The sequence below is a fragment of the Pristiophorus japonicus genome, chromosome 1 (genome assembly GCF_044704955.1).
Source record: "Pristiophorus japonicus isolate sPriJap1 chromosome 1, sPriJap1.hap1, whole genome shotgun sequence".
In the NCBI taxonomy this organism is placed as follows: domain Eukaryota; kingdom Metazoa; phylum Chordata; class Chondrichthyes; family Pristiophoridae; genus Pristiophorus; species Pristiophorus japonicus.
In genome coordinates, this window is record NC_091977.1 from 252,830,068 (window position 1) to 253,406,783 (window position 576,716).

At 46.4% G+C, this 576,716-nt stretch overlaps 2 protein-coding genes across 3 annotated transcripts in view; both read left to right on the forward strand.

The window, feature by feature from the left end:
• The first annotated feature begins 96,155 nt into the window (after positions 1–96,155).
• Positions 96,156–448,306, forward strand: frem1a (Fras1 related extracellular matrix 1a). The gene is given in 36 exon segments (XM_070877990.1): positions 96,156–96,390; positions 127,056–127,150; positions 128,619–128,958; positions 129,367–129,393; positions 144,564–144,704; positions 166,271–166,594; positions 172,543–172,651; positions 175,952–176,083; positions 177,298–177,642; positions 205,818–205,960; positions 208,347–208,543; positions 216,475–216,565; positions 229,976–230,143; positions 233,697–233,905; positions 254,174–254,267; positions 267,936–268,188; positions 275,041–275,235; positions 293,926–294,111; positions 295,281–295,477; positions 317,604–317,823; positions 336,461–336,605; positions 339,402–339,543; positions 347,256–347,451; positions 365,821–366,085; positions 378,437–378,851; positions 380,118–380,319; positions 388,247–388,391; positions 392,613–392,742; positions 396,844–396,916; positions 398,117–398,266; positions 398,373–398,620; positions 405,113–405,160; positions 427,183–427,359; positions 434,223–434,338; positions 435,624–435,709; positions 448,107–448,306. Coding segments are annotated over 36 exon segments (6,435 nt in total). The 5' UTR covers positions 96,156–96,159.
• Positions 448,307–521,658: 73,352 nt separating this feature from the next.
• Positions 521,659–576,716, forward strand: part of zdhhc21 (zinc finger DHHC-type palmitoyltransferase 21) — a 170,940-nt gene continuing 115,882 nt past the window's right edge. Inside the window, exons 1-3 of one of the 2 annotated variants that reach the window (XM_070871383.1) lie at positions 521,659–521,767; positions 546,076–546,293; positions 554,871–554,969. In XM_070871383.1, the coding sequence (XP_070727484.1) occupies positions 546,137–546,293; positions 554,871–554,969 (256 nt within the window). In that variant the 5' untranslated portion in view covers positions 521,659–521,767; positions 546,076–546,136. The remainder of the gene's footprint in view (positions 521,768–546,075; positions 546,294–554,870; positions 554,970–576,716) is intronic. The other variant, XM_070871373.1, reaches the window with a different exon arrangement.

Sequence of the window (576,716 nt, forward strand, 5' to 3'; positions counted from 1 at the left end):
ACAGATTCCCAGGTGTCGATGGGAATGTTGCACTTTTTCTAGGAGGCTTTGAGGGTGTCCCTGAAGCATTTCCTCTGCCCACCTGGGGCTCGCTTGCCAAGTCGAAGCTCCGTTGTTTTGGGAGTCTCGTATTGGCATGTGGACGATGTGCTCCATGCAATGGAGCTGGTTGAGTGTGGTCAGTGCTTTGATGCTGGGGATGTTGGCCTGAGTGAGAACTCTGACTTTGGTGCGTCGATCCTGTCAATGGATTTGCAGGATCTTGCGGAGGCAGCATTGGTGGTACTTCTACAGTGTTTTGAGGTGTCTGCTGTACATAGTCCATGTCTCTGAACCATATGGGAGGGTGGGTATCATGCTCTGTAGACCATGAGCTTGGTGCTGGGTTTGAGGTCCTGGTCTTCAAACTTTCTTCCCCAGGCGACTGAACGCTACACTGGCACACTGAAGGCGGTGGTGGACCTCGTTGTCAATATCTGCCCTTGTTGACAGTAGGCTCCCGAGGTCTGGAAAATGGTTCATGTTGTCCAAGGCCTCGTCGTAGATTTTGATAATCGGGGGACAGTGCAGTGTGGCGGAAATCTCATACGCTTCGGTGAAGGCGTTGACGGTGGCTTGGAGTTTGTCCTCTGATTGTGTGCAGTAGCAAGCATCGTCTATGTACTGTCATTCAATGACAGAGGATGGGATGACCTTGGATCTGGCCTGGAGGCGGCGGAGGTTGAACAGTTTCCCGTTTGTTCTGTAGATTGGCTCCACTCTAGCAGGGAGCTTACTGAGGGTGAGATGGAGCATTGCAGCAAGGACGATCGAGAAGAGCGTTGGTGCGATGGCACAGCCTTGCTTGACCCTGGTCCGAACGTGAATTGGGTCTGTGGTGGTTCCATTGGTTCCGTTGGTCAGGATCACAGCTTGCATGTCATCGTGAAACAGGCGGAGGATGGTGAGAAACTTTTGAGGGCAGCCGAATTTGAGGAGGACACTCCATAATGGTTGACAGTGTCGAAGGCCTTTGTGAGGTCAAAGAAGGCCATGTACAGGGGTTGGTGCTGCTCCCTGCATTTCTTTTAGATTTGCCGTGCGGTGAAGATCATGTCCATTGTGCCCCTTGATCATGATCTAATTTCTCTTATCTGGAAGGAGGAGAGCATGCCAGCGGATCTCAGATGCCGTAATCATGGCCACCTTCAAGAAAGGCGACAAGTCCGATTGTAGTAATTACAAAGGAGTTGCCCTGCTGTCTACCACAGGGAAAGTTAACGCAAGAACTCTCCTCAATTGCTTTCTCCCTGTGGCTGATGAGCTCCTTCCTGAGTTGCAACACAGATCATTAATAAGTGCTTACATGTTAGCTGATGGAGTATTTCTTCTGGTTACTGGTAGAATTGCACGTGTTTTTGGAGGTTTCCTCGACTTGGCTAAAGTTTTTAACTACTCTACAGGGAGTTGTCTGGCTGGTTTTGCAGTCCTTTTTGTATCATTTAAAATATTATGCTGAAAGAAGTTGCTTCCAGACATAGGTGGCCTGGTAGGGCTTCCTCTGAGAATTGTGCATGACTGGGAGAATGAAGAGCGGCAATGCAGAGCAGGACAAGCTGCTAGAAGAGGGAGGAGGGGGAGAAGGACTCTCAGCAGGTGGCCATTTCTGCAGAGGGCCTTCAAGGAGCTATTCTCTTACCTCAACCTCAGCGAGGATCAGTGCATGAGGCATTTTTGGTTCACAAAAATGGTTGTGATTGTAAATTGTCAACTGCTGCAGCCACAACTGTAGCCTCAAAAGCAGGGCAAAGACAGCATTGCCTATGGCTGTCAAGGTTGAATAGCTGCCAGTGTGTGTGAGCTGTGAATTGTGAGTATGGGGCTTGCAACTGTGCAAAGTGTGTGAAGATGAGATAAAGCATATAAATTGAAGGGTTGAATACTGATTGATAGAGATTGTTGGTAGGTGGGTGATGGGAGTGTGCTGCATTGAGTGATGGATGAGGCTCGTGGTGCAGTTGGTGGGATATAGCATTTGAAGATGAACTCACTCACCTTGACATCTCATGTCACATCATTAAACTTCTTCCTGCATTGCATCCATGTTCTTGGTGCTACACTCCTAGCATTGACCTCTGCTGCTACATCCTCCCAGTACCTCCTGAGAATATTTCGAGGGCCTTCTGCCCCCCTGAGGATGCTGGATGTACACCATTCTCTCCACCTTCTGCACCAAGGTTCCAGTGCATCTTCAGAAAACCTTGGTGCTCGCTCTCTCACAGATTGAGACATTTTGACAAAATTCTTGAAAATCAATTCACTTCCTGACACCACTTCCAGCTACCACAATGCATCTCCCTTTTAAGAGGTGCAGGCTGCCTTTAAGTAGAACTTGCCACTCGTGATGTTGCATGCAGCTAATGAACAGCATGGGGAGCATTGGTTGAATGCAGCAATCATGGAAAAGAGCAGGCAGCATGTATTTAACGTGCTGCCTGCCGCATAATGAATGGGGGTTATTCAATTTAACCCGTTCACTCTGTTTCTCTCCCTGCTGTCACTGCCTGACTTGCTGAGTTTTCCCCACAATTTCTGTTTTTATTGCCTTCACCTTACTCCTGATACCAGAAAATATCTTGCACATCTGCAGCCAGATGCCAAGGAGCTGGTTAATTTCACAGAACAGTTTGGCGACCTCCTCCAATGCAGTTTATGCCTATGCTTCTCTGGAGGGTGGTCTTTAGTCCCAGATACTGCACATAACCTACAGCAGGACCTCCAAGTCTTTGGGAGCAGAATTGCCCACACATCTCCACCGTGTCGCTGTTGGCAATTTTTCCAGTTTGCTGACCCCTTCATAATTCCATTAGATTTAGGGTAATTATGGAAAAGGACAAAGATAGACCAGGAATAAAAGTTCTGAATTGGGGGAAAACAGAGGGGTCAACAACCAGGGGGCATAGATTTAAATTTATTATAAGGAGGTTTAGAGGGGATTTGAGGGGAAAGTTCTTTACCCAGAGGGTTGTGGGGATCTGGAACGCACTGCCTGAAAGTCTGGCAGAGACAGAAGCCCTCACCACTTTTAAAAAGTACTTGGATGTGCATTTGAAGTGTCGTAATCTACAGGGCTATGGATCAAGAGCTGGAAAGTGGTATTAGGCCGACGTGGACATGATGGGCTGAAATGTCCTCCTGCCATGCTGTAAATTTCTATGATTCTATGATTCACTGATCAAATGGTCTACCATTAAAGTTATACTATTTCCTCGATGGGCTTTAGTTACCTCCACATGGACCAATAGAATATTCACTATTGTCTAAAGCTGCCTCTTTTTATTTCACACGTGAATTTTATATTTAAGAATTCAACATCAATTGCAGACTCCTTCTAATGGCTGTATCCATCACTGTTGGCTATTGGCAGGGTGAAGTGGGTAGACCTTCTGAAAGAAACATTCAGTTCTGCCATTTTTGCATTGACCTCCATACAGCAGCCAGGTTGCTGTGAATAAACTTGTTCATCTTTGCAACTTCTGTGCTCAATTTACAGGCTTGTATTTTTTGACCAATTGTTTTCCCATGATCATGCTCAAGTGCTCAATATAAGGAAGTACAAAATTGAAAATATAATAAAATCTTTAACTTCGTTAATGCTCAGCTATGTCATACTCCTGTATATGTATATCAATTAAATCATATGAAAAGGCTATTGTCCACGAAAAGCTGACATTTGTGTGGGGAGGGGGAAGAGTAGTGTGTCATTTTGATAGTGATGATGCCTTGCAGAAGTGACAAATGTGACTTGCGCTAACAATAATAAATTTTCATGAAGATTTTCATGACTGATGGCTATCTTTCCTCTGTTATGCATCCAGAAAATATTCAATTCCTGAGCGCATAGTCAAGGATTAAAGGGATAGGGGCCATTATGCTGGTTCTTTGCTCCCTTTGCATTTCCAAGATGTTTCTGGGATCTATTGGCAGGGGGGAGGGGGGCGGGGGGGGAGGTGGGGAGGGATGCAGGCATGGGATTGGTGGAGAGTTCAGGTGAAAGCATGGGTCTGCTATGAAAATAAGATGACATATTCCACGAGATTTGATCACATGGCATTCAATCACATGACACTGCTCACATGATGCTTAATCACATGACATTTTGATCACGTGATGTGTGCCAATGTCTATAAATGTTACTGCATGTAACTTAGTTGAGTCTCTCATTGTCACCAAGCCCCGAATTATAGGCTCATTTGTTTTGTAGTGAGATGGATAACATAATTTTAAATCTAGAAAGAACACAAAAGAATAGAAAGATTTAAGGATAAATAACCTTTAAATAAAAATTACTCTGTGATGATTCTACAGTATCAATGGCAATGAGAATAGAAACACCAAGTGAATTCAGCAAAAATATCATCACTATAAATAACTTCTAACTATATTTTTTTGTTAATTTAATGACTTTATACTATACACAGCAAGTTATAAAAATAATAAAGAAAACCAATAGCAAACCCAATTCAATTCACTGACTCCACAGTCCACCACGGCACCCAGCTTCAGGGAGCTGAGGGGCAGTCCCTGGAGAGAAGCACCAAAGCTGCCTGACGCCCAGCACACAAAACAGGCCAACATGAACTCTCCATCCCTCAAGTTGTTTCTCTTGTCCTCCCTCCCCAGTTTGTTTTGCTCTCTCTCTCTATTTCTCTCCCTCCTTTCCAGATTCTTTTGTTCTCTCTCTACCTTCCTCCCAGTTTGTGTTGCTCTTTCAAGACTCATGGAGGTTCCAGGTGATTTTCCTTGGCCTCAATGCTGCCATCCTCACAACCAGGAATGAAGCAGTGTGTTCTGAATACCAGGGTGTAATGTATGCAGATGTGAGAATACTCACAGGTCAATGTTAAATGCCCCTCTTCCAATATTTGAAGGGGCTGCTCCTCAAATTCTGGTTGCACTTCAGTCCCACACTCCTGATTTTTGAGCACCCTGTGCAGAGGAGAGCGGGCAGGTCGGAATGCCTCCTCGTAGGACTGTTCCTGGGCATGGCCAAGGTGGTCATTAACCGATCTAGATAGCAGGCAGTCGAGGGAGTCATTCAGCCCGACTGCTTGCCTCTCTTCCGCGGGTACATTCGAGCCAGGGTGTCCCTGGAGATGGAGCACGCGGTGTCCACTGGTACACTCTCGGCCTTCCATGAGAGGTGGGCGCCGGAGTGACTGGCATGCATCACCACTCCCGGCAACCAAATTATAATTTGATTTAAGTATGTGGTAAAAAGTGAATTTGTTTATTTGTCAGTTTTAGTGCCCCCCATTAATAAGGGGGCACTTGATTTACGTTTCAACTAAAAATAGTTGTTGAGCTGTTGAAGCCGGCGCCTCACAACTTGAGCCTCCTCCGGGTAATCCCCTCCGTGCCTTTCAGTTCTGTGCGGAGGGGATTCCTGTGCGGCTGCACTTGCACACCCTCCATTTTGCCATACTCATCTGCCTTCCGGACGCACCATGGCGTATCATCTTGCCATCCGGAGGAGGCGGGGGTCCCCAATGGAGTGCTCTCTATGTGGGAGTCCTCCCTTTATTTATTGGGGACTTGGTCTGGAGGGTGTTGTACGGGGCAGTCCCGTGCAATAAGTTTTTAAGTTGGTTCATGGACTCCCAGGCCTCCTGCAATTTCTGCGGTCTAGAGCAGTCCGTGTTCCATGTTTATGTTGAACGTGTGAGGTTGCAGCTCCTCTTCCAATATTTGAAGGGGCTGCTCCTCAAATTTTGGTTGCACTTCAGTCCCACTCTCCTGATCTTTGGGCATCCTGTGCGGAGGGGAGCGGGCAGGTCGGAAGACTTCCTCGTAGGACTGCTCCTTGGCATGGCCAAGGGGGCCATCAGCCGGTCCAGGCAGAAGGCAGTCGAGTCTGACTACCTGACTCTGTTCCGCGGTTACATCCGAGCCAGGGTATCCCTGGAGATGGAGCATGCGGTGTCCATTGGTGCGCTCGTGGCCTTCCACAAGAGGTGGGCGCCGGAGGGACTGGAGTGCATCATCACCCCCGGCAAACAAATTTTAATTTGAATTAGGTTGATGGTCAAAATTTAATTTGTTTATTTGTCGGTTTTAGTGCCATCTTTAATAAGGGGGCATTTGATTTAAAGGTTTTACAAAAATAGTTTTAGAGCTGTTGAGTTGGGAATGGCTTAGCCAATCATGTGATGTTCACAAGACTCAAGAAAACCCCTGCCAGTTGGGTTCAGGGGATCCACGATAAGGCAGGTGGTCGTGAGCCTGGTGGATAAACTGGTAATGTTAGTGTGATTGTTAAACCTTTTGCTAATGAAGCAACTAGTTCTGATTGGAATGTGTTGCTATGTATTCTTAAGTAAAGAACCCATGACGCAAATACATTAGACAGGGGGACCAGCAAGGACCAGGCAATGCGGATTTGCTGCAAGCCATGACAGCTAGGCTACTGCACATACCCGAACCACCCATACAAGGACCGTTTCTCCTGAGTGGCCAGCAGTACGGCCCGGGAGACGAATCACCCAATCCCATAGATCCCTAAATGGTAGAGACCTAATGTCACCTAGACAATAATGCCAACCCTTGTGATTTAATTGCGAGGCACGCGATTTCAAATGAAAATTCACGCAACTCGCGATCTCGCAATTCCACTCAGATGCGCCATGATATTTTCAGGCTCTCTTCATCTTCGTTACTGCCTCTCATGATTGGCTGCTAAGGACATGGGGGGTTGGGTCAAGGGTTCTCAGTGGAGGGTGTCTGCGGCCCCCTAGTGGTCCGCGAGAAGATTGCAGGGGGTCCGCCAGTTGGTTTGTCCCATAGCACTGTCTCCCATTGGTTTTCCATCAGCAGCCTCCCATGTGTGATTGGAATAGTCTGAGATACAAAGGCTGTGCATGCACACATTGGCCAGTGTGAGGTGAATGGTTGAACCTCTACTGCAGTGTATCATTGAGTCACTGGCTTCTTTGGGATTTATCTCGTTAAGTACAATTTTGTTTTTGATTCAGGCTTCTACGGACAGATGAGAACCAATTGCAATGAACGTTCCCTTTCAGCTACGTGCCGGGCAGCGCTCTAGGGGTACTGCGCAGCCGGTGCTCAGGCTTTTAAATTGAAAAAAACACGCATACGCAGTTTCTGACTGGGCCTCGGAGGCCATAAAACGCCCCAAAAATAAATTATGGGAAACAGTGATTGTAACCCCTTTTATATAAAATAATTTTTAAAAAACGAAGAAAGGAGAAAAAATACAAATTTTTAAGCCACAGGTCGGGACGTGTTTTTTTTTAAATAGAAGAAATTTGACTGAATTTCATTAATAATGGGAATGGGCACTGGAGATAAAAAGAGCAAAGTACTTCCAAGCCAACCTAACCTACTTGCCTCCAAGGTCTCGGCCCGTCTTGTCCTCATGTCTGCCCCTTTTTCACCCACTGATTGGGACAGCTTGGCGCCAGCTCCCTTCACTAAACTGGGTAGCGGTGTGAGCTGTGAGGAGGATGCTAAGAGGCTGCAGAGTGACTTGGACAGGTTAGGTGAGTGGGCAAATGCATGGCAGATGCAGTATAATGTAGATAAATGTGAGGTTATCCACTTTGGTGGCAAAAACAGGAAGGCAGAATATTATCTGAATGGTGACAGATTAGGAAACGGGGAGGTACAACGAGACATGGGTGTCATGGTACATCAGTCATTGAAAGTTGACATTCAGGGACAGCAGGCGGTGAAGAAGGCAATTGGTATGTTGGCCTTCATAGCAAGAGGATTTGAGTATAGGTGCAGGGAGCTGTTACTACAGTTGTACAGGGCCGTGGTGAGGCCACACCTTGAATATTATGTGCAGTTTTGGTCTCCTAATCTGAGGAAGGACATTCTTGCTATTGAGGGAGTGCAGCGAAGGTTCACCAGACTGATTCCCGGGATGGCAGGACTGACATATGAAGAAAGACTGGATCGACTAGGCTTATATTCACTGGAATTTAGAAGAATGAGAGGGGATCTCATAGAAACATATAAAATTCAGACGGGATTGGACAGGTTAGATGCAGGAAGAATGTTTCCGATGTTGGGGAAGTCCAGAACCAGTGTTCACAGTCCAAGGGTAAGGGGTAAGCCATTTAGGACCGAGATGAGGAGAAACTTCTTCACTCAGAGAATTCTAAACCCGTGGAATTCTCTACCACAGAAAGTTGTTGAGGCCAGTTCGTTAGATATATTCAAAAGGGAGTTAGATGTGGCCCTTACGGCTAAAGGTATCAAGGGGTATGGAGACAAAGCAGGAATGGGATACTAAAGTTGCAAAAATGATCAGCCATGATCATATTGAATGGTGGTGCAGGCTCGAAGGGCTGAATGGCTTACTTCTGCACCTATTTTCTATGTTTCTATGTTACGTTGGCACGTCTGATACACGACCTGCCTGCTCGCTGATCCTCTCAGCTGAACTCAGTAGAACAGGCCCTCGGGCTGCTATCATGCCTGCCCTCTCAGCAGTTGGATATTCACCTCCGATTCTGGGTACAGACACCTACCACGGGGCGGGTCTGCAGATGGGGAACAGCCAGACAATGATAACGACTGGAACACAGAAGTAGAGGTGTGGTCAGTTTGGGAGGCGGGGAGGGATTGTATTGGGGCACCAAAATTAGCCCAATATCAGGAATTTTAGTCTCACCTCCCATGATAGCATCAGCAACTCTCCATAGCCAGTGGGAAGGTGAAGATAAGCCTCCTCCAGTGGAGAGCCAGTTGTTAACTATTCAGGCTTGTTACACAGTAAATGCTTCACTTGACCCATCTTATAATTGGTTGCAGAATGCAATTTAAAGCTTTAGCACTTGGAACACCTGAGTTTCAAAGTCTAATTGTGTTTTGGGGGGAGGGTGGGTACTAGTTATCTGTGAGAACACTCACAATTTGAATGCCAGAAAAGGTTACCATTCAATTGTGTTTCCTACTGCAATTTTGTTTGTTGATTCATGCTCCTTATTTTACATTAGCTCTTTTTGTGTTTTTGGAATCTCGCTCTCCCCCAGCTGGACCCCATCCACCTTATCTGCTGATTTATCTCATTCCTCCTTTTAATTAGTTTTTCATTCATCCTGGTAACTCCCATTGATACTTCCTTGAGGTGAACTTCTTGAGGAAATGCTGATCCTTGGACTGCTTAGACTAATCAGCAATGCATTAAAGTGACTGGTTTGTGAGCAGGAAAACTTCAACAGAAACACGACTGAATAAAATACAGCCATTGTTTTGTCATCTTAGAAAAGGTTTCACTTGACATTTAGTGAGGAATTTTATCCCAGCTGAGACTACGGAATTGCAGAACAGAGATTGGCAATGAGATGGTGCAGGATGGACTGACAGGCTGTTGGGGAGGAGTTGGCCTGATAATGGCAGATATTTCAAATGCTGGCAGAGGCAGACCGAGGCAGAGACTGGATTCATGGAGAGTTCTAGCTTATTTTGCTGTGTATTTTGCTTTGTCCTCTCAACCATTGTTGGCAGTGCTTTCTGCTGCCTGGGCCCTAAGCTCTGGAATTCCCTGTCTAAACCTATCCACCTCTCTACCTCTCTTTCCTCCTTCAAGACGTTCCTTAAATTGTTGTCTCATAATACTCCCGTGAAGCGCCTTGGGATGTTTCACTATGTTAAAGGTGCTATATAACTGTAAGTTGTTGTTGTATTGTGAATTGTTGATGAGCAGAGCTGCAGGGCCGTCGCTCTTGAGTTCGGTAGGATTGGCAGCTGCACATGAATCAATTTCTCAGGAAATGTTGATCTTCAAAAACACATTTGAAAATGATAGAATATATGGGGGCTAAATTCGATAGCCCATGCCTGTTGAGTCCGATGCCGGCAGCAAGTAAACTTCGTGCTGCTTGCTAATTAAAAGGATTGTAGTGGTGTGGAAGTGCAAAAGTTGCTATTCAGTAGCTTAGTACCTCAGCAGGGGACCAAGTTCGTACGAGGACAGCACCACCTAAAGCCAGCCTGCACCTCTGAAAGGGGAGGTGCATTCTGGCTAGAGCAGGTGCTGGAAGTCCCTGGGGAAGAGAACATGAGGCAAAAGCAAAAGACAGAAAGGAGATGAGGAAAAGTGGAGGGCAGAGAAACCCAAGGCAAAGAACAAAAAGGGCCATTGTACAGCAAAATTCTAAAAGGACAGAGGGTGTTAAAAAAACAAGCCTAAAGACTTTGTGTCTTAATGCAAGGAGTATCCGCAATAAGGTGGATGAATTAACTGTGCAAATAGATGTTAACAAATATGATGTGATTGGGATTACGGCGACGTGGCTCCAGGATGATCAGGGCTGGGAACTCAACATCCAGGGGTATTCAACATTCAGGAAGGATAGAATAAAAGGAAAAGGAGATGGGGTAGCATTGCTGGTTAAGGAGGAGATAGATTAAGGCAATAGTTAGGAAGGACATTAGCTTGGATGACGTGGAATCTATATGGGTAGAGCTGCAGAACACCAAAGGGCAAAAAACGTTAGTGGGAGTTGTGTACAGACCTCCAAACAGTAGTAGTGATGTTGGGGAGGGCATCAAACATGAAATTAGGGGTGCGTGCAATAAAGGTGCAGCAGTTATAATGGGTGACTTTAATATGCACATAGATTGGGCTAACCAAACTGGAAGCAATACGGTGGAGGAGGATTTCCTGGAGTGCATAAGGGATGGTTTTTTAGACCAATATGTCGAGGAACCAACTAGGGGGGAGGCCATCTTAGACTGGGTGTTATGTAATGAGAGAGGATTAATTAGCAATCTCGTTGTGCGAGACCCCTTGGGGAAGAGTGACCATAATATGGTGGAATTCTGCATTGGGATGGAGAATGAAACAGTTAATTCAGAGACCATGGTCCAGAACTTAAAGAAGGCTAACTTTGAAGGTATGAGGCGTGAATTGGCTGGGATGGATTGGCGAATGATACTTAAGGGGTTGACTGTGGATGGGCAATGGCAGACATTTAGAAACCGCATGGATGAACTACAACAATTGTACATTCCTGTCTGGCGTAAAAATAAAAAAGGGAAGGTGGCTCAACCGTGCCTATCAAGGGAAATCAGGGATAGTATTAAAGCCAAGGAAGTGGCATACAAATTGGCCAGAAATAGCAGCGAACCTGGGGACTGGGAGAAATTTAGAACTCAGCAGAGGAGGACAAAGGGTTTGATTAGGGCAGGGAAAATGGAGTATGAGAAGAAGCTTGCAGGGAACATTAAGACGGATTGCAAAAGTTTCTATAGATATGTAAAGAGAAAAAGGTTAGTAAAGACAAACGTAGGTCCCCTGCAGTCAGAATCAGGGGAAGTCATAACGGGGAACAAAGAAATGGCGGACCAATTGAACAAATACTTTGGTTCGGTATTCACGAAGGAGGACACGAACAACTTTCCGGTTATAAAAGGGGTCGGGGGGTCTAGTAAGGAGGAGGAACTGAGGGAAATCCTTATTAGCCGGGAAATTGTGTTGGGGAAATTGATGGGATTGAAGGCCGATAAATCCCCAGGGCCTGATGGACTGCATCCCAGAGTACTTAAGGAGGTAGCCTTGGAAATAGTGGATGCGTTGACAGTCATTTTCCAACATTCCATTGACTCTGGATCAGTTCCTATAGAGTGGAGGGTAGCCAATGTAACCCCACTTTTTAAAAAAGGAGGGAGAGAGAAAACAGGGAATTACAGACCGGTCAGCCTGACATCGGTAGTGGGTAAAATGATGGAATCAATTATTAAGGATGTCATAGCAGTGCATTTGGAAAGAGGTGACATGATAGGTCCAAGTCAGCATGGATTTGTGAAAGGGAAATCATGCTTGACAAATCTTCTGGAATTTTTTGAGGATGTTTCCAGTAAAGTGGACAAAGGAGAACCAGTTGATGTGGTATATTTGGACTTTCAGAAGGCTTTCGACAAGGTCCCACACAGGAGATTAATGTGCAAAGTTAAAGCACATGGGATTGGGGGTAGTATGCTGACGTGGATTGAGAACTGGTTGTCAGACAGGAAGCAAAGAGTAGGAGTAAATGGGTACTTTTCAGAATGGCAGGCAGTGACTAGTGGGGTACCGCAAGGTTCTGTGCTGGGGCCCCAGCTGTTTACATTATACATTAATGATTTAGACGAGGGGATTAAATGTAGTATCTCCAAATTTGCGGATGACACTAAGTTGGGTGGCAGTGTGAGCTGCGAGGAGGATGCTGTGAGGCTGCAGAGCGACTTGGATAGGTTAGGTGAGTGGGCAAATGCATGGCAGATGAAGTATAATGTGGATAAATGTGAGGTTATCCACTTTGGTGGTAAAAACAGAGAGACAGACTATTATCTGAATGGTGACAGATTAGGAAAAGGGGAGGTGCAACAAGACCTGGGTGTTGTGGTACATCAGTCATTGAAGGTTGGCATGCAGGTGCAGCAGGCGGTTAAGAAAGCAAATGGCATGTTGGCCTTCATAGCAAGGGGATTTGAGTACAGGGATAGGGAGGTGTTGCTACAGTTGTACAGGGCATTGGTGAGGCCACACCTAGAGTATTGTGTACAGTTTTGGTCTCCTAACCTGAGGAAGGACATTCTTGCTATTGAGGGAGTGCAGCGAAGGTTCACCAGACTGATTCCCGGGATGGCGGGACTGACCTATCAAGAAAGACTGGATCAACTGGGCTTGTATTCACTGGAGTTCAGAAGAATGAGAGGGGACCTCATAGAAACATTTAAAATTCTGACGGGGTTAGACAGGTTAGATGCAGGAAGAATGTTCCCAATGTTGGGGAAGTCCAGAACCAGAGGTCACAGTCTAAGGATAAGGGGTAAGCCATTTAGGACCGAGATGCGGAGGAAATTCTTCACCCAGAGAGTGGTGAACCTGTGGAATTCTCTACCACAGAAAGTTGTTGAGGCCAATTCACTAAATATATTCAAAAAGGAGTTAGATGAGGTCCTTACTACTAGGGGGATCAAGGGGTATGGCGAGAAAGCAGGAATGGGGTACTGAAGTTGAATGTTCAGCCATGAACTCATTGAATGGCGGTGCAGGCTAGAAGGGCCGAATGGCCTACTCCTGCACCTATTTTCTATGAGCAAAAAGAATTATGGTGCATCAGAGCAAAGAGTGTGCACCAAGGTTCTCAGACACTGTACTGGAGGCCGTGGTGAAGGAGGTGGACACAAGGAGAGAGGTCTGCTATTCACAGGATGCTAGGAGGCCTTCCAGACAAACTCGAAGAAGGCAGTGGGAGCAGGTAGCCGTGGCGTTCAATGTCAGGCGTCAAACCCCGAGCACTTGGATGCAGTGCCGCAAGAAGTTCAATGACCTTACACGAAGGACAATGAATCCATCTTCAAATGCCATAATCCCATCAACTGCACTCACACACTGCTCAATGCAGCACACCCCCATTACTCACCTACCAACAATCTCTATCAATCACGACCCAAACCTCACATTTATAGCTTCACCTCACTCTCACACACTTAGCACTGCTGCAAGTCTCTCACACATATCTCACAGCTTACATAAACTGCCATCTATTCAACCATGAAAGCAACATCACTCAAACAGGTTGCACCACACTCACTGACATACTTCCCTCTCTCTTGCTCATAACTGGAAGCAGCAAGGTGACCTGCATGACCTCACCCCCATGGAGGAGAGGATACTGAAGTGGCCATCGCTAAGCCCATGATCAGTGGTTGGGCTGAAACAATCAAAGATGCCAGTATCCTCATACCTAAGCCTGCTTCTCACATCCCACTTTACCCTCATCCCACAATCTCTTCTGATTTCCAAGCTACAGATGGTGTAAGCATGCGCCTCTTGCTACCACCCCACCCGCCCCCCCCCACCACGTCCTCCATCCCCCCACCCTCACCACAACCCTTCCAGATACCCAAGAACTGCAACATGGCCAGGCAGGATGGAGGAGCAAGACCTGGAAAAGGAAGAAGGCAGTGATGATGAAGACACAACACCATCACTCGATTTCACACTCACAGACACCAGCTCAGATACTGACACTCCGCATACTTTACAGGATAGGTTAGAGGTGGGAACTGCATGTGGTGAGACACCGGGCATGAGTGGCCTGCAACCAGAGCAAGGGAAAAGGTAGTTCGGGTGCCAACTCACCGGAGGGAGAGGCCGCACACGAGTTCTGCTGCACAGGACTCAGATGAGCACTTTGATAGAGCAGATTACAGAAGAAGGCTGATGGGTATACACAATCCTTGTTGCATTGGGAAGCCTGCCAGAAAGCCTGCGTGGAATGTCAAGGAGCATGGGGGAGTCCGGCACTAACCTTGCACAGGGCTTTGCGCATAGAAGTGGTGGCCAACTCCATCAACACACTTGTGGACCCAATCATGATGTACCATCTGAGGGCGATGTTTCAGCTTCCATTCCAGCACCAACAGGAGCCACCCAATGTATGAGTGCTACAGTGGAAGCATCGACTGCTGTCATCATGGCTGCGCTGACCAGTATTCAAAGGCGTTTGCAGGGTGTCACAGCAGTCCAGCAATCTGTGCTCCAGCAGATTATTAGGAGGCGCTACCCTGGGAGATTGGCAGTGGCTCCATGGAGCATGAGCCGGCTATTCTCTCTCAGGATGACTGCATTTGTGTTCCCACCCCTGCCACTCCACCAGTGCTCTTGCTGTTGCCTGTCAGACAGCCAACCCAGACTGCCGACGCCCAGGCCGAGACGATGCATTCCGAAGCCGGCCCTTCTAGGCCCAGAGCTGCTCGAGGTCATCCTCCAAGGCCATCTGCAGTCTCCCCCACTGAAAGTCAGCAGCCTACTACCAGCAATGCTGCAATCACTGGGGCAGCACTGCGTAGGAGCATTAGGACAGGCAAAAGCACACGGCAGATAGGCACTAAGGGAATGCACAAGGGTGGTTAGTTTATAAAATGAGGAATACTGCGGATGCTGGAAATCTGAAATTAAAATAGAAAATGCCGAGAATACTCAGGTCAGGCAGCATCTCTGGAGAGAAACAAAGTTTGCATCTCAAGTCGCTGACCTTTCGTCAGTTTACGTTTGTATGCAATATGGCATGATTTCATTGACTGTAAAGTGCTTTGAGACTTCCGATGGTCATGAAAGGTGCTATATAAATATAAGCCTTTCTTTCTTTTATAAATTTGGTTTGGAATGTTTTTTATGTGTTGGCTTTTATTTTTGCATTGTGGCCGAGAGGACGCTATGATGGTCAGTGACAGAGGGAAGGTACGGTGTGGGATTGTTGGGGAATGGGGAATTGGGGTTACATTTACTGGTATCGCAGCTCGATGCGTCGGTCATGGACATCCGGGCAGAAAGGGGCTGTCTGGGTTGCCTCCTCCCTTCCTCTTCCTCTTCCTCCACCTCATCTTGCTCCTGCTCCTGAGCTGGTCACCGTATAGCTGGTGGCAAGAGCTGTGCCCTCATGATGGCGAGTAGGCAGCAGACCACCACGAATCTCGACATTTGCTCTGCCGAGTACTGCAGGGTTCCTCCAGAGCGGTCCAGGCAGCGGAAACGTTGCTTCAGCATGCCAATGGGGTGCTCGTTGATGTTTCATGTGGCAGCATGGCTTTTTTTATATGAATGCTGCCCATGTGTGCATGGGTTGTGCACTGGAGTCATGAGCCATGTTGTTCATGTGTAGCCCTGGTCTCCCAGTAGTCACCCATTGGTTTGTCGTGCCTTGCACCATGGGGAAGCCTGCAATCCTTGCAAAGCTGCAAGATCACTCTGCCTGCTGCTCTCTAGCCGTGTATTCACCTCTCTTGACATACAGAGCATCAGTTCCCTTCCTTGTGCAACAGTGCACATCAAACTTGGAGATGTTGCAAATATTTCCTCATCCAACCTGGAAGCAGCCCGATGCATAAAAGTTCATAGCCACCATAACCTTTACAGCCACTGGCAAAGTGATCCTCGCCCTGCTCCGAGATTGCAGTTGTGGTTGCAGCAGGTGGCAGGTTTCAGTGAGGCCCTCCTTAGTGAAGCTCAGACGTCAGACGTCCTGTTCCTCGCTGAGGTTCAGGTAGGAGTATTGCTGGGTGCATATGGCCTCCTGCTGAGAGTACTTCTCCCTCTCCTCCTCCTCCCTCTTCTAACAGCTTGTCCTGCTCTGTGTGGCCTCTGCTCATTCTCCCTGGTATGCTGCAGGCCAAGTGGAATGCCTACTAGTGTACCCATGTCTTAGATCCTGTGGTATCAGGTCAATGTCCTTCAGTACCTGCCACACCACTTCGTGTTGCATGACCAGCTGAGCAATTGCTGAGTAATCACAGCATGTTCTCTCTTCTCAAAGGCCTTCATTTACCTTCCGAGTGCTCGCAAGCATCCAGCAGCACTCCCAAAACAGTTTTAAAAAAATTCACATCTATTGCAGCAAGCCACCACTTCAATAAAATAATAAAAACCCCAGTCCACACCCTCAAATTCAAACGTACCTAACGATGTGTCCTTTTAAGAGCTGCAGACATCGTCACTGTCAGCCTGCTTGCATGCCAGGTTAAGCGATGATGATGTCATCACACCACCATTTATTCCCTGGGTGCTGCCGGTTACCGGCAGCGCAAAGAGAAAACCGATATGACGGCTGCCACGTGACCCGCCAGCAGCTGGCAAAAGTGCGGGGGCTGCCATTTTATCACCATTTCATGGCGCTATGGATTGTTGGTCAGGAGATGAAGTTCTCGCTCATTAACTTTTTGGTTATCTCATTGCTGTTTGAAAAACCATGCTCGAAGATAATTGGCTGTTGTAATGCACAGGTTGAGCATCCCAAATCTGGCAACCTCGGGACCGAGCCTGAGCCGGTTTTCGTGTTTTTCTGGACTTTGGAAAGTGTTTCTGACATCACAAATCTGAAAACACCCGAACCCAGGTTCGGGTATTTCCGGACTTCGGAATGTCAGAAAGTGGGCGGAGACAGCAGTCGCCGCCGAGGAGCTGTTCGGACCACCAGCCCCACTGTTGTGGAGATGTTCGGGTGGGTCCCCGCCGCCGAGGAAGTGTTCGGGCGGGCCCCACTATGGAGGAGTGGTTCAGGTGGGGTGCTGCCATCCAGGAGCTGTTCGGGCGGGCCCTGCCGCCGTGGAGCTGTTGGGGCAGGGCCCCACCATCAAGGAAGTGTTCGGGCCGGCGAGCCCCGTCGCAGAGGAGGTGTTGGGGCGGGGCGGTGAGGAGGCCCCAAGGTACGGGCAGCAGCGGTGGGCGAGGCGAGCGGCAGTAGGGTAAGGTCAGCGGCAGCATGGTGAGGCCCGAGGTCGGCAGGGTCCGGATTCTGGAACATTTTAAGGATTCCGGACAACCCTGCCACCAATCGGTCCGGAGTCCAGATTCCGGAACATTCCGGATTCCAGAACTCTGGATTTTGGACGCTCAACCTGTATTTGCTTCATGGGTTCTTTGCTTAAGAATTCATAGCAACATATTGCTATTAAGAACTAGTTGGTTTATTAGCAAAGGTTTAACAATCACACTACACATTACCATTTCATCTACCAGGCTCACAACCACCTGCCTCATTGTGGAACCCCTGAACCCAACTGACTGGGGTTTTATTGAGTCCTGTGAACATCACGTGACTGGCTAAGCCACTCCCAACTCAACAGCTCTACAAACCTGTGAGCATACTCACATATGCATACATTACTGCTGCCACTTTTCCTACATTACAACAGTGACTACACTTCAAAATATACCTCAGTGGCTGTAAAGTGCTTTGAGACATCTTGAGTCATAGAATCATAGAAAGTTACAGCGCGGAAGGAGGCCATTTCAGCCCATCGTGTCCGTGCCAGCCGACCAAGTGCTATCCAGCCTAATCCCACTTTTCAGCTCTTGGTCCTTAGTCCTGTAGGTTACGGAACTTTAAGTGCACATCCAAGTATCTTTTAAATGTGGTGAGGGTTTCAGCCTCTACCACCCTTTCAGGCAGTGAGTTTCAGACCCCCACCACTGTCTGGGTGAAGAAATTTCCCCTCATATCTCTTCTAAACCTCCCCCCAATTACTTTAAATCTATGCCCCCTGGTTGTTGACCCCTCTGCCAAGGGAAACAGGTCCTTTCTATCCACTCTATCCAGGCCCCTCATAATTTTATACACCTCAATCAGGTCTCCCCTCAGCCTCCTCTGTTCCAAAGAAAACAGACCCAGCTTTTTTAATCTTGCCTCATAGCCAAAATTCTCCAGTCCAGGCAACATTCTTGTAAATCTCCTCTGCATCCTTTCCAGTGCAATCACATCTTTCCTGTAATGTGATGACCAGAACTGCATGCAATACTCCAGCTTTGGCCTAACCAGTGTTTTATACAGTTTTATACATAAATGTATGTTCTTTCTTTATATATGGACATAAAACCACAACCTTTACAACTCAACAGGAGGCTATTTGGGCCATCATGTCTGTGCCAGTTGCTTGTTAGAGTGATCCAAAAATAATCCTTCTCCCTGCTTTCTCCCCATATCCTTGTTTCTTCCTCTGCTTCAATTATTTATTAGTTGTTCACTTTAAAGGTGATGGGGGGTCTATGCCTCAACCACTTCCCGTGGCAAAGCATTCCAGGCTCCAACCCCTCTCTGTTTCAATACATTTCTCCCAAAGTTTCTCCTCACACGCTTAATAATAATTTTAAATTGATGCTCTCCCCACCCTTCCATGCCTGCCGAGCACTGACTCCCCAACCAGAGGATATCGTCTTCACCTGTGGGAGGAAAACTACAGTCGGAGGCTTCCTTCGTATGAATGCAACCAACCCCCAAAAAATCTACGAAACTACCTGTTGGTCCAGAAAAAAACATCTGAGGCCTTCATTCGCTGCGTTGTGTGCAGGAAGATGTCTTTCACGTACGGACATCTATGTTGGAGTCACATGGGCCTGGACCACCAATCATTATGCAGTATTCTCATTGATAAAAATGGGAGCTCTGTTTGTGCGGGCTCCCATTACTATTAATAAGAAAACCCCCTAAAACAAGAAACACAGCACAATAAATAATAAAAAAACAAAAACATTGAAATAAAATGTAATGTTTTAGAAAACAAAAATCTGGAAATTTTTTAAATTGTTTTAATTGGGTGAAAAATAAACTTACCTTAATAGACAGGGTTTTTAACATAAAAATGAATAATTACATTTAATTTTTCTATGTTTTAAAAGTGTTACGCCGGTAAAAGTAAGCTATGTGCTTGCTTTTATCAGGCGTAAATGTTTGAAGGATATTCGCTGGGCATGAGATGGGCAAATAGCCCAATCTCCCCTGCGCGGATGTCCTTCTCCCGGGGATGCGTTCAATCTGTCTAAAGAAATATTGACAGATCGGAAAAGCTGGTTTTCGGCGCGTGCGTATCGCGCCCGTGAACCAGCTTTTGTGAGGCCCCGCCAGGTGCGTGCACACTTCGTACAAACCCAGCGAGGCCGCAATTTCCAGACCGTTAATTTCACTAAAACCCTTCAGAATTTTAAAAACCTCTATTCAATCTCCTTTTTGCCATCTCTGCTCCAGTTGAAGTATTTCCAGTGGCTCCTCATAACTCGAGCTTCCCACTCCATCCATCCATGGCGAATCAATGCTGAATATTCTCTCTGGCTTTAATGGCCTTTCTATGATGAGGTGCCCAAAACTAAACATCATACTCTCATTGTGTAATCACTGCTGAGTGAAAATTCACCATTGCTTCTTTACTCTTTGCACCAATTTAGAAAACTCACAATGCTATTGGTCTTTTTATGGATTGAGCCACCTGCTTGCCCACTTTCAGGGGATTCTGTAATTCAGCCCCTCGATCTCTCTGTTCATCCACCCATTTCAACAGCTTTACATTGAACACATACCCCTATACTTTGTTATTTCTCCAGAAATGTATTACCTCACACTTACTGACATTAAATTGTATCTGCCTCATTTCTGCCAATTCTACTAACCTGTCTATGGACCCGAAATTGATGACCGGTAAGGCCCGCCCATTTTTCAGCTGTCCCCGGGTGGCACCTAACCTTTTGTCGTCCGCTGCCACTGGGCCCTGTCGGGAGCCAGCTTCGACGAGGTTGTGTGGACGGCAGCGGCAGGCAACAGGAGTTGGTGGGCGGGAGCGGGTGTCAGCGGGCGGTGGCATCAGGGGGCGGCAGCTGCAGGCCTCTCGAATCGGAGAACTTCGGATGCCGTGCACCGCGCATGCGCAAGATTTTTTTTGTAGTCTTTTCACCCACCTGACGTCAGTTTTGCCGCGTTTGAGGCTCATGGGACATCTGTACATGCGCTTAAAGGCACAGCACTATCCTGCACCTGTGAGTAGGAGAGGGGAGAGTGCTGTAAATTGAGAGGCACAAAGTCTTCAGCAGCCATTCCTTTAATCATTGAGGATGTGGGAAAAAACTTCAATGAAGACTGTCAAAACCAGGCCCAGAGCTCACTGGTTTAATGAAGAGGAATTGGAGGAGCTATTATTGGTGGTGGAGTGCAGGTATAAAGACCTCACCCGGGATGGTCGTGGAAAGCCTCCACCACCTCAATACAGACGCATTTGGAGGGAGATTGGCGAGGCCGTATCCTCAATGGGCAACATTGTGCTGGATGGGGACCAATGCAGGAAACGATTTGGTGGCATCAGCAAGAGTGAGCATAAATTTAGTGCACCCCTCCTGTCCAACTCCAAAAAGGTTTTGCGCCAGATGTATGGGTAGGAGTATGTGTGTGGGGGGCATCAGCAAAGTGGCTAAAGGCTGCAACATTTATTTGTGCAAAAGAAAAATACATCCAAGGCAGCAAGCCTGAGTGCCATGGGAGGGGGCCCAGCAGAGGTGATAGAATTGAGCAGGTTGGAGGAGTGTGCGTTGGCATTGGTGGGTGACCACCACCGTGCAACCACAAAGGGTGATGCAGAACCTGTGCTGGAGCATGGTAAGGGTATAATCATCTCTGGTGTGAGCAACGCTCATGGCATGAAAGGTTATGCAATAGTAAGGTAATCGTGGTTTGATGCATACTTTGTCGGCCATAATTGGTGTGCCCATGTAGAGATGGACCTCCTTGCTGGCACAATGCGAGATGGCACAGCTCACATTTCAACTTGCCAGCAGCCCCCTCCTCCCACTCCCCCCCGCAACTACAGACTGAAATGTTGTCCTCTACTTGCAGATGATGAGTCAGACAGCACGGATCAATGCACACCATCCACCTCTGGAATGCAAAGGAGCCATCAGACCCCAACGTCTCCCACCCCGATGTTGTCCTCAGCCCAGGACAGCAGCTCTTTCATCCACACCCTCCCACCCAGATCACCCATATCCACCACTCCCAACTCCGCCACGAAGAAGACGAGAGAGAGGAGGGAGGAGGGCCTGTGTTTGAGCCCCTTGAGCTCGAGGAGCTGGAAGAGGATGACACCAGCCTCCTGCCATGTATGCCAATTGTCTGGAGAATCTCGGCGTCGCGCACCGAGTTCGTGGGGTTTGAAACGGACAACACACGAGAAAGCACTTCCAAGTGCAGAGGCCGTGGCGTGAAGGCAACCAAGGTGCCTGAACCCACCAGGACCGAGCAATCAGCTGAGGATGCAGCACCGCTCTCTACAATTCAGGAGATGTTCCCGCTATCACGGACAAGCGTGCAGATAGGTTGCGATTTGCTCCAGACCATTGCTGGGATCGCTACCCTCGCTCAGCAGCTTGATGACAGCATGGACTGGCTCATTAGTGCGGTGGAGCACACAACCGAGTCTGTCGAGGTGATGAGGCAAGCGATGGCTTCTGGGCAGGTCGTGCAAGCCCCCGAGCCCACACCCTCAAGGCAGACAGATCCGGAGGAGCAGGAGATCCCGGCGCCTTCGGTCACGCCCCCTAACTTCTCGCCAAGATGCATACATCTACAGAGATACGGCTGCCCTCCTACACAACTTCATCAAGCAGAGGCAGTGAGGGGCAGGGGAGTGGGACGCCGTGGAGAAGGCGGGGTGAAGAAGAGGAGCATGGGCCTCGCTTCAAGGGGGGGGGAAGAGAGTTGGTGGTGACGGGTAGAGGGATAGGTGTTGGTGGTGGAAATGTTCCTAAATGTTACATTATTATGTCACCTTTGTAATTGTGCACTTGTAAATACACTTACATTGTTCACCCTCTCCTGGTCAGTGTCTCATTTTGACGTCATGTGTGGTGCCTTGTGAGAAACACACATCTGTCCCTCAGGTAATTAGCTTTATCACGAATATCTTGCCATCCACATATGACTGCGCTGTATAATGGGTTCTGTCATCAGGCCATCACAACACGATAAGGAAGGGTCACCAATGCAGGAAGGCTGCCATTTAATGACACTCACTTGGTTTACTTGCAGGGCAGACATTAAGGCTTGCACTTCAACCCACGTTTTCCGAGGTCAAACATGACCCTGAGATATCATGTTAATCAGTCACATTACATTCCTTTAAATGTATTTTCCCGTCATCCCTACCTCATGTAATGCTCTTCTGACTATCAGTTGCAGCAATGTGCTATATCTTTACATCCTCGAACTTTCGCTTATGCACCCTGACATAATCCTAAACCATCTGATCAATCACAATATGTCCCTAAATATGTCTCGCATTAAATGGTCTCAAAACTCTTGTAGGGCATCTCCATTGAGCCTTTACCATCTTTCGTGACTCATTCCCGCTTCCTCTACCACACCTTCCTTTCAACGGAGTCATGTGGAGTAACATAAAAGAACTCTTTCTGTGCAGTTAAGGTCCATCACATTACTCTTTATGACCGTGACAACAACAAAGCACGCTGGGTACAGGTATGTTGTGATTAAGCAGATCAGATTTTATTTAGTAGTTTTCTTGCAGTACAAAGAAATAAAACTTAACAAGGCGATAGTGACAGTCTCTTCGTTGAAACCTCAACAGTAGGCCACTGATTCACCATGGCGCTTGTCTCTTGCTGTGTTCTGTTGACCATAGTCCGTCCTCAGATTCCTCTGTATTAGCGCTGCCCCCAAATTCGAATAGCTGGAACTTTATACCCTTTCCTTCCCATACAAATGCTGTGAGAGTCTGCAGCAGACTCCGGCTTACAATAGATAATTCTAAATCTGTGCCTCTGACCTTCTATGTTATCTCTAGTTCCTCTCTGAGAACCCTTACAATGATTGTGTCACAGAATTAATTAATGAGCTTGGCTTGACAAAATGTGACATGCTGCATACTTTTCTGTTACTGATCATTATTTGGCCTTGCCCATTCTGGTTTTAAATGAAGGTGTTTCAGCAAGGTGAAAAGAAAATGGTCACCATGAGCTTGCACATATTTTAGTTGCTTTTATCAGATACCACTTCAACAAAAACATTATCAATAAAATAAAACAACATCCAGCAAAGTTTTTTTCTAACAGTACCACTGATAATGCTGCAGCATCTGCACAATACCAGGATGTGCAACGCAGCAGCAATCTAAGCCATTGTCCCTGCTGCCCGACTCACAGCCAGCTCACACTTGCTTTTTGCCAGAGGTCCTTCTGGCGGGCAGCAGATCGATCTGAGTCCATCATCCCTGAGGAAAATGCCAGATTTCCATCCTCCGGCATGGGCGGCGGCAGGACGTGATGCCAGCGGAACCTGCGCGACCAATCTCCCACCGGGCGGAACGTGGACGGCGGATGGGTGGTTCCGGAGGAATCGGCCAAAAAACTAAATTTCCGCCGGAACCTCAGTAGCTGCGGGCGCAACTTCCACCAATTTCGGCCTCCATGTTTTTCTGAAAAATGTTACCGTCCTCCTCACACTTTGTCAAACCATCTATCTTTGTGTCAGCAGCAAATATTGAAACTGTTCAAATCATTTATGGATACACCGAACAAAAACCTTGTAAGGGTTCTCAGAGAAGAACTAGATGCTTGGGTTACACCACTTTAACCCTTCCCTGCTCTGAGCAACATTAATTTACTTTAACTCTTTGTTTCCTGTCCTTCAGTTAACTTTCTATCTATACTGCTACATTTCCGCTTACACTATATGCCAACATTTTTCTAACAAGCCTCTTGTGAGACACCTTATTGAACACCTTCTGTAAATCCATATACACTATATTTACTGCATTCCCTTTATCTATCACTTCTTCAAGACACTATTATCAACTTGTCAGGCAGGACTTACCTTTAATAAATCCACTAGCTGTCCTCAATTAACCCATGCATCTCTAATTTTCATAGAATCCTAGAAATTTACAGAACAGAACAAGGCCGTTCGATCCATTGTGTCTGTGCTGGCCGACAAGGAGCTATCCAGCCTAATCCCACTTTCCAGTTCTTGGTCATAGAAACATAGAAACATAGAAAATAGGTGCAGGAGCAGGCCATTCAGCCCTTCTAGCCTGCACCGCCATTCAATGAGTTCATGGCTGAACATGAAACTTCAGTACCCCCTTCCTGCTTTCTCGCCATAACCCTTGATCCCCCGAGTAGTAAGGACTTCATCTAACTCCCTTTTGAATATATTTAGTGAATTGGCCTCAACTACTTTCTGTGGTAGAGAATTCCACAGGTTCACCACTCTCTGGGTGAAGAAGTTTCTCCTCATCTCGGTCCTAAATGGCTTACCCCTTATCCTCAGACTGTGACCCCTGGTTCTGGACCTCCCCAACATTGGGAACATTCTTTCTGCATCTAACCTGTCTAAACCCGTCAGAATTTTAAACGTTTCTATGAGGTCCCCTCTCATTCTTCTGAACTCCAGTGAATACAAGCCCAATTGATCCAATCTTTCTTGATAGGTCAGTCCCGCCATCCCGGGAATCAGTCTGGTGAACCTTCGCTGCACTCCCTCAATAGCAAGAATGTCCTTCCTCAAGTTAGGGGACCAAAACTGTACACAATACTCCAGGTGTGGCCTCACCAAGGCCCTGTACAACTGTAGCAACACCTCCCTGCCCCTGTATTCAAATCCCCTCGCTATGAAGGCCAACATGCCATTTGCTTTCTTAACCGCCTGCTGTACCTGCATGCCAACCTTCAATGACTGATGTACCATGACACCCAGGTCTCGTTGCACCTTCCCTTTTCCTAATCTGTCACCATTCAGATAATAGTCTGTCTCTCTGTTTTTACCACCAAAGTGGATAACCTCACATTTATCCACATTATACTTCATCTGCCATGCATTTGCCCACTCACCTAACCTATCCAAGTCACTCTGCAGCCTAATAGCATCCTCCTCGCAGCTCACACTGCCACCCAACTTAGTATCATCCGCAAATTTGGAGATACTGCATTTAATCCCCTCGTCTAAATCATTAATGTACAATGTAAACAGCTGGGGCCCCAGCACAGAACCTTGCGGCACTCCACTAGTCACTGCCTGCCATTCTGAAAAGTACCCGTTTACTCCTACTCTTTGCTTCCTGTCTGACAACCAGTTCTCAATCCACGTCAGCACACTACCCCCAATCCCATGTGCTTTAACTTTGCACATTAATCTCTTGTGTGGGACCTTGTCGAAAGCCTTCTGAAAGTCCAAATATACCACATCAACTGGTTCTCCTTTGTCCACTTTACTGGAAACATCCTCAAAAAATTCCAGAAGATTTGTCAAGCATGATTTCCCTTTCACAAATCCATGCTGACTTCGACCTATCATGTCACCATTTTCCAGATGCACTGCTATGACATCCTTAATAATTGATTCCATCATTTTACCCACTACTGAGGTCAGGATGGTCAGTAGCCTTGTAGGTTATGGCCCTTCAAGTTCCAGACCCCCACCACCCTCTGGGTGAAAAAAGTTTGCCAACTCCCCTGTAATCCTTCTACCAATTTTCCTTTAAATCTATGCCCCCAGGTTACTGAACTCTCTGCTAAGGAAAATAGGTCCTTCTTATCCACTCTATCTAGGCCCCTCATAATTTTATACACCTCAATCAAACCCCCCTCAGCCTCCTCAAAATTATTTTGAATTATTACATAGAATGTACAACACAGAAACAGGGCCCAGCTAGCCAATGTTTAAGCACCACACAAGCCTCCTCCCATTCTACTTATTCATCTAACCCTATAAATATATCCTTCTATTCCTTTCTCCCTCTTCTACTTGTCCAGCTTCCCCTTATGGATTGTCCACAACTGACGTTAGACTAACTGGTCTATAGTTACCTTTGTCTTGTGGAAAGGACAGGAGAAAATCAAGACAAAGAAATCTGCACGGTCCTTTTTAATGAAGACAGTGGTCCTTTAAAGGTTAAACATTTGCATTCTCATAAGCTGTAATTAGGGTGATGAGTGTGTGTCAGAGAATGAGTGCTATATAAATATATAAAACTCAATGAATGCACAACTTTACCCAGTGAAATAAAGCAACCTTGAAAGCACCTCTTACATTCCTTGCTCAGTTGCCTGTATTACACAACCCACTGAGCTTTCCTCCGTCTCCCCAGGATGAAAGAAGCAGAACATTAAAACTTATGAGTGATGAAACTCAGTACATTATAATTATACAAGCTGGTTCCCGGCATATCTGTCAGTGTCAGCAAAGGCTTTCTCTGATAGTCCTCCATATAATTACCTTCTGTGTAATTACACTTTGTTACTTCATCTTTGGATCTTAGAGAAGAAAACAATGATAATCGTTGGAGGAAAAATCCCCAGAATACTGTTTTCGAAGCAGTAGGAGATTGTTGGACAGGGAACCAACACATAGATTAGGCTCCAGAAGTCTACTTCAAATAGAGCTACCCTACCACTAATGGGTAATCTTGGAGTTGTTCCAATTAAGTTATCACATGGGAAACATGTACTAAAACCAGTCTGGCTACAAGTGCCCTGCAATTTTTTTGCAAAAAGCAGGGATTATTTCAAATTGAAGCATCACCACAGTAACTTTGTACAAGCTCAGGCATTATTTAAGTCTCCATCTCCCATTCAGTAAGCTAAATAAATCATACTTGAAAGCTAACTGCTTTTGACTAGCCTGATCTCATGTGAATTATTTAATGTGCTGTTCATTATAACCCCAATTAAATCAGTCGCAGCTGTTTACAGTGTACCATTGTGGGGCATATTTTCACTCTCATAGAAGCAGATGCGAACAGCTCTGATTTATGTTTGTGTGCAATCTTTCACTCTTTCTTCTTGTGCTCTGGGATGTATTTTAGAGATTACTGAAGGGATATGTATGTGAGTGTTGCAGGCAAGAGGTAGGTTTTCCACGTGGCATGGCCCCCAGAAAGTTTTGACCCATGATATTTTGGTGCATTTTCCACTATTTGGAGTCAGCTGTAATTCTGCCCTGGATAGGTTAGATGCAGGAAGAATGTTCCCAATGTTGGGGAAGTCCAGAACTAGAGGTCACAGTCTAAGGATAAGGGTTAAGCCATTTAGGACCGAGATGAGGAGAAACTTCTTCACTCAGAGAGTTGTTAACCTCTGAAATTCTCTGCCGCAGGAAGTTGTTGATAGACGGATAAAGGCATCAAAGGGTATGGAGAGAAAGCAGGAAAAGGGTACTGAGGTGAATGATCAGCAATGATCTTATTGAATGGTGGTGCAGGCTCAAAGGGCTGAATGGCCTACTCCTACACCTATTTTCTATGTTTCTATGTTTCTATTGTGGAAAGGCAACACATAGCTGCCAACTGTCCCTGTTCGGAGTCGACAATTCACTTTTCAATCCTTTGCACTCCATTCACTTAGCGAATGCTAAAACAGTTTTTCTGGCTCCCACTCAATAAAGTTCATAACTTGTCGCCTGTGTGCTTGCATGATGTCAATACATGTGCAGAAAAGGCAGATTATTGAGTAAGCCAGGAGCCAGAGATGCAGGCTGAGGAGCCATTACACCAATAGAGTGGATGGGATTTTGGCAGGTATGGTACAAAATCAGCTCACACATAAACAGTGTTCCCTACAATTTATTCAAAACCAGCATCTTCCTAAATTAATTCACTTGCAGCTTTTGTGGTTTCTACCTGAAATCGCCCTAAAAAGAGTAGCAATTTGCTCTTCTGTGCATGTGCTGAAATGTCACGTGCACGGAAGAGGTGAGATGCTATTGTTAAGTCTGTAATGCACTTATGAATGACTCCACGAGGCAATGTGTTGTACTCAAACTGGAGTGACCTTGGTCCTTTATTCATAACTCCAGAGTGAGGCACAAGTATGGTGGGCAGCCTTTTATACTGGGCCCTGCACACCTATGCAGATGACCCTCAGGTCTCCCACCACAGTGCCCTCTGGTGGACAGCCTCTGCCACAAGGGCAGGAAACCCCAGCCTCCACCAGTTGCACCCTCTAGTGGTGCCAGCATAGTATATACACAATGTAAAACTTATTGATAGTACATCAAGTAACAAGTCTCCATCTTATGCAACTATACAGTAACTACACAGAGAGTATATCTATAGTCTGCATATATAACATCACTCTCCCCCAAGTCCTGTGTGCCGATTACCTTTGCACTATGTGCTCTGGCTTAGCTCTTCCCAGACTTAAGTGCCAATAGCCCTTGCAGCTTGGCTGTGTTTTGGCTTGGCTCTCTCCCTGTTAACGCCTAAGTACTTTTGCCACAACGTTGGGTAGTGGTTATCAGTTTGGATGGTTCAATGATGCAGTGGAGGTTCCAGTGGGTTCTGGGTGTGATACATGTGTGTGTCCATGGCTACATACATCCATTTCCTCCCCCCCCCCCCAATGAGATCATGCAGCAGGCCCGTTACATTAACATATTTGATCAGACACAGTGCAAGTACAAAGAAAGGAAGTTACAGTTTGTATTGTTACATCTTGGTTCAGTGACTTACATTTGTTACGTTTTGCGGTCATGTGCCAGGATTGGGTAAATTGCATTCATGGTTCAGTCATGGTAAGTACTGAGGTCGCAGTACAGGTATGCGAGTACGCAGGTTCCAGAGCAACCGGACAGGGTCCTAGCCATCTGATAGCGGTGCTGCGCCCCCTGCTAGCGGGGTGGGCTTGGTTCGCTCACCTAGCCAGGACTGAGGGCATTTGCCATTGCCTAGTGATGGGCAGAGCCACAGATGTGTGTGGCCTCCCTATCCTCCTTTGAGGGCTGCCAAAATTTCTGGGAACCTGGCTGTTCCAGGTCCCGTTTGGGGAACTCGTTGGTTCTGACCTTTTGCTCCCGGACATGGCCGAGGTAGTGACTGGGTCTGGGGGCTGCGCCGTCTCCACCCGGGTGGTGGGCAACGGCGGCCGACTGCGCGTATTGCCGCCGTTTTCATTTCCAGGTCTGTGGCGAATGGTGCCATCGGGTGCCTGCAGCGTGGGATAGATCTGGGGCAGGCTATCAGGATCAGTGCCTTCACCCTCCTGAGGTCGCTGGCCTAAAACTTGTGAGGACACCTGAGGCAGAGCATCAGGATCAGCGCCTTTACCCTCCCGAATTCGTTCACTTATTACTTTTGGGGATAATCTATTCCCGACATCTCGCAACAACATTTTGCTCACAAACTTAATCGGTTCGTTACGTTCATTGCCATGCATACATAGAAAATAGGTGCAGGAGTAGGCCTTTTGTCCCTTCGAACTTGCACCTCCATTCAATAAGATCATGGCTGATCATTCACCTCAGTACCCCTTTCCTGCTTTCTCTCCATATCCCTTGATCCCTTTAGCTGTAGGGGCCATATCTAACTCCCTCTTGAATATATCCAATGAACTGGCATCAACAACTCTCTGCGGCAGGGGATTCCACAGGTTAACAACTCTCTGAGTGAAGGAGTTTCTCCTCATCTCAGTCCCAAATGGCCTACCCCTTATCCTTAGACTGTGACCCCTGGTTCTGGACTTCCCCCAACATCAGGAACATTCTTCCTGCATCTAACCTGTCCAGTCACGTCAGAATTTGATATGTTTCTATGAGATCCCCTCTCATCCTTCTAAACTCCAGTGAATACAGGCCCAGTCGATCCAGTCTCTCCTCATATGTCAGTCCTGCCATCACGGGAATCAGTCTGGTGAACCTTCGCTGCAATCCCTCAATACCAAGAACGTCCTTCCTCAGATTAGGAGACCAAAACTGAACACAATATTCCAGGTGAGGCCTCACCAAGGCCCTGTACAACTGCAGTAAGACCTCCCTGCTCCTATACTCAAATCCCCTAGCTATGAAGGCCAACATACCATTTGCCTTCTTCACCGCCTGCTGTACCTGCATGCCAACTTTCAATGACTGATGTACCATGACACCCAGGTCTCGTTGCACCTCCCCTTTTCCTAATCTGCTGCCATTCAGATAATATTCTGCCTTCGTGTTTTTGCCACCAAAGTGGATAACCTCACATTTATCCACATTATACTGCATCTCCCACGCGTTTTCCCACTCACCTAACTTGTCCAAGTCACCCTGCAGCCTTTTAGAGTCCTCCTCACAGCTCACACCACCACCCAGCTTAGTGTCATCTGCAAACTTGGAGATATTTCATTCAATTTCTTCATCCAAATCATTAATGTATGTCGTAAATAGCTGGGGTCCCAGCACTGAGCCCTGCGGCACCCCACTAGTCACTGCCTACCATTCTGAAAAGGACCTGTTTATCCCAACTCTCTGCTTCCTGTCTACCAACCAGTTCTCTATCCACGTCAGTACGTTACCACCAATACCATGTGCTTTAATTTTGCACACCAACCACTTGTGTGGGACCTTGACAAAAGTCTTTTGAATGTCCAAGTACACCACATCCACTGGTTCTCCCTTGTCCACTCTACCAGTTGCATCCTAAAAAATTCTAGAAGATTTGACAAGCAAGATTTCGCTTTCATAAATCCATGCTGACTTGGACTGATCCTGTCACTGCTTTCCAAATGTGCTGCTACTTCATCTTTAATAATTGATTCCACCATTTTCCCCACTACTGATGTCAGGCTAACCATTTTCTCTCTCCCTCCTTTCTTTAAAAGTGGTGTTACATTAGCTACCCTCTAGTCCATAGGAACTGATCCAGAGTTGATAGACTGTTGGAAAATGATTACCAATGCATCCACTATTTCTAGGGCTACTTCCTTAAGTACTCTGGGATGCAGACTATCAGGCCCAGGGGATTTATCAGCCTTCAATCCCATCAATTTCCCTAACACAATTTCCCACCTAATAAGGATTTCCTTCAGTTCCTCCTTCTCACTAGACACTCGGTCTCCTAGTATTTCCGGAAGGTTATTCGTGTCTTCCTTCGTGAAAACAGAACCAAAGTAATTGGTCCGCCATTTTTTTGTTAACCATTATAAATTCACCTGAATCTGACTGCAAGGAACCTACGTTTGTTTTCACTAATCTTTTTCTTTTCACATATCTACAAAAGCTTTTGCAGTCAGTTTTTGTGTTCCCAGCAAGCTTCCTCTCATACTCTATTTTCCCCCTCCTAATTAAACCCTTAGTCCTCCTCTGCTGTATTATAAAATTCTCCCAGTCCTCAGTTTTGCTGGCCAATTTATATGCCTCTTCCTTGGATTTAACACTATCTTTAATTTCCCTTGTTAGCCACGGTTGAGCCACCTTCCCCGTTTTATTTTTACTCCAGACAGGGATGTACAATTGTTGAAGTTCATCCATGTGATCTTTAAATGTTTGCCATTGCCTATCCACCGTCAACCCTTTAAGTATCACTCGCCAGTCTATTCTAACCAATTCACGTCTCATACCATCGAAGTTACCTTTCCTTAATTTCAGGACCCTAGTCTCTGAATTAACTGTTTCACTCTCCAGCTTAATAAAGAATATTATGGTCACTCTTCCCCAAGGGGCCTCGCACAGCAAGGTTGTCAATTAGTCCTTTCTCATTACACATCACCCAGTCTAGGATGTCTCTTTAAGTTCAGTTGGTTGCAGGTCTCCTTTAAGAGAACCCTACTGGCTTTACCCCAATCAAATCATTTGTTGGTCCCTCAGCGTTGCACCTTGTGATATGGCCGTGGCCACCTTTTCTTTCAGCCACGCTGCCCCTCGCTGCAGCAGGGTCGCCATCTTGCCTCTGTCCTCGAGGTCGACTGCCTTGATCCTTCGCTCCCGTGATTCTGCCACAAAAGCTGGAAGAGTGCCTGTAAATTCGATCTTCCTCCCCAGGAGTCCTGCCACTGGAGCCGGGAAGATACTTTTAGGTCATTCTGGTCAGATCATTGCCACACAGTCGTGATGGACAGTCTGTGCCTCAGGTGCTGTGCTGGTCTGTTCTCTCCTGCCTGGCCCAAGGGAAGGTGAGGTTTTGCTCTGCCTCTGAGCACGGGGGACATTGCTGGAGTGAAGCGGCCTCCCCATTTCCACTGGATCTTCCCCATCCACCTTCTTTGGATCATCACCTGCAACAATCCACAGCGGTAACTTGTGCACCACACCATTATGGATTAAACTAACATCCGCACTACCAAGGACTGGGATCAGCTCCTTGGTGTAGGTGCGCAACTTTTCCTGTACTGGAACCAGCTCGGGTCGTTTTTCATTCCACAGCCTCTCAAAGGCATCCTGGCTCATCACTGACTGGCTCGCTCCCGTGTCCACTTCCATGAAGACTGGAGTGCCGTTTATCTCGACTTCCATCTTCACGGGAGGACAATCAGTGGTGCAGGTATACACTCCATACACTTCTTCTTGGGGCTGAGCTACCTTTCTGGCCAAATCATCATACTCCGCGCTGGATTCAAAGTCATCTACCGACTCCTCTGATTGACGTTGAATCGTATTTCTTTTACACATACGCTGGAGGTGGCCCTTCATGTTACAGGCTTTGCACACATACTCAGCAAACCGACATTGGTGAGCCCTATGGTTTCCTCTGCAACGCCAGCATAGTGCTACTCCTCAGCGGACTCTGAGTTCTGGAACCCTGAGATCTATGCTCTCTTCCCTGGGCAGAGCCACGTTCTACAGTCTGGCCTGTGAAAGGCACCATTCTGTGTACAGTACTTGCCGGGTTTGAATCCACAGGATGAATAATTTCCTTGGTGTTGCAGGTCGAGGTTATGAATGCCTGACTGACGCTGATGGCCTTCTGCAGGTTGACTGCGGTGCGGCAGATAATAGCTTATGAAGGAGGCCCTCGTGGCCAATTCCCAAAACAAAGATGTTTCTCAATGCTTCATTGAGGTGCATGCCGAAATCACATGGTGCCGCAAATCTCCTAAGGTCGGCAGCATATTTTGCAATCCCCTGGCCCTCAGGTCTGCGGTGAGTGTAGAATCTGTGCCTGGCCGTGAGAATGCTCTGTTTTGGTTTAAGTTGGTTGCGAATTAGTTCAGTCAGCTCATCGTCTGTCTTATCCTTGGCCTTTGTGGGTGCCAACAAGTCCCTGACGAGGCGGTAGACCTCGGGCCCACAACTGGTCAGCACTATAGCCTTGCGCTTCGCCACCAATGTGTCCGTCTCCCCTGCCAGGTCATTTGCCACGAAATATTGCTCGAGCCTTTCCATGAAGGCATCCCAATCATCACCCTCTGTGAAGTTTTTCAGTGGGCCAAAGGTAGCCATAATCGCGTGAAAGTCCGTATTCTCATCACCAGTTGTTGTGTCTGTAATGCACTTATGAATGACTCCACAAGGCAATGTGTTGTGCTCAAACTGTAGTGACCTTGGTCCTTTATTCATAACTCCAGAGTGAGGCACAAGCATGGTGGGCAGCCTTTTATACTGGGCCCTGCACACCTATACAGGTGACCCTCAGGTCTCCCACCGCAGTGCCCTCTGGTGGACAGCCTTTGCCACAAGGGCAGGACACTCCGGTCTCCACCAGTTGCAACCTCTAGTGGTGCCAACATAGTATATACACAGTGTAAACCTTATTGATAGTACATCAGGTAACAAGTCTCCATCTTATACAACGATACAGTGACTACACAGAGAGTATATCTATACTCTGCATATATAACAGCCATAGTGACAGCTTCCAGCGTGAATGGTATGTGTGGCCATGCTAGAAGCAACAAGTAGACATCCTGCAATCCTCCTAAGCTCCTCTGCCACATTAGCCCACCTCTTCTCTGGGCGTGCCTAGAATGCTTAATCAAGCTTGCCTACCATCAGGACAAGGTTTGGCTTAGGATTCTGAAGCCATGTAAGTCCGGCTGCAACTATAAAGGTTTGAAAGAGTCAGGTAAATAAAGCAGAAATGGAGTTCTTGTTGGGATTCCCTGAAAAAAGTGGGAAAAATTGCAATCCTTACCACACTCTGCCTCCATGATCCTCTTGTTAATGCACTCATATTGGAGTGATTTTGGATAATTCTGGACAAGACGACTGGCCTGTCCAGAGTAGGTACACACTTCCTCACAGAGAAGCATTTTCCCCATTGTCCTCTCGGCTCAGAAAGACAACACATTGACAAATTTATTGGAGCCACATTGGACACGGTGGAGTATCACATATTCTGAAAGAGGACCAGGACAGAGTGGGTGCGAATGTTCGTTTTCTGTCTCAAAGGAACATCCCTTTCTCCCCATACTTTGATGAGGTTCACATAGAAGACACTTGCAGTAGCTCAAATACAGGGCATCTGATCTGATCTCTCATCTTTCCTTGTAATAGTCAACAGCTAATTGTCCCTGATAACTGCAATTCACCTGACAAATGCAAGTCTGTAAAGGAACTCTATAGGATTATTTCTCCGACAATATTACTGGTGTTTTAAATAATGTTAAGTGTTCCTCATCTTCAGAAGTATTTGATTGAAACTCTGTTGGGTTCAAGTTGCAAAGTGCATCTAATGCCCCCTTCCAGATTTCCTTCTACTAATTTCCAGAACAAATGTATAGCTTTTAATGTACAATATAAATGTATCATTACCATTTGAACGTACGTTGTATAATGAGCGAAGAACGTGTAATTTCTTGTCTCTACAGAGCAATGAATTACATTACCAATGTGTATTCCTCAACTTCAAATCAATTGTCTTGGTGAATAAATACTTCAGCATTGTGTGTGCAGTGACGTAACTGAAGATGCAAAGGACAAGTGGCAAAAAATTAATTTATTTCATTAATAATACAGAGCTGACCCCAGGAGAAGAGTTGGATCCTGAACAAGTCTACACATTTCCAGCAGTTTCTAGTTCCATTAATTATTCTGTTCTCTGCTTTTGCAAACATTTCACATGGCTAATGATTGTCTTGGCTAGGTTATCGCAAGACTGAATGAGTGCTTATCACTGAATAAACAACTTATCACCTGTAAGTTGGATTGTACCAACAGATTGAAGCAGTATGCAGAGCAACAGCCTCCAGTTTAACATATTGCAAAGTAGGCTGCAGTCTTTTTTTTAAACAAATGGTATCTGGCTGTCTAATTGCAGCATGGGATACGAACCGATTGGTAAATATTTTTTAGATCATGTGAGACCAGTCTTAATTTTGGGTGGTCATTCGATGCAATAAAATGTTATCAAGATTTAAAATAAAATATTTCAATAGGTTTGTTTATTTGCAAGCAAATAGAAACATTAGGAGGGCTACTTGGCAGAAAATCTTCAAATTTGATCATCAAGCAGATTCCACCTTGAACATTCTCTGTTACAATAACTCAAATCCTTGGAGTCAGTCAATGATTTTGATGTAAGCACATTGTATTTGAATATTTTACATCTCAGGATTTTTATCCAATATATTTTCCAAAATTAGTCGAGCGAACTATATTTTGGATATGTTAAAGCCATGTAATTTATACCCTTCACCTTGCATCTGCAGGTGAGAGATGGGGATGTGCACAGGCTTGACGGGCCGAAAGACCTCCTTCTGTGCTGTAACCATTCTATGATTTTATGTGCCTGCTGTCAGATCATTGGTAGTGCTGCTTATAATCATCATCATCATCAGAGGCAGTCCCTCGGAATCGAGGAGGACTTGCTTCCACTCTTAAAATGAGTTTTTAGGTGGCTGAACAGTCTAATACAAGAACCACAGACTCTGTCACAAGTGGGGCAGATAGTCATTGAGGGAAGAGGTAGGTGGGGCTGGTTTGTCACACAATCTTTCCGCTGCCTGCGCTTGTTTTCTGCATGCTCTCGGCACTGAGACTCGAGGTGCTCAGCGCCTCCCGGATGCACTTCCTCCACTTAGGGCAGTCTTTAGCCAGGGACTCCCAGGTGTCAGTGGGGATGTTACACTTTAACCACCTGCCAGAAGACAACAGGGACCACCCAGGCAAGACTCTGCCCATTGATTTCCTTCCTTCCTATGGGAAAATCCTATTGTTACTTTTTGGTTTAAGTTTTTTTTCCATGTTGAATGGCACAGACGCCAATGTTAAAGTCTTCAATATGGAGCAAGGGCACCAAAAGCAATAGCATGGCATTTGTCTTATCAGTGGTAGCATTTGTGTGAGGTTCAAAGATATGCACATTGTTGTCCAGGGGCATGACTGTTAAGAGTCATGTGTGTAACAGGACAATAGGTGAGTCCAAAATGCTGTTCCTCCTGCTAATCTTATTTAGTCTGCTGCACCAATTTTATTTTGCTCCGACCCATCTGTGAAGTGGCACTGTGACACCGCACCACTTATACACACCCCAGCTCACCAGCATTAATGGAGGGAAAAAAGCAGCACAGACTGTTGCCTAGAACAGTGGCCCTCTTTCCTTTTCCGCCCTCCTTTCCCACAATAGCATGACTTTGAAGGCCGTCTTGGAGTCCTGTCCAGAGGAAGTTAGAAAGTACATGAGGCAGAAAGGAATAGAAGTCTGTGTTGGTTGATAGGATGAGGCAAAGTAAGGTGGGAGGAGGCTTGTGTGGAGCACAAACACCGAATAGACCTGTTGGTCCGAATGGCCTGTTCCTATGCTGTAAACTTCAGGGTTCTTCTCCTGAGTGCTGTCTAATTACCCTAACTGGAAAATACCATTTGTGTGAACAACAGATGAAAATTGTCAGCTGTGATGCCTCCTATAGTCAAGTAGCCTGCCAACTGTTTCATTCACGCATGAAGAATGGCCACTTACGTATTGGGTTGCCACTGCCAATTAAACGATACCTCAGAATGAGCCACTACTTTCAGGGAACAAGAGTTTCAAAGGAAGAATATTGAGAAATTAAAAGACTATGCTGGGCTTTAAGATGCTAATAGATATTTGGCTGTTCTAAGCTGTCGCAAAATCACTCTTCTCTCCACCTACTTTACTGGGACCCCACTCTGGTTTGCATCTGAAAAAGCTTATTCCACTGTGGCATATTGTACATTGTGTCTTTATTTACTTTTAAACGTGTTATTTGCACTTTGCATTTAATATACACAAAGCATAATCAGAAACAAATGGGATTTTCCTGAATGTAAGAGAATCACCAGCATGAGAATACATTTGGATTTCACCACTGGACAGTCTCAAAAGGATAGAGTTAAAGATGACAGGAAGTTATTTTAAGTACTTTATCCAACCATTGAGTAAATAAAATATTCCTGAGACCCTCATGTCCTGCTCTTTGTACAGCTTTCTACCTGAGAGGAACATGGTCTACATGCAGTCCCCCGAAAGGCAAAGGAATCCAGCATGCCCAGAGTGAAGGAACTTGTAGACACTTTGGTCCTGAAATTCTGGTCGGAGGCTTCCTTCGGACGAACGCCTCTGACCCAAAATTTCTCTACGAATGTACCTGGAGGTGCCTTGGATTCTGGTCGGAGGCCTTCTTTCCACACAGACCCGGTGAGGCCGGAATTTCAGGGCCATTTTGTATCTTCATGGGTTGGAAGGTATCTTTGACCAGATTGCATCTGGCATGACTTTCTTTGTCAGGAATGCAGAGAACTGTGGGTGGAATTGATTTTGACAGAATGGGCTGACCTGTCAGGTTAACAGCTGTTCAGATCTTGGTCATTACTTTGTTTTGTTCAAGTAAGCCACCACAAAAATGCCTACCTTGTAGGACCCGATTGGAAGGAAACCATGACAATAATGGCATGTAGCTATGTGTTTGAATGGACACTGCTGGCTTCATCAGTAGTGCTTGCACTTTCAAAACTCATGTCAGAAAGGAAACAAAATCAGACATTTTCTGTGTCCAATATAATCTCTAAACCACTAGAAGCCTGTCAATATACCAAAAGGTGATCACTCCTAGATAATTATCCTTAATTTGTTCGAATTGATAGAATGTAACCAGATAAGGCTTCACCATAAGACATGTACAGACCACCTCAGTGAATTGATCCCAAAGAGATCTCGATGAATTGTGATATTAATCTGTTGTTACTGAGGCAAGGAAATCTAAACTCTGATGAATTGTACACAATATAGATGCTTATTACAAATTTGAATAAATTCATGATCGCCCTCCCCTCACCCAAGCAGCAATGGTCTACCTTCTCCCCCCTCAAGCGGCGATGGTCTACCTTCTGCCCTCTCAAGTGGCGATGGTCTATTGTCTCTCCCCTCAAGCGGCGATGGCCAACCTTCCCCTCAAGCAGCGATGGTCTATCTTCTCCCCCCTCAAGTGGTGATGGTCTACCTTCTCTCCCCTCAAGTGGCGATAGTCTACCTTCTCCCCCTCAGAGTTCATAGAGTGCACAAGGGATGGGTTCCTTGAGCAGTATGTAATGGAACCAACCAGGGGGCATGCTAGCTTGGACCTGGTCCTGTGTAATGAGACAGGATTAATAAACAATCTCCGAGTAAAGGGTCCCCTCGGAATGAGTGATTATAGCATGGTTGAATTTCAAAATTCAGATGGCGGGTGAGAAAGTTGGATCTCAAGCCAGTGTACTAAGCTTAAATAAAGGAGACTATGAAGGTATGAGGGCAGAGTTGGCTAAAGTGGACTGGGAAAACAGATTGAAGTGTGGGACGGTTGATGAACAGTGATGTACATTTAAGGAGATATTTCACAGCTCTCAAGAAAAATATATTCCAGTGAGGAGAAAAGGGTGTAAAAGAAAAGATAGCCATCTATGGCTAACTAAGAAATAAAGGACGGTATCCAATTAAAACCAAGGGCATACAAAGTGGCCAAAACTAGTGGGAGGACAAAAGATTGGGAAGCTTTTAAAAGCCAGCAAAGAATGACGAAAAAAAAAATTAAGAAAGGGAAGATAGACTATGAAAGTAAACTAGCACAAAATATAAAAACAGATAGCAAGAGTTTCTGTAGGTATATAAAAAGGAAAAGAGTGACTAAAGTAAATGTTGGTCCCTTAGCGGACGAGACAGGGGAATTGGTAATGGGGAACATGGAGATGGCAGAAACTCTGAACAAATATTTTATATCGGTCTTTACAGTTGAGGACACGAACAATATCCCAACAGTGGATAGTCAAGAGGCTATAGGGGGAGGAACTTAACACAATCACAATCATTAACGAGGTGGTACTCAGGAAGATAATGGGACTAAAGGCAGATAAATCCTCTGGACCTGATGGCTTGCATCCTAGAATCTGAAGAGAAGTAGTGGCAGGGATAGTGGATGCATTGGTTGTAAATTACCAAAATTCCTTGTATTCTGAGGAGGTCCCAGCAGATTGGAAAATTGCAAATGTAACGCCCCTATTTTAAAAAGGAGGCAGACGGAAAGCAGGAAACTATAGAACAGTTAGCCTAACATCTGTGGTTGGGAAAATGTTCGAGTCCATTATTAAAGAAGCAGTAGCAGGTCATTTGGAAAAGCATAATTCGGTCAGACAGAGTCAGCGTGGATTTATGAAGGGAAGTTATGTTTGACAAATTTGCGGGAATTCTTTGAAGATGTAACGAACAGGGTAGATAAAGGGGAACAAGTAGATGTGGTGTATTTGGACTTCAAAAGGCATTTGACAAGGTGCCACATAAAAAGTTACTGCACAAGATAAAAGTTCACGGGGTTTGGGGTAATATATTAGCATGGATAGAGGATTGGCTAACTAACTGAAAACAGAGAGTTGGGATAAATGGTTCATTCTCGGGTTGGCAATCAGTAACTAGTAGGGTGCTGCAGGGATCAGTGCTGGGACCCTAACTATTTACAATCTATATTAACGACTTGGAAGAAAGGAGCGAGTGTAACGTAGTCAAGTTTGCTGATGATACAAAGATGGTAGGAAAAGCAATGTGTGAGGAGGACACAAAAAATCTGCAAAAGGACATAGACAGGCTAAGTGAGTGGGCAAAAATTTGGCAGATGGATTATAATGTTGGAAAGTGTGAGGTCATGCATTTTGGCAGAAAAAAATCAAAGAGCAAGTTATTATTTAAATGGAGAAAAATTGCAAAGTGCTGCAGTACAGCAGGACCTGGGGGTACTTGTGCATGAAACACAAAAGGTTAGTTTGCAGTTACAGCAAGTATCAGGAAGGCCATGGAATCTTGGCCTTTATTGCAAAGGGATGGAGTATAATAACAGGGAAGTCTTGCTACAGTTATACAAGTTATTGGTGAGGCCACACCTCGAATACTGCGTGCAGTTTTGGTTTCCATATTTACAAAAGGATATACTTGCTTTGGAGACAGTTCAGGTTGATTCCGGAGATAAGGGGGTTGACTTATGAGGAAAGGTTGAGTAGGTTGGGCCTCTATTCATTGGAATTCAGAGAATGAGAGAGGATCTTATCGAAATGTATAAGATTATGATGGGGCTTGACAAGGTGGATGCAGAGAGGATGTTTCCACTGATAGGGGTGACTAGAACTAGGGGGTCATAATCTTAGAATAAGGCGTCGCCCATTTAAAACAGATGAGGAGGAATTTTTTCTCTCAGAGGGTTGTAAATCTATGGAATTCGCTGCCTCAGAGAACTGTGGAAGCCGAGACATTGAATAAATTTAAGACAAGAGATAAACAGTTTCTTAACCGACAAGGGATTAAGAGGTTATGGGGAACGGGCAGGAAAGTGGACCTGAGTCCATGATCAGATTAGCTATGAACGTATTACATGGTGGAGCAGGCTCAAGGGGCCACATTATACTGCATCTGCCATGCATTTGCCCACTCACCTAACCTGTTCAAGTCACCCTGCAGCCTCTTAGCGTCCGCCTCACAGCTCACACCGCCATCCAGTTTAGTGTCATGTGCAAACTTGGAGATATTACACTCAATTCCTTCATCTAAATCATTAATGTATATTGTAAAGAGCTGGATGAGGGACTTAAGTTATGTGGAGAGACTGGAGAAGCTGTGGTTGTTCTTGTTATATATGTATACTTGTATTTACTCTGTACAGCCACCAAAGGGCTCATCCCCTGGAGTCCCAAGGGATCCCATAATTAAGGAGGTCTCACAGGTTGGAGAGGCACCCTGGAGACCTGCAATAAAAGACTACGGTCACACTTTACTTTGAGCTCACAGTGTTCAGTCTGACTCTTTCTCCATACATAACAACTGCCGATGAGATACAAATAGCGAACACAAAGATGCAGAGAACAGTGGGCATCCTGGAGAAATTCTCGGAGGGAGATGATTGGGAAACTTTTGTGAAGCGACTCGACCAATACTTCGTAGCCAACGAGCTAGATGGGGAAGATAGCGCTGCCAAACGTAAAGCGATCCTCCTCACCGTCTGTGGGGCACCAACGTATGGCCTCATAAAGAATCTGCTCACTCCAGCAAAACCCACGGAGAAATCGTACGACAATTTGTGCACACTGGTCCGAGAGCAGTTGAACCCGAAGGAAAGCGTTCTGATGGCGAGGTACTGATTCTACATCTCCAAAAGGTCTGAAGGCCAGGAAGTGGAGAGTTATGTCGGCGAGCTAAGACACCTTGTAGGACATTGCGAATTTGAAGGACATTTGGAGCACATGCTCAGAGACTTTTTCGTACTTGGCATTGGCCACGAAACCATACTTCACAAACTTTTGACTGTAGAGACCCCAACCTTGAGTAAGGCCACAGTGATAGCCCAGGCATTCATTGTCAACAGTGACAATATGAAGCAAACCTCTCAGCACAGAAGTGCTGCTACAAGTACTGTGAACAAAGTGATGTTGTTTTCGAATCGTAACATTAACACCTTGTTGGCGCTGCGGAGGTGATCATTGTTTACATTCATGCCGATTCAAAGGGTACATTTGCAAGGGCTGTGGAACAATGGGATACCTCCAACGACTGTGCAGGTGAGCTGCAAATCCTGCTAAACCTGCAAGCCGCCACGTTGCAAAGGAGAACAGATCCACGGAGGATCACGACGAACCAGAGCCTCCGACCAAGGAGGCAGAGGTACATGGGGTGCACACATTCACATCGAAGGCCCTCACTTTCATCAACACGCACAAGGTTCTTTTTGTTTGTAACAAATGCCCGTTTGGAATCTGATCAACGGCGGCGATATTCCAGAGATACATGGAAAGCCTATTGAAGTCGGTCTCGCACACCGTGGTCTTCCAGGACAGCATCTTGGTCACAGGTCGGAATACAGTCGAGCATCTGCAGCACCTGGAGGAGGTTCTGAATCGACCCAACCTCGTGGGGCTCAGGTTAAAATGCTCGCCTGGGCATCTGTTACAAACAAAAAGAACTTTGTGCGTGTTGATGAAAGTGAGGGCCTTTGATGATTTCTCCAATTCCTGCGTCATGTAGGCTGAAGTCAGATCCAGCATCGTGAATGTCTTTCTTCCCGCCAGCATTGCAAAGAGGTCGTCGACCTTTGGTAGTGGGTATTGGTCCTGCAGGGAGAAACGATTGATAGTTACTTTGTAATCGCCACAGTTTCTGACGGTGCCATCTCCCTTGAGGACTAGAATGATAGGACTGGCCCACTCATTGAACTTGATCGGTGAAATGATGCCCTTTCTTTGCAGCCGGTCTAGCTTGATCTCTACCCTTTCTCTCATCATGTACGGAGCTGCTCTCCTCTTGTGATGGATGGGTCGTGCCCCCAGAATTAGGTGGATCTGCACTTTTGCTCCTTGGAATTTCACGATGCCTGGTTCGAACAGCGAAGGAAATTTGGGAAAGAGGATTGCGGCGGACGGCATCAGGCCCAGCAATGCAAAGATGGAGGCAATCGAGAATGCACCGAGGCCAAAGAACGTGATGGAGCTGCGGTCGTTTCTGGGACTCCGGAACTACTTTGGTAACTTCTTACCGCATCTTAGCACTTTTAGAACCACTGCATGTCTTACAATGAAAAGGGGATGAATGGGTTTGGGGCAAAAGCCAAGAAAATGCCTTTGTAAAAGAGAGGAAATTGTTATGCTAAAACAAATTGCTTGTGTTATATAATCCATGTTAGCGTTTGGTACTAGCATGTGATGCGTCGTCATGTGGCGTTGCGTGTGTATTGCAACAAGCTAATAATTTCAGGAAACTGCAACCGGTTGCTTATGTATCCAGGAGTCTGTCTAAGGCTGAGAGAGCCTACAGCATGATTGAGAAAGAAGCGTTAGCGTGTGTCTATGGGGTAAAGAAAATGCATCAATACCTGCTTGGGCTAAAATTCGAATTGGAAACTGACCAGAAGCCATTTATATCCCTGTTTTCTGAGAGTAAAGGGATAAATACCAACACATCGGCCCGCATCCAGAGATAGGCACTCACATTGTCCGCATACAACTATGCCATCCACCACAGGCCAGTCACAGAAAACTGCGCCGATGTTCTCAGTAGGCTGCCATTGCCCACCACAGGGGTGGAAATGGTGCTGCCTGCAGATCTAGCCATGATTATGGAAGCATTTGAGAGTGAGAAATCACCTGTCACTGCCCGGCAGATCAAAATCTGCACAAGCGAAGACGCTTTATTATCTTTAGTCAAAAGCTGTGTGCTTCACGGGAGCTGGTCCAGTGTCCCAGTGGAAATGCAGGAAGAGATAAAGCCGTTCCAGCGGCGTGAGGATGAAATGTCTATACAGGCAGACTGCCTTCTGTGGGGCAATCGAGTAGTGGTCCCCAAGAAGAGCAGAGACACCTTCATCAATGATCTCCACAGTACCCACCCAGGCATCGTGATGATGAAAGCGATAGCCAGATCCCACGTGTGGTGGCCCGGTATCGATGTGGACTTAGAGTCCTGCGTTCACAGATGTAATACATGCTCGCAGTTAAGCAATGTACCCAGGGAGACGCCGCTAAGTTTATGGTCTTGACCCTCAAAACAGTGGTTTAGGGTACACATCGACAATGCAGGCCCGTTCTTTGGGCAAAATGTTCCTTGTGGTTGTAGGCGCGTATTCCAAGTGGATTGAATGTTAGATAATGTCGGCTAGCACGCCCGCTGCCGCCACTGAAAGCCTGCGGGCCATGTTTGCCACTCACAGCTAACCCGATGTCCTGATGAGTGACAACGGGCCATGTTTTGCCAGTGCTGGGTTCAAAGAATTCATGACCCGCAACGGGATCAAACATGTCACATCTGCCCCGTTTAAACCAGCATCCAATGGTCAGGCAGAGAGAGCAGTGCAAACCATCAAGCAAGGCTTGAAGGGGGTAACTGAAGGCTCACTGCAGACTCGCCTATCCCAAGTCCTGCTTAGCTACCGCACGAGTCCCCACTTGCTCACTGGGATCCCACCTGCTAAACTGCTCATGAAAAGAGCACTTAAGACAAGGCTCTCGTTAGTTCACCCTGATCTACACGAACAGGTCGAGAGCAGGCGGCTTCAGCAAAATGCATACCATGATAGCACAAATGTGTCACGCGAGATTGAAATCAATGATCCTGTATTTGTATTAAATTATGGACAAGGTCCCAAGTGGCTTCCCAGCACTGTCGTGGCCAAAGAGGGGAGCAGGGTGTTTCGGGTAAAACTTTCAAATGGACTCATTCACCGGAAACACTTGGACCAAATCAAACTCAGATTTACAGACTATCCTGAGACCCTACCTTTTTTGATCCCCCAACATACATACCAGTTGCAACCGGCACCACGGTTGACCACGAAGCAGAACCCATCATCCACAGCAGCTGAGCAGGACCCAACACACCAGTCAGCTCAGCAAGACCAGCTGCACAGCAGCCCAGTGAGGGCCCAACAAATGATTCAACAATACTAGCTTTCACACCGAGATGATCAACCAGGACAAGAAGGGCCCCAGATCGACTCACATTATAAATAGTTACACTATTGACTTTGGTGGTGGTGGGGGGGGGGGGGGGGGAGTGATGTTATATATGTAAACTTTTATTTACTCTGTACAGTCACCAGACGGCTCATCCCCTGGAGTCCCAAGGAATCCCATAATCCCTTGGGAGCACAGGTATTTAAGGAAGTCTCACAGGTTGGAGAGGCACTCTGGAGACCTGCAATAAAAGACTAAGGTCACACTTTACTTTGAGCTCACAGTGTTCAGTCTATCAATCTGACTCTTTCTCCACATATAACAGTTCTCTTTTGAGCAGAGACTATGCAGCACAGAAACAGGCCATGCAGTCCAACCAGTCCATGCATGTGTTTATACTCCACTCAAGCCTCTTCCCGTCTTTCCTCAGCTAACTCTATCAGCATAACACCCTATTCCCTTCTCCCTCATATGTTTGTCTAGCATCCCCTTAAATACATCTATACTATTTGCTTCAACTATTCCCTGTGGTAGCGAGTTCCACATTCTCCACAAGTGGAATCACTCTCTTTGGGGCCAAAATTCAGTTACGTCCTGTTTGGGGGCGGTAACCAAGGTGAGGCTTGACTTCCTGCGCCAGGCGTGGAAGTCCCACCCTGGTGACGCAATTGGGGTTACCACCCCCGAGAGGAATGTCACATGTTGCACATCCTCTCGGGAGGCGGGACTGGGCGCTAACCATGGGAATTTTCCTGTGGCGCACAGGGAGTACAGGGCCCTCCCCTTCTGTTAAAGGGGAGGGCACACTGCGAACTCTGCAATGGGGAGAAGGGGCCATGACTTCTCCACCAGGAAGTGGGGTGCCATGGCAGCAGCCCGGCACAGAAGCGGAGTGCCGAGCTGTAACATCGCGGCACGGATCCCGCAAATTCATCGCGGCAAGGCCACGACCGGTTAGTCGGCCATTGAAAAATAATTGCGCGCTGCACCTCCCTGTAATGGCCTCACGGGGCGCTATTGAAGTTTCGCACCTGAGCGAAAATGGGTCGCTGCGCAAGACAATGACATCATCACTGCCAGTGCAACGGCTCAGGTCGCTGATGGTTTGCGCCTCCGCTAACTCTCGCGGAATTTTACTGGAGGCGGTAGTGGCCCCGCGTCCAGGCGAGAAATCGTTTGCACCCCTAGGGGCAGGAGGCACAAACAACGCAAATTTCTCCCCCTTTGTGTCTAATCTATCAAAACCTTTCATAATTTTAAAGACCTCTATTAGGTCACCTCCTCAGCCTTCTCTTTTCCAGAGAAAATTGACCCAGCCTGTTCATCCTTTCCTGATAGGTATACTCTTGCATTTCTGGTATTATCCTTGTGAATCTTTTTTGCACCCTCTCCAGTGTCTCTATAATAAGGTGACCAGAATTGTGCACAATACTTCAAGAGTGATCTAGCCAAAGTCCAATACAAGTTTAGCATAACTTCACTACTTTCCATTCTATCCCTCTAGTGCTTGTTTTTTTTTTTGAAATGTTATACATGAAAAGGAACATTTACAGGGCAGTGGGGAAAGAGCAGGGGACTGAGACTAATTGGGTAGCTCTTCAAAGTGCCGGCACAGACACGATGGAACAAACGGCCTCCTTCTGTGCTTCATGATTCAATGATTCTTAATGTTACTCGATCTGTTGAGCTGACAAAGCACCACTCACCCTGTAGCAAATCGGAAAACTATCTGCGCAGCATAGAGTACTAGTAAAAGAAAAAAAAGAAAGGAAGACTTGCCTTGATATAGTGCCTTTCACGACATCAGGACATAGCAAAACGTTTTACAGCCAATGTACTTTTGCGGTGTAGCCACTGTTGTAATGTAGGAAATGCGGCAGCCAATTTTCACACAGCAAACTCGCACAAACAGCAATGTGATGATGACCAGCTAATCCATTTTATAGTGATTTTGGTTGAGAGTAAATATTGGCCTGGATACTTCGGAAAACTCCGCTGCTTTTATTCAAAATAGTTCCATGAGAAGTCTACATGCACCTCAGAGGGCAGGCATTGGTTTAACATCTGATCCAAAAGACGGCACCTCTTAACAGTGCAGCACCCTCTTTAGTACGGCACTCAGAGCATAAGAACATAGGAATTAGAAGCAGGAGTAGGCCATTCTGCCCCTCTTGCTTGCTCTGCCGTTCAATAAGATCATGACTGATCTTCTACCTCAACTCCATTTTCCTGCACTGTCCCCATATCCCTTGATTCCCTTAACATCCCAAAATGCATCGATTTCTGGCTTGAATATACTCAACAACTGAGCATCCACAGCCCTCTGGAGTAGAGAATTCCAAAGATTCACCACTCTTTGATTGAAGAAGTTTCTCCTCATTTCAGTTCTAAAATGGCCGACCCCTGATTCTGAGACTGTGACCCCTGGTTCTAGACTCTCCAGTCAAGGGAAACTTCATTCCAGCATTTATCCTGTCAAGGACTGTAAGAATTTTCTATGTTTCAATGAGATCACCTCTCATTCTTCAAAATTCTAGGTAACATAGACCTAATCTCCTCAATCACTCCTCACAGGACAATCCCCCTCATCCTAAGAATCAGTCTGATGAACCTTCGTTGCATTCCCTTTAAGGAGACCAAAACTATACACAATACTCCAGGTGCGATCTCACCAAGGCCCTATATTATTGCAGTTAGACATCTTTACACTTGTACTTAAATCCTTTTGTGATAAACTATAACAACAACAAATTGTATTTATATAGTTCCTTTAACATTATAAAACATCTCAAAATGTTTCACAGGAGCATTATTAAACAAATTTGACACTGAGCCACATAAGGAGATATAAGGGCTGATTGGTCAAAGTGATCGGTTTTAAAGAGCGTCTTAAAGGAGGAAAGAGAAGTAGAGGTGGAGAGGTTTAGGGAGAGAACCCAAAGCTTAGAGCCCAGACAGCTGAAGGCATGGCTGCCAGTGGTGGAGTGATTAGAATCGGGGATACTCCAAGAGGCCAGAATTAGATATCTTGGGGGGATTGTAGGGCTGGAGGACGTTTTTGTGATAGGGAGGGTCGAGGCCATGGAGGGATTTGAAAACAATGATGAGATTTTAAAATTGAAGGATTGCTTAACCGGGTGCCACTGTATGTCAGCGAGCACAGGGGTGATGGGTGAACGGGACTTGGTGCGAGTAAGGACACGGGCAGCCGAGTTTTGGATCACCTGTAGTTTATATAGGGTAGAACGTGGGAGGCCAGCCAGGATTGCATTGGACTAGTCAAGCCTAAAGGTAACAAAGGCATGGATGAGGGTTTCAGCAACGGATGAGCTGAGGCAGGGGTGGAGACGGGTGATGTTACAGAGGTAAAAATAGGCAGTCTTAGTGAAGGTGTGGATTTGTGGTCAGAAGTTAATCAAGGTTGCGAATAGTCTGCTTCAGCCTCAGACAGTTGCCGGGGTGAGGGATGGAGTTGGTGGCTAGGGAACGGAGTTTGTGGTGGAGACCGAAGAAAATAGACAATATTTAGTTGGTTGAAATTTTTGCTCATCCAGTACTGCATGTCGGACAAGCCCTCTGACAATTTACAGACTGTGGAGGAGTCAAGAGTGGTGGAGATGAGGTTGAGCTGGGTGCCATCAGCCTATATGTGGAAACTGACACTCCATTTTTAGATCATATCACTGAGGGACAGCATGTAGATAGGAAATAGGAGGGGACCAAGTATAGATCATTGGGGACACCAGAGGTAACGGTGCGGGAGCAGGAAAATAATCCATTGCGAGGGATTCTCTGGCTACAATTAGGTAGATAAAAATGGAACCAGGTGAGTGCAGTCCCATCTAGCTGGACGATGGTGGAGAGGTGTTGAAGATAGATGGAATGGTCAACCGTGGCAAAGGCTGCAGACAGATCAAGAAGGTTTAGGAGGGATAGTTTACCTCACCCTCCGGCAAGCTGGCCCCTCTGCTATTCTTGCCACCTGCCCTGGCTGAAATGCACTTCTGCCCGGTGTCGCACCACGTGCAGATCCCGCCTCTAATCTATCCTCTAAGATAAGTGCAGTGTCAGTATCTGAGCTGGTGGCTGCGAGTCTGAAATCAAATGATGGTGTGTCTTCATCATCACTCTCTTCTTGGTCTACTGCCTGACCAGGTTGCACTTCTTGGATGTCCGAAAGGAAAAAGGGACAAGGTAGGGTCGTGATGAGGAAAGGTTGGAAAATAAGAAGTGCATCTGCAGCTTGTAAGTTAGAAGATAATGTGGAATGAGAGTGAAGTGGGATGTGGGAAGGAGGATTCGGTATGAGGATACCATTATCTTCAATGTATTCAGCCCCACCACTGGCCATAGCCTCAGCAATGGTCCTGCTGATATTTGACAGTACCATCTCCTCCATGGTGTTAGGACATGCAGGTGTGCCTGTCCCCCTTTGGTTAGGTCCTGCTGGCGCCAGTTGTGAGCCACCTTGTCCTGCAAGAGAGAGGGAAATGTGTCAGTGAGTGTGGTGTGTTCTGTTTGAGTGACCTGCCTGTCATGGTTGAATAGCTGGCAGTATGTGCAAGCTGTGAGATGTGTGTGTGAGGCTTGCAGCAGTGCGAAGTGTGTGAGGGTGAGGAAAAGCTATGAATGTGAGGTATGAATCCTGATTGATAGAGATTGTAGGTAGGTGAGTGATGGGGGTGTAGTGCATTGAGCAGTGGCTGAGGCTAGTGGTGCAGTTGGTGGGATATGGCATTTGAAGATACATTCACTGACCTTCACCACTCGTATGAGGTCATTGAACTTCTTGCAGCACTGCAGGTTCTTGGGCTAAACTCCTGGCATTAACCCCCACTGCTAACTGTTCCCACTGCCTTCTCACTGTGTGTCTGGCCGGCTTCCTGGCCCCCTAAGGATACAGGACATCGCTCCTTCTTTCCACCTCCTCCACCAAGGCCTCCAGTGCAGCATCGGAAAACATAGAAACATAGAAAATAGGTACAGGAGTAGGCCATTCGGCCCTTCTAGCCTGCACCGCCATTCAATGAGTTCATGGCTGAACATGCAACTTCAGTACCCCATTCCTGCTTTCTCGCCATACCCCTTGATCCCCCTAGTAGTAAGGACTACATCTAACTCCTTTTTGAATATATTTAGTGAATTGGCCTCAACAACTTTCTGTGGTAGAGAATTCCACAGGTTCACCACTCTGTGGGTGAAGAAGTTTCTCCTCATCTCGGTCCTAAATGGCTTACCCTTTATCCTTAGACTGTGACTCCTGGTTCTGGACTTCCCCAACATTGGGAACATTCTTCCTGCATCTAACCTGTCCAATCCCGTCAGAATTTTAAACGTTTCTATGAGGTGCCTGTTCTCTCCCATGGTCAGCCATTTTTTGTTGTGTCACAGCCCTTTTCCCAATGATGTCAGCACCTCCAGCAGCCACAATGCTCCTTCCCTTGAAGAGGTGCAGGCTAGCTTTAAACCATGCTTGGAAGTAATATTACTGGACCCCTTACTGAAGCGTGGTTAGCGGAGAGAAAATGGGAAATAGAAGTCACGGGCTTGGATCCGAAGTGGCAGCCAAAACGTGCACACACAAAAGGACATGGGGAAACTAAGACACACAGGTGTGGTTACATGTAAGATCAAGATAGCTATGTTCTGAAATACATAGGGAGTAGGGACTAGACAACACACTGGGCAGGCAGCATGAAGATGGCAGCTGGCTGCATTAACACTGAAAGTGTGCGGGGTAGTCGCGCATTGCGATCCCCGTGTCCGATTTCGGAGGCTATCCAATTTAGTCCCCAGTCATTTTTACATTTCATCTAGAAGTTATGGTACTCTGTCAAATATTCCACTGAGCATGGTGTTTCAAATTACTTTTGTGTATAATAGCTAAGAATACAAATGGATAAAGTGAGACTGAATATACTTCACTTTGTCTTGTGTTTTTGCTGTCTTACAGTGAGTTGCCCACTTACCCTATATGGGAATGCAACTCTTGTCTGTCTAGATGAATAAAGGCCCTCTCAGTTGTTTTTAATTTGGCTTGGCTGTTGCAATACTTCTGGAGAAGGAGCAGACACTGATAATGAAAAAGCAATGAAAAGGCTGAAGAACCCCAGGCCAAATGAACTGAAAGAAGCAAGAAAGGGAAAAAAAATGAAAGGTTATTGCCAAAATAACAGGGCTGGTTCAAGCTGCGAACATGTGAAAACATCTTCAGAATGTGGTTATCATGGGAACTCAGAGCCTCGTCTCCATCCAGTCTGCTTGCTGGAATACCTCAAGAAAATAGTCACACAAAAGCTAGAGAATAAACAAGAGGTAAAATGTCTGGATATGAGCACAAAGGAAACAGAAAGCAAAATTGACACGAAAAACTAGAATTTCTACTGAGCTTCGACCAATTCAGTTTCTTCAAGCACGTATTAATAGTGGCTTTTGGCTACTTATCCTTTTCAACTTTGGTATCCGGTCCCTGTGAATTCCCTGGGGCTAGACAGTTCTCCCAGTGGGAGTTCTCAACATTCAGGTAAAAGATCCATTCACAAGTCTACTGAACATACCACAGCGAGGGCTGGGAGGAGATGACTTCTGACGTCGGCCCCTCTGTCTGATCTGCATGCAGGTACCGTCTTTTGTATTGGGCTGAGATGCTTTCTCGCCATTGTGTTCTGACCCTTTGCTGGGTGGTCCGTCAATTAGTTGACAGTAAATGTCTGCTACAACATGAAATATGAGACATCTGCATTCATCTGTCTTCAGATTTGTGTTACTACTGTCAGTACGAAACAGTCGAGTAGCTTCAACTTTTTTGCACTATCTTGTCTGCTATTAGTATTGTTTTGGTATTGGATCTAGTCTCCTGTGAATGTTGGAAGGAAGAATCTACAACATGTAAGGTATTACGGAGGTATGTATGATTGTAGAGAAAGCATATTATCTACCGCTGGAATTAATTGTTTCCTCTTGCTCCTGGGAAACTAAATCATCCTTCTGTCTATCTGTACGTTTGCCTGTCTGTCGATCATATTGATTTTAAATACTTGCAGCTTATAAACTGGGTAAAAAGATAGATGCAGAAATCATGATGGACTTGCAAAATTGAAAGGAGCAGCTGTGAAGCACAGTAATGGGAAACAATGGCAGGCAAAACTGGTTCATAGCAGAAACCTTGTAAGGGAATTATTTGCAACTGTTAAGCACAACTCAACTGAAAATGTTCCAGACAATTTAAAGCAAGATTAATTTATTTTGGTTAAAGTGCGAACTGGTTGTATGTGAAAAAAATTATGAAGATTTACATATCAGCAGCTGCTCACTACCAATAGGGGTAAACCCAATGTATTTCTTCACTTCAGTGTCTTAAATTTTGATTTGGCTCCCCATTCTCATAAAGCGATCACTCCTGTAATTTGCTATAAATATGTTGATTAGAGTAAGCCATTCGTCATGGCATGAAATCCCATTATTTTCTCCATGTAATGCAGTGATTTGCTGTTTGTGTAATGTGATTTTGCTTAAAGTATCACAGAGGTCGGCTGTGGTAACTGAATTATGATTCCACTCTAACATTCTAACTCACACCAAGTCCCGTTCACCCATCACGCCTGTGCTTGCTGACCTACATTGGCTCCCGGTCCAACAACGTCTCGAGTTTAAAATTCTCAACCTTGTGTTCAATTCCCTCCATGGCCTCGCCCCTCCCTATCTCTGTAACCTCCTCCAGCCATACAACCCTCTGAGAACTTTGCGTTCCTCCAACTCTGGCCTCTTGTGCATCCCTGTTTTTCACCGCTCCATCAGTGGTGGCTGTGCCTTTAGTTGCCTGGGCCCTAAGTCCTTGAATTCCCTCCCTAAACCTCTCAACCTCTTTCTCCTCCTTAAAGATGCTCCTTAAAACTCTTTGAACAAGCTTTTGGTAACCTGTCTGTTCGCCTTCTCCTTCTCCTTCTCTTTCATCTTCTCCTTCTCCTTCTTGTCCTTCTTCTTCTTCAACTGTGGCAGACCCAGCGGGAACAAGGGAGAAAGGCTAGCATAGATACATGGCAACCACCCTTGCGAGGGTGAGATGCATTCAATAATGCTTTTACAGTTTTGACAACAAGCAGTTTTTAGTGTGTCAGAGTTGTTTCTATCAATTTGAATGGAAGAAGACAATTTTATTTTGTTGAATAGGATGCAGAAATTAAAGTCATCCAATAATTATTCAGCATTCCCATTTTGCATCATCTGGAATGAATAATGGCGATCAGATGAATTCTGACAGTGTGAAGCCAACAGCTGGAGCTTCTCACTATTTAAAAGGAGCGTTGTTATTGGTTTACCATTTCAGATTGCTCATTCATTGCCTTAACCTACCCGCTCAGAAAGTTTTTAAATGTTTCATATTATTATGGTAGAACCATATTTATATCTGATGCATAAAAATAAATAGTGGTGATCATTCCATAGATCCATTGATACTCTGATAATCTCACTGTTTTACTTCTAAATAGCATTCTTTCCTGTTTATCTCAGTCATTTTTTATATATAAAGTTCATTTGAAGTTCACTTTGAACTTGACTATTTAAATTCATGAAAATCAATTTGACAGCGGCACTCCCACAGTTGGCTGCAGTCCCTTGCTGCTTCATAACCAGCTTGTAAATTTGAGACGGCAAAGTGCCAAGAATGCTATAGAAAAGCTGTCGGCATATCGGTTCGCCTTGTCCGGTCACGATGAACAGGAGCTGTAGCATTGGCTGCTAGTTACAGGTCTTGCCCCATATTCAGTCCCATTGTTGTCAAGAAACGAAGGAGAAGAGAGAATGAGGGTTATTCGGATAGATTTAGATGAGGAAAGAAGGCTCGAATGGAACATCAATGCCAGCATAGAATAACTTGTTTCTGTGCCTTATATCCCACGTAATCCTGCCAGGCGTCCAATGCGATACCGCCTGTCTAGAGCTATCGGCCAAGACCAATTTCCACCCCGTCAGGCTATAACACTTTCGATAGTTTTGAATTTGAAAGAAGTAGATAGGAGTACCAGGGGATTGTCAGCTAAAGCAGACAGTCTGGATTCGTTTTGGATAGTTTCCAATCTCTACATTTTTTCCATGAACCAAGATGCACAATATTATATCCTCTTCAACACTCTTCAACACAGAGCATTATGCCTTCTCTGACATGAGTTTCATGCTTCAAAGTTCACAAAGGTACATACGGTGAGTAAAGGGTTGACAATCTCTTTTAAAAGGGCACAGCATTCATGATAAAGAGTACTTTGCATCAAACCCTTCATGGCTATTTGTGTATGAGGTGACTATAACAAAAGTAATGCAAATTTTTCTTCTCTCTGAATAAAAATCAAAACAAAATCAAATAGACAAATACTTTTTTCATGATGGTATTAGTGAGGAATTTGCAGTTTTTGATCTTATTTCTGCCTTTTCTCTTTTGTCCTCACAATAGACTCTGAACACCTGTGTTACAGGTCAGATGAAGTAAGTGCCCATTATTTTTCTGTTACAGCTGTACTGGTTTGTAATGGGAGTCTGAAACCATGTATTAAGCAGCTGCGAGTAAGTGCTGTCCATTTGGCCAGTCTAGACTGCTTTAAAGTTTAGGGAGTGAAATTGGGCTCAGCTGCACCAGCTTTTTTGGGTACTATAAGGCCCTTTAATATTTCCAAAATGGCGTCCGCAGCGTGCGCGCACAATTCTAATGCAATGTGTACTGGACGCCATATTGGTAAAGGGGCTGTAGAGAGGGCTTTAATTTAAATAGTGGGTGGGAAGAAAGGGTACAGTTGAGCGGAAATTTTAAAACTCAAGGAGAAAGGAGAAGGCAATAGAGCAGGGTAGCGATGGGGGAAATGATAACCAGAGTGTGACAGGAAGGGACAGAATGTACAAAAATAAGAAAGTGGAGTCAATGCAGGGAAAAATGGTAAAAAGACAAAATTAAAAGCTCTTTATCTGGATGCACACAGCATTTGTAACATGATAGATGAGTTGACGACACAAATAGATACAAATGGATATGATCCGATAGCCATTACAGAGATGTGGTTGCAAGGTGACCAAGGCTGGGAGCTGAATATTCAAGGTATTTGACAATTTGGAAGGATAGACAGAAAGGAAAAGGAGCTGGGGCAGCTCTGTAAATAAAGGATGAGATCAGTGTAGTCGTGAGAAATGATATTGGCTCAGAAGATCAAGATATAGAATCAGTTTGGGTGGAGATAAAAATAATAAGGGGAAGAAGTCACTGGTGGCCATAGTCTACAGGCCCCCTAACAGTAGCTACAGAGTATAAATCAAGAAATAATGTAGGCTTGTAAGAAAGGTATGGCAATATTCATGCGTGATTTTAATCTTCATATTGATTGGACAAATGAAATTGGTTAAGGTAGCCTTGAGGAAGTGTTCATATAGTGTATCCGGGATGGTTTCCTTGAACAGTACATTGCGGAACCAATCAGGGAGCAGGCTATCTTAGATCTGGTACTGTGTAATGAGACAGGATTAATACATGATCTCATAGTAAAGGATCCTCTAGGAAAGAGTGACCATAGCATGGTTGAAATTCAAATTGAGTTGGAGAGTGAGAAAGTAAGGTCACAAAACCAGTGTCCTAAGCTTAAATAAAGGCGATTACAAAGGTATGAAGGCAGAGTTAGCTAAAGTGGACTGGGAAAATAGATTAAAGTGTAAGATGGTTGATGAGCGATAGCAGACATTTAAGGAGATATTTCACAACTCTCAACAAAATATATTCCAGTGAGAAGGAAAGACTTTAAGAGAATGGAGAACCATCTGTGGCTAACTAAGGAAGTAAAGAATGGTATCAAATTGAAAACAATGGCATACAATGCTGTCAAGATTAGTGGGAGGCCAGAAGATTGGGAATTTTTAAAAAACAGCAAAGGATGACTAAAAAAGTAATAGAGAGAAGATAGATTGAGAGTAAACTAGCAAGAAATATAAAAACAGTTAGTAAGAGCTTCTACAGGTACATAAAAAGGAAGAAGATAGCTAAAGTAAACATTGGTCCCTTAGAAGATGAGACTGGGAAATGGCAGAGACATTGAACAAATATTTTGTATCGGTCTTCATGGTAAAATACACTAAAAAGATCCCTTTAGTAGATAATCAAGGGGCGGGTGGGGGAGACTTAAAACAATCACTATCACAAACGAAAAGTACTTGGTAAAATAATGGAACTAAAGGTGCACAAGTCCCCTGGCCTGATGGCCTGCATCCTAGGATCTTAAAAGAAGTGGCTGCAGAGATAGTGGATGCATTGGTTGCAATCTACCAAAATTCCCTGGAGTTTGAAGAGGTCCCAGAGGATTGGTAAACCGCAAATGTAATGCCCCTATTTAAAAACAGGAGAGAGACAGAAAGCAGGAATCTATAGACCAGTTAGCCTAACGTCTGTTGTTGGGGAAATGCTGGCAGTCATTATTAAGGAAGCAGTAGCGGGACATTTGGAAAAGCATAATACAGTCAAGCAGAGTCGGCATGGTTTTATGAAAGGGAAATCATGTTTGACAAATTTGCTGGAGTTCTTTGAGGATGTAACGAGTAGGGTGGATAAGGGGGAACCAGTGGATGTGGTGTAATTGAATTTCCAGAAGGCATTTGATAAGACGCCACATAGAAGGTTATTGCACAAAATAAGAGCTCATGGGGTTGGGGGTATTATGTTCGTATGGATAGAGGATTGGCTAACTAACTGGCAACAGAGAGTCGGGATAAATGGGTCGTTTTTCAGTTGGCAAACGGTAACTAACGGGTTGCCACAGGGATCGGTGCTGGGGCCTCAACTATTTACAATCTATATTAATGACTTGGATGAAGGAACCGAGTGTAATGTAGCCAAGTTTGCTGATGATGCAAAGATGGGTGGGAAAGCAAGTTGTGAGGAGGACACAAAGAATCTGCAAAGAGATATAGACAGGCTAAGTGAGTGGGCAAAAATTTGGCAGATGGAGTATAATGTGGGAAAGTGTGAGGTTATCCACTTTGGCAGGAAAATAAAATAGCAAATTTTTATTTAAATGGAGAGAGATTACAAAATGCTGCAATATAGAAGGACTTGGGGGTCCTTGTGCATGAAACACAAAAGTTAGTATGCAGGTATAGCAAGTAATCAGAAAGATAAATGGAATGTTTGCCTTTATTGCAAGGTGGATAGTGTATAAAAGCAGAGAAGTCCTGCTACAACTGTACAGGGTATTGGTGGATCCACACCTCGAGTACAGCTTACAGTTCTGGTCTCCTTATTTAAGGAGGGATATACTTGCATTTGTGGCAGTTCAGAGAAGTTTCACTAGGTTGATTCCTGAGATGAATGGGTTGATATGAAGAAAGGTTGAGCAGGTTGGGCCTCTACTCATTGGAGTTTAGAAGAATGAGAGGTGATCTTATTGAAACATATAAGATATTGAGGGGGCTCGACATGTTAGATGCAGAGGGGATGTTTCCACTCATGGGGGAAGCTAGAACTAGGGGGAAAGTTTAAAAATAAGGGGCCGCCCATTTAGAATAGAGAGGAGGAGGAATTTCTTCTCTCATAGGGTTGTAATTCTGGAATTCTCTGCCCCAGAGAGCTGTGGAGGCTGGGTCATTGAATATATTTAAGGTGGAGATGGACAGATTTTTGAGCGATAAGGAAGTGAAGGGTTATGGGGAGCTGGCAGGGAAGTGGAGTTGAGGCCAGGATCAGATCAGCCATGATCTTATTGAATGGCGGAGCAGGCTCGAGGGGCCAAATGACCTACTCCTGCTCCTATTTCATATGTTCCTATGTTCTTATATAGTCTGTTGGCAGCATGCAGAGCAGCAAAATCATGATGTCAATCAGTGTGCAACGCTGATTTGATGCAAGCACTGCTATTTTTGAGCTCGACGCTCCAGCCTACGCCCTCTCTTAATCTCGCACAACTAAACACATCATTAAGCAGCATGAAGGATCTTTCCCCACACCAGCACTATTTAAAGGGATCATCAACTATTTACAGGTGAGTTTCTGGTTTATTTATTCTGGCTGTTGCTGCAATTCTACACATTTTGGGTGCTTTTGCCAGTTGTTTCCAAAGTCTACAGGGAGTGGTGTGGCAGATGCTTACGTACTTTTCGGCTGACTTCAAGGCTTCTACACAAACCAGTTGCTTCCAGACATGGATGGACTAGTTGGAATTCCCCCTGGAATATGGCATGACTGTGAGAATGAGCAGGGGCCATGCAGAGCAGGGCAAGCTGCTGGAAGAGAGAGGGCGGGGAGAGGGGCTCTCAGCATGATGGCATATCCACCCAGGTTGTTCAGAGATCAGTTCTTAAATCTGAACTTCAGCGATGACCAATGTTGAGACCTCTGTGCTTCACTAAGAAGGTCCTCGCTGAAATCTGCCACACAACTCCAACCTCAGAGCAGGGCAAGGACCGCATTGCTGTGAGGTGACCTTGGTGATGAACCTTTATGCGTTGGGCTCCTTCCAAGCTGGAGCTGGAGATATTTGCAACATCTCGCTTTTTGCATTGCACTGTTGAATAAGGGAGGTCACTGAGACTCTCTGGGCACAGAGGGATAGCTTCATCTTCCCTCCTGCCAGAAACAAGCAGGCGCAGTGAGCACGAGGGTTTGCAAGGTTTGCATGCTACCCTCTGGTGCAGGGTTCTGTTGACTGCGCGCACACTGCTACGCATGCACCGCATGTCAACTCTGCCACATAACTGAACCGAAAGGGATTTTACTCCCTCAATGTAAGCTGGTGTGCAACCACAGGTAGTGAATCGTGCAGGTCAGTGCCTGGTGTCCTGGCAGCAGTCATGATGCCTTCATTCTGTGGCAGTCCACTGTGCCTGCTGTGTTTCAGCCACCACAGCAAACCAAAGGGTGGCCCCTGGGTGATAAGAGCTCTCCGCTGGTGACATGACACATGACTCTAGTTCACAACCCACACACAGGTGCCTAACAGGCACAAGAGCCATGATGCCACAAGAAATCTGATAGAACAGAAAATTGGCATCCTGAAGCAACACTTCCGCTGCCTGGACCGCGCTGGAGGAGCCCTGCAGTACTCAGCTGAGCGGGTCTCAGGATTTGTGGTGGTCTGCTGCATGCTGCACCACCGGGCCACCATGAGGGAAGAGCTCTTGCCACCACTTATCAGACAGGAAGCTGTGGAGTAGGAGCACAAGGAGCAGGAAGAGGAGGAGGAAGAAGAGGAAGAGCAACCTAAGTCCCTTTCTGCCTCGGCTATACGTGAAGAATTAATTGAAGAGCCATACCAGTAACCTCAACCTCAACTCTCCATTCACCGACAGTCCCACAACCTACCTTCCCTTGCTCACTGACCACAATGCATAAATAAATGAAAACACAAAATAAACATTCCAATCCAAATTTATAAATTAAATCATGCCATATTGCATACAAAAATAAACAAATCACCTTTATGCATTCCCTTAGTGCCTCTTCTGTGTGCCTTTGGCTCTCCTAGTGCTAAGCAGTGCTACCCCAGTGGCTGCAGCATGGCAGGTGGAAGGCTGCTGACTTTTAGTGAGGGTTACTGCAGATGGCCTTGGAGGGCAGCCTCAAACAGCTCTGGGCCTAGAAGACCAGGCTTCAGACTGCACCACCTCGGCCAGGACTGTAGCAGTCTGCGAAGGCTAGCTGACAGGTAACAGCAAGGGCACTGGCGGAGTGTGAGGGGTGGGAGGACGAATGCTGTCATCCTGAGAGAGGACAGCAGGTTTGTGCTCCACGGAACCACTGCCACCCCCCTAGGGTGGCACCTCAGAAATACTAGTAATTTGTTGGCGGACAGATTGCTGGACCGCTGTGACATCCTCAAAGCCCCTTTGAACACTGGTATCCAGAGCCATCATGGCAGCAGTCTGAGCTTCTACTGCAGCACTCAGACGTTGGGTACTTGCTGCTTGTGATGTAATGGAGACATCAGCCCTCAGAGGTTGCATCGTGGTTGGGTCCACAAGTGTACGAATGGAGTGGACACCAGTTCTATGCGGGAAAGGATGGGCTCTAGGTTCTGTGCAAAGCCCTGTACAAGGTTGGTGCTGGACTCCTCCATGCTCCTTGACATTGCACGCAGGCTTTCTGGCAAGCTTCCCAACACACCAAGCATTTCAGTGTGTACACCCATCAGCCTTCTTCTGTATCCTGGCCCACTGATGTCCTCATCTGAGTCCTGTGCAGCAGAACTCATGTGTGACCTCACCCTCCAGTGAGCTGGCACCTGTGCGGTCCTTGGCCCCTGCCCTGGCTATCTCACCACATGCAGATTCCACCTCTAATCTATCCTCTGAAATACACGCAGTATCAGTATCTGAGCTGGTGGCTGCGAGTGTAAGGTTGAGTGTCGGTGTGTCTTCATCTTCGCTGTCTCCCTGTTCTATCACCACTGCCTGGGCAGGTTGCAGTTCTTTGGTAACTGAAATGAAAAAGGTGAATGCTTACACCATCTGCAGCTTGTTAAGTCGGAAGAGAGTGTGGGATGAGGGGAAAGTGAGATGTGAAAAGAAGTAGTAGTTATGAGGATATCATCATCACTGGCCACCACTGGCCACTGGCTCAGCAATGGCCAGCACCATTTCCTCCATGTGGATTAGATCCTGCAGGTGCGCCTGTCCCCCTCCGGTTACCTCCTGTTGCCTCCGGTTGTGTGCCACCTTGTAAGAGAGAGGTGAAGGTGTCAGTGAGTGTGGTGCCATAGGTTTGGGTGTTGTGGATGTCATGGTTGAATAGCTGCCAGTGTATACGGGTGTGACGCATGCAACAGTGCTACATATGTGAGGGTGAGGTGAAGCATATGAATGTGAATTATGAGTACTGATTGTTGATAGGTGAGTGATGGGGTGTGGTGAATTGAGCAGTGGCTGAGGCTAGTGGTGCAGTTGGTGCGATATGGCATTCACTGTCATTGATCTCTCGTATGAGGTAATTTAACTTCTTGCAGCACTGCATCCAGGCCCTCGGTGACAGAATCCTAGCATTGATGTCCATGGCTATCTGTTCCCACTGCTTTCTGATCGTGTTTCCAGAGGGCCTTCTGCCCCGCTGAGGATACAGGATGTTGTGTCTTGAATAAAGAATCTGACCAGATACTGTAAGCTTAAAGTAAGGTGTGACTGTAGTCCTTTATTACAGGTCTCCAGAGTGCCTCGCCAGCCTGTGAGGCCTCCTTATGTACAGGTGCTCCCAAGGGATTTTGGGATCCCTTGGGACTCCGGAGGTTGAGCCCTCTGGTGATTAAATAAGGTATTTACAGGTTTACATATGTAACAACACTGCCCCGCCTCCCCACCTATCCCAAAGTCAACAGTGTAACTATTTACAATGTGAGTCGATCTGGGGCCTTCCTTTCCCTGGTTGATCGTCTCGGTGGAAATGCTGGTTTTGGTGAGTCGTTTGTTGGGCCCTCGCTGGGCTGCTACGCAGCTGGCCATGCAGGACTGCTGGGTGTGGTGAGTCCTGCTGAGCTGCTGCAGGTGATAGGTTCTGCTTCGTGGTCAACCGCTGGGTCGGTTGCCACTTGTGCGTGTGCTGGCGGATTGAAAAAGGTAGAGTCTATCGTGGGTTGTTCTGGATAGTCTGTGAATCTGAGTTTGGTTTGGTCCAAGTGTTTTCTGCAAGTGAGTTCATTTGAAAGTTTGACCAAAAACACCCTACTTCCCTCTTTGGTCACGACAGTGCCAGGAAGCCATTTGGGACCTTGTTCATAGTTCAACACAAATACAGGATCATTAATCTCGATTTCGCATGACACATTTGTGCGATCATGATATGTATTCTGTTGAAGCTGCCTGCTCTCTACCTGTTCGTGTAGATCAGGGTGGACTAACGAGAGCCTTGTCTTAAGTGCCCTTTTCATGAACAGTTCAGCGGGGGGAACCCCAGTGAGCAAGTGGGGTCTTGTGCGGCAACTAAGCAGGACTCGGGATAGGCGAGTCTGCAGTGAGCCTTCAGTTACCCTCTTCAAGCTCTGCTTGATTGTTTGAACTGCTCGCTCTGCTTGACCATTGGACGCTGGTTTAAATGGAACAGATGTGACATGTTTGATCCCATTGCAGGTCATGAACTCTCTGAACTCGGCACTGGTGAAGCATGGGCCATTGTCACTCACAAGGACATCAGGCAGGCCGTGCGTGGCAACCATGGCCCGCAGGCTTTCAGTGGTGGCAGCAGATGTGCTCACCTTCAATCCATTTGAAGTACGCTTCTACAACCATAAGGAACATTTTTCCCAAGAATGGGCCAGCATAGTCGACATGGACCCTGGACCACAGTTTGAGGGCCAGGACCATAAACTTGGTGGCGTCTCCCTGGGTGCATTGCTTAATTGTAAACATGTGTTACATTTAAACGCAGGACTCTAAGCCTGCATCGATACCAGGCCACCACATGTGGGATCTGGCTATCGCTTTCATCATTACAATGCCTGGCTGGGTACTGTGGAGGTCACTAATGAAAGTGTCCCTGCCCTTTTTTGGCACCACTACCCGATTCCCCCAGAGGAGGCAGTCTTCCTAGATGGACATTTCATCTCTGCACCACTGGTACGGCTTTATTTCTTCCTGCATCTCTAACGGGACTCTAGAACAACTCCCGTGGAGCACACAGTTTTTTACTAAGGACGGTAAGAGGTCCTGGCTCGTCCAGGTTCTAATCTGTCGGGCGGTAACAGGTGATTGCTCACTCTCGAATGCTTCCATTACCACAACTAAATCTGCGGGCTGTGCCATCTCCACTCCTGTGGTGGCCAATGGCAGCCGACTGAGAACATCGGCACAGTTTTCTGTGCCTGGCTTGTGGCGGATGGCGTAGTTGTATGCGGACAACGTGAGCGCCAATCTCTGGATGCGGGCCGATGCATTCGTATTAAAACACTTACTTTCAGAAAATAGGGATATAAGAGGCTTATGGTCAGTTTCCAATTCAAATTTGAGTCCAAACAATTATTGATGCATTTTCTTAACCCCATAAACACACGCTAATGCTTCTTTTTTGATCATACTGTAGGCCCTCTCAGCCTCAGTCAGTATGTGTTTGCTAGTACCAAACACAGACAACACAAGCAATTTGTTTGAACATAACAGCTTCCTAGCTTTCTCAAAAGGCATTTTCTTGGCTTTTACCCCATACCCGTTCATCTCCTTTACGCAGTAAAGAGTGCAGGGGTTCTAACAGTGTGCTAAGACCCGATAAGAAGTTACCAAAGTAGTTCAGGAGTCCTAGAAACAACGGCAGCTTCGTCACGTTCTGTGGCCTCAGTACGTTCTTGATTGCCTCCGTCTTCGAATCGGTGGGCCTGATGTCGTCCACCACAATTCTTCTCCCCAGGAACTCCACTTCAGGCGCCAAGAAAACGCACTTCATAGAAAACTAGAAAATAGGTGCAGGAGTAGGCCATTCGGCCCTTCTAGCCTGCACCGCCATTCAATGAGTTCATGGCTGAACATGCACCTTCAGTACCCCCTTCCAGCTTTCTCGCCATACCCCTTGATCCCCCAAGTAGTAAGGACTTCATTGAACTCCTTTTTGAATATATTTAATGAATTGGCCTCAACAACTTTCTGTGGTAGAGAATTCCACAGGTTCACCACTCTCTGGGTTAAAAAGTTTCTCCTCATCTCGGTCCTAAATGGCTTACCCCTTATCCTTAGACTGTGTCCCCTGGTTCTGGACTTCCCCAACATTGGGAACATTCTTCCTGCATCTAACCTGTCTGAACCCATCAGAATTTTAAACATTTCTATGAGGTCCCCTCTCATTCTTCTGAACTCCAGTGAATACAAGCCCAGTTGATCCAGTCTTTCTTGATAGGTCAGTCCCACCATCCCAGGAATCAGTCTGGTGAACCTTCGCTGCACTCCCTCAATAGCAAGAATGTCCTTCCTCAGGTTAGGAGACCAAAACTGTACACAATACTCCAGGTGTGGCCTCGCCAAGGCCCTGTACAACTGTAGCAACACCTCCCTACCCCTGTACTCAAATCCCCTCGCTATGAAGGCCAATATGCCATTTGCTTTCTTAACTGCCTGCTGTACCTGCATGCCAACCTTCAATGACTGATGTACCATGACACCCAGGTCTCGTTGCACCTCCCTTTTCCTAATCTGTCACCATTCAGATAACAGTCTGTCTCTCTGTTTTTACCACCAAAGTGGATAACCTCACATTTATCCACATTATACTTCATCTGCCATGCATTTGCCCACTCACCTAACCTATCCAAGTCACTCTGCAGCCTCATAGCATCCTCCTCGCAGCTCACACTGCCACCCAACTTAGTGTCATCCGCAAATTTGGAGATACTACATTTAATCCCCTCGTCTAAATCATTAATGTGCAGTGTATACAGCTGGGGCTCTAGCACAGAACCTTGCGGTACCCCACTAGTCACTGCCTGCCATTCTGAAAAGTACCCATTTACTCCTACTCTTTGCTTCCTGTCTGACAACCAGTTCTCAATCCATGTCAGCACACTACACCCAATCCCATGTGCTTTAACTTTGCACATTAATCTCTTGTGTGGGACCTTGTCGAAAGCCTTCTGAAAGTCCAAATATACCACATCAACTGGTTCTCCCTTGTCCACTCTACTGGAACCATCCTCAAAAAATTCCAGAAGATTTGTCAAGCATGATTTCCCTTTCACAAATCCATGCTGACTTGGACCTATCATGTCACCTCTTTCCAAATGCGCTGCTATGACATCCTTAATCATTGATTCCATCATTTTACCCACTACTGAGGTCAGGCTGACCGGTCTATAATTCCCTGCTTTCTCTCTCCCTCCTTTTTTAAAAAGTGGGGTTACATTGGCTACCCTCCACTCGATAGGAACTGATCCAGAGTCAATGGAATGTTGGAAAATGACTGTCAATGCATCCGCTATTTCCAAGGCTACCTCCTTAAGTACTCTGGGATGCAGTCCATCAGGCCCTGGGGATTTATCGGCCTTCAATCCTATCAATTTCCCCAACACAATTTCCCGACTAATAAGGATTTCCCTCAGTTCCTCCTCCTTACTAGACTCTCTGATCCCTTTTATATCCGGAAGGTTGTTTGAGTCCTCCTTAGTGAATACCGAACCAAAGTACTTGTTCAATTGGTCTGCCATTTCTTTGTTCCCCGTTATGATTTCCCCTGATTCAGACTGCAGGGGACCTACGTTTGTCTTTACTACCCTTTTTCTCTTTACATATCTATCGAAACTTTTGCAATCCGTCTTAATGTTCCCTGCATGCTTCTTCTCATATTTCATTTTCCCTGCCCTAATCAAACCCTTTGTCCTCCTCTGCTGAGTTCTAAATTTCTCCCAGTCCCCGGGTTCGCTGCTATTTCTGGCCAATTTGTATGCCACTTCCTTGGCTTTAATACTATCCCTGATTTCCCTTGATAGCCACGGTTGAGCCACCTTCCCTTTTTTATTGTTACGCCAGACAGGAATGTACAATTGTTGTAATTCATCCATGCGGTCTCTAAATGTCTGCCATTGCCCATCCACAGTCAACCCCTTAAGTATCATTCGCCAATCTATCTTAGCCAATTCACGCCTCATACCTTCAAAGTTACCCTTCTTTAAATTCTGGACCATGGTCTCTGAATTAACTGTTTCATTCTCCATCCTAATGCAGAATTCCACCATATTATGATCACTCTTCCCCAAGGGGCCTCGCACAACGAGATTGCTAATTAATCCTCTCTCATTACACAACACCCAGTCTAAGATGGCCTCCCCCTAGTTGGTTCCTCAACATATTGGTCTAGAAAACCATCCCTTATGCACTCTAGGAAATCCTCCTCCAACGTATTGCTTCCAGTTTGGTTAGCCCAATCTATGTGCATATTCAAGTCACCCATTATAACTTTGAGCATTTTAACCTGAGCCCCACATGATTAGGCTGACTAAGAACCTCCTCCAGGTTCTGCAGGTGCTCGATGGTGTCCCGACCTGTAACCAAGATATCGTCCTGGAAGACCACGGTGCGCGGGACGGACTTTAGCAAGCTGGAATATCGCCATGGCTGATCGAATCCCAAACGGGCATTTGTTGTAAATGAAGAGACCTTTGTGCGTGTTGATGCAGGTGAGGCCCTTCGATGATTCCTCCAGCTCCTGTGTCATGTCAGCCGAGGTCAAGTCCAGCTTCGTGAATGTTTTTCCTCCCGCCAGCATCGCAAATAGGTCCTCTTCTTTTGGTAGCGGGTATTGATCCTGCAGGGAGAAATGATTGATAGTTACTTTATAATCACCACAGAGTCTGACAGTGCCGTCTTCCTTGAGGACTGGAACAATCGGACTGGCCCACTCGTTGAATTCGATCGGCGAAATGATGTCCTCTCGTTGCAGCCGGCTCGATCTCCACCCTCTCCCTCATCATGTACGGTACCGCTCTCGCCTTGTGATGGATGGGCTGCGTCCTCGGAAGCAAGTGGATCTGCACTTTTGCTCCTTGAAATTTCCCGATGCCCAGTTTGAACAGCGAGGGAAATTGTTTAGGACCTGGGCACATGAAGTGTCGATGACGAACGAGAGCGCTCGGACGTCGCCCAGTTCCAGCGTATCTTTCTCAGCCAGCTCCTGCTGAACAGCATGGGGCCATCACCTGGTACCAACCAGAGTGGTCAATTGTGCACCGCTCCATCGTAGGAAACCTTTACATTACCACTGCCGAGTATGGGAATCAGTTCCTTTGTGTACATTCTCAGTTTAGTACGAATAGGAGTCAGGACTGGCCTTGAGGCCTTGCTGCACCACAATTTATCGAAAGTCTTTTTGCTCATTATGGACTGGCTTGCGCCCATGTCCAGCTCCATTGACATCGGGAGTCCATTTAATTCAACCTTCAGCATTATCGGGGGACACTTTGTGGTAAATGTGTGCACCCCATATACCTCTGCCTCCTCTGTCTGAGGCTCTGGTTCGTCGTGATCCTCCGTGGATCTGTCCTCCTCTGCAACATGGTGGTTTGCAGGATTAGCAGGATTTGCAGCTTGCCTGCACATATATTGGAGGTGTCCCATTGTTCCAAAGCCCTTGCAAACGTATCCTTTGAAGCGGCATGAATGAAAATGATGATACCTCCGCAGCGCCAACAAGGTGTTAATGGCTTTGCATTCACCACCCTTGATGGTGGACTCTGAGATATCTGCGGACGTGCAGCTGCAGGCATGTGAGACCTGCCCTGTACGTTACGATTTGAAAACAACATTACTTTGTTCACAGTACTTGTAGCAGCACTCGTGTGCTGAGAGATTTGTTTGGTATTGTCACTGGTGGTGATGAACGCCTGGGCTATCGCTATGGCTTTATTCAAGGTTGGGGTCTCTACAGTCAAAAGTTTGCGACGTATTACTTCATGGCCAATGCCAAGACAAAGAAGTCCCTGAGCATGTGCTCCAAGTCTCCTTCAAATTCGCAATGTCCTGCAAAGCGCCTTAGCTCGGTGACATAGCTCGCCACTTCCTGGCCTTCAGACCTCTTGTACGTGTCGAACCGGTACCTCACCATCAGAACGATTTCCTTCGGTTTCAGATGCTCCCAGACCAGTGTGCACAAATCATTGTACGACTTCTCTGTGGGTTTCGCTGGAGTGAGCAGATTTTTCATGAGGCCATACGCTGGTGCCCTGCAAACGGTGAGGAGGATTGGCCTTCGTTTGGCAGCGTTCGCTTCTCCTTTCAGCTCGTTGGCCACGAAATATTGGTCGAATCGCTCCACAAAGGTTTCCCAATCATCTCCCTCTGAAAATTTCTCCAGGATGCCCACGGTTCTCTGCAATGCTATGGTGTGGTTCGTCATTTATATTTTGTCGCCAGTTGTTATGTCTTGAATAAAGAATCTGACCAGATACTGTAAGCTTAAAGTAATGTGTGATCGTAGTCCTTTATTACAGGTCTCCAGAGTGCCGCTCCAGCCTGTGAGGCCTCCTTATGCACAGGTGCTCCAAGGGATTGTGGGATCCCTTAGGACTTCAGGGGATGATCCCTCTGGTGGTTAAACATGGTATTTACAGGTTAACATATATAACACAGGACATCCCCAGTGCAGCGCCTGAAAACCTGGGGGCCTGCTCTCTCCCATGGTCAGCCATTCTTCTGTCTTTCCCAGGTCAGATTCAGTTGCAGAATGGCTCCCCGCTGTTCCAGCCACAATGCACTTCACCTTAAGAGATGCAGGCTGGCTTTTAGTAATGCAGGCTAGCTTTAAGTAGTGCAAATTAGTAACGTTATTTGATGCGTGCATCCAATGAACAGCATGGTCGGTGCTGGTTGCAGGCAGCAATCATTTGAATGAGCGGGCAGCATGAAGTTTACGCGCTGCCTGCATTCCACTCGATGGGTGCGGGTTAATCGCGTATCATGATCTACATGCCCATTTTTGGGTGCTGACCAATTTAACCCCCTAGGACTTTATAGAGAAGTCACTTAGAAACTCTTTATAGAAACAGCTTAAAAAAAAATAAGCTACAGATATTGATACACTTCTGGATTAACATTGGAGTTACTGTGCACTTCTCGGTTACACACGGGCCCTGATATTTACGGGAGGCATGGAGGGAACGAGGCTGATATTTAAATCCCGAAATACAGGGAACGGGGAGTTTCTGCAATATTTAACAGGAAGACCTCATTTGAATTTGTTCTTCCATTTCCCGCCTGGCACTGGCAGTCGAGCAGGATGGAATGCAGTAGCAGGCCACAGCCAGACCAGAGCGGGGGGAGGGAGAGATTACGGGGAGAAGCGATCGCCGGGGAGCAGCTTATTTGCCTGCACCCATGCCCGAAACCCCCCCCCCGCATCCCCACCCTAACCCACCCTGTTTAAACTGGAAGTAGGCCTGTTCGTGGTGGTTGGGGGTCCGGTTTTCCATTTGTAAGAATTTAACACCCCACCCCACCCCACTCCCCCGCCGCCCCTCTCCCGCCTGTCCTGCAGAGTTAAATTCCCCCTAGTATGTCCAACGTTAGTCCCCTGACAGTAGCACTTACTCTGAGAAATTATTTTATGTAAACAGAATTCAAAAGCGACTCTTTCTGTAATACACAATAAACTCTGCAATAACATATAATGGGCCAGAAATCCCAGTCAGCTGCTTCCCGCGGGCGATCGGGTAAAAAAGGTTAAAAAGATGCGCATTTACCTGAATCTGCGCTTGCGTGTGTTCTCGGTCCTGAGGCCTCCACTGACTGCGTGTCGCAGCGCGTGCACATTGGGGCGTGCACAGGGCTGGAGCTGCAGTCACATGGCTCTAGCAGCCGATCCAACTAAATGTGCATTGTGCGCTGAAAACCGGCTTTTGCGATGCCTTTCCTGGTCTGTATACATTCCGTATGGACCTGGGAGGCCGGGATTTCTGGGCCATTGCCTATAACTGCCTGTAATAGAGAAACTCTATAAAACCACCTTTATATAATATAGAATTTGGAAGTCTGCCAAAGATAGGCGGCAATTTTGCCACCCTTGGCGAGTTGAGTGCGGCCGGCATTGGTGGCGTGTGGGAAAGTCGCTCCCGAACCCATAGAAACATAGAAACATAGAAAATAGGTGCAGGAGTAGGCCATTCGGCCACTATTTCCAAGGCCACCTCCTTAAGTACTCTGGGATGCAGTCCATCAGGCCCTGGGGATTTATCGGCCTTCAATCCCATCAATTTCCCCAACACAATTTCCCGGCTAATAAGGATTTCCCTCAGTTCCTCCTCCTTACTAGACCCCCCGACCCCTTTTATAACCGGAAGGTTGTTTGTGTCCTCCTTCGTGAATACCGAACCAAAGTACTTGTTCAATTGGTCCGCCATTTCTTTGTTCCCCGTTATGACTTCCCCTGATTCTGACTGCAGGGGACCTACGTTTGTCTTTACTAACCTTTTTCTCTTTACATATCCGCCCTCTGTACCCAATCTTCCATTGATGGGGTTTGTTAAGCCTGCTTTGCTGGGTTCCCAGCCAATTAACAGGAAGCCGGTCTGATGACGTCATCATCAACTGGTTTCCTTAATGGGACCATGCACACATTGCTTTTGACAGTTGTTCTGTCAGTGTTATGCAGCATTGAGCTGCTGCAAACACTGACAAACACTGCACAAACATGCATGGCTGCACCCAGGCTCTCCCATGACTCTCTCCAGATGCTTATGGAGAGAGTCACAGCATGCAGGAGGTCCTCTTCTCTTCCAATGGGCGGAGGACACCCAGCACACCCACACAGCCTGGTTGCATATTGCACAGGAGGGTACAAGCAGGGATATTGTCAGGAGGACCTGGCTGCAGTGGGGCAAATCTTTCAATGATCTCAGTAGATCACGAAAAGTTACTACAAAGTCATACTCAACCTCATCCTGCTGTGCCACTCATCACATCCCCATCATTCTGCCTTCCCTACTCCTGCACATCCTTACTCACACCAACTTACCTTGCACCTCCACCCATCATTCTCTCTTTCTACATTACCACTTCTCCATCTCACTGTAGGTACTTGGGTCCTTTAGCCAATGTCAATGTTAAGTTGATGTTGATGTGGTGTCAAACATTGAAATCTTTATTTTCAGCACTTTGCTTCCTTGGCTAGATTTGTGTGCACCTTTGAAAGTGGCTTAGTGAGTTGTAGTGAATGGTCAGACATAAGGGTAACCCCCACCCCACAATGGTGATGAGTGTGAAAGGAATGGTTTAGGCATTGTCAGGATGCTTTATGGAGCTGGTCTGGGGTGGTGCCAACCTGGTGCATCATGTGGCAGCCAGGGTGTATAGCAGCAAGTGAAGGAAATGTAGCCATGGTGAGGCCATCCCAGACCTCCGGAGCAGCAATGTGGTTGGGTGCTGATATCCTGTGTCCTGTGCAGCATCAGGTGTTTGTGGAGAAGGTTGGTGTTGTTGTTGGTGATGCTCGTGTGTTAGTGATGTTGGTGTTGGGGCTACTCTTGGTGGGATTCTGAGGACCCAGGTGAGGTTTTATCAAGGGCACCAATGCAGCTGGAAAGATGGCAGGTGAGGTTGAGATGGCAGAAGTGATCTGTCAATGGTGAGAGAGGTTTCTCCAAAGAGGTGACATTAAATAGAGAGTTCACTACAAACACTTCCAACCTGCATACAGTTCAAAAGTTTCTTCCAAGTCATGAAGGCTTCATCTTCTGACATTGGAAAGTGGACAGCTCTGAAATGTTAGCTTTTATATCACTTCTGCAGCTGTCAACTTGCCAAAGCAATAGAGAGTCACTGAGAACCTGACTCTACATACCTGGCATGTTCTCCAAGGGACAGCAAACACATCAAAAGATTGGTAAAATTGTAAGTGCCTGCTTTTAATCCCCTTAAGTAGCATTCAACTACCTGTCAACTATCCTAGTTAACTGGCGCTTGTTGTCGGGTCTGCAATCTGCATGCAGTGCTGACAGGTCAGAAACTGACACGGACGTGGGTTGAGAGCAGGATCCCGACCCGCTGTCAATCTCGGCCATTTTGACAGTGGGTCTGCCTCCAAACCCACACTCGCAGGGCTGGGAAGATTCCAGTCATGGTCTCTAAAGGAGTGATTCCACCATCCTGCACTTCCAGCAGGGAACCATGCTCATGGTGTTGGAAATGTGGCTACAACATGGGAGCCCACTTTCCCGACTATGATCCTTGTACGCATAACTTTGGGAGTGTGGGTTTGCAGATTTGCTCCTTATGAGAAACACTGAAGAATAGTATATAGAGGTAAAAAGATGCTGTGCACTAATATTTAAATTATTAGTTAATTAACTACTTAATGTCCCCTGCCTGAAATCTAATAATATATTCCTAGTTCTTAAGGTTTTCCATTAGTTTTAGGTATGCATATACTTGTACACATAATAGGCTTATTTTGGGAAAGTGACCCATTCTGCAGAGCAAATGCCACTTATGAAACTTGGTTGAGTCTCCAGGGAAGCATATTTAAGTTATTGTGTAAGCAAGGTAATGCTGAGAAAGAGGGTGGTCAGTACCAGAAGGTAAAGCCTTTAATTGATACTGCTGTGCCTCCAGGCAATAATTCCAATAATGTAAGTGTTCAGACTGTACTAATCTTTACACAAGAAAATAAGCACATCCAAAATGAGAAGAAGCCATTTGCCCAGCAGATCCCACTCCAGTGTCCATGTATGTTTATTCCATATTGGTCTTCCTTCACACACTACCTATTGATCCTGGACTACTCAGGACACCAACTGATCACACGGCACGCAATGTGCAATGTGGCATCCTCCCACCCACCCCTCATGTTATAGTCCTGTGTCCTTGCTTCACTCTATTGACACAAGATAATTAAAGATGAGGAAACCATTCCACCCAGAATGATCTTAAATCTTTCCATTGCAAAATCCAAGGGGCCTAAATTTCCCCGTCTTTACGGTCCATTACCGCCTCTTAGAGGTAAAGCGGCAAGGCCTTTCCAACCAGGGCAGGCGGATGGTCCGACCCATCCGGAATTGCGGCCGGGCTGGGGGCAGCGGCACATGCCAACCCCTTACTGCGAAGCGGCGACCCTGCGAGGGAAATTGTCCTGCAAGTGGAGCCGTCGCTGGTCGACAGCTTTTCCCGGTGGGAAGCTGCCAGTGGCTGGGGGTCGTGTTCACCCTTAAAGGGGAGGGTGCATCGCCACAGCCGTCATTTTATTTTAATTGTCGGCCGACTCTTGGGTGCTGGACCGCTGGCCCGACCAAAACTCTCCCTGGTGGCCCAGTGGGCGCCACTAAAGTGGCTGCAGAGCTCGCAGCACCCCACCCCTTTAAGTGAAGGGGTGGGATGATGCCCGCGTTGCGCTGATGACACCGCCTTCCGTCCCGCTCCCGGCGCACTTCCACCCCTCAGCCACCCCAAACACCGCCCCGATCATTTCCTTAAAAATGAGGGCAATTTCGATCGGTTCCCCACCCCATCGATTCGGGCGGAGTATGATTACCAAACACGCAGAGGACAATTTCGGCCCCCAAATGCTTCTTTAAAAATTCCAGGGTATTTGCCTCCACTAGTTTATCTGGAAGTTTATTCCACTCATTGATCACTGTTACCTGAAGCCTATCCTAAATGTATTTTTTTTTAGCTCTTTGAACCTATGTCTCCGTGTTTTATTCTCACAAGCAATGTAAAGTAATATTCCTGATTTATTTTTCCATTATCACCTGTTTTAAAAAAAATGTGTTCCTGGATATGGGCGTCGCTGACAAGGCCAGCATTTATTGCCCATCCCTAATTGCCCTTGGGAAAGTGGTGGTGAGCCGCCTTCTTGAACTGTTACAATCCCTGTGGTGTTCGTAGCAGTTTGTTACAACTGTGTGGCTTGCTCGGCTATTTCAGAGGGCAGTTAAGAGTCAACCACATTGCTGTGGGTCTGGAGTCACGTATAGACCAGACCAGGTAAGGACGGCAGATTCCCTCCCCGAAAGGCCATTAATGAACCAGTTGGGTTTTTATGACAATCTGGTAGTTTCGTGATCACCATTAATGATACCAGCTTTTAATTCCAGATTTATTTAATTAACGGAATTTAAATTCCCCAGCGGCTGTAGTGGGATTTGAAATCATGTTTTATATACCTCCATAAGATCACTGCTTGGATTCTTCATTTTCAGGCTGAAAAACCCAAAGTTTTCCAAACTTTCCTTTTAATTCAGACATTTGATATTAGGAATTAGCCTCATGGCTCTGCTATACACAACTTCCAACAACTGAATGTCTCCCTTGTGTCTCAGATGGACACAGTGCAGTCTGACCAAATCACTCAATAGCTTGATCTGAATTTCTCCTGACTTGTAAGCTGTTGTTTTAGCTGTGTATTTCAACATTCTGCTGGATTTGCTCATTTGCTGCTCTGCATTGGTTGGAGATGTTTAATATTGAGCCTATTAAGACTCCTAGGTTTCTTCCAGCTTCAAGCTTTCCTATTTCTGCATCATTCCTGACGTATGTTTGTTGTTTCTTTGTCCTTCCTATGTGCAGTTCGGCACCATGAAGAATTATGCAACTACAGTCGAACGACCTGACTGTCAAAGAGTTAACTCACATGAAAGTCTACGGTAGATTCACGCAGCGTTCACGCTAAACCATAGCAGTGTGTGACAACTCCGATATGAGATGGTCCGACTTCTGCTCAAAGATGCCACTATTTCGTCTGCTGCACCATGGGAACACCAGCTTTTTCCTGTCAGTTTTTCGGGCGGATGCTAAATCAGGCATAAGGCCCGAAAGTTCTGCGCTAGCGTGACGATTTACGTCATCATGATGGTCCAAACGGAGGTCGGGACAGTAACTTTTAATGCTGCGCAAAACCATTGCTGAAAATTCCACCCGGGTGCAAAATCTTGACGCCCCGTTTGATGCCCAGACACAGCATTTGCTGTCCCACCACGCCGCAAAACAAGACGCAAATTAGCCGAAAATCCTGCCCTATGTAATTTTGTTAGCTTGATGCAAATAAACAATCAGCCCAGTGGATGGAATAATGGGAGTGGTCACTTCAGAGAACATCGGGCACTTTGCAAATTAGTTGAGCAAACTTCAGAGGCAATATAATCCTGTAATCATGATTTTAAATTGTGGTTCATTGCGAATGGAACATGCCAAGAAAATCAAACACTGGTTGCAATCCAGGTCTTTAAGAGTGGACCGAAAATCTGAAATGCCTTTGCTCGAATCCCCTTGTGTCTTCCCAGCATTCTCAACTATTTCAATCAGAAATCAAACAAGCCCATTCTTCAGTGTTCCTCCTCGTCAATGAATGCTCTGCCATTTCTGACTGATTAAACCTTAAAGCTGTAATTAATCACCATTTTATGTCAAAGGGAAATGTTGTAGACAACTCCACTGAAAATGCTGGTTTAGTGCCTTCAAATATAAGAGGTTAATGAGCCCACTTTGTCTCATTCTTTCATGAATGCGTCTGAAAGACAATTGCAGTTTTGCGTATAAGCTGTAACCTTTAAAAAACAAAACAACCAAGCAAGCAGACAGGCTAACTAATAATCTGTTAGCGGATCTGCGGACAAGCAAGTTAGGGTTATTACAAAGGCTGAGTATGTGGGGGAATGTTTTCTGTTTCCTGAGTGCTATAAGCTGTGTTAAAGCTGACATGCTTCCATTTATCATCCTGTTGCTCTGAAAGAGTTCAAAGGCTAGGTGCTATTTTTCTAGTTTTGAAGTGAACCACTGCAATAAAAGTATTTGTCAAACATGTTTTTTAATTTGGTAAGGAGACCTGCTAGCTGAGGCATGAATCATTCTTTTCACACTGCTAAGTGAAGATCAACACCACTTATGTCACTCAGTTGTGGGTTTGCAAACAACCAAAGAAGTTTGGCAAACATTTTTTTTACATGATTGATTTTTTTGACGGTAATGGATTTTGGGTCATGACTTATTTAGTTTTGGACCAAAATGTCTGGAAATGTATGAACTGGTAATGGAGGTGACCCCTTGGAACATGCCTGCCCTTGGTGGGGATTGTGCCCTAAAATGAGTTCCAAGGTGGCTGATGAATCCAATGCGGGATTTACAGACTCTGTCACAGGTGGGGCAGGTGGTGGTTGAAGGGACGGGTGGGTGGGGTGCTTGGTTTGTCGTACGCTCCTTCCGCTGTATGTGCTTGGCTTCTGCGTGCTCCCGGCGAAGAGGCTCAAAGTGTTTGGTGCCTTTTCGAATGCATCTCCTCCACTTTGAGCGGTCTTGGGCCAGGGATTCCCAAGAGTCGGTGGCCATGTTACATTTTTTCAAGGAGGCTTTGAGGGTGTCCTTGAAGCGTTTTCTCTGCCCTCTTGGGACTCGCTTACCATGACGGAGGTCGGAGTAGAGAGCTTGTTTCGGGAGTCTAGCATCGGACATGTGGAAAATATGGCCCGTCCATCGGTGCTGATTGAGCGTGATCAATGCTTTGATGCTGGGAATGTTGCTCTGAGCAAGAATATTGACGTTGGTGCACCTATCCTGCAAAGGATTTGCAGGATCTTGCAGAGGCAGCTTAAGTGGTACTTCTCCACTGCTTTGAGATGCCTGCTGTACATTGTCCATGTCTCTGAAGTATATATGTCTCATTGATAAAGCAAACAGTGGAACTCCAGTAATGATGCCATCTCTCTGCCAATTCAGGACTTGACAACAGCTTGCTGCCTTAAATAGATTCTTTTCATCTTCAGAATTTAAAAATAAATACTAACCGTGATACTCAAATAAAGCTTTACATTTGTGTGGCTGAAATTCTGCCTCCCTCGGGAGACAGAACAGACAGCAAGGTTGAAATTTGCGGTGGGGACATGGTTAAACTGAGCCTCATTTCAGCTCTATCAGAAACTGTGGGTAAAGTGGCGAGTGAGAGTCTAATTATTATAATGACATGCAAATGAGGGAAATGTCATGTGATTTTTGCTAGCACTTTGCACCCCGAGAATCATTGGGTCAAAGGATGGCACTTGGTGTTTGCTGGGTGTGTGTGGGTGGGAGCAGGTAGGGTGGGAGCAGGGGGTGGGAGCAGGGGGTTGGGAGCAGTGTGTGGGAGCAGGGGTGTGGGAGCAGGGTGGGAGCAGAGGGTGGGAGCAGGGAGCAGGGGGTGGGAGCAGGGGGGAATGGAAGCAGGGGAGGTGGGAGCCGGGGATGGGAGCAGGGGGGATGAGAGCAGGGGGGTTGGGAGCAGGGGGCTGGGAGCAGGGGGTGGGAGCAGGGGGATGGGAGCAGGGGGTTGGGAGCAGTGTGTGAGAGCAGGGGGGTGGGAGCAGGGGATGGGAGCAGGGGGGATGGGAGCAGGATGGGTGGGAGCAGGGGGTTGGGAGCAGTGTGTGGGAGCAGGGGTGTGGGAGCAGGGGGTGTGAGCAGGGAGAAGGGGGTGGGAGCATGGGGGATGGGAGCGGGGGGGTGGGAGCAGGGAGATGGGGGTGGGAGCATGGGGGATGGGAGCAGGAGGGGTTGGAGCAGGGGGTGGGAGCAGGGGGGATGGGAGCAGGGGGTTGGGAGCAGTGTGTGAGAGCAGGGGGGTGGGAGCAGGGAGAAGGGGGTGGGAGCATGGAGGATGGGAGCAGGGGGGGTGGGAGCAGGGGGATGGGAGAAGGGGGGTGGGAGCAGGGGGTGGGAACAAGGGGTTGGGAGCACAGTGTGGGAGCAGGGGGTGGGAACAGAGGGTTCGGATAAAGGGGTGGGAGCAGGGGGTGGGAGCAGGGAGTTTGGGAGCAGGTGGCTGGGAGCAAGGTGTGGGGGCAGGGGGCTGGGAGCAGGGTATGGGAACAGGGGGTTCAGAGCAGGGGGTGGGAACAGGGGGTTGGGAGCAGGGTGTGAGAGCAGGGGGGTGGGAGCAGGGGATGGGAGCAGGGGGGATGGGAGCAGGGTGGGTGGGAGCAGGGGGTTGGGAGCAGGGGTGTGGGAGCAGGGGGTGTGAGCAGGGAGAAGGGGGTGGGAGCATGGGGGATGGGAGCAGGGGGGGTGGGAGCAGGGGGATGGGAGCAGGGGGGGTGGGAGCAGGGGGTGGGAGCAGGGAGAAGAGTGTGGGAGCATGGGGGATGGGAGCAGGGGGGGTTGGAGCAGGGGGTGGGAGCAGGGGGATGGGAGAAGGGGGGTGAGAGCAGGGGGTGGGAACAAGGGGTTGGGAGCACAGTGTGGGAGCAGGGGGTGGGAACAGGGGGTTCAGAGCAGGGGGTGGGAACAGGGGGTTGGGAGCAGGGTGTGGGAGCCGGGGGTGGGAGCAGGGAGCTGGGAGCGGAGGGGTTGGGAGCAGGACGTGGGAACAGGGGTTGGGAGCAGGGGGTGGGAGCAGGTTGTTGGGAGCAGGGGGTTGGAACAGGGAGTTGGGAGCAGCATGTGGGAACAGTGGGTTGGGAGCAGGGTGTGGGAGCAGGAGGTGGCAGCAGGTTGTTGGGAGTAGAGGGTTGGCAGCAGCGTGAGGGAGCAGGGAGTGGAAACGGGGTTTGTGAGCAGATGTGGGAGCAGCGGGGTGGGAGCAGCGGGTTGGGAGCAGTCGATTGTGTGTGGGAACAGGGTGTGGGAGAAGGGGTTTGGGTGCAGGGTGTGGGAGCAGGGGTTGGGAACAGTGGGTTGGGAGCAGGTTATTGGGAGCAGGGTGTTGGAAGCAGTGGGGTTGGGAGCAAGTTTGGGAGCAGGGGAGTTGGAGTAGGGTGTGGGAGCAGGGAGTGGGAGCAAGGAGGTCGGAGCAGGGTGTGGGAGCAGGGGGGTGGGAGCAGGGAGTGGGAGCAGGGAGTGGGAGCAAGGAGGTCGGAGCAAGGTGGAGGAGCAGGGGGGTGGGAGCAGGGAGTGGGAGCAGGGGGGGTGGGAGCAGGGAGTGGGAACAGGGGGGTGGGAACAAGGGCTGGGAGAAGGGGGTTCAGAGCAGAGGGTGGGAGCAGGGTGTGGGAGCAGGGGGTGGGAGCAGGTGGTGGGAGCAGGGGGTGGGAGAAGGTGGTTGGGAGCAGGGTGTGGGAGTAGGGTGTGGGAGCAGGGGGTGAGAGCAGGAGGTGGGAGCAGGGTGTGGGAGTAGGGTGTGGGAGCAGGGGGTGAGAGCAGCGGGGTGGGAGCAGTGGGTGGGAGCAGGGGTTGGGAGCAGGGGGTGAGAGGAGGTGGTTGGGAGCAGGGTGTGGGAGAAGGGTGTGGGAGCAGTGTGTGGGAGCAGGGGTTGGGAGCAGGGGGTGGGAGGAGGTGGTTGGGAGCAGGGTGTGGGAGCAGGGGGTTGGGAGCAGGGTGTGAGAGCAAGGGGTTGGGAACAAGGACTGGGAGCAGAGGGTTCGGAGCTGGGTGTGGGAGCAGGGTGTGGGAGGTGGTGGTTGGGAGCAGGCGATTGGTAGCAGGGGGGATGGGAGCAGGGGAGTGGGAGCAGGGATGTGGAAATGGGTGTTGGACTCAGAGGGATGGGAGCAGGGGAATGGGAGCAAGGTGTTGGAAGTATGTTGTTGGGAGCAGGGGGTGGGAGAAGGGAGTTGGGAGCAGGTTGTGGGAGTAGGGTGTGGGAGCAGGTGTGGGAGCAGGGGGGTGCGAGCAGGGGGTGAGAGCAGGGGGTTGGGAGCAGGGTGTGGGAGCACGGTTTGGGAGCAGGTTGTGGGAGCAGGCGGGTGGGAGCAGGGGGTTGGGAGCAAGGTGTGGGAGCAGGGTTTTGGAGCAGGTTGTGGGAGCAGGCGGGTGGGAGCCGGGGTTTGGGAGCAGGGTGTGGGAGCAGGGTTTGGGAGCAGGTTGTGGGAGCAGGCGGGTGGGAGCAGGGGGTTGCGAAAGCAATTGGTTTGAAACTGGTCTCAAGTGACAGAAGCAGTAACAAAAACATTTCTAGAGGATCTTGGGGTGGTTATGAAAGAGTATTTGTGCTGCAGGTTGGGTTCTGCAGCTGGACCTTCTCCCCAGTCTCAAGCTGAGGCAAGTTGTGTCAATGTTGCAAGTGATCCCTCCCTCCCTGCAATTTGCAAAAAAACATCAACCCAGGATTTCGGGCGGTATCATGGAGGAGTTCTCGATCCAAATATGTAGATACCAGCTAATTTTATCTGATTAGGTTTTGGAATTGGAGACAACATTTACAGCACTCCCTGCCCCCCGGGCCAAGTTTAGGTTAGAAGTGGAGTTTAGTGCTTATGGTGTGGTAAAAATCTGACTGTGACGTTCCTGGAATTTGCAATCATGCAATTCGCTCAATTGTTTTCGGTCTGGTTTGCAGGACAAAGTTTATGCTTTCTGACATGTTAGAACATTTACTTCACTTCAAAGTCAATCAAAATTAAGTATAAAATGTGGTAAAAGTGTCTATGTTCTCTCTCGGCAGTGTAGTTGGGAAAATACAGCCTAACTGCAATCTCAAACAGTGACCATATGAACTTTGGTCCTATAATTGGGATGTAATAGTGTAAAGGACAGAGAGGAGGAAAAATTTCTAACGTGTGTTCAGGAGAACTTTCTTGATCAGTAGCTTCACCTCACCCCCACACACTTACTACTGCTGCAAGACGCACACCCACATCTCGCATCTTACACACACTGCCAGCTATTCAAACATGACAGGAGCATCACCAAACTCACTGCACCACACTCACTGACAAACTTCATCCAAATACACTGCATCACACTCACTCAAGCTTCACCCAAACACACTGCACCACACTCACTGACACACTTCACCCAAACACACTGCACCACACTCACTGACACACTTCACCCAAACACACTGCACCACACTCACTGACACACTTCACCCAAACACACTGCACCACACTCACTGACACACGTGACCCAAACACACTGCACCACACTCACTGACACACTTCACCCAAACACATTGCATATACACTCACTGACATACTTGACCCAAACACACTGCACCACACTCACTCACACACTTCACCCAAACACACTGCACCACACTCACTGACACACTTCACCCAAACACATTGCATCACACTCACTGACACACTTCATCCAAACACACTGCACCACACTCACTGACACACTTCACCCAAACACACTGCACCACACTCACTGACACACTTCATCCAAACACACTGCACCACACTCACTGACACACTTCACCCAAACACACTGCACCTCACTCACTGACACACTTCACCCAAACACACTGCACCACACTCACTGACATACTTGACCCAAACACACTGCACCACACTCACTGACACACTTCAGCCAAACACACTGCACCACACTCACTGACACTTCACCCAAACACACTGCACCACACTCACTGACACACTTCACCCAAACACACTGCACCACACTCACTGACACACTTCACTCAAACACACTGCACCACACTCACTGACACACTTCACCCAAACACACTGCACCTCACTCACTGACACACTTCACCCAAACACACTGCACCACACTCACTGACACACTTCACCCAAACACACTGCACCACACTCACTGACACACTTCACCCAAACACATTGCATCACACTCACTGACACACTTCACCCAAACACACTGCACCACACTCACTGACACACTTCACCCAAACACACTGCATCACACTCACTGACACACTTCACCCAAACACACTGCACCACACTCACTGACACACTTCACCCAAACACACTGCACCACACTCACTGACACACGTGACCCAAACACACTGCACCACACTCACTGACACACTTCACCCAAACACATTGCATATACACTCACTGACATACTTGACCCAAACACACTGCACCACACTCACTCACACACTTCACCCAAACACATTGCATCACACTCACTGACACACTTCACCCAAACACACTGCACCACACTCACTGACACAATTCACCCAAACACACTGCACCACACTCACTGACACACTTCACCCAAACACACTGCACCACACTCACTGACACACTTCACCCAAACACACTGCACCACACTCACTGACACACTTCACCCAAACACACTGCACCACACTCACTCACACACTTCACCCAAACACATTGCATCACACTCACTGACACACTTCACCCAAACACACTGCACCACACTCACTGACACACTTCACTCAAACACACTGCACCACACTCACTGACACACTTCACCCAAACACACTGCACCACACTCACTGACACACTTCACCCAAACACATTGCATCACACTCACTGACACACTTCACCCAAACACACTGCACCACACTCACTGACACACTTCACTCAAACACACTGCACCACACTCACTGACACACTTCACCCAAACACACTGCACCACACTCACTGACACACTTCACCCAAACACATTGCATCACACTCACTGACACACTTCACCCAAACACACTGCACCACACTCACTGACACACTTCACCCAAACACACTGCATCACACTCACTGACACACTTCACCCAAACACACTGCACCACACTCACTGACACAATTCACCCAAACACACTGCACCACACTCACTGACACACTTCACCCAAACCCACTGCACCACACTCACTGACACACGTGACCCAAACACACTGCACCACACTCACTGACACACTTCACCCAAACACATTGCATATACACTCACTGACATACTTGACCCAAACACACTGCACCACACTCACTCACACACTTCACCCAAACACATTGCATCACACTCACTGACACACTTCACCCAAACACACTGCACCACACTCACTGACACAATTCACCCAAACACACTGCACCACACTCACTGACACACTTCACCCAAACACACTGCACCACACTCACTGACACACTTCACCCAAACACACTGCACCACACTCACTGACACACTTCACCCCAACACACTGCACCACACTCACTCACACACTTCACCCAAACACACTGCACCACACTCACTCACACACTTCACCCAAACACACTGCACCACACTCACTGACACGCTTCACCCAAACACACTGCACCACACTCACTGACACACTTCACCCAAACACACTGCACCACACTCACTGACACACTTCACCCAAACACACTGCACCACACTCACTGACACACTTCACCCCAACACACTGCACCACACTCACTCACACACTTCACCCAAACACACTGCACCACACTCACTCACACACTTCACCCAAACACACTGCACCACACTCACTGACACGCTTCACCCAAACACACTGCACCACACTCACTGACACACTTCACCCAAACACACTGCACCACACTCACTGACACACTTCACCCAAACACACTGCACCACACTCACTGACACACTTCACCCCAACACACTGCACCACACTCACTGACACAATTCACCCAAACACACTGCACCACACTCACTGACACGCTTCACCCAAACACACTGCACCACACTCACTGACACACTTCACCCAAACACACTGCACCACACTCACTGACACGCTTCACCCCAACACACTGCACCACACTCACTGACACAATTCACCCAAACACACTGCACCACACTCACTGACACGCTTCACCCAAACACACTGCACCACACTCACTGACACACTTCACCCAAACACACTGCACCACACTCACTGACACACTTCACCCCAACACACTGCACCACACTCACTGACACACTTTACCCAAACACACTGCACCACACTCACTGACACACTTCACCCAAACACACTGCACCACACTCACTGACACACTTCACCCAAACACACTGCACCACACTCACTGACACACTTCACCCAAACACACTGCACCACACTCACTGACACACTTCCCTTTCTCTTACAGGGAAAGGTGGTTCACAGGTAGGGGGCAAGCATAGCTGCGCAACCTTGCTGCGCTGGAGGTCACTGTGCTGGAGATAAATGGAGGGACCATCAGTGAGGCTGTGGCAAACAGCATTGATGATGGCATGCTCCTTCTTCTCACATTCCATTTCCCCCTCATCACACAATCTATTCTTACTTGCAAGCTGCAAATGATGTAAGCATGCAGACCTTGTTTTCCCCCCTCCCATTCCCCTCACCACAACCTGAACCTTGTGTTTTTCTTCTTTCAGATACCCAAAAACTGCCGACAGCCCAACTAGTGCATGAACAACTAAAGGAGGAGAGTGATGGAGAAGACGAGGCTTCATCCCTCGATCTAACACTCCCATGCACCAGGGTAGTATAGAGGCGGGATGGTGACTCATTGGTCGCGAGTTGGCTGCAGCCAGGCCTGGAGGAAATTGTAGCTCATGTGACAGCTCTGCGGAGGGCGAGTTTGCACACAAGTTCTGCTGCACAGGACTCGGATGAGGACCTCGATGGGGAGGCCTTCAGAAGAAGGGTGATGGGAATGCATAGACCAATGCTTGGTGCAATGGTTGGCGTGCCAGAGAGCCTCTTGTCACTGTCAAGGAACATGGAGGAGTCTGTATTGAACGGGGCTTTGCATGAAGCTTGGAGCCCATAATTTGAAGAATGGAAGTGATGGGCAACTCCATTAGGGGACTTGTGGACCCAACAATGATGCTGGGTGTGATGGGCAATCTCACAGCTTCCATTGCAGCACAAGCGGAAGCGACCCAAAATCTGACTGCTGCAGTATAAGCTCAGATTGTTTTCATGTAGGCTCAGCGTGCTGCCACACAAGCACAGACTGCTGTCATCATGGCTGTGTTTCCCAGTGTGGAAAGGGGTTGCAGGGTTTCACAGCAGTACAGCAACCTGTCCTCCAACAGGAATACTGAAGCACTGCCCCAAGGGATGGGCAGTGGCTCCGTGGAGCACGGACCTGCTGTCTTCTCTCAGGATGACAGCATTCGTCCTCCCACCACTGCCACTCCACCACTGCCCTTGCTACTACCAGTCAATCAGCCAGCCCAGACTGCTACCGCCCAGGCCGAGGTGGTGCAGTCCACTGGCGAGCCTTCCAGGGCCAGATCTGCTCAAAGTCACCCTACAAGGCCATCTGCAGTCTCCCTCACTGAAAGTCAGCAGCCTTCCACCAGCCATGCTGCAGCCTCTGGGGTAGCACGGTGGAAGGGCATTAGGACAGGCAAAGGCGCATGAAGACAGGCGCTAAGGGAATGCACAAGGGTGGTTAGATGACCTTGTTATGTAAAATTTGAAATGATCATTTATAAATGATGTTTGGAATGTTTGTTTTGACGTCGCTTTCATTTAAGCTTTGTGCCCAAGAGGACGCCGTGATGTTCCGTGACAGAGGGAAGGTAAGGCGGGGAAGTGTTGAGCAATGGGGATCAGAGATTTTATTCAGAGGAACCGGAATCTGATGATGCGCTCACAGACAGCCAGTCCAGAACGAGGATTTGATGTCTGCCTCCTCTCTCCTCCTACTACTCCTCCTCTTCCTCCTCCTCTTCATCCTCCTCCTCCTGCAGTAGTGACAGAACCTGTGGTGACAAGGGCTGCAGCCTCATGATGGCCAAGTTAGGAAAGATGCTGCAGACCACCACGAAATTGGATGCCCGCTCTGGCGTGTACTGGAGGGCTCCTACTGAGGGGTCCAGGCAGCAGAACCATTATTTGAGCACCGCAATGGCTTGCTCAAATGAGGTTCCTCATGGCAGCATGGCTGTCATTGTGGTGGGGTTGCAGAAGGGAGTCATCAGCAAGGTGTACAGTGGATAGCCCTTGTCTCTGAGCAGCCGCCCTTGGGTTCGACATGGTGGCTGAAAGATTGCTGGGACAATGGACTGACGCAGGATGAAGGCCTCATGGCTGCTGCCAGGATAGTGGGCATTCACCATGATGGCTTGTTAGGCATGGTTGCACACCAACTGCACATTAATGAGTGGTAGCCTTTGCGGTTGTGGTACATTTCAGGAATCATTTGCGGCAAATGCAAAGCCACATGTGTTCAGTCGCTGGTGCCCTGCACCACGGGGAAGCCGGCTATCCTGGCAAAGCCACGTGCACACTCTGCCTGCTTCTCCCTATTTATAGAGACAACAATGAAAGCCCTTCTCCTGGAGTAGAGAGCCTCTGTGAATCTCCCGGATGCAGCGATGGACGGCAAACTGGGAGATGTTAGCTATTTCTTCTGGAAGGATCGGTGGCAAAGAAATTCAGGGCCACTGTCACCGCAGTCGTTGCCCTGCTCTGAGGCTCCAGGTCTGGTGCCAGGAGGTGGCAGAGTTCTGTGACCACCTCCTTGATGAAGTGGAGCCTCATAATACATGGCTTCTGGCTTAAGGGCAGGGAGGAGAAGTGCTCTCGGAAGACCCTAGGTGTGTAAGGCCTCCTGCTGAGAGTACTCTATCCCTTCCTCTTCCCTCTGTGAGCAGCCTCCACTCCATCTCCCTGTCATACTCGAGCAGGAGGTAGGCTGGGAGCAAGTGATGTGAGCGGAACCCACTCAATGAGAAACAAGGTGTTCTCCACTTGCACCAACACTCCCTCACTCACCAACTTCAAACAACTCTAGAAAGCTCCAAACAGTTCACAAACTTTCACAGAGCCAGTAGAAATCAGAATTACCTGTTGCTGGTCCCTTTAAATACCACTGGTGGGGGCTCTCTCAAACAGCTGAATGCATTTTCAGCTGTTCGTGATGTGCGGAGAGCATTGATTGGAATGGCGACATCCAAAATGGCAGGTTATGCATCAGACCAGCATTACACACTGATTGACGGCACAATCTGTCTCATTTGAATGCAACCGCCGTACGCAGGTGACGGCCATGCTACCGGCCTGCCCAAAATGGCGACCGCCACCACCCACGCCCGAAGTCGCTGGAAGCAAGGCGGCCGCCATTGTTGCACTGGGGCCAACCTTAAATGCCAGCGCTAAGGTGTCAAATCTCGTGGCAATTGCCTCTTTAAAGGGTTTTAATACTTTACCAAGAGTAGTTGCAAGGGAATGTACTGTAGATTTGCAGTGTCGAGGCTGGCACAAAAGATTTTTTGTCATTCAAAAATTGTACTTTCCTGGCTTGTAAAGACCTGTAGTTTAGTGAGGAAATGTCGAGGCTAAGCTTTCGTGCAGACAATGTTGCTCAGATTTATGAAGTACACCAGAATGATTTGGCTCATTTCCATGAAGTTCCCTGTAAGCTGGGGACAACTGACGTCAAAAGAGTAATTACTATAACACAGACACAGGCTGCAACCACTATCATATGTAAGACCATAGAAGCATCTCCTAGAGCTCTCCCGCTTATTGGTTTCGCCAAAACCATTGGGTAAACTGAATGAAAATTGGAGTTCACTGGCATATTCTTGTGAGTATTTAGGAAGATTATTTATTTATGGATTATGTTGTCTGTCCTACATTTATCTCAGCTCAAACTAATTGTTGATTCATACAGCTTGAGCAGTGATAGGAATGAGATGTTACTCGAAAGTTCTCATGTTCAATGTTATGAAATGTTTGCTGTGGAATGCCACCCAGTGGAGGGGCGAGAGAATTCAGTATTTTAGAAAACAGGCCGATTGTAAAGTCAATATTAACAGACTGTAATCGGAAGAAATACAACATTTAGTACCCGTAGTCTCAGTACCTGTCTGTGAGTTTCCAGATTGCCTTAAATGACTCTTGGTGTGTGCTTTTCGAGGAAAACATTAGGCTATTGTTTACAAGGTTTGAGTGCTTAATATGTTGTGAGCTACTCCGGAGATCTTGCAAAGCTGTTGACAGTCGAGCTTGTATGTTGGTGTCATCATATAAGAAGGTTCTTTGTCTGTTTTTGTCTAGTGTTGTAGAATTTAGGTCGACAGCTATGACATTTTCCCTTTAATTAATGGCCAACTTTTAGTATCAGTAAAGAATGAGAAAAAAAACACATTTATATAGCATCTTTCACGATCACAAGACGTCCCAAAGTGCTTCACTGTAAAGTAGTACATTTAAAGTGTAGTCACTGTTGTAATGTAGGAAATGAGGCAGCCAATTTTGAGCACAGCAAGGTCATAAGAACATAAGAATATAAGAAATAGGAGCAGGAGTAGGCCACCTGGCTTCTCGAGCCTGCTCCGCCATTTAATAAGATCATGGCTGATCTGATCATGGTCTCAGCTCCACTTCCCTGCCCGCTTCCCATAACCCTTTATTCCCTAATTGCTCAAAAATCTGTCTATCTCCGCCTTAAATATATTCTATGACCCAGCCTCCACAGCTCTCTGGGGCAGAGAATTCCATAGATTCACAACTCTCTGAGGAAAGAAATTCCTCCTCATCTCAATTTTAAATGGGCGGCCCCTTATTCTGAGACTATGTCCCCTAGTTCTAGTTTTCCCTATGAATGGAAATATCCTCTCTGCATCCACCTTGTTGAGCCCCCTCATTATCTTAAATGTTTTGATAAGATCATCTCTCATTCTCCTGAACTCCAATGTGGATAGGCCCAACCTACTCAACCTATCTTCATAAGTCAATCCTCTCATCTCCAGAGCCAACCCAGTGAACCTCCTCTGAACCGCCTCCAATGCAAGTATATCATAGAAACATAGAAACATAGAAAATAGGTGCAGGAGTAGGCCATTCGGCCCTTCGAGCCTGCACCGCCATTCAATAAGGTCATGGCTGATCATTCCTTCAGTACACCTTTCCTGTTTTCTCTCCATAGCCCTTGATCCCCTTAACCGTAAGGGCCATATCTAACTCCATCTTGAATATATCCAATGAACTGGCATTGACGAGTCTCTGCGGCAGGGAATTCCACAGGTCAACAACTCTCTGAGTGAAGAAGTTTCTCCTCATCTCAGTCCTAAATGGCCTACCCCTTATTCTAAGACTATGTCCCCTGCTTCTGGACTTCCCCCAACATCGAGAACATTCTTCCCGCATCTAACCTGTCCAGTCCTGTCAGAATCTTGTATGTTTCTATGAGATCCCCTCTCATCCTTTTAAACGTCAGTGAATAAAGGCCCAGTTGATCCAGTCTCTCCTCATTTGATAGTCCAGCCATCCCTGGAATCAGTCTGGTGAACCTTCACTGCACTCCCTCAATAGCAAGAACGTCCTTCCTCAGACTAGAAGACCAAAACTGAACACAATATTCCAGGTGAGGCCTCACTAAGGCCCTGTACAACTGCAGTAAAATCTCCCTGCTTCTATATTCAAATCCCCTAGCTATGAAGGCCAACATACCATTTGCCTTCTTTACCACCTGCTGTAACTGCGTGCCCACTTTCAGTAACTGATGAACCATGACACCCGGGTCTCGTTGAACCTCTCTTTTTTCTAGTCTGCCACCATTCAGATAATATTCTGCCTTCGTGTTTTTGCCCCCAAAATGGATAACCTCACATTTATCCACATTATACTGCATCTGCCACTCACCTAATATGTCCAAGTCACCCTGCAGCCTCTTAGCATCCCCCTCACAGCTCACACTGCCACCCAGTTTAGTGTCATCCGCAAACTTGGAGATATTACACTCTATTCCTTCCTCCAAATCGTTAATGTATATTGTAAAGAGCTGGGGTCCCAGCACTGAGCCCTGCGGCACCCCTGCAGTAACTGCCTGCCATTCATATCCTTCCTTAAATACGGAAACCAAAACTGTACACATTGTAGGTGTGGCCTCACCAATACCCTGCGCAGTTATAGCAGGACTTCTCTGCTTTTATAATCTATCCCCCTTGCAATAAAGGCCAACATTCCATTTGCCTTCCTGATTACTTGCTGTACCTGCATACTAACGTTTTGTTTCATGTACAAGAACCCCCAGGTCCCTCTGTACTGCAGCACTTTAGAATTTTTCTCCATTTAAATTATAATTTTCTTTTCTATTTTTTCTGCCAAAGTGTATAACCTCACATTTTCCCACATTATACTCCATCTGCTAAATGTTTGCCCACTCACTTAGCCTGTTTATATCCTTTTGCAGATTTTTTGTGTGCTTTCACACCCATCTTTGTATCATCAGCAAACATGGCTACATTACACTCGGTCCCTTCATCCAAGTCATTAATATAGATTGTAAATAGTTGAGGACCCAGCACTGATCCCTGCGGCACACCATTAGTCACTGCCAATCGGAAAATGACCCATTTATCCCGACTCTCTGTTTTCTGTTAGTTAGCCAATCCTCTATCCGTGCTAATATATTACCCCCAACCCTGTGAAATTTTATCTTGTGCGGTAACCTTTTATATGGCACCTATCGAATGCCTTCTGGAAATCCAAATACACCACATCCACTGGTTCCCCCTTATCCACCCTGGTCATTACATCCTCAAAAAATGCCAGCAAATTTGTCAAACATGATTTCCCTTTCATTAAACCATGCTGACACTGCTTGATTAAATTATGCTTTTCCAAATGTCCTGCTACTGCTTCCTTAATAATGGACTCTAGCATTTTCCCAATAACAGATGTTAGGATAACTGGTCTATAGTTTCCTGCTTTCTGTCTGCTTCCTTTTTTAAGGTCACACAAACAGCAATGAAATAAATGACCAGGTAATCTGTTTTACTGATGTTGATTGAGGGATAAATATATTGTCACCATCCTCCGCCTACTCCATGACGACATACAGGACGTGATCCTTACCAACGGGTCCATTACAGACCCAATCTATGTTCGGGCCAGTGTCAAACAGGGCTGCGTCATTGCCCCAACCCTCATCACATTCTTCCTCGCTGCCATGTTCCACCTCATAGTCAACAAGCTCCCCGCTGGAGTGGAACTAAACTACAGAACTAGTGGGAACCTGTTCAACCTTCGCCGTCTCCAGGCCAGGTCCAAGACCACCCTGACCCCTGTTGTCGAGCTACATACAGAGGCTGAACTCCAGGACATAGCTCGATGTATTTACTGAGGCACACGAAAACATGGGCTTACGCTAAACATCCGTAAGACAAAGGTCCTCCACCAACCTGTCCTCGCCGCACAGCATTGCTCCCCAGTCATCAAGATCCATGTCGCGGCCCTCAACAACATGGACCATTTCCCATACCTCGGGAGTCTCTTATCAACAAGAGCAAGCATTGTCGACGAGGTTCAACACCACCTCCAGTGCGCCAGTGCAGCCTTCAGCTGCCTGAGGAAACGAGTGTTTGAAGACCAGACCCGCAAAACTGCCACCAAGCTCATGGTCTACAGGGCTGTGGTAATACTTGCCCTCCTGTATGGATCAGAGACATGGACCATGTACAGCAGACACCTCAAGTCGCTGGAGAGATACCACCAACGGTGTCTCCGCAAGATCCTACAAATCCCCTGGAGGTATTACGCACCAACATCAGCGTCCTCGGCAAGGCCAACATCCCCAGCATTGAAGCACTGACCACACTTGATCAGCTCCGCTGGGCAGGCCACATTATACACATGCCAGACACAAGACTCCCAAGGCAAGCGCTCTACTCGAAACTCCTTCACGGCAAACGAGCCAAAGGTGGGAAGAGGAAACATTACAACGGCACCCTCAAAGCCTCCCTGATAAAGTGCAACATCCCCACTGACACCTGGGAGTCTCTGGCCAAAGACCGCCCTAAGTGGAGGAAGTGCATCCGGAAGGACACCGAGCACCTCGAGTCTCATCGCCGAGAGCATGCAGAAATCAAGCGCAGGCAGCGGAAAGAGCATGCGGCAAACCAGTTCCACCCACCCCTTCCCCCAACAACTATGTGCCCCACCTGTGACAGAGTCTGTGGTTCTCATATTGGACTGTTCAGCCACCTAAGAACTCATGTTAAGAGTGGAAGCAAGTCTTCCTCAATTCCGAGGGATTGCCTAGGATGATGATGATGAAATAGAACATAAGAACATAACGTAAGAAATAGGAACAGGAGTAGACCATATGGCCCCTCGAGCCTGCTCCGCCATTCAATAAGATCATGGCTGATCTGATCATGGACTCAGCTCCACTTCCCCGCCCGCTCCCCATAACCCCTTATCCCCTTATCGTTTAAGAAACTCTATTTCTGTCAAATTTATTCACTGTCCCAGTTTCCATAGCTCTCTGAGGCAGCGAATTCCATAGATTTACAACTCTCTGAGAGAAGAAATTTCTCCTCATCTCTGTTTTAAATGTGCGGCCCCTTATTCGAAGATCATGCCCTGTAGTTCTAGTCTCCCCCATCAGTGGAAACATTCTCTCTGCATCTACCTTGTCAAGCCCCCTCATAATCTTATAATTTTCAATAAGATCACCTCTCATTCTTCTGAATTCCAGTCAGTAGAGGCCCAACCTATTCAACTTTTCCTCATAAGTCATCCCCCTCATCCTCGGAATCAATCTTGTGAACCTTCTCTGAACTGCCTCCAAAGCAAATATATCCTTTCGTAAATATGGAAACCAAAACTGCATGCAGTATTCCAGGTTTGGCCTCACCAATACCTTATTTAGCTGTAGCAAGACTTCCATGCTTTTATACTCCATCCGCTTTGCAAGATACCATTGGCCTTCCTGATCACTTGCTGTACCTGCATATGATCCTTTTGCATTTCATGCACAAGTACCTCCAGGTAACGCTGTACTGCGGCACTTTGCAATCTTTCTCCATTTAAGTAATAGCTAGCTCTTTGATTTTTTTCTGCCAAAGTGCATGACTTTCCAACATTATACTCCATCTGCCATATTTTTACCCACTCACTTAGCCTGTCTATGTCCTTTTGCAGATTTTTTGTGTTCTCCTCACACATTGCTTTTCCTCCCATCTTTGTATCATCAGCAAACTTGGCTACGTTACACTCAGTCCCTTCTTCCAAGTCGTTAATATAGATTGTAAATAGTTGGGGTCTCAACACTGATCCCTGCGGCACCCCACTAGTTACTGGTTGCCAACCAGAGAATGAACCATTTATCCCAACTCTCTGTTTTCTGTTCGTTAGCCAATCCTCTATCCATGCTAATATATTGCCCCCAACCCTGTGAACTTTTATCTTGTGCAGTAACCTTTTATGTGGCACCTTGTCAAATGCCTTCTGGAAGTCCAAATACCCAACATCCACTGATTCCCCTTTATCTACCCTGTTCGTTACATCCTCAAAGAATTCCAGCAAATTTGTCAAACATGACTCCCCCTTCATAATCCATGAGTTCCTGGAGTGGGACTTGAACCCACAACCTTCTGCTTCCATTGGGCCATGGCTGAGATCAAATATTGTTCAAGACAAAAGTATAATTCCCATGCACTGATGTGAACAGTCTTTTACATCCACTGAGAGGCAGACAAGACCTCAGTTTAACATCTAATTTAATATAGATGACAACTCCGACAGTGCAGCACTCCCTCAGCACTGCACTGCAGTGTCAGCCTAGATTTCTGTGCTCAATTTCCTGGAGTGGGACTTGAACCCACAACCTTCTGCTTCCACTGGGCTGAGATCCAAGCACATCAAAGCAAAGCCACGATGGGCAGGGGGGGAGGGGGGAAGAATTCCCATTATCACTATGTGTAACAATATTCTAAATTCTAGCGACATTTTAAATACACTATTTTTTCAAATATATTTACAGTTTCCCCATGAAATGTGCGCAGAAAATTTTCACAACTGCATTTATAATGTTACTGCAAAACAGCTGTTATAATATTGATCTCACTTAGCTGATGACAAATGCACTTTAAACATACTTTTTTCTTACGACTATTGGCCAGTTCTTCCTGATTGCCATGTGGGTCGACAAGTATTGATCATGATGTGCTAATTTTTTGATTACATATCGAAATACTCCTCATACAACTACTGGTAGAACACCAGCAGAGTTGTTTCTCAAACGACAGCCTCGAACCAGATTCTCATTGTTAAAGCCAAATTTGGCACAGTCCGTATAAGAGACACAATTAAGACAGAAAGAGACTCAGGATAGAGGTAGAGTAAAAGAGACAAGTGTGAAATTAAACCAGAAGGTGAGAGTGAAGAACCATCACCATAAATGGTTAAAGTGGTTACTAGGAAGAGTGGTGAAGATATGTGGTCCTCGTACATATTTGGTAAAGATGTTTGATAATGGACAGGTTAGGTTTGTTCATATTGATCATATTTTACCTGCAGATATGGAAGGAGTTGAAGGTGGGAATGATTCAATTATTTCTGACTCATCAGATAGTTTTGATACACCAGTAGCAAATCCTGAATCCAATGTACTGGAAACAAATCCAGGAGAGAATCAGAATGAAAGTCTGAGTCCGAGTCAGGAAAACAAAGAGCTGAAGTTAGAGTGAGTTCAAATGAAAATCAAGGAAATTCCATGGAGGAAAACGTTCCTCAGGATGAGCCTCGAATGAGTTTAGATTCGACACCATGTTTGGAAGATTCTGTTCGAGAGCGAAGGTATCCTCTTCGAAACAGAAAACAAGTAGTGAAGTTAAATTTGTAAATATGGAAAAAAAAAATTTATATCCTGTGTTATGTATAAACATGAAGGTTATGTCTGATGTTTGTTATGATGGCTTTTTTATTAATGAGGGAGAAGTGTAATGTTTATAAGCTTGTAATGTTTGTAGCTCCACACTGTGGATTTGGACGTATTGTGTACTGCAACTGCATAGTTAATAATAAACAGAACCGGCAGATTTCCGGAGACTTGCGACAGAGCTGCCTGCCATGTTAGGTGTGTGTGCTGTGCTCTGTGAATATATCACACCAAGTTGCATACTGCAGAATCTCTCGAGGAGTACAGAAAGTCCAGGGGTGAAATTAAAAAGGATATTAGAAAAGCAAAGCGAGAGCATGAAAAATTCCTGCCAAGTAAAATCAAGGAAAATCCAGAGATGTTTTATAAATATATTAAGAGCAAGAGGATAACTAAAGAAAGGGTAGGGCCTATTAGAGACCATGAGGGTAATCTGCGTGTGGAGGAGAAAGATGAATACTTTGCGTCCGTTTTCACAAAAGAGAGGGGCGATGCAGACAATGCTGTCGGGGAGGAGTAATGTGAGATATTAGATGAAATAAACATACTGAGAGAGGAGGTATTAAAGGGTTTAGCAGCTTTGAAAGTGAATATGTCCCCAGGCCTGGATGAAATATATCCCAGAGTTTTAAGCGAAGCAAAAAACGAATTAGCAGAGGCTTTGATCATAATTTTCCAGTCCTCTCTGGCTTCAGGTGTGATGCCAGAGAACTGGGGGACTGCTAATGTGGTACCCGTGTTTAAGAAGGGAGAAAGGGATAGGCCAAGTAATTACAGGCCAGTCAGCCTAACCTCAGTGGTGGGAAAATTATTGGAAACAATCCTGAAGGACAGGATAAATTTACATTTAGAAAGACATGTATTAATCAGGGACAGTCAGCACGGATTTGTTCAGGGAAGGTCATGTCTGACTAACTTGATTGAAATTTTCGAGGAGGTAACCAGGAGAGTTGATGAGGACAGTGCATATGATGTAGTGTATATGGATTTTAGCAAAGCTTTTGATAAGGTTCCACATGGCAGACTGGTCACGAAAGTAAAAGCCCATGGGACCCAGGGCAAAGTGGCAAGTTGGATCCAAAATTGGCTCAGAGGCAGGTAGCAAAGAGTAATGATCGATGGGTGTTTTTGTGACTGAAAGGCTGTTTCCAATGGAGTTCCACAGGGCTCAGTACTAGGTCCCTTGCTTTTTGTGGTATACATCAATGATTTAGACTTGAATATAGGGGTTAAGATTAAGAAGTTTTCAGATGATATTAAAATCGGCTGTGTAGTTGATAATAAAGGAGAAAGCTGCGGACTGCAGGAAGTTATCAATCAACTGGTTAGGTGGGCAGAACAGTGGCAAATGGAATTTAATCCGGAGAAGTGTGAGGTAATGCATTTATGGAGGGCTAACAAGGAAAGGGAATACACATTAAATGGTAGGACACTGAGAAGTGTAGAGGAACAAAGGGACCTTGGAGTGCATGTCTACAGATCCCTGAAGGTAGCAAGCCAGGTAGATAAGGTAGTTAAGAAGACATATGGAATGCTTGCCTTTATTAGCCGAGGCATAGAGTATAAGAACAAGGGGGTTATGCTGGAACTGTATAAAACACTGGTTAGATCACAGCTGGAGTACTGTGTGCAGTTCTGGTCACCGCATTACAGGAAGGACATGACTGCACTGGAGAGGGTACAGTGGAGATTTACAAATTTGTTGCTGCGAGTGGAGAATCTTAGCTATGAGGACAGATTGGATAGGCTGGATTTGTTTTTCTTGGAACAGAGGAGGCTAAGGGGAAACCTCATTGAGGTGTATAAAATTATGAGGGGCTTTGATATAATGGATAGAAAGGGCCTATTTCCCTTAGCAGAGAGGTCAACAACCAGGGGATATAAATTTAAAGTAATTGGTAAAAGGTTTAGAGGGAATTTGAGGGGAAATTTGTTCATGCAGAGGGTTGTGGGGGTCTGGAACTCACTGCCTGAAAGGGTGGTACAGGCAGAAACCCTCGCCATGTTTAAAAAGTACTTGGATGTGCACTTGAAATGCCATAACCTACAGGGTTACGGACGCAGAGCTGGAAAGTGGGATTAGGCTGGATAGCCTCTTGTTGGCCGGTACGGACATGATGGGCCGAAATGGCCTCCTTCCATGCTGTAAACTTCTATGATTCTATGATTCTAAGTTAGGTAGGTTTTGCCCCACATGCTTATTTCTCAATGTTAACCCCATTGCCTTGGAGATGCTTTGAGCACAAATCCTCCAGGAAAGAGGGTTGACACTGCATGTTCATATGTTCAGAGTGACATTAGCTGTAACCTGGGACCAGCAGGAGGAACAACAGAAAGCTGTGTATCTGCTTTAGAAACAAATCACAAAAAAATCATTATTTTCTCTATTTTTCAGGGCTGCAGGAACCTGAACTATTCTGACGCACATCAGTTGCTGCTACTCCTGAGTTCTGCTTTAGGGAGGTTGACTCTCCAAGATTGGCCTTAAATCCTGGCGAATACATCTCTTTCCAGAGTAAGCTTTTTGACGCTGGGCTTTGCTTTGATGGGAAGTACATTGAACAGCAGTTTGTGAAAAGCTGAGAAGTTTGAAGGTGTTGTTACGTGAGCCTGACTCAGTTAAAATGAAGCATTACTGGAAACAGTCTGCATTCCTTCTGCATCTGTGCCTTTGGAGATGCATTGCCCCTTCCTTTCTCCAAGTGAATCATGGCATAACAGTTTCCAAGGGGCAGTCTGTGTTTCTTTCGGAGGAGGACCTACAGTTCAACATCCCGAAGGAGAAGGACAGCTGCAAGGTGGAGGTGATCATGAATGAACCAATCACGCAGCGGGTTGGGAAGCTTACCCCTCAGGTGAGATATCAGCGACTGAGCCATCCTTTCTGATGAGGCATCATTGTAGCCATGTGTAAGATGGGGAACTTTGTTAATCAAAGAAGTAAAGAACATAAGAAATAGGAGCAGGTGTAGGCCATTTAGCCCCTCGAGCCTGCTCCACCATGGCTGATTTGATCATGGACTCAGCTCCACTTCCCCACCCGCTCCACATAACCCTTGACTCCCCAATCGTTCACAAATCTGTCTATCTCCGCCTTAAATATATTCACTGACCAAGCCTTCACAGCTCTCTGGAGCAGAGAATTCCACAGATTTACAACCCTCTGAGAAAAAGAAAGTAGAAAGAACACTAAATTTTCATCTCTATAAATTTCTGAATGCAATGGGGAAAGTATGAGCTTATTTGGACAAAAAAATTCAAATCAAAAGTTTGACCTAAGTTGTACTAATGGTAGTGTTACAATCATAGAAAATTGTTGCAAAGGCATAAATTAATCAAACATTTATGCATGCAATTTCCACAGGGGTTCTTCCAATCTCCTGCCATAATTTTGATGAAGATTGGCAGAAGCCCCAGTTCAGCATTGCAGATGGACATTCCCACCGAAGTCACAGCGGGGAGATCAGTGGGCCCACATAGAAATTCTACGGCTTCTATGGCCTTACTGCATTCCAATGTTCACCCTCATTTCTTTTTTGGGGTGCGCTGTCCCTTTAATGGGCTGCACGGCCTATTCAAAATTTTGAGCATGTGCATAATCTCCCATTGAAAAACCAGTGAGCGACTTGCGTGGGACCTCCGGATAGCTGAGCGGGAACGTTGCTGCATTCCTGTCTGTGTTACTTTTGCATAGGTGTTAGTTTATATGGGTAATGGTATTGTGTCTGTAAGCACTCTAGTAATGACTCCACGAGGCAAGGTATTGTACTTGAACTGTGGTGACCTTAGTCCATTTATTACAGCTCCTGAGTGAGGGTACAGTAAGGTGAACTCCCTTTTATACCTGGTTACCTGTCCTGTACAGGTGACCCCTAGGTCTCCACCAGTTGCACCCTCTGGTGGTACATGCATAGTGTATACAGTGTGAAGATACATTCAATGGTCTTATGTAACTGTACATTGAGTACACAGGATATATACTTATGTTATACATACACAACATCACTCCCTTCTAAGTCTTGAGCCACTGGCCTTTGCACTGTGTGCTCTTGCCCTAGACTTGAGTGCCCAAAGCCCTTGCACCTTGTCTATGCTTTGGCTTGGCTCTCTCCCTGTGGACCCCCAAGTCCTTATTGCCACAACATTGGGAAATGGTCAGCAGTGGATGGTTGTGGGTTGAGTGGGTTCTGGGTGTGATTCATGTGTGTCCATGGCGACATACATCTATTTCCCCCCCCACCCCCCCATACATAGACCATGTGTGTGGCTCAACACCTGCATGTGCATACATGTACCGAAGGAAAGAACCAAAAAAAGAATTACATCACTGTTTGGGTTTAGCAGTAGTGGAACAAGTACATTTTACAGGTAAGGTACATATGTGGTATCACAATCTTGCCCCTGGGGTGTAGGTATGGGTGGGTGAGGACGCTAGTTCCACAGTAATTGGACTGTGTCCAGGTTGTCTGATGGCGGCGCTGCGCCCCCTGCCAGCTGGGTGGGCTCGGATCGCTCACGTGGCTGGGTCTCAGGGCCTTTGCAGTTGCCTAGTGTTGGGCAGAGCTACAGGAATGTGTGGCCTCCCTGTCCTCCTTTGAGGGCTGCAGTGTCTCCCTGCTGCTCTTCAGCGGTAGTGGGAGCCTGGTCATCCCAGGTCCCGTTGGGAGGGCTGGAGGGTGCTAGCCTCTTGCTCCCAGTACTGGCCCTGATGGCCAGAGAGGTAGAGTCGATCTGGGGCAGAGTGCCAGTAGTGGTACCATTGCCATCCGCTGATCGCTGGCCCTTCAGTTGGTGTGCTCCCTCTGTGTGTGGCCACGCTCCCTGGGGCATCACATTGGTCCCGGAGGTGCAGGCTACATGATTGGGTAGCCCACTGGACCTGAATGCTTCCGATGGGAGGTTGCCCTTGGTTTTGTCAGCGTACATGTAGAACCTGGCATCACACAACATTTCTTCATTTCCAGTCATAATACATTGGCTCCGACCGCAATCACCCGACTCGACACTGTTAGTTGCCTTTGTATTTGTCAATTACATCTTTTCCATGTGTACTACTGGCATCGCTGTACAAAGTTACATTGACATACTTGCATTTGTCAATTACATCGTTTCCATGTGTATTACCGGCATCACTGTACAAAGAGTGGAACTGTCCCTTTAATGTGATGGGTTGCCGGTCTCCTTTAAGAGGGCCTTGCAATCTTTATCCCAATCCGGTTCGTTGCTCGGCATCACATATTGCTCCATCAACGCTGCCCCTTGTGGTCTGGCCGCCACCATCATTACTTCAGGCGCTTCACCTCATGGTGCGGGCGCCATCTTCTTTCTCTCCACGAGGTAGGCTGCTGTGATCCTTTTCTCCCCAGGTTCTGCCACGGAAACAGAGAAGTTACCTTCTGCACCGATCTTCTTTCTCCGGAGTCCTGCCACTGGAGCCTGGAAGGTAAGGTTGGGTCGTTTGGGCTGGATCATCTCGCCATTGGGTTGAACGATCTGTGTCGTCACCACGCAGTCGAGTGGACGGTTGGATCTTCAGGTGTTGTGCTGGATCCAAATTTGGGGCCACATAGGACGTCGATCGCCGGGGCCTGGAGGTTTTCCCGGCTCCAACAGATTTGGATTTGTTTCATCCATTTTCTTCCAAGCAGCGTTGGACCATCACCAGCGATGATCCACAAAGGTAGCTTGTGCATTGCGCCGCCGTGGTACACCTGGACATCCATGCCACCAACGACTGGGATGGTGTCGTTTGTGCAGGTGAGCAGCTTCACATGGATTGGGAGCATTTTAGGTCGTTCGCTTAGACTGTCCCAGAGTTTCTCAAAGGCCACCTGATTCATCAGCGATTGGCTCGCCCCTGTGTCCACCTACATCGAGACTGGAACACCGTTGATTTCAACTTCCATTTTCAACGGAGAACTCTTGGTGGAGCAGGTAAACACTCCGCACACCTCTTCCTGGGGCTGAGCTGCCTCATGGGCTCTCTCTTCATCGTCGCTGGAGTCCGGATGATCAACCAACTCTTCAGCGACTCGGTGAGTAAAATTTCTTTTGCACTTTCTCTGTAGGTGGCCCTTCATGTTACAGGCTTTGCAAATATAGTCTTTGTAGCGGCACTGGTGGGCCCTATGATTTCCTCCACAGCGCCAGTTGGCCCCATATGGTGGACTCAGGGTTGCGGGACTCGGGGTTCTGCTCTCCCTACACTGAGAGAGACCGCTTGTAGCAGAGTTGCCTCAAAAAGGCGTCAGTCGGTTCACAGTACTTGTTAGGTTAGAGTCCTGGGGGTGAGTCATCTGCTTGGAATCACAGGCCGAGACCATGAATGCCTGGCTCACATTAATTGCCTTCTGCAGGGTGACCGTGGTGTCCGCCGAAAGCAGCCTGTGGAGAAGGCCCTCGTGACCAATTCCAATAATGAAATGTTCCTCAGGACTTCAATGAGGTGGTCGCCAAAATCACACGGTGCAGCCAATCATCTGAGGTCTGCAGCATATTTTGCGATCTCTTGGCCTTCGGGCCGCCGGTGTGTGTAGAACTCTCTTTAGGTTTGAGCTGTTCCTGTATCATCATTATGAGCTCCGCGTACATTTTGGTTGTTGTCTTCTCTGTGGCTAGCAAGTCCCTGACGTGACCATAGATGGTGGGTCCACAACTGCTGAGCAGGATAGCTCTGTGCTTATCAGTCAACGAGGTCGATGTGTCTCGCGCCAGGTCGTTCGCAATAAAGAAGTGTTCGAGCCTTTCCACAAAGGCTTCCCAATCTTCCCCTTTGGTGAATTATTGAAAGGTTTTCGAGTGGAAATTCGTAATCTCATCGCCAGTTATTGTGTCTGTAAGCACTCTAGTAATGATTCCATGAGGCAAGGTATTGTACTTGGACTGTGGTGACTTTAGTCCATTTATTACAGCTCCTGAGTGAGGGTACAGTAAGGTGAGCTCCCTTTTATACCTGGTTACCTGTCGTGTACAGGTGACCCCTAGGTTTCCACCAGTTGCACCCCCTGGTGGTACATGCATAGTGTATACAGTGTGAAGATACATTCAGTGGTATTATGTAACTGTACATTGAGTGTGCAGGGTATATACTTATGTTATACATACACAACAAATGGCTGCCCAAAATAAGCACGCAAAGGAATGTAATACAATTGCATGGTGTTTGTATGGGTATTTCCACTTTTTAGTGACCATTGCTGCATTTTGCGAACACTTGCCATTTTCGATGAATAGCCAACTGATTGCTAGCTTCCAGATTCCAGACAAGAATACAGCGTTCTCTCTGTAAGATCTTTTTGTTTAATATTTACTACTAATTGGATCTATCATGTCCTTGTATACCAGCCTGATTTTTTTGTCATTCCTCATGCCATGTAACCTCTGGCCTCTCAGGATGACCTTGTCCATTTAGTGCCTATTTGTGCCAATTGATGAACAATTTTATGCTGTGGGCCTGATCCCGTTAGTAACTGGACCAAAACTGCTCAAACGCATTTTGCACAGGGCCCTTACAGATGGTAGAGACTTTCATCTCATCCCTCTGAGCTCACTTCAAATCCAGGATCCAGAAGTAAATGGGTTGTGTGCTAACTTCTCTTGTGATATCTATGAATATCTGACACATCTAGGCTTCCTTGAGGCCCCATTGTGGGAGACATGTCTAAGTTCTCTGTTAGCCTAGTGGAAGAGAAGATGCAAAGTTTGCCAGGTAGTCTTTGAATGTTATCTACCTTTGGACTTGTTTTAGATCTTGCAATTATCTGAATCCAATGTCTTGAATGAACTGCAGATAATATAGACAAAGACCATCCATGTGAACCTAAACTCAACCAGTTTCCTGTCTGTTTCTCAGAAAGGATCTGAAGCTTTAACTCTGATAAATTTGCTTCTTAGTGACACTACTAGTCAGTCATGGAGCTCAGTCAAGTACTGAAGATTGGGGAGAGTTAGAATTTCCCACATAGTCTCAGTGGTGGGACAGTCGATATTGCACTTGTGGAATAAGTTGTTTTCACCCTGCTGGCTCGGTAACTGTCCCGTGAACAAATCAAAGGTCTCTTCACTCTCTTAAATACCTGAAGTATTGACACCGCAAAGGAATAACATCCTCTCTTAAGAACATAAGAACAACATAAGAACATTAGAAATAGGAGCAGGAGTAGGCCACCTGGCCTCTCGAGCCTGCTCTGCCATTTAATAAGCTCATGGCTTATCTGATCATAGACTCAGCTCCACTTCCCCGCCTGATTCCCATAACCCTTTATTCCCTTATTGCTTAAAAATCTGTCTATCTCTGCCTTAAATATATTCAATGACCCAGCCTCCACAGCTCTCTGGGGCAGAGAATTCCATAGATTTACAACCCTCTGAGAGAAGAAATTCCTCCTCATCCCAGTTTTAAATGGACGAACCATTATTCTGAGATGATGTCCCCTAGTTTTAGTTTCCCCAGAGTGGAAATATCCTCTCTGCATCTACCTTGTCAAACCCCCTCATTATCTTATAACTTTCAATAAAATCACCTCTCATTCTTATGAACTCCAATGTGTATAGGCCTAACCTATTCAACCTATCCTCATAAGTCAACCCCCTCATCTCCGGAATCAACCTAGTGAACCTTCTCTGAACAGCCTCCAATGCAAGTATATCCTTCCTTAAATACGGAGACCAAAACTGTACGCAGTACTCTAGGTGTGGCGTCACCGATACCCTGTACAGTTGTAGCAGGACTTCTCTGCTTTTGAACTCTATCCCCCTTGCAATAAAGACCAACATTCCATTTGCCTTCCTGATTACTTGCTGTACCTGCATATAACTTTTTGTGTTTCATGCACAAGGACCCCCAGATCCCTCTGTACTGCAGCACTTTGCAATTTTTCTCCATTTAAATTATAATTTGCTTTTCGAAAAGGAGAAGGCTGCTTCTACAGAATTGCAAAATTCTGTTTTTTAATGACATTAGTAACCACAGTAGACCGAGTTTTAGTTATAGGAACTAGGAACAGGAGCTGACCATTCAGCCCCTCGGGCCTGTTCCACCATTCAATTAGATCATGGCTGATCTGTACCATAACTCCATCTATCCGCCTTTGTTCCGTAACCCTTAATACTCCTGCCTGTCAAAAATCTAGGTCCCGCTCCAGCCGTGAAATTCGGGATACCGTCCCTCATAGAAAGTGGAGCGCAATGTCACGCACTCCACTTCCTGTTGGGACAGTTTCCAGGGCGCTACGTGAGCGGGATCAGCAGTGCTACGTGGTTTCTCCATGTACCACTGATGTGTTTCAATGCCTCTCCCCTTCCGTTAAAGTGGCGTGCCGCTGCGAACTCTACAGGTCCTTTGATGGCCTCCACTGGTCAACCAGGACTGCGTGGTGCTGTGATCACAGCCCAGCACTGAAACGGAGTGCCAGGCTGCACGTTGGCGGCCGAGACCATGTAACATTGATGGAGCATGGACCGACCGGTGAGTCGGACGAAGAAAAAAAATGGCGGCATGCAACGCAGTGCACCTCCCCTTTAACTTCCACTCCGGGAGCGGAGGTCGGCCCGGTTCATGACCTGCGGGATGCTGGCCAATTTCTACCATGGAGCAGAAAGAGATCGCCGCGGGGCACAAAGGTGTCACCGTACAAGGTGATGACATCATCACTGGAGGTGCGGCGGCCCGGGACGCTATTAGCACGGCAATGCGTTACTGTGTTCACGTCTCCGCTAAGTCCCGCACAATTTCATAGACGTCTATAGCGCCCTCCCCCGGGAGAAAACATGCTCGTGCCCATTAGCGCCTCCCAGAGGGGCTAACTGGAGGTGCAGAACAGGGCAATTTCAATCCCTTAGTTTTGTCAGCAGACTTGGATATACAGTTCTCTATTCCTTCATCTAACTCATTTATAAAGATAGTGCTAAACTATGCCTGAGAATAGAGCAGTGCAGAAGTGACAGTATAAACTTGATGCTGCTGGGTACCTTAGTAGAGAATCTGGGCCTCACTGTCTGAAAACTTTTGGAAGAATTCTTCAATCACTGTGCTTTGTAGGCACCTTTGCTCTTATTATAATCCTTTTAAACTGGAGAATCTACTTCAAACCAGCAGCATCAAGTTATACTGTCACTTCCGCACTACTCTGGTAGCGGAGAAGTAGCGCTCCAGAAATTGCGGGGCTGAACTTATCGCTACGTTTCTGTGGCTGATCCGTCGATCTTCACAAGGGCAGCTCACACCTTTTTCTATTTCAGGTGTTGAGTTTGCATGACTGAGGGGGATCTCATTAATGTGTTGAAAATTATTAAACGATTTGATAGAGTAGATACAGATAATGTCCTCTGATGGGGGAATCCAGAACAAGGGGGCACAATCTGAAAATTAGAGCCAGGCCAGTCAGGGGTGGATTCAGAAGACACTTTTTAACAGAAAGGCAAGTAGAAATCTGGAACTCGCTCACCAAAAGGCTGGGTCAATTGTAATTCTCAAGACTGAGATTGATAGATTTTTGTTAGGTAAAGGCCTCAAGGGATATGGATCTCAGGCGGGTAAATACAGGCGAGGTACAGTTCAGCCATGATCTAATCTAATTTGACATACATAGCGCTGGATTTTTGGTTTGCTTGCGCCTCAGTTAACACCCTGGAGAGGCAGTAAAATTTTCTAGGCATTATGACGGGCGTCCAGCTTTTACCACCTGGCCGGTAAATTTGGCTCATGGTTTGCGGCAGCACAAAAACTTACCGCCCCACCCTCTAGTTTCACTGAGATCATGACATCAATCGTTGTGCAACGCTCTGCTCACGCCCCGATGCAAAATTCGGCACTAACGCCTATTTAAATACCTGCCCCAGTAAACGTCTGAAAAGCCAGGCGTACCCAGGGTGCAGCAGGCGGTATTGGCAGTGTAGGGAGCAGGATCCTACATCGCAGGTTCTTCTAAATGGAGGAAACTGAGGGCTGGAGTTAATATCGGACACGTTCTGTGCCCGCATTAAGGCACATTTCCGGTGACCGTTGCAATGATACACAAGTGTAAGGGGTTCTGGGGAGTGTTGTGCCTTGGGTGTCTCTTTCTGGGCTTCTGCCCTCACAGCTTATGCCTGGCCTGTGAGGTACCCTGAGTGCTGCAAGAGCACTCCTGGAGAGACTGTGTCCACAGCTTATGAAGGGGGTTTTGAGACTTGTGCGTCCCCACAGCTTATGACTAGCCTGTGAGGCACCTGTGAGTGTCAAACACTCCTAACCCCTTTCTTCACTAGCCTGTGGCACAGAGTTGAGCGTTTTCGAGGCGCTCCTGGCTTCCCTTACACTGTTCTGACACAAGACTCATGATCAGGAGATGTAATACAACAGTACTGAGACGAGACGATTCCAAGAGGAACTTTAAGCTTCCAATTTATTTGACAAGGTGTATCTCAACAAACAGCAATACACCAACAAAACAATCCCCCTAAATCCCACTAAACGGACACAACGAAAATTTTTACACAAGTTTAACAGCAGTGAAATGCCCAACCTCCCACCTTTCTGACCTAACTGAGTTGGGAGTTCTGGGGACCAGAGATTATACTCACCACAGCCTTTACAGTCTTTCCAGGTCAAAATGCGGTTTCGGGGTTCTCTTTTTGCTATCTTCAGGATCTTGAAGTTACTTTTTGGCTGTGATTTTCTTGGAAACTTGGTTGTTGTTGTGTCTTGTTGTTGCTGTGGATCTACCTGAGTTCAGCTCCCAGGGGAAAATCCTTGTGGAAAAGGAAAGGTTCAGTCTCCAGTAGCGAAAGGAGGCTGAACTGATGCTGTCTCGGGATGGTGGTTTGCTTCTTCTGTCTTCGTGTCTTCGGACACTGGTCTTCCTTCTGTGTTGAAAGGCTGACTGCTTGCTGGAACACGAGAATGGAACAACTTGTTGGGGCAGAAACCCCTTCTTAAATCCAGTTATCCAGCCAGACTTTCGTGCTGAAATAAATTCTTCCCATTGGTGGGCTTGTGATTTTTGAAAAATGCAGCAGTGTTGGATTTTGCGGGGTTTTTCCACTGGCCATCCCTGATGTTAACCTAATCAAGGGTTGATTGGGTTGGCAGGGTGTGGGCCTCCTGTAGCCAATGTGTGGGCCCTCCTTTTGGGTTCCCTAGTTTTCTTAAGGCCTGCATTATATCCCTCCGTAGTGTAAACGTGGGGGACAATAGCCCGGTATCAGTGATGAGTCAGTCCCGAGTTTTCGAGCAAGGGCACTCCCATTGGCTTGGAGTCCCTTGCTTCGGGCTGACTCTGTCCCACCATTGGCCCTCTGGTGTCCTCTCCCGTCCAATCACTGCCCTCCCAAGTCCACACCGTCTCGGTTTCAATCCACATCTGGTTCTGTGTTCCTTGTTCCTTCCAGGACACTGGCCTGCTGTATTATTGCAGCACAGACAGATCCCACAGCTCTTTTCCTTCTGGGTAAAATGAGGGGTTTTCATCCTCCCCTACATAATCCCCCATCTGACATAGTCAGACACCACTTGAGTGCGTCAAATTTCATGTGGTGAGAAAACCCCTGGTCTCCCAAATTGCCCAACTTTCCCCAGTTTAACTCTAAACTTGTCCCAGTCCATATACATCGTAATCCTTGTTTAACACAGTGCAGAACACAGAATCCAACAGGTTACAATATTTACAACAGCAATATATACATGTGCCTAAGATTACAGCAGTATTTGACCATTGAGTCTCATTCTGGCTGCCCCAGACATTGTCATTTCAGTCATAACCGCAAAACAAACATACCTGCCCTGTAAACTCTCCAGGGGCCATGTGTGAAAACACGGTAATCCCTTGGAATAACAAACAGCCTGAGTGTTGTGGACAAGCTTTGTTTACATGCCTTGAGTGTTTAGCAACGGCTCTCCTCTCTGTGTTGTAGCCTTAGGACCTGATTTATTTTCCTTTTTCTCCTGAGCTTACAGCTTGTAGCAAGCAGATATGCTACAATCAGGAGTTGGCCGATCACCAAGGCGTGCGATCCCACCCGGATCCATGCAGGTATGTCTGCCCGTATCCCCAAATCCCACCGTTTATACAGATCTGCCACACTGACATCCCTGAAGTCCAGTTCATAGAACTTCCGGAACATCTCCCTCAGCAGAGTCTGGTACAACAGCTCGGTTTCCCGGGGACACCATGTAGGTAGGCGGACTTCTGTCAGATTTAGCACCACTGATGTCACCGCGTAGTGTACCCCCTGATAAAGTAGTTTCTCAGTGGAGACCAACACTAAACCATTCCCCGGCCCCCTGGTTGTTGTCGGGCACCCGTGTTGACGGTGAGCTTGGCCGTGGGTGGGGACTTCCTTTCCTGAACTACTAGTACGGTGGCGTTTATTGGTACCCGGGGATTAGGGGTCACACACGCCACCCCGCTGTGATCCCATTCCACCCCATCCCCGACATCTTGCCACCACCTATAGAAAGCAATGGAGACTCCCTCTGAACACACGTGAGTGGATCCCCACATACACAAATAAATTCCTTGGTCGTACGCCCACCATTTCTCCCAGCACACCGTGACCCCGCCAGATGACCCCATGATGGTTCGGTAGGTATCATTATGCAGACGTTCCCAGTCCGAGTGTCGGTCTCCCATGTCCCTCTTGAGCTTTCTGAGCCACCACCACCATCCCAGAGGTATGTCCCCTTGGCAAGTTAGGCATACCTTCCTGCCTTCTGTCACTCTCACTCTGGAAGTGGCCACAGTGATCTCTGGGCAGGGGATGGAGGCCTCTCCGTAGGTAAAGTCCTTATGGTTGGAGTACTTGGTGGAGTTCGATCCACCCAGGTCATCTCCCCTCCTGGGAGTAGGTGACCCGGCCATCCGCCGCCGGAGTCCCTTCTCCTGTGGTCACTGTCGGCGCTCTGCCCCCGGAGCATCCGAAAACTAGGGAGTCCTCGGTGTCCCCTCGGTGCCTGGTGCAGATCCTTAGCGATACCAGCATCACTAACGTCCAGTAGGGAGGTGTTGACATCTGAAAGGCAAGAAGAACATGGCCTTGCCTTGAGAGACCTCTCCAGGCCCGGCCTGCGCAACATGGTCCAAACACAAAAATGCTGTACCCAACAGTCACTGCCTTACCTAAACACATATGCACACAACACAAAGTAACAAAACAGGAAGGGAAAATATACACACCGCCACCCGTCCCCAGGTGACCAGGCTACATCCTGTCACTGTACAGGCGTCGTCGACCACTCGGCTGACCGTACCCTGGGGACCAGGATGCCGTCCGCTGAGGGGCTCGTATAGTCTGGTGCTGCCCTCCAAGGCCCTCCCGAGCCCCGGATAATTGGTGGGAGACCCTTGCTGGCGCAACAGAGCACCCTTTCTGTTGTCTTTCACCTTCTCGGTCTGGGGTGGGGAGCTAAGTAAACAGGGGACCACGGCGCCCTGGGCCGTGGCACTCTAGCACAGTCGGTGCAGAGTCCCACATTATGGGCTGCAACGCTATCTCCTCCACCTCTTGGGCTAGCCCCAGCTGATCCACCATGGGAGGTTCAGCTTCCCCTCGGACCTTGCTAATGGTAGAGCCTTTCTCCCCACTTCTGTTAGTGGGCTGGGAACCTCTACCCAGTGGTGGGATAGCCTTACTGGAGCAGTGAACCATCCCCGGCTGTCGAGCTTTGGGGCCCGCTGCCTCCCCCGGAGCCTCCACATCCACCGGGGCCTATTCTTCCTCCTGGTTCCCTTCCCGTGCTCGTCCCCTCTGTTTGTTACCCCTTTTGAGGTCAAACAACTTACACTGGTTAATGTGATATCACTTCACTCGGCGAGGCAATTGAACCGCATAGACCATAGGGCTAGCCTTGTCGACTGTGCTTATGGTCCCATATACAGTGGTTCAAATACCCCGACCCGGGCGAAGCTTCTCACCATCACCTGGTCGCCCACCTCCCAATCATGGTGACTGCGGGGTGCCAGCAGCAGCCGATTGGCACGGTGCTGTTTGCCCATGTTGTTGGCCGCCTGCCAGTGAATCTGTTGAAGCTGTTCGAACAGATTCCTGACGAAGCGGTCCCGGTTCACCTCTTGAAGCTGCCCTTCGGTGAGGACTGGGGTTCTCATGATCCGGCCCATTATCAGCTCATGGGGTGAGTACCCTGTGCTCTTTGACTGACTGGCCCCGGATTCCCATGAGGACCAACGGTAAGACCTTAACCCACTTGTTCAGTGAGTCTCCTGTCTCTTTTCATAGCCTTTCCTATATGGTCCGGTTCAGGCGTTCTACGGGGCCTGAGGACTGAGGGTTGTGGGCGACATGCCATTTGGCTCTTATCCCCAGCACCTTTAGTGTGGCCTGCATCACCTGGCCGATGAAGTGGCTTCCCCAGTCGGACTCCACGATTTGAGGTAGACCCCACCGAGAGAACACCTCCCTCACCAGGATTTTTGCAATCCCCACTGCGGTAGCTGTTCAGCAAGGGAAGGCTTCCACCCACTTGTAAAACACATCCATCAGGACGAGGCAGTATTTATAACCTCCCTGGGCAGCCGGTAGGGGTCCGATGTAGTCGATCTGGATCGACTGCCATGGTCCCTCTACCCGCCTGACGTGTCCCATGGACACCTTCCTTTTCTGGGGGTCCAGGTTGTTTGCAGCGCAAACCAGACAGCCTGCACAGAAGTCGCGGACATCTTCCTGGAGGCCTGGCCACCACCCTGCCTTTTCTACCCGTTGCCAGGTAGACTCCGGCCCGGGATGTCCCACACCTGGACCCTCATGGGCCAGCTAAAGGAATTCCCTCCGGTGTTGTGGCGCCACTACCCATTTGTCCCCTTTAAACAACATGCCTTCCCGCACAGCAATATCTGCAGCACTGTACGGGTCCTCCGCCTTTTCCCCCTTTTTGATAGCAGCCAAGGCAGCCTTCAGGATCGGATCCTGCATCTGGACTACTTTAAGGTCCGGGGCCACCGCCACCCCTACGCTCCCTTGTGTCCCTGGCTTGCTTCTTGCTGCTGCTATCCTGCCTGCCTTGTATGGGTCGCATAGGTGACCTGTATGAACACCTTCCTTTGCCAGCAGGTCTGCCTGCTGGTTACCTTCCCCCCGTGGCTCAGTTTTGGAGTGGGCCTTCACCTTATGGATATACACATCCCCGGTTTCTCCCACTGTAGCCATGATCTTTTCTTGCAGGTGTTTGGTCACAAGTGGCTTCCCATCTGCAGAGGTGTACCCCCGGCGTGACCAGATCGCCCGATATTCTGTACATGAATTACAAGTGAACATGCTGTCCGAGCAAGTCATGTATGGGGTAGGGAATTCCTCGGAGTGTGTGACCACATACATCACTGCTGAGAGTTCCGCCTGCTGGGCGCTCAGGGTGCATGGGAGTTTAAGGGCCAAGGCAATCCCTGCCTTGGGATCCCAAACTCCGCAGCCCGTGAGTCTTGTACCCGCGGACACTGAACTGGAGCCATCAACGTAGATCTCGCGGCCTGTGGGGTGTATCCCTGCCCGAAATCCAAAGTTGATGTCCCATACCCACTCCATAGAGTATCTATGTGGCTGCCCTGGATAGATTAGACGCTGCGAGCCTGGGCTCGCAGAGGCCCTTGACTTTTAATGCAGTTTGGGAGAGGAGGGGGGTCCAGCGAGTGATCCTAGCACTGCTCACTGTCCCGTCCTTAATCCTCCCGCCCAACAGCATCTGCGTCGGGGTATGATGGGATGAGGAGTGTAATGGGGGATACTCCGGTAAAGATCTGAGCTCTCTTTACTGCCCAGTGAGTGGCAAGCAAGTGCCTCTCACAACTGTAGTATCCCTTTTCTACCTCCGTGAGGACCCTGGAGGAGTACACCACCGGTCTCAGTTGGCCGTTTCGCTCCTGGAGCAACACTGCGCTTAAGCTGTCGCCACTGGCTGCACCTCCAGGAAGAATTCCTCCCCCCCATCAATTGCCCCTGGGGCCGGTGCTACCTGCAGGTCTCTCTTCAGATGGACAAATGCTGCCTCACAGCCCTCGTCCCATTCCCACTCGACCCCCTTGTGTAGGAGTCTGAGCAGAGGGGCGGCAGTGGCTGCATAGTCTTCGATGAAGTCCCTACAGTAGCCAGTGATTCCCAGGAAAGACCTTACCCCCGACACATTCGTAGGGGCAGGGAGTTCCTGCACTGCCTTTCTTCTAGCCACATCAATGGCCCTTTCTCCTACCCTTATCTTCAGGCGCAGGAATTTTACTTCCCCTAGTTATGAAAGCCCTGTGGGAGGCAGCTCCATGTATACTGCTGTTCCCAGAAGGTGAAGGCAAACTTGTACTGGTCTTCCCTCCATACAGGGATAGACCAGAACCCGTTGGATATGTCCAACACTGTGAACGTGGTTGCGGATGCAGGGATTTCCCCCATCAGATCTGCAACCGCCGCTACCGTGGGAGCACAAGCTGGGATGTTTTTATTGAGCACCCTATAATCCACCGTAGCCCTCCAAAAATTGTCCGGTTTCCTAACCGGCCAAAGTGGGGAGTTGACATGGCTGGCTATGGGTCGCAAAACACCCTGCTCGACAAGCGAGCTTAAAGCTGTCTCCAAGTCTGCTTCTGCCTCTCGGGGAAAGCTATACTGCTTTTGCGGGCGGGACATGGGATCCCCATCTATTCTAACCTCCACTCCTGTGACTCTCCCACAATCGTGTTTATGGGTGTCAAATGCTGCAAGATTTGCTTGCACATAGGCCCGGTACTCTGCCGGGGTGTTACCGACCAGAACCTCCAGGTCGTAACCCCCTTTTGGCTTCACGGTACACAGAGTCCCTTTTCCCTGTTTCTTATCAATAACCATGACTTCTCCCTCTGCTCCCGTGTCCACTGTGCCCCATAGACAGTGATTCCTCAAGTCTACTAGGATCTGGCCAGCGATGATGAAATCAGCCCCCAAGATCCCTTTTCCCACCTGCTCCCAGTTCATCAGGACGCACTTCCATTGTGTTTGGAGTGCACCTAAATGAACTGCGAGCGGGACTGAGAAAAACCTAGCCTTCTCATTTCCTGTGAACCCAACTCGTTGATACGGCACGCCATTTGATAGAGGTGAGGTTGCAGGGTCCTTCGACTGGACTATGGCGCTGGAAGCACCGATATCCAGAAGGTAAGTACCCAGTACACCCTCAACCTCCATCTTGACCCAGGGTCATTCCCAGGAGTCGTATTCTAGTGGGCACAGGTATGCAGGCTGGGTCTGGGCTAGTCACGGCCTCGGTACTGGCAGGGTTACTGGTGCTTCCCTGCCTGTTGCCGTGGTTACCGTCCCAGTCCCCTCCAGCGCTGTCCTCACTGCAGCTACTATCTCGTCAAGGGATGGTGAGGAGCTCCCTCCACTTCCCCCACTCTGGGCGGCTCCTGAAGTACTTCTCCCCCCATATCTCTTTACTGGGCTCCTGCAATCCCTTTTAAAATGCCCAGCTTTCCTGCACCCGTAGAACACTCCCTCCTTATCAGACGAGCGGCCACCCTCCTGGTACCATTCCCTTTTGGGAATCGAGTTGGGTTTTACTTCATTTACCCGACCTTTGGAGGTTTTCTCCTCCTCCCCTCCTCCATTCCATTGGACCAGTGCCAGTTGCCTGACCACTGCTTCCTCGGTGAGGTTGGGGTCCCGGGAATCGAACCACAGTTCTGCCCTGGCCTTGAGCTGGGGCAAGCAGTTCGCCACCAGCATCCTCAGTCAGCGGCCGGTCTGCACTGTGGAAAGATTCGCCCGGTCGAGGAGCTCCCCACAGACTGCGTGGTATACCACCCACAGCCTGTCCTGCCCGTTCGAAAGGACTGCCGTCATCGAAGCCCATAGCCTCAAGGACGGCCCTCTGGACCTCAGCAAATGTGCGTTGCCCCCTCCAGCATTCTGCCGGTAGGGCCTGGTACAATTTGCTGTTCAGAGAGAAGAGCAGCAGATTGGCTGTCTCTTCCTTGTCGCACCCATTAATTTCCCCTGCCTGCACCACCTCCATGAAGTGGATAGACGGGTCCCCGGTGCGAGTGAGTTTGGCCAAATGGGCCACAATGGCCCTGAGTGATTGAACTCCATGGGGAATAATAAAGTCACTCTCCAGCGCTCCCTGACCTTGGCCACCTCCCTGTGGAGGACCGTACTTGCGCTGCCTGACCGGGCACATCTGCCCCGGTTCAGGATCTTTCTGCGCTGGTCCCTCTACCTCCGGCTGTCCCACCATACCCGGTGCAGCAGACAGTGCCTGGTCGCCTGATCCAGCCTTTAACTGACCCTCGGCTGGAGCCTCACATCCCTGCTGCCAAACGGGACACATTGGTCCTGCCCCCAGCCCTGGGTATGCTACTACCTGCACGCCCCGCTCCTCCTGGTACCCCACCGGACAAACCACCGGTGCCTCAGGAGGTGGTCGGGCGTCTTTGGATTCTCCTCTACCCCACAATACTCTCCTTTGTCCCCTGTGGACCCTCCAGGTCCCATCAGGGCGACCATCCTCTTTGCCTGGGATAGAGCGTGGGTGAGAGTTTTAATCCTCTCCTGGCAGGGACCGTGATCTGCCTTTTGAAACTCACTGCTACTGGCCACCTTATAAGCTGCCTGTACGCCTTTTAATTTATTCTCCAGTTCCCTAATTTTCTGGGCGAACAGAGATTCCGTTCCCGAAGGGACCCCTCACTACCCTTGGCCTCAGTGACCTGACACTGAAGATAGTCCCGGCTATTTCGGAAGGTCTCCTCCAACTGCCTCTTCCTTTGCTGCTCCTCAGCTAATTCGGCCAGCAGGTTGTCCCCAACAGCAGAGAGCTCCTCTGATTTCTGAAGACTCTGTTCCAAGTCCTTCACCCGCTGGTCGAGCTTTCGGACTTGGCGGGTGAAGCAGATAAGCCAGATGGCCTTTTCCACCCTGCGGTTGTGGTCCTTCCCTGCTGTCCACTGAGTAGCAGCATCCACTGGGCAATCTGCCCGTGTGAGGGCTTGCACCCAAGGATTGGTGAGGTTCACCTTGCCAAGAATGTATGAGGAAATTCTCTCCTCCATTTTAGATTCCTCTATTATCACCTAATTTGTTATATTAACATCTCCTGTTTGCTTGTGTCCTGCCGCAGTTGTGTAAGGGGTTCTGGGGAGTGTTGTGCCTTGGGTGTCTCTCTCTGGGCTTCTGCCCTCACAGCTTATGCCTGACCTGTGAGATACCCTGAGTGCTGCAAGAGCACTCCTGGAGAGACTGTGTCCACAGCTTATGAAGGGGGTTTTGAGACTCGTGCGTCCCCACAGCTTATGACTAGCCTGTGAGGCACCGGTGAGTGTCAAACACTCCTAACCCCTTCAATAGCCTGTGGCACACAGTTGAGCATTTTCGAGGTGCTCCTGGCTTCCCTTACACTGTTCTGACCCAAGACTCACGATCAGGTGATGTAATACAACAGAACCGAGATGAGGCGATTCCAAGAGGAACTTTAAGCTTCCAATTTATTTGACAAGGTGTATCTCAACAAACAGCAATATACCAACAAAACAATCCCCCTAAAACCCACTAAACGGACACAACAAAAAATTTTACACAAGTTTAACAGCAGTGCAATGCCCAACCTCCCACCTTTCTGACCTAACTGAGTTGGGAGTTCTGGGGACCAGAGATTATACTCACCACAGCCTTTACAGTCTTTCCAGGTCAAAACGCGGTTTCGGGGCTCTCTTTTTGCTATCTTCGGGATCTTGAAGTTACTTTTTCGGTTTTGATTTTCTTGGAAACTTGGTTGTTGTTGCGTCTTGTTGTTGCTGTGGATCTACCTGAGTCCAGCTCCCAGGGGAAAATCCTTGTGGAAAAGGAAAGATTCAGTCTCCAGTCGTGAAAGGAGGCTGAACTGATGCCGCCTCGGGATGGTGGTTTGCTTCTTCTGTCTTCGGTATCTTCGGACACTGGTCTTCCTTCTGTGACGAAAGGCTGACTGCTTGCTGGAACATGAGAACGGAACAACTTGTTGGGGCAGAAACCCCTTCTTATATCCAGTTATCCAGCCAGACTTTCGTGCTGAAATAAATCCTTCCCACTAGTGGGCTTGTGATTTTTGAAAAATGCAGCAGTGTTGGATTTCGCAGGATTTTCCACTGGCCATCCCTGATGTTAACCTAATCAAGGGTTGAGTAGGTGTTAATTGGGTTGGCAGGGTGTGGGCCTCCTGTAGCCATTGTGTAGGCCCTCATTTTGGGTTCCCTAGTTTTCTTAAGGCCTGCATAATATCCCTCCATAGTGTAAACGGGGGGGAGACAATAGCCCGGTATCGGTGATGAGTCAGTCCCGAGTTTTCGAGCAAGGGCACTCCCATTGGCTTGGAGTCTCTTGCTTCGGGCTGACTCTGTCCCACCATTGGCCCGCTGGTGTCCTCCCCCATCCAATCACTCCCAAGGCCACACCGTCTCGGTTTCAATCCACATCTGGTTCTGGGTTCCCTGTTCCTTCCAGGACACTGGCCTGCTGTATTATTGCAGCACAGACAGATCCCACAGCTCTTTTCCTTCTGGGTAAAATGAGGGGTTTTCGTCCTCCCCTAGACAAGACACCAATGGCAAAGGTTCAAACAGACATTTCACTGCATCAAAGGAACATAAACTCCCCCCACCAAAAGAAAACCATGCAATGGACAATGTTATGTTGTAGGGCACGAACAGCAATGAAGAGCCTTAAATCAAAGGGCCCAAGTTTTGGGTGGAATTGCTCCTATTTTCTTGGAGCAACTAGTTTAGAGTGTCTTAGAACTCACAATTCTTGGCATTTAGTTTGCTCCAGTTCTAGTGAATTAGTTTAGTTTCGTTTTAGTTCAGTTTTTTTTTCAAAAGGGGGTTTTACCAGCCACTTACGCCTGCTTTGCAAGTTTAGCCACCGAAAAGTTACTCCAAACCAACTTAGAACGGAGTAAGTGTCGACTTTTGTATGCTCAGAAAAACCTTGCGTACACTTTAGAATTAGGCGCAGGCAGCCAGAGATGGGGGCGGGGGGAAGGGAAGTTAGAGGGAAGTTCGGGGATTTTCTAAAGCATTAAACACTTCACTTTCAAAAATAAAGAACGATCATCAATAATAAATTATAAATAAATCAATAAATCAATACATAAAAAATAAAAAATCATTCAACAAATCAATAAATAAAAAATAAAAAGTTCCTACTTCACCTACTTGTTCGGGAGCACCGAGAGCCTGGCCAGGGCTAAGGGCTGCATGTTGCAGGCTGGAAATCGGCACTCTGCAGGAGCCCATTCGGCCAGGGCTAGTGGCTGCGTGCTTCGGGCCCCTCCCACACAGCCAGCAGCACATGCACACAGAATCCGGGGGCCAAGAGCTACTGCGCATGCACGCAGACTCCACTGCACATGCGCGCAGCTGCCGGCACTCTTTTTGGCCCAGGGCTGTTGCTCCGCCCCCCCCTGCTGTTGTGCTGCATTGCGCTGACTGCTGAACAGGCCTGCTGCACTCGGATAATCGCGAGGTAAGTTTTTGGCACGCTTTTCATTCCACAAATAGTTGGGCCTCTCGGAGGTGCGCCGTTCTAGTGGATATCGGAAACTTGGGCCCAAAGAAACTATTTACAAGTGTAATCAACCAAAATCAGGGCATCTGTACAACCTTGTCCTGCACATTATTCTGACATATTTAACGCTGCGATTTTTGGCTGGCACGCAAAAACATCCTTGTGTAATGCCTGATTTTGTATCCCTGATCATGGAACCAAATTTTTTGCCGAATTTTGCAGACAGAGGTACAAACTTTTTCCAAGCAGTACCAGGACCAGGCTGCCGCCATTACCGCCCCAAAATCTCAAAAGCTGAAAATACAGCCCAGAGGACCCAAAGGACTTTTGAGGTGCGAGGTGTCGAGTGGGCTTACCAGTTGTCCTTAAAGGGGCCGCTCAAAAAAATGGCAAAGTTAAATTTTTTGTAAAGATTTTTGCAGGGGCATGAGTGCTCATCCCGGCCCCACAACAATCGTCCCACCCTTTGCTGACCCCTCCAACCCTCCTGTGATTGCCTCTCCATCCCATTATTTGCAGCTTGACTCCATGCCGGAACTGCCAGATTTCATGCCATCCCAAAACTGCGAGCTGTCTCTCAATGTTGGATCAGCACTCATAGCTCGCAGCTCAAGGTCCACATTAAAACCAGGTCTGACCATTAAAATGGCTCGGACTTATCAGTGAGGTCATTGGGCTCTCCAATATGGACTTGAAGTGAAAACTGACCCTGACGTGTGCATGCTGTGGAAGATCAACCAGTACTATTAGTACTTTATTGCAAGGGGGAAGGAGTATAAAAGTAGGGAAGTCCTGCTACAACTGTACAGGACGTTGGTGAGACCACGCCTGAAGTACTGCATACATTTTTGGTCTTCTTATTTAAGGTTATGCATTGGAGGCAGTTCAGAGAAGGTTCACGAGATGAAGGGGTTGTCTTATGAAGAAAGGTTGAGCAGGTTGGGCCTATATTCATTGGAGTTTAGAAGAATGAGAGGTGATCTTATTGAAACATATAAGATTCTGAGGGGGCTTGACAGGGTAGATGCAGAGAGGATGTTTCCCCTCGTGGAGGAATCTAGAACTAGGGGGCATAGTTTTAGAATAAGGGGTCGCCCATTTAAAATGGAGATGAGAAATTTCTTCACTCAGAGGGTCGTGAATCTTTGTAATTCTCCAGCCCAGAGAGCTGTGGAGGCTGGGTCATTGAATATATTTAAAGCGAAGACCGACAGATTTTTGAAGGATAAGGGAATCAAGGGTTATGGGGAGTGGGCAGGGAAGTGGAGTTGAGGCCAAGATCAGATCAGCCATGATCTTATTGGATGGCGGAGCAGGCTCGAAGGACCAAATGGCCTACTCCTGCTCCTATTTCTTATATTATTATCAAAATGTACTTATATGTACACTTCCTGTCCCTCACATTTCAGCCATCACACACAATCTAAAAACTATCTAGCAACTCTCCAGTGAGTAGAGGCCATGCAAAATGAAGAGCTGCTCTTACAAAGTGCCTTTCAGGAGCTCAGGATGGCCCACATTTCATAACTGACAAAGTACTTTTAGAAGTGCAGTAACTGTGCACGGAAACACTGCAGCCAATTTATGCACAGGAAGGCTCCATAAACAGCAATGAGATAAATCTGCTTGATGATGTTTGTTTATATTGCACTGAAGGCTCAGCTGAGATTATATGCTCAAGTCTCTGGTGTTTAAGATCATCACCATAAGAATGAACAGAGAGCTTTGGAGAAATTAGAATGCTGCAGTACAGCGGGACCTGCCGATCCTGGTACATGAAACACAAAAGGATAGTATGTAGATACAGCAAGTGATCAGGAAGGCCAATGGAATCTTGGCCTTTTTTGTAAAGGGGATGGAGTATAAAAGCAGGGAAGTCTTGCTTCAGTTATACAGGGTATTGGTGAGGCCACACCTGGAATACTGGGTACAGTTTTGGTTTTCATATTTAAGAAAGGATATACTTGCTTTGGAGGCAGTTCAGAGAAGGTTCACTAGGTTGATTCCGGAGATGAGGGGGTTGACTTATGAGGAAAGGTTGAGTAGGTTGGGCCTCTACTCATTGGAATTCAAAAGAATGAGAGGCGATCTTATCGAAATGTGTAAGATTATGTGGGGGCTAGACAAGGTGGATGCAGAGAGAATGTTTCCACTGATAGGGGAGACTAGAACTAGGGGGCATAATAGAATAAACTGAGATGAGGAGGAACTTCTTCTCTCAGAGGGTTGTAAATCTGTGGAATTCATGCCTCAGATAGCTGTGGAAGTCATTGAATAAATTTAAGACAGGGATAAACAGTTTTTTAACCGATAAGGGAATAATGGGTTATGGGGAGCGGGCAGAGAAGTGGACCTGAGTCCATGATTGGATCAGCCATGATTGTATTAAATAGAGGAGCAGGCTCGAGGGCCAAATGGCCTATTCCTGCTCCTATTTCTTATGTTCTTATGTTATGTCTTAATGCCTTACATCTCACTGACCTACACTAGCTCCCAGTCTGGCAATGCCTCGATTTTAAAATTCTCAGTTGTAATATACTTGGGTAGAACAACTGAAGGACAGAGACACGATGAGTTACTAATCCATGTGCTTGTTTATTGGGCCAGAGTGAACTGAGCTTGCTCATACCAAATATGTGACAATACATTACACTGCTTTCCCCCTTAAAAAAGTGGTTGTTTTCCCCTCTCAAATACAACAAACCTATGGTGCCAACTTTCCTACATTAAATGTAGCACATAACAAAAACTGGCTTTTTTTCTTTTAAATGAACTACAAATCCAATTTAATAACAGGTTTGTGAAGCTTGCCTGATCTCCTTTCAGAAGGTTTTGTTTTTGAACCAATTTTCAGGCTGTTTTGTTTTGGCTCCAAGCTCAAAGATCATCCTGTTTCTAACTCAGACTTGTTGAACCGATATTATTCACTTCAAACCACTTTGAGTGACTATCTACAAGTAGCAGGAAATCATCATTTGCTTTCTCACAGAAATCTACAGGGCTGAAATTGCCCCTTTCTATGAGAGTCATGACCACCTCAGAGAGACGGCCACGGGTCGGTAAGTACTCACTGCTCGGTCGGCGCGGGGGGTGCCCATTTTGAAAATTGCCCTCGTGGAGTTTGTGGCGGACAGCCCCGTTAACCCCTTACCGACCGACGGTGACTCCCTTTCCGCCCCGCAGTGGGAAATTGACCCGCGGGAGCAGATTGGCTGCCGCTCGGTGCCCAGTGACAGCTTTCCGCAGTGGGAAGCTTCTTGTGGTTGGGTGGCACATCCGCCCTTAAAGGGGAGGGTGCACTGCCACGGCCACTATTTTATTTTAATTGGTGTCCGACTGCCAGGTCGGGCTGACAATGGTGGCCATGGGTTCGGCCGGGCCATCAACAGGCAGCCTGGTACCCCTTCTTGGTTACCGGGCTGCTGGCCCAGCCGAAACCCTCCCTGGTGGCCCAGTGTTTGCCACTAAAGTGGCTGCAGAGCTCGCAATGGCCCTCCCCTTTAACTGAAGGGGAGGGACGTTGTAACGCGTCAACACGATGCGGCATGTCTGCATCGCGCTGACGTCATTAGCACGGCGCTGATGACTCGGAGCGATAGCCATTCCGATCCACCCGCACTTCCACTCCGCTGATGACATTACATCTGCCCCGCTCCAAAAAATAACCAGAGAGCTGAATTTCCCCGGATTGTCCGCCCCATGCATTGGGGCGGATGGAACACTTAAAGATCGGTAGGTGCACCCCATTTTGGACAGAGAGCAATTTCGGCCCCTACATGTGCTTGCTGAAAAGGTCTACTTGGTCATGGGTTGGAGTCTTGGGTGGTTTGTTTCTGCAATTTTGCTGATGTGATTCAAGATCGCTGTCCAATCCAGGCCAGTAAACAAAGCTTCTTGCAATTGATTTCATACCGATGATCCCTGGATGTTCAGTATGAAGTTCGGCCAGAACTCTATCTCTCAAAGAAGTAGGTGCCACCGCTCTGTTTCCCCACTTGATACGACCTTGTTCACAAGTACGACCGTTATGGAATGGTTTCAATTCTGTGTCCGTACACAAATCAGTCCGTCCATTCCAGATGTTTTCAGACACTCTTTTGAGTCTCATCTGCAATCTCAGTTGCATTCACGGGAAAGTCTTTGTCAACTGAACCTACCATGAAATTCGCACTTTCACTCCCAACACACGAGTCCTCATGCAACCTGGTCAAAGCATCTGCAATTGCATTTTGCTTTGAAGTGCGATAGTCAATCGTGTAGTTTTATTGTGATAACAACACTATCCAACGTTGCATTCTTGATGCGGCCATTGCAAGGATGTCAGATTTGGGCCCCAATATTGCTAGGAGCGGTTTGTGATCAGTTATCAGGGTAAACTTTCTGCCAATCAGGAAATGTTGGATTTTCTTGATTCCAAACACTATGGCGAGTGGTTCCTTTTCAATTTGAAATTAGTTTCTTTCGCTCTTTGTGAGGGTTCGGCATGCGTACGCAATTGGTTTCTCTTGGTCATCATCCATTACATGGCTTATGACAGCACCCACCGCATAGCTGGAATTATTACATGCTAACTTAAACTCTCGGTTTGTGCTGTAGTGCACAAATAGAGCATTGCCAGAGAGACTTCTCTTACAAGCGTCGTAAGCTACCTGTTGCGTTTGTCCACTTCCACTGGACATCCTACTTGAAGAGCTCATGCAATGGAGCTAACATGGTCGCTAACTCAGGTAAGAAACATGTGTAGTACTGGACCATTCCAAGGAACAATCTTAACTCAGACATGTTCAGTGGCTTTGGAACTTTGATGGCAGCATCAGCCTTTTCCTTCATTGGTTGCAAGCCATTTGCATCAACTTTTAGACCATGGTACACAAACTTGGATTGCACAAAAGCACATTTGCTCCTTTTCAATTCGACATTGTGGCCATTCAACCTTTGCTGCAATAATAGACAGCTTTACTGACTGGCCATTGTGTTGAACTGTACAGTTCATTTGCCACATATTTCTAGGAGTTCCCCAGAGTAGTTTTTTTAACTCTAAGGAACTCTCTGTAAGGGGTACTAGATTAAACTTACTTTCATATCTAACAATTCTAGATTTTCTTCCTCGCTGCTTGTTGCAATCAGTACATTGTCTTGATTGTATAAGCAATTTGGAACTTCTTGCAAAATCTTGTCCATCGTAGCCTGGAAGATTTTGGGGGAGGTCTTTACACCATATGGTAGCTTGGTCCCTTGTGAGTGTTGATGATGAGATTCTGTTGACTCTGTCAACATTCAGCTGAGCGTAAGCGTGTGATAGGTCAAGCTTGGAGAAAACCTTTGACCCAAAGAGTGTAGCATACAAATCTTGCGATGTAGATAATGGGTACGGCTCATTGTCAACTACTTGGTTGCTAGTAACTTTGTCGTCACCACACAAGCGTACAGTTTTGACTGCTTTGGGCACTAGCACAATTGGGGCAGCCCATTCACTTTTGTCAATTTTTACTAGCACTCTATTCGCTCTGAGCATCACTCGCTCTTCCTCCACCTGACTTTTCAATGCATAGGGGACTGGCCTTGCCTTACAAAAGACAGGCTTCACGTTGGACTTGATGCGCAACATACCCAGTGATGCCCTCATAACTGTCGGTGAACATGCTGTCGCACTTGTTCAGCATTGTGTCGAGTCACTTCTTTGAAGCATCTACACTGAAGACATTTTTCCCATTTAGTTTTAACTTTCTCAACCAATCTTTGCCCTTGAGAGTTGGCCTGTTGTTGTAACTCGCTACAATAATAGGCAGCTTTACTGACCGGCTATTGTGTTGAACTGTACATTCCATTTGCCACATGTTTCTAGGAGTTTTCCGGAGCAGATTTTTAACTCTATGCAACTCTCTGTAAGTGGTACTAGATTAAACTTACTTTCATATGTCTACTTGCTCATGATAGAGCAGTCTGCCGCTATGTCAATACACATATCGATATATTGCTCGTTGATCAACTGTTTTGTACTGAAGTCCTTCTCACGACTGCTAGTGTTGCCGCTAGTGGCATCGATACTGCAGCGACCTGGGTTTTGATGACCTCACCCAGTCGCCCATATCAAAACCCAGGTCGCTGTTTGGAGCATGGGCAGGATCATTGGCGGGGCCCAGGTACAGCGGAGGAGCGGGAAGGTCAGGGCGGAGCAACGGTAAGAGATCATGACGGAGGAACGGTGAGAGATCGTGGCGGAGGAACGGTGAGAGATCGTGGTAGAGGAACTGTGAGAGATCGTGGCGGAGGTGCGGCAGATGTTTGTGGCGGAGGAGCAACACGAGATCATGGCAGAGGTGCAGAAAAAGAAGTTACAGGGCCCAGAGAAGCCAAGGGTCCATGGGCAGCATGGGCCAGCCCACACTGAGATAAGTGCGCACTAGGTCCGTGCAGCAGAGCTGGTCTCCAGTCGTCCTGGTTAACCCTTGCCACTGGATAAAGGCCTAGCTCTGTCAAGCCTGTGTGGTGGCTGATGTGCAACGGTCACCACACGTTAAAAAAAATCCACGCAAAGGCATCTTCCACCCCCTCAATTGGAGTTCAGGACTGAAACATCAGGTCCTTCATTGAAACATCTGTGAACTCATGTGGAAGCAAGTCATCCTCGTTCGAGGGATCACCTATGATGATGATGAGATACTGTTGATGCCTAGTTCTTCAACTTCAAGTGTGTTCACTTCAATATTGTGAAATCTTCCCTTTTGTTGTCGCTGCTTTGCATTGCCACTAGAATGGTTCTTATTTCCTGCTTTAGATGTAGTTATGCAAGCTGGCCACTCTATCCTTCTCCAACACCTCTCCACTGTCGTCCAGCTGGGTGGGACTGCACTCACCTGGTTCCATTCTTATCTATCTAATCATAGCCAGAGAATCACCTGCAATGGCTTTTCTTCCCGCTCCCACATCATTACTTCTGATGTCCCCAAAGGATCTATGCTTGGCCCCCTCCTATTTCTCATCTGTACGTTGCCCTTGGTGACATCTTCCGGAAACACAGGGTCAGTTTCCACATGTACGCTGATGACACCCAGCTCTACCTTACCACCACTTCACTCGACCGCGCCTCGGTCTCTAAATTGTCAGACTGCTTGTCTGACATCCAGTTCTCGATGAGCAGAAGTTTTCTCCAATTGAATATTTGGAAGACCGAAGCCATTGTTCTCGGACTGCGCCACAATCATGGTTCCCTAGATACTGACTCCATTCCTCTCCCCAAATCCTGTCTGTGGCTGAACCAGACTGTCGCAACCCTGTTGTCATATTTGACCCTGAAATGAGTTTTCGACCACATATCTGCAACATAGTTAAGATCACCTATTCCCAGCTTCATAACATCGCCCGTCTCCACCCTTGCCTCAGCTCATCCGCTGCTGAAACCCTCATCCATGCCTTTGTTACCGCTAGACTTGACTATTCCAATGCACTCCTGGCTGGCCTCCCACATTCTACCCTACATAAACTAGAGGTGATCCAAAACTCGGCTGCCCATGTCCTAACTTGCACCAAGTCCCGCTCACCCATCACCCCTGTGCTCACTGACCTACATTGGCTTCTGGTTAAGCAACGCCTCGATTTCAAAATTCTCATCCATATTTTCTAATCCCTCCATGGCCTCACCCCTCCCTATCTCTGTAATCTTCTCCAGCCCCACAACCATCTGAGATGTTTGCACTACTCTAATTCTGCCCTCCTGAGCATCCCTGATTATAATCGCTCAACCATTGGTGGCTTTGCCTTCTATTGCCTTGGCACCAAGCTCTGGAGCGCCCTCCCTAAACCTCTCCACCTTGCTACCTCTTTTTCTTCCTTCAAGACTCTCCTTAAAACATACCTCTTTGACCAAGCTTTCGGTCACCTGCGCTAATTTCTACTTATGCGGCTCTGTGTCAAACTTTTATTGCATAATACTCCTGTGAAGCGCCTTGGGATATTTCACTATGTTAAAGGCGATATATAAATACAAGTTGTTGTTGTTGAAATATGGCCTTGCTTCTGGCAGTGAAAACACTTCGCATTTCTATATTGGCAGGACTGTGGTCAGTGATTTCCATTGCAGCGCTAACAATTCACTGAACTGCTTTCACCAACATACTTTTGACATGGTCGCACAGTTTTGGGTTTGGCGGTGCCTGTGTGACTGTAGACCTCAGCTGCACTAGTCACTTGAGTTGAACGGCGCTCCCTAGCATTCTTAGACGCCATCTCCATAGATAGGGCAATTCTGCATGCTGTGTCAAATATTAGCTTCGGAGTGTTCAATAACTGGGACTGTGTCCGCCCATCCACTAATCCACACACAAACTTATCTCACAACGCACGATCCAAAAATGTGCCTAATTTACAATGCAAAGACAGGTTCTTAAGAGTTACAATGTACTCTCTGATGGTTTCATCTTGTTTTTGGTACCAAACTTATGGCTCTCTGCTATTTCTAATCGCTTTGGGTCGAAATGGTCCTCGGGTTTCTCGACAATGTCTTCAAACGACACATCCTTCGCTTACCCTGACGTGAGTAGGTTTGTCAACGTTCCGTAGACATCTGGCCCGATCTCGATTAGAAAAATTGCTTTCTTCCATTCATGGATTACTTTATTTTGAACATTCTCATCTGCACCTACGGTCTCAATAATGTCATGGCCCCTAAAAAAAAATGTAAGAACTGAATGGTTGGCAAGCTCGATCATACATGCCGAGGCTGCCAATGAATCCCGTAGGTGTGGCCATGATTGTCCCAATCCCATTGAACAGTGACTCAGCATGCTACCTGTGTACCTGTAAGAATCAATCTCACTGCTACTGTGTATACATGCAGGCAAAGGTGAAGCAAGAGGATTCTGCATCAACATTAACGGTAAAACATTACAAAACTTCAGTTTAGGTATCACAAATATACTTGAAGGTTGAACACTGTGTCTTTCGATGATCCCTAAAAATAGTTTTGGGACCCCATCCTCGTCGCCAAAATGTAATATACTTGGATAGAACAACTGAAGGACAGAGGCACGATGAGTTGCTGGTCCACATGCTTGTTTATTAGGCCAGAGCGAACTGAGCATGCTCATACCAAACCATGTGATAATACAAAAGCAAAATACTGCAGATGCTGGAATCTGAAATACTGGAAATCTCAGTAGATCAGGCAGCATCTGTGGAGAGAAAGCAGAATTAAACTTTCAGGTTGATGACCCTTCGTCAGAACAGGTCACTGACCTGAAATGCTAACTGTTGTTTTCTCCACAGATGCTGCCTGACCCGCTGAGATTTCCAGCATTTTCTGTTTTTATTTCATGTGATAATACATTACAGTTGCGAACACTTCAGCCTTGTCTTTTGCATTCGTATGCTGTGCTGGGCTCTGCCATAATTGAGGATGGGGATGTCCATGGAGCCTCCTCCTCCTGTTAGTTGTTTAATTGTCTACCACTATTCACGACTGGATGTGGCAGGACTTGCAGAGCTTTGATCTGATTTGGTTGAGGGATCACTTAGCTCTGACTATAGCATGCTGCTACTGCAATTTTGCATACATGTAGCCCTGTATTATAGCTTCACCAGCTTGGCACTTCATTTTTAGTTACCCAAGTGTTGCTCCTGGCACCATAAAATACTCAAAAGTCCAGCATTTACAAAGTTTCCAAGTTTTTAAATACAAAATAGTACTCTTTAGCCCCAGAAATGGTTTACTGTCTTTCTCAGAAGAAAAAGCATGAACTGAATTTTAAGCCAAAACGAAGAAGAATGGTTTGCTGTCAATTCTGCTTCCACTCAATTTTTACTGCAAAGACAGTTAGACAACACTTGTGATTAACAGCAGAGATGATTTATGTTGTTGACACTTAGAACACAAGAGACAAAATTTGTATATTGAGATAGTTAAAAAAAAAAGTGGAAAAATTCCTGATGATTTCAGTTTGTTTTTCCAAGTGGTTTGAATCTAGATCGAAGATTAATTTGAGTTATTGTATTCCTCCTGAAAGTCCGTTGTCCATGATAATCACAGCACTCACTTCCTTGGTTCTTTTGAAGGGAGCTAAAATTTGAACAATAAAAGCTCCTCAATATTCTGGGGACCAGACGTGGACCACCCAAGTAGTCCCAAAATGTGCTGTGGCTGTATCTCACCAGACATACTGAGTTATCCATCGGATCTCTGCTAGGCTGGGGATGTGGGAACTCCCAGCAGTCGGAGTCCCAGCTCCACTCCTCACGCACCAGCGGCCTTGTTTTTGGGGCAGGTGGAGGCTCCATTCCTACAAGATCAGACAGAATCTCTGGAAACGGGCCCGGGACAGAGCAAGACAGTTCAGATCACGCACATGAACAAATATCCTTTTTTGAATTGAAATATTCTAAAAATTAACAGCACCCTGCAATCATGAATAAAATGTTTTGTGCAGATGCCTATTTCGCCCTGAGGTTACCTGCAAGCACAGGTGTTGTGGCTTTGAAATCCGGCTGTGTATATAAAGTAGTAACATATAGATACAAAATAGTGATTAAAAATTTTTTTGCGGCAATATGCTGAAATGTCTGGCAACAAGTGCAATGTTGGGTAACACAGCCAAATCAGTATGCGGCATATTGCATATTTTCTTTTAATTTTTTATTAAATGAATGTTAATCATTGTTTACAATAATCAATAGAATTATTTATTATATGAATAATATGAAAGTTTTTTACCCAGAGGGTTGTGGGGGTCTGGAACTCACTGCCTGAAAGGGTGTTAGAGGCAGAAACCCTCACCACATTTAAAGGGTACTTGGATGTGCACTTGAAATGCCGTAACCTGCAGGGATTAGGCCAGATAGCTCTTTGTCGGCCGGCACGGACACAATGGGCTGAAATGGCCTCCTTTCGTGCTATAAATTTCTATGATTCTATAAAATGTGAGTCACTTCACATAGAAGTTGGACACTTTAACTAAAGCCATAGGACTATTTAAAAAAAATGGAATTTCATGAAATAATTTCAGATCCATTTATGTTTACCCTGTGCAAAATCTTTCAGGTGTTTGATTGCCATTTCCTACCCAATGAAGTGAAATATACTCACAACGGCTGTCCAATTCTGGATAAGGACCAAGTCATGCTCAGACTTTACAGGCAAGTGAGAAGTGGGGATTTTGGTTATTCATAAGGAAATATAAGCCTAGATTTTGTGGTCAGTGTTAAAATAGCCTTGATCAGAAAATGTAGAATTTTATAACAATATAATAAGCGATTTTCTGAAACGTAATCTGAAGGACATCTATGCTCTGTTCTGGAGTTTAAATGTTAGCACTGTCTGAAAAAGTCCAGAGAACTGGCATCATTGAATGTTTTCCAAGAGAAGTCATAAAAGGACAATCAGTCATGGAACTGTAGAAATGAGGCTTGATAAGAAATGAAGTAGTTTAGCTTTCTTTTTGTCTGTTAATCGACTTGCACCACATACCACTGCCCGGCCACGAAAGCGGGTGGGCAAGTGAGCTGTTCTCTGTGTCGTTGCAGCTTTGGCAGTGGAGTTCTTGACTTTCTCGGACTTTCTGTCTGAAAGCCCATCTTCCGCCTGACATCACCGCATGGCACATGACATGGCTGAGATAGTACTGGTTATGTGGGAATTGTTTCCACCGACCACACTTCACACTTGGATGATCATTTACTGATAAACATAGGGTCTGAAATTGCTCTTTTCTATAAGGCCTCTGGCACCCTGAAAGCAGCAGCCATGGGTTGGTGTGGACTGGCCTCCAAGTCTCCGTGGAGGGGCCGCCATTTTGCAAATTGCCCATCCTCAGGTTTGGAGTGGTGTAGGGGACCGATCTGCCCGTTTTCCTGCCGCGGCCTGCCCTTACCGACTGGCGGCAACCCCCTCCCGAATTTGCCCCGCAGGAAATATCTGATTTCGGAATTGCCCTGCAGGAACGGCTTTGCTGCCATTCGGTGCCCCCAACAGCTTTTTGTGTCAGGGCACTCCTTGTGGGTCCTTGCTGGTCGGCGGCATGGCTGCCCTTAAAAGGAAGGTGGTGCTGGTGGCAACACCATTTTATTTTTTATTGTCGGCCAACTGCCAAGTCGGCCCGACAATTATCCCCCCGGGTTTAGCTGGGCCCCCAACAGGGTGCCAGGCCCAGCTGAAACCCTCCCTGGTGGCCCAGTGGACCTAACTTAAAAATATGCAGAGCTTGCAGCGGCTCTCCCCTTTAACTGAAGGGGAGAGATGTTGTGATGCGCCAGCGCGATGCACTGACATCATTATGCTGATGAATGATCGGGGCGGCCAAGCCGCTGCATGGGCACTTTCTCCCCTCAGCCGCAACTATATCCGCCCCCACCAAAAAATAATTCCAAGTGCCGAATATCGACGGCACCTCCATCACAACCCATGTGGCGGAGAAAAACTTAAAAAAATGGAAGGTGTGCCCCTTTTCGGGCAGAGGTGAATTTCTACCCTATAGGCTGTTGGCAAGGCTGTCACCGGTGAAATGACCTTTTGAAGACCTTGTTGTGTTTTAAAATCTCATTTAACTGTCGTCGGTTTCAATGTTTAACTGCCCCCTTGTGCTTGTTTGTGTGTTTTCGATTCCAGGTTTACAGAGTCAGAAACCTTCACGGAAATATTCATCCTTAATGTTCGGTTACTTGATTCAGACTGTAACATCATCCAGCTGGGCTCGACACCATTGGAAGTCACAGAGTTTTACGGTTTATCTAATTCAATCGACAAGAATGTGCTTACGTTTGATTACGATAAGGCGCTGAATCTCGATTGTACTGTGCGGGTGGCCGCTCAGGAAACCTTTTTCCCGGCATATGGACAACTAATCATGGGGGAGCTCCCTCAGGGACACGCTCGGGGTGACCAGCCACATAGCTTTGTACGGATCAGACACAAATCCAGTAAGCTTGCATTTACTGTTGTATTATCTGTAGGCTTTAGGCTGAAGTAGAATTATAATTAAAACGTGATGTTTTTCTTTAAAGGATAGAAATAATTTGCCGAGAATTCTAGTCTAAAACAGGATATTGTGACCTAATTGTCCTTCACATATTGCCATGTCCTGCTTTAATAAACCCAACCAAATTGAGAAGATCAGGACAGTAGGAGGATCAAAGTGGCAAAGATTAAGATGTGATAGCATATTTTAAATTGACATTTCCTGTCAAATTATTTCCTTGCTTCATAAGGATAGAGTTATTTTCCCCACGGGAGGTGAATATGACTTTCGGCAATGTGAGTGAGAAGCCAATGCCGATTTCTGTCTCCCAATTTTCGTTTCTCTTCTGAAGTTGCCTACTTGTGTTGGAGTCATCATAGGCAGTCTCTCGGAATCGAGGAAGACTTGCTTCCACTCTTAAAATGAGTCCTTAGGTGGCTCAATAGTCCAATACGAGGGCCACAGTCCCTGTCACAGGTGGAACAAACAGATGAGACTCGAGGTGCTCAGCGCCCTCCCGGATGCACTTCCTCCACTTAGAGTGATCTTTGGCCAGGGACTCCCAGGAGTACAGTTCCACGGGCAGCAGCAGCACTCCGAATACCCCATCTCACTGGCTATTTTTCATGAGGGAGCCAGGACAGTGGGTTACAGCAGGCTATTAGACAATAGAGGAAATTAGAAGCACGTAAAATTACATTACACAGAATGTACATCACTGAAACAGGCCATTTGCTCCATATGAGTCTTCATCCACCACTATCAACATATCCTTTTGCCCCTTTCTCCCTCATGTGTTTATCTAGCCTCACTTTAAATGCATCTAAACTATTCACTTCAACCACTTCTTGTGGTAGCGAGTTCCACATTCTCACCACTCTCTTGGTAAAGAATTTTCTTCTGAATTCGCTATTGGATTTATTGGTGACTATCATATATTGATGGCCTCTAGTTTTGATCTCCCCCCACAAGTGGAAACATCTTCTCTACGTTTACCCTATCGAACCCTTTCATAAAAACCTCTATCAGGTCGCCCCCTCAGCCTTCTCTTTTCTAGAGTAACGAGTCCCAGCCTGTTCAATCTTTCCTGATGGGTCTAACCTCTCAGTCCTTGTCAATCTTGTTTACACCTTTTCCAGTGCTTGTATATTCTTTTAATAATATGGAGACCAGAATTGTGCACAGTACTCCAAGTGTGGTCTAACCAAGATTTGATACAAGTTCAACAGAACTTATTTTCTTTTCAATTCTATCCCTCAAGAAATAAATCCGTGCTTTATTGGCTTTTTATGGCCTTATTAATCTGGGTCACTACTTTAAATGATTTGCGTATCAGTACCCATAGATCCCTAGGGCAGAACTAGGCCTAATTTTCATCTCAATCAATATTCACATGCAGCATTTTCCAACAGGAATCAATAAAAAGTGATCTGAAGTAGGAATGCTGCTAATATCTTCCCTCCCCAATGGCCCAGGTACATTGTAGTCACTCCATGGTTACTGCACAATCCTGAATCTGCCACAACCTCGCTTTGTATAATTTAGTGCTGCACCACATCAGGAAGCCTTGTCATTATTTTTTAAACTTTGTTTTGTCCTTAATTCTGCATTTCCTTTTGCCCTGCAAATGATTTCACACCTAACGAAGGTGATGTGTTGTTTAAGTGGTCAATTCATTGAATAATACACTGCGATTTGACATTGCGTTATATTTTCCTTCATCTGCTGTTCTTAGCAACAAAGTCAGTGCAACCTTCTGCTTACATGAGTGAATGGAGAAAATGATACATCATTGTAACTGTTTCATGCCTGAGCCTCAAATGTTTAAAGCCCTAACCTCACAAGAGGATTTATTTTTTGGCAATACTTTGAATTGTTGCCAGTGTATGGTTCTTGTGTTTTATGTTCATTTAAAGGGTGATTTCTGATAATACTTGGGGGAGATAATTACCAATCATCACGGTATGAATGAGTTCAACGTCAGTGGTTGGTATTTCCTGTGTATTTGTGGCCGGAGACTCGCAGACACTGGGCGTGAAGCAAATATCAGGCATAAAAGATCGGGGAAACTGAACGCAAGTGCTTTATCACGTAATTACGCTTCAACTGGATTTCCTTGATCTTTTACGCCTGTCTATCAAACCCTGTGCCCAAACACATCTCACTTACGTCCCCACAGGAAATTCAGTCGAGGATGTCACTCATCTCAGCCCTGACTGTGAGGGAGTCACTCGTCTCAGCCCTGACTGTGAGGGAGTCACTCGTCTCAGCCCTGACTTTGAGGGAGTCACTCGTCTCAGCCCTGACTGTGAGGGAGTCACTCGTCTCAGCCCCGACTGTGAGGGAGTCACTTGCCTCAGCCCTGAATGTGAGGGAGTCACTTGTCTCAGCCCTGACTGTGAGGTACTCACTCGCCTCAGCCCTGACTGTGAGGGAGTCACTTGTCTCAGCCCTAAATGTGAGGGAGTCACTTGCCTCAGCCCTGAATGTGAGGGAGTCACTCGCCTCAGCCCTGACTACCTGAGGGAGTCACTTGTCTCAGCCCTGACTGTGAGGGAGTCACTCGTCTCAGCCCTGACTGTGAGGGAGTCACTCGTCTCAGCCCTGACTGTGAGGGAGTCACTTGTCTCAGCCCTGACTGTGAGGGAGTCACTCGCCTCAGCCCTGACTGTGCATGCTAATTCCCAGCCTTTGTGTAATTAAGGCTCAGTGACTCCTGCAAGCTGGTTTGCCAGTGATGATGTCAGTGCTTCTTGTAGAACCAGAAATAGTCATAAATCAACAGAAATAAAAATTGGCTAGAATTCCCTGTCACTCTTTAAGATTTAGGAAAGGGCACCAGGGGAGACAATCACTCGTCAAATTATTTGCAGTGCTGAGGTCATATGACTTCTCTAAACAAATCATCTGTAACTAATCGCTGGCCCACTGCCATGTCCAGTCATAAAATCACTTATTAAGCAGCAAATCTCTCATTTCAGAGACTCTGGCCTGGAAATCCGACCATGCCCAAAAACAGGTCTGTTAGTGTTGTTCCAGGTCGGGTAATATTCGTGTAGCCTGCTCATTATCATAATCTATGCTATTCATTGGCTGCACGCCTGTTTGGGGTTGGAGGGGGGATGTGGCGGTCGGATATCGGGCATTTCTGCCGCCACTTAAATGCAACCAGCACCTCTTAAAGGCGAGGTGATCTCTGGCTGCAGACAACAGGGAGACACTTGTGAATAGAAAAATGGCTGCACCAAGTACTGAGAGGGCATCAAGGTTTTCCAATGCTGCCATGGAGCTCTGGTGCAGGTAGTAGACAGGAAGTAGGACATCCTCTTCACCCCAGGGCACAGAAAGCTTTGCAGGCAGCACCAGTGGGAAGACATCACAGGGGAGATCAATCTCAGAGACATAGTTCCCAGGACATGGCTGCGATGCTACAAAAGTTTCAATGACCTTACTCGAGTTATTAAGGTAAGAGCACTTCTCTGTACTCACACCACCATCTCTAGCCTCACGACCCACAGTACCCCTCTCCACTTCACTTCACGCTCCTACTGTACCAAACTTCGCTACACCCCTATCTGCTCATACTCACACACTCATCACAATTGCAATGCTCAATTCCCCACAACTCACATCTGACACACTGCATACCTGCTATTCCACCATGACAGGCACATTCTGTTACCACCTCACAAGACTATCACTAACACACTCCCTTCTTTTTCCAAGGTACGAATCAGAAAATTAGAGGAGCATGTAACAAGGGTAATACAGTAATCATGGGGGACTTTAATCTTCATATAGACTGGGCAAACCAAATTTGCAGTAATAGTGTGGAGGACAAGTTCACGGAATGCTTCAAGATAGTTTTCTAGATCAGTATATCGAGGCACCAACTCGGGAATAATTTATTTTAGATTTAGTATTGTGCAATGAGACAGGGTTAATTAATAACCTTGTAATAGAAAAGCCTCTGGTGAAGAGTGATCATAATATGATCGGATTTTATATTGAGTTTGCACTTCCTGATGCTGATAATGATCCTGACGATCAGTCTATCTCACCCTCACAATCACCTGCTCAGATAGTCTAGAGGCTAGGCTGGAGGAGGGTCTTCACTTGGTGAATCTCTGGGCATGAGTGTGCAGGAGCTAAGGCAGGGGGATAGGATGACAGAGATGCCAGCTCGCCGGAGAATGACATTGCATACTACCTCTGCTGCAGAGGATTTAGCTACTGCCTTCGAGGGCCCAGCTTTGCAAACAAGGCTGAAGGGCATACACTAAAAGATGCTGCGTTACTGGGCAGCTTGCCAGCGCATTTGTGCACAATATCGCAGAGCATGGAAGAGTTCAACTCCAACCTGTCTCAAGGCTTCGCACAGACTATGGACACCCTCTCTCCAACATAGACCGAGCCATCAGCTCTGTCAACACAACAGTGTCTCCCACCATCACGGAGCATCTGTTGACAGATCTTACAGCTGTCTTGGAAGCTCAGCTGCCTGCCATCTTGGTTTGGGATACCTCTATTCAATTTAGTGATGTGAGGGAAAGACTCATAAGACTGGACAGAAGGAAGCCACTCAGATGTTGGTCATGAGGACAGTGGTAAATATTGTAGGACTGTTGCTGTATTGGGGACGGGAGGGATGGTTTCGGTGAAATGCTCTTTGATGACCTGCTTTCTGAGAGCTCTCGTAGCTTGTTGCTCAAGTGGTGGTAAGGGCTCATCCCTCATGATGGCAAATCAATGAAACATGCAGCAATCGGCCACAAATTTGGATATCTGCAAGCTATGCCGGAACCACCCAGGCAGCGGAAGCATTGCTTGAGCAAACCAATTGTTTGTTCGATCATGTTTCTCGTTGCAGCATGGCTCTCATTGCAGTCCACCTCTGCAGCTGAGACAGTTTCCTGGCAGGAGTCATGAGCCATGTCTGAAAGGGATAGCCCTTGAACCCCTGTAGCCAGCCTGTGACCTGATGGCCTGGTAGGAATAAAGGTGGCTCAGAGGACTGGCGCAGGATGAATGAGTCATGGCTATTGCCAGGATACTGGGGACAGACCTGCACGATGCGCTGCCTGTGGTCACAAGCCAATTGTACATTGAGGGAGTGGAATCCTTTTGAATTGATAAATATTCCAGGCTGGTTATAGGGAGCACGAAAGGCAATGTAAGTGCAGTCTATGACACCTTGCACCTTGTGGAAGACTGTCTATTGGGCAAAGCCTACTGCTCTCCCATCCTGCTCCACTCTGTCCATAGAGAAGGAGAAGCAGATGTTCCTCCAGGTGTAGCAAACCTTGGTGACCTTCCTGATACAACGATGGACTGCAAACTGGGAAATATTGCTGATGTCACCTGCTGCAGCCTGAAAGTAGCCCGTGGCATAAAAGCTAAAAGCTACAGTGAACATGACAGCCACAGGCAGTGCCCTGGTGCGAGGCTCAAACAATGGCTGCCATGGGTGACGGAGATTGGTGATAGCCTCCTTTGTGAAGCCTCATACATTGCTGTCCATGAAATTCATGTTCGAGAAGTGCTCGCTGTGGGTCTGGCCTCCTGGGTGGTGCCATCCTCTTTCAACCCTCTTGTCTCAGCTGTTCCAAATCTCTGTTGTCCTTCTTATTGACCCTCCTTGTCCTCCAGCCCCAAAACATAGAAACATAGAAAATAGGTGCAGGAGCAGGACATTCGGCCCTTCAAACCTGCACCACCATTTAATATGATCATATCTGATCATGCAACTGCAATACTCAACTCCTGCCTTCTCTCAATACCTCCTGATCCCTTTAGCCGTAAGGGCCACATCTAACTCCCTTTTGAATATATCCAACGAATTGGACTCCGCAACTTTCTGTGGTAGAGAATTCCAGAGGTTCATAATTCTCTGGGTGAAAAAGATTATCCTCATTTCGGTCCTAAATGGCTTACCCCTTATCCTAAGACTGTGACCCCTGTTTCTGGACTTCCCCAACATCAGGAACATTCTTCCTGCATCTAACCTGTCCAATCGCGTCAGAATTGTATATGCTTCTATGAGATCCCCTCTCATTCTTCTAAATTCCAATGAATGTAAGCCTAGTCGATCCAGTCTTTCTTCATATGTCAGTCCTGCCATCCCGGGAATCAGTCTGGTGAACCTTCGCTGCACTCCCTCAATAGCAAGAATGTCCTTCCTCAGATTATGAGACCAAAACTGCACACAATACTCAAGATGTGGTCTCATCAAGGCCCTGTACAACTGCAGCAAGACCTCCCTGCTCCTATACTCAAATCCTCTCGCTATGAAGGCCAATATGCCATTTTATTTCTTTACTGCCTGCTGTACCTACATGCCTACTTTCAATGACTGATGTACCATGACACCCAGGTCTCGTTGCACCTCCCCTTTTACTAATCTGTCACCATTCAGATAATAATCTGCCTTCTTGTTTTTGCCACCAAAGTGAATAACCTCACACTTATCCACATTTTACTGCATCTGCCATGCATTTGCCCACTCACCTAACCTGTCCAAGTCACCCTGCAGCCTTTTAGCATCCTCCTCACAGCACACACTGCCACCCAGCTTAGTGTCATCTGCAAACTTGGAGGTATTACATTCAATTCCTTCATCTAAATCATTAAAATATATTGTAAATAGCTGGGGTCCCAGCACTGAACCTTGCGGTACTCCACTAGTCACTGCCTGCTATTCTGAAAAGGACCCGTTTATTCTCACTCTTTGCTTTCTGTCTGCCAACCAGTTCTCTATCTACGTCGATACATTTATCCCCAATCCCATGTGCTTTAATTTTGCACACTAATCTCTTGTGTGGGACCTTGTCAAAAGCCTTTTGAAAATCCAAATACACCACATCCACTGGTTCTCCCTTATCCACTCTACTAGTTACATCCTCAAAAAATTATAGAAGGTTTGTCAAGCATGATTTCCCTTTCATAAATTCATGCTGACTTGGACCGATCCTGTCACTGCTTTCCAAATGTGCTGCTATTACATTTTTAATAATTGGTTCCAGCATTTTTCCCACTACCGATGTCAAGCTAACCGGTCTATAATTCTGTGTTTTCTCTCTCCCTCCTTTTTTAAAAAGTGGGGTTACATTAGCTACCCTCCAATCCATAGGAACTGATCTAGATTCCAGGGAATGTTGGAAAATGGCCACCAATGCATCTACTATTTCTAGGGCTACTTCCTTACATACTTTGGGATGCAGACGATCAGGCCCTGGGGATTTATCGGCCTTCAATCCCATCAATTTCCCTAACACAATTTTCTGACTAATAAGGATTTCCCTCAGTTCCCTCAGTTCCTCCTTCTCGCTAGACCCTCGGTCCCCTAGTATTTTCGGGAGGTTATTCGTGTCTTCCTTAGTGAAGACAGAACCAAAGTATTTGTTCAATTGGTCTGCCATTTCCTTGTTCCCCATTATGAATTCATCTGATTCTGACTGCAAGGGACCTACATTAGTCTTCACTAAACTTTTTCTTTTCAACTATCTATAGAAGCTTTTGCAGACAGTTTTTATGATCCCTGCAAGCTTACTCTCATACTCTATTTCCCCCCTCCTAATTAAACTCTTAGTCCTCCTCTGCTGAATTCTAAATTTCTCCCAGTCCTCAGGTTTGCTGCTTTTTCTGGCCAATTTATATGCCTCTTCCTTGGATTTAACACTATCCATAATTTCCCTTATTAGCCACAGTTGAGCCACCTTCCCCAGACAGAGATATACAATTATTGTAGTTCATCCATGTGATCTTTAAATGTCTGCCATTGCCTATCTACCGTCAACCCTTTAAGTATCATTCGCCAGTCTATCTTAGCCAATTCATGTCTCATACCGTCGAAGTTACCTTTCTTTAAGTTCAGGACCCTAGTTTCTGAATTAACTGTGTCACTCTCCATCTTAATGAAGAATTCTACCATATTATGATCACTCTTCCCCAAGGGGCCACGCACGACAAGATTGCTAATTAATCCCCTCTCATTGCACAAGACCCAGTCTAGGATGACCTGCTCTCTAGTTGGTTCCTCGACATATTGGTCGAGAAAACCATCCTTTATACACTCCAGGAAATCCTCCTCCACCCTATTGCTACCAGTTTGGTGAGCCCAATCTATATGTAGATTAAAGTCACCCATGGTAACTGATGTACCTTTATTGCACGCATCCCTAATTTCCTGTTTGATGCCATCCCCAACGTCACTGCTACTGTTTGGTGGTCTGTACACAACTCCCACTAGCGTTTTATGCCCTTTGGTGTTTCATAGCTCTACCCATACAGATTCCATATCATCCAATCTAATGTCCTTCCTTACTATTGCGTTAATATCCTCTTTAACCAGTAATGCTACCCCACCTCCTTTTCCTTTCTGTCTATCCTTCCTGAATATTGAATACCCCTGGATGTTGAGTTCCCAGCCTTGGTTACCCTGGAGCCATGTCTCTGTAATCCCATCATATCCGTTAACAGCTATCTGCGCAGTTAATTCATCCACCTTATTATAAATGCTCCTCGCATTGAGCAGCCTTGCTGTTGTCAATCTATTCACAGGACATCCAAAAACAGTGCAACACTGGCAGTCAAAGTTAACTTACCAGAGACAAAAAACAGGCCAAAGAATATTCAGCAATTAAAGAGCGGGCTGAATGAATAACCGGCACGATCCCTTTAATTGGTTGCTGGGTGAGTTTAGCACATGGTGATTCAGATGCCGGGCAATGCCAACATTGGAAAAGGGTACTCCAACAGCATAGGACCCTTATTTACAAAAGTTGGTCATTCCTTTAAATAGTTCTGGCGATCAAAAATGGCAGGCAGTATACATCTAGCTCACAATGAACGCACACTTGCTGCCTGTCATATTGGAGGTCTAGGCACCCATTTAGTGTCTTAAAAACAGGTGTGATGTGATTGTGTACAACCATGGATGAATGACTTCAGAATCCATGAGTTTATGAGGGCCGTTGTGGAAAGTTTGACCTATCTAAGCTGGTGTGCACAGTGCTTCTGTGGTGATTTCCTTCTATATGATACATCTACATAAAAGTTTTAAGAGTGTCCATCACACTTCAAAATGTCAAAGTATATAAAAAGAAAGACCATGCTATTTTTTCTAACTTGGAACATTCACAAGCACCCAGCAAACCTCAAACTTTCCTCACTAAATCATTATACTCCTCATGGGGTAGAAGTCTAAATAGATTAATCTCAGTGTCCATTTGGAATAGAATTATAGAATGTTACAGTACAGAAGGAGGCCATTCGACCCATTGTGCCTGTGCCAGCTCTTTGACATAGTGATCTAATGGCCCCATTCATCTTCTCTTCCCCCATGGCCTGCTAAATTTTTCCCCTTCAAGTATTTATCCATTGCCTTTTTGAAAGTTACCATTGAATCTGCTCCCACCATCATTTCAGACAGTACATACTACTCTATGGGGACTGTTACGATTTGGGTTTTCTCCGAGTGCACTAGTCACAGTCACACCACCAAGGCACTTTCCATAGGCATCTGCCCCCCCACCTGCCTAAGAACCAACATTTAAGTTCCTGGTGCATGGAGTTAAATGGGTTTGGCCTTCTACAGGATTAGCATTATTCTTTCAATGATTTCCTTCACAGTGCATGGTCCTGATAGCTTTTATATACATTAGTATATATGGAGAAATACTGTAAACCGTACAGTTCAGGCTACAACTACAAATAAATACATAGAAACATAGAAACATAAAAAATAGGTGCAGGAGTAGGCCATTCGGCCCTTCTAGCCTGCACCACCATTCAATGAGTTCATGGCTGAACATGCAACTTCAGTACCCCATTCCTGCTTTCTCGCCATACCCCTTGATCCCCCGAGTAGTAAGGACTTCATCGAACTCCTTTTTGAATATATTTAGTGAATTGGCCTCAACAACTTTCTGTGGTAGAGAATTCCACAGGTTCACCACTCTGTGGGTGAAGAAGTTTCTCCTCATCTCGGTCCGAAATGGCTTACCCCTTATCCTTAGACTGTGACCCCTGGTTCTGGACTTCCCCAACATTGGGAACATTCTTCCTGCATCTAACCTGTCGAACCCCGTCAGAATTTTAAATGTTTCTATGAGGTCCCCTCTCATTCTTCTGAACTCCAGTGAATACAAGCCCAGTTGATCCAGTCTTTCTTGATAGGTCAGTCCCACCATCCCGGGAATCAGTCTGGTGAACCTTCGCTGCACTCCCTCAATAGCAAGAATGTCCTTCCTCAGGTTAGGAGACCAAAACTGTACACAATATTCCAGGTGTGGCATCACCAAGGCCCTGTACAACTGCAGCAACACCTCCCTGCCCCTGTACTCAAATCCCCTCGCTATGAAGACCAACATGCCATTTGCTTTCTTAACCGCCTGCTGTACCTGCATGCCAACCTTCAATGACTGATGTACCATGACACCCAGGTCTCTTTGCACCTCCCCTTTTCCTAATCTGTCACCATTCAGATAATAGTCTGCCTCTCTGTTTTTACCACCAAAGTGGATAACCTCACATTTATCCACATTATACTTCATCTGCCATGCATTTGCCCACTCACCTAACCGATCCAAGTCACTCTGCAGCCTCATAGCATCCTCCTCGCAGCTCACACTGCCACCCAACTTAGTGTCATCCGCAAATTTGGAGATATTACATTTAATCCCCTCATCTAAATCATTAATGTACAGTGTAAACAGCTGGGGCCCCAGCACAGAACCTTGCGGTACCCCACTAGTCACTGCCTGCCATTCTGAAAAGTCCCCATTTACTCCTACTCTTTGCTTCCTGTCTGACAACCAGTTCTCAATCCACGTCAGCACACTACCCCCAATCCCATGTGCTTTAACTTTGCACATTAATCTCTTGTGTGGGACCTTGTCGAAAGCCTTCTGAAAGTCCCAATATACCACATCAACTGGTTCTCCCTTGTCCACTCTACTGGAAACATCCTCAAAAAATTCCAGAAGATTTGTCAAGCATGATTTCCCTTTCACAAATCCATGCTGACTTGGACCTATCATGTCACCTCTTTCCAAATGCACTGCTATGACATCCTTAATAATTGATTCCATCATTTTACCCACTACTGAGGTCAGGCTGACCAGTCTATAATTCCCTGTTATCTCTCTCCCTCCTTTTTTAAAAAGTGGGGTTACATTGGCTACCCTCCACTCGATAGGAACTGATCCAGAGTCAATGGAATGTTGGAAAATGATTGTCAATGCATCCACTATTTCCAAGGCCACCTCCTTAAGTACTCTGGGATGCAGTCCATCAGGCCCTGGGGATTTATCGGCCTTCAATCGCATCAATTTCCCCAACACATTTTCCCGACTAATAAGGATTTCCCTCAGTTCCTCCTCCTTACTAGACCCTCCGACCCCTTTTATATCCGGAAGGTTGTTTGTGTCCTCCTTAGTGAATACCGAACCAAAGTACTTGTTCAATTGGTCCGCCATTTCTTTGTACCCCGTTATGACTTCCCCTGATTCTGACTGCAGGGGACCTACGTTTGTCTTTACTAACCTTTTTCTCATTACATATCTATAGAAACTTTTGCAATCCGTCTTAATGTTCCCTGCAAGCTTCTTCTCGTACTCCATTTTCCCTGCCCTAATCAAACCCTTTGTCCTCCTCTGCTGAGTTCGAAATTTCTCCCAGTCCCCGGGTTCGCTGCTATTTCTGGCCAATTTGTATGCCACTTCCTTGGCTTTAATACTATCCCTGATTTCCCTTGATAGCCACGGTTGAGCCACCTTCCCTTTTTTATTTTTACGCCAGACAGGAATGTACAATTGTTGTAGTTCATCCATGCGGTCTCTAAATGTCTGCCATTGCCCATCCACAGTCAACCCCTTAAGTATCATTCGCCAATCTATCCCAGCCAATTCACGCCTCATACCTTCAATGTTACCCTTCTTTAAGTTCTGGACCATGGTCTCTGAATTAACTGTTTCATTCTCCATCCTAATGCAGAATTCCACCATATTATGGTCACTCTTCCCCAAGGGGCCTCGCACAACGAGATTGCTAATTAATCCTCTCTCATTACACAACACCCAGTCTAAGATGGCCTCCCCCCTAATTGGTTCCTCGACATATTGGCCTAAAAAACCATCCCTTATGCACTCCAGGAAATCCTCCTCCACCGTATTGCTTCCAGTTTGGTTAACCCAATCTATGTGCATATTAAAGTCACCCATTATAACTGCTGCACCTTTATTGCATGCAACCCTAATTTCTTGTTTGATGCCCTCCCCAACATCACTACTACTGTTTGGAGGTCTGTACACAACTCCCAATAACATTTTTTGCCCTTTGGTGTTCTGCAGTTCTACCCATATAGATTCCACATCATCCAAGCTAATGTCCTTCCTAACTATTGCCGTAATCTCCTCCTTAACCAGCAATGCTACCCCACCTCCTTTTCCTTTTATTTTATCTTTCCTGAATGTTGAATACCCCTGGATGTTGAGTTCCCAGCCCTGATCATCCTGGAGCCACGTCTCTGTAATCCCAATCACATCATATTTGTTAACATCTATTTGCACAGTTAATTCATCCACCTTATTGCGGATACTCCTTGCATTAAGACACAAAGCCTTCAGGCTTGTTTTTTTAACACCCTTTGTCCTTTTAGAATTTTGCTGTACAATGGCCCTTTTTGTTCTTTGCCTTGGGTTTCTCTGCCCTCCACTTTTCCTCATCTCCTTTCTGTCTTTTGCTTTTGCCTCCTTTTTGTTTCCCTCTGTCTCCCTGCATTGGTTCCCATCCCCCTGCCATATTAGTTTAACTCCTCTCCAACAGCACTAGCAAACACTCCCCCTCGGACATTGGTTCCGGTCCTGCCCAGGTGCAGACCGTCAGGTTTGTACTGGTCCCACCTCCCCCAGAACCGGTTCCAATGCCCCAGGAATTTGAATCTCTCCCTGCTGCACCATTGCTCAAGCCACGTATTCACCTGCGCTATCCTGCGATTCCTACTCTGACTAGCACGTGGCACTGGTAGCAATCCCGAGATTACTACTTTTGAGGTCTTACTTTTTAATTTAGCTCCTAGCTCCTTAAATTCGTTTCGTAGGATCTCATCTCTTTTTTTACCTATGTCGTTGGTACCAATGTGCACCACGACAACTGGCTGATCTCCCTCCCTTTTTAGAATGTCCTGCACCCGCTCTGAGACATCCTTGACCCTTGCACCAGGGAGGCAACATACCATCCTGGAGTCTCGGTTGCTGCCGCAGAAACGCCTATCTATTCCCCTTACAATTGAATCCCCTATCACTATCGCTCTCCCACTCTTTTTCCTGCCTATGAGATGTAAATTTATACTGAAGCAAGATAAATTAGTAAATCAACAACAATTTACACTGCAACTTTAAACTATTTTCTGAAATCAAAATAAGATATTTCACAATTCTTAGAATCCTTTGATTGGATTTTGGACACTATGGGAAGCGTCTTCCATGTTCCGAAAATACTTCCTAACTCACATCCGCCTCACCCGTTGAATTATGTGTCTGTCAGATGGGCTGGCTCTGAGCTCTTGGTTCTTGGGTAGTGCCACGGGACGCCATGCAATCGGTGATGACATCATCGCCGTACGAGGCGACCCCGCGGCGTGGTGTGCCAGCCACTTTCCGCTCCCCGGGGAAATTTCCCCGTGAGGTAGGGGTCAATGCTAGCTTCCAGGGTCGCAGAGCTGGCTGACATCCGCTCGTGGGACGGAAGTTAAAGGGGAGGTCGCCATTGTCCCGCGCTGCCATCCTTAACGTTCTGCTGGCTCTCGAGACTGCTTCAGCTCGTCCCCCTTAGCACGGCCAGGGCCGCCATCGTGCAGCCTGGCACTCCGTTTTGGCCCCAGCATCACGCTGCCCTGGTGGTCCAGCAGAGGCTTTGCAGAGTGCGCAGCAGCCCTCCCTTTAAGCATAGGTGAGGGGCGTTGAAGCGTGTCAGAGCATCCACATAGTGCTGAACATTTCATACGAACATTCGAACATAAGAAATAGAAACAGGAGTAGGCCATTTGGCCCCTCGAGCCTGCTCTGCCATTCAATAAGATCATGGTTGATCTGATCATGGACTCAGCTCCACTTCACTGTCCGCTCCCCATAACCTTTGATTACTTTATCTTTCAAAAATCTGTCCATCTCCACCTTAAATATAGTCAAAGACCCAGCCTCCACAGCTCTCTGGGGCGGAGAAATTCACAGATTTACAACCCTCTGAGAGAAGAAATTCGCCCCGTTAGCGCCGCTGGAACTACCCCTAAACAAGTGGAGCACACAAGCCCAATTCAGCAGTTGGGGCGGGACTTCTGTGACGGGAGCAGGAAGTCCAGGCCCCAGCAGGTTACCACCCCCCACTCTCGCCCCCAGTGTATTGTCGCTATGATAGTTTTCTCCCGGGTGACTTACACAGCATCCTGGAGGTAAGTCTTTAATTCTTGGAGACTCCAGCATGACAGGTGAGGCATGCACCTGTACTATGTGCTGTGTGATAAATTGTTCATTAGCTTGAAGGTGAAAAAAGCCAATTGGAATGTTGGTCTGGTAGATAGTGGGCCATAAATTGCAGCTTATCTGGGTGCGTATGATGAGTACGAAGAGGCCCTGCAAGTTCTAGGTTTAGGCTTGCACTGCACATGCACATGCACTTAAACCCGGCACTTGCAATCTGTCAACATTTCTTTTAACAGATCGCATGCATCCCCAGGAGAAGGGCCTTTGCAGTTGGCGATTTGGGCTATTTGCCCAACTCCTTCCCTGCGAATGTCCTTCAAACTCTTATGCTTGGTAAAAGCAGGCGTATAGATGAGGAGGAATTTCTTCACTTGGAGAGTGGTGAATCTTTGGAATTCTCTGCCCCAGAGGGCTATGGATGCTGTGTCTCTGAATATATTCAAGGCTGAGATAGATAGATTTTTGGGGTCTTGGGGAATCAAGGGATATAGAGATCAGGCGAGAAAATGGAGTTGATCGATGATGATCGTATTAACTGGTAGAGCAGGTTCAGGGGGCCGTATGGCCTACTCCTGCTCCTATTCCTTATGTTCTTACGCTCCTGGGATGCATGGGTCTCTGTGCTGGGCTGTGCATCTAGGCCTTAGAGCCGAATTGCTCGTTCCTCCGGGACCACCAGGTATTTTCGTAATTGTTTTTGTGGTTGGAGGCCTCCAACCTCAGTTTCTGGCCCAGTATGTATTAGCACCTAAAAGGGAAAGAAAAGGGGGAAAACATTTCAGTCTCGCCTGCCACATTAACCTGCCTTTATTTTTCAGACTAATCTATTTTCTACTTTGTGCTTTTATTTTGGTTTCCAGCCTCAGCGGCTTGTATCTTTAATTTGACATATTCTAATGTGATGATTGATCTGCGCAATTGCACCAGATGACTATAAGATGATATTGTCAGATAAAAACCGCAGACTGTAGAAATCATTATAAATCTGCTCCCTTATTCTTTGAGTGTTGTCCTTCATTGAGGTGAACGTTATGGATTTCAGCCACCATGTTTATCAGAGCATTGTGTTTTCCATCAGAATGGGGACTAGGGCCAAGCCAGGACGATTTGACGGAGGTTCAGACGTTTAAAGTAGACTGTGAAGAGTTCCTTATAATGGGCCTTCGCTACCATCACCTCAGCCCCCCCTCTCCTGATGTTGATTACATCACCATTCGCCTGGAACTCCTCGACAGCAGAAGCAGAAATGTGCACAAGGTACTCTTAATTCTCTGGAAGCTCACTGTTTATATTATGATTCCCTCCGCATACTTCTCCTTTCTCAAGCAGAAGAATAGTTGCAATTTATACTAAGTGAAGATGTTAACATAGAAACATAGAAAATAGGTGCAGGAGTAGCCCATTCGGCCCTTCAAGCCTGCACCACCATTCAATAAGATCATGTTGTTCACATTTAAACCTTAAAGCTTTCACTGTTCACTGTCTTTGCCTGTTTGGAAAACCAATAGTTTGCAGGGAAACTGCCTTCATGAAAAAGTGTTGGCTAAACCTTTTTGCTTAAAAAAGCACAAGGGATTATATGAAGCATATTGAAATGTAGCAAATATTGAAAAAGCCAGTACTTTTCCATCAATCAACCCCACTACTCAGCTACCTACTCACCATATCTACCAATCCCATCTCTGTGCTTTTGTGGCCTTCCCAAAGAGGGTTGTCAACTCTGCTTTGACATAGTCCAGGAGATCTCTAGACTTGACTATTCCAAGGACGCCTGGCTGGCCTCCCACGTTCTACCCTTCGTGAATTAGAGGTCATCCAGAACTCGGCAGCCCACGTCCTAACCCGCACCAAGTCCCGCTCACCCATCACTCTTGTGCTCACTGACCTACAGTGGCTCTCGGATGTCAAATCTCTCCATGGCCTTGGCCCTCTCTATCTCTGTAATCTCCTCCAGCCCCACAACCCTCCCAATATCTGCGCTCCTCTAATTCTGCCCTCTTGGGCATCCCTGATTATAATCGCTCAACCATCGATCTTTTGTTGCCTGGGCCCAAGCTCTGGAATTTCCTGTCTAAACCTCTCCGCCTCTCTACCTCACTTTCCTCCTTTTAAGATGCTCCTCAAAACCTACCTCCCAGCGCTAATCTTTACTTATGTAGCTCAGTGTCAAATATTTTGTATTGGGGCAGAAATTCCTCTCGAGGACTTCCTGCAGGCAAAGCACTAAATAATAGACATAAAATGCGCACTTACCTGAAGCTACTGCGCCCGCTCGAAATCCCGATCAACAGGCCTCCTCTCCCTACGCATCGCAGCGCATGCTCGTTGGGACATGCGCAGGAGTCACATGTGCCTGGACACCCAATCACAGGTAAGTATTTTCTCATTCATAGTTATAGGAGATTCTTAAGTTACGAATCTCCTATTACTATGAATGAGAAAAACCTCAAAACGCACAAACACTATATAAAACATTTAAAAAAACATCTCACACAATACACTAATAGAAAGTAAAGTTGTTATACATGTTTTTTAAAGAAAAAAAATTGCCGATTTAAAAAAAAAGTTAGGGTTAGAGTTTAAGATAACATTACCTGAGAAGGCAGGGTTTTAACATAATTATGTTTTTCAAAATTTTATTTTATCATGTTTTTTATAGGTTTTTAAACTCTTACGCCTGCAAAAGTAGGTTATGCACCTGCTTTTTCAGGCATAAGATTTTTGAGGACATTTGCCAGGCAAGATATGCGTAAATCCCGCAATCTTGCCCGTACAACTGTCCTCGCTCCCGAGATATCTACGATCTGTCAAGCTCCAGCCGAAAAAGCGCATGTGCATTGCGCACTGAAAACCAGCTTTTCCGCTGCCTTCCCAGGTCCGTAGAAACTTCGTACAGGTCCGGGACGTCGGAATTTCTATCCCATTATAATACTCCTGTAAAGCGCCTTGGAATGTTTTACTATATTAAAGGTGCTATCTAAATATAAGTTGTTGTTGTTGAGATTTGATCATGTCACATTTGATCACATGGTATTCCATCTCGCAACACTGCTCATGTGATGCTTAATCACATGCCATTTAATCACATGACCTGTGTCGACACTCTGTAAATGTTAGTGCATTTTACGTTAGTCGAGTGTCTCAGTGCCACCAAGCCCTGAGTAAAATATTTCACTTTTTCTTTTGCAGTTAGATGAATAACATAATCTGCAAATCAAGGAAAGAATGCAAAATAATGAAAAGATTTACAGATATGTAATGTTTAAATAAAAACGACTCTGTGATGTTTTAACAGTAATTGCCAATGAGAAACATTGAGTGAATTCCATTGGGGTCAAGTTTCGGCCTGAGTTGCTCCTATTTTTTTGGAGCAACTGGTTTAGAATGGAGTAGCTTAAAAATTGCAATTCTCGGCATTTAGTTTGCTCCAGTTCTAGTGAGTTACAACAGTTCCAAAATGAAACTTTTTTTGACAAAGGGGGCGTGTCCGGCCACTTACGCTTGTTTTGCAAGTTTAGGCAGTGAAAACTTACTCCAAACTAACTTAGAATGGAGTAAGTGTAGATTTTTGTACGCTCAGAAAAACCTTGCCCACACTTACAAATCACGTAGGGAACGAGCGGGTGGCGGGGTAGGAGCGAGGGGAAGGTGGGGGGGGAAGGGAAGTAATTAAATTCTACAAGCATTCAACAGTCTTACTTATACAAATAAAGAGCCATCCTGAATAAAAAATTATTAAAAAAGCAAATAAAAAATATTGAATATTCCTACCTGTGTGAAGCAGCAGCAGCAGCAGCCTTCGAGCTGCGGTGCTTCAGGCAGGCCTTCCATGTAGGGCCCAGGGGCGGCGTCAGTGGCTCGATGGCAGGTGAAGAGACAGCAAGCAGCCTTCGAGCTGCGAAGGAGGCTGAGGCCATTCGGCCATAGGATAGGGGCGGCGGCAGTGGCTCGACGGCAGCCGAAGAGATAGGAAACAGCCTTCGAGCTGTGAAGGAGGCTGAGGCCATTCGGCCAGGGGACAGGGTGTGCAAAGCACTGGGAGGGAGAGCCAGTCAGCTAGCCAGTTTAAAAGTTAAATTTGTAATTCAAGTATGGATGCTGCATTGTCAACACCATTCGCCAGCAATTGACTGCATAGGAGAGAATTGATGAGAGCTCACCGCACCAGGAACGTCATAGCCCGTAGGCTGATGGGCAGGAGACCACGTCGGCAATATCGAGCCAGGCGCTCGTACCTGGACATGAGTGAGACTGATTGTGTCAAAAGGCTGCGTTTCCGTGGAGAAGTTGTCGTTGAGATCTGTGATATGCTGAGAGCAGATTTGCAGACCAGAAGCAGAACGCCAACTGCCTTGTCTGTTGAAGTGAAGGTAACAGCTGCACTTGCCTTCTATGCCTCGGGATCGTTTCAGGCTACAATTGGAGATGTGTGCGCCATCTCTCAATGTGCAATACATGCCTGCATTTACGCAGAGGAATGACTTCATCAAGTTCCCAATGACCGCACAAGCGATCCATGAGAGGGCTGTGGGCTTCTTCAGGATTGCTGGCTTCCCAAAGGTACAGGGCTGCATTGATTGTATCTACATAGCCTTGCGAGCACCTGTGGAGGATTCTGAGCAGTACAGGAATAGAAAAGGTTTCCACTCCATCAATGTGCAGCTCGTCTGTGACAACAAGCAGCGCATCATGTCAGTCGATGCGAGATACCCTGGCAGCACCCACGATGCGTTCATCCTACGTGACAGCGTTATATCCGACATGTTTGAGCAGCAGCCTGAAGGGCAGAGCTGGCTACTGGGAGACAAAGGGTATGGCCTGGCCACCTGGCTCATGACGCCACTACGCGTGACACGGACAGAAGCTGACCGTTAATACAACATGGCGCACATTGCAATGTGCAGCATCATAGAGAGGACCATTGGCATATTGAAACAGCAATTCCGATGCCTGGACCATTCCGGAGGCCACTTGCAATACTCTCCTCAGATTGTCGGTCACTTCATTGTTGTGTGCTGCATGCTGCATAACTTGGCCATCATGAGGCAGCAGGAGCTGGTAGTGGAACCAGAAGACCCACATGAGGGGCCAGTGCCTGATGATAATAATTTGGAAGAGCAGGATGAAGATGATGACGACGATCAGGAAAGCCCCTGCAAGTGCCTGATGCCGGAGCACGAGGTCGGAGGAGGGCCGTCCATCGTGTTCCTTTAATGATTGCTCGAGCCCTGCGCCTGCAGCTCATCCATGAACGCTTCAATTACTGATGCCTGAGGGCTCTGCGACAACTGTTGCGCATGGACATGTTTATTTTTTGGAGTTGTTCCTACGTTGTGTTGTGTTAATGGAACACGATTCAGTTTTAATCAAAAAAATTTTTTTTGAAAAGTTACCGTCACTGTAATCAAATATTTGTTGTATCAAACTTTTCTTTTTAATATGACTCTTGAAGATCACTTAAAAACTTTAAGATCACATAAACTTGTAAAGTTACAAAAGTTACAAAACAATCGCAATGTGAAAAGCTCTACTACACCTACATCAAGAACAAGAACAAAAGCAGCAAAGAAAGGCTACAATCATCTCTCATCCACATCGCAATGAATGTTCACTTCTTCATGGGGGTGTCATTTGATTGCCCTTATTGCAGCAGCTATCTCCATTCTTTGTTCTTGGTGGACGTTGTTCCATTGCTGTATTGAATTGACTCTCTTATTTTTCAAAACACACAGTTCTTATTTTGCATGCACCTATGCAGCACTTGTTCTGGAAGTTTAGCAGCAAAAAGCAGCACTCACTGATTTCAGCAGGTGATTTCTTCAACAGTGCTGCTAAAAGCACTCCTTCCGGCACAAAAAAATCACCAAGATTTAATCCCAAGCCTTTCCAGAGGTCCACGAAACAAATCAGCACTTTTCTTCGTTCCTTTAAAAATGGGCGAGTGCCAATGTTTGTGACCTACTGCCCGTGCGCGCGCACTCTCCAATGCGCATGCGCAGGGCTGCCGGCATGACATCCTCGCATTGAAGTTAGCCCCGCCCCCTGCACTTCCAGAATCAGCGCGACTCTGTGGCTCCGCCCCCCGCTGATCTCTGCGCGCCACGCCGAGCTCCGAGGAACCTGCAGGGAGGCCGAGAATTCCAAGATGAGTTTTTGTCCTACTTTTGGGCGTGTAAAACAGGCGTCAATGTTGGGGCTGTGCCATTCTAGGCATGACCCGAAACTTGACCCCATTGATTCAGCAAAACATCATTCATATAATTAACTTCTAACTGAAGTTTTTGTCCAATTTCTGACTTTTTACAATAAACAGAAAGTTATAAAAATAATAAATTAAAGCAAAACCAAACCTAATTCAATTCACTGACTCCTACAGCCCACCACGGTTCCTAGTTTCCAGGAACTGAGGCTTAGCACCAAAGTTGCCCGATCCCTGGAACAAAACACATCATACAACAGCGCATATCACAGCCCCTCATTAAATCTCTCATTCTCCTGCAGTTTTTGTTTCTTTCTCTCTCTCTTTCTCTCCCCAGTTTGTGTGTGTCTCTCTCTCTCCCCAGTTTGTGTTTCTCTCCCTCTCTCTCTCTCCAGTTTGCGTTTCTCTCCCTCTATCTCTCTCCCCAGTTTGTGTCTGTGTCTCTTTCTCTCCCCAGTTTGTGTTTTTCTCTCTCTCTCTCTCTCCCCAGTTTGTGTTTCTCTCTCTCTCTCCCCCCAGTTTGTGTTTCTCCCTCTCTCTCCCCAGATTGTGTTTCTCTCTCTCTCTCTCTCTCCCCAGTTTGTGTTTATCTCTCTCTCTCCCCCCAGTTTGTGTTTCTCCCTCTCTCTCCCCAGATTGTGTTTCTCTCTCTCTCTCTCTCTCCCCAGTTTGTGTTTATCTCTCTCTCTCTCCCCCCAGTTTGTGTTTCTCCCTCTCTCTCCGCAGTTTGTGTTTCTCTTTCTCTCTCTTTCTCTCTGCCCAGTTTGTGTGTGTTTCTCTCTCTCTCTCCCCAGTTTGTGTTTCTCTTGCAGATTGTTTGCAAATTATGACAGTCAGGGCTCTGTACACATGCGAACCTGTGCCTATAAGGACCATTTCTCCTGAGTCACCGGCAGCAATGCTCTGGACATATTAGCTGGATTTTCGGCTTTGATGTTTTTGGGGCGGTAATGGCAGCGGGGCGGTAAAGGTTACGTCCGGGAACAGTTTGCGCCTCAATAAGTAACATTGGGCAACTGGGCCCTGAGTCAGGGGGCGCAGCACTAAGGGAGGTATTGTACATCTCTCTTGGGCGCCAGCATGGGAAACTCTCAAGCTAAAGAGCCGGGTCGGGAGCGCTCCGAGAGATGGGGGTGGGGGGGGAGGAAAAAAATCTAAGAAAATCCACAAAAACTTTCCCAAAACATTGTCCACACCACCACAAAACAAATCACAACTAAATGTAAAAGAAAAAACAATCACACTTACCTTAGGAATCCATTACTTACCTCTTTGCAGTCGGTATCGTTGGTGTAGTGTCCTTAGATGATTCCACGAGGCAATGTGTTGTACTTGAACTGTAGTGACCTTAGTCCTTTATTCGTTAACTCCAGAGCGAGGATCACACCTGGTGGCCGGCCTTTTATAGGCCTTTTATACTAGGCCAGGCACACCTGTACAGGTAACCTACAAGTCTCCCACTGCTGTGCCCTCTGGTGGCGCACCTTGTGATAGTACCAACAGTAGCCATGTAGGATACATGACAGTTGGACCGCCTGATTTCACAGGCGTTTACTGCGGGGCGCGTTGCGGGGCATACGGGTCGGGCAAGAGTCCAAACTCATGCCGATGTCGCAACCAAGGGAATTGCACACCGGCACAGCTCTTCTGGGCAGTGTTGCTCCACACCACCGCAAAACTGGACCCGAAGCTAGAGCCAAAACACCTCACCGCTGCCATTGCCACCGCTCCGGGGCGAAAAATTGAGCGGAGAGAACCAGAAAAATCCACCCCTAATTGTCTATTCCGAGAGACTCCTGCTAAATGATTGGCAACCCGATTCAAATCAAATAAAAAGTTTGCCCACTACTTACTGAAGGTAATTTTCCTTCAATGTGGGGTAACAAATTGTCTGGGCCCGATCTCGGTGCTGTGCAGGTAGCAGGCCCCTGAACCGCGAGGACCAAGCTCAAGCCCAAAATTACCCGTTGCACCTCCCCAAACAGATCTTGCATCTCCACAAATGAATTTTAGGCCAGTTGCCTCAGCGGCAGCAATCCTCCAGGAGGAGCCAGGAGCAGGATGGGGCCAGGCACGTCTGGCAGCGGCCGTCAGGAGTGCTTGGAGCCGGCAGGTCCACTCCTGCTCCACCAGGCTCCACATGAATTCCTAAATCAAGTTACTTATCCTGTCATGACATTGGAGGAAGAGATCAAAAAGAAGACATTTAAGATAGAAAGGGGCTATAGAACAGATGGTGTGGCAGGAAAGGTGATGAAATCTTTACTAGGGAGATGTAATCGAAAAACATCTAGAAACTGAAAATATAATAAAGAGTAGTCAGCATATCAAAAGGGAAGGTCACGCTTGACCGACCTTATTGAATTCTTTGAAGTATCAGAATGAGTAGACGAGGGTAATGTAAATGATGTAATATATTTTGATTTTCAAAATACATTCGATAAAGCCTACTCCTGTTTACACAGTAGACTAATGATTACGGTCAGAACATGTGGAGTCAGGGGACAAATAGCACAATGAATAGCAAGCTGGTTACAGAGAGTAGAGCTTGACTGGCAAAAGGTGGGAAGTGGTGTTCCACAAGAATCGGTGCTGGGACCACTATTATTCACCATTTATATAAACCATTTGGACTTGTGAATCGCAAGTACAATTTCAAAAGTTGTGGATGACACCAAATTGAAGAATTAATATTGAGGAGGACTGCGAAAAAATACAGGAGAACATTAATAAATTTGTAGAATGGGCATGTAATTGGCAAATGAATTTCAATATAGATAAGTGTGAGGTGGCGCATCCTAGTAGGAAGAATCAGGAGGCCACATACTCCTTGGAAAATAAGAGTCTATACAGGGTTGGATTTTTGGCTTTTAAGATTTCGGGGTGTTAATGACAGTGGGGCAGTCCTGATACCGCCTGGAAAAAGTTTGCCACTCAGTCAGCAAAATTGTGCAGCTGGGCCCTGAGTGTGGGGCAGAGTGCTAAGGGAGGCGTTGCACACCTTTCTTAGGGTGCTGACCTGTACGAGGTGGTTTTCAGGGGGCCAGCTTTCCCTTCTGACCTTATATGAGCGGTTCCGAATCGCTCCCACACCCTTGGTTCTCGACTCTGAAATTATGAAGGGACTGTGACAGACTTGGACAGACAATCGGTTTCAAGGTAGGAAGCAGGTATGGTTTTTTGTGTTTAAAAAGAAGTAAAAGGCACACCTTTAATAACATACACAGAATAGTGATACCAATACACACTGAGGGGTACAACACATTGAATAAAATGTCAAAATACAGCCTGTGGGGAAAAGAATAAAGCTTAAACTCTAAATGGGGTAAAGAGGAGAATGCAGATACATTTACACAAGTTATCTCAGCCTCCCCCTCCCAATTCCCCAAACTAACTAAGTTATAGCGTTGGGGGTTCAGGGGGTTATGCTCACCAATCCCGTTGGACAGTTGCCGGTGAATCGCGGTTTCGGGGTTCGCTGTACTTTGCCTTCTAGGCGAGCCGTACCCCGGACGGAGGAGAGGACTTCGGACTGCGTAGTCTTCAGTTAGGGTGAATCCGCTGATGCGGTAAGTCGCGTTTTGGATGTATGGGGTAAGTACCCACTTTCTTTGGTTAGGAATAGTTTTAGTTAGTCCTTTTAGGTAATGTCTCACCCGTTGGTCGTTCAGAAGTAGATTGTAGAGTGGAAATAAATGTCGATTCTTCAGTTTTTGCTGAGTTGGTTTCGATTGGTCGTTTCGCTGGTTGTAGTGGCCCGGGTTGTCAATTTGGTTGCTGACAACCTTCCGTTTCGTGTGCCTCTTGCTGTCGGCGTGCTTGGTCGGTCCTTGATGGTTTCTTGTAGTTTTCTCCACTACTCCATTTCTTCACTCCCCACCTCCTGCTGCTTGTGCATTTTCCCTTGTAAAACTGGGAATAGATATACCCCAAAAAGGCTTCCTTATCTCCCACCAAATCTGGCCCAGCTCTTTGTTTCAAGGGAGCTGCTCATTAGTTTTGAGCTCTCTTCTTTATCAGAATTTGGCGGGCTCATACAGCAGTAATTTGATTATGATGTGGTAATGTGGAAAATCACCGGTTGGCATTGTTGAAGCAGTGTTTAAACTCTTGGGCCGTTTGGCTGGGCCTGTGATTTCTATAGGTCTATTTGCACATGCATGCCACTAATGGTCTCCGGTGATTAGCCTGATAGCTCTTGATGCGTTTATGTCCTAGGGAGCGAATTTTTATGCCTCATAGATCTTGTTAGTTATCGATTGACTCATTCTCCCAGACAAATTGAATTAGCACCAATACCCAATTCCTGAGTGAAGTCCCACCCTCTGTTCTGGCAGTCTCTTCCAACATGCTCCTTTAGAGATCTTAAACTTGTAAAGCTCTTAGGTATTGTCCTCAGAGTTTTTCCTAGAATACCAAAATGTTCATCGAGTTCCAAATTAAATTCCCTTTCCTATGAGTCCAAACACTGGGGGGCGGTCTCCATGAATGCATCCCCTTTTATCCCCTGCAGGCCTCATCTGCCCTTTAAACTCATTTTAAAAGTCCAAAAAGGGATTTTTCTCCTCTGCAGGGGAAAGGTACAAGGAATCTTTGCGAAATATTGGTAGATTCTACAGGCCAGTTTAGCATGCGAAAATCCCGAGCCTAACAGCTGACCTCGGAGCGCTCAAAGAGAGGCCTGGGGAGAAAAAAAACTTTAAAAAAACACCAAAAACATTCCCAATAAATAACTCACACCACCACAACATAAATTGCAAAAAAAAACAATCACACCTACCTGAGGTTGACATTACTTCCCTCACTGCAGCCGCTACAGCTCAGACTGCAAGTTTTCACAGGGGCGTTGTACACCAGCTCGCCTCTTTCGGGCGGTACTGCTCTGCACCCCGCCGAAACTGACTCCGAAAACCCCGGTGGGGCGCTGGAAGCTGGCCGCCCACCCGGATGAGCTCACCGCTGCCATTGCAGCACCTCTGGGGCAGAAACAGAGGCGGCAACGAGCCAAAAATCCGGCCCTGTATGGAGATGCGAAGCTATCTGGGGTACAGATAGAAAAATCAATAAAAGTAGCAATGTAGGTTAAAAATACAAACAAAGCACTGGGGTTTATTTCTAGAGGGATAGAATTGAAAAGCAGAGGCGTTCCGTTAAACTTGTCGTGAACCTTGGTTAGACCCACACTTGGAGCACTGTACACAGTGCTGGTCTCCATATTACAAAAAGGATATAAAGGCACTGGACGAGGTACAAAACAATTGACAAGGACGATACCAAAACTGAGAGATTATAACTACAGGCAACTCTCGATTATCCGTACACGAATCCAACGGGAAACCGTTGTAACGGGATTTAAAATTCTGTTGTGAGCAAGTGAAAAGACAGCTCCAAATAATTTGGAAAAATCGCCTTCCAAACACTGTGCTCATTTGTATTTGCTCATTCTCTCTCTCACACACTCTCTCTCTCTCATACATTCACACATTCTCTCTCTCACACACTCTCTCTCTCTCTCACTCACTGTAAAAATCACCCTCCTCTGCCCTTGCTTTGCTGGTGTGTGTGTGTGCGCACTGCTGCAGCCGCTGTCTCTCGCGGCCGCCGCTGACGTTTTAACGGGGGCAATGCCGACACTGGGTTCCAGGCACAGAACCTGTACATGCATGCTGGTAATGTCCATCTTTTGTTACTGTTTGCAGCTGATAGTATTGATTCATTAAAGTTTTAACTTATAAATGTAAACTCGCCCTAACGATTGTATTTATTCATTAAAGTTTTAACTTTAAAAAGTAGACTCACCCGAACAGAAAAATCGTTTACCCAGAATAGCCCAATTTTTGAGGGACCCGGATAATCGAGAGTTGCCTGTATCAGGAAAGATCAAATTGGGTAAACGTAGAGAATATGTTTCCACTTGTGAAGGAGACCAAAACTAGGGGCCATAAATATAAGATAGTCACTAATAAATCCAATAGGGAATTCAGGAGAAATTTCTTTACTCAGAGAGTGGTGAGAATGTGGAACTTGCTACAAAAGTGAGTAGTTTAAGTGAAAAGCTGCAGGTCGGACAATTTTCAGGCGAACTTGTACACATGTTGGTTCCTGAGATTGCGTCTATTTTACACCTGTCTGTCTCTTACTAGAGATGGCAATCTTGACTGGTAGGAATCTGCTTTTAATTAAACAGAATTTACTTTTTTAAAGGGACGTTATTTAAACACATGAGGGACAAAGTAAGAGAAAGTTATGCTGACAGGGTACACTGAAGAGGGGTGGGAGGAGGCTCCTGTGGAATACAGACACCAGCATGGACCGTTTCTGTGCTGTACATTCTATCTAATACTATGTCATTTTTGGTGCCGACAGCTGGCTGGGCCACATCTATGCCTGGACACCTGAGCAGGGAAAGCCCGACACCAATTTCCCTGAGGGGCTTTAAAACAGATGTCATTTTCACATGAGGTGTCCCCTCTGGAAGTCTGAAAAATGGCCCGATTCAATTTCAAATTTTCAGGCGTATTTGTGCACATGTTGATTCCCGGGATTGGACCATGTGGGGTTGTGTACAAGGATGTAGTATTAAAAAGTCGAAAAAAGGTGCTCAGAGGACTGGGATCATAGAACATGCGAAGAGGTCTAAGTTACGTTTGGAGTGCAAGTGTGTAAATGCCGAAATTCGGTAATAAGGTTGGTGAGCTGCAGGCACAAATAGCCACTTGAGAATATAATTGAAGATGCTGTGTCTGTTTTCTTTGGAACAGAGGAGGCTAAGGAGAGATCTGATTTAGGTGTATAAAATTATGAGGGGCCCAGATAGAGTGGAAAGAAAGGATCTGTTTCCCTTGGCAGAGAGGGGCCAACAATCAGGGGACATAGATTTGAAGTATTTGGGGGGGGGGGATGGGTTTAGAGGAGATATGAGGGGACATTTCTTCATCCAGAGGGTGGTGGGGGTCTGGAACTCACTGATTGAAAGGGTGGTAGAGGCAGAAACCCTCACCACATTTAAAAGATACTTGGATATGCATTTAAAGTACCGTAACCTACAGGACTACGGACCAAGAGCTAGAAAGTGGGATTAAGCTGGATAGCTCTTGGTCGGCCGGTGCAGACACGATGGGGTGAAATGGCCTCCCTCTGTGCTGTAAATTTCTATGATTCTGTGATGTAACAGAGATAACTGAGTCCTGGCTCAAAAGAAGGGAGGATTGGATGCTTAATATTCCTAGGTACAAAGTATTCAGGAAAGATAGGAAAGGCAAAAAAGGAGGAGAGATAGCAGTTTTAATGAAGGAAAATGTACAGTGCTACAAAGAAAGAATGTCCTTGAAGGATCAAAGACAGAATCTGTTCGGTGGAGGTGAGAAACAATAGAGGAGCTATTAAACTACTTGGTGTATTTTACAGGACAATAAATAGAGGGAAGGAGATAGAGGAGCAGATTAGCAATGAAATCACTGAACAGTACAAGACTATAGAGTACTGAAACCGGGAGACTTTAACTACCCCAGTATTGAATGGGACAATGTTTATGTTGGGGGCAGAGAAGGGGAGGAATTTCTGAAGTGTGTTTAGGAGAATTTTCTTGATTATTGTGTTTCCTGCCCAACAAGGAAGGAGGCATTGCTGGATCGAGTCCTGAGGAATGAAACAGGAAAAGTGGAGAATGTCACAGTCGGGGAGCATCTCGGGAATAGTGATTATAGTACCATAAGGTTTAGATTAGTTATGGAGAAGGACAAGCAGCAATCTCGAATAGAAATACTTAATTGGAGGAGGGCTAATTTCAGCGAATTGAGGAGGGATCATTCCTGGGCAAATTAAGAGTTAAAGACTGGCAGGCAGAAATGTAATAGGCCAATGTGTGGCCTTTAAAGACGAGATGGCTTGAGTACAGCCGAGGTACATTCCCACAGGATGGAAAGGGAGGGTAACCAAAGCCAGAGCTCCCAGGACGACGAAGAAGTTAGAGATTAAGATGAAATAGAAAAGTGGGCGTATGACAGATAATATTATCAGTATGATAATACAAGGGAGAATCAGCTGAATATAAAAAGTACAGAGGACAAGTAAAGAAATAAGAGGGGTAAAGAGACAATACGAGAATAGATTGGTGACTAACATAGAAGGAATCCAAAGGTCCTCTAGAGGCACATTAGGCTGATTATGGACCAAAAGGTTCATGTATTGGTGGAGGCAGAAGACTTGGCTCAGGCACTAAATGAATACTTTGCATCAGTGTTTACCAAGGAAGAGGACTTGGCCAAAGTTACGGTAAACGAGGAGGTTGCCGGGATACTGGATGAGCTAAAAGTAGATAAAGAGGAGGTGTTAGAAAAGCTGGCAGTACTTAAAGTGGATAAGTCACCCGGTCCAGATGGGATGCATCCTAGGTTGCTGAGGGAAGTAAGATCGTGGCCGCTACATTGCGCCTTAGATACAGGAGTGGTGCCAGAGGATTGGCGGATTGCTAATAAGAACATAACATAAGAAATAGGAGCAGGAATAGGCCATATGACCCCTAGAGCCTGTTCTGCTATTCAATAATATTATGGCTGATCATCGACCTCAACTCCATTTTCCCATCCGATCTCCATATCCCTTGATTCCCCAAGATTCTAAAAATCTATCTATCTCAGTCTTGAATATATTTAGACACTCAGCATCCACAGCCCTCTGGGGCAGAGAATTCCGAAGATTCACAACCCTCTGAGTGAAGAAATTCCTCCTCATCCCTGTCCTAAATGGCCTTCCCCTTATTCTGAGCCTGTGCCCCCTAGTTCTAGATGCTCCAGCCAGGGGAAACACTCTCTCAGCATCTACCCTGTCAATCCCCTTCAGAATATTGTATATTTCAATGTTACACCCTTGATCAAAAAAGGGGAAAAGGATAAACCTGGTATTTACAGGCAGTCAGTTAAACCTTGGTGGTGGGGAAGCTTTTAGAAACAATAATCCGGGACAAAATTAACAGCCACTTGGACAAGCATGGACTAATAAAGGAGAACCAGCACAGATTAAGGGCAAATTGTGTTTGATGAACTTGATAGAATATTTTGATAAGGTAACAGAGAGGATGGATGAGGGCAGTCCAGTTGATGTTGTGTATATGGACTTATCAGGCTTGTTAGCATAACTGAAGCCCATGGGATAAAAACATGGATACAAAATTGTCTAGGGAATAGAAAGCAGAGAGTTGTGGTAAATGTCTGCTTTTCAGACTGGAGGGAGGTATACAGTTGTGTTCCCCAGGGTTCAGCAGTAGCATGACTGCTGTTTTTGATATACATTAATGACTTGAACTTGGGGGTACAGGGCACAATTTCAAAATTTTCAGATGACACGAAACATGGAAGTGGAGTCAACTGAGGAAGATAGTAAAAGACTTCATGAGGACATAGATAGGCTGGTGAAATGGGCAGACACATGGCAGATGAACTATTAATGCAGAAATGTGTGAGGTGATACAATTGGTAGGGAGAATGAGCAGAGATGATACATGCTAAATGGTACAATTTTAAAGGGGTGCAAGAAAGGAGAGGCCTGGGCTGCTTGTGCACAAACCTTTGAAGATGGCAGGACATTATGGGAAAGGTAGCATAGTGATAATGATACTGGACTAGTAATCCAGAGGCCTGGACTAATGATTCAGAGATGTGAGTTCAAATCCCACAATGGCAGCTGGAGACGATAAATTCAGTGAATTAAATAAATCTGGAACAAAAAGCTAGTGTCGATAATGGTGACCATTAAACTATCTGGTTGTCGTAAAAAACCATCTGGTTTACTAATGTCCATTAGGGAAGAAAAGCTGCCGTCCTTACCTGATCTGGCCTATACGTGACTTCAGACCTACAGCAGTGTGGTTGACTCTTAACTAACCTCTGAAATGGCCCAGGAAGCCATTCAGTTGTAACAAACAGCTAAAAGAAACAATCAGAAGAATAAAACTGGACATTGATCTCGTCACCGGCTTCGGACATGACAACGGCACACCCAGCCAAGTTGATCCAGAAAAGTCCTCCTTACTAACATCTGGGGACTTGTGGCAAAATCGGGAGAGCTGTTCCACAGACTAGTCAAGGAACAGCCTGACATAGTCATACTCACAGAATCATACCTTTCAGCCAATGTCCCAGACTCCTCCATCACCATCTCTGGGCATGTACAGTCCCACTGGCAGGACAGACCCACCAGAGATGGCAGCACAGTGGTATACAGTTGGGAGCGAGTGGCCCTGGGAGTCTTCACCATTGACTCCGGACCCCATGAAGACTTGTGGCTTTAGCTCAAGCATGGGCAAGGAAACCTCCTGATGATTACCACCTACCACCCTCCCTCAGCTGATGAATCAGTACTCCTCTATGTTGAACACCACTTGGAAGAATCACTGAGGGTAGCAAGGGCACTCTACTCTGGGTGAGGGACTTTACTGGTTCGGTAGCACCACTACTGACTGAGCTGGCCGAGTCCTAAAGGATATAGCTGCCAGACTGGGCCTGCAGCAGGTGGTTAGAGAACCAACACGAGGGAAAAACCTTGACCTCGTCCTTACCAATCTCCCTGTCACAGATACATCTGTCCACGACAGCAATGGTAGCAATGATCACCACACAGTCATTGTGGAGACGAAGTCTCATCTTCACACTGAAGACACCCTCCATCGTGTTGTGTGGCACTACCACCATGCTAAATGGCATAGATTCAGAACAGATCTAGCAACTCAAAACTGGGCATCCATGAGGCGCTGTGGGGCATCAGCAGCAGCAGAATTGTATTCCACCACACTCTGTAACCTTATGGCCCGGCATTATCCCTCACTCTAACATTACCATCAAGCCAGGGACCAAGCCCTGGAGTGTAGAAGAGCATGCCAGGAGCAGCACCAGGCGTACCTAAAAATGAAGTACTAACCTGGGGAAGCTGCAACACAGGACTACATACATGCTAAACAGCGGAAGCGGCATTCTATAGACAGAGCTAAACGATCCCACAACCAACGGATCAGACCAAAGCTCTGCAGTCCTTCCACATCCAGTCATGAATGGTGGTGGACAATTAAACAACTAACAGGAGGAGGAGGCTCCATGAATATCCCCATCCTCAATGATGGTGGATCCCAGCACGAGTGCAAAAGACAAGTCTGAAGCATTTGCAACCATCTTCAGCCAGAAGTGCCGAATGGATGATCCATCTCGGCCTCCTCCTGAGGTCACCACCATCACAGAAGCCAGTCTTCAGCCAATTCGATTCACTCCATCAAGATAGGCTGAGCGCACTGGATACAGCAAAGGCTATGGGCCCCGACAAAATCCTGCCTGTCGTGCTGAAGACTTGTGCTCCAGAACTAGCCAAGCAGTTCCAGTACAGCTACAACTCTGACATCTACCTGACAATGTGGAAAACTGCCCAGGTATGCCCACAAAAAGGAAGACAAATCAAATCTGGCAAATTGCCATCTCATCAGTCTACTCTCAATCAGCAGCAAAGTGATGGAAGGTGTTGTTGATAGTGCTATCAAACTACACTTATTCACCAATAACCTGCTCACCGATGCTCAGTTTGGGTTTCGCCAGGACCACTCAGCTCTAGACATCATTACAGCCTTGGTCTAAACATGGACAAATGAGTTAAATGACAGAGGTGAGGTGAGAGTGACTGCCCTTGACATTAAAGCAACATTTGGCTGAATGTGGCATCAAGGAGCCCTAGTAAAATTGAAGTCAATGAGAATCAGAAGGAAAACTCTCCAGTGGGTGGAGTTATACCTAGCACAGAGGACTTCATGGGGTCCAGAGTCAATGCTCATCCAGTACCTGTCTGACATTCAGTACTGGATGAGTAGAACTTTCCTCTAACTAAATATTGATCAGATCGAAGCCATTGTCTTCGGTCCCCACAACAAACTCCATTCCCTAGGCATTGAATCCATCCCTCTCCCTGGCCATTGTCTGAGGCTGAACCAGACCTTGCCGACCCTGTGATGAGATTCTGACCTCATATCTGCTCCATTACCAAGACTGTCTACTTCCATCTCCATAACATCGCTAATCTTTGCCCCTGCCTTAGTTCGTCTGCTTCTGAATCCCTCCTTCCTTCCTTTATTACCTCTGGACTCAACTATTTTACTGCTCTCCTAGCTGGCCTCCCACCTTACACCATCTGTAAACTTGAGCTCATCCACAACTCTGCTGCCCTTATCCTAACAATTCATCCATCACTCCTGTGCTCGCTAACTTACATTGGCACCCGTAAAATTCTCATCCTTGTTTTCAAATCCCCCCTGGCCTCACCTCTCCCTATCTCTGTATCCTCCTCCAATCCTACAACTCCCCGAGATCTCTGCGCTCCTCCAATTCTGGCTTTTGGCACATCCGCGATTTTAATCGCTCCACCATTGGCCCCTGTGCCTTCAGCTGCGGAGGCCCTAAGCTCTGGAATTCCTCCCTAAAACTTTCCACTTTGGGACCTCTCCCTCCTCCTTTAATACACTCCTTAAAACCTATCAATTGGACCACCCTTTTTTGACACGGGACCTAATATTTCCTTATGTGTTTCAGTGTCAAATTGTTTCTGATGATGCTCCTGTGAAGTGCCTTGGGATGTTTTACTACATTAAAAGGAACTATATAAATGAAAGTTGTTGTTGTTGTTATTCTGGCACATGATTTTCGGACCATTTAAGTTAATAAATTTAACCTGTGCACTTGAGTATTTGACTTGCACTATCTATCCACGGTTGCAATATCCCTGCCAGAGCACCAAGTTGGAAAATTAGCCCTTCTTTATCTTAAGTCTACACTGCCACTTGCGAAAGGTAAAGGAGGGCCATCAGCCCCCATACAGCAGCACAGCAGCCCCATTTAGCAAAGAAAGTTTAGCAGAGAAAGAAAACAGAGGTAGAGGGAAAAGATTATCCAATAAATGCAAGGCTTCAGTGAGGGAACTGCCCTTACTCTGACTTGTGTTTCACAAAATGGACTATGTAACTAAATTAATATCATTTTTGGAATTTTAGAATAATTGTCTGAAACTAACCCTTGACCGCACTGTGCTTGCAAAGTACTGCCTCATCTCCAACCTCCCTTTCTTTCCAAAGTCTTTGAATGTGTTGTCCCCTCCCAAATCCGTGCCCTTCTTTCCCGGAACTACATGTTTGAATCCCTTCAATCTGGTTTCTGCCCCTGTCACAGTACCGAAACAGCTCTCATCAAAGTCACAAATTACATCCTTTGTGACTGTGACAAAGGTAAACTATTTCTCCTCATCCTTCTCAACCTATCTGCAGCCTTGGACACAGTAGACCACTCAATCCTCCTCTAACGCCTCTCTCCCTGGGTGGGAATGCACTTGCCTGGTTCCATTCTTATCGATCTAATCGTAGCCAGAAAATCATCTGCAATTTCCACTCCCGCACCGTTACCTCTAGTGTCCCAAAATGATCTGTCCTTGGCCTCCTCCTATTTTTCATCTACTTGTTGCCCCTTGGCGACATCATCCGAAAACACGGAGTCAGTTTCCACAGCTGACACCCAGCTCTACCACACCACTACTCTCGACTACTCCATGGTCTCTAAATTGTCAGACTGCTTGTCCGACATCCAGTACTGAATGAGCAAAGATTTTCTCCAGTTGAATATTGGGAAGACCGAAACCATTGTCTTTGGTGCTCGCCATAAACTCAGTTCCCTAACCAATGACTCCATCCTTTTCCCTACCATCGGTCTGAGGTTGAACCAGACTGTTCACAACCTAGGTGTCATATTTGACCCCGAAATTAGCTTCCGGCCACATATCCGCAGCATAACTAAAACCGCCTATTTCCAACTTCGTAACATTGCCCGTCTCTGCCCCTGCCTCAGCTTATATGTTGCTGAAACCCTCATCCATGCTTTTGTTACCTCTAGACTTGACTATTCCAATGCACTCCTGGCTGGCCTCCCAGATTCTACCCGACGTAAACCTGAGGTCATCCAAAACGTGGCAGCCCATGTCCTAACTCGCAGCAAGACCCCCCTGCTGACCTACATTGGTTCCCGGTTAAGCAAAGCCTCAATTTCAAAATTCTCATCCTTGTTTACAAAACCCTCCATGGCTTCGCCCCTCCCTATCTCTGTAATCTCCTCCAGCCCCACAACCCTCCGAGATGTCTGCGCTCCCCAAATTCTGCCCTCTTGAGCATCCCTGATTATAATCACTGAACCATCCGTGGACGTACTTTCAGCTGCCTAGGCCCCAAGCTCTGGAACTCCTTCCCTAAACCTCTCCGCCTCTAACTCTCTTTCATCTTTTAAGACGCTCCTTAAAACCTATCTCTTTGACCAAGCTTTTGATCATCTGCCATAATTTCTTCTTATGTGGCTTGGTGTCAAATTTATTTGTTTTGTCTTAAAACACTCCTGTGAAGCACCTTGGGACATTATACTCCCTAAAGATGCTATGTAAATGCAAGTTGTCGTTGTTAATTTTGCTATTTAAAGTAGCTGTATATTCAGTGGCGTTGTTGAAAGTGTGCAGCGATTGTTTTTGTGGTGGAGGAGCGGTGAGGAATCGTGGCGGAAGTGCGGCGAATGTTTGTGGCGGAGGTGCGGTGAATGAGGGTACGAGGCCCAGAACAACCAAGGGCCCAGCTACAGCGTGGGCCAGCCCACACTGCAATATGTGTGCGTACTAGGTCCGTGCAGCAGAGCAGGTCTCCAGTCATCCTGGTTAAAGGCCTAGCTCTGTCAAGCCCATGTGGTGGCTGATGTGCAACGGTCACCACACGTTAAAAAAATCCACGCACAGGCATCTTCCACCCCTTCAATTGGAGTTCAGGACTGGAACATCGGGTCCTTCATTGAAACATCTGTGAACCCATGTGGAAGCAAGTCATCCTAGTTCGAGGGACCGCCTATGATGATGATGAAAGTGTTGATATTTCTATTATAGAAATAAAACTTACTACAAAATGAACGTAACTGCTCTTGCACTTTCTCCAAGCAGTCATTGTATCTCAGCTATCGGAGGGTGGCAGCTTCATTTTCCCACCATTGGAATCTGATCTTGTTTCCATGGCAGTGCGTTATAAAGCTTAGACACACATGGCTGACTGTACCATCTGTCACTGGATTTAACACCAGGGAAATAAAGAGTCTATTGGAACAGGCTCGATTCACTGCACAATCCTCCACTCAAAATAACACTACATTTTGGGAAAAGACAATCGCAAAATTAACATATTGTAAGGGGAGCTTGGGGTGTGGGTTCGAATCCACACTCCCCTGGGGTTCTGTACATGCAATTTATGAGGATGGGTAAGTAATGAGGCACCAGACACAGTGGGTAAGAGTACAAAATGGCTAATGTTGTTTATTTAGAATAGTAAACACCAAGATAGTGGGCATAGGAAGAGATCGTAAATAGCAGTAATGGCACAATCTCACTCAACAACACGAAAAATCTCGTAACAGGGAAGGGGAAAATAAGAGGTTAAAACATTCCACTCACACACAACCACACCTCCCACTTCCACCTTTCTTACCAATTCCTATCCTAAATTGAGTCTGTGAGGGGGTTTGGGCTATCAATTCCGGGGTTCTGGGGACACTTATTTCAGCTCGGGGTCCCTCTGGGATGGGTTTTACGTTGTTGGTCTGTTCGGTTTTCCTCCTCGATGTTGTGTCAGTTTCTTCCATTTTGCCTCTCGGTTGGCTCCTAAGCAAAAAGTTGGGCCCTGCGAAAAGCTGACTCAACTCCCACAAGTTGACTCCAACAACCAAAAGCTCACTCCAACTGCTTCAAAAGCTGACTCCAACTGCTTCCATCCCCCACTGGTTCTGTAGGTCCTATATTTGTATCCAATTTAGTTCTGGCCTTTCCGCGCTCAAACTCAGTTGGTGATCCATTGTGTAAGTTTGGGCGGGGAGATAACTTTGAATATTTAATCAGAAGATGTCACAGGTACAGGTAGGTGTGAGGACAGGGGTATTGTTTCAGTGCACATTGGTGCATCAAAGTCTGTTGGTCCATTGTAACAGTCCTGGGAGTCAATCGGTTTGAGCCTCCCCTTTGATGGGCCATTAGGTAGATGATGGTCCACATTCATTAGGGGCGAGTCATATTTTCAAACTTGGCCGGGTAGTCCCCATTGGTTGAAGATTTCCCCGCTTTAGGCCTGACTCGATCCCTGATTTGCCTGCCAGAATTCACTTTTCCCCCATTGGCCAGTGCCTCTGTCTCGCTTGTGAGCCAGACTCCACAATGTCTGTATCCACCCACACGTTTCCCAGCCTGTCTGGTCTGAGGATTTTACTTGGCCAAAAATGTTCATTTAAAATGTATAGGATGATCCCATGGTAGTTTTCTTGTCCTTAGGGTGTTCCAATAAAATGCGGCCATGGATTTTCAAACCTTACAATGTGTTTTTAAATTAGGGCAGATTGCGCCTTTATTTGAAAAAAAAACTTTACGAATGAGTGGCTGTGTAAGAGAATGTTGATGTGCAGTGATAGATTAAATGCAACTTTAGTTTTTTTTAACATAAGATGTGAATCACAGAGTTGTCTTTATACTTTCATCAAATGATGGTGTGGGATTTTGTATGAACAATGCCTTTATATATTCCCCTGGCTTTCTCTTCCAGATGGAGAATGCCTGGATCCCAGTCAGAATCAGGAATGCTTTTCCAAACCAGCCTCCTAAAGCGAGTTTTATAGCCATGTTCATCCTAGAAGTGGATCAGTTTATTCTTACCCCCATAACCACAGGTACCCTGGATGGTGAAGATAGTGAGAGCCCCAAAGCCCAGCTTCTCTTCAATATCACCAAGCCGCCTCCACAGGGTTACATCACTCATTTATCTGACCACACCAAGCCAATCACGTCATTCACCTGGTCCGACCTCAACGAGCTGCTGATAGCGTTTCAGCCACCAAACAACAGTCACACTGAAAGAAGGAACTACGAGGTACGTGAGTCAATACACTATCATGGCAAGGAGTTGCAAAAGGAAATAAAGGAAGAATGTAGCTTTTCAACAGTTACTGCCACCCCCATGTGCATCTCATTTTTTAACCAGTGTAACTATTTGAACTGCACTTTTTTTGACAGACGTATGCCTGTCAAGCCCCCCCTCTTGCCGCGTCGGTCAAGCTTCGGCCCCACCACAGAACCGTCCCCTCCCTCCCGGCCCCGAATCATTCCCTCCACGTGGTGCCGAGAAACAGGACCTGAGGCCCCGATTCTCCTCCCCCCACCCCCCCCCAACACTCTCCTCCCCCGACTCTCTTTGCTCACTCAGGCCCCTGCCTCGACTCTGTCCCCCCGCAACTTCCCCACCCTCCTCCCCGAGAGCGGCGGCGGCGGGCAGAGAAGTGGTGGGGGGCCGAAAGGGGGGTGGAAGAGAGAGAGAGACTGGGGTAGAGAAAGAGAGGCTGGGAGAGAGAGAGAGAGAGAGAGAGAGAGAGAGAGAGAGAGAGAAAGTCTGGGGGGTGGTGTAGAGACACAGGTAGAGGGGATCGGAGGGGAGAGAGAGAGAGAGAGAGACACGGGTGGTTGTGAGGCGGGGGACGATGGAGGTGGGAAATCAGAGGGGAGAGAGGGAACTCAGGGAAAACAGATCATGATTTTCCAACCCCCTTCAAGGGACATCGTTGGAGTGGATGATATCCAGAAATCACGAACTGTCACTATTCACTTCATACCCAATAAACCTGTTAACAATCCGTACACAATGCCCCATCTATGGTGGGGGTGGAGGAGGATGCGGGGGGGGAGGGGTGGGGGGAGGATGCACTTGCGCTTGGGTAAGGCACTTCGGCTGGGGGAGGCATACACCTGCGCTGGGGTATGGGACTTTGGCTGGGGGAGGGATGTACTTGGACAGGACTAAGGCACTTTGGCTGGGGGAGGCATGCACTTGGACTGGGGTGCAGGATTTTGGCTGGCCCTTGCTGTCTTCTGGGGAGCTCTGTCCTCTGTCGCTTCAGGAAGTCAAAGTGGTTCAGTGAGACCTTGGGATGGGCGGTTCCAGTGACACTTCAGGATGTGACTTATCCTCCAAGGGGACCAATCATAAACAAAGGATGGTGGCCATTTTTGCAGTACAAATATGTGCATCCTTTTTTAACACATCATCTGCCTCGTGCTTTTGTTCCGCCGATCATAAAACAATAATTGCTTTTCCTAAGAGCTATTTCCTTACAGCGTATATATTGAGTTCCATAAACACCTTGGGTTAGATATTCGGCTTTGATGATTTGGGGGTGGTAATGGCGGCGGGGCGGTAAAGTTTGTGTCCGGGAACAGTTTGCGCTTCAGTAAGTAACATTGGGCAGCTGGGCCCTGAGTCAGGGACACAGCGCTAAGGGAGGCGTTGTACACCTCTCTTGGGCACTAGCATGGGAAAATCCCGAGCTAAAGAGGCTGGGTTGGGAGCGCTCCGAGAGACGCCTGGTGGGCGGGAGGGGGGGGTGGTGAGGAAAAAAACCTAAGAAAATCCACAGAAACATTCCCAAAACATTATCCACACTACCACAAGACAAATCACAAAAAAAATCAATGAAAAAACAATCACACTTACCTTAGGAGTCCATTACATACCTCTCCGCAGTCGGTATTGTTGGACTGCCTGATTTCCCAGGTGTTCACTGCGGGATGCACTTCGGAGTGTACGGGTCGGGCAAGAGTCAGAACTCGCGCCAGTGTCACAACCAGGGGCGTTGCACACCGGCACAGCTCTTCCAGGCGGTGCTGCTCCGCGCCGCCACAAAACTGGATCCGGGGATTGCTGTGGGGCGCTGGAGGCTGACCGCCCGGCCAGAACATCTCACCGCCGCCATTGCCGCCACTCTGGGTTGAAAAACGGAGCGGAGAGGAGCCGAAAATCCAGCCCATCATTCTTTGCCATACTTGTTGAGAAACTTCAGTTAGAACAAAATAAATTTGCAAACAAATAAGCTTTATTAGGAAAAAAGAAAAGATTACCAAGTAACACAGAGATCGCAGGTGGGAATTTCAGACCCACTGGGGGGGGGGGGGGGGGGGGCAGATGGGATGGGCCAGGTAGGGCTAATGTCCAATCCCCGATCCGGAGGGATCCGATACCCGAACTCAGGGGGTTCCGATCCCCAGGTGGGGGGGCGGGGGTGGGCCTAGTGCTGCGCCCCTCGCAGAGTTCTTCCATCCTGCATTGCACCCCACTCGCACCCCACTGAGCAAATAGAGCACGTTTATTGTGCTCCACTTGATCTCGGGGGCGATAATCCGAATTTAGGTCGCGGGGCGGGACCTCCGTGCCTGCCGCAGGAACTCCCGCCTCACGCACTTACTTCCCTCAAACAGGGCGCTGCACAATTTAACCCCCCCCCCCTCCCCGCCCCGCCCATGCCTCTGTTTATAAATCCAAGGATCCTGTATGCTTTAGCAATTTGTCCTGTCACCTTCACAGATTTGTGTACGTGAACTCTCAGGTCTCTCTGTTCCTGCACCCCCTTCAAATTATTACCATTTAGTTTATATTGCCGCTCCTCATTTTTCTTCCAAAATGCAACACTTCATTCTTCTCTGCATTAAATTTAATCTGCTATGTGTCTGCCCATTTCACCAGTCTGTCTACGTCCTCCGGAGGTCTGCTATTATCCTCCTCTCTGTTTACTACATTTCCAAGCTTGGTGTCATCCGCAAATTATGAAATTATGCCCTCTGCCTCGACAAGATTTCCTTTTTGCTCCCTAATCGGTCCCACCTTTCCAATGACAATCCTTTTATTCTTTATATCTTTATAAAATACTTTTATCTTCCCTTTTATGCTACCCGCTAATCTTTTCTCACACATTCTTTTTGCCCCTTTTATTTCCTTTTACACTTCTCCCTTGTACTCTCTGTATTCAGCTTGGATCTCTAATGTATTATGAACTTGACATTTATCATGAGCCTTATATTTCTGATCGCACTCGACCAGTTCTGTTGGCTGGGCCACATCGTCCTCATGCCCGACACAAGACTCCCAAAGCAAGCGCTCTACTCGGAACTCCTGCACGGCAAACAATCCCCAGATGGGCAGAGGAAATGTTTCAAGGACACCCTCAAAGCCTCCTTGATAAAGTGCAACATCCCCACCGACACCTGGGAGTCCCTAGCCAAAGACCGCCCTAAGTGCAGGAAGAGCATCCGGGAGGGCGCTGAGCACCTCGAGTCTCATTGCCGAGAGCATGCAGAGATCAAGCGCAGGCAAAAGGAGCGTGCGGCAAACCAGACTCCCACCCACCCTTTCCTTCAACCACTGTCAGTTCCACCTGCGACAGAGACTGTAATTCCCATATTGGACTGTTCAGTCACCTGAGAGCTCACTTTTAGAGTGGAAGCAAGACTTCCTCGATTTCGAGGGACTGCCTATGAATGAATGAATATATTTCTGTTTTATTTTAACTTCTATTTATTTAGTCATCCAGGAATGCCCTTCCGTTCCTCCGGATTGGAGTGTGTCTGCACGGTACCTGAGCTTTGAAGGTTTCCCCTTGCTAATTTACTGTTTTACCTACCAATCTTTATTTTCAATCCACCTGAGCCCGATCCCTTTTCAAGTCATTGAAATTAGCCTGCTTCCAGTTGAGCATTTTCACCTTTGATTGCTCCTTGTCCCTTTCCATAACTATTCTAAACCTAATGATATAGTGATCATTGTTTCCCAAATGCTCTCCCATTGAAACATGCTCCACTTGCCCCACTTCATTCTGCAGAACTAGATCCAGTGCTGCTTCTTTCCTCGTTGGGCTGGAATATACTGATTAGGAAAGTTCTCTTATACACATTTCAGAATTACTCCCTGCTTTTCCTTCATGCTCTTTTTTCCCCAATCTATATTAGGATAATTGCAGTTCCCCCATTATTACTACTCTATTGTTTTTGCATCTTTCTACAATTTGCCGGCAGATTTTCGCCTCCGTCTCCTTCCCATTATTTGGTGGTCTATAGTATCCACCCAGCATTGTAATAGCTCCTCTATTGTTCCTTAGTTCTAACCCAATATATCCTGTCTGTGAACCCTCAAGTACATCCTCCCTCTCCAGTGCTGTAACAGTATCTTTGATCAATACTGCCACCGCCCCCACCCCCCCATCCTTTTCTTCCTTCCCTATCTTTCCTGAATATATTGTAGCCAGGAATATCAAATTCACATTCCTCCCTTTGTTTGAGCTAAGTCTTTGTTATCATAATCCTATATGGCAACTTGTGCCTGCAGCTCACCAACCTTATCAGCCACGCTCTGTGCATTTACACACATGAACTCCAACCCCACTGTAGTCTGATTTGTGCTTCTCCCCTGTCTGAACCCTCCTATTTCTGAACTGCTCTTCATTCTAATTTGCCAAAAGACATATTTCTTTGGTGCTAAAACACTCCCAACTTAAATTGGCTGGGAGTACAGCGGAGGGGGAGGAATATCGAGCATGACCTGAAAACACTGGGTCACGGGAAGTTCCATCCATCCATACAAGGCCACTGATGTCAGGTGGCAGGGCCAGTGGAATGGCTACCCAGACCAGAATTCAACAACAACTACAACTTATTTTTATATAGCACCTTTAACATAATGAAATGTCCAGAGGCACTTCACAGGAGTATTATGAGATTAAAGATTTGACACTGAGCCGCATAAGTCGAAATTAGCGCCCGTGACTAAAAGCTTGGTCAAAGAGGTATGTTTTAAGAAGTGTCTTAAGAAGGAGGAGAGAGGTAGAGAGACAGAGAGGTTTAGGCAGGAAGTTGCATGGCCTAGGCAACAGAAGGCATCGCCACCAATAGTTGAGCGATTAAAATCACGGATGCGCAAGAGGGCAGAATTAGAGGAATGCAGACATCACAGGGAGTTGTGGGGCTGGAGGAGATTAGAGAGATAGGGAGGGGCGAGGCCATGGAGAGATTTGAAAATAAGGATGAGCAGCAATGTCAAATATAAATGTCTCTATCAGAGAGGGACAACGTTTTTGCTGGTTGGAGGTCAGCCAACAGGGAGGAATTGCACAAGGACAGTGGTTTATCTGTTGACATTCTATGGCTCCCTCATCCTTTCTGCCCAGTAATATGGATACTGAGACGAAATCAGTGTCCAGGTCATTGTAGAGGTAGAAGTGGGTCATTGCCTGGAAGATCCCCAAATTGCTTGTTCTAATTTTCTATAGATTGGCCATCTTATAATTGGAGACTATCACATACAAACTTCTTCTGGGAAGTGAAGTGGAAAGCAGAGTTAGACATCCCCCCCACCCCTCATCCACAGTTCGGTATTCAGTTGGAGTGTAATCACCCACTCCGCGGATTCCAGACATTTTGAATGGGGCGGAGAGACATTTTGCCCGGTCTCTGTAACATTTTCCGTTGCTTTATGCCAGGAACTTTGTGTTCCCTGGGAACAAAGAAGACCCATCTGCCCTACTGTTGTGACTATAGGTATGAATTTTCGACACATCCAAGACCATTACATTTGTACCATGCAAATAAATTCCAAACATGTCAGAGTCAATTGTACAAGTGATTCCTAGTAGCACAGAACCTTGACCACTGGAAAGACATATCCGGAAGCCACTGCCAATTTCATTTTAATTTGATAAATGTACGATCATATTTGTAAAGCATGTTTTTAAATATAGTAAGCACAGAGTAACAGAAGGAAACAATTTTGCACTTAGATCAGGCTTAGTTTCAACTATGGATGTGATGGTTTTATGCTTTGTTTCTTTCCACAGTCTCTCAGGCTTTGGGTGTAGGGAGTATTTCTGTGAGGTCCGTATTTATCTCCATATTTCCCTAGTTTAGAAAGTAGTGAGTAGGGCTGGCTAGTTTTATCTTACCATAGTTTCTGATGTTGCTCTTAGTTGTATTACGACTTTGATCTTGATTCTATTTCTGCAACAGGTTGAATTTGAAGTTCACGATTTCTACTTCAGGAGCAGTGCACCAATCATGGTGCACATTTCGATAAGGACAGCTGATACCAATGCTCCCAGAGTTTCCTGGAACATGGGTGAGCTTGAATCTGGTAAACTGAACATCAGTGGGCCAAGAGTTGCTGAGTGAAGGGTTTAGTCCACTATAGGTGCATACAAGGGCCAGGAGATCAGTGGCGGTCCCTTCCATTGATCCCTGTTCAATCACTGCAACAGGCAATCTTTCAACCAGTTTAGAAGTGTTTTCACCAAAAATGTGCAGGGGTTTGATTGTAATATAAGCTAATGGTTTAAGTGGCCCCTGTGATATATTCTTTACAACATCACTAAGCACACTACACTCAAGATGGCTCTACAGGAAGTTGTCATCATGTGACTTTCATGACCCTTTTATTGTATTTGCAGGAGCAGTAGTCCACTAGGGGGAGCTCTATATTACAGCTGCACGCATTATTTATCATCATCATCATCATCGTCATAAGCAGTTCCTCAGAATGGGAATGACTTGCTTCCACCCCAAAAAGGGATGAGTTCACAGGTGTTTCAATGAAGGACCTGATATTCCATGTACCAAACTACATGTTAAAGGGTGGAAGATGCCTGTGCATGGCTTGTTTTAACGTGAGGTGGCCGTTGCACACCAGTCACCACACGGGCTTGACAGAGCTAGGTCTTGGTCCAGTGGCAAGGATTAACCAGGACGACTGGAGACTAGCTCTGCTGCACAGATCTAGTGCGCACACTTATCACAGTGTAGGCTGGTCCTTGCTGCCCCTGGGCCCTTGCCCCTTCTGGGCCTCGAACTCAAGCCACTCCTGGGCCCCGATCACATCCCTCTACGAACTCTCGCCGCTCCTCCGCCCCGACCTCGCCGCTCCTTCTCCCTGACCTCGCCGCTCCTGCTGTACCTGCCCGCACTCCAATCAGCGACCTGGATTTGGGTGATATCAAATCCAGTTGCCCTCTTCACAGCCGTCGCCCTCCTGCAGCAACACGTGCTGCTCCCTGCAGTGGCATGCCGCCGCACATTGCTCCCTCTAATGGCACGGCCTGTTGATGGTCTTGCAGGTCAGGACCATGCCGATTTCCAGGCCGGCCACCGCACGTTACTCCCTCTAAGGGCCCCGCCCCCTGCGGGCCCCTGCAAGCCTAGCATTATTAATGTGGATTTAGCATGTGTTAACTCTAATCCATAGAGTAATTTCAGCCCTTTATTCTGTCCTCTCTGTTGCATGCTTTGACTGGGTTCCACTTTCACCTGTTGCCAGGCACCTGATTGAGCTGACACACCCATATGTGAAGTACTTGTTCTTCAAGTTATATTTTAGCATCGTTAAAGTCAGTTTTTAGTGACAATTTATAAACCTGTTCTTTTTTCGGGGGGCGGGGGGGTTTATTTTTAGTATAAAAAACTGGAAGTTGAACCCCAAGGACCCAGGTACCATAGAATCATAGAAACTTACAGCACCATAGGAGGCCATTCAGCCCATCGTGCCTGCTGGCTCTTTGAAAGAGCAGCTGTGCTTAGTCCCACATCCCCATAGAATCAACGGTAAAGGTAAATTCAGAAAAAATTAGAGAAAATAGTTTTTACTGCGAACGTCAGTAAAGCTCAAGAAAACAAGCAGGGACCAGAAAAGAAAGGTCATCATCATCATAGGCAGTCCCTCGGAATCGAGGAAGACTTGCTTCCACTCTAAAAATGAGTCCTTAGGTGGCTGAACAGTCCAATACGAGAACCACAGTCCCTGTCACAGGTGGGACAGACAGTTGTTGAGGGTAAGGGTGGGTGGGACAGGTTTGCCGCACGCTCTTTCCGCTGCCTGCGTTTGTTTTATGCATGCACTCGGCGATGAGACGCGAGATGCTCAGCGCCCTCCCAGATGCACTTCCTCCACTTAGGGCGGTCTTTGGCCAGGGACTCCCAGGTGTTGGTGCACTTTATCAGGGAAGTTTTGAGGGTGTCCTTGTAACATTTCCTCTGTCCACCTTTGGCTCGTTTGCCATGAAGGAGTTCCAAGTAGCGCGCTTGCTTTGGGAGTCTCGTGTGTGGCATGTGAACAACGTGGCCTGCCCAGCGGAGCTGATCAAGTGTGATCAGTGCTTCAATGCTGGGGATGTTGGCCTGGTCGAGGATGCTAACATTGGTGCGTCTGTCCTCCCAGGGGATTTGTAGGATCTTGCGGAGACATCGTTGGTGGTATTTCTCCAGCTACTTGAGGTGCCTACTGTACATGGTCCATGTCTCTGAGCCATACCGGAGGGCAGGTATTACTACAGCCCTGTAGACCATGAGCTTGGTGGTGGATTTGAGGGCCTGGTCTTCGAACACTCTTTTCCTCAGGTGGCCGAAGGCTGCGCTGGCGCACTGGAGGCAGTGTTGAATCTCCTCATCAATGTCTGCTTTTGTTGATAAGAGGCTCCCGAGATATGGTAAATGGTCCATGTTGTCCAGGGCCACATCATGGATCTTGATGAAAGGTACAGTGAAGATAAATGACAACCCACATTATAGACATCGTTGGTGATGTACATTATTGATGGGAGTCAGCGCCAAACTCTCACTTAACCCCTACATTGATTTTTGCCAAATTAAATTAAAATGGAAGAACCTATTCTCATTGAGGTGGCTCCAAGCACCTAACGGCTACTGTGCTGGGAGGAGTAATAAAATTGTTGGTGATTATGGATAGGAGAACTGGTACAATGTTGCTTTTAGTGAGCACTACCCGGGTGGGTGAACTGAATCAGCCTTTGACTGATGACCTCCGTATCCAGGGAACTATCAGTGCATTACTGTCCTTACTCCATATCTAATCCAAGAATGAAAGACTGTATTTGCTACAGTTTTAAGATGATCCCGGCCCCAAATTGCACAAACGTTGTTCTTTTTCCTGCTGCAAGTCGGCCTAGGAAGCAGCACATTGGATGTCTGATATCTGCACTGTCCGTGCTGACATAACAGTTGTGATACACCTGCATTGCTGGATCTGATGGCTGGTTAAAAAAGCAAAGTTTTATTTCGCAAATTCAGGATCTTTTTCCTCAATTTCCCTCCTACTTTTTCTTTCAGATTTTACCACCTGGAAAAGATCTGGCAATTTATCTCTGCATTTTGGTAAAAGTTGATTTTAATGATCTATACCTATTGGTTTGTAATAATTGTGCCCACTTCTCCTTTTTCCATATAAAACGGGCATCTCCACATCCAGTGAGGCTTTAACGAACCTGTAGAAACCTGAAATTGACAATTGTACTGATGTACAATTGTAGGCATTTTACAATTCAGGAAGCCATTTAGCCATTGCTTATGCCAATGATAATGAGAAGCTAAAGTTCACTTTGTTGTTTCAGTGCTGTTAACTTCCATTCTGCAGGACTTGATCTACTTGAAGGTCAATCTCGACCGATCACCTGGGAGCAGTTTCAGGTAGTGGATAATGATGACCTTACTGCAGTTCGTTTGATTACTGTGGATGGCCTACAACATGGACGACTTACAGTAAGAGGTTAGTGTCCATTTAACAAACAGGACCAATTCCAATAACCAAGGCAGGGTCTCTCAGGATCTTGGGCATCGTGGCATTTTTTTCCTGGTCCAAGGAATTACGCCTAGATAGTTTAAAACATGAGATGTGGCTTGACATTTCTTATTCCAAACTAGAGTTTGCCAGAGTTTGTTACAAATATTGCCATGAGATGATAAGATAACTGGGTGCAGTAAACCTGAGTCACTGACCATTCATCCCAATGTGTTGGTCTGGGTTTTCTTTGCCCAGTGTCATTAGGGTAAACAATAAAGGTCAAGGAACTGATCTGTAGCACTTACTATCAATTCAATGTCTAATAAACTCCATTTTTAGTGTAATGAAGTGAAGATTTCAGGCAATGGGAATAGACATCAATAGCTGAATGCTAGCACTCCATGTGAAAGGTGGTGCATGTGGTCACCTTTCTGGAGCTGCAAAATGCGATGAATAGACCACTGGAGATACAACTCTGAGCAAGGGCACTCACTTAGGTAAATTTCGATTCGTCCCTTCCTCTCCTGAAGGCAGTGCCTTATTTTGAGGAAGTGGGCACCCTGCAGAACATTGCCCAAATGGCCATTCTTCCTGTGTAAGCCTAGACAGTGAGTCACTAGACTATTTAACCATGGTTGGGCCTCACGGCTGACTCTGATGGGAGCCAGGTCCCAGGAGCAGGAGATTTGTAACCTTGATGTAGTCCAGGGCCATTCCAACAACTTACCACAGACCAGAGATCGAGCCTGGGACTTCCCTGGTTTCCATTGCTAGGTTCCACACCATTTCGTGCACTCACCCGCCGAACACTGAGAAGACAGATGAGAAGAATGCATAAAATGAGATGCAGAACCGAGTATTTTTAAGAATTCTATTTGCAGTTTCCAGCTGGCAAATTGTATTTGTCTCATGTCTTATTTTTTAATTCCTTTCCAAGATGCGGGTGTCACTCACACATATTGTACTAGGCGGCTGGGAGGAATATTATGTAAATGTTGCCATTTGTGCAGATTAAAACTTAACATCTGCTCTGAATTTAAGGGTGCTTGCAGCCTTTAATAACTCGCTGAAAATGTGTTCCAATCATTAAATCTATTCAATGAGTGCATAGTTGTGTGATGCTCTAATGATGTTTTGTTAATGTCAGACGGCAATTTACCAATCTAGTCACTAACTGGTATAATTTATATCATTTGCAGGTGGGAAAGGTTTTATGTTTACCGTCAGTGACATCAAGGCCGGTGTCGTTCGGTACCATCATGATGACAGCGACACCACAAACGACTTCATCGTATTTAGAATTTCTGATGGTCTTCATAGTACCCGGCACAAATTCCCCATCAACATCCTGCCGAAAGATGATAGCCCTCCATTCCTGATCAATAATGTTATCTTTGAACTGTGTGAGGATCAAGAAATGCTGATTGAGAAGTTTATGCTTCAGGCCTCAGATATGGACTCAAGTGATGATTACATCCTTTACAAAATCATCAAAACCCCACTGGCTGGAGAGATTATCAAAAGAACAGCTCCTGAACTAACAGGTATTTCTTTTAAAGGGTGTCGATGATAAGTAATGGAACAGTTTCCTGTTTTTAGGCATTCAGTGTTGGTTATTCCCTTTACTCTGCCCAACAATATCTCTATATCTCAGTCTTCAAAGAGCTCCCACACTGTTTCCACACTGGAATTTCCAGTTCCCTTCTTGCAGCTCTCATGGATACATGGGTGGAGAAGTTGGCCTCCTTTGCGCCTCCCGTTAGCGCCCCTAGGGAGGCGATAACGGGACGCTAACGGCTTTCCGACCGGGCGCAGCGGAAATTACCGACGCCCGCGAACTTTCACGGTGGGTTAGCACTGGCGCTAAAACTCACCGCCTTGATCTCCTGCGCCCCGGAGATCATGACGTCATCCGGTGCGCAGCACCCTGTTATCACCCCCAGATATGATATTCGCTCCCGCCTCCTGCAGCATCGCCGGGCATCAACAACGGCAGCTGCAGGAGGCGTTGTCACCTTGGCTGGTTGCTTGGAGAGCACTAATTAAAGGTAGTGGTGGTCAGTAGGCCAAAATTTTATTATCACCCCAGTTTGTTGTTTTTTGATTTTTTTTCCAGGCCGCAATTGCTCAGCCCTGCACTCTCTCAGAGAGCTTGGGGCTGCTCTTCGTGAATCGCAGCCATCAATGACCATTCCCAGCCTTAGCCTCCAATGCCCTCAGCATTGGCCCTTCCCTTTAAGGGAGTGAAGGAGCTTGTGAATCCAGCAGTGCTGCACGGGACATTGTGCATCGCTCTGCCGTTACTGATGCTCTCACTCCATTTAGCGCTCTAAGAGAAGTAGTAGCGCTTGATTTAGCGCTCCACTTCCTTCCTGAATCACTAAACCAGATGTTCGTGTCGGATTCAATTGCATAGCGGCCGGCGATACTTTTGAGCTCCTGCAAAAGCTATCGCCCCAAACCCGTGCTACCCAATTTCCAGCAGCATATGGTCTTTGGTTGGACAATGTTACAAAAAATTGGTGCAAGTAGAAAATGGTGAACCTGTTTTATACTCAAATTGACATTTTCACAAAGTTAGTAGACCAAGACTGCTAATTTAATTGTTGATTAAGGGCAGTTTTGTGGTGCGACACTGGCTGCACTCAGGAAATCCAGATCAGCATGCAGCTTAAAACCACTGCTTGTTAGGCCACAACCAACAAGGTAAGTTTTTAAATATACTTACCAGAATGTGGAACTGGGAAGGTTCGCATACCCGCCCCCTCGCCTCCCATCGATGCTGCTACCCCCACCCTGAACACCTCCAATTCATACCCCCCATCACTGCTCCCTCCTAACTCGATTCCGTCGCCCTGCTTTTCCTCACTTACCAGTGGGTCACTGCAGCATCAGCAGTGGCCTGATCTTCTGTTGCCTTCACCAGCGAGCTGCCTGATGCTCTCCACAGCCCACTGGCTTCATGCAAATGAGGCCCGAGGCCCAATATTAGAGTCCCTTCAGGCCTCACCATTCAGGTGCAGGATTTAATCACGTGCCCAATGATAGGGTTGGCCAAATTTCTCTGTCCTCCTCTCTGTAATGTAGTTACAGGTCGTATGATTGACTAAGCAAGTACTAAGAGGGAATGACGAGGAGCACATGACTGAAGAAGATGTTGCAATGAACAGTATGCACAATTTATCCAAATTGGTTTGAATAGAAATGTATTGTATATGCTTTAGGGCCTAAATTGCCTCTTTTTTGCACCCTATTGGTGCCGGTGGGTGGCGCTAATAGGACGCAAACCCCTTTTCACCCGGGGGCAGGCAGCGCTGGCACCTGGGGTGAAATTACCCCCGAGATTTTGGGAACGATTTGGAATTTTCATCATGCCCCGCATTTTGCACCCCAGGTCGGGCTGCCCATGGTAGTGATGTCATCGATGAGCGCACCAACCACTCACTGCCCCACACCAACCCCTTTGCACACCGTGGGGCAAATTGCCCCATTTCAACCGGGCCGCCATCATGCAGCCCAGAATTGCCTGCTTTGTGCTGGGCCGCTGGCCTGGTCAAAACTGCCCATGGTGACCCAGTGGTGCCCACCAAAGGGGCTGCGGAGTCTGCAGTGGGCCTCCCCTTTAAGTGAAGGGGAGAGATGTTATGGCGCATTAGTGCTACGTGGAGCAGCCGTGTAGCGCTGACCTATTCAATACTGCGCTACTACCCTGGGAGCGCCCCCGCAAAATGAGTCGGAGTGTCCGAGACAACGCCCTGCCTCAGTTCCGGGTCACAAAGGGGCAATTTCTCGTTGTGGACAGGACTTTCACCCCGGGCGCTAACTGACCTGGGCCAGGAAGGGTAGCCGGATGGGCCACGGGGCCACGGGGCAATTTTACCCCCTATATGTGTCAGCCTTCGCTTAGTGGTAACATTCTCATCTCTTGCTAAGAAGGTTCTTGATTCAAGCCCAATTCTAGCGACTTAGACACATAATCAAAATTGAAACTTTGGTGCAGTACGGAGGGAATTCAGCACTGTTGGAGGTGTCATCTTTCGGATGAGATGTTGAATTGAGGTGGACGTGAAAGACATCAGAGTATTACTTGAGGAAGAGTAGGGGTGGTGTTCTGATCGATATTTATCCCTTATCCCTCAACCAACATCACTAACACAGATTATCTGGTCAGTTGTCTCATTGCTTTGTGGTTAGCAAATTAACTGCCACATTTGTCTATGTAATAACTGTGATTGCACTTCCAACGTAATTTGCAGACTGTAAGGCAGTTTGAGATGCCTTGGGGACGTGAAAGACATTATGTAAATGCAAAAATAAAAACAAAAAATGCAGGTCAGGCAGCATCTGTGCAGAGAGAAACAGAGTTAACGTCTCAGGTATCTGACCTGCTGAGTGTTTCTAGCATTTTTTGTTTTTATTTCCAGCAACCGCAGTATTTTGCTTTTATATAAATGAAAGATCTTTCTTTCTTCTTTATGCGTTATGCTTTCTGCCAAAAATAGAGCCAAATGATTGAGTTGTTATTTATCTGTTAAATTACATCTTATTCTGATCCACAAACATATATTCTTGGCACAGGAAAATTGTTAAGGTCATCGTACAGTCAAGTTATGGTGAAGAGTCCTGTTTTGTGTAAGTCTAATAGAAATACATTTTTCACTTGACTTACAACAAACAAGATTCATCTGTGTACATGAGTAAGAGAGAGAACAAAGCTGTAACTATTTAATCCATAACTTCTTCCTTTCTGCTTCCTTTGTTTTAAGCGCTAGTCATAATTTGCAAACAATGTGAATCATAGTTCAATGTTTCTGAATGTTGCAACTAAATAAAATTAAATGAAAGACCAACAAGGAGCACAAAAGCTTATTCCTAGCTTCAAATTATAAGCCATATTGGAAGAAGCATAAACTACTCTCTGGAAGATTGAAATTTGTGTAAAAATGTAGAATTGGAATTGTCAGCTGTGGCTCAGTGGGTAGCACCCCCCTCCATGGGCCCAAGTTTTGGATGTCCTCCCAGAATGGCGCACTCCGAGAGGCACGCCTATTTTTTAGAATAAAAAAAGCACCTAAAACTTACTTCGCGATTCTCCGAGTCCAGCAGGCCTGTTTCACAGTCAAGCAGCGCAGCACGTGGCTAGGGGCGGAGCTACAGCCCTGGGCCAAAAAGAGTGCCGGCAGCTGTGCGTGTGCACAGTGGAGTCTGTCCGCGTGCGCAGTAGCTCCTGGCCCTCCCAGCACGTCCTGTCGCTGGGCGACCCTATCCCTGGCCGAAGGGACGTCGCGCTGTTCACCGCCCCTTTCCCGGGCCTAGTGGCCTGCCTGCCTCACCATCCCTCACCTCTCCTCATCGCCACTGCCCTTACCTCCTCGGCGGCGGGGCCCGCTCGAACTCAGCCCCGGTGGCGGGCCCCACCCAAACTGCAGCTCTTCAGTGGCGGGCCCCGCCTGAACTCCTCCTCGGCAGCAGGGCCCACCCGAGCACCTCTTCGGTGGTGGGGCCCAACTGACCAGGAGCTCTTCGGTGGCGGGCCCCACCTGAACTCCTCCTCGGCAGCAGGGCCCACCCGAGCACCTCTTCGGTGGTGGGGCCCAACTGACCAGGAGCTCTTCGGTGGCGGGCCCCACCCGACCAGCTCTTCAGCAGGCTGTTGGAGGGCTCCCAGTGCTGCAGTAGGTGAGTAGAAACTTTAAATGTTTTATTTATTGATTGATTTTTTAATTGATTGATTTATTGGTTGATTTATTGATTCATTTATTATTTATTATTGATGATGGCTCTTTATTGGTAAAAGTGAAGTGTTTAAAGCTTTGTAAAATCCCCTAACTTCCCTCTAACTTCCCTTTCCCCCTCTATCTCTGGCTACCTGCGTCTAATTTCTAAAATGTAGGCAAGGTTTCTCTGAGCATACAAAAATCGACACTTACTCTGTTCTAAGTTAGTTTGGAGTAAGTTTTCGGTGCCTAAACTTGCAAAATGGGTCTAAGTGGCTGGTAATGCCCCCTTTTGAAAAAAAACTGTACTAAAACAAAACTATTCTAACTAACTAGAACTGGAGCAAACTAAATGACGAGAATTGCGATTTCTAAGATACTCCATACTAAACTAATTGTTCCAAAAAAATAGGAGCAACTCGAGCCGAAACTTGGGCCCCTTGAGATTTGCACAAAAATCCAGGCTGACACTCCAGGGCAGTGCTGAGGGAACGCTGCACTGTTGGAGGTGCTGTCTTTCAGGTGAGATGTTAAGCCGAAGTCCCGTCTGCTCTCTCAGGTGAATGTAAAAGATCCCATGGCACTATTTCAAAGAAGAGCAGGGGAGTTATCCCTGGTGTCCTGGCCAATATTTATCCCTCAATCAACAATAACAAAAACAGATTATCTGGTCATTATCACATTACTGTTTGAGGGAGCTTGCTGTGCACAAATTGGCTGCCATGTTTCTTACATTACAAATGTGACTACACTTTGAAAAGTACTTCATTGGCTGTAATGCGCTTAGGGGCATCCGGTGGTTGTTATAAATGTAAGTCTTTCTTTCTTTTGCGGAATTGTATCGAAATTACAACACAGACCACAAATACAAAAGCAAAATACCGTGGATGCGGGAATCTGAAATAAAAACCGAAAATGCTGGAAACACTCAACAGGTCAGGCAGCATCTGTGGAGAGAGAAACAGAGTTAACGTTTCAGGTCGATGACACGTCATCAGAACTGGAAAAAGTTAGAGATGCAACAGGTTTTTAAGCAAGTGTAGGTGCAGGGAAAGGAGGGAGTGGAGGAAAGAACAAAAGGGAAGGTCTGTGATAAGGTGGAAGGCAGGAGTGATTAAGAGAGAAAAAGGATGATGGTGCAAAGCAAAAAGAGATGATAATGGGACAAGTTAAGAAACAAAAGATGAGACTAGATAGGGTGTAAATGGAAATGGCAGAATCATCAACAGCTTCCATGGGAAAGAGAAAAAACAGAAAAAAAAAGAGGGGCAGAGGTTATGGTCTGAAATTGTTGAACTTGATGTTGAGTCCAGAAGACTGTAAAGTGCCTAAACGAAGAATGAGCTGCTGTTCCTCGAGTTTACGTTGAACTTCATTGGAACAGTGTAGGAGGCCGAGGACAGAGAGGTCAGAGTGGGAGTGAAGAATTAAAGTGACAGGCGACCGGAAGCTCAGGGTCACGCTTACAGACTGAATGGAGGTGTTCTGCAAAGCAGTCACCCAATCTGCGTTTGGTCTCTCCAATGTAGAGGAGAACACATGGTGAGCAGTGAATACAGTATACTAAATTGAAAGAAGTATAAGCAAATCGCTGTTTCAACTGGAAGGAGTATTTGGGGCCCTGGACAGTGGGAAGGGAGGAGATAAAAGGGCAGATGTTGGATCTCCTGCGTTTAGAATCATAGAATCACAGAAATTTACAGCACGGAAGGAGGCCATTTCGGCCCATCATGTCTGCTTGGCCGACAAAGAGCTATCCAGCCTAATCCCACTTTTCAGCTCTTGGTCCGTAGCCCTGTAGGTTACAGAACTTCAAGTGCACATCCAAGCACTTTTTAAATGTGGTGAGGGTTTCTGCCTCTACCACACTTTCAGGCAGTGCATTCCAGACCCCGACCACCATAAAGGGTGAAGAAATTTCTCCTCATATCTCCTCTAAACCTCCTACCAATTATTTTAAATCTATGCCCCTTGGTTGTTGACCATTCTGCTTAGGGAAATAGGTCCTTCCTATCCACTCTATCTAGGCCCCTCATAATTTTGTACACCTCAATAAGGTCTCCCCTCAGCCTCCTCTGTTCCAAAGAAAACAGACCCAGCATCTCCAATCTTTCCTCATAGCTAAAGTTCTCCAGTCCAGGCAACATCCTCGGAAATCTCCTCTGTACCCTCTCCAGTGCAGTCACATCTTTCCTCTAATGTGGTGACCAGAACTGCACGCAATATTCTAGCTGTGGCCTAACTAGTGTTCTATACAGTTCAAGCATAACCTCCATGCTCTTGTATTCTATGCCTCTGCTAAGAAAGGCAAGTATTCCTTATGCCGTCTTAACCATCTTATCTACCTGGCCTGTTACCTTCAGGGATCTGTGGACCTGAACTCCAAGGTCCCTTTGTTCCTCTACTGTCCTCAATGCCCTACAGTTTAATGTGTATTCCCTTGCCTTGTTAGCCTCACACTTCTCCAGTTTGAATTCCATTTGCCACTTTTCTGCCCACCTGACCAGTTCATCGATATCTTCCTGCAGTCTACAGCTTTCTTCTTCATTATTAACCACACAGCCTATTTTAGTATCATCTGCAAACTTCTTAATCATACCCCCTACGTTCAAGTCTAAATCATTAATATATACCACAAAAAGCAAGGGATCTAGTGGTGAGCCCTGTGGAATCCCACTGGAAACAGCCTTCCAGTCACAAAAAGACTCATCAACCATTACCCTTCGCTTCCTGCCTCTAAGCCAATTTTGGATCCAACTTGCCACTTTGTCCTGGATCCCATGGGCTTTTATTTTCGGGATCAGTCTGGCATGTGTGACCTTTTCAAAAGCCCTGCTAAAATCCATGTGCACTACATCAAACGCACTACCCTCAATGACCCTCCTTGTTATCTGTTCAAAAATGCAATTAAGTTAGTCAGACCTGACCTTCCCTTAACAAATCCATGCTGACTATTCTTGATTAATCAGAGAGGATGTTTCCACTGACAGGCAAGACTGGAACTAGGGGGCATAATCTTAGAATAAGGGGCCGCCCATTTAAAACTGAGATGAGGAGGAATTTCTTCTCTCAGAGTGTTGTAAATCTGTAGAATTCGCTGCCTTAGAGAGCTGTGGAAGCTGGGTCATTGAATACATTTAAGACAAAGATAGACAGTTTCTTAACTGATAAGGGAATAAGGGGTTATGGGAAGCGGGCAGGGAAGTGGACCTGAGTCCATGATCAGATCAGTTATGATCATACTAAATGACGGAGCAGGCTCAAGGGGGCCGTATGGCCTACTCATGCTCCTGCTTCTTATGTTCTAATCTGTGTCTTTCTAAATGAAGATTTATCCTGTCCCTCAAGAATTTTTCCAATAATTTTCCCATCACCGAGGTTAGGCTGACTGGCCTGTAATTTCTCGGTTTATTCCTTTCTCCCTTTTAAAACAAAGGTACAACATTAGCAGTGCTCCAGTCCCCTGGCACCACACCTGTAGGCCGAGAGGACTGGAAAATGATGGTGAGATTCTACTATTTCCTCTTTTGTTTCTCTTAACAGCCTGGGATACATTTCATCTGGGCCTGGGGATTTATCCACTTTCAAAGCTGATAAGCCCCTTAATACTTCCTCTCTCACTATGTTTATTTAATCTAATATTTCACACTCCTCCTCCTCCTCTCTTTTGTGGAAACAGATGCAAAATGTTCATTAAGAACCATACCCACGTCTTCTGCCTCCACACACAGATTACCTTTATGGGGCTAGAGTTTCCCTAACCTGTTTTTCTGGCCCCCTCACCCGAGGTGCGCCGTTTCTGTCCACCTCCAAGCGCGCCGAAAAAAGATGTCGTTATTCTAACCGCTCCCCAGCCTCTCTTCGGTAGTGGTGCAGCGTGGTGCCGGGACCTCTGCACATGTGCGCTCGGGTCTGCGCGCATGTGCACTAGCTCCTGGCAGGTCGATTCTGTGAGTACGTACTGCAGGCTGTGTGGGAGGGGCCCGAAGCACGCCGTCCCTAGCCCTGGCCGAATGGGCTCCCTCATCGGCGGCCCGCTACGTTCCCTAAGGTAGAACTACTATTTTTTATTTGTTTTTTACTGATTTAGATGCAGGGTTCCTTCTGTTTTTTTAATTGTTATTTATTGATTGATTAGTACTTTGGTCTTGGTGCATTAGGTGCAGGGTTCCTTCTATTTTTTTATTTTTTTATTTATTGATTGCTTGTTACTTTGGTCTTGGTGCTTTAGGTGCAAGGTTCCTTCTATTTTATTTGTTAATTAATTGCTTATTACTTTTGGTGCTTTGTTTGGTGCTTGGTGGTGCTTTAAATGCAGTTACTTGCGCCGATTCCTTAACTTTTTTTTTGCAGACAGAAGTGGCAATGTACATAGAAACATAGAAACATAGGAAATAGGTGCAGGAGTAGGCCATTCAGCCCATCGAGCCTGCACCACCATTCAATAAGATCATGGCTGATCATTCACCTCAGTACCCCTTTCCTGCTTTCTCTCCATACCCCTTGATCCCTTTAGCCATCAGGGCCATATCTAACTCAGTCTTGAATATACCCATTGAACTGGCATCAACAACTCTCTGCAGAAGAGAATTCCACAGGTTAACAACTCTCTGAGTAAAGAAATTTCTCTTCATTTCAGTCCTAAATGGCTTACCCCTTATCCTTAGACTGTGTCCTCTGGTTCTGGACTTCCCCAACATTGGGAACGTTCTTCCTGCATTTAACTTGTCCAGTCCCATCAGAATTTTATATGTTTCTATGAGATCCCCTCTCATTCTTTTAAACTCCAGTGAATACAGGTGCAGTCGATCCAGTCTCTCCTCATATGTCAGTCCTGCCATCCCGGGAATCAGTCTGGTGAACCTTCGTTGCACTCCCTCAACAGCAAGAATGTCCTTCCTCAGATTAGGAGACCAAAACTGAACACAATATTCCAGGTGAGACCTCACCAAGGCTCTTTACAACTGCATTAAGACTACCCTGCTCCTATATTCAAATCCCCTAGATATGAAGGCCAACATGCCATTTGCCTTCTTCACCGCCTGCTGTACCTGCATGCCAACTTTCAATGACTGATGTACCATGACCTACCCAGATCTCATTGCACCTCCCCTTTAGATAATATTGCACCTCCCCTTCAGATAATATTCTGCCTTCATGTTTTTGCCACCAAAGTGGATAACCTCACATTTATCCACATTATACTGCATCTGCCATGCATTTGCCCACTCACCTAACCTGTCCAAGTTATCCTGCAGCCTCTTAGCATCCTCCTCACAGCTCACACCACCACCCAGCTTAGTGTTGTCTGCAAACTTGGAGATATTACACTCAATTCCTTCATCTAAATCATTGATGTATATTGTAAATAGCTGCGGTCCCAGCACTGAACCCTGTGGCACCCCACTAGTCACTGCCTGCATTCTGAAAAGGACCCGTTTATCCCGACTCTCTGTTTCCTGTCTGCCAACCAGCTCTCTATCCACGTCAATACATTACCCCCAATACCATGTGCTTTAATTTTGCACACTAATCTCTTATGCGGGACCTTGTCAAAAGCCTTTTGAAAATCCAAATACACCACATCCACTGGTTCTCCCTTATCCACTCTACTAGTTACATTCTCAAAAAATTCCAGAAGATTTGTCAAGCATGATTTCCCTTTCATAAATCCATGCTGACTTGGACCGATCCTGTCACTGCTTTCCAAATGCGCTGCTATTTCATCTTTAATAATTGATTCCAACATTTCCCCACTATCAGCAGACTATCAGGCTCTGGGGATTTATCGGCTTTCAATCCGATCAATTTCCCTCACACAATTTCCTGATTAATAAGGATTTCCTTCAGTTCCTCCTTCTCGCTAGAACCTCGATTCCCTAGTATTTCCAGAAGGTCATTTGTGTCTTCCGTCGTGAAGACAGAACCAAAGTATTTGTTCAATTGGTCTGCCATTTCTTTGTTCCCCATTATAAATTCACCTGATTCTGACTGCAAGGGACCTCCGTTTGCTTTCACTAATCTTTTTCTCTTCACATATCTATAGAAGCTTTTGCAGTCAGTTTTTATGTTCCCAGCAAGCTTCCTCTCATACTCTATTTTCCCCCTCCTAATTAAACCCTTTGTCCTCCTCTGCTGAATTCTAAATTTCTCCCAGTCTTCAGGTTTGCTGCTTTTTCTGGCCAATTTATATGCTTCTTCCTTGGACTTAATACTATCCCTAATTTTCCTTGTTAACCACAGTTGAACCACCTTCCCCGTTTTATTTTTACTTCAGACAGGGATGTACAATTGTTGAAGTTCATCCATGTGATCTTTAAATGTCTGCCATTATCTATCCAATGTCAACCCTTTAAGTATCATTCTCCAGTCTACCCTAGCCAATTCACGTCACATACCATCGAAGTTTCCTTTCTTTAAGTTCAGGACTCTAGTCTCTGAATTCTGAATTAACTGTGTCACTCTCCACCTTAATAAAGAATTCTACCATATTATGGTCACTCTTCCCCAAGGGGCTTCACACAACAAGATTGCCAATTAGTACTTTCTCATTACACATCACTCAGTCTAGGATGGCCAGCTCTCTAGTTGGTTCCTTGACATGTTGGTCTTGAAAACCATCCCTAATACACTCCAGGAAATCGTCCTCCACCCTAGTGCTACCAATTTGGTTAGCCCAATCTATATGTAGATTAAAGTCGCCCATGATAACTGCTGTACATTTATTGCATGTATCCCTAATTTCTTGTTTGATGCTGTCCCCAATCTCACTACTACTGTTTGGTGGTCTGACACAACTCCCACTAGCATTTTTTGCCCTTTGGTATTCCGCAGCTCCATACAGATTCCACATCATCCAAGCTAATGTCCTTCCTTACTATTGCGTTAATTTCCTCTTTAACCAGCAACACTACCCCACCTCCTTTTCCTTTCTGTCTATCCTTCTTGAATGTTGAATACCCCTGGATGTTGAGTTCCCAGCCTTGGTCACCCTGGAGCCATGCCTCCGTAATTCCAATTATATCATGTTCGTTAATAGCTGCCTGCGCATTTAATTTGTTCATCTTATTACGAATATTCCTCGCTTTGAGGCACAGTGCCTTCAGGCTTGTTTTTTTAACACACTATGTCCCTTTAGAATTTTGCTGTAATGTGGCCCTTTCTGATTTTTGCCTTGGGTTTCTCTGCTCTCCACTTTTACTTTTCTTCTTTCTATCTTTTGCTTCTGCCCCCATTTTACTTCCCTCTGTCTCCCTGAATAGGTTCCCATCCCCCTGCCATATTAGTTTAACCCCTCCCCATAATAATAACTATGCATCTAGAGTCATAGAATCTTACAGCACTAAAGGAGGCCTTTCAGCGAATTGTGTCTGTGCCAGCTCTTTGAAAGAGCACTCCAATTTAGTCACACACTACAGCTTTATCCCCACAACCCCGCAAATTGGTCCTGTTCAAGTACTTGTCCAATTGCCTTTTAAAAGTTCCCATGCAACCTGATTCCTTCACCATTTCAGGTCGTACCAAATCTTAACAATCCACTGGGTGTTGAAATTTCTCCTCATTTCCCCTCTCGTTCTTTTGCCAATTATTTTCTTCGCTCCCTCAAATCCAAGGGACGCAGACTTAATCGGATGTGGTGGACAACTAGTTTGGCTTTTCTCCGCCAGATCTAGCTGGACCACATAAAGCATTATCGGGTCCCACTCTTGTCTGCGGAAACTGCTCACTATTCCAGGATCATTGTGGAATGCAAAGATAACCCAACGCTACTATGCTCCGAGGCTAACCGTCTCCTTAAATCCCTCTCCCCTGTCTCCACCACACTCACCTCCAACAAGTGGAGCTCATGGACTTCTTTGTCTCAAAGATTGAGACCATCTGATCAGCTGCCTCTGCCATTTCCCTTTCTACCCCTAGCGCACCAGGTCAAACTTCCCCTGAGGTTCCCCTCTACCCTAGCCCTGAACTCGCATCTTTCTCCAGTTTCTGTCTGATCTCCCCACTTCACCTCTCCACGCTCATCTTGTCCATGAGACGCACTTCCTGCTCCCTTTACCTTATTCCCACTAAACTGCTGACCACCCAACTACCTTTTCTGGCTTTCATGTTAGCTGACAGTGTTAACGGTTCTCTCTACTCAGGTAATGTCCCCCTCTCCCTCAAATCTGCAGTCATCACCCCTCTCCTAAAAAAAAAAACAACCCTTGACCCCCTCTGTGCTTGCAAGCCAGCACCCCATCTCCAACCTTCCTGTCCTCTCAAAAGTCCTTGAACGTGTTGTTGCGTCCCAAATCCAGGCACTTCATTCCCGGAACTCCATGTTTGAATCTCTTCAGTCTGGTTTTTGCCCCTGCCACAGTACCAAAACGGCTCTCATCAAAATCACAAATGACATCCTTTGTGACTGTGACAAAGGTAAACTATCCCTCCTCGTCCTTCTGGACCTGTCTGCAGCCTTTGACACAGTTGACCACTCCATCTTCTTCCAAAGCCTCTCTACCATCATCCAGCTGGGTGGGACTGCACTCGCCTGGTTCCATTCTTATCTATCCAATCGTAGCCAGAAAATCACCTGCAATGGCTTCTCTTCCCACTCCTGCATCGTTAACTCTGGTGACCCCCAAGGATCTGTCCTTAGCCCCCTCCTATTTCTCATCTATATGCTGCCCCTTTGGCGACATCATCTGAAAACACGGAGTCAGTTTCCACCTGTACACCGACGACACCCAGCTCCACCTCACCACCACTTCTCTACACCCCTCCATGATCTCTGAATTGTCAGACTGCCTGTCCGACATCCAGTACTGGGTGAGCAGAAATTTTCTCCAATTAAATATTGGGAAAACCAAAGCCATTGACTTTGGTCCCCACCACAAACTGTGTTCCCTAGCCACTGACTCCATCCCTCTCCCTAGCATCAGTCTGAGGTTGAACCAGACTGTTTGCAACCTAGGTGTCATATTTGGCCCTGAAATGAGCTTCCGGCCACATATTCGTGGTGTAACTAAAACCCCCTATTTCCACCTCCGTCTCCATCCCTACCTCAGCTCATCTACTGCTGAAACCCTCATCCATGCCTTTGTTACCTCGACAAGTGACCAATTCAATGCACTCCTGGCTGGCCTCCCACATTCTGCCCTATGTAAACCTGAGGTCATCCAAAACTCGGGTGCCTGTGTCCTAACTCACACCAAGTCACAATCACCCATCACCCCTGTGTTCGGCTCCCGGTTAAGCATGCCTCAATTTCAAAATTCTCACCCTTGTTTACAAATCCCTCCGTGGCCTCGCCCCTCCCTATCTCTGTAATCTTCAGCCTTACAACCCCTGTGAGTTGTCTATGCTCCTCAAATTCTGCCTTTTTGAGTATCCCTGATGTGAATCGCTCAACCATTGGTGGCCGTGCCTTCAGCTGCCTCAGCCCCAAGCTCTGGAACTCCCACCCTATACCTCTCCATCTCACTACCTCTCTTTCCTCTTTTAAGATGCTCCTTAATACTTACCTCTTTGACAAGCTATTGGTCATCTGCGGTAATTTCTTCTTATGTGGCTCAGTGACAAATTTATTTGTTTTGTCTTAAAACCCTCCTGTGAAGCACCTTGGGAGTTTTACTTCATTAAAGGCGCTATATAAATACAAGTTGTTGTTGTTGTTGTCTATGGCCTCTGGTTACTTCCCAGAGGAAACAGTTTCTCCCTAATTGCTCTATCAAAACCTCTTCTAATTTTGAACACGATCTCTGCTCTAAGGAGAACAAATCCAGCTTCTCCAATCTGCCCACAAAACTGAAGTCCCTGATCCCTGGTATCATCCTGTAAACCGCCGCTGTACCCCCAGGGCCTTGATATCCTAAAGTGTGTGCCCAATATTGTACGCAATGCTCAGTGTCAGCTGTGGCTCAGTGGGTAGCGCTCTTGCCTCTGAGTCAGAAAATTGTGGGTTCAAGTCGATCTAGGGACTTGAGCACATAAATCTCGGCTGACACTCCAGTGCAGTACTGAGGGAGCACTGCACTGTCGGAGGTGCTGTCTTTTGGATGAGATGTTAAACCTGTCTGCTCCCTTAAGTGGATATAAAAAAAATCTTATGGCACTATTTCGAAGAAGAGCAGGGAAGTTATCCCCGGTGTCCTGGCCAGTATTTATCCCTCAATCAACATAACAAAAACAGATTATCTGGTCATTATCACATTGCTGTTTGTGAGAGCTTGCTATTTGCAAATTGGCTGCCGGGTTTCCCACATTTCAACAGTGACTGCACTCCAAAAGTGCTCCATTGGATGTAAGGCACTTTGAGATGTCCAGTGGTCGAGAAAGGCTCGATATAAATCCAAGTCTTTCTTTACTCAAACTGAGGTCTAATCAGCAACTGTAAAGTTTTAGCATGACATTTTTGTTTTTGTATTCAATGTCCCTATTTATAAAGCCAATCATCCCATACGCTTTCTTAACAGCCTTACAGAGGAGAGACTGGATCGACTGGGCCTGTATTCACTGGAGTTTAGAAAGATGAGAGGGAATCTCATAGAAACATATAAAATTCTGTTGGGACTGGACAGGTTAGATGCAAGAAGAATGTTCCCGATGTTGGGGAAGCCCAGAACCAGGGGACACAGTCTAAGGATAAGGGGTAAGCTATTTAGGACTGAAATGAGGAAAAACCTCTTCACTCAGAGAGTTGTTAACCTGTGGAATTCTCTACCGCAGAGAGTTGTTGATGACAGTTCGTTGGATATATTCAAGAGGGAGTTAGATATGGCCCTTACGGCTAAAGGGATCAAGGGGTATGGAGAGAAAGCAGGAAAGGGGTACTGAGGGAATGATCAGCCATGATCTTATTGAATGGTGCTGCAGGCTTGAAGGGCTGAATGGCCTACTCCTGCACCTATTTTCTATGTTTCTATATTTTCTCAATAGCATGTGCAGTGGTTCAAGTGAGGTGCTCAATTTAGGTAGGAAGTCACCAAAGTAGTTAAGTAGACCCAAGAACAAACGCAACTCTATCACATTCTGCGGCTTGGGTGCATTCTTGATGGCTTTAGTTTTCACGTCAGTAGGTCTGATGCCATCAGCGATGATTTTCCTCCTGAGGAATTCGACCTCCGGTGCCATGAAGATGCACTTTGGGCGTTTAAGTCTGAGTCCCACTCTGTCCAAGCGCAGTAGAACCTCTTCCAGGTTGTTCAGATGTTCCTTGGAGTCACGACTGGTGATCAGGATGTCATCTTGGAACACAATGGTCCTGAGAACAGACTTCAGTAGACTTTCCATATTCCCCTGGAATATTGCTGCAGCCGAGCGAATTCCAAATGGGCACCTGTGGTAAATAAACAGTCCTTTTTGCATGTTAATGCATGTAAGTCTCTTTGACATCTCGACCAACTCCTGCGTCATATAGACCGACGACAAGTCCAGTTTTGTGAACGACTTCCCTCCGGCTAGCATCGCAAATAAGTCATCAGCCTGCGGTAAGGGTGCTGATCTTGTTTCGAAACCCTGTTGATCGTAGCCTTGTAGTCTGCACAGATTCTGACTGTGCCATCACTTTTCAGCACAGGAACAATGGGGCTGGCCCATTCATTAAATTCGACCGGTGATATGATCCCTTCACGTTGGAGTCTGTCCAGTTCAATTTCGAACTTCTCCCTCATCATATACGGCACTGCCTGAGCTTTATGATGGATGGGTCTTGCATCTGAGTCCATGTGGATCTGCACCTTGGTCCCGTGAAGTTGCCGATACCCGGTTCGAACAGCGAGGGGAACTTGCTCAATACTTGGGCACATGTATCTTCCTCCGACGACAACGCCTTTATGTCGTTCCAGTCGCATCTGATTTTCTCCAACCAGCTCCTGCCGAGCAGCATTGGGCCATTGCCTGGAACAATCCACAGCGGTAACTCATGAACCGCAATTTTATACGACACATTAATTTGTGCACTGCCAATCACCTTTATCAGTTCTTTGGCATACGTGTGCAGCTTGGCGTTAACAGGCTCAACCTGGGCCTCACAGTCTTAGTGTCCCACAGTTTATTAAATGCCCTCTCGTTCATGATCGATTGACTTGCCCCTGTGTCCAATTCCATCGATACCGGTATCCCGTTAAACTTCACGTTAATCAAAATTGGTTTACTCTTGGTTATGAAGGAGTACAGTCCATACACTTCCTCCTCTGGCATCTCGGATTGCATATCCGGATCCGTGCTAGACTGGCTCCCACATTCCCCATGGTGTGTCACAGCTCGCTTGCTCATCTGCGGACACTTGCGCTGGAGATGCCCTACTCTCAGACAGCCTTTGCAACTATATTGCTTAAATCGGCACTGCTGGTGCCGAATCAATCGCATTTACAGTACTTGCCGAGGTTTGGTTCTTCACCGCTATTTGCTTTAGACTCCTGACTGTCGTCATACATGATTGAACGATCTGGATGGCGTTTTTTAAATCCAACTCCTCCACCGCCAGAAGTTTGCGCAGGATCACCTCGTGGTTGATAGCGATAACAAAGATGTCCCGCAGCATGTCTGTGTCCCGCAGCATGTCCCGAATTCGCACGGCCCTGCTAGACATCTCAAGTCGGCAACGAATTCCGCCGCGTTCTGGCCCTCCGATCGAACGTGTGTATAAAACCTGTATCTCGAGATGATGATGCCGTCGTCTGGCTTGAGGTGCTCCCGTACCAGTGTACGCAACTCCTTGTACGTTTTCTCTGTTGGATCATTAGGCATGAGTAGATTCTTTATCAGACTGTAGATCTTTGAACCGCACACAGTGAGGAACACGGCTCGGTGCTGATCTGCGTCGTCGACCCCTCCATTTTGTTGGCCACGAAGTACTGGTTCAAACGGCTCACAAAGTCTGCCCAATCTTCTCCCTCCATGAATCGCTCTAAAAATCCAATTGTGCTCATTTTGCAAACAAAGGTTCTTGAATTCTCGTCACCAAATGTTATGCATGCAATGAAGGTTCATACTGAGCACTGTTTAACTAAGCAAAGTACAACCTTGCTCTGCTTTATTTTGGCCCAAAGTGTCTGACTCACAAAATGGCTGGCCTTTTGTACCAGAGCAGTACCATGTGCATGCTGTTCAGTGGCCTCCAGCAATGGCACTATCTGGTGGCTACTAACAGCATGTAAATACATGACACACACCCAGGTCTTTCTGCTCTAAATAGCACCATTTAGATTATCCTGCCTCTCCATGTTGTTTCTCCCAAAGTGCATCACTTTACACTTATCTGCACCTAATTGCTTCGGCCATATGTCTGCCTATTTCACCAGTCTGTCTATATCCTCCTGAACTCTGCTACGATCCTGCTCACTAAATAGTGAGTAGGATTGCCAAGTTTTGTATCATTTGCAAACTTTAAAATTATACTTCCTGTACCCAAGTCCAGGTCTTTTATATATAAGAAAAAAAACAATGGTCCTAATACCGATTCCTGGACGACCACACTGCATCCAGTCAGAAAAACAGCAGTTCACCACTATTCTCTGTCTCCTATCTCTTAGCCAATTACATGCCCAAGTTATCACTGTCCCTTTAATCCCTTCTGCTTCTATTAACCGAATAAGTCTGTTATGAGGTACTTGATGATCTACTGCACAACCGTCATCAACCTTATCCGTTACTTCAGCAAAGAACTCAATCAGGTTAGTCAGACATGATTTGCCTTTAACAAATCTGTGCTGGCTGCCCCTTATTAGCCCCTGCTTCTCCAAGTGAGGATTCATTTTGGTCTTTGACAATAATCTCTGGTAGTTTTCCCACATGTTAGACTGATTAGCTTGTAGTTACCAGGTTTATCCCTCTTCCTCCAGTCCTCTGGCACCACTCCCATATTCAAGGAGGATTGAAAGATTGTGGTCAGAGCTTCTGCTATCTCCACCCTATCTTCCCTCAGCAACATAAGATTCATCCTATACGGACCGGGTGACTTGTTATCGCTGAGTGATGCCAACCTATTGAGTACCTCCTTTCTATCTATGTTTATCCGATCTCTACTCCCTCCTTCTCTCCCCTCTACTCTGACATCCTCTTCTTTTGTGAAGACAGATGCAAAGTATTTGCAAATATACTTGAGAAACTTACGTTAAAAACAAATTACGAGAATTGTATGACAAGCAAAGTCTTAAAACCTATTTCTCCGCAAATGCGCCTAATATAGGAAAAGTAAGATAGTTGTAGATGTTGGAGGTCAATTATCTCAGCCCCAGGACATCGCTGCAGGGGTTCCTCAGGGCAGTGTCCTCGGCCCAACCATCTTCAGCTGCTTCATCAATGAGGTTCCCGCCATCATAAGGTCAGAAGTGGGGATGTTTACTGATGATTGCACAGTGTTCAGTTCCAATCGCAACTCCTCAGATATGGAGCAGTCCATGCCCGCATGCAGCAAGACCTGTACAACATTTAGGCTTGGGCTGATAAGTGGCAAGTAACATTTGTGCCACACAAGTGCCAGGCAATGACTATCTCCAACAAGAGAAAGTCTAACTACCGCCCCTGGACATTCAAAGGCATTACCGTCTCTGAATCCCACTCCATCAACATTTTGGGGGTCACCATTGACCAGAAACTTAATTGGACCAGCCACATAAATACTGTGGCAACATGATCAGGTCAGAGGCTGGTTACACTGTGGTGAGTGTCTCACCTTCTGACTCCCCAAAACCTTTCCACTATCTCCGAGGCACAAGTCAGGAGTGTGATGGAATTCTCTCCACTTGCCTAATTAGCAATCTTGTTGTGCGAGGCCCCCTGGGGAAGAGTGACCATAATATGGTAGAATTCTTTATTAAGATGGAGAGTGACAGTGTCAATTCAGAGACTAGGATCCAGAACTTAAGGAAAGGTAACTTCACTGGTATGAGATGTGAATTTGCTAGGATAGACTGGAAAATTATACTTAAAGGGTTGACAGTGGATAGGCAATGGCAGACATTTATAGATTACATGGATGAACTTCAACTATTGTACATCCCTGTCTGGAGTAAAAATAAAATGGGGAAGGTAGCTTAACCATGGCTAACAAGGGAAATTAGGGATAGTGTTAAATCCAAGGAAGAGGCATATAAATTGGCCAGAAAAAGTAGCAAACCTGAAGACTGGGAGAAATTTAAAATTCAGCAGAGGAGGACAAAGAGTTTAATTAGGAGGGGGGAAATAGAGTATGAGAGGAAGCTTGCCGGGAACATAAAAACTGACTGCAAAAGCTTCTATAGATAGATGAAGAGAAAAAGATTAGTGAAGACCAACGTAGGTCCGCTGCAGTCAGAATCAGGTGAATTTATAATAGGGAACAAAGAAATGGCAGACCAATTGAACAAATACTTTGGATCTGTCTTCACTAAGGAAGCCACAAATAACCTTCTGGAAATACTAGGGGTTCGAGGGTCTAGCAAAAAGGAGGAACTGAAGGAAATCCTTATAGTCAGGAAATTGTGTTAGTGAAGTTGATGGGATTGAAAGCAGATAAATCACCAGGGCCTGATTGTCTGCATCCCAGAGTACTTAAGGAAGTGGCCCTAGAAATAGTGGATGCATTGGTGATCATTTTCCAACATTCTATTGACTCTGGATCAGTTCCTATGGACTGGAGGGTAACTAATGTAACACTACTTTTTAAAAAAGGAGGGAGAGAGAAAACAGGGAATTATAGACTGGTTAGCCTGACATCGTTGGTGGGGAAAATGTTGGAATCAATTATTAAAGATGAAATAGCAGCGCATTTGGAAAGCAGTGACAGGATCGGTCCTAGTCAGCATGAAAGGAAAATCATGCTTGACAAAACTCCTAGAATTTTTTGAGGATGTAATTTGTAGTGTGGACAAGTGAGAACCAGTGGATGTGGTGTATTTGGACTTTCAAAAAGCTTTTGTCAAGGTCCCACACAAGAGATTAGTGTGCAAAATTAAAGCACATGGTATAGGGGGTAATGTACTGACGTGGATAGAGAACTGGTTGGCAGACAGGAAGCAGAATAAACGGGTCCTTTTCAGAATGGCAGGCAGTGACCAGTGGGGTGCCACAGGGTTCAGTGCTGGGACCCCAGCTATTTACAAAACACATCAATGATTTAGATGAATAAATGTAATGTAATATCTCCAAGTTTGCCGATGACACTAAGCTGGGTGGTGGTGTGAGCTGTGAGGAGGATGCTAAGAGGCTACAGGGTGACTTGGACAGGTTAGGTGAGTGGGCAAATGCATGGCAGATGCAGTATAATGTGGATAAATGTGAGGTTATCCACTTTGGTAGCAAAAACAGGAAGACAGAATATGATAAGGAAAAGGGGAGGTGCAACGAGACCTGGGTGTCATGGTACATCAGTCATTGAAGTTTGGCATGCAAGTACAGCAGGCGGTGAAGAAGGCAAATGGCATGTTGGCCTTCATAGCTAGAGGATTTGAGTACAGGAGCAGGGAGGTCTTACTGCAGTTGTACAGAGCCTTGGTGAGGCCACACCTGGAATATTGTGTTCAGTTTTGGTCTCCTAATCTGAGGAAGGATGTTCTTGCTGTTGAGGGAGTACTGCAAAGGTTTACCAGATTGAGTCCCGGGATAGCAGGACTGACATATGAGGAGAGACTGGAGCAACTGGGCTTGTATTCGCTGGAGTTTAGAAGAATGAGAGGGGATCTCAAAGAAACATGTAACATTCTGACCGGATTGGACAGGTTAGAGTCAGGAAGCCTGTTCCCATTGTTGGGCAGTTCCAGAACCAAGGTTCACAGTCTAAGAATAAGAGTTAAGCCATTTAGGATCGAGATGAGGAGAAACTTCTTCACTCAGAGAGTAGTTAACTTGTGGAATTCTCCACCGCAGAAAGTTGTTGAGGCCAGTTCGTTAGATATATTCAAAAGGGAGTTAGATATGGCCCTTACGGCTAAAGGGATCAAGGGGTATGGAGAGAAAGCAGGAAAGGGGTACTGAGGTGAATGATCAGCCATGATCTTATTGAATGGTGGTGCAGGCTTGAAGGGCCGAATGGCCTACTCCTGCACCTAATTTCTATGTTTCTATGTTTCTATGCCTGGATGAGTGCAGTTCCAACAACACTCAAGAAGCTCGACACCATCCAGGACCAAGCATTTGATTGGCACCCCGGCCACCATCTTAAACTTTCACTCCTGACACCAAAGGCGCACCGTGGCTGCAGTGTGTACCATCTACAAGATACACTGGAGCAACTCGCCAAGGCTTCTTCAACAGTACCTCACAAACCTGCGAACTCTACCACCTAGAAGGACAAGGGCAGCAAGCGCACGGGAACACCACCAACTGCAAGTTCCCCTCCAAGTTACACATTTGGAAATGTATCGCCATTCCTTCATTGTCGCTGGATCAAAATCCTGAAACTCCCTCCTTAACAGTACCTTCACCACATGGAATGCAGCGGTTCAAGATGGCGGCACACCACCAACTTCTGTAGGGCATTAGGGATGGACAATAAATGCTGGCCTTGCTTGCGACACCCATATCCCATGGATGAATAAAAAAAAACTGTTGCATCTCTAACTTAATGCAGTTCTGATGAAAGGTCATCGACTTGAAAGGTTAAGTTAGTTTCTCTCTCCACTGATGCTACCTGACCTGCTGAGTATTTCCAGCATGTTCTGTTTTTATTTTATATTATAAATAACACTTGGACCATTAGGCCCTGTTTTGTCTTAAACTCCTCATCAAAATAGGGCGGAGGGCGTGTAATCCAGGTTTCATCCTGGATTAATTTGAAGCGGCTACTTCTCAGAGTTCAACTCTGGAAAATAATGACAAGACACCAATAAGTATAGTTCACACTGTGCTTGGCAGTCTTTACTGAGTACTGATCAACCTGTTATCAACATTACATCTATCAGTCTATCCCTTGTGTACTCGACTATGTTATAGTTACCAGTTCTTCAGTTCGCTGCATGATCACGATCAACCCGGTGGTCTGACGGGTTCATGGAGCAGAACCTCTGATGACTGACCACGTCACCTTTCTCTGATGATTGCGGGCTGCTGTCCCTTCATCTGTGTGTTTGTCCTTGCCTTTTCTCAGGTGTTGTTTCCATGGCTACCTGTCACTCATCAAATCTTTCCTTTGATCCATCGATGATCTATCTTCTTTGATCACGCATTTAGCACTTCGGAAACTGGCCTCTTGTCTAGTCTAGCGCTATCGTGGATCTCACTGTGTTCAGTATTGGTGTTTACATTTCTGTACAGGTTTGGTCAGTATCAGTGTTGACATGTCCACTAAAGGTTTCTTACAGTCACTATCGTTTGCATTGTGTTGGGGTTTCTCTTCTGATTAGTTTGTGTGGTTTTACATTTCCACAAAAGGTTTCTCAACAGTCAGTATTACTTCTATTGTGTTGGGGTTTCTGCACAGATTAACATTAACTATTTTAAACAAGAGTCTCCAGGAGTTCTTACAATTACAGGAAGTCAATATTTACTGCTTTCATGGTTTAAGCATTTTATACAGAATGTTTGAAAAGGTTAATCACAGAGTTGTTTCCTGGGCCTTACATTGGGTTTTCAAGCCCTACAGGTGTTCGAGGGCAAGGGGAGAGGGCAATCAAAGCCATTTAAATGTGTCCGACTGTGTCCAACACAAATTGTGATCCTTGAAATTCACCAGCTAAAACACTGTCTGACTGGAATCCCTTTTACTAACTGAACATTGCTCACAGAAACTCATTTAAAAGCTAAAGTTAATATCAAGAATTAATTGTTTTCTTACACTTGCCACAGATGCAATCTGAGTAAGGTGACAGGTGATAAATCAAAGTGTGATGACCATCACAGGGCTTTCACAGGACATCATTGTAAAATATATTGCTCCGAACAAATTATCATTCCAGCCATAAAACAATTTTTTTTTATGGCCTCCTATGTGTGCTATTGCAGTAGGCATTATCCTTCCTTACAGTGAAGGAAAATAAGGGGAATTCAGATGGGGTGGGCCTAAAGATGCATCCCTGCCCTGACAGCGATTATCCTCCCTTTGTCCCAGGCCATGGGTTGCCTCGACACCATCTCGCAACACATAAATGAAGGTGAGGCAGGGTACTGGAACCCAGCCAATTTTGATGCTTTTTGTTGTGAGCATCATAGACCATAAAGTCCACCAGGAGATGAGTGGCAGCATATCCTAGGGCAATGGCAGCAGAAGGCCCACTGATGCCCTTCTTGGAGGGAGAGGTTTTTCAAAATGGGCTTTCTTCCTGTGTGATCCTTGTCGATTAGTGGCAGCTCTTTGGCTGTTACAACGGTGCCAGGTCCCTATCCTCAACCAGCATTGGTTGATGTGCATACTTTCCAATCGGAGACACATGAGAATATTCATGAGTGGGAACCCTGCCTGAGGCCAAATGTAGTGCCCAATCCACTGTCCTGGCTGAAGTCAGCTAACTCAGCACGTGTCACAAGAAATAAAGAAAGAAAGACTTACATTTATATAGCACCTTTCATGACCACCGGGTGCCTCAAAGCGCTTTACAGCTAATGCAGTACTTTTGAAGTGTAGTCACTGTTTTAATATGGGAAACATGGCAACCAATTTGTGCACAGCAAGCTCCCATAAACAGCAATGTGATAACAACCAGATAAACTGTTTCTGTTATGTTGATTGAGGGATAAATATTGGGCAGGACACCAGAGATAACTCCCCTGCTCTTCTTTGAAATAATGCCATGGGATCTTTTACATCCATCCGAGAAGGCAGACGTGACCTCGGTTTAACGTCTCATCCAAAAGACGGCATTTCTGACAGCACAGCACTCCACTGGAGTGTCAGCTTAGATTTATGCGCTCAAGTCCCTGGAGTGGGATATGAACCCACAACCTTCTGACTCAGAAAGTGAGAGTGCTACCCACTGAGCCACAGCTGATACAAATTGAACATGGACTGTGTAATGTATGTATGCCTGGGTTTACCTGCCTCCAGGGGGAGCAGCCATCGGAGGTCTTTGGGCCACAGACACACACGTGCAACCCTTGTATATAAAGAAAGCCTCCATCTTTAATCCTCACTTTGAGAGCTAATAAAGTAGAGTCAGGTTGCACCTGATTGAGTTCATGGTACTAAGCCTACTGAGTTATTGCATACGTAACATTTGGCGACGAGGCACAATACGAACTTTCACGTACAAAATAAAAATGAGCACCATTGGAATCCTGGAGCGATTAATGGAGGGAGAAGACTGGGAGGATTTTACAGATCACCTCAACCAGTACCTCGTGGCCAACAAGATGGATGAAGACGCTGATGCAGTTAGGCGCAGGGTGGTTTTCCTCACGGTATGTGGTCTAAAAATCTGTGGCTTTAAAAGAATCTGCTCTCACCTGCACGTCCAACGGAAAAGCTCTATGAGGAATTGTGTGCTCTGATTCAGGACCATCTCAAACCTAAAGAAGGTATCATTATCTGGAGATATCACTTTTACAAGCATGTTCGTTCTGAGGGCCAGGACGTGGCGGAATTTGTTGCTGACCTGAGACATCTCGCTGGGCCGTGTAAGTTTGGAACCACATTGGAAGACATGCTGCGTGATGTCTTTGTAATCAGCATAAACCACGAGGTGATCCTGCGGAAGCTGCTGGCTGCAGAGACGCTGGATCTGAGCAGGGCCATCACGATCGCCCAGGCTTCCCTGACCACGGTCAATAGTACAAAGCAGAGTCGGAACTCCATGGCAAGTACTGTGCACTAGATTGCATCATCAGTTGGCAGAGCTGCACCTGGCAGGGCCTACCTGATTGTGTTTGTGAAACCTGTAGCTGCTCGAAGTTCGCCATTGGGCATGAATCTGATTTCACCCTGTTGGCGTTGTGGGGGCAATCATCGCCCTCATCAGTGCCGTTTCAGACAGTATATTTGTAGAGGTTGTGCGAAAATGGGGCACGATCAGCGGATGTGTCCACAGCTCAGCAAGCGTGCTGCGACACACCACGTGGATGATGAAGACCGATCCGGAGCGGATCCAGCAATGCAACCCGCAATACCCGAGGAGGAAGTGTATAGTGTACATTCGTTCCTGACAAAGAGCCAACCGATAATGATTGAAGTAAAATTGAATGGCGTACCGGTATCTATGGGTTTAGACACGGGTGCGAGTCTGTCAATTATGAGCCAGAGGACTTTCGAAAAGCTGTGGAACACCAAGGCCATGAAACCCAAGCTGAGTCCAGTAAATGCAAAATTGCATATCTACACCAAAGAGCTCATACCAGTGATTGGCAGTGCAGCAATCAAGGTGTCGTACGATTGGGCGGTTCATGATCTATCGCTGTGAATCGTTCCAGGCAATGGTCCAACACTGTTTGGCAGGACTTGGCTCGAAAAAATAAAGTGGAATTGGAACGATATTAAAGCTTTGTCATCGGTGGATGATGCTTCGTGTGCTCAAGTGTTGAGCAAATTTCCCTCATTGTTTGAACCGGGCATCGGCAACTTCACGGGAACCAAGGTGCAGATCCACCTGGACTCAGATGCAAGACCCGTCCATCACAAAGCCGGGCGGTCCCATACATGATGAGGGAGAAGGTCGAAATTGAACTGGACAGACTCCAACGAGAAGGGTTAATTTCACTGGTCGAATTTAACGAATGGGCTAGTCCCATTGTTCCTGTGCTGAAGAGTAATGGCACTGTCAGGATTTGTGGAGACTACAAGGTTACGATCAACCGAGTTTCGAAACTTGATCAATACCCATTACCAAAGGCTGATGACATGTTTGCAACGCTAGCCAGGGGAAAGTCGTTCACCAAATTGGATCTGACGTCAGCCTATATAACACAGAAGCTTGTCGAATCGTCGAAGAAACTTACGTGCATCAATACGCATAAAGGGCTGTTCATTTACAACAGGTGTCCTTTCGTAATTCGCTCGGCTGCAGCCATATTTCAGAGAAACATGGAGAGTTTACTGAAGTCCGTCCCTAGAACCGTGGTGTTGCAAGACAACATTCTGGTCACAGGTTGTGACGCTGCCGAACATCTGCACAACCTGGAAGAGGTTCTTCATTGTCTGGAGAAAGTGGGGCTCAGGCTGAAATGTTCAAAGTGCATCTTTATGGCACTGGAAGTCGAATTCCTGGGAAGGAAGATTGCTGCAGACGGCAACAGGCCTACGGACTCACAAACAGAGACCATCAAAAATGCACCCAGACCCCAGAATGTGACAGAGCTGCATTCGTTCCTTGGTCTTCTCAACTACTTCGGTAATTTCTTACCTAAATCGAGCACATTATTAGAGCCATTGCACATGCTGCTCAGAAAAGGCAACAACTGGGTTGGGGTGTATCTCAAGACATGGCCTTCGAGAAAGTTAGAAATCTGCTTTGTTCCAACAAATTGCTGGTACATTATGACCCGTGCAAGCGTTTAGTATTGGTCTGTGACGCTTCATCACATGGGATTGGTTGCGTGCTCCAACAATCCAATGAGTCGGGCAAATTGCAACCCGTTGCGTACGTGTCGAGGAGCATGTCTAAAGTGGAAAGTGCCTATGGCATGGTAGAGAAAGAAGCTTTAGCTTGCGTATATGGGGTTAAAAAGATGCACCAGTATCTGTTTGGGCTTCGTTTCGAGCTTGAAACCGATCACATCAGTGCAACACTTGCATGCAGTTAAGCAATGCACCAGTGGAATCTCCGCTAAATCTGTGGTCATGGCCATCCAAACAATGGTCGAGGATCCACATCGACTATGTGGGTCCTTTCCTGGGAAAAATGTTTTTGGTGGTGGTGGATGCGTATTTCAAATGGATAGAATGTGTAACCATGTCATCCAGCACATCCACAGCCACCATCGATAGCCTTCGTGCCAAGTTCGCCACTCATGGTCTGCTCGACATCGTCGTGAGCGACAACGGATCGTACTTCACGAGTTTGGAGTTTCAAGTATTTATGAGACTCAATGGTGTCAAGCACGTAAGGTCAGCACCATTCAAACCCGTGTCCAATGGTCAGGCGGAGCCAAACCATCAAGCAGAGCCTGAAAAGTGTAACTCACGGTTCTTTGCAGACTCGCTTGTCATGCATACTGCTTAATTACAGGACGAGACCCCACATGCTTACCGGGGTCACCCCTGCTGAACTGTTGATGAAGAGAAGTCTCAAAACCAGGCTCTCGCTTGTCCACCCTGATCTTAACGATCACGTCGAAAACAGACATCAACATCAGCAGTGGTATCATGATCGCACTGCCGTGTCATGCAGCATCTCTATTAATGATACTGTGTATGTGCTAAATTATGGTCAAGTCCCCAAGTGGGTCACTGGCACTGTTACGGCCAAGGAGGGTAACAGGGTGCTTATTGTCAGGATCACTAATGGGCAAACATGCAGGAGGCACACTGATCAGACGAAATTGTAGTACACAGACGAACCGGAACAGCTTGAAGAAGACACCATCAATGATCAACCGATTCATATTTAGCCATCAGAAGACCCTACTGTTGTCAATGAATCTGGACCTTCAATCCCCGACATGGACACTACCACTCCCATTAGATCGGCTACCCAGCCTCAAGTCATGAATGACTCAGAGAGCTCACCCAGATCTGGAATTGAACTGAGACGATCAACTAAGGAGTGGAAAGCCCCGGACCATCTCAATTTGTAACTTTGACTGATACTAAGATCTTGGGGGGAAATGATGTAATGTATGTACGCCTGGCCACCAGGGCGAGCGACCGACAGAGATCATTGGGCCACAGACCCACACGTGCAGCCCTTGAAAATAAAGAAAGTTTCATGTTTAATACTCACTTTGAGAGCTAATAAAGTCGTGTCAGGTCGCACCTGATTGAGTTCACGGTACGAAACCTATTGAGTTATTGCATATGTAACAGACTGGGACCTTCATGGCCTGTGTGAATTAGTATACACCTGGTGATATATTTACCCTCTAGGCCACTCGGGGAGCTGTGGCATCCTTAATTTATGTCATTTTGGTCACTGTCTATTAACATGCTGTGTCTGTTTATTGTTGCTTGCTTGTACCAGGTTATCCCGTCAATAGGTTCCTACAGAGAGATCTCTTCAATGCTGCCATCTACTACCGTCACTTGGGTGGTGAAGTGTTTGAAGATTCCTTTGAGTTTATTCTGTCTGACAGCCATGACCCTCCAAACCTCACGGAGCCTCAGGTACCTGTCTGCATCAAACAACATGAATCTTTCAGGCTACCCATCTTATGGTACTGTGATGAAAAAAGACTAGAAAAATTTTTGATTGTTTCACTAACATAAGAACATAAGAATTAGGAACAGGAGTAGACCATCTAGCCCCTCGAGCCTGTTACGCCATTTAACAAGATCATGGCTGATCTGGCCGTGGACTCAGCTCCACTTACCCACCCGCTCCCCGTTACCCTTAATTCCCTTATTGGTTAAAAATCTATCTATCTGTGACTTGAATACATTCAATGCTAGCCTCAACTGCTTCCTTGGGCAGAGAATTCCACAGATTCACAACCCTCTGGGAGAAGAACTTCCTTCTCAACTCGGTTTTAAATTGGCTCCCCCCTATTTTGAGGCTGTGCCCCCTAGTTCTAGTCTCCCCGACCAGTGGAAACAATCTCTCTGCCTCTATCTTGTCTATCCCTTTCATTATTTTAAATGTTTCTATAAGATCACCCCTCATCCTTCTGAACTCCAACGAGTAAAGACCCAGTCTACTCAATCTATCATCATAAGGTAACCCCCTCATCTCCGGAATTAGCCTCGTGAATCGTCTCTGTACCCCCTCCAAAACTAGTATATCCTTCCTTAAGTAAGGTGACCAAAACTGCACTCAGTACTCCAGGTGCGGCCTCACCAATACCCTATACAGTTGCAGAAGGACCTCCCTGCTTTTGTACTCCATCCCTCTCGCAATGAAGGCCAACATTCCATTCGCCTTCCTGATTACCTGCTGCACCTGCAAACTAACTTTTGGGATTCATGCACAAGGACCCCCAGGTCCCTCTGCACCTCAGCATGTTGTAATTTCTCCCCATTCAAATAATATTCCCTTTTACTGTTTTTTTTCCAAGGTGGATGACCTCACACTTTCCGACATTGTATTCCATCTGCCAAACCTTAGCCCATTCGCTTAACCTATCTAAATCTCTTTGCAGCCTTTCTGTGTCCTCTACACAACCCGCTTTCCCACTAATCTTTGTGTCATCTGCAAATTTTGTTGTACTACACTCTATCCCCTGTTCCAGGTCATCTATGTATATTGTAAACAGTTGTGGTCCCAGCACTGATCCCTGTGGCACACCACTAACCACCCATTTCCAACCAGAAAAGGACCCATTTATCCCGACTCTCTGCTTTCTGTTCGCCAGCCAATTCTCTATCCATGCTAATACATTTCCTCTGACTCCGCGTACCTTTATCTTCTGCAGTAACCTTTTGTGTGGCACCTTATTGAATGCCTTTTGAAAATCTAAATACACTACATCCATCGGTACACCTCTATCCACCATGCTTGTTATATCCTCAAAGAATTCCAGTAAATTAGTTAAACATGATTTCCCTTTCATGAATCCATGCTGCGTCTGCTTGATTGCACTATTCCTATCTAGATGTCCCGCTATTTCTTCCTTAATGATAGCTTCAAGCATTTTCCCCACTACAGATGTTAAACTAACCGGCCTATAGTTACCTGCCTTTTGTCTGCCCCCTTTTTTAAACAGAGGCGTTACATTAGCTGCTTTCCAATCCGCTGGTACCTCTCCAGAGTCCAGAGAATTTTGGTAGATTATAACGAATGCATCTGCTATAACTTCCGCCATCTCTTTTAATACCCTGGGATGCATTTCATCAGGACCAGGGGACTTGTCTACCTTGAGTCCCATTAGCCTGTCCAGCACTACCCCCCTAGTTCACTCGAGCAGAGGGGATCTAATCGAAGTTTTCAAAATGATGAAAGGTTTAGATGAGGTCTTGGATGAATCATGAATCATAGAATTGGCCCATCGTGCCTGTGCTGGCTTTTTGAAAGGCGCTATTCAATTGGTCCCACTCCCTGCTCTTTCTGCATAGCCCTGCAATTTTCTTTCCTTTAAGTATTTATCCAATTCTCTTTTGAAAGTTCAAACTTCTCTGCATTAAATCTCATTTGCTGTGTGTCTGCCCATTTGACAAGTCTGTCTATATCCTGCTGAAGTCGTACTATCCTCCTCATTGTTTACTACAAACTTTGAAATTATGCCCTGTATACCTAAGTACAGGCCATTAATATATATCAAAAAGAACAGTGGTCCTAATAGCGACTCCTGGGGCACACCACTGTATACCTCCCTGCAGTGTGAAAACAACCGTTCACCACTATTCTCTGCCTTCTGTCCCTCAGCCAAAAAACTGGTGCTGCAGAATCACAACACCATCAGCCCTGTAAACAAGGCCAATGTTTAAAAAGCTTTAAGTTGAACATTTAGGTTTATTGTGTGCAGTGGTATTTCATGAACATGTTATCTGTGTCATTTTATTCATAAGTGCTGTGAAAGTCTGGCAGCCTTTTCTCACCAAGTTGATTTGATTGCAGATTGTAATTGTTCACATCACGCCAGTGAATGATCAGCTTCCCACAGAAGCAGCGGGGGTTGTGCGGCACCTTGTTGTCAAGGAGACTGAGATAGCATACCTGACAAAGCACCAGCTGCATTTCACAGACACAGAGTCACCTGACAGGGAGATCATCTATACAATAACAACGCCACCATTCTTCACTTCAGTACTTGGGTAGGTGGAAGCAGACCAGATTCCCTTGCACACTACTGGTATGATAAATTATTATAAAAGATAGTATCATCATACCCGGCAAAATATTTTGCTGTTTTTTTTGTTTCGCTTTGTGATTGTATAATATATGGGGGAAAACCTGCTCTAGCCACAAGGTGTGATGATATCATTAATTTTACTGAAACTGGATGTTGCTCCCCTCAGCAATCCCCAAAGCTATGTTGGCTCATATAAATTAGTGGCACTGATCAGTAGGTTTATTATCTTTCAATAAGTTTCTATTAAGTAAGTTCCTTTTATATTTTGTCTACCAACTGCACAATATTCTGTTCCTCTAGATGTCAGCCCTTTTGATAATTGGAAGTAGACGGAAGGTTGTCTCCTTGGCATCCATTTCCTGTTGGTCTGCGCAACTGTCTGTCTGTCAGTCAGTCGGAGGCAGTGATTTTTCTTGACATTCATCATCTTGCCAATTATCACTGGGATCTGTTCATCTGTCATTTATTTCCCTAATGGTGTCAGAGGGATCCCTTCATCTGACTGAAATGCCTCTTTTTCAGCAGAGAGCGGGGAAATCAAAAAACTTAACTTCATCAATTGGTGTCAACTTTTTTTCCCTTACTTTAGTTGCCACCCATGACTTTAATGGATTCAGCTTCCTGTAATTTAAAATGATGTCTGCAATTTTATTAAATGGACTTCATGAGCCTGAATTTGCAGTCGGAGGCTTCCCACGGGCGGATGCCTCCAGCCAGCAGAAAATCTACGAACCTTCTGCCTTGGGATCCACAGAGACCTGTGCTCCTGGGCCTCTATGCGCAGACATGCGTAGAGCTCCATGTACCCCAGGGGTGTAGGCAGTTCACAAGCGCCCCTGGGATCATGTGGGCCGGCCCAACCAGTGAAAGAAGGGGATCCCCATTCATCGGGCCCAAGTTTGAGGTGCGCCGACTTTTTAGAACAGAAACGGTGCCTATTATTTACCTTGGTATTTATCCCTCCGCCCGGTCGATCCAGGCCCTTGGCGCAGTGCAGCAGAACGCGTGGGCGGCGCACTGGGACCTCTGCACATGCGCACTAGAGTGTGCGCGCATGTGCAGTAGATCCTCGCAGCCCGAATCTGTGCAGGCTGCATGGGAGGGGCCTGAAGAACACTATCTCTAGCCCTGGCCGAATGGGCTCACCGGACATTGAAGATCGGGACTCGGACTTCCCTCCCATTCAGCTTCCCCCCCCTCCCTCCTGTTAAGCCTCCCCCCCCACCCCGTTCAGCCTCCCCCACCTTCCTCCCATTCTCTCCCCCCTCCTCTCTCCCCTCCTCCTCTCTCCCCCCTCCTCCTCTCTCCCCCCTCCTCCTCTCTCCCCCATCTCCTCTCTCCCCCCATCTCCTCTCTCACCCCCTCCTCCTCTCTCCCCCCCCTCTTCTCTCCCCCCCTCCTCTCTCCCCCCCTCCTCTCTCCCCCCCCTCCTCTCTCCCCCCTCCTCCTCTCTCCCCCCTCCTCCTCTCTCCCCCTTCCTCCTCCCCCTCCTCTCTCCCCCCTCTTCTCTCCCCCCTCCTCCTCTCTCCCTTCCCCCCTCTCTCCCCCCTCTCTCCTCCCTCCCCTCCCCTCCCCCTCTCTCCCCCACCCCTCGCTGTCAGAAACACAGAGAGACACTGACAGAGACAGAGAGAGAGACACTAGGGGTGCCCCATCCCAGCACGCTGTTGGAGGGTTCCCAGTGCTGCAGTAGGTGAGTAGAAACGTAATTTTTTATTTATTGATTGATTTTTAAATTATTTTGATTGATTTATTGGTTGATTTATTGAGTTATTTATCATTTATTATTGATGATGACTCTTTATTTGTAAAAGTGAACTGTTTAATGTTTGTAAACTTCCCTCCCCACACCCCCCACCTCCCCTTTCTCTCGTTTCCTACACCTGATTTCTCAGTGTAGGCAAGGTTTTTCTGAGCCTACAAAGATTTACACTTACTCCATTCTAAGTTAGTTTGGAGTAAGTTTTCGCTGCCTAAACTTGCAAAACAGGCGTAAGTGGCTGGACACGCCCCCTTTTCAAAAACAAATCTGTTCTAAAATGAAACTATTCTAACTCACTGGAACTGGAGCAAACTAAATGTCGAGAATTGCAATTTCTAAGATGCTCAATTCTAAGATAGTTGCTCCAAAAAAATAGGAGCAACTCAGGCCGCAACTTGAGCCCATACTTCTGTATGTACGGAACTCCCATAAGTATGAATGGGGATTACATAAAAAATACATTTAACATAACAAATAAATTTTAAAAAATCATTCTATATTTAAAATGAGTTAAAATACAATATAATTAAACATTTAAAACAAAAATTAAATTTTTTGAAAAATAAATGAAAATATTTTAAAGGAGTTTAAAAATAACCTTACCTTATTGTACAGGTGTTTTAATGTTTAAATGAATGAAAAAAATATATTTCTATGCTTTCTAAAACTCTTACGCTGGTAAAAGCAGGCCTAAGAATTTCACATGCATTTGCTGGGCAGAAGTTGGGCAACTCTCCACCCACGGAGGCCCTTTTCACGGGAATGTGGATGATTTGTCAAGAGCATTCTTGACGGATCGCAAATTCCAGGTTTCAACGCATATGCAGCTCATGCCTAAGCCTGCAACTTGCGCGGGCCCTATGAGCATGTGCGCACCTTGTACGTGCCCATAGGGGTTGCAAATTATGGCCCCATGTCTTTTGATCAGTTATTGCTAATGCTTTTGTATACAATCAGTGATGTCGTAATGCCATTGGAGTCAGTAAGGTTGGCTGTATTGCTTTCTGTAGTATCATCATGGCAGCAATGATCCTTCACTCTTCCAAAACTGAATGAGATTTCCTCCCCAAAAAGGTGATAATTCCCCTTCATAATTAGAAAGTATATATATAATCATAGTAGAGTTCTTTGAGGAAGTAAGAATGTATTGAGAATGGAAATTCCATGGATGTTGAACATGTGGACCTTCAAAAGGTGTTTAATAAGGTGCTGTACAGGAGGCATGTTGTCAAAAATTGAAGCGCGGGGGTCTAGAAATTTGACCATGAAGCGTTCATTTTTCAGGCGGTACATGGTCTCCTAAAGCCCCAAAATGGCAAGGAAGAAGTGTGCGCACACCTCAGGACGGAGGTGCGCCGATCGCCATATTGATTGAGGACAAACAAGAGGTGTCCTTTACTCATGCCTGAAGCATTAGGCTCTTGTCATATGCAAATAAGAGAAAGAATGTAAAGAAAATAGACCACGAAATTGTGAGAAAGAGATAGAGGAGCAAATTTGCAGGCACATTTCAGAAAGATATAAAAATAGTGGAGCAGTGATAACGGGGAACTTTAATTATTGAAATATACACAGGGAAATAAACAGTGTAAAGGGCATGGAGGGGTGGGGGGAAGGATTTCCTGAAGTGTGGACAAGAGAACTTTCTTGATCAGTGTGTTTCCAGCCCAATGAGGAAGGAAGCAGTGGTGTATTTCGTTTTGGGGAATGTCGTTGGGTAAGTGGAGCATGTTTCAGTGGGAGAGTGTTTGGTAAACAGTGATCACAGTACCATTAGGTTTAGAGTAGTTATGGAAACTGACAAGGAGCAATCAAAGATGAAGATACTCAACTGGAAGAGGGCTAAATATAATGAGTTAAATGAATTAAATGATCAGGTCTCAGTGGAATGGAAACGAAGATTATCGGGTAAAACAGTAAATGAGCAATGGGTGTCTTTAAGGAAGAGATAGTTCCGGTACAGACGAGATACATAGCCACAAGGGGAAAAGCAAGGACATCCAAATCTAGATCACCCTGGATGGTTAAAGATATTTAGATTAAAATGAAAGGGGCCTTATGATAAATGTCAGGTTTATAATATAGTGAGGAATCAAACAGAATATAGGGCCCAGGTTTCCACACAATAAAGAATGGACGCCCCTCCGAGCTGGGCGCCCGTTTATCGCGCCTAAAACGGCGCCTAAAAAAAAACCGCGCTATTCTCGAGCGCCCTGCAGCTCCTTATCTGCCTGGCGCGGTGCCCAGGGGGAGGAGCCTACACTCGCGCCGATTTTGTAAGTGGGAGGGGGCGGTTACCATTTAAATTAGTTTTTTTCCTGCCGGCAACGCTGCGCGTGCGCGTTGGAGCGTTCGCACATGCTCAGTGTGAAGGAAACATTGGCACTCGGCCATTTTTGTAGTTCTTTGTAGCTGTTTAATTTTTGAACATTTTTTAATAAAAGCACATTGCGCTTCCATGATCAGCACTGAGGCTTCTTGCAGCAGTGAGAAGGTGCAGGAAGCCTCAGAAAGTTGAGGCAGCCATTTCCCTCCCCACCACCGCCCGCCATCGGGAACGAATGGAACGGCTCCCCCCCTCCCCCCCCCCGCGGGAACGAACGGCTTTCTCCTCCCCCCCCCCCCCCCCCGCGGGAACGAACGCCTGCAGCATTCTCCCTGGCTGAAGCACTTTCACACAGGTAGGAAGATGGTTTATTTAATCTTTTCTTTGCTTATAAATGTTTATTCAGGTTGGATTTATTTGTATAATATTTGTAGAAGTATAAATAAGAATTTATTGTAGAATTTAATGACTTCCCTTCCCCCCCCCCCCCACCTCGTTCTGGACGCCTAATTTGTAACCTGCGCCTGATTTTTTAATGTGTAGAACAGGTTTTTTCAGTTCTACAAAAATCTTCACTTGCTCCATTCTAAGTTAGTTTGGAGTACATTTTCACCGTGGAAACTTTGAAATCAGGCGTCAGTGGCCGGACACGCCCCCTTTTGAAGAAAAAATTCTGTTCCAAAGTAGAACTGTTCTACCTGACTAGAACTGCAGAAAAAAAAATGTGGAGAATTGCAATTTCTAAGATAGTCCGTTCTCCACCAGTTGCTCCTAAAAATCAGGCGCAAATCATGTGGAAACTTGGGCCCATAGAGTGCAGAGGGGAACTGATAAAGGAAATAAGGGGAAAAGAGAATGTATGAGAAAAGATTAGTAGATAACATAAAAGGGACCACAAAAGTATTTTTTAAACATGTAAAGAGTAAAAGGGTAGTCAAAGTTAGTGTGGGGCCAATTACTGATCAAAAAGGAGATCTTCTTGTAGCTGCATGGGGCATGGCTGAGGTACTAAATGAATACTTTGCATTGTCATCTCTAAAGAACAGGATGCTGCCAATGTCGCAGTAAAGGAGGAGGGGTTAAGAAATTGGTATTGCTACCAGTTTGGTTAGCCCAATCAATATGTAGATTAAAGTCACCAATGATAACTGCTGTACCCTTATTGCACGCATCTCTAATTTCCTGTTTGATGCTGTCCCCAACCTCCCTACTACTGTTTGGTGGTCTGTACACAACTCCCACTAACCTTTTCTGCTCTTTGGTGTTTCGCAGCTCTATCCATATAGATTCCACATCATCCACGCTAGTGTCCTTCCTTACTATTGCGTTAATCTCTTCAACCAGTAACGCTACCCCTCCTCCTTTTCCTTCCTGTCTGTCCTTCCTGAATATTGAATACCCCTGGATGTTGAGTTCCCAACCTTAGTTATCCTGGAGCCATGTCTCCGTAATCCCAATTACATCATATCCGTTAACAGCTTTCTGCGCAGTTAATTCATCCACCTTATTATGAATCCTCCTCGCATTGAGACTCAGAGCCTTCAGGCTTGTTTTTTTAACACTCTTTGTCCTTTTAGAATTATGTTGTAATGTGGCCCTTTTTGATTTTTGCCCTTGATTTCTCTGCTCTCCACTCTTGTTTTTCTCCTTCCTACCTTTTGCTTCTGCCCCCTTTTTACTGCCCTCTGCCTCCCTGCATTGATTCCCATCCCCCTGCCATTTTAAATATATTCAATGACCCAGCTTCCCCAACTCTCTGAGGCAGTGAATTCCACAGATTTACAACCATCTGGGAGAAGAAATTCCTCCTCATCTCAGTTTTAAATGGGCGGCCCCTTATTCTAAGATTATAGCCCCTAGTTCTAATCTCCCCTATCAGTGGAAACATCCTATCTGCATCCACCTCATCAAGCCCCCTCATAATCTTATACATTTCGATAAGATCACCTCTCATTCTTCTGAATTCCAATGAGGAGAGGCTCAACCTATTCAACCTTTCTTCATAAGTCAACCCCCTCATCCCCGGAATCAACCTAGTGAACCTTCTCTGAACTGCCTCCAAAGCAAGTATATCCTTTTGTAAATATGGAAACTAAAACTGCTTTTTACTCCATCACCTTTGCAATGAAGGCCAAGATTCCATTGGCCTTCCTGATCACTTGCTGAACCTGCATACTAACCTTTTGTGTTTCATGCACAAGCACCCCCAGGCAGCATTTTGCAGTTTTTCTCCATTTAAATAATAACTTGCTCTTCAATTTTTTTCTGTCAAAGTGCATAACCTCACACTTTCCAACATTATTCTCCACCTGACAAATTTATGCCCACACACTTAGCCTGTCTATGTCCTTTTGCAGGTTTTTTTTGTCCTCCTCACACATTGCTTTTCCTCCCGTCTTGGTATCGTCAGCAAACTTGGCTACGTTACACTCGGTCCCTTCATCCAAGTCGTTAATATAGATTGTAAATAGTTTAATAGTAGATTAATATATGTTACAAGAGACAAATTAAACTCTGATTTTGATGTTAATATGTGTTAGCGGAATGGCTGTGCATTGTGGCGAAAATGATTTGTATGATACAATGGAATGATCACGATGTTGTAAATGTTTTTTATGTTGAATAAATTATATTAAAAAGAAAGTGGGTAGCACTCTCGACTCTGAAGGTTGTGGGTTCAAGTCCCACTCCAGGGACTTGAGCACAAAAAAAATCTAGGCTGACACTCCAGCGCAGTGCTAAGGGAGAACTGTACTGTCGGAGGTGCCATCTTTCAGATGAGACATTAAACCGAGTACCCATCTTTCCTCTCACATGGACGTTAAAGATCCCGTGTCATTATTTCGAAAAAGAGCAGGGGAGCTATCCCCAGTGTCCTGGCCAATATTTATCCCTCAATCAACATAACAAAAAAATTGATTATCTGGTCATTATCACATTGTTGTTTGTCGGCGCTTTTCTCATGGGAAGCTTCCAAGTCCAAATTCAGGGCCATTCTCCAGGGTGGATATTGAGTCCAGTGGACTGTGAACAAAATAATTGCTTTGTCCTGGATGATGTTTTCCATATAAGCAAACAGAATGGTCTAATTTAATTGCAAATTTTTGAAACTCACTGGCATGTTTATTTTAAATTAATGTTCTTGGCAAAGTTAGTCCTGACCATAATACCAGGTAACCTTACAATTCATATAATACCATAGAGTACACGTGAAATATAGAAAATGCATAGATGTACAGTGTCGGCCGTGGCTCAGTGGGTAGTACACTCGCCTCTGAGTCAGTAGGTTGTAGATTCAAGTCCCACTCCAGAGACTTGAGCACAAAATCTAGGCTGACATTCCAGTGCAGTGCTGAGGGAGTGCTGCACTGTCGGAGGTGCCGTCTTTTGGATGAGCAGTTAAACTGAGGTGCCCTCTCAGGTAGAGGTAAAAGATGGCTAATATTTATCCCTCAAACAACATCATTAAAACAGATAATTTGGTCATTATCACATTGCTGTTTGTGGGAATTTGCTGTGCGCAAATTGGCTGCTGCATTTCCTATTACAGCAGTGACTACACTCCAAAAGTACTTCATTCGTTGTAAGGCGTTTTTAGACATCCGGTGGTCGTGAAAGACACTGTACAAATCCAAGTCTTTCTTTCTTTCTCCCCTCCAGGGGTTTTTGCTTTTGGGGAAAACAATATTTCTTGCTTGTGTAAAAAGAATCAAAATGTGTGCCTGAATATTGTTGAATGATGATGTATAAAGTTGCAATGTTGGAAGCTCTTGAAGTCTAATTGTCTCTCTCCTTCTCTGTTGAGCCTGTCTGATGCTGGGAAACTGTTTCTGACAGACAGCACGAAGAAGCTGATTACGGAGTCCAGTGTCCCGATGCTGAGATCATTCACACAGGTATATAAAATGTATTAATCTCAAAACCAGTGCGCTCGGAACATTAAATAGTAGGAGCCGGAAAAACTATTCAATCTATTCATTCAGATCAGTGTGTGAATTGATCCCATGGTGTAATAGTTAATCGCAAGTAGTTCTTTGAAAAACAGCTTTGAACCATTCGAAAGACTAATTGTTGGTCTCTTCAACAAGAGTATTGCATAATCCATGCAGAATCATAAAATCATAGAATGATACAGCACAGAAGGAGATCATTCGGACCATCTTGCCTGTGCCAGCTCTTTGAAAGGCCTAGCCAATTAGTCCCAATCCCCTGCTCTTTCCCCATAGCCCTGCAAAATTTCCCTCCAAGTATTTATCTAATTCCCTTTTGAAAGTTATTATTGAATCAGCTCCCATTGCCCTTTTCAGTGCATTACAGATTGTAACAACTCACTCAAAAAAATGTCCTCATTGATTGGCAAAAGTACCAGATGCAACATGAAGAAACACTTTTTTACACATTGAATGGTTGGAATGTACTGTCTTTTTAACAGCCTTCTCAACTTGTCCTGCCACCTTCAAAGGCTTGTGTACATACCGCACCCGCCCACCCCCCACCCCCGTGTCTCTCTGTTCCCTTAACCCCTTTAAAATTGTACCATTTAATTTATATTGCCTCTCTTTATTTTTCCTACCAAAATGAATCACTTCACATTTTCCTGTGTTAAATTTCATCTGCCATGTGTCTGCCTGTTTCATCCTCCTGAAGTCTGTTACTATCCTCACTATTTACTACATTTCAAACTTGCGTGTCAGTTGGAAATTTTGAAATTATGGCCTGTGTACCCAAGGTCATTAATATATATCAAAAAGATCATTGGTCCCAACACCGACCATTAGGTGGCACAATTGTACACTTCCCTCCAGTCTGAAAAAGAACCGTTCACCACTGCTCTCTGCTTGCTGTCCCTTAGCCAGTTTTGTAGCCATGCTGCCACTGCCCCTTTAATCCACTTTTGCTAACAGTGCAGAACTTTATCAAATGCCTTTTGAAAGTTCATATACATATTATCCTCATCAACCCTTTCCGTTATTTCATGTGGGATCTTGCTGTATGCAATTGGCTACTTTACAAAAGTGATGACACCTCAAAGGTACTTAAATGGCTGCAAAACGCTTTAGAACGTGGCGAGGCTGTGAAAGGCGTTATGTAGATGCAAGTTCTATTCTAAGACAGAACGTTGACTGATTTGGGGAGAACTTGCAGGCGATGGGATTCCTATCACATTGCTGTTCTCAATGCTACAGCTGCAGGGACTAGGAGGGTCTATTGAAGTAAGCTTGGTGAGTTGCTGCAGTGCATCCTGTAGATTATACAGACCACAACCAGTGTATCGGTGGTGAACAGGTACTCCTCCTTCCAGATGAGAGAGATGAGGTCATGCATTTGAGCCAAAAGTGCCTCTCCGCCATACTTTAGTGCCTCATTGGGGATTCCATCTGCTCCAGATGCCTTGTTGTTCTTGAGCCGATGGATGGACTTTTCTACCTCGTGCAGGGCTGGGGTTTTGCTGAGATGGTGACGGGAAGCATGCTGCAGGATGGAGTTGAGGACACTCATGTCAAAGGCAGAGTTCGATTAAGGAGATCTTCGAATGCTCCTTCCAGCGGGCCCTGACTACCTCAGTGTCCTTGATGAGTGTCTCACCGTTCTTGTCCAGCAGTGGGGTGGGGCTTTGGGTGCTTGAGCCGTAGGTGGACTTGACTGCAGTGAAGAATCCTCGCATGTCACCTTCGCACGGCAAGCGAGCCCCAGGTGGGCAGAGGAAATATTTCAAGGACACCCTCAAAGCCTCCTTGATAAAATGCAACATCCCCACCGACACCTGAGAGTCCCTGGCCAAAGACCATCTGAAGTGGAGGAAGAGCATCCAGGAGGGTGCTGAGCACCCCGAGTCTCGTTGCCGAGCGCATGCAGAAAACATGCACAGGCAGCGGAAGGAATGTGCGGCAAACTAGACCCCCTTTTCTCCAACGACTGTCTGTCCCACCTGTGACAGACTCTAATTCCTATATTGGACCTGAGAACTCACTTTTAGAGTGGAAGCAAGTCTTCCTCGATTTCGAGGGACTGCCTATGATGGCGGAGAGGTGGATATTGAGTCCAGTGGCAAGCGTGCTAATCAAGTGAATTGTGTCGAGCTTCTTGAGTGTTGTCATGGCTGCATTCTTCCAAGCAAGTTGTGAGCATTCCATTCATTTGACTTGAGCTTTGTAGAGCATGAAAAGAAATTGACGGGTTAAGTGATGAGGTGTGCTATAGTCGATACCCACAAAAACGTGCGCAGGGATCGCGATGCGCAATTATCCCTCGCCCGTTCAATGTAATGCAGGCAACACGACAACTTAATTCTGCCGACTCATTTCAATGATTTCAGTGTGCAGGCACTGGTCCAATCCCCTGACCTCATTGGACACCGCCGAGATCACATCGGCGATCTCACTCCACAGTTTGCAGTAGGCCCGGGGTGGAGGTTTCTCACGCCCAGCTCGGGTTAGTTGGCCCCACCGGCTATGGACCTCATTAATGACGGCCTCATTCGCCTCGTGGCTTTGCTCTCCTCCTCCCCTCCACCTCCTGCCCACTGTCAGACTCGTGGCCGGACATAATTTTATAACAAATTGCTTTTAACTTTTCTCTTTAGACTCTCACTCTCTCTCTCTCTCTCTCTCTCTCTCTCCTCTCCAATGCCTTTCTCTCTCTCTCTCTCTCTCTCTCTCTCTCCTCTCTCTCTCCCCTTACCTTCTGTGCATGCCTGGATGACCCCTGACTTCCAGAATCGCGGGGAAACATCTTTGCAAAAAAAAAACGCATTTGTGGAAAGGCCATTGCTCGGGAAGCCTTGCCTTCCACATCACCAAGGCCCATTTCACATCGCTGAGCTATCACTGGCCTATTACCGCCCCCCCCCCCCACCAAAAAAGCTGAAAGTAGCAATCGGAAAAATGGATGATCTCCCAGCGATCCGGAGAGCTGAAACAGCACTAAGGCTGGAACATCGCCCATTTTGTGGGCCCTAGCAATCTAAGTGGAAAGTCCAGCCCATGGACTTCCAAAAGGTGCTTGATAAGGTACCACATATTGGGCTTGTAGCAAAATTGCAGCCCATGGAAATAAAGGACTCGTCTATTTACAACAGAAAAATGCTCTGATTGGGTCCCCTTGAACACATGACCTGATTGTTGATTGGTCCACTTGGAGGACAAGGCACATCCATCAGTTTCTCTGGAATGTGAAATTAGAACCGCCCTGCCTATGTAATCAGTGTCTTTGTAAAGTGTCATTCGAGCCATTCTGACTGTTGACTCCAGACAGGAGAATTTTATAACAAATTGCTTTTAACTTTTCTCTTTGGACTCTCTCTTTCTCCTCTCTCTCTCTCTCTCTCATGCGCCAAAAAGGGATGGAGTTCAGGACGCGCATGCGCAAAAGGACAGAAAAAAAACTGTTGTAAATAATCACTCCGGGGATAAAAGGGGCAGTAGGTACATGGATACTAAATTAGCTAAGGGATGGTAAACAGCGAGTTGCGGTGAATGGCTGTTTTTTGGGCCGAAGGGAGGTATACAGTGAAGTTCCCCAAGGTTCAGTGCTAACCATTGCTGTTTTAGATATGCATTAATGACTTGGACTTGGGGGGTACAGGGCACAATTTTGACATTTGCAGATGACATGTAACTTGGAAGTGTAGTAAACACTGAAGAATAGACTTAAAGAGGACATAGACAGGCTGGTGGAATGGGTGGACACATAACCAATGAAATTCAACACAGAAAAGTGGACGAAGATACATTTTGGTAGGATGAATGAGGAGACCACACACACTAAATAGTACAAATTTAATAGGGGGTGCCAAACCAGAGAGACCTGCGTGTGCTTGTGCATAAATCTTTGAAGATGACAGGACAGGTTAACAAAGCAGGTAATAAAGCATATGTAATCCTGGGCTTTATAAATAGAGGTATAGGGCTCAATTTTTATGCCGAGGTGGGAGAGAGGTAGGCGATGACCAAGGTGGGCTGGGATCCTGCCCCTGGCTATATGTCAGCTCCCTCCACGACTTTCCCTAGATTGGGCTTGTTGAGCCCGCCTTGCGCGGTTCCCGGCCAATTAAAATGAGGTGGGTCTGATGATGTCATCTGCTGATGCGTCAGTAGCCAGTTTCCTTAAAGGGACCATCCCCACATGCATTTTGACAGTTGTGCTGTCAGTATTCTGCAGCATTGAGCTGCTGCAAACACTTAAAAGCACTGCATAGACGTGCATGGCTACACGCAGACTCTTCCATGACTCCCTCCATATGCTTAAGGAGGAAGTCACAGCATGCAGGGAGGTTCTCTTCCCTTTCCATGCCTGCCCAGACCTGCAGGACACCAATGCAGCCCGGTTGAACATTGTACAGGAGGGCGCAAGCAGGGATGTTGTCAGGAGGACCTGGGTGCAGCGGCACAAACCTTTCAATGATCTCAGTAGATCATGACACGTTACTGCAAAACCACACTCAACTACATCCTGCTGTGCCTCTCATCACATCCCCATCACTCTGCCTTCCCTACCCTACTCCTGCACATCTTACTCACACCAACTTACCTTGCACCTCCATCCATCCCTCTCTCTCAATCTATATTATCACATTCCCATCTGACTAGCCACCCCTCACACTCACCCTCATCCTTGTCCAATCATACCAGTTGAAGCACTGGAGGATTTTCCCATTGATCCCACAGAACTCAATTTTGTAAGGATTCGCTTGTACCATTCCCAGTTGAATGCTGCCTTGTTAGCAAGGGCAGCCACTCTCACTTCTTTAGCATTCAGCTCATATGTTAGTGTCTGGATCAAGGCTGTACAAGGTTAGGAGCTGAGTGGTTCTGACAGAGCACAAACTGAGTGGTGGCAACCAGATCATTGGTGAGCAATTGCCGCTTGATGGCACGATTGATTACATCTATTATCTTGCTGATAATTGGGAGGAAGCTGTTAATGTGGTAATTGGCCAGGTTAGATTTGCCCTGCCTTTGTGGATAGAACATACCTGAGCACATTTCCGCATTGTCGGGTAGATGCCACTGCCATAGCTGCACTGGATATCTTGGGTCGTTAGGGAGCCTGCCCGTTCTGGTACACAAGCCTTCAGCACTACGTCCTTAGCCCAGACGAGGGAGCCTGGCCGGCAAACTGGCTGGAGGCCAAGGTCGCCGCTCGCCTAGGGCGCTGGACAGGACTGCTCCGAGTGCTGTCCTACAGGGGTCGAGCGTGAGTCATAAACCAGCTGGTGGCCGCAATGTTGTGGTACCGGCTGGTCACTTTGACCCCTCCCCCTGCGTTTGTCGCCAAGATACAGAAGAAGCTGGTGGACTTCTTCTGGAACAACAGGAAGCACTGGGTCTCTGCCGCGGTTTTGAGTCTCCCGCTTGAGGAGGGCGGTCAGTCGTTGGTGTGCGTCAGCGCCCAGCTCGCGACTTTCCGTCTTCAGACCCTGCAGAGATACCTTTACGTCGAGCCCCCTCCTAGGTGGTGTGCTCTGGCGACGTATTTCTTCCGCCAGCAGCGCGACCTCAATTACGACACGCAGCTCCTGTTTGTGAACTTGGGGGGTGTCAGGACCGCCGTCCGGGAGCTGCCTGTCTTTTACAAGGAACTCATCAGGGTCTGGAACAAAGTCTCCACCAAGCGCAGCTCTCCGTCCTGCAGGAGCCGCTGCTCGGGAATCCGTACCTCCACGACCGAGGTTTTATGTGGCGGTCGGAAGAGAGGGCTGTGGCTGGTGAGGTGACCAGGGTCAGGGACCTGCTCTATGGCGGAGGAGCGGGCTGGATGGCGCCAGACACGCTGGCGCGGCGCCTAAATTCTGCCAACGTCCGCCATGCGGCCGATGCCATCGAGTCGCTAAAAACAGCTCTGGGCCCTGACTCCGTTAGGTGCATCGAGGAGGCTCAAGCACGTGGGGAGATCCTGTCCGAACTGACCCCCGTCCGGACGGAATTCCTCATCGGTGCCAAACCCCGGAACCTCCCTCGGGGGCCGGCGCCTCACAACTTGAGCCGCCTCGGGGAAATCCCCTCCGTGCCTTTCAGTTCCGCGCGGAGGGGTTTCCTGTACGGGCTGCTCCTGCATACTCTCAACTTTGCCATCCTCGCCGGCCGTCCGGACACGCCATGGCGTAGCATCTTGCCGTCCGGAGGAGGCGGGGGTCCCCGATGGAGGGCACTCTACGCAGGGGTCCTCCCACTATTCATCGGGGACTTGGCCTGGAGGGTGGTGCACGGAGCAGTGCCGTGCAACAAATTTTTAAGCCGGTTCACGGACTCCCAGGCCGCCTGCAATTTCTGCAGTCTGGAAGAGTCTGTGTTCCATGTTTTTATGGAATGCACGAGGTTGCAGCCCCTGTTTTATTATTTGAAGGGGCTGCTCCTGAAATTCTGGCTGCACTTCAGTCCCACTCTCCTGATCTTTGGGCACCCTGTGTGGAGGGGAGCGGGTAGGTCCGAAGGCCTCCTCGTAGGACTGCTCCTGGGCACGGCCAAGGGTGCCATCAGCCGGTCCAGGCAGCGGGCGGTCGAGGGGGTCGTTCAACCTGACTGCCTGCCTCTCTTCTGCTCTTACATCCGGTCCAGGGTGTCCTTGGAGATGGAGCACGCGGTGTCCACCGGTACGCTCGCGGCCTTCCGCGAGAGGTGGGCACCGGAGGGACTGGAGTGCATCATCACGCCCGGCAACCAAATTTTAATTTGATTTTACGTTTTAAAGTTTAATTTGTTTTAATTGCCGGTGCTTTTAGTGTCCCCCTTCCCTTTTATAGGGGGCACTGGGGAAAAATTGTGATTTTAGTGCCCAAAAAAAAAAACAAAAAAAAGAAAAACACAAAAAAAAAAGGAAAAAAAGGGCCTTGTAAATGTCTGGTGTGTCACCCAGTTCGGGTGGCACGGTTTAATGTTTTGTTTTACAGATAAACTCTAAAAGAGTTTCAGCACTACGAGCAGCATTATCGGAACCTCTGCTGTGACCGGTGTATTCATCAGCTTCTTAATGACACGTGGAGTGAGCCAAATTAGCTGGACAGTGACATCCATGATGGTCATGTCATTGGGAGGAAACCAAATAGAATCATCCACTTATCACTTCTGGCTGAAGATGCTTGCAAACACTTTAGCCTTGTTCTCTTGATCTCACATGTTGGGCTCCACCAGAGTTGAGAATCGAGTTGTTTCTGGAGCCTCCTCCTCCTGTTAGTTGCCTGATTGTTCACCACCATTCTTGACTGGATGTGACTGGGCTATGGAGCTTTGCTCTGATTAACTGCTTGTAGCACCACTTAGTTTTGTCTAGAGCCTGTTGCATTTGTTTTTCAGCATGGACGTGGCTCTATGTTTAGCACACACTTGGATAATTTACATTTGCTGCCATTGACCAATTGGGAAGGTTCCACTGGCAGTCCAAGCATGCACTTTCCATGTACTGGAATGTAGGTGTTGCTCTTCACCACTGACAATAGCTGCTGGCCACCATGACTTGGCTTAGCAAGTTGTTATATATGTAAACCTGTAAATACCTTGTTTAACCATCAGAGGGCTCATCCCCTGCAGTCTCAAGGGATCCCACAATCCCTTGAGAGCACCTGTATATAAGGAGGCCTCACAGGCTGGAGAGGCACTCTGGAGACCTGTAATAAAGGACTACGGTCACACATTACTTTAAGCTTATAGTATCTGGTCAGATTCTTTATTCAAGACATAACAAATGGCGACGAGATACAGATGACGAACCCCACCGCAACAATGCAGAGAACCGTGGGCATCCTGGAGAAATTTTCAGAGGGAGATGATTGGGAAACCTTCGTGGAGCGACTCGACCAATACTTCATGGCCAACGAGCTGGAAGGAGAAGCGAACGCTGACAAATGAAGGGCAATCCTCCTCAACGTTTGCGGGGCACCAACGTATGGCCTCAGGAAAAATCTGCTCGCTCCAGTGAATCCCACAGAGAAATCGTACGATGATTTGTGCACACTGGTCCGGGAGCATCTAAACCCGAAGGAAAGCGTTCTGATGGCGAGGTACCGGTTCTACACGTACAAGAGGTCTGAAGGTCAGGAAGTGGCGAGCTACGTCGCCGAGCTAAGGTGCCTTGTAGGACATTGCGAATTTGACAGACACTTGGAGCACATGCTCAGGGACTTCTTTGTACTTGGCATTGGCCATGAAGTAATACTTTGCAAACTTTTGACTGTAGAGACCCCAACTTTGAGTAAAGCCATAGCGATAGCCCAGGCCAATGACAATACCAAACAAATCTCTCAGCACACGAGTGCTGCTGCAAGTACTGTGAGCAAAGTAATGTTGTTTTTGAATCGTAATGTACAGGGCAGGACTCACATGCCTGCAGCTGCACTTCTCAGATGTCTGAGTCCACCATCAAAGGTGGTGAATGCAAGGCCATTAACGCCTTGTTGACGATGTGGAGGTGATTATCATTTTCATTCATGCCGCTTCAAAGGATACGTTTGCAAGGGCTGTGGAACAAAGGGGCATCTCCAACATATGTGCAGGTGAGCTGCAAACCCTGTTAATCCTGTAAACCATCATGTTGCAGAGGAGGATAGATCCGCGGTGGATCACGACGAACCAGAGCCTCAGACTGAGGAGGAAGAGGTATATGGGGTGCACACATTTACCACAGTGTCCCCCGATAATGCTGAAGTTTGAATTAAATGGACTCCCGGTGTCAATGGAGCTGGACATGAGCGCAAGCCAGTCCATAATGAGCAAAAAGATATTTAATAAATTGTGGTGCAGTCCTGACTCCCATTCGTACTAAACTGAGAACATACACAAAGAAACTGATTCCCGTAATCAGCAGTGCTACCGTAAAGGTCTCCTACGATGGAGCGGTGCACAAGCTACCAACTGAGTGGCACCGGCGATGTTTCTCCCTGCAGGATCAATACCCGCTACCAAAGGCAGACGACCTATTTGCGTTGCTGGCAGGAGGAAAAACATTCACGAAGCTGGACTTGACCTTGGCCTACATGACACAGGAGCTGGAGGAATCATCGAATAGCCTCACCTGCATCAACATGCACAAAGGTCTCTTCATTTACAACAGATGCCCGTTTAGGATTCGATCAGCCACGGCGATATTCCAGAGGAACATGGAAAGCTTGCTGAAGTCGGTCCCGCGCACCCGCACCGTGGTCTTCCAGGATGACATCTTGGTTACAGGTCGGGACACCGTCGAGCACCTGCAAAACCTGGAGGAGGTTCTTAGTTGGCTTAATCGTTTGGGGCTCAGGTTAAAACGCTCGAAGTGCGTTTTCCTGGTGCCTGAAGTGGAGTTCCTGGGGAGAAGAATTGCGGCAGAGGGCATCAGGCCCACCGATTCTAAGACGGAGGCAATCAAGAACACACCGAGACCACAGAATGTGACGGAGCTGCGGTCGTTTCTAGAACTCCTGAACTACTTTGATAACTTCTTACCGGGTCTTAGCACATTGTTAGAACCCCTGCACTCTTTACTGCGTAAAGGAGATGAATGGGTATGGGGTAAAAGCCAAGAAAATGCCTTTGAGAAAGCTAGGAAGCTGTTATGCTCAAACAAATTGCTTGTGTTGTACGATCCATGTAAGTGTTTGGTACTAGCATGTGATGCGTCGTCATACGGTGTCGGGTGTGTATTGCAACAAGCTAATGAATCTGGGAAATTGCAACCGGTTGCTTATGCATCCAGAAGTCTGTCTAAGGGTGGGAGGGCCTACAACATGATGAAAAAGAAGCGTTAGCGTTTGTTTATGGGGTAAAGAAAATGCATCAATATCTGTTGGGCTCAAATTTGTATTAGAAACCGACCATAAGCCAATGATATCCCTCTTTTCTGAAAATAAGTGGATAAATATGAATGCATCGGCCCACATCCAGAGATGGGTGCTCACATTATCTGCATACAACTACGCCATCCGCCACAGGCTAGGCATAGAAAACTGTGCTGATGCTCTCAGTAGGCTGTCATTGCCCACCACAGGGGTGGAGATGGCACAGCCCGCAGATTTAGTTATGGTAATGGAAGCATTCGAGAATGAGCAATCACTTGTTACCGCCTGACAGATTGGAACCTTGATGAGCCAGGACCCCTTACTGTCCTTAGTAAAAAAACTGTGTGCCCCATAGTAGTTGGTCTAGTGTCCCATTAGAGATGCAGGAAGAAATAAAGCCGTACCAGCGGCACAGAGATGAAATGTCCACACAGGTAGGCTGCCTCCTATGGTGTAATCGGGTAGTGGTGTCAAAAAAGGGCAAGGACACTTTCATTAGTGGCCTCCACAGTACCCACCCAGGCATTGTAATGATGAAAGCGATAGCCAGATCCCATATGTGGTGGCCCAGTATCGATGCAGACTTAGAATCCTGCATGCACAAATGTGACACGTGTTCACAGGACCAGCAATGCACCCAGGGAAGCGCCACTAAGTTTATGGTCCTGGCCCTCCAAACCGTGGTCCAGGGTCCATGTCAACTATGCAGGCCCATTCTTGGGAAGAATGTTCCTTGTGATTGTCGATGCGTACTCCACATAGATTGAATGTGAGATAATGTCGGCAAGCACGTCCGCTGCCACCATTGAAAGCCTGCGGGCCATGTTTGCCACGCACGGCCTGCCTAATGTCCTTGTGAGTGACAATGGGCCGTAGTTCACCAGTGCCAAATTCAAAGAGTTCATGACCCGCAATGGGATCAAACATGTCACATCTGCCCCGTCCAATGGTCAGGCAGAGCGAGCAGTGCAAACAATCAAGCAGAGCTTGAAGAGGGTAACTGAAGGCTCACTGCAGACTCGCCTATCCCGCTTAGTTCCCGCACAAGACCCCACTCACTCACTGGGGTATCCCCCGCTAAACTGCTCATGAAAAGGGCACTTAAGACAAGGCTCTCGTTAGTCCACCCTGATCTACACGAACAGGTAGGGAGCAGGCGGCTTCAACAGAATACATATCATGATCGCGCAAATGTGTCACGTGAAATCGAGATTAATGATCCTGTATTTGTGTTGAATTATGGACAAGGTCCCAAGTGTCTTCCCGGCACTGTCTTGGCCAAAGCGGGGAGTAGGGTGCTTCTGGTCAAACTTTCAAATGAACTCACCCGCAGAAAACACTTGGACCAAACCAAATTCAGATTCACGGACTATCCAGAATAACCCACAATAGACTCTACCTTTTTCGACCCTCCAACACACACACAAGTGGTAACTGACCCAGCGGTTGACCATGAAGCAGAACCCATCACCTGCAGCAGCCCAGCAGGACTCACCACACCAGGCAGCCCAGCAAGGCCAGCTTCGCAGCAGCCCAGCGAGGGCTCAACAAACGACGCACTAAAACCAGCATTTGCACCGAGACGATCAACCAGGGAAAGGAAGGCCCCAGATCGACTCACATAAATAGTTACACTGTTGACCTGAGAGGGGAGTGTTGTTATATATGTAAACCTGTAACTACCTTGTTTAACCACCAGAGGGCTCATCCCCTGAAGTCCCAAGGGATCCCACAATCCCTTGGGAGCACCTGTACCTAAGGAAGCCTCACAGGCTGGAGAGCTGTAATAAAGGACTACGGTCACACATTACTTTAAGCTTACAGTATCTGGTAAGATTCCTTATTCAAGACATAATACTATCCATTGAAGCTTTTTCTGGGATGTTGCTCATGCTCACCAATCAGTTCCTAGGAGCCACAGGTGAGAGCTGAGTGTTGTGCGGAGACCAATATCCAGGCACTCAAGAATCTGTCAAGAGATCAGCTACCCCAGAATCAGAAGTGCTATCCTATACAAAAATCCTAAACAGTGCTTGTTTTTATGTAGCTAGTAAAAGTAGCTTGTAAACTATCTCTCCTCATCCTTCTTGACTTGTCTGCAGCCTTTGACACTGTTGACCACTCTATTCTCCTCCAATGTCTATCCACCATCGTCCAGCTGGGTGGGACTGCACTCGCCTGGTTCCATTCTTATCTGTCTAATTGTAGCCAAAGAACCCTCTTCAAAGGCTTCTCTTCCCACTCCTGCATCGTTGCCTCTGGTGTCCCCCCAATGATCTATCTTTGGCCCCATCTTATTTTTCATCTACATGATGCCTCTCGGCGACATCATCCGAAAACACAGCATCAGTTTCCACATGTACGCTGACAACACCCAGCTCTACCTCACCACCACTTCTCTCGACCCCTCCACTGCATCTAAATTGTCAAACTACTTTTCCGATATTCAGTACTGAATGAGCAGAAATTTCCTCCAACTAAATATTGGGAAGACTAAACCATTGTCTTTGGTCCCCGCCACAAACTCCATTCCCTAGTAACTAACTCCATTCCTCTCCCTGGCAACTGTCTGAGGCTGATCCAGACTGTTCGCAACCACGGTGTCATATTTGACCCTGAGATGTGCTTTTGACCACATATCCGCACCATTACTAAGACAGCCTATTTCCACCTCTGTAACATCGTGTGACTCTGCCCGCCTCAATTCATCTTCTGCAGAAACCTTCATCCATGACTTTGTTATCTCTAGACTTGACTATTGCAATGCTCTCCTGGCCGGTCTCCCATGTTCTACTTTCTGTAAACTTAAGTTCATCCAAAACTCTGCTGCCTATGTCTTAACTCACACCAAGTTCTGTTCACCCATCGCCCCTGTGTGGCTGACATACATTGGCTCCTGGTTAAGCAACACCTTGATTTTAATATTCTTATCCTTGTTTCCAAATCACTATATGGCCTCGCCCCTTCCTATCTTGAACATCCCTGATTATAATCGCTCAACCATAGGTGGCCGTGCCTTCTGTTGTCTGGGCCCTAAGCCCTGGAACTTCCTCCCTAAACCTCTCTCTCTACCTCTCTTTCCAACTTTACGACTCTCCTTAAAACCTACCTCTCTGTTCAAGCTTTTAGTCATTTACCCTAATATCTCCTTACGTAGCTCGGTGTCAAATTTTGGGATGTTTTTCTATGTTAAAGGCGATGTATAAATACAAGTTGGAGGTCAAGTGATCATTTTTATTTATAGTTATGAGTACTACACATGCTGCAAATTATGGAATGCAGGTTGTCATGTTTCAGGATGTTCTGACCATTTTCCACAGAAAACATTTGAAAATATGAATTACATTTGAAGTGAAGACATGTTGTATTGATTGAAAACAGCAAATCACATCATAAATGTGACTGATGCCACTGAACCCCAGAAGCTACTTGCAGCCAGCCTGATTCCCTAAAATAGGGCTTTAAATATGGTTCGTGTTTTCATATAGTTTTTCCTTCTATCACTGGCCTTGTACCCACTATTGTGATGCATAATGTGTACCATTTTATTCCGTTTCAGCATGCTGTGAACTACCTGAAAGTGGCCTACATGCCTCCTGTACAGGATATCGGGCCAGACCCACAAGACCTTCACTTTTTCTTCTCAGTCAGTAATCAACATGGTGGCACTTTAGCTGGCTTCTGCTTCAATATTACAGTTCTTCCGGTCGACAATCAAGCTCCAGAGGTAGGCACTTTAATGTTAAGCTGCCAATGCAGTTACTGGGGGTCGATAATGGGCCGAAAATTGCGGTCGGAGGCTTCCTTCGTACGAACGCCTCTGATCCAAGAAAAATCTACAAAACCACCTGGTGGTCCTGGAGGAACATAGGATTCGAGCCTGAGGCCTTCATTCACTGCACAGCATACGGGTAGATATCTTCCATGTACGGACACATCTGTTGGAGTCACATGGGCCTGGACCACCAATCACTATGTAGTGTTCTCATTAATAAAAATGGGAGCTCTGTTTGTACGGGCTCCCTTACTATCAATGAGAAAAATCCCTAAAACATCGAAACACAGCACAATAAATTAAAAAAACTCCTCACATATTTCAAATTAATTGAAATTAAATGTAATTAAATGTTTTAGGAAAAATAATATTTTGGGAAATTTTTTTAATGTGATTTAATAGGGTTAAAAATAAACTTACCTTAATGGACAGAATTTTTAAAATAAAAATGAATGAGTAAATTTAATTTTTCTATATTTTATAAGTATTACGCTGGTAAAAGTAAGCTATGCGCCTGCTTTTACCAGGCATTAGAGTTTGAAGGACATTCGCTGGGCAAGAGTTGGGAAAATAGCCCAATCTCTCCCGCGCGGATGTCTTTCCTGCGGGGATGCGTAGAAATCTGTCTGAAGAAATTTTGACAGATCAGAAAAGCCAGTTCTCGGTGCGTGCGCATTGCGCCCCAAGAACCAGCTTTTGCTAAGCCTCATCAGGTGCATGCGCACTCTGTACGGGCCCAGCGAGGCTGCAATTTTAGGCCCATTAACTTTAGGGCAAGCAACCGGCAAAGCACGCTGGCCAATTGCTAACATCCATGGCTAAGAGGCGGCTACAATTTTGAGGAAGCCACCTCATTAGCAATGGGCCTGTGAGTTGTGGGACGTCAAACAGAGGTCCCAATGCAGCTCGCCAAATTGCAGCCACCTCAGCTGCCAGCAAGCTAATTGCGGCAGATCACGATCACAGTGGCTCTGGGATCAGGACGGTAGGAGCGCAGATTATTTTTGTGGGGCTCAGGGGATTACTCGTGCTCCTCCAAGCCCCACAAAAATAATTTCAAATGTTCCTTGGCTGGACCCCTTAGCTCCATTGCCCGTGCATAATAATGGGGGCATGGTGCACACCCCAACCAATTCCCACCTAAATTGGGGTCCTAGGACCCTGATTTGCATAGTACCTGAGACAGGCGGGTGTTTTGGACACCCAGTGTTAAGTACCTTTCAAAATGTCTCCTCTTTGTCAGTTTCAATGCGGCGGTATCTCTACCGACCCCATTATGAGTCAGTTTCTGCCCGATTAACGCTTGGTGATAGAAGTGAAAATTGACCACACCAGTGTTATATTCTTTTTATTCTATATATCAGCTGTGGGCTCCGTGGGTAGCACACTCACCTCTGAGTCAGAAGTTTGTGGGTTCAAGTCCCACTCCAAAGACTTGAACACAGAAATCTAGGCTGACACACCAGAGGAGTGCTGCTCTGTCAGAGGTGCTGTCTTTCAGATGAGACGTTAAACCAACCCTGACTGCTCTCTCAGATGGAGGTAAAAGATCCCATGGCACTATTTTGAAGAAAAGCAGGGGAGTTATCCATGGTATCCTGGCCAAAATTTATCCATTAATCAACATCACTAAAAACAGACTATCACATTGCTGTTTGTGGGAGCTTGCTGTGCACAAATTGGCTGTCGTATTTCCCTCCATTACAACAGTGACTACACTTCAAAAACTATTTAATTGGCTGTGAAGCGCTTTGGGATTTCCAGTGGTCATGAAAGACGCTGTCTTTCTTTCTTTTCTATGGTCATTGATGGTTTGACGAGACATGGACTAGTTGAGACCAGGTACACAAGTTTCCCTGGAGCATAAACACATTCGCCCTCAGCACACTGGTAGAAGACTATGTGCACCCGCTAGCAGAGGTATGATTAGATGGGCAGCCTCTGTTCCCCCTCACACTGATCAGACACTAGCTGTGCCATGAAGTGTTATGTATGTAACTATGTAATACTTGCTACTGGAGGGAGCGACTGGTGGAGTCCTAATGGTCACCTGCACACATGTGCAGGGCCAGTATAAAAGGTTGGCTGCCTTGTTGTTTAGGCACTCTGGAGTTGTAATAAAGAAAACTGAGGTCACATTAAGTTTAGCTCACAGTACTCAGCCTCGTGGAGTTCTTCTATACACAACAGGAAGTATCAGCAGATACTCTGCTACTAGGATGTTGGGCTTTGGTCATGCTTGCCACATAAAGAACTGACTGTACAATACTATTCATCCATCTTTCATTTCAATTGTTCCAACTCTAGTTGGAGGCTAGTTACCCACCATCTGCTATGGTGGTGATTATGATGGACAATAAGAATGCAGTTAAAACATGGATCTATTGTTCCTGTGTACATGCATTGTTATATATTCTTAAAAAGTCTGGCTAATCCAAACCCAAGATGATCCATTTCATCAAACTTTGTCCAATTATGGGTATGCACAAATTCTCAATCCACTACCGCACCTATCCACCGATGCACGAGAATATAAACACACACTAAGACAACAGGGATTGGGGCTTCCTGTCTAAATCAGATAAATTGCTACAAAATTATTACAGATATTAATTCGTCAGGCTTAATTAATTTGCCTCCAGTGACACATGGCAGTGTATCAGCTACTGTCTTGCGCCGACATTAATCACATGGACTGAGGGACATTACTGAAGGACAGACTAACCTGAACCCAGAATGAACTCAATTTCAGAACATTTTGAGTTTTTAAGAATTACCCAAAATAACCAACTTGTTTCGCTTGAGGTTTTGGCTTTTGAGTCATTACTGCCAAGATTTGTCATATCAGGAGTACAAACGCAGATTATGATGTTGGGTTATATATTATGCAGCAATTCCCAGCATTATAACAACATTTATCTGTACTATTGGCCCTTTTTGTTAGTTCATATATCAGATGAGCTTTGTCTTAACTGCTGTTGCATCCATTCACATGATTTAACCACCTCCATGTTGAAAAGGCTCTTACTGTGGAGGCTGTTGGACTCCATGGTCAGAGATTACATTTTAACACAGTACAAAAATGACATAACCACCAGATATTATGTAAAAGGAAGAGTTAAGTTGAGTAGGCTGTGAGTTGTAACATAACCTCCATTCGGCTAAAATATAACGACTTTCTCTGGCCTCACTGGGCTACATGCCAGAATATTCACTCTCTTGTACTGTTGATTAATAGACCCTGAACTTTCTCCAATCTCCTGCTGTGACTTTGGCAGATGATTGACAACCACCTCCTATCTGCCCGCCCGCACCGCCCCCCCCTCCACCCCGCCTCCCTCCCACCCCTGCACAAGAAATGGCTGTTTTTAGACATTTGTTATTTCTTTAGAAGGTTCTGCCAATCTCCCACTGGAGAACCTCCATGGAAATTCTAGGCAGTCATTTCTTTACACTTCAGAAACAACTGATGGAAATGTAAAATTGTTTTTCTCTTTCTTTTCAGATATTTACAAACCAGCTGAATGTTGAGGAAGGAGGGACAGATCAGATTACTGTGGACCATGTGCTGGTGACTGATGTTGACACCAAGGAGGACCGTATCAGGGTTATGCTTCAAAAGAAACCAGGACATGGAGAGGTAGAAGTGGATGGAGTGCCCATGATCGAAGGGAACATGTTCACTTTAGAAGATCTCAGAAAATTCAAAGTTAGGTGAGAAATCTTTGCTAGCATATGGTGTACCATTAACAATTTTACTGGGCAGTAGTCACCAGAGATACTATTGGCAGAAATAGTTTGAGGAAGACTGGTAGGTTTCATATCCGTTTCACATCTGGAAACCGGAGTTTGAATCTAGCCCAGTCCGATGGGGTGAAAGTTTCTTCTCTCTGCCTGGTATAAGAGTGTTTAGTGAATTGTGAGAGCATCTCAGCCCAGCTCCTAATTACTGAGAATCACAGCACAGAATTGGTTCATCGTCCAACATAATTTGGCACTGAAATGATAGTATCAGTTACAGGGGCTACAAAAATGGCTGGTATTTAAAGTGAAAACATTTAAAATATCATAAATTGACTTGTCAAACCTAAGGAAGTGTTCAGTACACAATGCTAATGTTCAAAAGCTTGTCTGCATTACCCTAATGTGTACACTCTTTATAGTATCTCAGTTGATAACTATGGATTGTGAAATGTAAGGATAAAGGGTTCAAAGTTCTAGCAGAACTGGTAAATAATAATCAGACAATCGATGTCAGTATTTACAGGGGCCCATCAATGGAAGTATGAAATCTTTTTTGGAGAATGATGAACTTTATTGGTGCATGAATTGCTCCAGTTGTGAACACATCTGCTGTGGTATTGAAACATTGCACAGAAAATGAATGTGGAATATTTAAATATATTTGTACAAGTACTGTGTACAGTTGCAATGAAGGTAGTTATATATTATGGGGGAGAAATTGGGGTCATTTGTGCCTCCCGATAACGCTCCTGACTTTGCGACTGGGCAGGGCGCCACTAACGACTCCCGCTAAATTCGGCAGGAGTTTAGCGCCGGTACTACGCCATAGCCCCACATCTCCTGCGCTTGGAGATCGCGATGTCATCGCCGTGTGCATCGCCCTGTTGGCGCTCCGGCACTTGGCTGCTGCTGGAAAGAAACCTCCTGTTTCACTTCCCGCTCCGGTGCCACTTTGGTCACAGGGTCAGTGCCGCGATTGCTCAGCCTGGTACTCTGCTTGAGTGCCAGGCTGATCACGCAGCACCCCCGCTCCCTGGTGGTCCAGCCAGGTGGGTTTTTATTCTGCTTGGGCCCTTCCCTTTAACTCAGGGAAGAGCCCTCGTATGCGGCAGCGCTATGCGGCCCAGTGCGTAGAGCTGCTGAGCCGTGTGTCCCGCTCCCGCCCTAGAAAGGAAGTGGAGCACTAAATCAAGTGCTCCACTTCCTTTCGGGGGCGGTAACCCCAATTTATCGCGAGGGACGAGACTTCTGCGCCTGGCGCAATGCTACATGCCTTGCGAGTATTTTCTGAGCCTCTGCATATTTGTTTTATTGCACCAGGGAAAATGTACTTCACCAATGATATTTTGTCCTGGGATGTTAATTTTCACACTTTTGTAGCTTTTTGTATCCTTTCTGCCAGTTTTACAATCCTATTTAAATGTGGATTTAAACTCTTCACACTACTGAATGCAAAAACGATGATGACTATGAGTCGTACAATCACTATTACTCACGTGGACGGTCATTTAACAACAACTTAACATAATAAAATGCTCCAAGGTGCTTCATCTCCGTAACATCACCCGACTCCACCCTGGTCTCAGCACATTTGAAGGGGAGGGGGACGGTACCCGAGGAGAGGGAACCGTTTTCAATATTTTGAGGAGAGAGGTGATGACAGCAGATATGAGGGAGAGGGGAACAGTACCTGAGGAGAGCGAACCATTAACAAAGTCAGCTAACATGGGAGCCAAAAAAGGAAGTTGGGGGGTCAGCAGTTTAGTGGGAATAGGGTTGAGGGAACAGGAAGTGTGTCTCATGGACAAGATGAGCTCGGAGAGGTCATGAGGGGAGATCGGAGAGAAACTGGAGAAAGATGTGAGGTAAGGGCGAGGGTAAGGTTTGGGGTAAGTTTGGCCCGGTGGGTTAGGGGAACCGAGGGAAGCGGCGGAGGGCAGCTGAACGGATGGTCTCAATCTTAGTGACAAAGAAGTTCACAAGCTCCTCACACTTGTTGGAGCTGAGTGTGGAGGAGGCAGGGAGAGGGGGTTAAGGAGACAGTTTGTAGTGGAGAAGAGAAGCTGGAGGTTATCTGGATCCTGGAACTGAAGAGAAGGACCCGATACTGCTTTATGTGGTCCAGTCAGAATGACTAAACCAGTTGTCTGCCATGATCATACAAGTTTGTGTTCCTTGGACAAAAGGGAGCGGAATTGAAGATGAATGACCAGGGTGATAGAGGGCAATGGTTTTAATGCAGACAAGGGTGACGGTGAGGGTGTGATTGAGCAGATCGGTGGCTGCAGAACTGTCGTGGTGAATGGAGGGCCAAAGGCGGGACAGTTGGAATTTGAGAGTGCAGTTATAATTGACTTGGGGGCAAGTTTTTCCAAGGGCGGACATATAAGGAAGTGGGGTTGGGAGGGGGAAGGGGGATGTGGGTGGAGAGCGATACGAGGAAGTGATCAGAGACGGCTTTATTTGTGATTGACATGATGGGAGTAGAGAGGCCAGGAGAGATGGCAAGGTCTAGGGGATGGCCGTGGATACGGGTAGGGGACGTTATATGGAGGGAGTGATTGAGAGGATAGGAGGACAGTGATCTCAGTGGAGAGGGAGCATGATGAGTTGAGATAGAGATTGAAATCACCAAGAATGAGAAGTCGCTCAGACCAGAGGCTGTGGGAGGAGAGCAATGAAGATAGCTCAGTGAGAAACTTGGCATGGTACTTGGGTGGGTGGTAGAGAACGAGGATTTTAAGTGAGAGGCGAGAGTGGTGGAACAAGGTGAGATGCTCAAAGGTGCAAGAGGAGTAGGGGAACAGACCAAGGTGCTATTTGCTGATGAGAGCCACACTGCCACTGCAGCAGTTAGGGCGGGGTAAGTGGTGGAAGGTATAGCCAGGCGGGGAGGCTTTATTTATGGGGAAGGAGTCATCACCCATGATGTCAATACAGTCATCCACAAGAAGTTCATGGATGGCAAGTGCCTTGTTCACAAGTGAATGGACATTCCGGAGGGAGATGCAGAGAGTGCGGGGGTGGGAGGGTAATAGTCAATCCACTGGTAGAGTCCACAAGGTCCACGTTGAGAGGGGTAAATGGGATGGGAAGGAGATTGGCAAATTTGCCATCAGTGGGCATGTTGGGGCAGTTGGAGTTGCTGCTCATAAGGAGGCAGTGAGGAGTACGTCGATGGGCCCTGCGGAGGATGCTGAGATAGGTACAGAGGGAAGCTATAGGCCTATCTAAGGGGGTGTCACACCTGGGGTGGTAGCAAGAGAGTAGGAAGGTCGAGGAGTGCTGAAGGGTTGGGACAGGAATTTGGGAGGGCAGAGTAGCCGAGAGGGAAGAAATGAAAGGAGGCATGATGAAAGGAAAGAGGAGGCCTAGGAGGGGTACATAGAAACATAGAAACATAGAAAATATGTGCAGGAGTAGGCTATTCGGCCCGTCAAGCCTGCACCACCATTCAATAAGATCATGGCTGATCATTCCCTCAGTACCCCTTTCCTGCTTTCTCTCCATACCCCTTGATCCCTTCAGCCGTAAGGGCCATATCTAACTCCCTCTTGAATATTTCCAATGAACTGGCATCAACAACTCTCTGCAGTCGGGAATTTCACAAGTTAACAACTCTCTGAGTGAAGAACTTTCTCCTCATCTCAGTCCTAAATGGCCTACCCCTTATCCTATGACTGTGTCCCCTGGTTCTGGACTTCCCCATCATCGGGAACATTCTTCCCGCATCTAACCTGTCCAATCCCGTCAGAATCTTATAAGTATCTATGGGATCCCCTCTCATCCTTCTAAATTCCAGTGTATAAAGGATCCAGTCTCTCCTCATATGTCAGTCCCGCCATCCCGGGAGTCAGTCTGGTGAACCTTCGCTGCACTCCCTCAATAGCAAGAACATACTTCCTCAGATTAGGAGACCAAAACTGAACACAATATTCTAGGTGAGGCCTCACCAAGGTCCTGTACAACTGCAATAAGACCTCCCTGCTCCTATACTCAAATCCCCTAGCTATGAAGGCCAACATACCATTGCCTTTTTCACCGCCTGCTGTACCTGCATGCCAACTTTCAATGACTGATAAACCATGACACCCAGGTCTCGTTGCACCTCCCCCTTTCCTAATCTGCCACCATTCAGATAATATTCTGCCTTCGGGTTTTGCCCGCAAAGTGGATAACCTCACATTTATCCACATTATACTGCATCTGCCATGCATTTCCCCACTCACCTAACCTGTCCAAGTCATCCTGCAGCCTTTTAGCGTCCTCCTCACAGCTCATACTGCCACCCAGTTTAGTGTCATCTGCAAACTTGGAGATATTACACTCAATTCCTTCATCTAAATCATTAATGTATATTGTAAAGAGCTGGTGTCCCAGCACTGAGCCCTGCGGCACCCCACTAGTCGCTGCCTGCCATTCTGAAAAGGACCCGTTTATCCCGACTCTGCTTCCTGTCTGCCAACCAATTCTCTATCCACGTCAGTACATTACCCCCAATACCATGTGCTTTGATTTTGCACACTAATCTCTTGTATGGGACCTTGTCAAAAGCATTTTGAAAGTCCAAATACACCACATCCACTGGTTCTCCCTTGTCCACTATACGAGTTACATCCTCAAAAATTTCCAGAAGATTTGTCAAGCATGATTTCCCTTTCATAAATCCATGCTGACTTGGACCGATCCTGTCACTGCTTTCCAAATGTGCTGCTATTTCATCTTTAACAATTGATTCCAACATTTTCCCCACTACTAATGTCAGGCTAACCGGTCTATAATTACCCGTTTTCTCTCTCCCTCCTTTTTTAAACAGTGGTGTTACATTAGCTACCCTCCAGTCCATAGGAACTGATCCAGAGTCGATAAACTGTTGAAGAATGATCACCAATGCATCCACTATTTCTAAGACCACTTCCTTAAGTACTCTGGGATGCAGACTATCAGGCCCCAGGGATTTATTGGCCTTCAATCCCATCAATTTCCCTTGCACAATTTCCCGCTTTATAAGGATATCCTTCAGTTCCTCCTTCTCATTAGACCCTCGGTCCCCGAGTATTTCCGGAAGGTTATTTGTTTCTTCCTTCGTGAAAACAGAATCAAAGTATTTGTTTAACTGGTCCGCCATTTCTTTGTTCCCCATTATAAATTCACTTGAATCTGACTGCAAGGGATCTACGTTTATTTTCACTAATCTTTTTCTCTTCACATATCCATAGAAGCTTTTGCAGTCAGTTTATATGTTCCCAGCAAGCTGCCTCTCATACTCTCTTTTCCCCCTCCTAATTAAACCCTTTGTCCTCCTCTGCTGTATTACAAAATTCTCCCAGTCCTCAGGTTGCTGCTTTTTCTGGCCAATTTATATGCCTCTTCCTTGGATTTAACACTATCCTTAATTTCCCTTGTTAGCCACCTTCCCCGTTTTATTTTTTTACTCCAGACAGGGATGTTCAATTGTTGAAGTTCATCCATATGATTTTTAAATGTTTGCCATTGCCTATCCACCGTCAACCCTTTAAGTTTCATTCGCCAGTCTATTCTAGCCAATTCACGTCTCATACCATCGAAGTTACCTTTCCCCAAGTTCAGGACCCTAGTCTCTGAATTAACTGTGTCACTCTCCATCCTAAAAAAGAATTCTACCATATTATGGTCACTCTTCCCCAAGGGGCCTCGCACAACAAGATTGTTAATTAGTCCCTTCTCATTACACATCACCCAGTCTTGGATGGCCAGCTCTCTAGTTGGTTCCACGACATATTGTTCTAGAAAACCATCCCTAATACACTCCAGGAAATCCTCCTCCACCGCATTGCTATCAGTTTGATTAGCCCAGTCAATATGTTGATTAAAGTCGCCCATGATTACTGCAGTACCTTTATTGCACGCATCCCTAATTTCTTGTTTGATGCCATCCCCATCCTCACTACTACTGTTTGGTGGTCTGTACACAACTCCCACTAGTGTTTTCTGTCCTTTGGTATTCCGTAGCTCCACCCATACATATTCCACATCATCCAAGATAATGTCCTTCGTTACTATTGCATTAATTTCCTCTTTAACCAGCAACGCCACCCCACCTCCTTTTCCTTTCTGTCCATCCTTCCTAAATGTTGAATACCCCTGGATGTTGAGTTCCCAGCCTTGGTCACCCTGGAGCCATGTCTCCGTGATGCCAATTACATCATATCCGTTAATTGCTATCTGCGCAGTTAATTCGTCCATCTTATTCCAAATACTCGTCGCATTGAGGCACAGAGACTTCAGGCTTGTCTTTTTAACACCCTTTGTCCCTTTAGGATTTTGCTGTAATGTGACCCTTTTTGCTTTCTGCCTTGGGTTTCTCTGCCCTCCACTTTTACTTTTCTTCTTTCTATCTTTTGCTTCTGCCTCCATTCTACTTCCCTCTGTCTCCCTGTATAGGTTCCCACCTCCTGCCATATTAGTTTAACCCCTCCCCAACAGCACTAGCAAACACTCCTTCTAGGACATTGGTTCCGGTGCTGCCCAGGTGCAGACCGTCCGCTTTGTACTGGTCCCACCTGCCCCAGAACTGGTTCCAATATCCCAGGAATTTGAATTCCTCCCTTCTGCACCACTCCTCAAGCCACATATTCATCTGGGCTATCCTGCGATTTCTACTCTGACTAGCACGTGGCACTGGTAGCAATCCTGAAATTACTACTTTTGAGGTCCTACTTTTTAAATTAGCTCCTAGCTCCCTAAATTCATCTTGTAGGACCTCATCCCGTTTTTTACCGATAACGTTGGTACCTGTATGCACCACGACAACTGGCTGTTTACTTTGGTTCTGTCTTCACTAATAACCTTCCTAAAATACTAGGGGACCGAGGGTCTAACGAGAAGGGGGGACTGAGGGAAATCTTTATTAGTCAGGAAATGGTGTTAGGGAAATTGAACGGACTGCAGGCCGATAAATCCCCAGGGCCTGATAATTTACATCCCAGAGTACTTAAGGAAGTGGCCCTCGAAATAGTGGATGCATTGGTGGTCATTTTCTAACATTCCATGGATTCTGGTTCAGTTCCTATGGATTGAAGGGTAGCTAATGTAACACCACTTTTTAAAAAAGGAGAGAGAAAACAGGGAATTATCGGCCGGTTAGCCTGACATCGGTGGAAAAATGCTGGAATCAATTATTAAAGATGTAATAGCAGCGCATTTGGAAAGCAGCGACAGGATCGGTCCAAGTCAGCATGGATTTATGAAAGGGAAATCATGCTTGACAAATCTTCTCGAGTTTTTTGCAGATCTAATTAGTACAGTGGTAAGGGAGAGCCAGTGGATGTGGTATATTTGGACTTTCACAAGGCTTTTGACAAGGTCCCACACAAGAGATTAATGTGCAAAATTAAGGCACATGGTATTGGGGGTAATGTATTGACGTGGATAGAGAACTGATAGCAGACAGGAAGCAAAGAGTGGGAATAAACGGATCCTTTTCAGAATGTCAGGCAGTGACTAATGGGGTGCCGCAGGTTTCAGTGCTGGGACCCCAGCTATTTACAATATACATTAATGATTAAGACGAAGGAATTGAATGTAATATCTCCAAGTTTGCAGATGACACTAAGCTGGATGGCAGTGCGAGCTGCGAGGAGGATGCTAGGAAGCTGCAGGGGGCTTGGACAGGTTAGATGAGTGGGCAAATGCATGGCAGATGCAGTATAATGTGGATAAGTGTGAGGTTATCCACTTTGGTGGAAAAAACAGGAAGGCAGATTATTATCTGAATGGTGACAGATTAGTAAAAGCGGAGGTGCAACGAGACCTGGGTGTCATGATATGTCAGTCATTGAAGGTAGGTATGCAGCTACAGCAGGCAGTAAAGAAAGCAAATGGCATGCTGGCCTTCACAGCGAGGGGATTTTAGTATAGGAGCAGAGAGGTCTTACTGCAGTTGTACAGGGCCTTGGTGAGATCACACCTTGAGTATTATGTGCCGTTTTGGTCTCCTAATCTGAGGAAGGACATTCTTGCTATTGAGGGAGTGTAGTGAAGGTTCACCAGACTGATTCCTGGGATGGCAGAACTGACATATGAAGAAAGACTGGATCGACTCAGCTTATATTCACTCGAATTTAAAAGGATGAGAGGAGATCTCATAGAAACATATAAAATTCTGACTGGATTGGACAGGTTAAATGCAGGAAGAATGTTCCCGATGTTGGGAACGTCCAGAACCAGGGGTCACAGTCTAAGGATAAGGGGTAAGCCATTTAGGACCGAGATGAGGAGAAACTTCTTCACTCAGAGAATTGTGAACCTGTGGAATTCTCTACCACAGAAAGTTGTTGAGGCCAGTTCGCTTAATATATTCAAAAGGGTGTTAGATGTGCCCTTACAGCTAAAGGGATCAAGGAGTATGGAGAGAAAGCAGGAACGTGGTACTGAAGTTGCATGATCAGCCATGATCATATTGAATGGTTGTGCAGGCTCGAAGGGCCGAATGGCCTACTCCTGCACCTATTTTCTATATTTCTATGTTAATTCTGGTCGCCATATTATAAAAAGGATATAGAGGCACTATAGAGAGTGCAGAGAAGATTTAAAAGGAAGATATCACAAATGCGAGGGTATACATATCAGGAAAGGATGAACAGGCTGGGTCTATTTTCTCTTGCAAAAAGGCTGAGGGTGATCTAATAGAAGTCTTTAAAATTATGAAACGTTTTGATAGAGTGGATACAAAGAGATTGTTTCCATTTGTGGGGAAGAGCTTAACGAGAGGCCATCAATATAAGATAGTCACCAAGAAATCCAATAGGGAATTCAGAAGAAACTTCTTTACCCAGAGAGTGGTGAGAATGTGGAACTCGCTACTATAGGGAGTGGTTGAAGTGAATAGTATAAATGCATTTAAGAGGCTAGACTAGCATATGAGGGAGAAGAGAATAGAGGGTTATGCTGATAGATTTAGATGAGGAAAGATGGGAGGAGGCTTGAGTGGAGCATAAACGCCGGCATGGACTGGTTGGGTCGGATGGCTTGTTTCTGTGCCAGATATCCTTCGTAATCTAATCCCACGATCCTTTTCACTCCCCATACCCTTTAATATCCTAGCCAGTCTAATCCCACTCTCCCACTCACTCTCCATATCATTTAATATCCCGCCTAATTTACAAACACTCACTCCCTATCCCCTTTAATATCCCACCTAATCTAATCCTTCTCCTCACTCCTCATACTCTTATTATCCAATCTAATCTAATTCCACTCTGTCACTCACTCTTCATACCCTTTAATATCCCACCTAATCTAATCCCACTTACTTCCCATACCCTTGAATATCCCATCTAATCTAATCCCATTCACTCCCCATACCCTTTAATATCCCACTGAATCTAATCCAACTTTCCAACTAACTCTTCAAAACTACATCACTGAAATCATACAAAAATTGCTAACCCGGTACCCGCATTTGATGAAGAAAAGGAATTGGACTGGGTGAAGCAGATCTTTGCACTCACACTCTCTCTAGTACCTTCTCAATCACCAACTAACTTGGCTAACTTTGGGACTATAAATTCAATTAAGGAAAACAGCGGCAATGGTGCTTACCTAGGAAGTACCAAAATACAAAATAGGTTTCAAGTGCATAGGCATGATATAAACACCTACACCTGATGTTGTAAAAAGGACCCACATGATGTCTAGTGCATGCATGAACCTGAACAGAGGGACTATCCGCCAAAGTCATTTCTTGGAATGTGTTCACCTGTTACTTCTACCGGTTGGCCAGGTCTCAGCCCAATGATTTTGGGCCCCTGATATATATGTTTGCAGGGTCTTGTCTGTGGTGACGAGACCTCAAACATGATGAAGATAGTACCAGTTGCCCAGGCAGGAAGACAGGATAAGCCGCCAAACCTTCAGGCACTATTATAAATGGGTGCAGCAGTACAGAATCATTGCTGAATGTAGTGCCTTCCAACAAAACCTTTAATTGCCATGGGGTAAAGTGGCACCTTCTCAAACCCCCTATGCACCCTCCTCCACAGCAGGACTTGTTCAATTACTTCTGAACCCGCTATTTCCTCCAAAGAACTTAGGATACAACCCAAACGACTACTTTTCAAACAAAGTCTCTGAAACTCAGAAGTGCACCACAGGTACGTTTCCTCACTCTAGTTCCTGATCCATCGCCTTGACTGCGGACAGTACTGACAGTCACAAGGCACATTGATGTGAGATCTGATGTATATAGAGGCAATGGCCCCAATATTTACCCATGTGTGAGTTCGAAGCAGGAGGGTTGAAGGAGTTATGGTCAGGATATGGGATGGGTTTCCCCGAACACCATGGAGTTTTAACTCCAGGGTGTGTGTTAATTGCTCCTCCAGGTTTCCCGCCCGACAGCCAGCCTGATTGACAGGCAGGTGGGCAACTTGTGGCACATGTCCATAACCATGGAGCAGGTAGGGCTAGTAGTGTTGGGGGACAGAGATGGTGGGGGGGAGCGGCGAGAATGTGGGGGTAGCAAAGAGATCTTGGGGAGACAAAGGAGAGAGAAGATTGTGGAGGGATGGTGGAGAGATCGTGGGGAGGAGACAAGGGAGAGTAAAGATTGTGGAGAGGAGTAGAAATATCATGGGGGGAGAGCAGAGAGATTATGGGGGGCAGAGTGCGACTAGATCATGGGGGTGAGAGGAGAGATCATGGGAGTTGGAGGGGGGGGTCAGGAGATCAGGGTCAGACAGAGTGAGGGGGGATGAGGTGGGTTGGTTTTACAGGGTAAGCATGTTGATCCGGGAGGAAACTAAATGCACTGACCTGATGGATCCGGCCCTTCCTGTCTCCTTTTACCTGCTGCGATTTCCGAGGCCTGGGAAACCTGGCTGACAAGATTTAAAAATAAAAATCTTGTTCAAATGGAGGCACGCAGCCTCATTTAAAAGTTACACCGACAGACCCGCCTCCTACATAAGAACATAAGAAATAGGATCAAGAGTAGGCCATTTGGCCCCTCGATCCTGCTCCGCCATTTAATAAGATCATGGCTAATCTGATCATGGACTCAGCTCCACTTCCCTGCCTGCTCCCCATAACCCTTTATTCCCTTATCGCTCAAAAGTCTATCTATCTCCACCTTAAATATATTAAATGACCCAGCCTCCACAGCGCTCTAGGGCAGAGAATTCCATAGATTTACAACAGAAGAAATTCCTCCTCATGGCAGTTTTAAATGGGCGGCCCCTTATTCTGAGACTATGCCCGCTAGTCTCCTCTGTCCCCTGAGAGCAGATTATTCGCCCACCCCGCATACTGCCTCCGTTAAAACCGGAAATGGCCAGTTTCAAGATGGGTTGCGTTGGATTTCAAATATTTAACACTTTAATTTCGCACCACAACCCAAACCCCCGGTTTTTTGGAGTGAACATGACCTCCGATGTGTCCCAGTAATGAATTTCTCTCACATGGTGCAACATGCACAATGAACCATCTTTGCACTGCATTTTAGGAGCAATTCTGTGGTCTGACACTTCCAGCACGAGGGGCTCCGACAAGAAGAAATTGTGGGTGAATGTCCCTTATGTTAGACTTTATTCTAATCTGACAAATGGGATGTGAATGAAAGAAAAACATTCCCTTTGTTGTGACCAAAGTAAATTAAGGACCGGAGCACATCACTTCTATTTTCCCTTTTTTCCTCTCTCCTTTTTTTCTTCTTTTCTCTGTAGACTATGGATGGTGGAGAGATTGGGGGGGGAGTGGAAATATCATGGGGGGAGGGTAGAGAGATTATGGGGGGCAGAGTGCGACTAGATCATGGCTCTAGTGCCTGAAGGCTCTGTGCCTCAATGCGAGGAGTATTCGGAATAAGGTGGATGAATTAACTGCACAGACAGCAGTTAACGGATATGATGCAATTGGCATCACGGAGACATGGCTCCAGGGTGACCAAGGCTGGGACCTCAACATCCAGGGGTATTCAACATTTAGGAAGGATAGACAGAAAGGAAAAGGAGGTGGGGTGGCGTTGCTGGTTAAAGAGGAAATTAATGCAATAGTAACGAAGGACATTAGCTTGAATGATGTGGAATCTGTATGGGTGGAGCTACGGAATACCAAAGGGCAGAAAACACTAGTGGGAGTTGTGTACAGACCACCAAACAGTAGTAATGAGGATGGGGATGGCATCAAACAAGAAATTAGGGATGCGTGCAATAAAGGTACAGCAGTTATCATGGGTGACTTTAATCTAAATATTGACTGGGCTAACCAAACTGGTAGCAATGCGGTGGGGGAGGATATCCTGGAGTGTATTAGGGATGGTTTTCTAGACCAATATGTAGAGGAACCAACTAGAGAGCTGGCCATCCAAGACTGGGTGATGTGTAATGAGAAAGGACTAATTGACAATCTTGTTGTGCGAGGCCCCTTGGGGAAGAGTGACCATAATATGGTAGAATTCTTTATTAGGATGGAGAGTGACACAGTTAATTCAGAGATTAGGGTCCTGAACTTGGGGAAAGGTAACTTCGATGGTATGAGACGTGAATTGGCTAGAATAGACTGGTGAGTGATACTGAAAGGGTTGACGGTGGATAGGCAATGGCAAACTTTTAAAGATCACATGGATGAACTTCAACAATTGAACATCCCTGTCTGGAGTAAAAAATAAAACGGGGAAGGTGGCTCAACCGTGGCTAACAAGGGAAATTAAGGATAGTGTTAAATCCAAGGAAAAGGCATATAAATTGGCCAAAAAAAGCAGCAATCCTGAGGACTGGGAGAATTTTGTAATACAGCAGAGGAGGACTAAAGGTTCAATTAGGAGCGGGAAAATAGAGTATGAGAGGAAGCTTGCAGGGAACATAAAAACTGACTGCAAAAGCTTCTATAGATATGTAAAGAGAAAAAGATTAGTGGAAATAAACGTAGGTCCCTTGCAGTCAGATTCAGGTGAATTTATAATGGGGAACAAAGAAATGGCGGACCAGTTAAACAAATACTTTGGTTTTGTTTTCACAAAGGAAGACACAAATAACCTTCCGGAAATATTAGGGGTCCGAGGGTCTAGTGAGAAAGAGGAACTGAAGGATATCCTTATAAAGCTTGAAATTGTGCAAGGGAAATTGATGGGATTGAAGGCCGATAAATCCCACGGCCTGATAGTCTGCATCCCAGAGTACTTAAGGAAATGGTCATAGAAATAGTGGATGCATTGGTGATCATTTTCCAACAGTCTATCGACTCTGGATCAATTCCTATGGACTGAAGGGTCGCTAATGTAACACCACTGTTTAAAGAAGGAGGGAGAGAAAAATGGGTAATTATAGATCGGTTAGCCTGACATCAGTAGTGGGGAAAATGTTGGAATCAATCATTTTAAGATGAAATAGCAGCACATTTGGAAAGCAGGGACAGGATCAATCCAAGTCAGCATGGATTTATGAAAGGGAAATCATGCTTGACAAATCTTCTCGAATTTTTTGAGGATGTAACTAGTAGAGTGGACAAGGGAGAACCAGTGGATGTGGTGTATTTGGACTTTCAAAAGGCTTTTGACAAGGTCCCACACAAGAGATTGATGTGCAAAATCAAAGCACATGGTATTGGGGGTAATGTTCTGACGTGGATAGAGAACTGGTTGGCAGACAGGAAGCAGAAAGTCGGGATAAATGGGTCCTTTTCAGAATGGCAGGCAGTGACTAGTCGGGTGCCTCAGGGCTCAGTGCTGGGACCTCAGCTCTTTACAACATACATTAATGATTTAGATGAAGGAATTGAGTGTAATATCTCCAAGTTTGCAGATGACACTAAACTGGATGGTGGTGTGAGCTGTGAGGAGGATGCTAAAAGGCTGCAGGGTGATTTAGACAGGTTAGGTGAGTGGGCAAATGCATGGCAGATGCAGTATAATGTGGATAAATGTGAGGTTATCCACTTTGGGGGCAAAAACATGAAGGCAGATTATTATCTGAATGGCGGCTGATTAGGAAAGGGGGTGGTGCAATGAGACCTGGGTGTCATGGTTCATCAGTCATTGAAAGGTGGCATGCAGGTACAGCAGCTGGTGAAGAAGGCAAATGGTATGTTGGCCTTCATAAGAACATAAGAACATAAGAATTAGGAACAGGAGTCGGCCATCTAGCCCCTCGAGCCTGCTCCGCCATTCAATAAGATCATGGCTGATTTGGTCGTGGACTCAGCTCCACTTACCCGCCCTCTCCCCGTAACCCTTAATTCTCTTATTGGTTAAAAATCTATCTATCTTTGACTTGAAAACATTCAATGAGCTAGCCTCAAATGCTTCCTTGGGCAGAGAATTCCACAGATTCACAACCCTCTGGGAGAAGAAATTCTTTCTCAACTCGGTTTTAAATTGGCTCCTCCGTATTTTGAGGCTGTGCCCCCTAGTTCTAGTCTCCCCTACCAATGGAAACAACCTCTCTGCCTCTATCTTGTCTATCCCTTTCATGATTTTAAATGTTTCTATAAGATCACCCCTCATACTTCTGAACTCCAACGAGTAAAGACCCAGTCTACTCAATCTATCATCATAAGGTAACCCCCTCATCTCCGGAATCAGCCTAGTGAATTGTCTCTGTACCCCTTCCAAAGCTAGTATATCCTTCCTTAAGTAAGGTGACCAAAACTGCACGCAGTACACCAGGTGCGGCCTTACCAATACCTTATACAGTTGCAGCAAGACCTCCCTGCTTTTGTACTCCATCCCTTTCGCAATGAAGGCCAACATTCCATTTGCCTTCCTGATTACCTGCTGCACCTGCAAACTAACTTTTGGGATTCATGCACAAGGACCCCAAGGTCCCTCTGCACCACAGCATGTTGTAATTTCTCCCCATTCAAATAATATTCCCGTTTACTGTTTTTTTTCACAAGGTGGATGACCTCATATTTTCCGACATTGTATTCCATCTGCCAAACCTTAGCCCATTCGCTTAACCTATCCAAATCTCCTTGCAGCCTCTCTGAGTCCTCTACACAACCCGCTTTCCCACTAATCTTAGTGTCATCTGCAAATTTTGTTGCACTACACTCTGTCCCCTCTTCGAGGTCATCTATGTATATTGTAAACAGTTGTGGTCCCAGCACTGATCCCTGTGGCACACCACTAACCACTGATTTCCAACCGGATTTATCCCGACTCTCTGCTTTCTGTTCGCCAGCCAATTCTCTATCCATGCTAATACATTTCCTCTGACTCCGCGCACCTTTATCTTCTGCAGTAACCTTTTGTGTGGCACCTTATCGAATGCCTTTTGGAAATCTAAATACACCACATCAATCGGTACACCTCTATCCACCATGCTCGTTATATCCTCAAAAAATTCCAGTAAGTTAGTTAAACATGATTTCCCTTTCATGAATCCATGCTGCGTCTGCTTGATTGCACTATTCCTATCTAGATGTCCCGCTATTTCTTCCTTAATGATAGTTTCAAGCTATCAAACTAACCGGCCTATAGTTACCTGCCTTTTGTCTGCCCCCTTTTTTAAACAGAGGCGTTACATTAGCTGCTTTCCAATCCGCTGGTACCTCCCCAGAGTCTTGAGAATTTTGGTAGATTATAACGAATGCATCTGCTATAACTTCCACCATCTCTTTTAATACCCTGGGATGCATTTCATCAGGACCAGGGGACTTGTCTACCTTCAGTCCCATTCGCCTGTCCAACACTACCCCCCTAGTGATAGTGATTGTCTCAAGGTCCTCCCTTCCCACATTCCTGTGGCCTGCAAATTTTGGCATGGTTTTTGTGTCTTCCATTGTGAAGACGGAAACAAAATAATTGTTTAAGGTCTCAGCCATTTCCACATTTCCCATTATTAAATCTCTCTTTTCATCTTCTAAGGGACCAACATTTACTTTAGTCACTCTTTTCCATTTTATATATCTGTAAAAGCTTTTACTATCTGTTTTTATGTTTTGCGCAAGTTTACCTTCGTAATCTATCTTCCTTTTCTTTATTGCTTTTTTAGTCATTCTTTGCTGTTGCTTAAAATTTTCCCAATCCTCTAGTTTCCCACTAACCTTGGCCACCTTCTTCGCATTGGTCTTTGATTTGATACTTTCCTTTATTTCCTTGGTTATCCACGGCTGGTTATCCCTTCTCTTGCCGCCCTTCTTTTTCACTGGAATATATTTTTGTTGCGCATTATGAAAGAACTCCTTAAAAGTCCTTCACTGTTCCTCAATTGTGCCACCGTTTAGTCTTTGTTTCCAGTCTACTTTAGCCAACTCTGCCCTCATCCCACTGTAGTCCCCTTTGTTTAAGCATAGTACGCTCGTTTCTGACACAACTTCCTCATCCTCAATCTGTATTACAAATTCAACCATATTGTGATCACTCATTCCGAGAGGATAGGGGATTTGAATATAGGAGCAGGGAGGTCTTGCTGCAGTTGTACAGGGCCTTGATGAGGATTCTCCTGGAATATTGTGTTCAGTTTTGGTCTTCTAATCTGAAGAAGGACGTTCTTGCTATTGAGAGAGTGCAGCGAAGGTTCACCAGACTGATTCCCGGGATGGCGGGACTGACATATGAGGAGAGACTGGATCAACTGGGCCTTTATACACTGGAGTTTAGAAGGATGAGAGGGGATCTCATAGAAACTTACAAGATTCTGATGTGACTGGACAGGTTAGATGCGGGAAGAATGTTCCCGATGATGGGGAAGTCCAGAACCACGGGACATGGTCTAAGGATAAGGGGTAAGCCATTTAAGACTGAGATGAGGAGAAACTTCTTCACTCAGAGAGTTGTTAACCTGTGGAATTCCCTACCGCAGAGAGTTGTTGATGCCAGTTCATTGGGTATATTCAAGAGGGAGTTCGATATGGCCCTTACGGCTAAAGGGATCAAGGGGTATGGAGAGAAAGCAGGAAAGGAGTACTGAGGGATTGATCAGCCATGATCTTATTGAATGGTGGTGCAGGCTCGAAAGGCCGAATGGCCTACTCCTGCATCTATTTTCTATGTTTCTATGTTTCCATATTTCTATTTGTTCAATTGGTCTGCCGTTTCCTTGTTCCCCATTATGAATTCACCTGATTCTGACTGAAAGGGATCTACATTAGTCTTCACTAATCTTTTTCTCTTCACTTATCTGTAGAAGCTTTTGCAGTCAGTTTTTATGTTACCTGCAAGCTTACTCTCATACTCTATTTTCCCCCTCCTAATTAAACCCTTAGTCCTCCTCTGCTGAATTCTAAATTTCTCCCATTCCTCAGTTTTGCTGCTTTTTCTGGCCTATTTATGCCTCTTCCTTGGATTTAACACTATCCATAATTTCCCTTGTTAGCCACGGTTGAGCCTCCTTCCATTTTTTATTCTTACACCTCACAGGGATGTACAATTGTTGTACTTCATCCATGTGATATTTCAATGTCTGCCATTGCCTATCCACCGTCAAACCTTTAAGTATCATTCTCCAGTCTATCCTAGCCAATTCACGTCTCATACCGTCAATGTTTCCTTTCTTTTAGTTCAGGACTCTCGTCTCTGAATAAACTGTGTCACTCTCCATCTTAATGAAGAATTCTACCATATTCTGGTCACTCTTACCAATGAGGCCCTGCACGACCAGATTGCTAATTAATTCTCTCTCGGTACACAAGACCCAGTCTAGGATGGCCTGCTCTCTCATTGGTTCCTCGACATATTGGTTTAGAAAACCATCCCTTATACACTCCAGGAAATCCTCCTCCACAGTATTGCTACCAGTTTGGTTAGCCCAATCAATATGTAGATTAAAGTCACCCATGATAACTGCTGTACCCTTATTGCACGCGGCCCTAATTTCCTGTTTGATGCCATCCCCAACCTCCCTACTACTGTTTGGTGGTCTGTACACAACTCCCACTAACGTTTTCTGCCCTTTGGTGTTTCGCAACTCTATCCATATAGATTCCACATCATCCACGCTAATGTCCTTCCTTACTATTGCATTAATCTCCTCTTTAACCAGTAACTCTACCCCACCTCCTTTTTGTTTCTGTCTGTCCTTCCTGAATATTGAATACCCCTGGATGTTGAGTTCCCAGCCTTGGTTACCTTGGAGCCATGTCTCTGTAATCCCAATTACATCATATCCTTTAACAGCTATCTGCGCAGTCAATTCATCCACCTTATTATGAATGCTCCTCGCATTGAGACTCGGAGCCTTCAGGCTTGTTTTTTTAACACTCGTATGCAGTACCATATGTATGGTCTAACCAAAGTTAACTACAGGCTTATCATAACATCCCTAATATTCAATTTTATACCTCTAAAAATAAACCCTAGTTCTTTGTTTTTTTTAAGGCCTTGCTAACCTGTGTTGCATCTTATAGTGATTTGTGTATTTGTACTTCTCTACCACAGAAAGTTGTTGAGGCCAATTCACTAAATATATTCAAAAAGGAGTTAGATGAGGTCCTTACTACTAGGGGGATCAAGGGGTATGGCGAGAAAGCAGGAATGGGGTACTGAAGTTGAATGTTCAGCCATGAACTCATTGAATGGCGGTGCAGGCTAGAAGGGCCGAATGGCCTACTCCTGCACCTATTTTCTATGTTTCTATGTTTCTATCCCTTTGTTCCTCTACCCCACCCAGACTCGCACCTTCCAATTAATAAGTGACCTCCCTATTCTTCCTACCAAAATGTAATACCACATTTATCTGTGTTGAACTTCATTTGCCAATTATATGCCCATTCTGCAAGTTTATTAATGTCCTCCTGTAATTTGTTGCAGTCCTCCTCAGTATTTACTATCTCCCGCAATTCGGTTTCACCCGCAAATTTAGAAATTGTGCTTTTAATTCCAAAATCCTTTAATGTAAATTGTGAACAGCAGTGATCCCAGGATTGATCCTTATGGAATACCACGACCCACCTTCTGCCACTGTGAATAGCTACCCTTTACCCCTGCTCTCTGCTTTCTGTCTTGAAGCCAGCTAGCTATGCATTCTGCTAGTTGTCCTCTGATTCCACATTCTCCGACCTTGCTCATCAGCCTATTATGTGGTGCCTTATCGAAGGTGTTTTGAAAATCTAGATAAATTATATCTACTGCATTACTATTGTCTACTCTCTCTGTTATCTCTTCAAAAAATTCAATGACGTTGGTCAAGCAAGACTTTCCCTTTTGAAATCCCTGCTGAGTATTCGTTATTATATTTTTGGTTTCTCGATGTTCTTCTATTTTCTCCTTTATTAGGGATTCCATTATTTTTCCTACCACCGACGTTAGCTGACTGGTCTTTAATTCCCTGGACATGTTCTATCCCCCTTCTTAAATATCGGTATTACGTTAGCTATCCGCCAGTCCTCTGGCACTACACGTTAGAGGGGACATTGGCTGATGAACACGTGTGCTTTGTGGATCATCCAGTGTGATTCCCTGAAAATGATTTACTAAATCCCAAGGATGAATGGATCTGTGCTGCTGCTTGTATTGAATAGAGTGAGATTGAGTCAGTGATGGGGTGCCATATAAGATGCTGGAATTGTCCAGGTGTGCAGGCTCTGAGCCTGAGAATGGAATTGGACTAGCTGGGATAATAAAGGATATGGGGAGTGAGAAGGAGCATGGGATTAGCTAGGTAGGTTATTAAAGTGAATGGGAAATGAACTCTATGTGAAAGAAACAGTTTGATTTGACTGAAGATTTGACCGTGAGTTGAGCCAAGAGGCTAGAGTTTTGGCAAAAATTATTTAGTCACTATTTGAGACTCCATGTGGCATGAGGGACAGCACACATTTGTATCTTCAACCTTTCTTTATAACCGTGATTGTAGCTGATTTGAGAGATACTTGAGCGGAACAAATGATGGAAAAGTTTTAGAAGCAACGGTGCACGTTGATTTCCTGAATTAAACCACTTGACACTGCACATTCTCCTGACTCTAAGCTCTCGGATCTCCCTGGCCAAGATCTAGAAGTTTAGCATATCTGATTTTCTGTCCGAGAGACAGAAGAGCAAGAGAGTGGCTCCTTGAGTGGCTCTCGAATTTGAGGTGAGGGAGGCTCTTTTGTAATTTGCATACTCTTTCAGTACTGTCACGCGGTATCACATTCTGTTCATTAAAGTAACTTGCACCTGATTTTGGACATCGGTTAAGGTGCTATTTCTTGTCCTGCCTGCATCTAATTTATAACATATTAATTCCACCAGTTACAGTAGGTTCTGATTGGATCAATTATATTGGCAGGATTTACTTTATGTCAATAATAGCAATGAATGAAAATATCTTGTGTTCACAGTTACAATCATGATGACTCTGAGACAATACATGATGAAGTCATCTTTTCAGCCACCGATGGCTCAAATTCAGCGGAATGTGTTCTGGAGATCAAGGTCAGTGGGGATACATTGATAGTGGTCAAGAGTTTCAAAGGCAGTGCGAGCTGGTATCTGAACTCAAACCTAATGCTTCGAACACTTACATTGGGCTCAATTTTCCTCAGTGATTGGAGCTGTTTTTTTTGAACAATCTGCTCTTTTTGGCCTAAGTTGAAAAACCACAGTTTCCCCAATCAATTTGCACCTCAGTTAGTTACGATTTTTTTAGGTCAGTTTTTTTTTCTGCCAAAGGGGGCGTAACGAGCCACCTACGCCAATTCTGCCCATTTAGGGATGTTTGGCCAGCTGAGAGTTACTCCAGTTCTGCTTCGGCCAGTGTATGTGACCATTCCAGAAACACCTTTTGGAGAGTTAAGGAAATCGGCGCAGCAGGTGCCCGGACATACTAAAAGAATTGAAAAATACATAGCAGCAACTTACCTCCAACTCTTCCCGAAGGCTGTCTAGTTCCATTCTCGGTCCCCAGTTCACTCACTCACAGAGAGAGAGAGAGAGAAAGAGAGAGATGAGGACCAAGAATGGGACCAGACCGGCAAGCCGAAGTTGCTGCTATGTGTTTCTCAATTCTTGTAATGTGTTGGCTGTATGCTTCACTTTGCAGCTTCAGCTCGCATTGTGTCCCTGGTTACCATAGCAGCCCGATCTTTTTGGCGCCGATCAAGGCTCCATGCCCAAAACTAAAGGTTGGGTTACGCCACGCCAAAATGAAGAAATCCAACGGGGAAACTTAGAATATTTTTCTTTGGCTTACTTAGGCCCCCAAAAATCAGGCGAAACTCTTCAAGTAAGCAAAGAAAAATGCTTTGGGGAAAATTGAGCCCATTATAAAGGCCTGTTCCATATTAAATAATACAGGAGACAAAATGATCTATTTTACCAATGTTTCTGGCAACTGGCATTTAAGATACAAGCTTATTTAATGAATTTAAGATTTTGTGGTATATAATTACCTCTAGGATACTGAAATTCCCCCAAATATCACTTTCTGATTCCCTGCAGCCTTTCTTACTGCATGCACAGCACTTTCTGCTCAGTGTGACCAATCTTTAGTGTGATCAATCTTTGTCTTTTTCTTATATAAAAACAGAAAATGCTGGAAATCTCAGTGGGTTGTGGAGAGAGAAACAGAGTTAACATTTCAGGTCGATGACCCTATGTCAGAACTAGCGAATGTTCAAAAAGAACATATTCTAAAGGAACACTGAAAGGGGGCGGGGAGGGAAGAAGAAAAGGGAAGGTCTGTGATAGGGTGGAAGACAGGAGAGATTAGAGAGACAAAAGGGATGATGGGCCGATTTGAGATGGTAATAACAGAAGTTAGAAAACGGTTAGTCCAGATAGGGTGTGAATGGTGGAATAATTACCAGCTGCCATGGTGAAACAGATAGAAAAAGATTACACAGGCCCCTTGGGAAAGAGTGGTATGGTAGAATTAATATGGTAGAATTCTTTATTAAGATGGAGAGTGCCACAGGTAATTCAGAGACTAGGGTCCTGAACTTAAGGAAAGGTAACTTCGATGGTATGAGACGTGAATTGGCTAGAATAGACTGGCAAATGATACTTAAAGGGTTGACAGTGGATAGGCAATGGCAAACATTTAAAGATCACATGGATGAACTTCAACAATTGTACATCCCTGTCTGGAGTAAAAATAAAACGGGGAAGGTGGCTCAACCGTGGCTAACAAGGGAAATTAAGGATAGTGTTAAATCCAAAGAAGAGGCATATAAATTGGCCAGAAAAAGCAGCACACCTGAGGACTGGGAGAAATTTAGAATTCATCAGAGGAGGACAAAGGGTTTAATTAGGAGGGGGGAAATAGAGTATGAGAGGAAGCTTGCCGGGAACATAAAAACTGACTGCAAAAGCTTCTATAGATATGTGAAGAGAAAAAGATTAGTGAAGACCAACGTAGGTCCCTTGCAGTTAGAATCAGGTGAATTTATAATGGGGAACAAAGAAATGGCAGACCAGTTGAACAAATATTTTGGTTCTGTCTTCACGAAGGAAGACACAAATAACCTTCCGGAAATACTAGAGGACCGAGGGACTAGTGAGAAGGAGGAACTGAAGGAAATCCTTATTAGTCGGGAAATTGTGTTGGGGAAATTGATGGGATTGAAGGCCGATAAATCCCCGGGGCCTGATAGTCTGCATCGCAGAGTACTTAAGGAAGTGGCCTTAGAAATAGTGGATGCATTGGTGATCATTTTCCAACAGTTTATCGACTCTGGATCAGTTCCTATGGACTGGAGGGTAGCTAATGTAACACCACTTTTTAAAAAAAGGAGGGAGAGAGAAAACGGGTAATTATAGACATCAGTAGTGGGAAAATGATGGAATCAATTATTAAAGATGAAATAGCAGCGCATTTGGAAAGCAGGGACAGGATCGGTCCAAGTCAGCATGGATTTATGAAAGGGAAATCCTGCTTGATAAATCTTCTGGAATTTTTTGAGGATGTAACTAGTAGAGTGGACAAGGGAGAATGAGTGGATGTGATGTATTTGGACTTTCAAAAGGCTTTTGACAAGGTCGCATACAAGAGATCGGTGTGCAAAATTAAAGCACATGGTATTGGGGGTAATGTACTGATGTGGATAGAGAACTGGTTGGCAGACAGGAAGCAGAGAGTCGGGATAAATGGGTCCTTTTCAGAATGGCAGGCAGTGACTAGTGGGATGCCTCAGGGCACAGTGTTGGGACCCCAGCTATTTACAATACGCATTAATGATTTAAATGAAGGAATTGATTATAATATCTCCAAGTTTTCAGATGACACTAAGCTGGGTGGTGGTGTGAGGAGGATGCTAAGAGGCTGCAGGGTGACTTTGACAGGTTAGTGAGTGGGCAAATGCATGGCAGATGCAGTATAATGTGGATAAATGTGATGTTATCCACTTTGGTGGCAAAAACAGGAAGACAGAATATTATCTGAATGGCGGCAGATTAGGAAAAGAGGAGATGCAACGAGACCTGGGTGTCATGGTACATCAGTCATTGAAAGTTGGCATGCAGCTACAGCAGGCGGTGAAGAAGGAAAATGGTATGTTTGCCTTCATAGCTAGGAGATAGGAGCAGGGAGGTCTTACTGCAGTTGTATAGGGCCTTGGTGAGGCCTCACCTGGAATATTGTGTTCAATTTTGGTCCCCTAATCTGAGGAAGGACGTTCTTGCTATTGAGGAATTGCAGCGAAGGTTCACCAGACAGATTCCTGAGATGACAGGACTGACATATGACGAGAGACTGGATCGACTGGGCCTGTATTTACTGGAGTTTAGAAGGATGAGAGGGGATTTCATAGAAACATATAAAATTCTGACGGGACTGGACAGGTTAGATGCAGGAAGAATGTTCCCAATGTTGCGGAAGTCCAGATCCAGTGGACACAGTCTAAGGATAAGGGATAAGCCATTTAGGACTGAGATGAGGAGAAACTTCTTCACTCACAGAGTTGTTAACCTGTGGAATTCCCGACTGCAGAGAGTTGTTGATGCCAGTTCATTAGATATATTCAAGACAGAGTTAGATAGGGCTAAAGGGATCAAGGGGTATGGAGAGAAAGCAGGAAAGGGGTGCTGAGGTGAATGATCAGCCATGATCTTATTGAATGGTGGTGCAGGCTTGAAGGGCCAAATGGCCTACTGCTGCACCTATTTTCTATGTTTCTATAAGATGTGGGGGGGGGGGGGTTAAAAAAGGAGGCAAGGGAACCAAATATGGGCAGAGGTTATGGTCTGAGATTGTTGAACTCGATGTTGTGTCCAGAAGGCTGTAAAGTGCCTAAATGAAAAATGAGGTGCTGTTCCTTGAGTTTGCATTGAGCTTCATTGGAATCGCGTAGGAGGCTGAGGATGGAGATGTCGGAGTGGGAGTGAAGCGGGGAATTATAGTAATAGGTGACCGGAAGCTCGGGTGTGGACTGAACGGAGGTTGAGGAAAAAGGAAGACATATCAGAAGCACTAGTGTGAAAGGTGGCACTGTCAGCAGATGCGATGGAAACAGAGAAATTGGGTGAATGGAATGCTACAGGATGTAGGTTGGGAGGAAGTGTAGTCCAGGTAGCTGAGGGAGTCAGTGTGCTTATAATGTATGTCAATAGTCTATCCCCAGAAATCCAGAGAAGTCGAAAAGTGAAGGTAGGGAAGGGTGGAAATTTGGCTTTTTCTTCTTCGCTCCCGTGCCATTAAACTACGTAGGTATGAGGGGAGAGTTAGCTAAGGTAGATCGGGAAACTACATTAAAAGTTATGAAGGTAGACAAGCAATGGCTAGCATTTAAAGAGTTAATACATCATTTACAACAAACATACATTCCTTTAAGGCACAAAAGCTCCACAGGAAAAGTGATCCAACCTTGGCTAACAAGAGGAGTTAAAGATAGTATTAGATCAAAGGAAGAGGCTTATAATATTGCCAAAAAGAGCAGTAAGCCTGAGGATTGGGAGGATTTTAGAATTCAGCAAAGGAGGACCAAGAAATTGATAAAGAAAGGGAAAATAGAATGAGAGTAAACTAACGAGAGACATAAAAACAGATGGTAAAAGCTTCAAATGGGTATGTAAAAAGGAAAAGATTAGAGAAAGTAAATGTGGGTCCCTTACAGGCTGAGACAGGAGAAATTATAATGGAGAATAAGAAAATGGCAGTGAAATTAAACAAATACTTTGTGTCTATCTTCACGGACCAATAAACAAAAAACCTCTTGGAAATAGTGGAGTACCAAGGGTCTAGTGAGAATGACGAATTGAAAGAAATTAGTGTTAGTAAAAAAAATAGTACCGGAGAAATGAATGGGACTGAAAGCCAATAAATCTCCTGGACCTGATGGCCTACATCCTAGAATTTTGAAAGAGACGACTATAGAGATAGTGGATGCATTGGTCGTCATCTTCCAAAATTCCATAGATTCTAGAACGGTTCCCGCAGATTGGAAGGTAGCTAATGTAATCCTGCTATTTAAGAAAGGAGGGAGAGAGAAAATGGGGAATTACAGACCTGTTAGTATGATATCAGCAGTCGGGAAAATGCTAGAATCTATTATTAAGGACCCAGTAACAAGACACTTAGAAAATAATAACAGGTTTGGGCAGAGTCACCATAGATTTGTGAAAGTGAAATCATATTTGACAAATCTGTTTTTTGAGGTTGTAACTAGCAGAATAGATAAAAGGGAACCAGTGGATATGGTGTATTTGAATTTTCAGAAGGCATTTGATAAGGTGCCATGCAAGAGGTTATTAAACAAAATTAGGGCTCATGGAATGGGGGTAATATACTCTCATGGATTGAGGATGCGTTAATAGACAGAAAACAGATAGTAGGAATAAGCGGGTAATTTTTGGGTTGTCAGGCTGTAACTAATGGGGTGCCACAATCAGTGTTTGGGCCCCAACTATTCACAATCTATATCAATAATTTGGATGGGGGGAACCAAATGTAATATATCCAAGTTTGCAGATACAGCAAGCAATTAAGAAAGAAAATGGTACGTTGGCCTTTATTACAAGAGGATTTGAGTATAAGAGTAATGACATCTTACTACAATTATATAGGGCCCTGGTGAGACCGCATCTGGAATATTGTGTACAGTTTTGGTCTCCTTACCTAAGGAAGGATATATTTGCCATAGACGGAGTGCAACGAAGATTCACCAGACTGATTCCTGGGATGGGAGGATTGTCCTATGAGGATAAATTGAGTAGACTAGGCCTATATTCTTCAGAATTTAGAAGAATGAGAGGTGATCTCATTGAAACATACAAAATTCTTACAGTGCTTGACAGAGTAGATGGAGGACTTCTGGCGGGGGAGTTTAGAACCATGGGTCACAGTTTCAGAATAAGGGGCCGGCCAGTTAGGACTGAGATGAGGAGAAACTTCTTTGCTTAGAGAGTGGTGAATCTTTGGAATTCTCTACCCGAGAGGTCTGTGGAGGCTCAGTCTTTGAAGAGATCGATGGATTTTTGGATATTAAGGGAATCAAGGGATGTGGGATAGTGTAGGAAAGTGAAGTTGAGGTAGATGAGCTATGATCTTATTGAATGGCAGAGCAGGCTCGAGGGGCCTACTCCTGCTTCTAATTCTTATGTTGAGGAAATCCATTTCTGCCACTGCTTTGCATCCAGGAGATCGTGCCCTAGGTTGCTTCCATAATAAAAATACCCCCTTTTTATGTGGACAGATCACTAGCCTGACTCATGACTCCCTACCAGGAGAGCCAACACGATGCAATGCGGAGCTTCCATCAGATGCAAGTACCTTGCTGGATGTGAACCCAGTATTCTGAGAGCGGAACTCTTGGTGCCGGAACAGCATGTACAATAGTGGTTGCTAATCATTAATTTGCTGCCCTTATTATTCATTTCTATGTTTAATGTTTCAATCTCCTTCCCTTATGCTATTATGTTTCCTTCTTTTAAATAGCTTTCAAAAAGTCAAGAACTAATTAAAAAACAATCCCTTAAAAACAGTCCCATCCCTCTGTCTGTGAAATATTCAGCATTCTTTCAGCTCTGTTGCATGCAGCTATGTTCCTGAGGTGCATGGTACATTCTTGAGTTGTCTCTACCATGTTTCACCATCCATATTTTTGATCACCCTCGTTGATTTGTATTGCCACCCTGTGCCTTCGAGAATGCCTTCACTAGCCTTGGTAAGCTGGGTAACATGTCTGTTATAAAAACTAGAGGAACCTTTCTAATAATTAGTTTTAGCTACTCATTATCCTGAGCCTCAGTAAGATCAGAATGGCTTACTCCTGTTCCCATGTTCGTAGATCGATCTCGCCCATCTCCAACAGGCAATAGAGCATCTCAACTTCAAGCTCCATTTTAAGATTAAATTATTAAGCACTTTTATTTTACAAAAGATGAACAATCAAATAACTAATAACGATATATTAGTCAATCTCCTGTGGCACTGCACATGGAGTCAAGATCAATTGCAGTCTTCAAATGAAGCAGCATAGAGGACAGGGAAAATTGTTCCAGGGCATGCAGCTGTAATTGAATTACCATTTTAAACTCATATATTCTATCTTATTTTTATATACTACTTGGATTTGGCATTAATTAATGGTTAATTAGCAAAATATTCATTTGAAAAGCAGAGAAATAGAGTTAGTTGGAACATAAGAATTATGTTCTTTGCAGTAGAGGCTGAGTAACTGGGGCACATAAAACCGAAATGCAACCACTGGCGGGAGGGTGCAATTACAGTGTGAGGAGTTTACATCGGCAATTTCCATTGTAAATGGGGATATGGGAATTCATCATGGGAAACTTGACAGGAATTGTGTGCAGATATACAGTAGAAATCATTCCATGCTGCTCATTAAAAGGAAGACAGCAGGAGCTCACAATATAATGCAAAGTTATTTTTGTTTGCATTACCTGTAAATACGCAGTGTACCTTTTCTCTTTGTATCTCCCATCACTGCCAGAGCTGATGCTGGCTTAAACTGTTCTCTTAAGAATTCAAAACTAAATCTAAGGGTCCGAAATTGCCCCCGATTAAAAGTAGACGCACTTACCGATCTTTTAAGATTTTTCTCTGCCCCAATCCATGGGACGGCAATATTCACCTCTTTGTTTTGCATTTCCGGCCGGGGCGGTGTTGAGGGGCGGAAGTGCCCTTGGGTCGGGTCGGCCGCCCCAACAAGTCATCAGCACCCCACTGCCACGTCACAATGTCTCTCCCCTTCAGTTAAAGGGGAGGGACGCTGTGAACTCTGCAAGAAGTTTAGTTAGGCTCACTGGGCCACCAGGGAGAGTTTCGGCCAAGCCAGCGACCCAGTACTGTCTGTTAGCGGCCCGGCTGAACCCGTGGCCACCGTTGTTGGGCCGAACCTCGGTGTCGGCCCGACAATTAAAATAAAATGGAGGCACCGGCATCATGCTCTCCCCTTTAAGGGTGGACGCGTCGCCCAGGCACACACAGCTTCCCGCAGGGGAAACCTGTCAGTGGCACCAACCGGCAGCGGCACCACTCCCACGGGGCAATTTCCCGCGGGGGTCGGAAAGGGGGTCACCGCCGGTCGGTATGGGGTCGGTGTGTGCCCAACGGGCGGCAGCACAGGTGGGGTGGAAACCTGTTCCTGACATTTCCGGCCCGAGGGCAATTTCTGATGGGCCGGCCCATCCGTCTGCCCCCAGTCAGTAAGACTTATCCACTCCATTACCACCTCCTAGGGGCGGTACTGGAGCTTAAGGAGGGGGCAATCTGGGCCCCTAAGTCTCAAACAGATATTGCACCTTAAATATTTCCAAAAATAGTTAATTAGACCTCCTAGATTTAAACAAATATCAACCACACTAAAAAACAGGCTATCTTACACATAGCTGAATAAATCACAGTCTGCACAAAAGCAAAACATTGCGGATGCTGGAATCTGAAATAAAAACAGAAAATGCTGGAAATGCTCAGCAGGTTAGGCAGCGTCTGTGGAGAGAGAAACAGAGTTAATGTTTCAGGTCGTAAAAACATAAGGAATAGGAGCAGGACTGGGCAATTTGGCCCCTTGAGCCTGCTTCGCCATTCAATACGAGCATGGCTGATCTGATCTTGGCCTCAACTCCACTTCCCTGCCCGCTCCCCATAACCCTTGACTTCCTTATCGCTCAAGAATCTGTCTATTTCCACCTTAAATATATTCAATGACTCAGCCTCCACAGCTGTCTGGGGCAGAGAATTTCACAGATTTACAACCCTCTGATCTACTGGTTCCCCCTTATTCACCCTGCTCGTTACATCCTCAATGAACTCCAGCTAATTTGTCAAACATGATTTCCCTTTCATAAAACCATGCTGTCTCTGCTTGACTGTATTATGATTTTCTAAACTACTTCCTTAATAATGGACTCCAGCATTTTCCCAATGACAGATGTTAGGCCTACTGGTCTGTAGTTTCCTGCCTTCTGACTCTCTCCTTTCTTAAATAGGGTCGTTACATTTACAGTTTTCCAATTCGCCGGGACCTTCAATGACCTTTCATCAGAACTAGAAAAAGTTAGAGATGTAACAGGTTTTAAACACGTGTAGGGGCAGGGAAAGGGGGGAGGGGAGGAAAGAACAAAAGGATAGGTCCTGTTACATCTCTAACTTTTTCCAGTTCTGACGAAGGGTCATCGACCTGAAATCTTAACTCTTTTTCTCTCTCCACAGATGCTGCCTGACCTGCTGAGTATTTCCAGTATTTTCTGTTTTTAAATCACAGCGTGAGTTTGTTTGAAAGTAGCTTTTCTGCTCCCTTAGACTTTGCAGTCTACCGAACAAAATATGAAACATTTGTCTGAAATTAAGCTGGGTATAAGATTTTCATGACAGCTTGCTTTTAAACTCATTGGAACCGATTTTCAGGGGCTGCACCAGAAAAGAATGGGGCAGAAGCACACCAAAGATTGAGGTGTACGGTTCACCACTGTGTTTGTTCTGCCTCTTAAACCCCCGCCGCTTCTCCCGAGGGCCTTCACCAAGGAGGAAGGGGTGACCAATCCAAAGTGCTGATTTAACAAAGAAATTAACCATAATACAAACTAACTTATGGCAGTGAAATTCATCAACTAACCAAGTGAAGTTGATGTTTAAGTCAAATCAGATTTTTTATACTGACTTATTAGTGGGTTCCCATTTGGAGTAACAAGTATAGTTTTCAGCACCCTCCCTTCAATAAGACCTCGTATAGGGTTGATTCCAGGATTCTAAGTTATGAGAGAAACTCTCCGATATGAATTGGTTATTGTTGGAGAAAAGAAGATTCAGAGAGAATGTAATTCACAAATTTATAATGCTGAGGGGTGTTGATTATCTAACTCTAAATCAATAACATCAAGTGATTGGTGAACTGGAAGACTAGTACAGAAATAGCAGAATTAGATTGGACATTGAGGAAAAAGATTTTTCCACAGAAGAGTCAATTTTCATCAAATCGAGTGAACACTTAGTAAATTAGTTCTGTTATAAAGGATTGTATTCAGTTGGTCAATGGGCTCCATGGTGCGGACTCCTTCTAATCAACCGTCACACCCATTAACTAGCCTTTTTCCTTTCATATGGTAACTCAGCTGCTGTGTATTTCCTACTTTGTGTACTCTTAGATTTAAAAATGGGCAAAAATATTTTCAAATGCCACAACCCGGCTCAAGCGTTGATGCATCTTAACATGTCAGACCAGAAAGACACTGCTCACAAGCAATGATCACCCATACCTAAAGAGTGAAACAAAGTGGGGGTGAAATTGCCCGGTGCCCCAATTGGGGTGGTAACCAGCTGGGGCTGGGACATCCTGCTCCCGGCCCAAGAGTCCCACCCCCGACTCTGAATTGGGCTTACCGCCCTTCAATGGAAGTGGAGATTCATTTTGCACGCTCCACTTCCTTTCGGAGCGGCTCCCAGGACGCTACTGCGGCAGTGGGTGAAGCACTACGCTTAAAGGGGAGGGCCGCTGCACACTCTGAAAGGCCTCTGATGGCCTCCACTGGGTAATCATGACAGCGTGGGACCGGGCCTGCACGATGACGGCCCGGATCACGCTAGGGCCGCCATCCTGGAGGTGACCCGAGAGTCGCTAATTCAAAAAAGATGGCGGCGCGTGGCGCTGGCGCCCTCCCTCAAAGTTGCGCCCCGAGAGCGGGTCGCAAAGCTGCCATTGACATCCGCTCGCACCAGCCTCGCGGCCCATTGGACAATTTACCCTGCGGAGCAGTGAGGGGTCGGTGCGAACAGTGATAACGCCATCGCCAGTTTCATGGTGGCCCAGGGCGCAGCACTGTGGTAGCAGCATCTCCTGCAAACTTCTGGGCAATTTCCCAGGAACTGTTAGCACCCTACCCCACACTCCCTGCCGAAAAGTCTCCTCTGCCCCATTAGCGCTCCCCGAAGGCACTAACTGGCCTCTTAAAAAAAAAGGGACAAATTCATACCCAGTGTGTCTAAACAAGTAATTACGGTTAAGCAATCACTTGGTTCTATTGGTTGATGTAGGGACAAACTATAAAGTGCAGGAGAAAATTCCTCAAAGGGAGAATGAGTGGGAGAATGGTGGTTATACAGGTGGTTATACAATCGTGGGGCTACACATAGAATCATACCTCACTTCTATATGTAATTTGGCCCATCGTGCCTGTTCTGGCTCTTTGAAAGAGCTATCCAGTTCATCTCTGCTCTTTCCCCATAGCCCTGCAATTTTTCCCCTTTCAATTATTTATCCAATTCTCTTTTTTAAGTTTTAATCAAATCCGTTTCCACCACCCTTTCAGGCAGTGCATTCTAGAGCATAACAACTCGCTGCATAAAATAAATTCTCCACATTTCCCTTCAGCTTCTTTTGCCATTTACATAAGAACATAAGAAATAGGAGCAGGGGTAGGCCACACGGCCCCTCGAGCCTGCTCCGCCATTTAATACGATAATGGCTGATCCGATCATGGACTCATGTCCACTTCCCTGCCCACTCCCCATAACCCCTTATTCCATTATCGTTTAAGAAACTGTCTATTTCTGTCTTAAATTTATTCAATGTCTCAGTTTCCACAGCTCTCTGAGGCAGTGAATTCCACAGATTTACAACCCTCTGAGGGAGGAAATTTCTCCTCATCTCAGTTTTAAATGGGCGTCCCCTTATTCTAAGGTTATGCCCTCTAGTTCGAGTCTCCCCTATCAGTGGAAACATCCTCTCTGCATCCACCTTGTCAAGCCCCCTCATAATCTTACACGTTTCGATAAGATCACCTCTCATTCTTCTGAATTCCAATAAGTAGAGGTTCAACCTACTCCACCTTTCCTCATAAGTCAACCCCCCTCATCTCTGGAATCAACTTAGTGAACCTTGTCTTAACTGCCTCCAAAGCAAGTATATCATTTCTTAAATATGGAAACCAAAACTGCACTCAGTATTCCAGGTGAGGCCTCACCAATACCTTGTACTACTGGAATTATACTTTCCTGCTTTTATACTCCATCCCCTTTGCAATAAAGGCCAAGATTCTCTTGGCCTTCCTGATCACTTGCTGTACCTGCTTACTAACCGTCTGTGTTTCATGCACAAGTACCCCCAGGTCCCGCTGTACTGTGGCACTTTGCAATCTTTCTCCATTTAAATAATAACTTGCTCTTTGATTTTTTCTGTCAAAGTGCATGACCTCACACTTTCCAACATTATACTCCATCTGCCAAATTTTTGCCCACTCATTTAGCCTGTCTTATGTCCTTTTGCAGGTTTTTTGTGTCCTCCGCACAGATTGCTTTTCCTCTCAACTTTGTATCGTCAGCAAACTTGGCTACGTTACACTCAGTCCTTTCTTCCAAGTTGTTAATATAGATTGTAAATAGTTGGGGTCCCAGCACTGATCCCTGTGGCACCCCACTGATCACTGGTTGCCAAACCGAGAATGAACCATTTATCCCGACTCTCTGTTTTCTGTTAGTTAGCCAATCCTCTATCCATGCTAATATATTCCCCCAACCCCGTGAATTTACCTTCAACCTGTGCCCTCTGGTTACAGACCCTCCTGCCCTGAGAGTAGTTTCTCCCTATTTACTTCATCAAAACCCCTCCTGATTTTGAACACCTCCATTAAATCTCCCATATCCTTCTCTGCTCTAAGGAGAACAATGTTTATAACACCTGGTTATTTGGCAGGCATGGTTCAGGCTGCAGCACCGTGAAGTGGCGCAGCCACTGCAGCAACACACAAGGAGAAGAAGCTAAAATATAATACAGGTACAACATTCCGAATCCAGAACTCCGAAAACCGGAATTGTCTGAAAACCGGACATTTCAGCGAGTGGTGAAGAGCAGAGGATCGGCGGGCGGCGAGGTCTGAAATCTGGCAAAACCCGAAATCCAGCACGGATTCGGTCCCAAGGATTCCGGATTCCAGACTAATGATTTTCTCGTCGGAAATCCGGGAAAACCAAAAAACGGCACAGACTCGGTCCCGAGGATTCCGGATTTCGGACGTTGTACCTGTATATAAATTTAAATGTAGACTTCAAACAAAGAGCTGTACTCCAGAGGTTTGTGATATCTTCTGCTGCAGTACACAAGTGGTCTCCATGACTTACACAGATAGAAAGGGAACATATCTCCCTCAGGCAGGAAATATTCTGAACAATTTTTTCCCATTATTACAGCAAAGTAATTTAAAAGTACTATTCCCCAGGGTATCCTTTCCTCTTAATGATCCTATTGGCTGCTGCTTCCCCCAGCATAATTGATGTAAATCGTGGCTTGCTTGTGCTGGAAGTGCCAATGTCACTCAGTTTAATGTTGGAAATGATTACTAATCACACTAGAATTTTTCAGAGTACTTAATGGGGTAGATCATGACTTTGTGTGATAGTGTAAAACAATTGTATTTATTTCTTTTAGTGTCGATGGAAATAAAAACCGAGCGGGATGTAAAATGGGCTCCCGCCTACTTTACACTAATGCACATAGTCCCAATATGTTTAACAAAGCACACTGATCAATTTGTTAGCTGGAATAGCATTTTATACTTGGTGATAGACTATTTCCTGACATCTTGTCAGAAATAAGGGAAACATTGGCTCCCTGTGAACTTTAACCTCAATTCAAAGGCAACACTCAAGAGACTGGTAGTCGGATGATTCTGCTGCAGCACAAATCTTTCCAGTGTTCTGTATTTTCACTCTAGGTATTGCCGGTGAATGATGAGCCCCCAGTGATGAAACCTGGACTGAACCCCAGTTTGTATTGCCTTGAAGGAGAAGAAGTCATTATTACAGCAGAAAATCTCTATGCAACTGACATGGATAGCGATGATGAAAAACTGATGTTCATGATTGCACGGCAACCATTCCATGGAGTGGTACAGAAGCGTAACCAGGTTGTTGACCACTTCTCTCAGGCTGATATTAATGCTGGAATGGTGACATATGTACACACGGGTAAGCAGCTGCTCATTACTTAATGCTGGTGCAGTCTTAACACACTGCCACACTTCTTTATCGTCTTTTCGATGTGTGGTTAATCCGAGACCCCACCTGCCCTCTCCGGAGGATGTAAAAGGTCCCATGGAACTATTTTGAAGAAGAGCAGGGGAGTTCTCTCTGGTGTCCTGGCCAATATTTATCCCTCAACCAACATCACTAAAAAATCAGATTATCTGGTCATTCTCACATTTCTGTTTGTGGGAGCTTGCTGAGTGCAAATTGGCTGCCGCATTTCCCACATTACAACAGTGACTACACTCCAAAAGTAATGAATTAGCTGTGAAGTGCCTTGGGATATCATGAGGTCACGAAAAGTGCTATAAAAATGCAAGTCTTTCTTTATACACATCAAATTCTATATTTATTGTACAGCACTGTCGCTGTCGAGTAGCTGTGCAAGTTGTTTTCTTGCAATGCCATCGGCAGGGTTTAGAAGGTGACATTATGAGGACAGGTTGCATAGGATGAAAGAAAGATGTGAATTTATACAGTGCCTTTCACGACCACCGGATATCTCAAAGCGCTTTACAACCAATGAAGTACTTTTTGAAGTGTCGTCAAGTGTTATGTTGATTGAGGGATAAATATTGGCCAGGACACCGGGGATAACTCTCCAGCTCTTCTTCGAGATAGTGCCATGGTATCTTTTACGCCCATCTGAGAGAGCAGACGGAGCCTCGGTTTAACGTTTCATCCAAAAGGCGACACCTCCGACAGTGCAGCACTCCCTCAGCACTGCACTGGAGTGTCAGCTTAGATTTTTGTGCTCAAGTCCGTGGCGTGGGACTATGAACCCATGATCTTTTGGCTCAGAGGCGAGGGTGCTACCCACTGAGCCACAGCTGACACTTCCACATATTTGGCTTGTAGTCCCTTGAGTATAGGAGAGTACAGGGTGATTAGACTGAGGTGCATAAAATGTTAAAAGGATATGATAAAGTAGATATGGAGAAACTATTGTTGCTGCTGAGGAAATGAAGAACAAGAGGGTAGATTTCTTAAAATAACAGCTTGGCCATTCATGAGTGAAATCAGGAAACACTTTATCACAAAGAGTGTAGAAATCTGGAACTCACTCTGAAAAGGCTGTGGATGCTGGGACAATTGGGGCTTTCAAGACTAAGGTGGATAGTGTCATGTATTCAACCAGCATTGTAACCCATGTATAATCTGACCCTTGACATTGACATGCTGCAACACACACCCGACACCATAGGACGACGCATCGCACGTTAACGCAAGTTTCTTACATGGGTCGTATAGTGTTAACAGATTGTTGGAACATAACAAATTGCGTGCTTTATTAAAAGCCCTTTCCTGGCTGTCCCCCCAGACCCATTCGCGACCTTTGCATAGGAGCACATGTAGCGGCTCTAGCAACGTGCTCAATTTGGGAAGAAAGTTACCAAAATAGTTCAGGAGCCCCAGGAACGAACGCAGCTCCGTCGTGTTACGGGGTCTGGGTGCTCTCTGGATCGCTTCCGTCTTGGATGCAGTAGGGCTGATCCCGTCTGCTGCTACCCTCATCCCCAGGAATTCTACCTCTGGAGCTAGGAAGACACACTTCGCCTTTTTCAGTCGCAGCCCTACCCGGTCCAATCTGCGTAGCACCTCCTCCAGATTGTGGAAGTGTTCTTCAGTATCGTAACCCGTGATGAGGATGTCGTCCTGAAAAACCATCGTCCCTGGAATCGACTTGAGGAGGCTTTCCATATTTCGTTGGAAGATCGCGGCGGCCGAGCGAATCCCGAACGGACATCTGTTGTACTCAAACAACCCCTTGTGTGTCGTGATGGTGGTCAGCTTCTTCGACTCACTCGCCAGCTCCTGGGTCATGTAAGCTGAGGTCAGGTCCAATTTTGAAAAAGTTTGCCACCGGATAGCGTCGCAAAGAGGTTCTCCGCTCTCGGTAGCCGGTACTGGTCTTGGAGTGAAGTGACACCCGATTGATGGTGGCCTTGTAATCACCACATATCCTGACCGACCCATCCGCCTTGAGCACCGGCACAATCGGGCTCCCCCAGTCACTGAATTCGACTGGCGAGATGATGCGTTCCCTCAGCAGGCGGTCCAATTCGCCTTCTATCTTTTCCCGCATCATGTACGGCACCGCTCTGGCCTTGTGGTGTACTGGCCTGGCGTCCGGGTTTATGTGAATCACTACCTTGGCCCCCATGAAAGTGCCGATGCCGGGTTGAAATAGTGAGTTAAATTTGTCCAGGATTTGTGAGCATGATACTCGCTCCACAGAGAAAATTGCATTGACATCGCCCCATTTCCAGTTCATGACAGCAAGCCAACTCCTCCCCAGTAGTACGGGACCGTCCCCTGGGACAATCCAGAGTGGCAACCTGTTCTCCGAATCTTTGAGGGTCACGACTACCGTGGCGCTGCCTAGCACCGGAATGATCTGCTTTGTGTAAGTCCGTAGCTGTGCGTCAATCGCCGATAATTTTGGCCTCCTGGCCTTGGACGCCCACAACTTTTCGAACTTTTTGATACCCATCAGAGACTAGCTGGCCCCCATGTCTAGCTCCATTGATACTGGGATGCCATTGAGGAGCACTTTCATCATTATCGATGGCGTCCTGGTGTATGAACTGTATACGTGCTCCACATGAACTCGCTGAACTTCAGCTTCTAGCGATTTCCCCCAGCGTTCATTTCTGCAATTTCTGCAGGTATTTTGCTCATCTCTGCAAGCTCCGGCTGAGTGTGTGCCTCCATGCCTCCAACATGAGCTGTTGTTGGAAACAAAAGATCCCTTGCCAGTCGATCGTCCCTGATATTGTCCTTGAGTGCGCCATTAACAGGTGTTGATGGCCCCATTACTGGCCGCATTGACCCTTGCAATGGCGTGAATCGTTGTTCAGCTTGCCATTGTCTCTGTCAAACTTCCCTTCTGGGTTCGACTACATGTTGGGGCATGCCCGATTGCCCCTGTCTGCCTGGAGAACTGTGTGCTGCTTTAACAATGTTGAATCTCTGTCCCAACCATTCCTTAACACAGGACCTCTCATCTGTTCTGCTAGTGGCCATGCTCGCGTGGTTTAAATCCCAGTTTCTCGTCGACATTAATAGGTCCTTACTATACAGTATAAATGTACACGAGGCCCATGCTTGAGAGAAGGTCAGTCTGTGACCTGTCCTTTATTCCTTAGCACTCCAAGTGATGAAGGTGGGTGGAGCTTCCCCTTTTGTACCTGAAGGCCCAGGTTAGGAGTGTCTCCCACCTAGTGGTCATTGTTCTCACAGTGTACAACTTAGGTCAGATTATACATGGGTTACAATGCTGGTTGAATACATGACATATAGAATTTTGCTGAGTAAGGGTATCAAGGATATGGATCAAAGACAGGAAAATCAAGTTGAGGTGGCGATCAGCCATGATCTAATTGAATGGTGGAGCAGGCTCAAGGGACAGAAAGGCCTATTCCTGTTCCTAATGTCCCTATGTTGCTAAATATAAATGGCCGACACCTGACTCTTTTTCTGCCCGCCTCTCCCCGATGTTTGATTATTACAGTCTGCATTTTAAATACAGTTGCAGCAGCTTAGGAGCAGGCATTAGTTAGCTTTAGTCCATGCCTCAAAGTGCTTGTAAGAAACTGTACATTACTGACAATTAAAGGGAGCCTTGAGGGAAATCAGTGACTGATAGACTGATAGAATTGATGTGACGCATCACATATGAGTCATTGGAACTGCTCCAACTAGTGAGAACACATTTCCTGGGCTGCCTTCTGTCTCTTTTGGAGTTTTTTCCAGACTCCTGTACATTGTGCACGCAGTACTCATTTGGTGATGCAAACAAAAGCTGTCGAATTCGGGAATTTTTAAAAGTATTTTTACGTTGACGAGATGGGTATTCTGATATGGCAGTGTTGTAGCTGCATGGAAGTAGGCTCAAGTGATGTTAAAAATGGAATTTATTTACACCCTGGAGGCTGTTCAATTTCGATCAGAAAAGATTCTGGCATCACACAAAAGCAAAATACTGCGGGTGCTGGAATCTGGAATAAAAACAGAGAATGCTGGAAATCTCAGTGGCTCAGAACGGGAGAGTGTTCAGAAAGAACAGATTCTTAAGAAGCACTGAAAGGGGGAGGGGAAGAACGAATAAAAGGGAAGGTCTGTGCCAGGTTGGAAAACAGGAGAGATTAGAGAGACAAAAGGGATGATGGGCCAAATTGAAATGGTAATGCCAGGAGTTAGAAAAACATTAAGTAAATCGCTGTTTCACCTGGAAGGAGTATTTGGGGCCCTGGATAGTGGGAAGGGAGGAGGTAAAAGGGCAGATGTTGCATCTTCTGTGCTTGCATGGAAAGGTGCCATGGGAAGGGGAGGAGTTGCTGGGGCTGACTGCAGAATGGACCAGGGTGTCGTGGACAGAGTGGTCCCTTCGGAACGCTGAGAGAGGAGGGGAGGGGAAGATGTGATTGGTGGTGGGATCATGCTGGTGGTGGCGGAAATGGCGGAGGATGATCACGGAAGCTGGTGGAATGAAAGTTGAAGACAAGGGGAAAGGGTGAGAGCAGAAGTGTAGGAAATAGAACGGACACAGTCGAGGGCCATGTTAACCATGGCAGAGGGGAATACTTGGTTGAGAAAAAAGGAAGACATGTCAGAGGCACTAGTGTGAAAGGTGGCGTCGTCAGAGCAGATGCGACGGAGACGGAGAAACTGGGAGAATGGAATGGAGTCCTTACAGAATGTGGGGTGGGAGGAAATGTAGTCCAGGTAGCTGTGGGAGTCAGTGGGCTTGTAGTGGATACTGGTCGAAAGCCTATCCTCAGAGATGGAGATGGAGAAGTCGAGGAAGGGAAGAGTCGGGGATGGACCATGTGAAGGTGAGGAAAGGGTGGAAATTGGAAGTGAAATGAATGACATTTTCTAGTTCAGGGCGTGAGCAGGAAACGGCACCGATACAGTCATCAACGTACCGGAAAAAGAGGTAGGGAGGGGACCCGAGCAGGACTGGAACAAAAATGTTCTACATATTCCATGAAAAGGCAGGCATAGCTAGGACCCATTCGGGTTCCCATAGCAACACCTTTAATTTGTAGGAAGAGAATGGAGTTAAAGCAGAAGTTGTTCAACGTGAGAACAAGTTCAGCCAGGCAGAGGAGGGTGGTGGTGGATGGGGACTCGTTGGGCCTCTGCTCGAGGAAGAAGTGGAGTGCCCTCAGGCCATCCTGATGGGAAATGGAAGTGTAGAGGGATTAGACGTCCATGGTGAAAAGGAGACAGTTGGAGCCGGAAAATTGGAAACTGTTAAAGTGATGGAGTACGTCGGAGGTGTCACGGATGTGGGTGGAAAGCGAGTGGACAAGGGGAGAAAAATAGAGTTGAGATAGGAAGAAATAACTTTTATGGGGCAAGAACAGGCTGAAACGATGGGTCTACCGGGGCAGTCCTGTTTGTGGATCTTGGGAAGGAGATAGAAGCGGGCTGTGCAGTGTTGGGGAACTACGAGGTTGGTGGCTGTGGAGGGAAGAACTCCAGAGGAGGTGAGGTCAGTAACAGTCTGGGAAATTATGGCATGATGTTCAGTAATGGGGTCATGGTCCAGGGGCAGGTAGGAGAAACAATTGGACTCAGGGGCCACAATTGGACTCAGGACCACAATTGCACTTCGGACCACAATTGAACTTAGGGACCACAATTGGACTCAGGACCACAATTGGACTCGGGACCACAATCGGACTCGGGACCACAATTGGACTCAGGGACCACAATTGGATTTAGGGACCACAATTGAACTTAGGGACCACAATTGGACTTAGGGACCACAATTGGACTCAGGGACCACAATTGGACTCGGGACCACAATTGGACTCGGGACCACAATTGGACTCGGGACCACAATTGGACTCGGGACCACAATTGGACTCAGGAACCACAATTGGACTCAGGGACCACAATTGGACTCAAGACCACAATAGGACTCAGGATCACAATTGGATTCAGGGACCACAATTGGACTCAGGACCACAATTGGACTCAGGACCACAATTGGACTCAGGACCACAATTTCACTTAGGGACCACAATTTCACTTAGGGACCACAATTTCACTTAGGGACCACAATTTCACTCAGGGACCACAATTTCACTCAGGGACCACAATTGGGCTCGGGACCACAATTGGGCTCGGGACCACAATTGGACTCGGGACCACAATTGGACTCGGGACCACAATTTCACTTAGGGACCACAATTTCACTCAGGGACCACAATTGGACTAGGGACCACAATTGGACTCAGGACCACAATTTCACTCAGGGACCACAATTTCACTCAGGGACCACAATTGGACTCGGGACCACAATTGGACTCGGGACCACAATTGGACTCGGGACCACAATTGGACTCAGGGACCACAATTGGACTCAGGGACCACAATTGGACTCAGGGACCACACTTGGGCTCCACACCCCTTGGTACTTGTTGGGAAAATCAATCAGGCTTTCAGCTCCTGATCACTGTCCTTGCTGAAAATGTTGGGAAAGAACGGGATTGGGTGATGCCTCCATGGTGAAATAGGCTGCTAAAGCCGCTTTTAATATCGAGAAGCACCTGTTTCCATGGAACTGCACCCCGGCAGGATTGAACTGCTTCCGAGGGGGGCGAGAGGAGAAAAGGAGGGTGACAAATAGAATGCTTAAGCTGAATGATCTTAGTTGGGGGCCGGCTTGTGATTTGAACTGCTGCTGTCAATTAAACACTCGTGACTAAAAGTAAATTCCTCATGGAATTATTTTCTTTGTATAATGAGTCTTGCTGTTTTAATTCTCCCTGTTCTCAGGTGGCGAGGTGGGTTTAACACCCTGTTTCGATTCCATTACTTTTGTTATCTCGGATTGGTATGGAGGTACGGTGGGAGGCTGCTGCTACGAGGAACCTCTTCCCCTTCCACTACCTGTTCACGACTCTCTCCCTGTATACGACCTCAACATTACTGTAATGCCCATCAACAACCAACCACCGAGAATTATCATTGGTAAGAAAACAACAAAAAAATGCCTCTTTTAAGTTGATGTCTGTCAATGTGAATAAATATACCGTGGTTCCAGCGCTATTGGGGCAATGTTCCCTCTAACTGTTTTGGGTGCGCGTATCCTTTAAATTTGCTGCACAGTATTATTTCCAGTGGCAGCAGCTGGTGAGCAGCCTGCGCAGAACCTCCCGAATGGTGCACAGCACAGCCGCGCGCCTGATGGGGAACACTATGTTGGGAGAGGAGATATTGTAAGGGGAGCAATGTTTGCTGGCAGACCACAGGCCAGGATTGAATAGGCATATGGGAAAGGATGAATATTTAACTCAATTACTTTCATTTGGAAATAATTGTGCAGATCATTCCTTTAGGACAGAGGTTCTAAAGCTATAGGGCTCGCCAAGGTTATGAGAGGGACACAAGGGGAACAATGAGAAGAAGGGCACTGGGGACATGCTGCTGGCCGTGAGGGGACGTGTGAGATTGATCATTTGCCTTTATTGTAGAGGAAATTACGCAGGAAAGTGCAAAAGTATAATGGGAGAATGCAGCAATGATGTGCAGAGTAACTGGGAAACTCTGATTATGTTGTGGGGGTCCGGGACACATAACTGGTACAGTTGCTGTTATTTGAAATGTTTGTTTTGATCGTTGAGAGCTTGCAGCCTACACCATGCACCACGGGAGGTAACTCAATGCTGGAGGTCTAAGGTCAAGGAGGAAACCTATTGACATGGGTAGGGAATTGGTTAGGAGGTAAGGATAATGGGTAGGTACCTAAATTCGCAAGATGTGACTAAGGTGCCTCCCAGGGATCTGTACTGTGGCCTCAGCTTTTCACTATATCGAAAAATTGCTTGGATAAAGGAATAGAGAGCCATATATCTAACTTTGCTGATGATGCTAGGTCAGATAGCATGGGAAATAGTGCAGATAGGACCAGAAAGGCACAAAGGGACATTGATAGATTCAGAGTGGGCAAAACTGTGGCAGATGGAGTTCGACGTGGGAAAGTGAGGTCATCCACTTTGAACCTAAGAAAAATAGGTCAGAGTATTTTCTAAATGGTGAGAACTATGGGTGAGAAGAAAGATTTAAGGCTCCATGTACAGAAATCACTAAACTTTAGTGGACAGGTACAAAAAAATAATTTAAAAGGCTGATGGAATGTTGGCCTTTATCTCAAGGGGGCTGGAATACAAAGGGGTGGAAGTTATGTTACTGTGGTATAGAGCTCAAGTACTGCCATCAGTTCTGGGCACCATGCCTCAGGAAGGATATATTGGCCTTGGAGGGGGTGCAGCACACATTCACTAGAATGATACCGGGGCTAAAAGGATTAAATTATAGGATGGGTTGCAAAGACGAGGTCTGTATTCAATTTAGTATGGAAAATTAAGGGATGATTTAATTAAGATGTTTAAGATGATTAAAGGAGTTGATTGGGTAGTTAGAGAGAAACTGTTTCCTCTGGTGGGGTAGTCCAGAACAAGGGGGCATAACCTTAAAATTAGAGCTAGGCTGTTCAGAGATGATGTCAGGAAGCAGTTCTTCACAGAAGGGATGGTGGAAATCTGGAACTCTCCCACAAAAAGCTGTTGTGGCTGAGGGTCAATTGAAAATTTCAATACTGAGATCGATAGATTTTTGTTAGGCGAGTGTGTTAGGGCTTACAGAACCAAGGCGGGTAGATGGAGTTAAGATACAGATCAGTCATGATCTGATTGAATGGTAGAACAGGCTCAGGGGACTGAATTACCTCCTCCTGTTCCTATGTTCCTAATAAGGTAGCAAAAGCCACAGGGTCAGGCCCTGAAATCAAAACCTACACTCAATACTTTATCAGTCATTACCTCTCACATGTAAGCTAAAGAACACAAATGTTTACTATTCCCATAGAAAGCTTTCTTACAATACAAGTAATATTGTATTTTTGGTAAATATACCTTATACCATAGGTTGCACTGTTAATGTCCTTAATGAATAATTGTTACAGAGCTAGGTTTGTTCCTTATATTAACATCCCAGAATTTGGTGATTTCAGTTGTAGCAAAACTGAAATTGGATTTTTATTGCAGGAAATTGCATTGTTAAGCTATTACATGAGTTATAACTTTATAAAAATATTATGACAACACTTTCTTTATTTCTGTATTGGCACAGACGTTACTGGGACAATAGCGGCCAGTTTAATGCGCACACCACTAGTAATGTGTAAATAACCCAGCAACGTGTAGCGAGGAAGAGATGTGCCGTGAGTTGCAAATCACCACAAACTGCTGGACAAGTTGCGCTGCCATTGCCTTGCAAAATGGGTTCTCACCATCAACCGCCCCATGTGTTTCAACAATTGCTGCATTTGAGCCATAAATATGAATGAAACTCACTGCACAAAGTTAAGACGGATACGGTAGCGTAGTGGCAATGTTACTGGACTAGTAATCTGGAGGCCTGGACGAATGATACGGGGACATGACTTCAATTCCCATCACGGTAGCTGGGGAATTTTAATTCAATTAAATAAATCTGGAATTAAAAAGCTAGTGTCAGTAATTGTGACCATGAAAACACATTTGGTTCATTAATGTCCTTTAGGGAAGGAAATCTGCCATGCTTAGCCGGTCTGGCCTATATGTGACTCCAAACCTACAGCAATGTGGTTGATCTTAACTATCCTCTGGAATGTACCAAACCGCTGCAAAGACGTATATTCACTTTGGGAGTACCTTCACCACATGGAATGCAGCGGTTCAATAAGGCGGCTTACCACCACCTTCTGAAGGGCAATTAGGGATGGGCAATAAATGTTGGCCTTGCCAGCGACGCCCACATCCCATGAACGAATAAAAAAAACTTTAAAATGTAAGGACCGTTTCAATAACAAGATTTATGTTCCTGCAATGCCACTCAACCAGCTCAGAAAGGGAACAATTGAAACTTTAGAGTTGCATTCCTCCACGTAGTAAAGTGTTCTTAAAAAAAAGTCTTGCTTTCCTTCCTGTCTCTTGTTTTCTCTCTCTCTTAATCCAATCTTTCTTTCCCTCTCGTTATTTCTCTTTCTGTACCTCATTTCACTCTAATTCACCTGATTTCCTTCTCAGCCATTCCTCTGTTTCTTTCTCTACCCTGAAATCTCATAGATTAAGAACATAACATAACATAAGCAGTTCAGAGAAGGTTCATGAGGTTGATTCCTGAGATGAAGGGGTTGTCATATAAAGAAAGGTTGAACAGATTAGGCCTATACTCATTGGAGTTTAGAAGAATAAGAGGTGATTTTATTGAAATGTGTAAGATTCTACAGGAGCTTGTCAGAGTAGATGCAAAGAGGATGTTTCTCCTCGTGAGGGAATCTAGAACTAGGGGGATAGTCTCAGAATAAGGGGTCGTCCATTTAAAACAGAAATGAGGAAGAATTTCTTCTCTCAGAGGGTCGTGAATCTTTGGAATTCTCTACGCCAGAGAGCAGTGGAGACTGGGTCATTGAATATATTTAAGATGGAGATAGACAGATTTTTGAAAGATAAGGGAGTCAAGGCTTATGGGGAGAGGGTGGGGAAGTGGAGTTGAGGCCAAAATCAGATATAAGAATATAAGAAATAGGAGCAGGTGTAGACCATAAGGCCCCTCGAGCCTGCTCTGCCATTCAATAAGATCATGGCTGATCACCGACCTCAGCTCCACTTTCCCGCCAGATCTCCATATCCCTTGATTCCGTCAGTCTCCAAAATTCTATCTACCTCAGCCTTGAGAGGTTGAGACTCAGCTTCCACAGCCATCTGGGGCAGAGAATTCCAAAGATTCACAACCCTTTGAGTGAAGAAATTCCTCCTCATCTCTATCTTAAATGGTCTACGCCTTATCCTGAGTCTGTACCCCCTAGTTCTAGACACTCCAACCAGGGGAAACAACCTCTCAGCATCTATCCTGTCAATCCTGTTATGTATGTAAACTTTAACTAGTGTGTAAGACTTGTCACCAGGGGGCGCACCTGTGAGAGACCCAAGGGTCACCTGCAGTCCTCGGGCAAGCAGGTATAAAAGGCAGTCTATCATGCTGCTTCCTCACTCTGGAGTTACATTAAAGAGACCAAGGTCACAACAGTTTGAGCTTACAGCATACAGTCTTATGGAGTTATTCTGAACATAACAATTGGCAACGAGTAACAGATCACGAACTTTCACACAGTTATGGCTGCCGTTGGTATTCTTGAGAGATTTGTTGAGGGTGATGATTGGGAAGCCTTCATTGAGTGTCTTGACCAGTACTTCGTGGCCAATGAGCTGAATACGGAAGAGACCGTGGTCAAGCACAGGGTGATTCTCTTCACCGTTTGTGGGTCCACGATATATAGCCTCATCAAAAATCTGCTAGCACTGACGAAACCAACGGAGAAGACATATGCAGAGTTGTGCACGCTGGTTCGGGAACACCCCAAGCCAAAGGAGAGCATCTTAATGGCCAGATATCGCTTTTATACGCACCATCGCTCCAAGGACCAGGACGTGGCGAGCTACGTCGCCGACCTAAGACGTCTTGCGGGACCGTGCGTATTTGCTGGATTTTTGGGGGAAATGTTGCGGGACTTTTTCGAGCTTGGAATCGGCCAGGAGGTCATTCTTCGCAAACTGCTGTCTGCCGAATCCTTAGATCTGACCAAGGCCATCATGATAGCCCAGGCTTTCATGTCCACGAACGATAACACTAAACAAATATCTTTGCAGCATCAAAGCTCACCGGAAAGTACTGTGCATAAAATAAGGCTTTCAGCAGGCAGAACTGTAAATGGCAGGGCCTATACGCCTGCAGAGGCCTGACCTAGGATGACTCAGAGTTCGCTATGGGGCTTGAATGCGAATCCATTAACACCATGTTGACGCTGCAGGGGTAATCATCGAGCCCATCAATGTCGATTCAAGCACTACAATGGGGCACCTCCAGCGAATATGCAAACGTGCTGCGACTCATCACGTGGCAGAGTCGGGAGAAGATGACCGATCCGGCGCGGATCACGCTGAATGAGTAAGAGAGGCAACTCAACCCAAGGCTGAAGAGGAAGTGTATGGGGTACACACCTTCACCACCAAAAGCCCTCCGTTAATGTTGAAAGTCAAATTAAACGGCATTCCAGTTTCCATGGAATTGGACACGGGGGTGAGTCAGTCAATTATGAACCAGAAGACTTTTGAGAAACTGTGGGGCAACAAGGCACAAAGGCCAAAACTAAGTCCGATGCACACCAAGCTGCGCACTTACACCAAAGAGCTCATACAAGTCATTGGCAGTGCGACAGGTATCGTACGATGGAACTGTGCATGATTTATCACTATGGATTATACCAGGTGATGGCCCAACGCTGTTCGGCAGAAGCTGGCTAGGAAAGATCCAATGGAACTGGGATGACATCAAAGCACTGTCTTCAGTGGATGACGCCTCGTGCGCCCAAGTGCTAAACAAATTCCCGTCGTTATTCGAGCCAGGCATCGGCAACTTCACAGGCGCCAAAGTGTAGATCCATCTAGTCCCTGATGCATGACCCGTTCATCACAACGCCCGAGCGGTTCCATACATGATGCGAGAGAAAGTCGAGATCGAGCTGGACAGACTTCAACGAGAGGGGATCATATCTCTAGTCGAGTTCAACGAGTGGGGCAGTCCAATTGTTCCGGTTTTGAAAAATGATGGGATGGTCAGAATCTGCGGGGACTACAAGGTAATGATCAACCGAGTCTCATAAGAGCATAAGAAATAGAAACAGGAGTAGGCCATACGGCCCCTCGAGCCTGCTCCGCCATTCAATACGATCATGACTGATCTGATCATGGACTCGGGTCCACTTCCCTGCCCGCTCCCCACAAACCCCCATCCCCCATCGTTCCAGGACCATTACCCAAAGCAGATAACCTGTTCGCAACGCTAGCAGGAGGGAAGTCATTCACCAAGCTGGATCTAACCTCTGCTTACATGACACAGAAACTGGCTGAACATTCGAAAAAATTGATGTGCATCAATACGCATAAAGGACTGTTGATATACCATAGATGCCCTTTTGGGATTCGCTCGGCTACGGCCATCTTCCAGAGGAGCATGGAGAGTCTGCTGAAATCGGTTCCGTGCACCCTGATGTTTAAAGTATGTTTTCCTGGCATCAGAGGTCGAATTTCTGGGGAGAAAGATTGCGGCGGATGGCATCAGACCCACGGACTCCAAGGCGGAGGCCATCAAGAATGCACCCAGGCCACAGAATGTGACAGAGCTGCGTTCGTTCCTGGGACTCCTCAACTATTTTGGTAACTTTCTACCGGGGTTGAGCACTTGGCTGGAACCTTTGTATTTATTGCTACGCAAGGGTGATGACTAGGTTTGGGGGAAATCTCAAGAGACAGCCTTTAATAAGGCCAGAAACCTGACAACGTTTCTGACTGAGAATTCATTTATTGGTTCAAAGTCTGTTTTAATGCTATGGGAGATGTGCATGAATACTTTTCGTCAAAATTTATTTCACTGACAATTATTCTTAGTTATAATTAGCTATGTTCGAACAATTTACTTTTACTGTATGACCCGTGTAAAAGTTTTTTACTAGCTTGTGATGCATCTTTGTACGGGGTCGGTTGTGTGTTACAACAAGCCAATGTGTCAGGCAAACTGTAACCGGTTGCATATGCGTCCAGAAGTTTATATAAGGCTGAAAAAGCCGACAGTATGGTTGAGAAAGAAGCATTAGCATGCGTTACAGGGTTAAGAGAATGCACCAATACCTATTTGGACTCCAGTTCGAGCTCGAAACCGACCACAAACTGCTCATTTCGCTGTTCTCAGAAAGCAAAGGTATTAACACCAATGCTTCGTCCTGCATCCAAAGATGGGCACTAACATTATCTGCATATGACTATGTAATCCACCACAGACCAGGCACTGAGAACTGTGCTGATGGCCTCAGTCGGCTACCATTGCCCACCACTGGGGTGGAAATGGCGCAACCCGCAGACTTGCTTCTTGTAATGGACGCTTTTGAGAGCGAGGGGTCACCCGTCATGGCTCGCCAGATCAGGATGTGGACTAGCCAGGACCCTGTGCTATCACTAGTAAAAAACTGCATCCTTAATGGGAGCTGGTTGGCAGTTCCTGGGGAAATGCAAGACGAAATTATGCTGTTTTACTGTCGCAAGGATGAAATGTCCATCCATTCGGATTGTCTCCTATGGGGGAATGGAGTAGGTTTGCCAAAAAAAGGCAGGGAAACATTTATACGCGACCTACACAGTACCCACCCAGGCATAGTCATGATGAAGGCTATCGCCAAGTCGCACATTTGGTGGCCCGGCATTGACTCGGAATTGGAGTCATGCGCTCATCAATGTAACACTTGCGCACAGCTGAGCAATGCACCAAGGGAGGCCCCACTGAGTCTGTGGTCATGGCTCTCCAAACCGTGGTCCAGGGTCCACGTTCATTTCGCTGACCCCTTTCTCGGAAAGATGTTCCTAGTAGCAGTGGACGCTGACTCTAAATGGATTGAACTCGAGTGTTCTCGACTCAATCCCGCAGCATGCTACCTGCCACCACCTCAGTGAGACCCCAACGCTGCAGGAGCTAGAAAAAGCCACAAGGCAGCTTAAAAACAACAAGGCTACAGGTGCAGACGGAATCCCTGCTGAGGCATTGAAGTATAGCGGAGAGGCACTGCTGGCGCGAATACACGACCTCGTCTCTCTCATCTGGAGGGATGTGAGCATGTCGGGGGATCTCAGAGATGCAGTAATCGTTATCATCTTTAAAAAAGGGGACAAGTCCGACTGCGGCAACTACAGAGGAATCTCCCTGCTATCAGCCACTGGGAAAGTCGTCGCTAGAGTCCTCCTCAACTGTCTTCTTCCCGTGGCCGAGGAGCTCTTCCCGGAGTCACAGTGCGGATTTCGTCCCCTACGGGGCACAACGGACATGATTTTTGCAGCGCGACAGCTGCAGGAAAAATGTAGGGAACAGCGCCAGCCCTTATATATGGCCTTCTTCGATCTTACGAAGGCCTTTGACACTGTCAACCGTGAGGGTCTATGGAGCATCCTCCTCTGTTTCGGATGCCCCCAAAAGTTCGTCACCGTCCTTCACCTGCTCCATGACGACATGCAGGCCATGATTCTTACCAACGGATCCACCACAGACCCAATCCACGTCCGAACCGGGGTCAAACAGGGCTGCTTCACGCCCCAACCCTCTTCTCAATCTTTCTCGCCGCCATCCTCCACCTCACAGTGGACAAGCTCCCCGCTGGAGTGGAACTAAACTACAGAACCAGTGGGAACCTGTTCAACTTGCGCCATCTCCAGGCCAGGTCCAAGACCACCCCAACCTCTGTCATCGAGCTACAGTACACGGACGATGCCTGCGTCTGTGCACATACAGAGGCTGCACTCCAGGACATAGTCGACGTATTTACTGAGGCGTACGAAAGCATGGGCCTTAAGCTAAACATTCGTAAGACAAAGGTCCTCGACCAGCCTGTCCTCACCGCACAGCACTGCCCCCCCAGTCATCAAGATCCATGGTGCGGCCCTGGACAACATGGACCACTTCCCATATCTCGGGAGCCTCTTATCAACAAGAGCAGGCATCGACGACGAGATCCAACACTGCCTCCAGTGTGCCAGTGCAGCCTTCAGCCGCCTGAGAAAAAGAGTGTTTGAAGACCAGGCCCTCAAAACTGCCACCAAACTCATGGTCTACAGGGCTGTAGTAATACCCGCCATCCTGTATGGCTCAAAGACATGGACCATGTACAGTAGACACCTCAAGTTGCTGGAGTAATATCACCAACGCTGTCTCCGCAAGATCCTACAAATCCCCTCGGAGGAGAAGTGCACCAACGTCAGCGTCCTCATTGAGGCTAACATCCCCAGCATCGAAGCACTGACCACACTCGATCAGCTCCGCTGGGCAGGCCACATCGTCCGCATGTCAGACACGAGACTCCCAAAGCAAGTGCTCTACTCGGAGCTCCTTCACGGCAAACGAGCCAAAGGTGGGCAGAAGAAACGTTACAAGGACGCCCTCAAAGCCTCCCTGATAAAATGCGACATCCCCACTGATATCCAGGTGTCCCTGGCCCAAGATCGCCCTAAGTGGAGGAAGTGCATCCGAGAGGGCGCAGAGCATCTCGAGTCTCAATGCTGAGAGCATGCAGAAATCAAGCGCAGGCAGCGGAAAGAGAGTGCGGCAAACCAGTCCCACTCACCCCTCCCTCAACGACTATCTGTCCCACCTGTGACAGAGTCTGTGGCTCTTGTATTGGACTGTTCAGCCACCAAAGGTCTCACTTCATGAGTGGAAGCAAGTCTTCCTCGATCACGAGGGACTGCCAATGATGATGATGATGATGATGATGATGAATGTATAATAATATCAATATGTACGTCCACTGCCATATTTAAAAGCCTCCGGGCCATGTTCGTCATCCATGATTTGTCCGACGTCCTTGTTAGTGACAATGGATCATGTTTCACCAGCTCAGAATTCAATGAGTTCATGACCTGCAATGGCATCAAGCATGTCAGGTCTGCCCCGTTTAAGCCCGCATCCAATGGTCAAGCAGAATGGGCAGTTCAAACTATCAAGCAGAGTTTAAAACGTGTGATGGACGGTTCCCTGCAGACCCGGTTATCTCGGATTCTACTCAGCTACCGAACGCGACCCCACTCGCTTATGGGTGCACCCCCTGCAGAATTGTTAAGGAAGAGAGTACTCAAAACCAGGCTCTCCTTAGTCCACCCAGATCTCAATGATCATTTAGAAACCCGGCATCACCGGCATAACATGTATCACGATCGCGCAGCTGTATCATGTGACATTGAGGTTAATGACCCTGTGTTTGTTCTAAATTATGGTCATGGTCCCAAATGGGTTGCTGGCACTGTGTTAGCCAAGGAGGGGAATAGAGTGTTTGTTGTCAAACTTTTGAATGGACAAACGTGCAGAAAGCACTTGGATCAGACCAAACTGTGATTCACTGACAACCAAGAACAGTTTGAAGAGGACATTACCATCATTGATCCACCAACACACACCCAACCAGCAATCGACCTCGCGGTCAACCACGAGGATGAACCCACCATGCCCGGCAGTCCGATCAGACCAGCCGCGCTGCAGTGCAGCAATGATCCAACCAACTCACCCATGCCAGGACTTCAACTCAGGCGATCAACCTGAGAACGTAGAGCCCCTGGTTGCCTCAACTTGTAAATAACTTGTATCTAAGGCTTTGGGGGGGAGTGGTGTTATGTATGTAAACTTTACTAGTGTTTAAGACTTGCCACCAGGGGGCGCACCTGTGGGAGGCCCAAGGGTCACCTGCACACCCTGGGCAAGCAGGTATAAAAGGCAGTCTACCATGCTGCTTCCTCACTCTGGAGTTACTTTAAAGAGGCCAAGGTCACAATAGTTTGAGCTTACAATATACAGTCTTGTGGAGTTATTCGAAACATAACAAATCCCCTTCAGAATCTTGTATGTTTCAATGAGATCACCTCTCATTCTTCTAAACTCCAGAGAGTATAGGCCCATTCTACACAATCTCTCATCTTAAGACAGCCCTCTCATTCCCAGGAATCAATCTAGTGAACTTACATTGCACCGCCTCATTGCTTGCTGTATCTGCATGCTAGCTTTCTGTGTTTCATGCACAAGGGACACCCAAATCTCTCTGAACACAACATTTAAAAGTTTCTACCATTTAAAAAATATTCTGTTTTTCTATTCTTCCTTCCAAAGTGAATAACCTCACATTTCCCTACATTATACTCCATCTGCCACCTTACAGCCCACTCACTTAGTCTATCTATATCCCTTTGCAGGCACTTTATGTTCTCCTCACATCTTACTGTCCCACTTAGCTTTCTTTGTATTATCAGCAAACTTGGATACATTACACTCGGTCTCTTCATCTAGGTCATTAATATAGATTGTAAATAGCTCAGGCCCAAGCATTAATCCTTGCGGCACCCCACTAGTTACAGCCTGACAACTTGAAAAAGACCTGTTTATCGTTACTCTCTGTTTTCTGTCCGTTAACCAATCCTCTATACATGCTAATACATTCCCTCCAATCCCTTATCTTGTGCCATAACCTATGTGGCACATTATCAACTGCCTTTTGGAAATCAAAATATACGACAGCCACTGGTTCCCCTTTATCTATCCTGCTAGTTACACCCTCAAAAAACTCTTAATAAATTTGTTAAACACGATTTTCATTTCATAAAACCATGTTGACTCTGCCTAATCATGTTATAATTTTCTAAGTGCCCTGATACAACTTCCCTAGCAATGGATTCCAGCATTTTCCAGATGACTGATGTCAGGCTAACTGTCCTGAAGTTCCCTGTTTTCTCTCGCCATCCTTTCTTGACTAGCGATGTTACATTTGCTACCTTCCAATCTGCTGGGACTGTTCTAGAATCTAGGGAATTTTGAAAGATCAAAACCAATGCATCCACTATCTCTGCAGCCACCTCTTTTAGAACCCTAGGACGTAGGCCGTCAGGTCCAGGGGATTTGTCAACTTTGTCAGGTCCAGGGGATTTGTTGGCTTTTTGTCCCATTAGTTTCTCTAGTACATTTTTTCTACTTATATTAATTACATTAAGTTCCTCACCCTCATTCGACCCTTAGTTTCCTACCATTATAGATATGTGTGTTGCTCTTCTACTGTGAAGACAGATACAAAATATTTGTTTAACATTTCTGCCATTTCCTTATTCCCCATAATAATTCCTCCTGCCTCAGCCTCTAAGGGATCAATGTTTACTTTTGCTACTCTCATACTTGTAGAAGCTCTTACAATCTGTTTTTATATTTCTTGCTAGTTTTCTCTCATAGACTATCTTTTCCCTTTTTATCAATTTTTTGATCATCCTTTGCTGACTTCTAAAACTTTTCCAATCCTCAGGCTTACGACTATTTTTCACAATATTATAAGGTCAAAAGGAGATAGACTGTTAGTCTTGTCATTTCGCCAGGTTCGGGATGCATTGTTATCAGATCGCACTTTCCGAAATTTGCGGCACAAAAACCTTTCAAGCTGAAGGGTGAGGAAAGTAATCTAACAACCAGGGCACACAACTTTAGGAATTTCTGGGCCATTGTTTTGATTTGATAATCCAGTACCTTGCTGCTGGAGGCATTTTATTGTCAGCATTTCCTCTCCCTACTGTTCCTGATACCTTCATTTCTCCATTTCAATTCTAACTGGTCTGGCAGCCTATAGGTGACATTTTACCGGGAGAGAGAGATGTGTCCACCATTGGATGGGATTCCACACAGGGAGCATTTACTCTTTCTTAAAAAGAGGAGGGAATGCATTGGATATGAATCTCTGTAAGGGTGCTCAGCAAAAACAGCTTGCAACAACTGCTTTAAGAGATTAAATGGGGAGGAGGCTCAGTTCAGGAACAGTTCCTTTAGGTTGGAAAATTGCGCATGTCACTCCACTAGTTAAGAAAGATGAGAAAGGGAAACCAGGAAATTATAGACCAGTTAGCCTAAAATCTGATGTTGGGAAATTACTGGAGTCTATAATTAAGAATAGGGTGACCGAAGATCTTGAACATTTTCAGTTGATCAGAGAGAGCCAGCATGGATTTGTAATGGGTCGGTTATGATTGATGAACATGATTGAATTTTTTGAAGAGGTGACTAAAGTAGTGAACAGGGGAATGACAATGGATGTTATTCATATGGACTGCCAGAAGGCTTTGATAAAGACCCTCGTAAAACACTGTTAACTGATGGAATTGAAAGCAAATTATTGACCTGGTTAAGAAATTGGCTGAGCGGCAGGTGAAAGATAGTAAGCATAATGGATAGATGCTCTAATTGGCAGGATGTGGCAGGTGGTGTCCCGCAGGGATCTGTGTTGGGGCTTCAACTATTCACCGTATTTATTAAAGACTTTGATGATGGCATAGAAAGTCATATATCCAAATTTGCCGATGACACAAAGATATGCGGCATTGTAGGAGGTGTAGATGAAAGCATAAAGTTACAAAAGAGATATTGATAGATGAAGTGAATGGGACAAACTGTGGCAAATTGATTTAATTGTAGGCAAATATGAGGCCATCCACTTTGGAATTAAAAGGGATAGAACAGGGTACTTTCTAAATGCCAAATATCTAAAAACAGTCCAAAGAGACTTGGGGGCCCATGTACATAGATCATTAAAATGTCACGAACAAGTACAGAAAATAATCAAAACTGCTAATGGAAAGCTGGTCTTTATATCTAGAGGATTAGAATACAAAGGGGTAGAAGTTATGCTGCTAACTTCTGGTGTCCAGAACTGCTCACAGTACTGGTTAGACCACACCTGGAGTACTGTGAGCAGTTCTGGGCACCACACCTTAGGAAGGATGTATTAATCTTGGAGAGAGTGCAGTGTAGATTTACCAGAATGATACCCGGACTCCAGGGGTTAAATTACGAGGAGAGATTACACTAACTAGGGTTGTATTCCCTGGAATTTAGAAGGTTAAGGGGTGATCTGATCAAAGTTTTCAAGATATTAAGGGGAACAGATAGGGTAGATAGAGAGAAACTATTTCTGCTGGTTGTAGATTCTCGGACTAGGGGGCCTGGTCTAAAAATTAGAGCCAGACCTTTCTGGAGTGAAATTAGGAAACACTTCTACACACAGTGTGGTAGAGGTTTGGAACTCACTTCCGCAAATGGCAATTGATGCTAGGTTAATTCTTAATTTTAATTCTGAGATTGATAAATTTTTGTTAACCAAAGGTATTGAGGGATATAAGCCACAGGCAGGTATATGGAGTTAGGTCACTGATCAACCATGATCTCATTGAATGGCGGAACAGGCTCGAGGAACTAAATTGCCACCTGCTGTTCCTATGTTCCTATTGAGGGAGTGCAGCGAAGGTTCACCAGACTGATTCCCGGGATGGCGGGACTGACATATCAAGAAAGACTGGATCAACTGGGCTTGCATTCACTGGAGTTCAGAAGAATGAGAGGGGATCTCATAAAAACGTTTAAAATTCTGACGGGTTTAGACAGGGTAGATGCAGGAAGAATGTTCCCAATGTTGGGGAAGTCCAGAACCAGGGGTCACAGTCTAAGGATAAGGGGTAAGCCATTTAGGACCGAGATGAGGAGAAACTTCTTCACCCAGAGAGTGGTGAACCTGTGGAATTCTCTACCACAGAAAGTTGTTGAAGCCAATTCAATAAATATATTCAAAAAGGAGTTAGATGTAGTCCTTACTACTAGCGGGATCAAGAGGTATGGCGAGGAAGCAGAAATGTGGTACTGAAGTTGCATGTTCAGCCATGGCCTACTCCTGCACCTATTTTCTATGTTTCTATGTTTTCTATGTATATTGTATGTGGTATGTGGAAGGAGCAGAATTGAATGGTCAAATGGCTTTTTCTCATTCCATGCTTTTCTTGTGTTCTTATCCCATGTTTTAGGGTAGATCTGACATGTAATCCCCACAGTGAGACCCCCAAAAATATACTTTAATTATAATTGCCCCATGCCTTCCCTGCTTCTTGTTCTCATAAAGGACAAACAAGCCCATTCTCCAATGTGACCTCCACGTTCGGCACATTAAGCGTAACTATAAAGGTGAACAAGCCAGTCAGCCAAAGCCAACCTGTGATCGGCCATCAGGAACCCGGTACACCTCTCCCTTTGATTTCTCCTTTCTTCCTCTAGGAAGGTGCTTGATCTCTGATTGACACCTCTTGTGACAGAACGGTGACCAAGAGCCGAAACTCACCATTTAGGAGCTGCTGATGGAACCAGTGTGGTCCCATTCTGTGCCTCAGCATGTTGCAGCTTCAGTGTGCTGTACAACTTGTACGATCACACCATTCAATTTTCACAGCACGTGTTACTCCATCCACTTGCAATTTTGAAACTTGCAAACTATCACAATTCAGCTTTCGGATTGCCATCCCTATTTCTAAAGTTTAATGATGTAAACAGTCAAGCTGTTTAAAAATATTAAGTTATGCATCTGAGAACAAATGTCTTTCTCCCACAAATGCTGGGGAAGAGATGTAAATGTCAGCAAGATGTGATTTGAATTTTATTGACCAGCCACAGTGCCAAACCACATGTCTGTAGAGGGAACTGTGATTCATATGAAGTTTGTATTCCAGTAGCTGTTACACAAAATTTTATTTAATGGGGCTGTACCACCAATTCAAAGGGGTTGGGAAAAGTACTGTACAATAACCCATAAGCCAGCACCTTTGTAAAAATAGAGGAAAAGGAAAGCTCATATAAATGTGCTAATACATTTGTTCTGAACATCACACAGTAACATATCAATGCATTCATTATCCTTATAACAAGTGCATTACAGGATGGCATTATTCATCACAGGACCTTAGAATGTCACTTTTTAAAAACAGGTTCAGAACCAATCTGCACCAATATTTCTTTCTGCATGATCCACCTATATCCCACTCTTCTCCTCACTCCCCACACCTTTAATATTCATCCTTTTCTCAAACATACAACTATCTCATTCCTTTTTGACAGCTATAGCTCAGTGGGTAGCACACTCGCCTCTGAGTCAGAAGGTTGTGGATTCGAGTTCCACTCCAGGGACTTGAACTCAAAAATCAAGGCTGACGCTCCAGTGCAGTGCTGAGGGAGTACTGCACTGTCTTTCAGATGAGACATTAAACCCATTTGTTCTCGCAAGTGGACGTAAGAGATCCCATTGCACTATTTTGAAGAAAAGCAGGGGAGTAATCCCCCGTGTCATGGGATTAATATTTATCCCTCAGTCAACATAACAAAAAACAATTATCAGGCCATTATCACATTGCTGTGCACAAAATTGGCTGCCGGGTTTCCCACATTACAACAGTGACTACATTCCAAAAGTAGTTCATTTGCTGTAAAGCGTTTTGAGACGTCCGGTGGTCATGAAAGGCACTATATAAATGCAAGTCTTTCTTTTTTATCTCATTCCTTTCTAAAATAATTCATGGACTCTGCTACAACAATAGTTTGTGACAGAGTATTCCACATTCTAACTGCCCTCTGTGTAAAGAATATTTTACCAATTTAATTTGGCCATAACCAAAGTCCCCATGCCTCTTGCCTCCCTCTGTAACTTCTTCCAATTCTATGACTCCCCTCCATGAACTCTCCATTCCTCTGACACGAGCCTCTTGTCCCTTTGTGAAAAATGCCTCCACTTCTCAAGTCTATACAATAACTCTAACCCATCATCTTGAAAACACCCTAGAGAATCTACACTACATTTTCCATCAGTTTTATGTTCTTCCCATACTGTGATGCCCACAACTGTACACAATACTCGAACTGCAGCCAACTAAAGTCTAACATCTCTTCCTTGTTTTTTTTTTCTTTCCATTCCACTAAATGCAAAACAGGCATAGAAATTGGGCCCAGTAATTCGCCCAAGGCTCTCCAGATATTGGGCCTCAGGGATCGTGGCCTGAGTCAGTGATCAGTGTCAGGAATTAAGAGGTTGGTTCAGGAGCAGAGGGGAGATCAGACCTGGGGTTTGAGCCTGGAGCGGTGATGATTGAGCAGGGTGGGGTGGGGGCGGTGGGCACGGGAGGGGTGTTGGGAGAGGCGATGATTGTGGGGAGGGTTGGTCTGGCAGGGAGAGGCGATGACTGGGGGCGGAGTTGGGGAGTTGGGCAGGGAGTGGCAATGATTGCGGGGGGGGGTAGTTGGGATTGGCATTGAATTGGGGGGGGTGGAAGTCGGGCAGGAGTTGCAATGATTGGGGGGGTCGGGATTGGCAATGATTGGTGGGGAGTCAGGCAGAGAGTGACAATGATTGGGCGGGGGGGGGAGTCGAGAGTGACAATGATTCGGGGGAAGTGGGGGGGAGTCGGGATTGGCGGCAATGTGCAGGAGGGTTGGGAGCGGTGATCCTGTCAGTTAATGTGCTCCTTTCAGCTCCACCATCAGGTAAGTTACTTAGCTTCTTTGGTGAAGGCGATCCCTGGGGCCGGATAAAGAGGGCTGTGTGCACCAAAGTTTAGCCCCAAGGATTCCATTAGTTATTTTTTCAGCCATTTCTGCTGCCAGTTTTAATGATTGTATATCTGCGAGGCCCCTCTGACCCCCTACTCTACTTAAAATGTTACCATTTAAGATGTATTTTCTTTCCTTATTCTTACTTACAAAACATATTACTTCACGACTTTCTGCATTGAAATGTATCTGCCGCTTATCTGCTCATCCTGTCAGCTTATCTGTCATCTCCTGCCTTCTTTGGCAATCCTGGCCAATATTTATCTCTCAATCAACATAAGAAATAACAGATTATCTGGTCATTATCACATTGCTGTTTGTGGGAGTTTGCTGTGTGCAGATTGGCTGCCGCTTTGTCCACATTCCATAGTGACTACACCCCAAAAGTACTTCATTGACTGTAAAGTGCTTTGAGATATCCAGTGGTCGTGAAAAGCGCGATATAAATCCAAGTCTTTCTTTCTTCTCATTAAAGTTTATCCCACCTCACAATTTAATGTAATTAGTAAATTTCATTATCAATTCCTCAATTCCTAGTTCAGATCATTTATGTAAAAAGTAAATCACATCAACTGTGTGGAACACCATTCACCACGTTTGCCCAGGTCAAATAAACTTCCTTTTACCTATTTCCTTTATTTTCTGCCCTCCAACCATCTCTCCATCCAAGTGGAAATATTTCCATTTGTTCCTTGTGCCATTATATTTGCCATGAGTCTCTTATGTGGTTACTTAATAAATGATATTTGAAAATCCATATGAACCACATCCACTACATTTCCTTTATCTATCCTCTATTCTTCAAAAAATTGTAGATGTTTGGCACAAGTTGTATTTTAGAATACCCTACTGAGTGATGCTAGTTCACTCATGTTTCTCCATGTGTTTAAAAATGTTATCCCATAGTGCAGACATCTAAGGCTAGATCTTGACTTTGTGCGACAGTGTAAAACGGGTGAGAGCAAGTTTGCAGCCTCTCGATTTTTGTTTCCATTGTCTTCCCGTTGAAGTGGGTTTTGCCATTCAGGGGTACTCCTGCTGTCGCTGAAGGACCCACCTGTCCATGACCCACCCGCCCATGACCCACCCGCCCATGGTCCACCCGCCCATGACCCACCCGCCCATGGCCCACCCGCCCATGGTCCACCCGCCCATGGCCCACCCGCCCATGACCCACCCGCCCATGGTCCACCCGCCCATGACCCACCCGCCCATGACCCACCCGCCCATGACCCACCCGCCCATGACCCTCCCGCCCATGACCCACCCGCCCATGGCCCACCCGCCCATGACCCACCCGCCCATGACCCTCCCGCCCATGACCCACCCGCCCATGGCCCACCCGCCCATGACCCACCCGCCCATGGCCCACCCGCCCATGACCCACCTGCCCATGACCCACCCGCCCATGGCCCACCCGCCCATGGCCCACCCGCCCATGACCCACCCGCCCATGACCCACCTGTCCATGACCCTCCCCCCCATGGCCCACCCCCCCATGGCCCACACGCCCAACTTTTCTGCTGGATTAATTTTTGTAGAGCTGTGCCACATTGGCTGAGATGATGCCATCCTAGACCTAATAATAAAGATTGCTTTGCTTTAATTTCCAATAAAAATTATTTCCCAACTGATGTTGTCTCATTCAAGGTGAAATATTTGTCGTTGATGAGGGGTCATCGGCTGCCATCACAGTCAGCCACCTGTGTGCTGGTGATCCGGACACCACCGTTGATGAACTGACTTTTGTTCTGTGGTCCCCACCCCAATTTGGTTACATAGAGAACACATTACCTTCGCCAGGCTACGAGAAGAGCAATATGGGCATCAGCATTGGTAAGATTGGATCGAAATAAGCCTGGTTCCTCCAATCCACATGGAGTGTTTTCTCCAACGGCTGCAAACTTGTCTCTGCATTTCTAATGACTGCAATAGACCAGTCTGTAAAATGCAGTGCTTATGGAGCCCACCCATCTTCATGAGAAAAGTGTTTGGCAAAAGTATTTGTTCATTACTTTGGCAAAAGTCTTTTTTCATTACTTTGCTGGTCAAACTCACCATTGCATAACTTGTGTGTAGTATCAGTTTGAAAAAAGCGCAGTATGATTCTTATTCACCGTAAGCAAAACAATGGCTTGCCACATATTCTTTTTCACAAACTTCTCTTTAATATGATAAAAGATAGAAACCGCTAGTGAGATGTGCTGCTTCTGACTCCAATAGAATACAGAATATCATTTATTTTAACAAACATTAATACTAATTTGAAAAAGTTTTCATTCATCAAGAACATGGAGTTTATTGACTGTCCAAAACCCTATGAATTACTAGTTTGTGAAACGGTAAATATTCTAACTGTAAGAAATGAGTTCAAGACTACCTTAATATCCACGGTTCAGATTAGTGTTTTCAAATTTCCTGTATTAAGATGAATCAAGTGATAGAGCTCAGTGAGGACATGCATCTTTTACTTCAGGGACCTGCGGCATTTTCAGCCTAGACGGCTGGATTAAAAGTCTGCTCTCATTTCTAGTTGCAAGGAACCCATATAAAGTGAGTCTCTGCAATCTAGCCCTGTGCCTAATGGGCCTGCAGCACAATACTGCTCACCAATTACCATTAAACAGTTAATCTCACTCAATAATACCGCAAAGTTGGGTGGTGTGGATAATAGGGACATTCCCAACGGTGCAGTGGGTGGGACTCTGCTAAGATTGGAGCTGTGGCACATTCTTTGCACAGAGTAAAGTGAGTGGGGTGAAAAAAGTCAAATGTGTTTCAGCCTCCCTCCCATACTAACAGTGCTCCCTTCTTCAGGTGCACGAAGATTCTTCATGATTATGCATTTAGTAAAAGTGAACAACTGAATTGTCTGTTTAATATATATATATATACCCTGCTCACTCTCCCTCTCTTTCTCTCTCTCTCTCTGTATATACACACACATTTATATATAATCTGCATACAATCTTCCTCAACTGTTTCCTCTCATTTTTTGTTCCTAGGTTCCTTTGACTTGAAACACATGAAGGATTTGCACATAAACTATGTTCAGTCCCGACATCAGCGGATTGAACCCACAGCAGATCAGTTCATGCTGTATGTTACTGATGGGGAGCATCGGTCCATGGAGGTGCCATTTTATGTTATAATCCGACCTACAAACGACGAGGCTCCAAGTTTCCTTGCCAGAAATATCACTGTAAGTGGATGGACACTTCACCTCATTTTCATTCATTGAAGGTTAAAGGCATTGACACCGGAGCACTGGGGAGTGTGTGGGAAGCGATTCAATCGATCATTCAGCCTGCTGACACACCAGCGAGTTCACAAGCGACTACACTATCGAGGCAGACTCAGTCCAGGATTAACTTACTATCAATAATTCAGCTCCAACCACTCTAGATTAGATTGCAGGTTACACTCCCACAGCTCTCTTCTGAACGTATCAACACATTCTAGTGGTGTGGGTCCACCGGTACTTGATCCAAATGACCATTCTTCAAGTATAAACCTCAATAATCAGGCCTGATACCTTACTCCCAAAAACGGGTGAGTTCGGGTTGTGTCAGAGATTAAGATGCAAAAAATCTAAAACAGGAACCCAACCCACCTCAAACCCACCCACTTCCAGTTTTAACGAGGTTCAGGCGACCAATCCGTTCACGGGAGGCAGGCTATTATTCAAAATATTATAATCAGGTTGCCTGACTTCATTTTAACAGTCATTCTATTTTTAATGACAGTCGGCCGGGTTTCCCAGGCCTCGGGAAACCTGACAGATGAAAGGGGATGAGAAGAGCTGAATTCATCAGGTAAGTCATTCCAGCGCTGCTTGTGGAACAGGAGGAGCAGGAGTATTTCCTCCAAGACCAACAAGCTACCCTGTAAACTCTTCCCCTCGAATTGTCTGTACCACCATCCCACCAGCGGACTGCCCCCCCATCACTAGCTACCCGTTTGATGAACATCGGACCTCCGAACACCATCACCCCCCGACCAACATCTCCCCCCGCCCACCTTCTTCCCCGCCCCCCCCCCCGACCATCGTCACCCCCTCCGACCACCATTTTTCCCCACTCCACCCCCGGCAACATCTGTTCTCCCGAACACCATTGAATCCCCCCCCCACCTCCCCCGTATCAGGACCCCACCCCACGTTTGAGAACCCCAGTGTTTGGGACCCCCTAGTGACCGGGACCCCTTACATGATCTCTAACACCCTTCCACTAGACCTACCTTATCTCCTCGGTTACATCCTTGTTCTACAGGCTTCCTGCCCAACAGGCCTCCACCAACAATCCGTGTAAGTTGCGTGGTCGCGCAGTGCTCAAGGGAACCCACGCAGCCGGCTCGCCGACTTTTTAATTAAAAAACTGCGCTTGTGCGGTATTTTGAATGCCCTGCACTACCCCTTAAAGAGTCCCTGCCACTAGATAGAATTATGGGGAATATTGGCCTCCACCCTATCAATCAGGCGGCCTGGGGGCGGGAAATAAGCATAAACATAATTTAACGAGGCCTACCGTTAAAAACTGCAGCACATTTGGGAAACCCGTTCTTCCAGGTTTTTTGACCTAAAAACTGAACCCTCAGCATGGAACTCACCTCCGGGCTAAAATCCAGACCAGCATGTCAGAAGACTATTCAACTCTGAAGGGCATCATAGAATAGCCAGATTCTATCCTCATTGACCACATGTGTATGCTTCAGGCAAAGATCACTGGAAAGCAATCATTACTTGCTGATTTCCATACACCTCCACCCTCTCACGTCCAAGGACGTTGAGGGCAATTGGACTGTCCCTGCCTCGTACCACACCAGGTGGTCCTTCTATACACTGAGTCAGCAGTGGAGGTTAACATGGGGTTCCTCCATATCATTTTCATGATTTACCTCTGTTAGCATTAAATCCAGTTTCATCACTATGCTGTAGAGAAATAAGTGCAGGAGTAGACCATTCGGCCCTTCGAGCCTGCATAAATGTGGTATAGCAAGATGTGAGCTGGTTTGGGCCTCTCTGGTGAATCTAAAGGACATGATCGTATCTCGGCAACATCAAAAGTAAGGCCAATGGGTTGAAAAGTGCACCAGCTCTCAATAGTAGAGATGGGCACAGCTTGATCGAAATAGCAACAGAATTTTCAGGAAGGAAGTTCCTTCCCCTTCCCCCAAAGGGTGCTGCTGTTCTTTTTCAGTTAAAGTACTAAACAAGAAACAATGTGCTGCTGATCATTTCTGAATTCACAGTCCCGGCCAGGAACCTTTTCTGCTGACACTTTGCATGGTATTTTCCAGCCTTCAATTTTAATGGTCGGACCATCGTGTTTCCAATGGGTGAGGCTCCTCACTGAGAGCCTGAAGTCAGACCATTACTGCTGTTCAAACTGAATTTAAGCTTCAATTTTTATTTTTATTTTTAGTGTACCACTCAGGTTTTGTACAAAGGCACTGCCAGGGCCCACTGTAAGAGGTGTGTTGATCTTCGTCAAAGTAGGCCTGTAGGATTTATCATCCATGCCCAGAGATTCCTGTGATGCCTAATTTAGCCTATTTGGGATTGTCCCATGTATCCAGGTCCAAAAGATATTTGGGTCTATTTTCACGTTTGGCCACCCCAGGCCAGTGGCGAACAGGCCCACGTGAGCCTCAGGCCCCGGCCTCAGTTAAATTCGGCAGGTGAGCTTCCGGGTGCTGTCCCAGTGTGAGCTCGCCTCATAATTGGGCTGGGACGGCAGCCAGCAGAGTTGAGTTGTGCAGCGGGGGTCATGCTGACGGAGGGCAGGGGTCCTGGGGCGGCAGCGGCACAGGTTATTTTTGTGGCTTCCCGGAGGAGTAGGCCTGGTCCTCTGGGCCCACAAAAATAATGTGACATTTAACCTTGGCAGATTTGTATGGTTCTGTTGCCTGTAGAGCTGGTCGCAGGCTCCAACCAGTTACAACCAAAAAACGGCAATTACTGTCCCAATTTCCATATTAGAAAGGCTTATTGCTTGTAACGCTCGGGCACTTTGGACACACGGCAACACACCCCTTTAACAATGGTGCCGGTCGCATCGCCTGTGCTAGCAGGGCAGTAAGGCCACCCACCCCATTTTGAGATCTTTACTGACCTTTGGAGGCATTTACATCCGCGTTAACGCTAGGCGAAGGCAGTGAAATTGAGCCCATTGTTTGTTAATGAAGCCAGGTCATCTACAGAAGGAGCACAGTACAACATTGCATGAAACCTAATCTAACTTCTCGTTGCCAGAATGATCAGACAGTGAGTTAGAGCATCAGAGAGTGACTGGGACACAGAGAGGCAGCATTATATTTAATGACGCCTGTAATACAATTAACACTACCACTCGATTGATTGCTGATAATCACAGTAAAAATAGACAGACTTAATGCCAATAGACTCTAAATCATTGTAAGTGCAGCAGTAATTTAAGTGTACCACAATACCTCTGACATAGTTGGGTTTTGATCAGTGTAATAGAATTCGACTCGATGTATACAACACAGCTTTAGCAAGGTTAAGATCACAGCTGTATGCACCGTATCATTGGTAAAGGTATCAGCTTTGACTTTATGGTAGCACTCTTGCTTCTCCCAAGTCCCACTGCAGGACTTGAGCACATAAAGTAGGCTGATAGTGAGCAGGTACCTTTTCGATAAGACATTAAACTGAAGCCCTGTCTGCCCCTCAGGCGGATCTCATGACAATATGCGAAGAAGCAGGGGAGTTCTCTAAAGTGATCTGATCAATATTTATTCTTAAACCAACATCACTAAACATGATTATCTAGTCACGTATCTCATTGCTCTTTGTGGGAGCTTTCTGTGCATAAATTGACTGCCACATTTCTCTACAGTCATCATCATAGGCAGTCCCTCGAAATCGAGGAAGACTTGCTTCCACTCTAAAAATGAGTTCTTAGGTGCCTTAGGTCCCTGTGACTGAGGAACTCCTTCCAGAGTCACAGTGCAGATTTTGTCCTCTTCTGGGTACAACGGACATGATTTTTACAGCACGACAGCTGCAAGAAAAATGCAGGGAACAGCACCAACACTTGTACATGGCCTTCTTTGATCTTACGAAGGCTTTTGACCCTGTTAACTGCGATGAACTATGGAGCGTCCTCCTCCGTTTCGGCTGCCCCCAAAAGTTCATCACCATCCTCCACCTGCTCCATGACAACATGCAGGCCGTGATCCTGACCAGCGGATCCATTACAGACCGAATCCACATCCAGACAGGGGTCAAACAGGGCTGCATCATCGCGCCAACCTTCTTCTCGATCTTCCTTGCTGCAATGCTCCACCTTAAACTCAACAAACTCCCAGCTGGAGTGGAACTAAACTACAGAAGCAGTGGGAACCTGTTCAACCTTTGTCGTCTCCAGGCCAGATCCAAGACCGTCCCAACCTCTGTCTTCGAACTACAGTACGCGGATGACGCCTGCATCTACGCACATTCAGAGACTGAACTCCAAGTCATAGGGCCCAAGTTTCGGGCCACACCTAGAACGGCGCAGCCCCGACCTGGACACCCATTTTTCGCACCACAAAGTGCGCCGAATAAAAACTTACCTATTCTCCGGCACCCTGCAGGTCCTCTGGAGCTGGGCGCGGCGCAGCACGAGCAGTGGGGGGCGGAGCCAGGTCCCTGCGCTGAAAACAGTGCCGGGACCTCTACACATGCGCGCTACAGTGGGCCCGCATGTGCAGTAGATCCAGGCGCCCAAAACTGTGTGGGAGGGGCCCAGAAGCATGCAGCCCCTAGCCCTGGCCGAATGGCCTCACTGGGGCTGTGTGGATAAGGCTCACTTCCCTCATCCAGCTCCTGTTTCCTCCCGACCGGACCGGACCCGACCGCCCCACGCCCCTCCCCCCGGACCCGACCCGACCTCCCCCCGACCTCCTGACCCGACCCGCGCTCCCTCCCCCGACCCGACCTCCCCTCGACCTCCTGACCTGACCTGCACTCCCCCCCCCCCACCCCCGACCTGACTCGACCTCCCGACCAGACCCGCGCTCCCCCACCCCGCCCCCGGACCCGACCCAACCTCCGCTCCGCTCCACTACCCCCCCGACTCGACCTCTGCTCCCCCCCCGCCCCCGACCCGAACTCTGCTCCCTCTCCCCCCCCTCCCCCGACCCGACTTCTGCTCCCTCCCCCCCACCCGGACCCCGGACCCCGGACCCCGGACCTGACGCCACCTACCTGTAAATCCGGTGCTGGGCCGAAGTCTCCCTCTTCTTTCTCTCCTTTCTCCCTTCTCTCCCTCCCTCCCTGATTCCTCTCCCTCCCTCCCTCCCTCCCTCCTTCCCCTCCCTCCCTCCTTCCCCTCCCTCCCTCCCTCCCTCCTTCCTCTCCCTCCCTCCTTTCTTCCTCTCCCTCCCCCTCCCCCTCCCCCTCCCTTTCTCCCCTCCCCTCGCTGTCAGAAACACAGACACTGACAGATAGAGAGTGAGAGAGACACACACAGACGGACAGAGAGATCGAGACACTGACAGAGACACACTGGGGGGTGGGGGGGGGGGGCATCCCAGCACGCTGTTGGAGGACTCCCAGTGCTGCAGTCGGTAAGTAGAAAATGTTTTATTTATTGATTTTTAATTTTTTTTTAATTTTTTTTGGATTGATTTATTGGTTGATTTATTGGTGTATTTATCATTTATTATTGATGATGGCTCTTTATTTGTAAAACTGAAGTGTTTAATGTTTGTAAACTTCCCTTTAAACCCCAGCCCCCCCCCCCCACGCCCCATTCCCTACGCCTGATTTGTAACCTACGCCTGATTTTCTAAAGTGTAGACAAGGTTTTTCTGAGCGTACAAATATCGACACTTACTCCATTCTAAGTTAGTTTGGACTAAGTTTTCATTGCCTAAACTTTCAAAACGGGCGCAAGTGGCCGGACACGCCCCCTTTTGAAAAAAAAAATCTGTTCCAAACTGAAACTGTTCTAACTGACTAGAACTGGAGCAAACTAAATGCCGAGAATTGCAATTTGTAAGATACTCCATTCTAAACCAGTTGCTCCAAAAAAACAGGAGCAACTCAGGCCGAAACTTGGCCCCATCGTCTCTACAGTACAACAGTGATAACACTTCAAAAATATTTATTACATATGGTATGCCTTACTAACTCAGCACCTCAGTTTTGCCTTGGGCTGATGTACAGAGGACAACTGCGAAAAGCCCAAATAATAAATTAAATTATTTCGATCCTGCTGGTTTGAGATGTAAATTTAGAGTGTTGCATTGGAAAATGCCGCAGTAAAAGAAAATAGGCACTGTGAGGCAACAGGAGTTCTTCCAAGTTTAAGGAAACCCTGGTCCTGAATTTCTATGAGGTTCCCCCAGTCTCCTGCTATTACTTTCGCTGAAGACAGGCTGAGAAATAGCACAAAGATATATTTGTATCACTTTAGTTCCACCAATGTCCCAACAGTGAATCCCCTGGGGGAATTCCTGGCACTTGAGACTGAAGACGAGTCATGACTCTGAAATGACTCTAACTCTGAAATGTCAGCACATTTAACACTAAAAATAACTTTCCAAGTTACAGATTATAAAGAAGCACTGTGCATCACCGACAAACAGGCCAGCCCTCCACAACATACATTACAGTCTCACACTGGAGTCAGATCCTAAACATTAAATTGAACCCCTTGAAATGAAGCCGGTTAATGTATCAACACCAGGAAACATCCTCCTTATATTGGGCCCAATTTTGGCCAACCCATTTTTTTTGGCGCACTGACCCTTTATCCACTGACTTTGTGTGCTGGAAAGGGCGCCAAAAAACTTTCTTAGTATCCTGGCCCCTCTGCTGAGTGTCCCGGGTCCTGGCGCGGCGTCCATGGTGAGGTGGGGGGGGGGGGGGGCGGAGCTGCAGCTCTGCACTGAAAACACTGCCGGCAGCTGTCGCATGCGCAGTTGAGGCTGCGCGCATGCTCCTCACCCTCCCAGCGTGTCCTGCAAGCTGTCAGCAGGACCCGATGTTCGTTGCCCCTAGCCGTTGCCGAATAGTCGCCCGCGACTGAGTGCAGCCCAGGATGCCAGAACCCTACCCGAGATGCAGCCGAGCCCAGCCTTTTCTCTCCCTCCCCCCACCACCACCCCCCCCCCGAAGCCGTCCCCCGATGCCATCGAGCCCGGCCTTTCCTCTTCCTCCCTTCCCCCCCCCCTCCCGATGCATCTTTGAGCCCTGCCTTTCCTCTCCCTTCCCCCCACCCCCGCCACCCCAGCCTCCCGATGCTTCTTTGCTGGCTGCCCCTAACCCACGTCGAATGGCCTCCCGTACAGGCCGGCCCGCTGCCTTCCCCGGTCCAATGTAGGATTTACTTCAAATATTTAATTATTAATCAATTGTTTACCTGAGTTCTTTATTTTTATTTAGTTATTTTAACTTTTATTTGGATGTTTGCTGCTTGGTGCTTGGGTGCAGGTCCTAATTTACTTACCTGCGCCGATTTCTTAACTGCCCACAACGTTTTTCAGAGCTGGCCACATACGCTGACCTAAGTTGATTTGGTGTAAGTGTTAGCTGGCCAAAGTGGCATAAATGGCCAAAACTAGCGTAAGTGTCTGGGAACGCCCCCCCTTTGGAAAAAAAACGGAACTAAAAAAAATCGTACCTAACTAAGTTACTCTGGAGCAAGTTTATTGGGGAAAATGTTTTTTTTACATCAGAAAAACCAACTTACTCCAAAAAAATTGATGCAAGTCATGGCCAAAATTGGGCCCAAATGAGAGAAAATAAACCTTCACACAGGACAAAAGCTCAGCTTGTCTTAGAGAATGGAGGAAAATGAAAAGTGTTTCAAAGCTCCATTTCAGCAGGTTATTTGTCTTGTGTCACACCTTTGAGCACAAACAGTAAATAAACACACCTACAATGACAACTCTCAGAAACCATCAACACATCTTAAAACTTAAAACTGATTAAGAAGTTTGCAGATGATACAAAAATTAGCTGTGTGGCTGTAAATGACAAAGAAAGCTGCAGATTGCAGGAAGATATCAATGAATTGGTCAGGTGGGCAGAACAGGGGCAAATGGAATTCAATCCAGAGAAGTATGAGGTAATGAATTTGGGGAGGTCTAACAAGAAAAGAGAATACATTTTAATTGGTAGGACACTGAGAAGTGTAGAGGAACAGAGGGATCTTGGAGTGCATGTGCAGACATCCCGGAAGGTAGCAGGCCAGGAATTGCAGGCGGTCTGGGAGCCCATGAACCGACTTAAAAGCTTATTGCACGGGACTGCTCCGTGCAACACCCTTCAGGCCAAGTCCCCAATAAATACAGGGAGGACTCCCACATAGAGTGCACTCCACTGGGGACCCCCTGCTTCCTCCAGATGGTAAGATGGTGCGCCATGGTGTGTCCGGATGGCAAACGAGGATGGCAAGGTGGAAAATGTGCAAGAGCAGCCCATACAGGAATCCCCTCTGCGCAGAACTGAAAGGCACCCGAGGGAGGTTTCGGCGCTTGGCACCGATGAGGAATTCCGTCCAGACGGAGGTCAGTTCGGACGGGATCTCCCCACGTGCTTGAGCCTCCTCGACACACCTAACGGAGTCAGGGCCCAGCGCTGCTTTTAGCGACTCGATGGCATTGGCCGCGCGGCGGAGGAGGGCACTAAAAAAACAAATTGTACAAGTGCCCCCTGGCTATCAACAGCTCTACAACTCTTCTGTTGTATATCAGTAATCAAGTGCCCCCTGATTAAAGAGGGGGGCACACTCTAAAAACTTTTCAAGTGCCCCCTTGTTTTTTCAGTGTTTTTTTTTGAGGGCACTAAAACATAAGTTATACAAGTACCCCCTGGCTAAAAGAGGGAGGGGGGGCACTAAAACTGGCACAATAAACAAATAAAACTTTGGACAAAAAACCTCAACTTAAAATTTGGTTGCCGGGAGTGATGATGCACTCCAGACCCTCCGGTGCCCACCTCTCGCGGAAGGCCGCGAGCGTACCGGTGGACACCACGTGCTCCATCTCTAGGGACACCCTTGCCCGGATGTAAGCACGGAAGAGAGGCAGGCAGTCAGGCTGAACGACCGCCTCGACCACCCGCTGCCTGGACTGGGTGATGGCCCCTTGGCCGTGCCCAGGAGCAGTCCTATAAGGAGGCCCTGGGACCTACCCGATCTCCTCCGCACAGGGTGCTCAAAGATCAGGAGTGTGGGACTGAAGTGCAACCAGAAATTGAGGAACAGCCCCAACAAATAATGGAATATGGGCTGCAACCTCACACATTCAATAAAAACATGGAACACGGACTCTTCCAGACCACAGAAATTAAAAACTTAATGCACGGGACAGCTCCGTGCACCACCCTCCAGGCCAAGTCCCCAATAAATAGAGGGAGGCCTCTCGCGTGGCGTGCACTCCATCGGGGAACCCTGCTTCCTCCAGACGGCAAGATGGTGTGCCATGGCGTGTCCAGACAGCAGACGAGGATGGCAAGGTGGAGAGTGTGCAAGAGCAGCCCGTACAGGAACCCCTCCGCGCAGAACTGAAAGGCTCGGAGGTGATTTCCCTGAGGCGGCTCAAGTTATCAGGCACTGGCTCTTGAGGGAGATTTCGGGGTTTGGCGCCGATGAGGAATTCTGACCGGACGGGGTTCAGTTCGGACGGGATCTCTCCACGTGCTTGACCCTCCTCGACACACCTAACGGACTCAGGGACCAGCGCTGTTTTTAGCAACTCGATGGCATCGGCAGCGCGGCGGACGTCGGCCCTGGATTTATTTTTTGAGGGCACTAAAAACTCAAATTATACAAGTGCCCCCTGACTATATACAGCTCTACAATTCTTTTGGGTTGAAGACAAAATAAACAATTAAATCAAGTGCCCACTGATTAAAAGGGAGCGGGGGGAACACTCCAAACAGTTTTCAAGTGCCATTTTTGTTTATTTTTGTTTTTTGGTTTTTTTTTGTTGTTTTTTTGTTTTTTATGGGCACTAAAAGCACAAATTATACAAGTGTCCCCTGGTTAAAATGGGAGGGGACACTAAAACCCGGCACAATAAACCAATTAAACTTTAAAACATATAAAAGCAAATAAAAATTTGGTTGCCGGGGGTGATAATGCAATCCAGTTCCTCCGGCGCCCACCCCTCGTGGAAGGCCGCGAGCGTACCGGTGGACACCACGTGCTCCATCTCTAAGGACACAATGGCCCGGATGTAGCTGTGGAAGAGAGGCAGACAGTCGGGCTGAACGACCCCCTCGACCGCCCGCTGTCTGGACCGGCTGATGGCACCCTTGGCTGTGCCCAGGCGCAGTCCTACGAGGAGGCCCTCGGACCTACCCGTTCCCCTCCGCACAGGGTGCCCAAAGATCAGGAGTGTGGGACTGAAGTGCAACCAGAATTTGAGGAGCAGCTCCTTCAAATATTGGAACAGGGGTTGCAACCTCACACATTCATAAAAACGTGGAACAAGGACTCCTCCAGACTGCAGAAATTGCAGGCGGTCTGGGAGCCCGTGAACCGACTTAAACATTTATTGCACCGGACTGCTCCGTGCACCATCCTCCAGGCCAAGTCCCCAATAAATAGAGGGAGGACTCCCGTGTAGAGTGCACTCCATTGGGGACCCCCACCTCCTCCGGACGGCAAGATGGTACATCATGGCGTGTCCGGACGGCAGATGAGGATGGCAAAGTTGAGAGTGTGCAGGAGCAGCCCGTACAGGAAACCCCTCCGTGCTGAACTGAAAGGCACGGAGGGGATTTCCCCGAGAGCCTCAAGTTGTGAGGCGCCGGCTCCCGAGCGAGGTTTCGGGGCTTGGCGCTGATGAGGAATTCCGTCTGGACAGTCAGTTCGGACGGGATCTACCCACGTGCTTGACCCTCCTCGACACTCCTAACGGACTCAGGGACCAGCGCTGTTTTAAGCGACTCGATGGCATCGGCCGCGTGCCGGACGTCAGCTCAGGATTTATTTTTTGAGGGCACTAAAAACTCAAATTATACAAGTGCCCCCTGACTATATACAGCTCTACAATTCTTTTGGGTTAAAGACAAAATAAACAATTAAATCAAGTGCCCACTGATTAAAAGGTGGGAGGGGGGGGGCGGGGAAACATTCCAAACAGTTTTCAAGTGCCCTTTTTTTGTTGTTTTTTTGTGGGGTTTTTTCTGGGCACTAAAACCACAAATTATACAAGTGCCCCTGGTTAAAAGGGGAGGGGACACTAAAACCGGTAATAAAACAAATTAAACTTTAAAACATATAAAATCAAATTAAAATTTGGTTGCCGGGGATTATGATGCACTCCAGTCCCTCCGGCGCCCACCTTTCGCGGAAGGCCGCGAGCGTACCGGTGGACACCGCGTGCTCCATCTCCAAGGACACCCTGGCCCAGATGTAGGCGCGGAAGAGAGGCAGGCAGTCGGGCTGAATGACCCCCTCGACCGCCCATTGCCTGGACCGGCTGATGGCCCCCTTGGCCGTGTCCAGGAGTAATCCTACGAAGAGGCCCTCGGACCTACCCGCTCCCCTTCGCACAGGGTGCCCAAAGATCAGGAGTGTGGGACTGAAGTGCAGCCAGAAATTGAGGAGCAGCCCCTTTAAATAATAAAACAGGGGCTGCAACCTCGCCCACTCCATAAAAACGTGGAACACGGGCTCTTCCAGACTGCAGAAATTGCAGGCAGCCTGCGAGCCCATGAACTGGCTTAAAAATTTGTTGCATGGGACTGCTCCGTGCACCACCCTCCAGGCCAAGTCCCCAATAAATAAAGGGAGGACTCCCGCATAGAGAGCACTCCATTGGGGACCCCACCTCCTCCGGACGGCAAGATGGTGCGCCATGGCGTGTCCGGATGATAGACGAGGATGGCAAGGTGGAGAGTGTGCAGGAGCAGCCCATACAGGAAACCCCTCCGCGCAGAACTGAAAGGCACGGAGGGGATTTCCCCGAGGCGGCTCAAGTTGTGAGGCTCTGGCTCCCAAGGGAGGTTTCGGGGCTAGGCGCTGATGAGGAATTCCGTCCGGATGGGGGTCAGTTCGGACGGGATCTCCCCACGTGCTTGAGCCTCCTCGACACACCTAATGGACTTAGGGCCCAAAGCTGTTTTTAGCGACTCGATGGCATCGGCCGCGCGGCGGACGTCGGCCCAAGCTATATTTTTGAGGGCACTAAAAACGCAAATTATACGAGTGTCCCTGACTATTAACAGCTCTACAAACCTGTGAGCATACTCACAGGTGCATACTTTACAACTACCATGAAAGATGCTTCCATTCAATAAAATTTGAATAAAACTTTTCACTTAGTGTTGATAGGAAGAGGAGCAACCTTGGATGCAGTTACAACTCCTGTACCGTTACTGGAGGTGTTGGTAACTGCAAGAAAGAAAACTTAACTATCAGTTCAACCAGCAGTTGGAATTGAGACTTTTCCACATGTTTGTTGATGATCGTAACATTTCCAGGACAAACAACTTCGCTGATATACCCCCAAACACAGCGTAATGTCCTATTGCACCCTAACTGTTAAAGGGGCCTATTCTGAGAGGATAGAACACTGGGCACCTTGCCCCTTGTCACAGGGCCCCTTCTGCTGCATTTGGGATAGATTGTCTCATCGTACAAGTATCTTATGCCAGCAATGGAAGAATGGCAACTTCCTACTATTATAATCCTTGAATGAACAACATTTTCATTGTAAGTTAATTATTTTCCATCAAATTCCATTTCTTCACATATGATGTTGAAAGCTTAAAGAATTTTTTTAGTTTTTTTACCCTCTGACACATTTCCAGAGGCTATGTGACCTTATTAAGTCACTGTTCACGCCTGAAGTCTTATGATTGAACAGGAATGCAGCAATGGTTTGGGTTTAGTGCTCATGTGTCTGCAGTTATGGATGAAAATGACCATCCCTCTAGGTTCTCATGTCCATTGAAGCCTGACCGTCAATCACTGCCGGTCACTTCCAGTACACACCCTGCTGTTGTTTTATGTATCTCCCATGCTTAGCAGGACGAATTGAGGTCCTGTAGGTTAAATCTCTGCAGTTTCTTTGGTATCCTCCACCATAGCTACGGTAAACGATCGGGAGAACACAATCCCACCCAAGCTCGACTCAGTGACCCAGCTCCGGATTGCACAGAAATAGCTCTTTCAGTTTCAGTACAGTTTCTTGCTTCAGTGGGAGCACACTTGTCTCTGCGTTTGACGTTCGTGGGTTCAAGCCCCACTGCTGAGACTTGAGCACATAATCCAGGCTGAGATTGCAAAGTAGTAATGAACACTGTTGGAGCTGCTGCATTTCTACTATGGCATTAAATTGAAGCCCCATCTGCCCTCTCAGGTGGATGTCTGTGGGAGCTTGCTGTGCTCAGATTGGCTGCCCTATTTCTCTACAGTGCAACAGTGACGACATTTCAAAAGTACCTCACTGGCAGAGAAGCGCTTTGGGAAGCCCTGAGATTGTGGCAGGCTCGAAGGCTCTATATAAGTCCTTTCTATCCCTGATTTTCCCATTTTTAAAGTGCGTGAACCATCTTGAGTCCTTGTTTATGTGGAAGTGAAAATTAATCTTTTCTGATTTCTCAACCTCTCATTAATGTTGCCAGTAATCAACATTCAACATACTCAAAGGGGACCTGAAAAATGGTCTGATCAAATCTAGATAACAGAGCAAGTTGATTGGCTGAATATCCTTATGAAATTGTCTGAGTAAGATCATGTTTTTAAAAAAAAATGGGTCAACAATTAGACCATTTAGTGAATCAAAGTTCATAACAACATAAAAATATAAGAAATAGGAGCAGGAATAGGCCATTTGGCCCCTCGAGCCTGCTCCACCATTCAATAAGATCATGGCTGATCTGATCTTGGCCTCAGCTCCACTTCCCTGCCCGCTCCCCATAACCCTTGACTCCCCTATCATTCAAAAATCTGTCTATCTCCACCTTAAATATATTCAATGACCCAGCCTCCACTGCTCTCTGGGGTAGAGAATTCCAAATATTCACGACCCCCTGAGAAAAGAAATTCCTCCTCGTTTCTGTTTTAAATGGGTGACCTCTTATTCTGAAACTATGCCCTCTAGTTCTAGATTCCCCCACGAGGGGAAACATCCTCTCTGTATCTATCCATCACTTCGCCAGTACTCTACCCAGCCGAGCCTTACCAAAATGCTTTTGACTGCACTGCCATATTTGAAAGCTTACTCCAAATGTTGAGCATCCTTTTGATTAAATAATCTTTTTCTAAGATCTTGGTAACATGATTTTTTTGTCCTGTTGGATGACTTACCTTGAAGTAATAGTCGAGGCTCCTTTTTCTCAATCATTTATTCATTTAATACTTGTGTGTCTCGATGAGGTATCTCCCCTCAACCTTTTCTTCTTTAGATCTGTAGACCTTAAGCTTTGTGGCTCTCTCCTCATAATTCATCCCCTTTACCATTATTATCATGCTTATTGTTCAATTATGTACCCTCCGCAATACATGTCCATCCCTTTGAAGGTGCAGAGGCTCAAGCTGTACAGCATTCCAAATGAGATTTGATCACTGTATTATAAAGCCTCAGCATAATCTTCACAGACATATTTCACTATTCTGCCCATATATCACCTCTGTTTGCTTTTAAAATTGCTTCTCCACATTGTATCAGCATTTAAAGTGAAAAGGCTACTGTACCTTCCCGGTGCGTTTTAAAGTCTCCCTGTGCTAATTTGATTCTATTCATTGCGTATCTTTGCTATTCATTATTTTTCTCAATATGCAATACTTTGCATTTGTCTGTCTTCTTACATACCTAATACAACTCCTTCTGCAAATTGTTAACTGCATCCTCAGTCCCTACTGCACCATTGCAAAATGAACAAGCTTTCAACTGCATCCAGGTCATTTATATAAATAACAATAACAACTTGTATATACCGCCTCTAACGTAGTAAAATGACCCAAGGCGCTTCACAGCAGTGTCATAAAACAAGCTTTGAACTGAGCCACATAAGGAGAAATTAGGGCAGGTGACCAACAGCTTGGTCAAAGAGGTAGGTTTTAAGGAACATCTTGAAGGAGGAAAGTGAAATAGAGATGTGGAGAGGTTTAGACAGAGAATTCCCTAGCTTAGGGCCTAGACAACAGAAGGCACGGCCACCAATGGTTGAGCGATTATAATCAGGGATGCTCAAGAGGGCAGAATTAGAGGAGTGCAGACATCTCAGGGGGTTGTGGGGCTGGAGGAGATTACAGAGATAGAGAGGGGTGAGGCCAAGGAGGGATTTGAAAACAAGGATGAGAATTTTTAAATTGAGGCGTTGTTTAACCAGAAGCCAATGTAGGTCAGCGAGCACAGGCGTGATCACGGGTGAGCAGGACTTGGAGCGAGTTAGGACACGGGCGGCAGAGTTTTGGATCACTTCAAGTTTACGGAAAGTAGAAAAGTAGAATGTGGGAAGCCAGCCAGGAGAGCATTGGAATAGTCAAGTCTAGAGGTAACAAAGGCATGAATGAGGGCTTCAGCAGCAGATGAGCAGAGGCAGAGGCGGAGATGGGCGATGTTACAGAGGTGGAAATAGGCGGTTTTAGTTATAAATAATAAACAACAGTGGTGCAATTACTGACTCCTGGGGTGCTTCAGTGAACACCGCTGTATTATAAATACTGCTTTTCCAGTTTTTTCTAGCTTATCCAGGCCATGTTCTCAGCTGGATTCCCATGGATTTTAGCTTTATTACTAATCTCAAATGAACTTGCATTTTGCAAGTTCAAATAAACTGTATTACAGAGAGTTTCACTAACTACTTTAGTTGTAATACCCTCAAAGACATTGCAGAACTTTGTCCATCGGAATCCATTGCAGCTGTTTCCTTTCAGCTATTGCTATATAGGTGTGCCTCCAGTCTGCTCCTCAGTCTGATTTCCAGTATTATCCCCATGATTAAGTTTCATGGGCCAGTGGTTTGAGAGTTAGGTTGCTACCCATTTTTATATACCGAGACTACATTTGCTTGCTTCCAATCCATAATGGATCTTTCATGACTTTAGTCAGTACCTCACAAATTTCTTCCCTAATCTCCTCCAAATAAACTCTATGTGGCCCTGAGATTTTGTTAATATTTAACGTATCTATTACTTCCTCCACAATGCTTTCAAAATTCTCCGGAATGTTCATTGTAAGCAATTGTTCTTAGATTGTGTTATGCAGTGCATGTTAGAAAGTGTTGTGAATCCATGTACCCGCTCACCAAAGTAATATTTCCCACATGTCTGTAGGCTCCATCGTTCTGACTTTATTCATTCTTAAACAGAAACATGCATAGACAGTAACATGGAAAAAGGAGAAAGATATGAAAAGAGGCGGCGGTCTCTTGGTGGTCTCAAAGCAGAAGAACCATCAATACATACTTCACCAACTATCACCCATACATTATATTTTAACATCAAACAGAATACAATGCTTCACATGTGGAATCCTTCACCCCTTTCAGAACTAACTTACTTAATATACCTCCAGCTACATTATTACTCAAAGCTATGATAGAAAAAACATTTAGAAACTGAAAATATAATAAAGAGCAGTCAGCATGGATTTCAAAAGAAATGATCATGATGGGCCTACATTATTAAATTCTTTGAAGAAGTAACGGTAAGAATAGACAAGGGTAATGTAGTAGATGTAATATATATGGCGAGGAGAAATACCACCAACGATGTCTCCGCAAGATCCAATAAATCCCCTGGGAGGACAGACGCACCAACGTTAGTGTCCTTAACCAGGCCAACATCCCCAGCATTGAAGCACTGACCACACTCGATCAGCTCCGCTGGGCAGGCCACATTGTCTGCATGCCAGACACGAGACTCCCAAAGCAAGCGCTCTACTCGGAACTCCATCACGGCAAACAAGCCAAAGGTGGACAGAGGAAATGTTACAAGGACACCCTCAAAGCCTCCCTGATAAAGTGCAACATCCCACCAACATCTGGGAGTACCAGGCCAAAGACCGCCCTAAGTGGAGGAAGCACATCCGGGAGGGCGCTGAGCACCTTGAGTCTCATCGCCGAGAGCATGCAGAAATCAAGCTCAGGCAGCGGAACGAGCGTGCGGCAAATCTGTCCCACCCTCCCTTACCCTCACGACTATCTGTCCCACCTGTGACAGGGACTGTGGCTCTCGTATTGGACTGTTCAGCTACCTAAGGATTCATTTTAAGAGTGGAAGCAAGTCTTCCTTAATTCTGAGGGACTGTCTATAATGATGAATATATATGAATTTTCAAAAGACCTTTGAATTATGTAGAATTATGACTAAGATCATAGCCTGTGGAGTCACGGGACCCGTAGCAGAATGGATAGCTATTTGGCTACAAAACAGAAAACAGAGAGTAAGGGTTGAAGGTAGTTCCTCAGACTGGCAAAAGGTGGGAAGTGGTGTTCCACAAGGATCGGTGCTGGGACCACTGTGGTTTACGACTTGGTATCGGGAACTGGAAGTACAATTTCAAAATTTGTGGATGACACCAAATTGAGGGGTATAGGTAATACTGAAGAGGATGCGACACAATACAAGATGACATTAATAAACTTTCAGAATGGGTGTGTAATTGGCAAATGAATGTCAATATAGATAAGTATGAGGTGGTACTTTTTGGTAGGAAGAATAAGGAAGCCACATATTCCTTGGAAAATAAGTCCAAGAAATTGGCCTCCTTAGCACCTCCCGTTATCGCCTCCGGGGGGCGCTAAACACTTACCGACCGGGCATGGCGAAATGATTGACTCCCGCTATATTGGTGGGAGGTTTGTGGTGACAGTAAGACGTTACTCCCCAATCTCCTTCGCCCGGAGACCATGACGTCATCGCCGTGCGCATCACCCCGGTTGCGCCGCGGATGCAAACTTCAGTTCTGCCCACTGCAGCATCGCTGGGCGAAAACACCGACAGCTGCAGGAGGCATTGATCAGGAGGTCGGGAGCTTCTGGGGGAAAAGTTAAAGGGGCGGTGGCCGAGGTAAATACCAAAATTTCTGAAATTATTTTTTTCCAATTTTTTTACATTCTCCTGGGCCGTGGTCGCTCAGCCCAGCACTCTGCTGCAGTGCATCGGGCTGATCGAGCCGGATCGTGGCTGCTGTCAGGGACCAGCTCACTGGTCCTAATGCAGAGCTTGCAGTGATGGCCCTTCTCTTTAAGGGAGGGATGAAGCCTCGGTTCAGCTGCACGGCCCAGTGTGCACGCTTCACCACTACTGCCCCGCCTGCATCCTGTAACGCTCAAGGAAGTGAAGTGCTTGATTTAGTGCTCCACTCCTTCCTGGATCGCAAATACTGAATCTTTTAAGAGCTGAAAAAGATGAGTGCCTGCCGCTAATGTTTTCAACTTTCAAAAGTTAATGCCTCAAACGGAGAGCTCCAGAATTTCTCCCTCGAAGAGTCTAAATGGGATAGAGGAGCAAAGGGATCTAGAGGTACAGATATTCAAATCACTAAAAATAGTGATGCAGTTTAATAAGGCTATTAAAAAGCAAATTAAGCACTAGGGTTTATTCCTAAAGGGAAAAAGTTGAAAAGCACAGAAGTTATATTAAACTTGTATCGAACCTTGGTTAGACCACACTTGGAGCACTGTGCACAGTTCTGATCTCCATAGAATAAAAATGATATAAATGCACTAGAGAAGATGCTAGAAAGCTTTACAAGGATGATACCAGAACTGAGAGTGTACAATTGTCAGAAAAGACTGAACAGGCTGGGGCTCTTTTCTCTCGAAAACAGAAGGCTGAGAAATGACCTGATAGATGTCTTTAAGATTAAGAACATAAGAAAATAAGAAATAGGAGCAGGAGTAGGCCACCTGACCCCTCGAGCCTACTCCGCCATTTAATAAGATCATGGCTCCACTTCCCTGCCCGCTCCCCATAACCCTTTATTCCCTTATTGCTCAAAAATCTGTCTATCTCTGCCTTAAATATATTCAATGCCCCAGTCTCTACAGCTCTCTGGGGCAGAGAATTCCATAGATTTACAACCCTCTGAGAGAAGAAATTCCTCCTCATCTCAGTTTTAAATGGGCGACCCCTTATTCTGAGACTATGTCCCCTAGTTTTAGTTTCCCCTATGAGTGGAAATATCCTCTCTGTATCCACCTTGTCGAGCCCCCTCATTATCTTATATGTTTCAATAATTTCACCTCTCATTCTTCTGAACTCCAATGTGTATAGGCTCAGCCTACTCAAACTATCTTCATAAGTCAACCGCCTCACCTCTGGAATCAACCTAGTGAACCTTTCTGAACAGTCTCCAATGCAAGTATATCTTTCCTTAAATACGGAGACCAAAACTGTACGTAGTACTCTAGGTGTGGCCTCACCGATACCCTGTACACTTGTAGCAGGACTTCTCTACTTTTATACTGTATCCCCCTTGCAATAAAGGCCAACATTCCATTTGCCTTCCTGATTACTTGCTGTACCTGCATATTCACTTTTTGTGTTTCATTCACAAGGATCCCCAGATCCCTCTGTGCTGCATCACTTTGCAATTTTTCTCTATTTAAATTATAATTTGCTTTTCTATTTTTTCTGCCAAAGTGGATAACCTCACATTTTCCCACATTATACTCCATCTGCCAAATTTTTGCCCACTCACTTAGCCTGTCTACATCCCTTTGTAAATTTGTTGTGTCCTCCTCACAATTTGCTTTCCCACCCATCTTTGTATCATCAGCAAACTCAGCTACATTACACGCGGTCCCTTCATCCAAGTCATTAATATAGACTGTAAATAGTTGAGGACCCAGCGCCGATCCCTGCAACACACCACTACTCTTTGCCAACCAAAAAATGACCCATTTATCCTGACTCTCTGTTTTCTGTTACTTAGCCAATCCTCTATCCATACTAATATATTACCCCCAATCCCATGAACTTTTATCTTGTTCAGTAACCTTTTATGTGACACCTTATCGAATGCCTTCTTGAAATCCAAATGCATCACATCCACTGGTTGCCTCTTATCTACCCTGCTCATTACATCCTCAAAGAACTCCAGCAAATTTGTCAAACATGATTTCCCTTTCATAAAACCATGCTGACTCTGCTTGATTGAATTATGCTTTTCCAAATGTCCTGCTACTGCTTCCTTAATAATGGTCTCCAGCATTTTCCCAACGCAGATGTTAGGCTAACTGGTCAATAGTTTTTGTCTGCCTCCTTTTTTAAATAGGAGCGTTACATTTGTAGTTTCCCAATCCGCCCCAGAATCCAGCGAATTTTGGTAGATTACAACCAATGCATCCACTCTCTCTGCAGCCACTTCTTTTAAGACCCTAGGATGTAAGCCATCAGGTCTAGGGGACTTGTGCACCTTTAGTCCCATTATTTTACCGAGTACTACTTCATTATTGAATGGTTCGATAGGATAGATGTACAGAAGATGTCTCCACTTGAGGGGAACCAAAGCTAGAGTCTATAATATAAAATAGTCATGAATAAATACAATAGGGAATTTGGGAGAAACTTCTTTACCCAGAGAATGGTGAGAATGTGGAATTGATTACCACAGGGAATGGTTATATCGAATAACATAAATGCATTGAAGGGAAGCTAGATAAGCACATGAGGGAGAAAGGAATAGAAGGTTAGTCTAATAGGTTTAGACAAAGGCAGATGGGAGGAGGCTTGTGTGGAGAATAAACACTGGCATGGACCTGTTGGGCTGAATGGCCTGTTTCTGTGCTGTAAATACTTTGTAATAGAACAAGAAAAAAGATAAACATTCAGCGGTGAATCCTTCAGGCATATTAGCTTTTCCAACATTTATCTGTAAAGGGTTAAGATGGCCCTGGCAGGGTTTCTCGCATGGCCGGTAACATGGCTTTGTCGCCAAGCAACCATCCTTTCAGGTTCATTCCAGGTCAGAACATGTTGGAGATAGCTGCGCATTAATGGAGTGAAATGCCTCACGGTTGGTGACTGCTGCTGAGTTGTCAGGGGGCGCCACGTGTGTGCAGTCAATGGCACCCTGCAACTGTGGGAAGCCAGCCAGAGATGCAAATCCCAGTGCACACTCATTCTGGCTAATGTCATCTCGGGGGAAGCTGATATATCACCCAGCCCTGCCAATCTGTCTGCCATTTGCCTCAGGCATTTATGGGCAGCTGACTGTGGGACCATCGCTATGTGTCCGGTAGCTGCCATGAAGGAGCTGGAGGTGAAGAAATTCAGGGCTGTGATTTTGTAGAAATCTGCAGAGGTCTGTGATCACCTGATGTGACAATCTCAGACTGCGGAAGCCCTGGTCCTCGAACAGGTCAAGGAAGCTGAGCCTCTGTCAGGAGCCCCTGTGACGTGGGTGGTGTCTTCAGCGCGCTCACCATCTTTGCTGCTCCCCTCTCTGCTGGCCCCCTGCAGCTCCCTCCACAGCATGCCCTTGCTGCAGTTGGTCCTCGAAGCAGTCATGGCCACTCACCATAGGCTTCTCTGTCTCAACAACTCAAAACTCTCCAAATAATTCTCTCACACCAAGTACTCTCACCAAACCATAGCCCTGAAAGAAATGCGAAAGCTCCTCTGAGCATTGAACGTTTATTCACATCAGTCCTCCCCACCTTTAACCACCCCGATAAAGTGGAGAACAATCTTGTCTCTGTTTCACTAGCGATTCCCTCGGGAAACCCGTGCTACACCGGTTACATTCAATGCGAATTGTATTATATGTTAATACGTGTTAATGTATGTTAATAAGCCTCTCACTTCCCCTCAGTGGGACACTCGGTCACCTCGATTATCGCCGGCGTAAAGATGGCGGCCGGCTCGTATGCGCCGAGTTGGGTTCGGGTTACGCAAATTTGACATTTTAACCACCCCTTCCTCGACCCGCTCATGGGAGGTTAATATCAAAGCCAAGAAGTTTCCTGTAGGCCACAATCTGTGCGAAAGAGAATGAGGTGACCTTTCCACTGGTAAAGTTACAATCATTCTTTTTAAAATCCATCATGTCAAGTTAACCATTTCTCTTGGGCTTCTGCCACTCTGCTGCTTGGGAACTACCATGGAAATTCCAAGTAATAGGCCTTTCTCGGCACCTTTGTCCAACTAAAAATGTGTGCTACAAATTTATTTGGGTGCTGGTCATGTGCCCAGTGATCCGAGTTTGATCTACCGAGTGCCCACCTTTGTCCCCTTGTACAGGTAGTCTGTGCCTGGAGGGCCAGAGGCTGGCCAAGTTCCTTGAGAGCTACAGGTGGGAGATGGGCTGCAATTGGCTCCAAGGACTAGATACAATCTGTGCTAAAGAGAATGAGATAAGCTAAAGGTACAATTATTTAAAATGCATTATGTCGCTTTATCCAGGTTTCTGAAGGCCAAATGCGTGAACTGGATCCTTCGATAATCAATGTGGTAGACCTAGACATACCGCCAGACCACCTGATCTTCGCTGTCAGCCAGCCACCCGACCACGGGATGATCATGAATGGAATGTACGGGAACGATGTTGCTCATTACAAGCAACTAATCCTCGGCCATCACGAGCTTCCTGTGCAGGACTTCACGATGGATCAGCTGATGCATGGTATATAGAACAGCAGTGTGATAGAATGGAAAAGAATAATGTGTTAAAATAAAAACCCAGAGGTAGCGGCCCCCATGGTAAGAGGGAGGTGGGGAGTATTATGTCTGCAATTACCATCGAATAACTCCACGAGGCCTTGTATTGTGAGTAAGAGCTGTGTGACTTCAGTCCATTTAATACAACTGTAAAGTGAGGGGCAGCATGGCTGCCTGCCTTTTATATGCCCCTGCACACTAGGGCAGGAAACCCCTGGGCCTCCAACTGCAGCGCCCTCAGGTGGTACATTGTACATAGTTACATGGTGAAGACAAAGAGTTTGCATACATGACATCATTCCCCCCAAAAGTCTTTGATGCGAGTTGATTTTAGGTTAAGGCGAACCAGAGCCCTGCGCTCCCTGGTTGACCGTCTGAGTGTCGCTTCTGGCCTGGGTGAGTTGGTTGGGCCACTGCTGTGTTGCAGCGCGACTGGTTGGGCTGGACTGTTGGGGATGGTGGGATCATCCTCGTGGTTGGCAGCGAGGTCTGTTGTCGATTGGGCGTGTGTCGGTGAGTCGCTGAAGATGAGGTCCTCTTCCGGTGGTTCCTGGTTATCTGTGAATCGTAATTTGGTTTGGTCCGAATGTTTTCTGCACATTTGACCGTTAGGCAGTTTGACAGTAAACACTCTATTCCCCTCCTTGGCTAATACAATGCCGGCGACCCATTTGGGACCCTGACCGTAATTCAGCACAAACACAGAGTCGTTTACAGTGATGTCGCGTGATACAGCCGCGCGATCATGGTACATGTTTTGCTGATAATGCCTGGTTTCCACCTGATCAATGAGATCAGGGTGTGCAAAGGAGATCCTGGTTTTGAGTGCTTGTTTCATTAGTAATTCTGCAGGGGGAACCCCGGTAAGTGAGTGGGGTTGTGTCCTGTAGCTGAGCAGTACCCGGGACAGGCGGGTTTGTAAGGAGCCTTCCGTGACACGTTTCAAGCTCTGCTTTATGGTTTGGACTGCCTGCTCCACTTGGCCATTGGATGCAGGTTGGAACGGGGTAGATCTGACAGGCTTGATGCCATTACGGGTCATGAATTCAGTGAATTCCGAGCTGGTGAAGCATGGACCATTGTTGCTGACAAGAATGTTGGGTAAGCCATGGGTGGCAAACATGGCTCTGAGGCTTTCAATGGTGGCTGCGGACGTGCTGGATGCCATTATTGCACATTCAATCCATTTGGAGTAGGCATCCACAACAACCAGGAACATCTTTCCCAGAAAGGGGCCCACATAATCCACATGGATCCTGGACCATGGTTTTGAGGGCCAGTACCAGAGACTAAATGGAGCCTCCCTGGGAGCATTGCTCAGTTGTGAACATGTGTTACACTGGTGCATGCACGACTCCAGGTCCGAGTCAATGCCGGGCCACCAGATGTAGGACCTGGCACTAGCCTTCATCATGTCTATGCCTGGGTGGGTGCTGTGTAGGTCACGTATGAAGGTTTCCCTGCCTTTCTTGGGCAAGATAACATAGTTGCCCCATAAGAGGCAATCTGAATGGATCGACATTTGGTCTTTACAACAGTGAAATGGCTTGATCTCGTCTTGCATGTCTCTAGGGACCACTGACCAGCTCCCATTGAGGACGCAACTTTTACAAGGGATAGCAGAGAATCATGGCTGGTCCAGGTCTTAAGTTGGCAGGCCGTTACAGGTGACCCTTCGCTATCAAAGGTATCCATGGCCAGTAGCAGGTCTGCGGGCTGCGCCGTTTCCACCCCGGTGGTGGGCAACGGTCGTCGGCTGAGAGCATCAGCGCAGTTTTCAGTGCCTGGCCTGTGGCGGATCACATAGTCGTAGGCAGACAGTGTCAGTGCCCATCTTTGGATTTGAGACAAAGCATTGGTGTTTATGCCTTTGCTTTCCAAAAACAGTGAGATTAGAGGCTTGTGGTCCATCTCTAACTAGAACCTGAGTCCAAACAAATATTGGTGCATCTTTTTCACTCCGTAAACACAGGCTAAAGCCTCCTTTTTTCCTGTAGCCTCTTTCGGCCTTTGATAGGCTTCTGGACTCATATGCAACCGCTTGGAGCTTGCCCACTGCATTGGCTTGCTGCAAAACACATCTGACGTCGTACGACAATGGATCACATGCTAAAACTAGACGTTTACATTGGTCATATAATACCAGCAACTTATTTGAACACAGCAGGTTTCTGGCCTTCTCAAAGGTAGCCTCTTGATTTTTACCCCAAGCCCAGTCAACTCCCTGGCGTAACAGCTTGTGCAACGGTTCCCCCAAGGTGCTCAACCCTGGAAGAAAGTTACCGAAATAGTTGAGTCCCAGGAACGAGCGGAGCTCTGTTACATTTCGTGGTGTGGGTGCATTCTTGATGGCCTCTGTCTTCGAGTCTGTGGGTTTGATGCTGTCTGCCGCAGTCTTCTTCCCCAGGAATTCTACCTCTGGCGCCAGGAAGACACATTTGGATCGTTTCAACCGGAGTCCAACTCTGTTTAGTCCACTTAAAACTTCTTACAGGTTGTGCAGGTGTTCGAAGATGTCATCCTGAAATACGATGGTGCGTGGAATCGATTTCAACAGGCTCTCCATGTTTCTTTGGAATATGGCTGCAGCCGAGCGAATCCCGACTGTGGTACACGAACAGTCCTTTGTGCGTGTTAATGCATGTTAATTTTTTCGACGACTCAACCAGCTCCTGGGTCATGTAAGCGGAGGTTAGATCCAGCTTGGTGAACACCTTTCCCCCTGTTAATGTCGCGAAAAGGGCATCGGCTTTGGGTAGTGGGTACTGGTCCTTTAACGAGGCTCGATTGGTCTTTACTTTGTAGTCGCCGCAGATTCTGACCGTGCCATCGTTCTTTAGTACTGGAACAATCGGGCTGGCCCACTTGTTGAACTCGACTGGCGATATGATTCCCTCGCATTGAAGTCTGTCCAATTCGATCTCCACTTTCTCCCTCATCATGTAGGGGACCGCTCGAGCCTTGTGATGAACGGGCCTTGCCTCGGGGACCAAGTATCTGTACTTTGGCGCCTGTGAAGTTGCCGATGCCTGGTTCAAATAAAGATGGGAACTTGCTCAGTACTTGAGCACAGGAACCATTGTCCACTGACGATAATACTTTGACATCTTCCCAGTTCCATCGAATCTTCCCCAACCAACTTCTGCCAAACAGCGTTGGCCCATCGCCTGGTACAATCCACAGTGGCAGCTCGTGTGCCTCTCCATCATAGGATACTTTTACGTTCGCTCTGCCAATAACTGGGATCAGTTCCTTGGTGTAAGTGCGCAGCTTTATCTGAATCGGGCTGAGCTTGGGTCTTCGTGCTTTGTTGTTGCCCCACGGCATTTCAAATGCCTTTTGGCTCATAATTGACTGACTCGTCCTGTGTCCAGCTTCATGGATACAGGAACACCATTTAATTTGACCTTTATCATCATGGGAGGACTTTTTGTGGAGAGGGTGTGCACCCGCACACTGCGCCCTCGGGCTGAGTTGCCTCTCTAGCTTGTCCTTTGTGATCCACGCTGGATCGGAACTCTTCTGCTGACTCCCTGACATTCGCTGGAGGTGGCCCCTTGTTCTGCAGCTTTTACATGCATAGTCTTTAAATCGACATTGATGGGCCCCATGATTACTCCTGCAATGCCAGCATTGTGTTAATGATTTTGCATTTGCACCCCTTGGTAGCCAAGCAGCAGCAGGCATGTAGGCTCTGCTCTGTACTGTTCTTATTAGTTCAACTGCAATCGGTGTTATTTTACATACAGTACTTGCCAGTGAGCTCCGAGTCTGGTAGGAAGTCATCTGTATGGTATCACGAATTTGTTCAGTCAGTTCATCGTATGTCTTATCCTTGGCCTTCGTGGGTGCCAGCAATTCCCTGACGAGGCGATAGACCTTGGGCCCACAACTGGTCAGCAATATGGCCGTCTCCCCTGCCAGGTCGTTTGCCACGAAATATTGCTCGAGCCTTTCCGTGAAGGCATCCCAATCATCACCCTCTGCAAAGTCTTTTAGTGTGCCAAAGGTAGCCATAATCGCATGAAAGTCTGTATTCTCGTCGCCAGTTATGTCTGCAATTACCATCGAATAACTCCATGAGGCCTTGCACTGTGAGTAAGAGTAAGAGCTGTGTGACTTCAGTCTATTTAATATGACTGCAAAGTGAGGGGCAGCATGGCTGGCTGCTTTTTATATGCCCCTGCACACGAGGGCAGGAAACCCCTGGGCCCCCAACAGCAGCGCCCTCAGGTGGTACATCATACATAGTTACATCGTGAATACAAAGAGTTTGCATACATGACAGGGAGGATTCGGGTGAGGGCAAGAGCAGCTGGAGAATCTGTCATGGCTGGGGATGTGGAGGTCCTGCAGGCTTCATTTGCATCATGTAATCCCGCCTCCCACCCAACACCGATCAAATGTACAGCCTGGCCGGCGGGTGGTGGAAAAACTAGTGAGGCAACTGGGGAGCCTTAGGGATGGACCTCAACAATCGGGGTGAAGCGGAAGCGCGTCAATCGGGAGGGGGAGAGTGGCAATAGTGAGGAAACTCCAGAGCAATACGGAGTGAGGGGAGGGCAGCAGTCGTGAGGAAATCGCAGTCGGCAATCAGAGAGCCGTGATCGGGGGAGCTGGGTGTGAGGGTTGCGGGGGGGGAGCGAATGGGGGATCTGGTTGGGGGGTTGGGGGCAGGGGTGATTGGGGGATCTGGGTGGGGGTTGGGGTTGGAGTGATCGGGGAGCTGGGTGTGGGGGTTGGGGGAGGGGTGATTGGGGGATCTGGGTGGGGGTTGGGGTTGGAGTGATCAGGGAGCTGGGTGTGGGGGTTGGGGGAGCTGGGTGTGGGGGTTGGGGTTGGAGTGATCGGGGAGCTGGGTGTGGGGGTTGGGGGAGCTGGGTGTGGGGGTTGGGGTTGGAGTGATCGGGGAGCTGGGTGTGAGGGTTGGGGGAGCTGGGTGTGGGGTTTAGGGGAGGGGTGATCGGGGGAGCTGGGTGTGGGGGTTGGGGAGGGGTGATCGGGGAGCTGGTTGGGGGAGCTGGGGGTTGGGGGAGGGGTGATCGGGGAGCTGGGTGTGGGGGAGCTAGATGTGGGGGTTGGGAGAGGGGTGATCGGGGGAGCTGGGTGTGGGGGTTGGGGGAGGGGTGATCGGAGGAGCTGGGTGTGGGGATTGGGGGAGCTGGGTGTGGGGGTTGGGGGAGGGGTGATCAGGGGAGCTGGGTGTGGGGGTTGGGGGAGGGGTGATCGGGGGAGCTGGGTGTGGGGGTTGGGGGAGGGGTGATCAGGGGATCTGGGTGGGGGTTGGGGGAGCTGGGTGTGGGGGTTGGGGTTGGAGTGATCGGGGAGCTGGGTGTGAGGGTTGGGGGAGCTGGATGTGGGGGTTGGGGGAGGGGTGATCGGGGGAGCTGGGTGTGGGGGTTGGGGGAGGGGTGACCGGGGGAACTGGGTGTGGGGGTTGGTGGAGCTGGGTGTGGGGTTTGGGGGAGGGGTGATCGGGGGAGCTGGGTGTGGGGGTTGGGAGAGGGATGATTGGGGGAGCTGGGTGTGGGGGTTGGGGGAGGGGTGATAGGGGGAGCTGGGTGTGGAGGTTGGGGGAGGGGTGATCGGGGGAGCTGGATATGGAGGTTGGGGGATCTGGGTGTGGTGGTTGGAGGAGGGGTGATCGGGGGAGCTGGGTTTGGGGGTTGGGGGAGGGATGATTGGGGGAGCTGGGTGTGGGGTTTGGGGGAGGGGTGATAGGGGGAGCTGGGTGTGGAGGTTGGGGGAGGGGTGATCGGGGGAGCTGGATATGGAGGTTGGGGGAGGGGTGATCGGGGGAGCTGGGTGTGGGGGTTGGGGGAGGGATGATCGGGGGAGCTGGGTGTGGGGGTTGGGGGAGGGGTGATCGGGGGAGCTGGGTGTGGGGGTTGGGGGAGGGGTGATCGGGGGAGCTGGGTATGGAGGTTGGGGGAGGGGTGATCGGGGGAGCTGGGTGTGGGGGTTGGGGGAGGGGTGATCAGGGGAGCTGGGTGTGGGGGTTGCGGGAGGGGTGATCGGGGGAGCTGGGTATGGAGGTTGGGGGAGGGGTGATCGGGGAAGCTGGGTGTGGGGGTTGCGGGAGGGGTGATCGGGGGAGCTGGGTGTGGGGGTTGCAGGAGGGGTGATCGGGGGAGCTGGGTATGGAGGTTGGGGGAGGGGTGATCGGGGAAGCTGGGTGTGGGGGTTGCGGGAGGGGTGATCGGGGGAGCTGGGTGTGGGGGTTCAGGGTCTGTGATCGGGGGAGCTGGATGAGAGCTTCCCTTAACAAATCCATGCTGACTGTCCTTGATTAATCCATATCTTTCTCAATGAAGATTTATCCTGTCTCTCAGAATTTTTCCAATACTTTTCCTATCACTGAGGTTAGGCTAACTGGCCTATAATTACTTGATCTATCCCTTTCTCCTTTTTTAAACAAAGGTACAACATTAACAGTGCTCCAGTCCTCTGGCACCACACCTGTAGCTAGAGAGGCTGGGAAAATGATGGTCAGAGCCTCTGCTATTTCCTCTTTTGCTTCTCTTAACAGCCTGGGATACATTTCACCCGGGCCTGGGGATGTATCCATTTTCAATGCTGCTAAGCGTAATATGTCACACTCCTCCTCCCTCATTGCAAAGTTTGCATCGCCTGTTTCTTTTGTGAAAATAGATGCAACATATTCTTTAAAAATCATACCCTCGTCTTCTGTCTCCACACACAGATTTCCTTTATTGACTCTAATAGACCCTACTCTTTCTCTAGTTAGCCTCTTGTTCTTAATATATTTTAAAACATCTTTGGGTTTTCCCTGATTTTACTTGCCCACATTCTTTCCTGCTCTCTCTTTGCTTTCCTGATATTTTTAATTGCACCCCTGCACTTCTTATACTCCTCTAGAGTTTCTGCAGTATTGAGTTCTCGGTACCTGTTATAAGCTTCCCTTTTTTTCTATATCTTACCCGGTGTGTCCCTTGAGATCAAGGGGGCTCTAGATTTATTAGCCACACCCTTTATTTTTAATGGGAACATACTTGCTCTGTACTCTAAGGATCCCTCCTTGAATGCCTCCTACTGCTGTGACACTGATTTACCATCAAGTAGCCGTTTCTATCCAGTTTAGCTAAATCCCATCTCAGCTCAGCAAAATTGGCTTTACCCCAATTGAGAACTTTTAATCCTGGTCCCCCTTTGTCCTTTTCCATAACTACCCTAAATCTTTCTGAATTATGATCACTAGCACCAAAATGCTCTCCCACTGATACGCCTTCCACCTGCCCCTCTTCATTCCTCAAAACCAAGTCCAGAACCGATCCCTCCCTTGTTGGGCCTGTTACATACTGGTGACCCCGCCCTCTTTTTTACCCCCCCCTCTCGATCCCGTCTGAAAACCCTGTAACCTGGAATGTTGAGTTGCCATACCTTCCCTTCTTTCAGCCATGTCTCAGTGATAGGTATAATATCGTACTCCCAAGTGTCTATCGGTGCTCTCAGCTCATCTGCCTTATTCCCTATACTCCTTGAATTGAAGTATATACCATTTAGTAATGCCAAACTCCCTTGTTGTCTATTTTCCAGCCCTTGTTTCCTCTGTCTTCCAAATTCATTTTCTACTTTTCTGCTGCCCAATTCCAGCTTTGCTTCTCTCCCCACTGAATCTATTCTCCGGTTCCCATCCCCCTGCCAAGCTAACTTAAACCCTCCCCAACAGCACTAGCAAACCCTCCCGCTCCCAGCTCTGGTCCCAGCTCTGTTGAGGTCTCACCTCCCCCAGAGACAGTCCCAATGCCTCAGCAATCTAAAGCCCTCCCGCCTGCACCATGTCTCCAGCCACGCATTTATCTTTTCTATCCTCCTATTTCACTAGCACATGGCACCGGCAGTAACACGAGATTACTACCCTTGAGGTCCTGCTTTTTAATCTCTTTCCTAGCTCCCTAAACTCTGCCTGCAGGTCCTCATCCCTCTTTCTACCTGTGTCATTGGTACCGATATGGACCACGATCTCTGGCTGTTCACCCTCTCCCCCCAGAATGTGTTGCCCCTGCTCAGTGACATCCTTGATCCTAGAACCAGGGAGGCAACATACCATCCTGGGGTCACGTTTGCAGCCGCAGAAACGCCTGTCTGCTCCCCTGATTATCGAATCCCCTACCAATATAGCTCTTCCATTGTTCTTCCTCCCCCCGCCGTGCAGCTGAGCCACCCGTGGTGCCGTGGACTTGGCTCTGGCTGCACTCCCCAGAGGCAACATCGCCCCCACCAGTACTCAGAATACTGGTTGAAGGGCAAGATGCATTCAAGGGACTCCTGCCCTACCTGCCTAGTCCTCCTCTTCTGTCTGGTGTTCACCCATTTCCTCCCTGTCTGCACAATCTTTAGCTGCACGGTGACCACCTCTAGAAACGTGCTTAACATGTAGCTCCCAGTCTCACGGATGCACAGCAGTGACTCCAAACACCGCTCAAGCTCTGAAACTCGGAGCTTGAGTTGCTGTAACTGGTGACACTTCCTGCACATGTGGTCATCCAGGCTAAGAGAAGCATCGAGGACTTCTCACATCTTTAGCCTTTGCACGGAGAATGGCCCCCTTGCATTTTTCAGCTTGCAATAATTCCCACTCTTCCTTTAAAACCTTCCACTTAGTCCCTGCTCCCTTATCCCCTCCGTCAACTGCTTTACAGATATCCATAAACCTTCTGTTTATATTCTCTTCTTGACGCCGGTTAGCTGTTGCTCTTTCTTTCCCATAACATATCGAAAAAACCTTTACCTTATATTTGAAATTTTCCCACCAAACTCTTCTTTCTTTTGAAGAATAAAGGTTCCTTCCAAGCATTCTTTATATATTTAAAATCCCTTCTTTATAAAAATTTTTTTTTGGATATTGGTTGTTTAAAATCCACACCACTAAACCGATCTTAACTCTGCTGTTCCTAATTCTTGGAACCAAAGCTGAATGGTCACTAAAATATACTTTTTTATAATAAATCTCCATCACCTCAGAACGTAACCCTTCCCGCATTAACCGATAATCTATTCAACTCTGTTTTAAAGCATCACCCACTCAACCTCTTCTGGAGATTCCCTTTTTATGGGGTTCCAATCCCTCCATTAGTGTCTCAAATTTAAATTTGCCATCTTTTTTACAGTCATCCCTCTGGAGTTATCATCCTTAAAGGTCATCTGGGCTGAAATGCCCATCTAAGATAAAAATACATTAAAATCCCCCACTATACAAAGGATTTCCACCTCTGCCACTTCTGTGAAGAACCATCAAAAAAGTTTGTGATGCTTGCAATGGTCGTTCGGTGCATAGATATTAAAGAGATCACAATTAAATTCCTCCATTTGTATCTTTCGCCGGAAAAATCTCCCCTCAGTGTCCTTGTCCACCAATGCAACATTCCTTTTATGGACAGATTCACCAAAACAGCCACCCCTCTACAGTTATTGTTTGCGTAACTTGCAAACACCTCTCCCTTCTAAACCTTCCGAATTCTTTTTAGGATCTCCTCATTCCAAAAGGTTTCTTGCAGACACAACAGATCAGTGCCTTTAAAACACTGCAACAACTGCTGCAATTTCTTCTCCGCCCCCCCCGTCCGTTCACATTAATTGAGACCAATGTAATCATGGCTCCTAATAAAAGAAATGTGCCTGATAAACCCTCTATCATTTAATCTCTATCCCTTCCCTCCTCTCATGCTCCTTCCCAACTTTTCAGGCAGCTGTTGCTTTCATCCTGCAACCTCTGGCTCTTTTTCACCTCCTGTTTGAACCTTCCCTGCAGTTTCAGCCTCTTCCTTACATTAGGTTTAGGCCGAGCAGCTGCCCCTTCTCCCTCTATCTGTCCCTTCCTCCTTGTGCCTCTCACTAAACTTTCCCTTTCCACATAATGCCATCCCACCCCCACTTTCATGTCTCCATCCCCCTCTGACTCCTCACTCTCGAGCTCTTCTCTAATCTCCTGTCCCTGCTCCCCATCAGATATTTAATCTCCCTTAGAGAGTCTTCCTGCTATCATGGTTTCTCCAACAGTGCCACTCCCTTCAGCCTCATCTCCACCGCTGACCCTTGCTCCCCGCTTACTCTCTTTCTCTGGGACAATAGCACGTCTTCTTCCATCTTGCTCCCTTTTGGCAGTTTGGTCTCCCTGCTCCCGTCTTGCTGCCCCTTTAAGGCTCCTGCCTCTTGCACCCTCTTTTCTTGCCTCCTCCTGCTCCCTGAGATGTCCGACACCCCGTCTCTCTTTGGAGTACTTACACTTACCCCGCACTCCGCTCGCACCTCCGTTCCCCCCACAGACACCATATTCTTTAGGGAGAGCCGAAACATATTATGGCTTTACTCTGTCCTTGACCCTGGCTGCCCTCCACTGTCTTTGTCCTTTTTCACCATACTTGGTGTGTTTTCCACTATCTCCATCTTATTCTCTGCTCCGCAATTTTCTGCCTCTTCTTGCGCTTATTGCATTCGCCGGATGTATCCTCCTCCTACTCTACTCCTCTGGTCACTCCACTCACACCTCCTGCTCCTTCTCCCATCTCCTCGTCATTCAAGGGGCTTCCTGTTGCCTCACACTCACAGTAGGTGGGGCTTTTGTGACACAAACCACAGCTCTCTGCCATGCAGCTCCGAGCAATGTGTCCAGACTTGCCGCAGTTATAACAGTGCAGGTCTGGACAGCTTCTCACAAGATGGCCATGTCCAAGATAATAATAGCAAACCTTCACATGGTTATCATACAGTACCAGAAGTACTGCACTGCTTCCATTGTCTCGAATGTCATGCTGTAGGGCAATGACTTCACCCACTCTGGGAACCGCACCTTTACATAATGGGTTTCATCTGCCACCCGTGTTCCTCGATAGCATCTCCTCTTTATTGCTGTGCAAATTTTAATGTCCCATGAGCACATCATCCTTAATATAAACCGGCAGGTTTAAGAATGAGACCACCACCTCTTCAGAATACAACAGGGATACATCCAAGAAACTATCACCAAGTTCAGCAAAAGTCTTTCCACCTGCTCTTGGCCTCTGATTGTTACCTCAAATGCAACATTCGACTTTGGTCAGCAGGCAAAGCAGCATCCCTCATCGTAGTCCTCATGGATAATATCCCAAGCTCGTACCTCCTTATCCTTGCATTGAACCACCATTGTGTTTGCTTTTCCAAACCTCTTGGGGTCCTGGCCCAAATCTTTGGGCCTTTTCATCTCCCTTCCCCAAACATTTTCTCCCCTGATTAAATTTATTCTGGAAACATTGTCATCTGGAGGGTTTGGCAGTCCGGGCCCCCCAGCAGCTCTGGCTTTAGTTTATGGGCCAAAAAGGCCCTAAAATCTGGAAAAAAAAAAGCCACCACCAACTTTTTACAAACTCACTCCAACTCCCTGCAAGTTATCAAAATACCCAGTATTGTGTTCCTAACACAGATGAGACTGCATACAGGGAGGTTAAAGTAACAGTGACCTCAGTCTTTATTAAGACACTCCAGAGTGAGGAACAGGCCTTATATACAGTGCTCCCAAGGGATGCTGGGATCCCTTGGGACTTCAGGGGATGCGCTCCCTGGTGGCGGAACATGGGAGTGCATGCTTTACAGATACACAACATCACTCCCCCGCAAAGTCAAAGTGAAAACTATTTACAAGGTGAGGCAGTCGGGAGCCTTTCTTTCCCTGGTGGGCCGCCTTGGTACAAATGTCTGTTCTGGTGTGTTGGCTGTGCCCTCACTGGGCTGGCATGTTGTTGGCCCTGCAGGGCTGCTGGGTGAGCCTGGCCTTGCTGGGCTGTTGGGCGTGGTGGGCTCAATTTCCTGTTCCGGGGTGGTGTCGTTGATCTTTGGGTGTGTGTTGTGGGCTCGAAAAAGGTGGTGTCTGCTGTGGGTTGTTCAGGGCAGTCTGTGAACTGCAGTCTCGTTTGGTCCAGGTGCTTTTTGCAAATTTGTCCATTGTCTAGTTTGACTACAAACAACCTACTCCCTTCTTTAGCTATCACCGTGCCCGCAATCCACTTGGGACCATGTCCATAGTTTAGCACATACACAGGGTCAGTCAGATCAATTTTCGTGACACAGTGGCGCGACCATCGTTTACATTTTGTTGCTGCCGCCTGCTCTCTACCTGATCATGCAGGTTGGGGTGAACCAGCGAGAGTCTGGTTTTAAGTGTCCTTTTCATGAGTAGCTCATCAGGGGGCACTCTTGTGAGCGAGTGGGGTCTCGTGCGGTAACTGAGCAGTACTCGGGACAGGTGGAGTGAGCCTTCCGTGACCCGTTTAAGGCTCTGTTTGATGGTTTGTACTGCCCGCTCTGCCTGCCCATTGGAGGCTGGTTTAAACTGGGCCGAGGTGACATGTTTGATCCCATTGCAGGTCATGAATTCTTTAAATTCGGCACTGGTGAAACATGGCCCGTTGTCACTGACCAGTATGTCAGGCAGGCCGTCGGTGGCAAACATGGCCCTCAGGCTTTCAATGGTGGCGGTGGCGGTGCTTCCCGACATTATTTCACATTCAGTCCATTTGAAAAAGCATTCACCACCACCAGGTACATTTTACCGAAAAACGGGCCCGCATCATCGACATGTATCCTCGACCATGGTCTGGAGGGCCAGGACTACAAACTTAATGGTGCCTCTCTGGGTGCGTTGCTCAACTGAGCACACACGCTGCATTGCCGTACACAGAACTCTAAGTCAGAGTCGATACCGGGCCACCACACGTGGGATCTATTTATCACTTTCATCATTACTATACCCGGGTGTGTGCTGTGGAGATCCGAGATTAATGTTTCCCTGTCCTTTTTGGGTAGCACTATGCGATTACCCCACAACAGGCAGTCTGCCTGAATGGACTGCACATTCGTTCGCCGCTGAAACGGTTTGATTAGCTCTTACATTTCAACGGGGATGATGGCCCAGCTCCCATGCAGTACACAGTTTTTTACTAGGGACAGCAGAGGATTTTGGCTGGTCCAAGTCCTAATCTGGTGGGCCGTGACAGGTTATTTATCATTTTCAAACGCTTCCATGACCATCAACAAGTTTGCAGGCTGTGCCATTTCCACCCCCGTGGTGGGCAATGGTAACCGACTGAGAGCATCCGCACAGTTCTCGGTGCCTGGCCTGTGGCGGATGGTATAGTTATACGCTGATAGCGTGAGTGCCCACCTTTGTATGCGGGGTGAGGCATTTGTATTTATCCCCTTGTTTTCAGCAAACAGGGATATGAGGGGCTTGTGATCGGTTTCCAGCTCAAATTTGAGGCCAAACAGGTACTGATGCATTTTCTTTACCCCGAACACACACACTAATACCTCTTTCTCAATCATGCTGCAGACCCTCTCGGCCTTAGACAAGCTCCTGGAGGCATAGGCGACAGTTTGCAACTTCCCCGCAACGTTAGCTTGTTGTAATACACACCCGATTCCGTACGACGACACATCACATGCGAGCACAAGTCTTTTACACGGGTTATACAATACAAGCAGTTTGTTGGAGCATAAAATGTTTCTGGTTTTCTCAAAAGCAATTACTTGTTTTTTTTCCCCATACCCAGTTCTCACCTTTACGCAATAACACACGTAGGGGCTCTAAAAGGGTGCTTAACCCCGGTAGGAAGTTACCAAAATAGTTGAGGAGTCCCAGGAACGACCACAGCTCCGTGACGTTCTGTGGCCTGGGTGCGTTCCTGATAGCCTCTGTCTTGGCATCTGTGGGCCGAATGCCGTCCGCCGCGATCTTTCTCTCCAAAAACTCCAATTCTGTTGTCATAAAGACGCATTTTGACCTCTTCAGCCGCAGCCCTACGCGATCCAGTCGCTGGAGGACCTCCTCCAGGTTTTGTAGGTGCTCGACGGTGTCCTGTCCCATGACCAATATGTCATCCTGAAAAACCATCATGCGTGGTACCAACTTAAGTAGGCTCTCCATGTTTCTCTGGAAGATCGCTGCAGCCGACCGAATTCCAAAAGGGCATCTGTTGTAGATGAACAGTCCCTTGTGCATGTTGATGCAGGTGAGGCCCTTCGAAGACTCCTCTAGCTCCTGCGTCATGTAGGCCGAAGTCAGTTTGAGCTTGGTGAATGTCTTGCCTCCTGCCAGCGTCGCAAATAGGTCGTCTGCCTTAGGTAGCGGGTATTGGTCCTGTCACGAGAAACGATTAATAGTTACTTTATAATCGCCGCAAATCCTGACCGTGACATCACTTTTGAGTACTGGAACAATTGGGCTGGTCCACTCACTGAATTCCACTGAGGAGATGATGCCCTCGTGTTGCAGACTGTCCAGCTCGATTTCCACTCTCTCCCTCATCATGTGAGGTACCGCTCGCGCCTTGTGGTGAATGGGTCGTGCCTCTGGGACCAAGTGGATCCGCATCTTCGCCCCGGAAAAGATTCCAATGCCAGGCTCAAAAAGGGAAGGAAATTTGTTAAGAACCTGGGTACATGTGGCCTCATCAACATGTGATAGTGCTCGGATGTCATCCCAGTTCCAAGCGGATTTTTCCCAGCCAGCTCCTTCCAAGCAGTGTGGGGCCATCGCCTGGGACAACCCAGAGTGGCAGTTCGGGCACTGTGCCCTCGTAGGTGACCTTGACCATGGCGCTGCCCAGGACAGTGATAAGCTCTTTGGTGTACGTTCTCAGTTCCGTGTGGATGGGGCTCAGGGCTGGTCTGATTGCCTTGTTGCACCACAGTCTCTCAAACATCTTTTTACTCATGATGGATTGGCTAGCGCCAGTGTCCAGTTCCATGGCTACGGGTAAGCCATTCAATTTTACATTTAGCATTATAGGTGGACATTTCGTCGAAAATGTGTGCACCCCATGTACTTCAGCATCTGCCTTCTCTCTCTGAGGCTCGAAATTGCTTTGATCCACCATGGACCGATCTTCCTCTGCCACGTGGTAGTTAGCAGGTTTTGCAGAGCTTGCAGCTCGTCTGCATGCTCGTTGGAGGTGCCCCATTGTTCCACAGCTCTTGCAAATATACCCTTTGAACTGGCATGAATAGGCTGAATGGAAGCCTCCACAACGCCAACAAGGTGTGAATTGCCTTACATTCATCCTTTGTTGCGGACTCTGAGTCATCTGGGTCACCTGAGGCCTACTGGCAGTTGCGGACTCATGGTTTCTGCCCTGTACATTTCTGCTCGCAGATACAGTTAATTTATGAACATTGCTAACACTTGTGTGCTGAGAGATTTGTTTGGTGTTATTACTGGTGGACATAAACGCCTGTGCTATCGCAATGGCCTTGCTGAGGGTCAATGTCTCTCCAGTCAAAAGTTTTCGTAGGATGGTCTCGTGGCCACTGCCCAGTACAAAAAAGTCTCTGAGCATTTGCTCCAGGTAGCCATCAAACTCACATTGTCCTGCTAGTCGCCTTAGCTCGGCAACGTAGCTCGCCACTTCCTGACCTTCAGATCGCTGGCACGTGTAGAACCAATACCTCGCCATCAGCATGCTCTCCCTCTGCTTAAGATGCTCCAGAACCAGTGTACACAGCTCATCATACGACTTATCTGTGGGTTTCACCAGAGCCAGAAGATTCTTCATGAGGCTGTAGGTCGGTGCCCTGCAGACCGTGAGGAGGACCGCTCTCCTTTTTGCAGCACTTCCTTCTCCGTCCAGCTCGTTGGCTACAAAGTACTGGTCTAGCCTTTCAACATAGGCTTCCCAGTCCTCACCCTCTGAGAACTTCTCCAGGATGCCCACAGTTTGCTGCATCTTTGCGTTGGATTTGTATGCTCGTCGCCAGTTATTGTGTTCCTAACACAGATGAGACTGTATACAGGGAGGTTAAAGTAACAGTTTATTGAGACACTCCAGAGTGAGGAACAGACCTTAAGGGCCAGCTTATATACAGTGCTCCCAAGGGATGCTGGGATCCCTTGGGAATTCAGGGGATGTGCTCCCTGGTGGCGGAACATGGGAGTGCATGCTTTGCAGATACACAACACCCAGCAGCATCTGCTCACTCCTAGTCCCTCCCACCTAGAGAAAGTGAGCCACAGCTGGCACTATGGGCAGCAGTGGATGGACAATAAATACTGTCTTGTTGGTCACGTTGCAAAAACAAATGATTAAAAAAGAAACAGAATCCTGAATCCATCATAGAGCTATAAAGGGAGTTTGCAAAAATGATTTATGTGGGGTTCTTGAAGTTACAGCAGGAGATTGGCAAAACCCTTGAAGAAACTGTCTAAGTGGGCATTTTTAGCTCTCTGCCAATTGCCTGCCTGAGGATTGTCACGGAAATTCCAAGCAATTGGCTTTGCTGGGTCTTTTTATCCAACTAAAAATATGTGCTACAAATTTATTTGGGTGTTTATTGTGTTTCGACTGAGGCAAGGCAAATGTAAGAATGGTCACTGACACAGTGCAAAAGCTGTGGATCAGATTCACTTCAAGAGGGCAAAGATTGAGATTTCTTGAATGACAATTTTGGACAGATACTCTCATGTATCTCTTCACACACAGGGCAATCAACAGCTCGAATGTGCCTTCAGGAAGGGTGACTGAGAGTATGATATTGGGGTCACTTCAGAAGCAGTTAATGATGTAATAGGACAATGGCAAGGTTGGCATTCTAGAAAACTGAGGTTGGGGAGGCTGAAGGGTCTTTGTTAACTGAGCCCAATTGATGAAGGGTAATTCTACAACCAACATGGTTGGAAAACCTTCGGCGGTGTCTGCCAGCATTTCCAACTGGACTCACAATATTGTCCCTCTCATCTTGCAATTATTAATGAGCTCCCGGGGAGGTACTGGGTAAAAGCAAGTTGCTCTGGCATATCTCCTATAGCTAGTTCAACAGTTGCATAAAGAGTAGTTGAGGATGTATGACTGGCCTGTTCCATCAGACAGAGAAGTCTGTGAAAGAGAGGAGTTAGGTCAATCTCCCAGGTTGCTGAGGGAAATAAGCGTGTCAGTAACAGAAACTCTAGCCACAATCCTCCTTCAATATGGGAGTGAGGACTGGAGGGTTGCAAATCTTCCACCCCTGTTCAAAAAAGGTGAGAGAGATAAACTCAGTAAATATAGGACAGTTAGCATAACGTCAGTGATGAGGAAACTTTTAGAGACAATAATCCAGGACCAAATTAATTGTCACTTGTAGAAACTTGGGTTAATAAATGACAGCCAGCACGGACTTGTTAAAGGCAAATTGTGTCTGATAAACTTGATTGAGTTTTTTGATGAAGTAATGGAGAGTATTCATGAGGATAGTGTGATTGATATTGTGTATATGACTTTCAAAAGGCGTTTGATAAAGTACCATACACTAGACTTGTTAATAAAATTGAAGCCAATGGGATTAAAGGGACAGTGGCAGAATGGATACAAAATTAGCTAACAGTTAGAAGGCAGAGAGTAGTGGTGAACGGCTGTTTTTCAGACTGGAGGGAGATATACAATGATGTGCCCCAGGAATCGGTATTTGGACCACTGCTATTAATGACCTGGACTTGGGTGTGCAGGGCATAATTTCAAAGTTTGCAGATGACATGAAACTCGTAAATACAGTGAACAGTGAGGAGGATAGTAGCAGACTTCAGGAGTATATCGTTAGACTGGTGAAATGAGCAGACACATGGCAGATGGAATTTAATGCAGGAAAGTGTGAAGTGATACGTTTTGGAAGGAAGAATGAGGAGAGGCAATATGAACTAAATGGTATAGGTCAAAACGGGGTGCAGGAACAGAGAGACAGGAGCACACAAATCTTTGAAGTGGGCAGGACAAGTTAATAAGTCTTTTTTTTAAATGCATACGGGATTCATGGCTTTATAAATAGAGGCATGGAGTATAAAAGAAATTTAAGCTAAACCTTTATAAATCACCGGTTAAGGCTCAAGTAGAGTATTATAGCCAATTCTGGGCACCGCACTTTCAGAAGAATATCAAGGTCTTGGAGAGGGTGCACAGGAGATACACGAAGGTAACAGGAATGAGGGATTTCAGTTATGTGGAGAGACGAGATAAGCCGGGATTGCTTTCCTTAAAGCAGAGAAGATGAGATTTAATAGAGGTATTTAAAATTATGGGGGTTTTGATGGAGTACATAAGAACATAAGAAATAGGAGCAGAGTAGGCCATTTGGACCCTCGAGCCTGCTCCACCATTTAATAAGAAAGTAAATAGGGAGATCTGATTTTATTGGCAGGAGGATCGGTAACCAGAGGACACAGGTTTAAGGTAATTGGCAAAAGAACCCGAGGGGAGATGAGGAGAATGTTTTTTATATAGTGATTTGTTATGATCTGGAATGCACTGCCTAAAGGATGGTAGAAACAGGTTCCATAGTAAGTTTTAAAAGGGAATTGGATGAAAACTTGAGGGGGAAAGAATTGCAGGGCTATGGGGAAAAAGCAGGGGAGTGGGACTAATTGGACAGCTCTTTCAAAAAGCTAGCACAGGCATAATGGGCCAAATGGCCTCCTTCTGTGTAGTGTGATTCTATGAGATAAAGAGGGAGAGAAAGAAATGAAAAAGAGCATATGTGGCTATTGATGCAGTCAAAATCTGGGAAAGCTAATATTGCAATCATTTTTTGGTTTGTTTAGAGGAAAATGTTAATCTGCTTTCTTGCTTCCTACCCTCTCATTGCAGGAATGAAGTTGATGTATATACATGATGACTCTGAAACTACAGCTGACTGTTTCACCATTCAGCTGTCAGATGGCAAGCACAGTATCCGCAAAGCCATTACAGTTCAGATTCTTCCGCTGAATGACGAGCAACCATTACTGACCAGGTACGTTCTCCTGAGCTTCAGAGTAACTAGCAGAGTGGACAAGGAGAACCAGGGGATGTGGTGTATTTGGGCTTTCAGAAGGCTTTTGACAAGGTCCCGCACAAGATAGGGAACTGGTTGGCAGACAGGAAGCAGAGAATCGGGATAAACGGGTCCTTTTCAGAATGGCAGGCAGTGACTAGTGGAGTGCAGCAGGGCTCAGTGCTGGGACCCCAGCTCTTTACAATATACATTTACGATTTGGATGAAGAATAGAGTGTAATATCTCCAAGTTTGCAGATGACACTAAACTGGGTGGCGGTGTGAGCTGTGAGGAGGATGCTAAGAGGCTGCAGGGTGACTTGGACAGGTTAGGTGAGTGTGCAAATGCATGGCAGATGCAGTATAATGTGGATAAATGTGAGGTTATCCATTTTGGGGGCAAAAACACGAAGGCAGATTATTATCTGAATGGCGGCAGACTAGGAAAAGGGGAGGTGCAATAAGACCTGGGTGTCATGGTTCATCAGTCACTGAAAGTGGGCACTCAATTACAGCAGGCGGTAAAAAAGGCAAATAGTATGTTGGCCTTCATAGCTAGGGGATTTGAATATAGAAGCATGGAGGTCTTACGACAGTTGTACAGGGTCTTAGTGAGGCCTCACCTGGAATATTGTGTTCAGTTTTGGTCTCCTTGTCTGAGGAAGGACGTTCTTGCTATTGAGGGAGTGCAGCGAAGGTTCACCAGACTGATTCCAGGGATGGCTGGACTGTCATATGAGGAGAGACTGGATCAACTGGAGTTTAGAAGGATGAGAGGTGATCTCTTAGAAACATATAAAATTCTGACGTGACTGGACAGGTTAGATGTGGGAAGAATGTTCCCGATGTTGGGGAAGTCCAGAACCAGGGGACATAATCTTAGGATAAGGGGTAGGCCATTTAGGACTGAGATGAGGAGAAACTTCTTCACTCAGTGAATTGTGTAATTTCCTGCCGCAGAGAGTTGTTGATGCCAGTTCACTGGATATATTCAAGAGGGAGTTTGATATGGCTCTTAAGGTTAAGGGGATCAAGGGGTATGGAGAGAAAGCAGGAAAGGGGTACTGAAGGAATGATCAGCCATGATCTTATTGAATGGCGGTGCAGGCTCGAAGGGCCGAATGGCCTACTCCTGCACCTATTTTCTATGTTTCTGTGTTTCAACAGGAAACCTTGCAGCTCCACAAATCACAACATGGGGGCGATGTGATCCATCAAGAAGTCGAAGGAGTAATATGTATTTTAATAACATTTGTAGAGGGCTTTCAGAGTTTTCTCTTTTTAAAGCTTTTTCCTGTAGTTGTTTACCTCCTCCTGCAGAATAAATAAACCACACAGTGCTCATTGTACGGTCAGTGGGAAGGAGTGTGCTAGATGGACTGAATACTGCTCTCATGTGTTTTCATGCTTATGATGTTGTGCTAAGCATGATCCAGCATGCAACATACAGCCAGCGTTGTGATGACCAAAAGCAATTTATCCCACTTACAATTGCTCACACTGCTTGAAAAGCTTACTTACTGTTACATTTGGTCCAGTGCAATGACCATATTTCAAGTCTGAGAAATCAGTAACATTGACAAAATATAATTTTGATGCAAAATATTTTTGCATCTTAATACTTTTGAAAGCCCTTTATGTTTGTATTGCATATAAGAATATCCTGTCAGCATTGCAATTTTTTTAATCTAGGGTTGTGATTGAGAAGTTTAATATTCACATCAAAACACATCAAAACAACTGTCATCTCACATTTGTAGTTACACAAACACACAATTCACTCCCACACATTTGTATACTTGCAATATCGCACTATCTCAGTCAGCCATATTGTGTCACTCACTTTGTCTATCACACTTACTGTTTCTCACAGTCAATTGATCTATCAAATAATACACACACACACATACACACACACATGTACACACATACACATACATATGCACATGTATAGACACATACATGTACATACACAACACACATACATACACACACATATACATACACACATACATGTACATACATATACACAACACACATAAAGATGTACACACACACATACACACACGCACACATATATACACACGCGCACATGCAAAATACATATATACGCACACGCACACACATATATATACACACATAGACCTGCAGTCATTCAGTACCATGCACACACCTCCAGTTACTTGGATACCTCATGGTTCCCTTCTGTTGTAGTGACTAACCTAAGAATTGTTCAGTATGTGGGAAGTGGGTAGAAAGTGTTGATCTTTAAGCCAAATGAACAAATAATGTTTAAATACGAGAAGTGAGTACAGGGTACATATTCTACATGTAAAATCCATCAGCATTACTTTCTTTCTGTATCTGTATAAAATAGCTGCCGGATAAAGATGGTAATGTCAGAAGTAGGGCACAAATGTGTGCAAAACATTTCTCTAACCATCGATCAAGATAAAGAGCGTGGAAATCCCTGGTTCATTAAGTCGTCACTCATATGGAAGCTTTGCAATCAATTAAATGTTAGGCATTCATACGAGTGCTGATCTCTATGTAATATAACACATTACACGATTCAGCTCATAGGTAACTGTTCACAATTCTTTTGGGTTTATTTGCAGTGCTCTAACACTTAATTAAATCTGAAATATAATGAGGTATTACAAATGGACAGCATGGCCCTGTAGATGGTGAACCCCTTGGAGATTAACAAAACCTCTTACCCAGTAAATCTTGTTGAGGTTTCTTCACCAGCTGGAATTTTTTAATCTTTTGCAGGAACAATGGGCTGGAGGTGGAGATGGGGGATAGCAGAATCATCTCTAGCGTAGTACTGGAAGCTGAGGATGAAGATACTCCAAGGCAGCATGTTTATTATGTGATGGACATTGTCCCCAAACAGGGCGTGCTCCAGCTCAAGGTTAGTGGCTAATTTTAGAGAGTGGCTGCCTGGAAGTTGGAGGCATCTTGATTTGAGATGTGACTATTTCCAGTTCTACCAGATGTTCAGGTGACTCGTGCTTTGTAGAAACCGCAGACTCTTTTTCTATTCACCGTCATTTTCAGAGTTAATGTTAATTTAAACATTAAAGGCAGATTGTGAACTCTCAGAGATTTCTCTTTTTACTTCTATCTTCGATTAGGCAACAATGTTCAGAGACTGCAAGTTAATAAAAGATTTTGACCTGAGATGCTATTTTAATTAATTGTGCAGTACTGTGGGAGTGCTGCATTGTTGGAGGTGCTGCCTTTGATAGTTGCTGTTAAAACTATGGCAGGTAGAGTGCAATGTGGGAGAAGTGTGAAGACATCAACTTTCGATCTGAGAAAGAAAAATCAAAGTATTTTCTTAAGCGTGAGGGATTGGACCTTGTGGAGGAGCAAAGGGATTTAGGTGTCCCTGCGCAAAAATCATTAAGGTGCATAGGTACAAAAAGTAATCAAAGAGGCAAATAGAATGTTGGCCTTTATCACAACGTGGTTGAAATACAAATGTTAGGAAGTGATGCTTGAGTTGTGCAGAGCCTGGGTCAGACCCCATCTGGAGAATTGCGTTCAGTTTGGGGCACTCACCTCAGGAAAGATATATTGGCCTTGGAAGGGATTCACCAGAATGATAGCAGCCCTTAAAGAGATAAATTATGAGGAAACATCGCATAAACTTGGCTTGTATTCCCTTGAGTTTAAAATGTTAAGGTAATTGAGGTATTAAAGACGATTAAGAGATTTGATACGGGGGTAGGTGCAGAGAGTGTTTTCCGATGGTGATGGAATTTAAAATAAGACAACATAATCTTAAAATTAGACCGAGACTATTTAGGAGAGGATAGCAGAATTCTGGAACATTCTCCTCTTTCTGTCAGTAGCCTTCTCCAAAATTTTCACTGTCCATACTCAGCAGCACTATTTTATACCAGGGTTGTCTTTCCAAAAACAAGGTTCCCAAGATGTTCAATTTGATGTAAATTCAACATTCTGGCAATCCCAGCATTGAGCCGCCTCGAAAGGGCAGCTGATGTGTAAAACACAAGTGTGCAGCACAAAGATTCTGATCTGTGTTCCTTTGAGTGCTGTGGAAAGGCAGGATGCAGGTTTGCTGAATGTTCCCTCCTGTTTCCCGTTTTCTTCACATAAAGGGTGTGTTGCTTACAAGGAAACCAATTTTGTTGAGCAACAGGATAGTACCTAACAGCCTGCACTGTACAATGTGCTATGCTCATCGTACAGTGAATGACCACCCGCATTGAGAGTGTGTCACGTGTGCAGTATAGTGAGTGACCCCCGCATTGTGTGTCACGTGTGCAGTATAGTGAGTGACCCCCGTACTATGTGTAACATGGGCAGTATAGTGAGTGACCCCCACATTGTGTGTCACATGGGCAGTATAGTGAGTGACCCCCGCACTGTGTGTCACATGTGCAGTATAGTGAGTGACCCCCGCATTGTGTGTCATGTGTGCAGTATAGTGAGTGACCCCCGCACTGTGTGTCACATGGGCAGTATAGTGAGTGACCCCCGCATTGTGTGACACATGGGCAGTATAGTGAGTGACTCCCGCACTGTGTGTCTCATGGGCAGTATAGTGAGTGACCCCTGCACTGTGTGACACATGGGCAGTATACTGAGTGACCCCTGCACTGTGTGTCACATGGGCAGAATACTGAGTGACCCCCGCACTGTGTGTCACATGGGCAGTACACTGAGTGACCCCTGCACTGTGTGTCACATAGGCAGTATAGCGCGAAACCCCCGCACTGTGTGTCACATGGGCAGTATAGTGAGTGACCCCCGCACTGTGTGTCACATGGGCAGTATCGTGAGTGACCCCTGCACTGTGTGTCACATGGGCAGTATAGTGAGTGACCCCCGCACTGTGTGACACATGGGCAGCACAGTGAGTGACCCCTGCACTGTGTGACACATGGGCAGTATACTGAGTGACCCCTGCACTGTGTGCCACATGGACAGTATTGTGAGTGACCCCCGCACTGTGTGTCACATGGGCAGTATAGTGAGTGACCCCTGCACTGTGTGACACATGGACAGTATAGTGAGTATAGTCTGTGCGGCCTCCGGCCTGCGAGCACCATCGAAGCAGGCCGGGGAGTGGAAGGAGCAGCATGGCGGCATACCACTCCCGGGAGCAGCACATGCTGGAGCAGGAGAGCAATGGCAGCGAAGAGGGTGACTAGATTGGGCGTCACCAAGATCCAAGTCGCTGTTTGGAGCATGGGCAGCTACTGCAGGATCGGCGAGGTCAGGGCAAAGGCGTGGGAGAGATTGTAGAGGGACATATGTGTGCGCACTAGGCCCGTGCAGCAGAGCTGGTCTCCAGTTGTCTTGGATAACCCTTGCCACTGGACCAAGACCTAGATCTGTCAAGCCCGTGTGGTGACTGGTGTGCAACGGCCACCCCACAATAAAAAATCCACGCACAGGCATCTTTCCCTCTTCAAGGTTTAGATCGTGATCTGGAATATTAGACCCCCACACAGTGTGTCACATGGGCAGTATAGTGAGTGACCTCCGCACTGTGTGTCACATGCGCAGTATAGTGAGTGATCCCCGCACTGTGTGTCACATGGGCAGTATAGTGAGTGACCTCCGCACTGTGTGTCACATGGGCAGTATAGTGAGTGACCTCCGCACTGTGTGTCACATGCGCAGTATAGTGAGTGATACCCGCACTGTGTGTCACATGGGCAGTATAGTGAGTGATCCCCGCACTGTGTGTCACATGGGCAGTATAGTGAGTGACCCCCGCATTGTGTGTCACATGGGCAGTATCGTGAGTGACCTCCGCACTGTGTGTCACATGGGCAGTAGAGTGAGTGACCCCCGCACTGTCTGTCACGTGGGCAGTATAGTGAGTGACTCCCGCACTGTGTGTCACATGGATAGTATGGTGAGTGACCCCTGCACTGAGAATGTGTCACATGGGCATTATAGTGAGTGACCCCTGCACTGTGTATCACATGCACAGTATAGTGAGTGACCCCCGCACTGTGTCACATGGGCAGTATGGTGAGTGACCCCTGCACTGAGAGTGTGTCACCTGGACAGTATAGTGAGTGACCCCTGCACTGTGTGTCACATGGACAGTATAGTGAGTGACCCCCACACTATGTGTCACATGGGCAGTATAGTGAGTGACCCCCGCACTGAGAGTGTGTCACATGGGCAGTATAGTGAGTGACCCCCGCACTGAGAGTGTGTCACATGGGCAGTATAGTGAGTGACCCCCGCACTGAGAGTGTGTCACATGGACAGTATAATGAGTGACCCCTGCACTGTGTGTCAAATGGACAGTATAGTGAGTGACCCCTGCACTGTATGTCAAATGGACAGTATTATGAGTGACCCCTGCACTGTGTGTCACATGGACAGTATAGTGAGTGACCCCCAGACTGTGTGTCACATGGGCAGTATAGTGAGTGACCCCCGCACTGAGAGTTTGTCACATGGGCAGTATAGTGAGTGACCCCCGCACTGAGAGTGTGTCACATGGACAGTATAGTGACCCCCAGACTGTGTGTCACATGGGCAGTATAGTGAGTGACCCCCGCACTGTGTGTCACATGGGCAGTATAGTGAGTGACCCCCGCACTGTGTGTCACATGGGCAGTATAGTGAGTGACCCCCGCACTGTGTGTCACATGGGCAGTATAGTGAGTGACCCCCGCACTGTGTGTCACATGGGCAGTATAGTGAGTGACCTCCGGACTGTGTGTCACATGGGCATTATTGTGAGTGACCCCGCACGGAGAGTGTGTCACATGGGCAGTATAGTGAGTGAACCCTGCACTGTGTGACACATGGACAGTGGAGTGAGTGACCCCCGCATTGTGTGTCACATGGGCAGTATACTGAATGACCCCTGCACTGTGTGACACATGGGCAGTATACTGAATGACCCCTGGACTGTGTGACACATGGGCAGTATAGTGAGTGACCCCTGCACTGTGTGTCACATGGGCAGTGTAGTGAGTGACCCCCGCATTGTGTGACACATGGGCAGTATAGTGAGTGACCCCTGCACTGTGTGACACATGGGCAGTATAGTGAGTGACCCCCGCACTGTGTGACACATGGGCAGTATAGTGAGTGACCCCCGCACTGTGTGTCACATGGGCAGTACAGTGAGTGTCCCCCGCACTGTGTGTCACATGGGCAGTATAGTAAGTGACCCCCGCACTATGTGTCACATGGGCAGTATACTGAGTGACCCCCGCACTATGTGACACATGGGCAGTATAGTGAGTGACCCCCGCACTGTGTGTCACATGGGCAGTATAGTAAGTGACCCCCGCATTATGTGTCACATGGGCAGTATAGTAAGTGACCCCCGCACTATGTGTCACATGGGCAGTATAGTAAGTGACCCCTGCACTGTGTGACACATGGGCAGTATGGTGAGTATAGTCTGCGCGGCCTCCGGCCTGCGAGCACCATCGAAGCAGGCCGGTGAGTGGAAGGAGCAGCATGGCGGCATACCACTCCCGGGAGCAGCACATGCTGGAGCAGGAGAGCAATGGCAGCGAAGAGGGTGACTAGATTGGGCGTCACCAAGATCCAAGTCGCTGTTTGGAGCATGGGCAGCTACTGCAGGATCGGCGAGGTCAGGGCAAAGGCATGGGAGAGATTGTAGAGGGACATAGGTGTGCGATCTAGGCCCGTGCAGCAGAGCTGGTCTCCAGTTGTCTTGGATAACCCTTGCCACTGGACCAAGACCTAGATCTGTCAAGCCCGTGTGGTGACTGGTGTGCAACGGCCACCTCACAATAAAAAATCCACGCACAGGCAACTTTCCCTCTTCAAGATTTAGTTCGTGATCTGGAATATTAGATCCCCACATTGTGTGTCACATGGGCAGTATAGTGAGTGACCCCCGCACTGTGTGTCACATGGGCAGTATAGTGAGTGACCCCCGCACTGTGTGTCACATGGATAGTATGGTGAGTGACCCCTGCACTGAGAATGTGTCACATGGACAGTATAGTGAGTGACCCCCGCACTGTGTGTCACATGGGCAGTATGGTGAGTGACCCCTGTACTGAGAGTGTGTCACCTGGACAGTATAGTGAGTGACTCCCGCACTGTGTGTCACATGGGCAGTATAGTGAGTGATCTCCGCATTGTGTGTCACATGGGCAGTAGAGTGCGTGACCCCCGCACTGTGTGTCGCATGAGCAGTATACTCAGTGAACCCTGCACTGTGTGTCACATGGGCCGTACAGTGAGTGACCCCCGGATTGTGTGTCACATGGGCAGAAATGATTGATCCCCGCACTGTGTGTCACATGGGCGGTATAGTGAGTGACCCCCGCACTGTGTGTCACATGGGCGGTATAGTGAGTGACCCCCACACTGTGTGTCACGTGGGCAGTTTAGTGAGTGACCCCCGCACTGTGTCACATGGGCAGTATAGTGAGTGACCCCCACACTGAGAGTGTGTCACATGGGCAGTATAGTGAGTGATCCCCGCACTGTGTGTCACATGGGCAGTATAGTGAGTGACCCCCGCACTGTGTGTCACATGAGCAGTATAGTGAGTGACCCCTGCACTGTGTGTCACGTGGGCAGTATAGTGAGTGACCCCCACACTGAGAGTGTGTCACATGGGCAGTATAGTGAGTGACCCCCGCACTGTGTGTCACGTGGGCAGTATAGTGAGTGACCCCCGCACTGAGAGTGTGTCACATGGGCAGTATAGTGAGTGACCCCTGCACCGTGTGTCACATCGGCAGTATAGTGAGTGACCCCCGCACTGAGAGTGTGTCACATGGGCAGTATAGTGAGTGACCCCCGCACTGTGTGTCACATGGGCAGTATAGTGAGTGACCCCCGCACTGTGTGTCACATGGGCAGTATAGTGAGTGACCCCCGCACTGTGTGTCACATGGGCAGTATAGTGAGTGACCCCCGCACTGTCTGTCACATGGGCAGTATCGTGAGTGACCCCCACACTGTGTGTCACATGGGCAGTATAGTGAGTTACCCACGCACTGTGTGTCACATGGGCAGTATAGTGAGTGACCCCCGCACTGTGTGTCACATGGGCAGTATAGTGAGTGTCCCTCCGCACTGTGTGACACATGGGCAGTATAGTGAGTGACCCTCACACTGTGTGTCACCTGGGCAGTATAGTGCTTGACCCCCCACACTGTGTGTCACATGGGTAGTATAGTGAGTGACCCCTGCACTGTATCACATGGGCAGCATAGTGAGTGACCCCCTGCACTGTGTGTCACGTGGTCAGTATAGTGAGTGACCCTCGCACTGTGTGTCACATGGACAGTATAGTGAGTGACACCCGCACTGTGTGTCACATGGGCAGTATAGTGCATGACCCCCCACACTGTGTGTCACATGGGCAGTATAGTGAGTGACCCCCCACACTGTGTGTCACATGGGTGGTATAGTTAGTGACCCCTGCACTGAGAGTGTGTCACATGGGTAATATAGTGAGTGACCCCCGCACTGAGAGTGTGTCACATGGACAGTGTAGTGAGTGACCCCTGCACTGAGAGTGTGTCACATGGACAGTGTAGTGAGTGACCCCTGCACTGAGAGTGTGTCACATGGTCAGTATACTGAGTGACCCCTGCACTGAAAGTATGTCATGTTGGCAGCGGGGCAAATTTGAACTGCATCAACATGTGTTTTTAGAATGTGTTTGGTTTTAGTTATTGCGCACATTTGTTTTCACATACAGTTAAAACATTTGATTTGACAAGCACAATCAGCAATGCTATGATATTGCTCAGCATCCTTGTGTTTAGGCATTCATTAAGTGTGGGGAGCGCACCATTTGCAAGACAATCGGCTCGATTTTTGCCGACTTTGCGACCGGTTTTTCTCTGCGATTTGACGCACCGCGGTGAAAACCCAGTTGGCGAGATCGTCGGTTAACTCTTTGCAGCGATGCTTCCACGTACCGCTGGGGAGAGGAGCGCCGCCATGAAACGACATGCAACGCCGTGGATTGCGATACCGTCGTACTTTTGGCTCTCTCCGGACCCATATACTGCACACAGAATACCGATTGGGTCAAACCTGTCAGTTCAGTCCTGCCAGCAGCAGTAAGTATGAAGACCTGCAAAAAGGTAAGTTAAGGTTTTTAATTTTTAATTATTTTTCAGCGATTTAGTAGGTAAGGGTTTTTCAATGTTTTTGAATGTATTTTACAATTTTTTTTTTGTTTTCCCCTCCCCCTCCCGAGGCCTCTCTCGCAGCGCTACTAGCCCTGGACTAAAGTTGCTGAAACTCGTGGTTTGTGCCACGAATCCTTGTGCTTCGCCAACTTTATTGAGACATAATGGCCGAAGGTTCGGCCGAAAAATGGTAGCGCAGCGAAAACGGTAATTTTGATGTAAAACTACCGTTTTTGACGAAAACCGAAAATCTAGCCCAATGTACTGGGAGACAGTGCTGCTTTGATAAAATTGTAGGCATCGTTTTCCCTGAAGTGATTATCATATCTGTATGTCTTAGTGTTCAGTAAGGAAGATTTGTAAACTTCTGATTGTCTCTGGGGTTTTTTTCTCTGACTTTGTGTCCTATCCTCTGTCTTTCTGTCCCATTATGAAAGGTTTTCTCCATCACACTCATTACTTGTTTTGTTTCTATCAGGAAGGCAGTGAATGGCTGGTCCTGCACCCTGGCATGAACTGCAGTCAGGATGACGTCGATATGAACCGACTCAGATACGTGCACACCGCAGCAATTGGGTCAAAAGGGCAAGACAGTTTTCATTTCCGCCTGTCTGACGGTGATAACAGATCATCAGTGCAGCGATTCCACATCTCCATTCAGAACATTGGAAAGGGTAACATAGAAACAATAATCCTAGAGATATTGTGCCACGCCAAAAACAAAGATAATCTTAAAATGTGTAAATAATACTGCAAATACTTTAAATACCTTGTTATTCTGTTATATAAAAGAATTATGGTATGCCGTGAGTGCATTGAGTTTACAGCAATTATTGCCGTATATGTTAAGCATTCAGAATGGCTAGTCAGCCACTTTTCCTTCCTCTGTGTCCGACCTTTGTCTGCATAGTGATCACAAGGCATGTCGGCACACAGCCATTTTAGAGGAAGGTTGAACTTACGGCAATGGCTATTGTAAGTTCGATCATCAGGTGGAATCCTGATGTTTTTTCATTATCGGATGCAGGTAGCAAGACATCTTGATGGACAGATTTCAATTACTATTTTCTAAACACACAGCTAGGCATATGCCTTTAAATTCTGACCAGCCGTGTTCCTTATTAAAATGCTGCATCTTAATGTCTGGCCAAAACGATGTTGCATTTGTTTTGTGGCTTGGAGTTTTCTTCCGCGTTGAACATATGATAGCCAATTCAAGCATTGACCACTGAGAGCAAGGACAGACTGTGATAATATCAGTTTAATTTATTTAAGTTTAATTCGCACAAAACAGATGAATTAATAGTGCAGATAGAAATTAATAGGTTTGATCTAATAGCTATTATGGAGGTGTGGTTGCAAAGTGACCACGTTTGGGAACTAAATATTCTAGGATACTTAACTTTTAGAAGAGATAGGCAAAATGGAAAAGGAGGAGGGGTAGCCCTGATAATAAAGGGTGGGATAAAGACAGCAGAGAGAAAGGATCTTAGCTCGGAAAATCAACAAGTAGAATCAGTTTGGGTGGAGCTAAGAAACAGCAAGGGGCAGAAAACATTGGTGGGAGTTGTTTATAGGCCCCCAAACAGTAGTGGTAATGTAGGGCACGGTATAAATCAGGAAATTAGAGGTGCATGTAACAAGGGTAATACAATAATCAAGGGAACTTTAATCTAAATTTGCAGTAATAGTGTGGAGGACAAATACATGGAATGTATACAAGATGGTTTTCTAGATCAGTATGTCGAGAAACCAACGACAGAACAAGCTATTTTAGATCTAGTATTGTGCAATGAGAAAGGGTTAATTAATAACCTTGTAGTAAAGGGGCCCTTAGGGAAGAGTGACCATAATATGACAGAATTATGCATTAAGTTTGAAAGGGATTTAATTAAATTCAAAAGGAAACTACGTAGGTATAACAGGAGAATTGGCTAAGGTAGATTGAGAAACTACATTAAAAGATATGATGGTAGACAAGCAATGGCTAGCATTTAAAGAATTACAGGTTGAGCGTCCAAAATCTGGAGTTCCAGAATCCGGACCGATTGGTGGCAGGGTCGTCTGAAATCCGTAAAATGTTCCGGAATCCGGACTCGCCGACCTCGAGGTCCCGCCGCTGCCCGAGCTCAGGCTTCGCCTCGCCGCCCCTCGCCTCACCGCTGCCCGACCTCAGGCTTCGCCTCACCGCCCCTCGCCTCGCCGCTGCCCGACCTCAGGCTTCGCCTCGCCGCCCCTCGCCTCACCGCTGCCCGACCTCAGGCTTCGCCTCGCCGCCCCTCGCCTCACCGCTGCCCGATCTCGGGGCTCGCCGCCCCTCGCCTCGCTGCTGCCCGACCTCGGGCCTCGCCGCCCCTCGCCTCGCTGCTGCCCGACCTCAGGCCTCGCCGCCCCTCGCCTCGCTGCTGCCCGACCTCAGGCCTCGCCGCCCCTCGCCTCGCTGCTGCCCGACCTCGGGCTTCGCCTCGCCGCCCCTCGCCTCGTCGCTGCCCGACCTCAGGCCTCGCCGCCCCTCGCCTCGCTGCTGCCCGACCTCGGGCTTCGCCTCGCCGCCCCTCGCCTCGCCGCTGCCCGACCTCAGGCCTCGCCGCCCCTCGCCTCGCTGCTGCCCGACCTCGGGCTTCGCCTCGCCGCCCCTCGCCTCGCCGCTGCCCGACCTCAGGCCTCGCCGCCCCTCGCCTCGCCGCTGCCCGACCTCAGGCCTCGCCGCCCCTCGCCTCGCTGCTGCCCGACCTCGGGCCTCGCCGCCCCTCGCCTCGCTGCTGCCCGACCTCAGGCCTCGCCGCCCCTCGCCTCGCTGCTGCCCGACCTCGGGCCTCGCCGCCCCTCGCCTCACCGCTGCCCGACCTCGGGCCTCGCGGCCCCTCGCCTCGCCGCTGCCCGACCTCAGGCCTCGCCGCCCCTCGCCTCACCGCTGCCCGACCTCGGGCTTCGCCGCCCCTCGCCTCGCCGCTGCCCGACCTCAGGCCTTGCCGCCCCTCGCCTCACCGCTGCCCGACCTCGGGCCTCGCGGCCCCTCGCCTCGCCGCTGCCCGACCTCAGGCCTCGCCGCCCCTCGCCTCACCGCTGCCCGACCTCAGGCCTCGCCGCCCCTCGCCTCACCGCTGCCCGACCTCGGGCCTTGCCGCCCCTCGCCTCGCCGCTGCCCGACCTCAGGCCTCGCCGCCCCTCGCCTCACCGCTGCCCGACCTCAGGCCTCGCCGCCCCTCGCCTCACCGCTGCCCGACCTCGGGCCTTGCCGCCCCTCGCCTCGCCGCTGCCCGACCTCGGGCCTCGCCGCCCCTCGCCTCACCGCTGCCCGACCTCGGGCCTTGCCGCCCCTCGCCTCACCACTGCCCGACCTCGGGCCTTGCCGCCCCTCGCCTCACCACTGCCCGACCTCAGGCCTCGCCGCCCCTCGCCTCGCCGCCCCTCGCCTCGCCGCTGCCCGACCTCAGGCCTCGCCGCCCCTCGCCTCGCCGCTGCCCGACCTCAGGCCTCGCCGCCCCTCGCCTCGCTGCTGCCCGACCTCGGGCCTCGCCGCCCCTCGCCTCGCTGCTGCCCGACCTCAGGCCTCGCCGCCCCTCGCCTCGCTGCTGCCCGACCTCGGGCCTCGCCGCCCCTCGCCTCACCGCTGCCCGACCTCGGGCCTCGCGGCCCCTCGCCTCGCCGCTGCCCGACCTCAGGCCTCGCCGCCCCTCGCCTCACCGCTGCCCGACCTCGGGCTTCGCCGCCCCTCGCCTCGCCGCTGCCCGACCTCAGGCCTTGCCGCCCCTCGCCTCACCGCTGCCCGACCTCGGGCCTCGCGGCCCCTCGCCTCGCCGCTGCCCGACCTCAGGCCTCGCCGCCCCTCGCCTCACCGCTGCCCGACCTCAGGCCTCGCCGCCCCTCGCCTCACCGCTGCCCGACCTCGGGCCTTGCCGCCCCTCGCCTCGCCGCTGCCCGACCTCGGGCCTCGCCGCCCCTCGCCTCACCGCTGCCCGACCTCGGGCCTTGCCGCCCCTCGCCTCACCACTGCCCGACCTCGGGCCTTGCCGCCCCTCGCCTCACCACTGCCCGACCTCAGGCCTCGCCGCCCCTCGCCTCGCCGCCCCTCGCCTCGCTGCTGCCCGACCTCGGGCTTCGCCTCGCCGCCCCTCGCCTCACCGCTGCCTGACCTCGGGCCTCGCCTCGCCGCTGCCTGATCTCGGGTCTCGCCGCCCCTCGCCTCGCGCTGCTTGACCTCGGGCCTTGCCGCCGCTCGCCTCGCCGCTGCCCGACCTTGGGCCTCGCCTTGCCGCTGCCCAATCTCGGGCCTCGCCTCACCGCTCCTCACCTCGCCGCCATTGCCCTTACCTCGAGGCCTCCTCGCCAGCCCGCCTGAACACTACCTCCGTGATAGGGCCGCCCGACCAACTCCTTGGCGGGCCCCACCCAATCAGCTACTCGGTGGCGGGGTCCCGCCCGAACACTTCCACAGCTTCGGGGCCCCGCCCAATGACCTCGTCGCCCGGCGAGCACCATCCCTCCCCTCCGCCCTCTCCTTCTGACATTCTGAAATCTGGAAATACCTGAACCTGGGCTTGGGTGTTTCTGGATTCGTGACGTCAGAAAGACATTCCAAAATCCAGCAAAACACAAAATCCGGAATGGCCTTGGTCCCGAGGGTTCTGGATTTGGGCCACTGCACCTGCTAATACATAATTTACAACAAACATCCATTCCTTTCAGGCACAAAACACCACAGGAAAAGTGGCTAACAAGAGAAGTTAAAGAGAGTATTAGATAAAAAAGGAAGAGGCTTATAATGTTGCCAAAGAGGGCAGTAAGCCTGGGGATTGGGAGGATTTTAGAATTCAGCAGAGGACCAAGAAATTGATAAAGAAAGGGAAAATAGAATATGAGAGTAAACTAACGAGAGTCATAAAAACTGTAAAAGCTTCTATAGGTATTTAAAAAGGAAACGATTAGCAAAAGTAAATGTGGGTCCCCTACAGGCTGAGGCAGGAGAAATTATAATGTGGAATAAGGAAATGGCAGGGAAATTAAACAAGTACTTTATCTGTCTTCACGAAAGAAGAAACAAAACACCTCCCGGAAATAGTGGAGTACCAAGGGTCTAGCGAGAACGAGGAACGGAAAGAAATTAGTATTAGTAAAAATATAGTACCGGAGAAATTAATGGGACTGAAAGATAATAAATCCCCTGGACCTGATGACATACAACATCCTGGGGTTTTGAAAGAGGTGGCTATAAAGATAGTGGATGCATTTGTTGTCATCTTCCAAAATTCCACAGATTCTAAAACGGTTCCTGCAGATTGGAAGGTAGCTAATGTAACCCCGCTATTTAATCAAGAAGGGAGAGAGAAAATGGGGAATTACAGGCCCGATAGCCTGACATCAGCAGTCTGAAAAATGCTAGAATCTATTATTAAAGACGTGGAAACAGGGTACTGAGAAAATAATAATAGGATTAGGCAGAGTGAACACAGATTTATGAAATGGAAATCAGGTTTGACAAATCTGTTGAGTTTTTTGAGGTTGTAACTAGCAGAATAGATAAAGGGGAACCAATGGATGTGGCGTATTTGGATTTTCAGAAGGCATTCGATAAGGTATCACACAAGAGATTATTGAACAAATTGGCTTATCGGATTATAGATAATATACTTGCATGGATTGAGAATTGGTTAAAGGACAGAAAACAAAGTGTAGGAATAAACGGGTCATTTTCGGGTTGGCAGGCTGTAACTAGTGGGGTGCCGCAAGCATCAGTGCTTGGCCCCAACTATTCACAATCTATATCAATAATTTAGATGAGGGGACCAAATGTAATATATCTAAGTTTGCTGATGATACAAAGCTAGGTGGGAATGTAAGTTGTGAGGAGGATGCAAAGAGACTTCAAGGGGATATAGACAGGCTAAGTGAGTGGGCAAGAACATGGCAAATGAAATATAATGTGGAGAAATATGAAGTTATCCACTTTGGAAGCAAAAATAGAAAAGCAGAGTCATTTTTAAATGGTGAGAGATTGGGAAATGTTGGTGTTCAGAGGGACCAGGGTGTCCTTGTACACAAATCACTGAAAGTTAACATGCAGGTACAGCAAGCAATTAAGAAAGCAAATGGTATTGTAAATACGGATTCTTTTTCCCTCAATCTGTTTCAGCGAATACACTGACACACGAACACCTTTTGCCTTTTCTGTAAAAGACCTTTATTGAAGATTCTCCGGCCGGGACTTGTCAAGATAAAGGAACACACTCTATTAGAGCTTGTTCAACTCCCTCAGGACAAGTCTCATTACAATGCAAAAGCTCAACAGTTATACATTTTCAGAACATAACACATTTGATTAGCACTTGGTTCATCCAATCACTTTCTGCTTCCCCCAGAATACATCCAATGGCAGGCCGACAGGTCCCCCAGACAGGGCGGGCGCTAATGTTTATAGTTTCAGTACATGATTCTTCCCTATTTTCTGGCTGGTTATAGCAGTATTTCGTCTGACTCATGCCTGACTTTGCTTTTCGCGTAACTCGTGTTTGACCACACTCTGAGTAACCTCTTTTTGTGTCGACACTGCAAATATCGCAGCTTGACATTTCTTTCAGCTATCTTCCCATGATTCTCTTCACCACTTGACACATTCACAACCCCTCTATTCACATTCTCATTCCCCCCTTTTATCATTCCATGAAAACCCTGGTGACTATTCCAGGAGTATCGCATTCAGCCGTTCGCACTCTCTTTCCTGATCCTCCTTGTCGAGTAGGTCTCTAGTTTGCTGGATCATAACCCGGGAGCCCATGGCCACAAGAGGGTTTGCTTAACCTTGCCAGTATGACTTTACAACAAAGGTTAAAGCAACCAATAATCAAGCAACAGGTAATTATTACTACGATGAGAATAATTGCCTCATGCATTAGATAGGATCCCCAGGATCCACCTAATAGCCAATCAAACCAGCCAGATCCTCCTGCTGGCATGTATAACTTATTTACTTCCTTTCTTATGTGATCAGCGAGATTGGTTATGTTTTCTGAACTATCGGGAATATAAGTGCAACATTCAGATCCTATCATGGCACATGTTCCCCCTTTCTCAGCTAACAGATAATCGAGGGCCATTCGGTTTTGTAATGCTACGGTCCGCATTGCTACCATTTCGGCCGTGATGTCCTCCAGAGCTTCAGCGGTATAGTTAGCTATCTGTTCCAATACCCTCTCTAGGTTCTGTACTTCATCCATGGTGCGTCCTATCCAGAATGGGAACATCATGACCCCAAAGAACCTCTCGACGGGGGTGAGGGCTCGCCTGTGTCGGCTGGAGGCATGTGCTTCCGCCAAGGTACGTGTTTGCCGCACAAATGGCACCACATATCCCAAATAGCAGGACCTTGTCCATCGCCTAGGTAACCAGGGATATGCCCTATGCCCGCACACAAAATCCGTGCTGTTATACGCTGCCTTTTTATATATTGTGTTGGGGTCCCAAGACTGGGCCCACAGACCTCCACCTGTTTTATTCGGAAGGTGAGAGAGGATAGTGACTCGTGCACCTGTTGTGATGTTGAGACTGTGTGGGCAATCGCTATACCCTATGATATGGGGTAGCCAGCACTCTCCCACTTGGTGATGTCCCCGTGGTTGTCCACATGGTAACAGTATGATGCTCCTCCTGCCCTCCGTGATCCCTCTCTTGACCCGCCTTTCATCTTTCGTATTTGCATTGGCCCCCCTCCTCTCATGCTAGTCTGGCTCAGAAGCCACTTGACAGTCTCAGTTAGGGTCAGTGGAACGGGGCGCAAAGGAATTCCCCCTTTGGAATGTATAGGGATATGTGAGCATACCCAGCATCTAGAAAAGTTCCCATTTCGCGCATAAACATAAGACATATACAAAAAGGTGTTTACATGGAGCTCTCGCTTCAGTCTCGCTTCCCACGCGCCGCACTTGACGTACACCAACGCTACTATACAGACTGTGGCACACACACACAGTTTCATCTTATCGCTCTAACTCAGGAACAAAATGTTTCTTGTAGCGTCTCTATGGACAAGGATAAATAGTCCGAATATTTTGCTGATTCAAAGAGTTCGGTTTTCTCGCCTCTTCTCAGGTCACCGTCGGTGTAACTAGTTGTCTATCACTACAGGTAGGAGTTCAAACTGTTCTCCTCGGGACCCACTCGGTTAGTCAGGATGCTCCTAGGAAGGACCTTATTCAGCTATGGAGAAGAGGAAGTCTGGAACAGAAACAGGAGTTAGAATAACCGGTAAAATAGGTTCGTTAGAGGGTGGTGAGCTTGCAGTGGTGCAGGTGAACCCAGGCACTTCTCCCCTCAACCTTAGCTGCGGTGGGGGTAGTAAGTAACACCTGAAAAGGCCCCTCCCATCGTGGCTCTAATCCCTTCCGAATCCATTTCTTAATCAGGACATACTTCCCTGGTGCCACGAGGGACGATTTGGGTAAAACTGGGAGGTTGAGGTGAGCATCTCGAACCTGGTTGTGGGCTATAGGAAGGAGTTTGAGCCAGTTGAGTCCAGTTGATGCTACCAGTTTTGCAAGCTTGGTTTTAAGAGTTTGATTAGCACGTTCAACTAGTCCCGCAGCTTGGGGCCGGTAGGCACAATGCAGCTGCTGGTTAATGCGCATCTGGGAACAGAATTCTTTGTTAACTTGGCCAATAAAGTGAGGGCCATTATCGGAACTCAGTCGAGCTGGGATACCATATCTAGGAACAATTTCCCTTATTAACACCTTAACAACAGTTTGAGCCTAATTGTCCAGGGTAGGGTAGGCTTCGATCCATTTGCTAAACACATCTACTATTACTAACACATATTTGTAACACTGAACTCTTTGCAACTCAATGTAGTCCAAATGCAAGGTCTCAAAGGAACCTTCTGGTAGGGGCGTCTTACCCCAATCACAGGGGACTCCCTTCCCTGGATTATGCTGTTGGCAAACAAGGCAGCGACTACTGATGTTCTGGGCCAGCGCCTGGACTCTAGGATGCCATCAAGTGGCCAAAAGTGTGTCACTTGTTGTCCTTGCTCCACAATGAGTAGCAAAGTACATATATTCAATAACCCATAGGGCCAACTCGTCAGACATGCAAGTCTGTTCCGTGGGAGTGGTCCAGAGTTTAGAAACATTGTCATAAGTACATCCATAATCTTTCCACAACAGTTTATCTTTTTCAGGAACGTCCTCCTGTGCTTTAATGACATCTTGGATGGTTGGCATTGGTTTTTCCGAGGCTAACTTATCTTTTGCAGGATTTTTAGTCTGACTCTCACACCATTTCCTCTGTTAGGTGAGTCTTTTTTCTATTAAGAAATCCAAATTAATAATGTTCAGTATAAAACGGCTGTCAATGGAAAGGGTTAACTCCTTTACAGATTTATAAGAAGACCTGATGTCATTACGTGACTTCACGTAATCATCTGAAAAAAAAAGTCTTTGTGCCTTCAAAACTTGCTTAGAAATTAGGAATCCGTTAAACAGCAGAAATTATTAGTAAAGCCGTCATAATAAACGTCTTCTCATCAGGAAAGACAGCATTTAGATTAAACTCCAAATTTTTTTTAAACTTCTAATTCAAGTACTTGCCAAAGATTTTTTTTAAAATTGATTTAAAACGAGACCACACATTTTTAATAGCTATATTGTTTACTGAAATTCAATTTTGTCATCAGCCTCGGTCAATGCAAAGCCAACCATTTGACTATGTAGTCTATCGATACCTTTCTCAGAGGTCCCAGTGGAACTCTTAGTACGTTTCTCATGCGCGCACTCTTTCTTTAAGACGTCTATGGTTTTAACATGTCCTCCTTCCATTAATGAGAGCCCTAATTTAGTGGCGTTCTCCTGCCAACTCGACAGAAGTGATGCATCTTTTCAAACTGCAGTGGAACTTTCTCATAATTTAAAATCTCAGAACACTTTTTTTTTCTTTCAGCACCTATTTAGTACGTTACGACTTTTTTTTAAGATCTCCTTTCTTCAAATTAGGTTTTGTATTTTACACAGAGGGCTCGGGTCTCGGTAAATTTGTTAATTTAAAATCTCAGGCAATCGAAGACACTTTTTCTTTCAAATTCATTCAATTTGTTTTCTTTCAAGGTTGCGTCTTTTTTTTTGTCTTTTCCATAACTAGAGGAATCTGGCATGTGGGCTGAGGGCTGCTTTTCGTTATCTCAATTGTTCCAGCCTCAAGGTCGTGTTACACTGTCTCTTCTAAACTGCAGATTTAATATAATAATTTTTTTTTGAATCCAACTCAGTATTTTGCTGTGCCTTCTCTGATTATCTCAAAATCCCAATTCAAACTTTGTAATTTCAATCTTTCGTTAAAACTTTTTTTGAGTTTAAAAGCTTTTTTTTTAAAAGGCATTCTTTATCTCATTCCGAGACTAAATTTATGTCTTTCAACCCAATGTAATCAATCATTGCATGTTTTCTTTCGACAAGTAAGTGAGCGTGTCAAATAAATTCTTTTTTTTCAACCACCGGGACCATGTATTTTTTATCTTTTATTCAACAAACCTATCCTTTGTGCATTTCCTAGCTCCGTAACTTATCATCCGAATATATGTAATTCAATAAGGTTCACACTCTTAAACTTCCCACATACAGGACAACACTACGAAGGGTTAAAAAAACTTTCACTCTGTTTGAAAAAGTGGGTGGAGCTAAAACAAACCACAACTCCCCGGTTTCCCAAACAGGCTTTCATTCTGCAGTCAAAATCACACAAGCACTTCTCATTTAAAACAGACGTTCACAAAAGTCTCTCTTCTTTCCTATTAATTGTTTTTGGCCGGATCTATTTTTGGATCCATGACATTTCAGGGAATTCATAGTTTTATCTAAATTACCCATCCTCGTGTCGCACCGCGTAGGATCAGGGTCCTAATTAGTCCCGATTGTCCCCGCAGTGGTTTAAGTTATCTTATCCAGAGCCTAGGTGGACCAAGTGATATACAAGATCTACGCCGTACCTGGAATAAGTACAATTTTAAATTTACACAGTCTTGCGTCGCCCCACGGCTTAATTTTACGTAATTCCCTAACCTCCGCGTCACCCAGCAATTCTCCTGTTCGCGTCGCCGCGCGATTGTCTATCCCTCCGCGTCGCCGTGCGATAAGCCTTACTTAATTTGTTCTAGGTTCCAGATTTACCTATTCTAACCTATCCTTCCGAGTCGCTGCCCGGTTCGCGTCACCGCGCGATTTCCCTAGCCTTCCCTATTCTAAGTTTAGAAGGTATTCGCCAGATTGTCCTGGATCTCGTTCAGACGCTACCTGAGAACCAGCGAGTGGCCAAACTTTCCTCAGACTTTTGAAACTGAAGGAAACTGGAGCGGTATTTAAATTATACTCACTCCAGTGGCCACTTTCCTCCCGTCTCGCCCAAGGCTAGTCTGGCTCTTAATTTGCAAGTTTTCGGCAGTCGCCTGTTGAGATCCCACTTCTGACACCAAATGTAAATACGGATTCTTTTTCCCGCAATCTGTTTCAGCGAATACACTGACACACGAACACCTTTTGCCTTTTCTGTAAAAGACCTTTATTGAAGATTCTCCGGCCAGGACTTGTCAAGATAAAGGAACACACTCTATTAGAGCTTGTTCAACTCCCTCAGGACAAGTCTCGTTACAATGCAAAAGCTCAACAGTTATACATTTTCAGAACATAACACATTTGATTAGCACTTGGTTCATCCAATCACTTTCTGCTTCCCCCAGAATACATCCAATGGCAGGCCGACAGGTCCCCCAGACAGGGCGGGCGCTAATGTTAGCTTGTGTATAGTTTCGGTACATGATTCTTCCCTATTTTCTGGCTGGTTATAGCAGTATTTCGTCTGACTCATGCCTGACTTTGCTTTTCGCGTAACTCGTGTTTGACCACACTCTGAGTAACCTCTTTTTGTGTCGACACTGCAAATATCGCAGCTTGACATTTCTTTCAGCTATCTTCCCATGATTCTCTTCACCACTTGACACATTCACAACCCCTCTATTCACATTCTCAGTATGTTGGTCTTTATTACAAGAAGATTTGAGTATAAGCGTAAAGACATCGACTGCAATTATATAGGACCCTGATGAGACCGCACCTGGAGTATTGTGCACAGTTTTGGGGCGAGAACCTCCACTTTTGAGCTTATCGCCCAAAAATTGGCGTTATTTCCAGCGTAGGCGTTAAAAAAGGGTTTTCAGATTGCCGGTTTCTCGCCCATTCTCAAAACACCTAGTTTACATTTTTGAAAATGGGCGTTACCGCGAGCGATATCAAATGGGTGGTAGCGTTAGATTTTTCTGACCTTCTGCCATAAAGTGTGGCCATCCTTAGCAATGGCATGACATCGCTCGATTCCCACGATTCTGGAGGTCAAGGGTCACCATGACATGCGCAGAAGAGGAGACAGAGAGAGAGGGAGCTCAGAGGCACTGAAAGCGTGGCTGGATGTGGTGTGTGATTGTTTTATTGAACAAAACCTTGCAGCACATTGGCTCAGATAGCTGCACCATTACACGCTGGTGATTCCTGAACATCAAAGGGTATAATCACACTCAACTTCAATCAACTTAAACTTTAACTGTCACCAAGGTGATGCCCACCATCGATGTATGACCTGCACACCTAGCAGTGTGTGAGCCTTGGAAATAACACCAACGTTCTTTTGGGCAAAGCAATCATTGATGAGCTCCTGATGTAAGGCTCTTGCAGCTATCATGCCACCATGGGCCCTTTCATGCAGTCTACAGGGAGCCGGGGGCATGGCTTCAGCGTCAGCCTGATTGTCTGGCCCGATGTCAGCGTCCGCCTCCTCGTCCTCCTCTTCCTCTCTCTGGTGAGGTGGACTGTCAGACTCATCAGGCAAATCTTGTCCCCTCCTGATAGCCAAGTTGTGTAGCATAGAGCAGATCACCACGAATTGAGCTGCATTCAGAAGGCGAGCTCCAATACTATTGGAGCTCGCCTCCTGAGTGGTCCAGGCATCTGAAGCATTGCTTCAGCACTCCAATGGTTTTCTCCATGATATTGTGAGTTTCTCTGTGGCTCTCGTTGTATTGCCTCTCGGCCTCAGTATGGGTGTCATGCAGGGGGGTCATCAGCCAGGTGGCGAGGCCATATCCTTTGTCCCCAAGCACCCAGCATTGACCTTGTGGCTCATTGTTAAACAAATCAGATACAGCGCTCTCACACATGATGTGTGCATCATGGATGTTGCCCGGAAATTGAGCATACACAGTCAGTATAATTTGCTGGTAGTCGACAACCAGCTGGACGTTCAGGGAATGGAATCCCTTGTGGTTCCTGAAAGCCTCAGCATCCTGAAAAGGTGCCCGCATTGCGATGTGCGTACAGTCTATTGCTCCCTGTACCTTGGGGAAGTTTGCAATTCTGGAGAAACCTAGAGCCCTCTCACTCTGTGCATCCCTGGTCATAGGGAATCTGATCAAGTCCCTCCTGCATGTGTACAGAGCTTCACTGACCTGTCTAATGCAGCGATGTGTGGCATGCTGAGAAAGTCCGCAAATATCGGCAGCTGTGGTCTGAAAAGAACCCGAGGCGTAGAACGACAGTGCCGCGGTGACTTTGACCTCGGCGGACAGTGAAGTTCTGATGGTGCTGGCAGGCTACAGATCTCTCAGTGATAACCTCTTTGTGGAAGCGCAGTCTCTGAAGGCAGGTGGTGTCGGGCAAGTTGAGGTAAGAATGCTTTTCCCTGTACTTGCGGGAGGTGCAACGTCAGGTCCTCCTCATCTGTCTGTCACTTCGTACATTGGGCACATAATGCAGTGCAGTGTTTCTTCGGCGATGTCGAGTCTGCTGCATGTAATTAGTCACCAAGAGAGGGTGAGAAAGGACAGGCCCCATTGCAATAGCTCTCTGTTTTCCACCAATTGCTCACAAACAAAGAATGTCCCGACGAACACACCTCTTCAATTCCAATTGTTCACAGTGTGGTCAAGATGTTTTTAGAGATGTTCACGTCAACTCCAATGACCTGCAGAGCACCTCCGAACTTCACTGAGGTTGAAGCACAGCAGCCTTTTAAAATGGTGTCGATAACGCTGTGATTCGTCTCGGTTAGTTCCACTTTTTGTGGGCGGTTTTTTGAGCGAGCGATATTGTGGGTGAAATGTGTGCGAGGTGGTGAAATTGATGATGGCCGATCTCCATGGCCGTTAGTTTGGGTAAATATGCTTTTTACGACAAAAAACAGTGGGCGGGCGTTAATATTGAATCTCGGCATTAATTCTGCGCGGAAAGTAACACTGCGCAATACTGTGGGCGTCGAATTCGCCCATCCTGCTGATTACTCCCCAAAAAAGGTGGGCGGGCGGTAATTTTTTTTTCGGTGTTAACCACATGGGGAAAGTAAGACTTGGCAATAAGTTTCCATTTTGTGCCAAAATGTGTGATATATGGGCGTTATACATCATTTCAGCGGTAAAATGGGCATTAAGTAGGTGTTCAGCAGGCAAAAAAAGTGGAGGTTCTAGCCCTTGGTCTCCTTACCTAAGGAAGGATATACTTGCTATTGAGAGAGTGCAACGAATGATCAGCAGACTGATTCCTGGGATGGGCGAATTGTCCTATGAGGAGAGATTAGATTAGGCCTATATCCTCTAGAGTTTGAAAGAATGAGAGGTGATCTCATGGAAACAAATAACATTCTTACAGGGCTTGATGGGCTGGATGCAGGGAGGATGTTTCCCCTGGCTGGGGAGTCTAGAACCAGGGGTTACAGTCTCAGAATAAGGAGTCAGTCATTTAGGACTGAGATGAGGAACAACTTCTTCACTCAGAGAATCTTTGGCATTCTCTATCCTAGAGGGCTGTGGAAGCTCAGTCCTTGATTATATTCAACACAGAGATCAATAGATTTTTGGATATTAAGGGAATCAAGGGATATGGGGATAGTGCAGGAAAGTGGGATTGAGATAGAAAATCAGCCATGATCTTATTGAATGGCGATGCAGGCTCGAGGGGCCGAATGGCCTATTCCTACTCCTAATTCTTATGTTGTTATGGTCTTATGTCCCAATTCTTATTTAAAACATCTGAATATCATATAATTTCAATAATATTTATTTTAAGCAGAATATCTGATTATTCATTTGTGACTTCAAATTATAAACTAGATTGGAAATGCACAATGAAGCATACGGGATCCTGGGCTTTATCTTCTTCTGCTTCTTCTTAGACAGAACCCCCCGAGGATGACTTGCTTCCACACTAATATGAGTTCTCAGGTGACTGATGAGTCCAATGTGGGACCTACAGTCTCTGTCACAGGTGTGGCAGACAGTGGTTGAATGGACAGGTGGGTGGGGTGCTTGGGTTGTGCACAAATCTTTGAAGGTGGCAGGACTGGTTAACAAAGTAGTTAATAAAGCAAACGGAATCCTGGGCTTTATGGAGGCATAGAGTACAAAATCCAGGGAGTTATGCTAAACCTATAAAAAACACTTGTTTGGCCCCAACTGGAGTGTGCAAGAGGTGTCTCCAGTTTCAACTACTCGAGCTCCGCGTTTCGGAGCTTGAGCGGCAGCTGCAGTCAATATGGTGCATCCGCAAGGCTGAGAGCTACGTGGATAGCACGTTTCAGGAGGTGGTCACCCCGCAGCTTAAAAGCATGCAGGTAGAGGGGAAGTGGGTGAACACCAGACAGAGGAAGAATGCTAGGCAGGTAGTGCAGGAGTCCATCTCACTTTCCAACCAGTATTCTCTTCTGAGTGATGGTGCCTCTGGGGAGTGCAGCCAGAGAAATTCCAAGGCACTATGGGTGGCTCAGCTGTACAGGGGGGAGGGACAAAGAATAAAAGAGCTGTAGTGGTAGGGGATTCAATAGTTAGGGGAGTAGAGAGGCGTTTCTGCGGCCGTAGACGTGACTCCAGGATGGTATGGTGCCTCCCTGGTGCCAGGGTCAAGCATGTCACAGAGCGGACGCAGGGCATTCTGGGGGGAGAGGGTATATAGCTAGAGGCCGTGGTCCATATCGGGACTAATGACATAGGTAGAAAGAGGAATGAGGGCATGCAGGCAGAATTTAGGGAGCTAGAAGAAAAATTAAAGGGTAGGACCTCAAAGATAGTAATCTCCGGGTTACTACCAGTGCCACGTGCTAATGAGTACAAGAATAGAAGGATAATGAGGATGAACGCGTGGCTGGAGAGTTGTGTAGGAGGGAGGGCTTTAAATTCCTGAGGCATTGGGGCTGCTTCTGGGGGAGATGGGACCTGTACAAACCGGAAGGGGTGCACCTCAACAGCGCCGGGACCAATATCCTCGCGGGGAGCTTTGCTCGTGCTATTGGGGAGAGTTTAAACTAGCTTGGCAGGGGAATGGGAACTGAGAACAAATTCAATAGGGAAGGAAATAAAGCTGAAATTTGAAAGCAAGAATGCAGAAAGTAAATGTGTAAGAGAGAGGAAACAAGGGTTAGTAAGTAGTAATCAAGTGTGCTAAATGGTATATACTGCAATGCAAGGAGTATAGCGAATAAGGCGGATGAGCTGAGAGCCCAGGTAGACACTTGGGAGTATGACATTATAGCCATTACAGAGACATGGCTGAAGGAGGGACAGGTTCGGCAGCTCAATATTTCTGGTTACAGTATTTTTAGACAGGACAGAGAGGGGGGTAAAAAGGGGGGTGGTTGATGGATGTTTTTGTGACTGGAAGGAAGTTTCCAGTGGGGTTCTGCAGGGCTCAGTACTGGGTCCTTTGTTTTTTGTGGTATACATTAATGATCTATATTTGAATATATGGGGTATGATTAAGAAGTTTGCAGATGACACTAAAATTGACTGTGTGGTTGATATTGAAGAGGAAAGTCATGGACTGGAGGAGGATATCAATCTACTGGTCGGGTGGGCAGAACAGTGGCAAATGGAATTGAATTTGTAGAAGTGTGAGGTAATGCACTTGGGGAGGACTAATAAGAAAAGGGTATACACATTAAACGGTAGGCCACTTAGAAGTGTAGATGAACAAAGGGACCTTGGATTGCTTGTCCATAGAGCCCTGAAGATGGCAGGCCAGGTGGATATGTTGGTTAAGAAAGCATACGGAATGCTTGCCTTTATTGGCCAAGACATATAATGCAAGAGCAGGGAGGTTATGCTTAAATTGTATAATACACTGGTTAGGCTACAGCTGGAATACTGTGTGCAGTTCTGGTCGCCGTATTATAGGAAGGATGTTATGGCACTGGAGAGGGTGCAGAGGAGATTTACGAGAATGCTCCCTGGAATGGAGAATGTTGGCTATGAGGACAGATTGAATAGGCTGGGCTTGTTCTCCTTGGAACAGCAGAGGCTGAGAGGAGACCTCATTGAGGTGTATAAATTTTGAGGGGCCTGGATATCGTGGATAACAAGGGCCTATTTCCCTTGGTGGAAGGGTCAATTACGAAGGGGCATAGGTTTAAGGCAGATGGCTTAGAGGGGATTTGAGGGGTAGCTTCTTCACGCAGAGGATTGTGGGGGTCTGGAACTCACTGCCTGGAAAGGTAGTAGAGGCAGAAATCCTCACCACATTTAAAAGGTGCTTGGATGGGCACTTGAGGGGCCATAACGGCAGGGTTACGGACCTAGAGCTGGTAAATGGGATTAGACTGGATAACCTCATGTTGGCTGGTGTAGATACAATGGTAAGTACTGCAGGGAATCTAATGTAGCCAGGGTGATCTCCTGGATTCGTTTCGATTGCCTGGATGAGTTGGAGAGGAATTTTCCCAGATTTTTTTTTCCCCAATTGGCCTGGGTTTTTATCTTTTTTTTGCCTCTCCCAGGAGATCGCATGCCTCCGGGTGGGGTGGAGTGTAAAATGTTGCGATACATGGAGTATCGCAGTTTTGGGGGGCGGACTGGTTGGGCCAGATGCTCTTTACCTGTCCACCATTGTTCATTGTTCATAGGTTTATATGTAACCATCAGGGCTGCTGACTGAGGGCTGTGTGGCTCTTTCATGGTCGGCGCGGACACGATGGGCAGAAATGGCCTCTTTCTGCGCTGTAAATTTCTATGTTTCTATGTAATTCTGGGCACCACATTAGGAAGGACATGAAGGCTTTGGAGAGGGTACAGAAGAGATTTACAAGCATGATTCCAAGGATGAGGGATTACTATTACATGGATAGACTGGAGAAGCAGGGGTTGTTCTCCTTAGAGCAGAGAAGGCTAAGAGGAGATTTGGTAAAGGTGCTCAAAATCATGAAGGCTTTGGGTAGAGTAAATGAAGAGAAACTGTTTCCATTGGCAGAAGGGTCGATAACCAAAGGGCACAGATTTAAGGTGAATGACAAAAAAACCAGAGGCAACATGAGGAAAAACTTTTTTACGCAAAAGGTGGTTAGGATTTCGAATGTACTGCCTCAAAAGGGAAATAGATAAATACTTGAAGGAGAAAAAAATTGCAGGGATCTAGGGAAAGAGCGGGGGAGTGGGACAAACTGGATTGCTCTTCGAAAGAGCCGGCGTAGACTCAATGGGTCGAATGACCTCCTCCTGTGCTATACTATTCTATGATTCTAAGTAGCACAAGGAGGAACCTAATACAAATAGATTATTGCATTTGTTAAAAATACTGCTGAAAGCAATTTCTTCCTCTGAAATATTTTAGAAAGGGATATCCTATTTATTGACAATACAAGCTCTCCTTGCTTTAAAATTGTACCATTTAGCTTGTATTGTCTCTCCTCATTCTTCCTACACACGTGTATCACCTCACACTTTTCTTCGTTGAACTTCATCTGCCATGTGTCTGCCCATTCCACTTTTGTGCAGTGTTTAATTAGAATAGGGCTGAAGGTGTAGTAGCTCAATGTTAAAGACTAGCAAAGAAAGGAGGCATGTCAATAAATAGAATATCCCTTTTTAAAATATTACCTTCTCGTCTTTCCTAAAGTGTGGTGCCCAGAATTGGGGCCAAACAAGTGTTTTATAAAGGTTTAGCATAACTTCCTGGCTTTTGATTATTCAGTTTTTGTAAGTTTGATGTACTCTATGGCTTTAGAAAGTGTGCATTTTCACTTTGTTATGTTTCTAGGTGAGATCGCTGTTTTTCTAAAACCACTGACCATCGTCAAGGGAGACAGAGCCACTCTGACTACAGCCATCCTTCTGGCTTCTGACGGCACGAACAAACCCGAGGAGCTGATTTATGTCATAACGGTCCCGCCAAGATACGGACAAGTAGAATATGTCAACTACCCTGGAGTGGTGATAACCAGTTTTAGCCAGATGGATGTGGCCGCTCAGACAGTTTCTTATACTCACAAAAGCAAGGCAGCAGCTACGAGAGACTCACTGAGGTAAGAATATCTGCATTTACGCAAAGGTTTTAAAGTGATATTAATAAATAACACTGAATTCCTTTAAACCAAACTATAGCATGTCTTGTAATCACACTTACTGTATGCATTGTTGGTTAGTTATTGACTCAGAGCAAGGAGATATTAGCGTTCTTTTAATTGTAGTTGATCATATATACAGCCATTAAAAACATGTGCAATTGGTTCTGACGTTGATATATTTATGACTTCTGAATGGATACTCTGACTATGGTTTCCCCCTGCAAGCCTGCAGTTTTCCTCCCATTAAAATGAATTGGTGGAACATTGGCTGACGAATGCGGGAGCAGCACACCCCAGCCTCCATGTGCATCTATGGTGCCTGTGTGAATAGGACATATGTGACAGGTCTATAAGGCTGAAGGCCAAAGGTTGCTTTATTAAGCAGGCTTCATTGCACGGTTAGTTGGGTGTATGATTCTACATTGAGTTAGCTGATTTCACCCGGGGCAAGTTAAAATGCAACAATTTGCATCCATTTCCCTTGACTCGGCAGGGGAATAGTCAGCCATGGAGTTCCTGCACAGCTGCCGCTTTTAAATAGAAATAAACGCACGTGCACACGAATTTGAAATACGAGAAAGAACAAGGTTTGATTTTTTAACACTTTGATTATGCAAAATTATGGGCTGAAAAATTTGCACGTGATATCAAAGTGTAACTGTTGGATGCTAATGAGAGCTTTGAAAAGCAGGAGTCATATTTCAAATTGAATTTGCAGAGACCAGTGACAAAAGTTGAGTTTTTTTCAGACAATATCAATTTTGCTGGGAGTTAAAATTAATCTTTAAAAGTTCCTCACTCTATTGTAATTTTCCATTCTATCCCTCTACAAATGAACCCCTGTGCTCTGTTAGCATTTTATAGCTTTGTTAACCTGCATTATTACTTTGAATGATTTGGGAATCTGTACCCCTAGATCCCTGCCTCTGCCTCGTTTGCGTCCTATTTTCCAAGGAGCTGGTGAATCCTTATTCGTTCTGCCAAAATGCACCACCTCATACTTATCGAGATTGAAATTAATTGACCATTCTGCAAGTTTACGTCTTTCATCGCAGTCTTTCTCAGTATAACAAAACCCCCCAATGTGGTGTCATCCACAAATGTTGATATAGTACTTCCGATTCCTGAGTTCAGTTCATTTATGTGTATAATGAACCACAGTGGTCCCAGCACTGATCCTTGTAGAACACCACTTCCCACCTTCCGTCAGTCTGAGTAAGTACCTTTAACTCTTACTCTCTGTTTTCTGCTTTGCCGCCAGTTTGCTATCCATCCTGCTGCTTGTTGCCTGATGCCACATGCTCTGATCATGAAACTATGAGGCAGATTATTTTTATTGGTCGAAGCATTTCTTCTAACATGGAATGGCCAAGAGGAAAATGCGATATTAAAAGATGACAGGGGTGAAATTGTCCCTTTTTATAGCCCCGTTAATGCCTCCAGGGAACAAGACAGATTTTGCCATGGGAAAATTGTCCTGGGGATTTGGGAGGCACTGTGCCATGCCGCGCAGCGCGGTTAGCGTTCCAGGCCATCGCTGATGACATCATCACTGTGCGCAGCAACCCCTCACCGCCCCATGCGGACCCCTTAACACCCCGCGGGGGAAATTGCCCACCGCCACGAGCAGTTGTCAACACCAGCTTCGCAGGTCACGAAGCTGGCGGACATCTGCTCTTGGGGCGCTGTTTAAAGGTAAAGGCCTGCAGGGCTCCAGGCTGCCATCTTTTTGTGTCGGCTGACTTGCGGGTCAGCTCGACAATGGCTGCCATAGCATGGTCCAGGCTGCCATCGTGCAGCCCGACACTCCATCTTGGGTGCCGGGCTGCTGGCCCGGAGACATGATGCCCTGATGGTCCAGTGTCGGAGCATCCACATTACCCTGGACTCAGTGCCGCACTACCGCCCCGGCACCGCCCCCAAAGGAAGCGGAGCACCGGAGGCAGTGCTCCACTTCCTTTGAGGGGCGTACGACCCAATTCCGTGTCGAGGGCGGGACTTCTAGGCCAGGTGATAAAAGTCCTGGTCCCGGAAGGTTACTGCCCTCGATCGGGACGCGGGGCAATTTCGCCCCCAATCAATTTTACCTGCTCCTCATTGGAGGCCTTTTAAATTGGCATAAAGACTCTGCACTGAATGTGCAAGAGCTTGATTATCAAATGCAATTGTGTGCTAATCATGTTGTCAACTATTGTGGCCAGAACACCACAAAGCTGACTTTAAATGAAGCATTTGGCAGAATTCAGCATGAGCTGAAAAGTATCTCCTCGAGTACATACTTGCATTGCTGCAGAGTAGCACTTGTTAATGCTGCTTTTAACATGGTTGAAGTAAAGTCATCACAACACTTCACACAAAGCTCCTTTTTCCAATGGATTTAATGTAAAAACAATGAAGTTGCTGCCAGTGATTCAACTCAAACTAAATTGCACAGATTGTCGAGCCCAGAGAACAAGAACAAATGTGCAGTGAAATGTGTAAATGTAGTTTTAAAAATACTTAACAGTCTATTAGAAATGAAGAAGAAGTAGAGGCCCCTCAGTTACAGGTTGATTGTGATAATGGCCCTGAAATTGTGTGGGGATTTTACCGGTCTCCCACCATAGCTCTGATGGGCGGCTGACAGAACGCCCAGGCAAATGGTTAGTTTCCCACCGGAGTTGCAGCGAAAGACTGGAGAATTTCATGGCCAGTACGTTTAAGATGTCTTTCAGAGAATACATTTGGTCAAAAGATGTAGGCACTGTGGTCATATCTTGCCTTATACATCCCAACTGTAAGAGGTGCAAATCTAATAGTGTCAGATGTGGCTCAGTGGGTAACACTCTTGTCTCTGAGTGAGGAGGTCATGGGTTCAAGTCCCACTCTAGCAGCTTGAGCACATAATGTAGACTGACACTCCAAGGAAGTGCTGCAGTGTCAGAGGTGTTGTCTTTTGGATGAGATGTTAAACCGAGGCCCCGTCTTCCCTCTCAGGCGTACATACAAGATCCCATGTGGTCCTGGCAAATATTTATCCCTCAACCAACATCACTGAAAAACAGATTATCTGGTCATTATCACATTGCTGTTTGTGGGAGCTTGCTTGTGCGCAAATTGGCTGCCATTACAACAGTGACTACATTTCAAAAGTATTGCATTGGCTGTAAAACACCTTTGGATGTCCTGATCCTAAGGACTTATTCTAAGAGTGGAAGCAAGTCTTCCTCAATTCCGAGGGATTGCCTATGATGATGGTCAGTCATAAAAGGAGCTGTATAAATCCAAGATAAAAACAGAACATGCTGGAAATCTCAGTGGGTCAGGCAGCATCTGTGGAGAGAAGGAGAGTTAACGTTTCAAGTTGATGACACTTCGTCAGAATTGGCACATGTTCGAAATAAACAAATTCATTTTGAAGCACTGAAAGGGGGAGGAGAGGGAAGAACAAAAGGAAAGGTCTGTGATAGGGTGGGAGGCAGGAGAAATTAGAGAGACAAAAGGGATCATGGGCTGACTTGAGATGGTAATGGCAGAAGTTAGAAAAAGATTAGTTTAGATTGGGTGTGAATGGCAGGATAATTATCAACTGCCATGAGAAACAAAGAGAGAGAAAAAAGAGAGGGAAGGTGCCATGGGAAGGGGAGGGGGTGCTGGAGGTGACTGTGAAATGGACCAGGGTGTCGCGGAGGGAGCAGTCCCTTCGGAATGCTGAGAGGGGAGGTGAGGGGAAGATTTGATTGGTGGTGGGATCACACTGGAGGTGGTGGAAATGGTGGAGGTTGATCGATCGAACGTGGAGGCTGGTGGGGTGAAAGGGGCAAGGGGAACCCTGTCATGGTTCTGAGAGGGAGGGGAAGTGGTGAGAGCAGAGGTGCGGGAAATAGAGTGGACACGATCAAGGGCCGTGTTAAACCGGTGGAGGGGAATCCTTGGTTGAAGAAAAAGAAAGTCATATCAGAAGCACTAGGCACCCACTGAGATTTCCCAACATTTACTGTTTTTATTTCTGATTCCAGCCTCCACAGTATTTTGCTTTTATATAAATCCAAGTCTTTACCGATAGTTTCTATAAACCTCAGCACATTTTTCTCACAATGGCCATATCACTGAAGTAATTCCATTACTGAAATCACTGTGTTAATTTGACAATGACCTTGTAAAAACTAGGCTCAGATCCAGTCAGTGAAAACCGGGTTAACTCAGTCATTGAAAGCCTGCCAGAAGTAGTTAATAATGAATCAAAACTGCATTTTAATGCTAGTTTTGGAATATTTCATGAAACTGAGTGAAACTTCATCCATCCTTTATTCCAGCCAGGCTGCACTTAAAGTCTCATAAACTCTTACTAAAATTGTTATGTATGTAAACCTGTAAATACCATGTCTTATCCCTTGGAGTCCCAAAGGATCCTACAATCTCTTGGGAGCCACCTGTATATAAGGAGGCCTCACAGGCTGGAGAGGCACTCTGAGATCTGTAATAAAGGACTACGGTCACACCTCACTTTGAGCTTGCAGTATCTGGTCTGACTCTTTATTCAAGACATAACAAATGGCGACGAGATACAAATGACGAACCCCACCGCAACAATGCAGAGAACCGTGGGCATCCTGGAGAAATTTTCAGAGGGAGATGATTGGGAAATCTTCGTGGAGCGACTCGACCAATACTTCGTGGCCAACGAGCTGGAAGGAGAAGCGAATACTCCCAAACGAAGGGCGATCCTCCTCACCGTTTGCGGGACACCAACATATGGCATCATTAAAAATCTGTTTGCTCCAGCAAAACCCACAGACAAGTCATACGATGATTTGTGCACACTGGTCCGGGAGCATCTAAATACGAAGGAAAGCGTTCTGATGGCGAGGTATCGGTTCTACACGTACAAGAGGTCTGAAGGCCAGGAAGTGGCAAGCTACGTCGCCGAGCTAAGGCGCCTTGCAGGACATTGCGAATTTGAAGGACACTTGGAGCACATGCTCAGAGACTTCTTTGTACATGGCACTGGCCATGAAGTAATACTTTAAAAACTCTTGACTGTAGAGACGGCAACCTTGAGTAAAGCCATAGCGATAGCCCAGGCGTTTATCGCCACCAGTGACAATACCAAATAAATTTATCAGCACACAAATGCTGCTGCAAATACTGTGAACAAAGTAAGGTTATTTTCGAATCGAAATGTACAGGACAGGACTCACATGCCTGCAGCTGCACTTTCGCAGATGACTCAGAGTCCACCATCAAGGGTGGTGAATACAAGGCCATTAACACCTTGTTGGCGCTGCGGGGGTGATCATCGTTTCCATTCATGCCGCTTCAAAGAATACATTTGCAAGGGCTGTGGAACAATGGGACACCTCCAATGTATGTGCAGGCGAGCTTCAAACCCTGCTAATCCTGCAAACCACCATGTTGCAGAGGAGAACAGATCCATGGTGGATCATGATGAACCAGAGCCTTAGACCGAGGAGGCAGAGGTATATGGGGTGCACACATTTACCACAAAGTGCCCCCCGATAATGCTGAAGGTTGAATTAAATGGACTCCCGGTGTCCATGGAGCTGGACATGGGCACAAGCCAGTCCATAATGAGCAAAAAGACTTTTGATAAATTGTGGTGCAGCAAGGCCTCAAGGCCAGTCCTGACACCCATTCGTACTAAACTGAGAACTTACACAAAGGAACTGATTCCCGTAATCGGCAGTGGTACCATAAAGGTGTCCTACGATGGAGTGGTGCACGAGTTACCACTCTGGGTAGTACCGGGCGATGGCCCCACGCTGTTCGGTAGGAGCTGGCTGGGAAAGATACGCTGGAACTGGGACGATGTCCGAGCGCTTTCGTCCGTCGACGACACCTCATGTGCCCAGATCCTAAACAAGTTCTCCTCGCTGTTCGAACCAGGCATCGGGAAGTTCCAAGGAGCAAAAGTGCAGATCCATTTGATTCCGGGGACACGACCCATCCATCAAGGCGAGAGCGGTACTTTACATGATGAGAGAGAGGGTGGAGATCGAGCTGGACAGGCTGCAATGAGAGGGCATCATTTCACCGATCGAATTCAATGAGTGGGCCAGTCCGATTGTTCCAGTCCTCAAGGGAGACGGCACCTTCAGAATCTGTGGTGATTACAAAGTAACTATCAATCGTTTCTCACTGCAGGATCAATACCCACTACCGAAGGCAGACGACCTATTTGCGATGCTGGTGGGAGGGAAAACGTTCACGAAGCTGGACTTGACCTCGTCCTACATGACGCAGGAGCTTGAGGAATCATTGAAAAGCCTCACCTGCATCAACACGCACAAAGGTCTCTTCGTTTACAACAGATGCCCGTTTGGGATTCAGTCGGCCGTGGCGATATTCCAGAGGAACATGGAAAGCTTGCTGAAGTCAGTCCTGCACACTGTGGTCTTCCAGGCCAACATCTTGGTTACAGGTCGGGACACCGTCGAGCACCTGCAGAACCTGGAGGAGGTTCTTAGTCGACTTAATCGTATGGGGCTCAGGCTAAAACGTTCGAAGTGTGTTTTCCTGGCGCCTGAATTGGAATTCATGGGAAGAAGAATCGCAGCAGATGGCATCAGGCCCACCGATTCGAAGACGGAGGCAATCAACAACGCACCAAGACCGCAGAATGTGATGGAGCTGCGGTCGTTTCTAGTAACTTCTTACCGGGTCTTAACACATTGTTAGAACCCCTGCACTCTTTACTGCATAAAGGAAATGAACGGGTATGGGGTAAAAGCCAAGAAAATGTCTTTGAGAAAGCTAGGAAGCTGTTATGTTCAAACAAATTGCTTGTGTTGTACGATCCATGTAAACGTTTGGTACTAGCATGCGACCCAGAAGTCTGTCTAAGGCCGAGAGTGCCTGCAGTATAATCGAAGAAGAAGCGTTAGCATGTGTTTACGGGGTAAAGAAAATGCATCAATATCTGTTCGGGCTCAAATTTGAATTGGAAACCGACCATAAGCCGCTTATATCCCTCTTTTGTGAAAGCAAGGGGATAAATACGGATGCATCGGCCCGCATCCAGAGATTGGCGCTCACGTTGTCCGCATACAACTAGGCCATCCGCCACAGGCCAGGCACAGAAAACTGTGCCGATGCTCTCAGCAGGCTGCCATTGCCCACCACAGGGGTGGAGATGGCACAGCCCGCAGATTTAGTCATGGTAATGGAAGCATTCGAGAGTGAGCAATCACCTGTTACCACCCGACAGATTAGAACCTGGACGAGCCAGGACCCCTTACTATTGTTAGTAAAAAACTGTGTGCTCCATGGGAGTTGGTCTAGTGTCCCATTAGAAATGCAGGAAGAAATAAAGCCATACTAGCGGCGCAAAGATGAAATGTCTATACAGGCAGACCGCCTTCGATGGGATAATCGGGTACTGGTGCCAACAAAGGACAGGGACACTTTCATTAGTGATCTCCGCAGCACCCACCCAGGCATCGTAATGATGAAAGCGATAGCTAGATCCCACATGTGGTGGCCCGGTATCGATGCAGACTTCGAGTCCTGCATGCACAAATGTAATACATGTTCACAGTTAAGCAATGCACCCAGGGTGGCGCCACTAAGTTTATGGTCCTGGCCCTCCAAACCGTGGTCCAGGGTCCATGTCGACTATGCAGGCCCATTAGTGGTTGTAGATGTGTACTCCAAATGGATTGAATGTGTGATAATGTCGGCAAGCACATCAGCTGCCACCATTGAAAGCCTACGGGCCATGTTTGCCACGCATGGCCTGCCTGATATCCTTGTAAGTGACAATGGGCCGTGCTTTACCAGTGCCGAGTTCAAGGAGTTCATGACCCGCAATGGGGTCAAACATGTCACATCTGCCCCGTTTAAACTAGTGTCAAATGGTCAGGCAGAGCAAGCAGTTCAAAAAATCAAGCAGAGCTTGAAAAGGGTAACTGAAGGCTCACTGCAAACTCGCTTATCCTGAATCCTGCTCAGTTACCGCACAAGACCCCACTTGCTTACCGGGGTCCCTCCCGCTGAATTGCTCGTGAAAAGGACACTTAAGACAAGGCTCTCGTTAGTCCACCCTGATCTACACAAACAGGTAGAAAGCAGGCGACTTCAACAGAATACATATCACGATCGCGCAAATGTGTCACGCGAATTTGAGATAAACGATCCTGTATTTATTTTGAACTATGGACAAGGCCCCAATTGGCTTCCTGGCACTGTTTTTGCCAAAGAGGGGAGTAGGGTGTTTGTGGTCAAACTCCCAAATGGACTCACCTGCAGGAAACACTTGGACCAAACCAAACTCAGATTTACGGGCTATCCAGAACAACCCACAATAGACTCCACCTTTTCCGACCCTCCAATACACATAGAAGTGGCAACCAACACAGTGGTTGACCACGAAGCAGAACCCATCACCCGCAGCAGCCCAGCAGAACTCACCACCCCCAGCAGCCCAGCAAGGCCAGCTGCGCAGCAGCCCAGCGCGGGCCCAACAAACGACTCAACAAAACCAGCATTTGCACTTTACCAGGGAAAGGAAGGCCCCAGATCGACTCACATTGTAAATAGTTACACGATTGACTTTGCAGGGGGAGTGTTGTTATGTATGTAAACCTGTAAATACAATGTCTACCCACCAGAGGGCTTATCCCCTGGAGTCGCAAGGGATCCCATAATCCCTTGGTAGAACCTGTATATAAGGAGGCCTCACAGGCTGGAGAGTCACTCTGAGATCTGTAATAAAGGACTACGGTCATACCTTACTTTGAGCTTGCAGTATCTAGTCTGACTCTTTATTCAAGACATAACAAAAATAGCCTAGCTTTATTTAGTAAGTTAATTATTGGCAACCGCATACCAGGTCACATTGCATCAGATGGGGTTAACTCAGTCAGAACTTCAACACTTTAATTGACCTTTGAAACTGATTTTAAACATATGTATACCAGATAGCAATGGGGAATGCACGTGAATTTAGTCAGATACATTAAAGTGTTCAACTGTGATATTGGCTATCAATTGCCTCATAGTCTTAACTTACAATGGGAGATGAAAACAAAGAAAATGGGGGAAAGAAACAGAGAAGCAAAGAGCTTATAGTGTACGGTAGCATAGTGGTTATGTTACTGGGGAAGTAATCCAGAGGCCGAGACTAATGAGCTCTAATACCACCATAGCAACTGGGGAATTTAACTTGAAGTAATTAATGACGTAAATCTGGATTAAAAAGCTAGCGTCAGGAATGATGATCATGAAACTACCGGATTGTCACAAAACCCATCAGGTTCACTAATGTCCTTTAGGGAAGGAAATCTGCCGCCCTTTCCCGGTCTGTCCTATATGTGACTTCAGACCCACAGCAATCGGGTTGACTCCTAAATGCCCTCTGAAGTGGCCTAGCAAGCCGCTCAGTTGTATAAGGCTTCTCAGGGGCAACTAGGGACGGGCAATAAATGCTGGGCTCGCCAGCGATGCCTACATCCTGTGAATGAATTTTTTAAAAGCAGAATGCCAGAGGATAGGGGAGAATAACACAGGAGAGTAACAAACAGCGGGAATAAAGAGAGACAATGATAAAGAATAAATCTGAGCTGGATCTTGCTGGCTGCCCTTCCTCCCATGGTGCTGACCCCACGGCCCCTACTCCCCCCACCTTTGACACATTCGTTCGCTGACAGACTTGTCAGCCTCCAAAAGCAGGAGGAAGGTGCCCCAGATCCCCATCTATCCCCCAAATGCATTTAAATTATGGGACCTTCCACTGATCTGGTGGCCCTTGTCGGAGGTCCGTGATGGATATATCTCGGAACTTATGCTGGGATCATAGAATCATAGAAATTTACAGCACAGGAGGAGGCCATTTCGGCTCATTAAGTCCGCACCGGCCGACAAAGAGCTATCCAGCCTAATCCCACTTTCCAGCTCTTGGTCCATAGCCCTGTAGGTTACGGCACTTCAAGTGCATCGTCCAAGTAGTTTTTAAAAGTCGTGAGGATTTCTGCCTCTACCACTCTTTCAGGCAGGATTTCTACCTCTACCAGATCCCCAACACCCTCTGGTTGAAATTAATTCCCCTCAGATTCCCTCTAAATCTCTTACCAATTACTTTAAATCTATACCCCCTGGTTGCTGACCCTCTGCCAAGGGAAACAGGTTCTTCCGATCCACTCTCTTCAGGCCCCTCATAATTGTATACACCTCAATCAGGTCTCCCCTCAGCCTCCTCTGTTCCAAGGAAAACAAAGCTAGCCTATCCAATCTTTCCTCATAGCTAAAATGCTCCAGTCCAGGCAACATCCTCGTAAATCTCCTCTGTAGCCTCTCTAGTGCAATTGGATATGCCACCCCTTGGATTTTCAGAGCCTAGAACTTTCAACCATGATCCCACCCGTCTTACATTCTGAAACCTGATCAGTCTTGGATCTGAGGAGATGACCCCTGACTTTCTTTATCATCAATATTTCCTGACTGGTACAGAACAGCTAGGCTGTGGAAAGGAATGTTGAGATGGAACACGCACTGCACTTTCTATTGGATGCATGGTGGTGCACAGAAAGAAATATATTCACAGTATATTCCCTGATGTATTTTTGGGGGCAAGATTGTTTTTATTTAAAGTAATAATTGCCATTACGCTGCCCTCCGACCCATGAAACCATTCCGAAAGTAACTCCTGACGCCCAGGCCTCCAGGCAAAGGGAGCATAAAGGCCCACAGATCCCAGGGACGCAGGCGCTTCGGAATCTTCAATCACAAAGCAGAATTTCATTGCAATCATTTATGAAGGGAATCCCCTAAAGACATGCAACGGAATCCCCAAATAATCATACCATCAGTATTCTAATTAAATATAAATGTACTGAATTGCAAATTTATTCATAAATTCCTTCATTGCACCAACCTCAATAAAAATTACTTTTTTTCCATAAATAAGTCTAAACATCTAATTCCAGGCCAATATTTGCATAAGCTCATTTAAAGTGTATGTGCATAATTTTGGATTTTTACGTTTTATTGCACATCTTTATACACCCTTAAATGCCTTATATATAATATAAAAGCCAAATACTGCAGATGCTAAAATCTGAAATAAATAATCCCTTATGCTGATGCAAGCAGGCCCTCCGCCTGCTTTTACCAGCCGTAAGAGTTGCATGGGCAATTGCTGGGCAGTTGTGGGGCAATTAGCCCAACTCTGCATCAGCAATATTCAGCTTTCAGTTGATTCGGAAGCTCTGTTAAGGCATACCTTGACAGATCACAAGTTCCGGTTTTCGCGCATGCCCGGCACAAGAGAAAATCCAGAAGTTGCGGGAACTTTCAAAAGGGTTACAACGGTGCAGTCTGAGAGTACTCTGTCATGGAGACTGCAATTTCAGGGCCATGGTCTGACAATGTTAATTGAATATATTAAATTCGATACTAGGAATTTTGGTGAGATCTGAGGGCCAGATTCTTCATACATAGGCGGAATATAGCTAGTATAAATCTTAAAGCATATTTTGGAGTCTTGCAATTTTACAACAACTTCTTTATCAGTGAGGTATATATATCTTCTAGGGACTGAAATCTGGTAACGGAGGTAAAACCTCCCTACTTTGGCTTTTGGCTATGTATGGGCCTTTCATTTGCCACAGCTGGAATCCATACACCAATGGCAATAAGAAAGATTCGTTAAGGGATTGCTTCATTCGCTATGAACTTATTCACGATAAAAGGCTGTTGTCATACACATTGGGATTCTCTAATGTGCCTAAAAGTAGTTCTGTTAGACCACTTAAGTTGGCAACAGATTTGTAAGTACCGGTTGAACCTTCCTTATCCAGAACCCTTGGGACCTGGTCTGCTCTGAATAAGAGATTTTTCTGGACGAGGGGTGGCCAAGTTAAATTGGATGGTACAGGTACTGAGCAAGGCAATTTCGAGGCTGGCTGGCTTGGGGCTGGAAGTGCGGCAGAGAGATCATGGGGGATGGATCGCAGGTCAGGTCAGCAATTACAAGAGCCAGCAGCAAGGAAGGACTTCAATTTGTTCATGTCGGAGTTCTGCGCATGCACCACCCAGTGGCCGGGAATGGTTCTGGACGAGGGATGGTTCTGGATAAGGGAGTTCTGGATAAAGGAGTTCTGGATACGGGAGTTCTGGATAAGGGAGGTTCAATCTGTATAAACAATAACGTTAGTCCACGTGACACAGAGGCTTATTTCTGAACTTGTGTTACAGAGCCACTAGGACCAGAATCCCTGTTAAAGGTGTGTATTATTTTATTATCTCATTTCTATAGATGCTGAATCAAGAAAACTTGCTGAAGGCTGCCTTGCCTCTGACTCTCTTTGCTAGATTCATTGTCAGCAATGGGCTGTCCACGAGAAACGGAAGTCTAGAGATCATCATTGAAAATACTGATCGCATCCTGCCCACACTGTCGAAAAAGAAAGGGATCCGATTGGTCGAAGGCTCCATGATGTCCATTTCTCCAGAGGTGCTACAGATATCTGATCCTGACACTCCCTCACAAAACCTTACCTACATTATTGCACAACATCCACAGTATGGCCAACTGTACCGCAAAGGGGCTGTTCTTCACCAGCACAACTTCACGCAGTTGGACGTCGACAACATGGATGTATCTTACAAACATGGTGGAGGGGATTCGCAGATTGACAGGTTCTCCTTTATTGTCACTGATATGAGCAATCACGGCTTTCTGGTCAATGGGAAATTGCAGATGCAACCTGCTGTATTCACAATTGAGGCAAGTGGCTGCGGATTATCTGTGGTTTTAGGTATCGGCCTTAACTCACGTTGGAAATGTAACCTGGTAGGTAGCTAGAATAGTATAACAGAGGATTCCTGAGGTGGGTACAAACGTTCAAGCCTCAGTCTTGACTGGCATTCCTACATGGCTGAGGTTAAAATTATGGCTTCTTCGTAGGAGATGGGTTTTGGTGAGGAAGCATGGAAACCTAGTCAGGTGGAAATAGGAACTGATAGCCCTGAATCATAGCTCCTGGGTTAACAATCCATCAAGAGGCAGTATTGACCCTGTAGGTAAAAATTCCTGTTGTTCTACCCTCCCACTTTAGGAGAATAGTGTGAATGTTGAGTTATGGATTAGAAATAGAAAAATAATGGTAATAAAGTGAAAAGGCGACAGTGGAAATATTGGGACTATTCCAACAGATATTTCTGGCTGATGCAATGAATTATGGGTTTCTTCCTTAACATGTCCAGTTGAAATGTGAAAAGTCCTAATGGGAATTAATACACACATGTATTGGGTAGGATATGTGCTAAAGTTGAGCACCTAACAGAGACTAAAGAGAGAAGATTGGACAAATGTTCTTGTTTGTTGGTGTGATTACCATTAGGTGTCTCATATAAAAAGAAAGAAAGTGAAAATATTTATTCTCTGGTTTTGGTGCTTTACTTGTTTGTAGAAGAACCCCAATAATGTAAGGATGTGAATGGATTAGGGAGGGATTCTTCGTAAGTGAGAGAAGTAGTGTGAGGTGCGTATTTTTAAGCTTGCTGCTAATTATTAGAAATAATGTAAGTTACTTTTAATTTATTGATGCTTTTTTTACTTCATGACACCACAACAAGAAGCATGAGTAGAAATAAGTTATAAACTACTACAATATATGTGACTGTTGTGGATTTGATGGGGGGAAAGTACTACTGTGTTGTTTTCCAGAAAAGAATCAAATAAAGATGTAATAGTCGATATGTAGATTAATGTAGTGAAGGAAGTAGAGTATCTGCATGATGCTTTGAGAAAAATCTCATGATCCCAGTAAGAAAGCAGCAATGGAAAAAGATTTGCAGGGCTACGGGGTAAGGGCAGGAGAGTGGGACTAGCTGAGGGTCGGCACGGCCTTTTTCCGTGCTGTAACCATTCTATGATTCTATGAGTGTTACTTGATGGTTAAAATACACTATTGAAGGATGTTTCATTTTAATATTGTGGTCAAATCATCTGAAAAAAGCAATTAAAAAGTGACTTATTATCTTTGTCCAGGTGGATCATGTGGACAAGGCTGCCCCAAAAATAGTTTACCTTCAATGCCCGTCAAAGGTTGAAGTTTTAAAAAACGGAAAATACGGAATCTACATCTCTTCTCGAGACTTGCGAGCATCTGATATTAACAGCAATGACGAAGAGCTCATTTTCCATATCTTACGTGCTCCATATTTTGGTTACTTGGAAAACGTCACTACTGGTACAGTACTTTATACTTTAAAAGTTTTTAACGGTCACTATTCAGTCATCTATATTGTCATTTCATTAATATTTATAGACACCCCAATATTTATATCAAACTGAATCAGTAGGCTGAACAGTTCATACCAACATATGAACAATGACGGACAGGCAAAGACCATCTGGTCCATTGAGCCTGTCCCACACAATTGCGATACCTTGCGTATCACAACATATACACTCCACCCCACCTGAAACCACGTGATCTCCTGGGAGAGGCAAAAAAACAGATAAAACTCCCAGGCCAATTTGGGGGAAAAAATCTGTGCAATTCCTCTCCCACCCATCGAGGCGATCGAAATTAGTCCAGGAGATCGCTCTGGCCATGAATTCCCTGCAGTACCTACCTTCTGTAAGAAATGATCTCCGACCTAGCCAGAAACAAATCCAACTTTTGCTTAAAGGAATTCCGCGAGTCTGCATCCACCACATTAAACGATAGCTTGTTCCAGAAGTCTCCTATTCTCTGGGAAAAACATGAGCACATAGTCTAAGCTGCGGCTCAGTATAGTGCTGAGGGACAGTGCTCCCTGTAAGCTGCACGGCCGAGCTGTGCTCCAGGGAAACCGTGCAGCCGGCTTTTCAATACAAAAAACGCTCATGTGTGGTATTATGAAAGGCCTGCGCAGCTCTTAATGTTTTCATCCAGGGCCAAACAGAATTAGAGGGAATATTTCTGAGGAAATGTTGCAAGTTCAGAGGTGCTGGCTGTCAGATGAGGTGTTAAGCCAAGTCTATATGCTCAGGTAAACATAAAAGATCCCATGGTGCTATTCAAAGAAGAGGTTGAAGAATGTAGACTGGAATGCAGAAAAGAGTACTGTACTTTACTGCAGTGTTGTTCAATTGTTGGGACAGTGGGCTGGTATATATGCCATATCTAGGGACTGGCTCTGTATGATTTTTGAGTCAGGTGGAATTATAATTAAACATCAAACTCAATTTTGTGCTTCTTGGAGTTGCTAAACCGCTTTGATCCCTCTGTCTTCCGCTCTCTTTCCTCTATTTCTGTATCACTTTTTCACTGTCTTCACTTCTATCTTTCATGTTCTCCTGCATTTCCATCTGTCTCTCCCTCCTCCTGTACTGATGTTTTTGTTATTTGTTCTCGGGATATATGTGACACTGCCAAGACCGCATTTATTGTTCATCCCTAGTTGCCCTGAGAAGGTAGCGGGATGTTTCTTCTCCTTGAACTGCTGCAGTCCTTGTGGTATTGATACTTTCGCAGTGGTGTTAGGTAGGCAATTTCTGCATTTTGACCCAACAACGATGAAAGAATGATGATTATATATCCGACTCAGGATAGTGTGTCACTTGTATGGGAACTTGCAAGTGATGGTGTTCATTTGACATTGTTGCTCTTGTCCTTCTTACTGGTGGAGGTCATGGGGCTGGGAGGCACTGTGGTAAGTAAGCTTGGTAAGTTGCATCCTGTACATTGTCCAGACTGCAGCCACAGTGCACCAGTGATGAAGGGGTGAATATTAAATTAAATGTCAAGGGCACCAATCATGTGGACTGCTTTGTCCTGGATGGTGTTGAGTTTTTTTGAGTGTATCACAGTTGCACCCATCCAGGCGACTGGTGAGTATTCTACCACACTCCTGACTTAAGCCTCATAGATAATGGAGAGGTATTGATGGGTCAGGAGACGCACCTCTGCCTTATACTTTTAGTCACATTGTCGATATGGCAGATCCAGTTAAACCTCTGGTCAATGCTGACCCTTAGATGTTGATGATGGATGCCAGAGCAACCGAGTAGATTAATCCAAATGACATAGGACATAGGTTCAGGTGCCAGAAATAAATCAGCATGTTGGTTTTATTAATATTGCCAGAAAGTACAAGCAAGTCATACGTATATACACATAGATGGTTGGCTATCCCGCAGGTCTCCCTTTAATTCTAACCAATCCAGACAAGTTCTCAGCGTGGAATATGAAAAGAATTACTGAAAGTGAGCGTATTTATACATCTAGATGGGCAATGTCAGATGATTTGCTCTGAACCTATCAATTCTGAGATTATTGGCATGTGATCTTTATGTGTCATATGCTACTAGACCAGTAGATGGCAATGTCGCAGTACATACACTTCATTCTCATTGGAATGTGTATGTATTTATTCATGGTTATAAACATCACACCTTAACACAATCAGAACAGCTGAAATGTAGTGAAGACGGTTGCTTCCAAACTAACAATAATTCTTTTACAAATCCTCTGATGCTTTGTAAATTGCACGAATTCGACACCCATTGCTTACTGAGCATTCCCCTGTGGAATTCTGAACACCTAATCTAAACCATGTGTTAACTTCTATCACAGAACACATTCCCACCAGACAAAAAGACTAATACTGACTTCTGTATTGTTAGCTATTTTCCCTATGATATTATACACTATCCTACAGGTCAGGGAGGCAGCTGTGTCTTTACTCGTCATAAATAGTCAATACCTGGCACTTATGTGATGCAAATATTACCCTCCACTTAGCAGCTCAAGCCTGCACATAGTCTGGCTCCTGCTGTATACTGGCATGGGCTGTTTCATTATCGGAGGAGTTTTAAATGGAGCTGAACACTTCAGAATGATCACTGAACAGCTTCTTTCCTTAGCTTATGACAAGGGAAAGATCATTGATGAAGCTGTTGAAAATGGTTGGGTCAAGGACACTGGAATGTTTGGCTCAGATGTCCTGGAACTGTGATGATTGGTATCCGAAAACAGCAACCATCCTTCTTTGTATCATGTATAGAATCATAGAAATTGACAGCACGGAAGGAGGCCATTTCGGCCCATCGTGTCCACACTGGCCAAACAAGAGCTATCCAGCCTAATCCCACTTTCCAGCTCTTGGTCCGTTGCCCTGTAGGTTACGGCACTTTAAGTGCATATCCAAGTATCTTTTAAATGTGGTGAGGGTTTCTGCCTCTACCATCCTTTCAGGGAATGAGTTCCACCACCCTCTGGGGAAGAAATTTCTCCTCATATCTCCTCTAAACACTGCCCCCCCCCCCCCACCGCCCACCAATAACTTTAAATCCATGCCCCCTGGTTGTTGACCCCTATGCCAAGGGAAACAGGTCCTTCCTATCCACTCTATCCAGGCCCCTCATAATTTTATACACCTCAATGAGGTCTCCGCTTAGCCTCCTCTGTTCCAAAGAAAACAGACCCAGCATCTCTAATCTTTCCTTATAGCCAAAATTCTCCAGTCCAGGCAACATTCTTATAAATCTCCTCTGTACCCTTTCCAGTGCAATCACATATTTCCTGTAATGTGGTGACCAGAACTGCACACAGTACTCCAGCTGCGGCCTAACCAGTGTTTTATACAGTTCAAGCATAACCTTCTTGCTCTTGTATTCCATGCCTCGACTTATAAAGGCAAGTATTCCATGTGCCTTCTTAACCACGTATCTACCTGGCCTGCTACCTTCAGGGATCTGTGGACCTGCACTCCAAGGTACCTTTGTTCCTCTACACTTTTCAGTGTCCTACCATTTAATGTGTATTCCCTTGCCTTGTTAGACCTCCCCAAATGCATTACCGCACACTTATCCAGATTGAATTCCATTTGCCACTGTTCTGGCCACCTGACCAGTACATTGAGCAGCCCCTGGCCTGCGCGCACCATCGGAGCAGGCCGGGGAGCGAAAGGAGCAGCGTGGCGGCATATCACTCCAGGGAGCAGCACGTGTTGGAGCAGGAGAGCAACGGCAGTGAAGAAGGACGACACCAAGATCCAGGTCGGTGATTGGAACGTGAGCAGGTACAGCAGGAGCGGCGAGGTCAGAGCGAAGGAGCGGCGAGAGATTGTAGAGGGATGTGATCGGGGCCCAGGAGAGGCGTGAGTTTGAGGCCCAGAAGAGGCGAGGGTCCAGGGACAGCACGGGCCAGCCCACACTGTGATATATGTCCACACTAGGTCCATGCAGCAGAGCTGGTCTTCAGTCGTCTTGGTTAATCCTTGCCACTGGACCAAGACCTAGCTCTAACAAGCCCGTGTGGTGGCTGGTGTGCAACGGCCCACCACACGTTAAAAAAATCCATGCACAGGCATCTTCCACCCTTGAAGATTTAGTTTGGGACCTAGAATTTTAGGTCCTTCATTGAAACACCTGTGAACTTTTTGACGTGGAAGCAAGTCATCCTCGATTCGAGGGCCGCCTTTGATGATGATGATCTTCCTGCAGTCTGCAGCTTTCTTCTTCTTTATCATCCATACAGTCTAGTATAGTGTCATCTGCAAACTTCTTAATCCTACCCCTAACATTTAAGTCCCAAGTCATTGATATACCACAAAAAGCAAGGGACCTAGTACTGAGCCCTGCGGAACCCCACTGGATACAGTCTTCCAGTCACAAAAACACCCATCAACCATTACCCTTTGTTTCCTGTCTCTGAGCCAATTTGAACTCATATTTCTGGATCATTAGTCTAGGTTTGCAGATTACTAGTCCAGTAACATAACTATTATGATACCATATCCCATTGGCCAATGTAGGGCTCTCCTATGGCTACAGTGGCTGGAGTCATACCTGTTAAGAGAAGCAAAAGAAGAAATAGCAGAGGCTCTGACCATCATTTTCCAGACCTCCCTGGCTCTACTTTGACCTGGATCTCATGGGCTATTACTTTCGTGACCAGTCTGCCATGTGGGACCTTACCAAAAGCTTTGCTAAAATCCATACACACTACATATATCATATGCACTGCCCTCATCGATCCTCCTGGTTACCTCCTCAAAAAATTCAATCAAGTTAGTCAGACCTGACCTTCCCTTGACAAATCCATGCTGACTGTCTCTGATTAATATATGTCTTTCCAAATGAAGATGTATCCTGTCCCTCAGGACTTTTTCCAATAATTTTCCCACCACTGAAGTTAAGCTGACTGGCCTGTAATTACTTGGTCTATCCCTTTTTCCCTTTTTAAACAAAGGTACAACATTAGCAGTCCTCCAGTCCTCTGGCACCGTACCTGGAGCCAGGGAGGTCTGGAAAATGATGGTCAGAGCCTCTGCTATTTCTTCTTTTGCTTCTCTTAACAGGTATGACTCCAGCCACTGTAGCCATAGGAGAGCCCTACATTGGCCAATGGGATATGGTATCATAATAGTTATGTTACTGGACTAGTAATCTGCAAACCTAGACTAATGATCCAGAAATATGAGTTCAAATCCCACCATGGCAGCTGGGGAATTTAAATTCAGTTAATTAAATAAAAATTGAATAAAAAGCAAGTACAGGTATCAGCAATAGTGAAGCTACCAGATAGATTGTAGTTAAGGAAGGAAATCTGCTGTCCTTACCTGGTCTGGCCTATATGTGACTCCAGACCCATAGCAATGTGGTTGACTCTAAATTTCCCTCTGCGGTTCAGGAAGGCGGCTCACCACCATCTTCTGAAGAGCAATTAGGGATGGGCAATACATCCTAAGAACTAATTTAAAAAAACAATGCTTGGGTTTGTTGGAGCCATACACAGTTGGGTGTTGTCTTCCTGTTAAGGGAAGCTCCTCTTCCATTCAGCTTTGGTTACCATGTCTGGATCGAGGCCCTGACAAGTGTTACTGGGTGGGTTATTGGTAAGTAGATGTTGCTTGAATACTTCTTCCAACATTTTGCTGACATCTCTCTCACCTACTCCATTTCTGCCTCTCTACTCCATTTGTTTTATATATTTTTTCTCTGCACTTTTAATTTTTACTCCTATCACCTGTTTGTCTCTAAAACTGTGGGGAGGGAGATGCCACACTATCTGCAATCAGGCAAGCAGCTGAGTTAGAGACAGCAGCAATGGCATTCAGGTGGGAAGACAGGTTAGAGAATTTGAGCGCAAAATTCGGATCCATAGCATCTGTTTTTTGGGCACAATGAGTACCCTTAGTGGTCCAAAATGGCGTCGACAGCGTGAGTGTACACTTCTGGTCCGAGTCGCGTCGATCGCCATACTGGTGAAGGTGTTAGCGTGCGCAGAGCGTCTGCCGCAAGTATGCAGCGTGGGCAGATCATGGCCAGTGCTGCCATGTTGGAGCTCAGTGTTCCAGCCCATGCCCTCTCTTAACCTCACACAGCTGAACACGCATTCAGCAGCAGGGAGGGCCCCCACCAGCGTTATTTACAGGGATCATCAACTACTTACAGGTTAATAGCTGATTAATTTCTATTGGCTGTTGCTACATTTGTGCAAGTGTTTGGTGGTTTCTAGAATTCTTTACAATTGTTAAAGTCTACAGGGAGTGGTGTACCAGGTGCTGAAGGACTCTGCCCCGACTTCAAGGCTTCTGCAGACCATCCTCCGCACTCCCTACTATGAGTTATGTCACTCCGTCACTGTGAGTTAATTCACTCCCTACTGTGAGTGTATATCACTCCCCCATAATGGGCCCAAGTTTCCACAAGAAAAAAAACGGGCGCCCCTCTGAGCTGGGCGCCGGTTTTTCGCGCCTAAAACGGCGCCTAAAAAAATCTTCAGTATTCTCCACCTACTTGCAGGTCCTCTGGCCCTCGGCGCAGCCAGCACGAGCTGTGGTGGGGCGGAGCCAGGTCCCGGCGCTGAAAACAGTGCCGGGACCTCTGCACATGCGCGCTACAGTGGGCACGCAAGTGCAGTAGCTCCAGGCGCCGAACTGTGTGGGAGGGGCCCGAAGCACGCAGCCCCTAGCCCTGGCCCAATGGCCTCACTGGGGCTGCATGAATAAGGCTCCTCCCACGGCCAGCTCCTGCTCCCTGCCCCCGACAAGAGCCGACACCCGCTCCACCCCCCCCCGCCGACCAGACCCGACCCGACACCCGCTCCCCCCCCCACCCGACTGACCCGACCCGACCCGCGCTCCTGTTCCCCGACCCGACTCGCCCCCCCCCCCACCCCCCACTGGACCCGACTCCCGACTCCCGGACTGGATCCGATCCGACCTGACCTCTCCCTTTCCCCCCCCCTCTCCCTCCCTCCCCCTCTCTCTCGCTCCCTCCCTCCCTCTCTCTCTCTCTCTCTCTCTCTCTCCCCCCCTTCTCTCTCCTCCCTCCCCCCCTCTCTCTCTCTCCCTCCCTCCTCCCCCTCTCTCTCCCTCCCTCCCCCCCTCTCTCTCTCTCTCTCTCTCCCTCCCTCTATCTCTCTCTCTCTCTCTCTCTCCCCCTCCCGCTCAGCGGACGAACGGCTGCAGAATTCTCCCTGGCTGAAGCACTTTCACACAGGTAGGAAGATGGTTTATTTAATCTTTTCTTGGCTTATAAATGTTTATTCAGGTTGGATATATTTGTAGAAGTATAAATAAGGATTTATTGTCGAATTTAATGAGTTCCCTTCCCCTCCCCTCCCCCCCACCTCGTTCTGGACGCCTAATTTGTAACCTGCGCCTGATTTTTTAATGTGTAGAACAGGTTTTTTCAGTTCTACAAAAATCTTCACTGGCTCCATTCTACTTTAGTTTGGAGTACATTTTCACTGTGGAAACTTTCAAATCAGGCGTTAGTGGCCGGACACGCCCCCTTTTGAAGAAAAAATTCTGTTCTAAACAAGAACTGTTCTACCTGACTAGAACTGCAGAAAAAAAAATGTGGAGAATTGCGATTTCTAAAATAGTCCGTTCTCCACCAGTTGCTCCTAAAAATCAGGCGCGAATCATGTGGAAACTTGGGCCCTATGAGTTTATGTCACTCCCCCACTATGAGTTATGTCACTGCCCCACTGTGAGTTATTTACTCCCCATTGTGAGTTATGTCACTCACCACTGTGAGTTTATTTCATTTCCCACTGTTTTAAGATCACAAGATATTACAGAATAAATACATTCATTGACAAAGCACTGACTGAAGTGCTGTTCTCATGTACTTTAACAGAAGTGCTGATCTTCTTGTGATTTATTTCTGCCTAGGAGGATTCATTGGTAATAAGTTCAGACAGAAAGACCTGAACAGCAGGAACATCATTTACATCATCCGACCTTCTTCAGAAGGAACGTCAGACAGTTTGGAGTTTCAGGTTTCAGATCCCACAGGAAACACAGCTGTCCCTCAAATGTAAGATATTTGTGTAAATTTCGATGCTGCTTTGGCTCTATTTAGCTAATAGTGGGTGAACTGCTTAACTTGTCTGGCAGTAATCAGCATTTATTGCTGAGTAAAATAAACTCTTGCTCAAACTGTAGCGCAGTAGCACTCACCCTAAGGTACAATTTGCAGCCCACCAGCCCCTTGCACTGTAGTTACTAGCAGACTTACCACTCTACAGCCCCAAGTTTCGACATGATTTGCTCCTGATTTTTAGGAGCAACTGGTGTAGAACGGAGTATCTTAGAAATCGGAATTCTCGTCATTTAGTTTGCTCCAGTTCTCGTCAGTTAGAACAGTTTCACTTTGGAACAGAATTTCTTTTTCAAAAGGGGGCGTGTCCAGCCACTTACGCCTGTTTTCAAAGTTTCGTCGTGAAAACTTACTCCAAACTAACTTAGAATGGAGTAAGTGAAGATTTTTGTACGCTCGAAAACACCTTGTCTACACTTTAGAAAATCAGGCGTAGGTTACAAATCAGGCGTAGGGAATGGGGGGGGGGGGTTTAAAGGGAAGTTTACAAACATTAAACACTTCAGTTTTACAAATAAAGAGCCATCATCAATAATAAATGATAAAAACATCAATAAATCAACCAATAATTCAATCAAAAAAAATTAATAAGAAATAATTTTTTTTTAAATCAATAAATAAAACATTTTCTACTTACCGACTGCAGCACCGGGAGCCCTCCAACAGCGTGCTGGGATGCCCCCCCCCCCCACCCCAGGGTGTCTCTGTCAGTGTCTCTATCTCTCTGTCTGTCTGTCTGTTTGTGTGTATCTCTCATTCTCTGTGTCAGTGTCTGTGTTTCTGACAGTGAGGGGAGGGGTTAGAGGGAAAGAGGGGGGGAGCAGAGTGAGGGGAGGGGGGAGAAGGGGGAGAAGGGGAGGGGGGAGGAGGAAAAGGGGGTGAGGAGGAGGAGGGGGAGGGGGGGAAAGGAGATGGGGAGGGGGGGAAAGGAGATCGGGGGGAAGGAGATGGGGGGGGAGGAAAGGAGATCGGGGGGGAAAGGAGATGGGCGGGGAAAGGAGATGGGGTGGGGGGGAAGGAGATGGGGGAGGGAGGCTGAACGGGCCGGTGCCGGCCGGGCCCGAGACTTCGGGCAGGGCCCAAGACTTCGGGCAGGGCCCGTTCCCAGCACCAGATTTACAGGTAGGTGGTGTTGGGTCGGGTCGGGGGGAGCACGGGTCGGGGGGGTGGTGGGAGGTCAGGTCGGGTCCAGTCCGGGGGCGGGGAGGGGGGGGGGGGGAAGCGGGAGTCGAGTTGGTATTGGGTCCGGGACCAGGGGCGGGGGGGTGGGGGGGGGAAGCGGGTGTCGGGTTGGTGTCGGGTCCGGTCCGGAGGCGGGAAGCGGGAGTCGAGTCGGGTCGGGAGGAAGCAGGAGCTGGCCGTGGGAGGAGCCTTATTCATGCAGCCCCAGTGAGGCCATTGGGCCAGGACTAGGGGCTGCGTGCTTCAGCCCCTCCCACACAGTTTTGGGCGCCTGGAGCTACTGCACATGCGCGCCCACTGTAGCATGCATGTGCAGAGGTCCCGGCACTGTTTTCAGCGCAGGGACCTGGCTCCACCCCCTACAGCTCCTGCTGCGCTGCGCCGAGCTGCAAACGACCTGCAGGGAGCTGGAGAATCTGGAAGTTATTTTTAGGCGCACTTTGTGGTGCGAAAAACGGGTGTCCAGGTCAGGACTGCGCCGTTCTAGGCGCGGCTCGAAACTTGGGCCCTACATACCTCTCAGCTTCCACCCGCTGCCTGCTTGCATGTGAAATTTGGACTGAACCAAACTCAGCGTTTTTCCCTAACATTTATTAATTTTCCATAAAAATACAAACCACAAAGGAATAGTATAAGTAGGCAGGGTTGTTCCGCCTTCCATACTGGAAGGGCCCTGTTAAGATCATTTTTTCTTTTAGAATTATTGGCCCTATTGTTTTTATTCACCTTTTTTGAGTAGAAAAGCCAGCCTCCACTTAGCAACTGCCCACGTGGTTGGATTTAAATCAGTAGCAGGGAGTTACAGGCCTGCATCCCACCACTTCATAATACGGCAGTCCCTACCAGATCTCCACTAGCATAATATGAAAGATTGAACAAGGAGGGGCTGTTTTCTGTGGAAAAAGAGAAAGCTGAGGGGTGACCAGATCAAGGTTTAAACTTACTAAAGAATTTGATTGGGTAGATGTAGAGAAGATATTTCCACTTGTGGGGGAATCCAAAACTAGGGACCATAAACGGTCACTAATAAATGCAATAGGGCATTCAGGAGAAACATCTTTACCTGGAGTGTGGGGAGAATGTGGAACTCGCTATCATAGGGAGTGGTTCAGGCCATTAGTATGGATGCATTTAAGGGGAAACTAGATAAATACATGAGGGAGACAGGATTTAAAAAATTCCAAAGTCACAAATGATATCCTATGTGACTGGGACCATGGTAAACTAGTTCTCTTGATCTTTCTACAGCCTTTGACACAGTTGACCACACCATCCTCTTCCATTGTCCAGCTGGGGGGGACTGCCCTCATCTGGTTCCATTCCAATCGATCCAGTTGTAGCCAGAGAATCACCTGCATCAGCTTCTCTTCCCATACCTCCGATCCCCCTGCATGGCCTCCGATCTTCCGATCCTTGCCCTCTGATCACCCGCCCCGTCCTCATACGTCCTGATCCCAGTCTCCACTCCCCCTCTGCGGCCCCCAACCCTCTCTGCTCTTGGTCTTCGAAGTGGCAATCTCAAACCTGTGCTTTCTCCCAGTTCCAGCCTCTCAGTGCCTCTTGGCCTGATCCCCACCCACTTTTCTATCTTACACAGATGTGTTACAGCACCATTCTGATACTCTCTCCTTGCCTGATTCCTGTACCCACCTCCACCCTGGCATTTATGGCCTCAAAATCTAAGAGATAGAAACATCAGCAACATCAGGAATATTCTGCAAGCTGCACATAGACATCGAGAGAACTATAATAACGAGGCTGTGATGTCATGAGGCTCACATTGCATACTATGAATTCCATGTAGAAGGCGGTCCTGTGGGAAGGTGGAAGGAAGGAGGACAGTAGGAGTATGTTTGAGTTTGTGTGTATGTATTGGCACATGTGGCGGAGCCTGGTCTCCAGTCGTCTTGGATACCTTTGCCACTGGACCAAGACCTTGCTCTGTCAAGCCCGTGTGGTGGCTGGGGTGTGCAACGGCCACCACAAGTTAAAATAATTCACGCACAGGCAGCTTCCACCATTTAAAATTAGTTCATCAGTCACCTGAGTACCCATTTTTCGTGTGGAAGCAAGTCATCCTCGACCCCGAGAGACTGCCTATGATGATGATGATGATGATAAAAGCAAGAGGAAACAGAGGGAATGAGAGATTCATAGAAAGAGTGAGACAGAAACAAAGTAAAGACTCGGACACAGATACAACACTGCAATGAGGAACGTGTGCCTCAGATTTACAGATAAAGGTGATAAAATGGAAGACAACGACTGAGAACGACATAAAAAGAATTGATCTTTGAAAAAAAAGCAGACAGTTATAAAAAGGGAGATACTTTGGAGCGAATTTTAACTGCCCAGGACGGGCAGCGGGGTTGGTGGGGGCGGGTGGGGGGGGTGGGGCTGCGGATGGGTGGTGGGTGATGGGTTAATTCTTAAAAATGTATAACCCGACCTGGACTCCCACACGCCGGGAACATGCCTACTTCCGCTTTAACCGTGTCGATTGGGTCGGGTAAGTAACCTGCTCTTGAGGCAGGTCAGTAATTATAATAATTAAATGAAGTTCCGTGCCTTAGATTTTAGCCACCATTTGGCTTTAACGGTTGTGGGTGAGGTTTCCTGGGATGACAATGGGATACAAAATCTGACTCCCACCGATTGCAGGATTATCTGTTTGCTACGGCCTGCTTACAATTGATTCTCTTGTAATAGAGAAGTACTTGAAATGGTGGGACATGTCCTGAGAATGCAATTGTATAAAGCTGTGATTTGTTAATGTGCCCTGTATTTGATTCAGAATAATCAATTTTGGTTAATATTTCACCCAATGTTTTCTTTCGATACATTTTGACCAGTTTATTTAAAACCCTCATTCATCCAGATATATTTGATTTTGAGAAACTATCTTTTGCATTTCTCTAAATGCTGTAAGTATATAAAACTACAAATGTCATGAAGGTATATACTGTAATTTTGCAGACTTGAACTCAAGTGGTCTCGTATAGAAATGGTGGAATCAGAGTACCAGGTGTGTGAAGATGCAGGAGTGTTCTCTGTGAAAGTCCTGAGGACTGGGTACTCCATGGATTCTTCCTTTATTGGCATAAAGGTAAGCCTTTCTTGCTGTCCTCTCCACGATTCAGAGACAGCATTACAGTAAGACCTACTCTTGAGAGTGCATACTTCTGATTGTATTTACATCAGGCTTGGTTGTATTTGCATTGCAGCTAATCAGTGGATTCCTCATTTTTCAGGTAATGAACATGACTGCAGCACATTTGAATCACTGGTCAGGAAGTTCCAGTAACAAGTCTGCCTAATTCTCGAGCAAAGCAATGGCTGTCATCTCAAATTTGGGGTGCATTGCTGGAGGCCGCCTCAACAGCTTTAAGTTCTCTGAATCTCTCTCTCATGGTTGTCTGTCACCATTGTCCAAGCAAGTTGAAGCTGGCTTGGGGCGACCTTTTGATTATCCCCAGGGGACTGGGGCACCATGCGGCAAATACTTTCCTACAGTTAATAAGAGAAAACACTTTAAAGTTATCTCCAACATGCTCATATTTGTCCTTTATTAACAATAAAGGGGTGGAATTTGCAATTGGAGGTTTATGACCCGCAAAATATCTACAAACTTACCTGATGGTCCCGGAGGTTCAGAGACTTGCGCTCCTGGGCCTCCATGCGAAGGCCTGCGCAGAGGCCCACATATCCCAGGGACGTAGGTGCTTCGCACGCATCCTTGGGGTCACATGTGCTGGCCCAACCTATCAGAGATGGGGGATTCCCATTTATACTTATGGGGATTCTGGATGTACTGAACTTCCATGAGTACGAATGGGGTTCACATAAAAAATACATCTACACATCAAATAAATAAAAAAACCACTGCATATTTAAAATGAATTAAAATGCATATAATTAAATATTTAAAACAAAAATATAATTTTAAATTTTTTTTACATGTTTTAATGGGGCTAAAAATAACCTTAATTTATTGCACAGGGGTTTAATGTATAAATGATTGCTAACTTTTTTTTTCTGTTTTGCAAAGCACTTACGCTGGTAAAAGCAGGCCTTACTCCTGCTTTTACCAAGCGTAAGAATTTCATGGACATTCGCTGGGCAGAACTCCGTCGACGGAGGCCCTTATCCCGGGGATGTTTGCGATCTGTCAAGAGAATTCCTGACAGATCACAAGTTCCGTGTTTTAGCGCAAATCCAGAACTTGCGTGGCCCCTACGGGAGCGTGTGCACCTCATACGCACCCATAGAGGCCGCAAATTATGGCTCAAAATTATCACTTTGATATTTTTTTTCGAACCAGGAAACTCCTTCATAGGATCTCCTTCCAGCTTGAACACAATTTCACCTGATATTGGGCCAAACATTGTGGTGGGTGGCTTCCCGTGGGCGGATGCCTCCGACCGAATTTTATTTTACGAAAGTACCTGGTGGTCCCGGAAGCCCAGATGTGCAGCCCAGCACAGAGGCCCACGTATTCCAGGAGCGTATGCCTATCCTGGGATCACATGGGCCTGGACCACCAATCACAATGTAGTATTTTCATTCATGGTAATCGGAGCTCCGAGCTCCCATTACTATCAATGAGAATATCCCTAAAGTCAAATAAAACACAAACATAAATAAAGAAAACACTTCACTTCTTTAAAATGAATAGATATTGCACTAAATTAAATGTAGAGAAAATTTTATTTTGTTGAAAGTTTTTTTTTAAATGTTTTAATAGTGTTAAAAATAAACTAAAAAATAAATAGACAGGGTTTTAATACAAAATTAAGTAATAACATTTATTTTTTCTATCTATTAAAACTCTTGGGGGACAACCACCGGAAATGCAGCGCACCTACCCTGTTTCAGCTGTTTTTACCGGCGCAGTGGATACAGTGGCCTCTTGAGCTCTTTGGCTTTTATTTTCCAGCGGACCGGAAGTTGGTCATAATGGAGGTGGAAGTGTGGCGGTGAGCAGAAGTTCGCACACTAGAGGGGCGGATGTAGGGGGCGGGATGAGTGTCCGCCGCTGTCACCCATCAGCATCGTGCTGGCACATCACCACGTCTCTTCCCTTCACTTAAAGAGTGGAGCCTGTGCGATTCTTGAAGCTCGGGCCAGTGGTCTGGTACCCAAGATAGGATGCCAAGCTGCCTGTTGGTGGCCCGGCCGAACTCGGGGGCATAATTGTTGGTCATGGCAGTCGGCCAACAAAAAAAATTAAGATGGCGGCCGCGGCAGTAGGTCCTCCCCTTTAATGGTAGCTGCATTGCCATTTTAGAAGAACTCCAAGCACAATGCACTGACAGAAAAAGCTGCCGGTGGCACCGAGCTGCGGCAGTACAATTTTCTCTGTGGAATTTCGTGATCGGGGGGAAACATCGGCGGTGCGCGCTGATGATGTCCTTAGGATGGATCAGCAGCTGTGGCGTGGTAGTGGAGGAGTGGGGGGAATGGTCACTGCCGGGATATCACAGGAGCGCAATTTTCAAAATAGCGGCCACTCCATGAAAAATCAGCAGCGTGGCCGCGATTTCCGGCGGTAACAGGCCTTAAGGGAAGGGGCAATTTCGGCCCCTTACACTGGTAAAAGCAGGCCTTATGCCTGCACTTACCAGGTATAAGAGTTTGAAGGACATTCACTGGGCAAGAGTTGGGCAAATAGCTTAAATCCCCGTTCATGAAGGCCCTTCTCCTTGGGATGCGTGTGATCTTTCAAAAGACTGACAGATCGTAAGTGTCGGATTCAGGTGCATGCGCTTTGTGCGCCTAAACCCGGAACTTGTGGGGCCTCTTCGGGTGTGTGTGCAATTTCAGAGCCAATGTGTATTTCCATATTTATTTCCAACATTGTATTGACTGCCTTGCAGCACCAAAAAGATCATTTCTCCAGCAAGCTATCCACTATCACCCCCATGGCTTTTGTCATTAAATGCAATTTTAAAAGTTGAAAGCCAAGCTATTACTGCAACACTTTGCTCTCTTGTGCTCTTCACAACTGGATGAGCAAAATATTCACCATTTCTATTGGATAATTGGCAAAGCAGCATCATCTAAGTTATGTCCTCGATGGCTGGTTTTCTATTACCCTGCAAAAGTCAACCGAAGAACAACTGTGATCAGGAAGCATTTGGGCCTTGATATTAATCCCCCATGATAAGTGGGAGCCAGGAAAGGGTCAGGAAGGGGGATTAGCAATTTAAAAATGGGGAACATGTACCCACCAAATACGTGCCGTTTATACGGCAGCTGGTTTTGTGTTGTGCGAGCATCCTACCCTTGAGAGGTGGCATACTTCAGTATCGTGTATAAATCAGATTACCACAGTGCAATTAGGAGTCTGATTTAAACTTAACAGTTGCCGCTCAGGTTTCCCAGGGCTTGAGAAACCCAGCAGTAAAAGAGAGGTGGCAGCCGCTGGCTCCACTAGGTAAGTGCCTTTTCCAGTACTTGTTGTGAGCCGGGAGGAGCAGGAATGCTCTCCCCCGACCCCTCAAAGAAGCATTTCGAGCTCTCTCTCTTCCTGCCGCGATCGCCAGCCTCCGCCCAACGCCCAAGCCCCGGTCTCGAGATCAATCCCTCCTGCGATCGGTTACCACCCGCCCCAAACCTCGATCTCTAGTTCCCTCCCTCTCTCCCTCCCGCGATCGGCAGCCTCAACCCTCCCAAGCCCCGATCTTTAGCCCCCTCCCCCCTCCCGATTGCCGAGGTCTGTCCCAGAGGGTCCCCAGCTGTGACCTCCTGCCGTTAGTTTCCCGGCCCCACAGCCAGTCAAGCCAGCCTGTCAATTTGGCCGGCTACTGGGCGGGAAATAGAAGAAGAAATTATAATGATGTCCTGCCATTAAATTTGACAGGACCACCGTGTTCTGGTCGTGCCGGGTTTCCCCCACGTTTACTGTGCTCTCCCGTCACTCCCCAGACCCCCTGTCCCCTGTAAATGTGGGGGGGTCAAGGTCTCAAGGCTATATTTTAGAAATTTCAAGCTAACTCTGGGGTATCCAGTCAAAAGATGAACATGTGATAATCAAATTCGGATTTGCCATTATTCTATATGCAGTACCCTGTGATCTCCATTACTCTGTTCGTAGCCACTTCCTGATCTCCATTATTTGAAATATAATTGTTTCTTCCTACAGTTCTATCTGTGCTTGTAAAATTTCTTCTTGCTCATTATTCTATCAATCTTCATTTCTGTTTAGGTCAATAGCATTTCCGCCTATGTTGGAAAGGATTTTACTCACAGCTCTGCCAACCTAATCCAGTTTGATCCAGGTAGATTATAATTATTGGAGATAAAGTATGGAATTGATTGCATGTGACGATATATTGGATGCTGCAGTAATTTGTCCCTGATGTAACCTGTATGACCTTGTGTTTTGTATTATTGCCATTGCAGTTTCCAATCACAGGAAGATCCCAGGTGATATGCAGTAGAGGCTGTAGATTGTAGCATGTGTGTATTAAATGTGATAAGCATTGACCTTTGGGATTTGTGCAAACTGGTGACAAACAAAGACTAGGGAGGAGGGGGTTCACCAATGAGAAATGCACCACTAGATGTTATACTAAGCTGTAGGGACCAGAATTAATTGATCCCAGCCGAGGCAAATAAATAACCATGTGAAGGTGTTGTTTGGAGCAAGAATATTATGTGATCTGGACATCCTGCAAAGTCAATAGGGGCGAAATTTCCCCTTTTCGCGACGCTAGTTAGCGCCTCTGGGAGGAGAAATTTTGCCCGGGGGGTGGTTGGGAGGGAGGGGTGGCATTACTGGCTCCTGCAAAATTGCACGGGAGCTAGTGGAGACGTTGCCATGGTAGCGGCGCACCCAGTCGACAATGCCCAGCACCAACCCCTTTCCACCCCGCGGCGGATATTGCCTGGCACCCCGCGAGGCTTCTGCGAGCAGTTTCAGTGCCAGCCTCACAGGTCGCGAACCGGGATGCCATCCATTTGTGGGGCAAAAGTTAAAGGGGAGGTCAAGGACGCTCTGCGCCATCATCGTGGCGGTTTTGCCGACTCACTGGTCGGCCTCAGCAGCACACCACCCTGGTACATCACTGATGGGTTTCCCAGGCATGAATAGCTCAACTTTATTTCTATAAGATGCGGCACTTTTCCGAATGCGCACGGACGGTGAGGAACCTCATCCACCAGGAGAGAGTATCGGAAAATCGCGGGCATCTAGTTTACATGCATTAATATCTCTGCTCACCAGGAATACATACATTTCATGGTCAGGTTACTTGATGTGTGCTCCCAGCAGGTGAGGTTCTGTCCAATTTGTAAAATTGGCCCACCTGTGCAATATCATCCAGCACAATAAAATCTTTTGGCTAAAATTTGAGAAATTAAAAAAAAAAATCATTTGTTAGCAGCCTGCCGTCTCAGAGCTTATTTCAGGACAATGCAGTCACACCATTTTGACATTCACATACGTTTTTCTGCTCCTGTTTTTCTTTTTTCTGCAGGTGTATCAGTAAAGAATTGGAATATAGTAATTACCAATGACAGACTGGAAGAGAATGAGGAAACATTTGAAGTGTTACTTGCATCTCCAGTGAATGCAGTTCTTGGTGCCAAGACAAAAGCATTGATCGAAATCATTGACGCAAGAGGAGGTAAAACACAAATGAGAAACCTTTATCATGTGATTATGAAACCTCCTTCTCCAAGCCCCTTTTAAACATTTATTGCATTTCTACTTTCTCTCTTGTTGCGTCACAGATCGCTGCAGTCTTACAGTCCCCAGTGGTAGAAGTGCCAACATTCCACCAGTCCAGGTGCTCAGAGGCAGACTGACTCCAAGTTCCGCAGCTTTTCCAAATCTCAAAAGTGACCCGATCCATGTGGAAGAATTGCAAATCACTCACACGTATGAAGAGGTGAAACACCCCCGAGGGGATGTGCCGCAGGAGTTCCCCCTACAAACCCTTCCCAAGAAGAAACTCAGGGTAATTGGAAATGGAAAAATGGTATGAAAAGATTAATTACAGTGCCCCATTGTGGGTTAAAATAGTCGGAGTAAGGTTTTCCGATTGATTTTTCAACAGGGATCATTTGATACAGTTAGGTTACTGCAGTAGCAATCCAGAGGCCTGGACTAATGATCCAGAGATGTGAGTTCAAATCCCACTCCGGCAGCTGGGGAATTTAAATTCAGTTAATTAAATAAATCTGGAATAAAACGCTAATGGTGACTTTGGGCTAGAATTTCAAAAAATTCCGCCAGCCCAAAATACCGCTAAGATTTTAAAATTGCCGCCAGCAAAAGATTCCACAAAAAATGGAAACATTTCTGCCCGGTAAAAAAAAAGGACCTTACACCCTGATTCTAGGCAGAAAATGGAATCTTGGGCCAATTGGCAGGTTCTTATACAAAAAGAGCCGTAATTACTAAAATTTAGACCAAGGCTGCAGGTTGGGCCTAGGAGGAGTAAAACACAAAAAATATTTTTTCCAAAAAACATAAAATAAAAAATCAGAAAATATTCTCAGGGCTCTTTTTACCTTAATCATTGTAAAAGAATTTTTAAAATAATTATTAAAAACCCATTAAGTTACCTTTTTTTGCAGGGTTACTTACCTAACGCCCAGCTCCCGCTGCTTCTCGTGGGTGTTTTTTCTACTTATCTACAGGTTACCGCTGAGCCCAAGCTTGGGCGATAGCGATCTTTGGATGGTGCATGCCAGCGGTCTGCTCCCCAGCGGTATTTCAAAACCGTCGGCGCAACTCTTTATGGAAATTTTCACCGACCTGATTTTCACCCAAAACAACCAATACCGGGTGGATTGCAGTGCAAATTCTAGCCCAATGAAACTACCGGATTGTCGTTAAAAACCCATCTGGTTCACTAATGCCCTTCAGGGAAGGAAATCTTCCATCCTTGCGGGTCAGGCCGCATCTGTGGAGAGAAACAGAGTTAATGTTTCGGGTCGATGACCCTTCGTCAGAACTGGCAAAAGTTCGAAAAAACAGATTCTTAAGAAGCACTGAAAGAGGGAGGGGAAGAAAGAACAAAAGGGAAGGTCTGTGATAGGGTGGAAGGCAGGAGAGATTAGAGAGACAAAATTGATGATGGCCCAAATTCAAATGGTAATGCCAGGAGTTAGAAAAACATTAGTCAAGATAGGTTGTGAATGGCGGGATAATGACCAGCTGTCATTAGAGACAAGGAGAGAAAAGGAAAGAAAGAAACAGGCTCTGATGGGGGGATGGGGGGGGGGGGGGGCGGGGGAAGGTAAAATGGCGGGTGTTGCATCTCCTGCGCTTACACGGTAAGGTGGCGTGGGAAGGGGAGGGACTGCTGGGGGTGACTGCGGAATGGACCAGAGTGTCACAGATGGAGCTGCCCCTTCAGAATACTGATAGGGGAGGGGAGGGGAAGATGTGATTGGTGGTGGGATCACGCTGGAGGTGGTGTAAATGGCGGAGGATGATCCGTTGAACGTGGAGGCTGGTGAGGTGAAAGGTGAGGACAAGGGGAAACCTGTCGTGGATCTGAGAGGGAGGGGAAGGGGTGAGAACAGAGGTGCGGGAAATAGAATCCACCTTGTCAAGCCCCCTCATTATCTTATATGTTTCAATAAGAACACCTCTCATTCTTCTGAACTCCAATGTATATAGGCCCAACCTACTCAACCTATCTTCATAAGTCAATCCCCTCATCTCTGGAATCAACCTAGTGAACCTTCTCTGAACAGCCTCCAATGCAAGTACATCCTTCTTTAAATACGGAGACCAAAACTATATGCAGTACTCCGGGGTGTGGCCTAACCAATATTTTATACAGTTGTAGCAGGACTTCTCTGCTTTTATACTCTATCCCCCTTGCAATAAAGGCCAACATTCCATTTGCCTTCCTGATTATTTGCTGTACCTGCATACTAACTTTTTGTGTTTCAGGCACAAGAACCCCCAGGTCTCTCTGTACTGCAGCACTTTGCAATTTTTCTCCATTTAAATTATAATTTGATTTTCTATTATTTCTGCCAAAGTGGATAATCTCACATTTTGCCACATTATACTCCATCTGCCAAATTTTTGCCCACTCACTTAGCCTGTCTATATTCCTTTGTAGATTTTGTGTGTCCTCCTCCTGCCTATCTTTGTATCATCACCAAGTTTGGCTACATTACACTCGGTCCCTTCATCCAAGTCATTAATATAGATTTTAAATAGTTGAGGCCCCAGCACTGATCTCTGTGGCACCCCGCTAGTTACAGTTTGCCAACCTGAAAATGGCCCCTTTATCCCGATTCTCTGTTTTCTGTTAATTAGCCAATCCTCTATCCATGCTAATATATAGACTAGGCTTTAGACTAGAGTTTAGAAGATTGAGAGGTGATCTCATTCAAACATACAAAATACTTACAGGGCTTGACAGGCTAGATGTAGCGAGGATGTTTCTTCTAGCTGGGGAGTCAAGAACCAGGGGTCACATTCTCAGAATAAGAGGTCGGCCATTTAGGACTGAGATAAGGAGAAACTTCTTCACTCAGAGGGTGGTGAATCTTTGCCGTTCTCTCCCCCAGAAGCCCGTGGATGAGTAAATTCAAGACAGAGATCGATAGATTTTTGAATATTAAGGGAATCAAGGGATATGGAGACAGTGTAGGAAAGTGGAGTTGAGGTAGAAGATCAGCCATGATCTCATTGAATAGTGGAGCAGACTCGAGAGGCCAAATAAGAACATAAGAACATAAGAAATAGGAGCAGGAGTAGGCCATTTGGCCCCTCGAGCCTGCTCCACCATTTAATAAGATCATGGCTGGTCTGATCATGGACTCAGCTCCACTTCCCTGCCCGCTCCTCATAACCCTTTATTCCCGTATCGCTCAAATATCTGTCTGTCGTCACTTTAAATATATTCAATGACCCAGCCTCCACAGCTCTCTGGGGCAGAGAATTCCATAGGTTTACAACCTCTGGGAGAAGGGACTACTCCTGCTCCTAATTCTTATGTTGTTAAGTTCTTATGTCTCAAACAGGTGGGACTGAGCAGAGGTGGCACACTTTCCCTGAGAGAGGAAGAGAAAATTGGAAGATTAGTCAATTAAGTCTTCTTTCATGCCCCTCTTACTCATTGGTTACACAGCAGAATTATCATGGGATTGGGAATAACATTAATTTCCCTCCCTTCCCTCTGAGTTATGGTTCTGCAAATAGCCATTTGATGGCAAATTGAATTCCAGGTATGTCTGGCTGCCCGAAAACAGTGCATGTACTGGGCTACACAAAAGCTAAATACTGCAGATGCTGGAATCCGAAATAAAAACATGAAATGCTGGAAATCTCAGCGGGTCAGGCAGCATCTGTGGAGAGAGAAACAGTTAACTTTTCAGGTCGATGACCCTTCGTCAGAACTGCCGAATTTTTGAAAAGAACAGATTCTGAAGGAGTTTTGAAAAGGGGTGGGGAGGAAAGAACAGAAGAGAAGGTCTGTGTTAGGGTGAAAGACAGGAGAGATTTGAGAGACAAAAGGGGTGATGGGCTGACTTGAGATGGTAATGGCAGAAGTTAGAAAAAGATTAGTTTAGATAGGGTGTGAATGGCGGAATAATTACCAGCTGCCTTGGGAAACACAGAGAAAAAATACATCAGAGTAAAATATGGGCAGAAGTTAAAGTCTGAAATTGTTGAACTCGATGTTGAGTCCAGAAGGTTGTAAAGTGCCGAAACGAAAGATGAGGTGCTGTTCCTTGAGCCTCATTGGAGCAGTGCAGGAGTCCGAGGATGGAGAGGTCAGAGTGGGAGTGGAGTGGCAATCAATCATAGGCAGTCCCTCGGAATTGAGGAAGATTTGCTTCCACTCCTAAAGTGAGTTCATTGGTGGCTGAACAGTCCAACACGAGAGCCACAGACCCTGTCACAGGTGGGACAGATATTCGTCGGGGGAAGAGGGGGTGGGACTGATTTGCCGCACGTTCCTTTCGCTGCCTGATCTCTTCACGCTTGCAGCATTGAGATTCGAAGTGCTCAACGCCCTCCCTGATGAACTTTTTCCACCTAGGGCGGTCTTCGGCCAGGGTCTCCCAGGCATAAGTGGGACGCTTTGAGGGTGTCCTTGTACCGTTTCCGCTGCCCACCTTTGGCTCGTTTGCCATGAAGGAGCTCCGCATATAGCAGTTGTTTAGGGAGTCTCGTATCTGGCATGCTAGAACTAAGTGGCCTGCCCAATGAAGCTGATCTAGCATGGTCAGTGCTTCAATGCTGGGGATGTTAGCCTCAGCGAGGACACTGATATTGGTGCATCTGTCCTCCCAGGGGATTTTCAGGACCTTGCAGAGACATCGTTGGTGATATATCTTCAGTGACTTAATGTGGCTTCTGTAATCGTCCATGTCTCTGACCCAATAGGAGGGCGGGAATTACTACAGGCCTGTAGACCATGAGCTTGGCGGTAAGTTTGAACACTCTTTTCCTCAGGCGGCCGAAGGCTGCACTGGCGCACTGGAGGTGATGTTGAATCTCCGCATCAATGTCTGCCTTTGTTGACAAGAGGCTCCCGAGGTATGGGAAGAGGTCCACGTTGTCGAGAGCCGACCCGTGAATCTTGATGACTGGGGGGCAGTGCTGTGCGGCGAGGATAGGTTGGTGTAGGACCTTTGTCTTACAGATGTTAAATGTAAGGCCCATGCTTTCATATGCCTCGGTGAATACATTGACTATATCCTGGAGTTCAGTCTCCGAATGTGCACAGACACAGGCATCGTCCGCGTAGTGCAGCTCAACGGCAGAGGTTTGGATGGTTTTGGACCTGGCCTGGAGGCGGTGTAGGTTAAATAGCTACCCACTGGTTCTGTAGTTTAGTTCCACTCCAGCGGGGAGCTTGTTGACAATGAGATGGAGCATGACAGCGAGGAAGATTGAAAAGAGGGTTGGAGCGATGACGCAGCCCTGTTTGACCCCGGTTCGGACGTGGAATGGGTCTGTAATGGATCCGCTGGTAAGGATCACAGCCTGCATGTCATCGTGGAGCAGGCGAAGGATGTTGACAAACATTTGGGGACACCCAAAACGGAGGAGGACGCTCCATAAGTCCTCACGGTCGACAGTGTCAAAGGCCTTTGTAACGTCGAAAAAGGCCATGTATAAGGGCTGGTGCTGCTGCCTGCATTTTTCCTGCATTTTTCCTGCAGTTGTCATGCTGCAAAGATCCTGTCTGTTGTTCCCCGTAGGGAATGAAATCCGCACTGTGACTCCGGGAGTGGAGTGGGGAATTAAAGTGACAGGCGACCGGAAGCTCGCGGTCACGCTTACAGACTGAACGGAGGTATTCCGCAAAGCGGTCACCCAATCTGCATTGGGTCTCCCCATTGTAGAGGAGACCACATCGTGAGCAGCGAATACAGTATACTAAATTGAAAGAAGTATAAATAAATCGCTGTTTCACATGGAAGGAGTATTTGTGGCCCTGGATAGTGGAAAGGGAGGAGGTAAAAGGGCAGATGTTGCATCTCCTGCGCTTGCACGGGAAGATGCCATGGGAAGGGGAGTGGGTGCTGTGGGTGACTCTGGAACGGACCAGGGTGTTGCAGAGGGAGCGTTCCCTTCGGAATGCTGAGAGGGGAGGGGAGGGGAGGGGACGATGTGATTGGTGGTGGAATCACGCTGGAGGTGGCGGAAATGGCGGAGGGATGATCCATTGAATGTGAAGGTTGGTGGGGTGAAAGGTGGGGACAAGGGGAATACTGTCATAGTTCTGAGAGAGATGGGAAGGGGTGAGAGCAGAGGTGTGAGAAATGGAACGGACACGGTTGAGGACCGTGTTAACCATGGTGGAGGGGAATCCTCAGTTGAGGAAAAAGGAAAACATATCAGAGGCACTATTGTGGAAGGTGGCGTCGTCAGAGCAGATGCAACTATTGACAATCATTCACTATTAGCCCATTGACTCACGCAGCTACCTGGACTACACTTCCTCCCACCCCACATCCTGTTACCACTCCATTCCTTTCTCCCAGTTTCTCCGTCTTCGTCATATCTGCTCTGATGATGCCACCTTCCATTGAAGGGCTTGAGTGTATATATGATGTAATATATATGACATGAAAGAAGTGTTTAACATTATGAAAGGATGGGACAGGGCAGATAGAAGCAGACTGCTTCCAGCAGTTGAGAGGTCAAGAATGAGGAGCCAAAGATACAACATTAAAGGTAACAGATTAAGAACTGAGGACAGGAGAAACTTCTTTACACAGAGAGTTGTAGTTTTAACAAATTCACTCCCACTTCCGGTGGAGGCAGAAACTATGTCATGACGGACTAGTTGGACAAATAACCTGTTTCTGTATTGCAGCTTTTCTGTCTTTCTATGAATGTATCACAGAACAATCTCACTGTTTTCTTTGTCCCAGCTCTGATCCCTAAACCATAGGCAAGAAGGGCCGTGCTGTTTACTGGCCACAGAAATTTCCACCACTGTATATGAGTCACTAATCCATTGTTGCCTGTCTGTTTTTAGATTCGCCCATCGTCCACATTCAGGAATGGAACTGACCTCATATTTACGGTTAGTAAATCTGCTACTCACATACATCTTTCTCTACTCAGCTTATATATTTTTGTTTGCTGGCACGTCTGTGGCAAATTAGATTTTTGGAAGAAATGAATAACTCCCGAAATGCCTTTTTAAGTGCAACTTTATTATGTTGTCTTGGTGCAAATGTCCTACATGAAACTACCCAATTATCATCGTGCGTTATCCACATTTTTGCTTCACTTGTCTTCTGAAGAACTAAAGCAAAAATGTCAAGTTGTATTTTCTGCAGCAACTACTGGCTTTATCAGATTAATATAGGCAGTCCTGGTCCTCTCTCTGTGACACTGCCTTCAGGGGTCATGTAAAACCATCTCAAAGTGAAGGAATGTATGTATAGAGAGATTATTTTGCAGTTATTCAGTGACCATAAATAATATCATAATTTTTCCCACCAGGCAGCTATGCTTAGATTCAGAATGTGACATTTCCCCTTTCAAATAGCAATTGTAAATTAACTTGTCTTCTGAGTAATCCGTGCTCCCTGGGACTGTCATCGTCTTGGTCCATTGCAGGGAGAGCATTGCTGGGAATAGATCCTATTTCTGACCCAGAGAGAAGGGGTTTGCTAAGATCTGCTGCCCATGAGCACAGACTTGATCTGCTGAGGACACAATTCTGAAACACAACAATTAAACTGAACAATTAGAATAAATGGCTCCAGACAAAGAGTCTGGACCTGATTCACTGAATGGCCTCCTTCTGTGCTGTACATGTTACAATTCTGCAGCCGAGGGAGCATCATTTTGTGTGGTGATATAAATAATACTAGATTTTATCTGCGACAAAATGATCTGCACGGATGCACACACACGCACGCAAACTGCGTCTTCCCACATGCCTTTGCATACTGTAGCCTTTTCCATACAGCCATTCCCCACCCATACCCTCTGCCAACTAAATACACATTGCCTGTCATTGTGTTGCATGTTCCACCCTATAAAATGGTAAATATTCAGTAAACTATGAAAGGAATAGGTGTGAGAGCTGTACAGAGATGCTGAGAGACTACAGAGTAAAGTGAAGATAGATAGAGGAAAAGCAACAGAGACTGAGACAAACTGAGAAGTACAGAGATCTCAATGAAAGTATCAGCCATAAGAGAGAAGTAGCAGACAAATTGAAAGAGAGATAGAAGAAGATGGAAATATTTAGACATTGAGAAAGAAGCCAAGACAGTTACTAAAAGTGAGGCACAATCCTTAATGGGCCATAATTTGCTGTAGGAGTCTGCTGTCTGTTAGACTTGCCCTTCCATGTTTAGGTTTTTACATTTTTTGTGTGGCAATTTGCTGAAAGTGCGAGTTAATAACGTCACTGGGGGAAACAGTGCATCTGGGACCTGAGTAAACAGGGCAAGCAACTGTGTTTCTCCTTAACTAATCAGATTGAATGATTGAGAAACTAACAGCGCAAGGACTGAGAAGGAAGCGTAAATTAGAATGGGTGATTGAATAACAAATCAGGTACAGAAAGAGAAATAAAGAATGGGACTGTTAAAAGTCAGGCAAACTATCCCTCCTCGTCCTTCTTGACTTGTCTGCAGCCTTTGACACGGTTGACCACTCTATCCTTCTCGAACACCTCTCCACTGTCATCCAGCTAGATGTGAATGCACTCGCCTGGATCCATTCTTATCTATCTAATTGTAGCCAGAAAATCACCTGCAACAGCTTGTCTTCCTGCTCCAGTATCATTACTCTGGTTGCCCCCTCCTATTTCTCATCTACATGTTACTCCTTGGCGATATTATCCGAAAACGCAGCGTCAGTTTCCACATGTACGCTGATGATACCCAGCTCCACCTCCCTACCACTTCTCTCGAGCCCTCCACGGTGTCTAAATTGTCAGACTGCTTGTCCGATATCCTGTTCTGGATGAGCAGAAATTTTCTCCAATTAGATATTGGGAAGACCGAAGCCAGTGTTCTCGGTCCTCGCCACAAACTCCGTTCCCTAACCATTGACTCCATCCCTCGCCCCAACTTCTGTCTGAGGCTAAACCACGCTGTTTGCAACCCTGCTCTCATATTTGACCCTGAAATTAACACATCCGCAGTGTAACTAAGACCACCTATTTCCACCTCCGTAACATCGGCCATCTCCACCCTTGCCTCAGCTCATCCGCTGCTGAAGCACTCATTCATGCTTTTGTTACCTCTAGACATGACTGTTCCAATGCACTCCTGGCTGGCCTTCCACATTTTACCCTACATAAATTTGAGGTCATTTAAAACTCGGCTGCCCATGTCCCATTCACCCATCACCTCTGTGCTCGCTGACCTACATTGGCTCCTGGTTAAGCAACACCTCAATTTCAAAATTCTTATCATTGTTTACAAATCCCTCCATGGCCTTGCCCCTCCCTATCTCTGTAACCTCCTTCAAGCCCACAACCCCCCCGAGTTATCTGCGCTCCTCTAATTCTGCCCTCTTGAGCATCCCTGATTATAATTGCTCAACCATTGGTGGCCGTGCCTTCTGTTACCTGGGCCCCCAAGCACTGGAACTCCCTGCCTAAACCTTTCTGCCTCTCTACCTCTCTTTCCTCCTTTAAGACGCTCCTTAAAACCTATCTCTTTGACCAAACTTTTGGTCACCTGCCCTAATTTCTCTTTATGTGGCTCAGTGTCAAATTTTTTGTCTCATAATACTTCTGTGAAACATCTTGGGGCATTTTACTACATTAAAGACGCTATATAAATACAAATTGTTGTTGTTGAAATAAAGATTACATTAAGAGAGAGAGAGAAAAGAAATGGAAAGGAAAAGTAAAAAAAAAAAATTAAATGTTAAATTTTACGGTTTTAAAATCTCCAACAATTAAAACTTGAAGGTTGAAACTCCACACTTGTAATAGTTAATTTTCAGTGGCAGAGAGGTTGACCAGCAGTAATTAACATTTGCACGTCGTTAAAAGGGTACGTAGACAGAAATGGACACTTTCTGTGCCACGTTTAATTTGGATCTACCGTGCAAATACAGCAACTTCCCGCCATTCAATGCATTTCAACGGTGAGCTAGACGGCGAAAAGCCACTTTCGCAAAGCTAACAGCAGACTGGTGCATCTCGGACAGCACCTGTTGATTTCCATATTTAAACTTGCATCTGTGCTCGCAGATAGTTGCTGTCGCATTTGCACATAAACAACTGTGAGTGCCATTAGCCTATTTTCAATGCAAATTATGCGGCATTATCTTTGTCCATGAGCAATGATATAGAAGGTTAGTCAGTGTATTTTAACATTGGGAAAAATACAAAAATAGAGTGGACTATCCAGCCCCTCGATCCTGTTCCACCATTTCAATTAGATCATGGTTGATCTGTGTGATATATATTTTACAAACACACACTAAAACACACATTACACAAGATGACTCTTACTGGAAACTTGTGATCATGTGACTTGTCACATGACCCTTTAATTGTATTTACATCAGCAGTTGCACGACCAAAGTAGTGCACTAAGTGGAGCAGTAATCCCTAGGGGAGCTCTATATTACACTTCTCCCTCCTTAATGAAAAAAGTAATCATAATAAAATAATCATTATACATAAATTGCATGGTGAACTTATTTTGCCATATTTACAAATCAAACTTAACCATTGGTTTTCTGTTTCGAAAGGAAACATTTGCTCTTGAACAAAATTTTCCAAACGTGGTGTCGAACTTAAACTCATTCTACGCTGAACCTGAGGAGAATTTTTCTCCAAGGGCAACCCTTGATCTACATTTGGACTCACTGCAACTTCAGAATGAGTCTGCCTGACTCGGACTCGGACTTAAATTCTGACTTTCTCTTGGGTTTGTTTCTAGTACATCTGATGAGGAGAATTTGCTACTGGTACTTTACTTGTAACAACACTATCTGACTCATCAGAAATAATCGAATCATTCCAACTTTCACCTCGTTCCACATTTGTAGATAAAATATGATCCATGTGAATAAATCTAACCTTTTCATGATCAAACGTCTTGACCAAAAAAGTGAGAGAGCCACATATCTTCACTGCTCTTCCTGGTAACCACTTTAACTATTTATGGTGATGGTTCTTCACTCTCACCTTCTGCTTTAATTTCACACTTCTCTCTCTTACTCTACTTCTATCATGATTCTCTTTCTGTCTTAATTGTTTCTCTTCTACTGACCATGCCAAATTTGGCTTAACAACGAGAACCTGATTCGTGGCAATCGTTTGAGAAACTCTGCTGGTGTTCTACCAGAATTAGTATGAGGAGTATTATGATAAATAATCAGAAAATTGGCCAATTTGTGATCCAACAATTGCTTGATGAGGGCATGTTTTACAATTTGTACTGTGCACTCTGCTGCACCATTTGAAGCAGGGTGGTACAGTTGAACCTTGGTATGTTTCACACCGTTTCTGCTCATGAAATGTGCAAATTCTTCTGAACAAAATTGTGGCCCATTATCAGACACAATGTCTTCTGGGAGGCCATATGACGAAAACAATCTTCGCAAATTGTCTATTGTTTTACTTGTTATTTTACGCATCGGAAACATCTCTACTCACTTCGAATGACTATCAATCACAATGAACAATTATTGTCCTTCTAGCTCAGCAAAATTTACATGTAACCTTTGCCACACCCTGGGAGGCCATTTCCATGGCTGTAATGATACTGATGGTGGTGTTTGGCTTACCAATTGACATGTAATACATTGACTAACGATGTACTCTATATCTTTATTTAGACCTGGCCACCATAAGTAACTGTGTGCAAAATTCTTGGTCAAGCATATTCCCAGGTGCTAGTCATGAAGATCTCCTAACAATTTTGACCTGAATTTATTTGGAATAACTTTTCTTGTACCACACATGATACAATCTTTATCCACTGATAATTCATTCATAAGAACGAAGTATGGATGAATACCTTTCTCTGATACCTGTTTTGACAGCCATTTGTTATGTAATCATGCACCTTTGACATAACTGAGTCACTCTTGGTTGCTCTACTAATCTCTTCAGCTGTGACTAACAGTTCATCAATATATGAAAAATAGAACACTTCTTCCCTATTGGGTGTAACTTGTGATGAGGATGGCAATCTGGACATAGCATCAGCATTACCATCTGACGTAGGTACAACAACTATAGGTATAGCCCAATTACTTAGATCTACCTTAAAGATAATGTTCTCAGTTTCTAGTGTTTTGAGTTCTTGCTCAACTTTCTCCTTGAGTGCGTATGGTACGAGACGTGGCTTGCAGTAAATAGGTCTCGCATCCTTCTGCACTCTGACACTCACCTTGAATCGGACTGCCTGTTTCGCAGAACACTTTCAGATATTGTTTGATGACATCATCCTTCAATGCAAATCTCATTTCAACATGAAAAACCTCATTCCAATCAAGCTTCAGTGATCCCAATCGGTTTCTACCTATTAAGCAGGCTTGTCTCCTGATACTACGAAGAGAGGCAAGCTCTGAAACTGATCCTTGTATTTCACCAGTACGGTGATACGTCCTATCACAGGGAGTGATCTCGCAGCTCTATCTTCGATTTCTCCAGTGAAAAATCACTCAACTTGTCGAGATGTAGCGATTCCGTTATTACGCTCATGGATGCACCAGTGTCGCTTTCCATGGGTATCCTGGTTCCTGCAACATCTATTTGGATGACAATACATCACAAATCTTTGTTAGATACCCTCATGCTCCTGATGACATGTATCTCCAGATCTTCCATGTCCTGTTGCATCTCTTCAATGCTATGTCGTATCTGGCAATTTCTGCTTCTAGCATTGAAAGTTGGTTTACTCTTCAGTTGGCATGCCTTTGCAAGATGCCCAGTTTTCTTGCAGAAGAAACACTCTGCCTTCACATATGGACAGTTTTGAGCAATGTGTTGTCCCAGGTACTGATAGTACGACTTCTATGCATTGTTACCTTGGCAAGTTGCTGAGGCATTGTGGCCCAAGTGCCTTTTACTTTTAACCTGTTGGCTGACAACTGGAAATGGTATACAAATCTTGGCAGTATTGGTCGGCCATATCCATCGTCATAGGTGTCTGACAAGCTAAATCAAAAGTGAAGTTAGGGGTTGTCAACAACTTTCTTCTGATTGCTTTATTTTTCATCCCACAAACAAAGTGGTGACGCAATGCTTGGTCCTGACAGTTTCCGAAATGGATAGCTGTTTTAAAATGACAATGTACTCACTGATACCATCGTCAATTAATTGATTTCGTATTCCAAAATAATAACTTTCAGCAATTTCCAGTGGGTTACAGCTGCAGTGCTGTAGAATCTCCATCAATGCTCTGTTTTCTGGCTTGATGGGAGCAAGCACATTTTTCAGAGTTTCATACACCTCGGAGCCTGCTTCAGAAAAGAAAAAAACCCTTTTTTTTCTAACACCACCCGGTTATGGTTTTCATCATCGGGGACTTCGACGATACTCTTTGCAGTGAAAAACATTTCTAGCCGCGCCACATACGTTCCGAAAGTCTCTAAGTCATGATGGAACTCACCCAAGTGCTGTATTCCCATAAGCATGGCCATCTGGACTCTGGAAACTTCGACAGTTCAGCCAAGTGTATTTGAAATTTACCATGGCTTTTTAGTTGTTCTGCAAAACAAAGAACTTCTCAAAGACTGTCTGTTGGTTGGCAGGGACATCCACCAACAAAAATTTCAGCAAGGGAATCCAGAAATCCTATTCTCGTTTGCCAATGTGATATATTCTTTACGACATCACTAACGCACACATTACACAAGATGGTTCTTAATGGAAACTTATGATCATGTGACTTGTCACATGGCCTTTTTATTGTATTTACATCAGCAGTTGCATTACCACAATAATCCACAAGGTGGAGCAGTAATCCACTAGGGGGAGCTCCGTATTGCAATCTGCACCTCAACTGCAGTTACCCACCTGTGCTCCAAATCCCTTGATACCCTCACCCAACAAAAATCTTTCACTTCTGCCTTGAAAACTTCAATTGCTCCAGCATCCTTTTGGGGAGAGAGCTGCAGATTTCCACTACCCTTTATGTGAAAAAGTGCATCCTGATTTCACCCTGCATCACTTAGCTCTGATATTTAAGATTATGCCCTCTTGTTTTCGATTCTCCACCAGAGGAAATAATTCCTCTATGGAATTCCTTCATCATTTTAAATAACTCGATTTGATCACTCCTCAACCTTTTAAAATCAAGGGAATACAAGCCAAGCTTATGCAACCTGTCCTCTTAACTTAACCCTTTAATCGTTGGAAACATTCTGCTAATCTGCACGGTACCCCATCCAAGGTCAAGATATCTTTCCTGAGGTGCGGTTCTCAAAACTGAACGCAATTCTCCAGATGGGGTCAGACCCAGGCTCTGCACAACTGACACATCACGTCCTCACTTTTGTATGGCAACTCCCACTTGGCCATTTAGATTCCCTTTTGTACCTGTGCACCAATTTTTAGTGATTTGTGTCGATGGACATCCACTATTGATCATACACATTTCCTCGTCTCTCATTAAGAAAATATTGCAATTTATCTTTCTCAGATCAAAAGTGCATAACCTCACACTTCCTCACACTGAACTCTATCATCCATAGATTTGCCCACTCACATAGTCTTGTAATTTCCTGTTCCCTTCTACATAACTTACTGTGCCTGCTAATTCAGTGTCATCATGCAAATCTGTATATACAAATCTCTATTCCTTCCTCAAAGTCATTAATGTATAAAAGCTGAGGCCCCAGTAAAGATTCCTGGGGAACAGCACTAGCCACATTCTGCCAATCAAAGAATGTCCCCTTTATCCCAACTCTCTGTCTCCTACTTCCCAACCATGTCTCAAGGTTATCTCCAATTCCAGAAGCTTTTAAGATAATCTCTTATGCAGAACTTTATTAAATGCCGTCTGGAAATCCATATATACAAGAAACATAGAAACATAGAAAAGAGGTGCAGGAGTAGGCCATTCGGCCCTTCGAGCCTGCAGCACCATTCAATAAGATCATGGCTGATCATTCCTTCAGTACCCCTTTCCTGCTTTCTCTCCATACCCCTTGATCCCTTTAGACATCAGGGCCATATCTAACTCCCACTTGAATATATCCAATGAACTGGCATCAACAACTTTCTGCGGCAGGGAATTCCACAGGTTAACAACTCTCTGAGTGAAGAGGTTTCTCCTCATCTCAGTCCTAAATGGCTTACCCCTTATCCTTAGACTGTGACCCCTGGTTCTGGACTTCCCCAACATCAGGAACATTCTTCCTGCATCTAACTGTCCAGTCCCGTCAGAATTTTATATGCTTCTATGAGATCCTCTCTCATTCTTCCAAACTCCAGTGAATACAAGCCCAGTCGATCCAGTCTCTCCTCATATGTCAGTCCAGCCATCCCGGGAATCAGTCTGGTGAACCTTCGTTGCACTCCCTCAATAGCAAGAACGTCCTTCCTCAGATTAGGAGAACAAAACTGAACACAATGTTCCAGGTGAGGCCTCACCAAGGCCCTGTACAACTGCATTTATACCTCCATGCTCCTATATTCAAATCCCCTAGCTATGAAGGCCAACATGCCATTTGCCGCCTTCAACGCCTGCTGTACCTGCATGCCAACTTTCAATGACTGATGTACCATGACACCAAGGTCTCGTTGCACCTCCCCTTTTCCTAACCTGCCGCCATTCAGATAATATTCTGCCTTCATGTTTTTGCCACCAAAGGGGATAACCTCACATTTATCCACATTATACTGCATCTGCCATGCATTTGCCCACTCACCTAACCTGTCCAAGTCACCGTGCAGCCTCTTAGCATCCTCCTCACAGCTTACACTGCCACCCAGCTTAGTGTCATCTGAAAACTTGGAGATATTACACTCAATTCCTTCATCTAAATCATTGATGTATATTGTAAATAGCTGGGGTCCCAGCACTGAGCCCTGCGGCACCTCACTAGTCACTGCTTGCCATTCTGAGAAGGACCCGTTTATCCCTACTCTCTGCTTCCTGTCTGCCAACCAGTTCTCTATCCACGTCAATACATTACCCCCAATACCATGTGCTTTAATTTTGCACACTAATCTCTTGTGTAGGACCTTGTCAAAAGCCTTTTGAAAGTCCAAATACACCACATCCCTCATCCACTCTACTAGTTACATCCTCAAAAAATTCCAGAAGATTTATCAAGCATGATTTCCCTTTCATAAATCCATGCTGACTTGGACCGATCCTGTCACTGCTTTCCAAATGTGCTGCTATTTCATCTTTAATAATTGATTCCAACATCTTCCCCACTACTAATATCAGACTAACCGGTCTATAATTATCCATTTTCTCTCTCCCTCCTTTTTTAAAAAGTGATGTTACATTAGCTACCCTCCAGTCCATAGGAACTGATCCAGAGTCGATAGACTGTTGGAAAATGAACACCAATGAATCCACTATTTCTCGGGCCACTTCCTTAAGTACTCTGGGATACAGACTATCAGGCCCCAGGGATTTATCAGCCTTCAATCCTATTAATTTCCCTAACACAATTTCCTGACTAATAAGGATTTCCTTCAGTTCTTCCTTCGTGAAGACAGAACCAAAGTATTTGTTCAATTGGTCTGCCATTTATTTGTTCCCCATTATAAATTCACCTGATTCTGACTGCAAGGGACCTACATTTGTCTTCACTAATCTTTTTCTCTTCACATATCTATAGAAGCTGTTAGATCTCTTAATTTCCAATGAAATACGAACTCCGATGGTAATTTTAACTTCTTTATTTTTGGTAGAGAGCAACAAGCTGCTGGCTGATTGCCAGTTCCTTTGTCTTACTGGGACCACATGGTCAAAATGGCTGTATTTATACCAGGTTCAATTTACAGAAAAGAACTCTCCTTCTTTGACCTTATTGGCTCAATTAATAGTCTTTTAACCTTTTAATTGGCTCGCTACCCAAGGTCCTAAAATGTCAAGTTGATTGATAAATTAATGCGACATGCTGAGCAGCACGTAGTAGCTTTGACTTGGTGTCTGTGAATTTTCACAGTCTGTCTAAATGCAGCCTGTTTGAATTCTCTATCAATCCCCCCTTTGATTCTTTCACAAACTGAATCATAAAACATCAGGTATCACCGGTTAAACATTCTACAAAATAATTTCATACATGTTAATAGAGTTTCCTTCTAAAATTTGTTGATGTGTTTTGCCACATGTCCGGACTAGTAGCTTCCACACAAATTTACACCAACCCGAGTTTCATCGTGGCCACAATGGAAGTCTGGTTTTAGTAGGTTAATTAACCTTATTCCAATTTAATCCAAATCAATATCTTAATTCAAACAGTAAACAACCTTCCCTTAAGCATAACATACCCCTGTGCCACGTACAGACGGTCTGCTGGGACCTGCAAGGTGTCTCACCTGCGGGACAGCAGCTACAGCCGCCTGGTCGCAACAACATTTAATCAACATAAACACACAATATAAAAGTAAAACAATTACAATGAATAGAATTAAACCTTCCACCAATGAAGTTTCTATTGAACCTAGCCATTCAGTGGCTCCACTCCACAAAGTGAATGATGGGGGTTGCTTAAGTTTTTCTTCCTCCTTTTGGATATGCTCCGCTAAGTGGGTAATTTCTTCAGAGCTATCTGGGATATATGTGCAACACTCAGTTCCGAGTAGGGTGCAAGTACCTCCCTTTTCAGCCAGGATGTAATCAAGGGCCAGTCTATTCTGTAGGGCTACTGTGTGGATTGTTACCATTTCTGCATTGATTTTAACTAGGGCCTCTGAGGTATCATTGGCTAACCGTTCCACAACAGATGCCATGTTAATGGATTCCCTTGCCAGTTTGGCGGTCCCATTCCCAGGGATCAGAATGGCAAAGAACCTCTCTGTTTCTGTGATAGCTCTCTTCGGACGGTGTAAATGTTCCGACAGTGACTTTATGTGATACATATAAGGCACAATGTAGGCTAAATAGCAGGATTCCATCCAATTCTGGGGCAGCCAAGGGTAGGCCTTGTGGCCACACACCCAATAGGTGCCATTATATGCAATGAATGTTAGCTGTTTCTTTGTCAGCAACACTCCGGGGCCTGTCCAGGCTTTTCCATCTGTTTTATTCAGAATCCCCGTTACGTTAAAAATTCCCACATCGGCCCAGTTTGGACGGTTCCGTGGCTTGATTATATTATAATTCCGGGAACAGTTACTATACCCTATATTTTGGCCTCCTTTGATGTTTCTAATCAGACAGACCGATTCCCCCGGTCTTCCTATTCCCGTTGTATTAGTGATAACAAAAAATGGGGGCCATTTGGAATTATTGTAGCACGGTTGGTATCCCCCTTCAAAGGTAGTCAGATTGCAACCTGCTGACTTCCATTTACATGCCCAGTTTTCCGTATCCTGAAACGCATTGCCTGTTTTGTTTTGATTAATTATCCACTCTGCCATTTCCGAGATATTCAAGGGAACTGGCCTCAAGGGAATCCCTCCCTTTGAGTGAATAGGAATATGCGCACACACCCAACAACTGGAAATGTTACCTTGTTTGGCATAAATGTATGACATATATAAAAAGGTATTTACATGTAATTCCCTTGCTACCCTACTATTTCCCTTTGGTGCAGCAGGTTGGCTAGTAAGAAGTAGGCCTATGCCAAGGATACCGACAATCAATAATACAGTAAATTTATACATTTTCGCAAAAAGTAATTGTCCTTATTAGATTTCAGCTTCAGTTACAGGTGCTCATTTAACTTGTGAAGCATGGATCCAGGCTTTCTTTCCTTGGACTTCACTGCCTGGGTGGTCAGTAACACTTGATAAGGTCCCTCACACTTGGCACCCAAAGGTTCTTTATGCAACTTTTTCACATACACCCAGACTCCCCTGATGATGTCGTGTCCTCCTTCGGGTGGATTACCCCAAGCTGCCGATACCTGTCGGGAAACAGAACTAATAGCATTGGTTAAGTTCTGACAGTATGATAACAAAGTGTCACTCATTAAGTGAACATCAGCTTTCCGTAAATCAATAGTTCCTGGCAGAGACATGGGTCTTCCTGTTATAATTTCAAATGGGCTGAGACCTGTAGTTCTGTTCGGGGTTGCCCTAATGCTACATAGCACTATTGGTAGTGCCTGGGGCCATGGTGTTCCTTCTTGGTGATATTTGGCAAGCTGTTGTTTCAAAGTTCGATTCATTCGTTCTACTTGTCCTGATGATTGTGGATGATAAGGACAGTGTAAATCCCACGTAATGTTCAGGAAGCTACAGACTTCTTGGCAGACAGCACCTGTGAAGTGTGTTCCCTGATCTGAGTCAATGCTACTCGGGACTCCCCATCGGGGAATGTAATCCTTACACAAGACCTTTGCAGTGTGATTGGCTGTGGCTCTTTTAGTTGGGACAGCTTCCACCCATCTAGAGAATCTGTCGACCATGACAAGAATGTTAGTGTATCCTTGGCATGAAGGAAGAGATATATAATCAACCTGCAGACGCTGGAATGGTCCGACAGGGGCAGGGGGCCTCAGTTGGGGCATTACCGTGATGGGTCCAGAATTATTTTTCTGGCAGACCACACAGCGGTCTGCTACCAGCTGGGCATGTTTTTTAAATCCCCGACCCCACCAGCTTTTCTGGAACCGTGCCGTCATCTGTTGTGAGGCCAAGTGTCCCCACGAGTGGATCTGTTGGGCTAAAAAAGGCATAAGCGCTTGTGGCGCGACTGGCTTGTCGGTAACTCTTTGTCTCCAGACACCATCTTCGCATAGCTTAATTCCTGCCTCAATCCATGTCCATTTTTCCTCTCGGGAGCACTCGCCTTGCATTATTTGAAGGTCTCGTGTCAGAGTCCTGAGTGCTTTCAATCTGCACATCTGTGTTGGTTCTTCTGGAGGAACGCCCTGTGAGGCGGCATCTTTAGCTGCCTGGTCGGCTAGGGCATTTCCCTGTGCTTCCATGGTATTTTCCTTGGTATGGGCCTTACACTTCAGGATGGACACTTCCTGAGGTAATTGTATGGCCTCCAGTAAGTCTCGGACTTCTTTTCCATTTCGGATAGGTGTACCAGCAGCAGTGAGGAATCCTCTTTTCCGCCATAACAGACCAAAGTCGTGAGCGACTCCAAAAGCATAACGTGAATATGTGTAGATATTAGCTGTCTGTCCTTCTGCTATTCGACATGCTTCTGACAGGGCCCGTAACTCGGCCTGTTGTGCTGACATTCCTGAGGGTGAACATCCTTTTGCCACTACCTCATATAAGGTTGTAACTGCCCATCCTGCTTTTCTGGTACCATTGTCAACAAAGGAGGAACCATCTGTAAACAGGATGAGGTCTGGGTTGTGCAGAGGCTCCTCTGCTGCTCAGGCTTCTTCTTCTGTTTCTTTTAAAATCTCCATGCAGTCATGCTCTTCACATTCTCCCCCCTCTTGCTCCCTCGATTCTGACATCGGGAGCATAGTTGCGGGATTAACCGGGCTGGCCCGGACGATATGGAGATTAGGAGCTTCCAAAACTGCTGTCCAGCGGGTCCATCTAGCTGCAGTCACCTGAGGCATTCTATTCATAGACAGCAAAGCGTGTACGGTGTGGGGACACTTGACAATCAGCTTTTGGTCGAGGACTAGACCCGCAGTGATCATTACCGCTCGACATGTAGCTTCCATGGCCCTTAGGCAACTTCCCCATCCGAGGGCTACCGCATCCAGTTTTGCCGAATAATAGCCAATAGGTCTTTGCCGATCCCCATGTTCTTGTGTCAGTATAGCTGTCATATATCCTTCTTTCTCATGGACAAACAGGGTAAATGGCTTAGCACTGTCGGGGATTCCCAGAGCCGGTGCCGAACACAAAGCCTTTTTCAAACTCAGGAAGGCCTCTTGCTGTTCTTTAGTGAGGGTGATGGCTTCTTTAGAGGCACATTTCCCCTTTAAAATATCATTCAGTGGCTGAGCAAGCTGTGTGAAGGAGTCAATCCAATTTCTGTTAAAGTTACACAATCCCAAAAAAGACCTCAGTTCCTGAATAGTGATGGGTTTTTTAGCAGCCCGAATGGCTGCAGTTCTATCCTGGGTAAGTTCTCTCTTTCCTTGTGAAATCTTTTGTCCCAGGTATACAACCTCTTCTTGGGATATTTGTGCTTTGTCGATGCTGGCTTTATGTCCTTTCAGCCGAAAGTGATCCAGCAAAGCTCGTAAATCTTGTTCATGCTGTTCTTCCGTGTTTGAAGCTAGTAGGATATTGTCTACATATTGGATGACTGTGGATGACAGGGGAGGTAATTCTCGCAAATGGCTTTGTAAAGCCATGTGGAATACCGTAGGGCTGTTGTGGAAACCCTGCGGTAACCGTGTCCAAGTATACTGTTGTCCTTGGACCGTGAAAGGAAACCACTGTCGAACCTCCGGTGCCAGAGGCACCGACCAAAATCCGTTGGCCATATCTATAACCGAGAAATATTTATGTTCCGGTTTGAGGGCATTAAAAATGGTGGAGGGATCTGCGACCAAAGGAGCTTTTTGATCAATACACTGGTTAGCTTTCCTATAATCGACAGTCAAACGCCAAGTCTCATTAGATTTCTGTACCGGCCACACGGGGCTATTGGAGGAGCTATGCGTTTTAATAAGTACCCCTTGTTTCTCCAATTGCTGAATAACCGGTAAGATTCCCGCGATGGCAGTTGGACTGATGGGATACTGTTTAGTGCATGGAGGCTTGGTCCCAGTAAATGACGCAGGCTCCACCTGGAGTAGGCCACAATCGTTCTTATCTTTAGCCCATATCGGGTGTTCCTTCAATTCTTCTTTCTTCAAAGTTCTAATTGACCATGTCACTCGACCATCCTCAAAATGCAACGATGAATCTACTTGAATTAGAACTTCCATTCCCAAAAGGGGTTGATCTACTGGGCCTATCCAGACCTGCGTGGTAAGTTCATGTGGACCCAGCCTTATAAGTACCGGTGTTGTCCTTTTAATTTCCATTTTATGGCCCCCAACTCCATAGGCTGTACATGCCCTACCATCCAATGGCAAAAAGTCTCCATATTGTAGGGGTAAGCATGTTAATTCCGCCCCTGTGTCTAAAAGACAGTCCACATCCTTATCACCCACCCTCACAGTTATATATAGCCCATCTCCCCTTTGTTGTATTAGTGCGAGGAGGGGGGCTACGGTGGGCTCTAATCATTTTTTGCTATCCCAAGTAACTCCTTCTATTGTTGTATTGTCAGTCGCTTAAATGCTTCTATGAGGTCATTATCTTGTGACAAGCCTGGTTTGTTGGCTGAATTGTATTCCTGGCTGCGTCCTCTTCCCCGGCCGCGACCTTTCTGTTTTGCCCTGCACGTCTTGGCCCAGTGACCTTCTTTCCTATAATAATGACATTTTCCGGGTAATTTTCCTAATTACTGTTTATCGGAATCCTGGGATTTCCATCCCATAGCCTGTGCAGCTCAGACTTTAGCTCCCCTATCCCGATCTAATTGGTTACATCGATCCACCAATGATGCAAAGGTAGTTCCTCTACCTTCCCAGTCCGGTAACACTACCTTAATTATTTTGGACAGTTCTGGCTTTAGACCTGCCACGAAAGCTGCTTTTAGGGGTCCAAACACTTGTTCATCCATTTCCTCATCCGTATTATTCATACCCGAATGTTCTAGCCACGTGCATCTAAACCGCTCGTCATACTCTAGGACCTCCTCTGTTCCTTTCTGTTGGCAGGCTGCAATTTTTCCCCAGTCTGTCTTTGCTGGACTGAAGGCTTGCAGCCAGTATTTAATCGCATCCCACCCTGCGTCTAATTCTTGCTCATCCTGCCCCAAAGCTTCTTCTACCTTGTCGTGCAATTTTCTTCCCTGTGCTTTTTGGCACCATTATGGTCAAAATTTGCACTCCGTCCCAGGGATGAAGTTGATATATATTTCTTAAGCGGTCCAATTGGTCCCACGTTTTTACTCCCCCTTTCTTTGGATTGGGCAATTCCTTGGACCATTTATCAATTTTCTCTGGGTCTGCCGGATCATGAATTAAGTATTTTTCATACAGCCTTTTCTTCGTTTTTTTGGTTCCGCCCTCATCCGCAGTCTCTTCTGATTTGACTACAACTCGTCTTTTTTTAAACGGGGCAAAGCGTACCCCTAATTCTTCATCCTCGACACTGTATTGTCGGAAGATTCAGAATCCGTATCTATTCCTCGGTCGTGTCTTCGGGTTTGTGCTTTTAATTTATCCAAACATGGGTACCCTGGGAATTGACCAATACATTTTCCTTTTCCTATTACTGTCTCTTGACCGAATGATTTTTTCCATTCTTTAATTTCACCTTTAAGATCTTTAACTTCCGCTTCCAGCTTTTCAAGTTCAAGCTTTTTCTGTCGCAGCTGCGCACAAACTGCTTGCAATTGATCCTTTGTACTGGTCAGTTCTCGATCATGTTGGGAACGCATTCTAATTTCATTCCGCTTTCGAATCTGGCCCATAACCGCTAGGGACCATCTAGTTCGCTCTTTATTTTTCATATGGGTCGTTTTTCCCCAGACCCTTTTAATCTCGTCCAAGGACCATTGTCCTTTGGAGGTTCCGTACTTTTGTTCGATCTTAATATAGGTTTTAGATAAGTTGAATTGTTGCTCTATGTATTCTTTCAACTGTTCGAGAATTAAATCTAGCGAAACTTCAGGTGGTGCTTGCCCACCTTTAACAGTTGTAGGCAATTCTTTGCTCTTATCTCCTGCTGCCAAAATTTCTTTACTGGGGTCTCGAGTCGTAGGCTTTCTAGCCGATCAATAGGTTGGTGATTAATTAACTAACACACCGCCAAAGTTTAGACGTCTATGGGACCTCGAGCCGACTACCAACCGGAGGGTTCGCAAACCGGTGGCTTTCGGAATCGCGTAGAAGGAGAGGCGAATTTAGACTTTTGACCGAGGACTTTTAAAAAGAGGTGTCCTTACCTCAATATGTAGGTCTGATGTCCAAAATTTAGTTTCTTTCCTCAGCGATCCTGTTCGTGACGCCAAAATTGTTAGATCTCTTAATTTCCAATGAAATACGAACTCCGATGGTAGTTTTAATTTCTTTATTTTGGCAGAGAGCAACAAGCTGCTGGCTGATTGCCAGTTCCTTTGTCTTACTGGGACCACATGGTCAAAATGGCTGTATTTATACCGGGTTCAATTTACAGAAAAGAACTCGCCTTCTTTGACCTTATTGGCTCAATTAATAGTCTTTTAACCTTTTAATTGGCTCGCTACCCAAGGTCCTAAAATGTCAAGTTGATTGATGAGTTAATGCGACATGCTGAGCAGCACGTAGTAGCTTTGACTTGGGGGGTCTGTGAATTTTCAAAGCCTGTCTAAATGAGCCTGTTTGAATACTCTATCAGAAGCTTTTGCAGTCAGTTTTTATGTTCCCAACAAGCTTCCTCTCATACTCTATTTTCCCCCTCCTAATTAAATCCTTTGTCCTCCTCTGCTGAATTCTAAATTTCTCCCGGTCCTCAGGTTTGCTGCTTTTTCTGGCCAATTGATATGCCTCTTCTTTGGATTTAACACTATCTTTAATTTCCCTTGTTAGCCATGGTTGAGCCACCTTCCTCGTTTGATTTTTACTCCAGACAGGGATATACAATTTTTGAAGTTCATCCATGTGATCTTTAAATGTTTGTCATTTCCTATCCACTGTCAACCCTTTAAGTATCATTCGCCAGTCTATTCTAGCTAATTTACGTCTCATACCATTGAAGTTACCTTTCCTTAAGTTCGGAACCCTAGTCTCTGAATTAACTGTGTCACTCTCCATCTTAATAAAAAATTCTGCCATATTATGGTCACTCTTCCCCAAATGGCCTCGCACACCAAGATTGCTAATCAGTCCTTTCTCATTAAACATCACCCAGTCGAGGATGGCCAGCCCTCGCGTTGGTTCCTCGACATATTGGTCTAGAAAACCATCCCTAATACACTCCAAGAAATCCTCCTCCACCGTATTGCTACCAGTTTGGTTAGCCCAATTTTTATATAGATTAAAGTCGCCCATGATAACTGCTGTACCTTTATTGCACGTATCCCTAATTTCTTGTTTGATGCTGTCCTCAACCTCACTACTACTGTTTGATGGTCTGTACACAACTCCCACTAGCGTTTTCTGCCCTTTGGTATTCCGCAGCTCTACCCATACAGATTCCACATCATCCAAGCTAATGTCCTTCCTTACTATTGCGTTAATTTCCTCTTTAACCAGCAACACTACCCTTTTCCTTTCTGTCTATCCTTCCTGAATGTTTAATACCCCTGGATGTTGTGTTGCCAGCCTTGGTCACCCTGGAGCCATGTCTCTGTAATCCCAATATTTCATATTCATTAATAGCTGCCTGCACTGTTAATTCGTCCACCTTATTACAAATACTCCTCACATTGAGGCACAGAGCCTTTTTAACATACTTTGTCCCTTTAGAATTTTACTGTAATATGGCCCTTTTTGATTTTTGCCTTGGGTTTCTCTGCCCTCCACTTTTACTTTTCTTCTTTCTATCTTTTGCTTCTGACCCCATTTTACTTCCCTCTGTCTCCCTGCATAGGTTCCCATCCCCCTGCCATCTTAGTTTAATCCCTCCCCAACAGCACTAGCAAACACTCCCCCTTGGACATTGGTTCCGGTCCTGCCCAGATGCAGACTGTCCAGTTTGTACTAGTCCCACCATCCCCAAAACCGGTTCCAATGTCCCAGGAATTTGAAACCCTCCCTCCTGCACCACTCCTCAATACATGTATTCAGCTTAGCTATCCTGCCATTCCTACTCTGACTAGCACATGGCACTGGTCGCAATCCTGAGGTCCTACTTTTTAATTTAACTCCTAGCTCCCTAAACTCAGATTGTAGAACCTCATCCCATTTTTTACCTATATCATTGGTACCTATATGTACCATGACAGCTGGCTGTTCACCCTCCCCCTCCAGAATGTGCTGCAGCCGCTCTGAGACATCCTTGACTCTTGCACCAGGGAGGCAACATGCCATCCTGGAATCTCGTTTGCAGCTGCAGAAATGCCTATCTATTCCCCTTAAATTGAATCCCCTATCACGATAGCTCTCCCACTCTTTGTCCTGCCCTCCTGTGCAGCAGAGCCACCCCTGGTGCCATGGACTGGCTGCTGCTGCCTTCCCCTGATGAGTCATCTCCCCCAATAGTACCCAAGGTGGTGAATCTATTTTTCAGGGAGATGCCCGCAGAGGACCCCTGCAGTACCTTCCTTCCACTGCTCTTCCTGATGGTCACCCATTCCCTATCTGCCTGTGTAACCTTCACTTGCTGTGTGACCAACTCACTAAACGTGCTATTCTCGACATCCTCAGCATCACAGATGCTCCACAGATGCATCACAGAATCCATGTGCAGCTCCAGTGCCGCAATGCGGTCTGTCAGGAGCTGCAGCCGGATACACTTCCTGCACATGTAGTCTTCAGAGATTCTGGAAGTGTCCCTGAGTTCCTACATAGCACAGGAGGAGCATGACACGTGTCTGGGCTCTCCTACCATGACTTAACCCTTAAATTACTTAATTTGGCAACAATGCCAAAGGTTTCTTATATCCATCGACATTCCCTTAACCACCATGCTAGTGACCTCCTCAAGAAATTCAAATAGATTACTCAGACATGACTTACCCTTGACAAATCCTTGCTGATTTTCTTTGATCAGTTCATCCTTGCCCAAGTGCTCAGTCATTCTCTCTCTGATGATAGATTACAGTAACCTCCCCATTGAGCCCTAGCACTCGCTCCTCAGGGACAGTGAGGGGCCACAGTTCAGGTTCCCCTTCTCCAGTCCTCTGCTGCTCCCATCTGATGTGCCATCTTGGCCTGCAAAAGAAAGGAACTCGTGTGAGTAAGAGTCCAGCTATGTATAACGAAGATATCTCTGCCATGGTTGAATAGCTGTGAATGTAGGCAAGCTGTGAGATGAGGATGAGAGTGTGAGTATCTGCAGATACTTAGTGGTTGAGTGGTGTGGAGGTGGTGAATTGCACAGTGTGCGCAGACAGAGGTTGAGAGGCTGGTATGGAAGAGGTGTGGAAGCTTGTTCTCACCTTCAGCAACTGACACTAGGTAAGGCTTCTCTGCACCTCAGTGCTGGCCCACACCTCCCAGGACATCTCTCGCCACATGGCCCAGAAAACCTGCGAGGTGGCCTCCATCCCGAGGGAGGGAACAGCGACTCCCTCCTGGTCTCCAATGACCCCACCAATGCCTCCAGAGCCACATCGTTGAAACTTGTGGCCTTCTCCCTTGAAGGGAGATTACCAGCAGCCATTTCACAATTTTCCTCGGCTCCAGAGATGAGTGACTGAAGTTCAGCAATGCTGAAAATGAGCAGTAGCAGGTTCAATGACATTCCCTTTAAGAGCCAGATGGAGCTAGAGTCAAGGATTGAAGGCTGATTGCTGAATGGAACTCAGCTGGAATTGGTGGTTGAGTGGTGTGGAAATGGTGGGCGCCAGACACGCTGGCGCGGCGCCTAAATTTGGCCGATGTCCACCGCGCGGCCGATGCCATCGAGTCGCTAAAAACAGCTCTAGGCCCTGACTCCGTTAGATGCGTCGAGGAGGCTCAAGCACGTGGGGAGATCCCGTCCGAACTGACCCCCGTCCGGACAGAATTCCTCATCGGCGCCAAACCCCGGAACCTCCCTCGGGAGCCGGCGCCGCACAACTTGAGCCGCCTCGGGGAAATCCCCTCCGTGCCTTTCAGTTCTGCGCGGAGAGGTTTCCTGTACGGGCTGCTCCTGCACACGCTCAACTTTGCCATCCTCGTCTGCTGTCCGGACACGCCATGGCGTACCATCTTGCCGTCCGGAGGCGGCGGGGGTCCCCGATGGAGGGCACTCTACGCGGGAGTCCTCCCACTATTTATCGGGGACTTGGCCTGGAGGGTGGTGCACGGAGCAGTGCCGTGCAACAAATTTTTAAGCCGGTTCACGGACTCCCAAGCCGCCTGCAATTTCTGCGGTCTGGAAGAGTCCGTGTTCCATGTTTTTATGGAGTGTGCGAGGTTGCAGCCCCTGTTTTATTATTTAAAGGGGCTGCTCCTCAATTTCTGGCTGCACTTCAGTCCCACACTCCTGATCTTTGGGCACCCTGTGCGGAGGGGAGCGGGTAGGTCCGAGGGCCTCCTCGTAGGACTGCTCCTGGACACGGCCAAGGGTGCCATCAGCCGATCCAGGCAGCGGGCGGTCGAGGGGGTCATTCAGCCTGACTGCCTGCCTCTCTTCCGTGCTTACATCTGGGCCAGGGTGTCCTTGGAGATGGAGCACGCAGTGTCCACCGGTACGCTCGCGGCCTTCCGCGAGAGGTGGGCACCGAAGGGACTGGAGTGCATCATCACCCCCGGCAACCAAATTTTAATTTGATTTTATGTTTTAAAAGTTAATTTGTTTTAATTGCCGGTGTTTTTAGTGTCCCCCTCCCCTTTTATAGGGGGCACTTGGAAAAAAAATTTGATTTTAGTGCCCAAAAAAAACCCCCCAAAATACAAAAAAAACACAAAAAAAGGGGCCTTGAAAATGTTTGGTGTGTCCCCCAGATTGGAGAGCACTTGACTTAACTGTTATGCAACCAAAAGAGTTGTGGAAGTGGTGTGGTAACTGGCTGTGAATAGCACCCCTGTAGCGCCCAGCTGAGGCCATTAGCACCTCATTTACCACCCATTTCACTCCTGGGCAAAAAATTACTACCCCAAATGGGGCGCTACCCAATTTCGCCCCTTAGTTTCTTCCTCCCCCTCCTTAAATAATGGAGTGATATTTGTAATTTTACAATCCACAGGCACAGTGGTGTGTTTTCTCAGTGAAATTTGACAGTATAGCTATTTAATATATTGCCCTGAAAAGAAGGAGATATTTAGGGGATATCTTATTCTGGGTCAGAGTTTGATACATTGCTTTAACATTGTTTTAATATTGTCCACATTTTGCTGATGATTTTCTCTCTTCCTGTTTAGTACCATGGACTAATATCACTGAAGGTTGAGGATGACCATGTTCCTCCAATGTCCAGTAAAAGTGCAAAAGTACTGGTCACTCGCCGGGGACAACAACGCTTTCTGGGGAAATCAGAGCTCCCGCAGACTGGCAAAGTGGTGGCAGTGCCAACATCACGGCTTCTTCCTGGAAAGCAGGTTGGTTGTTAGGAAAAACAGGAATGACAAGAATTCCTCTTAAGTCCAACCCTCGTACTGAAAGTACTCTGCACCTTATTGCTAGTGCTGAATTTGCTGGTTTCTTTCATGAGAGAGTAAGTGCATTGATTGAGCCGTACAAATTGGAAAAACCCAAGGTTTGGTCCATGGCTTGGAATGAGTTTGCTGATCCCAGCCAAAGTGACAGGAGCTGGTACTATCATTGGCCTCAGTTTCTCCGGTCAGGTGACACTCCTGATCATAATCTCTTGAATCCCAGTGGATGTGAACATGTGGACAGGATTGGGCTTTGTCTGTGAGTGATGCCCCCACCCCCCACCCCACCCCACCCACTCGCCACTATGCTTAATATCCTACTCTGGATCACTGTCTGTCATTCTCATCCTTGTGTTTAAATCCCTTCATCACCTTGCTGCTCCCTATCTCTGTAACCTCCTACAACCCATTTCTCAGACTCTAGCCTCTTGTGTGTTACCCCATCCTTCACCTCACCATTGGCAGACATGCCTTCGGCTGCATAGGCCCTACACTCTAAATTTCCTCTCTAAACCTCACACTCTCTTTCACGATGCTCCTTCAAACTCATCTCATTAACCAAGCTTTTAATCACTCATTCTGATATTTTCTTTTTTGGCTCACCATCCATTATTGTCTGATTACACGCCTGCAAAGCGCCTTAGGATATTTTTCGATGTTAGTGGCGCTATAATCAAAGCAAGTTGTTTTTGCCTAGAATTTTGCTGCTGTCTGTGGCACCATGCACCATAAGAGAGGAAGAAAATGAGGGGGATTCTGAAATGGCAATGCTTTTTCAGACATCCATGTTGAGTGTTCAGCAATTCATGTTGTGTTAAAAGACACACTGTTGACCGTGAGGGCTTATGGAGCATCCTCCTCTGTTTTGGATGTACCCGAAAGTTTGTCAACATACTTCGCCTGCTCCACGACGACATGCAGGCCGTGATCCTTACCAACGGATCCATTACAGACCCATTCCACATCCTGACCGGGGTCAAACAGGGCTACGTCATCGCTCCAACCCTCTTCTCAATCTTCCTCGCTGCCATGCTCCACTTCACTGTCAACAAGCTCCCCGCTGGAGTGGAACTAAACTACAGAGGGAAGTTGTTTAACCTACGCCGCCTACAGGCCACGTCCAAGATCACCCAAACCTCTGTCATTGAGCTACAGTACGCGGAAGACACCTGCGTCTGCGCACATTCTGAGGCTGAACTCCAGGATATAGTCGATATATTCACCAAGGCATATGAAAGCATGGGCCTCACGTTTAACATCCGTAAGACAAAGTCCTCCACCGGCCTGTCCTCACCGCACAGCACTGTCCCCCGGTCATCAAAATTCACAGCACAGCCCTCGACAACGTGGACCACTTCCCATACCTCGGGAGCCTCTTGTCAACAAAGGCAGACATTAATGTAGAGATTCAACATCGCCACCAGTGCGCCAGTGCAGGCTTCGGCCGCCTGAGAAAAAGAGTGTTCGAAGACCAGGCCCTCAAACCTACCACGAAGTTCATGGTCTACAGGGCTATAGTAATACCCTCCCTCCTGTAAGGATCAGAAGCTGACAATGTACAGAAGACACAGCAAGTCGCTGGAGATATATCACCAACGATGTCTCCGCAAGATCCTGCAAATCCCCTGGGAGGACAGACACACCAACATCAGTGTCCTCGCCCAGGCTAACATCCCCAGCATTGAAGCACTAACCACTCTTGATCAGCTTCACTGGGCAGGCCACATAGTTCGCATGCTAGACACGAGGCACCCTAAGCAATTGCTCTACGTGGAACTCCTTCATGGCAAACGAACCAAAGGTGGGCAGCGGAACTGTTACAAGGACACCTTCAAAGCCTCCCTGGTGAAGTGCGACATCACCACTGACACCTGAGAGTCCCTGGCCGAAGACTGCCCCAGGTGGAGAAAGTACATTCTGGAGAGCGTTGAGCTCCTCGAATCTCAACCCTGCATGTGTGAAGAGATCAGGTGCAGGCAGCGGAAGGAGCCTGTGGTAAATCAGTCCCAACTCCCCTTCCCCCGACAAATATCCCACCTGTGACAGGGTCTGTAGCTCTCGTATTGGACTGTTCAGCCACCAAAGAACTCACTTTAGGAGTGGAAGCAAGTCTTCCTCAATTCCGAGGGACTGCATATGATGATGATGATGATGCACCATAAGAGAGGAAGAAAATGAGGGGGATTTTGAAAAGGCAATGCTTTTTCAGACATCCATGTTGAATGTTCAGCACTTCATGTTGTGTTAAAAGTGAAAAAGTTCTACTCCTAGTGTCTTTTAAAGGGACACACTCTCCATGAATAAGCATCTGGCAAACTTTTTTTGTTGTTTCACATAGACAGGAGGGTAGATATTTGCAGATTCTGCTTTCAGCATGCTGTATCCTTGGATGCTCTAATAATGACTCCATGAGGCAATGTGTTGTACTTGAACTGTAGTGACCTTAGTCCTTTAATTGTTAACTCCAAAGTGAGGATCACACCTGGCCTTTTATACTAGGCCAGGCGCACCTGTACAGGTAACCTACAAGTGTCCCACTGCTGTGCCCTCTGGTGGCATGCCTTGTAATAGTACCAACAGTAGCCATGTAGGATACATGACACAGCATGTTTCAGTACTTGTCTATTTTGAATAAATGAAGGGTTTATGGTCATCCAATGTTTTTCTGAGATCTCTAGAAAGCCATGAATCGTGAACCAATTTGATTAATCCTTGCACTTTCAGCAATGAGCTGAGACTTCACCCTTATAACATTTACCGCAAGCTACAAGGTTGACCCACATATCACTAGTCACTACATTTTAAAGTAATTCACTGTGTAGGAAGCACTTTGGTACACTTCTGAGAGACACAATTAATGCTACATAAATGAAAGTCTTCTTGAATTTTTGCATGACATCGACCTCCTCCACCCCTACCGTACCCATTGAAACCCTCATCCATGCTTTTCTCAGCATCGTACCCGACTATTCCAATGCTCTCCTGACTAGCCTTCCATCCTCCAACCTCTGTAAACTTCAAACTCATCCAAAGTTCTGCTGCCCATATTTTACCCATTACTAATCTTGATCATCCAATCACCCCTGTCCTCGTTGATCGACATTAGCCCCAATGCCTCAAATTTAAATTTTTCATTCTCCTGTTTAAATCCCTTCATTGTCTCATCCTTCCTTGTCCTTGTAACCTCCTCCAGCCCTACAATTCCCCCTGTGAACTCTCTGTTCTTCCAACTCATTACCTCTGTGCCTCCCCCTAACTCCCCCCACTTTCCCTCTGAGGCCCCACCCACGCTCTGGAATTCATGGCCTTCGCTTCTCTGCCTCTCCTTCTTTAAGACCCTCCTTAAAAGACATCACTTTGACCGAAACTTCCGATCTAATATCTCCTTCTTTGGCTTTGCATCCATGTATTCTGATTACCCTTCTGTGAAGCCTTTGGGACGGTTTCCTTGTTACTGTTGTTTCGCTCCATTTAATTTTACTGGAAAATGTTCATGCCTGTGAGTCGTTGCATCGGGATTTCGCAATTCTGCTCTGCAAAGGAGGAAGTGCATTACCTCATGAGGAAAGAGGAAGTGTAAATAGTCCAGGCTGCATTCTGACACTTCCTGATTCGTTGTCTACAGAGAAATATTGCCAGAAACATGGGAGCAGTCACTTTCCTACTTTGACAGTGATCTTTGACCCATTATAAGCAGTTACAAAGGCTGCTTCAGATTTCCAATTGTTCCCCTTGCTTTCCATCAGAGATCTATAGCCAAGTTATAGATGTACAGTAAATGTGATTCACCCCTTCAAATAATCTCACCTTTGCTAGTTCTATTGATGCCATAACTGCATAGAGAAGGTAGCTGGGTATTGGGGGATGTGTCTCCCAGTCACTGTGTAATCCATTGGCAGGCTAGACACACCAAAGTCAGTGTTGTCGCGCAGGCCAACATCCCCAGCATCGAAACATTAACCATGTTCGATCAATTCCGCTGAGTGGGCCACCTCATCCACATGCCCGACATGAGACTCCCAAAGCAAGCGCTCTACTCAGAGCTTCGACATGGCAAGTGAACCCCAGGTGGTCAGAGGAAACGCTTCAAGGACACCCTCAAAGCCTCCTTGATAAAGTGCAACATCCCCACCAACACCTGGGAATCCTTGGCCCAAGACCGCCAAAAGTGGAGGAAGAGCATCCGGGAGGGCACTGAGCACCTTGAGTCTTGTCGCCGAGAGCATGCAGAGATCAAGCGCAGACACCGGAAGGAGCGTGCAGCAAACCAGGCTCCCCATCCATCCCTTCCTTCAACCACTGTCTGCCCCACCTGTAACAGAGACTGTAGGTCCCGCATTGGACTCTTCAGTCACCTGAGAACGAACTTTTAGAGTGGAAACAAGTCATCCTCGACTCCGAGGGATTGCCTATGATGATAGAAGGCAGGTGGGTATTGGGGCATGTGTCTCCCAGTCACTGTGTGCTCCTGGAACTTATTTGATCATCTTAGGGGCTTCGAGAGGAATTTCCCAAAGGTTATTCCTAAATTGGTCAAAGTTTTTCCCCCTGTTTTTTTTGCCTGTCCCAGGAGATTGCATGGCTGGTGAGCGGACTGGGAGGAGCAGAAGGGGTGGGGAGGTGGCTGTGGTTGAACTTACAGTACTGGACAGACTTGATGAACCAGCTGGTCTTTTTATTTGTTCGTATATTGCAATGAGATCAATAAAAATCTTGCCTTGTTTTTTGTTGGAACAGGAATGTGCCCTGTGCAATGCAGCCATGATTACAACCAGGAGTCTTTGCTCATGTAGGACAGGATCAAACTCTACTGACACTCACAATTTGCTTGTATATGGACTTTCAGAAGGCATTTGATAAAGTACCACATAATAGACTTGCTAGCAAAATTGAAACTCGCAGGTTTAAGGAGACAGTGGCAGCACAGATATGAAATTGGCTCAGGGACAAAAAGCAGAGAGTTGTGGTGAATGGTTGTTTTTCAGACTAGGCGGAAGAATGTCTTGATGGTCCCCAGGAGTCAGTATTCGGATCACTACACATTTTGAAATATATTACGATATTTTATATTATTATATTTAGTTTTTTTCCTTTTAATTCTGTGTCCAGCTTTAACTATAATTTATTTCTCATTTTCAATTATGTCTCTGCTCAGCTGGACTACCAGGGATGCACCTCTGGGACTGATTACATAGTTGCTGCATGCTGGAGAGAATTCAAGCAATAGATTATGGTGTTGAAATTCCGGTTACCACCCTTCACAGTAATTGGAGAGCCATGTCGCATGATCCACTTCCTTTTGGGTTGGGTTTGGCAGTGCTAGGCGGCCTCACTGCGTACCACTGACATGTTTTAACGCCCCTCCCCTTCTGCTAAAGGAGAGGGATGCTGCAAACATTGAAGGCCTGCACTGGGCCACCAGGGCTGCGTGGTGCCACGGCTGCAGCCCGGCACTGAGACAGAGTGCTGGACTGCACAATCACGGCCCAGACCCCGCCAAAGTAGCAGCGAATGGCCCAACTGATAAGAAGGGGGAAAAGCAAAGATGGCGGCGCGCGGCACAGCGCACCTCCCCTTTGAGGTTTGCCATGCAATGGTTGACCGGTGAGGCTGCTGCGGTCACGCAGGCCAATTTCCGCCGGATGGCGAAAAGGCATCACAGCACATGGCGATGACATAATCGCCGGAGGTGAGTTGAGAGTTTACGGAGGTTGGAGGATGGAAGGCTAGTCAGAAGAGCATTGGAATAGTCGGGTTTGGTGTTGAGAAAAGCATGGAGGGGGAGGAGGGATCAATGAGGGGGGAGGAGGGAGTGGGGTGGAGGAGGGGTCAGTGTGGGGGGGGGGGAGGTGTCAATGGGGAGGAGGGAATGGGGGGCGGAGGGAGCGGAGAGCAGGAGGGAGGAGGGAACGGGGGGAGGAGAGAGCAGGGGGAGGAGGGAGCGGGGGGGGGCGAAGGGAGTGGGGGCGGGGAGTGGGGGGAGGAGGGAACGGGGGGAGGAGGGAACGGGGGGAGGAGGGAGGAGGGAGCGGGGGTAGGAGGGAATGAGGGGGGTCGAAGGAAGTGGGGGCGGGGATGAGGGAGTGGGGGGGAGAAGGAAGCATGGGGAGGAGGGAGCAGGGGGCTGGGAGGAGGGTGCAGGGGGGAGGAGGGAGTGGGGTGGGGGGAGGGAGCGGAGGGGGCGGAGGGAGCGGGGGCGGGGATGAGGGAGTGGGGGGGAGGAGGGAACGAGCAGGGGGGAGGAGGGAGCATGGGGGAGGAGGGAGCAGGGGGCAGGAGCAGGAGGGAGGAGGGAGTGCGGGTGGGGTTACTGCTCGACGTGCAAGAAGGGAGTGTGATCCTGCAGTAAGGATACAGGTTGTCATTACTTCTGATCTCACATCCAGGTTCGTACCTACATGGTTGTTGCTTCTGTTGGCAGGGAGCAATGTTGCTGGTCATATCACTAATGGTATCAATTCGCCCAGTTACAGTAAATCTATCCTGCTATGGCAGTGGAGTTGATAGCTGATCTGGCAGAACTTGGTGCTTTCACCAGTGCAGAGATGAAAAATGTTCGTTCTCAACCCGCTAATCACTCCCTTCCACGAACACCAAATTTGCCCCCAAACTCTCACCGTCCCCACCCTCTCAACAATGTGTGAAAAAAATAGGCAGTCAATATTTTAAGCAGTAATGATAATTGTATTCCTGCGGTAGATTTGATATAGTGGAGCCTATTCGATGATTATATATCAGACTACAGAGTGTAGAACTCTCGTGCACCAAAAGAATGAATATTTATAAGCAACTATTTTTAATTTCAGGAGCTCAGTGCCAAAAGATGTCCTTTTGGATGGACCTACCGTGACAATCACTGCTATTATCTGAACACTGAACACAAGGCAACCTGGACTGGAGCGGCTCGAGCCTGCAAGGAAATGTAAGACTTAATGTGAATGCTTATTAATTCATATTGGATTGATTGTAATATTTGGATAATTATGTTCAGCTGAAATTAGCACTAGATAGAATTATTTGAGCATTGTACTCAATAATAGACCATTGAGAGTTTATTTGAAAAATGTTAATTTGGTCCACTTCATCTCAGGATCACTTTGAATTTGAGAAAGAGCAGTTTATTTGCGTGCACCCATTTATCTCATCACTCCCATTACTTTTCTACTGTCGAGGTGTGCAGTGGAAGAACGCCTGTTGTCTCTAGTTGCAGACACAGCAACAAAAGTGGCAGATTCAATCCTGAAAGGCCAGTGCCTGCTGAGCTTGTGAACTATTTTTCTGCTTATTTTATGTTACAGTCTACAACTATAGCTATCTGGAAAAATAAATAATTTCTGAACTTTACTTTCAAGGATTAGTTCTCACTTGTGACCAACTCAAGGAGTGATGTTCCCAGTAGCAGTAAACCAGTTCCCAACCTAAAGCATGGTGATGCATTCATGTAGCACCTGGTATCTGATTCCGGCCCCCTTCACTGCCAGGTATCAGTGGTAAAGGTAACCAGCCATCCAGTTCTCACCTTTACTGCCAGCAATACCATCACTGGAGTTAAAAGCTGGTGTCATCCCAATCAATGTAACCAGAATCAAAGTTCCAAAACAAAAGAAAGACTTGCATTTATATAGCGCCTTTTACGATCACCGGACGTCTCAAAGCGCTTTTCAGCCAATGAAGTACTTTTGGAGTGTAGTCACTGTTGAAATGTGGGAAACGCGGCAGCCAATTTGCACAGAAGCAAGCTCCCACAAACAGCAATGTGATCATGACTAGATAATCTGCTTTTGTTATCTTGATTAAGGAATAAATATTGGGCAGGACACCGGGATAATTCCCCGCTCTTCTTCAAAATAGTGCCATGGGATCTTTTACGTCCTCCTGAGAGGGCAGACAGGGTCTCTGTTTAACATCTCATCCAAAAGATGACACCTCTGACAGTGCAGCACTCCCTCAGCATTGTACTGGAGTGTCAACCGAGATTTATGTGTTCAAGTTCCTGGAGTGGGGACTTGAACCCACAACCTTCTGACTGAGAGGCAAATGTGCTGAACCCACTGAGCCACAGCTGATAGCAGGTTAACTGCCAATACCACCACACATAGTCTTCTTGCTACTGATTTTGTCCTTTTTTTGAATTTTAATGCATAGTTAATGTCCATCTTCCATCTGAGCCTTAAATCAAAGAGCAAAATGTTCCACTGTCTCCACAGGTACCATGGCAACCTTGTGAGTGTCATCTCCGAACAGGACATGGAGTGGCTGTGGGACTTGGGTGGAAGGCGTCCCTTCTGGATTGGTGCGTATATTGCTGACAATGAATGGATATTAATGTGTGATCATTTCATGTATAAAACCTGAGTACATACGTCCTTATCACCAGTTAACTGGGATATGGAATTGTTAAAGATTATAAATGACACGGATTAATGGCTGTGCTATTTTCTGTCCACTGGAGCACCTGAACTACTGTGAATGATCCAATGATTACAATCAATTACAGAGTCATCCTCATTCCTCCCTCCCCACCTCCACCCCATTCAATCTTTAGTTAAGAGGCTGAAGGGGTAGGAATGTGATGGCAATGAGACGGCATCTGTTATGTATGAAGAGAGAGTCAGACTGAATACTGTGAGCTCAAAGTGTGACCTTAGTCTTTTATTGCAGTTCTCCAGAGTGCCTCTCCAACCTGTGAAGCCTCCTTAGATAGCTGGGCACCCAAGGGATTACAGGATTCCTTGGGACTCCAGTGGATGAGCCCTCTGGTGGCTGTACAGAGTATATACAAGTTTACATATATAACAACACTCCCCCCCCCCCAAAGTCAACAGTGTAACTATTTATAAGGTGAGTTGATCTGGGGCCCTTCTTTCCCTGGTTGATCGTCTCGGAGCAAATGCTGGTATTGGTGAAGCGTCTATTGCGCCCTCGCTGGGCTGCTGTGCAGCTGGCCTTGCTGGGCTGCCTGGTGTGGTGAGTCCTGCTGGGCCGCTGTGGATGATGGGTTCTGCTTCGTGGTCAACCGTGGTGTCAGTTGCCACTGGTGTGTATGTTGGGGGATCAAAAAAGGTAGGGTCCAGAATGGGTTGCTCAGGGTAGTCCATGAATCTGAGTTTGATTTGATCCAAGTGTTTCCGGTGAATGAGTCCATTTGAAAGTTTGACCCTGCTCCCCTCTATGGCCACAACAGTACCAGTAAGCCAGTGGGATCTTGTCCATAATTCAATACAAATACAGGATCATTGACTTCAATCTCGCGTGACACATTTGCGCTATCATGGTATGTACTTTGTTGAAGCCGCCTGCTCTCTACCTGTTCATGTAGATCAGGGTGAACGAATGAGAGCCTTGTCTTAAGTGCCCTTTTCATGAGCAGTTCAGCAGGTGGGATCCCAGTGAGCGAGTGGGGTCTTGTGCGGTAGCTAAACAGGACTCGAGATAGGCGAGTCTGCAGTGAGCCATCAGTTACCCTCTTCAAACCCTGCTTGATGGTTTGCACTGCTCTCTCTGCCGGACCATTGGATGCTGGTTTAAATGGGGCAGATGTGACATGTTTGATCCCGTTGCAGGTCATGAATTCTTTGAACTCGGCACTGGTAAAACATGGCCCGTTGTCGCTCACCAGGACATCGGGTAGCCCGTGCAAGGCAAACATGGCCCGCAGGCTTTCAGTGGCGACAGCGGACGTGCTTGCTGACATTATCTCACATTCAATCCATTTGGAGTACACATCTACAACCACAAGGAACATTTTACCCAAGAACGGGCCTGCATAGTCAACATGGACCCTAGACCACGGTTTGGAGGGCCAAGACCATAAACTTAGTGGCGCCTCCCTGGGTGCATTACTTAACTGCGAGCATTTGTTACATCTGTACACGCAGGACTCTAATCCGCATCGATACCGGGCCACCACATGTGGGATCTGGCTAGCGCTTTCATCATTACGATGCCTGGGTGGGTGCTGTGGAGGTCACTGATGAAGGTGTCTCTGCCCTTCTTGGGGACCACAACCCGATTTCCCCACAGAAGGCAGTCTGCCTGTATAGACATTTCATCTTTGCTGGAACGGCTTTATCTCTTCCTCTGGGACACTGGACCTGCTCCCGTGAAGCACACAGTTTTTGACTAGGGACAGTAAGGGGTCCTGGCTCATCCAGGTTCTAGTCTGTCGGGCTGTGACAGGTGATTGCTCACTCTCAAATGCTTCCATAAATATGACTAAATCTGCGATCTGCGCCATTTCCACCCCCGTGGTGGGCAATGGCAGCTTGCTGAGAGCATCGGCACAGTTTTCTGTGCCTGGCCTGTAGCGGATGGCCGAGTTGTATACGGACAACATGAGCGCCCATCTCTGGATGCGGGCCGATACATTAGTGTTTATCCCCTTACTCTCAGAAAACAGGGATATCAGTGGCTTATGGTCAGTTTCCAATTCAAATTTTAGCCCAAACAGGTATTGATGCATTTTCTTCATCCCATATTCACACGATAACGCTTTTTTTTCAATCATGCTTTTAGCTCTCTCAGCCTTAGACAGACTCCTGGATGCCTACGCAACAGGTTGCAATTTCCCCAAATCATTAGCTTTTGCAATACACACCCGACGCCATATGATGACGCATCACATGCTAGTACCAAGCGTTTACATGGATCAAACAACACAAGCAATTGTTTGAGCATAACAATTTTCTAGCTTTTACAAAGGCATTTTCTTGACTTTTGCCCCATACCCATTTGTCCCCTTTACGTAGTAAGGTGTGCAGTGGTTCTAACAGTGTGCTGAGACCCGGTAAGAAGTTATCAAAGTAGTTCAGGAGTCCTAGAAATGACCGCAGCTTCGTCACATTCTGTGGCCTCGGTGCGTTCTCGATTGCCTCAGCCTTTGAATCGGTGGGCCTGATGCCATCCGTCGCGATCCTCCTCCCCGGAACTCCACTTCAGGTGCCAGGAAAACGCGCTTTGAGCGTTTTAACCTGAGCTCCACGCGGTTGAGTTGACTAAAAACCTCCTCCAGGTTCTGCAGATGCTCGAATGTGTCCCAACCTGTAACCAAGATGTCGTCCTGGAAGACCACGTGCACGGGACCGACTTCAGTAAGCTTTCCATGTTTCTCTGGAATATTGCCAGCGCTGATCGAATTCCAAACGGGCATCAGTTATAAATAAATAGATCTTTGTGCATGTTGATGCAGGTGAGGCCCTTCGATGATTCCTCCAGCTCCTGCATCATGCAGGCTGAAGTCAAATCCAGCTTCGTGAATGTCTTTCCTCCCGCCAGCGTTGCAAAGAGGTTGTCGGCCTTTGGTAGTGGGTATTGGTCCTGCAGGGAGAAACGATTGATAGTTACTTTGTAATTGCCACAGATTCTGACGGTGCCATCTCCCTTGAGGACTGGGACAATCGGACTGGCCCACTCGTTGAATTCGATCGGTGAAATGATGCCCTCTCCTCTTTGCAGCCGGTCTAGCTTGATCTCTACCCTTTCTCTCATCATGTACGGTCCTGCTCTCGCCTTGTGATGAATGGTTCGCCCTCCCGGAATTAGGTGGATCTGCACTTTTGCTCCTTGGAAATTTCCAATGCCTGGTTCGAACAGCGAAAGGAACTTGTTTAAGACCTTGGCACACGAAGTGTCATCAGCGGGCGATAGCACTCGTACATCGTCCCAGTTCCAGCGTATCTTTCCCAGCCAGCTGCTGCCGAGCAGCGTGGGACCATCGCCCGGTACCACCCAGAGTGGTAGTATGTGCACCGCTCCATCGTAGGAGACCTTTATGGTAGCACTGCCGATTACGGGAATCACTTTCTTTGTATAAGTTCTTAGTTTTGAGCGAATTGGAGTTAAGTCTGGCCTTGAGGCCTTTCTGCAGCACAATTTTTCGCAAATCATTTTGCTCATGATGGACTGGCTTGCGCCCATGTCCAGCTCCATTGAAACCATGGGTCCATTTAGTTCCACATTCAGCATTATTCAGGGACACTTTGTGGTGAATGTGTGCACCCCATGTACCTCTGCCTCCTCAGTCTGAGGCTCTGGTTCATCCTGATCTGCCATGGATCTGTCCTCCTCTGCAACATCGTGGTTTGCAGGATTAACAGGATTTGCAGCTCGTCTGCACAAACGGAGGTGTCCCATTGTTCCACAGCCCTTGCAAACGTACTCTTTGAAGCGGCATGAATGGAAACAATGATCACCCCCGCAGCACCAACAAGCTGTTAATGGCCTAGCATTCATCACCTTTGATGGTGGACTCTGAGACATCTGCAGATGTGCAGCTGCAGGCATGTATGACCTGCCCTATACGTTGCAATTTGAAAACAACATCACTTTGTTCACAGTATTGTGTGCAGACAGATTTGCTTAGTATTGCCACTGGTAGCAATGAACGCCTGGGCTATCGCTGTGGCCTTACTTAAGGTTGGGGTCTCTGCAGTCAAAAGTTCACAAAGTATGGTTTCGTAGCCAATGTCAAGTATGAAAAAGTCTCTGAGCATGTGCTCCAAATGTCCTTCAAATTCACAATGTTCTGCAAGGCGTCTTAGCTTGGCGACATAACTCGCTACTTCCTGGCCATCAGACCTTCTGTAGGTGTAGAACCGGTACCTCACCATCAGAACGCTTTCCTTCGGGTTCAAATGCTCCCGGACCAATGTGCACAAATCATTGTATCATTTCTCCGTGGGTTTCGCTGGACTAAGCAGATTTTTCATGAGGCCATACGTTGGTGCCTCGCAGACAGTGAGGAGAATCGCCCTACGTTTGGCAGCGTTTTCTTCTCCATCCAGCTCATTTGCTACGAAGTATTGGTCGAGTCGCTCCACAAAGGTTTCCTAATCATCTCCCTCCGAGAATTTCTCCAGGATGCCCACTGTTCGCTGCATCTTTGGGTTCGCTATCTGTATCTCGTCGCCAGTTGTTATGTATGAAGACAGAGTCAGACTGAATACTGTGAGCTCAAAGTAAGGAGTGACCTTAGTCTTTTATTGCACGTCTCCAGAGTGCCTCTCCAACCTGTGAGCCCTCCTTAGATACCTGTGCTCCCAAGGGATTATGGGATCCCTTGGGACTCCAGTGGATGAGCCCTCTGGTGGCTGTACAGAGTATATACATGTTTACATATATAACAGCATCACCATGCTTCCTGATGCTAACGTATTCATTTCTATTTTTGTTTTTTTTATAACAAATGAAAAATAAAAATCCCTTTAAATATAACAGCCCTGAAATTGGGCAGGGATTCTCCCTTGCTCCCACTGGCGTTGTGGCGGGAGGCCAGGGCTCACATGTTCTGATGGAAATGACAGAGCGGATTAGGAGGTGGTCAGTCCAGCAATCGTCAGCTCCTGTCATGGCGTGGGTGAAGCGGTCGCCCTTGCGGTACCTCGCTCGGATGATAACGTGGTCTCGCACATGCCAGTGCTTGGAGTGAGGATGTTGCCTTGAGGCCTTGTACTTGTCTCTCTGACGGAAAGGGTATTCGTTAACATGTTCTACAGCCCATATGGCAATGCATCAGTAAAGCTTGGAGATTTGGATGTGCCTGGTTGTTCCGTGAATGGAGCCTACCGGAAGATCCCCTCGACCTTTCCTAGATCAAAAGCATAAAACAGTATCCAAAAGCCAATATTAGATATATCACAGTCGTGGTGTCACCCAGGCCTCTTCTTTCCAGGGTTCTTGCAATCTCCAGTTGCCAACAGTCCTTGTTTTGAGTAAGCGTCACGCCTACCAATTTTCATAAAATGTAGAGTGAAACAGACTGCTTCTTGTAGCATAGGAGGATAAGGATAAGTGTCAAGGCCATCTTCAGAGTAAGGAATGTGGAGGGTGAGGACTTGGCAGTGAGAGTGAGAAGCAAGGGCAATCGGTTTATGTGAGGGCTGTGAGTAATGGATGAAGATAATTATGACGCAGGGCTGAAGTGGAAGGTTGATGATGTGAGTGAGGGGGAAATGTTAGGGTAAAAATGAGGAATGAATGGTGACACTAAAGATGAGTAGGTAGGATGAGGGGTAAGTAACGTACATTACAGGTAAGATGAAGGGGATGGTGAAGGAACAGTGAAGGAAGTTAAAGATGAGATTAGGGTTATAGGTGAGGATATGAATGAATGATGTGGGCGAGGGTATTGTCTGACAGTTAATCAGGAGAGATGAGAGTGGTTTGAAATCTGATTAGGACTATTAGAAGCATCAAGATATAACTTCTCATAGATGGGTATACTCCCAGGCTACCATTCTTTGTTATTGTCCACCTGCCATGTGATAAAATACTGAATCAAGTAAAGTCTGCTCATCAGAGACTCCATGGGCCTGATATTTATGGAGAGACGGACAGGGAATGGGTGAGAGGGAAAGCAGCCAAAGAATGCAGCGAGGTCCGGGACACGAAGGACATCATTATCATTTTCTTGTTGCATTTCCCACCCGGCAGCCGGACAGATTTACGGACTGTCCGACTGCTGTGTGGCAAAACCAACAACTGAAGACAGCATCCTTGGGGAAGCAGCCCGACAATCAGGAGGAAAGCAGACTGCAGATCAGGGATTGGGAGTGGGGGGAGGGGACGGGGCGGTGGCTGGGAAGTCTACTGTGATCGTGGGAGGGGACCAGGCTGCGGATTGGGGCTTGGGGGAAAATGATCCCTTTAATTGTTTGGGGATGCATGGCACCTTTAGCGGACTGCACGGTCCATTCAAATTTCCGCCAATGCACTGTTTTGCCATTCGAGAGTCGGTGAGCCAGCTGCATGGGACCTCCAGCCAGCAGCTTAAAGGGAACATTGTTGGTGGGGGGGGCGGGGGGCAGGGACATGGTGCTCTGTCATGATCGCAGGAGGAGAGCAGGCTGCAGATCGGGGCTTGGAGGTGGGGGAGGGGGAGGAGTGTTGGCAGTTGTGGCTTGGCTTGAGAGGCACTGGGATTGACATATAGGAGTCTGAAGGCTTCCTTGAGGGCCGTGGTGGAGCACTCCTGCTCCTTGTGGCTCACAAGGAGAGCTGTAAAAGGCTTTGCTGCCGGGTTTCCCGGGGCCTGGGGAACCCATGTGGCAGCAGGTATATTTAGATCAGGCATGAAACATAAGAAATAGGAGCAGGATTAGGTGATTTGGCCCATCAAGCCTGCTCCGCCATTCAATAAGATCATGACTGATCTGATCATGGACTCAGCTCCACTTCCCTGCCCACTCCCCATAACCCTTTACTCCCTTATCGCTCAAAGATCTGTCTATCTCCGCCTTAAATATATTCAATGACCCAGGCTCCACCGCTCTCTGGGGCAGAGAATTCCATAGATTTACAACCGTCTGAGAGAAAAAATTCCTCCTCCTCTCAACGCCTTATTCTGAGATGGTGTCCCCTAGTTTTAGTTTCCCCTATGAGTGGAAATATACTTTCTGCACCCACCTTGTCGAGCCCCCTCATTATCTTATATGTTTCGATAAAATCATCTCTCATTCTTCTGAACTCCAATGTGTATAGGCACAAACCTACTCAACCTATCTTCTAAAGTTAACCCCCTCATCTCCGGAATCAATCTATTGAACCTTCTCTGAACAGCCTCCAATGCAAGTATATCCTTCCTTAAATACGGAGACCAAAACTGTACACAGTACTCTCGGTGTGGCCTTACAAATACACGGTACAGTTGTAGCAGGACTTCTCTGCTTTTATACTCTATCCCCCTTGCAATAAAGGCCAGCATTGCATTTGCCTTCCTGATTACTTGCTGTACCTACATACTAACATTTTGTGTTTCATGCACAAGGACCCCTGGGTCCCTCTGTACTGCAACACTTTGCAATTTTTCTCCATTTAAATTGTAATTTGCTTTCTACTTTTTCTAACAAACTGGATAACCTCACATTTTCCCATATTATACTCCAACTGCCAGCTTTTTGCCCGCTCACTTAGCCTGTTTATATCCCTCTGCAGATTTGTTGTGTACTCCTCATAATTTGCTTTCCCACCCATCTTTGTATCATCAACAAACTTGGCTACATTACACTCGGTCCCTTCATCCAAGTCATTAATATAGATTGTAAATAGTTGAGAACCCAGCACCGATCCCTGCGGCACTCCACTTGTCACTGTTTGCCAACCTGACCTATTTATCCCGACTCTCTGTTTTCTGTTAGTTAGCCAATGCTCTATCCATGCTAATATATTACCCCCAACCCCATCAACTTTTATCTTGTGCACCTTATCGAATGCCTTCTGGAAATCGAAATACACCACATCCACTGGTTCCCCCTTATCCACCCTGCTCATTACATCCTCAAAGAACTCCAGCAAATTTGTCAAACATGATTTGCCTTTCATAAAACCATGCTCGCTCTACTTGATTGAATTATGCTTTTCCAAATGTCCTGCTATGGCTTCCTTAATAATGGACTCCAGCATTTTTCCAATGACAGATGTTAGGCTAACTGGCCTGTAGATTCTTGCTTTTTGTCTGCATCCTTTTTTAAATAGGGGCACTACATTTGCAGTTTTCCAATCTGCTGGGACCGCCCCAGAATCCATGGAATTTTGGTAGATTACAACCAATGCAGCCACTATCTCTGCAGCCACCTCTTTTAAGACCCTAGGATGTAAGCCATCAGGCCCAGGGACCTTGTCCGCCTTTAGTCTCATTATTTTACCATGTACTACTTCATTGGTGATAGTGATTATATTAAGTTCCTCTCTCCCTATAGCCCCTTGATTATCCACGATTGGGATGTTTTTAGTGTCTTCTACCATGAAGACCGATGCAACGTCTCTGCCATTTCCCTGTTCTCCATTATTAATTCCCTAGTCTCATCCTCCATGGACCAACATTTACTTTAGCCACTCTTTTCCTTTTTATATATCTATAGAACTCTAACTATTGTTTTTATATCTCGTGCTAGTTTACTCTCATAATCTATCTTCCCTCTTTTAATCATTTATTTAGTCGTTCTTTTCTGGCTTTCAAAAGTTTCCCAATCCTCTGGCCTCCCACTAGTCTTGGCCACATTGTATGCCCTTGTTTTCAACTTGATACCCTCCCTTATTTCCTTAGTTATCCACAGATAGTTATCCCTTCTCTTACAGTCTTTCCATCTCATTGGGATATATTTATGTTGCGAGTTATGGAATATTTCCTTAAATGTCTGCCACTGCTCATCAACCATCTCATACTTTAATCTATTTTCCCAGTCCACTTTAGCCAGCTCTGCTCTCATACTTTTGTAGTCTCCTTTATTTAAGCTTAGGACCCTGGTTTGAGAACCAACTTTCTCCCCTCCAAATGAATTTGAAATTCAACCATGTTATGGTCACTCATTCCTAAAGGTTCCTTTACTACGAGATCATTTATTAATCCTGTCTCATTACAGAGGACCGGATCTAAGGTAGCCTGCTCCCTGGTTGGTTCCAACATACTGTTCAAGGAAACTATCCCGGATACACTCTATGAACTCTTCCTCAAGGCTGCTCTGGTCAATTTGCTTTGTCCAATCAATATGAAGGTTAAAATCGCCCATAATTTATTGCCATTCCTTTATTACAAGCCTCAATTATTTCTTGATTTATACTCAGTCCAACAGTGTAACTACTGTTATGGTGCCTATAGACTACACCCACCAGCGACTTTTTCCCTTATTATTCCTTATCTCCACCCAAACTGATTCAACATCTTGATCCTCTGAGCCAATATCGTTTCTCACTAACGCACTGATTTCATCCTTTATTAACAGTGCTACCCCACCTCCTTTTCTTTTCTGTCTGTCCTTCCGAATTGTCAAATATCCCTGAATATTTAGTTCCCAGTCCTGGTCACCTTGCAACCACGTCTCTGTAACGGCTATCAGATCATACCGATTTGTATCCATTTGTGCCGTCAACTCATCTATTTTGTTACGAATGCTACGTGCATTCAGATAAAGAGCTTTTATTTTTTTTTTACCATTTTTTCCTGCTTTGACCACACTTTCCGACTCACCTTTACATTTATACATTCTGTCCCTTCCTGGCACACTCTGGTTTTTATTTCCCCCAGTGATACCCTGGTCGATTTGACTTCTTAAATTGTCACTCAGCTGAATCCTCCCCCCCACTAATTAGTTCAAAGCCCTCTCTACAGCCCTAGTTATTTGATTCACCAGGACCCAAGTCCCAGCACGGTGTGAGTGGAGCCCGTCCGAATGGAACAGCCCCCTCTTACCCCAGTACTGGTGCCAGTGTCCCACAAACTAAAACCCATTTCTCCCACCAGTCTTTAAGCCACGTGTTTAACTGTCTGATCTTATTTACGCTATGCAAATTGGCTCATGGCTCAGGTAGTAATTCAGAGATTATTACCTTTGTGGTTCTGCTTTTTAATTTAGCCCCTAGCTGCTCATACTCTCTCAGCAGAACCTCTTTCTTTGTCCTATCTATGTCATTGGTACCTACGTGGACCATGACAACTGGATCTTCCCCCTCACACTCCAAGTTCCTCTGCAGCCCTGAGGGGATGTACTTAACCCTGGCACCAGGCAGGCAACACCGCCTTCGGGACTCACGCTCTCGGCTACAGAGAACTGTATCTATCCCCTCATGATACTGTCCTCTCCCACTACGTTTCTTTTTAATCACCCCCCCCCCACCCCCCACCCCCCACTTGAATGGACCCCTGTATCCCGATGCTGTGGTCAGTTTGCTCATCCTCCCTGCAGTCCCTGCTCTCGTCCACACAGGGAGAAAGAGCCTCGAACCTGTTGGACAAGAGCAAGGGCCGAGGCTCCTCCATCACTACATCCTGGGTCCCCATACCTGCCTCACTTGCATCACACCCTCCTGTCCCTGACCACGGAGCAAATTTGAATGAATTAATCTAAGGGATGTGACTGCCTCCTATAACACATCATCCAGATAACTCTCCCTCCCTGATGTGTCGCAGGGTCTGAAGCTCGAACTCCAGCTCATCAACACGGAGCCGAAGTTCCTCGAGCTGCAGACACTTGCTGCAGATGTGGTCGTGATGGACCTCAATGGGGTCAACCAGCTCCCACATGCAACAGCAGAATCACATCACCTGTCCTGCCATCTTTAATGTATTTAATTAATTAGATCAGTTTTTAGTTATTAATCCCAGTCCCTAATATAAGGCCCTTAATTTAAAGGAAAAGAGAGAAAAACTCACCAACCAATCACTTCCCTCCCTTCCTGTGACGTCGAATGTAGTCACCCTGTTCTCTTTGTCGCCTTCTCTTACCTGCTCCCTGTAGGGGCAGGCTGCTGCTCGCACTTTTAACTGCTGCTGCCGGCGTGGTGCTCCCTCATAGGTCCGGGTGGTCGGCGCTCTATGCTGGGTCCAGACTGCTCGCACTTTTAACTTTTTACTTTTCTGTATAAGGTCAGTGTTTGAATTTAGGTGGTATGATATTGCTCTAGCAAAAGGCAGTTATTTGTCTTTTGTAAAACGTGTCATCGGTTAATGTAAAATGATTATTCTAGAAGAGGTTTATAAACTATTTGTTCAGGTCACATTAATAGCCTACTTGAGGTTCACTCTCATAGTTTACACTCTCTTCATAACCCTTCAATATTTAACTACCTTACTCAAGCATCAATTATCCTATAATTTATTCTGAAAGCAGACTAGTATATCACTCACCTGATAGCAAAGGTCTGTACTAGCATTGAGTGTACAATGAAAGCGTGGATGCACTCTTAAGTGATATTGAACAGTCTTTCCAATGTTTTATAATATCTTCTGTTTACTGCAGTCTTGCTGAGTATTTCCATCGCAGTCTGACTGACTACTGCACGTCACAGTCTGGCTGAAGTCATGACAAGTTCCACAGCTCTTCCATTGTAACAACTTTTTTATGTCATGCATAAGGCCAGAGGGTTTAAGTTTTTACAGAAAAACAAACTGAACTGCAGAACATGTTCCCAAAACACTAATAAAAAAGTTGACATCCAATGTAGTAAAAAGCAATTTAATCCTGAAGCAGTGACTTTGATTATAGGCCTGTTAGTTGTATATTCCTTTTAATTAACAACTTTTTCACAAGCTGGCTTGTCAGCTTTTCCATGTTTTGTAGTTTGGCCTGTGTGACAGTCTTTACAGTTCAAACAGCAATTCAATGCATGAAGCATTTTGAAGCATTATAACAATGTGGTCAGTCTCTGTACAAATGCAAGTACTTCTTTCATTAGATGTGTAGAATTTATACATTTAATTCTGTAAACTGTCCAATGTGAGTTTGTTTTCTTTCAAACAGCTGTCAGCTGTGTCTCAGCAGAAGGCTGTGGATTCAAGTCCCATTCCAGGGATTGAGCACATAAAAAAATCTAGGCTGACACTCCAGTGCAGTGCTGAGAGAGTGCTGCACTGTCGGAGGTGCTATCTTTCAGATGAGACGTTAAACCGAGGCCCCATCTGCTCTCTTAGGTGGATGTAAAAGATCCCATGGTACTTTTTCGAAGAAGAGCAAGAGAGTTATCCCTGGTGTCCTGGCCAATATTTATCCCTCAATCAACATAACAAAAAAAACAGATTATCTGGTCATTATCACTCTGCTGTTTGTGGGAGCTTGCTGAACGCTGACTACCATGTTTCCCACATTACAACAGTGACTACACTCCAAAAGTACTTCATTGGCTGTAAAGCGCTTTGAGATGTCCGGTAGTCGTGAAAGGCGCTATATAAATCCAAGTCTTTCTTTCTTTGAAACTCTCAGGTCTCAGCGATAGGATCAGTCCAGGCAAGTGGGACTGGGCCGGAGGAGAACGTGTGTCCTACACAAATTGGAAACGTGGCCCCCCTCCTGCCTCGAGGAAGAAAGGCAAGAACTGCGTCCTAGTGAGGAGAAGAGGAAAGTGGCAGGTGAAAAACTGCAAGCGGGGCAAGCCACATTACTACATGTGCTCCATGCATTAATAATCACCAGAATCTTCACATTGAGCTCAATGTGTACATATTGTAGTGCTGCAATATTTATTCACAAGTTTTGGAAGTGCACCGATACACTTTGTATGTTTTCTTGCCCACTCTTACTGGTCACTGCATGGATGTGTGTGAAGCTGTGGCAGAGTGTGACAGTGGGCTCCTGCAATTTGATGGGAGGGTTTCACATAGTCATAACCAATCATAACGCAATGTACTGTGAACCTCACAGCGATAATTAACACTTTGAAGTTTTTCGAAACCAAATGTGACATTTAACAAGAGAACATATTTGTCGATATTCAAACATATTTTTATACTCATTTCGGTAAGGTAAACTTAAGTGTCTAAAGTAAAGAGTAGAACTCTCATGGATCATAAAAGGCACTGGGGGGATACATTCAAGGGAGACCATGTTTGGGCACTACACCCGCACAGTGTTAACTCAGATGGTAAGGTCCGACAATCCCCTGGATTTTGAGCTTCAGCCCTGATCATAATGTAGATGGCCCCGAGATGGGAGCCCACACAGATTAGTGCTCCGACCCCAAGGTTAGTGAGCGGGTTGGATCGCGGAAATCCTGAGGAGGAATGGGTGGGCTTCGGAGTCCATGATCGGGGTTCAGTGTGGTGTCGGAAGATCGCAGGCCTCGGGAATACCGTTGGGGATCGGGAGTGCTGTGGGTGTGCTAGGAGTTTGGGGCCGGGGGGAGTGGTGGGGGGGGGGGGGGAGATCAGGAGGAGATGGCCTGGTAGGGAGGAAGGTTGGAGAGCTCGTGAATGGGAGATGGGAGCACCGGTGATTATGGTAAGTACTTACCTGGTTTTACTTACGTGGTGTTTAGAGTTGGTTTTCGTGGAGGCAGACAACGCTGGCACTAGCTGCCTCAGGGCAAAGCAAAGTGGCCGCAGGAACCAGAAGCAGTCGTTAGGCCCCTTATTTCTATGCTGCAGACATGGCTGAAGGCCGCCTGTTCTTCACCATCTTTTACCAAGATGGCATCTTGTGCATTTTCCATTGGAAGTGTGCATGAGCATCTTGGACCACAATTCTGATCCTTAACTGGCTGCACACCGCCTAAAATACAGGCGCTGCACGGCCCAATTCAGCCCCCACTTTCTTTTATGAAGATCATTTGGAATTTCTTTTTGTGTTTCCAAATAATGAGGTGACACAATTTGCATCAAAACACTGATTTACTTCCTCTGTTAAGAAAGACATGGCTTTTTGAACAGATACGTTTTTTTAAATCGTCAATTTGTAAGTAGTGGGCAGTTTTCATTTCCATGATAGTGTTTTGGGAAAAACCTACGATATGGAATAAGCTGATCCTACTATTGTGTCTCTCAGTTATGAGCCATGGATAGAATTTTCTTTTCTGTATGCTCGTCATTATGTCAGTGTATGATGATGATGGCCCCGAGACTCTGGGATCGATTTTCACTAGCCTGAACGCTAACCTGGTGGAGTGGATAAGACGCCCACTATGGATTTCAACAGGTTTTATAGTGGGTGGACAAATCATTCCACCAGATTACCACTCAGGTGGTGAGGCCGTAAATTCACCCTGGTGACTCAGATTTCTTCCCCCTCCAGCTCACCCAATAATGATTGCATTCAGACTTCTTTTGAGGAGGGTGTGATTGCTCATGCACAGACCATCTACAAGGCACAAGTCAGGAGTGTGATGGAATACTCTCCACTTGCCTGGCTGAGTGCAGCTCCAACAACACTCAAGAAGCTCGACACCATCCAAGACAAAGCAACCCGCTTGATTGGTACCCCATCCACCACCTTAAACAATCACTCTCTCCACCACCGCCATGCCGTGGCTGCAGTGTGTACCATCTACAAGATGTACTGCAGCAACTCGCCAAGGCTTCTATGGCAGCATCTCCCAAACCCACAACTTCTACCGCCTAGAAGGACAAGGGCCACAGGCGCATGGGAACACTATCACCCCCAAGTTCTCCTCCAAGTTATACACCATCCTGACTTAGAAATATATCACCGTTCCTGCAGCGTCACTGCGTCACAATCCTGGAACTCCCTCTCTAACAGCACTGTGGGAGCACCTTCACCACAAGGATTGCAGTGGTTCAAGAAGGTGGCTCACCACCTTCTCAAGAGCAATTAGGGATGGGCAATAAATGCTGGCCTTGTCAGCGCCACCCGCATCCTGTGAACGAATGTTAAAAAAAGACGTTGAGCTACTTCCTTCCTGTGGATTTAAAGGAAAGTACCAACCGCTGTGTTTTTTTTCGAACATATTTATTCAACCACTGACCAAAATATCTATTTTTAAATCATGCATCATTAATATGGCACATTACAACAAAAACTTGCATTTATATAGCACCTTTAACATAGTAAATCGTGCCAAGGCGCTTCACAGGAGCGTTATCAAACAAAATTTGACACCGAGTCACAGAAGGAGATATTAGGACAGGTGACCAAAGGCTTGGTCACAGAGTTAAGGAGCATCATAAAGAACTAGAGAGAGGTAAAGTCATGGAGCGGTTTAGGCAGGGAGTTACAGAGCTTTGGGCCTAGGCAGCTGAAAGCACAGACACCAATATTGGAGCGATTATAATCAGGGTGCTCAAGTGGCCAGAATTGGAGGAGCGCAGTGATTTCCGGGGATTGTAGGGCAAAGCCATGGAGAGATTTGAACACGAGAATGAGAATTTTAAAATGTTCCACGGAAAGGACTATGGAGGTAATGTTAACCCGAAAGAATGGCTGGTTTTGGTCGACTGGGATGTAAAAAATGTTTACATTTCAAACCTGACCCCGACCCATCTCCAACCCACATACGTCCTTAATGGAGGCACGACAGGGCGGGCGACCAATTCGCTCTCAGGAGGCTGTCAGTCACTGAAATCTGACAAGGATTCTGCATGCCTCCATTTTAATATGAACACAAACTCGGCAGGTGAGAAGGGCTGGATCCACCAGGTAAGTGCATTTACAGCACAGCTTGTGGGCCAGTAGCAGCAGTGTTTCCTCCAAGGCCCAACAAGCTTACTTCTTCAGAGAGCGACTGACCCCGACATTGCCACGTGTCCGCCCTTTCCACCAGCCTGTCTATTACTATCTTCCTCGCTGTTTACTGCACTTTCATGTGTTGCGCCATCTACATATTTTGAAAGTGTGCCTTGTACCCCAAAGTCAAGTCATTAATGTCGCTCAAAAACAGCAATGGCCCTCCAGTCCGAAAAACAACCATTCACCACAACTCTGTTTTCTGTCCCTTATCCAATGTTGTATCCATGCTGCTACTGCCTCTTTTATCCCACGGGCTTTAATATTGCTAAGAAGCCTAATTTATGATATTTTATCAAACGCCTTTTGAAAATCCATATACAACCACTCTCTCTGCTACCTCATCAAAAAAACTCAATCAAGTTAGTCAAAGACAATTTGCATTTAACAAATCCGTGCTGGCTCTCCTTTATTAGTCATGTTTGTCCAAGTGGTTGTTAATTTCCTCCCGGAATATTGTTTCTAAAAGCTTCCCCATCACCGATGATATACTGACTGGCCTGTACTTGCCAGGTTCATCCTTCTCCCATTTATTGAACAAGGGTGTAACATTTACAATCCTCCAGTCCTTTGGCAACACCCTATGAATCTAAGGAGGATTGGAAGATTGTCGCCAGCACCTGACTTCTAACTTCCCCAGCAACCTAGGATTTATCCCTTCTGGGTCAGATGACTTCTCCACTAAGTACTGCCAGCCTTTAATATTTCACCTTAACACTGAATAATGTAAGTTAATCAAATAGCCTTCTGTACAGTTCGTTATTAAATACTTGTTTTGGAAAACAAGGTTAAAAACTTCAACTGGAGTAGAGATTGTACCTCTCCAGTCCAGGACTCTCTAATCCGGAAACATCCGTGCTTCGGTATCAGTCCCTTCGTGGGTGGCGTCCCGCGCTGTTCAGTGAGGTAAGCCGGCCGGGCAAGGAAAGGGAAGGCAAGGGCAGATGACTGACTAAGGCGCCGAAGCTGGGCCTGAGGGAGAGGAAGGTTTAAAAAAACGGAGTGATTTTAGACAACAACTAAATGCTGTGCAGTGTCCTTCTGCGCAGCGCATGCACAGAACGCTGCCGGGTCGATGGCTCCAACTGTGTCACACCCTGTGACTGGATTGAATAGATTTGCGCACACGCACAAAAAACGCGCAAATCCAGCTTCGGGGTCGGGACCCGACAGCTGGCTCCATCTTGTTTGGAACTGCCTGGCGCTGGGGAGGGGAGGGAGACATGAGCTTAAAAAAAAAGAGCAGTAAACCAGCACGAAGAGAGTGAGCGAGGCCTGAGTTTCACAGCTGGAGCGTGGCGAAGACGTTCAGGAGCCCGGGCACTTTCATCAGGTACCGGTAAGCCTAGGCTCGGCGTGACCTCCTGTGGTTTGGAAAATTCTTTGTTCCGCAACTGGTCAGGTCCCGAGGGTGTTGGACCACAGAGGTCCAACCTGTACCAGCATTCCTCGTACCACAGCAAAGGGACAGGGACAGAATCGATCTTTCTGTTTGCATTTTTCCCAGGACCAAATGAAGTAGAAGGTTAGGTAAGAATCTTTCCTTAGATCTCGTATTTCAGTTCATTTGGTGGCTGCATATCTGACCCTGTCGAACCTCAAGAGTTCAAATGACTTGAGGTCTTGAGTTCATCTACAAGGTCACTGTGCCTGATGACCTACTTCAGTTGGGTGAAGATTGCCTGTTTAAGGTTGGTCGGTTTGTCAAATGCCGCAGCCAAGTTTGGCCCTTCATTTTGGAGGGAAGACACACAGAATATTGTATGGGATCACCCTGGATAAATTAAAACTACTGCTAGCTGATTACGGCCACTTTCCCCAGATCTGCAGCCCAGCATTCCACTGGGAAGGCGTAGAGTGCCAATTGGCCGATGAGGGAAGGAAGTAGAAGGAGGGAAAATAAACTTAAAAGCAAACCTCAGACTGTTAATGATTTTGCTGCAATCGGCCCTGTTTGCACACCGAGTATCTCATCCTGTGAGGTACTGGTACATCTGCAATGTGGCGCAATGAGACGAGGAAAAAACCTATAAAATCACATTGCAGGGACAGAATGAAATTGTTAGTGGGACCAGTATGATTGCATCACTTTTGTTTCCCATTGTTTCCAAATAAGTGTCAAAAAATGGGACTTTTTATGATGTGATATACAACGTGATCTTATTTTTGTCTGTTTCACTGCCGCGCTAAATTGTAAACCGGCATGAGACTTCATTCTTTGGTTCTAATTTGTGCACTCTGTATCTTCACGCTGCAGTAGGACAGCATTAGCTTTGATCACTAATAAAGATAAATTACACCTTTCCATTTTGTAATCTGCACCATTAAAACTGAATATTTTCAAATACTTTCTGCAGCATCTGAAATATGCAATAGATGGCATACATCTCTGAACACCAGCGGTTCTGTTATAGGTGGTATTCGGCAGATTTTCAACTAACCTGAAATTCTGGAGTATTCTTCATAAATTCATGAAAGGCACCCATGCTTCATCCCTCTTAAACTGAGTTCTGGAGGAAATTGTGTTTCTCATACCTCCATCACCTGATTTTTGTGCTTTCTCCCCTTCCCCCACATTCACGTATATCTCTCCAAATCTCTTCCAAATCAGTGAAAAAATGTAACAGAATAATTTGTTGTTGCTTCCGTCTGCGAGCTTCCCTATTACTGGTCGCCAACGGGGTGATTCTACGATCTGGAACTCACAGTAGGGGGCCCCATTCAAAGGGAAGGCATCTTGTCAACTTTGGAGTGTGCAGCTCGTTCTGTTTTGTCTATCCATTTTACTAGATTATAAACCATGGGCTGAGGGAGCACAATTTTTGATGATGAGTGCCCTGCAAGCTCTGGATTGCACAAGGATTAGATCACAGAATCACACCTTATATTTAAAGGGGAGGTTTGATGAGCAGCGTTCATTGGCGGGAGCTTGCCTTCTTGCACTGTGTAATACACTAGCGCCTGTATGATGCATGTAATGATTTTAATTACATTTCAACACGTTGATTGCACCCTTCCAGGCCACAAACCTGAATCAGTGTCCAAATATATATAGTAAATGGATGTAATCATATAATTCAGAGTAGTCTTATATATAACAACGGTATATTTTGAACCTAAAAAGAGACGTGTTGTATCCACTGAACTTGCAACTTTGAAGCTAAAAAATTTTCGACATATATTTCTGATTTCTAAGCTATAAACATTTAAAAATCAAGCTGTAATAGGCAAATGCATCATAGAATCAGAAATTCACAGCTCGGAAGGAGACCATTTGGCCCATTGTGTTCATGCTGGCCGTTAGAGATATTCAGCTTAATTCCACTTTCCAGCCCTGTAGGTTATGGCACTTCAAGTGCTTTTTAAATGCTATGAGGGTTTCTGCCTCTACCATCCTTTCAGGCAGTGAGTTCCAGACTCCCACCACTCTCAGGGTGTAAAACATTCTCCTAAAATCCCCTCTAAACCTTCTACCGACTATTTTAAATCTATGCCACTGGTTATTGACCCCTCTGCTAAGGGAAATAGGTCCTTCCTATCCACTATATCTAGGCCCCTCATAATTTTATATACCTCAATTAGGTCTCCCCTCAGCCTCCTCTGTTCCAATGAAAACAACCCCAGTCTTTGCAATCTTTCCTCATAGCTAAAATTCTCCAGTCCAGACAACATCCTTGTAAATCTCTGTACCCTCTCTAGTTCAATCACATCTTTCCTGTAATGTAATGACCAGAACTGCACGCAGTACTCCAGCTGCAGCCTAACTAGTGTTTTATACAATTCAAGCATAACCTCCCTGCTCTTGCATTCCATGTCTCACGTTTAATAGTTAATGTAAATCACCCAGAGGAATGGGGAAATGAGGAGATTGCCCAGTTATCATGCTGAGCAGAGCTAAGATGTGAATAGAGATTGAAGAGCACACCAGGCAGCATCTAAAGTGAAGGTCTGTTAACAATTCAAGTGCTTCTCTGCATTGGATGTTATTCTGACGAAGGTTAACATTTAGGGCAGGACCCGATCATTTTCTGAAAGACAGTAAGGGGTAGATTTCCCTCCCTCCCGCCTGTGCATTGTGTTGCCTGAGAAAAAGCATAATTGAAAAACCTGCTGGTAACAGAACCCACCTGATTGATTTTGCCTCCAGTTAAGTTAATGGAAAGGAAGATCGGGCTGGATGTAGCAGACATATGAATTCCCTCCCCGATGGAACTTTCCTCTGCACCCTGCTCCAGCAATGCTTAACATCCAAATGGTAAAAGCAGAAATATACCCCTAACTATTCTGTTGTAGTGATCTGGGTTGCGCAGCCTGAAAGAGTGGGGTAAGCAGATTTTATTGTAGTTCTCAAGAAAGGAATTGGATAAATACTAGAAAAGGAAAAATTTGCAAGGCTATGGAAGTGGGGAGTGGGACTAAATTGGATAGCTGGCACAGAGCTGGCACAGGCATGATGGGCCAAATGGCCTTAATTTGTGCTGTAGGATTCTATGAGCTGACTGGCTGCACACTCCTAGCAGTTTCTGGGGCTTTAAGTTTCCAGGAATTGCAGTTTTCCCATTGATCCAACATATCAATGCACTATGGGTGATTGCCAGTGAAGGAAACCCATACTTCAGTAGCTAAGTTGGTGTGGATATAAATACACACAAGCAATTTGACTAATACTTTTGTTAGTTACTGTGATTTGCAGTTGACTAGCAAATTGGTATCTTCTCAAAGATTTCCTGTATTTGGCATCAAGTGGTGATGCATTCCCATCCCATCAATAGCTGAGGCTGGTGTCAGAAGTACAGACCATTACACAATTACTATACCAGCATTATCAATCGGACAAATCTTCTGATAAAGGAAAAAGATTCTCAAAGCAAATTTTTGAGAATGCCTGTTTCAATGAGTGTCAACTTTGTGCTGTTAACAGTCTCCACTTTTTCCAAGCAAAATGGTTTTCATCTGTATCCTTATGGCAATTAACCTGTGTTCATATTTGATTTTGTTATTATTTTAATATTTCCCTGTTTTCTAGCAGCTATATTTAAATAAAATTTTAATGAACCTTTCAGAGTCTTTCTGTGGTAACATACTATTGTTGAATCTGTCACCAACCATTTTTAGGGAAATTTAGCATTTTGGGTGGGGATCTTTGCATTAAAATGTCTTTTCGCTCTGAGTAGGATTGCCAACTCTGTTTGGAGGTATTACTGGAGGTTTGATCCCACGACATCTGATCACACGATGTCTGCCAATGTTGTTGCAAATACCTTATAAAGGATGTGGCCCATGTAGTTGAGTATCTTTGCTTGTGGTTTCGTGCCAATAGCTGTTGTGCGAGTAGTTCCGAGATACACACATCACTAAAAGTAGTGACACAGGTTAATAAGGCCATTAAAATGCAAATGAAGCACTGGGGCACATTTCTAGAGGGATAAAATTGAAAAGCAGAGTAGTAAGTTCAACTTATATCGAAGCTTGGTTAGACCACATTTGAAGTACTGTGCACAGTTCTGGGGGCCGAAATTCAGGGTTCGGAAAAGGCCCATTACTGCCATTTTGCAGCGGCCATGCGGCGGAATCGATTGGCTGCCATGATCAAAATTCACCTCGGTGATTTTTCGGCCTGTCCCCACTTCCGCCCCGCGGCTGCCAACCACCCCAAGTGCGTCATCAAAGCGCGCACCGCCCATCTCCCGCATCTCCATCCCACTCCGCGCGAAGCTTACCTGAAAAAATCCAAGATCCGCCGCGTGGTGCTCCTGACAGCTTTTTCTGCTGGTGCACTTTGTTTTGTGTGTGAGCCACAGCAGCACGGTGGCCCTTTAAGGGGAGGGCGAACTGCAGCGGCCGCCATGGTTTTTCTTTTGCCTGCCGACTTCCTGATCGGCCGGATAATTATGGCTTTGGGTTTGGTCAGGCCGCCAAAAGGGAGAAACCCTCCCTAGTGGCCCAGTGGCCGAACCTAAAAATTTGCTGCTTCTCTCCCCTTTAAATGAGGTGACGACAGGCACAATGAGGTCACCACTGCTCTGCCGCTGAGTGACCGTGGCGGAGAATCCGTCCCGCCCCCATTTCCACCCCTCACCAGCACTTACCACCACACATTGCCCCCCCTTATGACCGACGTCCGGTCCGCTCCAAAAAAATTGCCAAAGAGATGAAAATGGATCAAGAGCAGACGGTAAAAACATCAAAAAATGGTAGGTGCTTCAGCTTTCTGGCAGGCCTGAATTTCACCCCCTTGTCTCTGTATAATAAAAAGGATATTTCAGGAACTGGAGAATCATAGAATTATCGAAGTTTACAGCACGGAAGGAGGCCATTTCGACCCATTGTGTCCGTGCCGGCTGACAAAGAGCTATCCAACCTAATCCTACTTTCCAGCTCTTGGTCCGTAGCTCTTGGTCTGTAAGTTACGGCACTTCAGGTGGGCATCCAAGTATCTTTTAAATGTGGTGAGGGTTTCTGCCTCTACCACCCTTTCAGGCAGTGAGTTCCACACCCCCATCACCCTCTGGGTGAAGAAATTTCCCCTCATATCTCTTCTAAACCTCCCCCCAATTACTTTAAATCTATGCCCCCTTGTTGTTGACCCCTCTACCAAGGGAAACAGGTCCTTCCTATTCACTCTACCAGGCCCCTCATAATTGTATACACCTCAATCAGGTCTCCCCTTAGCTTCCTCTGTTGCAAAGAAAACAGACCCAGCATCTCCAATCTTTCCTCATAGCCAAAATTCTCCAGTCCAGGCAACATTCTTGCAAATCTCCTCTGCATCCTTTCCAGTGCAATCACATCTTTCCTGTACTGTGGTGACCAGAACTGCACACAGTACTCCAGCTGCAACCTAACCAGTGTTTTATACAATTCAAGCAAAACCTCCTTGATCTTGTATTCCATGCCTCGACTTATAAAGGATAGTATTCCATATGCCATCTTAACCACCTTATCTACCTGGTCTGCTACCTTCCGGGATCTGTGTACCTGCACTCCAAGGTCCCTTTGTTCCTCTACACTTTTCAGTGTCGTGCCATTTAATGTGTATTCCCTTGCCTTGTTAGACCTACCCAAATACATTATCTCACATTTATCCGGATTGAATTACATTTGCCACTGTTCTGCCCACCTGACCAGTATGTTGATATCTTCCTGTAATCTGCAGCTTTCTTCTTTGTTATCAACCACACAGCCTATTTTAGTGTCATCTGCAAACCAGGGACCCAGCACTGAGCCTTGTGGAACCCCATTGCATACAGCCTTCCAGTCACAAAAACACCCATCAACTATTACCCTTTGCTTCCCGCCTTCAAGCCAATTTTGGATCCAACTCACCACTTTGCCCTGGATCCCATGGGTTATTACTTTCATGACCAGTCTGCCATGTGGGACCTTATCAAAAGCTTTGCTAAAATCCATATACACTACATCATACGCACTGCCCTCATCGACCCTCCTGGTTACCTCCTCGAAAAATTCAATCAAGTTAGTCAGACATGAACTTCCCTTAACAAATCCATGCTGACTGTCTGTGATTAATCCATGCCTTTCCAAATGAAAGATGCAAAAAAGATGTTTTTGACTGATACCAGAACTGAGCGGTTACACCTATCAGGAAAAAATGAATAGGATTGGGCTCTTTTCTCTAGAAAGGAGAAAACTGAGGGGTAAAAGGGTTTGAAAGAGTATGTGTAGAGAAGTTGGAGCCGAAATTGCTCCCCGACCGGAAAGAAGGCTCACTTACCGAAGACGTATTTTCTCCGCCCCAATCCATGGGGCAGATCTTGCGCCAATATTTGTCTCTTTGTCATCTATTTACGGCCGGGGCGCTGTTGAGGGGCAGATGGGCCCTTGGGTCGGCCGCCCCGGCGAGTCATCAGCGGTGAGCTGTCATGTCACAGTTAAAGGGGAGGGACGCTGTGAACTCTGCAAGAAGTTTAATTAGGCCCACTGGGCCACCAGGGAGGGTTTCAGCCAGTCCAGCGGCCCAGTATCCAAGAGGGGGTGCCGGGCTGCCTATTGGCAGCCGTGCCAAACCTGTGGCTAACATTGTCGGGCCGACTTCGGAGTTGGCCGACAATTAAAATAAAAGGGAGGCGCTGGCAGGGTGCCCTCCCCTTTAGGGGCGGAGGCACTGCCCAGGCATACATAGCTTCCTGCAGGGGAAACCTGTCAGTGGCACCGACCGGCAGCTGCTCTGCTTCCGCGGGGAAATTTCCCGCGGGGTCAGTAAGGGGGTCACTGCTGGTCGGTGTGGGGTCGGCGCATGCCCGATGGGCAGCAGCATGGGCGGCATGGAAACCATTCCCGCTGCTGGGTCGGCCAATCCATCTGCCCCCAGTCAGTGAGGCGGTAATGGAGCTTAAGGAGGGGGGCAATTTTGGCCCAAATTTTCCCACTTGTCGGTGAGACCAGAAATAGGGGCCATAAATATAAGATAGTTACTAATAAATCCAATAGGGAATTCAGGGCAAACATCTTTACTCAGAGAGTGGTAAGAATGTGGAACTCGCTACCACAGAGAGTAGTTGAGACCAATAGTATAGATGCATTTAAGGGGAAGGTAGCTAAGTACATGAGGGAGTAAGGTATAGAAGGATTTGTTGATGGGGTTAGATGAAGAGGGGTGGAGGAGGCTCATATGGAACAGAAACACCAGCATGGACCTGTAAATACTTTGTAACCATAAAGCTACTCGAGGGCAGTGATAGAGGGGAAACCAAGGTCGAGGAAGAGTAAAAACGGAAGGTGAGGAAGAGATTCATTGGCGGGAGGAACTTTAATTCCAACAGTAATTAAAACAAACTCACTGAAGTTGCACCGATAACCAATGGTAACATTCAGAATCCACTCAGAACCAACAGAACACAATAACTTACTGATAGTCTATATGTAACATTAAGTAATAGGTATAATTCCACAATATCCTACCTGCAACCAGTAGTAATCCTATTACCCGCTGATATTCATCCTGATATTCGGCCTGAAACTATAGTCAGAATCCCCTGGCACTGCAGAGAACCCCAGACGTTGCCATTTTTAACAGGTTCAATTGCTCATACTATCTCCTTAGATGCTGGCTGGACTCAGGTTCCATGTGGATGGATGGATGGAAACGTTATCAATGTGTAAGACTTGCCACCAGGGGGCGCACCTGTGGGAGACCCAAGGATCACCTGCACACCCTGGGCAAGCAGGTATAAAAGGCAGTCTACCATGCTGCCTCCTCACTCTAGAATTACAATAAAGAGACCAAGGTCAAAACAGTTTGAGCTTAAGATATACAGTCTTGTAGAGTTATTCTGAACATAACAAATGGCGACGGTAACAGATCACGAACTTTCACACAGTTATGGCTGCCATTAGTATTCTTGAGAGATTTGTTGAGGGTGATGATTGGGAAGCCTTCGTTGAGCACCTTGACCAGTACTTCGTGGCCAACGAGCTGGAAAAGGCAGAAACCGCGGTCAAGCGCAGGGTAATTCTCCTCACCATTTGCAGGTCCACAATATATGGCCTCATCAAAAATCTGCTAGCACCGACGAAACCAACGGAGAAGACATCTGAAGAGTTGTGCACACTCGTTCGGGAACACCTCAAGCTGAAGGAGAGCATCTTAATGGCCAGGTATCACTTTTACACGCACCGCCACTCCGAGGATGTGGCGAGCTATGACGCCTTGCGGGGGACCATGCATATTTGCTGGAATTTTGGGGGATTTTTTCATGTTTGGAATCAGCCACGAGGTCATTCTTTGCAAATTGCTGTCTCCTGAATCCCAAGATCTGAGCAAGGCCATCACGATAGCCCAGGCTTTTATGTCCACGAACGATAACACTAAACAGATATCATTGCAGCATCGGAACTCACCGGCAAATACTGTGCATAAAATAATGCCTTCAAAAGGCAGAACTGTAAATGGCAGGGTCTACACGCCCGCAGAGGCCAGACCTAGGATGCCTCAGAGTCTGCTGTTGGGCCTGAATGCGAATCCATTAGCACCATGTTGGCGCTGCGGGGGTAATCATCGAGCCCATCAATGTCAATTCAAGCACTACATGTGCAAGGGCTGTGGAACAATGGGACATCTCCAGCGAATGTGCAAACGTCTGTTACTCACCATGTGGCAGAGTCGGCAGAAGATGACTGATGCGGCGTGGGTCACGCTGAACGAGTAAGAGAGGCAATTCAACCCAAGGCTGAAGAGGAAGTGTATGGGGTACACACCTTCACCACCAAAATCCCTCCGATAATGTTAAAAGTCAAATTAAATGCCATTCCAGTTTCCATGGAATTGGAATCGAGGGCAAGTCAGTCAATTATGAGCCAGAAGGCTTTTGAGAAACTGTGGTGCAACAAGGCACAAAGGCCAAAACTAAGTCCGATCCACACCAAGCTGCACACCTACACCAAAGAGCTCATACCAGTCATTGGCAGTGCGGCAGTGAAGGTATTGTACGATGGAACTGTGCATGATTTATCACTGTGGATTGTACCAGGTCATGGCCCAATGCTGTTCGACAGAAGCTGGCTTGGAAAGATCCAATGGAACTGGGACAACATCAAAGCACCATCTTTGGAGGATGACGCCTCGTGCGCCCAAGTGCTAAACAAATTCCCATCGTTATTCGAGCCAGGCATCGACAACTTCACAGGTGCCAAAGTGCAGATCCTTCTAGTCCCTGATGCACGACCCGTTCATCACAAGGCCCGAGCGGTTCCATACATGATGCGAGAGAAAGTCGAGATTGAGCTGGACAGACTTCAACGAGAGGGGATCATATCGCCAGTTGAGTTCAATGAATGGGCCTGTTCAAGTGTTCCGGTGTTGAAGAGCGATGGAACGGTCAGAATCTGTGGGGACTACAAGGTAACGATCAACCGAGTCTCGTTACAGGACCAGTACCCACTACCCAAAGCGGATGACCTGTTTGCAACGCTAGCAGGGGGGAAGTCGTTCACCAAGCTGGATCTAACCTCTGCTTATATGACACAGGAGCTGGCTGAATCTTCGAAAAAATTGACGTGCATCAACACGCACAAAGGACTGTTCATATACCACAGATGCCCCTTTGGGATTTGTTCGGTGGCAGCCATCTTCCAGAGGAACATGGAGAGTCTGCTGAAATCGGTTCCATGCACCGTGGTGTTCCAAGACGACATCTTGATCACTGGCTGCAACACCACCGAATACTTGCACAACCTGGAAGAGGTTCTCAAGCGACTGGACAGAGTGGGACTCAGGTTGAAATGCTCCAAGTGTGTTTTCCTGGCGCCAGAGGTTGAATTTCTGGGGAGAAAGATTGCAGCGGATGGCATCAGACCCACAGACTCCAAGACGGAGGCCATCAAGAATGCACCCAGACCACAGAATGTGATGGATCTGCGTTCGTTCCTGAGACTCCTCAACTATTTTGGTAACTTTCTAGCAGGGTTGAGCACTTTGCTGGAACCATTGCATTTATTGCTACGCAAGGGTGACGACTGGGTTTGGGGTAAAGCTCAAGAGATAGACAAGGCAAGAACCTGCTATGTATCAAAAAGTTACTTGTATTGTATGACCTGTGTAAATGTTTAGTACTAGCTTGTGATGCATCTTCGTATGGGGTCGGTTGTGTGTTACAGCAAGCCAATGGGTCAGGAAAACTGCAACCGGTTGCATATGTCCAGAAGCTTATCGAAGGCTGAAAAAGTCTACAGTATGGTTGAAAAAGAAGCATTAGCATGCGTATCCGGGGTTAAGAAAATGCATCAATACCTATTTGGGCTCCGGTTCGAGCTCGAAACCGACCACATGCTGCTCATTTCATTGTTCTCAGAAAGCAAAGGTATTAACACCAATGCTTCGTCCCACACACAAAGATGGGCATTATCTGCGTATGATTATGTAATCCGCCACCTTGTAATGGATGCTTTTGAGAACAAGGGGTCACCCATCACGGCTCGCCAGATCAGGACCTGGACTAGCCAGGACCCAGTGCTATCACTAGTAAAAAGCTGTGTACTAAATGGGAGCTGGTCGGCGGTCCCAAGGGAAATGCAAGACGAAATTAAGCCGTTCCACCGATGCAAGGACGAAATGTCCATCCATTCGGACTGCCTCCTATGGTGGACTCATGTAATTTTGCCAAAAAAAGGCAGGGAAATTTGAGACGCGACCTTCACAGCACCCACCCAGGCATAGTCATGATGAAGGCTATCGCCAGGTCACACGTTTGGTGGTCCAGCATTGACTCGGAATTGGAGTCATGCGTACACCAATGCAGCACTTGCTCACACGTGAGCAATGCACCAAGGGAGGCCCAACTGAGTCTGTGGTCATGGCTCTCCAAACCGTGGTCAAGGGTCCACGAGATCTCGCTGGCCCCTTCGAGGAAAGATGTTCCTAGTAGCAGTGGAAGCCTACTCTAACTGGATTGAATGTACAATAATGTCATCATGTACATTCACTGTCACTATTGAAAGACTCCGGGCCATGTTCGCCACCCATGGTTTGCCCGACGTCCTTGTTAGTGACAATGGATCATGCTGCACCAGCTCGGAATTCACTGAATTCGTGACTCGCAACGGCATCAAGCATGTCAGATCTGCCCGTTTAAGCCCGCGTCCAATGGTCAAGCGGAACGGACAGTCCAAACCATCAAGCAGAGCTTGAAATGCGTGACGGACAGTTCCCTGCAGACCCGGTTATCTCGGATTCTGCTCAGCTGCCGCATGCGACCCCACTCGCTTACCGGGGTTCCCCCTGCAGAATTGCTAATGAAGACAGCACTCAAAACCAGGCTCTCCTTAGTCTACCCGGATCTCAATGATCATGTAGAAATCCAGCGTCACCGGCATAACATGTACCATGATCATGCAATTGTATCACGTGACATTGAAGTTAATGACCCTGTGTTTGTTCTTAATTATGGTCATGGTCCCAAATGGGTTGCTGGCACTGTGTTAGCCAAGGAGGGGAATAGAGTGATTATTGTCAAACTTTTGAATGGACAAACGTGCAGAAAGCACTTGGATCAGACCAAACGGCAGTTCACTGACAACCAAGAACAGTTTGAAGAGGACATTACCATCATTGATCCACCCACACACACCCAATCAACAATCGACCTCGCGGTCAACCACGAGGATGAACCCACCATACCCGGCAGTCCGATTAGACCAGCCACATGGCAGTGCAGCAATGATCCAACCAACTCACCCATGCCAGGACTTCAACTCAGGCAATCAACCCTGGAACGCAGAGGCCTGGCTCGCTCAACTTGTACATAAGACTTTGGCGGCGGTAGGGGGGGAGTTGGAATGATGTTATGTATGTAAACATTACCAATGTGTAAGACTTGCCATTAGGGGGCACACCTGTGGGAGACCCAAGGATCACATGTGCACCTTGGGCAAGCAGGTATAAAAGGCAGTCTACCATACTGCTTCCTCACTCTGGAGTTACAATAAAGAGACCAAGGTCACAATAGTTTGAACTTAAGATATACAGTCTTGTGGAGAAGGAAGGAAGAAAGAAAGAAAGAGAGAGAGAAAGAAAGGAAGAGAGAGAGAAAGAAAGAAAGAAAGAGAGAGAGAAAGAAAGAGAGAGAGAGAGAGAAAGAAAGAGAGAGAGAAAGAGAGAGAAAGAAAGAGAAAGAGAGAGAAAGAAAGAGAAAGAAAGAGAGCGAGAAAGAAAGAGAGAAAGAGAGAAAGAAAGAAAGAGCGCCTTTCACGACCACCGAACGTCTCAAAGCGCTTTACAGCCAATGAAACACTTTTGGAGTGTAGTCACCTTTATAATGTGGGAAACGCAGCAGCCAATTTGCGTACAGCAAGCTGTCACAAATAGCAATGTGATAATGACCAGATAATCTGTTTTTCTGTTATGTTGATTGAGGTAAAAATATTGTCTGGGACACCGGGGATAACTCTTCTGCTCTTCTTTGAAATAGTGCCATTGGATATTTTGCATCCATTGAGAGGGCAGATGTTCATCTTAAGGTAAAGGTGAAGGTGACAACATTGAACTGGGAGCCTCAGTCAGAGCCTAACTGTACTTGGACTTCACACAATAAAACCGGGTGGCACAGACTGACCTGAATCAAATCGCGGGATCGCACAAAGGGCAGAGGGACCTGTTGTATATGGAGAAAGAGTCAGACTGAACACTGTGAGCTCAAAGTAAAGTGTGATCTTAGTCTTTTATTGCAGGTCTCCAGAGTGCATCTCCAACCTGTGAGGCCTCCTTAAATACCTGTGCTCCCAAGGGATTATGGGATCCCTTGGAACTCTAGTGGATGAGCCCTCTGGTGGCTGTACAGAGTATATACAAGTTTACATATATAACAACACTCCCCTGCACCGCCCCCCCCCCCCCCGCCCCCAAAGTCAACAGTGCAACTATTTACAAGGTGAGTTGATCTGGGGTCCTTCTTGCCCTGGTTGATCGTCTCGGAGCAAATGCTGGTGTTGGTGAATCGTCTGTTGGGCCCTTGCTGGGCTGCTGTGCAGCTGGCCTTGCTGGGCTGCCTGGTGTGTTGGGTCCTGCTGGGCTGCTGTGGATGATGGGTTCTGTTTCGTGGTCAACCGTGGTGCCAGTTGCCACTGGTGTGTATGTTGGGGGATCAAAAAAGGTAGGGTCCAAGGTGGGTTGCTCAGGATAGTCCGTGAATCTGAGTTTGATTTGGTCCAAGTGTTTCTGGTGAATGAATCCATTTGAAAGTTTGACCCAAAACACCCTGCTCCCCTCTTTGGCCCCGACAGTGCCAGGAAGCCACTTGGGACCTTGTCCATAATTTAATACAAATACAGGATCATTGATTTCAATCTCGCATGACACATTTGCGCTGTCATGGTATGTACTTTGTTGAAGCCGCCTGCTTTCTACCTGTTCATCTAGATCAAGGTGAACTAACGAGAGCCTTGTCTTATGTGCCCTTTTCATGAGCAGTTCAGCAGGTGGGATCCCAGTGAGTGAGTGTGGTCTCGTGCGGTAGCTAAGCAGGACTCGGGATAGGCGAGTCTGCACTGAGCCTTCAGTTACCCTCTTCAAGCCTTGCTTGATGGTTTGCACTGCTCTCTCTGCCTGATCATTGGACGCTGGTTTAAACAGGGCAGATGTGACATGTTTGATCCCGTTACAGGTCATGAATTCTTTGAACTCAGCACTGGTAAAACATGGCCCGTTGTCGCTCATCAGGACATTGGGTAAGCCGTGAGTGGCAAACATGGCCCGCAGGCTTTCAGCAGTGCAGCGGACATGGTAGCTGATATTATCTCACATTCAATCCATTTGGAGTACGCGTGTACAACCACAAGTAACATTTTACCCAAGAATGGGCCTGCATAGTCGACGTCTACCCTAGACCACGGTTTTGAGGGCCAAGACCATAAACTTAGCGGCGCCTCCCTGGGTACATTGCTTAACTGTGAGCATGTATTACATCTGTGAACGCAGGACTCTAAGACCGCAGCGATATCGGGTCACCATACGTGGAATCTGGCTATCGCTTTCATCATTACTATCCCTGGGTGGATACTGAGGAGGTCATTGATGAAGGTGTCTCTGCCCTTCTTGGGAACCACTACTCGATTGCCCCACAGAAGGCAGTCAGCCTGTATAGACATTTCATCCTCACGCCGCTGCAATGGCTTTATTTCTTCCTGAATTTCCACTGGGACACTGGACCAGCTCCCGTGAAGCACACAGCTTTTGACTAGAGATAATCAGGGGTCCTGGCTTGTCCAGGTTTTGATCTGCCGAGCAGTGACGGGTGATTGCTCACTCTCAAATGCTTCCATAACAATGGCTAGATTTGCGGACTGCGCCATTTCTACCCCTGTGGTGGGCAATGGCAGCCTACTGAGAGCATCGGCACAGTTTACTGTGCCTGGCCTATGGTGGATGATGCAGTTATATGCGGACAACGTGAGCACCCATCTCTGGTTGCGGCCGATGCTTTGGTATTTATCCCTTTATTCTCGGCAAACAGGGATATAAGTGGCTTATGGTCAGTTTCCAATTCGAATTTTAGCCGAAACAGGTATTGATGCATTTTCTTTACCCCATAGACAAATGCTAACACTTCTTTTTCAATCATGCTGTAGGCTCTCTCAGCCTTACACAGACTCCTGGATGCATAAGCAACCAGTTGCAGTTTCCCGAAATCATTAACTTGTTGTAATACACACCCGACGCCATATGACGACGCATCACATGCCAGTACCAAACGCTTACATGGATCATACAACACAAGCAATTTGTTTCAGCACAACAATCTTCTCGCTTTTACAAAGGCATTTTCTTTGCTTTTGCCCCAAACTCATTCTCCCCCTTTTCGTAGTAAGACATGAAGTGGTTCCAGCAGTGTGCTGAGACCCGGTAAGAAGTTACCAAAGTAGTTCAAGAGTCCCAGAAACAACCGCAGCTCCGTCACGTTCTGTGGCCTCGGTGCGTTCTCGATTGCCTCCGTCTTCGTGTTGGTGGGCCTGATGCCATCTGCCGCAATCCTCCTTCCCAAGAACTCCACTTCAGGCGCCAGGAAAACGCACTTTCAGCGTTTTAACCTGAGCCCCTCGCGGTTGTGTGACTAAGAACCTCCTCTAGGTTCTGCAGATGCTTGACTGTGTTCCGACCTGTAAGCAAGATGTCCCGCACGGTGTGCAGGACCAACTTCAGTAAATTTTCCATGTTTCTCTGGAATATCGCTGCCACTGATCAGATTCCAAATGGGCATCTGCTATAAACAAAAAGACCTTCGTGTGTGTTGATGCAGATGAGGGCCTTCAATGATTCCTCCAGTTCCTGCGTCATGTAGGCTGAAGTCAGATCCAGCTTCGTGAACGTCTTTCCTCCCGCCAGTGTTGAAAAAAGGTCATCGGCTTTTGGTAGTGGGTATTGGTCCTGCAGGGATAAAACGATTGATAGCTACTTTGTAATCGCCACAGATTCTGATGGTGCCGTCTCCCTTGAGGACTGGGACAATAGGACTGGCCCACTCGCTGAACTCGATCGGGGAAATGATGCCCTCTGCAGCCGGTCTAGCTCGATCTCTACCCTTTCTCTCATCATGTACGGTACTGCTCTCACCTTGTGCTGGATGGGTCGCGCCCCCGTAATTAGGTGGATCTGCACTTTTGCTCCTTGGAATTTCCCGATGCCTGGTTCGAGGCGAAGGAAATTTGTTGAAGCCCTGGACACATGAAGTGTCATCAGTGGGCGATAGCGCTCGGACGTCGTCCCAGTCCAGTGTATCTTTCCCAACCAGCTCCTGCTGAGCAGCGTGGGACCATCGCCCGGTATCATCCAGAGTGGTAGCTTGTGCACCACTCCATCGTACAAGACCTTTACGGTAGCACTGCCGATTACAGGAATCAGTTCTTTTGTGTTAGTTCTTAGTTTCGTGCGAATTGGTGTTAAGACTGGCCTTGAGGCCTTGTTGCACCACACCTTTTCGAAAGTCTTTTTGCCCATGATGGACTGGCTCGCATCCGTGTCCAGCTCCAATGACACTGGGAGTCCATTTAGTTTAACATTCAGCATTATCGGGGGGCCAATTCATTGTGAATATGTGCACCCCATGTACCTCTGCCTCCTCGATCCGAGGCTCTGGTGCATCGTGATCCTCCGTGGATCTGTCCTCCTCTGCAAAATGGTGGTTTGCAGGTTTAACAGGCTTTTCAGCTCGCCTGCGCATTCGTTGGAGGTGTCCCATTGTTCCACAGCCCTTGCAAACATACTTTTTGAATCGGCATGAATGGAAACTATGATCACCCCCGCAGCGCCAACAAGGTGTTAATGACCTTGCATTCATCACCCTTGATAGTGGACTCTGAGTCATCTGCGGATGTGCCGTTGCAGGATGTGTGACCTGCCCTGTACGTTATGATTCGAAAACAACATCACTTTGTTCGCAGTACTTGTAGCAGCACTTGTGTGCTAAGAGATTTGCTTCATATTGTCACTGGTGGCAATGAACGCCTGGGCTATCGCTATGGCCTCACTCAAGGTTGGGGTCTCTACAGTCAAAAGTTTGCGAAGTATGGTTTCGTGGCCAATGCCAAGTTCGAAAAAGTCTCTGAGCATGTGCTCCAAATGTCCTTCAAATTCGCAATGTTCTGCAAGGCATCTTAGCTCGGTGACATAACTCGCCACTTCCTGGCCTTCAGACCTTTTGTAGGTGTAGAACCGGTACCTCGCCATCAGAACGCTTTCTTTTGGGTTCAAGTGCTCTCGGACCAGTGTGCACAAATTGTCGTACGATTTCTCCGTGGGTTTCACTGGAGTGAGCAGATTCTTCATGAGGCCATACGTTGGTGCCCCACCGATGGTGAGAAGGATCGCCCTTCGTTTGGCAGTGCTCTCCTCCCCATCTAGCTCATTGGCCATGAAGTATTGGTCGATTCGCTCCAGAAAAGTTTCTCAATCATCTCCCTCCGAAAATTTCTCCAGGGTGCCCACTGTTCTCTGCATCTTTGGGTTCGCTATCTGTATCTCATCGCCAGTTGTGTATGGAGGAAGAGTCAGACTGAACACTGTGAGCTCAAAGTAAAGTGTGACCGTAGTATTTTATTGCAGGTCTCCAGAGTGCCTCTCCAACCTGTGAAGCCTTCTTAAATACCTGTGCTCCCAAGGTATTATGGGATCCCTTGGGACTCCAGGGGAAGAGCTCTTTGGTGGCTGTACAGAGTAAATACAAGTCCACATATATAACAGGATCAGTGTTTGGGGACCTGCTCTGTGTTTAGAGAGCCTCAGTGCCCTCCCTTATGCAGCACTTTGACAGCCATTGGCAATGCAGTCCATGTCCCACTCTGAAGTTGCAGTTGTGGCTGCAGTAGGTGGCAGAATTCAGTCATGCCCTATTTTGGGAAGCAAGATCTCTTAGGCATTGGTCCTCGCTGAAGTTCAGGTAAGAGATTTGTTCTCTGAAGCCATCCAATAGCTATGGCCACCTGCTGAGTGCCCTGTCCCTCCTCCCTATTTTAGCAGCTTGTCCTGCCCTGCATGGCCTCTCTTCATTCTCCCAGTCATGCTCACTTCCCAGAGGAAGCCTTACCAGGCCACCCTTGGCTGGAAGCAACTTGTTTCAGCACAGGCTTTTAAATGAGCAGAAAAGAAAATCAGCCCCTGCTAGGCCACTCACTGTAGACCATTCAAACTTTCGCCAAGTATAGGAAAGCTCCACAAAGACGTACAATTGCACCAGTAGCCAGAAAAAAATAATCCAGCAACTAACCAATAATTGGTTCATGGTCCCTTTAAATAGTGTTGGTGGGAGGGGGTCCTTCATTCCATTTAACGTGGTGTACAGCTGTGTGAGGTTAAGATAGGATGTTGGATGGAGTGCCAAGCCCCGAAACCTCCCTCGGGAGCTGGTGCCTCACAACTTGAGCCGCCTTGGGGAAATCCCCTCCGTGCCTTTCAGTTCTGCGTGGAGGGGTTTCCTGTACGGGCTGCTCATGCACACTCTCCACCTTGCCATCTTCGTCTGCCTTCCGGATACGCCATGGCGCACCATCTTGCTGTCCGGAGGAGGCGGGGGTCCCCGATGGAGTGCACTCTACGTGGGGGTCCTCCCACTATTTATTGGGGACTTGGCCTGGAGGGTGATGCATGGAGCAGTCCCGTGCAATAAATATTTAAGCCGGTTCACAGGCTCCCAGGCCACCTGCAATGTCTGCGGTCAGGAAGAGTCCGTGTTCCATGTTTTTATTGAATGTACGAGGTTGCAGCCCCTGTTCCAATATTTAAAGGGGCTGCTCCTCAAATTCTGGTTGCACTTCAGTCCCACACTCCTGATCTTTGGGCACACTGTGCGGAGGGAAGCGGGTAGGTCTGAGGGCCTCCTCATAGGACTGCTCCTGGGCACGGTCAAGGGTGCCATCAGCCGGTCCAGGCAGTGGGCGGTTGAGGGGGTCGTTCAGCCCAACTGCCTGCCTCTCTTCCGCGCGTACATCTGAGCCAAGGTGTCCTTAGAGATGGAGCACGCGGTGTCCACTGATACGCTCGCGGCCTTCCGCGAGAGGTGGGCGCCGGAGGGACTGGAGTGCATCATCACCCCCAGCAACCAAATTTCAATTTGAATTTTCATGTTTTAAAGTTTTATTTGTTTTATTGCCGGGTTTTAGTGTCCCCCTCCCCTTTTATAGGGGGCACTTGTAAATATTTGTGGGTTTAGTGCCAAAAAAGCCCTCCCAAAAAAACACAAAAAACCCCACAAAAACCCCACAAAATAAACCAAAAAAGGGCCTTGAAAAGTGTTTGGAGTGTCCCCCAGATCAGGGCGCACTTCTCGTCGAAACTGCATGCGCATATCTTGGACCCCATTTCCAAGCATTAGGCAACCGCGTAGTGTCTAAAAACAGCTCAAGGTTTTTAATACTTGAAACAAATAACAGTTCTCACAGAGGCTACTGTGGGTGGCCATGAGAAACAGAATAACATGAGGAGAAGTATTAGTAACTATGTCATCTGTCAACCAGTTAACAAAGTTAATTGAGGGTAGAGTTTCCATCAGTTTGCCCTGGTATTTCCAGCACAATTAGCCCACAGTCGGCCATATCAGCACAGACCATTGTAGAACTTTAAGCACAAGTTACGTCAAGCGCAAATCGAGTTTCAGCGATCTTTTGCACTAGTTTTATAAAACACCGTGCTGGAAGCCAGCCCCTCCCACAAAACTGGCCACGCCCCCAGATCGAATTAGCGAGTTTCCACTAATTGCGCCCATTTGCGGCCCTTCGAGGAGACTCTGAAAGTTAAGATTTTTTCTTTAGGTGCATGGGCACCAAAGGACACCTTTTCAAGGCTTTTAAATATTAAAAAACATTTAATTTACTAAGAAACTGACTACTGTACATCAATGAAACAAATAAATGGTTCAGTTTTTTATATCATTTTCGATGATTTAAAATTGGGTTACTCACAGGTGGTGGACTAGATGCTCTGATTAAAGATTTTTATTTTTGGTGACAAACCCATTTTCAGCTGTATTAATAAAACTGCACCAGGTTAACACTCACATATTTCAAGGAATAGTTTTTAATGCAAGACAAAAAAAACAATTACATTCTAAAACACTGCCCGATTGTGTTGGCTCATGGATGATTTTACATTTGTGATTATACAAATGAACTTTGAGCAGAAACTTGAACCGTGACTTCATTTTGGAAAACTAGCACAATTTTGAGCGCAATTTGCCCCTGGATTGCCGATTGCGGCCAAAGCAAAATCTCTACCACATCTCTAAGACCCAGAATTTTAAAAAAGGGGGCAAATGGAAACGTGGGCTTAGAAATTCCAGCGCCGAAAACCTGCCGGTGCCATGTCGGGCTGCAGTTAATGGTTGCCCGAATTCATAATGCCGGCGGCAGCAGTGTATTGCCGCCATGCTCCACCTCACAATCAACAAGCTCTCCGCTGGAGTGGAACTAAACTACAGAACCAGTGGGAAGCTGTTTAACCTTCGCCGCCTCCAGGCCAGGTCCAAGATCACCCCAATCTCTGTCGTTGAGCTGCAGTACACGAACGATGCCTGTGTCTACGCACATTCAGAGGCTGAACTCCAGGATATAGTCGATGTATTCACTGAGGCATATGAAAGCATGGGCCTTACACTTAACATCCATAAGACAAAGGTCCTCCACCAGCCTGTCCTCGCCGCACAGCACTGCCCCCCAGTCATCAAGATTCATGGCGCGGCCCTCGACAACGTGGACCATTTCCCATAACTCGGGAGCCTTTTATCAACAAAGGCAGACATTGATGCGGAGATTCAACATTGCCTCCAGTGCAGCCTTCGACCGCCTGAGGAAAAGTGTGTTTGAAGACCAGGCCCTCAAATCTACCACCAAGCTCATGGCCTACAGGGCTGTAGTAATACCCGCCCTCCTGTATGGATCTGAGGCATGGACGATGTATAGAAGGCACCTCAAGTTGCTGGAGATATATCACCAATGATGTCTCCGCAAGATGCTGCAAATCCCCTGGGAGGACAGGCACACCAACATCAGTGTCCTCGACCAGGCTAACATCCCCAGTATTGAAGCACTGACCACACTCGATCAGCTTCGCTGGGCAGACCACATAGTTTGCATGCCAGATACGAGACTCCCTAAGCAAATGCTTTACATGGAGCTCCTTCCTGGTAAACGAGCTAAAGGGGGACAGTGGAAGCATTACAAGGACACCCTCAAAGCCTCCTTGGTAAAGTGCGACATCACCACTGACACCTGGGAGACCCTGGCCAAAGACCATCCGAGGTGGAGAAAGTGCATCCGGGAGGGCGTCGAGTTCTTCAAGTCTCAACGCAAAGAGCGTGAAGAGGTCAAGGGCAGACAACGGAAGGAGCGCATGGCAAACCAGCCCCACCCACTCCTTCCCGGACGAATGTCTGTCCCACCTGTAACAGGGTCTGTGGCTCTCACATTGGGAGTGGAAGCAAGTCTTCCTCGATTCTGAGGGACTGCCTATGATGATGATGGTACTGCCTGCTAGTTTAATATTGCCGCCTGACCTGCTGAGCACTTCCAGCATTTTCTGTCTTCTCGGAGGCCTTCCTTTAACTTGAAAGCTTCCACCAGCACTCCCCGCACACTTTAATAACTGTTAACATGTATTACACCACTGCTTCAATAAAAATTTAAAAATCCAGTCCAAAAGCTTAAAAGCAAACTTACCTGAAAGATGTGTGTGTCCCTTTTAAGAAGCACTGATAGCGTCTCTGTAGGCCTCCTGTATGCATCCTTTTACGAGCGTGCTTAGGGCCCTGCGTTAAAGTCAATGAAAAGGTCGAAGTTTGCAGTCGTGGTATCAAGTCGGTCTTGCACACGACCGACGTCATGTCCTGCTGATTTGCATTTCGAGGGCCTACGTTGCAAACAGCAGTGCTATGGCCCTCACCAAAATGGTGGCCACTGAGTCCTGTGCCAAAGACGGGTGGAGGTGAGGCAGCCACCATTTTTGTTCAAGAAACGGACCGTAAAGGAGAGCGGCAAGTCTGCGAATTTCAGGATGTGATTTTTATAGGCACTCCAACTTCAGAAAAACGTGTTTGCCAATGTTATTCTCCTTTCATTATGGGGAGCGGGCGGGGAAGTGGAGCTGAGTCCATGATCAGATCAGCCATGATCTTATTGAATGGCGGAGCAGGCTCGAGGGGCCGTATGGCCTACTCCTGTTCCTATTTCTTATGTTCTTATGTTCTCAGTGTAAAGTGATGAAATGCATCCTATGTATTGTGACAAAATGATGCATGACTCTTACCCCTCATCAAAAAACGTTGAACCCATCCCCGACCTGTTCTTCTAGGCATGTGGCAGTGTGTCTTGTCGAGAAGAGAAGGGCTTACGTATGACATTCACTTGTTTCTAATCCTCAAATTGTGCTTCAACTGCTGCACTGTTATAGACTGCAAACAATCAACAGAAGCTCAGCATGAAATTCAGACCCAGCAGTCGTGAAGAATGTTCGTTTTCCCATCACCCCCACATCATCCAAACTGTAATTACCATTTTAATGATGTGACACGTAAGGCAGCTTGTTATTTACCTTTTCTCCATATTTCACTGAGTTGTAATTTTGTAGACCATATCCTAACTACCACTACTACAATTTAAATCCATTTAATCTATAAACAGGCATATAAAGTAGCTCACGGCTAGCTCCAGTGTGTATGGCTAGACCAACTTCTCTACAGCCACTATTGATGAAACACGCTGGTCTTACATACAGATGTGCGAACAGACTCATATTAATATATGCCGTTGCAATTGCTTTGTAAGCAGAAGTTGTAATAGCTGCAACAACATGTCAAATTTCAAGAAAAAACAAGGTTATTAAACATATCAAATGCTAACAGATTTCTTAGTGCTAGACTGGCTATTTATGCAGTTGAGTTCTTGACTCCCAGATTAAAGCACATGAAGAGCCTTTTTATATTGGTTTTCTTTTGTCATATTCTGGGATCTCGGCATCTGAGAGCCATTCCCCAGCATTTATGCTTTTAAATCTGATTTCCTTAGACTGGACTCAGACTTGTGTTGTGGACCCTATATAAAAAGCAACTTAGGCTGGTAAACTTTGTTAGCAGTGGACTGAGCTCCATCTCAGGTAGAAAAGAAACTGGAATTGCCCGACATGGACTGCTCAAATTACCTCTCCTGCTCGCAAATTATGGGATATTAATGACAGCTATGGTGCCACCCAAGGTACCAATAAAACTATCTGGAATGTGACGAGTTGATTTGCTGCAATTGGAACAAAAACAAACACAAGGAGAATAACATATTTAACAAATAACAGCAGAAATTAAATATGACAAATTGTGTCACATAACTTCTCATTTATATCACATTTTTATTACAGTTTTACAATTGCTCATTATTAATTTTTATACATTTTTATTTGGATTAATAGTTTGGCTCGTGAAAGTGAATCACGTCAATGCTGGGACATGGAATATTTCTGTTTGCCAAGCCATCTGTTTTTTTGACCAGAGTCCATTTGTTGAGTAGACTGCCTGTATTTTAAATATAAACCAGACGTCAATTAAAATCTCTATGTTTTGAGTTTTTGAGCAGATTTCTTTTTGGCCGGTATTACAGTATTTAGCTTAATGTCTTATAACACTCCTGTGTAGCGCCTTGGGACCTTTTACTACATTAGAGGTGCCATATAAATACAAGTTGTTGTTGTAAAATATCAAAACTGGGCTGAAATGAACTATTCCAATTACTGCAAAATCACCAGCACTTCAAACTGAAGTTCATTGCTACCAGCAGCTGCTCCTGGCAAAATGTAAACAGAGAAACATAGAGTCCAAATAATTATAACTCGTAATCAGGGCAGTGCCTCCAAATATATACAGAAACTACTGGGCATAAAATTTAATACAAAATATATTATAAAAACTAAACACAGCAAGAATAAAATAAATGTTTAAAAATACTGCTGTCAATGAACAGCAGAAATTCAATGTGACAAATTGTGTCATATAACTTCTTATTTATATCCCATTTTTATTACAGTTTTACAAATGCTCATTAATAATGTTTATACGTTTTTATTTGGATTAATAGTTGTACTCGTGAAAATGTGTCACGTCAGTACAATATAAAAACTAAACACTAATAAACAGCAACAGTGGCTCAGTGGGTAGCACTCTCACCTCTGAGTCAGAAGGTTGTGGGTTCAAATTCCACTCCAGAGACTTGAGCATAAAGATCTAGGCTGATACTCCAGTGCAGTGCTGAGGGACTACTGCACTGTTGGAGATACTGTCTTTCGGATGAGATGTTAAACCGAGGTGCCGTCTGCTCTCAGGCGGATGTAAAACAGCCCAAGGGCACTATTTCAAAGAAGAGCAGGGGAGCTAACTGCAGTCTCCTGGCCAATATGTATCCCTCAATCAACCTTCTGACTCAGAGGTGAAAGTGCTACCCACTGAGCCATGCCTGACACCACAAATGGCTTAACTATTAACAACAAATACAAAAAGGAAGAGAAGCTTTGGATAGATCAAGGGGTAAGTACTCTTTTAATGCAGAAGGGAAATGTAAGGGGCTGCTCCCTCCCATTAAAGACTTGTCTTGTTAAGTGTTCACACATTACTGCGATCTATTTGGCTGACTTCAGTGCTGAGGCCCACCAGCAAAGCAGGTTCATAGGAAATCCTGCTTCAGTCCCTTGAGCCAGAGAAATTACAAGTCAAGGGTGGCCTCCCTTTCCATATTGCGATCCTGTGATTCCTGCAGAAGGTGGATGTGATGACGGAGTATGGGGAATGAGCTTGGATTTAGCTGCAACCACCATCCCTCCACACAGGAAAACAGCTACATGGCAAAGGTTCTGGAAAACGTATGGGTATCTGTGGAATTGTGCATGTGAAGCACGAGAAAAGGAAAGGAGATTGTGGGGGAAAAGAAACACTTTCAAGCTGCTTGACACTGAATTTCTCTATGTGTATTTCTCTAATGTAAATAACCCAGCACTTGGATCCTGGCCTCATATCTAAGGGCTTTAAGGTTAAGTATCATCCTGGCTGCCACCTCTGTTCTGTTCCAGAACCTCGGTATCCTTCATCATGTGGGGTGACCAAAATTGGACACAATACTCTTTTTAAATGTGGAAATTGCAGAGTGCTATAAAGCTCTCTAGTTCACGCTTAGTGGCCCTATCATACAACCAGAAACCCTGTTTTCTCTTTAGTCACCTCCCATTGCTTGTGCACCATATTTCAGATGAGACGTTAAACCAAGTGTGTCTGCCCTCTCAGGTGGAAGTGAAAGATCCCATGGCACTATTTTGAAGAGCAGGGGAGTTATCCCCGGTGTCTTGGCCAATATTTATCCCTCAATCAACATCACTAAAACAAATTGTTTGGTCATTATGACATTGCTGTTTGCGGGGGCTTGCTATGTGCAAATTGGCTGCTGCATTTCCGATATTACAAGTGATTACACTTCAAAAGGTATTTAATTGGCTGTAAAGCACTTTGGGATGTCCGGTGGTCTGGAAAGGCACTATAGAAATGCAAATCTTTCTTTCTTTCAGTAATGAATTATCAACTCGTACCCCCAGGTCTGTTTCCTGATCTGTATCCTTTAACAGTAATCACCTTTGTGGTATAAACATCGCTGGTGTTCCCCAACCACAAATGCATGAAGCTGCTTTTCATAGAATCATAGGAGGAGCAGTTGGATTGTGTAGCACCCATGTTTTAGGTGCTACATGGCTTCCAAACCTGCAGAAATTGGGTACGAGATGCAAGCGGACAATTCCGATGGGAATGGGCCAGATGGCACCTTGGTAACGGGATTTTCTGTGCGCGCCCCTAAATTCCGCCGGCGCGTGCAAGGCAGGCAGATCATGATGTCAATCAGTGTGCAATGTCGATTTGATGGCAGCATTGCCATTTACGAGTTTCACGCTGCAATCTACAACTCTTTTGTAGCAAAACAAAATTGTACAGTTAAATCAAGTGCCCACCGATTTGGGGGACACTCCAAACACTTTTCACATGCCCTTTTTTTGTGTATTTTTTTGGTGATATTTGTTTTTTTTTGGCAGTAAAACCATAAATTTTACAAGTGCCCCCTATAAAAGAGGGGGGAGGACACTAAAACCCAGCAATTAGAACAAACGCTCCAATCTACAGCCTGTCTTAACCCCGCACAGCTGAAGAGGACATTGAATGAAGCGAAGGACCCACCACCAGTGCTATTTAAAGAGATCATGAACCAATTATTTCTTCTGGCTGTTGGTGCAATTGTATGTGGTTTTACGGCTTTCCTATACTTGGCTAAAGCTTGAATAGTTTACAGGGAGTGGCCTAGCTGGTGCTGCAGTACTTTTCTGTTCATTTAACAGCTTGTGCTGAAATAAGTGGCTTCCAGACATCGATATCCTCGGAGAATTGGGCTTAAATCAAAGAAAACCCAAAGAAAATTATGAATACATAAAGAGCAAGAGGATAACTAAAGAAAGAGTAGGGCCTATTGGAGACCAAAAAGGTAACCTGTGTGTGGAGGCCGAAGACACGGGTATGGTTCTTAATAAATATTTTGTGTCTGTCTTCACAAAAGAGTGGGACAAGGTAAACATTGGGGCCGAAATTCAGGGTCTCAGCGAGACCCGTTAATGTCCGTTTGCGGCGTCCATTCGGCAGAATCCCACGGCCGCCGCTTTGTCATCAAATGGCTGACCCAACCCAAATTCAGGTCATGGTTTTTTCGCCCTGGTCCTGATTCCGCCTGATCCTGATGACCGCCACAACACGTCATCAGAATGCACATCGCCGCTTTCCCTCACCTTAAAAATGCACCAACCTAAATTCAGGTCAAAAACGCATTGCCCCGCCATGTGGTGCCCTGACAGCTTTCTCTTTCAGTGCACCTTCTCCACACTGAGTGTGGCCCAGCTGCGCAGCGGCCCTTCAAGGGGAGGGCCCAATGCCGTGGCCACCATATATTCATTTTTGCTGACCGACTTCCCGATTGGCCAGCAAGATAGTGCCCCTGGGTTTGGCCAACGGGCAGCCTGGCAGCCCCCCTTGGGTGCCAGGCCACTGGCCCGGCCGAAACCCTCCCTGGTGGCCCAGTGGCCAAAAATAAAAAAATGACAGAATCTCTCCCCTTTAATGGAGGGGAGAGAGTGTGGTGACGCACTCGCGCTGTGATGTCACCACTACTCCACCGCTGATTGACAGCGGCGAAGTCCTGATCCCGAAAAAAATTCAGCCCCTTCCTGTCTATATCCCGCCTCCACTATGACTAATTTCCGTTGGAACTTTAAAAACATTTCAAAGTCCTGAAAATTGTTCTTCCAACTGCTTCATCGATCTCAGTGGTAAGTACATAAAATAAATCATAGGTGTGTCAGCTTTCCTCTGCTACCAAATTTCGGCCCCATTGTAGTTAATGTCAATGAACCGGTCAGTGGCAAATGGAATTCAATCCGGAAAAGTGTGAAGTAATGCATTTGGGCAACAAGGCAAGAGAATACACAATAAATGGGAGGATACTGAGAGGTATGGAGGAACAGAGGGACCTTGGAGTGTATGTCCACAGATCTTTAAAGGTAGCAGGACAGGTCGATAAGGTAGTTAAAATGACATACGGAATACTTTCCTTTATTAGCTAAGGCATAGAATACAATAGCAGGGAAGTTATGCTAGAAATGTATACAACACGAGTTGGGCCATAACTTGAGTACTGCGTACAGTTCTGTTCACTGCATTACAGGAAGGATGTGATTGCACTAGAAAGGGTGCAGAGGAGATTCATGAGGATGTTGCCAGGACTGGAAAACTAGCTATGAGGAAAGATTGGATAGGCTGGGGTTGTTTTCCTTTGAATGGGGGGGCTGAGGGGAGATTTAATTGAGGTGTATAAAATTATGTGGACCTCAGATAGAAGGACCTGTGTCCCTTAGCAGAGGAGTCAATAACCAGGGGTCATAGATTTAAAGTAGTTGTTAGAAGGATTAGAGGGGAGATGAGGAAACATTTCTTCATCCAGAGGGTGATGGGAGTCTGGAACTCACTGCCTGAAAGGATGGTAGAGGCAGAAACCCTCATCGCATTTTAAAAGCATTTGGAGGTGCACTTGAAGTGCCGTAACCTACAGGGCTACGGACCAAGAGCTGAAAGGTGGGATTAGGCTGGGTAGCTCTTTTTTGATGGTCGCGGACACGATGGGCCAAAATGGCCTCCTTCTGTGTCGTAATTGTTCTATGATTCTATGATGATTCTAAGGAGGAGGATTGTGAACTATTAGATGAGATTAACATAGTGAGAGAGGAAGTATTAAGGGGTTTAGCACAGTCTCATCAAACACTCCAAGGACAATTAAATAAAGGGTTAGATACAGAGTAATTCTCCCTCAACAATTTTTATCAAACACACCCAGGGTAGGTACCGCACAGATAAGATATAACCATAACTTGTATTAATATAGCGCCTTAATGTAGTGAAATGTTCCAAGGTGCTTCACAGGATTATTATGCGATAAAAATTTGACATCGAGCTGCATAAGTAGAATTTAGTGCAGGTGACCAAAAACTTGGTCAGATCAGAGAGGTATGTTTTAAGGAGCGTCATGAAGGAGGAAAGAGAGCTAGAGAGATGGAGGGGTTTAGGCAGGGAGTTCCAGAGCTTGGGATCTCGGCAACAGAAGGCACGGCCACCGTAAATTAAGAATTAGGAGGAGGCGACCATTCGGCCCCTTGAGCCTGCTCTGCCACTCAATAAGATAATGGCTGATCTTCTACCTCAACTCCATTTTCCTGCACTGTCCCCATATCCCTCAATTCCTTAATATCCCAAAATTTACCAATCTCCGTCTTGGATATACTCAAATGTCTGAGTCTCCACAGCCCTCTGGGGTAGAGAATTCCAAAGATTCACCACCCTCTGAGTGAAGAAGTTTCTCCTCATCTCAGTCCTAAATGGCCGGCCCCTTATTCTGAGACTGTGATCCATGGTTCTAGACTCCTCAACCAGAGGAAACATCCTCCTTGCATCTACCCTGTCAAGCCGTGTAAGAATTTTGTATGTTTCAATGAGATCACCTCTCATTCTTCCAAACTCTAGAAAATATAGGCCTAGTCTACTCAATCTCTCCTCATAGGACTTTCCCCCCATCCCAGGAATCAGTCTGGTGAACCTTTGTTGCACTCCCTCTATGGCAATTTGATCCTTCCTTAGGTAAAGAGACCACAACTGTACACAATACTCCAGGTGCGGTGTCACCAGGGCCCTATATAATTGCACGAAGATGTCTTTACTCTTATATTCAAATTCTTATTAAAGGCCAACATACCATTTGCTTTCTTACTTGCTTGCTGTACCTGCATGTTAACTTTCAGTGATTTGTGTACAAGGACACCCAGGTCCCTCTGAACACCAACATTTCCCAATCTCTCACCATTTAAAAAATACTCTGCTTTACTATTTCCCTACAAAGTGGATAACTTTGCATTTTTCCACATATTGGGCCCAATTTTCCCCAACCTCTTTTTTCGGCATACTTATCCTAAATGCGGCGACTTTGCGTGCTGGAAACAACGCCGAAAAAAAGTGGCCCCATCCTGCCCACTCTGCCGAGTCTCCAGTGTCCCAGCATGGCGTACATAGTGCAGTGGGGTCTGAGAGCATGCTCCTCGCCCTCCCAGCGTGTCCTGCGGGCTGTGAGCTGGACCCGATGCTCGCAGCCCCTATCCCCGGCCGAGTGGCCTCCCTCACCGGCCCGGCCCGCTGACTTCCCGGGCTGAGGTAGGACTTGAGCTTTATTTTTTATTTATTGATGGCTGTGCTTTGTTTAGTGAGGAGAGTTTTGATTGGGGGAGGGCGGGGAGGAGGAGAGTTTTGATGGCCGGGGGGGGGAAAGAGTGTTTTGATGGGGCGGGGGTGACTTAAAAATAACTTGTTTCTGGCAAAAATGTAGGACTTCTATTTTTTATTTGTTATTGATTGACTGCTTATTACTTTTTGTGGTTTGTTTAGTGCTTTTTAAGTCTTGGTGCAGGTCCTCAGCTTTCTTCTATTTTTTATTTGTTAACTGATTGCTTATTACATTTTGGCCTTTGTTTAATGTTTTGTAAGTGTTGGTGCTTTAAATGTACTAACCTGCGCCGAATTTTTAACTGCCCGCAATGTTTTTCAGAGCTGGCCACATACGCTGATCTAAGTCGATTTGGAGTAAGTTTTAGCTGGCCAAAGTGGCATAAATGGCCAAAACTGGCTGGGAACGCTCCCTTTTGAAAAAAAACTCAACTAAAAAAATCGTACTTAACTGAGATACTCTGGAGCAAGTTTATTGGGGAAAATGCCATTTTTTAAACTTATGCCAGAAAAACCAACTTACTCCAAAAAAATTAGAGCAAGTAATGGCCAAAATTGGGCCCTATATTCCATTTGCCATGTTCTTTCCCATTCATTTAGCCTGTCTATATTCCCTTGAAGTCTCTTGGTATCCTCCTCACAACTTACATTCCCATCTAGCTTTGTATCATCAGCAAACTTGGATATATAATATTTGGTCCCCTCATCCAAATCATTGAAATAGATTGTGAATAGCTGGGGCCCAAGCACTGATCCTTGCGGCACCCCACTAGTTATAGTCTGCTAACCTGAAAATGGCCCGTTTATTCCTATTCTCTGTTTTCTGACCATTAACCAATCCTCAATCCCTGTGAGTAAATACCTCCAATCCCTTGAGCCCTAATTTTGTTTAATAATTTCTTGTGTGGCACCGCCCTAATTTTGTTTAATAATCTCTTGTGTGGCACCTTATCGAATGCCTTCTGAAAATCCAAGTACACCACATCCACTGGTTCCCCCTTATCTATTCTATTAATTACAACCTCAAAAATCTCTTAACAGATTGGTCAAACGTGATTTTCCTTTCATAAATCCGTGTTGCCTCTGCCCAATCTTATTATTAGTTTCTAAATGCATTGTTACCACGTCCTTAATAATAGATTCCAGCATTTTCCCCTATGACTGATGTCAGGTTAACTGGTCTGTAGTTCCCCATTTTCTCTCTCTCACCTTTCTTAAATAGCGGGGTTACATTAGCTACCTTCCAATCTGTGGGAACCATTCTAGAATCTATGGAATTTTGGTAGATGACAATCAATGCATCCACTATCTCAATCGCCACGTCTTTCAAAACCCGAGGATGCAGGCCATCAGGTCCAGAGGATTTATTGGCTTTCAGTCCCATTAATTTCTCCAGTACTATTTTTTTTACTAATACTGATTTCTTTCAGTTCCTCATTCTCGCTCAATCCAGTACTTTTCTGAATGTGTTATTCGGCCGCCTGAGGAAGAGAGTGTTCGAAGATCAGGCCCTCAAATCTGGCACCAAGCTTATGGTCAACACCCTCCTGTATGGCTCAGAGGTGTGGACCATATACAGCAGACACCTCAAATCACTGGAGAAATACCATCAATGATGTCTCCGCAAGATCCTGCAAATCCCCTGGGAGGACAGACCCACCAATGTTAGTGCTCTCGATTAGGCCAACATCCCCAGCATTGAAGCACTGACCACACTCGACCAGCTCCTTTGGGTGGGCCACACTGTTCGCATGCCTGACTCAACACTCCCAAAGCAAGCGCTCTACTCGGAACTCCTACATGGCAAGCGAGCCCCAGGTGGGCAGAGGAAATATTTTAAGCACACCCTCAAAGCCTCCCTGATAAAGTGCAACATCCCCACCAGCACCTGGGAGTCCCTGGCCAAAGACCATCCTAAGTGGAGGAAGAGCATCCGGGAGGGCGCTGTGCACCTCGAGTCTCGTCGCCGAGAGCATGCAGAAATCAAGCGCAGGCAGCGGAAGGAGCGTGCGGCAACCAGACTCCCCACCCACCCTTTCCTCCAACGACTGTCTGTCCCACCTGTGACAGAGACTGTAATTCCCGTATTGTACTGTTCAGTCACCTAAGAACTCACGTTTAGAGTGGAAGCAAGTCTTCCTCGATTTCGAGGGACTGCCTATGATGACTTTTTTGAATGTGTTATTTGTCACTTTCAAAGATTCCGTGCAATGGTCTCCTCTTGCTGGTCAATTGTTTGTACGTATAAGCCTGAAACAGAACTTTATCGATAGCATCTACAGTTCTCGACTAATGGAGATAATATCGAGGCCTTGGTCGTGCTGGCTATTTCAACAACTTGTATTTATATAGCGCCTTTAACATAGCAAATGTCCCAAGGCGCTTAACAAGAGCATTTTCAAAAATAATGTTGACACCGAGCCACAGAAGGAGCCAACAGGACAGAATACCTTGGTCAAAGAGGTAGGTTTTAAGGAGTATTTTAAAGGAGGAGAGGTAGAGAGGCGGAGAGAATTCCAGAGCTTACGGTCCAGGTAGCTGAAGGCACGGCCACCATTGTGGAGCGATTAAATGTTAGGGATGTGCAAGAGGCCAGATTTGGAGGAGTGCAGAGATTCTGAAGGCTTGTAGGGCTGGAGCAGGTTACAAGATAGAGAGAGGTGAGGCCAGGGAGTCTTTTAAAAACAAAGATGCGGATTTTAAAACTGAGGCGTTGTCGGACCGGGAGCCAATGAAGGTCAGCGAGCACAGGGGTAAATTAGACTTGGTGGGTGCGAGTTAAGATATGTACAGCAGAGTTTCCGATGAGCTCACATTTATGTAGGGTGGAAGTTGGGAGGCCAACCTAGAGCTTAGGAATAGTCAAGTCTGGAGATAAGAATGGCACGGATGAAATTGCCTAAACCAGTGCAAAAGATCAAGGAATTTTAAATGCAAATTACGTCCAGTGCAAATTGAGTTTCCGCGATCTATTCCGCTAGTTTAAAAATTATCGCACAGAAAGCAGGCCCCCCCCACAAAACTAGCCACACCCCCAGATTCAATTAATCACCATGATGAGTTTCCTTGTTTTCAAATCCCTTTATTGCCTCACCCCTCCCCATCTCCGGACCGGCAGATGGCCGCACAGTTTAAAGGGAACGTTGCCTACAATCCTCTGAGATCTCTGTGCTTCTCCAATTCTGGCCTCTTGCACATCCCCGATTTTAATCGCTCCGCCATTGGTGGCTGTGCCTTCTGTTGCTTCGGCCCCAAGCTCTGGAATTCCCTTCCTAAACCTTTCCGCCTCTCTACCTCTGTTTCCTCTTTTAAGACACTCCTTAAAACCTACATCTTTGACCAAGTTATATCTGCGATTATGCAGGTGATCCAACCATTTAAATGTCTTAAACAGCTTTTAAATTTAAAAAAAATCATATTTTCCACTGAGCAGTAAATCTTCTGTGCAGTGCAGCTTAATATCAGATTTATTATACTTAACAGAATTGAACTTTGACTTAACTTTTTGTCAGGTCAGAAAAGCAGACTTGATTGATGATGCCATGTTCACTGTCATGAATAAGGTTGGATTGGCTGACTAACAGAAAACAGAGTTGGGATAAATGGTTAATTCTCGGGTTGGCAATCAGTAACTAGTGAGGTGCCTCAGGGATCAGTGCTGGGACCCCAACTATTTGCAATCTATATTAACGAAGAAGGGACTGAGTGTAATGTAGCCAAGTTTGCTGACGATATAAAGATGGGAGGAAAAGCAATGTCTGAGGAGGACACAAAAAATCTGCAAAAGAACATAGACAGGCTAAGTGAGTGGGCAAAAATTTGGCAGATGAAGTATAATGTTGGAAAGTGTGACGGAAAAAAATCAAAGAGCAAGTTATTATTTAAATGGGGAAAGATTGCAAAGTGCTGCAGTACAGCGGGACCTGGGGGTACTTGTGCATGAAACACAAAAAGATAGTATGCAGGTACAGCAAATGATTAGGAAGGCCAATGGTATCTTGGCCTTCATTGCAAAGGGGATGGAGTATAAAAGCAGGGAAGTCTTGCTACAGTTATACAAGGTATTGGTGAGGCCACACCTGGAATACTGCGTGCAGTTTTGGTTTCCATATTTACGAAAGGATATACCTGTACTTGCTTTGGAGGCAGTCAGAGAAGGTTCACTAGGTTGATTCCGGAGATGACTTATGAGGAAAGGTCGAGTAGGTTGGGCCTCTACTCATTGGAATTCAGAAGAATGAGAGGTGATCTTATTGAAATGTATAAGATTAAGAGGGAGCTTGACAAGGTGGATGCAGAGAGGATGTTTCCACTGATAGGGGAGACTAGAACTAGAGGGCATGATCTTAGAATAAGGGGCCACCCATTTAAAACTGCGATGAGGAGAAATTTCTTCTCTCGGGGGGGTTGTAAATCTGTGGAATTCGCTGCCTCAGAGAGCTGTGGAAGCTGGGACATTGAATAAATTTGAGACAGAAATAGACAGTTTCTTAAACAATAAGGGAATAAATGGGTTATGGAGAGTGGGCAGGGAAGTGGACCTGATTGGATCAGCCATGATCGTATTAAATGGCGGAGCAGGCTTCATGGGCCATATGGGCTACTCCTGCTCCTATTTCTTATGTTCTTATGTTCTTATTGTGAAACAATCTCCTTGCCAGTATTGCCCATAATTCAAAACAACTGCAAATTTAGAAGAAATCTGACTGACAGTTGTAGCATGACTGCTGTTTTAAGTGGGCAAACTGCCAGAAGCGTTTTGAAATAAAATAGTGTTGACAGTCTGTTGTCATAGTGGCTGCGACATAACACCTCCAAACTGAGCTGTGTAACATACTGCCCTGGCTATTAACACATCCTGCTTTTGATGTTTGTGGTGCAAATGCCAAGAATAAATTGTACATTAGCATGTCAATTCAAACAAGACTGATTTAGCACTAATTAACGTGTCCTATTTAGAATTAGCATGGCAGTCAATATAAGCCCATTTAACTGTAAATGTTATCAGAGATATGTTTAATCTGGATTCACTCATTTTGATTATACCTTTTGCCTCAACTGCACCATAAACACAACAGATTTGAATCCATCGGACAATTTTCCAGTAGTTGTATTTTGTGGTTGGGTTCAGCTGTTATTACCTTGAACTTTGCCCCTCTCGTTAATTCTTTATCAACTTTCACTGCTGCTTAATGACACTAATGTTTCCCCCATCAATTCCAGCTCTGTGCGGGACATCTAAGTGATCACCTTTGTGACTGTTTAATTAATATATACCGTATAACATTGCTCCCCACAGGAATACAGTCATCAAAGAGAAGATCCAGGAGAGGATGGGAAAGTTAACATCGATATGCTATCCTAATGAGGTCCCAAGTAATTATATTCCTTTCATCAGCATTGTTTCTTGGGGCTTTAAATAGGTATTTAAGTAAATCCAAGAACCTTAACTTGAGCCAAGAGCTAGTATTGTATAGACTGCTGATTTACTGTGCTTAAAGGAAAAAAAATGCATTTGTTGCCTTCACATTTGCTGCTGCTCACTGTGCTGGGAGTACCTTGTGAGAAAAGCAGGAGAACATTATTGCTCACAGCCAGAAACCAGCACGAGAGAGAATGCGAGTGAGGTTGTAGTAGCTGAGCAAAATGGAATCTCTGCCCATTCCAAACCACTTGACACATCGTCAGAAGAAACATTTGGAAGAGTGCTTTCAAAGGGCTGTCAAAGAAAAAACTGCCAAACAAAACTCTGCGATTGAGCCCCCAAGCCACGAAGTGACTCGATGGCATCGGGAGACCAGAAGGGATGAAAAGTAAAGAAAATCTATCAGCTTCGGTCAATATGCACAAGGTACAAGCCACAAGCAGCCCACCAAATCTGAGAAATGGCAAGCCGTTTTGGAATCATTTCTTAGTGAGGAGAGGCTCGACCATCCAAGAGTTTATTTTGCCGGTGAAAGCAGGTGACATGGCGTGCAACACTGTTCCTTTCCCCCAGGTAAATGCTCCGTGTGAACGATGGACAGAGAAACTTCTGATGCATTTCTTCTGATAAGAATAGAACACTGTGTTGGCTATTCACTTGTGCATGTTTGATGTTGCAACTGAAACCTGGCATATGTTGATTTCCAGTCAATGGGACTTCTAGATTGATGTTAGTGTTTAGTGGGAGAGATTGATCTTTTAGATCAGTTTATACACAACTGATTTTTAGCTAATAGATGTCAAATCCCATTTCTGTATACGTGTGTTACGTCACCTATTCATTTTAGAAGGTGCAAAGCTTACGATGTGAGGAGCGTTCAGTATTGTGCTTGTTACTATTTCATACATTTATAAGTTACAACAGAATGCATTACTCAATAACTTGACCTTTAATTGGGAGCTGTTGAAACAAAAAAATTGCAGCAAATGCAGAGCAATAAAAATATCAGGAATCTTACACTGAAGAAATTGGGCATGGCCTTGTTGGAAAAGCTGATTCCAATTGTCCTTATCGATGTCCAAGGGATGCCGAGGACAGATGTAAGCCCTCCTGCCTTTCTGCAAATTAAATCAGGTCCCAGACCAGGTATCAAACCGGGGACCTTGCTGATTTCCTGCTGGGTAAAGGAATGCCTTCGCGTAGCATGAAGCGACACAAAGCTGCAAAATGCATAATCGATTCCTCATCTGTGCGGAGTTACTGATCTGAGACGGGTCAGTTGTTGACAAGCTATAATAGACTTCAGTGTCACTGGGCTGAGAAGTAATACCATCCCGTGACCCCACCCTGGATTGCTATCTAGTGACTCCAACTGGAAAACGCACAAATGCGTGTGAACTTTGAGGACAGGATTACGTTCGACTATGATGGCCCCATGGGCAGATAGCACGCTGGCGATCATCATCTCAACTCAAAAGCACAATATCTGCCAACAGTGAATCAACACTTTCAGAAGCTGGAAGGAAACTGAAAAAAATAAAATTACCCGAGGGTGAATGACCAAAGATGTAAAACTAAGGCGCCCTCCTAGTTGTATTCATATTATCTACTGTGATCCATCAGTAATAGTGTAACTGGGAAACAGGTGATGTCCTTTTATGTTGCAGTAGGATCCAACTCCCTCTGCTGCACTCCTGAGTCTAAACAACCCCACACTCGGGGAAGCAATAGCTGTATGGAAATGTGAGCCTGCAAAATCCTGCTGTCCAGTTGGGGAAGCTGGCTTCAATGAGATCATTGCAGCTTCCCCACATTTCCTCTGCTGGAGCAACAGGCTCTTCCACAGCAGAGACCAGGGTAACTGGCACCCGCTGTAAAAGTAAAGGGGGAGAATAATACTCTCCCTGGACCAGAGGGAAACAGCTAGGCAAATAAACGCACCTGTAAAACTCATTGGCCCTGAAATTCCGGCCTCCCCGGGCCCATACTGAGTGTGTACGGACCCGGGAAGGCATCGGCAAAGCAGGTTTGTGGCACGCAATGCGCATGCGCTGAAAACCAGCTTTACCGATCTGTCAAGTTTCTGGCTTGGCAGATCTCCCGCATCTCGGGAGTGAGGACATTCCCACGGCAGAGATTAGGCTATTTGCCCATCTCTTGCCCTGCGAATGTCCTTAACACTCTTGCGCCTGGTAAAAGCAGGCGCATAGTCTACTTTTACAAGCGTAAGAGTTTAAAAACATATCAAAAACATATTAAAATAAAATAAAAAAATATATATTTATGTTAAAAAACCTGCCAACTCAGGTATTTTTATTTTAAACCATAATTAAAACTTTTTTCAAAAATCGGCAAATTTAAAAAAAAAATTTCTATCAACTTTAATTTCTATAATGTATTTATGTGAGGTGTTTTTTTAAATGTTTTATGTAGTGTTTGGGTGTGCTTCTCATTCATAGTAACAGGAGTTTCGGACTTACGAAACTCCTATTACTAGGAGTAAGAAAATATTTTACCGTGATTGGTGTCCAGGCCCACGTGACTCCTACGGACGTCCCAACATGAACGCGCTCTGTTGCACAAGAAAAGGAGGCCTCAGGATTGGGATCTCTGGCAAGCGTTCAACTAAAAGGTAAATGCGCATCTTTTCTCCTATTTTTAGTCAAACGCCCACAGGACGAAGAAACCGAGATTTCAGGGCCATTCTGTATGCTTCCCTCTCATGTCCTTTCACATTCAACACTGCTGTGAATGACAGCCCAGACCTTATTTTTATGGACGCGCTTACTTGTACTGCAAAAATGGCCACCATGCTCCACCCTTTGTCTATGATTGGTCCCCTTGGAGGATAAGCCACACCCTGAGGTTTCACAGGAATGTGTCACTGGACCGCCCATCCCAAGGTCTTTGGAAATTGTAACTCGATCCACTTTGGCTTCCTGAAGGGACAAAGGACAGAGCTCCCCAGAAGACAGCAAGGGCCAGCCAAAGTGCCTTACCCCAGTCCAAATGCATGCCTCCTCCAGCCAAAGTGCTTTACCGCAGTGCAAGTACATGCCTCTCCCAGTCAAAGTCCCTCCTTACACCAGCGCAAGTGCATGAGCTTACCGCCACCCCCACCCCTCCTGTCCCACCATAGATGGGGCATTGTGTACAGATTGTTAACAGGTTTATTGGGTATGAAGTGAAAAGTGACAGCGTCGTGACTTCTGGATTTAATTCACTCCAAATATGTCCCCTGTAAGAGGTTGGAAGAACGTGATCCTTCTTCCCCAAGTTCCCTCGCTCCCCTCTGATCCCCCTCACCCGTGTCTCTTCCCCCGCCCCTGTCTCTCTCTCCCCGCCCCGCCTCTCTCCCTCCCTACCAGTCTCTCTCTCTCTCTCTCTCCCCCAGCCTCTCTCAATCCCTCTCCCCCAGTCTCTCTCGCTCCCCCAGTCGCTCTCCGCCCCCCCCCGTCTCTCTCTCCCTCTCTCTCCCCCAGCCTCCCAGTCTCTCTCTCCCATCCCCCCCAGCCTCTCTCTCTCCCGCTCTCCCAGTCTCTCTTCCAGTCTCTCTCTCTCCCCCAGTCTCTCTCTCCCTCTCCCTCCCTCAGCCTCTCTCTCTCTTTCCCCCCCCCAGCCCCCCAGCCTCTCTCTCTCCCAGTCTCTCTCTCCCTCTCCCAGTCTATCTTCCCCTCTCCCTCCCCCAGCCTCGCTCTCTCCCTCCCCCAGTCTCTCTTGCCTTCTCCCACCCCCAGCCTCTCCCTCTTTCCTAGTCTCCCACCCAGTCTCTCTCTCTGTCCCACCCACCAGCCTCTCTCTCACCCAGTCTCTCTCCCTCCCCCAGTTTCTCTCGGCCCCCCACCACCGCTCTTGGCCCCCCGCCGAGCCTCTCGGCCCCCTCCCCCTGCCACTCTCGGCCACTCGTGGGCCCTTTCGGCCCCCCGCCAAGATCAGGTCGACAGTCTCAGGCTTCAGGTCCTGCTTCTCTGCACCACGTGGAGTGAATGATTCGGGGTGGGGGCGGAGCTTTACAGATGTGGCATGGGGGTCGGGGCTTGGCAGACGCATGGTAGTCACTGTTGTAATGTGGGAAACGCGTAATGTATCCAAGTTTGCTGATGATACAAAACTAGGTGGGAAAGTAATTTGTGAGGTTAATGCAAGAAGGCTGCAAAGGAACACAGACAGGTTAAATGTGTGGCAAAGAATATGTCAGATGGAATGTAATGTGGAGAAATGTGAAGTTATCCACATTGGTCGGCAAAATAGAAAAGCCTATTCTATTGGTGAGAGATTGGGAAATGTTGGTATTCAGTTGGACATGGCTGTCCTTGCACATGAATCACTGAAAGTTAACATGTAGGGACAGCAAGCAATCCATGCAATATATTACCCCCAATCCCATGAGTCCTAACTTTGTGTCTCCCTGTCCTTCTCTCTGCCCAACTACCTCTGTCTCTCTCGCTCTGGCTCTCTCTGTCAGTCTCTCTGTCTCTCTTCCTCTCTGTTCATCTCTCTCTCTCAGTCTCACTGATGCTCTCCCAGAACAACAGTAAAAATCCACACACAGAACTTCAGTCATCCATTTTAAATTTGTTCATGTTGTCCATTTTATGTTACCACGTCATTGGGACATTGATTAAGAGATCAACTACTCTCTAATTTAGCATTAGTTCTTGAAAGGTGATAGAGACAGATATGGATGTACTGAGTCACACACAGGCCATACAATACCAGACCGGAGTGAATCCTTCCCTATCATCCATTTCTTCTGGGCCCAGAAGAGGCGAGGGCCCAGGGGCAGCATAGGCCAGCCCACACTGCAATATGTGTGCGTACTAGGTCCGTGCAGCAGAACAGGTCTCCAGTCATCCTGGTTAACCCTTGCCACTGGATAAAGGTCCCCTCTGTCAAGCCTGTGTGGTGGCTGATGTGCAATGGTCAAAACATGTTACAAAAATCCACGCAAAGGCATCTTCCACCCCTTCAATTGAAGTTCAGGACTGGAATATCGGGTCCTTCATTGAAACATCTGTGAACCCATGTGGAAGCAAGTCATCCTCATTCGAGGGACCGCTTGTGATGATGATGATGATGATGTGGGAAATGTGGCAGCCAACTTGTGCATACTCCCACAAACAGCAATGTGATAATGACCAGATCATCTATCTTTTTTTGTCATGTTGATTGAGGGATAAATATTGGACAGGACACCTGGGATTACTCCCCTGCTCTTCTTCAAAATGGAATAGTTTATGTCCATTTGAGAGAGCAGATGGGGGGTCTCGATTTAACGTCTCATCTGAAAGACTGCACCTCTGACAGTGCAGCACTCTCTCAGCACTGCACTTTAACTGTTTTTCTTATTTTCTACCTGGCACTTTTTTTGAGCCCTTGTGCTGATTATTGCATTGGTTTTCTGGCCCAGCAGCAGTTACTGCACCAGCAGCTTTCCCACTGGGAATCCCTCGGTCTCAGGTATTTGGAAGAAAGGATCCAGCAAAGGGACGACAGGCAGGTCAGGCTGTGGAAGAACTGTTCATAGCCCAACTGCAGATCCCCACCAACTTGCATTGGCAGACAGTGGTGCAACTAGCTAGTTTTGGTAGATGATTAATGCAAGCAGATAAAAAAAGACAAAAAAAACCTACCCCCTACCGTTTTCATTGGCTCGCTTCCAATGTTGTTGCTGGAATCAACCGTATCCCTTAGTTGCATTTTAGTGGAACCCAGGACTAGTTCAGCACACATACATCACTGCATCTACTCTGTCACTCAAAAAGTTGTACTTTGTAAGATTATGGACCTGGGTGTGACTTGAGGTGTTAAGACTTCAATTTCAGTGAATCAATGAGATGAATGAGAAAAGGATTAATAACATGATATGATCGGTGATCTGTGTAGTCAGAAAGAGCTGAGGGGGTGAAATTCACTATTGCCTCGTTTGGGCGCTAACTTTTAAAAGTTTGAAAAATTAGTGGCAGGCGCTAATCATTTCAAACTTTAAAAACATTCACTTTAAAGGTTCCTTCCCATCCCTTAAAGGGAAGGACCATTACTGCAAGCTCTGCAAAGGAAAACAAACTTACCTTCTCCACGACGGCAGCCACGATCCTGCCCGATCAGCCGGGCACTCGAGCAGAGTGTTGGGCTGATCGATCGCGGGCAGGATCCTGCAAAAAATCCTGTAAGAGAGAAGGTACGTTTTCCTTTTACTTACGATAGCAATCTCGCCTTTATGCATCGCCCCCGATGCGGCTGGCCGCCCGATCCGCCCCTCCTGCAGCTGTCGGAGTTTTTGCCCGGCGCTGCTACAGATGGCCGATGGCAATTTCGTGTCTGGGGCGATGCGCACGCCGATGACGTCACGATCTCCAAACGAAGCAGATCGGGATGCAACACCGGCGGCAGTGGCTGAGTTCGCCACGCCCGATCGCCCCTCCCTAAGCAGTGAGAAAGCAGAATATCTCAGCGACCACTGACATGTAATCAATCAAAGAGCAGGAATTAAAGACACAAAAACATTACAGGGTGGTTTTCCATTGTGGTGTTCTGAACACACACCTATAGCACAAATCAGCAAATTGTGCCTGACTGTCTATTAATTTTCAGTGGATGGACAATCATAGCTTGGGAATGTGGAATTTCCTTATATGAGCTTCTGACATATGCCAGGAGTGTGTGTGTGTGCACCTGTGCATGTCTGTGTGTGTGTGTGTTCGTGTGTATGAGTGCGTGAGTGTGTGTTTGTGTGTGTGTGTGTGTGTGGCTATGTGTGTGTTCGTGTACATGAGCGCGTCAGTGTGAGAGTGTGAGTGAGAGTGTGAATGTAAAGATGTTAGCATCTGTTTTCAGTATAAGGAAATTGAATGATAAATGCTTTTCGGAACTTAATGATTTGATATTCTTGCTAAGGAGGGAGCAGATTTATATAAAATATACGAATAAAAATATTATAGTTTCCATCTTGCAAAAAAAGGCGGAGGTATTTTATGTAATCCAATTTTAAGAGTTTAAAGGAGAAGTGCCATTGTTTGGATTTTTGCCTGTGCTCTCTCGATCAAGCACCTTATCATAGAATAACACAACCTAATCAATGGAGGATTTTTTATTTAAAACGGAACAACCAATTATTGTTTTAAACTTCCTGTTTTGCTCCTGCAGACGTGTAAATATTAAATGACTGAAGCCTTGTCTTTTTCTTCCCCTTCCAGGATATAACACATGAAAATTGTGAAAAAGTAATGTTGCAGAATAAGATGTGCTTTGGAAAGTGCAGCTCTTTCAATGTGCCAGACTCTACACATTCTGCTCCCACTGTTTGCCTACCAGCTTCCACATGGCTCATATTCAGCTGAAATGTGCCAGGGCTGCTGCAGTGGTCAAAGTGGTGATGATGGTGGAGGAATGTAATTGTGAGGTGCAGAAAGGTGAACACCCTTCGTTGAGTCTCTCTCAGTTCATTCTGAACAAGTATGTATGATGAAGAACCTTAAAGGGAGAATCTATTACGATTTGTACACCAAAAGAACACTCGGGCCTTTTAACAGACGCATCTCTTTTGTACAGCATGCAAAAACATTATCCTGATGATCTAAGGAAAATCAGACTGCGAGCAATGCTGCCTGAATTGATCACAATCAGGAGTTGAAAAGGTTTATTGTTACACCGATCAACAATTAGCTAATGATTGGGTGTACTTTCTGATCAGTGTATACTGATTTATCATAATTATAATCCTTCCGTATGAAATGATCACTGATCATAGAGCATGTTGATCATCATCCACTAACAGCAGCTGTTGCCACAGAAACAGACTAAACACTAAATAACATAACCCAATGAAGTTCACAATCTACATTATAAAGAATGGCAGATATCCTGAAGGGAGCTCATGTTAGTCAGCTATACGTGAGTTTCAGATGACACATTCTAACCTACTTGAGCTTCACTGCCCAGTTTATGACAGTAAAAACTAGTTGATTAGATCTTTCCTTTGTAATCACTCCCCAAGCTACACATGCATTCATTATTCTTTGTCATCACTTGCCAGGATTTCTTCAATTCCTTTTAATCATTCCCATGAGAGGTAAATCAGCCAGGGTTCCCACTCCAGATTGCTAGCCAGCGACCCCTGTACATCAGAAAATTCAGCAAGCAAATTAGGATGAGCACAAGATCAGATATAGGCAGCTACTGTGATAGAACAAATATTTCCTTTTATGAAGAGACTAAAACCCTCTCTTGTCACTCATAACCAGGCTTGTTGAAGCATGCATTAGATCACAGGAAACCTCATACCCAGCACAATTTGTCCAGATCTTTCTGTGCTCCTAGTAATCACCAGGATCTAATTTATGAGACCTTTGTCCTTGTGGCAGTTATCTCACATTGCACCCTGTCACTGCCAATAGTTTGATGTGTGAAGATATTTAACACACTGGTTGATCTCACGTGGCATGGAACGAGGAGTCAAAACTGAGTATAATCTTCAATGGTAGAGGGTGGACTACAGCATAGGTTTGTACAGGCAAGGCAATCTTCATTATAAATACATAAATAGGAATTTAAAGTGGAAAAGATTGACAGGAAGTACACGTAGATAATAATGGTTCAGATTTTGCGCTCAGTGGTGAAGGAATGGTGCTTGCCTCTGACCTTGAAGAAAGATGTCGATAAAGTTTTATCAGGCTCTAGAGCACAGACTTCCTCTATTCCAATGTCACTTTGAATTTTGTGGCTTCTAAAGGGAATCTCTAGCGTCCAGCAACAGGGCAGGCAGCTGACAGGCTGATCAGCCAATCAGATTGAAGAATTCTCACAGATGGCAAAGTAGGAATTAAAAAGCATGGTATGTAAATCATGGTCCATAATGCGAAATAAAGATTGGGACAAACACATGGTGGTTAAGGGAGAAACATAAATATCAAGACACAAACTTTAATTTTGTTTAACTCTGCAATTTTTAAAGGTTCTTCTGAGGGACTGAGACTCCACATTTGTAAAATTAGTTTTTCAGGGGCAGAGAGGTTGTTCAGCAGTAATTTTGATTTAGTACGCTGTTAAAAAGTCAGTTACACCTGATTGAAAAAGGCATAACTTTTTCCAGTGGTCCTTACCGTAAGAATAGTGCGTAAGTAGTTGAAGTTCATGACAAATCACTGATTCTGTGTTGATTCCATCTGCAAAGACTGTGAAGGAACAGGGTATCACTGATGGCAATTTCTGTATTTTCTGTATTTAACTCTGCACGTGCAGATGCCAGAAGTTGTTGTCAGCTTTACACAGTAATAATGGCAAGTGCTGACAGAAATTTTCTACAATTGCCACAAATCAACTTCAAATACATAAATTAGGGAGATAAATTGGTGAAAATATGCAGTTGTGTAAATTAGTCATCATCAATCTTGATTGATTTCCTTCCTTTAATTCCTGTTATGTAGTTTGCAAATATTGTCGATATAATTGTGAAATGTCTTTGCAGAAGCCAACTGAGTTTTGCTTATAATGTTATTTTCCAATTTATGTGAACTCCTCAATTCGTGACTGTTAATGTAACTGCTCAGGGATTGATGAATCTGCTTTAATAAACAAAGTTGAACACAATAATATCAACTTGCATTTAATTAGTGCTGCTTGTGTTGGAAAGACACCTGAGTGCTTTACTGAGGGATCATTTTTTGAAGCAGTGCAAAACTACGTAGAATGGAATTAGGGGAAAGGATGAATGAGAGGTTGAAGAGAAAATTATTGTGTGGACTTTTGAAAGTGGAGAGGAAGGAGATGAGGTGGAGAGATTTTCAAAAAGAAACTCCAGGGAACAGGAGTGTGCTAGCTGAAAGAGTGGCCATCTATAGTGTAATTAAATGGATAGGGAACAAGGTATCATTGAGTGACAGTGAAGCAAAGGCCACAATATTGATGGGGAAGCGGGGACGATGCGGGTGAGACCGATCATGGGCGATGAACCCGGCAAGGCTGGAGATACAGAGGTCCAGCCGATTATAATGGCATGACCTCATTAACATTTTGTAAGTCCATTTCCAACCTGGCAGCTGGCCAAACAGAGGGAGCCAACAGCAATGGCAGGAGGCCGCAGGTGGGGACCATTGGGGGCTGATCCCCACCAATCAGGATGGGGGTGGGGGGATGGTGAGAGGTCTGTATTTGGGAGAGGGCTGGGGGGAGGCCTGTGATCGGGAGAGGGGAGGAGAGGCCTGTGATTGGGAGCGGGCTGGAGGGAGGCCTGTAATTGGGAGAGGGCTGGGGGGAGGGGCTGTGATCGGGAGAGGGCTGAGGGGGAGGCCATGATGAGGAGAGGGCTGGAGGGAGGCCCATGATGAGAAGAGGCTGGGGGGAGGCCTGTGATCGGGAGAGGGCTGGGGGGATGCCTGTCATTGGGAGAGGGCTGGGGGGAGGCCTGTCATTGGGAGAGGGCTGGGGGGAGGCCTGTGATCAGGAGAGCACTGGGGGAAGGCCTGTGATCAGGAGAAGGCTGGGGGGAGGCCTGTGATTGGGAGAGGGCTGGGGGGAGGCCTGTAATTGGGAGAGGGCTGGGGGGAGGGGCTGTGATCGGGAGAGGGCTGAGTGGGAGGCCATGATGAGGAGAGGGCTGGAGGGAGGCCCATGATGAGAAGAGGCTGGGGGGAGGCCTGTGATCGGGAGAGGGCTGGGGGAATGCCTGTCATTGGGAGAGGGCTGGGGGGAGGCCTGTGATTGGGAGAGGGCTGGGGGGAGGCCTGTGATCAGGAGAGCACTGGGGGAAGGCCTGTGATCAGGAGAAGGCTGGGGGGAGGCCTGTGATTGGGAGAGGGCTGGGGGGAGGCCTGTGATGAGGAGAGGGCTGGAGGGAGGCCCATGATGAGGAGAGGCTGGGGAGTGGCCTGTGATTGGGAGAGGGCTGGGGGGAGGCCCATGATGAGGAGAGGCTGGGGGAAAGCCTGTGATTGGGAGAGGGCTGGTGGGAGGCCTGTGATCAGGAGAGGGCTAGGGGGAGGCCATGATGAGGAGAGGGCTGGAGGGAGGCCCATGATGAGAAGAGGCTGGGGGGAGGCCTGTGATCGGGAGAGGGCTGGGGGAATGCCTGTGATCAGGAGAGCACTGGGGGAAGGCCTGTGATCAGGAGAAGGCTGGGGGGAGGCCTGTGATTGGGAGAGGGCTGGGGGGAGGCCTGTAATTGGGAGAGGGCTGGGGGGAGGGGCTGTGATCGGGAGAGGGCTGAGTGGGAGGCCATGATGAGGAGAGGGCTGGAGGGAGGCCCATGATGAGAAGAGGCTGGGGGGAGGCCTGTGATCGGGAGAGGGCTGGGGGAATGCCTGTCATTGGGAGAGGGCTGGGGGGAGGCCTGTGATTGGGAGAGGGCTGGGGGGAGGCCTGTGATCAGGAGAGCACTGGGGGAAGGCCTGTGATCAGGAGAAGGCTGGGGGGAGGCCTGTGATTGGGAGAGGGCTGGGGGGAGGCCTGTGATGAGGAGAGGGCTGGAGGGAGGCCCATGATGAGGAGAGGCTGGGGAGTGGCCTGTGATTGGGAGAGGGCTGGGGGGAGGCCCATGATGAGGAGAGGCTGGGGGAAAGCCTGTGATTGGGAGAGGGCTGGTGGGAGGCCTGTGATCGGGAGAGGGCTAGGGGGAGGCCTGTGATTGGGAGATGACTGGAGGGAGGCCCGTGATGAGGAGAGGGCTGGGGGGAGGACTATCAGGAGATGGCTGGGAGGAGGCCTGTGATCTGGAGAGGACTGGGGGGAGGCCCGTGATGAGGAGAGGGCTGGGGGAGGACTATCAGGAGATGGCTGGGGGGAGGCCTGTGATCGGGAGAGGACTGGGGGGGAGACCTGTGATTGGGAGAGGGCTGGGGGGAGGCCTGTGATGAGGAGAGGGCTGGGGGGAGGCCCATGATGAGGAGAGGCTGGGGGAAAGCCTGTGATTGGGAGAGGGCTGGTGGGAGGCCTGTGATCGGGAGAGGGCTGGTGGGAGGCCTGTGATGAGGAGAGGGCTGGGAGGAGGCCTGTGATCGGGAGAGGGCTGGTGGGAGGCCTGTGATGAGGAGAGGGCTGGGGGGAGGCCTGTGATCGGGAGAGGGCTGGTGGGAGGCCTGTGATGAGGAGAGGGCTGGGGGGAGGCCTGTGATCGGGAGAGGACTGGGGGGAGGCCTGTGATCGGGAGAGGACTGGGGGGAGACCTGTGATCGGGAGAGGACTGGGGGGAGGGCTGTGATCGGGAGAGGACTGGGGGGAGGGCTGTGATCGGGAGAGGGCTGGGGGGAGGGCTGTGATCGGGAGAGGGCTGGGGGGAGGGCTGTGATCGGGAGAGGACTGGGGGGAGGGCTGTGATCAGGAGGGATGGGGGAGGCCTGTGATTGGGAGAGGGCTGGGTGGAGGCCTGTGATCGGGAGAGGGCTGGGGGGAGACCTGTGATCGGGAGAGGGCTGGGGGGAGGCCTGTGATCGGGAGAGGGCTGGGGGGGGGCCTGTGATCGGGAGAGGACTGGGGGGAGACCTGTGATCGGGAGAGGGCTGGGGGGAGGCCTGTGATCGGGAGAGGACTGGGGGGAGACCTGTGATCGGGAGAGGACTGGGGGGAGACCTGTGATCGGGAGAGGACTGGAGGGAGACCTGTGATCGGGAGAGGACTGGGGGGAGACCTGTGATCGGGAGAGGGCTGGGGGGAGGCCTGTGATCGGGAGAGGGCTGGGGGGGGGCCTGTGATCGGGAGAGGGCTGGGGGGGGGCCTGTGATCGGGAGAGGGCTGGGGGGAGGCCTGTGATCGGGAGAGGGCTGGGGGGGGGCCTGTGATCGGGAGAGGGCTGGGGGGAGACCTGTGATCGGGAGAGGGCTGGGGGGAGGCCTGTGATCGGGAGAGGACTGGGGGGAGACCTGTGATCGGGAGAGGACTGGGGGGAGACCTGTGATCGGGAGAGGACTGGAGGGAGACCTGTGATCGGGAGAGGACTGGGGGGAGGCCTGTGATTGGGAGAGGACTGGGGGGAGGCCTGTGATCGGGAGAGGACTGGGGGGAGGGCTGTGATCGGGAGAGGACTGGGGGGAGGGCTGTGATCGGGAGAGGGCTGGGGGGAGGGCTGTGATCGGGAGAGGGCTGGGGGGAGACCTGTGATCGGGAGAGGACTGGGGGGAGGGCTGTGATCGGGAGAGGACTGGGGGGAGGGCTGTGATCAGGAGGGATGGGGGAGGCCTGTGATTGGGAGAGGGTTGGGGGGAGGCCTGTGATCGGGAGAGGGCTGGGGGGAGGCCTGTGATCGGGAGAGGGCTGGGGGGAGGCCTGTGATCGGGAGAGGGCTGGGGGGAGGCCTGTGATCGGGAGAGGGCTGGGGGGAGGCCTGTGATCGGGAGAGGGCTGGGGGGAGGCCTGTGATCGGGAGAGGGCTGGGGGGGGGCCTGTGATCGGGAGAGGACTGGGGGGAGGCCCGTGATGAGGAGAGGGCTGGGGGAGGACTATCAGGAGATGGCTGGGAGGAGGCCTGTGATCGGGAGAGGGCTGGGGGGAGGCCTGTGATCGGGAGAGGGCTGGGGGGAGGCCTGTGATCGGGAGAGGGCTGGGGGGAGGCCTGTGATCGGGAGAAGACTGGGGGGAGGGCTGTGATCAGGAGGGATGGGGGAGGCCTGTGATCGGGAGAGGGCTGGGGGGAGACCTGTGAATGGGAGAGGGCTGGGGGGAGACCTATGATCGGGAGAGGACTGGGGGGAGACCTGTGATCAGGAGAGGACTGGGGGGAGACCTGGGAATGGGAGAGGGCTGGGGGGAGGTCAGTATTTGTGGTAGGGGTGAGGAAGGTGGCGACTGGGGCTTCCTTGAGGGGCCTGGGAGGAGCTCTCCTCATGGTTCACAAGGAGTGCTGAACGAGGCGCTTAGCTTGGGGAGGTGGCAGATTCACTGTCGATTTTCCCGACCCCGGAAACCCATGCAGCAGCAGTCAGTTTCAAATTGGGCTCCCAATTGTATTGTATTCATTAAGCGTCCTCCCGCTCCACAGCCAGAGGCTTGAACGCCCCGATAATCACCGCTGTAAAATGGCGGCCGGCATGGCGGGTACTGTTCACATTGCGCTTTTTAAAACCCCACTGACCCTCTCCCACCTGTCATGGGAGGAGGGGGAGTGGGGGATTCTGGTGTTAATATCACGGCCAAAGAGTACAGATTTATAGCTGGAGGAGGTCACTGAGGTGGGATGGGATGAAGCTGCAGAGGCATTTGAAGGGATGTTGATTTGTAAGATGTGGAAAGATAAAGCTGGGTGCCATAACATAAATATGGAACTTTATCCCATCCTTCCAGCTTATGCCATCAGGGTAAAGCACATGGATGGTGAAGAGGAGGTGACAAAGTTGGAGTACATCAGCAACATATGTACTGTCAACATTTAGACAAGCATGCGTGAAATAAGTAAGGAGCAGTGTCACAAAGATGAACTGTCGTGATGAGACACTGCAGGAGCATAGAATGATCAACATAGTCAAAGTGAGTGAAACATTTGAGAAGGACGAGGAGGGGCAGCATTTTACAGCCACAGAGGATTCCGTTATTGACAGGTTATGTTTAGAGAGGTGAGTGTATTGTTGAGAGGATGATTTGAGATGTGTAGATATGGCACTGACTGCTATGAAGGAGCTTGGTGTGATGTCGGAGGACAGTGACAGGTTGATGGGTGGTAAGGGTAGCTGGGTTGTAAGGAACTGCGAAGGGAGGGTGTTGAGTGAGCAAGTGGTCAGCTCCATGGACATAATGGGCCTGAATTTCCTTCGGGTCAGCAGCATATCTGAGGTGGATTCCTGGCAGGAGTGAGAAATGGCGCGGGACACAGTGCCCACTGGAAGCTTGGCGTTGGAAAAAAAAAGGTGGGGCCAGTGGATCATCTGCTAGATTTCCCATTGCTCCTGGTTTCTCAGCTTCAAAGAGACTCAAAGGTGGCATCACGTTCAAAGGAGCAGTTTAAGTGTGGACCACAGGAGTGTTCTAGGCTGCAGTCATGGCTTCTAACATTCCTGGAAAGAATGGAAAGAAAGACTTGCATTTAAATAGTGCCTTTCTTGAACTGGCCCAAAGCGCTTTATAGCCAATGAACTACTTTTGAAGTAATGTAGGAAATGCAGCAAGATATTTGCACACAGCAAGCTCTCACAATCAGCAACGTGATAATAGAAACATAGAAAATAGGTGCAGGAGCAGGCCATTCAGCCTTTCAAGCCGATACCACCATTCAATGAGTTTATGGCTGAACATGCAACTTCAGTACCCCATTCCTGCTTTCTCGCCATACCCCTTGATCCCCCTAGTAGTAAGGACTACATCTAACTCCTTTTTGAATACATTTAGTGAATTGGCCTCAACAACTTTCTGTGGTAGAGAATTCCACAGGTTCACCACTCTCTGGGTGAAGAAGTTTCTCCTCATCTCGGTCCTAAATGGCTTACCCCTTATCCTTAGACTGTGACCCCCTGGTTCTGGACTTCTCCAACATTGGGAACATTCTTCCTGCATCTAACCTGTCTAAACCCGTCAGAATTTTAAACGTTTCTATTAGATCCCCTCTCATTCTTCTGAACGCCAGTGAATACAAGCCCAGTTGATCCAGTCTTTTTTGATATGTCAGTCCCGCCATCCTGGGAATCAGTCTGGTGAACCTTCGCTGCACTCCCTCAATAGCAAGAATATCTTTCCTCAAGTTAGGAGACCAAAACTGTACACAATACTCCAGGTGTGGCCTCACCAAGGCCCTGTACAACTGTAGTAACACCTCCCTACCCTTGTACTCAAATCCCCTCGCTATGAAGGCCAACATGCCATTTGCTTTCTTAACCGCCTGCTGTACCTGCATGCCAACCTTCAATGACTGATGTACCATGACACCCAGGTCTCATTGCACCTCCCCTTTTCCTAATCTGTCACCATTCCGATAATTGTCTGTCTCTCTGTTTTTACCACCAAAGTGGATAACCTCACATTTATCTACATTATACTTCATCTGCCATGCATTTGCCCACTCACCTAACCTATTTGAGTCACTCTGCAGCCTCATAGCATCCTCCTCGCAGCTCACACTGCCACCCAACTAAGTGTCATCTGCAAAGTTGGAGATACTACATTTAATCCCCTCGTCTGAATCATTAATGTACAATGTAAACAGCTGGGGCCCCAGCACAGAACCTTGCGATACCCCACTAGTCACTGCCTGCCATTCTGAAAGGTACCCATTTACTCCTACTCTTTGCTTCCTGCCTGCCAACCACGTCAGCACACTACCCCCAATCCCATGTGCTTTAACTTTGTACATTAATCTCCTGTGTGGGACCTTGTCGAAAGCCTTCTGAAAGTCCAAATACACCACATCAACTGGTTCTCCTTTGTCCACTCTACTGGAAACATCCTCAAAAAATTCCAGAAGATTTGTCAAGCATGATTTCCCTTTCACAAATCCATGCTGACTTGGACCTATCATGTCACCTCTTTCCAAATGCGCTGCTATGACATCCTTAATGACCAGATTATCGGTTTTAGTGTTGTTGGTGGAGGGACACCAGGAATAACTCCCCTGCTCTTTGTCTCACCAGGGATAACTCCCATGCCTTTGTTATCTCTGGACTTGACAACTCCAACTCACTCCTGGCTGGCCTCCTACGTTCTACACTACGTAAACTCGAGGTCCTCCAAAACTCGGTGGTCCATGTCCTAACTTGCACCAAGTCATGATCATCCATCACCCCTGTGCTTGCTGATCTACATTGGCTCCCGGTTAAACAACGGCTCAATTTCAAAATTCTCATCCTTGTTTACAAATCCCTACATGGCCTCGCCCCTCCCTATCTTTGTAATCTCTTTCAGCCTCACAACTCCATGAGATGTCTGCGCTCCTCAAATTCTGCCCCCTTGAGCATCCCTGATTTTAACTGCTCACCCATCGGTGGCCGTGCCTTCAGCTGCTTGGGCCCTAAGCTCTGGAAATCCCTCCCTAAACCTCTCCGCCTCTACCTCTGTTTCCTCCTTTAAGACGCTCCTTAAAACCGACCTCTTTAACCAAGCTTTTGCTCATCTGCTGTAATTTCTTCTTATGTGGCTCGGTATCACATTTATCTGTTTTGCTTTATAATACTCCTTTGAAGCCACTTGGGATGTTTTATTATGTTAAAGGTGCTAAATAAATACTCTTGGTTTTGTTGCTCTTCTTCAAAATAGTGCCATGTGATTTTTATTTTCATCCACCCGAGAGGGCAGATTGATTTAAGGTTGGCCCCTCAAGTGCACACTCCCTCAGTATGTGCTTAAGTCTCTGGTTTGGAGAATTGGCCCCACAACCTTCTGACTCACAGGCGAGAGTGCTACCCACTGAGCCACAGCAAACAGAAGGCAGAAACTGACCACTTTAGAATTAGCTTACTTATAAAGGGGGCCAGTTTAAAAATTTGTAGCACTTGTAAGCCACTCGCACCAGATTTAGCCACCTGTGGCTTTCAAGCCACAGATGCCCATCATTGGCATGGTGTCTAAGCATACCCTCACCTTGGAACCTGGGCCGGGGCAGGCTCTCTTCTCATTGTCACTCACAATTCTGGCTCAGCCATGGTTACAGTGGTGGAGTGGGTTTGGAGATATTTGGGGCCAATGAGTTTGGTGAGTGCAGTGGGGAAGAAGTAGGGAAAACTATAGAGTAAGGATGAAGTCAGTGGATAGCTTGAAAGAGGATAAGGATAAATGATTAGATTCAAAGGGCTGGGTATTAGAGGCAGAGGTGCTGTTGCATATTGCCTTGATTTTGGACATGAGGCATTCCATAAATTGCTGCCATTTAGAATAGAAAGAAAAAGGATGGATGCAGTGGTGAGTGGAGGAGATGATGAGTTTGTAGTTGCTCCTGCCCAAAAAAATAAATTTGTAGCAGCGGGTGGATTAAGCCAAGGAAAGGCAGTGATGGTAAATCTTGAGGTAGTCAAGCCAAATCTGCTGGTGAATAGCCAGGACAATTTCATGGCAGGTACGCTTGAGCTTATGGTCCATAGTTTTGAGACCACAGAAATGGCTCTTGTACTGAGACTAGCAACAGAAGTGGGACACCACATGAAGGGGCCGAAATTGCCACTTTCTATAAGGCCTCCGGCTGCCTGAAAGCAGCATCCACGAGTCATTGCGGGATGGCCACCGAATCTCCATGGATGGGCCGCCATTTTAATAATTGCCCTTTCTCAGGTTTGGAGCGGTGTCCGGGACCGCTCTGCCCATTTTCCCGCCACGGCGTGCATGCGCCGACCTTTCCCGACCCTTGGGAAATTGCCTCTTTCCCGGAATAGCCCCGTGGGAGTGGCTCTGCTGCCGGTCGGTGCCACTGACAGCTTGGACTGCCTCTGGACTCGAGGGGAGAAAAAGTTTCACAAACGGTAGGTGTGACCCATTTGGGGCGGGGCTCAATTTCAGCCCTGATATCTAATGGTGATGAGAAGGAGCCAATAACCTAGCAAATGAGAAGTGAAGGTTGGAGTTTGAGAAGGTGCTGTTGATAGAGGTTGGGGCAGGTTTTTGCATGAGTCCAATGTGAATGTTAGGAGGTTTGAGCTTTCAGGGTCATCAGGGAGATGAGAACGGGGACTGAGAGTTTTAAAAGTAGTGGAGATTTTGAGGTCCTGCATTATTATAAATGTGAGGGGTGACCATGTGTGAGGCTAAGGGATTTGAGGAAACAAGATGAGAGAAGTGAGGATGGCAAGGAGAGGAGGGAAGGTAGGAGAGGATGAGTCAAGCTGGTGGTTGAAATCAACAAGAACAAGAAAGGGAGTTCGAACAAGCCCAGGGAACAATAGACCAATTAGTAGCTTAAAGTCGGAGATAGGAAAGATAATGGAATCCTTGCTCAAAGATGTAATAGGAAAACATCTAGAAACTGAAAATATAATAAAGAGTAGTCAGCACGGATTCCAAAGGGAAGGTCATGCTTGACCAAACTTATTGGCATCTTTGAAGAAGTAACAGAAAAGGTAGATAAGGGTAATTCATACTATAATATATTTAGATTTCTAAAAAGCCTTTGATACTGCACAGTATCTTGAATGATAGGGGAGTCAAGGGTTATGGGGAACAGGCAGGAAAATGGAGTTGAGGCCAAGATATGATCAGCCATGATCTTATTGAATGGCGGAGCAGGCTCGAGGGGCCGTATGGCTTACTCCTGCTCCTATTTCTTATGTTCTTATATAGTAGACTCTTGATTAAGGTCAGAACATGTGGGATGAGACATTGGGCTTGGTAGTGCCCAGTTTACAGAAAATACAAGTTCCCTTAGAGTTGCAAAATAGCGTCTGTGGCGTACACACACGCTTGTGCCGTGAAGCGTGCTAGACGCAATCTTGATGCAGGCGTTAGTACGCGCACAGTGAATGTCCACCGGAAGTTTGTAGAGCAGACAGATTATAATCTCAATCAATGGGCTGTGTGGTGGTTTTTGGTGGTGTGGGTGAGTATCAGGGTAGGTTTGAGGGTGTGGAGTGGTTTTGGGGATATGGGGGAGGGGGGTCGGTGAAATGGTTTTGGTGATGTGGCTTGGATATCGGGGTAGGTTTGAAGGTGTGGGTGGTTTTGGGGGTGTGGGGTGTGTTGTGTATGTATATACCCTGTACACTCAATGTACAGTTACATTAGACCACTGAATGTATCTTCACACTGTATACTCTATGCCTGTACCACCTGCAACTGGTAGAGACCTAGGGGTCACCTGCACACTGCAGGTAACCAAGTATAAAAGGGAGCTCACCTTACTGTCTACTCATTCAGGAGCTGCAATAAATGGATGAAAGTCACAACAGTTCAAGTGCAATACCTTACCTCTTGGAGTCATTACTAGAGTGCTTGCAGACACAATAACTGGCGACGAGATTACGAATTTCCATGCGAAAAATAGCTAATCTTGGCAACTTTCAACAATTCGCTGATTGGGAAGATTGGGGTGCCTTTATGGAAAGGCTCGAACACTACTTCATCGCGAATGACCCGGCTGGAGACACATCGACCTTGCTGGCTGATAAGCACAGAGCTATCCTGCCATTTATGGCCTTGTCAGGGACTTGCTAGCCCCCCGAGAAGACGACAACCAAAACGTACGCGGAGCTCGTAATGATCATATAGAAACAGCTGAAGCCTAAAGAGAGCATCCTCACAGCCAGACACCGGTTCTACACACAACGGCGGCCCGAAGGCCAAGAAATCGCAAAATATGCTGCAGACCTGAGAAGATTGGCTGCACCGTGTGATTTTGGCGACCACCTCACCGAAGCACTAAGGGACATCTTTGTTATTGGAATCGGCCACGAGGGCCTCCTCCACAGGCTGCTCTCTGCGGTCACCCTGCAGAAGGCAATTAACATTAGCCAGGCATTCATGGCCTCGACCTGCGATTCCAAGAGGATGATGACTCACCCCAGGACTCTAACCCGGCAAGTACCGTGAACCGACTGGTACCTTTTAGAGGCAAGACTGCTACCCTGAGTCCTGCAACCCTGAGTCCACCACATGGGGCCAACTGGCCAGCCCCATGCTGACGCTGTGGAGGAAATCACAGGGCACACCAGTGCCGCTACAAAGACTATACTTGCAAAGGTTGTAAAACTAAAGGCCATCTCCAGCGAATGTATAAAAGAAATTTTATTCACCAAGTCGCTGAAGAGTTGTCCGATCACCCGGGCTCCAGTGCTGATGAAGACGAAGAGAGTGTCCAGGAGGCAGCTCAGCCCCAGGAAGAGGTGTACGGAGTGTTTACCTGCTCCACCAAGAGTTCTCCGTTGAAAATAGAAGTCAAAATCAACGGTGTTCCAGTCTCGATGGAGGTCGACACAGGCGGCCTTCGAGAAACTCTGGGACAATCCCGTCGAATGACCTAAAATGCTACCAATCCAGGCGAAGCTGCTCACTTACACAAACGACACCATCCCAGTCGTTGGTAGCGTGGATGTCCAGGTGTCCTATGGCGGCGCGATGCACAAGCTATCTTTGTGGATCGTTGCTGGTGATGGTCCAAGGCTGCTAGGAAGAAGATGGATGAAACACATCCAAAACTGTTGGAGCTGGGAACGCCTCCAGGCCCCGACCTCATCCTATGCGGTCCCAAATCTGGATCCATCACAGCACCTGAAGATCCTACCGTCCAACTCGACTGCGCGGCGACAACACAGACTGTACTACCCAACGGCGAGATGATCCAACCCAAACGACCAGACCTCACCTTTTGGGCTCCAGTAGCAGGACTTTGAAGGAAGAAGATTGGCGCAGAAGGTAAATTCCCGGCTTCCGTGGCAGAACCTGGGGAGAAAAGGATCACCGCAGCCTACCTTGTGGAGAGAGAGAAGATGGCGTCCGCACCACGAGGTGAAGCGCCTGAAATCAAGATGGCCGCGACCAGACCACAAGGGGCAGCATTGAGGGAGCAATATGTGATGATGAGCAGCGAACCGGATTGGGGTAAAGATTGCAAGGCCCTCTTAAAGGAGACCGGCAACCCAGCACAATTAAAGGGACAGTTCCACTCTTTGTACAGCAATGCCGGTAGGATACATGGAAAAGATGTAATTGACAAATCGAAGATGTAATTGACAAATGTGAATTTGTAAAGACAACTAACAATGTCGAGTCGGGTGTTTGCGGGCGGAGTCAATGTATCATGAATGTAAATGATGGAACAATGTCTGATGCCGGGTTCTACATGTACGCCGACAAAACCAAGGGCAACCTCCCGCGGGAAGCACCCAGGTCCAGCGGGCTACCCGATCATGTAGACTGCGCCTTCGGGACCAATGTGATGCCCCAGGGACTGTGGCCACACACAGAGGGAGCATACCAGCTGCAAGGCCAGTGCTCAGCGGACAGCACAGGCACCACTACTGGCACCCTGCCCCAGATCGGCCCTACCTCTCTGGCCACCAGGCCCAGTACCGGGAGCAAGAGGCTAGCACCCTCCAGCCCTCCTGACAGGACTTGGGATGACCAGGCTCCCACTACCGCTGAAGGGCAGCAGGAGACACTGCAGCCTTCAAAGGAGGACAGGGAGGCCACACATTCCTGTGGCTCTGCCCACCACTAGGCAACGGCAAAGGCCCTAAGACTCAGCCAGGGAGGAACCGAGCCCAGCCAGCTGGCAGGGGGCACAGCGCCGCCATCAGACAACCTGGACACAGTCCAGTTACTCTGGAACTAGCGTCCTCACCCACCTGCACCTACACCCCAGGGACAAGACTGCAATACCATTTATGTATCTGCAAAATGTACTTGTTTCACTACCGCTAAACCCAAACAGTGATGTAACTAATCCTATTTTTTATTCACTGTACATGTATGCAAATGCAGGTGTTGAGCCACACATATGATCTATGTATGGGGGCGGGGGGGGTGGAATGGATGTATGTAGCCATGGACACACATATGGATCACACCCAGAACCCACCTAAGCCCCACTGCAACCTCCAACCATCCACTGCTGACAATTTCCCAATGTCGTGGCAATAAGGACTTGGGGGATCTACAGGGAGAGAGCCATTACCAAGCACAGACAAAGTGCAAGGGCTTTGGGCGCTCAAGTCGAGGGCCAGAGCACAGAGTGCAAAGGCCAGTGGCACAAGACTTAGGGGGGAGTGATGTTGTGTATATATATATATCCTGTACACTTAATGTACAGTTACGTAAGACCATTGAATGTATTTTCACACTGTATACACTATGCCTGTACCACCAGAGGGTGCAACTGGTGGAGACCTAGAGGTTGCCTGCACACTGCAGGTAACCAGGTATAAAAGGGAGTTCACCTTACTGTACCCTCATTCAGGAGCTGCAATAAATGGACTATGGTCACAACAGTTCAAGTGGAGTCGTTACTGGAGTGCTTGTAGACACAATAGGGTAGCTATGGAGTCTCTATCTTTCTCTCTCTCTCTCACTGTCTCTCCCTGTCTTCCTCTCTCCCTTTCTCTCTGTCTCTCTCTGTCTTCCTGCCTTTCTATCTCTTTCTCTCTTTGTCTCACTCTCTATCTTTCATTTTCTCTATCTGTTGCTCTCTCAGCTTTTCTCTGTCTATCTTTCATTCTCTCTGTCTGTCTCTCTCTCTGCCTCTCCCTCTCTCTGTCTGGTATGGGTAAGATTGGGAACCCATTCCCTGGGGTTCTTTGGCCATGAACTTGCGCCAAAACAATTCAGTGACATCTCCGTACCCTAGTGTACCTGGACAAGGTGCCGCTTTCCACTCAGTAATAGTTTACCAGCATTGCCAACTCTCGCGCTATCATTACGAGACATGCGGTTTTAATGAAAATTTATCCCAACTCGCGAAAGATGGTGATAACGGGTAGGATTTTTAAAAAGTTTTTTATAAAGCATTTTCAGATGCAGTAATATAAGAGCTGTGACTGTTAGAGATTAAATAAAGTCACTAATGAGGTTTATAAACCAAATAATAGAAACTTGTTATTTCTTACCAAATCTCATGATTATTAAGAATTTGTCCCATGATTTATGATAGGATTGGCATTACTGGGGCCATCACAGCCAAGCTTGTCCACATATGCACTTTGTAGCAGGAATCACAGGAAAGGAATCGGGAGCCGAACAATGTCCGATTTTTATCCTCCCTAGCTCAGGGACCATGAGGTGTATTATAGCTTTCTCCCGCTTACCTGGCTGAGCTCAGTATATTTAGGTTGGTACTCATTTTTGGAATAGATTTTTTGACAGATACATATTTGAAGCTTTATTTTCCAGCAGCCAGTGAAAGTTGTTTGCAGATCGTTATGACAAAAACCTCAGCTTTGCTACTCTGTAGGTGGCCGACGTTGCCAGAAGGAATTATTTATATTGCTTTCCAGCATTCTTTCCTCGGAAAACATCTCATTACTGCGTCCTTGCTCCTCCAGGAGTAATGACACCTCGTTTACCTTAAGGTCCTGCAAAAATCTGGGCTGCAGCTGGCAATAGCAAAGCGAGCTCGGCATGTCTCAACATTTTTATTTACTTTTGCTTTCCTCTCCCCTTGGTGTCCATTCAAAACATCTGTCCTGTTTGCTGTTTGCTCTCCCTGATCGTTATGGATTAGTTTTGCACTCTTTATTTCCCTCTCACTCTTACATTTTCTTTCTATCTTTAACAATGTATTTGTATTTACTTCTCTTAGATTGCGCCTTGTTGCTCGCCCAAGAACTCTGCATATTAAATGTTTCATATACTTTGAAGAAGAATTGAACATATTTACCAAGTACAATGAGGATAAAGGAGAGAAATACCAGGAAAACCCAGAGCTTGTGCAGACAGGAAAACAAATAAAATGGTCACTAAAATGGTCTGTGTCCAATTTAGAATATTTCCAGACATTTTTCAAGAGAGCAGAAATCGAAAACGGTCCAAGATCCGGGTTTTCAGAATCTGGACACTGGTCCGATCCATGGCAAGAAACTGTAAAATGTTTTGAAATCCGACCTCCCCCCGCCTCAGCCCCCCCGCCTCAGCCCCCCCGCCTCGGTTGTCCGTCCTCCCCCTGCCTCGGCCCCCCCCACCTCGGTCGCTCGTCCTCCCCCCCGCCTCGGCCCGACCTCCGGCCACCCAACCTCCCCTGGCCTCCACCCAACTTCCCCCCCCCGCCTCGGCCGACCTCGACCCGACCTCCAGCCGCCCGTCCTCCCCCCGCCTCAGCCCAACCCGACCACCAGCCACCCAACCTCCCCTGGCCTTGGCCCGACCTCCCCCGACCTCCAGCGGCCTGACCCCCACCTCCCCCCCCCCCGCCACCCTGGCGGCGTGATCGAGCCCCCAACCTCCAGAGGCCCAAACGACTTCCCCCGACCTCTGGCGGCCAGACCGACTCTCCCCGACCTTCGGCGGCCTGAGCGACTCCCCCCCAACCTCCAGCGGCCCGACTGACCCCCTCCCCTACCTATCTCGATCCAGGCAAAGACGTTCCAAAATCTGGAAATACCCAGAATCTGGAACAGCCTCGGTCTTGAGGTTTCCAGATTTCGGACATCACAGCTGTATTTGCTTCATTGTTTCTTTGCTTAAGAATTCATAGCAAATCATTGCTATTAAGAACTAGTTGGTTTATTAGCAAAGGTTTAATAATCACACTACACATTACCAGTTCATCCACCAGGCTCACAACCACCTGCCTCATCATGGGTCCCCTGAACCCAACTGGCTGGGGTTTTATTGAGTCTTGTGAATATCACGTGACTGGATAAGCCACTCCCAACTCAACAGCTCTACAACTATTTTAAAATAAACAGATAAAACCGAGTGCCTCTTTTCGAACCCACAAATTACCAGATAAAACTTTAAAGGAAACTTTAACAGATCAAATTAAAATTTTGTTGCTGGGGGTGATGATGCACTCCAATTCCTCTGGTGCCAACCTCTTGCGGAAGGCCGCAAACATACCGGTGCACACCGCGTGCTCCATTTCCAATGACACCCTGGCGCGAACGTAGCCATGAAAGAGAGGCAGGCAGTCGGGCTGAACGATCCACTCGACTGCCCTCTGATTGGACTTGTTAATGGCCACATCACCCAAACATATTGCAGGATGCTCACTGACACACTTCCCTCTTTCTTGCAGAAGGAGGCAGGAGAAATTAACCGGAGAGGGACAAGCGCAGCTGAAGCACTTTTATCATTTTTTTACATGCAGAAAGAAGTTCAACTTTAAGAGCTGACGACAGCCATTTCTGGATTCCTTTTAATATTTTTTTTCAGTAGACAGTTGAACTCGAAGGGTTAAAGACAGCCTATTTTTAAATGACTTTTTTTTCCACTTTAGAAGGCTGTTCCCCTTTAAGGGATCGACACTGCTTTTTAAAATGACAGCCTTGCTTAAAGACAATGCTGCCTCACTCCAGTAACATCACGACCACGCTACATTGGGCTGCCTAATGAGATTGCCGCCCGTAATAACATGCACACTGCAGGTTTTCCACTACATTCATTTAAATCAGCAGGCAGAATACTTTTAGCCTGCGGTGGCACCGGCCATTTCCCGGCCTATTTGGATTTCTAGGCCAATAACTTTAAACATTACAGGTTTGTGACTATCATTCTCAGGGATCCCGTTTTAATCTGGTGGTTGGATGATATAGGCAGGAGCAGACTGGCTTCCCTGAAAGGCGTGGGATTCTTTGGGAATCTCATGGAAAACATGGGAAGGTGCAGATTATACAACGCTATAGAAGCATTCACTGCCGCACTCAGGAAATCTCCCAATTTCCTTTATGGCCAGTACGCCACTGGATACCGGAAACCTAAATCGGTCAATGCTAAAATCGTTGGCTGTGATAAAAAGGTATTGGCTTTAAATACATTAATAAGAACATAAGAACATAAGAAATAGGAGCAGGAGTAGGTCATATGGCCCCTCGAGCCTGCTCCGCCATTCAATAAGATCATAGCTGATCTGATCATGGATTCAGCTCCACTTCCCCGCCCGCTCCCCATAACCCCTTAACCCTTTATCGTTTTAGAAACTGTCTATTTCTGTCTTAAATTTATTCAATGTCCCACTTTCCACAGCTCTCTGAGGCAGCGAATTCCACAGATTTGCAACCCTCTGAGAGAAGAAATTTCTCCTCATCTCTGTTCTAAATGGGGGGCCCTTTTTCTAAGATCGTGCCCTCTAGATCTAGTCTCTCCCATCAGTGGAAACATTCTCTCTGCATCCACCTTGTCAAACTCCCTCATAATCTTATACGTTTCGTTAAGTTCACCTCTCATTCTTCTGAATTCCAATGAGTAGAGGCCCAACCTACTCAACCTTTCCTCGTAAGTCAACCCCCTCATCCCCGGAATAAACTGAGTGAACCTTCTCTGAGCTGCCTCCAAAGCAAGTATATCCTTTTGTAAATATGGAAACCAAAACTGCACACAGTATTCCAGGTGTGGCCTCACCAATATCTTATATAGCTGTCGTAAGACTTCTCTGCTTTTATACTCCATCCCCTTTGTAATAAAGGCCAAGATACCATTGGCCTTCCTGATCACTTGCTGTACCTGCATACTATCCTTTGTGTTTCATGCATAAGTACCCCCAGGTCCCGCTGTAGTGTGGCACTTTGCAATCTTTCTCCATTTAAATAATAACTTGCTCTTTGATTTTTTCTGCCAAAGTGCATGACCTCACACTTTCCAACATTATACTCCATCTGCCAAATTTTAGCCCACTCATTCAGCCTGTCTATGTCCTTTTGCAGATTTTTTGTGTCCTCCTCACCCATTGCTTTTCCTCGCATCTTTGTATCATCAGCAAACTTGGCTATGTTACACTCAGTCCCTTCTTCCAAGTCATTAATATAGATTATAAATAGTTGGGGTCCCAGCACTGATCTCTGCAGCACCCCACTAGTTATTGATTTCCAACCAGAGAATGAACCATTTATCCTGACTCTCTGTTTGCTGTTAGTTAGCCAATCCTCTATCCATGCTAATATATTACCCCAACCCCTGAACTTTTATCTTGTGCAGTAACCTTTTATGTGGCACCTTGTCACATGTCTTCTGGAAGTCCAAATACACCACATCCACTGATTCCCCTTTATCCACCCTGTTCGTTACATCCTCAAAGAATTCCAGCAAGTTTGTCAAATATGACTTCCCCTTCATAAATCCATGCTGACTCTGCCTGACCGAATTTTGCTTTTCCAAATGTCCTGCTACTGCTTCTTTAATAATGGACTCCAACATTTTCCCAACCACAGATGTTAGGCTAACTGGTCTATAGTTTCCTGCTTTTTGTCTGCTTCCTTTTTTACATAGGGGGCGTTACATTATGCAGTTTTCCAATCTGCTGAGACCGCCAAAGAATCCAGGGAATTTTGGTAAATTATAACCAATGCATCCACAATCCCTGCCGCTACTTCTCTTTAGACCCTAGGATGCAAGCCATCAGGTCCAAGGGATTTATCCACCTTTAGTCTCATTATCTTACTGAGTACCACCTCCTTAGTGATTGTGATTGTGTTAAGTTCCTCCCCCTCTATAGCCCCAAGACTATCCACTGTCAGAATAAAGACTGATATCAAATATTTGTTCAGAGTTTCTGCCATCTCCATGTTCCCCATTACTAATTCCCCGGTCTCGTCCTCCAAGCGACCAACATTTATTTTAGCTACCCTTTTCCTTTTTATATTCCTATAGAAACTCTTGCTATCTGTTTTTATATTTTGTGCTAGTTTACTTTCATAGTCTATCTTCCTTTTCTTAATCATTTTTTTAGTCGTTCTTTGATGGCTTTTAAAAGTTTCCTAGTCTTCTGTCCTCCCACTTGTTTTGGCCACTTTGTATGCCCTTGTTTTTAATTGGATACCATCCTTTATTTCTTTAGTTAGCCACGGATGGCTATCTTTTCTCTTACATCCTTTCCTCCTCACTGGAACATATTTTTCTTGAGAATTGTGAAATATCTCCTCAAATGTACACCACTGTTCATCAACCGTCCTACACTTTAATCTATTTTCCAGTCCACTTTACCCAACTCTGCCCTCATACCTTCATAGGCTCCTTCATTTAAGCTTAGTACACTAGTTAGAGATCCAACTGTCTCACCCTCCATCTGAATTTGAAATTCGATCATGCTATGATCACTCATTCTGAGGGGATCCTTTACTAGGAGATTATTTATTAATCCTGTTTCATTACACAGGACCAGATCTAAGATAGCCTGCCCCCTGGTTGGTTCCGTTACGTACTGCTCAAGGAACCCATCCCTTACGCACTCTACGAACTCCTCCTCAAGGCTACCCTGACCAATTTGATTTGTCTAATCAATATGGAGGTTAAAATCATCCATGATTATTGTTGTTCCCTTTTTACAAGCCCCTACTATTTCCCAGTTTATACACCGACCAACAGAGTTGCTACTGTTAGGGGGCCTATAGACTACACCCACCAGTGACTTTTTCCCTTTATTATTCCTTATCTCCACCCAAACTGTTTCAACACCCTTATCATTTGAGCCAATATTAGTGATATGATCTTTTATCAATAGAGCTACCCCACCTCTTTTTCCTTTCTATCTGTCCTTCCGGATTGTCAAGTATCCCTGAATATTTACTTCCCAGTCCTGGTCACCACGTCTCTGCAATGGCTATCAGATCATACCCATTTGTCTCAATTTGTGCTGTCAACTCATCTATCTTGTTACAAATGCTATGTGCATTTAGACAAAGTGCCTTTAAGTTTGTTTTTTTACCCTTTTTTCCTGCTTGTTTCCTCTCTCCTTCAAACTCACTTTTTTTATTTTTGTTTTCTAATTCCAGCTTTACTCCCCTCCCTACTGGATCTAGTTTCAGGTTCCCATCCCCCTGCCAAGCTAGTTTAAATCCTCCCCAAAAGCACTAACACACCCCCCTGCGCGAGGGTATTGGTCCCGGCTCTGTTGAGGTGCAACCCGGCCAGCTTGTTGAGGTCCCACCTCCCCCAGAAGTGGTCCCAATGTCTCAGGAAACTAAAGCCCTCTCTCCAACCACATATTCATCTGCTCTATCCTCCTATTTCTGTACTCACTAGCTCGTGGCACTGGGAGTAATCTGGAGATTACTACCTTTGAGGTCCTGCTTTTTAATCTCTCTCCTAGCTCCCTAAACTCTGCCTGCAGGACCTCATCCCTCTTTCTACCTATGTCATTGGTACCAATGTGGACCATGACCTTTAGCTGTTCACCCTCTCCCCCCAGAATGCCCTGCAGCCACTCAGTGACATCCTTGATCCTGGCACTAGGGAGGCAACATACCATCCTGGAGTCACGTCTGTGGCTGCAGAAACGCCTGTCTGCTCCCCTGACTATTAAATCCCCTACCACTATAGCTTTTCCATTCATCTTCCTCCCCCCTGTGCAGCTGAGCCACCCGTGGTGTCATGGGCTTGGCTCTGGCTGCACTCCCCAGAGCCACCATCACCCCCACTGGTACTCAGAACAGAGTACCAGTTGGAGAGCAAGATGGACTCAATGGACTCCTGCACTACTTGTCTAGTCCTCCTCTTCTGTCTGGCGGTCACCAACTCCCTCTCTGCCTGCACACTTTTAAGCTGTGGGGTAACCACCTCCAGAAACGTCATCAAATAAATCAGATTTTGCTCATTTTCTGCATTAATCTTTTCACATAATATTAATCTGTATAACGTTGTTAAAAGGGATGGTGAAAGCAAAATAAATAAGCTTTGTTCAAAGTATTCCCCCATTTTATAGAAAAAAATATACTCAAAAGAATTTTGTTTATATTTTTGTAAATACATCAGGGGAGAAATTTGGTGGCGCCCTGTTTGGGATGTTACTTTTGAAATTTAGAAATTTTAGCGCCAGGCGCAAATGATTCTGAATTTGTACTAAATTGGGGGTTAGCGCCCCAGGAAGGAAGTGGAGCACTAAATCAAGCACTAATTACCTCAGTAGAACACTGCAGGGGCACTACCAGTAGAGTGATAATGAATTTCATGTGCAATGCATTGAGCAATGATCCTTCACACTGGCTCATTCCAGCTCTTAAAGGGAAGGTTGTATCATTGTGCAGTTGCTCATTTCCAGCATTGGTGGGTCTGAAGGCAACGTGCGAGCAAGTGAATCCCCTGATGGCAATGGCTGATCCCACTTCCAGCGAGCGAGCTCGTCATTTCACAGATGTGACATTGGAGGCTGGAGGGGAGCGAAAGAGGGCAGTGCTGTTCCTGGCCACTGGCAGTAGGCCATTGCCCCAGGTCTTCAGGGCAACATGGAGGGAAATGGCACAGGAGGTCTCTGCCAGTAGTGTGGTTGTCCGTAGACTGACACAGTGCTGGAAGAAATTCAAGATGAATACTTCAACAGGTTCTGCACAAACCACCACACCCCCACCACTCACCCACCAAACATCTGCACCTACTCAAACTCACATCCAAATCTCACGGTTTGCCTATAATTACAGCTATTCAACTGTGGCATTCACATCTCCCAAACACATAGCTGGACTCTGACTCAAATACGATTGTTTCTCTTGCAGGCCAATAATGGCCCACAATAGGAGGGAGCAGCAGAGAACAGGCGGGGGTATTGCGCAGCTCCAGCAGCTTGCAGACCTGGAGGAACGAGTGCTGCGACTCACTGATCTTATTGCACCCAGTCGTAAACCCATTTGCACCCCATTATCGCCGCCCAGAGGCATTAACGGGAGGTGCATCAGAGCCCAATATCCCCCCTCCCCAATTAACGTCATAGTCCCATTGAATTCCTTGAAAATAGATCATAGGAACAGGAGTAGGCCATTTAGCCCCTCAAGCCTGCTCCACCTCTAAATGAGCTCATGGCTGATCTGTTACCTAACTCCATGTACCCGCCTTTGGCCCATATCCCTTAATACCTTTGGTTACCAAAAATCTATCAATCTCCGATTTACAATTAACAATTGATCTAGCATCAATTGCCGTTTGCAGAAGAGAGTTCCAAATTTCTACAAACCTTTATGTGTAGAAGTGTTTCCTAACTTTACTCCTGAAAGGTCTGGCTCTAAATTTTAGATTATATCCCCCAGTCCTAGATTCCCCAGCCTGTGGAAATAGTTTCTCGCTATCTACCCTATCAGTTCCATTTAATATCTGGAAAACTTCGATCGTATCACCCCTTAACGGTCGAAACTCCAGGAAATACGCTAGTTTAATGTCTCCTCGTAATTTAACCCTTGGAGTCCGGGTATCATTCTGGTAAACCTACACTGCACTCGCTCCAAAGATTGTATCATCTGGGGTGCAAGAGTGGCTATACCAAATACATTCAGGTCCAAATTATTAAGAAATTTTCATGATCAGCACCTGGGAATGTGCTTGACCAAGAATTTTGCAGGCAATTACTCATGGTGGCCAGGTCTAGATAAAGATATAGAGTACATCGTGAGTCAGTGTACGACATGTCAATCGGTAAGCAAGAAACCACCTTCTTACCATTACAGCCATGGAAATGGCCTCCCAGGGTGTGGCAAAGGTTACATATAGATTTTGCTGCGCTTGAAGGACAGCAATTGTTCATTGTGATTGATAGCCATTCGAAATGGGTAGAGGTGTTTCCAATGTGGAAAATGACAACTTGAGAAGATTATTTTCTTCATATGGCCTCCCAGAAGAAATTGTGTCTGATAATGGACCACAATTTTGTTCAGAAGAATTTGCACAGTTCACGAGCAAAAATGGTGTGAAACATATCAAGGTTCCACTGTAGCATTCTGCTTGGATCCAAATCCAAAGAAACGACAGTTGTCATTGGACCCCAAATTGGCTAATTTTCTAATTATGTATCATAATACTCCTTATACAACTACTGGTAGAACACTAGCAGAGTTGTTTCTCAAATGACAGCCACGAACCAGATTCTCATTGTTAAAACCAAACTTGGCACAGTCCGTAGAAGAGAAACAATTAAGACAGAAAAAGAATCATGATAGAGGTAGAGTAAAAGAGAGAAGTGTGAAATTAAATCAGAAGGTGAGAGTGAAGAACCATCACCATAAATGTTTAAAGTGGTTACCAGGGAGAGTGGTGAAGATATGTGGTCCTCATACATATTTGGTCAAGATGTTTCACCATGGACAGGTTAGGTTTGTTCACATTGATCATATTTTACCTACAGATGTGGAAGGAGTTGAAGGTTGGAATGATTCGAATTATTTCTGACTCATCAGATAGTTTTGATACAAGTAGAGTACCAGTAGCATATCCTACATCAAATGTACTGGAAACAAGGCCAAGAGATTTAAGTCTGAGTCCGAGTCAGGCAGACAAACAGTCTGAAGTTGTAGCGAGTTCAAATGTAAATCAAGGGCATCACTTGGAGGAAAACTTTCCTCAGCCTAGAACGAGTCTAAGTTCGACACCATGTTTGGAATGTTCTGTTTGAGAGCGAAGGTATCCTCTTCGAAACAGATAACCAGTGGTTAAGCTTGATTTATAAATATGCCAAAATAAGTCCATATCCTTTGTTATGTATAACCATGCAAGTTATGTATGATGATTGTTGTTCTAATTCATTCTTCATTAAGGAGGGAGAAGTGCAATATATATAGCTCCCCAATGTGGACTACTGTAGTAATGCAGCCATTGCTATTTTCAACAATAAAGAGAGAACAGGTTACCTGACAGGTTCCTGAAGTTGTCAGCCATCTTAGAGCCTGTGTGTTTGTGAGGTCCTACCGAAGATATAACAGCTGTCTTTAAGTGGCATCAGAAATGCCTGATTTCCGGCCTCCCAAAGAGGTGTGCAGCCAATGAATAGTGCGGATAGCACAGGCGGTACACCCGAGTCAAGATAATGAGCATGCAACATGAATATTGTGTGCTGCCTTGGACAGTGCGAACAGTTTGCACCTGTTTTGGGCGTGATTGACTTTCTAGGCCTATGTCTTTGTGCAGTCTAGCTTTAATCAGTCTTTTGAGTCTCAAATGTCAATGGCATAAAGACATAACCAAAACACTTTAATACTGCCTTCAGCTACAATAAACGCCCAGTGGGCAGACTGAAATTGCAAATGTTGTTTTGTAAGGCGCAATGCCTGGTGTCCAGGCTCCGAGTTGCGGGGTAGATCTTGACTTAGTGTAAAACAACTACATTTATTTTTTGGAAGTCAATGGAAATAAAATTCGTGAGATGTAAAAGCAGCTGTCACTCGTTTTACACCATGACAGGAAGTCCAGATCCAACCCCTCCCCGCGTGTGTGCCCATGTCATTTAATTTTAATGACGATTGATCTTTGTCGAAGAATATTAGCGGTTTCGGAAACATTGGCAAATCCTGAGAGGCATTGCTACCACCCACCTCCGGGGCTCCACCCTCTCCATGTTTCTTCACAAATATATATATGTGTGTGTGTGTGCGCATAGTGTGATGATACAGCAGTCACTTCGCCAGGCTCACACTTTTCTTTTCCTTCGAACTAAAGGAATAAGTGCAGTATGTTGGCTGTTTAATTTTCAAGCCTTAGTTTGAACAAAAAACAAGCTGTGTGTGTGTGTGTGTGTGTGTGTGGGGATTGGGGCCAGGCTCGTGCCGGCGCTGGAGAACAGCGAGCGGCTGCGCCTCCTGCCGGGCTGGTGCTGGTGCTGTGCCGGGCAGGGCGGCCGACGGGGGACCCTTGGATCGCAGGTGGCTTTGCTGGGAGCTGGCGTCCCGGAAGCGGTGAGGGTTGGTGTCTTGTGGCAGTGATGCGGAGCCGGGGAGAGTGAAGAGGTGAGTGGGGGAGGTGGTCCAGGTACAGCTGGGGGGTAGGGGCAGCTCTGTTACTTTGTGCCGCGGGTCTGAGAGCCGTGGCGATGGAAGGCGGCGACACTGCTTTAGAGCGCGAGTCTGTCACTCGGCGATCGGAGCGGGGCCGATCCCATTGACACATTTCCCCTGTTCTTAATTCACACACTCCCAGCGCAACACTCGCCTCTCGCCGCCTCTTGTACTCAGCTGTGGCTCACTGGCTCGCACTCTCGCCTCCATGTCAGAAGGCTGTGGGTTCATAGTCCCACTCCAGTGATTGAGCACCAAAATCTAGGCTGACATTCCAGTGCACTGCTGAGGGGGTGCTGCACTGTCAGATGAGGAAGCATGTTGGGGAAGTCCAGAACCAAGGGTCACAGTCTAAGGATAAGGGGTAAGCCATTTAGGACCGAGATGAGGAGAAACTTCTTCACCCAGAGAGTGGTGAACCTGTGGAATTCTCTAGCACAGAAAGTTGTTGAGGCCAATTCACTAAATATATTCAAAAAGGAGTTAGATGTAGTCCTTACTACTAGGGGGATCAAGGGGTATGGCGAGAAAGCAGGAATGGGGTACTGAAGTTGCATGTTCAGCCATGAACTCATTGAATGGCGGTGCAGGCTCGAAGGGCCGAATGGCCTACTCCTGCACCTATTTTCTATGTCTATGTTTCTATGAGATGTTAATCCAAGTCTACTCTCTCAGGTGAATGTAAAAGATACCATGGCACTTTTTCGACAAAGGGCAGGGGAGGCATCCTGGCCAATATTTATCCCTCAATCGACATAACAAAAACAGATTATCTAGTTATTATTACATTGTGGTTTGTGGGACCTTACTGTGTGCAAATTGGATGCTGCATTTCCCACATTACAACAGTGGCTACACTCCAAAAAATACTTAATTGGCTGTAAAGCACTTTGGGACGTCCGGTGGTCACGAAAGGCGTCATATAAATGCAAGTTTTTCTTTCTTGCCGTGGTCGGTGACGATGAACGCACAGTCACGACAGTCAGAAGCAGCAAATATTGCACTGACCTGGAGTGACTGTGATCATAGGCAGTGCCTCGAAATTGAGGAAGACTTGTTTCCACTCTAAAAGTGAGTTCTTAGGTGACTGAACAGTCCAATACAGGAATTACAGTCTCTGTCACAGGTGGGACAGACAGTCGCTAGTGAGAAGGAGGAATTGAAGGATATCCTAATCAGGCAGGAAATTGTGTTGGGGAAATTGATGGGATTGAAGGCCGATAAATCTCCGGGGCTTGATTGTTTCCATCCCAGAGTACTTAAGGAAGTGGCCCTAGAAATAATGGATGCATTGGTGATCATTTTCCAACAGTCTATCGACTCTGGATCAGTTCCTATGGACTGGAGGGAAGCTAATGTAACACCACTTTAAAAAAAAAAGGGAGGGAGAGAGAAAGCGGGTAATTATAGACCGGTTAGCCTGACATCAGTAGTGGGAAAAATGTTGGAATCAATTATTAAGGATGAAATAGCAGCGCATTTGGAAAGCAGTGACAGGATCGGTCCAAGTCAGCATGGATTTATGAAAGGGAAATCATGCTTGACAAATCTTCAGGAATTTTTTGAGGATGTAACTAGTAGAGTGGACAAGGGAGAACCAGTGGATGTGGTGGATTTGGACTTTCAAAAGGCCTTTGACAAGGTCCCACATAAGAGATTGGTGTGCAAAATCAAAGCACATGGTATTGGGGGTAATGTACTGGCGTGGATAGAGAATTGGTTGGCAGACAAGAAGCAGAGAGTCAGGATAAACGGGTCCTTTTCGGAATGGGAGGCAGTGACTAGTGGAGTGCCGCAGGGCTCAGTGCTGGGACCCCAGCTCTTTACAATATACATCAATGATTTGGATGAAGGAATTGAGTGTGATATCTCCAAGTTTGCAGATGACATGAAACTGGGTGGCGGTGTGAGCTGTGAGGAGGATGCTAAGAGGCTGCAGGGTGACTTGGACAGGTTAGGTGAGTGGGCAAATGCATGGCAGATGCAATATAATGTGGATAAATGTGAGATTATCCACTTTGGTGGCAAAAACATGAAGGCAGAATATTATTTGAATGGCGACAGATTAGGAAAAGGGGAGGTGCAACGAGACCTGGGTGTCATGGTTCATCAGTCACTGAAATTTGGCATGCAGGTACAGCAGGCGGTGAAGAAGGCAAATGGCATGTTGGCGTTCATAGCTAGGGGATTTGAGTATAGGAGCAGGGAGGTCTTACTGCAATTGTACAGGGCCTTGGTGAGGCCTCACCTGGAATATTGTGTTCAGTTTTGGTCTCCTAATCTGAGGAAGGAAGTTCTTGCTATTGAGAGAGTGCAGCGAAGGTTCACCAGACTGATTCCCGGGATGGCTGAACTGACATATGAGGAGAGACTAGATCAACTGGGCCTTTATACACTGGAGTTTAGAAGGATGAGAGGAGATTTCATAGAAATGTATAAGATTCTGATCGGATGGGACAGGTTAGATGTGGGAAGAATGTCCCCGAAGTTGGGGAAATCCAGAACCAGGGGATACAGTCTTAGGTTAAGGGGTAGGCCATTTAGGACTGAGATGAGGAGAAACTTCTTCACTCAGAGTTGTTAACCTGTGGAATTCCCTGCCGCAGAGAGTTGTTCATGCCAGTTCATTGGATGTATTCAAGAGGGAGTTAGATATGGCCCTTACAGCTAAAGGGATCAAGGGGTATGGAGAGAAAGCGGGAAAGGGGTACTGAGGTGAATGATAAGCCATGATCTTATTGAATGTTGGTGCAGGCTCGAAGGGCCGCATGGCCTACTTCTGCACCTATTTTTTCTATGTTTTATGTTGGGGGAAAGGGTGGGTGGGGAGTCTGGTTTGCCACACGCTCCTTTCGCTGCCTGCGCTTGTTTTCTGCATGCTCTCGGCGATAAGACTCGAGGTGCTCAGCACCCTCCCAGATGCTCTTCCTCCACTTAAGGCAGTCTTTGGCCAGGAACTCCCAGGTGTCAGTGGGGATGTTATACTTTATCAAGGAGGCTTTGAGGGTGTCTTTGAAACATTTTCTCTGCCCACCTGGGGCTCGCTTGCCATGTAGGAGTTCCGAGTAGAGCGCTTGCATTGGGAGTCTTGTGTCGGGCATGCTGGTCGAGTGTGATCAGTGCTTCGATGCTGGGGATGTTGGCCTGATTGAGAACACTAACGTTGGTGTGTCGGTCCTCCCAGGGGATCTTGCGAAGACATCGGTGGTATTTCTCCAGCGATTTGAGGTGTCTGCTGTATATGGTCCATGTCTCTGAGCCATACAGGAGGGCGGGTATCACCTTGAACTTGGTGCCAGATTTGAGGGCCTGACCTTCGAAAACTCTCTTACTCAGGCGGCCGAAGGCTGTGCTGGCACACTGGAGGCATTGTTGAACCTGGTTGTCAATGTCTGCCCTTGCTGATAATTGGCTCCCGAGGTAGGAAAGTGGTCCATGTTGTCCAGGGCCACACCATGGATCTTGATGACTGGGGGGCAGTGCTGTGTTGCAGAATCAGGTTGTTGGAGGACCTTTGTCTTAAGGATGTTTAATGTAAGGCCCATGCTTTCATACGCCTCGGTGAAGATGTTGACGATGACTTGGAGTTCAGCCTCTGAATGTGCGCAGATGCAAGCGTCATCTGTGTATTGTAGTTCGACAACAGAGGATGGGACGGTCTTGGATCTGGCCTGGAGGCGACAAAGGTTTAACAGGTTCACACTGGTTCTATCGTTTATTTTCACTCCAACGGGGAGCTTGTTGAGTGTGAGGTGGAGCATTGCAGCGAGGAAGATGGAGAAGAGAGTTGATGCGAACACGCAGCCCTGCTTGACTCCAATCTGGACGTTGATTGGGTCTGTGGTGGATCAGTTGGTCAGGATCATGACTTGCATGTCGTCGTGGAGCAGGTGGAGAATGGTGCCAAACTTTTGTGGACAGCCGAAAAAGAGGAGGATGCTCTATAGTCCCTAACGGTTAACAGTGTTAAAGGCCTTTGTAAGTTCAAAGAAGGCCATGTACAAGGGTTGGTGCTGTTCCCTGCATTTCTCTTGTAGTTGTCGTGGTGTAAAGATCATATCCTTTGTACCCCATAATGGACGAAATCCGCACTGTGACTCCGGGAGGAGCTCCTCAGCCACAGGGAGAAGACGGTTGAGGAGGATTCTAGCGATGACTTTCCCAGTGGCTGATAACAGGGAGATTCCTCTGTAGTTGCTGCAGTCGGACCTGTCCCCCTTTTTAAAGATGGTCACGTTTACTGCATCTCTGCGATCTCCTGGCATGCTCTCCTCCTTCCAGATGAGCGAGATGAGGTCATGCATTTGTGCCAATAGTGCCTCTCCGCTATACTTTAGTGCCTCGGTGGGGATTCCATCTGCTCCCAATGCCTTGCTGTTCTTGAGCTGCCATTTTCTACCTCATGCAGGGCTGGGGTTTTGCTGAGATGGTGGCGGGTAGCATGCTGCCGGAGGGAGTCGAGGACACGTGTGTCAAAGGCAGAATCTCAATTAAGGAGATCTTCGAAGTGCTCCTTCCAGCGAGTCCTGAGTGCCTCCGTGTCCTTAATGAGTGCCTCCCCATTCTTGGCCAGCAGTGGGGTGGGGCCTTGGGTGCTTGGGTTGTAGCTGGACTTAACTGCGGTGAAGAATCCTCGCACATCATGGCTGTCGGCCAGCTGCTGAATCTTCTGTGCTTTCTCCACCCACCATCTATTCTTTACGTCGCGGATTTTTGTTGGACGTCAGTCTTAAGCCGTCTGTAAAGCTGCTTTGCTGCTCTCAAGTTGGGTTGTTTTAGGTTCAGAAATGCCCTGCGCTTGCGATTTATTAGCTCTTGGATCTCCTGGTCATTCTCATCAAACCAGTCCTGGTGTTCCTTGCTTGAGTGACCCAAGCGTCTCATCGCAGGCACTGGTTATGGTGGCCTGGAGGACAGACCAAGCGCTGTGGGCACTCTGCGTCTCGGAGTCATCAAGGGTCGCCAGGTTAGCAGTGAGGTGCTGGCTGTATAGGGCGCTCTCAGCTGGATCTTTGAGTGCCCGGGTGATGATTTTTCTGCAGCATTGCTTCTGCTGTCATCGCCGCTTTGGGGCTATATTGATGTTGATGACGGAATGGATTAGACGGTGGTCCGTCCAGCAGTCTTCAGCTCTTGTCATGGCATGTCCTTGCGATCCCTGGCTCGAATGATGATGTAGTCGAGCAGGTGCCAGTGTTTGGAGCGAGGATGTTGCCACGATGCCTTGTACTTGTCCCTCTGGCGGAACAAGTTGTTGGTGATGACAAGGTCGTGTTCTAGGCATTTTGTCAAGTGTAGGGTACTGCTGGAGTTGGTTTTCCCTACCCGCTCTCTGCCGATCACACCTCCCCAGAGGTCTGTCCTCACCGATCCTAGCATTGAAGTCACCATGGAGGATCAATTTGTTGTCCGTAGGGACGCGGGACAGGGAATGTTCGCAGCTGGAGTAAAATCCCTCTTTGGCCTCATCTGTTGCGTCGAGTGTTGGGGCTGAAGCAGCAAATATTGCACTGACCTGGAGCAACTGTGAGTGACACTTACAGTGACTAGCAACCTGATTTTTTTTTGTTGCTATTGTTGCATTTGTCCAAGTGGGTTAAATGAACTTTAGTCAATGCACTGTCAGCCAGTGCACTCTCTTGTGTAGGTATAGGCTGTGTGGGCATTGATCTGCTGAGTGAGGCTGTGTTACCTGGGGTTCAGTAAGTGTCTCTGTTGTTCTATAATTAACATTCTGTATAGAATACATACCTTGGTATCTGATGGTTTGTGTCATTGAGTGTTTCATGCACTGTCATTTTCTTGTAACGGCTGTGACCAAATCCATATTCTCAACATTGGTGCAATCCATTTTAAGCAAGTGTATTTAGACCTTTCTGAATTACTATGACCTCCGTAATTGAATGGGGCACTTCTTTAATAACCTAGGGCACCATCCACCCTATTTGTGTATAGAGGGGAGAGTTCTCCTGGGGTGAGTTCCTCCATGAAGGTGACTCCCATACAATGAGTGGGTAATGGGAGGAAACATGGACGAGAAGCCAGGAAGGAGGAAGAACAAACTAGGGCAGAGATGGCAACCTGTGCTGAGGGAACTGGAGAGCAGGAACGAGGCCAGATTGCAAAGGCCAAGCAAAGCGGCAATCGTAATGTGTTCCCTTTGGATATAATGGTGGTGCTTCCCAGAATTGTCACCAGGGCCCATTTATACAGCAGGGTGAGTTCAGCAAGAGGAACACAGAATCAGTAGGAAGGTGGGTTTCTCTCAGCCACGAGCAGATGAAAATCCCAGTGTCTGCAGAAAGTTCAGAGCCAATAACAGTCGGTGTGCCTGCATTTGTAGCCAGAACCAAGGGGATGGACCTAGTGCCAATGATGCGGTGGGAACATTTAGGTTCGTAGTTGGCGTCATGTTGGTCTCCCTGACCAAAACCGCTCTCCAGAGGTTGCTTTCAGTGTCCTGGTAGAAACATGGATTTTGCCTGATTGCCCAAACTGGATTTTTTTTAAAATATAGGAACAGGAGGAAGCCATTCAGACCCTCAGACCTGCTCTGCCATTCAATTAGATGACGGCTAATATGCACCTCAACCCCATTTACCTACCTTTGCTAATATCCCTTGATGCCCTCACCCAACAAAAATTGATCTATCTCAGTCTAGAACATTCCAATGGTCTTGGCACCCACCGTTTTTATTATATGCAAGTCTTAACTTCTATTTGTGTAATGTTAAATTCAGAATTTTTTCACATAAGTCAGCAATATTTACAGGTTATTGTGGTGAATTGATTCATAGAAAGATACAGCACAGAAGGAGACATTTGACTCATCGTACCTGTGCCGGCTCTTTGAAATTAGTCCCACACCCCCTGCCCTTTTTCCATTGCCCTGCAAAATGTTTCCCTTCCAAGTATTTATCTAAATCTCTTTTGAAAGTTATTATTGAATCTACTCAGGCAGTGCGTTCCAGATCATGGCAACTCGCTGAGTAAAAAAACACTTTCAAATCTGTGTCCTCTGGTTACCAATTCTTCTGTCACTGGAAACCATTTTTTCTTAATTTACACTGTCAAAACCGTTCCTGATTTTGAACACCTCTATCAAATCTACTCTTAACCTTCTCTGATCTAAGGACAACAATCCAAGCTTCTCCAGTCTATCCATATAACTGAAGTCCCTCAGCCCTGGTACCGTTCTAGTAAACATCTTCTGCAACCTCTCCAAGGTGTTGACGTCCTTCCTAAAGTGCTGTGCCCAGAATTGGACACAATAGTCCAGCTGGGGCTGAAGCAGTGTTTTATAAAGGTTTACAATAACATCCTTGGTTTTGTACTCTGCCTGTGTTTAGAAAGCCAAGGATTCCATATGCATTTTTAACAGTCTTCTCTACTTTTGCCACCTTCAAACATTTGTGTTCCTCCCATCAGCAGATCTCTCTGTTCCTGCAACCCCATTAAAATTGTTCCATTTAGGATATTTTGCCTCTCCTCACTTTTCCTACCAAGATGCATAATTTCACACTTTTCTGTGTTAAGTTGTATCTGCCAAGTGTTTGCCCACATGAAGGGTTAATAATTACTAAAAAGGGGAGGGGGAATTGTTCTGTACAATCTATAATAATTCAGGTTATTGTGAGTCGAAGACTTTCTACTAGCCCCAAGGGGTTAGTCGTTGTTTCATTCGCACAGCCAGAGTCTTAGATCAGGACGTGTGGAAGTCTTCTACCATCACAGGCCAGTAACATTGATTGACAATTCAGTGAGCCGAGCCTTCTCTTCCTCCCCCCACCCCCACACTCAGACTTAAAACAGAGGACAGAGATTGATCTCTCTCACACACGCAGGCACATACTCACACAAAGCTGTGTGCTAGGAGGCAGCAGCAGAAAATTGCCTGCATTTTAAAAAGGTTTGAACCAGCTCGCTTGCAATAGCTTGGCTAGAGAAGTGAGCCTTTGATTATAGTGTCGATATGTTGTATCTTAATCATTTTCCATAGCTGAGATGTGCAGGAAATGTATTGTTTTCTCTGTGAAAACTAAATAGTTCATTGACGAATTTTAAAATAAACCAGTTGTTGGTTTGAAGTTGTGATTCATCTCAATACAATGCTTTTCAGTTCATCTTCCGTAATGAGAGGCAAACATACAGGGTGGCACGTGTGATATTTCAGTAGCTGAGATATGCAACAAAGAATTTTTGTTGATGATTTCTGGCTCATGCTATCTTTAACTGGATATTGGCCAGTAATAGGTACATTTTCAAGCTCAGTGGATGTGAGGTCCAATTATGGTGATGCTAAAGAGTGAATATCTGGCTTACAATCTTAAAACTGCAGCCTCGTTATTACCCCTCCCCCCTCCCCCCAATGAGGGATGCAGTGTGTTCGGTGAAGGTGACAATCAGGCAGATGCATCACGCATGGCACTGGCGTGTGTCTGAGGAACGTGTTGATGGTGCCATTTGAAGACGCTTGCTGAGAATTGGCGGAGCTGAATGCGCAGGTGTCATATTCCATGAGAATTGGGGGGGACTGGCAGTAACAGAAAGGGGGAGGTGAGGATGTTAGGGGAGTGTGGATGGGAGGATATGCATTGAAACGGAACAATGGATGATGATGAAAGTGAAGTGGGTGTGAGGAGTGCTGTGAATGCAATATGCTAGGCATGACTGAGTGAGAGGGGGGTGTACTGTAGGATATAGATGCATCCCTAACGTTCCTTACCTTTCCTGATCTGGTCAGGTCATTGAAATGTTTGCACCGCTGGATCCAGGATCTGACTGTAACACTCCTGCTGCTCCCCCTCCTGTGGCAGCAGGTTCTTCTTTCCCATGGGGCAACAAGACCTCCCTCCTGGACCTTGCGGCACCCAGCCGAACATCCAGGGATTACTCACTGAACCTGGGCGCAGCTGTGACCTCTTTGCAGCCAACTCCATAAATGTTACCCTTCCAATCCATTACGTTCCAACCTACAAATCTCCTCCCCCACTTCATTTCTGAACTGGGCCTTCAAATAGACAAGAGGAAATCGCATCGAGCGAGCCTGCATGAGTCACGATCACATCTAGGCAATGGAGGGGCGAACCCAGAAGTAAAATGATAAAGCACCTCAGTTGAAATCGGACATTCCTCTCTGTCCCATGAAGTTGTATGCTTGTCGCCCGCACGATCCCACCGCCCCCCCCCCCCCCAATACCTGCACCCCTCCCCCTTCTCCATTGCTGTCCGTGCGTTAGTATTGGAGCCAGTGAGTCTGTACTGTGGACATGATTTTCATGTCTTTTTTACGTTGGGTGAATTTGAATGTTTATAGATTTTATTGTGTTATTACTGAATTCTAAAAAGTATATATTTTTGGTTCATTTTCTGGCAAACCCCTCTCCTTTTCCTGACCACAGAATTGAGCCCTGATTTTATCCCACTATTGGCATCCCTCCCCTGCCCCTAGTAGAAACAAGGCAAGTTCGGGTCGAATACCTGTTTAACCACCCCCGCACCCCCGCCGACTTTACGCTCCATTGCAGTCGGGGCTTTGGAGTTGTAAATGTCCCCTTCAGCAGCTGTCGATATGCAAATTTGCACAGTGGCAGTAGTTTCAGTTCTGCTGCAAATAGTCTGAAATCTGCACTGCAATGTGGGCTGGGTAAATTCAAGAACACCAGATTGCACAATATGGAAATGCTTCTAGTGAATGCGGAGTATGATGTAGTTGTGAGGTCCAAAAGTACACCAAATGCGTGGGTAATCTGTAAGAACTCAAGCATATAAGGATATTACTTTCAGAAAATAATGAGATGAATTAAATTCTAGAAAGTTACAGGACAACAACAACTTCCACTTATATAGCGCCTTTAACATAGTAAAATCTCCCAAGGCAGCGCTTTCTGACAAGATTTAACACCGAGCCACATAACGAGATATTGAAGCAGGCGACCAAAAGCTGGGTCAGAGGTAGGTTTTAAGGAGTATCTTCAAGGAGGAAAAAGAGGCAGAAAGGTTTAGGGAGGGCATTTCAGAGCTTGGGGCCTAGGCAGCTGAAGGCACAGCTGCCAATGGTGGGATGAAGGAAATCAGGGAGGCACAAGAGGCCAGAATTGGAGAATCGGGGTTGTAGAGCTGACGGAGTTTACAGAGATGGAGAGGGTGGAGGTAATGGGGGTGGGGGGGATTTGAACATAAGGATGAGAATTGTAAATTTGCATCATTGCTCAATGTAGGTTAGCAAGCACAGGGATGTTGGGGCTTGGTGCGATATGGGCAGCAGAGTTTTGCATAAGCTCAAGTTTATGGAGGGTGGAAGATGAGCATTGGAATAGTTGAGTCTGGAAACATGGATGCTGAATTCAACAGCAGATGGGCTGAGGCAGGGGGATGGTGGGGGGTGGGTAGACGGGCGATGTTACAGAGGCGGAAGTAGGTGGTCTTGGTGACTGAGAGGAGATGGGGTCGGAAGCTTAGCTCATCATCGAATAGAATGGCGAGGTTGTGAGCAGCTTGGTTCAGCCTTGGACAGTGACCATGGAGGGGGATGGAATCTGTGACTAGGAAACACAGTTTACAGCAGGCACCGATTGACTGGCTTAGTTCTTCCCAATATCTATTGGAGGAAATTTCTGCTCCTCCAATACTAGATGTCGGACAAGCAATATGACAAATCATTGGCAGTGGAGGGGATGAGATTTGCTGGTGAGATAGAGCTGGGGGTCATCCATATACATGTGGAACCTGACATTATGTTTTCAGATGATGTCGCTGAGGGACAGCATATAGATGAGAAACAGGAGGGCGCTCTGGATACATCCTTGGGCGCCTCCAGAGGTAATGGAGCGGGAAGAGAAGCCATTGTAGGAGATTATCTGGCTATGGCTGGATAGATAAGAATAGAATAAAAACAGAAAGTACTGAAACCACTCAGCTCATCGGGCAGCATCTGTGGAGAGAGAAACATTGAGGCTGAAATTGCGGTGAGAGTCTTCCCGTGGACAGATGCCTTAGACCTGCAAAAAATCTACACACTTACCTGATGGTCCCGGAGGTTCAACGACTTGCGCTCCTGGGTCTCGATGCTAGGACTGCGTAGAGGCCCATGTACACCAGGGGTGCAGGCAGTCCGCAAGCGTCGCTGGGATCACGTGGGCTAGCCCAACCAATCAAACTAGGTCCCCATTCATGCTTATGGGGATACCGTATGTACTGAAACCTCCGGGAGGCGGTAACGGGACGCAAACACCTTTCGCCCGAGGGTGGGTGGCACAAGTGCCTCCACGGAATTGGTCCCATCATTGTGGGGGCAATAATGGCTTTGTACTGTGCCGCCCGCTTCACGCCTTGGGTCACGGTGATTATGTCATTGCCATGCACGCCGACCCTTTACCATCCGCGCCAACCCCTTTGGGCCCCGTGGGGCAGAGACTAGTGCGGGGCTTAAAGCTGCTACACAGGGGCCACGAGGATGCTCCTTAAAGGGGAGGGCCTTTGCGCCGCGGTCGCCATGTTTTTCTGTTGGCCGACTTTTCAGTCGACCCGACAATGGCAGCCATTGGTTCGGCCGGACTGCCATCATGCCGAAAAAGTCCCTGGTGACCCAGTGGTAGCCAGCAAAGCCAATGCAGAGTTCGCAGCTGCCCTCCCGTTTAAAAGAAGAGGATGGGCGTTATGGCGTGTTAGCGCTACGAGGAGTAGCTACATAGCGCTGGTGTCATTAGCGGCATTCTGATGTCTTCAGCGTGTTGCTGGGACGCGCGCCCCGCTACTGCCCCGGCAGCACCTCGGAAACGAGACGGAACGCCACGAATAGCGCTCTGCCTTGTTTCCGGGGCGTTACGGCCCAATTCAGCAAGGGGGGCAAAAATGTCTGGGTTTGGAGGTTACCACCCCACAACACTGGCGTGGAGCAATTCCGCCCCCCTTAATTTTTTGAAAACTTAGTTTGCTAAAAATAAACTTACCTAATTACACAGGGTTTTTAATGTATAAAATTTTATTTTTCTGTTTTGTATAACTCTTATGCTGGTAACAGCAGGCCTTATGCATGCTTTTACCAGGCATAAGAATTTCATGGGCATTCACTGGGCATAAATTGGGCAAATTGCCCAACTTCCGCCCGCAAATGCCCTTTTTCCGGGAATGCTTCCTGACCGATCACAAGTTCCGGATTTTAGCAAATGCCTAAACCCGTAACTTGTGCGGCCACTAGGGATGCATTCACACTTCATACGTGCCCCTCGTGGCCGCAAATTACGGCCCATAGTTAATCAGATTTGCAGTATTTTGTTTATGTTATAGATAAGAATGGAACCAGGCGAAATCAGGTGGATGACATGAGAAGAATTGGAGGAGGATAGTGCGGCTAACCATGTCAAAGGATGCAGATAGCTCGAGAAGGATAAGGGGGGATAGAGCATTACAGTAAAGTTACATAGGATGTCATCTGTGACTTTGATTCGGGCTCTTTCAGTGCTGTGGTGGGGCAGAAACCTGACCGGAGAGGTTCAAACATGGAGTTGCAGGAAAGATGAGCACAGATTTGTGAGGTGACAAGACATTTGAGAACAGTAATTTGGAGTGGGTTTGAAAGAGTGAGAGAAAAGGTTTGCTTATGGTTGAATAAGCTGTGAGGGCAAGGCTTTACATGATCAATAATCCTGGACATTGTGCGGTTTTGAGGCATAATGTGGTGCTTTATATCCATTAATCATCATCATAGGTAGTCCCTCGAAATCGAGGAAGACTTGCTTCCATTCTAAAAGTGAGTACTTAGCTGATTGAACGGTCCAATACGGGAATTACAGTCTCTGTCACAGGTGGGACAGACAGTCATTGAAGGAATTCTTTATTAAGATGGAAAGTGACACAATTAATTCAGAAACTAAGTCCTGAACTTAAGGAAAGGTAACTTCGATGGTATGAGATGTGAATTGGCTAGAATAGACTGGCAAATGATACTTAAAGGGTTGACGGTGGATAGGCAATGGCAGACATTTAAAGATCACATGGATTTAACTTCAGCAATTGTACATCCCTGTCTGGAGTAAAAATAAAACGGGGAAGGTGGTTCAACCGTAGCTAACAAAGGAAATTAAGGATAGTGTTAAATCCAAGGAAGAGGCATATAAATTGGCCAGAAAAAGCAGCAAACCTGAGGACTGGGAGAAATTTAGAATTCAGCAGAGGAGGACAAAGTGTTTAATTAAGAGGGGGAAAATAGAGTACGAGAAGAAGCTTGCCGGGAACATAAAAACTGACTGCAAAAACCTCTATAGATACGTGAAGAGAAAAAGATTAGTGATGACAAACGTAGCTCCCTTGCAGTCGGATTCAGATGAATTTATAATGGGGAACAAAGAAATGGCAGACCAATTGAACAACTACTTTGATTCTGTCTTCACGAAGGAAGACACACATAACCTTCCGGAAGTACGAGGCAACTGATGGTTTAGTGAGAAGGAGTAACTGAAGGATATCCTTATCAGGTGGGAAATTGTGTTTGGGAAATTGATGGGATTGAAGGCTGATAAACCCCTGGGGCCAGATAGTCTGCATCCCAGAGTACTTGAGGAAGTGGCCCTAGAAATAGTGGATGCATTGGTGATCATTTTCCAATAGTCTATCAATTCTGCATCAGTTGCTATGGACTGGAGGGTAGCTAATGTAACACCACTTTTTAAAAAGGGAGGGAGAGAGAAAGCGGGTAATTATATAGACCAGTTAGCCTGACATCAGTAGTGGGGAAAATGTTGGAATCAATTATTAAGGATGAAATAGCAACGCATTTGGAAAGCAGTGACTGGATCAGTCCAAGTCAGCATGAATTTATGAAGGGGAAATCATGCTTGACAAATATTCTGGAATTTTTTGAGGATGTTACAAGGGAGAACCAATGGATGTGGTGTATTTGGACTTTCAAAAGGCTTTTGACAAGGTCCCACATAAGAGATTAGTGTGCAAAATCAAAGCACATGGTATTGGGGGTAATTTACTGACATGGATAGAGAACTGGTTGGCAGACAGGAAGCAGAGAGTCGGGATAAACGGGTCCTTTTCAGAATGCAGGCAGTGACTAGTGGAGTGCTGCAGGGCTCAGTGCTGGGACCCCAGCTATTTACAATATACATCAATGATTTAGATAAAGGAATTGAGTGTAATATCTCCAAGTTTGCAGATGACACTAAACTGGGTGGTGGTTTGAGCTGTGAGGGGGACGCTAAGAGGCTGCAGGATGACTTGAGTGGAAAATGCATGGCAGATGCAATATAATGTAGATAAATGTGAGGTTATCCACTTTGGGGGCAAAAACGCGAAGACAGAATATTATCTGAATGGCGGCAGATTAGGAAAAGGGGAGGTGCAACGAGACCTGGGTGTCATGGTTCATCAGTCATTGAAAGTTGGCATGCAGGTACAGCAGGCAGCGAAGAAGGCAAATGGTATGTTGGCCTTCATAGCTCGGGAATTTGAGTATAGGAGCAGGGAGATCTTACTACAGTTGTACAGGGCCTTGGTGAGGCCTCACCTGGAATATTGTGTTCAGTTTTGGTCTCCTAATCTGAGGAAGGACGTTCTTGTTATTGAGGGAGTGCAGCGAAGGTTCACCAGACTGATTCCCGGGATGGCTGGACTGACATGAGGAGAGATTGGATCAACTGGGCCTTTATACATTGGAGTTTGGAAGGATGAGAGGGGATCTCATAGAAATATATAAAATTCTGACGGGACGGGACAGGTTGGATGCGAGTAGAATGTTCCCGATGTTGTGGAAGTCCAGAACCAGGGGACACAGTCTTAGGATAAGTATTCGGCCGTTTAGGACCGAGATGAGGAGAAACTTCTTCACTCAGAGAGTTGTTAACCTGTGGAATTCCCTGCTGCAGAGAGTTGTTGATGTCAGTTCATTGGATATATTCAAAAGGGAGTTAGATATGGCCCTTACGGCTAAGGGAATCAAGGGGTATGGAGAGAAAGCAAGTAAGGGATACTGAGGGAATGATCAGCCATGATCTTATTGAATGGTGGTGCCGGCTCGAAGGGCCGAATGGTCTACTGCACCTATTTTCTATGCTTCTTTGTTTCTATGCATAGTTGGGTTGGGAGTGCGGTTTGCCGCATGCTCCTTCCGCTGCATGCGCTTGCTTTCTGCATGCTCTCGGCGACGAGACTTGAGGTGCTCAGTGCCCTCCACTTGCTCCTCCTCCACTTAGGGCTGTCTCTGGCCAGTGACTCCCAGGTGTTGGTGGGGATGTTGCATTTTTCCAGGAGGCTTTGAGGGTGTCCTTGAAACGGTTCCTTTGCCCATCTGGGGCTTGCGTGCTGTGTAGGAGTTCCAAGTTGAGCGCTTGCTTTGGGAGTCTTGTGTCAGGCATGCGAACAATATGGCCCGCCCAACGGAGCTGGTCGAGTGTGGTCAGTGCTTCGATGCTGGGGATGTTGGCCTTATCGAGAACACTACGTTAGTGTGTCTGTCCTCCCAGGGGATTTGTAGGATCTTGCGGAGACATCGTTGGTGGTATTTCTCCAGCGATTTGAGGTGTCGACTGTATATGGTCCACGTCTCTGAGCCATACAGGAGGGCGAGTATCACTACAGCCCTGTAGACCATGAATTGGTGCCAGATTTGAGGGCCTGATCAGCACTGGAGGCGGTGTTGAACCTCATTGCCGATGTCTGCCCTTGCTGATAATAGGCTCCCAAGGTATGGAAAGTGGTCCACATTTTCCAGGGCCGCACCGTGAATCTTGATGACTGGGGGGCAGTGCTGTGTAGTGGGGTCAGGTTGGTGGAGGACCTTTGTCTTACGGATGTTTAGTGTAGGGTCCATGCTTTCGTACGCCTCAGAGAAGATGTTGACTATGATTTGGAGTTCAGTCTCTATGCGCAGATGCAAGCATCGTCTGCATACTATAGCTCAACGATAGAGGATGGGACCGTTTTGGATCTGGCCTGGAGACGACGAAGGTTGAACAGGTTCCACTGGTTCTATAGTTTAGTTCCACTCCAGCGAGGAGTTTGTTGAGTGTGAGATGGAGCATTGCAGTGAGGAAGATCGAAAAGAGGATTGGCGTGATGACACAGCCCTGCTTGACCCTGCTCCGGATGTTGATTGGGTCTGTGGTGGATCCGTTGGTCAGGATCACGGCTTGTATGTCGTCATAGAGCAGGCGGAGAATGGCAACAAACGTTTGGGGGCAGCTGAAACGGAGGAGGACGCCTCATAGTCCCTCGTTGTTAACAGTGTCGAAGGCCTTTGTAAGTTCAAAGAAGGCCATGTACAAGGGTTGGTGGTGTTCCCTGCATTTCTCTTGCAGTTGTCGTGTCGTAAAGATCATGTCCGTTGTACCCTATAGTGGACGCAATCCACATTGTGACTCTGGGAGGAGCTCTTCAGCCACAGGGAGAAGACGGTTGAGGAGGACTCTAACGATGACTTTCCCAGTGGCTGACAACAGGGAGATTCCCCTGTAGTTGCCACAGTTGGACTTGTCCCCTTTTTTAAAAGATGGTCACAATTACTGCATCTCTGAGATCTCCCGGCATGCTCTCCTCTTTCTAGATGAGCTCAAACATTCGTGCCAACAGTACCTCAGCGGGGATTCCATCTGCTCCCGTTGCCTTGTTGTTCTTGAGCTGACGGATGGCATTTTCTACCTCATGCAGGGCTGGGGTTTTGCTGAGATGGTGGCCGGTAGCATGCTGCTGGATGGAGTCGAGGACACTCGAGTCAAAGCAGAATCTCGGTTTAGGAGTTCTTTGAAGTGCTCCTTCCAGTGGGTCCTGACTGCCTCTGTGTCCTTGATGGCGTCTCCCCGTTCTTGACCAGCAGTGGGGTGTGGCCTTGGGTGCTTGGACCGTAGGTGGCCTTGACTGAGGTGAAGAATCCTCGCACATCATTGCTGTCGACCAGCTGCTGAATCTCCTGTGCTTTCTCCACCCACCATCTATTCTTTAGTTCACGGGTTTTTTGTTGACCCTTGGCCTTAAGCCGCTTTGCTGTTCCCGAGTTGGGGTGTTGTTTTAGCTTCAGAAATACCCGGCACTTGCGATTTATTAGCTCTTGGATCTCCTGGTCATTCTCATCAAACCAGTCCTAGTGTTTCCTGGTTGAGTGACCAAGTGTCTCTTTGCAGGCACTGGTTATGGTGGCCTGGAGGGCAGACCAAGTGCTGTGGGCATTCTGCATCTCGGGGTCATCAAGGGTCACCAGGTTAGCTGTGAGGCACTGGCTGTAGCGGGCTTTCATAGCTGGGTCTTTGAGTGCCCTGGAGTTGATTTTTTTTTTTTTGCGGCACTGCTTCTGCTGCCGTCGCTGCTTTGGATCTTTGTTGATGTTGGTGATGGAACGGATTAGGCGGTGGTCTGTCCAGCAGTCGTCAGCTCCTGTAATGGCGCGGGTGATGCGCACATCCTTGTGATCCCTGGCTCGAACGATGACATAATCGAGCAGGTGCCAGTGTTTGGAGTGAGGGTGTTGCCATGATGCCTTGTATTTGTCCCTCTGGCTGAACAAGGTGTTAGTGATGACAAGGTTGTGTTCTAGGCATTTTGTCAGGAGCAGGGTACCGTTGGAGTTGGTTTTCCCTACCTCCTCTCTGCCGATCACGCCTCCCCAGAGGTCTGTGTCCTTACCGACTCTGGTGTTGAAGTCGCTGAGGAGGATCAGTTTTTCGTCCGTAGGGACATGGGACAGGGATTGTTCGAGGCTGGAGTAAAATCCCTCTTTGGCCTCATCTGTTGCATCGAGTATTGGGGCGTACGGACTGATTACTGTGGCGCACTGGTTCTGGGTTAGGATGAGTCGGAGAGGCATGAGATGTTCGCTATCCCGCAGCAGGAGTCTCTGAGGCGGTCGACCAGCTCATTCTTGATAGCGAAACAGACTCCGTGGAGGTAGCGTTCTTCCTCTGGTTTGCCTTTCCAGAAGAAGGTATAATTGCCACCTTGTTCTTTTGAGCTGGCCTTCCCCTGCCGTCAAGTCTCACTTAGGGCAGTGATGTCGACATCGAATCTTCTAAGTTGCCGGGCAACGATGGCGGTGCGGGGTTCCGGTCTGTCACTGTTGGAGTTGTCTATGAGGGTCCTGGCGTTCTAGGTCCCGAACTTCATATTGCAGGTGTTAGGTATGGAAGAACTCCACAAGACTGAGTACTGTGAGCTAAAACTGATGTGACCTTAGTCTCTCTAATACAACTCCAGAGTGCCTAAGCAGCATGGCAGACAACCTTTTATACTCCCTTGCACAAGGTGTGCAGGTGACCCTTGGGCCTCCAACAGTTGTGCCCTCTGGTGGCAAGTCTTATAGAGTTACAATGTTTACATACATAACAGAAGGGTGGAAGATGCCTGTGCGTGAGTTCTTTTAACGTGGCGTGGCCTTTGCACACCAGCTACCACATGGGCTTAGCAGAGCAAGGATTTGGTCCAGTGGCATGAGGGTCCAAGATGACTGGAGACCAGGCACTGTTGTATGAGCCTACTTGCCAACGGCGGGATGCAGACTGTAAGCTTAGCGCTGAGCAGCGCCCTTTGGTGAGGTGGTGAGAAAACCGAGGTCTGACTGAGGGCAGGCATTGGGAAGGTCAGAGATCCACATTGTGGGAGGAGGAGAGGTCAGAGTGGCCACAGCCATTGTGCACACCATGTGCTCGACAGAGACTCCGCCATTGAGTGGGGCCAGCGACCGGGACATCGCTGAAGACGTGAAGGCCAGGACATCTCCGAAGGGTTGCAGGCCCAAGTGTCGTCGTCAGAATTCGGAGGCACAAGCATTGTCAGAGCTGGTCAAAGGCTCACCGCAGTTGAGATCGCTGGAGCAGCTGAGTCGGTCAGTGCGGAGTGAGTCCAGTTGGAAGGCCCTTAGTCGTAGAGAGGTCGACCTGGAAGGTGAGTAGTGATTGGGGGCTGAGGGTGGGCAGTGGGCCCTTGCAGCATGGGTTTTGGGGGAGGAATGTACTTTTGGGGGGTCGAAATTGGAGCCAGAAGTGGGCTTAGATAGTGGGAGGGGGATGAGGGGAGGGGAGGGGCGGGGGGGAGGAGGAATGTTGAGGGAGAGAGAATTGACAGATGGCATCCGATGGCCAGAGGGAAGGATTTTTTGGGGAGAGCTCTGTCGGGAGCGGCTATCCCATCCACCATCTTACCCATTAAACAATCGGGGAACTGCCAAGTTTCCAATAATATTAATTATGATGTACAGTGTATTTAATGAGTATTTTAATGTTCAATGTGGTGAACTTCCACATGTACACAACACACAGCTCTATCTCCGCCACCTGTACTGATGCTTTCACTGGCTCTGTATTGTTAGACTGCTTGTTTGACTGGGCGGTGTGGAGTGAGCCACAGCTTTCTCCATTGACTTCAGCTGCCAACTCAAACCCCTTTCCTTCACCACTGATTCCATCGCCTTCCCCGGCTACTGTCTTAGTCTGAACCAGACTGTTCGCAAGCACGAGATCCTATTCAAACTCTAAGCTGAGCTTCCAATCACATGCCCTATCCTTCAAAAAGACTGCCTACTTCCATTTCTGTAACATCGCCCGCCTACCCCCTTGCTTCAGCCCAATTGATTCTGAAACCCTCATCTATGTCTTTGTCACTTCCAATCTTGTCCATTCCAGTGCTCTGCTGCTGGTCTCATCTTCCAACCATCTGTTAACTTCGATTCAGCTGCCCCTATCCTATCCCGCGCCAAGTTCCGCTTGGCCTTAGCCCTGTTCTTGCTGACCGACATTGGCTTCTCGTTCCCCCAAAGCCTCAATTTAAAAATTCTCATCCTTGTGTTTAAGAACCTGTACTTTAGAATTTGTATTGATATAGCTCCTTTCATGGCCTCGGGTTGTCCCAAAGCACTTTACAGCCAATGAAGTACTTTTGAAGTGTAGTCCCTGTTGTAACATAGGGAACACAGCAGCCAATTTGTGTACAGCAAGCTCCCACAATCAGCAATGTGGTAATGACCATATAATCTGTTGTAGTGATGTTGGTTGAGAGATAAATATTGGTCAGGACACTGGGAGAATTACCCGAGCTCCTCTTCGAATAGTGCTATGTCCATCTTAGAGGGCAGATGAAATGTCAATTCAATGTCTCATCCGAAAGGCTAGATTATGTGTTCAAGTCTCTGGAGCAGGGCTTGACTCCCACAACCTTCTGACTCCAAGGCGAGGGTGCTACCCACTGAGCCAAACCTGGCACCCTAAATCCCCTCATGTATTTGCCACTCTCTATCTCTGTAATCTCCAGTGCTAAAGCTCTCTTTAAATAGAAGTTGTTGTTGGCTGAGACTGTTAGTATTAGAAAACCTCCCCTCAGGATAAGGTTATTAAACTGCTCTATTTCTGTTCTTCAGATTTAATGAACTGTCCCAATGTATTAGCACTGTTTAAGTCTTGCAAAACTAGGTAATGGAGTCAGGATTTAAATATACATCTTAGACAGCTTTGTGCCATTTTCCAAACCTGAGCCCGTGGTGCATATAAACTGTATTGGAATGCATAGCACAAATGTGTAACTGATTTAAAGAAAAGTTAAATGTTTGGAGTTGGCATTTTATCTTCACTGCTTGCAGTCGGTGGGGGGGGGGTGGCGGTTGTGGTGGGGTGGTGGCAGGTGGCTGTGGAGCGGGTTGGTTGTCCGTCCCCAGTTTTGCTTCCGTTAAAACCGGAAGTGGCAGGGTTTAAGATTTTTTTTTTTTTTTTAATTTTTATAAAATTCCCCCTTTGGTGTCCACATGAGTGGGGTTCCAAAAGAATCGGTCCAAGATTAGCTGTCACCATTCAAACTCACCAATGAGGACCGAAGGTTTTTCTGTGTTTGGGTTTTTGTTTTTATGATCCCAAATGTACAATTTGAATTACACCTGTTTTTGAAAGTGCAAGATCCATTCATTGGATAAGAAATAGGAAGGGACGTAGTAGCCATTTAAATGTCTCCATAACTGACCCAGTACTTGTACTCATTGGGAATGAGAAATGGAATAACATTAGCAACCTAATATGGTACAAACTCCTGGAGAAAGATTGCTTGCAACAGAGGGTATTGCCATAAACTGCGTATGCTGGAAAATGAAATAAAAACACTAAATTTACGCAGTATTTATCTTTTCATATAGTTTTACTAATTGTTGGACCAAGACCTCTGTCAAGCTCGTGTGGTGACTGGTGTGCAACAGTCACCATACGTTTAAAAAAAAAATAAAAAATCCATGCACAGGCATCTTCCATCCTTCAAGATTTAGTTCGGGACCTGGAATATTAGGTCCTTCATTGAAACACCTGTGAACTTTTTGATGTGACAGCAAGTCATCCTTGATTCGAGGGATTGCCTATGATGATGCCATAAACCAACCTTTTATTTTCCTATTTCACCAAGACAAAAACAAATGGGTTTAGGTAAAATATTGCCCATGAAATACCAATTGGTGCGACTCAAGGGCACTTCAGCACCAGAAATAACACATTTTGGTGGTTCTGAGATAGTTCGAGATGGCAAGATTGCCGGCCCACTGAGAGACAGGTGGCTGCAACAGTGTCAGGTGCTGAATTCAAGGCACCCTCAAAGTGCTGTCACATGATAAAACAGAAGGTAAGCTTGATTTCAGAATAGAATATAAAGTAACAGCCCTCAAATGATCGAGTGACGATGATCTAGCAACAGCTGAAACATTTCTATCAAATGTTTCTCTCCACTATTGTAATGGAGGCATTAAACTCATTTAACATAAATCGTGGAGAGAGAAATCTGATCTGGGTGCATTACAGTAACATTGCCCACTTGATTACAAACAGTTAACGTGTAGATAGAGCAAACATTCTTAATGTGTAAAAATACCACAAACTGGGATCAAAGTACTTGATTTCTTTTTGCAATAATTTTTGAAGTGGTATCATTGATGCCATCTGCTTTAATATGGCAAGTGACAAGATCCTTTTACAGTGAACCTTTCAATGTTCTGCATGTTCTAGCTTGTGAGGGAGTTAAATTGCAATGGATTACAGACTTACTGTACATGGAAGATGTGATGACCAAAGGAAAACTCGAGTTTGCTTCTCTGGAGCGTCAGTCTTGGAAATTATATTAGCTGCAGCTCAGAACAAATTCTCAAAATTGGCCAAGGCAAAGAAACTGATCCGTGTGGGTTTGAGTTATTGTGTGGCAGGACAGGCATATGAATTTGGTACTTGGAATTAAATTTGAATTAAGAATCAAATATTAACAGTACAAAAATATACTCATAACTTGATTAATTCTGGTTGCAGTATAGTAGCTATAGTAAAATAACCAAGTGATGGTTTATTATGAAATACTGTGAATCTAATAAACTGCTGGAAATCGGAAATAAAAAGAAAAAACAGTAGAAATACGCAGCAGATCTGTCAGCAACCCAGCTCTGATGAAGGAACATAAAAATATAAGAAATAGGAGCAAGAGTGGGCCATTTGACCCCTCAAGCCTGCTCCGCCATTCAATAAGATCATGGCTGCTCTGATCATCGTCTCCGCTCTACTTCCCTGCTCACTCCCCAAACCTTTTCCTAAAACATTCGCCTACTTTTTTGATGACAGACCTGCTGTGTATTCCAGCATTTTCTGTTTTATTATTTATATTGATTTGTTGAAATGTTCCTTTTGATGTCATACACCGTGTCAGTATATTACTGCCCCTCTCTCTCTCTCTTACCATTCCTTACCAAGGACATCTAGTAGTAGGCTGCTTCATTGTGCACTGTGGGTACAGCACATGGCTTCTGCTCAGCACTTGTCCCTTATGACACCACCAGTGCCGTGAGCATTTGAAAGTTGAAGATTTACTCCAGATCTCGGATGATTCACATTACAATACATTATGCTGTTCAGCTTTACTCTGGTAATTTGTACTACAGCATCAGTTTGATAACTTGGGTTTCTGCAAGTCTTGCTCTTTTTCCCCATCAGTTTCTCTTCGACCATCCATATTAAAACATACAATAACATGAAATAGGAGCAGGAGTAGACTATTTGGTCCCTCAAACCTGCTGTGCCATTCAATAAGATCATGGCTGATCTGACCCTCACACCCACCTTTGATGTAGCCTATACAGTAAAGCAACAGATGTGAAGTGAGGTTAGCATTTAGGGGAATAGTAGCAGAGATTAGAATGAAAGTAATTTTATTAGGTGAGATAGATTGAGAGCTGGCTATTGCATTGATAGCACTGACAGTGAGAGGAGTTGCTGGGAGCATTTTGGTTGAGCCATGATGCTACATTGAATTTGTTTTCAGTCAAGGTCTCTCATGGCAGTGTTGCCGGTGAAGTGTGGACAGCATGGCCAGAGCAGAGGCTGCCACGGAGAGTGGAAAGTCAGGGATTGGTCGAAATCAGTGCAGAATATTGAGGTAGCGGTGGGAAGTGACAAAGTTGAGGCTGCGTGCAGAGAGTGGCAAAGTTGCTAGCGAAGTAAGGAGGTAATGGTAGAGAATGGAGTAGCAGAGGCAGGAGACTTTCAGGACCATGAAAGGTTATGATCAGGAAAACAATTCTGGATTGTGTGCCAGGTCGGTAAATCGGAATGAGAGGACAGAAACCGGAGCTGATTTAAAAAATAAATTGTTCATGGGATGTGGACGAAGCGAGACCAGCTTTTAATGCCCACCCCTGAATCATTAGTCCAGATCTCTGGGTTACTAGTCCAGTAACAACAACAAAATGTAGAGGGGAGATTCGAAAAAAGGCTTTCACAGAGGGTGATTCAAATGTGCAATTTTCTGCCACAAACAGGTGTTGAAACAGAATCAATAAATTATTTTAGAAAGGAACTAGTTTGAAAAAGATGGACACTAAAGGGTATGAGGAGTGAACAGGATACTGAAACTAAACTCATAGACTCGTAGACAAGAACCCTAATGCAGACTTCATGGGCTGAATGACTTGTTTCTGTGCTGGAATATTTTAAAAAAGCATGATGTCTGGTTAAATATCTCTTGGTAATAAAAAATGGACATGAGATCCAAGTTTATTAAAATTGTTTCTGAAGTATTTTTCAGCATCATACCCTTGAATTTTCAGACTAACTTAAAATACCTCCTGTATTTATTGTGCAGGGGATCTTTCATGGGTTTTTCTTCTCCATGTAAATGTCTGCTGTTTGTACAACCTGTGATGAAAGGACCAGGTATGAGAGATATTTAATGATAGATAATTAGACTGTTCACGCAAAAAATTAGGGTTCATTTATGGACAGCCAACAAATGTTCTGAATTATTTTTTTATAACTTTTTTTTTCTAGGAGCAGGACACAGCATGTAATTCATGAAATTCCAGCTGGCAACCACTGAGGCAACCTTTCTATGATGGGGCTCCGCATTCACTTAGTCTACGACCCACAGGGCTGGTTTTGTGTCGGTATAATCGCTTTCGTTTGGTTTTATAATACATTCTACATTCCCAAACTGATACTCTTCCCTCACTATGAAGAGGAGCATATTCCAGCTGCTGTGATAGTGGGTAAGTAGCAATGGTTCATTTGCTCCTCTTTAACTGGACATTAATATAATTGCAGTTTAATTAATAACTCCCAGGGTGCCAGTATACGAGGAACAGAAGAAAATTACAATGCGCCATCCTTCCATTTAGATCGGTCCTGTGTATGGTGGCTATTCATTCCCAAGCTCCGTATCAGAAAGGATCAGAGCCAGTCTATGGGAGAATTGAGTTGGATTATTTATCTTTTGACTAGCTGATTTTCAAGTGTGATTAGTCTCTGGGAGAAAGTACACATCTGTTTGGTGATGTTGGGGGTTCCTGAACACATTGCAGCACTGGTGACATTTTAATTAGAATATTGATTTTTGAATTTTCTTTTGCTTCTTTGCGAATCATTTTTCAAGAAGAGCCAGAATTATTATATACATGAAATTAAAATTTTAATGGATCAGACTTGGACTTGACTTTGGATCTTTGTCAGTCAGGAATACAACCTCTGCACGATCCTGTTATCTTACAGTGCCATCTCATTTCCTGGCAAAGATGTGGAACAGAATTGATGGACTGCACTGTGCATCTCTCTCTGTCACTGACTCCAGAGCCATGTATGTCCTGAGCAAATTGACAAACTCAGAGCAAACTTTTTAAAAAAGACACTCCAGCAAGAAGTAGCAATGTATAATCTAGCTCTGGTAACTGCCAAAGCCATGGGCTCAGTTTTCTCCAATGCAGTTTTTTTTGTGTATTACAAGAGTTACAATTGTTTTTCTTGGCCCCGACTACTCCAAAAAAATAACAATCAAGTTTCCCCGTTCTCATATTTTTAAAATTGGCATCGCGCAGCCTGTCCTTTAGCTTCGGAAGGTCGCGCCTAATATCTGCGCCGAAAAGACGATGACCCATCTTCAGCGCATGCACGAAAAAAAAATGTTTTTTTACGTGAGTGCTATGGGTGCGCATGCCCAGTACACCTCCCGGCCTGCATTCGGCCATTTTTAAAGAGCTAGTTGTGTGTGAAAACTTTAATTCTCAATGGAAAAATCGGAGCTGCAATATGCAACGCGGCTCAATGACTAAGAATTTCTCACAGGACGACGTGGAGGCACTGGTTACTGTAATTGAGGCCAGATGGCATGAGCTGGACACCAGCAGAGCTCACATAAAAGTTTCACCAAAAGAAATGAAGAAACACTGGAACCAATTTGCAGAAGATTACTGTGCAATGGTGACCACCCTGAAGTCTGGAGGCCAGTGCAAAAAGAAATGTCAGGACCTTGGTTAAATAGTTAGTGTAAGTAATATTTTCATTTATTCACTGGAATTGCAATTGTAAATATGACCATCTGTATGTCCCACCCAGCAGAAAGACACCCTCTCTGAAAAGTTATATTTTCATCTTTGCAGAGGAAGGTAGCTCAAAATAAAAGGGAAAGACCTCGAACAGGAGGAGGCCCGGCAAATCTGCACCCACTGACACACTTGGAAGAGAGGGTTGCTGCTTTGTTGGGTCCTGCCTGGAGAAAAGCAATCACCACTGCACAAGCTGGGCCCACACTTGAGGGAGAGGGAAGTCCTGCAAATTCCACAGTCTGGCTTTGCTAACCATGCTTTGGTTCATGGGGATGTCTCCGTCAGCTACGCTTCGATTGATGCAATGTGCTACCATTCATCATGGTCCTTCAACTCTGCCTGCTGCCTGCGCTGTGTAAGCCTACTCACGCAATAGTAGGGAAGGACATTAGCGTGGATGATGTGGAATCTATATGGGGAGAGCTGCGAAACACCAAAGGGCAGAAAACGTTAGTGGGAGTTGTGTACAGACCACCAAACAGTAGTAGGGAAGTTGGGGATGGCATCAAACAGGAAATTAGGGACGCGTGCAATCAGAGTACAGCAGTTATGGGTGACTTTAATCTACATATTGATTGGGCTAACCAAACTGGTAGCAATACTGTGGAGGAGGATTTCCTGGAGTGTATAAGGGATGGTTTTCTAGACCAATATGTCGAGGAACCAACTAGAGAGCAGGCCATCCGAGACTGGGTCTTGTGTAACGAGAGAGGATTCATTAGCAATCTGGTCGTCTGGGGCCCTTTGGGGAAGAGTGACAATAATATGGTAGAATTCTTCATTAAGATGGAGAGTGACACAGTTAATTCAGAGACTAGGATCCTGAACTTAAAGAAAGGAAACTTTGACGGTATGAGACGTGAATTGGCTAGGAAAGACTGGAGAATGACACTTAAAGGGTTGACGGTGGATAGGCAATGGCAGACATTTAAGTATCCCATGGATGAGCTGCAACAATTGTATATCCCTGTGTAGCGTAAGAATAAAAAAGGGAAGGTGGCTCAAACGTGGCTAACAAGGGAAATTATGGATATTGTGTTAAATCCAAGGAAGAGGCATATAAATTAGCCAGAAAAAAGCAGGAAACCTGAGGACTGGGAGAAATTTAGAATTCAGCAGAGGAGCATTAATGGTTTAATTAGAAGGGGGAAAATAGAGTATGAGAGTAAGCTTGCTGGGAACATAAAGACTGACTGCAAAAGCTTCTATAGATATGTGAAGAGAAAAAGATTAGTGAAGACTAATGTAGGTTCCTTGTAGTCAGAATCAGGGGAATTCATAATGGAGAACAAGGAAATGGCAGACCAATTGAACAAATACTTTGGTTCTGTCTTCACTAAGAAAGTAACGAACAATCTCCCAAAAGTACGAGGAGACCGAGGGTCTAGCGAGAAGGGGGAACTGAGGGAAATCCTTATTAGTCAGGAAATGGTGTTGGGGAAATTGAAGGGACTGAAGGCCGATAAATCCCCAGGGCCTGATAGTCTGCATTCCAGAGTACTTAAGGAAGTGGCCCTAGAAATAGTAGATGCATTGATGGTCATTTTCCAACATTCCATGCACTCTGGTTCAGCTCCTATGGATTGGAGGGTAGCTAATGTAACCCCACTTTTTAAAAAAGGAGGGAGAGAGAAAAACACGGAATTATAGACCGGTTAGCCTGACATCGGTGGTGGGGAAAATGCTGGAATCAATTATTAAAGATGTAATAGCAGCGCATTTGGAAAGCAGTGACATGATCGGTCCAACTCAGCATGGATTTATGAAAGAGAAATCATGCTTGACAAATCTTTTGGAGTTTTTTGAGGATGCAACTTGTAGGGTGGATAAGGAAGAATCAGTGGATGTGATGTATTTGGACTTTCAAAAGGCTTTGATAAGGTCCCACACAAGAGATTAGTGTGCAAAATTAAAGCACATGGTATTGGGGGTAATGTATTGACATGGATAGAGAACTGGTTGGCAGACAGGAAGCAGAGAGTGGGAATAAATGGGTCCTTTTCAGAATGGCAGACAGTGGGGTATCGCAGGGTTCAGTGCTGGGACCCCAGCTATTTACGATATGCATTAAAGATTTAGACGAAGGAATTGAATGTAACATGTCAAAGTTTGCAGATGACACCAAGCTGGGTGGCAGTCCGAGCTGCAAGGAGATTGCTAGGAGGCTGCAGGGGGACTGGGACAGGTTAGGTGAATGGACAAATGCATGGCAGATGCAGTATAATGTGGATAAGTGTGAGGTTATCCACTTTGGTGACAAAAACAGGAAGGCAGATTATTATCTGAATGGTGACAGATTAGTAAATGGGGAGGTGCAACGAGACTTGGGTGTTATGGTACATCAGTCATTGAAGGTAGGCATGCAGGTACAGCAGGCCGTAAAGAAAGCAAATGGCATGCTGGCCTTCATAGCGAGGGGATTTGACTATAGGAGCAGGGAGGTCTTACTGCAGTCGTACAGGGCCTTGGTGAGAACACACCTTGAATATTGTGTGCAGTCTCTTAATCTGAGGAAGGATTTTCTTGCTATTGAGGGAGTGCAGCGAAGGTTCATCAGACTGATTCCTGGGATGGCAGGACTGACATATGAAGAAAGACTGGATCGACTAGGCTTATATTCACTGGAATCATAGAAATATATACAATTCTGATGGGATTGAACAGGTTAGATGCAGGAAGGATGTTCCCGATGTTGGGGAAGTCCAGAACCAGGGGTCGCATTCTAAGGATAAGGGATAAGCCATTTAGGATCGAGATGAGGAGAAACTTCTTCACTCAGAGAATTATGATCCTGTGGAATTCTCTACCACAGAAAGTTGTTGAGGCCAGTTCGTTAGATATATTCAAAAGGGAGTTGGATGTGGCCCTTACGGCTAAAAGGATCAAGGGGTATGGAGAGAAAGCAAGAATGGGGTACTGAAGTTGCATGACTCGCCATGATCATATTGAATGGTGGTGCAGGCTCGAAGGGCCGAATGGCCTACTCCTCCACCTATTTTCTATCTTTTTCTATGTTTCATGCCGCCCACCCTTCCCCCTCCTCTGCTGCTAACCATTTGTCCGATCTTTTATATTTTGCAGAACTTGAGGCCAGGCCTGACGAGGCTAAAACCAATGCAGAAGAAGATTCGGATGCGGACAAGCCTGAAGAGGAGAACATCTTCTAATCCCACCTTCCAGACCAAGAGCATGGGGTGAGGGTGAGGGGGAGGGGCCGGGGGAGAGGGAGGATGAAGCTACCACTCTTGTACTCACTCTGGAGGAGGTGCTGGTGCCGCCCGTTGAGATGCCAGCCCCTTTCCTGAGTGGTACGAGTGTTTGGACATTCCATGGTTTTGCACAGTCTGAGGCTGGGGGTTCCAGTGGGGTGCAGCGAGTCACACCCAGGGCCCCACCGTCTGAGGCTGCGGGTCCCAGTGGGGTGCAGTGAGGCACACCCAGGATGAGGAGGGGAAGGCGATCTCAGCAGCGGTCTCCTGAGGTGCAGGATCTATCAGATGATGGCAATGAGTGCGGAGAGAATTGATCTTACGCGATCACTCCTGGACACCATCAGTGAGGTGGGTGATAAGGGATTGGGACTGTCTGGAGAAGTAACAACACTCGGCCGAAAAATGGGAACACTGTCCGAGCTCGTGAGGGAGGGAATGATGCAGGTAGTTAAGACACTGTTAGGGCATTTGAGGGAGGGAATGTCGGAGTTAGCGGTTGCAATAAGGGAACACGCCCAGACTCCGTGGCCATTGACTGAATCAACTTCCACTCCAATCCCCAGACCAGCTTCTAAAGAGGCCCAAGCCGGGTCTTCCACATTACCACCTGCCTATGCTCCCCCCATCAAGAAGTGTGCATTACCCGAGATGCTCGAAAGAATAAGCTTAGTACGAACCCGAGACATGCTGCGCCACAACCTGCGGGCAGGGGTGGAGTCACCAAGACCAAGCACAGCAAGGCGGTCTTAGAATAAGGTGGAGGAGAGATGGTGCAGCCTTTCTTTTCTGCTGTTGTTATTATTGTTTTACTGTTACTGTTGTCACTGTTCTCACGTTAAAAGTATTTGGTAAGTGACGTAAATTTACAAGTTTAAAAGTTGGTAAATGATCTTAAGGTTTGTAAATGATCTTACCTGAAAACTTTAAAGTTTGATACAGGAATATTTTTATTAGTTACGTTAAATACAAACAAGTGTTAAACTTTGGAATAAAACATGTTTTAAATTATAACTGAATCATTTTCATTATTCGTTCCATTATTAACACAACTTTTTGAACTAAAGAATCATCATTTCTATTATTTGTTTCATTAACACGACAGAACATTACGGAACAGGTCCAAACAGTAAACATGGTCCATTTGGAATAGTTGCCGCTGAGCCTTCAGGCAGCATGGCTTCCTCGTCCTTGTCCTCCTCCTCCTCCTCCTCCTTGTCATCATTATCATCAGCCACTCTCACCGCAGGTGGGTCATCTACTACCAGTTGCTGCTGCCTCATGATGACTAAGTTATGCAGCATGCATATTGCGTAGGAATAACACATCATGGGTGCTCCCAGGGTATCTCGTATCAACTGACGTGATGCTATGCATGTTGTCATAGACAAGCTGCACATTCACAGAGTGGAAGCTTTTTCTATTCCTGTACATCTTGGAATCCTCCAAAGGTGCTCGCAAGATGATGTGGGTACAATCAATGCAGCCCTATACCTTTGGGACATGGCCTTCTTCGACCTTACAAAGGCCTTTGACACTGTCAACCGCGAGGGTCTATGGAACGTCCTCCTCCATTTCGGATGCCCCCAAAATTTTGTCACCATCCTCCGCCTGCTCCACAACAACATGCAGGCTGTGATCCTTACCAATGGATCCATTACAGACCCAATCCACGTCCAGTCCGGGGTCAAACAGGGCCGCGTCATCGCCCCAACCCTCTTAATCTTCCTCGCTGCCATGCTCCACCTCACAGTCAACAAGCTCCCCGCTGGAGTGGAACTAAACTACAGATCCAGTGGGAACCTGTTCATCTCCAGGCCAGTTCTAAGACCACCCCAACCTCTGTCGTCGAGCTACAGTACGCGGACGACGCCTGTGTCTGTGCACTTACAGAGGCTGAACTCCAGGACATAGTTGACGTATTCACTGAGGCGTACAAAAGCATGGGCCTTATGCTAAACATCAGCAAGACAAAGGTCCTCCACCAGCCTGTCCTCACCACACAGCACTGTCCCCCAGTCATCAAGATACACATCGCGGCCCTGGACAATGTGGACCACTTTCCCATACCTCGGGAGCCTCCTATCAACAAGAGCAGGCATTGACGACGAGATCTAACACCGCCTCCAGTGCGCCAGTGCAGCCTTCGGCCGCCTGAGGAAAAGAATATTTGAAGACCAGGCCCTCAAAACTGCCACCAAGCTCATGGTCTACAGGGCTGTAGTAATACCCGCCCTTCTGTATGGCTCAGAAACATGGACAATGTAGAGTAGGCACCTCAAGTCGCTGGAGAAATATTACCAACGATGTCTCCGCAAGATCCTACAAATCCCCTGGGAGTACAGACGCACCAACATCCCCAGCATCGAAATACTGACCACACTTGATCAGCTTTGTTGGGCAGGCCACATAGTTCACATGCCAGACACGAGACTCCCAAAGCAAGCGCTCTACTCGGAACTCCTTCACGGCAAACGAGCCAAAGGTGGGCAGCGGAAACGTTACAAGGACACCCTCAAAACCTCCCTGAAAAAGTGCAACATTCCCACTCTGCCCTAAGTGGAGGAGGTGCATCTGGGAGGGCGCTGAACATCTCGAGTCTCGTCGCCAAGCGCAGGCAGCGGAAAGAATGCGCGGCAAACCAGTCCCACCCACCCCTTCCCTCAGCGACTATCTGCCCCACCTGTGACAGAGACTGTGGTTCTCGTATTGGACTGTTTAGCCACCTAAGGACTCATGTTAAGAGTGGAAGCAAGTCTTCCTCGACTCCAAGGGACTGCCTATGATATATCTTTGGGAAGCCAGCAATCTTGGAGAAGCCCACAGCCCTGTCATGCATTGCCTGGGCAGTCATGGGGAACTTTATGTAGTCGTTCCTCCGGGCAGCAGTCACCTGCCGAATGCAGATATGTGTTGCGTGTTGAGAAATGGTGCACACATCCCCAGTTGTGGCCTGGAATGATCCAGATGCATAAAATGAAAGTGCAGCTGTAACCTTTACTTCAACTGACAAAGCAGTCCTCCTGGCACTTCTAGGGTGCAGGTCTGCTTTTACAAACTCACTGATCTCAGTTACAAATTATTTGCAGAACCGCAGCCTTCTCACACAGTCTGCATCACTCGGGTGCAGGTACAAACGCCTATCTCGATATACCCGATGTGGATGAGGCCTCCTGCCCATCATTCCACGTGCTCTGAGGTTCCTCATGCGATGATGTCTAATCAATCGTCTCCTCCGCAGCACCTTCATGCAGATTGCTTGCACGAGGTATGGCCTTGTCGATATTGCCCCCATAATTAAATTGTAGCTTTACAAGAAGCTCAAAACAGCAGGACAAAGGACGCACACCTTCTTTCCTCTCTCTCTCTCTCTCTCTCTCTCTCCAAGGTTGACGCCCTGTATGGACCACATCCTGGTCTGCGCATGCGCAATAGGCTTGCTTAGAATGGGAAGCTAGGCATTCAATGAAGACATTTGGGGCAACAAAGTCTAATGCAATTCTTTAATTTTTGATGTTTTTCAAAGTACCACCCCAGCTCCTCACCGGGCTCAAGGGTCGGCCGTCAGAATCGCTCCCTCACCCATACTCGGGCTCAGTGTCCACGCCGCCCCCACCCATTCGGGTTTTTTTTAATCTGCTGTATATCTAAGGGTTCTCATCCCTTCAGTTCGGCTTCCACCCCAACCCACCCCTACTAATTCTGAAAAAGCTGTAGCTTACATCAGGTTACACCCGCTATGACGCAAAAAAAAAATGGACCTAAAAAAATCGTAACTAACTGAGTTACGCTGGTGCAGAAACTTTGGATATTTTAATTTACATCAAAAAACGTCGCGCGTCAAAAAATGGCTCAGATAACTGGGGCAAATTGAGCCTCATGCTTTTGGATCTTATTTTGAAAAAAAATGGGTGTGATTGTCAGTGGGAAGAGCTGTACTTATAATAGGGATGCAACCATCTCAAAGCTAAAATATCCTGCTAATAAAATTAAAATGGCATTTTACTCAACAATTTTAAAACGGGTGTCTTTTTTTTAGCTTATTACTTGGTGTCGTTCTTCTGTATAACATCTCTGGTGAGAGCCTCCATTGCTGACCCAGGCCGACTGCCACAGAACTCGGAAATCCCACATTCAGGTAGGGCACGTAATGCTGTTTCTACTGTATACACACCTGTCCCATGAAGCAATGCACATTTTGCACAATGTACCGTGATCTTGGTGGAAATATTGCTTTGAATCCATTACATGTTGCTCATGTATAATTCACATCACTTCTTAATGTTGCTTCCTTCTTTTCTCTCCTCCCCACCACCACCACCAATAAAAGCGGTTTGAGATAGATTCAGTTTTATTCTTTCTCTCATCATTTGACATTGAGTGTCAGCACAGCAAGGAGGTTTTATTTCATCTGCTAACCTCTGGTGCCTGTGTGTGTGTGTGTTGTGAAAAATGTTCTATATGACGTGGCAGAGGTTGGCTACATATTAAACCTTCACACAGTTGAGGAGTACATGCACGGAGTTTAAGAAGTGCATTTATTTTACTTGTGTCTTTAGCTGTAACTGGTTTTAATTAAAAAAGCACAGTGATTTACTAAAATAAAATTGTTAGTCAGCGCTTAAATTGAGCGAGTATTATTAACTATTGTCAATAGTGATGGAGCAAAATGAGCAATGTGATCTTAAAGATTAGAACAAGAGTATTTGATCATCTTGGTCTGTACCGCTCCTTATTAATCTCTAGTCCTGTTCCCAATCAGATGAAAATCCAGTGTATTTTTAAAAAGTGAATGAACTCCACCCAACTGGTTTTGCTGGGATTCTGTTCCAGATATTAACTACTCTGGGTGTTGGGGAATGGAAGAGATGTGGGGACTGAAATTGCCCCTTTCCTTAAGGCCTGTTAGCGCCGAAAATTGGCGGCCACATGGCGGAGTGGCATGGCTGCCGATTGTTCGTGGAATGGCCGGCATTTTAAAAATTGGCCTCCTGCGTTATCTCGGCAGTGACCCGTTCCGCCGTCCCCCCGCCCCCCACTACCGCTCCGTTGCTGCCGATTCATCCTAAGTGCATCATAAGCGCGTGCAACACCGATGTGCCACTCCGAACGCGAAATTCCGCGCTTGCTACTGACCGCTTTTTCTGTCGATGCACTGTGCTTGCAATGCTTGTAACATGGCGTTGCAGCTGCCATTAGAGCGAAGGACCTACTGCCATGGCCGCCACCTTATTATTTTTTTTGTCGGCCGACTGTCAGGTCTGGTCGACGGTTATGGCCCCAGGTTTGGCTGGGCCGTCTTGGGTGCCAGGCCATTGGCCCGGCCGAAACCCTCCCTGGTGGCGCAGTGGACCTAACTTAAAGAATTGCAGAGCTCACAGTGGCTCTCCCCTGCTACGCTCAGTGCTAAACTGATGACAGACAGCGGCGGGCACTCCGCCTGCCACCCCCCCCACTTCCGGCCCTCTATTTACCGAACTTCTGCTCATCGCTGCACTTCCGCCCCCATTATGACCGACTTCTGTGAGTTTTACGAAGTTGAAATTTATGCCCTCTCGTCCTTTGCTCACAGTACAAATGTAATAGCCTACTTTGATTGACATCATTACTGCTTCTCATCATATTTTCACCTGAATCTTCTGTTTTTCCACCTGGATTTTTTTCTCCAATTTTAAAAACTAGTACATTCCTACAAGTTTTCTCCTAGTTTGAAGCTCTAAATCCCAGAATCACCCAGACCCTGTCTGAGCTCTCATTAACGTCCTTTTGAAGGTAGAGTGATCAAAATTATGAACATTATTCCACATGTGGCCTCACCAATGATCTATATGAGGTTAGAATAACCAATGTTGGCTATGGATGGATTATATTGTTTGAATAGCTTTGAGAGAAGCTACACATTGACTTGAATAATATATTGTAAAGATAAGTGTAGATAAATATTCTATGGAATATGATGGTTTCTGTGTTGAAATAGTATTTTTGGAATATGTGGGATGGATGCAGAGCTCCATCATGTCAACAACGACAAAGTACCTCCTGGTATCATGCTGATATGACTTTAGATGGAATAATGTGAATTTAAAATTGACTTCCACTAGCCATAGGGCCTTTTAATTGACCCCATGCAGTGCTTGCGTTGTTCTGGCTGTCCATGTGTCTGGGAAGGAATGAGCTGCTCTCAACCAATGTCATGAAGTCAACGCATTGGAATATTTATTGGAATATGATGTATTGGGAGTAGGGGCTGGGCTTTGGAGTGCTGATCATTTCTCTTGCTGAGGAGAGCGGAAATTAAATGGGGAGGGAATGGAGAAGACTAGCAGGATAAAAATAATCATTTTACGTGTGACTCCCCCGCAGCGCCCATGCTACATTGGCGCTGGGCAGCTAGAGCGCTGTTCAGGTGCTCCTGGTAAATTGTGGGCAGGTCTCCTGATTTAAATATTTTTTGTTGTCCCAATGGATCTTGGGTGAAGATGGGGCGCTAGATTCCAGGGTAGGTTCGAAGCATTCTCCGCTTTAGCTGGCCGGACTGGGACACGCTGAGTGCCTCTGGTGTGACATGCCTTAGGCCTCCATTACTTGCAGTGCCCATAATCACATTCATTGTCCTGGAATCAGGAGAACAACAACATACAAACTGTCTGGAGATATCCACGTTTTGATCATCATCATCATAGGCAGTCCCTCGGAATCGAGGAAGACTTGCTTCCACTCCCAAAGTGAGTTCTTTGATGGCTGAACAATCCGATACGAGAGCCACAGACCCTGTTACAGGTGGGACATACATTCGTCGAGGGAAGGGGTCGGTGGGGCTGGTTTGCCGCGCGCTCCTTCCGCGTTTGGCCTCTTCATGCTCTTTGCATTGAGACTCGAAGAGCTCAACGCCCTCCCGGATGTACTTTCTCCACCTCGGCCGGTCTTTGGCCAGGGTCTCCCAGGTGTCAGTGGTGATGTCGTACTTTACCAGGGAGGCTTTGAGGGTGTCCTTATAACATTTCCGTTGTCCTCCTTTGGCTCATTTACCACGTTTTCAGAGGGGGCGTGGAGGGCATCCTACCTTTACGCTCATTGCATCAGAAATTATCTCATGATTTTGAAATCTTCAAGGAGCTTTTCTAACCGAAATTCAAATCTACATAGATGTAGGCTTTGGCAGGTGTAAGACCCTGGTAATGCATGTCAGATTGCTCAGTGTTGTGCTCTGCCAGTAGTTTCATCTAAGCCTGGAAGTATGGGGTTTCCGAATGCCATATAGAAATTAACTACAAGAGATCTTTGAAATAATTTCAGCAGGTTCCCCTGGGGTTGGGGAAGGGGAGGCATCATGGGGGCTATTTGGGCATCGTAGGGAGTGGGGCGTCCCAGATTGCGGCGAGGTCGGGCATCGTGAAGGGGTGGGGGCGAGTCGGACAGTACGGGAGGTGATAGCAGGCAGATCGTGGACATCGTGCGGGTGTTGGAGGCGAATCAGACATGGTGGTGGGGTGGGGGTCGACAGATGGCATGGGGGTGGGGTTGGACATTGCAGGGGATGGGGAGCGAATTGAGCATCGGGGAGGGTGGGAAGATATCGCTGGGGATGGGTTGGGGGGGGTGGGGGGGTGGGGAGGGCGAATTGGACATCGTGGGTTTGGTGGGGGTGGAGATGCGGTTGGCTGATTGCGGGATCCGGTCCATGGAGGTAAGCTTGTTGGGCCTCGGGAAAGCACTCCTGACTCTCTCACTGTGCGATAAAAGCACTTACCTGAAGAATTTTGCTCACCTCATCTCCTTTCATTGCTGGTTTTCCCGAGGCCTAGAAAAATCAGCCTCCATGTGTTAAAATAAAAATCCAGTTGAAATGGAGGCACGCAGCTTCCTTCAAAGATTTCAGTGTCCGACCAGCCTCTTGAGAGGGGAATGGTTGCCCACCCGCCAGACCCGCCTCCATTAAAAGTGGGCAACTTGAAGGTAGTTGGGGTCGGGTTTGAGTATTTAAAAACTTTTACCTTCACACCTGACATTGGGGGCTAAACTTTTTCCAGTCGTGTTCATACCATGATGTACTAGTTTTTCTAGAATTGAATGCATACAAGTATCTGTGGGGAGTGCGGGTTGTATGGTGGAAAGAGGACTTTGTTCTCTCTCCAGTTTGAATTTAACCACAAATGAATATTTGTAATAGGGACAACTAGTGCCTTTTGAATTAACCATTACACAGAACAATAGTACCAATGAAATCCATGTTAAAAGATATGTTTACACTGCAGTGTTAGAACTGGGTTGCCGTGACAATTCAATAATTGTTTTCCCTGCCAATTTCCTCCCTTCTCAACTCTCCAGAAAGGAGATAGGAGTCTAGATACTAGGCATTATCCTATACCCTGCTCAAATGATCATTATTACATGATCCTTGACTAGGAGAGGTGTCGTTTTAAACTTGCTTGCCTGATTTTACATTCCAGATGTCATGTACAATCGGGCGGAGTATAAAACGGGCGGCCGACCCAATCAGGTAAGTGTCCTGTGGGCGGGCGGAGTGTTGTCGGACTATTCCTCTGTGTGGGATATCGCAGCCTATCATTTGGGGTGCCAGCAGGGCTCGGGGTATTGATGAGAGTGAAGACCCTTGGCTACCTTTTATCATCCTTGCCATTCCTGAAACACAGTTACACTATCAGCTGTACCTTATCCGCTCCAGCTGAGAAAACCTAACTCCACACAGACCTGGAGTCACTCTTGACACCTTGCTAGGATGCATGGTTTAATTCCTCACTTTTGCAACCAACTGAGCCCCGGTTGGAACCATATGGTTTGGTTAAGGGGAACGCTTGAAGTGACAGCATATGAAATGTTTTAAGTTGTGCACTTTGATACAGTCCTGCAAAATATGTAGTACCCGATCCAATGTAAATACTATAAGTCATGGCTGTAGAATGGAGGTCAACAGACATCATTTTAAAACAGTGGACAATAGCTGAAAAAACAAGATATAAAAATAGAGTATGCACTGCAACATCAGTTATATAAGTAATCCTCTTTGAATAATATGTTATCATTATTTTATATTTAAAGCGGTGACCAAACTAGTGAGTGCTTTCAACAATGAGTAAGTTTGGTATTAAATTTTACAGTGCCCTAGCATTACTGGAAGAACATTTCTGAAGTGTAGATTTGGCTCATATTTGAAATCCTCACATAGTATACTCTGCGACTAGGTTTATTTCTCATACTCAAGCTGTCAGTTTTTCAGTATATTTGGGGATCACCAGAAGCTCCAAACTAAGGAAATAAACCTACTTTTGAACTTCAGCAAACCACAGAACCTCTGAAAATCCTTATGTTTTATTTTCATAATTGGGGTGACAAAAAGAGGAAACCTTAAAATGATACTAGCCTGAACAAATATACTTGTGGTTCTGGCAAACTCTGTTTTTTCTTTCTTAATGTGGTAAGAATGGTCAATGTGGAAACTTCCACTTGACCTATCCTTGAACCGACAGGTCGTCGTTGGTGAGCCGCCCCTCTGTGTACCACTAATGCAATGTTCAACACAAACCTTAGCTACTGCAGACAATGAACTCAAATAGAGCGTGGATGTTTGAAATCTTCAGGACTATTATGACTGTAGTTATTGAAGTAAACCTTTAAAGGCACAACAATAATTGTATTGAAAAAGCCACCTGAATTGGGATGGTGATGCTCTTAAGCTGCAGTAGATTGGATGATTTTATGAATTGGGTTGCTTGCTCTTGGATTTGGGCTGGTGATACCCAGAAGGGTAATATGCTGATTCTGCAATTTCGGCCTTGACTGCTGGGAGCACAAGTGCTCCAGATATATTGACCTGGAAACTGCGGTTGGAGGTGTACCTGTGGAGTACGTCTCCAACCCGTGAAACATTTGTGAAATTACCTCCTGGTGCCCAGGGTACGAAGAGTTCCGGTCTCGGGCCTCCAGCTGGATGGCAGCATAAAGACCCATGGATCCTGTAAGGGGGAGATGGGGAGGCTTCCACTCCCACGAGCGGGCCCACTGATATAGAGGGTCGACGCTCGCCCCAGCTCACGTAGCAATTCTCGAAGTTAGCAGACAGAGACGGATGGCAAAGTATAACGATCTTTATTACGATCGTCCGGGAACACCTCTTATCACAGTCGCCTATGAGTGGAGATGCTCCCCGAACAGCACAATCATACAACTTTTATACATTTCAAAACCCCTCTGTTCCCGGACAAGACCTCCCTAGATTTCTAATTGAACTACCTTATCAGTGCTACTTCTCTAATTGGACTACCTTATTAGTGCTACTTTGGATTGACAGGCCAAGACCCTCGTGACCGCTTTAGGCCGTGACTAGAATGACTTCATTAGGTCGGAATTTGTTATACATTTCCTTGGTGCCTGTGAGTCGCCTCGAGCCTCTTCGCAAGGTCTTACCAATGTCTGTTTAGGTTCTCACATCGTATCCTGTTGGAATATTATTGAATTGATAACTTCTGGAGCCTTGGTACAAGGCCGAAGAGAGGCCTTTTACCTCCTTATGGGCCATTGCAGGAACCAGCACTTTAACCCTTGTCCCGCTGGTACCCCTAATGCCAAATTTCTCTTACAGATCCCAGGGACACAGGCGCTTCAGAAGTGTCCCTGGGATCATGTGGGCCCGGTCCTCCAATTACAAAGGAAGATTCCATTGCAATCATTTATGAAGAGAATCCCCTATCGCTATGGAATCCTCAAATAATTATACAATATTGAGAAATCTTAATAAATAGAGATGTACTGAATTGCAATTTTATTCATGAGCCCCTTCATCGCAACAACCTCAATAAAAAATTAAATTTTTTGATAAATAATTTCAATAGTCTCAATACCCGTATCTGTAGAGAACCCAGCAGATCCGAGTTATGCTCCCAACTACGTCTTCGTGGCAAAGCTGCAATGCTTCCTCTGCTGCTAATTGTTAATGCCAGAAGAGCATTCACTTACTATTATTGTCAGTAAATAAGTTTCTCAAGGTCCCAGTAGGTCCAGTAGTCCATTGGGGATTTTATTAAAGGTGGCTTCTCACTGGGCTGGAATTATACTCCTACCTTGTGCAACTCCAAGCAATGAGATTGTCTTTCAACTATTGGTTTAGTGTGCTGGGAGTTACATTCCTGCCCTGATTGCCGCACAACATGGCTGGGCTTCTGTTGAGCATCTGGAACCGTTTCATGTCGATGCAGAAGTGTCAGTATCAGAGGAGCATTAATACCCTATAACTGCACGACTGGGGGGTGGCTTCATGTTTATTCTGTGATTTATAAGCTGGCAAGAAGTTCTTGCGCTCCATTCTGTTGTAAAAGGTTAGATCACATAGAGGCACATGTCACAAATTGATCAACGGCAAATACCAATCAACATGGACCAATGCGAGAGATGCATACTGAAGTAGAAATAGGAGAGAGGCATATTTTATGGGTGGGGTAGAGTGTGTTTGGTTTTCTGAAAGGATGAGGTCAAATGAGAGGAGAGGACTTCTTCATCCGAATCTATATTGTAAACTTTCCACTTTTTATGATAGTGTTTTTCATGGTAGTAGCAAAGCAAATCAAATGTCAATACCAAGTCCGATATTCAGGCAAAAGCTTCCGGTGTAACAGCATGGATATCTTGTAGGCTGCCTGCAAATTTCCTCTGAGGGCAGTGCTCAATGATGTGCTCCAGGGTCTGATTAGGAGCTCCACAGTCGCATGATGGGGATGTTTTAATCTTCTACCTATGGAGAAGGTGGCAGCATCACAGTTCTGAGGCAGTTGATGGTTGTCCATTGTTTGCAAGGAAGGTTTGATCCTTCAGGTTGCACTGGGGGGGTCCTCTATAAGGATTCCATTCCGTATGTCACAGTTCTTCCAAGCATTTCACCATCAGCCATCAAGGCTGAGGGGAGATCACTGAAGGGCTTCGGCGACGGTCCAAAATGGCCTTCTAGATTTGAGACGGGTTGGTGGTAAGTTGTTCAAGTCAATCTGGATCGGCATATCTTTGCTGGTGTAGAGGTTGCATTCTCTGGAGACTGCATATTCACGACAAACCTGGTGTGTTGCTAGCAAGAAGCAAAAGTGGAAATTATTTTACTTGACTCTATGATGTAAAATACAGTGCAGATGCTCCATGTCCCATTGAAGTCGTAATACTGACTACATTATTTAGAAACACTGGGACTTTATAAATATAATTTTGCATGCCAGAAATATTTTAAAATCGCTTAAAAAAATCTGGGTCATCTGGCGTGAAAGATTCCTCCAAAGTTCTGACCATTTTTTGGAATCATGAGGAATTGTACTTTTCAGGAGTTTGGCACTTCTGTGAAAATGTCACCAATCCTATGAATTCTTAGCAAAAATATATGACAGCAAACTAGCGGTCCAAGTGAGAGTGAGTGCTCCGACAGGAATAAGAGCACTTGGAGAGAAGGCAAAGACATCAGCACAAGGATTTGTTTTGCTAGTAATGGGAGCAAGATTTGCTCAAGCTGTTGTGGGGTTTTTTCTGGATGATTTTTTGTTGTAAGGGAACCGTTTACACTGGCATTTCTTTGTTGTCACTGAGTTAATCATCTATTAGATTGGCAAATGCAAGTCATTCAAAGTGAAATAATACTTTCATTATATTGTTTTGGCTGCAAATTATTTGTTAATCTGCATCCGCTGACTGATTACTGTTTTCATACTTGGGATCGAGTACAGTGGTGATTTTGATTCACCACCTGTAACAAAAGTATAATCCTAACAGAGTAAATTGTACAGTTTCCATCATCTTGTTACTTAATGTAAAGCTGCAGACAGAGGACATTTAAGGAGATATTCATTAACTCTCAACAAAAATATATTCCAGTGAGAAGGAAAGACTAAGAGATGGGAGAGCCATCTGTGGCTAACTAAGGAAATAAAAGAGGGTATTAAATTGAAAACAATGGCATACAAAATGGCCAGAAGATTGGGAAAATTTTAAAAGCCAAGAAAGAACGACTTTAAAAAAAAAAATCAGGAAAGGGAAGCTAGATTATGAAAGTAAAGTAGCATGAAATATAAAAACAGATAGTAAGAGTTTCTACAGGTATATAAAAAGGAAAAGAGTGACTAATGAAATGTAGGTCCCTGAGAGGATGAGACAGGGCAATTAATAATGGGGAACAGGGAAGTGGCAGAGACTTTGAACAAATATTTTGTATCGGTCTTCATGATGGAAGACACTAAAAACATTCCAATAGTGGATAATCAAGGGGCTATAGGGAGGGAGGAACTTAAAACAATCACTATCACTAAAGAAGTAGTACTCGGCAAAATAATGGGACTAAAGATGGACAAGTCCCCTGGACCTGATGGCTTACAGCCTAGGGTCTTAAAAGAAGTGGCTGCAGAGATAGTGGATACATTGGTTGTAATTTACCAAAATTCCTTGGATTCTGGGGAGGTCCCAGCGGATTGGAAAGCAGCAAATGTAACGCCCCTGTTTAAAAAATGAGGCAGACAGAAAGCCGGAAACTATAGACCAGTTAGCCTAACATTTGTCATTGGGAAAATGCTGGAGTCCATTATTAAGGAAGCAGTAGCAGGACATTTGGAAAAGCATAGTTCAATCAAGCAGAGTCAGCATTATTTTATGAAAGGGGAATCATGTTTAACAAATTTGCTGGAGTTCTTTGAGGATGTAACGAGCAGGGTGGATAAGGGGGAACCAGTGGATGTGGTGTATTTGGATTTCCAGAAGGCATTCGATAAGGTGCCACATAAAAGGTTACTGCACAAGTTAAAGGTTCACGGGGTTGGGGGTAATATATTAGCACGGTTAAAGGATTGGCTAACTAACAGAGAGTCAGGATAAATGGATCATTTTCCGGTTGGCAAACAGTAACTAGTGGGTTGCCACAGGGATCGGTCCTCAACTATTTACAATCTATATTAATGGCTTTGATGAAGGGACCGAGTGTAATGTAGCCAAGTTTGCTGATGGGACAACGATGGGTGAGGAGGACACAAAAAATCTACAAAGGGATATAGACAGGCTAAGTGAGTGGGCAAAAAGTTGGCAGATGGAGTATAATGTGGGCAAATGTGAGGATATCTACTGAAAAGCAAATTATTTTTCAAATGGAGAAAAATTGCCAAATGCTGCAGTATAGAGCGACCTGGGTGTCCTCATGCATGAAACACAAAAAGTTAGTATGCAGGTACAGCAAGTAATCAGGAAGACAAAGGGGATAGAGTATAAAAGCATAGAAGTCCTGCTGCAATTGTACAGGGTATTGGTGAGGCCACACCTAGAGTACTGCATACAGTTTTGGTCTCCGTACTTAAGAAAGGATATACTTGCATTGGAGGCAGTTCAGAGAAGGTTCACTAGCTTGATTCTGGAGATAAGGGGGTTGACTTATGAAGATAGGTTGAGTAGGTTGGGTCTATACCCTTTGGAGTTCAGAAACATATAATGAGGGGGCTTGACAATGTTGATACAGAGAGGATGGGCCCAAGTTTCGGGCCGCGCCTAGAACGGCGCAGCCCCGACCGGGACGCCCGTTTTTCGCGCCACAAAGTGCGCCTAAAAAAAACTTAGATTCTCCGGCTCCCTGCAGGTCCTCTGGAGCCGGGCGCGGCGCAGCATGAGCTGTACGGGGCGGAGCTAGGTCCCAAGTGCCGGGACCTCTGCACATGCGCGTTACAGTGGACGCGCATGTGCAGTAGCTCCAGGCGCCCAAAACTGTGTGGGAGGGGCCTGAAGCACGCAGCCCCCTAGCCCTGGCCGAATGGCCTCACTGGGACTGCGTGCATAAGGCTGCCTCCCACGCCCAGCTCCTGCTTCCTCCCGACCCGGCTCCTGCTTTCCCCGCACCCCCCCCCCCCCCCCCCCCCCCCCCGGACCCGACCCGACCCTCCTGGACTGGACCCAACCCGCCTTCTTTCCCCCCTTCCCCTCTCCTTCCCCCCCCCTTCTCCTTTCCCCCTTTCCCCTTCTCCTTCTCCTCCCCCCTTCCCCTTCTCCTCCCCCTCTGCCTCCCTCCCTCCCCTCCCCCTGCCCCCCCCTTTCTCCCTCTACCCCCTCCTTCCTCTCCCCTCGCTGTCAGAAACACAGACACTGACAGACAGAGAGTGAGAGACACACCGACAGACAGACAGAGAGATAGAGACACTGACAGAGACACACTGGGGGGGGGGCATCCCAGCACACTGTTGGAGGGCTCCCGGTGCTGCAGTCGGTAAGTAGAAAATGTTTTATTTATTGATTTAAAAAAAAAAATTATTCCTTATTAATTTTTTTTGATTGATTTACTGGTTGATTTATTGATGTTTTTATCATTTATTGTTGATGATGGCTCTTTATTTGTAAAACTGAAGTATTTAATGTTTATAAACTTCCCTTTAAACCCCTCCCCACCCCATTCCCGACGCTTGATTTGTAACCTACGCCTGATTTTCTAAAGTGTAGACAAGGTTTTTTCGAGCGTACAAAAATCTTCACTTACTCCATTCTAAGTTAGTTTGGAGTAAGTTTTCACTGCCGAAACTTTGAAAACAGGCGTAAGTGGCCGAACACGCCCCCTTTTGAAAAAAAAATTCTGTTCCAAAGTGAAACTGTTCTAACTGACTAGAACTGGAGCAAACTAAATGCCGAGAATTTGAATTTCTAAGATACTCCGTTCTACACCAGTTGCTCCAAAAAATCAGGAGCAATTGAGGCCGAAACTTGCGACCGATATTTCCACTCATAGGGGAAACTAAAACTAGGGGACATCGTCTCAGAATAAGAGGCCGCCTATTTAAAACTGAAATGAGGAGGAATTTTTTCTCCCAGACGGTTGTAAATCTATGGAATTCTCTGTCCTAGAGAGCTGTAGAGGCTAGGGCATTGAATATATTACAATCTACAATATATATATATAAAGGCAGAGATAGACAGAATTTTGAGCGATAAGAGAATAAAGGGTCATCGGGAGCGGGCAGTGGGGTGGAGCTGAATCCATGATCGGATCAGCCATGATCTTATTCAATGGTGGAGCAGGCTCGAGGGGCCAAATGGCCTACCCCTGCTCCTATTTTGTATGTTCTTATGAGATCAGTGTTGGGGTAGTTTAAGAACTTGCTACTGGTGTGTGTGCTTATTCATTTTTTTTTTTAAAGAAAGATTTTAATTTCAGTTTCTGTCTTCTCTCCTGAAAGTATTGGTGTCCCCCAATATCTCAAAGATGTGGCCATTCTTCATGTGCGTGCTAGATTGTGAATGTTAATGGGCTATTTACCATAGGGAGAGAGCTATTACACCTGGAAACATTTAAAATTGTGCCCTTTGAGGTATCACATTAATGTATTTCCCTAATTCTATCCCTTCCTGAGTGGCATTGTCACAAATCTATAGTGCTATAAAAATAATTTTAAGTGCTTAAGTCTTGAACTGTCATTGTGTACAAAGGGACAGCAGGCTTCAAACTCCTTGCCAAATTGCCAACCACTGTTACCAGGCAGTTCATCCGATGGGCAAATGTACAGCACCACAGCCTGTGCTGCACAGTGTACGAAACACAAGCATAGCATACAGGGCGTGATGGTTGCAGGAGGAATATGTCAGTGGTAAAGGACTTTACTTGTCGGGTGCAGTGCTTTTAAATCCATACGGATTGGGATAAAGGATAAGATAGTATTGATCACGCTAACAAGGGTATTGCATTTAAATAGCCTGTAATGTAATAAAAGTGTCCCAAGATGCTTCACAGGAACATTACCAGGCAAAATTTGAAATCGGACCACATGAAATATTGGGCTGAAAATTGCGGCCTTGCAGGGTACGTACAAAGTGCACACGGACCTGGCGAGACCTCGCACAAGCCGGTTTTCAGGGCGCGATGCACATGCGCCGAAAACCAGCTTTTCCAATCTGTCAAGATTTCTCTTGACAGATCCTCCGCATCCCCGAGAGAAGGACATTCGCGTGGGAGAGATTGGGCTATTTGCCCAATTCATGCCCAGCGAATGTCCTTCAAACTTTTATGCCTATCTTACTTTTACCAGCGTAAGAGTTTTAAAACATATAAAAATGAATGATATAATTTAATTTTTATGTTTATGTTTAAAAACCCTGCGCATTAACGTAAGTTATTTTTAACCCTTTATTATTTATTATTTATTCCCCCAAATATTTTTTTTTCTAAAACATTTCGTTACATTTAATTTCAGTTAATTTTAAATATGTGAGGTGTTTTTTTAATTTATTATGCTGTTTTTCTTGTTTTAGAAGGATTTTCTCATTGATAGTAATGGGAGTCCGTATAAACGGAGATCCCATTTTTATCAGAGAATATTAGACAGTGATTGGGTCCAGGCCCACATGACTCCAGCATTTCCCTACATGCGAGGATGTCCTCTCCCTGTATGCTGCGCTTTGAATGAAGGCCTCCGACCGCAATCGAAGACGCCTCCGTGACCACCGGGTGTTTTCGTAATTTTTTTTCGGGTCGGAGGCATTTGTCTGAAGGAAGCCTCTGACTGCAATTTTCCCCCCAATAAGACGGGTGACCATGGTCGAAGAGGTCGGTTTTAAGGAGCATTTTAAAGCAGGAGAGAGCGAGCTTGGGGAAAAGCGGAATCAATGCTGGATCTAATAATGGGAAGTTAACCAGAGCAGGTAATCGTGATCACAAAAAGAAATAGTAAAGTATTCTATAAACAAATATAAAAACAAAAGGAAAATTAAGGTAGAGGTAGGGCCACTAATGGATGCACAAGATAATCTCACAGGTAGTGAAACGGCAGAAATATTGAATAGTTACTTTGCCACAGTATTTGCCAGGGAGACTAACAAGGTTGATATGACATTGGGGTGGGGATGGGGTGATGAGAAGAGAAGAGGATGTAAGAAGTCAAATGGTGGAAGTAGAGCTCCATCATGCCTAAAAAGGGGAACTTTTTGTAAAGGGTTACTTTCACTCGTACTTTAAATAGATGCATGTCAATTTAAAATTGACTTTGGTTGACTAGCTGAGTCTTTGTTTCTCTTCCACATCTTGGTGTCAGGAGAATCAACCTTGAAAACTCTCTTGAAATGTCCTCATTTCCAGGAGGGTCCTTTGGCTGAGCCAGTTCCTCATTATGACATTGTGATATATATTCTTAAGCTAGTTTTAAGAATTAAGAAATTACCTCGTGCTTGAAAGAAAGAAGGACTTGCATTTATATAGCACTTTCACGACTATTGGTCGTCCCAAAGCACTTTACAGCCAATGAAGTACTTTTTGGAGTGTAATCACTGTTGTAATGTAGGAAACGCGGCAGCCAATTTGCGCACAGCAAGTTCCCACAAACAACAATGTGATAATGACCAGATAATCTGTTTTAGTGATGTTGATTGAGGGATAAATATTGACCAGAACACTGGGGATAACTCGCCTGCTTTTTTAAAAAAATAGTTTGAAATAGGATCTTTTACGTCCACCGGAGAGCAGGCTTCATATTTGAACCAAAAGACGGCACCTCCAACAGTGCAGTACTCCCTCAGTACTGCAGTGGAATGTCAGCCTAGATTTTTGTGCTCAAGTCTCTGGAGTGGGAATTGTACCCTCAACTTTCTGACTCCGAGCCAAGGGTGCTACCAACTGAGCCACTGGTTTGAAATGTTAATTGAATTTATATCAGATATTCTGAAGAGAAAAAGACTTAACAGACAGCTGAGTGCCTGCTATCTGTGTTGAAAAGATAATTTGCCTGACACTAAAAATAATCTGTTTAATCTTCAAGAGAAACCCAGCTTTGGAATCTCCAAAATTAATATAAGAGCTGTGGGCTTTCCATGCAATTCTTTTGTTCGGTTGAGGAAGGCTAACAAGGTAAGGGAATACGCAATAAATGGTAGGATATTGAGAAGCGTAGTGGAACAGAGAGACCTTGCAGTGCATGTCCACAGACTCCTGAAGGTAGCAGGCCAGGTAGATAAGGTAGTTAAGAAGGAATATGGGATACTTTCCTTTATTAGCCGAGGCATAGAATATAAGAGCAGGGAGGTTATGCTTGAACTGTATAAAACACAAGTTAGGCCGCAGCTAGAGTACTGCTTGCAATTCTGGTCACCACATTACAGGAAAGATGTGATTGCACTAGAGAGTGTACAGAGGAGATTAACATAGAAACAGAGAAATATAGAAAATAGGTGCAGGAGTATGCCATTCAGCCTTTTGAGCCTGCACCACCATTAATATGATCATGGCTAATCATGCAACTTCAGTACCCCATTCCTGCTTTTTCTCCACATCCCTTGGTCCCTTTAGCCATAAAGGCCACATCTAACTCCCTCTTAAATATATCTAACAAACTGGTCTTAACAACTTTCTGAAGTAGAGCATTCCACAGATTCACAATTCTCTGAAGAAGTTTCTCCTCATCTCAGTCCGAAATGGCTTACCCCTGATCCTTAGACTGTGACCCCTGGTTCTGGACTTCCTCAACATCGGGAACATTATTCCTGCATCTAACCTGTCCAATCCCATCAGAATTTTGTGTGTCTCTATGAGGTCCCCTCTCATTCTTCTAAATTCTAGTGAATATAAGCCTTGTCGATCCAGTCTTTCTTCATATGCAAGTCCTGCCATCCCAGAAATCAGTCTGGTGAACCTTCGCTTCACTCCCTCATTAGCAAGAATGTCCTTCCTCAGATTAGGAGACCAAAACTGTGCACAATATTCAAGGTGTGGCCTCACCAAGGCCCTGTACAACTGCAGTAAGACCTCCCTGCTCCTATACTCAAATCCTCTCACTATGAAGGCCAACATGCCATTTGCCTTCTTCACCGCCTGCTGTACCTGCATGCCAACTTTCAATGACTGATGTACCATGACACCCAGGTCTTGTTGCACCTCCCCTTTTCCTAATCTGTCACCATTCAGATAATATTCTGCCTTCCTGTTTTTGTCACCAAAGTGGATAACCTCACATTTATCCATATTATACTGCATCTGCCATGTATTTGCCCACTCACCTAACCTGTCCAAGTCACCCTGCAACCTATTAACTTCCTCCTCACAGCTCACACTACTACCCAGCTTAGTGTTATCTGCAAACTTGGAGATAATTACATTCAATTCCTTCGTCTAAATCATTAATGTATAATGTAAATAGCTGGGGTCCCAGCACTGAACTCTGTGGTACCCCACTAGTCACTGTCTGCCATTCTGAAAAGGACCCGTTTATTCCTACTCTTTGCTTCCTGTCTGCCAACCAGCTCTCTATCCATGTCAATACATTACCCCCAATACCATGTGCTTTAATTTTACACACTAATCTCTTGTGCGTGACCTTGTCAAAAGCCTTTTGAAAGTACAAATACACCACATCCACTGGTTCTCCCTTATCCACTCTACTAGTTACATCCTCAAAAAATTATAGAAGATTTATCAAGCATGATTTCCCTTTCATAAATCCATGCTGACTTGGACCGATCTTGTCACTGCTTTCCAAATGCGCTGCTATTACATCTTTAATAATTGATTCCAACATTTTCCTCACTACCGATGTCAGGCTAACCAGTCTATAATTACCCATTTTCCCTCTCCCTCCTTTTTTAAACAGTGGTGTTACATTAGCTACCCTCCAGTCCATAGGAACTGATCCAGAGTCTATAGAATGTTGGAAAATGACCACCAATGCATCCACTATTTCTAGGGCCACTTCCTAAAGTACTCTGGGATGCAGACTATCAGGCCCTGGGGATTTATTGGCCTTCAATCACATCAATTTCCCTAACACAATTTCCTGATTAATAAGGATTTCCTTCATTTCCTCCTTCTCACTAGACCCTCGGTCCCCTAGTATTTCAGGAAGGTTACTTGTGTCTTCCTTCGTGAAGACAGAACCGAAGTATTTATTCAATTGGTCTGCCATTTCTTTGTTCTCCATTATAAATGCACCTGATTCTGACTGCAAGGGACCTACATTTATCTTCACTAATCTTTTTCTCTTCACATATCTATATAAGCTTTTGCAGTCAGTTTTTATGTTCCCTGCAAGCTTACTCGCATACTCTATTTTCCCCCTCCTAATTAAACCCTTTGTCCTCCTCTGCTGAATTCTAAATTTCTCCCAGTCGTCAGGTTTTCTGCCTTTTCTGGTCAATTTATATGCCTCTTCCTTGGATTTAACACTATCCCTAAGATCCCTTGTAAGCCACGGTTGAGCCACCTTCCCCGTTTTATTTTTACACCAGACAGGGATTGTTGAAGTTTATCCATGTGATCTTTAAATGTTTGCCATTGCCTATCTAGTGTCAACCCTTTAAGTATAATTTGCCAGTCTATCTTAGCCAATTCACGTCTCATACCATCGAAGTTACCTTTCTTTAAGTTCAGGACCATAGTCTCTGAATTAACTGTGTCACTCTCCATCTTAACGAACGAGGATGTTGCCTGGGCTGGAGAATTTTAGCCATGAGGAAAGATTGCATAGGCTGGGGTTGTTTTCTTTGGAACAGAGGAGGCTGACGTGAGATTTAATTGAGGTGTATAAAATTATGAGGGGCCTAGATGGAATGGATAGGAAGGATCTATTTGCCTTAGCATTGAGATCCATAACCAGGAGCCATAGATTTAAATAATTGGTAGGTGGTTTAAAGGTGATTTGAGGGGAAATTTCTTCACCCAGAGGGTGGTGGTGGTTGGGAACTCACTGCCTGAAAGGGTGGTAGAGGCAGAAACCCCCTCCTATTTCACATCTACATGTTGCCCCTCGGCGACATCTTCCGAAACCATATCAGTTTCTACATGTACATTGACAAAACTCAGCTCTACCTCACTACCACTTTATCTCAATCCTTCCACTGTCTCTAAGTTGCCTGACATCCAGTACTGGATGAGCTCAAAATCAGTCCCGGTTCTTTGATTATTATCCGTCAAATTGTCTCCCCGCCGACCCCCCCCTCCCCTCCATCTCCAACATTTTTATAAGTAATAAACAAAAGTGTACAATTAAAACGGAAAAAAACACTATTTTTCAGGCCCGGAGGATTTTTCTCCCAAATTGCTCGCAGCAGTGTCCAGATTAATGCTTTATTCCTGGCGACTCCTGGACAATCCAGGAAGGTTGGCATACAAGCTAGAGGCCAACATTGGGAGTGAAAAATCAGGTCTGCCTGTGATGCCCTCCTTAGTAGAGCAATACTAATAACACAGAAGGTAGCGGCCTGCAGGTGAAGCATGAATGAGGTTGGGCACCAAAGGGCAGTCAACACCATTGTAACTATACTACAGTGTGAGTCCACACTTTGAAGACAACAGAGAAAACGGGGGGAAATTAGACACTGCAGAATATTTAAATGAGTTTGCAAACTGCTTTAGTTTTGCTGGTAATAAACGTCAATCCCAATAGTTTCCTAATGTTGACACATTCTGCTCTTCTGCCGCCATGAAGGCAGGGTCTTACTGTTTGACCCCAGCAGCTCCTTTCCTCCTTGCAGCTGCAGCCTATTTGCTTGCCCCTTCTTCATTTGATTGACAATTGCGACCACACGAATAACAAATCTAGGCATAAAAACATTGAAATCTGAAATGGAGCCGCCGTGCGCACATGCTCGCGGAGTCGCCATTGACTGATTTCAATAGTTGCGGGGTACTGGAACTGAACAGGTTATGCTTGCCGCTGGTGACGTATGGCAGGGAGAGGATTCCGGGAACGATGGGTGCAGTGGGGCCCGTGCTTCCCGTTTGATCCGCTCGATCCCACCTTTACGCGATGGTGTGTTTTTCTTGTCTTTTTTAAATCTGATTTTTTTTTTAATCCGGAGGTTATTTATCACAAAACCCCTTGAAGCCTTTTTGCAGACTCCCATTTGAGAACCCCCTACTCTACCGCACACTCCAGTACCATGCCAAGTTTCTCATCTAGATGTCTTCACTGCTTTCCTCCCTCGGCTTTTGTACTGAGTGACTTCTCATCATTGGTGATTTCAACCTCCATCTTAGCTCATCATTGTCTCTTCTCCTCTGTGTTCACTGCCATCCTTGACCTTCCTTAATCTCTCCCTCCAGATAAACTCACATACCCATATAAGCTCTCATACCCACAAGAGATTGGTGTGCAAAATTAAAGCACATGGTATTTGTGATATATTCACAAAGCACAAGCACACACAGCTTCCAACATGGCAGGCAGCTCTCTCGGAAGCCTCCGGAATCGGCCTGGTTCTGTTTATTATTAACTCTGCAGCTGCAGTACACAATACGTCCACATCCACAGTGTGGGGCTACAAACATTACAAGTTTACAGACATTACACTTCTCCCTCCTTAATGAAGAAGTTAGTATAACAAACATCATACTTAACTTTCATGTTATACATAACACAGGATATAAACTTTTTTTTTCCATATTTACAAATTTAACTTTACCACTTGTTTTCTGTTTCGAAGAGGCTACCTTCGCTCTCAAACAGAACCTTCCAAACCTGGTGTCAATTTCACATTCATTTGAGGCTCATCCTGAGGAATGTTTTCCTCCTCGGAATTTCCTTGATTTTCATTTGAATTCACTCAAACTTCAGGCTCTTTGTTTTCCTGACTCGGACTCAGACTTTCATTCTGATTCTCTCCTGGATTTGTTTCCAGTACAATCCAATACCAGGATTTGCTACTGGTGTATCAAAACTATCTGATGAGTCAGAAATAATTGAATCATTCCCACCTTCAACTCCTTCCATGTCTGTAGGTAAAATATGATCAATGAACAAACCTAACCTGTCCATTATCAAACATCTTGACCAAATATGTGCGAGGACCACATATCGTAACCACTTTAACCATTTTATGGTGATGGTTCTTTACTCTCACCTTCTGGTTTAATTTCACACTCTCTCTTTTACTCTACCTCTATCATGATTCTCTTTTTGTCTTAATTGTGTCTCTTCTACGGACTGTGCCAAATTTGGTTTTAACAACGAGAATCTGGTTCGTGGCTGTCGTTTGAGAAACGGCTTCAAGGGGTTCTACCAGTAGTTGTATGAGGAGTATTTCAATATGTAATCAAAAAATTAGCCAATTTGTGATCCAATGACAACTGTCGTTTCCTTGGATTTGGATCTAACATTTGTTTTAGGAGGGCACATTTTACAATTTGTACAGTGCGCTCTGCTGCACTATTCAAAGCAGGGTGGTATGGTGGAACCTTGGTATGTTTCACACCATTTTTGCTCGTGAATTGTGCAAATTCTTCTGAATGAAATTGTGGTCCATTATCCGAAACAATCTCTTCAGGGAGGCCAAATGAAGAAAATAATTTTTGTAAAATGTCCAATGTTTTACTTGTTGTTATTTTCCACATTGGAAACACCTCAACCCATGTTGAATGGCTATCAATCACAATGAACAATTGTTGTCCTTCTAACTCAGCAAAATCAATATGTAGCCTTTGCCACACCCTGGGAGGCCATTTCCATGGCTGTAATGGTACTGGTGGTGGTTGCTTACTTACCGACTGACATGTCGTACACTGACTCACGATGTACTCTATATCTTTATCAAGACCTGGCCACTACAAATAACTGCGTGCAAAACTCTTGGTCAAGCACATTCCCAGGTGCTGGTCATGAAGGTCTCCGAATAATTTGGACCTGAATTTATTTGGTATAACCACTCTTGCACCCCACACGATACAATCTTTATCGACCGATAATTCATTCCTACGAATGAAGAATGGATGTGTATCTTTGTCTGTTACCTGGTTTGGCCATCCATTTGCAATATACTCATACACCTTTTACATTACTGGGTCACATTTGGTTACTCTACCAATCTCTTCCGCTGTGACTGACAGTTCATCAATGTTTGAAAAATAAAACACTTCTTCCCTATCGGGTGTAACTTGTGATGGGGAAGGCAATCTAGACATAGCATCAGCATTACTGTGATCAGCTGATCGTCTGTATTCGATAGCATATGTATATGCTGACCAAATCAAAGCTCATCTCTGCATTCAGGCTGCAGCTAATGTTGGAACTGGGGACTTTGGATGGGGGATTGCTGTTGGGGCTTATGGTCCATAACGATGGTAAACTTACGACCATACAAGTATTTGTGAAACTTCTTGACCCCAAATATTAATGCCCAAAGCTTCCCTTTCAATTTGCGCATAATTACTCTCACTGGCACTGAGAGTACGTGAAGCAAAAGCAATTGGTGTCACCTCCCCATTACGTGATACATGAGAGATTACTGCCCCATCTCCATACGGAGAGGCATCACATGCTAGCTTAATCTCCTTAGATATGCCATAGTGAACTAACATGATGCTCGCTACCAATTTGCTTTTATACTACTTGAATGCTGTATCACATTCTTTTGACTACTTCCAATGGACCTGTTTTTTTCAAAAGTTCATTCAGAGGATGTAATACTGTAGCCAAATTTGGTAGGAACTTCCCATAATAGTTCAAAAGACCCAAGAATGAACGAAGTTCAGTGACATTCCTGGGAGTGGGTGCATTTCTAATTGCATCCAGTTTTTCCGTGGTTGGATGTAAACCATCTTTGTCTACTCTGTACCCTAAGTTTAAATAACTCACACTTACGAGCAGACACTCGTACTCTGTGCTTCTCTAGCTGTTTGAGGACTTCATTCAATATGTTATTATGAATTTGCCTATTTGGTGCTGAAATTAGTATGTCATCCAAATAACATACTACCCCTTCAATACCTTGCAAAATCTTGTTCATCACCCCTTGGAATATGGCAGGGGTGGAAGACACTCCAAATGGTAGCCTATTAAATTGATATAGACCTAGATGAGTATTTATAGTAAAACATGACTTGGACTCCTCATCTAGTTCAAGTTGTAAGTAGGCATTCGTAAGATCCAGTTTTGAGAAGATCTGACCACCTGTCAGTGTTGTGAAC